Source organism: Xiphophorus maculatus, chromosome 22 (genome assembly GCF_002775205.1).
Source record: "Xiphophorus maculatus strain JP 163 A chromosome 22, X_maculatus-5.0-male, whole genome shotgun sequence".
In the NCBI taxonomy this organism is placed as follows: Eukaryota; Metazoa; Chordata; class Actinopteri; order Cyprinodontiformes; family Poeciliidae; genus Xiphophorus; species Xiphophorus maculatus.
The window spans coordinates 13,421,336-13,998,051 of record NC_036464.1 but is presented as its reverse complement, the minus strand read 5'-3'; the positions used below and the strand labels follow the sequence as shown (position 1 = coordinate 13,998,051).

General features: G+C 37.8%; 21 protein-coding genes and 1 non-coding gene across 44 annotated transcripts; 8 read left to right on the top strand and 14 right to left on the bottom strand.

The window, feature by feature from the left end:
• Positions 1 to 10,870: 10,870 nt before the first annotated feature.
• Positions 10,871 to 34,578, bottom strand: LOC102221563 (lysyl oxidase homolog 4-like). The gene is made up of 15 exons (XM_014469712.2): positions 34,435 to 34,578; positions 34,004 to 34,336; positions 31,829 to 32,130; positions 31,538 to 31,752; positions 25,621 to 25,659; positions 24,057 to 24,270; positions 23,783 to 23,960; positions 20,626 to 20,780; positions 20,371 to 20,538; positions 19,896 to 20,058; positions 19,568 to 19,811; positions 18,163 to 18,278; positions 17,905 to 18,041; positions 13,533 to 13,644; positions 10,871 to 13,456 (listed from the first exon to the last, which is right to left on the bottom strand). Exons 1-15 carry the CDS (start codon positions 34,481 to 34,483, stop codon positions 13,386 to 13,388), a joined length of 2,496 nt encoding a protein of 831 aa, XP_014325198.2. The 5' UTR covers positions 34,484 to 34,578; the 3' UTR covers positions 10,871 to 13,385.
• Positions 34,579 to 40,421: 5,843 nt separating this feature from the next.
• On the bottom strand, positions 40,422 to 50,819 carry LOC102221307. The gene is made up of 16 exons (XM_023327587.1): positions 50,596 to 50,819; positions 46,987 to 47,069; positions 46,808 to 46,891; positions 46,660 to 46,716; positions 46,373 to 46,573; positions 46,097 to 46,210; positions 45,841 to 45,886; positions 45,558 to 45,648; positions 44,427 to 44,568; positions 44,163 to 44,267; positions 43,971 to 44,064; positions 43,837 to 43,870; positions 43,555 to 43,632; positions 43,310 to 43,412; positions 43,104 to 43,225; positions 40,422 to 42,651 (listed from the first exon to the last, which is right to left on the bottom strand). Exons 1-16 carry the CDS (start codon positions 50,651 to 50,653, stop codon positions 42,516 to 42,518), a joined length of 1,548 nt encoding a protein of 515 aa, XP_023183355.1. The 5' UTR covers positions 50,654 to 50,819; the 3' UTR covers positions 40,422 to 42,515.
• Positions 50,820 to 51,706: 887 nt separating this feature from the next.
• On the bottom strand, positions 51,707 to 58,904 carry pyroxd2 (pyridine nucleotide-disulphide oxidoreductase domain 2). Its single transcript, XM_005801560.2, has 16 exons — positions 58,677 to 58,904; positions 58,431 to 58,450; positions 58,229 to 58,322; positions 57,466 to 57,539; positions 56,749 to 56,904; positions 56,473 to 56,626; positions 56,323 to 56,384; positions 56,133 to 56,230; positions 55,895 to 56,036; positions 55,680 to 55,814; positions 55,531 to 55,603; positions 54,560 to 54,713; positions 53,952 to 54,103; positions 53,619 to 53,725; positions 53,154 to 53,274; positions 51,707 to 52,942 (listed from the first exon to the last, which is right to left on the bottom strand). The coding sequence occupies exons 1-16, from the start codon at positions 58,798 to 58,800 to the stop codon at positions 52,872 to 52,874; spliced, it is 1,737 nt and encodes a 578-aa protein (XP_005801617.1). The 5' UTR covers positions 58,801 to 58,904; the 3' UTR covers positions 51,707 to 52,871.
• A 4,943-nt stretch (positions 58,905 to 63,847) lies between these two features.
• LOC102228623 (mitoferrin-2) lies at positions 63,848 to 69,734 on the top strand. Its single transcript, XM_005801559.2, has 4 exons — positions 63,848 to 64,371; positions 66,238 to 66,466; positions 67,115 to 67,171; positions 68,171 to 69,734. The coding sequence occupies exons 1-4, from the start codon at positions 64,027 to 64,029 to the stop codon at positions 68,719 to 68,721; spliced, it is 1,182 nt and encodes a 393-aa protein (XP_005801616.1). The 5' UTR covers positions 63,848 to 64,026; the 3' UTR covers positions 68,722 to 69,734.
• Positions 69,735 to 86,833: 17,099 nt separating this feature from the next.
• On the bottom strand, positions 86,834 to 88,409 carry LOC102221042 (homeobox protein Nkx-3.2-like). The gene is made up of 2 exons (XM_005801619.2): positions 87,996 to 88,409; positions 86,834 to 87,440 (listed from the first exon to the last, which is right to left on the bottom strand). The coding sequence occupies exons 1-2, from the start codon at positions 88,228 to 88,230 to the stop codon at positions 86,899 to 86,901; spliced, it is 777 nt and encodes a 258-aa protein (XP_005801676.2). The 5' UTR covers positions 88,231 to 88,409; the 3' UTR covers positions 86,834 to 86,898.
• A 3,542-nt stretch (positions 88,410 to 91,951) lies between these two features.
• nkx2-3 (NK2 homeobox 3) lies at positions 91,952 to 94,775 on the bottom strand. Its single transcript, XM_005801618.3, has 2 exons — positions 94,059 to 94,775; positions 91,952 to 93,269 (listed from the first exon to the last, which is right to left on the bottom strand). Exons 1-2 carry the CDS (start codon positions 94,456 to 94,458, stop codon positions 92,620 to 92,622), a joined length of 1,050 nt encoding a protein of 349 aa, XP_005801675.2. The 5' UTR covers positions 94,459 to 94,775; the 3' UTR covers positions 91,952 to 92,619.
• A 12,275-nt stretch (positions 94,776 to 107,050) lies between these two features.
• Positions 107,051 to 112,567, top strand: got1 (glutamic-oxaloacetic transaminase 1). Its single transcript, XM_005801557.3, has 9 exons — positions 107,051 to 107,242; positions 109,303 to 109,484; positions 109,573 to 109,696; positions 109,973 to 110,085; positions 110,166 to 110,270; positions 110,380 to 110,530; positions 111,137 to 111,302; positions 111,403 to 111,545; positions 111,703 to 112,567. Exons 1-9 carry the CDS (start codon positions 107,134 to 107,136, stop codon positions 111,840 to 111,842), a joined length of 1,233 nt encoding a protein of 410 aa, XP_005801614.1. The 5' UTR covers positions 107,051 to 107,133; the 3' UTR covers positions 111,843 to 112,567.
• cnnm1 (cyclin and CBS domain divalent metal cation transport mediator 1) lies at positions 112,523 to 133,749 on the bottom strand. The gene is made up of 10 exons (XM_023327537.1): positions 132,267 to 133,749; positions 125,500 to 125,643; positions 123,031 to 123,171; positions 122,754 to 122,923; positions 122,548 to 122,647; positions 119,077 to 119,222; positions 118,337 to 118,580; positions 117,395 to 117,499; positions 115,640 to 115,735; positions 112,523 to 115,282 (listed from the first exon to the last, which is right to left on the bottom strand). Exons 1-10 carry the CDS (start codon positions 133,693 to 133,695, stop codon positions 115,197 to 115,199), a joined length of 2,661 nt encoding a protein of 886 aa, XP_023183305.1. The 5' UTR covers positions 133,696 to 133,749; the 3' UTR covers positions 112,523 to 115,196.
• Positions 128,814 to 128,885, top strand: trnad-guc. The gene has a single exon. It is a non-coding gene; the product is annotated as a tRNA-Asp (tRNA).
• A 3,888-nt stretch (positions 133,750 to 137,637) lies between the features above and the next one.
• hpse2 (heparanase 2 (inactive)) lies at positions 137,638 to 203,196 on the top strand. The gene is made up of 12 exons (XM_005801616.3): positions 137,638 to 138,056; positions 139,362 to 139,516; positions 140,724 to 140,885; positions 175,263 to 175,436; positions 177,504 to 177,675; positions 180,668 to 180,715; positions 190,046 to 190,139; positions 191,103 to 191,209; positions 191,326 to 191,440; positions 194,830 to 194,975; positions 197,822 to 197,968; positions 200,730 to 203,196. The coding sequence occupies exons 1-12, from the start codon at positions 137,782 to 137,784 to the stop codon at positions 200,890 to 200,892; spliced, it is 1,758 nt and encodes a 585-aa protein (XP_005801673.1). The 5' UTR covers positions 137,638 to 137,781; the 3' UTR covers positions 200,893 to 203,196.
• A 4,870-nt stretch (positions 203,197 to 208,066) lies between these two features.
• On the top strand, positions 208,067 to 216,352 carry hps1 (HPS1, biogenesis of lysosomal organelles complex 3 subunit 1). Of its 3 annotated transcripts, none has more exons than XM_023327965.1 (18): positions 208,067 to 208,214; positions 209,295 to 209,459; positions 209,555 to 209,677; positions 210,037 to 210,179; positions 210,269 to 210,377; positions 211,480 to 211,640; positions 211,763 to 211,865; positions 211,952 to 212,036; positions 212,121 to 212,176; positions 212,254 to 212,421; positions 213,039 to 213,218; positions 213,430 to 213,497; positions 213,590 to 213,727; positions 213,852 to 213,917; positions 214,834 to 214,978; positions 215,384 to 215,497; positions 215,668 to 215,750; positions 215,830 to 216,352. In XM_023327965.1, the coding sequence occupies exons 2-18, from the start codon at positions 209,343 to 209,345 to the stop codon at positions 215,990 to 215,992; spliced, it is 2,022 nt and encodes a 673-aa protein (XP_023183733.1). In that variant the 5' UTR covers positions 208,067 to 208,214; positions 209,295 to 209,342; the 3' UTR covers positions 215,993 to 216,352. The 3 variants fall into 3 exon arrangements, with proteins under 3 accessions (XP_023183733.1, XP_023183732.1, XP_014325205.1); XM_023327964.1 differs by having other exon boundaries at positions 208,067 to 208,224; positions 213,421 to 213,497; XM_014469719.2 differs by having other exon boundaries at positions 208,068 to 208,214; positions 213,421 to 213,497.
• Positions 216,353 to 216,517: 165 nt separating this feature from the next.
• Positions 216,518 to 222,009, bottom strand: LOC102227685 (lactosylceramide alpha-2,3-sialyltransferase-like). Its single transcript, XM_023327966.1, has 8 exons — positions 221,868 to 222,009; positions 221,472 to 221,637; positions 219,416 to 219,542; positions 218,994 to 219,331; positions 218,527 to 218,713; positions 218,299 to 218,439; positions 217,855 to 218,004; positions 216,518 to 216,949 (listed from the first exon to the last, which is right to left on the bottom strand). The coding sequence occupies exons 2-8, from the start codon at positions 221,618 to 221,620 to the stop codon at positions 216,863 to 216,865; spliced, it is 1,179 nt and encodes a 392-aa protein (XP_023183734.1). The 5' UTR covers positions 221,621 to 221,637; positions 221,868 to 222,009; the 3' UTR covers positions 216,518 to 216,862.
• Positions 222,010 to 224,356: 2,347 nt separating this feature from the next.
• On the bottom strand, positions 224,357 to 231,968 carry morn4 (MORN repeat containing 4). The gene is made up of 5 exons (XM_005801554.2): positions 231,889 to 231,968; positions 230,513 to 230,586; positions 227,641 to 227,755; positions 227,455 to 227,564; positions 224,357 to 227,360 (listed from the first exon to the last, which is right to left on the bottom strand). The coding sequence occupies exons 2-5, from the start codon at positions 230,577 to 230,579 to the stop codon at positions 227,212 to 227,214; spliced, it is 441 nt and encodes a 146-aa protein (XP_005801611.1). The 5' UTR covers positions 230,580 to 230,586; positions 231,889 to 231,968; the 3' UTR covers positions 224,357 to 227,211.
• A 1,476-nt stretch (positions 231,969 to 233,444) lies between these two features.
• On the top strand, positions 233,445 to 257,859 carry LOC102219997 (ligand-dependent corepressor-like). Of its 3 annotated transcripts, none has more exons than XM_023327464.1 (7): positions 233,445 to 233,541; positions 240,469 to 240,534; positions 241,215 to 241,294; positions 242,129 to 242,261; positions 242,431 to 242,748; positions 242,848 to 242,950; positions 250,778 to 257,859. In XM_023327464.1, exons 1-7 carry the CDS (start codon positions 233,445 to 233,447, stop codon positions 255,414 to 255,416), a joined length of 5,436 nt encoding a protein of 1,811 aa, XP_023183232.1. In that variant the 3' UTR covers positions 255,417 to 257,859. The 3 variants fall into 3 exon arrangements, with proteins under 3 accessions (XP_023183232.1, XP_023183231.1, XP_023183233.1); XM_023327463.1 differs by having other exon boundaries at positions 242,129 to 242,273; XM_023327465.1 differs by lacking the exon at positions 250,778 to 257,859 and adding an exon at positions 245,192 to 250,645 and having other exon boundaries at positions 242,129 to 242,273.
• A 2,310-nt stretch (positions 257,860 to 260,169) lies between these two features.
• Positions 260,170 to 282,521, top strand: LOC102219485 (canalicular multispecific organic anion transporter 1-like). 4 transcript variants are annotated; one of them, XM_023327594.1, is made up of 33 exons: positions 260,170 to 260,281; positions 260,372 to 260,530; positions 260,883 to 261,059; positions 261,155 to 261,292; positions 261,390 to 261,530; positions 261,621 to 261,743; positions 261,863 to 261,918; positions 262,000 to 262,246; positions 262,395 to 262,564; positions 263,007 to 263,184; positions 263,506 to 263,760; positions 264,276 to 264,341; positions 264,469 to 264,606; positions 264,688 to 264,834; positions 264,917 to 265,001; positions 271,221 to 271,287; positions 271,403 to 271,529; positions 272,423 to 272,599; positions 272,697 to 272,864; positions 273,044 to 273,224; positions 273,297 to 273,432; positions 274,439 to 274,532; positions 275,978 to 276,197; positions 276,969 to 277,123; positions 277,318 to 277,473; positions 277,630 to 277,829; positions 278,451 to 278,577; positions 278,689 to 278,790; positions 279,368 to 279,511; positions 280,199 to 280,357; positions 280,442 to 280,608; positions 281,143 to 281,337; positions 281,456 to 282,521. In XM_023327594.1, the coding sequence occupies exons 3-33, from the start codon at positions 260,994 to 260,996 to the stop codon at positions 281,583 to 281,585; spliced, it is 4,515 nt and encodes a 1,504-aa protein (XP_023183362.1). In that variant the 5' UTR covers positions 260,170 to 260,281; positions 260,372 to 260,530; positions 260,883 to 260,993; the 3' UTR covers positions 281,586 to 282,521. The 4 variants fall into 4 exon arrangements, with proteins under 4 accessions (XP_023183362.1, XP_023183361.1, XP_023183359.1 ...); XM_023327593.1 differs by having other exon boundaries at positions 260,372 to 260,587; XM_023327591.1 differs by having other exon boundaries at positions 260,372 to 260,600.
• slit1 (slit guidance ligand 1) lies at positions 281,999 to 377,549 on the bottom strand. 4 transcript variants are annotated; one of them, XM_023327595.1, is made up of 37 exons: positions 376,922 to 377,549; positions 363,116 to 363,187; positions 360,688 to 360,759; positions 359,434 to 359,505; positions 324,328 to 324,399; positions 322,456 to 322,527; positions 321,316 to 321,387; positions 320,446 to 320,609; positions 314,171 to 314,318; positions 309,932 to 310,003; positions 307,480 to 307,551; positions 307,323 to 307,394; positions 307,018 to 307,161; positions 305,518 to 305,681; positions 304,634 to 304,657; positions 301,302 to 301,446; positions 301,134 to 301,208; positions 300,914 to 301,057; positions 300,684 to 300,827; positions 300,433 to 300,599; positions 298,440 to 298,572; positions 296,835 to 296,903; positions 296,676 to 296,747; positions 296,484 to 296,555; positions 291,936 to 292,007; positions 290,430 to 290,593; positions 290,218 to 290,342; positions 290,021 to 290,118; positions 289,788 to 289,927; positions 289,043 to 289,136; positions 288,820 to 288,957; positions 288,502 to 288,730; positions 288,293 to 288,423; positions 288,019 to 288,212; positions 286,680 to 286,968; positions 285,233 to 285,444; positions 281,999 to 285,145 (listed from the first exon to the last, which is right to left on the bottom strand). In XM_023327595.1, the coding sequence occupies exons 1-37, from the start codon at positions 377,116 to 377,118 to the stop codon at positions 284,907 to 284,909; spliced, it is 4,635 nt and encodes a 1,544-aa protein (XP_023183363.1). In that variant the 5' UTR covers positions 377,119 to 377,549; the 3' UTR covers positions 281,999 to 284,906. The 4 variants fall into 4 exon arrangements, with proteins under 4 accessions (XP_023183363.1, XP_023183365.1, XP_023183364.1 ...); XM_023327597.1 differs by having other exon boundaries at positions 288,058 to 288,212; XM_023327596.1 differs by lacking the exon at positions 304,634 to 304,657.
• A 2,799-nt stretch (positions 377,550 to 380,348) lies between these two features.
• Positions 380,349 to 387,565, bottom strand: arhgap19 (Rho GTPase activating protein 19). Of its 2 annotated transcripts, none has more exons than XM_023327149.1 (11): positions 387,502 to 387,565; positions 386,964 to 387,217; positions 386,532 to 386,612; positions 385,296 to 385,505; positions 384,991 to 385,217; positions 384,819 to 384,905; positions 383,472 to 383,537; positions 382,756 to 382,977; positions 382,555 to 382,650; positions 382,327 to 382,442; positions 380,349 to 381,932 (listed from the first exon to the last, which is right to left on the bottom strand). In XM_023327149.1, exons 1-10 carry the CDS (start codon positions 387,546 to 387,548, stop codon positions 382,365 to 382,367), a joined length of 1,368 nt encoding a protein of 455 aa, XP_023182917.1. In that variant the 5' UTR covers positions 387,549 to 387,565; the 3' UTR covers positions 380,349 to 381,932; positions 382,327 to 382,364. The 2 variants fall into 2 exon arrangements, with proteins under 2 accessions (XP_023182917.1, XP_023182918.1); XM_023327150.1 differs by having other exon boundaries at positions 380,349 to 381,828.
• Positions 387,566 to 391,495: 3,930 nt separating this feature from the next.
• On the bottom strand, positions 391,496 to 395,587 carry LOC106699670 (pyrokinin-1 receptor-like). 2 transcript variants are annotated; one of them, XM_023327278.1, is made up of 8 exons: positions 395,463 to 395,587; positions 395,070 to 395,092; positions 394,438 to 394,608; positions 394,252 to 394,348; positions 393,718 to 393,923; positions 392,690 to 392,911; positions 392,442 to 392,619; positions 391,496 to 392,271 (listed from the first exon to the last, which is right to left on the bottom strand). In XM_023327278.1, exons 1-8 carry the CDS (start codon positions 395,554 to 395,556, stop codon positions 391,904 to 391,906), a joined length of 1,359 nt encoding a protein of 452 aa, XP_023183046.1. In that variant the 5' UTR covers positions 395,557 to 395,587; the 3' UTR covers positions 391,496 to 391,903. The 2 variants fall into 2 exon arrangements, with proteins under 2 accessions (XP_023183046.1, XP_014324788.1); XM_014469302.2 differs by lacking the exon at positions 395,070 to 395,092 and having other exon boundaries at positions 395,463 to 395,539.
• Positions 395,588 to 397,986: 2,399 nt separating this feature from the next.
• LOC102218606 (canalicular multispecific organic anion transporter 1-like) lies at positions 397,987 to 420,986 on the bottom strand. 2 transcript variants are annotated; one of them, XM_023326966.1, is made up of 32 exons: positions 420,226 to 420,986; positions 418,707 to 418,883; positions 418,474 to 418,611; positions 418,235 to 418,375; positions 418,022 to 418,138; positions 417,000 to 417,055; positions 416,550 to 416,796; positions 416,220 to 416,401; positions 415,621 to 415,798; positions 414,090 to 414,344; positions 413,099 to 413,164; positions 412,824 to 412,961; positions 412,589 to 412,735; positions 412,421 to 412,505; positions 412,254 to 412,320; positions 410,870 to 410,996; positions 409,533 to 409,709; positions 409,211 to 409,378; positions 408,603 to 408,786; positions 408,315 to 408,456; positions 408,024 to 408,126; positions 407,706 to 407,925; positions 406,292 to 406,446; positions 405,974 to 406,129; positions 403,886 to 404,085; positions 403,631 to 403,757; positions 403,402 to 403,503; positions 402,299 to 402,442; positions 399,930 to 400,088; positions 399,679 to 399,845; positions 399,178 to 399,372; positions 397,987 to 398,304 (listed from the first exon to the last, which is right to left on the bottom strand). In XM_023326966.1, the coding sequence occupies exons 1-32, from the start codon at positions 420,268 to 420,270 to the stop codon at positions 398,175 to 398,177; spliced, it is 4,695 nt and encodes a 1,564-aa protein (XP_023182734.1). In that variant the 5' UTR covers positions 420,271 to 420,986; the 3' UTR covers positions 397,987 to 398,174. The 2 variants fall into 2 exon arrangements, with proteins under 2 accessions (XP_023182734.1, XP_023182733.1); XM_023326965.1 differs by having other exon boundaries at positions 418,022 to 418,144; positions 420,226 to 420,984.
• An 812-nt stretch (positions 420,987 to 421,798) lies between these two features.
• cutc (cutC copper transporter) lies at positions 421,799 to 432,577 on the bottom strand. 6 transcript variants are annotated; one of them, XM_023326968.1, is made up of 13 exons: positions 432,495 to 432,577; positions 431,591 to 431,701; positions 431,126 to 431,245; positions 430,866 to 431,041; positions 430,720 to 430,791; positions 429,355 to 429,448; positions 429,049 to 429,108; positions 428,746 to 428,955; positions 426,590 to 426,625; positions 426,301 to 426,434; positions 425,182 to 425,209; positions 424,989 to 425,094; positions 421,800 to 424,861 (listed from the first exon to the last, which is right to left on the bottom strand). In XM_023326968.1, exons 3-13 carry the CDS (start codon positions 431,241 to 431,243, stop codon positions 424,750 to 424,752), a joined length of 1,146 nt encoding a protein of 381 aa, XP_023182736.1. In that variant the 5' UTR covers positions 431,244 to 431,245; positions 431,591 to 431,701; positions 432,495 to 432,577; the 3' UTR covers positions 421,800 to 424,749. The 6 variants fall into 6 exon arrangements, with proteins under 6 accessions (XP_023182739.1, XP_023182736.1, XP_023182735.1 ...); XM_023326967.1 differs by having other exon boundaries at positions 432,066 to 432,545; XM_023326969.1 differs by lacking the exon at positions 431,591 to 431,701 and having other exon boundaries at positions 432,495 to 432,547.
• Positions 432,578 to 433,592: 1,015 nt separating this feature from the next.
• Positions 433,593 to 437,157, top strand: LOC102219127 (cytochrome c oxidase assembly protein COX15 homolog). Its single transcript, XM_005800444.2, has 9 exons — positions 433,593 to 433,787; positions 434,393 to 434,583; positions 434,678 to 434,800; positions 434,984 to 435,170; positions 435,291 to 435,458; positions 435,554 to 435,635; positions 436,058 to 436,212; positions 436,317 to 436,430; positions 436,515 to 437,157. Exons 1-9 carry the CDS (start codon positions 433,713 to 433,715, stop codon positions 436,644 to 436,646), a joined length of 1,227 nt encoding a protein of 408 aa, XP_005800501.1. The 5' UTR covers positions 433,593 to 433,712; the 3' UTR covers positions 436,647 to 437,157.
• A 2,082-nt stretch (positions 437,158 to 439,239) lies between these two features.
• kcnip2 (potassium voltage-gated channel interacting protein 2) lies at positions 439,240 to 534,350 on the bottom strand. Of its 5 annotated transcripts, XM_014469276.2 has the most exons (10): positions 534,236 to 534,350; positions 534,034 to 534,133; positions 446,313 to 446,411; positions 443,627 to 443,751; positions 443,477 to 443,546; positions 441,860 to 441,930; positions 441,561 to 441,668; positions 440,496 to 440,600; positions 440,342 to 440,404; positions 439,240 to 440,260 (listed from the first exon to the last, which is right to left on the bottom strand). In XM_014469276.2, the coding sequence occupies exons 2-10, from the start codon at positions 534,104 to 534,106 to the stop codon at positions 440,213 to 440,215; spliced, it is 762 nt and encodes a 253-aa protein (XP_014324762.1). In that variant the 5' UTR covers positions 534,107 to 534,133; positions 534,236 to 534,350; the 3' UTR covers positions 439,240 to 440,212. The 5 variants fall into 5 exon arrangements, with proteins under 5 accessions (XP_014324762.1, XP_023182680.1, XP_005800467.2 ...); XM_023326912.1 differs by lacking the exon at positions 446,313 to 446,411; XM_005800410.2 differs by lacking the exons at positions 446,313 to 446,411; positions 534,034 to 534,133; positions 534,236 to 534,350 and adding an exon at positions 489,497 to 489,796.
• Between the last annotated feature and the right edge of the window lie 42,366 nt (positions 534,351 to 576,716).

The window sequence follows — 576,716 nt, the reverse complement described above, 5'->3', positions numbered from 1 at the left end:
AATATTAAACCACTCCAGTTCTCAAAATGAAATCATTTCTTTTGACTGATGCAAAGAAAACAGTGGCTATGTACTGCACTGATCCCACAGAGTTTTACAGTTTGCTTTTCACTAAGGACCCTCTGAGCTCTCATTGCCCCACATTTTGGATGTAGCCCATTCTCAATCAGATGGGCCCCTAATCACAAAAGTACAAATGTTTTTATGACTTAAAAGCGATGTCTCTTTATGTATCTTTTGAAACTAATTTCATCAGAACAACTTGGTCAGAGCCAGAGCTGAGGCGGCAAGGGTTGGGACACTCTTGATGGATGATCAGCTAAATCTTGAGCTTTTAACTGCAGCAACTTTAAGATTTATTATTGGAGCTGACATGCTGTGACTGTTGGCACCAGATGTTCCTTAATATGGATCCTCATTTAGAGATTTAAAGACCCTCAAAAAACTCTGGTACTGTTATTTTTTATCACTAGTACCTCAAGTCAAGAGTTATTACTTGCTGCCTGCCTTGGATGTGGTAGTCGTTTCTCTTCCTCTCTAGTATCAAACCCTGATTCCCCTGACTCCCCATCACTTGTGGACAACATGGTAGGGACACCATCAAAAGTTTATGACATTTGAATGAGATGTTGCCCCCATCTAGGTGCAGGGATTGGCTCAAGGTCATCTGAAGTGATTAAAGCAGTGGAACCATTAGCCATGCTGAGGAATGGGGCTGCAGAACCTCGTCAGGGAGAAATCCTTTTGGTTCATTTAGTGGTGTACAGAGTTGGAGAGCCTTCAGAGATAGTAACTAGGGTTTCAGTCTCAAATCCCTCTTAGGTTAGAAGAAGAAAGAACTCAAAGTTGTAAAACAAAGGTAAATGGCTGGATAGTAGCCACAGCTGTCCTGGGGCAGCTGTGGCTGTGGAAGGGTCGGTGCCTGTGCATGGCAGAGTCAGTGCCATGCACAGGCGCCACCGGGTCTCTCTGACTGTTGCTATCGCCACCATTGTCCCTGTATGCATTAGTTGTACTGGATTTGAGGAAAATCTACTTTAACATAGCTCACGTTCATCAATAAAAACCTATAAACCTCAGTTGGGATTTTTTTTTTTTTTAAAGTCTATAATATTGCAAAGCAAAAATCAAAGGTAATATTTTAGGTGCCGTTTAATGATTTGATCAGATATTTTGAACACATGTCTTGTGTTCTACAACGCAGCAGCTGAAACTGGACTTACTGCAACCCTCAGTCAGCAAGCAATCCCTCCTCCTGTGCTTCTGTCGCTGTCTCCTCAATGGGGTAATCAGCCATTCTCCTCCAAGGTAATTCCTGCCCAGGAGTGCATGTGGCCGACACTGCGGAAATTCATTTTTTGGTTTAATTTCAGGCCTATTGATCGTGGTGCGCTTTACGACTGCATGACATCCATAATCACAACAATGGTATGACAGTGCAGATAAATAATATGGCGAAGGTGCTGGAGAGAGGGAGGGATGTGGGGATGAAAAGGAAAGCAGAAGTGAAAACAAAGGAAGGGCCAGGTTCAAACTCTTGCTGCATTCTGTATTAATTATGGAACTCAACCCTCCACCATCATCTGATTGATCTCCTACGGAGGCCATAAATTAGGTTTCCTCCTAAATGTCTGAAATCTGTTTATTTAAGCACCCATTAAAGCATAGTAGCATGTACTCCACGGTAATTACAAAGGCTAGTGTAGTATATATAATTATTATGATTAGTGGAGCAAAATTAAGTTACTGCAACAGAACCCACAAGAGGCCAAAGCCAAAGAATGATAATGGGATTTTGCATTTAGTAATCTGCAGCTGAGTGCAACCCAAAGCAATGTAGCACAAATTAATAAAGGTTTATTCACCCAACAGTGGATGCATGCTGAAAAGAAAGACATATCTTGTTTGGTCTTTAGTTTTTTATTACTTTCATTATACATGATATTGTAGAGCTAGAAAGTAATAAAAGAAGTGAGCATTCAGTCCATTCCAGAGGTATTAATTCAACTTTAAAGATTTTGTCAAATGTTAATGTACATTATTCGGAGTTCATATGATAGACCAACACAAAGTGGTGCACAAATCTGACGTGAAAGGAAATGGATTCATGGTTTCCAAATAACAATGTGAAAGGTATGATGAACACTTTTTGTTTATTCCTTTTTGCTTTGACAGTTCTAAGTAAAATCCAGTGCAATTGACTGCCAGCTCAGAAGGGAAAATCTACCAGCAGGTTAATATGAACTTCACAAATAATTCAGTATAATACCTTATGTAAAAGGGGCAAGAATAAAACCACTGATGAATGGAAGCCACAGCCCAGTTTGGTGTTTGTCATAAGTCATGAAGAGATGCAGGAAACACAGAAGAATGCAAACAGCCTGACATGAAACTAACACTTTGTGGGTAGTGGCAGTAGTGGCGGTGTCACGCTGTAAGAATACTTCTGTTCATCAGGGACAAGTAAGCTAATGAGAGTTAGCTTAGCTATTTTCCTAAGAAGAATGGGGGGAAAAATCTTTGGATTTGCAAAGTGAGAAAAACACACCCTATAAGGCTCTCAGCTATAGCTGCTGTAAAAGGTTGTTCCACAAAGTGTCAAATCTTGTGGAACTGAATACAAAGATATGCTACGGTATACAGATCTTTATACGAGGATTTGGAAGCTTAGGTATAACTTTCCCTTTCACAGCCCAATGATGCACTGTAGTTTTTCCTAATCTGTCATATAAAATACCAATAAGACACACTGAAGTTAATGGTTATAATATAACAAAATGGGAAAAAATTAAGAAGGACTAATTGAAAACCAAAAGGACTCTTTGAAAACCAAAAGGACTCTGAAAACCAAAAGCTACCAAGACCAGGAAGCACGTTGCATGGGGGAACTAAATAGTGTCAAATATTCTGCTGGCTGTAACTTTTAATATAAGCTACTAGTACAGTACATTGTTTCCCTTCTCTTTTAACTGTGGAACTAGTTCACATTCCAGGCACACTGTGTTGAGTCATTTTTCCCTCTGTAAGCAAAAATGCTTATTTCAGAAGCCGTGGGGCCCAATTCGGTAAGAATCGGTGTGTATAGAAACTTTAAGAGAGTCGAGAGAGCTGCTTTGTGCTCACAGCAGGTCATCCGCCTCACCTAGCCGTGTACACAAATCAGAATTTTTGTATTTTTTTTTTTAAAACCACAAATTTAAATAACCGAAGCACAGACATAGGTTTAAACGTACATTTTACATTTACAGCTTGCAGTGAGATACGATAAACAAAAGCCTGAATTGGGACCTTTTATAGTGTACAAGTAGTAAAATAATAACGGTGTCTAATAAACAGCAGTGTTGGTGATGCAGCAGTGCATAAAGCATGTCTCTTCTTCTTGTTGGTGTCTGACAGTTCCTTCTCATAAAATGTCTCAAGTCTGGAAGGTGATAAGGATGTGGGGTTTATGCAGCTTGGCACGCAGTTTTATTTGTGCGGAGGTAGTGAAACCCTGCCCCCCATTCCATCCCCCATAACCTCTCAGAGAAGAGGCTGAAACTGTTGCTGGACAGGGAACAGGAGGGTAATGGAGGATGCATTGTGAGACAGATCAAATGGGCATGACAAAGGTAACTGACCATTTTTTGATGACTGTGCAAAAGTCCTATGCAGTGGTCAATCACAGCATTAGCCTTCTATTGCAGTGAATGGAGAGCAGTGAATTTAATAGTTCTCTATATATTGTTGAATACACCCTTTTCATTCCTCTCATGGTTTTCCCCAAAGTAATAGTTTAAGCCTGACAATGTTTTTAGAAGATGAACCCTCATGCACTGCAGAATTCTCCCACAGTCAAAGCTCTTTCTTAAAATAGTTCAGCATGCCCATTCAACTACAGTTTTTGCTGTAGATCATCTTTATGTAGTTGTATGAAATGTCTACATTTAAAGAGTGTGTTTCATTGTTGTAGAAATTAGATTTTTGTCACATTTCTCCAGAGAATAAGGACGTCCCAGATATCCACCCTTAGACTCTAGTTTATTAGGAGTCTCAGTCTTCTTTATGTTTAAATTACAGAAATATTTTTTCGTCATAATAGCATCAAAAAAAAGAACAAAAAAACCCAGAAAAATGGAAAATTGCCCAGAACAAGCAACAGATTTTGCCTGTGTGCATGGTTTAGAGCAGGGGTCTCAAACTCAATTTACCCAGGGGCCGCTGGAGGTAGAGTCTGGGTGAGGCTGGGCCGCATTCACACACACGGTCTCCTCAGCTGAACCTTTCTGATTGCCTATTACCATATTTGGCCGTAGTCAGGCGCTGTAACAGCCGTAATTGTGTAGTGTCTCTTTAAGATACTCTAGTATTGCTAATGATGTCAGAAGTATGCGCCACGGCTTCTCTGTAGAGAGCGTGGGAGAAACGTGCTAGACGGACATGTTAATGCCCTAACTTTTTAGTAATGTTACGGGTTGTTTGGACGCTGCTCAATTTTCATGTCTGATAATATAGCAGTCGTTCAACCGGGCTTTGTAAGGTTGGTGAAGAGCTTATTTATTAAAGGACAACACTGTGGAATTCCCAGTACCAGTGTGGTTGTGAGTTTTTGACCGTCCTGACGAATCTGCCGCCTCCTCTCCTCCCTTAAACACAACCCAAGCGTTACAGCGCCTAACCTGAATTACGTTACACTGATCAGCAACTTCCGGGTCTAGACTGGATGCTGGAGCACGTGAAGCGGGAGCGGCCGCGGAAATTGCGCATGTACCGCATGCAAATAATGACAAATAGAAAATGCAAATAGGCCCTGCCGATGTCCCGCCCCCGAGAGCAATATGCTCCACCGTGATTGGTAAGTTCATTCAGCTCCGCACACAACACTGAAAAGTGCCAATTATATCAAACTCGCGGGCCGCACTAACATTAAACTTTCATATTAAGGCGGGGGCCACAAACTATCGTCCCGAGGGCCACAGTTGGCCCGCGGGCCGCGAGTTTGAGACCCCTGGTTTAAAGGGTTTTCTGACACAATCATCAATGTATGGCCCAAAAGAGAAAAATTATGATACAAGTACACAAATGTAATACATTGCAGCTTCTCTGTGATATCAGAATTTCCGATATCTGTTTTAATCTTTCAGTTTTTAGTAGTGTGAAAACCAAAAGCGGTAAAAAAACAGAACAGGTTACTGATGACACGATAATTTACAGTCTTGCAGCATGTTGTTAAAGTGTAAAGCTCTTATAAATCTCATTACTTGGTTGCTTTACTGTGGGGATTATTTGCTGCTAAGATGCATGCACAATGAGGCAAGGCTTTCAAATAGTTCCATGTTGATATTGATGATTAAGATCACTGAAAGCGAATTACATCACAAGGATCCGCACCAGTGACAGACTAACTATTTGTATGTGAGTCAACACACACAGCGTCCCCATCTTTTTGGAAGGGCCATTGACCCCATCATGGTCCCGACCAGTTAAGAGAGGCAGCCTCCTCTTATCTGCATGCCCTTGGAGTATGCGCCCATTGATATGCCACTGTGACGCTATCTTCATGGCAAAACGCTTCCAATTATACAAGCTGCTGAAGTGAAGCAGAGCATAGGTTTCTGTACGATGAAAGCCGATCCATCCCTGTTGGATTTTACTACTCCCCCGCCTCAAAAGCAATGACTTCTGCACAGAGACGGAGCTGGGGGCGGCGTGCTTCAAGCCTTCCAGTGCTCAAGAATTTTACACATTTTCAGTAATGATGGACTGATCTGTTTGGTAAACATCTCCAGCTCCAATCATCTGTCAGATTTTACATTATGGATATTTTTTTTCTTTACATTTATACTTGATATTGGGCAGTCAGGCTTTCCTTACATGCCTCTCTGAAAGCAGCATATTGTTACCAAACAGCCGTGCTGCAGTGACCTCTCAGGGCAACCCTGCCTCTGGCAGCAGGCTGTCACTCAGAACAAAGTGACAGGTTCAGAGTTAAAGAGCCATGAGGAAAGCAAGAGATGGATAAGTGGTATGGAGATTTTATTGTCAGTGAAAACTTCCAAACCTGTGAGGGTGTCTCTGTCAAACATATCATTCTTATGTCACCATTATATCATCAGGCATCAGAAAACATGTCTGATCTTGTTATGTTACAGCTGTCAGTTATTAACAGTTTACAAAAAAAAAAAAAAAAAAGATATAAGCCTCAGTAATTCAAACATTTTTACAATCAACAGGAAACTCAATTTCAAGTAGGGATTGTCAGTTTTCCAGAAGAGGGCAGCAGTTCTGCACCCAGAAAAACCTTGCCTTTCCAGTTTGGTTTTTCCAGCTCTGTATTAAAAGCAATGCAGTGTAGTTCACTGAGAAGTCTGCTGACAGAAATCATAGTCTTTAGTTATTCCACATAAAAACGTGCAGAACTCACTGGTAATTCCATGTATGCTTCTTATCTCTTTCATCTACTCTTTCCTGCTTCCCTATAAAGAAAAGAGAAATATGTCATTCATGCTGAAGCACCGCTTGTGAAGAGCACTGTAATTTATGAAAGCCCGACAGTGCATTTTACATGACCTTTCAGTCATTTCCAATTGTAATGCGAGTTGCCCTTTTTTGCCCTCTCTTTCTGCCTCCACCTTTCTCTTTGCTTCGCCTCCCTTTTTTTTTTTTTTTTTTTTGTTCAACCCCCTTCTCCTTCTTCGCTCCTGCTCCACCCTATAATCACGCTGGTTCATGGCTCTCATTTGGGGTGGTATATATAGCAGTAATTGTCAGGGTGCAGAACGGAGACTGGGCAGAGCGTGTGTACTCTCTCACAGGCCTCCTTTGCAGTAAATCTCTTCGACGAGAGGGAAGGATTGGTGTGGGGAGGGGTTGGGGTTAAGTACGTGCACAGAAACATGCACTCAGATCGAGATAAATTCATTTACAGTTGAAACCAGATGTTTACATACACTGGATAAAAAAGATTAAAACTTTTTCCCTCACCTTCCAAAATGAAATCAACCAATTTATTTATTTTTTTTCCCCTGTTTTGCATGAGTTTGGATTACTAAAATTATTTCTATCTGCTATATGGTATAAAAAAAATAAGTGGAAGATTATTTTAGAGCATCATTCTCTGCTTTCTTAAAAGCTAACATTCACTTAGACCACTAACCCTCAAAATAAGGCATAGTTACAAGGGATGTTGCAGCTTTATAATCTTGTAATAGGTTGACTCAACAGTGTTTGTCATAATTTGAGGCACACGTTTGAATGTATTTTAATTAACGTCTCATACACACTGATACCCAGTGTAACATTGTGGAAAAATACAGAGAAATCATCCAGAGAAGTAAACCGAGAATCACGGAAAATGATACCAAATGATGAACCAGACTGGGATGGCAGCATCATGCTCTGTGGGTGTTTTGGTTCACCTCACACAATAGGAAATGTTGAAGCAACATCTCAAGACATTAGTCACGGACATAAATGGTTCTTCCAAATTGACCATGAGCCTAATCATGCCACCAAATTAGTTACAATGTGGCTTAAAGAGAACAAAGTCCGTGTTTTAGAATGGCCATCACAAAGCTATGATTTGAGACTCAAAGAAAATCTGTGGGCAGAACTAACTGTACTCTTGTTAAAAGCATATACTCAGCACATGGAGAACTGGACTGTGAAAAAAAAAGCATTTACAAGCACCCCTCTCTGCTTCTGCAAGCTATTTTCTATCACTGTCTGGTCATTTATTCCCTCAGAATGTGTTTTTTCCCATCAGTGGAAAAGGACAATTATTAAAACACATTCATTATTCAGAGTAGCCTCTCCTTATCTGTAATCATTAGCAGCTCAAGCTGAGGAGCTCGGGCCTGTGTGTCAAGTGATCTGCTTATGATTCATGAACTCAGTGAGATATACAAATGTTGCAAGAAAAAGGAGCTTATTATAAACAAGAGGAAAAATACAATAAACATCATTCATGCTAGGTTTTTGAACATTAAACGGCAGGTATTCATTTCCAAATATGACAAAACAGCTAGTCATCATCACGAGAAAACAAAACTGCCACGTGCCTTCAGAGATTAAATTCTTCATCAGTATCTGAAGTGTGATCGCCTGTTACTTTGTCTGGCTGCTGTATAAACCTTGCAATGCTGCATCTATCTGAAAGACATGACAGAAAAACGTGTTAGTATGTCTAGCTTTTTTTATACGTGGTCCTGTCAGGTGGCGTGTGTATGTGTGTGCGTGTGTGTGTGTGTGTGTGTGTGTTGGGGGGAGCATGTATGGACAGGTCTGTCATTCAGACAGCACACACAGTCTCCATTCTGGAGTTGTCTGTGGTCCCTTCTGGGTCAGGGTGGGGTGGCACGAAGCTTTCCAGCTTTTCCAACAAGGCCTGCACACAGGAAGTTGGCCTAAGAGGATTCACATGCAAACCTGAGGCTGAGTGTTTGTCAATGGAGTGTCCTCACATTTGCTCTGCGCTTCATTTTCAAACTCATATCTCACAATTTGGATTTATGTCAGCACAGTGACGGAGTTTCACCTGAGATGAGGGTCAGTGCTAACAAGAATCAGCCCTGCCAGATACAATCAGGTACTGACAGACAAAATCACATTCTCCTAAAGCAGGTTGCAGACGCCGTTGTCTGCCAGCATGATGGGATCTGTTCCAAAGAAGAGATGTGTTTTCGGAGAGGAAGCAGATTCCTCTTGCAATTATAGTCTATTCTTGTACAGGCGCAGCAGATAAGGAGAACACATTGGAAAAGCCACCTCTTCTTCTCAGGGCAAACACAAAAAGACAGTGCAAGTTTACAGGTGGTCAGTTTCTTAAATTACATTTAAGCTGACATGAATGTGGGAGATAGAACCAGAGCACCCAGAGAGAACAGTCCTGGGTACATGTGTGTTTTCAGGATCACACAGTGCTGAAAGGGCATGAAAGGATGCTGAATCTGTGTAATTTCACTCAGTGGACCAAGGTGCGGTGCTTTCAAATATTCCTTTCCTGTTTGTCCAGCAGCTGTTTCATCCCAGCGACCGAACGCTTCGCTGCTGTTTTCTTTCTGGGCAGATTTGTCAGCTGTGATCAAGTAAAGCTTTTGTTGGATTTTTTTTCTTTCCAGACACAGCTGATAACTCCACCCTTGTCTACTGGATCTCGTAAGAGCAATTTGCCGTCATTAAGTCTTGGATATTTATGTTACTGAAGTAGTTAAGCAATTTCTTATTTCATAGGAAAAGCTGTGTTTGATTTACTCACATCCTATCCAAACCATTAAAATGTGTATTTTGTAAGCTGACTTTAAAGACTCTAAAATAACAAAACTAAAGTGGATAAAAAGTGTTTTGATTACCCACTTTGGAAAAGGTTGAATGTTTTCATTAAAAATAGACACATGGATCAAGATTGCTGTCAGGAACATTTAGCGAACTAATTAGGTGCAACATCAAATAATGTAAATATTTTCAGTCCTCCTAATACACTTTATTTTGATGGGATTTTTTAAATTAAAAGTTTATTAATCCAAACTTTGTACATCAACAACTTGAAGGTCATCTTTTTTTGCTTGTTTTATCTGATATGGTAGATGTAGTAATGAGTTTGATTTAATTAATTTATTTAACCTTATGGGTTTTTCTTCCTTCCAAAAACAACCTTTTTTCCTTTAGCTTTTATTTGATAGGTCAACCGAAAAGTGGTACATAACTGTGAATAAGAAGACAAAAGCATATGTTTTAATTTATTTTATCAAAATAATTTAAGTGTGACATTTTTTAGTATTCAGCTAACCTTCCACTGATAACTGTAAATAAAGTCTATAACAACCACTTGCCTTCAGAAGGTAGTAAATAGAGTCTGCTTGTGGTCATTTTAGTACCAATCCAGCAGTCTGTAAAGGTCACAGACGCTTGCAAAACAACGAAAGTGAATGAAAAGCATCTTCAAAACCAAGAAACACTACAGACAGGTCTGGGATAATGCTGTGGTACATCTTAAAGCAGGGTCAGATTATAAATCGATAACCTAGACTTTTACATCTGGTGGAGCACAGCTCAGTTTATCTGTGACCGGAAAGCATTAAAGACATGACTGCCCACCTACACTTACAGTTATTCAAAGAAGGAGCCCAAAAGGCCCATGATGACTCTGGAGAAGCTGCAGAGTGCCGGAGCTCAGTTGGGCAGACAACAGGACCGATACTTGTGCTCTCCACAAATCTGGCTCTCATGTATATTAGCAAGAAGAAAGCGACTGTTGAAAGAATGCTACAAGACGTCTTGTTGGGAGATTCTCAAAACACAACAAATGTGAAGGAAGACAGTCTAATCAGATGAGCTTAAAATATTGCGTGTTGTGGCAAAATAACACTGGCAATTATCCTGAACATACTATTACATGCATCATGGCAGTAGTAGCAGCATGGTGAAAAAAAAAGGTAAATGGAAACTGGTCAGAGTTGATAGGAAGATGGGTGGAGATGACTAAAGGGCAATTTGGAAAAAAAAACCCATGAGATTGCAAAACACTTGAGCTGGGGCAGAAGTTTATCTTCCTGTATGACATCACTAAACATACAGAGTTATATGTAATGGCTTGAATCAAAAACATATCGAAGTTAAAATGGCCTAGTCAAAGTGTTGACCAAAAACCAAGAGAATCTATAAAAAGACTTTGAAACGGATGTTCACCAACACTCTCCATCCAACCTGAGTCTGACCTATTTGCAAATAAGAAGTTATTAAATTACATTAGAGTCTGTGTTTGCAGAGTGACAACATGTAAAAAGTTCAGGTTGTGGGAATAATTTTAGACGTCTGCATACAATTTACCGGGGTACTTTGTGATTAATTCTTGTACTGTGGCATGCATTAACAAGAACGAGCCAGGAAGCAGTTTAATGTGAGATGAAGTTTTATTGATTCACAGTAATGATGGATGAATGGGTTGTGATTTGACTCTGACTCAGACAATGCTCATCCACAGTTATCTGAACTTCCTTCAGGACAGAAACGTAGCAAAGCTTATCACTGTCATACTTTAAATTCCTACCTCCAGAGTAAACATGTGGGTACCAATTAGTTTTTGTAAGAGCACCAACATTTCAAAACCGCTCCGGTTTATTTGTTGTCATCACAGCAAAAAAAATAAAATAAAATAAAATAAACAAAAAATTCAAACGAGTCACATCATATGAAATATATTGTTTTAAGTATTTAAATGAGGTCAAAGTCCCTGAGAGTACAGCTTTCTATGAAAATAACTGTCTTTCAGCGCTTTTTTTTGGTTTTCACTCTCAGCTTTAAAGACATAAGCAAACTGGCCATAGAAGACAATATCCCAGTGCTATGCTTAGAGCATAGGTAGTAATACAGTAAAATGAGGAATATGAACCAACTCATCCTGTAGAATAACATACTTTTAAATAACACAAACAACAGACAATGGTAGTAGGTCAAAATCCAAAAGAACAGCAAATATTAAATTCAACATTTCTGGAGTTTCAAGAAACAATATTTAAAAAAAAACAAAAACATTACATTGACAAAGAATTATCTTGTCAGAAAATTTATTAGGTCTACATCTGACTTTATGAATTTTATGAATAGGTTCAAACACTAAGACAAGAAGTCAGACAAATAAAATCTGGGAAAAAGCCCGTGGAGTTTTTTTAAATGTCTGTTGAGCTACTACTAACTCAGAAAAAAAGGACAGACTACAGTACATTTCAGAAGACCTGTTTAAGTTTAAAACAAGGCCAGTGTTTACTGCTTTGAAGCACGAATAGTTTATTTTTCTCCTAAACATGTTGTTTCTGTTGAGGAGCAAAAAATGCCAGCCTGTGGTCTCCATGAGGCGGCCAACAAGGAGGCAGGTTTTTTTTTAGTAAAAACTATAAATCTAAATAACTCATTTGCCAAATATCACCCCTTTCTTGTTCTTTCCTTCATTCTCTTTATCCCTCACTAAATGTCTTAGGTAATCAGTATCTCTATTGTAGTTTATGCAAAGATGGAAATCCAAAATCTTGTCTTTTTTCATGATTGCACAAGTAACAATTCTATGGTGTTTCTTTATAAAGCACATGCTCAAGCCCTCAATCGTAACCGTAACCTTAAGTCTAACCAAACAGAGGTAATTAAAAGGCTTTTTATATGCTCTCAAAACCCAGCCTGCCTGTCTACCACGATACTGTGGTTTTGTCAGACCAGTTTCCCTCCCCTCAGAGAGGCTGGAAGAGGAAAACGGCACAGCTAGAATTGTTTTAATGACTAAAATAAAATAAATCTACACTCATTTATCTACAGGATGGAAACCTTGCAATGTAATGTAACTACTGCAAAAGATTTAACCCTGGATGTGTTTGTCGGAAAAAAAAAATAGAAGATATGTTAGGTTAAATGCTATAACAAAGAATCTATACTGGTCATGCTGTGTAAATCCCAATAAATAAAGTAATAAAATACAGCGTAAGTAGCACAATGAACAAGAAGACTAACGAAAACCTTCCATTTGACTTTCCAGGATGTAAAATGAGAAAGTATATAATAAAAAATAAAAATAAAGCATTTAAAAGTTTTGGGCGAATCAAAAATGGGGACTAAATTTGAATACTTGTTTTAAAAATAAAGTGCTTTCTCATATGAAAAAAACTAACCTCCTGTTATCTACTCTAAAGGTGAAACACAATTTTTTTTTTTTTTTAAATCAAAGATTATTTAGTTAGAATTAAAAAGTTAATAAAATAAAATATGTCTATTAACGAAAATTATCCAAAATATACTGTACAAAATCTTTCATATGAAACTCATTGAGGTTAATGTGACAAATTATTACAGTATCACTGGTTAAGAAAAAGAAAGCACCAAAATTCAAAATGAGTCAGATATAAACTTAAATGGGAAATTTTATATGCTAATGCTAACAGCCTAAATATGTGGCACTTAGAAAAATGTCTTATAAACCTGTTACGCAACATTTTGTGACAAAATTCACAAAATCTCATCTCATATCTTTTTCTCAGGTTTTCATATCTTCCAGTTTGAGAATGATACCGGTTTACCTATTCCTAGTTAGTTTTGAATTTAAGATTTCTATAACTTGCTAAGTTCCTGAAGAGTTAAAATCTAAATCTAAGTTAATTTTTCCTTAGTAGAGGTCGGAAACAATTTGAACAAACTGACACCTGTTCCTCTATTGCCGTCGATGGATGTTTTAGTCAATGGAAGATGCTGCAATGAATGCTGCTGTCACATGATGAGTTCTTAAATATTTTACCCAGATCTCCAAGGACATTAGCAGGGCCCATGTCGTTATGTTACTGGAGGGCCTGTGTTCCTGGAGTCTTTTGACCTTAGCCCACTTTGAATTGTCTCTGTGCTTCATTGGAAGGTCTTTAAATTGGAATGAGCTACACAAAATTGTTGGTTATTTGCCTTTGGTGCTCAAAAAGGTCTTCAGTCTCTGCACTGTAAGCATCACCTGTAGAAAAACAACACAACTGTCAAAAATCGAAATCTGATCAATATTAAGAATAGAAAATGTCATCAGTTCTTACCTGTGTGACAGCTATACATGTAAGCTCTGTGACCATCATATTTGCACCGACACCTCATGACGTTGTTCATAAAGTCAGACTCAGCCATGTCCAAAGAGGGGTTAACTTCCACCTGCAAAGATTAAGAATATTTATGATTGATCTACCTTCATTCTCATTGAGAAAGTCATTAAAAAATTATAGTTGTACAAAAACAGAAAAAATGGTCAAAGTTTGTGGAAAGATAAGCGGAGATGAACATTGCAGCCATCCTGGAGGTTTACAGGTTGTAGAAGAGTTAAGCATTATGAACTCTTTTTCATGATCGTCGGCAGGACAACTGTACTAAATATGCGGTGAAAGCTGCAATGGAATGGTTACAATCAAAACATTCCTGTGTTGCACTCACTTATGTCAAATAAGGGGTTAACTTCCAATAGCAAAGAATGACGTGATTCATTGTTGGGCCTCCCTTCAATGGGAAAGTCGGTACAAGAAAACAGTAGCACATAAAAATTGTAAGATTGGCTGTTAATAAACACCTCTCATGGCTGGGATTGTTTTTATAGTCAATCTGTTTTTTGACTATAAAAAGACAAACCGGATGAGTTTTCCATGGAGCATTCCAGCTTGCAAAGATAAATACAATGTGTCAAACTTTCACATGGAAGTTTGACCATGTGAAACTTCCACACATGGTCACATGGTCAGAAGAAATCAGAAGATAACTTTTTGTCCAATATGCCAAATGATTAATTGGTTTGATTTATTATTTAATGTTTCTTTTGGTCAGTAAAAACATTGGAGGAACAAATGTTAAGCCAATTAGAGACTAAAAAGTGCAGGAAGAAGAGTTATCATATTACACCTCCTCTTTTTACCAGATTAGTCAAATTAGCCACTCTGAAACAAAAAAAGCTTATTTGCACTATCACAACTGGTTTTTATTTCCCCTAAAGTTTGTGGTATTTTTGTACTTAATGTGCTTGTGCAAGCAACATTGGCCAATAAACTGATTCTGATAAAACAAGTTAAAAAAAACATAGTTAATAGGAAAACAGGCACAATGAGTATCTTACACTGGTTTGAATGCCTTGGAATAAAATTAATAAAAATTAATAAAAAGTTTTATTTTCAACAAGATTTAAATGAAGGAGCCTGATTTACATGTAAAGAGTTTAGGAACAGAAAAAGATCTGTCGCCTCATGATTTACATGTTGTCTTCAAAACCAGTTAAAACAATAATCTATGAAAAGAGAAGATAGTACATATGAGAGTAATACTTCAACTAGGTTGCTACTAAGATAAATGCAGATGTATTCTAGAAGAAAACTGATTCAAGGCCTCAAAACATTTGATCAAAAGTTCTAGAGCAACCACAGAACGGCTCAGATCCAAAAACCTTCATGTGTTACACTTAGTCATGTCCAAGGATTGACTTCAACCTGTAAGACATGACTTGATTCCTTGTTTTCCTGTTACTGGGAAAGTCGTTGTAAGAAAACAATAGCTGCATGTAAAATTGTAAGAGGGGCTATTATTAAGGAGCACTGGTATTGTTTTTATAGCCAATTTGCTTCTCAGCTATAAAGAGACGACTGGATGACTTTTCCACACAGGATTCTAATTTGAAAAGATAAATACAATGTGCTGAACTTCCACATGGACCTGCTGCGTTTAAGGATTTTCATTTGGATTTCCATATATGAGTGTGTGACCATTAAAACACTTGCTTTTAGCATGTTTCATGGAAAGTATGAAACACACTGGTTGATCTTTCAAGAAAAAGTAATTGTAAAAATGTTTATAGCATGTGCCAATTCTGCAACGTTTACAGGGGTCGTATGGAAATGAAATTATAACATAGTGCAGGATTAAGCTCTTACACAGGAGGAATGTGTGCTCCACCTCATACCACCATCACGTTGCAAAAATAAAAATGTATTTAGCCTAAAAGGCAAGTCTGTTGCAAAAGAGACGTAATGCATGTGTTTATATGTCTGAAATCAGTCTTTTTCTATCGTGCATGTACTAATGGCGTGTCATTTGCAGAGCAGCTCTGTTACTGCTGATACAACCTTTCTCTTAATCTGGCCTAGTGATAATACTGTGAAGCCATTTACTCTAATAGCTGCTGTGTAAACTACTACACCCACTTTAAGTACAGGTTACAAACAGGTTCTTGGAGAAAGAAGCCAATATACACCAAAATAGGAGAAAACTTCAAAACACAGTGAATGCACCAAAACAAAGTATCATCAGTTTTTGTTTGTTCTTTTTCTTTTTTGAGTAAATTACAGCATTGGACCTAAACATACAGGGCAGAAGGCATCTAAGTTAGAGTGGAGGCAATAAAATTAAATATAGAGTAGGAGGAATTTTGGGGGACAAATTAGCCGTCGCTAATGGAGAAGGAGAAGTAGGAGCTGTTTGATTAAAAGAAGCCAATAGTTAATTTGGGTAAATTGGTGTGTTTGGCAGGTTCAAGAACAGGCCTGCTGGGTCTTTGTTGTGAAGCCTTGAATAAGGAAAATGAAACATTCCCTTTTCTTTACCACATAAAAATATGCCACAGTGAAGACAAAGAGTTCTGCTGTTAAAAGGTGTTTATTCCTTCAGTTTAAAGCTTTGTGAACTTAGAACTAGGCTTACTTTATGTTCTCTTTTGTTTTCTATTGTTTGGTTCTCATTTACACAAAATTACCGCCTGAAAATTGACAGTATTTTTGGTTGTTGACTGGGTAAAGTTCCATGTTTAGTCGGCACCGCCAAAACACATTGAATCCACTGTACTTGTCGTTCCAGGCCATTTATATGGCGCTAATAGCATGTCGTCGAACTTGCAAGCATTCTTGACCTTTAGCTTCCGCCTCACTAACCTCAAATTATAAAAAACAGAAACCCGACAATGTCTCCAAGAACCAAGTGGTTATGTCGCACATATATATTCCTTAACAGAAGTTGTGTTAAACTGAACAGGTTAAGGAGCACGCAAAGTATAATGCTGTCCACAATTATTATTGTTGTTATCTGCAGGTTCATGCATAGAATACAACCTACAGCAGTGCATTCTGCACACATGCACTTTCACAAATGCAGACTACTTGACACCTCTGTGGGAGACCTGGTTTCAAACATTGTATTGATAAAAAAATCTCGATAATTGAAGACGTATCAACTAGTGGCTGAATTGCAACAAAAGTGTTGCAGTTTTAATGAAAAGCGGCTCTGTGTGAATGGTTTTTAGTGAAATTCATCATTGTTTCCTCCGCTGTTTTTTCTGTCATTATGTTTTCATATACACACCAAGCCGATACAAAACTTTATCATTAAACCCCACTCAACATGTTTAGGGCACGTCTTGTTGGAACAAGAGTTTACTGTACATGTGTGACACCTTGGCATGGGGCAAATTATACAAACCAGTCTAAAAATGGAGTAGGTATGCATCAGTGAAGTGTGTAAGAGCAATAATCAGCAAATGAGCCTGCTAACAGACTGGTGACAGCAATAATTAACAGGGAGTTCAAACAGTAAAAGTCACTGTAATGTGTCTCACACAGCTTGGAGGTAATTGGCAGCATGCTAAGATCTGAAGAATACCACATCCCACCGAAGGATCAAGGTTCTGACATGTAAACTGGTGATAATGGGGGTCAGAGTGTTTGATCTTTTGAGGTCTGCTAGTTGCAAAGGCGTAAGGGGAAAAAAAGGGTATAAATGGCCATGAAGATAGTTTGCAGCTTTCTTTAGACTAAAAAAAAGACATCCTAACAGGCCATAATTCAATTTTTAGAGGCCTGTAAAACTCAATCACTTGACAATATTTCTGGTCTCCAATGAAAATGCATTGAGACATGGGCTGTTTACTGAACTTGGCATGAGCAAAATAAAATGCTCATTTTATTTTGGAAAGAATTTCCAAAATAATTTGGAATAATTCGGAGTGGAAAGAAAGAATTTCTCCGATAGGCCTACCGATTTTAACTTGAATGTCTATTGCATTTTTCTTAGACACCTTTAAAAATTATTTATACTCACATGCCCTTTTTGTTCTTTGGAAACTAATAATTCAGTAATGTGTTTCTCTTTTAAGGACTTTTGATGATAAATACAGGAACAATAAAAATCAAGGCGGCAACAATAATGATATTAATATTAATCATAAAATAATACTCGGTGCAGATAGCCTACATCTTTTTTGATGGGGGGCGGTGAGGGACCTGGAGAAAGGATAGGGGGCGCTGGCCCAATAAAGGTTGAGAAACACTGATCTACACTAATTATTTTGAGGGAAGTAAAACTGGCAAAATAATGAGTGGTTGGACTTGTGATATTTGCCCAACACCAAAATAAATAAATAAAATGGGAGAGTTTAAAACAAAGTCTAACCTGGAAAATGTAATCCCCTGGTCGTACATCTGTCACGTCAACCCACTGACAGTCAATGTCATGGCGATAGGTGTCCCAGCAGCCCACAGAAATGCCTTGATCACCCATGTTGTAGCAGGAGAACCTCTTCTGGATTCCTGTGGCACACACAAATACCAACTAATTTATCTGTGACAACATAAAAGGTTATTATCGTTGAAGTATTTAAATAAATGTCTTGCCATTAATGGGGAAACAGAACGACTTCATGAACATTACCATCGGGGCAGTATGTGTCCTCCAGACAGAAGCTGGCCTTGTGTCCCTCTGCAATCCTTGTGCCGTTCAGCGTCAGCAGGTCGTAATGGGTGAACACCTCGATGCTGTGGTAGTGCCTGTGATGTCAGAAGGGAAAGTCCAGGTGAGAGTCTGGATCTGCCGAGTGTGTGTATTTACATGACCAAACACTGGCTTTCTATGGCTGCTATCCCTATGACCTCACTGCCTGAATATGAGCAGGGTGTCACCAGAACACCTCTCACAGAGGCTTGTTTTAGGGCCAGCTTGGACCAGCTATTTACTCTAAGTGAATAGAGTGCTTTGAAACTTGCATGCATAAGTACATTATGCTATAATAAACTGACACAGACTTGATTTTGCCAAAAGCAACTTGTCCCTTGTATGACTTGCATCTTTGGGGGACTTTTCTTCTCTATCTATCACTGTCACAGACAAACTAACAAACCAGAAGAGGTGACACCACTGTTTCCAGCTTTCAAACTGGCAATAAATCCAATATGTGTTCAGGTTCCTGTAGCTATTTTAGCAAATTTTCCTCATGAAGGAAGCTGTCATTGCATAAGAGAAAGTTGGTTTCATTCTTCAAATAAAATCTTTACCAAAACTATGGGGATTCCAACATTTGAATTTTCATAAAATTGATGATTGGAAGACATAGTAAAATATTTCAGTGTCAATACAGTAGGAACTACTAGAGTTGGTGGGTGGGAAAGGGAATGTGCAGTGTGTCATAACCAAAAATGGATTTATTTTATTAAGAATTCACACAGTATTATAAATCAGATTAGCTTTGGACATTTCATCTAGCACAGGTATTGCCATCATATATTGAACAGCAAGAGCATGGGACAAATGTAATCTTACATTTGTCTTCAGAACTTTTATTCATGCTCTGAAGAAGTAAAAACTTAATGGAAAAGATGCAGCAGGCCAGAAGTTGTTGAGTGAAAGTTGTAAGAAGTCCCATTAATAGTTCATCACAAGCCTTGTAGGGAACACAACAAACATGATGAGGATGAACTCTGGTAGAATTTTAAGCTCTTGATTGTCAGTCTGTTTGTAACTGGAAACTACATATGATTCATTGGTCCTGTGGGATATCTGTAAATATTTCTTAAAATCAGATGCTGTGTTTTAGACATAGTTGATTAAACTAGCCCACATAACAAGTTAATCCCACAGGTGGTATTGATCATTACTACCTGTAATGATCAATACCACCTGATCAGCTGTAATGATCAATACTAATGATCAGCACCTGATATGCTCTTCAGAAGAGCATATCAGGTGATGATTTGGCATCCTAAAAATACAACAGCAGCAGATTTTACACCTTTAAGAATCCACACCAATAAAATATCTATCACCTCCATTTACTTCCTACCTGTGACACTGGTGCCATGTCCAGCTTTCTTTTGATGCCTTGGGTCTGAAATCGGATCGACCTAGATTCATAATACGAGAAGAGAAGCGCAACAGGCGTCTGTGGCCATATGGCCAGTTCATTCTGGCAGCAGAGGATGACAGACAGTTCTCTTCATGAGCACAAGTCAGCAAATGAAGTGGTCGGTCTTCCAGGTAGGTTGTTTCCTGAACCAGCTGGGCATCCAAAACAAGGTCTGGAGCAGCTGAAAGATGTGGAATGTGAGATATGTTCAAGTTGTTACATCAGAAGAGAAGACCTGGAGGTTCTAATCAGAGATTCAGCTTACTCTCTGAGCATCTGACCCCAGCAGCCTTAGCTCCTCCTCCGCGAGGGCAGTGGATGTGGTTGTTGCGACGACATTGTTGGATAGAGAGCTCTGTTCCCACACAGTGAGTACCACTAAGAATCACTTCACTTGCATTCGCAGTACCAGGCCAGTACCATGTCTCCTGCCAAAGGAAGACAGTGTGGAGGTAAACAATTACAGGAGCAGAACTACAATTTATTATTTAGGGAATCTAGCACAGACACATCAATCATACATCTATCTGTAAAAATTTCTGTCATTCTCTTGTCAATAACTCACAGTGTTGCGACAATTCTGACAACTTCAATAAAATTACATTGTCACATTTAAAGTAAAACTAACTGTTGTAAGAGGGAGCACTGCTTTGTAAGTTTCAGAACAGAATCCTTCCAATCTTTGAGAAAAGCTGTGGACTTCATACAAGTTATAATGAGATGTTGGTTGAGGATGTTACCTGATGAGCACTTGCAGCAAAACCCAAACCGAGCTGTCTGCACACCACCATAGCTTCATTTATCCCCCAGTTTTCGCTGCAGACAGAACCCCAGCGCTTCCGGCCCCCAAAGTCCATCAAAACTTCGACACGTCCTTCTGAAGAGGCTCTTCCACCAGCAAGACGAACCTGGATAACCATGAGGTTAGAAGTTCAGAATCGATCTCCCGTAATTATAGAGTGCCATAAAGAGTTCCAGTAAAATACTTTTTGTACCGTTTTCTCCATGCCAGTCTTGGGAACGTTACAGCGTACAGAAGCATCCTGAGTGTGTTTGAATGTCCATGGCTGGACTTCTTGGAAGTAGCAGTCCAAGATGGAGCGTTCTGACCCCACACACTGCACATTGTTCATATGAATAGGTCCCGTACCTAAAGAGATAGAAAGAGATGTAGAAAATTTGAAGAGTGCTGAGAAGAAAAATCATTCAAACGAGTCAGGGGTAGTATTTCTTGTGTTTTGTGCCACCCAATGTGAGCACAGTACCACAAGAGCATAAAAGCACATGCAAGCAAATAGTTTTCTATGCTAAAGCTTATATCTTGCATAACAAAACAGTCCTGTGAGGCAAACATGCCAGCAAAAGCATCAACTTTAGGCATCAGTCACAGCTCATTACAGCCATTCTTTTTTCTCTGAGCACAACAACAACAATCACATTGTGTGTAGTCTGCCACCCTGAGTGAGCAAACAAGGCCAAATGTGTGTCAGCAAAACAAAAAAAGCTGACTGGTATGTGTTAACAGCCAGATAATCTCATAACAATATAGAAGATGACAGGAAAAAAGTCCTTCAAGAGCAAAATGTTAGTGGTACAATAAGCTACAGGATGAGAAAACACTGAGTGAACAGTGGCTCCACTATTTTGTGTAATTGTGCAAACAGCAAAACTTGCATGGAAGCAAACAGCTGAAATCACTCAGACAACTGGAAACAGAAATGTTACAAGAAAATGGGTGGCAAAGAAAGATAGTTGGGACTAGACTGAAGCTTAAGTTGATCTGCCCCTGTGCTGATTTTAACAAATTGTAGGCTTGCACAGTGGTCATCAAGCATTGGTTAACACCGTATGTATAAAAAGTACAGATCTTCCCCACTTCCACATCTATCTGCCACAAACCTGATATAATTTCCCAGTGTTTAACTTATCGAGGCAAAAGCTCATGAAAGAGATTCTCAGAATGAACTGTGACATGGTCTGTTTAAACCTTACCCCAAAATAAATCCCCAGAAACAAGCCACACATGGTTTGCAAATGCAAACAAACACACAGGCCCAAGGGTGTTTTGGTCCCATCTCTATACATGGGACCCTATATCTGTGTTTCTCAATGGCAAAATTACATAGTCAAAATAAAACTGTTGGTCAAAAAGCAAACAAAAACATTTGTCCCTGTAATTTAATTCAGGGATGATGATGATGATGATCCTTAATTGAGTATTTACCAAAAACAGGTTTCACTCCATTATTTACAGAAATTATTATGTATTTTAAGTTAGCAGATGGAAAATGTTAACAACAATCAGGTTTTTGATGAGAAAAGTAAACATCTTAGGTTGGTGGTTAACAAGAAAATGTTTCCATTATGAAATTGAAAGGGTGTGGTGTTTTTGTCTAAATATTCTGTCCCCAGTAATCATCAACCCTGGGTCTGACTAATTAGCACCATTTAATGTGTTGAATAATTATATTCAACTCATACATGTGTAAAGCACACAAGGACTGTAACCACATATATAAATCATAAGTCTATAAATAATAAGTTAAAAGCTGATATTTTCTACTCCAGTGGAATAACAAGAGCACCATGATTCACACAGCTGGGTGCATATATTAAAGTATTTAATCAGCTTTGATACAAATTTTCCATTTTAAAATTCCATGATTCCTGAGACTCAGCTATGTCTACTCAAATATCCTACTCCAAATATTTGAGTAGAAAATGCTAACCAAGTTCAGTTTTATTCAGCATGTTCCCCAAATCATTTCTTTTCCTGAAAGATGGCATGGTAAAGGACCATTCCACATCTTGTTTTTGGCATCTTGACAGATGGAAATGTGAGGCATTGTCTTTGCTGGACGAGCCTCTGTAGACTGATAGAACGTAAAGCAATTTTTCTGATGTGTATGTGAGGTTTCGTTTAATTTATTGTTTCTTAAAAGAAAAATTAAAGCATACAGTTTATGACACTTCAAGTCAGGGAAGCATCAACAGCACCAACTGTAACTTTTTACACCAAGGTTTGAAAAGTTACAGTTTCAAAGCTGGAAAGACTTTACGCCAGGATGCTCTTCCTAATGCTAAATATTGCTGTAAAATTAATTTAGTGAGATGCCAGAAAGGGTGACATAGGGGCTGAAGTTTTCTCCAGCTGTGTGGAGCACAGCAGCTCTGATCTGCTTACTGCTTTACCCCACACTGCCAGTCAGCTGGATCAAGGAAGGCAGCTAGACTTGGTTTAATACTTTGTGAGTAAATAAGTCGGTACAGTGAAACTGCAGAAACAGTTTCACTGTTCAGACAACAGGAACTTCTGGCTGCAAGACGACAGTGCAAGCAATTGCGCCACCGTGCAGCCACAAATAAAACGACAGGACTTGAGCCAAATGACAAGATGAAGTTAGAAAAAATGTTGGGTGATTTGGACTTTAGCTTTGCTGGTTCATCAAAAAGAAAGCCAACATAACTGACATCTACAGAAATAACGCAGCAAATTACATTTGCTTTGATCATCTGAATAGCTAAAGCAGTGGAACACAATCCCACATTTCATCTCCTTTAGCATGTTTTTGGACTACACCCTGGAAGCCTGAGACAGGGGGAAGCCGTTCTCTCTCACATATCTTAAGGGTGGAGACACCGCTGGAACAGCTGGATACTGACTGTAGCTGTGGGTGACACAGGAGCTGGACATTTCAAATGAAAAGCAGGCTTGGATCTTGCAAGATTTTGTCTCTGAGCTGAGTTGCCAAATACCAAAATAAACCACCATGGTTTTTTTGTTGCGAGTGGCGAGTGTGTGTGCGCACGTGCGCATGGTGTTTGGGCAGCTGGAACCACTGGCAAAGGACTCATATAATCACAGTTGGAGATATGGCAATCAACACATTTGCAGTTCATGAGGTAACACACATTGGCAAAATGCAAACACACATGCCTGCACATTATCTAATCAGTCAGGGCAGACGGGTGCGGTGTCTGCCCTGATAAGCAAAAGTCGAAAGATAAGCAAAAGTCTCCCTGTCTTCTCCGAAATGCCATGACACACAATAAACACATTCAAACAAGCAAAATGCTGACTTAATATTGAATTAAATGTGGATTTTTCAAAATTGTCCAACTTTTTTTGTTTTAAACAATTTTTTCTCGTACCTTGGCCCATAAAGGCTCCATGTAAGGCATCCTTGGCAGTACCAAAGCCGAGCTCTCTGCAAACAACACTGGCTGCAGTTCTGTCCCACAAGTGATCAACAATCGTCCCCCATTTTCCATTTCGGAGAACCTCCACACGGCCTTCACCAAGCCTGGGACCTGCCTTGAGACGCACAGGCTGTACAGGGTAGAGCATATGATTTAGAATTTGTTTTCTTCCACAGATGGACACAATAAGATAATGTTAATAGGAAAATAATTTTATTATTCTTACCACTACTGGATAAGGAGCCTGGGGTCTTCCTGAGGAGATGCGAGCAAATTGAGGTCCTGGCACACATTTTGCCACTGCAAATTGCCCGTTCTTACAAGGGGTAGGACTTCGAGGAATCGACAGCTGAGAGTGGCACTCCGACAGGGTGTTCTCCGTGCCCAGACAGTGCACCTTCTCTACCCAGAACCCCTTCTTTTTTGCCATCAGGCTTACTCTGGAAAGACACAAAAAAGACATTGGTGATATATCTTTTAAAGTTCTGCACAACACGACACTGAAATATTTAGATTTCTCAACAATATTTTTGTTTGATTATAATTATGACAACAGCTTATTCCCAGTATCATACATTTATTTTTCCAACCCTCCTGTACAATGTTGTAAATAAGTATTTGGCAAATTACACATTTTTTCTTTTGTACCATTTTTTTTTTACTTTCAAGCAAATGTTAATATTAGACAAACATAATCTGAGTAAAAGCAAACAGCAGTTTCCAAATGATGATTTAATTTATTAGGAGGAAATTATACAAACTAACAGGGCCCCATGTGGAAAAGAAATTGCCTCTCTTGTTAAATCATGAATTACTTCTCACTGTGATCCAGACCTGCAGGCTCTAGATGCAATACTGTCAGAATGAAGTAGATCACAACATCTCAAAAAGCAACACATTATCCCTAAGCTAAAGTAATTCAAGAACTGACTAGCAACAAAGTCCCTGAAGTACATACATTTGAAAAGTCATTTTTAAATGACTTTCTAACAAGCCATCTCTTAAGGGTTTGAGACTTTGGTAAACCACAGTGAGCGCCATTCTCTGCAAATGGAGAAAGCATGAAACAGCGGTAAACCTTTCCAGAAGAGGGCAACGTACTACAGGAGGTCACAAAAGTATCCAGTACAACATCTAAAGAGCTGCAGACCACAGTGCCTCGCTTGGGGTCAGTGTTCATGATTCAACAAGAGATTTGGAAGAACTCACATCTGTGTGAGAATTCTGAGATGTAAACCACTGGTGACCAAAATAGTACAAAATATGGCATTTTCATAGTCACAGCACTGTGACTGATATATGGATTATAACAGAATAAACAATCCCAGATTCAATTGAATAAAATGCATTTTCAGTGTATTATGGCTGACCTGGCATACTGAGAAAAACTGTGATTTGGAGTGAGTTCAAATTGGAGCTGTTGCTTCTTTGTATTGACAGTATTTGGCTGAGGTGGTTCAAGCGTCTGATCAGAAAACCTGCTGGTCACATCATTGTGGAGGTTTTCCAGGGGCAGAACCAGAACTTTCTGAAGGGACAGCATATGACCTCCGACGAAGAATGGGCCTTTCCCTTATTGACTAGTAAATTGAGCAACCTGATCCCAGATTTAAAAATAACTGAATGGATGGAATCTTAGCAACAATCAACAGAATTTGTTAGAATTGAGAACTAAAAAAACACTAAAAACTACATTAATATTGTACATTTGAACTAAGCTGCTGAAGCAGATCTACATTTGGACTTTGTGTATCTAAGATTAAGCAGTTTTGTATTTGTGCTTCTATTACCTTGTTGATGGATCTTTAACCTTGGTATCCCATATTTTTCTGCAAAAAATCAAAAACAAATATTACATATTTCACAGTCCTGTGCTTTTGCACCACAATGTAGAATTAAAATTTGTTGTGCACAAGACTGTGCTATAAGGGTATAGTTATTTAGAGTTAAAAAATCAAAACCCGTTCTATTTAAGATCATAAGATTGATTCATACTTTACACGAGGCCAAAATTCCATACATGGCAAGTAAGAAACAATTAAAAAAACATAAAATTATTCTGAATTGTACTGTAAGCCTCAAAACCCCCATGCAATCCAAAAAATGTTGCAGTGACACAGTATGTTTATAGAAAAAGCACTGTTTTAACCATGCACAATGTACAAACAAAAGTGGCGGCACTATGCAGGAACCAAACAGTGATTTATGGGCTAGCTAAACTGGCTCACTTTTAGAGTGTGGTGATGAGAAAAGCCCTGCAAAGCAACAAAGAGTACATGCCGCTCGCCCCATGCCAGTTCATCCACAGACCACTGCAAAGGCCATATATTCGTTCTGCAACAAAAACATTGGCTAAACTATAAACAGACGCACGCATGCACATGCAAGCCAGCACTTTTATATGGGAAGTTCAATACTTCAATTTGTTCAAAGATCTTATTTTCTGCAACAGGATCATAATGAAACCTATATTTCTTTGGAACACATCATATATGAAAACAAATTAATCGACATGGAATTGAGACAATCATTAAAGAACTCTTGAAAGAAACGTTCATATCGTGGCATGCTGTTTTCAGTTACTCTCCCTTTTTTTTTTTTTTTAGAAACAAACACATCTATGTGTATCTGAATGAAAGCAAAGGTGAGTCAATATTTGCATTCCTAACATGCAACGCTACATGCTCCTGTAAAAGCCAAAGCACAAACCTTGGAAAATAAACTGAGGATGTTGGAATCAAGAGGCTGATTGTCCATTACATACTGTTATGTTTGACAGTTGCATGAAGTCTTGAATTGCTGAATGTACACTTTCCAGAAACATATAACCTGTTTCCTGACTCTTCAGTGTTAACTCAAGACATGAGAACATTCTGCTCTTAACCTAAAAACATCACTTATCAAAAAGTATTTCGAGATTGTTTTAAATTTAGCATACTTTCATTTCACCGTCATCTGGGTTTTGTACATGTTAAATATAAATTTGCAGGTGCATCTTTTTCTGGTTCATTTGAAGTAGGAAATCAGTTTCAAAGACCTGAATGCAGAAAAAAGATTGACAACTTTCAAGTGAAATTAAACTCCTGAATCAGTCTAATTTAAATCAATTTGAGAAATATTAGGCATGTATCCCTTTTAGGAGGCAGCAAAATGCCAGATAAACCTGCAAGAAAACTGTAACTGGCTAACTGTTTTGGAGCTCTGGACCTATTCTTTACAGGATCTTAAATTACTCTTGTAAAATACTTTAAATGTGTCTACCATGTGGCTTTGCAGCAGTGGTTAATAGGAAGCTTGCAGTGTGCATGTACACATTTTCTCAAGAGGCAAACATGTCTGTGACTTGTTTGTGACCTCACCACAGACAAATCAACAAACCATTTTCCTCTTCACCAAGCAAACTGTAAATGGTACCTTCTGGTATTTCATTTGACTGTATTACACGTGTTGAATTTCATTCATTTCATGCAAATGTTCATCTAGTTGTAACGAGGGGTAGGAATTGTGAGAGGACTTTTCCATTGAAGTTGTACACAAAAGGAACGAACAGACAGTTATACCAGTCTGTGCTTTGTTTAGGCAAATTGTCTCTTCAGCACTTGTGAAATGATTTAACTGAAGTTAATGACAGGGGCTGATAAATCTTGCTAAAAGACAAGCATTTCACAATAGTTCAAGTTACATCAGTCTCACACCTGCTTTACAATTTAATTATATCGTACAACATTTCTTGTTAATGTTTGCTTTTGTTTTGTCTTAAGGAATACATCACTCATCAAATTAAGTAGCAATGGTGTGTCTGGAATTGAACATCACAGAAAAGCTGATTTATGTCAATAATTAGATTGAAAACTTACATTCACTTCACAGCAAATTTGAGATTTCAAACATTATTTCTGTTGTTTTGATGATTTGACATTACAGCTAATGAAAACTCAAAACTAAAATTGTCAGATAATTTCAATATTGCATTTTGAAATAAATACAATATAAATTATTTCTAAAACAAGAATGTCCATTTGCTAGAAAAAATATTTCAATGCACTATAGGCTACAGTATATTTAACCAATACATTTTGGGGGCTTTTTGTGAATGTATTCCTGCATCAGTGCAACATAGCATGGAGACCATCATATGGTCTGATGTGGTAAGGAAGCTCAGGCTTCTATAATAGCATCATTCAGTTTCACTACATTGACAGTACACCACAGCAGAGTTTAGATTAGTGTGAATAGATTTCCTTTTAAAGGAAAAGGAAATCAGCATCTGCAAGATGAAATCTATCTCCCTTACTCAGAGCAAATTGATGATGAATTAAATATTCCAGCAGTAAACATTTTTAAACTCATCTGAGTATTGAAACAACTGATCAAAGCGAGATGATTCAGATTTCTCTTCTTCATTTGTGCTTGGAAAGCAATCTTGCACAGTCTGCTGCAAGCCAGAAATGTAGCCACTGGCATGCATACGATAATTAAAAGATGGGAAAGTAAATTAGAGAGGTCATTGAGGTGGATCACACAGTCACCAGACAGGAAAACCATATTTGGACACAAAAATGTCACCAAATAGCCTGAAAATGATACCCTTATCATAAGAAAATTTAAGCTGAAAGGCAATTAAACAAATGCTGGTTAAGTCCCCAAATCACTATGGGGACAGAGCAAGACAGACAGCCGCTGACACAGCGGAGAGTGCAGCAGACCTCAGTTGTAATTGGCTGTATTTCACACGAGCAAGCGAAAAGCTCACATGTCAGACTCTTGCTCTCATTCCTTCTCTCTGCTGCCTCTTGCGCTTGTTACTCGCTTCCACTTTCGTTGCCAGCGCTGTTTTACTCTCTCACACACACGGCTATAATTGGGGGTGTTTTTCACCCTCAGCAAAAACCCAGAAGAGCTTTGGTCCTGACCAACTTGCAATTACAGCCTCTTTAGAGTTTCATCCAAAAGACACACAGAGCTGAGAAACATGGCAGGGTCCAGAATTTCTAAGAATGGACTGAAAGATTGGGTTAGGAGGAGAATTAGCAGGGAATGTCATGGCTAAATAAAATCCCAAACCTCTTTTGGAAGCTGTAGAAGTTTTTACACAAATTCTTCTTGTTCTGATTAACCACTACATCCGAATTTATCATTTCCAGCCATCCTTGCTGTTAACAGAAAAAAACAAAGTTGAGAAAAGATTTTTTTTGAATATAAGCTTGAGTATACAACAAACAGCTGAAACACATGGGGCCTTTGTACTCTGAGAACCAGTCTGAAAGTTGAAAATACATATCAAGAGGGAGCAAATAAGCATCTGTGGAGACTGCAACCAGGTACGGATTTGGAAGCAAACACATAATCATGACTCAGACCAGTTAAGAGCCTTGGATCTCAGCAAAACACTATGTCATTCTGAGACCAGGCTGACCTAGAAGTACCAAGTCATGACCACTTCCGTGCCAGAACTCCGAAATTTACACACCCAAAACACTTCCGTGGAACACGTTTGGCTAAGCCTTTCCCTGTATATTTAGATAAAATAACTATTACTCTCTTTTTGTGTCCAGACCCCATAAAAGAAGAAGTGCTTTTATCTAGCCTCCTCTAATTGACCTTAGAAAATGTAAAAACTATATCTTAAAACAGCTAGCAGACTCTGTAGAATTAACTCCATGGTCTTCAAGCTACAGCAACCCTGTTCTTATCTGTCACCTCCCTTCCCTTGGCAAGTTACCAAATGTCTGCTTAAATGCTGCAGAGATGCAAATCTATTCATCCAATTCGTCTCTTAAATATTACTTGCGTTCCACCTTCAGCTCTCTGTATCTCTGCTGTCGAGTCTGGAGGAGGCAGGAGGAAACTGAATAGACAGACAGTAAGATTCACACCTGCATTGCAGGCATACTCTAATAATAAATGATCCTGTTCAGAGTGCAAACAGAGTCAGGCTGTCCTGGTACACTCTACCTTTTTCGGAGAGCCTTTGATGTCACATGACTTCCTTCTTTAACATGAGGAGGTTGTTATAGTGTCTTGGTGTTTCCAATAATTTAACAATGTAAATTTATACTAGACTGGGCAATTGTATATAATCACAATCCAGAACTACCTTCAGTGAGTGGATTTACCCCAGTTGGAGTAGTTCCTAAGGTAAACAAAAATCTTTAAAAATGTTTAAAATGAATAACATTCTCCTCCCAGTTAGACCTCTAAGGCAAATCAAATCTAGTACCTGATTAGGAGGCTACCTGTACTTATAATTGATTTTTTGAACAAATAATTTTTGTTACTGTCCTCTAAATTACCCACAGTGGTGTGAAACGTTTCAGCTTGTGCCAGAAGTGCCGAATAAATAAAGCTGTATTGAATTGGCTGATAATGTTAATGTTTTCTTGAGACAATTTTTAATAATTTAATTTCTTATCTTTCTAATCTATTGCTAATGATAAAAAAAAACAAGGTGTTACTGGCTTAACTAATCATCTATAGCACATGGCTGTGTGCCACAAATGTAATATTTAATCAATCAGAATACACATTTTGATGAGTCTTGTTTTAAAATGTAGCATTTTAAAATGACAACCTTGACATTATTTTCATTAACCCCAGATTCCTGTATAATTATTTTTATTTATCTGATCTTATATATTGTGTTTTCAATAGCTGTAACCAGAAAATCTTTTAATCAACAGAAATAAAGGCTTGGATGCATTGGTCTGTGGATAAGTGATACATATAATGCTTCTCTATGAAAATGGTTACTGAAATTTGATGAAATAACTCAAAAGTGTTCTAAATTACTGAATATGACAGTATATCACATTGTCTCAGTTGAAAATACAATTATTTTCCATCTCATAAAGTTTTGTTCTAACAACAATTTTGGACAACAGGTGGGCTTTGTGTTGTGTTTGTGATTCTTTTTTTTTATACATAAAGGCAATAAATTCAGTTTCTAAAATGATGTATTTACAAAGATATTGATTTTGTTTTTGCAGTATTTATATTAAGTTTCCTTATAAAAAAAATAATACAAAATTCTAATAAAGTCATCAGGGTCAGGTCAACACTTTAATAGCACTAACTGAAAGCATTTGTACTTCCACCACAAGTATTTACCTTTGCAAATAAATGTTGACTCTGAAAGTATGGTGGGGCCAGATGTAATAGCAAATACATGCTGTGCTGTTGACAATACCTTGTCAATAAGACAAGTCCTTTACATGCAAACACTTATTTCACTTTCTAATAGTTATCTTGGTATTGGTATGATATTGATGGCACAGTTACACCACAATCAGCACTGATATTACACCTCAGCAAGGGAATCTAACAGTTAAAGTGCTGTTTTTTTTTGTCTGTGAGCTGCAGGAGGAAGATAGGATCAGAAGGAGAGAAGGCAAAGCTGTGAGAGAAAGGCAATGAGGTGTGCAGGGGTGATTTGCCAAGAAAGAGGGGCAGAGAAAGGGCAATGGAGATCGGACGGGGATCCCTTTATCATCATCCTAAGGCTGTATAAGGAAGGTGAAGAGGCTGGGTGAGAAAGATAAGCCTAAAGCGAGTCATTTACTCAAAGCAGCTCTGAATGAGGGGCTGCTGCTATGCTTTTATTCTGCAGGTAAGGTTTGAATTCATGAAAAAATAACTAAGTTACACAGCAGGTTGCTCTTCTAAGCACAGTTTTCCCGAACACAGCTGCTGAGAGACCGTCATACTCACTTGTATGTTTTGACATTGTGCTGAGTTGCCTCTGGAAAGCCAAGCATCCCGCACACCACCCGGCTGCTGTTGAGACTCCAACCTAAGTCACAGACTTGCCTCCATCTCCCAGCATGCTTCACTTCCACTACACCCTCTGAGATAAGGTTCTTCTTCTTTGTAGCCGACAGTATGGGACGCAGACGGACGTCTTCGATTCGTACTCTACTGTGACCCTGACAAAAGAGGGATATCCTGTCTATAAACAGACATTTTTCATAGAATAAAAGATGGATGGACCAGAGGCTGTACCTGGTAATAGTGGTGCCTTTGGAACCTTGGGATCTCATATGGATGTCCATTTCCATAATACCCGTATCCTGGATGCCTCTGTGTTGCAACAATACCCCCCCACTGAGAAGCAGTGTTGCCAGAAGGCCTGACAGGCGTAGTGTAACCTCCGCTGGCAGACTGATCCAGTCTACGCTCAGGGGTGCACACAACCCCTAAGTCTTCAGAGTGCTTGCAGTCATTTACCCCCCAGCCATTGTGTTTGCAGTCCTTCAAGGACTTCTCTGAGCCGTCACACCGTACGTTATCCATCCAAATAGGACCTTATGAAAGAAGAAATTCATAACGTAATTCATTAGGACTTTAAATGATTGCTCCATGCATGGGTTTGCAATGCATCCTTACACAACAACTTAAATCAATTCCTTAACATCTAACACTTGACGTTTATGGGCTGGCTGATTTAGGGTTCCACCTTAGCAGTGTGTTCAGTAAAGGATACACAGTATTTTACAAGGCAGCAGAGGGGGTGTAGATTCAGCTCGTTGAATCCACTTAACATTCTCTTTAATTTGGATTTAAAAGAACCACTAAAGAAGGCCTATAAACCACAGTAAGTGTGCCAAATACTGGCAAGCAAATAGAGATATTTTTCTTAAGTAAATTACTTTTTTCTACCCATGATTTTTATGTGCTGGTCTGTCAGTCAACCCTAGCAAGTGTTGCACTTCAATTACTACAAACGTTTTCTTTGTTAGTTGCTTCACAAAGTTAGTTATTTAGTTATTTTAAAAGTCTGATTAAACTGGTCCAATGAGGACTTCCGCCACTGTTCGCTATCACCTACAGGAAAAAGCATTTGTGCTTTTGGAGTTAATATAATTGTGGCATGTTATTTTATCACATTGCAGGCAGGATCGTCAAAGCAGATATATGTATAAAAAAAATCTGTTCTTCCTAGTGAAAATAAACAATACAGCTTTCCAGAATCCCATTCTTTCTGTCTGCACTTCAGATATCTCAGTGAACATCATGCAGGTAGGTGCATATGCCACTCTTCCTAGAAACAAATTGTGTCAACTTTCCCAGTCTTGTGTGTCAATTGTTTAATTCCAAATATCCTCAAGTAGATATTTCCAATGTAAAACAAACACTGTATTTGAAATAGAATTCTGTTAAGAAAAAAAAAATCATCTACAATGTCTCTGTTACCTCTTCATTTACTCACAGTCAAACTATTTCAAATACATGCACTACAGATTTAGACATCAAAATTATGGACATCAATTAAAAACTTTGAGGGAAGCCTTTGTTGCATAGAAATTGGTGATTAAGAGTTTGTTAGGAATTTTGACTTAAATTCCTAGCAAAACAGTATCAGTAGATATATCAGTAAGTACCAATTATTGGATTTGCAATTGTGCAACTGGTTGTTTCATCCCCTCCAAAATCATCTCTTATCCTTGTTCATTACATAAAGTAAACACACTCAAATTTAAATTATTTTTCTAATTAGTTATTTGTTGTGAGCAACATCTTGTCAAGCACTGGGTTCAATAAAGTTATATTTGACTGATCTGATAATGGGTATATTTTTGTATTTCCATCCAAAGCAAAAACTGTGGTCTATAATGAAAGTATTAAAAGGAGTTGCACACTGCACTTTTCAATCATTTTAATCAATAACCCACTGCTAAGTCATTCAATATTTTTATTTAACTTTTTTTTCTAATTAAAGCTTTAAAAAAATGATCAGAAGTGGTTAACTATTCAAAAACTGTACAATTTTCTACTGTAAGATATTTAGAATCTTCATAACTTCAATTAAGTGATCAGTATTTATTCAAATCTATGATCAAGAATAAAACCAACTAATCAGAAAACATTTACAGGCATTATGATAAAGAGATTATGAAAACTTTATGATGATGTCACAATTTTTTGGTTTTTAAACATGCACTTGTCTTGATGTCATTTAAAAGGTAATTTAATGCTCTTTCTGACTGACCATTTCTCTTTTCATAAAACTCTTCAAAATGTAACTACCTCACATTAGCATTGCAGCGCTATAGTGGTTGATAAGGCAAATAGAAAGTGGGGGCCCCACAGCAAATTCTGCTTAGGGTCTTGCACAACCTTGGGTCAGCCCTGGTAACTTTTGAAAGAAATGCGAAACTTGTCTTTAAGTGCTCTCACCTGTCCCTTCTCCATACTTGGCACTGTGGGCCCACGTTACCGCTCCTCGAAACCCCAGCTCTCGGCACACCACGTTAGCCAGGTTAATGTCCACCTCATCATCGCAGATGGTGCCCCAGGTGTTGTTGTGCAGCACCTCCACGCGCCCTTCGTTGGACTCGCGCACAAAGTTGCCGGCGAGACGCACCTTGGCGGCCGGTGCGCGAGGAGTTCTGCGCTGAGACGTCGTGGTCCTCCGAGGTTCAGCGTGTGCGGTGGAGCTAAGGGACAGCAGCAGAAGGAGCTGGACGATTAAGCCGAGGGAGCGGGGCATCATGGATGGAGGGAAGAAACCTGGAGGTAAAAGGTTGACACACAGCGTGGCTTAGCAAGTTCTAGCTCATTTTCTTACATAAATGAAACTGTGCACATTTTCGGTTGGGTTTAGGTACCAGCTTTTATGATGACTGCAAGGTTAATTGCATGCCTTTCAAATGGCATACAATCGTGTATGAGACCCTTTAAAGGGCAAAAGAAGAGAACAGAGCAGTCAGCTAATCACTGTAACTGTGATATTTTTCCCCTCAAGAATTGTGTTCTCAGACATAATTCTTATCTGACGACAACCAGCGAGATAAGACTTGCTTTGCCTTGTTTTCTTTTTCCAGGTTAGTGATTTTATTCACTACTGCTAAGCCTTTGGTCCAACAGTGATGTAGTGGAAGCCTTAAATATCAAATAAGCACGTTCCCCCTCGTGTCAAACACAGGCATGTAATTTAAGGTACAGCTGCTCACTTTCATAAGGTAATTAAGGTAAGTAAACATCCCCCAAGGCAAACTAACCAGACAGAAATACGCCAGGCAGGTTTTAACCTGGGGCTGAACAAGTGTTTCAGCACAAACACAAGTGAGGTAGAGTGAGTGAGAAAGAGAGAGAGAGTTACTTTTAAACAAGACAGGCCACAGAAAAACACATGGACCAAAAAATGCCCTAAAATATGTGGGTGGGTGTGATTTTTAGAATAAAATTACAAAAGAAGAAACCACCAACAAGCAAAACATTGGGCAAAGCCATCCAAAGGAAACAATATGCATAATCCAGTTTAAAGATTAGACGCTGCTACAGAATGCTATAAAATGAAAAAAGTTGCATTTTTTTGTGCCGCAGTCAGATTTAAAGACAAAAAATAGATCTCCTTTAAGAAATAGAAGGTTAGCATCTTTTGTCCACAATTCATCCCTTAAAGCACCTGTTACACCCACACGCTGAAGAGCTCGTATTTAGATGCAAATAACTACAATCAGAATTTCAAAAAAAGGATAAAACGGAAATATTATTAGATCAATATGGTTAGTATGAATGTTCACTCACCTGGTAGGCAGCAAAAAGTTGCAGTGGTGAAAGTCACTAGCAGGGGGAAAGTGACTGTGTGAATGAGTGTGGCTAGTAAATGCTCCCCTCAGTCAATCCTCCCCTCTTCCCTCCTTCTCCATATATCCCTCCCTGCTTCTTTCACCTCCTCTTTCTCTGGATTTCTTTCTGTCATGTAGACTTTTATGGTTAACACACTAAAACGTGAGGCAGGCTGCTGCCATAAAACTGTCTGCCTGATGCTCAGATCGTGTGTAACAGCCAGCAAAATAACAGCCATAAGTGTCATCAATTAATTTTTTTTTTTATGCTCATCTTAAATTGCTGAAAGTTTTTACTTATATATACATACACATAGCATGATTGTACCGAATTTTACTTAGTCAGAGTAAAGACAGGCATTTCAGATCTTATTTGTAAGAAATATATGTAAAAATTATTTATTTTATTTTCACAGTGATACTCTACTTTATTCTATTGAATAAGAATAACATTTATTCAGTATTGTGGATTTTATTGCAAAATATAATAAAAGTGTTTTGCAAGACACTTTATACAAAAGTATGCTTTCAGAATTTATTGTAAAACTGGACTGTAAAAATATGCCGTAACTGATTAAATTAATTGCCTCAATTTGACTTCTTAAATGTTGCATTCCAGAGATTATTTTTCAGCAACACTCATTGATTTCTTTTTTTTATAAAAGGGTGTTAAGAACTTGTCTAAAATAACATGTCTTTTTTTATATAACACTTATTTTCTCACATTTAAGCCACTTACACCTCTCTCCTCCTATAGTCTAAAATGATGCTTTACACAGCTTTACCCTCAGAGTGTTGCACAACTTTAGGGGAAACATGTGTAAATTAAACCAACAGGAAGGCTTCTGCTTCCAGAATAGCTTTAAATTCTAAGTTCCTGGTGTCTTAAAGAAGCTCCAAAGGCCACAGGGTAGATATTTCCTTGTTGGGACGGCCACAAACCACCAACTTTAAAATAGGAGCAGCCTCACCGTAGCCATGGTGAACGTGACAGATGAGAATATGCATTACCACCCCGGCCCAGAGGTATGCAACAGCTCTATAAACTCTCATTGTTGAGAATGGACCATAAAGATTTAACTCATCTGTGCAGGTCAAGATTCACTTATACGAAAATCCTACTTTTTCACTGTACCTAAAGGTCTTAACCTGTCTACGGTTTGTTCCAGAGGTGCTTGAAACATGTTTGTTTGTTTTGTGAGTCACCTTTTTTTTTTTTTTAGAAGATTTTGGACAAATTTAGCTCCATGGCCAATGTTGGCGTCAGGCTGTTGTTTTGATAAACTGTATTTCTGTTTTCAAGCAAACCTCAGTGGGCACCTTTCTGGGGCAGCACGGTTTATTCATAGACATGAAAAATGGCAATTATGACAGGGGAGGTAGGAACTTAAACATACGGCACAACCATTATAAACACTTAGCTGTATGCAGATTTCCAGACAGCAGCGTGTAAAGTAATTACATACCAAATAACTGTATGTGTGTACTCTTTGAAGCTGTAGTAGACATGTTTGGGTGTCCTGGAGATGGTGCCACTGGGTGGCAATGTGGTGGTCCCTCCCTTACTGTTAAACCCCGGACAGGAAGAGCAGACCCCCTATTAGCGCGGCCCAGATCAGAGGGATATCCGAGGCTGACGGAGAAGAAGGAAAAGAGATGCTAAGGTTTAAACTAGCGCAGAGTGTGTGGCATGCATCCAGTTTAACTTGCGATATAGACTAAACGTATCGGATTGAACAAACTACGACAGACAGGTGCTCCTGCTCGTGATCAAATGGTTCACAGTTCAGTGGGATGTGGGCTAGAGTTAGAGTGCTCTTCAGGGCTCCCAGAGAAATCAAAGGACTATCTGAGAAAGCAGGTCTCTGCGGCAGAACGCTTTCTCTCTCCACCTCTCTAATTACACAAACCGAGCTAGCTCTGCCCTTACCCACAATCTGTGGAGGCATGAAATAAATACATGCTCTCCAACAATAAACAAGTGCCTTTTCAAATGACATGCTCACCCCCACTGCCGTCTCTCCAGGCTTTCATAATGCTTTGCCTTTTAACTGGCTGTAGAAGAATGTAGGCTGGTACTATAAAGCAAAGAGTGCAGAGAGAGGTTAATTATGATGCATTGCATTTGATGATGCATATATGCATCATCAAAATGTTAGAAGATTTAAAAAAAAATAATAATAATAAATGCAATTTAAAACTGTGTTATAACCTGATATTGAAATATTACCTGCATAGACATGGCATCTTTATTTAAAGTCATATTTCAGGGATTTTGTACTGGAGATAGAGGTTTTTGAAACATTCTCTGAATGAGGATATCTATAAAAGTGATGCACTCTTGCTATGTTATGATAGTCATAGATTTGCTCAAATTTCAATGTATATTGGGTATGATTCTTAATGCTGTGCCAGAAACATTAAGGCCTTATTAGATACCTGAAGATCAGCCATTAGCTTTGTTATAAAGGGAGCATAAAGATTGTAACAGTTCAATGTTAAGATGGAAAATATGCAGACATTCACATAAAGTGCCATGCAGAGATTTACAACCCTCTAAACTCTTATGATTTTGTCATCCTACAACAAATTGAATTGTATTTCATTCAGATTTTGTGATAAACTAACACACAGTGTTTTTTTTGTTGTTGTCTATTTTAAAAAATAAAAATCTGAAGATTTTGATGTCCATGTATATTCAGTAATCCAGACAGAATAGGGTAGAACCACCTTTTACTGTTTTTTGCATATCGGTACACTAAAATTGCTACCCATACATTATGGCTCAAGCTCAGTCATATTTGATAGAGATCGTCTCGGCACTTCATTGCAATTAAACATGTTTTGATCTAAATCATTGCATTATAGCTCAGGCTGTATGCTAAGAGTTATTTTCTTGTTCAAAGGGAGACCTGCACTTCGGTTTATTTTTTCCCCCCATAACTCTAGTATTTAGCTCTGCTTAAAATATGCATTACTAAAGCATGATGCTGCCATCTTATTTTACTGTAGGAATCATTTTGTAAGGCTTATGTGCAATGTTAGTCTTTCTATCACGCAAAGCAAAAGTTCCGGTTTCCTCTCAGTTTACCAGATTATCCATTTTTAAATGTTTGCTGTGTAATCTTCATGGATTGTGGTACGTTTTAGAAAAAAATGTCTTCAGACTTTATTAGGACAAACCAATCCTTGACCTGTCAAGAGATTTCCAGAGTTACCGGTCTTGGCTGCTTCTCTCTTTGCCAAGCCTATCAGGATGACCATGTCCATTTTAGTTTGCAGTTATGCTATAATATTTCTATCTTCTGATTAGAGATTGGACAGGGGTCTCTGCGACATGCTGTTGGAATTTTGTTTTCTAATCTAACTCTGCTTTAGATTTCTGTTAATGATGCCATTTGTTTACTAAAGTTCTCTAACAAACCTCTAAAGCCTTCATAGAACAATTACATTTATACTTAGTCTGTATTACACACAAGTGAACCATATTTAATAATTAGGTCACTTTTGAATACAACCAATTGAAGGTCAACAACTGACAGAGTGAGGCTTCTGGAAATGCATCAAAAGGTCTTCTACCATAAAAAATCTGTAGCGATCTGATCATTTCAGATATTATTTATGAGAATAAAGCTCACAAGTCAGTGTGACTAAGGCCTCTAAATAGGAAAATCTAATTTCTCGGTGTGTGAATGACGTTATAAAGCTTTGTTTTTTTTATGTGTGGGCATCTTGGCTTTTGTCTGGCCCAGAAATGTACCTGCACTGAATGGCTTGTTCTATTTTCTAAGCTTGTAGAACAGTACGTACCAAAATCTTGAAGTCAGTTTATAGATGTGTCCACTGCTTTTTAGAAAAATAATGGTTTGGAAAATGTAATTATAAGGCATTTTTAATGTTTTTTTTTTCCTTCATCTTCAATCAGTCTTTACTGAAATTATGACTTTTTCATTTTATTCCAAGCCCGTTTAATTTTATTTTACTCATTTTTGACTGGCAAAGGAAACGTTTATTTCAATCTAAATCTGGATGCCGCTTTTTGTTCTGTAGTTTAGCAAAATTATAGTTCACATTGCAGACTCTCTTCATTCATCAAAAGTTCCACTCTAAGATGACTTTGGGTTGTTTTTTTTCCTTCAGATGCAGTTTGGGCAAAAGTGCAATGGCTGATGGGTTACCTGCAGCTCTGAGTTTATCACCTGAAATTATTTAATAGTTTAAAGTCTAGGCTCAGTCTCCCATTTTTGGTGTTTTTCTCTAAATAGGAGGATCATTCAAGATTACAATGTGTTAAATGTGCAAAACTGGTATTTGATATGCTTATTTGGATTTTCCTGAGTATTGAGTTAAATAAAACATTGTGCTCTAGATCTGTATAGCTTAACCAAGCGTGGTACTGGTCTTCATGTATAGGCTGAACACTAGCACAAGAGAAAGCCCCAAGGACTCGTCAGAGATCTCATTTTCTAAATTTTACTCACAATCCACTACATGTGAAAAATAAATTAGGTGTATACATACTATATGCATCACACCAAAAATCTGATTTGTAAATGTTTTCACATGTTGAGCAGTCCATGTTCAGAGTTTCCCTTATGAGGCATACCACTTAATCTTGCAGCATGGTGTACTCTCACATTTACATCAGCTGTCACCAGGGCACAGATTCTCTTTTTAAAATGTAATCTGTGGCCCCTTTAGTTGCCTTTTCCCACATATTCTCAGGGCCGCCTGCATCTTTCTTTGGTCTGCGCGGTTTGCTCAACTCATTACTTCACGACGGCCACACAAGTGTGTCCTCTGAGTGATGAGAGGGTAACCATGCTATCCCCACACCAGCAAGCATGTTAGCAGCAGAAGTTACTTCAAGACACATTGTGGTTACTCTTAATTAAAAATGAAAAATGTGTATGCAAAGCATGTGGTGGGATAGCCTGTTTTGACATTTCAGTGCAACCCTGCCACCTTGTGGAGAAGATGAAAACCACATGCAAGTGTAAGAGCAAAAACTCAGCAGATGGGACAAATATGTTTATTAAATATAAAACTCTTATTTGCATTACAGAAAAATACAAAGTTTTTGGTAGATTAACAGAACCGCAGTGCTCTTGTTGTACATATTTATAACTTGGAATACATTTTAATAAAATAATTCTAAATAAAAGTGAAGAAAAAAAAGTACACAGAGCAAGAAACAGAAGTTCAGATTGAAATATTTCTACAAATACAATTTACAAAACATGCTTTAATCAAGAGGCAGGTGTAAATAATTTAATGCACTGCAAGAATAGTATTTAAAATATTGAACAGCAATTAGTTTAGAAACTAGCACGTTAAAAACAAGTGCCGTCTCACAGTTTGTTTTAAGTCCTTTTGTCACAAGCTCCAGCCACAAAGCAAAAAGTCTACAAGAAAAGCAGAAGTTTAGCATGTGACAAGGTTCTCATCAAATCGCCGTTAATCTATACCAGAAATAAACAGAAGGGGGGGGAAGAGTGTGAATAAGAACCTGGACTTAGTTTGTAAAGTGTTGCTTAACAAAAAAGGAAAAATATATTTATAAATAGCTACATAAATACTTTTCCTATGCAGTGCATAGTTCACTAGTGAATGTAGTGTGGACTTTAGTTGTTGCTAAGTGGGTGATAAAAAGCACATGCCAGCAAATGTGTAATTCACTTTCTAGTGTTGACACTTAATGTAAAGCCATCTGATTCTCCAGCTTAGTGAAATACTGCCATGGCGGCCCAAAGGTCACAAACACTGCTTTTCAAAAGGTTCAGAAATTATATGTATTAATGTTTCTTATACCTGTCCATCCCAGAGGCAGGAGACATGCATCTGACACTTTTTGTTTTGCATAGACCTAAAATAAATGTCGAGGCAATTCAAGGAAAAAAAATAATCTGCCAACCTAAAGATCTTACCTTTAAAATGATAACGTTTTATCTTGTATCAAATTATTAACCTAGCTCAGGAGTGGGCAATCCTGGTCCTTGAGGGCCGGTGTCCTGCAACTCTTAGATGTCTCCCTGGTCCAACACGCTTGAATCAAATAGCTGAATTGCCTCCTAAGTGCAGTCAAGTTCTCCAGAGTCCTGCGAATGATCTCATAATTTGACTCAGGTGTGTTGAAGTAGAAATACATCTAAAAGTTGCAGGAGACCGGCCCTCGAGGCCTGGAGTTGCCCACCCCTGCTAGCTGAACTGAAGCACAGCCCACCTTCTGTCATGCAATCCAGCTGAACATAAAAAAAATAAAAAAATACAGGCTTTGAGACTTCAATACAAAAACACTTCTCAAACAGACTCCAATGAGGTATTACAGCCTTTAAACAAGCAGAACTGTTTTCAGATAGGATGAGAAGGCCACGTTTTGACATTAATATGCTTTACAGACATTATGATTACACTCAGTCTAAACACATCCATAATTAATTATTCACTTCACTATCTGTCCAGCTGTTGTATTGTCTTTCAGTCCAGTTATTTACTTACGCTGATATAATGATCATGACTAAGGCTGCATAATTCAGTTGCAAAAGGGAAGTACTGACTTCAAGTAACTTCATCCTCAAGTCTTTGGTCAGTTGCTGATATAATGGCACAAACCCAACTCAAAATATCACCTGCACATTTATGTGAAATAAAGGCAAATGTGGAAAATGAGTTAAACTAGGCAGAGTTCTCAAACTGAGAGATTAATTAGCATTCTTAAAAAGCTCCTTGTTGTCCCCATAAGTGTATCATTCATAACCTGCATTAAAGTCATGATTTTCCACCCCCTCAACAGTGGGCCAAGAAAATTTCACTTCCATCAACTGATCTAGAGTTTAGTGTTGCTTTCAGAGAGAAAAGCAAGTCTCAGCAGGGCTGCAAGTGTGACGGTGTGTTGCTCTCTGGGTCATTTTGTACTTTTGAACAAAGGCATCCATTTGGATCTTTGGGTAACAGAACCACCTTCACATTCTAAGTCTCTACCTGCCTCTGCATTTTTTAATAAAAAAAAAATATGTTTAGTCCAGAGATCCTGATGTGGTCCATTCAAGCTTGGAAGGCGGATTTTGGAGCAACTCTTGTTTCCCCCAATCATCGCCAAGGCAGAGCTTGAACTGAGCTCAAGGTTGCCAGGGTTTCCTGTCCTTGCCTTTCTGGTCAGGAAAGTGTTTATAGCGACATTTATCCCCAAAATGGCACCCGGTAGTTCTCCAAAAGTAACACTCATCTCCATTAACTGGGCCACGTCGCCGAGGACTGAGAATGTGAAAGAGAAAAGATACAGAGAAAACACATCAACTACTTTGTCAACAGAGATGGAAAAATCCTTTGTTGACTTAGTGGAGAAGATAAAGACAAGATGTACAAAGGCTTGCTTGAGTATTTGGTTTGTTTGGACTTTGAATTGTGCAGTGTGAAAGATGTCGATGTCTTTTGGGATTTTATGTGATAGACCAACAACATAATGCACAATTACATAGCACAATAACAAAACTTTGCACTCAATTCCAGCTTTGTTCTCTTTTTATCTTAAACCACCTACCATCTTCATTTCACTTCATTGTAATACTTCTGTTGGTTTATCACATAGAAGGGCAACAAAATGCACTTGTGGGAAAATGCAGAACAGTTAAAAGGATATGAAAACTTTCACAAACTATTGTCTTAAAGCAAAACAAGAAAAAACAGTTTAAAAGCATGTTTCTTACCCAGCTCCTGTCCCTGCTTGCTGTGTGACAGGGAAAAAAGTCCTAAGTGGAATGGGAAGGACCCTCTGAGTGCGGCGGTCAGGATACCTTACAACTAAACGTGTGTTTTCAATGCAGTACCCCTGCAGAAGCAAACGTTTGCATTCAGACTAAAAAAGACTGGATCAAGAAAGGCATTACAAGTGTGAAAATAAATAACTACTGACGTTTAGTTTTTCCATAGCTCGGGCTGCCATATCTGCGTTCCTAAAATTCACAAAGGCACAGAATCGCTCATGCAGCACACGGATGCTCTCTATGTCTCCATACCTGCAGTATACAGACATCAGATTACTCACTGTTGTTAAAAGCTTGCCATCCCAAGTTTCTGCTCAAGATCAATTATACAGCACCCAGAAATGAAACCCAAAAATGAGAATGCATTGAATACTGTACCACATTAAATTCATACGTTTTAAAAAGGTCCCATAAGTGTTTTTCCGTTATTTCTGTTGTCACATTTCCCACCCAGAGAGAAGGACAAGGGCTTCTAAAATAACATGAAAGACAATACATGACTAAATACATTATAATAACTGGATACACAGTCCAATCACAGGCCTGAAGTCTCATTTATCACAACAGGTTAAATAAAAAAGGGTTAAATATAAAAATTTTATTTAAATATAAAAGGTCCAAAAACACTTTTTGAACTTTTGAAAACCCATAGTTTGACTGAACAAAGGTCACCTACCCTGGTTGCACAACTGATGCATCATGGCCTCCAGCTGCAGAAATAAAATTGTCATTGCTAAAATGCATATAAATGTAGCTGCAAGGCAAATGTAACAGCATTTGTATAATTTTGTGATTTTTTTTCATTTTTACCTCTTGGTGCATCTGAACAAGATGCGAGAACAGCCTGCACAGATGAAAATCTCTCCAGCAGTACAACACTTTGCATCTCTTCAAATCCAAACTCCTAAGACAGAATAAAAAACATGCTATCAGAAAACGAGTTCAAAAGTCTCCCTATAAATTTCAATTACATCTAGGAAGAGAATTGCTAGGTGCATTCACCATTAGCTGAAGGACTTTGCAACTGAAGAGATCATTGACAGCCTCTTCACAGTGTTTGTCCAGTTTCAACACCTGCTCCATAGCCTTCTCTGCCTCACTGTACCGCTACAACACAAGCATACAAACATTTTCATAGCGATGCACTCACAGATTGGGATGTTTGTTGTGTGTGTATATATATATATATATATATATATATATATATATATATATATATATATACTGTATATATATATATTCATAACTATAATGCTCTGTGCCCACCTTCATGCCAATGAGAGCTCTGCCTTTGCGAAAGTATCCTTTGGCCCACTCTGGAGCCAGCTCAATGGAGCGTTCTGCATCCCCCAGAGCCTGAGGATACTGCTCCAAGCAGTAATAGCAATACGAGCGGTTTCCAAAGAACCTGCATGAAAGAGATTTAAAAATGAAAGGGGAAAAAAACTGTATAAAACATGTGAACCCATGTACTAATATATTTGCTAAATATTTTGCAAATGTATTCATGCCTGCCAAACATTCCATGTTTTGTCACATTGCAACTACAAATTTCAATGTATTTTGTTGATGTTGCGAAAGAACAAACTGGCGCATAATTATAAATAGGGAATAAAACGATTAGTTTTTTTTTCCTCTCAAAAATATCTGAAGTGTGGTTCCATTTGTTTCCAGGTTACTTTAATTCAACACCCCTGAGGAACAAGCTGAGCGACCAATTATCTTCAGAAGTCACCTAATTAGTAAACAGAATTCACTCTTAAGTAATTTAATTCAACGTAAATCCAGCTGTTCCGTGAAAGCCTGAGAGGTTTATTAGACTGAGGAACGCAACAGACAGGTCATGTGCAAAGTTGTGGACAAATGTAAAGAATGGTAATGTTATAAAACAATATCTTAGGCATTCAACATCTCACAGAGACTGTTCAATCCACATGCCTGCTGTGAGTCACCTTGTGCTCTAACTGAAACACCTTGTGGAACAAAGTGCTGTAGTCAGAGACGGAAGCAAAGCTTTTCAGTCCACAAGCAACAATATGGTTCAAGTTCAAATCCAGACCCAGATTCAATTAGGAATCTGTGGCAAGACTTAAACTGCTGTTCACAATCTGCATCCAGAATAACAGAAATTGAGCTGCTTAACCAGGACAAATGGACTAAAGTAATTCTGTTTGGAAGCTGGTGGAGACACACCCCATGAGTTGTGCAGAAGTAATTGCAGCAAACTGTGGATAGGCACTGTACTGACTAAGAGGAGAATAAAGCAAATGTTTGACACACTTCTTAGGTCTTCACCTTGAAAAAATAATTAGAGTTTGTGGTTGTAACATGATCAAATTCAAAACAAAGTGAATATGTTTACAATGTATAGTCATACATAGTTGTCAGAAGATGTACCTGTAATCCTTTGGGTCACACTTTATTGCTTCCGTAAACATGCAGGCTGCTTGTGCATACTGCCCTTCCTGCACCAGCTTAATCCCTTTTTCTGCAAGACAAAGAAATGTAAATAACATTCAGTTAAGATACTGGCCTGAAGGCCTGACTGCTTTAACACAGATGACGTTTGTAGAAAAGAATGCATAATCAATAATCTTCTCAAAGCCTACGTTGACGTTTAAATGAAAATTCAGTTTAACGATTGCTTATGTGGCAAGATTCCACAAAAATCTTTCCTTACCCGTCAGCGATGCGCTTTTCTTGGTCATGTTGTCAGTTATGTTTGTCTACAAACAGAATAATAATACTTTCATCATGTCACATGCAAGACAGTGGACAAACAGACAGGGGTATTATAATATAGCCCATAGTCCATAGTCCAGAGTCCAGTTGTTCCCCGTTAGATAAGACTTTGGACCAGCCAGATGAACACAATACCACGTCAGGATAAGTAAAGAGATGGTTGTTGTTTTGCACTAATTTATTATTTCATTTACCTCTTTTCTGGCCTCATTTTCCTTGTTTTCTTTGGACTTGCGACTATATCCTTTGGGTTTGATATGGCTAGCAGCATTAGCGAAGAAGGCACTGCTCACATCCCACTCCGGCTCCTGTAAAACACAAAAAGCCAAGCAGCTCTTAGATCACTCATCATCTGGCTTAAAAAAAAAAAAACAAACAAAAAAAAAACTAAACATAATTCAAGTCTTCTGGATTTATGACAACAGTAATAGTATTAGACAATGTGCAATAACCTCATTCATGCTCAGTACCTCTTCAGTTGAGTTGGCTTTTGTCTTCTGCTTGAGTCCTGCAGGCGCCATAACTGGAGTTGCATTGTGCTTGTTAGGAGCAGCAGATTTAGTTTCCTTGTTCTCTTCTTTTGTGGCTCTTTGTTTTTCCTCTTCAGCAATGTCTGCTTCTGACTCACTTTCATCCAGCTCAGACTCTGCACCACCGTCCTCTTCTTCGTCCTAATGTGTGAGATCATATATACAATCACCTTTGAACAGCAAAATGAAAATGTGGAATATTTTCATAAAGGAAACGTAAGGGCTACCTGTTCAGCGCTGTCACTTTGCTTGATCTGCTCTTGCTTCTTACGTTTCCTGCGGCGCTAAAACATTAAGAGTAATCCATGGCATCATTCATATGTAGCAAAATAAACTGGAGTAGAATCATTTTTAGGAGTGTATTTAATTGCTCACCTTCTTCCTCTTTGCTCGGCGTCGCTCTGCTTTCTGTCTGACCTTATCCTCCTCGCTCAGATCATCCTCACCGTTTAATGCATTCTGGGTAAACACACACACACACACAATAGTTTAGCTCTGCACATTATGGCATAACTTTTGCTGTCGAAGCAGTTTTGGTCAGGATCACATTGTACCTGTGATAAAGTGGCATCATGACACAGGTCAGAGGTTGCAGCAACACAGTCCATTGGCTCCTCCTGTTGCTGCACAGCAGGGCCTGTTAGGAAACACACAAATCATCGTGACTTGAATTCATTTGTAAATTGAGTGTTTTGTTCTAATTTGTTTTTAACATGGTACTTCTGTGCTGCTGTCTTAGCCATTCTTAATCTCTGAGATTAAATAAAAATTTTAAGCAAATTATCATGTAATATCTTTAGTTTTCCCATAAATTCCACATCTACTGCTTACATAGATGAAGGTATTCTACAAGCTTTTAAAGGGTTCTTAAGATTGAATGTTCTTTTAAGGTGATGCTAGAGGAAAGGTCCGAGTGGCTAGTTTTCTCCAGTTGTGTGGATCATAGAGTAGCAAAAGTGGTCCTGCCCTGCCTGTTGCTGCACTACTGGCAAGTTGGCTAAAATAAGGTTACTACAGTTTTCCCTCACAAGAAAGATAAATTTGGCTTTTTGAAAATATTTCTGGTTTTGAAAAACACAAAGCACAGAGCCTAAAGAGTACCACTCATCACTTTAATAAACCACAGTTTAAAACTACAGTGAGCAAGCAGCAACAGGTATATCTGTTAGCTAGTCAGTTACAGGCTGGTTACTAAAGTCTTGTTCAGAGAAGGGAGACCCTCCTCAGAACGACTGTTGGGGGTCAGTCTGGATTCGTTGCCATTACGATTATGTGTGTATTTGAGAACTGGACACTCTGATTATACTTTATTAAAGAAATGGCTAGATGCCAAACAGTAACCAATATCACATTTGTGCAACTTTTTCATTATGTTTTATTTATGGAGTTGCGTCATGTTGCTAATGGTAACTAACTAAATTGGGCACCTAAAATTTTATATTGGCAGGGTTAAAATATGTTTATATTTCCATCATGTACTTAAATTATGAGGTGTTGCATGCTTGTGTTTCTTTTTAAGGTTACTCTGCAGCACAAGTCCATGGACAATAGATATGGAATTCAGAATAGACTTTCAGCTATCTCTGGCATTTTCTTAAGTGTTTATTTATAAGAAAGCACAGTTGTTGATAAACCAGTCTAAATAATATTTTCCCAATTACACTTGGGCTAAATCCATACAACAAGCATTGAAAAACTAGACTCAATAGGTGTTTATTCTATAAGGTGACAATAAAGCTGATTAATGCTAAAATCATTATACCTGCATTAGTGTTATTTAAGCAGCAGTAAAAATAAATATTAATTTTTTGTTTTAAGTAAAATCTCTTAGATTATGTCTCATTCTGTTTTATACTTTTTGGAGATACTCTGGTCCCATGCTATTTTAACTCAGGGCTGTCACACTAGCAGAATCTCATAATCCCATGGTTCGACCACAGTTGAACAACAACCTACACTGACAGCAAACAATGCGGCATTCCTGTACTATAAAATGAGAAACAGACAGTTCTGACCCTCGGGCTTAAAGGTTAATGCTAGACTTTTTTCACCTTCAAATCACAGGTTGTCCTATTAATGCAAAGTACAGCTTAAGAAATCCTATGTTTCCAAATTTTGAATTACTTATCAAATTGCATTGTTTGATAATCTACTCCTCCATAAGCATCCAAATAGGTCTTGTTTTAAAAGTTCAGCCATCTGAATGTAGGATAAACATGTTCCTCCATCATATTCAGGTTTATCCACTTTAGGTTTTAGTAACAAATAAAACATTTTAAAAATTATAACTGTGGGTGGAGAAAAGGATAATGGTTATTATTAAACCATTTCTGAGAACCAGGAATGCTCAACAATGCTGAACTGAAAACTGCCCAACGAGATTAATTCATGTTGTTTCTCTTTGGTCTTAAGCAAGAGGAATAGTTTAGCCATCACATACCACAAACAGTCGCTTCGAGGACTACCGTTTCTCTGAAACCTGGCTAAATATGACCTACAGAGCAGACACTGGCTTTTTAAAGTGGGGTCTATTGTTTGGGCATAGAGCAGATGTAAGCTCTGCAGTTTCTCCAAGCAGAGAACACGGAGACAAATCACAAGACAAAAAAAATGAAGCAAAAACTACTGGCCTTGAAGGAAACTTTGCGGTGTCAGATTTCTATTGGTTCAGCAAAGTGTTGCGGAGAATGACAAATTCATACTTGGTCTGTGACTCATGTTGTGACTCGTAAAGTGGGGATGGACAATTTTGCCTTTGAAATGCATCTATAAGGCACACTCAATCTTTTCTGGGAGGGGGGGAAGAAAAAGAGACAGGGAGCCTCTGGGCTTCCTGATTCTCTCAATGTTTATGCGTGTTCTGCTGGGCGCAGCAGCTCTCGTCAACAATGTAGAACGTAATAAAGGAATCCTCATAAAGCCAGCTGAAGGAACCCAGGCCTTTTTAACCCCTCCTACAAAATTGAAGTGTTTAGGTAAAGAATCCAGCACTGGAATGTAGCAGAAAACGCAAACATGTAGTGAGCATGGGGAATAAAGTCAGCTGTTCATGCGTGCCACACTTCTCCAATGACAAAAGTCTCAAATGTCGCCGAATCTGACTTTCTGTTCAAGGATTACCTTGGTGGAATGCTCTCTGAACACTTAAAAGATACAAGATTGGTGGACAAAGGCAACAAAAGATCCTCTGTTTCTTCTGTTCAGAGGAACTTCCCAAATCAGAGTGCAGTTGAAAGGTGAGCTCTTTCCACAGGAATGCAAAAATAACAGTGCATCTTTGGGAACTGGTGGGCTGGACAGAAAATAAGCTTCATTGCTAGTTTGCTGTTAGAAAAATGTCAATGGATTTTATAGGACTCACAGGTGCATTTTAGCTGCATTTTGCTACAACAAAATACAGCTTGAAGGCACGACTGTTTTTAATTAGAGCTTAGAAAAGAAAAAAAAAGGAAAATTGTGAAACATGAGCTAACTAAAATGTTTACTAGTTTGCAAATGTGCAAAAAAAAAAAGCCTGAAATTTGATCACATAATCAATAACACCTGTGTCCTATAAGAGTGTTGAAGGAGTTATTTCTGGATGCTCAGCTGCCTCTAATGTCACTCTTAACATACATGCATCCCGTTGAACAAAACATGACATCATAATTGGGGGAGAAAAAAAAAGAGGAACATAGCTTAGGCCAACTTCAGAGACACAACCTGTCTCGTCTTACATAAATACACCCACCGGGAAGAGTATGCCACCTATCTGCAGCATTGTTTTCATACCAACGCGAACAGGGAATTTATTCAGTTTGTTTTGTCTTTTAAGACAACATATACCGCTCACATCGGCACATTTAACATTCAAAGACCTTACCTGATGAATAAAAACACTGTCTGAATCTGTCATAGGTGAACGTAAAGAATTTTGACTCCACAGAAGCGAGTAACGAGATGTGGGGAAAGGGAGGAACTGGCAACATGGAAACTTTTCATTGTTACACGAACTCCATTTAAGTGGCTCGACAGAGACGAGTGAGACGCACAACAAACACAAACCCGTCTTAACGTTCCGCATCCTAAACCGAGTTCTTTAGTTCGTTCATCGCATTACTATTGTCGGGCTCTGAACTTGTGGCCAGTTCATGAAAGTTTTCAAAAGAGGGACGTTTTCTTACCGCTTCCGAGTCCCAACAGCCGGCATATGTCTCTGGTGAATTTCATGAGCGCAACCATCCAGCATTATCCTCTACAATAAACCTCCCAAAATGTTTTTAACTACGGTTTAACTCGGCGTGGAGACCTTTTTCACACATTGGGAAAATCGCTATCTGCGGGAATCTTCGGTGGTTTAATCCGTTTCCTGAGCGTCAAACGCCCGACGCTGGGTCCACCCTGAGCTGCGTCTTAAAGGCACAGGACACAGACACCTGCTGGAAGAGGAACAGGATGGGTTCTGATTCTGTTGTTTACTAGTAGGCGTGTTTTTCTCAAAATGAAGTAATTATGCAGTTATATTAATCGTGCATAACAATTCTAAAAATAATAATAATAATTAAAAAGCAAAAATAATACAGGGATGGTCAACCTACACTGGATAAATGTTCCCACGTCTGACCCTGGATTATTACCTTGTGACTGAAAATGTTTCATTTACTGCAGCTCAAATCATTGTTAATCTAGAGATGTTCATATGAATATGACATTGTTTCATTTTTCTGAATGTGCAGACTTCCCTAAGTAGGCGTTTACAATTAGCTTCCTTGAATAAGCTTTTGCAATATGTATATTTCAAAAGGGTTTATGAAGCTTGAGAATAGTATTACTTTTTTTTCTGCACTAAGAATTGTACCAATATTAATAATAATTAATGTGGCTAAATAATGATGTAGAGCTACACAACAAAACAAAAACATGAAGTTGCAGATTATTGTTAAATTACTGACTGCAGACTGAATGCTGACACAGTTGTTAGTGTTGCATCAAGAAGGACCTTTGTTTGAATCCCAGCCTAGGGTCTTTTTGCATGGAGTTTGCATGGTGGGCCCCTGTATGCATACGTTTTCTATGGGAAGTCTTGGCTTCCTTCTGCAGTACATAAATACGCAAATATCCATGTTAGGTTAACTGGTCTTTCTAAATTGCCCTTAGGTAAAAGTGTGTGAATACGTGGTTGTTTGTCCTGTGATTAACTGGCGACCTGTCCACGTACCTGCCGCTAGCTCAAATACTGCTGAAGTTATGGCCCTGCACATGATGCTGCACATATAACAGGACACAGACAACAGACAGATGGGAGATATTAATTTATTTTGGCTTGTCAAACACACCAAACTTTACAAAACAGCTTTGCTTGAATTTACTTAAACATTTTCAAACCTAAAATTGTCACTGCATCATTTTCATGATTGCAATCATCTTAGATAATGGTGTTTAAGATCACCTTAAAATGTCAGTTTTGAGGAACATGCAAGCTTTTGTACTGCTCATCTTTAGCTGATACTTGTATAAAAATGTATTTCCACTTGATTAAACTGATACATATTAACTACTTTTCCCAATCAAAATGTGTTTCTCTCTTATGATCAAGTGATTTCAAAGTTGCAATAGTCTAAAGAGATGACTGCAAAACCTGTCCCACAGACCATTTCATTGTCACCTTCATTAAATGTCTATAGGATAAGATTTGACTTCTTTCATCCATGGTTGTAGAAAATAACCCCAAAATAAAGACACATAATCAAATATATTCCTTTAAATAAGCATCCATACCCCTTAAATGGTATGGATAGTACCCAGGTAGAGCTGGAGACCAGCAGGACATGGCTTCTGTAAACTGACAGGTTAGGAAAAGGGATCAATTATCAGAAAAGTGGTCAAGATTACCATGGTAACCCTGGAGGAGCAGCAAAGACTAGTTGTTCAGGTGGGAGAACCTGTTGCAAAAAAACCCCAATTGGCCAAGTTTCCCACAAATCTGGTCTTTGTGGAAGAATGGCAAGAAGAAAGTTACAGCAAGTAGTTGTAGTTTGTCACAACTATGTTTGGTTAAACGGTACTGAAAAATGCAAAATGCTAACCTGACATCCTTCTGAACACATGGTGGTGGCAGCATCATGCTGAGGGGCTACTTCTCTTCAGAAAATACATGGAAGTAGGTCAGAGTTGATTGACAGATGCATGGAGCTCAACACAGGGAAATGCTTGACTCTTGCTTCACAATTATATGCTACTTTGTATTGGTAAGTCACTAACAGTTCTAGTAAATAAATTTGTTCGTGGAACATGACAGAATGTGACATTCAAGGGGTATGTGAGTACTTATGCAAGACTGGAGTGTGGGTTGCAATTTTTAATTTTGAACTTTAAAAAGTTTTTTTTTTTATTTAACTTATGTAGTTGTGCAGTATAGAAGAGGTTAGTGTATGCTTTTGCAATAATGCTGTCACAATTCTCAGCGACGCTTCAAATCAGATATAACAGTGAGCGCCGCGTTGCAGCCTGGAGAACCCATCACACCGCCACCTGGGAATCAAAAAAACACATGAAAATCACACACTGTTTACTCAATGAGTAGACAAACAAAGCAGCAATGAAAATGTTACTTCAAACTCAAAGGTTCATTAAATATTCATCAACAGTAACCACATAAAACAATTAGAATGCCTATTACTTTGCTATAAACAAATGATTCTGTAAATGCAGTTTATTATCCAGTTAAAATGAAACGGCAAACCTGGATGGCAGCCACTGCCACACAGATAGAGTCCTTTAATTGGTGAGCGATAGTCTGAAAGTGAGGGCAAAGGTCGTGCTAGGTAGAGCTGGTCCAGAGACATTGATCCATGAAAGATATTCTGTGAAAACAAGCTCATATTGTATGCTTTTGCATCTGAGTTTTACATAACCATGCACACTCTTTTTGTTTGATGGATGCCACATTAAAACAGAAACACACACATGTGCAATGACGAAACAAAGCTCTGTAAGGTAAACAAAAAAAAGCTCAGCTGAACTTTGATTCTCATTTATAGGTTTGTGTAAAAGTGTCTATAACCATTAACAGCTTACACAACAGGGCCCATGAAGGACTCAAATTACTTCCCCCTTCAGTGAAGAGCTGATTGTGTCAAGCAAACGGGCTCTATGTCAACATTCAAACGGCTTCTCATCTATAATGTGTGCAGTGTACAGTTTGTACCCCGCCAGTGAGTCCAAAGATCTTCTCCAGGTCAGGGGGAGTCAGGATATCTCTGCCCACAACGGAGGTTTTAAACCCAGGGGCGTATTGTTCCACCCAGTCAAAAACTACAAAAGCAAACAAAGACAGACTTTTTTTTTTTTTACTGATACAGGTTAATCAATACAGTTCTAAAGATAACCAGTATGTTAAACAATATTTTTCATTTTAGAAAGAAGAGGCTCTTGAAAAAAACATAGTCTGCAGCCATGATGTCATCACCTTTTACATAGAGAAGAAAATAAGTAAAAAGGAAGACATGTTTTTAGCATAAGTGTAATTTGTGTTTCTAACCAGTGTCTGCGAAGTCTTCTCTGTCCTGCTGGGTCCACTCCCTGCCTTTGATGTGGTAGGGGGTAAACTGAGTGAACAATGACACAACATGGCAGCCAGGGGGAGCGAGAGTGGGATCCAAAACAGATGGGATAGTCATCTCCAGCATAGGTCTACAGGAAAAGAGAACATAATTTGGTCCAGGATGAGAATTTTTTTTTAAGCAACAAGCAGTGAACATAGTAGATATCTTTAATATTTTATGTGGTAAACAGATTGTTTTTAATAACTGACATATAAAAAGCAGTTCAAAAACATTTTTAACTTATGCAAAGAGTCAGATAATAACCAGATCTGATGATGGTATGTTTGGTGAGCAGAAATATATATATTTGTATAACATAGATGTTACACATCTATGTTATACATATAAAATATATGTAACTGAAAAAAGATCCCTTAAAATGACTTGAACAAATAAACTTGTTGGTCACCTTTAGTGTTTTTGCTCTGATAATCTTGAAATATAAAAACTTTAGCGGCAGCAGGGTTGATGACATATCTTTCATCCATATCCACTCATCCACATGAATGACTTTGAAGCAGAGGAATGAGGAATAAAGTCAAACCTCGCTGAGGGACGTCCATTGATGGCATCTTTATATGCAGCCTCAAGTATGTCCACGTTTTCACAATTCAGATGTATTGAGCACTGATGATGGGGTCCAGGCTTATCATCTGGTGTGGGTGATGCCAGAAAGTTTGGTAATTTGTCTAATGCCACTACAAAAGCAGACGACAACAAAGAAAAGTAAACAAAAACAACAATCTGAGTTTTTTTCCACTTTTTCAGAAAGAGACAAGTTCAGACACTTTTGGGGGGGAAATATACACTATACTGACAGCTATTTTTGCTCACAAATGCAAATAATTAAATGTAGGTATTTTAACTAAACACACAGATACAAGTATAAAATGTAGGACTGAGGTATGCTTCTAAATCAAATCAATCTCAGTCAAATGGTAGTGATATTATAACAAAGTAAAAGCAACAATCATTCCACTTTCTTTGTCATAAAAGATAGTGGAAAGACTGAACCAAAGTTTTTGCTGTGGTTCAAAGCAAAACCAAAAACCAAAGCAAAAACTTTGGAACTTTTAAACTTTGAACCAAAGTTTTTCGACCAAACTAAAGAAGGTTTTTGCTTTGAATTCAATACCTTTTCCACTCAACCTTTAAATTTTGTGTATTGTGTTTGCTAGGGATGTTAGTTGATATGTTCTCGCCACATTAAAACAAAGTTAAGAAAAAAATGGCGGCAGTTTATTAGTCTGTTCATCTAACATCTTTATTACACATTTTCACACAGTTCAGTGACTATTGCAACTCCCTATGGAATGCATAAACTATCATCTAATTCGCAAACCACATACAAGTAAAAGAGGCCTTACAGAACTTTAAAGAAGGTCAACAGCCGTCCATACAGAGCCTTGTCTACACCTCATAGACAATCCCTTTTGAATTCTGCCTTACTTCTGGGCAAGATAGATTTGATACAAACTTTAATAAAAACTTTACCTAGAAGCAGAAAAGACTCACCGTTAATCTTTGTAACAGGTGAAGTGTAGTCTACCTGGTCTACAGCTTTGATGAACTCTTCAGAAAGAGCACCCTACGGAGAGAACAGACGCATCAGCTGCACATTGCCTTCTGCACTACTAACATGAGATGAGGATTCACAGTATTACCTTTGGTGTCAAGTACTTGAAGGTAGCATACGGGGTGGCATTTGACAGAACCACATTACTGTGAATCTCGGTGCCATCTTTTAGCACTACTCCTTTTGTTGCACCATCTGAACCAACAAGGATCTGTTCGACATTCTACCCAAGACGCGGAGAAAACACAATCAACCAGGTTCCGTAAAAAGACAGAAAAATACAATATCAAATGATCACCTTACCTTCTCTGTAAAAACGTCTACTCCGTAAGACTGAGCAGCTCTTGCTATAGCCTGAGACACACCTCCCATGCCTCCCTCCACATAACCCCACGCTCCTTTCTCCTTTTCCAGCTCTCCCATTACATGGTGCAAGAGCACATACCTTCATGGCAGGAAAAATGCATAAACGATTTTGGAGAGGTCTGCATTTAATTCTGCTCAGCTACATTTGTTATGGTGAAAAATAAATTACTCTCACCCACTACCAGGGTTACTAGGACTGGTCATGGCTCCTATCACACCATCAGTAGCTAATGTTGCCCTCAGTGGCTCTGAATCGAACCACCGAGTGAGAATCTTTGACAGAAAATAGGAGTGTCATTAGAAACACACACAGAGAGCAGAGTGTGTGGTTCATTATTTATTTTTCTTTCTAAGATATAACAAACCTTCATGATAGGTGCAGTTATAATTTCATAAAAGTCTGGAATATTCCCTCCAAGTTTCAGACCTTTCAATTTACAATAAAAAAAACAATGTGACTCAGGTAATGGATTATACAAAGAGATCATTCTGAATGTCTGCCTTGGTACACGAACCTAATTTGGCAAACGGCATCAGCGTTTTAGTTGCAGCCAGCCTCTCCCTCAGTGATCCAGCTGTAACTCCTCTGATATCTACAGGTGGAGAATCCAGCAGAGGGTGGATGGCACTAGCTAACTTTTCAAGATGTGCAACAAATTCAGGATAAGCCTAAGAACATTTTAGAGAATCGGTAAGATGTGGGTGAGGAAAGGAAAGTGTAAGGAGACATTAAATGCAACAAAAGCAAAGCACAGTATCATTTATTACAGTTTTTATTATGTTTAAGACACCTTAGCATCCTTCTGTGAAAACTTGCCGATCTCATTTAGGTTTTTGGCCAGATCTGACCCGAGGGTGAGGGACCTTGGTGCAGCCCCTTTAATCCCCTCCTCCAACATGGGGGTGAAAGAATGGGGCTCTCTCATGTATACCTTCAATCCATGTTTCTCAATACAAATAAAACACACAAACAAAGCACAAAATATAAAAAAACAAGGATATTCATTTTAAGATTAGATATTAGAAACATATGTATACTGTAAAGTAGGTATTTACATAAGCTGAATAAAAATACATCACCTTTTTTCTCAGTAATTGTAGGCAAGCATGACTGTCATTGAAACAGCCATTTTACAATTCAGAAAGTAAACGGTTTCTGTGTCCCAGAGAGGAACATGTTTTTGTATAAAATACTTGTATCAACCCCAGCTTGATCCAAGTCATACAGCTTAAAAGGCAGTTCTGCCCAAATAGAAAAATGTGCTAAACTTGAAGATTCAAAAATTCTCCTCAAACTTCTCTTGCTAATTAGTTTGGCATTTACAAAACAGAAAATACAACAGAACTTGAAATTTTGGTCATTATAACTGACCTAAACAGGAGGGTACATAGTCTGATTTAATGTCAGACTAAACAGTAAGAATTAAAAAAAAATCTTTTTACAGTTTATGTAAATATCTGCTTCAGACTGTACATAAAATGTTTTGAAATGATTTTGGTGTTTATACCTTCAGCTCAAGGTCTCTGCATATGTGAGGTCGTAACAAACTGAGCAAATATGAGCACCTGGAGAAGAGAAAACCTGCAGACAAGAGTTTTTTTTTTGTTTTTTTTTCTAATTTAAATGAAACCAGTGTATTGAGTAGCTAAAAACAGATGAAAACAAAATAGGTGTATCACATCTTCTACTTTTGGATGCTATTTCATGAATGCATTTCGCATTTAGCACAAAAATGATGCTACACAAATAACGCAACACATGCGTTGCGTTATTTGTTGCGCAACACAAATAAATGTCAAATCAGTATAGAAAACAGAGCCATATTACAACAAATAAAGTGTCTGATCCTCAGACTTTCCTGGGGAAAATCCCTGAGTACCATACAGCAGGTAATATGGTTGATCATATAGTTAATGATTGTCTTGTATTCATTTACTTCATATGGTTTGCTTATAGTGTTTTTACACATTCTTAATCATACCCTCGATAACTTAACATGAATAGTTAGAGATAACTACAGTATATCTATTTTATGATTATAGCCATAATGCTATATTATGAGAGATAACATTATCTTTCATTATAATAACTGTTGTTATAGGCTTATTACTGAGGTCCCTTAGCTCATAAAGTCGTTATGTAGCGCTCCAACAAGTTTGGGTAATAACATCTTGCTTTGCCAGCGGTCATTATCTGCTGTGTGTTTTAAATAAATCACTTTTTCTGTGACCCAGTGAACCAGTATTGTTCCCAGTGTAGATTCATCCTACCAGGAAAGATCTCCTCTGTGACAGCTGCCCCTCCCAGCACATGTCTGCGCTCCAGCACAGCTGTCTTCACCCCTCCCTTCTGAAGATAGGCGGCCTACACACACACACACGCACCCCCACATTATCACATTTACTTTCTTGTAAATGTGAGAGTATGGTATAGGTGTGCAGACTGAACAGGGAAACAAATGCGTGAACTCACTGCCACCAGCCCATTGTGTCCTGCAAAGAAGACATATTTTGTACGTGAATAGCTTTTAATTTTTGTTGTGCATCTTGTGGCTGAGTTGTGCAAGTTCAAGTTTGCAAAACTAATATTAAACACTATTGAATTAAAGAAAAGCCAACTGACAACTTCTGGAAGATTAAGGCTTTTTTTTTCCCACCACAAGTTAAGACTCTTGGCACCACAAATTTTGTTTCCAAAAGCCTTTTTAATGTTTCTCACCTCCTCCGATGACCAGCGCGTCATAGCAGGGTTTTAAAGAAGTGTGATTCGATCTGGATCCTGTCAGTATCCACAGCAGATTCTTAGCCCGGGTTCCTCGATCCGTCCACACCGCTGCAGCCATGGCAGGAGCTTTCACTTATCTAACGTCGCCTCTTCCCGAACTGTGCTCAGCATCCGATCTCAGCATCAGACCCTGTTAAGTTGGTCGGTCCGCAGACAAAGTTGGCTTTTCCAAAGGAAGGCGTTTCTGAAGAGCTACACCCGATTGGACAAGCAGTGAAACAAGACATTTTTTAAGGATCCGATTGGATGAGATTAACTTCCGTCATTCCATTTTTTTTCTTTTTTTAAATATCGCTAACTTTCTTCTCAGGTATCGGACTTTTCTTTATGTTTTTTTAGTTTCACGAGCTTGCTGTATTAACCCCGGGTCTCAGAAGACTTGGGGACATAAATATAATAACGGCAGGGAGATTGTGTTAACAGGTGTTAGATATTAGCGGTGTTTCCATAACTTTTCCTCCCGCTTCTCTAAACAGAGAACGTCCGGTTACATTTCAAAATAAAAGCATCAACATAAATCTCATTTAAACTAACGGCAGTGATTTTTCAGAGATGTTTATAAGTAGTGAAAACTAAATGTTGACACCATTACATAAAACACTAAAACTGCTTTTGTTATTCCAATAATGTAAACCTGAGTAGGGGGTTGCACAATATGGTGCAGTAGGTAGCACTATTGCCTTAGCAGGAAGGCACTGAGTTCAACTCTCTGCTTAGGGAGTTTGCATGAGTTCTCTCATGGTACTCTGGCTAACTCCCACAGTCCAAATGTCCTTATAGGTTACTGATCTCTAAATTCTCCTTAGGTGTGAATGATTGTTTGTCTCTGTGTTGCCCTGCGATGTACTGGCGACTTGTCCAGGTTAAACCTTATATATATATATATATATATATATATATATATATATATATATATATATATATATATATATATATATATATATATATATATATATATATATATATATATATATATATATATATATATATATATATATAATATGCAATTCAAATAATAATGCTACTTAAATTTGAAACAAGAAAGTGTACCCCTAACCTTTTTTATGTATGCTTTAAAGCACACACCTGGAGGATATGGTCAGATGAGACTGAAGGCTTGTGGCCTTGAAAGGACGATGCGTGGCCAGCACCACGAAGAAACAAGAAACTAATTTTATTATTTTAATTTGTAATAAATGTTTAAAACTATGTATCATTTCAAGCCCATTTGACTATGAAAAGGTTTGCAAGGCAGTAACTTCAGTGAAGTAGTTGATCATGCTGTAAATATGCAAATGACCGCCAGGGGGCACATTGAACCCATTAAAACTTATTCATAAAGCTATAAGCTTTTTTTAGTCAGTCACAACTGATTCATATAGCACAGTGTGAAAGTAGTTAATTGCTATAGATCTAGGATTACTTTGTAGTTTTTTTTATTTACTGTACAGTACTGAATTTCTCATAAAAAAAAAACCCCGAAAAGTTTAATGTGAAGGAAACACCTGTTTCCCCAATTGTGTGTGATATTCCACATTTTCAGTTTCTTTTCTATGGTAAAATTATATGTAGCAAAGCACTAAAACAATAAAGTTTTTAAAGGCAATCATTTCACAGCTTGTCTGGACATGTGTGTAACTCATGTCAATGTATAAGAGCCAACCTTGAGCACTTTAAGAAGAACTCTTAACACAAAATGGTTTCCGAGTGCTACTGTTAAAGAGGTCATCTTGGCCTAGTGGTTCTTGTACGATACATTAAAGAGATAAGAGGTCATAGATCATGATGTCCATCTACGAGCTGCAGTTTGGCTGGACGAGCTGGAAATTGCTTGGTAAGATCTGAAACATGATTTAAATACTTTAGTTGGTGTAAAAATAACCAAACACAGCAGAAGTTAAGCAAGTTAGAGTACCATCTGGTCCACAGGATTTTCACTGTATTTTGCTTAGACAGTGTAAAATAATTCCTGAGGTTTGCGTAGATTGTGCACTCTCTTGGTAGGGGGCAATGAAATGGGATGCTATGGTGATCTAGAGTTTCCTGAAAGAATTAAAACGCATCCCCCTTGGCGTATTAGAGCAGCATTAGTTTCAGGGAAGAGAAATGATCCTGATATTGTGTCTGCTCGGTTTTCCTTAAAGGAGCGTCTGCGGCAGCGACCAATCAACCGTAACTGGATCAAACGATCCAGCCAGGAGATTTTGTTCTTGTAAGCAGAAATTAACACTTCATTCCCCTTTGTCGGCAGAAATTCAACACTGCAGCCCTTGAAGGCTCTCTCAGGCAATAAAGGGCCAAAATCTAATTAAGCTGGAACAGCTCCGCGCCAAAACACAATTACCCCTCTTTGGTAAAGAAAAAAAAAGAAAAACAATTGCCTCCAGGCAAATGCATTCGCTGGTGGAAATGTTACGTGTCTCAGCATTTATACACAGAAATCATGAGGTACTGTTTCACAGGAGTCTATAAAAGGTGCAGAATGAATACTTATGGATGAAGAAGTCGATCGGTTTTATCTCTTGGGTTTATTTGGATGAATAGTGACCAAAAGAAATCTGGCAATTTTTGAGAGATGCAACTGACACTGAGAAACTTTTCATGACATTCATCACCTAAAAATAAAAGAAACAGAAATGAGAAACAAAAAAACTTCCATTTAAGAATGACAAATATCAAGAAGTCTATGAATTGTGATAGTATCAGCACTGTATAAACAAAGCGAATAAGTCTTCAGTCATCCCCCTTTACTTTATATTTTGCTTAAAGGTAACCAGACTTTCTTTATATGCTTTCTTAAGATTTAAGGCTTTTTGTACAAAAAAAAAATAGCCTCCAAAGGTAAAGCTCTTGTTTTTTACATTCCACCCCTCTTCTGTGATCATGAGATGTGGTTCACACTAAAAGAACAGGAACAGGATCCCGGGGTTTTCTGGGAATGGCCTACTGGGACAGAGACGGAGAAGAATGTCTGGCTTTCCCAGACGGATGTAAACAATGGATGGATGGATGCAAAGGCTGGATAGCAGATCACCATACAAGTAAATGTGTAAATCTGACCAAAGCTATAAACTTATGAGACATCACAAATGCCGATGCTGATATTAACGTATTTCTGTTGTAAAACATTTTGATTAATTGCATTTTGCTGCACACTAGTGCAAGTTTTAGCACTGCTGCTTCATTCTAAAAAGATAAGAAGGTCCTAGGTTTCGATCTCAATTCTGGACCTTCTATGTGAGTGAAATTTGTGTGCTCTACACAACCTTGACACAGCAAAGATCGGATGAAACTACTTTCTACTGTTCTTATTGTGCATGCCTTGGTTCAATTCCTCCCACCCTCTAAAACCAAGCACAGCAACTGGATTGGCCACTCTGAATTGCTTACCAGTGGAGTATGTGCAGAATTGATTGCACTTTGGGTGTCTGTGTTCCCCTGAGATGAATATGAACCCATTGAGAGTAAATCCTATTGAGTGCTGATGATAGGGATCAGGCTCCCAGCAGCACTACAGGGATCACACTAGCAAAGAATGTAAGTGGGTTCATTTTGATGCTTCGGTAGTTACTTTTGCTTGTTGAGAAATTAATAAGCTGCAGATCAAATTGATTCATGATCTCAATAGTTTACATTTTTATGCTAGTTTCTTAATTCAATCAATAATTACAAGCCTAAAGAGAGCAAAGTAAATTTTAAGATAACTCTGGTGTGTAAAACGTCTTAAATGACTCCATGATTCATCCGTCATCTACACTGATTTGTCCATGCTGACCTGGGCATGCCTCCGTTTATCATAGGGAAAAGAAATTATGGACACACCTGTGAATTTCTTAAATATGAATGCAAGTGAAGTGGTTTTTGATTTCATTTTAAATGTTTTAAGTTAAACTGAGTTTTTTTTAAATTAACTTATTGATATGAATCCATGTCCCTCTGTGTAGTGAATATAATGAAACATTCAGGTTATTTGTTCATTTTATTGTTTTTTTAAATTTTATCTCTTTTAGCACCACATGCAGTAAGGAGAGTAGTAGAACAGGTAAAAAACTAAAATCTCCAAAGCTCACTTTTGTAGAACTGCACAAATGTGTTGCTTCTTGGGGTCACCAAGTTATTATAACAACCAGTTGAATGTATTAGCTGTGTGGGATGAATGCCAATAAAAGGTTATTTTGTACTACCATTACAAATGTAAGCATGTAAAGTTTACCGGTACTTTATCTGGACTCATGTGCTATGGTCAGATGAGATTCAGTTTTAGGTTTTTAGCAACAAAAAATTTAATTGGTAGGTTATCAAACAAAGGCTGATTATGCGAAAAAGCATTTTTAAGCATGGTAGTGGCAATGTCCCCTCCGAAAACCCCAGGGACATTGCTAATGAGCATGGATTTATAAACTCTTTTAAAATACCAGAAGACCTGGAAGGAAAATCTGGTGACCACTACAAGCCAAATTTACACAGAAAGTGTACACAGCATACAAGTATAACTTTTTTCCATGGCCATTTCAGTCCTCAGATATGCACTGAAAACTTGTGGTGAAGAGGGAGACTTAAGAGAACTGTAGATGATCTAGACTTTAATGATTGTACAAAGAGGTCAAAGATCACTCTCTCTGTAAGGTCCAACCTAGTCAAATATTGTAGAACAAAAACTGTTGTCCTAATGGTAACAAAGTTCAATAGTGCAGTTGAGCAATTATTTCCTTAACATTTTCCCCTGTTGAATGAATGTACTGAAATTGAAGGGTGGACCCTTAGATTTTTTTTTTCTGGTGAAACTGGTTTGAGAACAATAAGCCAATTGTGGCAAATAAAACAGTTTCCTGTGTAAATTTTAGAATTAGATTTAATTGACATTTTTAAGTTAGTGGAAAAAGTGACCACCTAAAATGTGACCAAATTGAGTACAGCTTCTCTTTATCTTGTCTTAGGAGTTTGTTCGTTCTACATATGCACTTTAAACGGGCAGAAATGTGTAAAAGCACCGTTCTTTAAGTAAAAGTTTGAAACAAATGCAGTCATGAGTGGCATGTCAATCAGCCAATAGCGTGAATGGGCTCTGTCACCAATGAGCAATGACTTCCTCATCCCGCTGTCTCCACTGGATGTAGGTGTTCAGACTCCTCGACCAGTACGACTCCCCCCCTGCTGGGCTCTGTTTGGAAACGACAGAGGCGGGGACGGAGAGTCGTAACACAGTAACTAGGAGCCCCTAGGGAATGTGAAAGTCAGGGCCTTCAATCCCCGCGATAAGACTTTACGTACTGCCGCGTTTCTCATGGAAACAGATGGATTTGTGAGGAAGCGTCGGATGACAGCGGAGACCGCAGGCGGTGATGCCGGGGTTGCAGGAGCCTCAGCTGGGGCAGAAGTTCGATGGCTCGGGGGCAGATTCTGGGGAGTTTCAGAAAGTATTGTGAGCAGCCTGACGCCGCGTATCGGGGGGGAATCGCAGCTGCAAAGCGTGGACGTTGTCTGCGCGGCTCAGGATGCGCAAGCAGAGGACTCGGAACCTGACTATGAAGGTCTGCCACAGGGAGCATCCACTAGCACCCACATGTTGGCAGGCGCCGTGGCTGGGATAATGGAGCACTGCCTCATGTTCCCCATCGACTGTGTGAAGGTAGCACGGCTCAATGGCTAACAGACTGAACCACAACTTTTTACGAATGCGGAATGCTTTCACATCCCGGTTGCTGTTTGTTTTCTTTGGGTGTTCTCTGTGCAGCCTCCATGTTTGTTAGCTTAGCTCATTAGCTCTTTTGCTAACACGCTGCAGAGCCGTGACGAAGGTCAGCTGGCTCGGCTGCATTTCCAAGCATTGACTAACTTGTTAGCAAGGTGTTATATTGGTAATTAACCGACGTTTGCTTCTGTGGGTTTTACACCAACACTGACTTCAGCAAATTGCGTCTGTTTGATTACATTTCTTTAACTTAAAGCTTATCTGCTGTCAGAACTTCAGAGGAGAATGTTACAGAACTGCTTATACGTCACGAGCAAACTACGGCATCCTGGGCGGCCAAAGCAGAACACTATGCAAAACACATTACTGAGAAAGTCACGCGTAGTACAAAGGGCATATCGTAGTGTAGCAGCAAACTTACCAAAACAAAAGTTTATTAAACAGTAACCTGATGCAGTGCTCAACATAACAGAAAATGCAGTCAAACCTTTTCTTTACAAACTAGTAGATATTGGAAAACCTTTCGAAAAATGTTTGTAGAATCTGTTTTCAATGAAAAGGAAAATACTTAAAGATAATCTATAAGAAAATTACAAGATGATGTATGAAGGTTAGAAATTAAGAGCAGCACTTTAAAAGCTTCCCCCACATTCAAGTGAAGACATATTAAACTGTTTAGAAATATTCATACAGTAATTAGCCACCGGTCATGGTGTACAATCTAAAGGAGCAACTCAAAATTAAATTATACATGATCTTAATTTACAGTATAAATATAAGGGTGTCTTTACTGTGTGAATCACATTCCAGCCATTCCTCAAATGTTTGAATAAAAAACATTATAAAGATGAGGTCAGCATGGTGGTGTATGGTTCTTCTAAACCATGAAGGATCGCAGATCATAGATGATGACTGCGGCTTTATTGTCATTGCATGTTGTTTATCAGTTCGACACATTCAGAAGCAGTGGGGCCTATTTACTTTTTTCTGTTCAGCTTGTATACTGTGATTACCTTCACTTTTGGTTTACCAAGCCAGTCGGTCCTCAGAAATCCCACTTGAACAACTAAATCAGAAATTATTGAGAGAGAATTCATATTTTTTCCTCTGTCATGTGTACCATTCCTCAAGGTTTCCCTTGGTCCTACTGGGGCTGTTTCTGTCCAGGCTAAATACGCGTAGCTGTATGAATTGTGTGCACCGAGAGCACAAAAGCACAACAGATGTGGCAAAGTGCAGAAAAATCTGAATTATAGGTCATTTCTCCACTTGCTTAAAATACTCGCAAGTGTAAAAGAAGTGCGCACAAATTATATGGTCATTTATGAAAGTTTTACACGGTTGAGCCGGAATGAAGTTTGAGTAAATTCTGGCTCCTCTCCTGCAGATGTGAAGTCCATGAAGCTAGCCTGTGTTAGGACGAGAAATGGTCCAGGTTCATGGGGGGGGGAGAGGATTAAAGGAAGTAAGCTTATGTCCTCTTGTGACCCTGGAGCTTGTAACAGCACACTTCCTCCTATTCAATCATTTATGTACACAAACATGACCCCACCCAGTGTCACAAACCTCATTTCCCACATTTGTCCTCTTAATCACACTGAAGACTATTAATCAAGCACTTGTATTGCTGTGTTTTTTTGTTTTTGCCATTTTTTTTGAAAAACATGGAGCAACCTGAATCACAGGTTCATTTCCCTCTGGTTTAATATCACGTTGAGGTCGGCTACAGTTCCAAATGCAATCCCAATGATATTGTTGGAGAGAAATGAAGTTTTTAAAATGGCAACATTCTTTTTCTTGCAGACAAGAATGCAGAGTCTCCAGCCTGACCCCGCAGCACGCTACAAGAATGTGATGGACGCTCTTCGCCGGATCGTGGCCACCGAGGGAGTCTGGCGACCACTAAGAGGCCTGAATGCGACGGCCATTGGCGCTGGGCCCGCTCACGCTCTGTATTTTGCCAGCTATGAGAAACTCAAAAAGACTCTAAGTGATACCATTCATCCTGGCGCTAACAGTCATTTGGCTAATGGTACCATAAAACTAACCCTATTTGTACATTCCTTTTGTTTTGAATCTGACACTCCAACAAGATGCTCCAACTCAAACTCTAAAGCTAAACATGCATCTTTTAAGCTCTGGGTAGCTTTAGGCTACTAGTGAGTCAAAACGTTTGCATTTTAATAGAAATACTTGTTTGCTCTGTAGAGATATCAGCTCCTTCCAGCTTTCGTGGTAGTCTGACCTGTCATGTTTGAAATCATCTGAAAGAGATTCCAAAGATTCATTTTGGATGAATCCTCCAGATTTCCAACTTGCTGTTATTCTCTGTCATTCCTGTTCTTTCTCTTTTTTTATTTTCTAGTTTAGTGGGTACTGTGCCTCTTTCCCTGCTCTTTCAAGTGTTTGAGTTACTGTCCACCAGGGGTCTCTCTTTGTTCAGGTTTGCTCCTACTGAAGGAGGTTTCCAATGTTTTTAGTCACAAAGTGCATACCAATTCTGCTGGGTTAACATAATTTCTTGAGCGTAGTGTAAAACGTTGAACTGTAGGAGTAGATGCTCAGACATGACCAGACAAGTTCTGTTGCAAGTGAAAAATTTCCTTATGGCTGTATTTTTTTCCCCCCATTTCCATGTGTGATGACTGCAGAAGTGTGTCTGTGTGTGTATGTGTTTCAGGAGCAGCTGGTTGCGTTGCCACTTTGCTTCACGATGCAGCCATGAACCCAGCAGAAGGTAAGGGCAAACTTTGTACTGTGTTTGGGTTTTTTTTCCCTTCTCAAAACAGCAGTTTTGAGTTTCAGAAGACACTTGCAGGTGCCAGGCCTCTGTGAATTTTTCTCCATGTCCGCCTCAAACCGGTAGTCTCACCCACTTTCTATTACAGCTGTCCCTGACCCACCTGCCCAAACATGTCAGAGGAAGGGCACTCGTCTCAGTCCCCTGTGCAGCTGTTGGGTGGGCTGCAGCTGTCTGAGCAAACTCAGCAAGAATAACATACTTTTTTTCCCCCGCAAAATTATTAACAGCTTGAATGTTTAATATATTATCACTTTACAAGCCCAGATTTCAGTGCATTTTTAATCTGAGTTTTGACTCACTCACTCTACCTCGGTGAGAATGCTTTGAGCTAAACAATTTTATTGTAGTTCTGGTTGTGTGTGGAAGGTGCCAATTAGCCAAATCTGGTCCCATCTGACCAGAGAATTTTCCTTCATGTATTTACTGTGTCCTTTAGATCATTTGTGACTAACAAGGGGAAACTTTTCTTTCTTTTTTTACAAGTCATTCAGGTCAGATTTGTGGAGTGTATGATTAATAGTTGTTCTTTATGTCAGATGTTCCCACCTGAGGTGTGAATCTCTGCAGCTCCTCCAGTGTTGCCATGGGCGTTTTAGCTACTCCTCTGATCAATACTTTGCCAAGCTAACTTTTAATTTTTAATTTAGAATATTTTTTTGTCTAAAATATTTTAAAAGTAAGATATCATCCTTTCCTCTTCACCGTTTTGTAATGCTGATTATGTTATGCTGTTACTTATGGTACTTAATTTTGGTCTGTCACATGAAATCTCAATCAATGATACACTTCATGCTCATGTTTTTATTGAAAAACAGCTTTCCTTCACATCTCATATTGACTATTTGTTTCTTGTCTGGTTCTCCTCGGTGCTGTCAACGCTGGACTTGCTCGGCTCCTTCCTCCCATTAACACCTCTACCCCACCTGTTCCCAGTTGTGAAGCAGCGCATGCAGATGTTTAAGTCGCCCTACCAGGGCGTGTTGGACTGTGTTCGCGCCGTGTGGCAAAGAGAGGGTCCTGCTGCCTTTTACCGCAGCTACACTACCCAGCTCACCATGAACGTGCCCTTCCAGGTGCTCCACTTCATGACCTACGAGTACCTCCAGGAACTGCTCAACCCTCACAGACTATACAACCCTTCGTCCCACATGGTGTCCGGGGCTCTGGCCGGGGCGATCGCAGCGGCAGCCACCACGCCTCTGGACGTCTGCAAGACCCTGCTCAACACCCAGGAGTCTCACACCCTCAGCTCCGCCGGCCAGAGCCAGGGAGCCCACAGACACGTCTCAGGTCTGGTCCACGCCTTCAGGACGGTTTACAGGCTGGGCGGCCTGCAGGGCTTCTTCAAGGGAGCACAAGCGAGGGTCATCTACCAGATGCCCTCCACAGCCATTAGCTGGTCTGTTTATGAGTTCTTCAAATACGGACTTACTAAGCGCCAGCACAACAATATGAGAATCCAACATATCAAGGCTGAGGTGTAGATTTCCTATGGGTTTAATCGCCTCTCTTATACATCAGGCCTCGCTGTGGCCACATACGCACATACAACCAGATGAAATACGCCTCAGTCATCCTGATCTCCTCAGACAGAGCAGATAAGAAAGACACCTTCTGAACCATTTTTAGTAATTTTACATCTGTTCACCATTTCAGCCATAGGATACAACTTTTACACAGTATTTTCAAGTGTCATTAATTTTAAGCAATCCCTGTAATCCCTTTATTGAAGCAGAACACACACGAAGAAGAGTTTGGCAGTCAGCAGTGGGCAGTCACAACCCTCTGTCAAGAGTTTACTTTATGAAACTTTGTTTTTGCATCATAGTTTTAATATAACCAGATAAAGCTTTTCAGATAACACAAGTCTACATTACATGTTTGGAGTTTAATGTAAAAATAAAACACCCCCAACTAGAAAAATTGGTTAAAATGGTTATGTTGCATAAACATACATTTATATGTCCCTTAGCCGTATACAGATGCTTTTCAGGGGGCTTTTTCAACACAATCTGTCAAATTGTTAATTTGCAAAAAAAGATTCATTATAACCCACGAAGCTACTGTTAATGACATGGGTCAAAATATTTAACTTCTTGATCGTAAAATAAATCTTAATTTATTATTTGTCAGTGAAAAATAGACCCAGTGGCAGACAAATACCCTAGAAAAATACCGTATTTGTTCATTTCTAATTATTTCTGTCAGAAGTTTCTTCAATCAAATGTATTTTGTTTTTTTTCCCCTGCTGTTGAAATGTGTAATAACTGGTCTGTTTTCAGCTTTTTTGAACTACTGAGGTTTAAATGTTTGTGCGCATCATCAGCAGGAGTTTTGTTCTTACTGCGACCAAAAAAGGAGCTGAATTCATAACATTTCACACACCCAACCTGAAGCTGTCATTCTTACGTGCTGATGTCTGTTTCCGACACTGAATTGCACTTGTTCAATAAAACTTCAGCAGAGGGGCTCTGCTCACTGTTCGTAAAAGAGAAAAGTTCTCCTCTTATGTGTTTAAATATGAGACTTCTATGCTCCTGTAAGAAGGTGACTTTTAGTGGCTAGATTTACCGTGCGGATGAAGGTTGAGGCTGGACTAAAGCTTTGTTTAGTCACAGGTGAGTTTACCAAATTCCACCATTTTACCGTCAACATGCATAATTAGATATTTTATATTTTAACCCTAGTATTATTATAACTCCATCGTCTTGTGGAACCTTTAAATGATGCCCGTACACTCAGGGAAACATTTGTTCAAACACCCTGGAGAGGACAGAAAACACAGGCGAGTAATCACATAGGTAACTTTTATAACAGAAAATGTGTTTATATGTTGAAACTGTGACTACATCTTGACAGTGAGATAATCTGTGAAAACAAAGTCCTTTGGCTCTGGTTGTTTCTGACTGAGCAGTGTTTTTCTGCAGGTGGCAGTAGGAACACAGGGAGGAGGCATAGAAGCTATATTTTTTTTCTGCAGATTCTGTTTCATATTGTTATGTCAGGACATAGTGACAGTTTTTTTTAATATGTACAAAAAATGTTTTACTGCAGCTTTAACAAGCAGCTTCTTTACACTCAGTACTCTATTTGTCCTTTTTAGATAAACATTTTTCACATTAACAACTTAAATCTATTCCTGGAAAGGATGTGTTTAAAACTTGTAGAATTTGGCCTCTCCAATCCTCTTGAAATCACATTTGCGCTCTCAGCACCTCTTGAATTTGAGTGTACAGCTATTTTTTTCATTCATTTTGAGGCAGGTACAGTTGTTTAGTCTTGAGCACAGGTGCAGATTTCAACTTTGACCCCTTAGACTTTCAGAAACGGCCTGTGACATAATGGGTACACAGCCTGCATCCAAACAACTGCAAAAGTAACACTTTGGAATTTGTCAAATGACGCATGACAAAGTACATTTTGATAGAAGATGCAGATGAGTTGGACAGTGTATTTAAGAGATGACATGGCTTCTTATAGTCAATACAAGCATTCCAGCTTATTCTTTTCCATAATTTTGAGTAAAAGGGCTGTTTTTTGGTTTATTTTTTTGCAAGATATCTTTATATACTTGGACAGAAAACAAATCATTTTCCTTACATTTCATAACTATGCACTGCTTATGTTGGTCAAAAAACAGGGAAGGTTGTGGTTGTAACATGACTAACTGTGGAAAAGCACAATGATGAAAAACAGCTACAACATACTGTAGCTTATTCAGTTCTTTGGTATCAGATGAAGAAAATAATTACAATAACATCTTATAAATGTTTCTCTTTTCCAGATTTGTTAGTGAATTTAATTTCATTACACTGTAATATCAACTTTTGTCTAACATAATAATGCGAGTAAATGCAAATTTCATTAACATGCATTTTTGAAAAAAACAACTAAGGTTTTCTGTCTCCGTTTTGAACCAGTGCAACGATTTTTTTCCTGACATGCTCACGTCATTGCTCCATTGAAAACAAATTTGAATGAAACCTAAATCCATTAGCAAGCATTCACTATGTATACTTGTGAGCTTCAGAGTAGCAGACTTAATGCTTTTACAGATTATAGTGAGGAGTGACAACTCATCCTTACCAGTCTTTCCATACACACCGACTCACAGCCATGTTTGTCTGGGAAAACACCTGTTTAAACAGGGAAAGCCTGATCTGAGTCTCTTGTCTGCATGCATGTACAGTATCTACTTGTATTTATAGTTCCTAATAGACTTAAGAGGAGGTTATTTGTAATTCTCTTCTCCTTGAATACACCTATTGACTGATAGCCAATAAAGAAGAGAAATGTGGCTCTAAAAGACACTGAAAGTAAGTTTTTGTCTACTAAAACCGTTTCTAGTTGCTCTGTGTTATAATCTGTCAGGGCCAAACTGATCACATTTCAGCAGTGTGAGAGACACACTAGGTGCGCCTCAGGAGTCCGAAGAGTAAGAAAAAAAATAAAAAGTAAAGCAAACAAATAAATGTGCACACATGTAACCCTGATCAAAAAGAATCCTCCGTCATATTTAATGTACGCTAAAGTTTAAGTGAGACGACTTAAATTAATAACATACAGAACTTTCATCCATTTACAAAGTTTATTTAAAGTCAACTTAATTCAACTTGCATCTGGCTAATTTACACACACCATAATTGGTGTGAATAAACTGAGAGTAAAGAAGTTCTTCCTGTGTCTGACTTCTATTGTATAAAAAAAGAGAATAAAAAAGTAAAATGAATACATACATATATAATAAAAACATGTAGCTAAGCTTAAAAGTAAAATTAAGCGAATGCCTGCATTGCTTTTCTACTGGTCTGTCCTGCACTTCCTCTTGTGATGAACTCTGCATTCAAGAGGGGAAGCCATGGGGCAACATATGGAAGGACGTTTGTTTTACTTTAAAAAGAAAAAAAAATCCCTCAGTACTGCAGCTTAGCCCAGGTCTCTATTTGCACACAACGACACAGCAGGTCCTCGACAAAATGTTCAATTAAGGGGAAACTATAGTGGCTGGAAACAGAAACCAGATGATGTGGTGCTTCTATGAAGATGATGTTGTATTTCATATCATCTTAAGGAAGCATTCAGCATTTCAATTGCCATTCTACAGCATTCCCTACTGTTATGAACATTTTCAAATATCCATTACAATTTAAAGCAAAACAAGCTATTCCATAATAGCTAATCAATAATAAAACCAAATGATTAAGTGTTCATTGTACTGCTCTATTTGTTGTGCATGTTTTACATGGAGCAAATGCCTTATTCCAGCTACCATTTAAACTGCTTTAGAGTAAATCCTCTCTTGTTTATTATAACATTCCAAGATTGTTTTAACCCTTTAACTGCCTACTCGACCATATGATTTAGCACATTTTGAGTCTCTATATCTCAATATGAGGAGTGCCTAACTTAGCTTAACCTGATTGAGCCATCTCTGCCGCTTGGTTGAGGTACGATATGCTAAAGAAATCCACTGGAGGGCACTGTTTCTTTAAATAGTATTCTTCTTCTTCCCCTCTCCAACCAGGAAGTCAGAAACACAAAAATCTGTCACAAATATCGACTGGTTGTGGTAAAACTTTGAAAGGTAGAAATAGGTTTCTGGCATATAATAGTGTTATAGACCTTACTAAACAGAATTATGTTACTTGATACCACCTAAAAAGCTAAATTAAAGGTCTAATAATTTTTTTAAAATATGCTTGACCAAACGGTTGATTTGTCACTTTATGGTAAATGTTGCAAATTAAGCTAATGTAGTTAACATTTAATTTTTTTGCTATAAAATCAAAAGTAATTGTCATCTATTGGTGTAAATATGAAACAATGTGTTATTACAGTGTTATACACTAAGAATAATTATAACATCATTATCTTACAAAATAATTTTTGTGACTTTCTGAGTTGATATTAGCAAATATGGTAAAATTTTAGAATAAATGTGGGGAAATCATAATTTTCACAACTACTAACTAATTTTAACTTTTCAATCACCACTAGAGGGACACTAAATCCTTCTATGGTGCAAAGCCACGCACTCTTCTCGCCCTTGTACCAGAAAATCCTTAAGAATCTGATTGTCATCTAAGTGATGATGACCAAGTAGACGATCCTGATTATCAGCCCACACAAGCAGATGATACTGGAGACAGCTCTTCTGAATCCCTGGATGAAGAGGAGGCTCCCTGAAAAAGCAGATCTTCTACACAGCCACCTCGTAAAAGGAGCCGGAAAGGGAAACACACACTAAAAACTGTTCCCTTGGAGCAGCCAAATGACAACGCCGACCCAAGTTACACCCCAGGCCCCAACAAAAGCACAAGAAGAATCTGGAAGCAGGAAGACATTGATGAGTTCCAGGTTCTTAATTCAAGATTTGAACCCCTTGAAGCTGTGCCCTCACCCTTCCAGTATTTCAAAATGCTCTTCACTGATGAGATGATTGAATATATCGCACATCACACCAATTTGTACTCTGCTCAAGAGTTGGGGGATCCAATCAAGACTAGTCCTGAAAAGATAGAGCATTTCCTAGTGATCCTTCTTTTTATGGGTGTTTTCAATTTCCCATCACTGGAGGACTACTGGCACCGTGAATCACGCTTCGACCTGATCACTGACATCATGCCAAGGAGGAGATTCCAGCTGTTACGGCGATACATTCATTTATGAGGGAAATGTAGTCTGTGTCCAAAAGGAGTGTCCAGGTGGAAATGTGAGAAATGTAATGTCTTCCTGTGTTTGAATGCAAACCAGGAATGCTTTAAGTTATATCACCAGAGGTAAAGTGCATCTAATGCACAAAAAGAATGCTGTTTTGCAAACACATAGATAAGGTTGGAAAGGTGATGTTTTAATATGTTTGGTAATGTTTTTTCTGTGTTTGCCATGTTTTTTCAAAGTTTAAATGAAAACAAGTAACACTAGTTCAGTCAATCCTCCAGATACGTGACACTTGTGTCCCAAAATACATGCTGTTGCACCAAAACAGAAAAGGTGTGCTGAGATATAAAAGCAACAAATGTTTCTATTGTTCTGCAGTATTTTCTTTTCCTTTTTGAATGTAAAAATGAATATTTTGCACTGTTACCTATAATCAGAAGTGGATTGAATGTGAGAATTTTGTGCTGTTGCACTTTAATACAGATACAGTCAAGATGGGAAGATTAAAAATGCAATATTCCCTTGTTCGACGCAATATTTTCCTTGGTTGAAATTAAAACCAGTGTTTTGTGGCATTTTGACAGAAATAAACTGTATCCAATGCCCCAGACATTTTTTGTTGGTTATTTCTTTATAAATTAGCATTTTATTTTAATTTATCTACTGTACTTGGTATTTTTATTACATCATATACTTAAACCATCAAGTGACATCTCAACTGTTTGGTAGAGATCAATATTTTAAAAACCACAGGGTCTGTTGGAAAAAATTTTTTTGATTGTGTATATGAGTCACCCTAGGGTAAAAGAAATGCAAAGAAAAAAATTTTCACAGGTTTTTTTCTTGGTGTGGTTGTTAAAGGGTTAATTTGACTTCATCAGAAGAATTACACAGGATGCAAAGCCACAGTGTGACAAATTGAATTCACTATTTTCTTCAGTTCAGCAGTGCCTTAACCAGTTTTCTTCTGCTTCAAAATAAAGGAAACACATGCACACTCTCCCTTGTGTATTAGCGTAAGCCAGTGTTTTGGAAACTCAAGCCTGCGGTTAAAGACTCTTAGAGAAGCACCTGGGTGTTCACACACACAATTAAGACCTAACACATGGGATCAAAATATCTCTCAGTGGCTCACTTTCTCTCCTCCTCTGTAAATTAATGGGAAAGTCAAGGTTCATCGTCTCAGATCTCTCTTAGTATATTTTAAGCCAGATCCTGACTAGTCCTCTCAGAATGAGTTACAGCGTGACACAGGATTGTGCCAGAAAATGTTCACTATATTTCATAAGGCCATTGGTTAAAGAATGAGGTGTGAATACCAACTTCTGATCTTACTCAACAGGAAACTCTCACACATACCGACTGTGATCTCCCGCTCTTTCGGGGTGCTACTGGATGAAGGAGCTGTTGCTGTAACTCCTTTTGCAGCTGTGGAGTAAAGCCGACTTGAAGAGGAGAAAAAAAAACAACCCGATGCTTTAATGACCATTTGATTGGACATGAATGCTTTCACTTTTGCTTAAAATCAAATTATGTGCAGTGGTACAAATTGCTTTATGACAAGAATCTTTACATTCAGGACTGTGAACTGAATATTTAACATTTGATGTTCATTTTATTAAATTTATACTAAGAAACAACTCTTCCAAATGGCTCTTTTCTATGTCAGAGAGTGACAAATTTTTACTATGAAAATAATACTTTTTTCTGCACTGATTTGGTTTAAGTAACCATTTCTTTGCTTTGATCATACTCATTTTGAAAAACTTCACATTTCATTAACAGAAAAGCTCTCTTTGATCGCTTGAGTACTTTTGCATTACCGTCTGCTCAAAAATGATTTCTATAATTTGCTTTCTTGCACTGCTCAAAGAAATTTCTCTGACAAAATTAGCACGGCTGCTTTAAAAAGAAAAGGCCCTCCTCACTCAGTCTGTCAGTTCAGATGATTGGCCATGTCTCTATAGTGTCTTCTGGCAAACCTCAGAAACCTTCACAGATCAGCTGCATTTATAGTCATATGAAATTGCACCCAGGTGCACTGTATTTATTAAAACGGTCACTTTTGAGGGAAATTGGTTTCACCATCTGTGTCCACCTCAAATGGTCCAACTACTTCCTTAGCATATTAAAGTTCTGCTGATAATGAACCATCATTTGATTCAGGTGTGTCCAACCAAAAAAAACCAAAAAACTAAAACATGCACGACTGACTTTGGATGCCCCTGAGTTACATTGTATTGTATTTATGAGTATCACAATAAAGGGTACTTTATAAAAGTGCATTTTACACTTTTTACATTTTTCCTATATGAAAAAAATCAAGTCTTCTTTTCTTCCCACAACGCAGTTATATGCTATGTTGCATTTGTCTGTAACCATGACAGACTGCTTACATAACATTCTAATAGTTTGTGGCTTTAAGATTACAGGATGTGAAAAAGTTAAAGTGGCATTGATAATTTTGCCTGACACAATGTACAAAGACAGAAAGCAAAACATTTGAACTCCTTTACATTTTTCTTTCAAAGCAACTCACCTTAGCTGTCATGTCAACTCAAGGTGTGGCACATCCTAGTCGGGTATGTTGGTCACAAGCAGGGCTGACACAGAAACACCCAGACCATGATCATCCGTCCTTGCTCACAATCTAACAGTCAGTGTAAGTTCCTAACTACGCGAGAAAAGTCAACCAAGGTTCAAATAGGTAACCCTCTTTGGTGACATGTTGGATCTCTTTGTAACTGCAAGGCACTGTGCAGACTAGCCTTCATGGTTGAATCTTTTTCTACATTATTAATCTTGAAGTTAAGTTCAAGTTTATTTTAAAAAATGTTGACAATACGTGTTCATTAAGATTGACGTGTAAATACATGAGATTATAGCCAGCTGGTTAATTTCCATTTCTAGTCACGGAGATCTTTGCTTTGTAAAGTTAAAAATAGCTAGCAGCATTAAGGGACATAGCCAAGAGGTCTTTGTGCAGCAGTATGTTATTATCTGTCATGACAGGATGAGAAGATTTGTCTAAATTTGATCTAGTAAGATGAGTAGAAATTGTTTAAGAAACTATGTCTTTGCCCTGTGCACACCTTAGACACTTATTATGTCCATATAAAAAAGTTTTGGATATACTATTTTCCTTTTTGAGGAGCTTGGACGCTTTCTTTTTTTCCTACAGTGAATGTTCTAGCTTGAATCTCTCCCACACTTGTACCATGAAGAATTAAGTTGTGGGGGAGATGCAGCTTCTGTCATCACTTGAGAGAACATGCTGGAGGAGGATTCTTCCCACAATCTCCAAAGATACAAGGTGATCGCTGACACACGATGAATTGTAACGCTATAGACATACTCGCTCATACAGCCATTGGTTTGTGGGAAACAAAACAGTGAGTGAAGAGATAATAGCATTTTCAGGCAAGGTTAAGACACAAAACAATGTAGAGATATTTAGCTGGCTTTGAATTTCTTGTTACTTGACAACAGGATTCTTCACAGATCCTGTACAATAAAAGAAGATCACGCAAGGCTTGCTTTGAATGGAAAACCCTTTATGCATTTCAGTGTTTATAGGAAAACGCCATTACTAATGAGGCAGAATAGACAAAGGACCTACACAAAAGGTATTGATTCATTCATGAGGGTTTCCAAAGTGATGATGATGGAGAAAATAGTCCAAAAGAAAAACTCAGAAAGTGGCTGGATGAACGTTAGAGTTGAAATGTCTTTGTTGCCTGAGGAGCTTTCTACAGTTGGAAATTTACCCCATCATGATCAAAGCTAAAGATCCAAACATGTACACAAAAAAGTCAAACACCCTAAGGCTTCTGGGAGTGAGGCTCTAGCAGAACTGCAGCATTGTTGCAGTTGGCTGCAGGTGTCGAGAACTTTCTCTGCTCAGTCTCGACTGTTGTGACAATTTCCTTTAAAGCTAGGAAAGGTCAGAAAATCATCTTACAAACTTCACTTATCACATTGACTGAAAAACAGAAAATGGGGCTGCAGCTTAACAAAAAAAGTTAATTTGTCACATGTAATGCAATTATGTTTGTCAAACTTAATTTATTTACATTTGCTTTTAACAAATTAACTCAGATTTTCAAGTTGGATCGCCTTTTTTCTTTGCTTCCATGCACTAAATGTTTTGAATGCCCACGGCCAGAGACCGAAAGACCTTAAGATGTCTGTCAACTGGGGAAAAAGCACTGTGATAAAGATTCCTTGCATTTGCAAGTGTGTGTGTTCTCTTTTGTGTGTGTCAAGGCAACACAGGTGCGGTCAGGGACACTGAGGAAGAAACAGGCCTGCTGTCCTTTGAACTTGATCTTGAAAAGAAAGCGGTCTTCGCTTCCTGTCAAATACGCTCAGCAACTCATGCCTTCCAGCTCAAGACAGCTCTAACTGGTTTAAACAAAAAAAGAGCCTTAAACCACTTATTAAGTCAACAAAAGCACCCAGCTTGAGTGTACACACTGATCTGAAATAACCTGATCGTGACAGATCCATTTATCAACGAAGCTGTTATTTCGATTGATGTTCATATATGTTTCAACTCCTGGTTACAACAACAACAAAAAAGATGTGGCAGAAATCTGACTTTGCAAAAAGATATTTCTTTCAGAAAGCTTCAGAAAAAAATACACAGTTTGCATTGTTGTCAAGTGAAACAATGTATCTGGATTTGAATATGCACCAGTCTCCAGACTTGAAAAGACACTTCGCTGGTTCAAGGTTAGGACGTTTTTGGTACTCCGATAGTTACCCTGATGTTATAAGTTGTTTAAACTGTTTATGGGTTAATTATGAGATATAGAAGTATGAGAAAATGTGTTAAGGTAAGAACTTTTTGTAAGATTTTATCCAACCAACCAGTAAGAGACTGAATAATAATAATAATAATAATAATAATAATAATAATAATAATAATAATAATAATAATAATAATAATAATAATAATTAATAATAATATCAAAATTACTGCTATTTCACACGGCAACGATAGGTATCCTGCAGTGGAGGTGTAGGAGTCAGAGGGAAGTTTGAGAGGCCGTAAGTGGGGACTGAGTAGCTCCATTATCAGCATGCTGATAAAAGATGTGTGTGTGTGTGTGTGTGTGTGTGTGTGTGTGTGTGTGTGTGTGTGTGTGTGTGTGTGTGTGTGTGTGTGTGTGTGTGTGTGTGTGTCAGAATGGCTCAGTGCTTTCCCTGCCTCTGCTTATCACCACTAATTAAAACATTTGGATTCCCCTGGCCTGCTTTGGAGGAGTGTGTGTCTGTCTCAGCATGTGTGTGGGAGATGTGAGAGTGGTGAGGAGTCAAGGAAGGAAGTGTTGCAACTTGAAAAACTGCCTGTCTCCTTCAATGGACAGAGGATCATGGGGAAAATTCAACCTCTTTAACAGATTAATATGCTGTTTCTACTCCTAGCTGTGCACCCACACACACACACGCACACACACACCTTGTTCATTTATCTGACTATCTGTCAGTTCATACGGATGTTTACAGAATGGGTTATTTCATGAACACACAAGCTAACATGCTGAGATCTGGGTTTGGTACAGAGAAAGTAGGATGTGGAAACTTACGGCACAATGACATGACTGGATGAGGTTGCTGCTCAAAGTGGCAAGACAGAGCAGTCTTGTTTGTTAATGTTATAGTGCATAGTAGAGGCATGGAGTAGAAGATGAGTATGTTTAATGAAAATGATGAACAAATAAACTTAGAAAATCTACAGGGAGCCAGGACAGAACACAAACCATAAATCCAAGGGAAACAGGAGTAACGACATTAAATAGGAGGAACCAGCAAGGAGTAACTGAGAAAGAGTTTTATATATACTGGGGAGGTTGATTACTGAACGAGGAACAGATGGATGATTAGAGCTGTAGGTGTGAAGGAAGAGAGAGTGGGAAAGTGACACAGGGGGTGAGGGAGGGTACAGAGGGGACTAGGAAATAAATCTAAAACACTAAATAATAACTAGACCTAAGAAACATAATTAAACTAGAGTAACAATAAATAACTAGACAAAAAATGAACATAATGAACTAGAATCACTAAGAAAAAACTAAACCAAACTAAAACAGAAACACAGCTGATCTAATAAAAGAAAAAGAACAAAGGAGCACAGAAAATAACAAAACCCAAAACCAACCCAACATCCTGACAGTGACATGAACCTGGACAGGCTGTTCATGGCTAAAACTAAATGCTCCAATGGGGCAAAATGTACAACAATTCTACAAAAAAGAATTGGTCAAAGTCTCTCAACAGCAATTTAAAGACTCAGTAGTAGTAAGAGTCTCAGTTTTTTCTTTTCTCTTATTTTACATATTATTCCTTACTGAACAATAATTGTTGTGGTTATAGACTTTTTCATGTGATATCCCTGCATGCAACTGTTTGCAGTCACAGTTTTGTAGATTTCTAACAGAGAACAGAAAAATTATGTGCTATTAGAATTGCAGTGTTTTGCAAAAAACTTTATATATATTCACGCATCTTGAAACATTTCCACATTTTGTTAAATTATAACCAAATCATAAATATATATATATATATATATTACAATATGCTAACATGAAATAGAGCACAGCTGTGAAATGAGAGAAAGGGATGCAAGATTTTTAAAATTTGTGGCAGAAAAGTAACTGTACTTTACAGAGACAAATCTTCCCCAACGTGAAACATGGTGGTGGAAGCATATTTGGAAGCAAAGTTGAAAACTGATTTTCATTGACACTATTGGTCCAATCTGACTGACCTTGACCTATTTGTCAATAAAGAATGTCTCTAAATATGCAAAGCTAGAGATGTACTTCAAAACTCAGGAGGGATAATACAAATGCATGCTATTTTTCCTCATTTTTATTTGTAATAATTTACAATAAGAATTTCATTCCATTTCACAATTATGTACTATTATCTGGTTGTTGATCATATAAAACAATAAACACTAAAATGTATGTTTACCTTGTAATAAAATGTAAAACAAAAAGTGGGTGTGAACATTTTTGGAAAATAAAAAAAAAAGATAGTTGATGTACAGTATATTTTGATCTAAGAATTAATGTTCAGTAAAGGAACATTTGTCAACAACCATGACCACATTTCCTCTTAGTGTACTTTACTTCCTTCCTGAACCCACCCAATGCATTTTGCATTTTGAGGCCTCAGGTTCATCCACATTACTTTTGCTGTTTTTTTATTTGTTGAGGGCTGGCTCATCTCTTTGGCTTTCTGATTCTGTCAGTGTCCATGCATTCTCCCCCTGCTCTTACAAACAGAGAGACAAAACCACTGCAGTTATTTACCCACTTAGTTCTGAAGCATCTTAACTACAGCTCTGCTTGAAAATCTAAACAGCAGAATTCTTAAACAGACGTCATAGTCACCAGCTAGTTCTCAGCATCACATTTTATTTTACTAGTACGAAAGTATCCTAATTAATAATAATGTTTTTTCATGGCAGCTCTGTTACAAGACAGCATCATCGCTGGCATGTCAAACAGAACAATATGCGCTGATTACTTGAAATCCTATCAAATTGTGCAGAAAGGAGGGATGTTTGATTCCTTTGGAAACCAGGAGAGCTTATAAGTGCTGATGTAGCTGCTGTGTGATGGATGTGTCTCCCCCAGGGGGAGCCGATGTCTTTTAGCTTTACTGTAAATGTTTACATTCCTGCATTCACTGATGCTATCTGCTAATAGTTTCTAGGACTAGCCTGGAGAGTTGTCTGGGTGGGATTATTTGTAATGTGTGCGTGTGTGTGCATGTAAGCGAGGGTCGAAAGGATGCAGCTCCGTCTTTAAATAGAGGCATCAACCGTGACCCCTCTCTGTCCTGAGATTTGACCTGCGTCCGCAGAGGGACGGCACGGAAACAACACAAACACACACTGCTGCACCACATACACCCATAAAATATCCAGGTTAAAGTTCTAATTAATAATAAGTCATAATTTTGGTCTTTTTGTGACAGACTTGACTCTCCCACTGTGTCAGATGAGCTCTAAATCTATTCATTTAGGTCAGTGGCCTCGGCCGGGCCATTGTGTGAGGAAGCTGCACTTAAATCAACCAGTGTCTCAAAGACATTATTCCTGCAACAATAAGAGCATCAGAAATGAGTCACCGCTGCTGCCCAGGTGACATGCGAGGATACTCAGTCAATAGATGTGTATCTTGAAAGAACAGCCAAGCGTGGATTAGGTGGAGACCTCCATTCCTGCGTTGCAGAGCAGAGAGACTGCCCCACCCCACAGACCTTTATCTCAACTTAGAAATCTTCAGAAACACAAAGACAGCAGGATATTACTTGTCTCTGCCGGCTTCCATATTCGTTGTTCAAATCTACCTTTTAATACTTGTGTTATGTAAGTTGCTCAACCTGGTGTTGAGAATTCAATGGAGCAGACAAACATCTTATGGTTGGACTCTGCTTCATGAGTGTGCTAAAAAAATAATTAACAGTTCAGAAAAGACACATGAGCAAGACACATTCATGAACAAAAGTAAGGTGTTTTTTTTGTTTGTTTTGTTTTTTTTAAGGATACCTTGTGGAGCACATTCCTGTGGAGAGGCAGTTGGTGTTTACATGGGGGTGACCTCTGATGGAAGTGGTGAATTTTAACCAGCCTAACTGGATTTGAAGTTATACAACTACTCTGCTTTATAAGCAGCAGATTAGATTAAGTGAAGCTCAATAGACATAATTATGCAGAAAAAGGTGGGGATTACCCCGGTGATTCATCAGAGATGCCTGAACTGAGATTAGACCTACAGCTCAGTGATTCAACTCTGTGACATACGAACAAACACCAAAAGGATTCATGACCAGTTATTAAATTAACTCTTGCTCTTTTTCCATTTTTCTGCCTTGGTAATAAAGACTCAATTTCCCTCTGTCCTTATTTATCCCTCTCCCCTCATTGTGACTTACTTTCCTGCATAGAAAGGAAGTAATTATTTAAGGTTGTACAAGTGTTCTTCATACTTTCAGCATGCAAATATATTCACAATGTCTGTGCAATCTGATATTAACCAAGTGAGAGCTGTGTTTGTAAGCTGAAAGTGCATTTGAATAATGGCTTTGGTACAGAGCACAAGCATATGTCATGCATGGAGAAAAAAGTATAACAAACGTATTTACTGTCTGTATTTTGTCTCCAAAAACGCATGTTTGTGTCACAAAGCAACATTCTATGACAAAAAACTACCACTAAAAAATATCGCATAATCAGGAAATTGTTTCTTTTAGTTCTTACTGCAAAAGGGGCTGGGTCTTCTTGCTTTATAACTAAAGAAAACGAGGTTAGAATGTGGTATGAGCTTTGGGATTGCTTGTGTTCATAGTATAATACATGTTTTTATGTGCATAGTCATATTTTCTTGAGCCTAACAATCTAGATTTTATTGTTTCAGCCAAACCAAAGTTAAAATAAACATAGACAGCACAGTCAGATGGGAGGAAAATTTGAATCTGCCTAGTCTTATCTAACTCTTCCAACGTCCAGATGTTTTGTTACCTGTATCAATGCTGCACAAACGGTGTAGATTGAGCTCATAGGTTTAGGATGTTCAATATTAAACCAGAACAAGTATGCTTACTCATTTTGCTTCATCAATAGAATGAGTAAAAGTAAAATGGCAAGCAAAGCAGAGGACATAAAATGTGAAGCAAATTAAAGTCCATGACCTTCCATGCCCTGCTGCCTTTAAAAGCAGACTAATATCACTCTAAAAACAAACTCTGTTTGCATGCAAAGTGTTGCAAAATATCATGTTGGAGTTAATTCTTCAGTGACAGGTTGACAAACTGCACTGACACACGATCCATTTCTCTTTTGCATTACTGTAATAACTAAAACACTTACATAGAAACGCTTTTTATATCCACGATTGCAAAAACCGTAGAGGAATGTGTGCTTTAAATGGTTTGCTCATTTTTTACCCCTCAAACTTTTTTGGATTTTTGTCACGTTTAACAAAATGTAGTGCATTTCATTGTGATTTTATGACTAACATAAATTAGTGCATAATTGTGAAGTGGAGAGAAGTTACACAATATTTCATTATCTTTTCAAGCCAAAAACCCCAAGAAGTTTGTGATGCATTTTTCTTCAGCCTCTCTTCACTCTAATACCCTGTAATAAAATGCAATATAAGTAACTGCCATCAGAAATCCACATGCATATCATTTAATCTCAAAGTAACAACATTTGTTCTTTGAAAGTCTCAGATGTTTCTTAGAGAACATTATTGAACAAACAGCCTCATCTATACCAAGGAGGAGGAGGCAAAAATGTTAAAACTAAAACATAAAACGAAAATGTTCCAGTTATTAGAATTTAAAGATATTGGTTATCAAGAGTGAAGTATCCTGCTTCCAGCAGTTTGATGGATTCCTCCTCCTCCTGGTGGTGCACCATGAAAGTTCTGCCCCCCAACCAGTTGTGTAAAGGGGCACTATTAAATATTTTCCAGGCACATAGTGCCATTTTGTATCACAATCAAGTGACTATGTTACCTTCACTTGTTTTAAAATTGCTACATTTATCAAATATGACTTCAAAGAAATTTGCAACAATTCTTAGAAGCGTTGGACAGAGTAGTTTGTATTAGAAGCTCAGCAGACTCACAGTTCCACCAGGTGTCTGCTAATTGCTACTAATGCTAGTCTGGGGGAGCTGAGTGAAGTAGATGTGGGGAAAGGGAGCTCACACCCTAATGGATGCCACAACAGAGTCAATGATTTCTCAAATAAGCATGAAAGAATAAAAGCAACAATTTCTGTATGTTTTTAATTAAACATACATAGTGGCATGAGTCCCCGCCCCCCGCTTCACCCATTGTGAAATCCCACCCACCCCTCCGCTCTTACAACCCGAGAATCTGAATGGCAACAGCACCTAATACACACATTTGTAAACAAATATGTTATTGCTTATTTTAAACCTGTTTGTTTTACTACATCACTTTGAAATATTTCACAAAACAGTTTTTATGAAAATGCATTACTTTCGTTGAATTTTGCATCGTTACAGTTTGGACAATATTTGTTTATCTAAAGACGTGACAATAAAAATAATCTAATGAGCAAATATACTCCACATTTTATTGTTTTTCTTTTGCAAAGCATCACAAAAACTATCCGCAATCTTCCACTTCACAGTGATACATTATTGAGTGTTTCCTTTCTTTTATTTTCTATGGATATGTACAATCATTTTTTGTTTTAATACAGGTTTTATAAGTTGGGATAAAAGAAGCCATAAGTTCTGTTTTACATCAAAGCATTTTAATGTCACAGCATGTCGACAGTCCGGGCACAAGGTTTAGTTATGAATACACTCTTCCACTTGAGTAGGAATTATGTTTATTTTTTTTGTTTCAGTCGTGATCATTGCGCCAATTCCTTCAACATGAGGGTGTTTTCCTGTCAGTAAAACAGTGATTAATGTGTGCTTCCCTGTATGGGGGGGAGGTTGGATGGTACAACATCTTCATGGTTCATTTGCCCTCTCTGACTCATTCATCCACAACTAGGAAAAGAACTAAACAACATACTCCTTTGCTGTTGCACAAAGCAGTATAAAAGTTCACAACTCGTTTATATAAAAGAGTTGTGAACATTAAGCTCAAAGACATATAACTGAGGTGTTAAAATCCTAAAAACAGCATTTTAGATGCAAAAACAAATCGCACGGACAACAAAAATAATTTCAGTCCTTACTGACTAAATATTTTGTAAGGCACACAACCCCTTCAACAAAGCTCATATGTTAATGTTGGTGTTTCATGGAGTTTTAAATGATTCTTAAATATGCCCCATGAGGAAAATCAACAACTAAATTTGTGACAGATGCTCACTAGATTTCACTCATAAAGGTAAGATTTTTACTCATAGTAGGTTTAGAAATCGTAGTCAAGTGGTTTTTGGAGGATCGTAGAAGCTGCTGCAGTGAGAACATAAAACATAAAAATGCAAACTATATGCTGAGACTAAACTTCAGAAACTGTTACATATAAAGACAATATGCCTCTTTTTTTCTCATATATTTTGAGGTAGGCTATTTGTTGGCAGTTCTTAGCACTGCTGAATTGCATCAAAAGAGTCCTAGGTTTGAATTGGGTCTTTCTGCATGGAGTTTGTACATTGTCCTGGTGCGTGGGTTCTCTCCGGGTACTCAGGCTTCCTCTCACAGTTAAGGCTACTCCGTCACTCTAATCTGCTCTTGGAGCAGAGCTAGTCTGAGCATGGAGACATTTTTGTATTAACTTATGATGGACTGGTGACTTGTCCAGACTGTAATCCGCTTCTCGTCCAATGACCGCTAGAGGCAGCAGAGACCCACTCCTGGTTTAAATCTCAGCAAACTCTTCCCAAAGTTTATTTGTACAGTCCAAAAACAAAATAAAATCACAAGCGTTTAGTTTGTTTGTTTTTTTCTCTAAGGAAATAGGAAAAATGAGATATTCAAATGTACAGTAGAAGCATAAAATTGCGGAGAAGTAGAATATTTTTTTATGGTGGAACAAAAGATTTTTGTACCGTCTTTGGTGCAAAAAGATTTTTGTAATTCAGCAAGGGTTTGATGAAATAAAAGGGGGTGAAGTTTCTCTGCTCTCCCAAATTTTGGAGAGTTACTCCTACAACAAAAATAAAAAAATACATAATTATTTCCCTTTTCTGGCCACCCATATGAGCTGTGTGCAACTCAAATAATTTCAAAATTAAATCTTGGAGATCCTAGAGAAAGTGCAAAACGCACCTAAAATATTTTTCTGCAATATGTTTATTTTCATGATGTCTTTCAAATGTTCACTTTCTATGTTATTATTATTATTATTATTATTATTATTATTATTATTATTATTATTATTATTATTATTATTATTACTATTATTAAGTAATTGATTTTTGCAGAAGGGCGTAAAAAAATATTTTCTACAAAGATTCACATGTGAACTTTGCAAGACACACAAACATTAGAACGTTCCTCCATATGACCTGTCAGTGCTGTAGGGCTGGTAGCATTGGTGTAGGAAGGGCTGCTGGTACTGATAGCCGTGGTACAGTGGCACAGTCGTGGGAAGGTGGGCTCCACTGCCCGGAATCCACTGCTTTTGCTCATTTCTCACCAGCACTTTAACCGCCACGGTCTTTGGTGAGCTGAGCGCCGCCAGGTCAGTGGCCAGCTGGCGCCGTTTCGTTTTGTATCTCCGGTTCTGGAACCAGATTTTCACCTGTGTCTCTGTGAGTTTCAAGGCGCATGCCAGGTCTGCCCGCTCGGGACCAGAGAGGTACCTCTGGGCGCTGAAACGACGCTCCAGCTCGTGGACCTGCTCGTGGGAAAAAGCCGCTCTGGAGCGCTTCTTCGCGGCGGCGCAGTGGCTCTCCTCGGGGGAACAGCTGGATGTCTCCCCGCCTCGGTGGTAGTGGTGGAGAAACCCCTTCATTCCTGCTTCCACATGGTTCCTTTGCCGCTTATTCCGCTCCACATACTGCATGCCTGCACTCTCTGCGGTACCTGACAACAATAACAGTCAATTATTAACTTTTTTTCCCTTTATTAAGCCGAATAAAGCCAATATATGACACTATGTGGAACTGAAAATCAATGAAGAAAATTAATCTTAAATGCCGTTTACACCATCACAACCAGACGGCTTCCGAACGGTTTTCCATCATGTCAAGACAAGTAAAAGCAACACAACCTACTCAAAAAAATTATAATAATAAAAAAATTCCATTACATTAAGCTTAAAATGGCTAGTCAAGAAATTTTGTTTTAAAATATTCTCCATTGACATTTGATTATTTAAGATAAGCTGAAAATAAGTTGGCTCTTTTACAATTAATAATTAAGCACTTTTTATGGTCAGATATTTAGCCGAAGCAATTGTACAAACCTGCCCCTCTAATAAGACAAATACCAAATACATAGTGTATTTTCCCCGTCTTTTTAAAGTTTACTTAATTTTAGTAATTTTTCAGACATGAATTAGGTACAACGCCACAGCTAAAAAAAATATTAAATAGTCAAATTTAAATAAATGTTTTTTCTTCTAAATGAAAACCTTACCTTCTCTGAACTGAGTCGCAGCCCCTCCTTCTTTCTTGCCGGTGCCGGATCGGTGGCTTTCAGACACGCGTTTGCCAGGAGAAAGTCTTTTCTGAATGGCGTTATCAAAGCCCGCGCGTAAATTGCGCGCAAGTGCGCAAAGCTCCTCTGCAGCTGTGTTGCCGGGATTCCCACAGGGAGCCTCCAGGCCGGTAAGAATGTCTTTGATTAAGAAGGTTGAAAACTTCGATGTCATGATGCACTGGAAGACCACAAGAAGCTGTGTCCAAACTCTGCACTGCAGCTCATGGAAGCATCAAGTCATAAGCAGCTCCAAAGTAAGCCTCTCGATCAGATGTCTTTCTATTGCTTTCATTTATTTGCCGTCAAACGAGTCCAGTTTAAAGAGAAGTCTCTGCAAGAAACTGCCAAGAGTTTAACTGTCCTCGATAAGAGCTTTAGTGAAAACGCGATAGGTTTTCTCCTCCTGCCCCCTCATTAGCGCCGCCCCGTTACAACCTTGGTGCAGCTTGCACAGAAGAAAAGTGACTCTACATAAAAACTACTTCAGTTCTGTTTAGTTCTAGCTTACTGATTCAGTTTAAATGTAAGTGCATCAAAAGTCACTTCACAAAATTTTTGCTCACAAAAATCACTGAGCAAAAAAAATGGCCATTTCAACTACCAGAAAATCTCAAAATGATGTAATAAAAAAATATGAAAATAAAATAAACAGAAGCGGACCTTCAACAAAGACAAAGCACACTATGCACACGATTCTTGTGAAACAGAGTAGCTTTATTTGTGTGCTAAATATAAATAAAATATCTCAATAAATGTAGTGCATAAAATGAATTGAGAGTTTGTAAATAGGCGCCCCATCCATTACTGTACCTCTGTAAATAACTTGACATAAACCTAATTTGTGAAACTATTTATTTTTGTTTGTCAATAAAATTAGTCATCCATTAACCTCAAATGAGCGATTGTAGCGCCGCCATGTGGGAAAGATTATTGGCTTCCAAGCTAAGTGCAAATAAAAATAAGTGATAACAGCCCCCACCCAAATGGACAGAAAAGCTATTACACAATCAGCAAGCCTAGCTCCAAGGTAAGGAGATGTGATGACAGATGCAGAGATCTGTCTACTCCCTGGGTCTTTGTGTTCTTCCTCTGACTAACCAGATAAATCTTTTTGCTTTCCACAGAACCAGATCTGCTCAGGGTGTCACAACACGTCTGAGGGAAATTATGGATTTTTTTTTTAGACACTGTCCTAATTTCAATCCTTCTTCTAAGTTAATTAAGCAACGCTGGTTAAACAGGTAGACGACAACTTTACTCACCATGCAAAAGTGTTTTGTCTGGACTGATCCTTTTGGAGGTTTGGTAGCATGCAGTTGCAATTAACATATTCTCCACCTAGAATGCATCACTCTAGGAAGAGGAGGAAGAGGAAGTTAGCTCTCTGTTTCTAATGCTAAAGATGCAAAAAGATAATATGTCATTTTGAAATGCCCAGTGCAGCTTGTCATCATTTGCACCTATTAAACAAACTGTTCATATTTAACCAATAAAGTCAAAGTAGACATTTGCACACATTTTATTAGGATATATTCCAATCAATATTAGTATAAATTATGTACATTTAGCAGCCATAATGCACTTACTCTCACTTACTCATCTATCTATATTTTATCAATCAAATCATCTGTTTATTAACAACATAATAACAAGTATTTAGCAAATTAACTTATAAAAGCAAATAAATGAAAAAAATAAAAAATTAAAGACCCATTAGCTCACAACACAATACACCAGAAAATTCAGGCATATGATATAACTGAACCGGAAATAAAGTCCTTAAATCTATTCCAACATTGCATCGTGTGAACAATTTCCTTGACAATCACAGCTAAGATTCTTTGGCATTAACAGTTTCAGAATTAGGGAGTATGCTTGATTTTAGCCTTATCATGCGACTACTTAAATCTGGAGACAGACTTTTGAAATCTATTCTGGTTAGCTGGCTTGTAAAACTTTGTAAGACTCAAGGTGTGTACTTTATTGGCAGCTGCCTCAGGATTACAAATCTCAGTTTAAGGTTATCTTTAGTGTAATCCCTTACTAAGCTAAATCTTCTTGCAGCAACAGAAACTTTCTCAGCTTTATTATGATCGTTCCTAATGTTTAATGATATATTCATCACACTCTTCATATTATTTTATCTAACACTGGGCACAGTATGTTAGAATAGCCAATGACTGAATCAAAATGATCATCAATCAAACTGTGTTATTTTTTCACTTCAGACTTTACAATGATAACATAATGTAAACATGCCCAGCACAACCTTCCTTATCTGCTTTTTGTATTCTCATTAATAACTTGCCTGGGGTCTACATTTTGGTTCTAAAAAGCCATGTTTGATTTATCTGCTACACCATTTTTTTAAAAAACTCTAGTAAACTATCTGCTACGTTGTTTTCCATTATCTCTATGTGCTACCATCAACTGATTAGATACTTTGCTCAAGCTCTATTAGGACAAAAATACTGATTTGTTGAAAATAATGCTGGAAGCAATACTATTAAGCTTTAACTATAATGTTTAACTTGAAAATAAAACGGAAGCCGAACTGTATTTTGTTTAGGCAGCACATATTGAGAACGGATTACATTCAGTAGAAGCAAATAGGAGCCCCATGACTTTTATTTTAACAAACAACAAATGACAAAACAGAGATATTTGCTGAACCTTTCATGACAATATCAAGGACATTATTTTGAAACTAATCATTTCTCTGATTTTGAGTCAATACCTCACAATTTGCAGTGTAAACTCCCTTAAAATTTCAATTTTGAATTGCTGTGGCTTACTGTCTAGTTTCACTTAGCTTGTCCACATTTGACAAGCTAACTGCCCACATTTGAAAGTACGATTTTCTCCTCCAGTTGCAAGTTAATTTATTGCTAACTTTTGTAAAAGTGTGTCACATCAAATTCTTCACTTTTTTATTCTCTAGCGTTCAGGTCACAACAATGTTTACTTTCAAAGTGTATCCAGGCCAAATGTGGGAAGCAAACCTCATACAGCCAGAACTCCCATCATTCATCTTCCGTATGGACGCGTTTGATTTCCTGTCCTGCACTGTGGTTCTGTCCCCCCCCCCTAAGGTCCTTGAGTGGTTGCCATTGGAGACCTTTCTGTTTTGGGAAACTCCGCAAGCTTACAGCTCCGCGATGCGCAGCTATCTTTGGAAGCACGCGCGATAGCGATCGCGGGCGCCTGCCTTTCAGAGTGCTGGTTGCTCAGCCTGCTGCGTCCTCAGGCATCGCCGTCCTGTCGCCAGCTCTATTTACACTAGTGACTCTGCAGCACTTAGAGCTGACACCAGGTATGTCCTAAACCGGCAGAGCAGTAGCCAGAGGAAGTGACCAGGGAGGCTATCAGAAGAGACAAACACTCTGTTTACTTTGCCATTCATCTCCATTAATAGCGTCTGAGCGTTCTGCCATGCCTTGTAGGTAAAGGTATTTGCTGAAGTCCATCTCCAGCAGAGTGGGAGTGTTTGTTGTTGTGTGTGTTTGTGCTTAGGATGTGTGATGCATCAAGCTTAAATTTGCTGAAAATTTGATTTATTAAATTATTATTATTATTATTATTATTATTATTATTATTATTATTATTATTATTATTATTATTATTATTATTATTATTATTATTATTATTATTGTTGTTGTTGTTGTAGCAGCAATAGTAGTATTTTTATATATTTTTTTCCAACAGTATGATGAGCTCTGATGGTTTACAAGCTGTGTGTGTTCCGATGATATCGGCTGTCTGGTTAATGTCCATCTCTGAATCCTGACCGGACGTAAGCTCCCTTTTAAATTTTCTCTGTTTCTGGTTCTTGTCTCAGACTTTCTCACAGGGGGATTTTTTTTTTTTTTTTTAGTTTTGCTTGAGAAATGGTTTGAAACTTAGAAAAATGTTGGAATAAAACTCACCGGATAACATTTTAGAGGGGCAATCTGAACAGAAAGCGTGCCATTAGGCACAGAAAGAGACAAACACTAAGTCAAGTTGTGCTTTTTGTCTGGTTTTCTTTCTTCACTCCGTCGATTATTCTCATATTAATGCTTAGTCACTGCACCGCTCAGATCCTGTTAATCGCCAGTTTTATTGCATTTATAGACTTTCAGTATCATCCATAAAAAGAAAAACAAAAACAGTATTAAACACAAGTAAAGCTGTACACGAGTAGTAAAAAATCTCAACATAATACTGTACGCACGAAGCGCTTGCAATGACTTGTGGTTTTGTTATGGCTCCATTGAAGCAGGCCCCTTCCTCTTCATCCAACATTTAATTGTCCAAACTCCAGATTTAATTGTTTAAAAGCTAATTGCAATTCAGAAATGCACATATCAGTTTCTGTTATTTTAGGATTACTTTACATCCATAGTCTAACACTTGCAAATAGTCCAAGTAGATCTAAAGAAATGAATCTTCAATATTGTAATTTTTCATCCCAGTCTGTGGTTTATGGTTACTTCATTCGCTACACCTACTTAAAGCCAACATATAGTTTGCATGATCGTAATCTTGAGTCCATTCATTAATCCGTTGAAGCCTGTCCCAGCTACCATGCCCGGATGCCCTGCAGGGTTCCCTGGCAGGGTTGGATCACCGGTCCTTGAGGAGCCTGGCTTTGCGTCTGCGCGCCCAGATTTCCCAAATTCATGTTCATGAACGCATTCGGAGCGCTGTTGCTCGGTGGAAGAGCGGGCAAACTAGCATAAGTACAAGAGTATGTGTTATTGTACACAGAGTTGTTGTAGCTGTAGGCCGGGTAGTTGTAGCTGTAAGGATTCGGAGCTGCTACTGTGTAAGGACTGTTATAGTTCTGCGATCCGGCCAGACAAGGCCTCCCGTCCCGGACCAGGACCGGCACCGCCACCCTCCGCGGCGGTGGTGGATGGTGATGATGATGGTGGTGATGGTGGTGCCCCGCGATCTCAAGCGTCTTGTCTTGTCGCTGCCTCTTACATTTGTACCTCCTGTTCTGGAACCAGATCTTGACCTGGGTGGAGGTGAGCTTCAGGGAGCTGGCCAGGTGCTCCCTCTCTGGGGCGGACAGGTAGCGCTGCTGCTTGAAGCGCCGCTCCAGCTCGAACACCTGGGCCTGGGAGAAAAGGACGCGGGGCTTCCTCCTGGTCCTCTGCTGCTTGGTGACGGGCTTCTCTGACTCTGTGTCCTCTCCACACTCGCCTCTCAGAGCACCACAGCTTTCTGTTAAGAAAATAAATAAATAAATTTTTGGTAAAGTGATTGTATGTAAACAAAGTGCATTAAACTGAATTAAATTTGTGTAAGTGATTGTATTATATTGGAAAGATCTGCCTACATTTTTTTTATATGAATTGATCTATTTATTCTGCAAAATATCATAATTTGCGCTAAATAACTTAACTAAAATAACCAGGTAATCACATAGATTCATTACCTAAATTTCCTAAATTAGTGTTTAAATAAAGCATCACTGAGATTTCATTTCATTTATTTATTAATTGTTTGTGTTTCTAAAAATCAAATAGGTATTAAAATAGAAAATGAAAAGTAAACATTAAAATGTCAAATTTACTTGTGGAAAAAGTCAAACATAAAATTCAAGCCCTTCGCAAACTCAAAACATGTTTAGTCAGGTAAATGCGCGTATTTTTTAATTGTTGCCAGAGGTTACGGTTAGATCTAGGCTATACGTAAACTCAAATGATTATAAAAGCTATCATTCATTATTTGTTATTATGCACAAATTCCATCAAAAATCCCGACCTTTGCACCGTTTATGTATACATAAACGGTTCAAATGTAAAAGTTGATGACTACATTTTACAACAAAATCGGAGAAGATTCTCACACTTCTCGGAGTATTTGCAGCCCATATTATGTTAGCTTGTGCGCTTTGCAAGTTTGCAAATGTCATCTTATGCCCTATTTACGTATTTACTGTCACTGTAATACAGCTCACATTGCCAAGTAGCTCATGCAATTATGATAACCGTTCAGTTTTCCACTCACTGCCGCCGTGCTCCTCCTGTTCGCTCTGCAGGTGCGGGTCTGCGGAATGAATTTGTGCCGGGTCTCCGAACACATCCGCGGCCAATCCGGACTCCGTCAGTCGGTCCTGAACGCTCAGCGCGCTAAGGTACGACATCCTCTCCTCGCTCTCCGACAGGCAGGAGCTGATGGGGCTGGGGCTGTCCCTGCCCGCCAGCATGCAGGAGGGCGGCGAGTGAGAGCCGAACGGCTTGTTTGGGAAGGATCCCGACTGTGCCAGCGCGCCGGAGAGGCCGAAGCAGGAGATCAGCTGAAGCTGTTGCTGCTGAGACTGTTGCTGCAGCTCCAGCTTTAGAATGTCCTTCACGGAAAAGGGCGTGGTGGACGCAGCTACAGCTGGACTGGGAATCATGATTATCATATAGGTAATTTTAAAAAGCGCCACAAAGCCCAGGCAGAGATCCGATTTATATCAGGCTTGCGAATAAAGAAGGTTAATAGCCCGTGCGTAAAGCTGGAAAATGGTCGCGCTCTGCTGCCTTTCCACGCAGATCAGGGAGGGCTGGGTGTCTTTCAGCTGTGACATGCCTCTCCACGGGCTGTGCGCCTGTGGCTGGAGGGCTCACACAGAAAAAGAGTGAGGTCGGTCCTGTTTGGCTGGCTAACATTCAGTTATCTAAGAGCTGGGTCGGCCAAGATGCTGTCCTCTCTCTTTCAGTGACGTTCCGCAGCGGGGGGAGGGACTCTAGGACCTTCTGTACATGTTTCCCTGCGTCAGTGAGTGATTCCTAATTTATGACATTTTATTGACACCAACGACTCTTCTCGGGCAGCTATAGGTGTGAAAGGTAAGCACGTTTTACGCATCTTGTTTTCTCACACCAGTAAGCATTTACCTAATTACTTATTTTAATTTGGCAAATAATTCACTACATTCACAAAGAAAAATGTTTTTTTTTTTTTTTTTTTTTTTTTTTTTTACTTAACACCCTCTTTTTCATAGCTACTTGGGCTGTAATGCATTTTGATCAAAGTGTTTTTGCTGTTTGGCCCAACAATCACCGCATCTCTTCCCATCGTCACCTTGGTGGTTTTAAGATAAGCAATACCTTCATTTCCTGCCACAGAAAATCATGACTGAGATAATCTATCTGCGGTAAACCAGATGCAAACCAGGAGGACGTTTAGGATCCTAATTCACTTACTTATATGAGACTCCGCATGTTGCAGGTTTAGTTTCTGTAAAATTTTGGCCACCTGATGTTTTCCTTTTATTTGCGCACTAAAAGATAAAATGCGTAATACATTTTACATAAAAAGTAAAAATAGAAAAAAAAAAACTTATCTAAGATGTATTTTTTAATGAGCTGTGAAAAATAGACAATAATTATCTCAGTCGGAGAAAACGTTTATTTAGGCAGAGGAAAATTTACTCCACTGTGGTTTTACTTGCTGCAGAAAAATTCTATTGCTTCTTTTTCCGATTCAACTTGTCTGAATTTAAGTAAGATCTTTGAGTTTTAAATGATAATCTTGGAATTTGCCAGCTCTATGACACATTGCTTGAATTGTAACTGTTTCGGTGAGATCTTCAAAACAGATTGAAGAGCCATGGTCACGCTTCTGTTGTTTATGCAGTATGTTGTATTGAAATGTCTGATTAAAACCGATGTAAAATAAAGAGCGAGAAAGAACGTTCTACAGGAAAAATATGAGTGGGTCGGGTGTTTAGCATACGGTTCACCCCTCTTCATCCTATTTCGCAATTCTTTCAAAGTGAGACATATAAAACGTTTAAATAATTACTGCTCAGTGAGACCTTCCCGATGAATTTTTAATACCATATAATTGCAATTATTTCTTATTTTTATTGTTTTCATATTGTTTTTATTTTAAGTCTCGACCTGCTTCATCTACAACACGAAAAGCAATACTTTACTAATAAATAAATAAGATAATTATGCCTTAAGTCTGAGTATGTGTGTCTTTATGTCTGCATGTCTCTGTGTTGGTCTGGGACTGACTGACAGGCTATTTGTCCCGGACAGTACAGAGATACAAATCCTGCCGCAGCCTCACCAAGTTTTGAGTGATGTTTTGAGCTCAGAGGTCGGTGTTCATCTATGTTTCTGTTTAATCATCTTCTTGCACTTTATTTATTTACATCTGTCCATTTTCCCCTTGTGTTGTTAATTTTTTTGTTTTCACTTGAGTTTTGGACTGATAGTTTCCTTAGATTATTGAATTTTCTGTTTATTGCTTATATTAGTTCCAAGCCAATCTTCCGTCAGCTTACTTTCCTGCACAGCTATTACTCATCACCTCATTTCCCTCTGCCTGATTTCTCCCTCAGCTGTGCGCGATTCCCTCCTGATTAGCTCTGCTGGTTCTTTTGTCTCCTCTCCTTTGCATTTAAGCTCTCCGGTTTGCATTGCCCCACCGTCATACTCCATGAAATGGTCATCCCCCCCCCCCCCCCCTCCCGCGGAACCGTTATCCTGTTATCCTTTCCCGTGAGTGTTTTCTGCGTTTTATTAAATCACGTATCACGGACATGCCGAATTCATGTCTGCAGTTTGGGCCTGCAATAAACTTACAACACTAAAATATTTGTTGCCTTTGTTTGTTTCGCTGTTAGTATTAGTTTTGTTGTTTTCACATTATGCCATACATTCGCAATACTCATAGTTTCGAAATAGAAATAACTGTTACCACTTCTACGACTAATAATAATAATAATAATAATAATAATAATAATAATAATAATAATAATAATAATAATAATAATAATAATAATAAAATAGTAATAGTAATAGTAATAATACTAATAAAGGTGATAGTATTCTTGTTTTCTGAAAAAAAGGCCTTGTGTGGTGAAACAGGACACCACTCTCTATCTGTGGCCAAGTGCAGGCGCCAGGGTCTGAGGGCCTTAAACTGTGTGGAAAGAAAAGAAGGGAATGTCCACATAATCTCATCCGCTCCCCATCAGCAGGGCGCTGTTTAGATTAGAGCACCGTCTTCTCTTCTCTTCTTTTAGAGAATTTGAAACGGGCTATTTACAAAGGGAATGATAAGTAGAGGGCATTTAAATTTTCCCCATTGAAACGTGCTCCTGTGGTTGTATCTTTGGATTATGACGGTAACACAACATCTCTTGTAGATCCAACGTTGATGTTTGTGTGAAATGAATGAAATTGTAAATAGACGAGAGAAATAACCGGTATTATGGCGATTTATTCTAAATATGAGCTCGTTGCGTGCTTTTACGCGGTGTCTGGAATCAGGGCGTAAACATAGCTTGGAGGCTGAAAAGTCACTCATTCTTACTCTAATAGCTCACTTAACTTTCAGCCTTAAACGCCTATGCGCGCAGCCTCTCCACTGATCATCATCATCATCATCATCATCATCATCATCATCATCATCATCATCATCATCATCATCATCATCATCATCATCATCATCATCATCATCATCGCCAGCGGTCTTCGCGTGCCACCGGCAGCCCAAAAGTGGCGAAGCACAGGCGCGTGTTTACGGAGCGGAAGAGTCTGTTTCCTGCCTGTAACAAAACCCAGACTCTCAGAGAGTGTCAAGGAGCTTCTTGGTGCTGAGTGCGTCTCCCCCAATACATCATCTTCATCCCAGAATCAGCGCGATAAGACGGGTAAGGTTAGACCCGCAGCAAAGGTCACCCAGCACAATACAAAGGTGTGAGAATAGCAACCTCAATGAGAAATTAAAACGAGTTTTTTTCAAAAACGGTCGATGTGATACGCGTTTTCTGTTATGATTTTCATCTTCTAAGAAGTTGCTTTGCCAGGTATTGATGAACGTGTCTATTCTTGCCTTCCCTTATCTCTGGAGACCGAAAAGCTCTTTGCCTCAGAGTGGCAGGTGGATAGTCATACCAGTAGAGGGCCAGAAACCAATCCTCTGAGAGATTTGGAGTCGCTCTTTCAAGACAGAAAACCCCTGAGCTGAGAACGCAAGTGAGAAGATGACTTGAAACTGATTGCAATGAGACCTTTGCTTATGGTCGCAGGTACAACCTTTATACAGTGCTTTGCAAAAACATGTAAACCACTTTATAAAAATAAGTTTCATAAATTTAGAATCACAAACTTTTTTGTGAAGTGTAAGAAACAACAAGAAATTATTGCATTTGCCTGAGTCCAGTCGAAACTCTTTTCAAAACAGTTCAACCTCTGTCCTCAGGGATGGAGAATTTCTGTTGTAATTTTCCACTCTTACCAAATATTGTTAATTAAATCTTGATGACTTTGACTTGGCCATTCTCAAACCTAAATGAGCTGTCATCTAAACCACTGATGAAAAACACCAATCCTCAGGTGGTTTGTACTCCACAACTTTTAAATGTGTGTGATTTATACTTGTGAAAACGTGGTGATTGGTGGTACTCTATAAAATCTGTAAAATGAGAATGCAATTCAGACATTTGATTGCGGTGTTAGATAGGGGGAGGCAACTTCCAGTTGTAGGGCTCTGACCACCCAGGACCACAGTTTTACCTTGATGATCATCCCATTATAGCTCTGGCTGTATAGGGTTGATCACAATGTTTAACCATGCGGTTGATGAGCTAAGGGTGATGTTCAGCTTATCCTTTTCCTTCTCATGCAACATTTTTGCTGTAGGCCAAAAAGTTTGATTCATTTAGTCATTTTCTAATCTCACCTGACTAGATTCCCTTCTTCCACATGTTTGTTATGTCCCTGACTGTAGCAAGCTGGAATTCTGACATGTTTCATCTCACCATTCCTTTATAAAGGCTAGTTTTGTTGGGTAAACCACTAGTAGTAGTCCTGTCAACAGATTCTCCCACCTTATCCCTAGTGAGGTTGTGAGGGTTGCTGGTGCCTATGTCCAGCGGTCAATGAGTGAGAGGTGGAGAGAAATAGACTATTTTCATAATCATGAAAATATGATTATATTTTCATTCCTGACTGATTTTATTTCCTGATTTGACTATCTCACATGCTGTGAAAGATCCTTTTCAGCTTCTTGAATAAGAAAAACATTGCCACGTGTAAAGGTCCTTAAAAATATTATTATAGGGACAAAACCTCATACTAAGCATGGTTGACTGACATTGAACTTTCCTTTTTCCTTTATTTCATGGTCATCAGTAAATATGGCAAAAGACCAAAGTGTTGTGTATCAGCAAAGTCTCAGTTCTTTTAGGTCCCGGAAGTTGAGTCTTATCAGCAGGCCATGTGATGGTGTCAGTAGCCAGAACCCAGGCTTGCTCCATTGTGCCTCTGCCTGGAACCAAGTGACGGATGATAGCGTCTTCTCCCTGGAGGAAGTGAAGAGGCCAGAGGCGAGCCCAGAGCGAGATTTGAATTTTAGCTAAATCTTGTTCTCACCCACTTATCAGCTTTGAAAGTGCCTAATATATTCCACATTAGGACCTAGCTCACAGGTTCGAGCAGTCCCTCAGGGCTCATTGTGATAACCATGTTGGGGAAAAAGAGACACTAATTAGGCAGTTTACTTGAAAGACTGTGAGAGAGTGAACCGAACCTGTGCTCTGTGTTACTCAGAGACCCTGAAAGGAGGAAGTGAGGTCAGGACCGTCTGGGTCCCTTGCCCTTTGCCCTCCCTGGGGTATCATAAATTAGGCTGCTGTAATTCTCTCCCAGACGGCCTCGCCCCAGCAGGTGTGTGTTTGTATATATGAGCATTGAGCATTAAGGGCGGGTTGTTATGGCTGTAATATCTGTGATATACGGTGGTGTTTTAGGAGGAAACACCCAACCTAAATAACTCCATCCTCTGCTGCTGCAAAGTCCTGTTGATAAAGATAGGCTGGGAGAAATCATTAGTACATTGTGAGTAAGTTCAAATACTGTATTGATTTTGCAGATTCAGGTCAATCATCACTGTATTAAGGTTTAGAAAATAGAGTTGTAGTACCTCTGAAATTTTAAGATTAAATGGGTGGTGCCTAAGATAAGGCTATTACACTTTTTATCGTTGATCAGGAAGACAAATTCAGCTGTTTAGATATAGTTACCTGATAAAAAGTCATAGTGTGAAAACTAAATGCCTTTCACAAGGCCTTTATCAGACCAGATAACCCCAAAGCAGTTCACACTACATTCAGTCATTCACAAATTCACACACTGATCATATTGAGCTACATTATAGCACAGCTGCTCTGGGGTTGAAGCAAGGCTGCTGTATAATTGGCACCAACAGGTTTTCTGACAACAACCAGAAGGCACGGTGGGTGAAGTGTCTTGCCCAAGGACACAACACCATAGGCCCACAGAGTAGGTGTTTGAACCGGAAACCTACCGGTTACAGGACGAACTCCTGTCCTAGTAAACCACCATCACCCCTCAAAAGATTAGCGTGATTCTGTTGAGAGGCTTCGATCACCACATTTGTTAAACAGCTGAGTCCAGACTTGCAACTGGAGCTGCTTTGTGTTACTTTTCAACCTCTGAATAGTTTAACACTGTGTAAAACAAAAACAAGATCTTTTGTGAGACATCCTCATCTCATACTGAGAATAGCTGATTTACATTGAACTTTCCTTTTTCCTTTATTTTCTGTTTATCGGTAAATATAACAAACATTTCCTAGGCGGTGCACTGTTGCTCTCTTTCTGTTGCGACTGTTGTGTAATGTTTAAGATATTGAAAGTTTGCTCACGACTAACGGTATTTGCAAAGCTTGGTAAGTTTTCATATGTTTAGGCCTTCAAAAGCAACTTCATTTTGGAAAAGAATATGAACACCTTAATATTCAGGCCTTTGAAGACCTTTTTGCTGCTCATGCTTAATAAATCAGTTTTTATTCTGCTATGCTATGGCATTCAGAATACTAGAGATTCTTTTAAATGGGCCATCTCAAATTATCCAGTTACTTTAATCAATCTGGATTTACTAAATAACATCACCAACAGATGTTAGAAGTCCCATACTCCCAATTGAAGAGTCAGAAGGTTTTTTAAGAAATTCATTCTTCTGAGTTGATTTATAAAAACTTACAGAAAACACAAGACATATTGCAGACCATAACTTGACTGAAACTTTTTGGAATGTTTCCATTATCAGCACAAGATCTTAGTCAAAAGAAAATCTTGTCCAGATCTGGATGGGAACAAATGCATGGTTTAAGCTTCTCAAAACAAGGCCATCCTGTATGTTTCTTGTCATACAGGCTAAAAGTGGTAGAACAAGATAAAACAGCGGCTGCCATTTATTTTTAGCAACACAGAGCAAATCTTTCTTGCAGAATTGCCTTGGTTCTTGATTAATTGAGAAAAAAAACATTCTAAATACTTTAACCCTGTGGTAAATACATAGACATTTCTTTCAAAGTATTCTGTGTTTTTTCAGTGTGTTACATCTAGATTTATGAGTTCCTCTGGTTCAACAATACGGAAACCAATAAATGGATTGGACACAAATGTGGTGTGGTGATTATGGAGGACTCAAATGCTAACAAAGGGGGGGCAAAAAGTGAGACAAAAATAAAGGTGTATAGTAATAGGAGTTAATTCATGGTCTAAAGTTCAAGGTCCACAAATGGGACAAGGCATGAATGGAGGTGGTTAAACAAAATTAATCCTAAAACAAACTGGGAGCAGTATAAACCAGAATCCTGCAGAGATGAGCAGTGGGGGACAGATGAGCCAGCAAAGAAGAACAAAAAAAAAGCCTTAAAAGCTTTCTGCAGATCTTGATAAAATGGTTTGAAAGATAAAACAAAATCAATTCATGTTCATATTTGTGCAACTAAAGCTTCTAAACTAAATTTAATATTATCTTACCTCTTTTTTATGTCTCAATCTTTTGAGATAAAGTCTTTCGTGACATATTCATGATGTCAGATCTCAATAACATATTAATCAAGTCATCATTTAGTAATCGCAACATGAGTTTCACCAGCTTGTTTTGAATTGTTTTGTGATCTTTTTGCTTATGCAAGCTGAATCTAAATGTGGCTGAGCTCTCAAAAAGCTGTTCATGTTGATATATTGTCGATATAGTTTTAGGTTTTGCCGTCAGAAAGCAAAACAAATGTAATATTGTACTTTTCATCTGTAGCCACCAATGAGAACATGTTTTTCTTCACAAGAAAAATCTTGTTTATGTTTTCACATGCAATTCTAGTATGAAATGGGTGCTGTTATTTAAACTACTAAACGTGAATGCTATTCAAAAGAGACTGCACAACATCAAGAATTTGTGTATAAATATGCAAAACCTGAAGGTTGAAAATATACAGTTAAATAACTGATTAATTTTTTATTTATTTTAGAATTGTGTGCGTGTGTTTTTTCATCAATTTCAATAGTTTTCTGAGCTTCAGCCATCATACCCACAATAACAATGTTCATGGCGATCCATGCTGTTTGGATGGATATAATTCCCTGTCCTTGACTTCTGACCTTTAGATACAGCAGGGAGTGATATTATCTGTCTCTTAAGTGTTGATGTACATCACTTATAGTAATTAAACAAAAAATAACCCCATTCACAACTTTTGCATCTCCAAAAACACTGAAAAAACAACGTTCAAGGTAAACATTCCGACACAAAATGTCCACTTCCCGTCTTTGTGCCTCAGTCTGCATATTTGTATGAAACTGGATTGCAGCAGTCAGCCAAAAGACAACATCAATCAGTCCGAGTAGCACAATGTAGGCCTTCTGTGTTGACGTCCCACTCAGATTCATAACTTGAAGGCCACATCAAAGCGTTCAATGACAAAGTCAATTAGGAAACTATTGTTAACATTCTTCTGAACAAACTCTAATCTAATATGATCACATTACTACGATGTGATAGCAACTTATTTTTGCAGTTTGCTTAAATTTTTTAATACCAACTGTTGCAGTCATAGGTTAGTCTTTAATCACTAAAATCCAAAATGGTGTAAATTATGGAATTTTTATACTTGAAGTGAATATTCTTCACTTCAAAGTGTCATAGACGTTTTTTAAACATACATTTACTAATAAATGTGAATGTGAGAGTACATGAAAAAAAGAGAGATGCTGTGAAGCACATGAAGGAAACAAAGGCATTTACATACAAAAGTCAAACAGACATTATGCACACATGCAGTAGCTGGCCTGCTGCCATACACACAGATGACTGATGTTGCTAACTCCATGCAGGCTCCATCAGTCGGTGGGCGATGCAGGGAGGTCCTCTGCTCTCTGTTGTTGCTGTGTCTGGTCCCTTGTTAGAGAATTGATGACACTGTCTTTGAAAACAAACAAGGCGGGAAGCTAAAAAGGTGGTCACTCACCACAGTTCTGTGACCCAGAGACATAGGGGCCGCAGCAACATGTGAGCAGCATGAACCCCCCTCCAAGTACCCCTCATACCCAGGAATGCACAGCGCTGTGTGAGCACACGCTCTTGTTTGTGTTTCGGTGACACCACAGCTGGAATGTGAGTGTCTTGTGCCTGAATGTTTGCCTTTGTGCGTTGTCGTACTCCGTCATTGCAACAGTGACTTAAAACCCAAAACCCTATTGGTATTGTTCTTTCTTTTCACTAATATTTTGTTTTCCTCTGTGGCACAGAGATGAATGTTGCACAGAGGGCGCCTCTGAGTGTTTGACTGAGTGACTCGGTGATTTAGATGTGAAAGACTCTCTCCCCGTGGGCACTGTCATGCCACGGGATAGTCCTGTCACTCCCTGCTCTGGCTCACACTTCACATCACAGCTCAGCCCGTAGCCCTGAGGCCTCCTGAGAGCATGCACAGCAAACCCTGCTGCTAGCCCCTAAGTCTTGTTTTGGAAGCTAAAATCCCATAATTGCAGGGTTGACAGCGATAGCTAACAGAAGACAACCTCACCTGGTTGTAAAGAATGAAAACATCTACTGTTAAAGTGTAGCTAAGAGATGAGTGGGGGGTGGGGTCGGCTGTGTAGAAAGTGAGTCGGCTACTATTTAAGGATAAAAAGAGAGAGAAAATAGTGACTGTGGTGTTTGGCAACCAGTACTGGGATTATTTGCACATCTTTTGTTGGTATGCTTTGCCGTGGGTTTGTTAAGCTTAAGTCATATTAGTGGTTTTGATTACATGAATATTGACATTAATATAAAAAAAATAATAATAATTACAAAATAATATTAATAATTTCCAGAAAAATGTTTGAAATTAAAATAAAATTCTGAGAATTTAAAAATGTCACAGAGAACTTTCTGCTTTTTAGATCATTCATCACATTGTAATATCAACATGAGTAAATATAGAATGTAGTTTTTAAATGATATTTGAAAAATGAATCTTTTTCAAATCTTAAGTGATGAAATAATTACTCTCTGAATATAATAGAGATGGTACTTCTGTCACCATCATCTGTTTGTGTTAATGGTCTGGCAATTTCTTTTTTGCAGGAATAGTTTTAATTCATTCACAGTTGAAGATTAAAGAGTCATTTAGGATCATTTCACTGAAACTCAATCAGATTTAAGTTTTGGCTTTGACTTATCCCTCAAAATTGTAATTTTGTTTTCTTCTAGTCATCTACATTACAAGTGACTTTGCTGCATAACCTAAGCATGTTTCAACTGGAGGTGTCTCTCTCCCTAAAGATGCCATAATAGGGAGCAGGATTCATAAATTCTAAGATTCTAAAACTTAGCCACAGTGTTATCCAGAAGTATTAGCTCCACCCAAGTGGGTAGTAAAGTTTTCTTACTGGGTAAGACTGCTGGTCAGCAAGACACAAGGGGACAACCTGTTGTCAATAGCAATAGAAAAGCATGCAGGGTAGGGAACTATATTAGCACTATTGGGTTCAAGTTCATATGAATGGCACTAAGGGATTCATTCCATTCACACTCATAATGATAAGAGATGTGCTTTAAAATTTTAAGCTTTCCTTTAAAAGTTAGGGGTCATGCTTTTCCTTGTCAGTCATTTGGTGAAATCCTTTGAAAATTCCCGGAGGGCTGAAAATTAAGAATGTGCACTATCTGGTTTCCCTGAAACATCTTATCCACATTAATTATTTATTTGTTGATTACGTGTCCCTTCTGTCATATCTGATCTGGCCTAATGGTGCTTTCAAATGGATAATGTGGGAACAAGTTGTGTTCTCTTTCTGTCTGAACTGTGCTGAAAAACCATTCTGTTCAGCTGACCCGCGGGCAATTCTCCAAATTCCATGATTGTTTCGGATGAATCGCATTATATAATGGAACTGTATGTGGGTGCGACCTGATATATCTGATAAAACAAAATGAAACTAAAATTACACCTTTTACTCACTCTGACTCGTTCTGTTCTCCTTGTTTTTATCTCATCTTTCCCACTTGTTTTGAGTCTAGGAGTTGTCCTGATGACTAAGAAATCAAGTATTTACATTTGTGAAAAGTATGTTTTTTTGCAATTTTGGTGCAATGTTGTTTAGTCACTGTGCAAAAATCACAATATCTCATTGAGAACCGGTTAAAAAAAAGTTTAGTATTGAAATCCTAATATGATTTCATTCCATCTTTTTCTTTCTTTCCATCTTGAACTTTAAAATACTTTTGCTTCTACTAAATTCATAAATTAAAACCCATTGAGCTTAAAGAAAGAGTACAATAATAAATTAAGCAAGATTTAAATCAAAAGGATCATATTCTGTTTAACATTTATTGGTTTCAACTACAGAGCATTCCGTATTACCATTAAACCGTGTTTTCTGTGATATCTTCATCGTAATAATGTATTTGTTAGCTCATTAATTCCATAGAAATATCTGCATAGGTTCTTTTGTTTAAAAGACAAATATTTGAAACTGATTTCTCTCCATCTAACTGGCTTGTCTGACCTTCATTTATCAACCACTTCAGCTGCTGCAGACGGCTGTGGGGAGAAAACAGGAGAGCCAGTTTGTTTACATCATATCTCAGCCAAGGCCCTCAGGACAAAACGGATGAGGATACTTGCACACTGAAACAGAATTATATGCAGTTGCTCAATCGCCATATACAGCCAGACCATGCGGTTATCTGCGTCTGTTCAGCTTGGGAAGTACCTGACATTTATGATGGGGTGTCTGGTCTCTCCTTCTGAAAAACGCTAAGCCATCTCACATAACCTTTGCCCCTCAAGATAAGTTATTTTGTCTAAACATATCTGTGCAGGACTTCAAGATCTTAATAAAGTGTTTATATCCTTTGAACATTTTCATATTTCGGCATATTGTGTCTCAATTTATCACAATGAAAACTTCATTGTCTGTTAGTGAGATCTTATCTAATAGATCAACAAACATCCTGCATATATGCAGAAGGAAAAGTACAGATTGCCTTCTTTTAAAAGAAAAAACTAAAAAAAAGCCAAGAGTGCATTTTTTATTTCCCAGCTCTGATACTCATAAATAAAATCTAATGTGACCAACATGCACACAGCATATATTTGTTCTGTACTCAACAAATGTGATGCTAGAGAATGAAAAGAAGAAAGTTTTATTAAAAGAGGGTCAGAAGAAGTTCCATGAAACATTTACACAGAAAACATTTAGAAAAGCTGCTTGGCTCAGATGAAAACAAATTGTAAGTTTTTGACATATATGCAAAATGGTACATAAAGGAGAAATCCTTTATTCTACACACTTTACAATCATGCACTACGCTGAGTAAAAATTCCACCAGAATTTTATGCAATAGAGGGCTGTGGTTGTGACCAGCATTCAAGGAGTGTGAATACCTTTTGGAAGGCATTCTAACTCATTTCATTATTTACCACAATTCAGATTTAATGTCCTGAAACAAAGTCCACAAGGCTCTATCACCACCTTGTGGTAGTAGATTTTATTGCAATAACAACCTGAACCACAAAGATTTGTATTTAGATTTGTCAGTCATGACTCGGAGGCGTTCATTGGTTAACAAATAGCTGTGCGGGTGTTTCTTTTTCGAACTTTAACCTGGCAAAAACCACTGACGACATGTTCATGGCGAAGTCCTATTGGCTAATCCACTCACACCCACCGTGACACTACTGAAAGCCGATTTGAAGGTGAGAGTCATTTTACATCCAGTTAGCTTGCTGCTCAGGTGACAACTCCCTGCTGCTACAGCCGTCTTTAAAAGAAGACATGTCGGTGTTTTGTGACGTGCAGCAAGCAGCCCCTGTTGCTGTCTTTAAACTTACGCAGGACTTCAGTAACGACGAGTTTCCAAATAAGGTGAACCTCGGAGTGGGAGGTAAGATGCGCGCTGGGAAGCGTTAACCATGGTAACGGTCACGATGGGGCATCTGTAGCTGCTGCATGGTATAATGATGAATTCTGAGACCTAAAATTATGTTACCTGTCCAGGGACACTGTCTGTAAGTGGGGAAGGGCATGACATTAATTTTATTTTTTTCTTTTATTTAGTACATAAATATTTAACGCAGCTCTTACAATAGCAATCAGAATGCATTTTACTGCTAAATGTTTTGTAATATAACTTTGAGAAATCGTGATAGAAAAAAGAAATAAAATGCGATTCGACGCGTCTACGAATGTCCTACAATATCAGATCAGCAATAACAAACCCAAGAGGGGTGGCATATGATTAATCATACCCATTGTGTTCAAGCAGCCTATTTAGGGAATCACAATTCTCCATTCCCCATTTATTTTTATTTTATTTTATTCCTACCGCTTTCTCTACCGTATTCTGGCGCTTTATAAAGTTACCTCTGTCTATGACAAAGAGTCTATTGGATTACTGCAACGTCATCAAGAACACGCCACTTGTAGGGGTTTAAATATGTGTCTTCTCTTTTAAAGCAAAAAGATCAAACGCCCCAGCCCCGAGTACAAGTGTTTCCCGTGTTAGTATTGAAAGAGTAAAATTCCTCCTTTAAATGAGTAGTGTGAGAAACATTGTGTGGCTTTGTCATGGCAGGACAAGGCCAGCCTAGTCCCATGATTAGTACCGGAGGCTGAGGTCATATAATCCCCATCCCGTGCACGACGCACAATGCTACAGATGGTCAAAAGCCACTGCGCAGCTGGTAAATGTAGGCCACACAGTGTCTGGTGCCACATGCAAGAGGAGTTATTTGCAGAGCTGAAGAAAGTAGTCCGCTAAAGTTAAAACAGAATTGAAAATAAATAAACAACTAAAGCATTGAATTTGGAATTTTGGCAGCTTTTATTTACTTATTTTATTATCAAGTCATTGTATAAAACAAGAAAGAAAACCTCAACATGCTGGAGTTTGTGTAAGCTGATGATCTCTGTTCCTGGGATAAAGAGGTTATTGCATGTTACACTCCTTATCAGGTGTTTGCTCATACTTTACCTGGCAAAAACACACAAGAGATGAAAGTACGCACATATGAGGGCATCTTGGAACAGCCATGGGCAGCTTTGTTCTGCTGTTCAGGACAGCATGCATGAAGCTGTTCAGTTTTTGTTATTTGTACTAACCAAAATCATTAATTCATGTATACTGAATTCCAATTAACCTGTTAAAACAGTAATGTGTTAATTTAAAGTAATGTCATTGGATATGTGTGGATATTGCTCAGTTTGGTTAGAGCAATAAGGATTTATTTCTTACAAATTTCAAAGACATAAAGTCCCACAAGAAAATAGTCTTTTCCAAGCTTTTACATAGAAACTCAGCAAACTAATTGGTCAACTCTGAATGTAGGTTTTTGTTTTTCATTGAATAAATTGTGTAAACTGTAATTTTACTAGAAGCCCAATAAGTTTAAATTCACATTATATATTATTTGAAATATTTCATCAGGAAACATAATTATGTCCCTGTTACCTGCATGGTTTTAATCACCTTTCGCTGAAATCAAGAACCCAAACAAAACAAATACATGCATAAAGTGAATCTAATGAAACATAAAAATTGTAAGCATTTTCCTGTCTATTCTGGTTTGTTTTGAATTGTTTTTTGGGGAGAGGCTGGGGAGAATTGCATAAGAGATTTCGTAAATTTCTTTAACAGCTGTAGCCGTTTTGAGTGAAACTGAAAATGAATAAATTTTCTCTATTAATGCTGAAAGCATGTGGACGTAACTTCTGTTAGATTCTTCACTAAACTTAAAAAATGAATCAAGTATACTTGATATACAGGCTACACAATGTTGGCTGATGTTGGAATGGTGGAAATTTTAAGTTTCCATGCATTTAATATTATAAAAAATATTTGACCTGCCCATCAGTCATTTGGGGGACATGTACAGATTTTATTCTATTCTTTTGTCAATTGATTAGTTCATCTGAAATAATGATAAATGTCTTGGTGTCCCAAAGCATACAGGACCAATGAAGGCAAGCCGTGGGTTTTACCGGTGGTGAAAAAGGTGGAGAAGCTTATCGTTCACGACGACAGGCTAAACCACGAGTACCTGCCCATCCTGGGCCTCCCTGAGTTCAGATCCTGCTCCTCCAAGATCGTACTGGGAGATGACAGCCCTGCCATTCGGGAGGACAGGGTTTGTGTTGTAGAAATTAGTGTGTTTTTTTTCCCCAGTTTTCAATCTTTCCACATGTGGTTTAAAGGTCTCCTGCTATTTCGATCAGGTGGGCGGTGTCCAGTGTCTCGGTGGTACCGGTGCATTGAAGATTGGTGCAGAGTTCTTGAGACGATTCTACAATGGGAACAACAACACTAAAACACCCGTCTACGTGTCCGCACCTACTTGGGGTATGCCCGCATATGCTGACATATGAACAATAAAGGATCACACATTAAAGTGAGAACTGAAGCTGCTTGATCTGGAGACAAGCCCCTTATTTGCAGAATTTGATTGGCTTGCAGATCTGTACTTTGAGAATTACTAATGTCCTACTGCTATCGCCTTTTATCAGTGGTCTGTTGTTAGTCAGTAACACCAATAAACCAATCTTCTTTTATCTACAGGAAGCTTTGGCAGTAAAAAAGAACTTGTGGTGTAAAATCTGTTCTTACTGTTTGTTCTAGAAAATCACAACGCCTTGTTCAACAGTGCTGGTTTTGAGGATGTGCGCCCATACAAATACTGGGACGCAGAGAAGAGAGGTCTCGATTTGTCAGGTTTCCTCAGGGACTTGGAGGCAAGCACTTAAATATGACTAAAGTTAGATTCAGTGTTGTTATATTTAATATGAGTTTGCATTGCTGTCTTTCCCTGCAGAGTTGTCCAGAGCGCTCCATCTTTGTCCTACATGCTTGTGCCCATAATCCCACTGGAACGGACCCCACACAGGAGCAATGGAAGCAAATAGCTGAAGTCATGATGGTATAATGCTTTACAAATACACATAATCAGTGCATTGTTTATCCAGTACCACTCAGTGAACTGTCATTTTCACATTTTATTGGGTAATAATTAGTGTTTTTCTTCCCAGAGGCGAAAACTGTTTGTGTTCTTTGACTCGGCCTATCAGGGATTTGCCTCGGGTAACCTTGACAAAGACGCTTGGGCTGTCCGCTACTTTGTCTCCATGGGCATTGAAATGTTCTGTGCTCAGTCTTTCTCAAAGAACTTCGGACTCTATAGTAGGTAACCAGTCAGTACACAGAAAAAGGTCACACGAAGTAAGAACAGTAGTCGTAAAACAAATCTCATGTCCTATTTGAAAAGTGAATTACAATGCTTTACAAAGGCATTCATTCTTTTCCACATTTTGTCACACAGACGTATAGATTTTTTATTGGGATTTTATGATTGATAGAAGCTGCGCATAATTGTGAAGTGAAAGGAAAAGCTTCCCATGAACTCCAGGTTTTATTGTGATAATAATGTGATCAGGTATTGAGTTTTCCACAATACAGTTTGTTTTTGCATGTAGGTCAAAATTTTGCATTGTCTTCTCATCTGACCAGAAAACCTTCTTCCTCATGTATCCTGTCTCATTCACAGCTTGTGGCAAACTGTAAACAGGACATCTTGTGGCCTTCCTTTAACATTTTTTTTTCCATTGTACCATACAAGCAAGATTAAGGTGTAGGAAAACGTTGGCATTCCAAAGTATTTTCTTCCAAAAACTCCAAAGCACCTTTCTGAAAGGCAATTGCATTAGGTTATGGGAAATATATCACAGTGATGTGACACTAAACAGAAACTTGTTCTTTTTTTAAATGGTACTTCTGCTTACCTGTCAGATGAGCGTGTGGGTAACCTGACAATCGTGGCACGGGATGCAGATAACCTGAAGAGAGTTCTCTCCCAGATGGAGAAGATTGTCAGGACCACCTGGTCCAACCCACCGTCTCAGGGTGCTCGCATTGTTGCAGTCACGCTTAACTCACCGGAACTATTTTCTGAGTGGTCAGTGGAAAATCTCAAATAATCATTTTCCAAGGCATTTCATTTCAATAGCCAACTAAGTTATGATTTTTTTTTTAACTCTCCTGTTTTTACCATTCAGGAAGGACAATGTGAAGACAATGGCTGACAGAGTCTTACTGATGAGGGCTCAGCTTAAAGCCAAGCTCCAGTCTCTGGGAACTCCAGGGACGTGGGACCACATCACAGACCAGATCGGCATGTTCAGCTTCACAGGCCTCAACTGTGAGTTCAAGAATGTGCTTTCAACACTAACAACAAAAGACGAATGTACAGAAGCCTAAGAGGAAACTATAAACTTCTAACATTGTCATACCCATATAGGCTTTGTAAAGAGGCAAGTGAATACAATTTCCTGCTTCTTTGCTTTTATCTTTTGCAGCTAAACAAGTAGAATACATGGTGAAGGAAAAGCACATCTATTTAATGGCCAGTGGTCGCATCAACATGTGTGGTTTGACCAGCAAGAACATCGACTATGTAGCGGAGTCCATCTATGAAGCTGTTACTAAGGTGCAGTAGGATCATCTCACAGCTCTCAGCACTTCCAGAGATGGCAAATCTCTGTGGTTGTCCCGCAGATTTTTTTATCTGTAACAAAATGAGAATTTTTTTTCTGAATTTTAATTTACTGTGTTAAAAGAAGTTAAGCAACTCCTGAAGAGGAATGCTACTGTGCAGATAGTTTTTATCCTTTCATAAAACATAATGTTGTTATAAATCATGTTCTATGTTTTTTTCCTCGTGTTAATTGTATTGTTTGTCTTTATGTCATTGGAAAAGTCTTGAAGAGAGACAACTTGCCTGTGCTTTATCACAATTTCTTGAGCTTCCTTCTTCAAGTGTAAAAAGGTTAAAGCAGTATAATATTGAGGATCCTTAAAAGGACCAATTTAATTTATAATTCAGCCATTAAGAACGACTGATGAAAAATTATAGCTGGGTGAAACTTCAACTATTGTTCTCAGGAATGTATTTCACTTTTAACTATGTAATTTATTAATACCCTGTGGAAGTATAACTATTTTCTTGTTTAAAACCTGTGTATGTGTGTGTAGTATTTCTTTCTAGCTCCAGTCAGCACAAGCAGCATCGATCACTTCAGAGAAATGTGTGCTCAGTCCTGCAGGCTCTGTCTTAATATTTCCGATCCTGTCAGGTTCCTGCTGGTTATTGTTGACCTTCTTAGCTCCGACTAGTTCTTGTGCAAGAGTTGTTGCTCGGAAAAAAAAAAAAAACACTAATGATCAACCAGCCTGCTATCACATCTCTATGTACAGAACACTTACAAACAGACTGATAAGCAATTTAATTGAGGCTGAAAGAGTTGATTGGAAGGTTATTTCCAATAAAGACTTATGAGTATTATGCTTGTATTGTTTCTAAATCAGTTGATGAGGGTTATCTTTACAACCTTTCTGTACATCTTGTTAAAAATATTGCAAAGTTTGCATATCATAAAAATGTAGGAAATTAAATTGATAATGCTAAACAATGGGAACAAAACAAACATTGCAGGAGTAACAGGTTAGTAAATTTATTAATATAATCTTTCATTTAGATCAAATGATATGTTTCTTTACATCGTCATATAGTCATTTGGATTTTACATAGCAAAACCTAACTTTCATTCTTTTTTTAATCCAAAACATTTTTACCAGTCCCAACAAATCTATAAATTCTCTAGAAGCATTTTACGCCACGTTCAAATCCTCTCGGTCTGAGTCAGCTGTCGGATCAGGACACTTTTACCCCTGAGTATCCTGCGCTTGCCAGATCACTCCGAGTAGCTTAGCTGTGCAGGATCCTTTGTACTTACACTGTTGTCCCCCGCAGAATGAATTAAATCAGGGAGTGTCTCCAAACATCTCCTGCGTTTGAAGAGGGTGAACAGGGGGGGCGTTGACTTGACGTCAGTGTGGATTCAATTGCTTCCGTCACTGAAATCTCTGCCTGTGCTCTGTTTGGCAGTGATCCTGGCACAATTTCAAAATACAGATCAGCAAATATTAAACCTAAATCTGCTCTTATTTAAAAAAAAAAAAACCCATACCATTTCATTATTGCAGTAATGTAGGATTATCTGAGTAAGTTCACTGGCATGTCTTTCAAATGACCTCTGTCCTCCTGTGCCTTATTATGAGCTCCTAAAGAAGCCTTTTCATTAAAGTTTCTCTATTATATGAAGGTATTTTGTGTTAAATGTTAGCCTGCAGTGTTTGTCAGACTTATAAAATCTACTTAGACTAACTGCAGACTTCACTTTCACAGGGAGGTTAGTTTCTTTTTACATTAGCATGCATAAGAGAAACAGGACCTTTGCAGGGTTACAGTACAAGGAGCAGAAACAAACATGCAAGTATACAGTCACTTCCAAATGTATTCATACCTCTTTGCCCATGCTCTGTCATGTTACAACCACATACTTCAATATGATTTATTATTTTTTTCACATAGTAATTTTTCACCTCATAATTGTGAAGTAAGAGGAAATTTGTTTTTCAATCAGTTTTTAAAGAAATATATAGGGACAATAACAACCAGTTGCATTCAATCCCCTTTATTTTGATACTATTAAATAAACCCAGTCTAATTACCTTAATTGGTCACCACATACATTTGTAAAAATAAAAAAATAACATTCAGTCTGAAACTTCATAGTTGTGCACTTCTTTGAGTTGCACTATCAAATAAAATCTGAACAGGTTCTGGTTGTGACATATTAAACTATATTCAAGGGGTGTGAATACATTTGATAGCACTGCAGCAGCTATCTGTTTGAATCCCCAGATCCAGAGATCCCTAATCCCTACACCCTTTGAGCTTATTATTTAGCTGGTGTATACAGCTTTAGTGACTGGCACAGATAAAAAACAATATTGATATCTAAAGCTCCCCTACATTTGGCTATAAGCAGGTGATAAAATTCCCAAGACTCAGTTTTACTGGATGCGATCAAGTCAGTAGAAAGTTGAGGATGTTTGTTGGGTAGAATTATTGCAGTTATGCCCATTTGGCTACTTGTTGACAGCCGGGAATGTTTTGACAGGAAAAGTAAATATAGTGTTTATGTAGAAAAAGCATTTCAGTTAGAAGATAGCATCTAGAAAAGGATGTAATGTGTTCATGAATCTAGGCAATTAAAGCATTTTTTTATGACTTGCATTGTTATTTTTGTATCACATACATTGGTAATGTTGACACTTCCATATAGATATAAACTAAAGAAACTTTGCTCTCTTTTTTAACTTTTACCTCATTTCTTTACAATCAGACTGAAAATTGGCAATTTTATGGCTTTTTAAGAAGCTATGTGAAAATTGTGCTCCTGTTTGGTGGCCTTTTTCTATTTCGCCTTGTGTTGTCAGTTGTGCTGGCAGTAGTCGGGCCCCTATTTGGCAACATCATAAGCTTCTTTCACAGACATTTTCTAGAATGTGGAAACGACCGCACAGTATCAATAATAATGAAAAAATAATTACCAAACACTTTTTTGTTTGTTCAAGTAAACCCTCTTTCATACTTTGATGTTTTGGTATTTCAGTGTAAGGTATTTTGTTCAACATTGTAAATATACCCACCATTAAAAGGTAGCATGGAGAAGATTTGCACCAAGAAAGTGGATAAAACTGAATGAAGCCCATGCAGTCTGCTGAAAGATTTCACTTGTCAGATGTGTTGTTAAAGTAAGTCCTATCAAGTTCTTTTTTTTTTTTCAGGCAAAAAGAGGGCAAATGTATCCAGGGGTCCTGAGGATTTATAAGTGGGTGAAGAAGAGTTGAACAAGTTCAAATAACTTTTAGGTACACAGGGTGTCCAGGGAATAACAAGAGGAAGGGTGTGCATGATTTATCCCTCCTCCTTAATTTTGCTGGACTAGCTTGTTACCGATGGCTGCTCTGACCCCTCCTCCTCCTCCAAACTCTTTTCTCCTTCTCGAGACTTTTTCCTCCTCTTGTTACCTAGAAACAGAGGAGAACATGGTAATCGTTGACATACATGTATTCTCCAGATGCCACAGCTGAGATTAAGCATAGTATTCCATTTTGTATCCGACTCAAACTGGCGTAAAACTCATCCGATGCCAAAAAATGACTATTTTTAAAAAATGAGTCACAAATCTGTGCCAGCAAGAACAGCTGCATTTGGAGGAGCTGCTCGACAGAAAGTGGTGGGCTGCTTTACAGGGACACTACACGTAATCTGTTGCTAGGAGACGCTCGGGACTATTGCTGTGGCTGACAGAAAAGTTCAGGCACATCTGACAGCGTGTGTGGGTGAGCTGTGGCACTGGAGCTCACGACAAACCGCTCACTCACTCAGTTTACGCAGGAGCTTCTTTCCCATGTTCTCCTCTGAGCTGGACAGGGACAGGGAGCTGATGAAGGGGGAGGTGGACGGCTCTGTAGGCACATCTGTAACAAACATGAGAGATTTCTTCATTAATGAAATCTCACACAGATGGGGAAAAATGCTCAAAATTACTTTAACTTATAGCAGTAGACCTGTAATACTTGGTACGAGTATTACACGTACCAAGTATGCATTACACGTACCATGTATTAGTGGAAGTAGCTCCACTAATGTTGTTAAACATTCTTTATAAAAACACAAGGGTAAAGCTTGTAGTACAGTTTTAAAAAATGGTATCACACCCTGAAGAAGTTAACTGAACTTATATACCTCGTTTCAACCATGCTGATAATCAACTATTTTTTTTAAGATGCAGTCACAAATCTGCAGGTCAGTTTGCAATTTATTCTTGAGTTTCTTGCTCAAAGGTACACCAAAATGGTGGTAGAAGAACCTGGAATCGCACCAACAACATTCCAGTTATGTAGACTACTGACTTAATACTAAATTGTTGACCCTTAAAAAGTCTGATATTAAAATAATTGTCAATACATTTTTTTATCTTATTTATTTTCAAAGTGAACAATTTAAACAAGACAAAACAACAATTTGTGATTTGACTTTTGCTCTTCGTTTTGTTTCATAATTGATTAATTGATGTCACAAAACAGTCTAGTGTTTGACCCAAATGCAGATAGAGGGCAGGCAGCTGCTGTGCAGAAAAGGGAGCATGATGTCCAATTTTCAAGTTCAGTCTGGGTAAGACAGGGATATTTCATGGATTGATGTCAATGTTGTCTGGGTTTTTATATATTTTTTGGGGGGGGCTAGTAGACATCCTTGAAATGACTGGTGCAATACATGCAAGAGATAACCTTTCTCCTTCTGGAGCTGCTGCGCAGTGTCTGGTTCAGAGCGAACGGCCCAAACAGTGCGGCCGAATGCATACATGTGGAGCAGAGACATGCAGAACACAGTGGGCAGCTGCAGCTGATGAGTAAGATAAGTGTAGCTTTATGGATGAACCGGAAAATAAATGTCCTGCCATCCCGGTCGCAACAAATGGGTGGTGGAGCACATCGTGGCGGAACATAGTTGGTGTGTGTTTTTCCTCTGTGTGACGAAGGAGCCAAATCCAGTTGTACACATGGACACAAATAAATGGCTGGGTAAAGTGAGAGTTTATCTAATAAATTGACTTAAGATGAATTCGTAAACTATAAACTGTAGTAGTGACATTTTTAAGAAGTGTTTTTGTTTTATTACATTGAATATATAATTTGAGATTTTTGAAAAATTGTTGTCCAGATTAACTTAAAAAGTGAGCTATTATTGTTACAAGTTAATTTTATAAACTACAAAAAAGTAATTGTAGGAATGCACAAATATGAGTATTTGGGTAGATGTTGATATCTGTTAAGGCAGTATTTACCAATATTTCATTTAATCAAAAAGCTTTTTATTGAATTACTTGAGTCATCTTCAGAATGATCGATAGATTACTCGATTACTAAAATAATAATTTACAACAGCCCTAGTGCTAACTGGTCTTAAATGTACATTTTTCATGTATTTAATTGCACTGACTGAGACATTTCATAGATAAAGCTCAAACAATGCTATTATCCCCTCACTCAACCTAAAAATCATGGGCTTCAAAATGAACCATTAATACATACAGATTTTGAAAAGCAGCCTCAAAGGGTCAGCAGCCTGCTTACCATTGTCAGCAGAACTTTCCGGTCGGTCTTCATGGATGTAAGGAATCTCATCCATGCGAAGGAACACTGTATCATTTGGACTCCTCTGCCCATCAGATTTACTGCCTGTTTGGAGGGGAAAAAAGTTCAATAAAAGAGATGCCAGTAAACCTGCAGGTCTTTAGACTCTGCTTCTAGAGGGAGGTAAAAAACTACCATTTACCATTTAATGTACGTTTATATAGTCCAGTGAAATATTAAATATAAGAGCAAAAGATTTAGGATCAGAGACTAAAATTTCTATTAAAGAGAGATACTACAAGTGGAAAGAATTATATGAATATATGTTTTTCATTTGACAGTCGTCACCTCTGTTGCATCTTATGTCCAAGTCATACAGTTGCAAGACATGTGCCTTCATCACCCAGAGGAAACATCCAGGTCTTGTTAAAATATCCCAAATCCTTGTGGGTAAGCATGTCTTGGCCTAATGAGACTAAACTAAAACATCTGGGCCACAATTCCAAAAGAAATGTCCAGCTTGAAAACAAACTAAGATTTGTAGAAACTAATTGTTCTTCTAAACTAGGAATCAATTCCATCACATTGGAATCAGCTTTTTGTAAAGGCAAAACATATGTAGACTAATACTTTTTTGTCTTTTCGCAACAGTTTGTTCTTTTTCTTTCTGGTTTATGGTGGTATTGTTATTTTAATGTATTTCTTGCTCGTAGCGCAATATTTTCCGCTTTGCTCCTCTATTTTCCTTTAAGACTTTAAATTGAATATGAATAGGGCTGTATGAATACACTTGCCTAGTCTAAAAATATATTAAAAAGTAATGACTTCTGGACTAACATCACTCCAGTACACTTTTATGGAGTTAATTACCTCCATATCTTTACTACCTACCCTTTTTTGTCTGAGTTGAATTATTGCAACGTAAGCAGGTGAGGAACTCACGAACAATGCGGTTTCTCTCGTTGAGCTGGGAGGTGCTGTGAAGGCCACCGTATGGATGGAGGTGTGCAAAGCGCGCCAGCCCCAGTCGAGTGTGTGTGCTCATTAGTGGGAGAGCGATGCTGTTTGAGCGAGCCTCTGGGCCTGGGGGTCTCCCTTTAATGTCAGGATCCACAGTATCGGGGGTCTGAGGAGTGCTGTCCATCCGGGTGGCTGTCATGGCATTCTGGTAATGGTTCTTGCTGATCTGTGCCATGTAGAGAACAACTATTATCATTATGTTTGCATGCATGGCTGCCTTTACACACTCTCAAGCCAAGCCATTGACTGAAATCGGGACCATATTTCCAGAACAAGAAGATTGGGTTAAAAGAGAGGGCATATCCGCCACATGAAGCCAATATGGTCCTGCTTGAAATGGAGCTCAATTATCCTTGGTGATTAGGGGTAAGAGGCTATGGGGAGGAAAGACTGAGGGACAGGATGTCTGCGTTAAGTCAAAATCCACGATTAGGACGTATCAAAGGCAAATTCTGCAGCAGGGAAGAAGTGCACATTATTCAAAATTCAAAGGAGCTTAAAAATGTGGTTTCTTGCTCATGATCCTAAGTTATTACCCTTAATGTACAGGAAATTAGAGATTTAATTGAGGATATAATGAAGGGAAAACTGAGGTTTACTTTAGTGAATAGTAATAGTGTTTATTTTCTTGTGTTTCTGTGTTTTGCTTAAAGCTCTCGAACCTTGATGATCTGCAGGTCTGTGAGTTGCCGCACTGAGTAGTCTGGTAAATAGGCCCCTCCGCCCGGTGTGAGCTGCCCCAAGCTGCCCCCGCTCAGTAACAAGTCTGACTGGTTCAGGCCGCTGCTTCGAGAGCTGTATCTGTGGACTGCAAAGAAATGCAGAAGATATACATATAAACTGTGTCTTGTTTTCATGCTCTGACCCGAGTTTATGCACGAGCAACTCCGATCCATCCATTGATTGTCCTTGGCAGCGTACACCCTAGACAGATCGCCAGTCCATCGCAGGGCAATGAAATGAAAATTTTAAAATAATTTAGAAATATATATTCATATTTCAATTCAAATAATACCTAGACCCTTCTCTTGGTATTTGTCAGTATCTTTGAGAGCACTGAAACTGCCAGTCTCTGTCTACCAAAAATACTGAAACTCTCAACATATTCATCCTTCCAAAGCACATTTCCATACTTTAAGGAAAAACACTCCCCACAAAATGATACTGCTACCAACATTTTGTAGATTTCTATTTCAGATTGCATCGTTGACGCTACCTGCCCGATTATGATTTATCTCCTCCTCCGTCTTTCTTGGCAGACAGATTCTGGAATTCCTGAAGAAATGACTGAGGTTCATTTGTTTTTAAGCTTTTAAATCCTGCTGAAATATTCCTTTTAACAAGGTAGCCTTTCGCGGTTGGATTTTACAGTGAGGATGAAGCTTTGAGGCAGAGTCAGGTGGAAAACAGCAGTGGTTTATTCTTCACACAGAATCAACAACACTTCACAGGTGAAACTGCAGTCTTAAATAGTCCCAGCTGTGACGGATCAAGCCACCTTTAATTCACAGGGCGATCTCAATTCGTTTACTAAATACAAACATTTCCATTTACTTTTTATAAATATTTTATGTTTTATCATTACACCATATGAAACACCACAAAACCCATAAACAATTCACCCCCCCATACACACACTTTTCAATGGCCTCTCCCAGAGACTATATATGGTGTCTGGACCCCCGGGGCAGTATTTGTCCAAACACCCTGGAGAGGACACAGAAAAGACAGGTGAGTCACTCTACATTAGCACTCCACATCTAACAGATTATGCACAACACATTTGCTCAGCTTTACCCACCAGTAGCTCATTGCTCTGAGTAACAATTATCCTCCCTCCACAGGCAACCACCTCACTCATCAATGAGGAGCAGCTGTGCAGAGCCCAGAACAAAAGGCTACATGCTAATTTCTAAAAACACAATTAAAACTTTTTGTGTGCAAATTGTTATTGATGTGCAAATCTATGCTTAAAGTGCAGTGCTAAATAAAGTGCGTGTTAATAAAGTGCAAAAAAATATTTTAAAAAATGCTATACAGTGATTTCAGTAAAATAGTCCCAGTAATGAGGATCTCTTCATTACATTCCTGCATCTGTCTATTTCAGTGTTGTATAGTAACGAAGTAAAAATACTTCACTACTTAAGTATATTTTGGAGTACTTCATACTTTCCTGGAGTATGAAAATTTTTGATGACTTTCACTTTTACTTCACTATATTTCCGAACTTAATTGCGTACTTTTACTCCGATACATTTTCAATGTGTGGTTTAGTTACTCGTTACAAAAAAGCGAGAGAGAGAAACGAAGTGTTTTGATCCCACCTACTGATTAGCAAGTAGCAAGTAGTTCTACCGAACAAAGTCGGTAGAACTACTTGCCTGGGCTTGTTCATCACCACCAATAGGATACACCTGTTTCGCTTCTCCCATTAAACACAAAGCAAGTCTCGCAATCAGGAACAGCCACATGGAGCAGGAGACGGAGACCACAACGACTGCAACTACGTCGGACGCGGCTCCAGGGGAACCACCAGCTGGTGATAGGGTGACCAGACGTCCTCTTTTTCCCGGCCATGTCCTACTTTTCAGACCTAAAAAGATGTCCGGGGGGAATTTAAAAATTGTCCGGGATTTTGGTCAATTGCCTCAAAACACATTACATAGCTTACAGTGCATTGTAGGGCACTGCGCACGGCGCTGCGTGTCACGTAATCCCTGAGCCGCGTCAGTGGGCAGCATCTCACCCCCCCACCCCGCTCCAAAGTTTTCTGTTTTTTTTTTTTTTTTTTTGCATAATGACCAGTTGTGTGCACCACCTATTGACTGATTCACTGATTTGTGAAGTAGAGTAATCGTAACAGCTCTTTTTCTTCATGTTGGCTGCATTTTCTGTACTATTTATTTTTCTCATTTTCAGCACTGACCTTACTTGAAGGGAAAACTTAAGGCTTACAAAAACTTTGTATTTTCTGTCCTGGAGGGTATACTAAGAAGCTGGTTCAGTTGTAAAGCAGGTTAAGTTAACCTTGTGCTATAGGTAAAGCACCTAATTTTCTTAACTAAATGATGCCTGCAGGTATATCTATTAGCAGGTTCAATTTTGCCTGCACATGGTTGGGTACATTATTTTAAGTGTATTTGACAAGTTTACCAAAATATAAAAAATGTCATTCAAACTGCATTTGCTTTGTTTTACTTTTTACTTGTACTTTTCATTACATTACTTGAGTACATCCATTTTTACAGTACTTTCCATACTTAAGTACAAGAAGTTTCAGATACTTTAAAACTTTTACTCAAGTAACATTTCAGTCAGTGACTTCGACTTTTACCAAAGTCATATTTTGGAGAGGTACTTGTACTTTTACTTGACTCTGAGATTTCAGTACTTTATACAACACTGGTCTATTTTGCCTATGGTGTCTGGCATGCTACCAGAATGTTTTCTTAGCTTTAACTCAAATCTAGACAACTTAAGATAAGGGAAGGTTGTCTCCTCTTAATTCTGGTCCCAGAAATATATATTTGATTGAAACAGAATGCATCAGTTTGTGATCTTTAAGGATACACAATTTTTGAATTTAGTCAGCAGCTATGCGTCCTAGTCATTGGAAACATTTTGTCAAGTTCATGTCAAGGAAGTGAGTCAGTCAAGCAAACACAAGAAAAACTGAAGATGCGTCTCTGGATATTATCCACCAGCATGTGCTTAAGTGAGAAGTTTTTAACGCATAATCTCCTAAGATAGGACTTTTTAATATTTAGTAGAAGCTTACAAATAGTATTAGGCACAACTTGAGGATCAGACATTTAAAATGAGCTCAAAACCTCCACAAGAGATCAGAGGGAGAGCGTCTGTATGGCAGGATTTCTGCTTGCTTCGCAGTCTTAGCTGGATTTCATATAATCTTCTGCAGGTCATGTCCTTCCACTGGGAAATTCTCTAAAAACACTTCCCTTAATTACTTTCTTCCCACGGCTTCTGCTGCAGCTTCTGCAGCCTGACAGACGCTGGGTGGCATTAAGACAGGAAAAACATCCTCTGCTTTTGCTGCAGTCTTTTGCCAAAGTCTGCTTTCTGCTGCTTTTATTATCACTGTGACAGCAGGTTCACTGGGACATGTTACTTACCAGTTGGCAGTGGTGGGATAAGCGCTGGCATGCCATAGTAGGAAAAGGCTCCATTTTCAAACCGAAGAGCTTCCTTTCCGATCTCCACCTCCACCCGTCCCTGCATCAATAATACATGTATATAGATTAGGCCAACGCAGTTTGTTTTCATGTGGTGATGGTTTACATTAGTCAGCTAGCTGTGATAGCGGGGAAGTGAACGTCACCTGCAGAATGAGGATGAAGTAGTCAACTGGTTTGTTTCTCTGATAAAGATAGTGTTGAGGAGCGTGTTTGTTCTTGGGGTCAAACTTCAGGTCCTGCACGACACTCGGGTGTTTGATGAGGCGCAGCAGGATCTTGTCCGACAGGTGACACAACCTGAACGGCTCCACTTCTACAAAGCAAATTCAGACAACCACACATGTGTGAGAACCACACGAAAACAAGAGACAAATACTTGGTTTTAAGCATCTCTTCTTTTCTTGCTGTGTTAAATATTACCTGTCGCTAAGAAACGGTGTGTGGCAAGCAGCAGCTGGGGAGAAATCTTCACTTTCAGCTCATTTTCTCCTAGCTTGAAGATAGAGAAATCCTGTTGCTTTCTCTCATGGTGGGACACTCGTCTCTTGGTCCGATTGTCAGCTACGAATCAAAAATTAGTAGCATGTTTTAAGAAGAACACAGCCTATGTTGCAGATTTATCAAGAGGCATGAGTACTTACACAAAGCACTGCAAGAAAAACGGTATAACATTTACATACGTTGCTTCTAAAAGCAGGAGTTTTTTGGTGCTTCGGCTGTAGAAGCATCAATGAAGCCTGGATTAGATATGAATTGGAGTGTGTTTGGCATTTAAAGGCCTCACTGTCGAGAGCTTTTCCAGCCAATTAAAAATGAGCGGATTATGGGGCTTATCACTGAGCTGGGGTCATTTATTTGCACTAATTAATTATGTATCAGAAAGGAGCAGGAAAACTCAGGCAGGAGGGGATGGAATCAATAATTTGATTAGCAAATTTAGGGGCTGTGGAGAAGTGGAGGGTCCTATCATGAAAATATCATGAGCTTGAATTTAATGAACCTCTGAGAGTGATCTATTGTTTCATGAATGCCAATGAAAGCAGTCTGCGTTCCTACATGATGTATTGTATAAACCTGTAGTCACAAAAGTGATTGTAACATCTGAACTCAGTGATCTTCAGGAGCTTCAAGATACGTTTGTGAATATAGTCTGTCTTGACCAGCCACTTTTACAAAACAGAAAGATATACTCACTGACCACTTTATTTTGTACACCAGTCAACGACTTGCTTAAGGAAGCAGCAACATAGCCAGTCACATAGATAAGTTGCTGAATTTGGACAATATAGATATGGTGATGACAATTGCTAAAGCTTGAATTGAGCATTAGAACGGGGAAGAAAGGGTGTCCATGTCACGATCCATGTTCTGTCCTGTCCATGCTGTGCTTAAACACTCATTCAGTTCACCTGCCATGCCTGCTGATTGCTTACCTGTTCCACCTGGTCCCCGCCCTACTTAGACACCTCTCAGCCTCTGCCTCCTTGCCAGATTATCAACAGCCATGAGCCAGTAGAGATCCAGCGTTTCCTTCCAAGCCTTCAGTGTTTCTTCGACCCTTTTCTGTCCACGGATTGACCCCCCCCTGCCAAGCCCTTCATGGATCCCAACTGTTCTGGATTTCTGGACCCTGACCCAAGCTTTGCCTCACGACCACCGACTATTGCCTGCCCCACAAGCTAAGTTTGCTCTCTCTGCCCTCCCGTGTATGACCTCTGCCTGATTATCGTCCTAGTCCCTGGGTGTTGCCTCGTGGATCTCCTTGTGGAGTATTTCATTGGTTCCACAGCAGCCTGTTCTTCCTGGTTTCTCTGCTCCACCCGTCCACTGCACTACAGGTCAGTTAAGCTGAACATTTCTAAGTTACCCCTCAGTTATCAGTGCATCACCAGCCTTCTCCCCTCTCTTCTCAGTGCTGTGTTTGACGACCACATCCTGAGCTGCAACCAGTATCTGAAAATTTAATTAAACTTGTTTTTTCCTTTCCAAACTCCTGTCTGTGGTTGAATTTCCGGGTCCCCACCGAGTGTCCTTACAGTCCAAGAGATAAATATGGCACACTTGTATATGCCAGACGGGCTGGTCTGAGTATTTCAGCAACTGCTGATCTACTGAGTTTTACACACAACCCTAGTTTTGATTTTCAAATAATGGTTTGAAAAAAGAAAGTTGCCAGTTGGCAGCAGTTGTGTGGACAAAACATTTTGAGCTGTCAGTTTTAGGAGAATAGACAGACTGGTTTGAGATGAAAAGGTTGCAACAGTAACTACAACCAAGGTGTGCAAAACACTTTTTTTTTTTTTTTTCTTAATGTTCAAACAACTTGAAGTAAATGGGATACAGCAGATGAAGAGCAACCCATGTTCCACTCCTAAGAACGGTCAATGAGTGTCTGTTTCTGCTGCAATTACCTGATGACATCGCCAGAACTTTATCTAGACACCACAACCTGCCTGAATATTGTTGCTGACCTTGTGACCACATCTTCTGATGGTTACTTTTAGCAAGATGATACACCTCGTCATACAGCTGTGATTTGGCTTTGTGAGCCAGACGAGTCCTCTTTCCTCCGATGGCTTCCACAGTTACTAGATTTCAATCTAATAGTCTATTCAGGACTTGGTGGAGTCGGAAATTGGCATCACAAGCGTGCAGATAACAAATCTGCTGCAACATGCTGTCTTGCCAACATAGACCAGAAACTTAAAGTATTTTGCCACCTTGTTGAATCTAATGTCACTAAGTTTTAAGGGAGACTTGGTTCAGCCCCTTATTAGTGAAGTGTATCTAATAAAGACGTGAGGGGGGATATTTTTCATATAAGTGGGAACAATAAAACGGCACTAAACATTGTAGTAGCTGTGAATCTGAAAGTGTTTTTCTACGTACTGTACAGGTCTGTCTCATCCACAATCTCAGACTTGATGATTTCTTCGATCACATCCTCGAGCGTTACAATGCCCATCACTTCGTAGAAAGGGTCCCCCTCGCCTTCGCTGTTCACCCGCTGCACCACGGCCAGGTGAGACTTCCCTGCATTTGTCAAAAAAAAAAAAAAAAAAACAGCTTCACTTTAGAAAGTGAAGCTGAGCTGAAAACTGCTCATGCAATGGGGCCGGGGAGGCAACGTCACTGGATTAAAAATAGCTCTCAGTCAACAGCCTCCAACTGGTCAAGATGAAAATCAACACAGGCTGTCGACAAGAGCATGTAAGGAGGGATCTACTTTAGAGGTCTAGTTTTAAATAAATTCAGCACCAGGGCTTATGTGTTCTCAGACTGGACAGGCGATCGGTCCGGAGACATTTTGGCAGTTTGTAAGACCTCAACCCCCTTATGTAAAACATTGAGATTACACAATCCAACTGATGATGCCCGCATCTGTCAAATTAACTGCCTTTGCTGCTGTCACCTCTGAGCACAATGCATGGGTGCTGTGTGCACTCATGAGCAAACCTCCTACTCCAAACCCCCACTCACAACAAGCCTGCGAGACACAGTGACACAACTAGCCTGCAGCATCCCTGCATCTGCAAACCGAATGTGACAAGAACTCGATGTTGCCACAACCTTTGAACATCACAAGGAGAAAAAAATCAGGACAAATGTCAGAGGCAACAATTTTTAATGTTTTTTTTTTATTTTAATATGCTGCTGCTTCAATGTAGATATTCAAACTTTAAAAAAAAAAAAGGCAGCTTGGTAACTGCCTTGGTACCAAACTTGGTAATGTTACCTAACCAAATTTACGTTATTTGGACACAGATTTCATGAAATAGTCTCCAGCCATACTTAGAAGCTGAAACTGCAGGAGACAGGCTGATTTAGGGGATCGCTGCCAGAGGATAAAATGAATGCTTTAATCCAGTCCAACAAGAGAAAAAAATAAAAAAGAGGTTGACTGACAGGCAGCCATCTTCACACATCAGACTGTGGCTGTGTGAGATTAGCTGAGACAGCAAGGCTGCTCTGCTCTCAGAGCTCAGGTGATGCAGAGGAGGGTTTGTTCTCAGCAGCTGATGTTCCCAGGAACTGCATTACATCATTCACGTGTTACATAATACTCTTGCAGAGCGACACACACTCGACATGCTCACGCACGCAGACACACATGCCTGGGGTGAAACTGGGTCCTCCGTAAATGTTCTTTTCACAAATGCTTCTGCTCCAGCAGTTTCCCAGACTCCTGCAGACTATTTTTGTAAATCATCTGTTCTTTTAGGTTGTGCTTTTTTTTTTTTGGATAAATTTTCTGCAAAATAACACCTATGAAGAGAAGGAGATGCTTCAAAAGGTTTATGGATGTGCAAATAAAACAACGTGCAGAAAAAAATTTAGTTAAAGCTAAATTTTGTATATCTCTAAGTTGTATTTGGTCTAACGGAGTTTCAGTTGTATTATGTATTAAAATTACTCATGCATGAACAATGTCCGTATAAAAGTAACAGCAATACCACAGAAAAAGTTCAACCGAAAGTAAATAAAATCTAATGATGATTCATGCACTGATGGCTTATCAATAGAAATATAAACTATACTGTATATATATAAAAAACACTGATATGTGTAAAATGATCATGTTTCAGATATTTTTTGTTTAGAAATACATTTGTACATCTCAAATAAAATGTAAAATATCTGTATTTTCAATAAACTTTTAATCCAATATCCTTTTCAGGAATTATTTTTTACAGTTTTCACTTATCTTAATTTGCTGTTTACTTTAGTTGGTTAATATATATTTTTGTAGGAATCCTTCTTGGTAAGACGTTTTGGAATCCAGTGTCTTTTACTCTTATGAATACCTTTGTATTTAAATCATACATTTATGTTTTGTTGCTTTTTGCCCCCCTTAAACATTTTTTTTTTACTATTTTAAACTTTTAAATGGAAATTGCTTATTCCAAAAAAACAGTATAATTTTGAAGAACTGCTGGAAACTGAGTTATCTGATGCAATATTTTGGACTTAGAGAAATCTCTTTTAATCTATTGCCATTAACTCTGAATTTAATAGGGATTGACTGTATATTGTATGTAACTCAATCTGAAGATGACTTTTTGATTGAGATGAATTTATTGACTAATCTAAACTGAATTTGAACTGAAATAGTTTCCATATAAATTGCACGGTGTTTCACCCCTAATCCATAAGCCTTTTCTGTGTAAGCAGCGTCAGGCCAAGTTTTAGTGGAAGCAATCCCCCTAACTGGGCTGTTGGGGTCACTAATGGGTCCTTTAGGGTCACATGAATCACTTCCCCAAAATCAAATCAAATCAAATTTTATTTGTGTAGCACATTTCAGCAGCAAGGCATTTTAAAGTGCTTTACATCATATCAAACACAGAAACGCAAAGTCATCAAGTGGGGGGTTCTTGCTTTTGCATCCATAAAAGGTTTACCGGTAACACTCCTACTGTGTTATATGGAACGGAATACCTATTGGTATTTTTATTCCCGCTCACAATCACGCAGTTTAAAACGATGTAAACAGCCTTTCAACGGGCTTCCGGCATGAGGCTCCGTACACCTCTTTCACGGAATTTCGATCAGGGACTCCGTCGTCTCTCATGGATTTTTGTGCAATTCTATGGCACCTACTATGGTAACTAACCCACACTTCACCTGGTTCTAGCAGAAGTTTCGTCAGCAGAAGTCTAGTTTCTTCTAAAGTAGTTAGGATATGAATTGAACATGTTTGTAAAATGCCTTAACATATCATCTGTTGAATGTTGGTTCTTGAACTGAGTTCAGCTTAAGTTTACATTATGTAGATTTGTTTAAAATTGGGAACATCTGACATAGAAGTCAAAATCATTTAAAGTTCATTTAACTGTTACAGACACATTCCATAAACTAGTATTCAGGACTGGTACAACTAACTCAACTTCATTCACTTACATTCAGCATCAAAAGTTATCCAATCTCAAACTGTAACGTTCATCAGAAAGAAAAACAAAATTGTTGTTTTTTTCTGAGGAACAACCAAACACACCCTCTTGGATATAAAAATCGTCCTTGTCTCATGATGGCATTGCTAAAGTTTTGAAGTTCTGGTGGCAACAAACTATCAGCAGTAGACGCAATGCTGATCTGCATCAAAATATACTTTGAATCTTTCAGAGAATTATATGATTTACACATGATTGGCCTGATGATGCATCCTAACCATCAAGACTTGTTTACATTTGAAATAGCTAAGCTCCTCGTTAGTACAGTGGTGAGTATCCCCGCCTGTCACGCGGGAGACTGGGGTTCGATTCCCCAACGGGGAGTGAAGTTTGTTTCAGGTCCCTCTTGAAAATGAGATCTAGATCTCAACGGGGTTTACCTGATTAAATAAAGGAATATATATAGCTGTTTAATGTAAACACTATAACCATGGCAAGGCAAGTTTATTTGCATTGACAAATTTAAACAGAAATCTATCCAAAACAAAACTTACTTGCAAAGTTTCTAAGTTTAGGTGCCATTTTTTATGAATGTAGCCAAAACATTTTTGTAATGTACAAAAGATTTCAACATGATGCTGAGACTGAAATCAAACACACTTTGTGCAAACAGTGCTTAACCTGTGAATCTGAGAGGAAACAACAAAAAAACAAAAAAGGTTAACGTTTCTCCAGACATTTATTCATGCTGTTCTCACTTATGCTTTTTTAAATTGCTGATGACATTTTCATTCTCTGCTCGAAGCAACATCCCGACCCCTGCTCAGCGAGACATCCTTACGGCTTCCAGCCAAGCTTCCTGAACAGCAGGAAGTGTTAATCCTTGAAAGAACAGAGAGAAGCTGGAGAGAAGAAGAGCAAGAGGTTGCAGCTGAATTTTTCATGAAGGATTTTAAAAGCACAGTGGGTTGAAATTTAAGCATATTATAGACATATAAAGGTGAATCTGGACTTTGCCTTCCATAACCCTGACATTTACACAACTTGAATCCTCACAGGTCATATGTCAACCAATGGGTCATCATATAAATTTTGAGCTGACCTCTTGCCCTTCTAAGTGACAAACTGTCAAAACTGGATGGTGTCATCAATCAAAATGTTGAACTCTGTTAAACTAAAACAGACTTAAAGTGTAAGGCAAATGGTTTCATATCGTTTGAACATTTTTCAAATTACAACCACAAACTTTATTGCATATCATTTGGGTTTTATGTGACAGACAGACCAACACAAAATAGTGTGTCACTATGCAGGAAGTAACATGCATGGTTTTCTAGCTTCCAAATAAAAAGCTAACATGTAGAATGAACATGTACTTAGCTCCCATCAATCAACACTTTGTAGAATCACTACAGTTTGCTGCAATTATAGCTTCAAATTCAGCTGTACTGCTAAGACAGATTCTCAACTTTGACTTGTATGCATTTACCTATAACATAGCAGCCTAGTAGATTATGCTTTTCGACCAAAAGATTCAATTTTGGTAACATCTTGCCCAGGCATACCATGGACTTTTTCAGTAATGCTTTTCCAGACCTGCCTGTCAGTTTTGGGGACAGCCAGGTAGGTTTGTAGTTATACTTTTTCCATTTTCAGATGACTGATTAAGCAACGCTTTGTGAGACGTTCAAAGCTCAAACTTCTCCATACCTTTGCCCCTGGCCTGCCTGGTGTGTTCCTTGGTCTCCATTAGGCTGTTTATGTTATCCAACAAATGCGTAAACCCTTTCACAGAACAGGGGGCAAAAAAATTCAGGCATGCTCCATGTTTTCAGATTTTTATTAGAATTCTTTTAGAACCAAGTAGCGCTTTATTTTCTACTTCATCATTATTGTCTACCCTGTGTTTATCTTTCACATAAAATCCCAATGAAATATATTGGAGTTAGTGTCTGCAAAGTTCAAAGGGCATCAATAATTTTGCAATGCGCTTCCAAATTGTAATCTTCATATAACAGTTGTGCCGGTAGCTTCTCATCATCTAAATTTGATTTGATGCTGAAAGTGGAGCAGCATGAACTGTTTTCTCTTAAGCACTGATTCTAAATGCTCAATGTTATTTTCAAGACTGACTGGAGTCCTAGGACATGTTTGCTTCAAAGTGAACAGATGCTATCACTGTCAGAGGCAGCGTGTCACTATCAGTCAGCATTTATATTTTTTTGGACAATAGATCTGAGTCACAGAAATACATTGAAATTATAGGACAGTGAAGTTTACATTTTAGTAAACTTGTTTTGGACTGTTGAAAATGTGTTTCTGTTTGCTTTAGTTGCAGGCAAATGTTTCAAATCAGTACATTTTACTACCATACAAAGGAAATGTGAGTCAAAACAAAGTCCAGTGTGAAAGTTATAGTTTCATTTTTATACAAAGGAAAGCTGTGGAAACCTAAATGGGATCTTTGAGAAAATATAATCAGTTGTACCACCGTTGAGGCAACACCTGCCATCAAGCATTTAGGTTGTCTATTGTCTATCAGTGAGTCTATTATATGACTGGGAAGGAATTTTGCTTCACATGTCTTTGTAGAATTATTTTAACTCAGCCACATTGGAGGTTTTTTGAGCATGAATGACCTGTATATAGTCATGCAGGTACATCTCAATCAGATTTATGTCCAAACATTGCCGAAGGCTTGGGCTTCAGATAACATACTGATGGTTGGAGATTCTCCTTCTGTATGTTCTTATAGGATTTATTTTTCATGTGGTAAGACATCTGGGTTCTGATCAGACGAACAGCCCCAAACCATCACACTATTTCCACCATGTTTGACTTTAGCAATGATGTTTATATATATATATATATAAGATACTATCTCTGATTTGCACCACTTGCAATGGCAAATGTAATTAGCAAAAAATTCCACTTCTGTCCTCTTATTCCACCAAATATTTTTCCAAAAGTCTTGTGGATCATCCAGTTTATTTTTGGCAAATGGTGAAATGATTCATTTTGGTCAGCACTGGTTTCGGCCATTGCAAGTATCTTGTGGAAATTGTTTTTGTCCAGTTTCTTTCTTATTGTTGAATCATTAATTTTGACTGTTCATTAAAAAGAGCTTGTCTTTTTAAGGCTAAGGCTTAAGGTTTTACTAAGGCTATTTTTGTCTGATATTAACATTTGTTTGATGATTATAAAAAATTAAGTGAAAGCAGAAACAAATTTGGGGGGAGGGGGTACTACATCTACATAGTATCGTACATGAGTGGAGCTTTTATTATTGTGAAAAGAGGACAACAAAAATGAGGAAAGGAGCAAGATGTGTTTCAGAAGGTTGTTTTGAGAAAATGACTTATATCTCTCATCAAATTCTTAAGACAACTCCATTATGGTTCTTAGTATTTTCTAACCTCTGGCTGAACCATATCCACATTCTCACATTTCACATATGGTTTTCAGTGTTCTGGGGATCAAAGTGTTTTTCTGGCAGATCCACTTTAAACCAGTGAACTGATGTATACATTTACTTCTGCGAGGAAAATGTAGTTTTTAACTGCATGTCACTTCAAAGCACATTTAACTCCTAGGTGGCAGAATGTCTCCCTGCTGCTCCAAACATGTGGCGCCTCATGCACTTAACACTGATTTCTCACTCATAAGTCACGCAAGTTCTGGACATGTGAAAACACAAGACACAGAGGGAGGTTTGCAGCATATTTCCACAGACAAGACCTCTTTCTGGGTTTAAAGTTGGGTTACCTCTCTTGAATTCCTCCAGCATCACGTCCAGCTTGGTGTCACTGAAGACGCAGTGCATGGGATGTTTGTAGAACTGCGTGATTGTTTTCAATGGAGTGCAATCGTCCGGATCCACAAAGGCCAAGTCTTTCACGAAAAGGATGTCCACAATGTTGGACCTGTCGTTCTCATAGACCGGAATTCGGGTGAAGCCGCTCTGCATCACGTCGGACATGGTGCAAAAGTCCAGGACCGCGTCTGATGATAGCATGTAGCAGTCTGTCAGAGGGGTCAAGACATCCTCCACGGTTTTGGTCCTCAGCTCCAGGGCTCCCTGGATGATGTTCAGCTCCTCCTTGACCAGATCATGATATGGATCCGTGACGCGCAGCATGGCCACCAGCTTCTCCCTGGTGTAAAAGCTGCTGATTTCCTGGTGCAGCATGATGTCCAGGATCTTGGACACCGGGTATGCAATGGGGAAGAAAATTAGCATTAGCAAACGGGTGGCGCAAAGAGTTTTGGAGGCGATGGCGAGGCTGTGCCTGGACGCAACGGAGTGGGGTAATATTTCTCCGATAAAGAAGATCCCCAAAGTGCAGGAGGTAGTCGATAGTGCGGTCATTCCTAAAATCTGGCACATCCACACCACAAAACACGTATTTGTGAGGACGTTGCCCAACACCACAGTGCAGAGGATGTAGTTCCCATGTTTACGCACGGATTCTATTTTCCGTGCGTATTTCTGCTCCTTTTCTGTGCCGCTGTTCTGCAGGACCCGCAGCTCCACGGGGTCAAGAGCCAGCATGCTGATGTTCAGCCCGCTGCACAGGGCAGATAGCGCTAATAAAAGCACAGAGACCCCCGCTTGGAGCCAAGCATCTGGCTCTGGAGGTCTCTCCACCACAGCCAGCCAGAAGTCTCTCGTCCTGAAGTGCTTCCATTTCACTCCGTCAAACGCACACATGGAGTAGTATTTGATCACCTCATCTTTGCGCAAGTCTTTGGCCAGCAACTCAAGCAGAACAGAGTTGTGACTTGAGGTGGACCTGAAGGAGCCCAGCAGTTCTATGTCGGAGCTCCGGGAGCTCTCCTCCTCACACGGGTCTCCCTTGGAGCGGAGTCCTCTCTCCGCATCCTTGCTGCCGCCGCTCGGCTCCTCTATGAAGGCGATCCACGGAGCTGCAGGTGCGGCGTCAGGTCTCCCGCTGATGTTCGCGCTGTTAGGATGCTCGGAGTAGTAAACCCTCAGCATGAAGCGAGCCCCCTCGGTCGCCCTCAAAATCCCGTCCTGCACGGACACATCCCCGCTCTGAGTGTCTTCGGGGCGAACGCCAAGCAGCGCCACAGCCGGGGCTGGCAGAAAAGAAAGGATCGCGGTGAGAAAGATGAGGGAGAGCCGGCGCGGATGCAGGATGCAGCAGAGAGCATCCGCAGCATCCACAGCCATGGTGTTGAATGAACTGAAGGACGTGGGAGAAGTAGGTCACGTGGTGTGCGGATGGGATGGATGGAGCAGCTGGTATGTTGCAGAGGGAGACAGAAGGGGGGGGGGGGGGATTCAGAGAGGGGAGGGAGTTGGAAGCTGAAATAAAAATGACCAATTCTGACGTATGCTCGACTTCCTTTCTGCCGCTTTTCCAAAAATAGAAAGGGAGAAGCCCTGACATAAATAATGAACGTGATTCAGCACTTAGCCTGAAACTGGGCTGGGCTGCCGAAAAATAAATAAATAAATAAAAAAATTGGCGCAGAATTTTAAGCTAGAATGCAAAGACAAAAAAATAAAAATAAAAAATGTTGCAGCAACAAAGCATGTGTATTTAAAAATGCTCTTACACTGTAAACTACCCATGCTGCAACCACTAGATGGCAGTATTTCTCCTGGTTTAGATTTGACCCGCTGTCCAAAACACTGGATAAAATTTGCTTAGTAGAGCTCAAGTTAAAAAAAAAACTCGAGACATGTTGGATTTAAATCTAAGTGTTTTATGTGCTCGACATAAATCACCGTTTTAAATGCGGGAAGTTTGCTCATAACGAATAAGGGCGAAGAAGGAAGAAACATTAATTGTGTATCCTGAAAGTTGATTACATTGTCAGAATTTTTATAATTACTGTTTTATTAGATGGCGAGCAGAAGAAGCGCAAATGTCAGGATCATAATTATTGATATCTAAGTTTAAGAAGAGCACCAAACATACCAGTTTAAACGCTTAGAAAAGCAGTTGTTATTAGCAATTATTCAGTTAGATGCTGGCTTTATGTCGAACATGTTCAGACAGTGCGTTTCAATGACTGAAACCATATAAAAGTATAGCCATATAAAAGTAACATATCCAAAAAGCAGTAAAAATAATTAAATCAAAATAAAAGAATAATTTAAAAAAAACATCTTAGCTTTTTTTTTTTTAAAGCTAACCCATTCTCTTCTACATCAAAATTGATCTGTTCTCTTCCTACTTCTACCTCAACTCACACCTCATACGCATATGCAGCTCTATTTTCAAATATGCCGGTGAACACAGTCATGAAAATACACACAATTAGATCATATATATCAACTGGAGACGAAAACTACTTAGACATTCTCCCTGTCTGCACTTTAAGAAAATCAAAACCATGTTTAAAATTGAATGCTTTTTGGACTGGTTCCTGTTAGGAAGAGGCTCTATCTCTGTAAGAATACTGGAAAACCAAAACGTGTGGTTTGCTCGGAACCAGCGCCGTTTAATATGAATATTATCGAGGTAGCATTGCTGAGATTTGAGTTACTGTTGTACATATGCCAATTTTATTATTTCTGAGTTTAAAAAAATATTCGTGTAAGGAGTGTCTCTTTATTTATTCATTTGTTTATTTTTTTTCCGTTCATATTTCAGCTATAGAGATGGACAGAAGTGAAGTTTTCAGCCTCTTGAGCCCCGTTGAGCAATAAACGAAAGGTGTCCTTTAAAACTCGACATCCTCCTAATCGGCTTCTTATCATGATCTAGATCTTTGGGTACATTTATTGGATCTGGATTTCGAAGAGAGGAAGAAATTAGTGTCGCTAGAGATTAATCGTTAGATCACGACACATAAGGCAGGGTATGCTGACACCAGATTGCAAAGCTGTAATGTTTTTGACAACTTGTTCATCTCAAAAAAATAAAATAAAAATGGAGGGACCGGTCTGCAGAGGAAAGAAAACTCACCAAAAAAAAAGAGGAAGAAATGAAAAGTAAGGAAAAGGGAAAACAAACGGGAGGGAAAAAAACCTGTAAAAACCCCGGACCATGAGGGTTATTCGTGAAACGTGTAAACGTCCTGTATGTCCTTCATAATTACCAGAGGAGATGCATCCATCACCGAGCTTATGCAAAAATGTCAATTTATATAAAAAGCATTTGCTTTATATGTAGTAATAAATGCGCGAAAGGTGTAAAACAACAGAAATTAAATGAAAGCACGATCCCAGGGAAGAAATTAGGTCGACTTTCTTTCTTTGTTTTCTTCTTCTTCTTGCGCTTGCAAAATAATTTTGTGTCAGCTTATTACAACAAATTGGAGTAAGTAAGAAATATTTCATAACTTTCTCGATCGGGATTGTTTTATTATTGTTTATTCCACAGTATGAATGAATTCAGTCAGTGAGATCAGAAGAAGTCCCAGCCTCTTTGATTTGTCATTCTCCAAGGTTCCCAAAGCAGATTCCAATCTAAGAAAAGGGAATCCATCTCGAAGAATAAGGTTGTGGAGAATATCTTAACTTCCCCCTCAAACCCTCGACCACAACTTTTCTTTTACTAGCTGCCACTTGAAGGCAGATTTAAAACCATGTAAAGGGTCGAACAGATCAGAGCTTTCTGTTTATAATGTGTTTTGAAAGCTGACAGTTGAAACTGAGTTGATAAATAAGCAGCTCCTATATGTGACAAGAGACTTACACCGACTGGACTTTGGTTTTCTGCAGATTCGTTAGATGAAAATAACATTTAATTTCTCTGGGTCGCAGTTCTGTTGTGATTTCATACGACAGAAATAGATCACTTGCGCCTGGATGAAATGCTTGAAGACTAGAATAAATTTTACAAAAACTCATTCTACTTTTTTAAAATAAATAAAATAAATAAATATCTACAGGACTTTATGAAACGGGTAAAATCCCTTTGTTTAAAGAGCTAAAGTGTGAACTTGGGGTTTCCAAAAACGGCCTGATGTGCTACATTTTGCTCATCCTTCATCTCATCTTTGACAGTCATGATCTCAAACCACACGAGGTTGCTGTCCGTGTTAGAATCTGGCGCGCTGTTGAGAAACATTTTGGTGTGTTTTTCCTCCTCACCTCATGCAAAATCTAAGCAGGACTCAAACTCTCATAGTTCTGTTGTTTTTAGTTTTTTTTTTTAGTTCCTTTTGAATGTTTTTGTGGCGAGGCAATTGCTTATGTTTCCATCTCCAAATATGATCCCAAAAATATGCCGTCAGTTTTAGCTCAGTGCTTCTTCAAAACTACTTGGAACTCTTCATTCAACAAGATCGTTCTGATCTGCGTTTCTTCTTTTGTAAAAGGAGATTCTTGTGGGTATTAAAAGTTATTTTCAACGTCTCATTTGAAATGTGCAAAGACGACACCAGTTCTTTTATTACACATATATATATAACATTTCTTAAAATAGATATAGATTAGATCTGCAGATTAGCAGATTTCAAGTTTGGGTTAATTTGCGCAACAAGTCATTTCACACATGTTCTTGCAACTTTTTAAAATGTATCTATACTGAAAGGTTACGCATCTATATTAATAAACTTCCCAGATTACTTTATTTTGGAGGCAGAAATTATTTTTAATTTACATTAATAGCAATGAAGTCGCGCGTTGATTAGTGATTAAGCCTGATTGATATGACAATATCAGGTTTAGATTTATTAAGGCCTAAATATGCGTGCAGGTCAGAACACCTAGCGTCAAAAATAATTGTTTATAGATAATTGCCCCAGTTTAACCCGTAGAGAATAAATGAATGTATCTCGTTCGACCAATTGTTCATAATTTAAATACAACTTTATTTAATTCTGAAAAGTACATTCCAATTTAGGGCGGTTTTGGAAAAACCAAAGTTTCTTTATGTTATAGGGAAGTACCAATGTGCAGGTACTGTACAGCCCTGATGTACAGCCAATATGTAAAAAAATAATGCGTCTTTAATTCCCACTTGTACCTCACATGAGGTTAGGAAATTAAAAACTTATTTTTTTTAGTCTTATACTTCAGAGAACCAAGAGGGGCGGTGCTGGTGCTTCTCCTCCTCCCAGTTTTCAGCTCCCACAGCCGGGAAGGCTGGCTCGGGGCGTGCGCTCTTGCTGGCAGTTCCCAAAAATACGCAGAGGGGCGGGGGGCAGAAGGGGTGAGAACACCAGACAGGAAGACTGATTCAGATCGATGAGACCGAAGTAAAGAACCGACATCGCACTTTGTGGCTTAAAACTGTTATTTTTCGTTCAGTCTTTAAGCCCCATTACATACTGATCCCCTCTCTCTGACACGGAGAAGATGCCCAAGTGTTCACCCTGTGCGTCCCCCTGGTCCTCCCTGTGGCTGACATCTTTTGTTATTTTGGTGGTGCAGTCGGTAATCTCTTCCCCGTACTCTTCCTCCTCCACGTATCAGAGCAACGCAGCTGGCGGGAAGCGACCAGGTTTCTTGGGGAGGACGCTGGTTCTCCTGGATGTCAACACCCGCAGCCCGATCAGAATCCTCAACGACAACTTCTTATCGCTGCAGTTGGACCCCGCGATCATCAGAGACGGCTGGCTGGACTTTCTGAGGTAGAACATTCTCCATCAGCACTAACCTGTATGACTGACTGCCTCTGAAATGTAGAACACTGATAAGTCCACTTCTGAAATACTTGGTGTGTTTTTTTTTTTGTTGTTGTTGTTTTTTGTATGTTTATTACGAAGGCAGCCACGTTGTCTCAACTGTCATGGAGTGATCAGGCACGTTTTCTCTTTAAAAAAAAAGAAAAAAGAAAAGTGGATTCAAACCTATATTAACAGAGAGCCGCCGAGCGGACGAGTAGCTTGCAGGCCTACTTACAATTAAAACTTGTGTTCTCATTTCTACACAGCACCCACGGTTATATTGTGCTACTAAGTATATATGGAACAATGCTATGTACTACAGTAGCACCACAATAATTTATCTCTTGCTGTAAAAAAGAAAAAAATTATATATATATATATATATATATATATATATATATATATATATATATATATATATATATATATATATATATATATATATATATATATGTCAGTTTTGTGTAATTGAGAAAAATGAGTGAGGAGTTTTCTTTTATTTTGAGTTACTGGCCTCAAATATTCCCAGCATAATTTGTATATTAGTGTATCATTATTTCATACAACAGCTTATAGCTCCTGTCCCTATTGTGGAAACTCGATCTACAGCTTGATTTAGGTTGAGTAAAACCTTTAGGCAGAACTGCTATAAGATTCGAAAGTATATATCTTAAAATTCCGTGACCTAGAAATAAAATAAGCGTTCTTATTACTTTTTCTACACCCGCCGTTTCCTCCTCGAAACTGTACTTGAATTTGATTAACAATTAAAGCGTCAATGGGTTAGCCTCTGCTTTAAAACAAATCCAGGATAAAGTTGAATAAAACATGTTAGGTCTAATCTTAGATTTGGCCTCTGCGTGTTTATAATGATCAGGTTTATAATCCTTTACCTGCGCCGCCAAGTAACTTGAACTCCATATGGAAGAAGGCGTCATCGTCTACTTATTAGTCTACAAGAAAGAGTTAAAAAGTTTTGTGGCACACAATGCAAAAGACGTACGGTGACGCAAAGTTGCCATATAAGTCATAAAGCTTATTTTTTTCCACGCCTGTTTAATTTTTTATGTCATTGTTTTGTTGGACAAGAAAATTATTTAAAAAAATACCATGCTGATATTTGTCTGCTTCTCTTCTCTATTTTGCCGTAATTGAAAACTGTAGTATGCATACTGTCTACCGAAACTTCTTCTCCGGTAAGTTTATTTTTATATTATTTTATTTTTTTTTTAAATTGAATCCTTTTGTTTTTCTGTCGTGTCTCCGTAGCTCCAGGCGGCTCGTGACCCTGGCGCGCGGCCTGTCTCCTGCCTTTCTGCGCTTCGGCGGAAAACGAACCGACTTCCTGCAGTTCAACAACCAGAAGAATCTTGCCAAGTTCAGGGGCCCTGGTCCAGACTACTACTTGAAGAATTACGAGGACGGTAATTAGACGCGGCGTTTCTCTTTTCGCGTTAGTCTGATGTTATGTTTGTGTCAGAAAAAAGGATATGGCGTCGCCGTCTCTGGTGTCTTGTCTCTCACTTCTGGCAAACATACATTTCCGAACAAACAGCATAATATTTACTTTACCCCCACTGATAGCTGACCTGGCATTTATATTAAATGTAGTTTCATATAACTAGGTGCCCGTTTAGCTGAGACACATCACTACAAACGAATGTAAAAGAGGAAAAAAGAAAAAAAAAACTAGACCGTGATGGATGGATTTATTCCTATTCACGCTCACCCCTTGATTAAATTAATGCTAGTGCAACAGTCCTTGAACGAGGTCCTGTGAGCCAAGCATAATTCTAATTTTATGTAAGAAAATAAAAATACCTACATTGTGCGGGCAACGTATTCAAAGTTTTAAAACTGCGCCTATTCGTTTTGAAAATTACATTGGATAATTTGGAGCTGGTTTCCAAAGCTACGGTCGGGACTTAGCTCTGGGTTATGAATACAACAAAGGGACAAATACAAATATCGTAAATATCCAATTATTGCTTTATTTTGTGACAAAAATGAAAAATAAATATAAAATGTGCCATGGTTATTTAAGATGTGTGTGTTTTGCTTCTCATTTTGAAGTTGGAAATAATTGCTAAAATCCATTATAGCTGCCCTTTAAAAACATATTTATAAAAGCAGCAATAATACAATTAAAGCTCTGCTTGAGATGTGCTTCCTTAGAGTTTGATTGCTTTAAATTGCATTAAAAGTGACCTTTGGTGTTTTTGTCTTAGTTTATTTGGTCACTGGGTACATAAATTTGCAAATTCCTCTGGCTTACTGAATGCAGCTGGGAAATTGTTGTAAGTTTTTTTTTTATAACAGTTCAAGATTTAAATATCAACTTCCCACATAGATGTGCAGCTTTATTAGCAATGTTTGTATTCTTGAACGAGCAAAAGTTTGGATCACAAGTTTCTGCGGGTCAGAAGCAGAAATATTTGGGAATTGCTATTCTACGGCATTTGTTACTCTTGAACAGTATCACTAAATGATAAGTTTACAAAGGAATTAAGCTAACTAAGTTAATCTTTACACGATGCTAACATTAAATTTTTAACAAAAACAAAAAAATCAAGAGAAAAAGAGCATATATGTCTTAATTATGTTTTTTTTGTGTGTGTGTGTGTGTGGCAGATATAGTTCGCAGTGACATTGCACTGGACAAACAGAAAGGCTGCAAACTCGCCCACCATCCTGACATCATGCTGGAGCTGCAGAGAGAGAAGGCTGCCACCACACAGCTCGTCCTACTGAAAGAGCAGCTGTCCAACATCTACAGCAACATTACAATAACAGGTAGGAGATCAAACACACAAACTCCCCTGTGTTTTGGACACCTACTCTTATGGCAACATCTCCTGGATTCTGTGGGTCATGATTTAGCACTCACATGATACCTAAGGTTTGCAAGAGTAAACCTTCAGCTTTTAGAATGGCAAAAGCAATTTCTGAAACAGGAATGTGGGGACGGTTGAGGTGCGGTAGCAGAGGCTTGTTTACAGTGCATTGACATATTCACTTGTAACACTTAACGCAGTCTGCTGAAGAAATTGTGGGAGCCCTGATTTTGGGTGGGCTGCATACCATTTAATGTGATTTAGACACATTCCAGCAGGGCACTATAGAAAATGATTTTTAGTTGTAACTATTTATTTGTAGTCTTTGGACATTCAGGCAGTTTTTGTGTAGGCTATGTGGACTTTATAATTTCAAAATAAAATTTCACTGATTGATAAGTGTTTAATACTATGCAGCTGAATAAAAACCAGACTGGTATGCTAAAGTTGTCTTGTCTGTTGTACTCTTGCTTCTTATCCTCCCTACCATCTTGAAAAGACATGAGTGAGAGATTTTTATTTTTTTTGTTTAGGCAGGATTTTTATTTCCAAACAGAAACCCACCCTGAGATTGAGTCCCAAAAGCCAAAGAGCCGTAGAAAAATAAATTTGAACTTTGGAAATGACTGGCAACTGTGTGTTAGAGAATATATTAATTTAGTTCTGTATTAGAGCCAAAATCCTTTCTGCAAAACCCCACTTTGCCACGGATGCAGCGCCATATGAAATATTTGGCCATGTGTTTTAAAAAGGAATTGATGAATTACAGAAAACAAACCTTCTAACTCAACCTCAAGTGAACCAAGTTGTCAGACACATTTTTGGTCAGTACAAGCACAGAATGGGTGGCCTCGCATCAGTTCGCCTGTGCTGTATTCATCATGCACTCTGATGGCTCTGGGGCAAAATGACCTCCTGTGTTGCTGCAAGAATGATAATGGGAGATGTTCGGAACATAGATCAGATGTGTGTTTTTAAATAGTCTCAAGTGCACCAATCAAAACATGGCCAGGTAGTATTAATCAAAGTAGGCAAATACAGTAAGAATTCAGACCTGCTTTAAAGAGAAGTCCTTTCACAAGTTTAGCTCAGGAGTCAAAATGTAGTGCATTTATTCTTTAGTGCTATTAACCCTCTATGGCATGACTTTTTATTTTTGTGGGGAAGAAATATTTTCCTGCATTCTTTGGGAGCTTGGTGGTCCCTAATTACATGTCAATCATAAAATCGGACTCTGACACCTCCTGGAACCAGATTTGGGTTTGTTGCCTCAGGGTAACATTGGTCTAGAACACCAAGATTGTCTACACTGATTATGAGAAATGAAATACAAATCAAACAAAAACTATATTCATAAAAGAACTATTTTTTGGACAAAAATATGTCAAAAATCATGCCCCCCAAAAAATAAAATAAAGGAGCAATGTGAGGTACAGCTATGTGGTTTGTTGCCTGAGGGCAACGCCATGCCATAGAGGGTTAATCTGTTGACGCAAACGTTGATATTCTGGTCTTTAATTCTGTCTCAATCTACCTTGAGACATATTGTTCCCAGCAAATTCCGTTGTTTTATACTTTTTGCAAATTAAATATTTTTATCAAGAGACATTGCACTAGCAGTGACAGTGTATATGTGATCTTCTTTAAATTCATGGCAGTTGGTCTGGTTAGTTTCTTTAGTGCAGGTTATCAATTTTTCCCCTTATTCTTGCTAAATGATATTTGCATAGAGCTGCAAAAGCTTTCAAAAAAGCTCGTTTATCAGTTTTTAAAATTGCCGAGTCTAGAGTGAACAACTAATATATTCCGTGTACCATTTCTGACATTCTGCTGTGGAAACCCTTTGCACACATTGCTTAACTGGACCATTAAAATAGTACTGCATTCTTTGTCATTTTTTTAGCTGGACATTTTAAAGAGCCGCCCCAGAGTGCCTGAAAAACCACATGTAGCCCTGAAGCTGAAGTTACAGACTAATAAAGCTATTAAAATTAATTTAAAAAAAATAAAAATCATGCTATAATGATCAAATAGATCTGGCTGACAACAACTTTGTTTTAAACATAGAAGTATTGAGAATTCATTCATGTTTTTTTTTACACTTTGGACAGTTTCTTAACTTTGGATAGTCATGAAAAACTCCTAGCATTCTTAGTCTCTAAATGCTGGACCTAATAGAATATACTCTAATGCCCTTTTTTAAAGGAATGAATCAAATGATGATTTTATGCATATATTGGAATAACCTTGCACAATCTGGTATTTCTTCATCTTGTGTTGGAGGCAAAACTGAAATCAAAATATTTTCAGCATTTTTTAAGCTACAGTTTCTCCTTTTACCTTGTTACCAGTATTTGAAGTTTCTTTAAACTGCTGCCACTGTAGTCGACAATCTGCTTACAACGCAAGTTAGCCAGAATAATAATACACAAGTTCATATCTAAAGTAGTTTAACAATTGTCTGTTGTTCACTCAAAAGTATCATTTTAGTTTATCAGACAAGCCGATAAACAAGCTCTTGCTAATATTCCCATTAAGCTCTTTTAGCATAATGCCCTCTTAATCTCAAATATTTATCATTTCTTAAATAAAGCATTTCTAATAAAAAAAATCTGATTGCAATTTGTCTATGATTTTTAAAATTTGCTTGTAAAAACATTAGAAAGTGTCATCTTTTTCCACATATATTTTTCCTGTTTATTTTGATAAAAATATTGTCACTGTATTGACATTACATAGAATTGTTGACTCGCTCTCTGCAAGCTCCCACTGGTATTTTTACAATTTATCTTTGGTGATAAGTTTCACCTCTTTGTGATTGAAAGACCTCCTAGTTATAACCATAATCTTTAGCATTCAAGTCGAGTCTCTGGCTGCTCCAATCCAAGGTGTTGAAATGACTTCCAGTAAGAAGAAACATGTTGGTAAAACTAAAAGAGATACTTCAAGCCTAAATCAGCCAGGGGTATGAATAATTATGGACTTTACTGTATGCTTCAGGAAACCTTTGTTGCTGACTTCAGTTTTGATGCAACATTATTTTCTATTAAATTTTTATTTTGAATATGTAAACAACAAATGTTAGCTGCAAAAATGTCTTAAAAAGAAATAAGCATAATAATGAAACATAAAAGTAGAACTTATTCAGTTCAAAAAGGAACAGGAAGAAGCCTATATAGTTCCTAGTCTTTATGTTGTTCTCACATTCTCTGAATATCAATAACTTAACTAACACATCCATATTTCCCATATGCTTATGCTTTCTTTACTGAACAGCTGGGTGGAAACCAAGTCGTCTCAGTGATACTAAAGAACAAAAACATAAATAATTTGTGGACTATTAAAATATGCATACTTCTTTGATGCTTGTTATGGGTTCAGTAGTTTAAAGCTTAAATTGAAAATCAAGTAATAAAACTGTCTTTAGTTGTTTTGGGCGAGGAGAGTTGGGGGGTTGACAGATGAAATATAACTTGGAAATATTGTTACAGTATAAATTATGGCCGAAATGAATCCTAGCTAAATGCTATTTTCTCCATGTGCTTTGACGTTTTTTTACCATAAATTACTGATGTATTAAGACCTGATGGAGGAATTTGTACTCCTAATGCTAAACACTTGCATTGATGGTTCAAATTAGGAGGTATGAGGTGATGATGAGACATAGAAATGCGCGTCATGCTGCTTTTGAGTTGTTGCCATGGTTATGGGCAGCGACTGCTTGGGCAGGGCTGCTTGGTGTAACCAGGGAAAATAAGGTGAAGCCAAAATTATTCTATTTAGAAGATTTCATTTGTGGTTTTGAAATTTCCTTGCCTTTTAAGTTCAGCATTGCTGGGAAATGCTAGTCAGAGGAATGGAGAACAAGTTGAATGATGTCTGTAATGGTGCAGCTGCTGTTTTCCTTTCATGGTGCGAAATGTCTGGTGGAATGTAACATATATTGTGTTAAAGGGAATTCGGTCAGCAGAAGAGGCAGCGATGACACTGAAAAAGTATTAAAAGTGCGCACATGCTTGAGCAATCACCTCACTATTATTCCGAGTTGAATTGAAAGCATGTTATGTAAACTGGAATCTGCGTGAAGGCTTGTCATCTCTTTGGTTCGGGAAGAAGCAGGGGTCCGGAGGCACTAGGGATGTTTTTGAAAATGGTCTGGTATCAATTAGTCAAGATTTTAAGTGCATATGCGTGTAGGGGTGGGTGTGCAGGGGTGTGCGTGTGTATGCATGAAGGCAGGTGGTGCTTAAAGGACCTTTAACAGTCTTGCTCCATCCTTTTTCACTCACCACTGTCTGCCCTCTGACCTCAGCTTGTTAGAGTCATCAGTAATGGGGCCACTATGAGTCAATGTGCACACACACATTCAGGAGGGGAATTGAGTTCAAAATTACCTTAACCTCAGACAAGGTCACGGTCAGCATCTTTTTAAGTCTTCTGCTTAAACATGTCCCTCCTTTGAATTAGTTCCTTCATTTTCTGATTTTTTTAAAATTACTTTTTCAATTGATTCTGCATTATTTACCTTCCTTCTGTTATATTTGTCAGCACAAACAAACGTACTTATTTCGTTCCTATCACTGCTGTTTAGATTCAGAGAGTAACTCAGTGTTAAATGCTTAGCTCAAAGAATTAGGTCTAAGATTCAATTTGAGATCTTAAGATCATTGTGATAGATATATGGTTCAGAGTTTAAACAGAAGTTGTATGCAGTTTATTTTAAAATGACAAAGTATATCACTGCACAAGTTCTAGAACAAACCTACAGTCTTTCAGATTTGTGCACAAAATTTAGTCTGGAAAAAACTGCCTTTCTTTCAAAAAGGGAAAAGCTGATATATTATGTAAACCTCCACCATACACAGGAACATCACTAATAAAGAGAAAAATAACAGTGAAGATTTTTTTTTAAGTTTGTCATTGTAAACCTATCCTAGATTAAGTTATTAAGGAAGTGGAACAAAAACATTTCAAAGGAGGAGATGCGAAACTGAATATGGAAATATGGGATGTATTCAGAAAGCACATAAGAAAATACTCAACTTTCACATCTTAATTCACATGTTTTGAAAATATAGTAGCTCTTTAAATTTCTCTCTGCCGTTATGTTTCTCTCTGGCATACAGAAATTTGAAATAATTGATAAATAACTGCAACATGAAGCTTGGTGTGACTGACAAAGTGTAAAACTGTTTCTTGGGTTTATAATGTAATTAAAGAAATTGCTTTAACTAAATTGGTTGTGTACTTTGGATTGAGGTAAAACAATATTTTAAACAAGGAAAATCTTTTTTGTACAGATTCATTGGAAAACTGGTGGATCCTTGGGGCTAAATTAGCTTACCCTGGACTGCCGGTTGTGCTTGTTCTACAAATGACAGAGAACATATAAGGTAATTAAACAAAGTCGACATAGGAAAACCTATCCAGCATATTCATCACAAAATTCTGAGGTTTTTAGTCTTAAATCAAACTAGAAACCCAATGCAATCTGGAAACAACTCTGTCAGACTGATCAGGGTAAAACAAAACCTTTTGGCTTCAATGAACAATGAAAAGCTCTGAAGGAAAATAAATCCCCAGAATTTCATCAAGATCTGTGGCTCATCTGCTCTAAAACAAGCGTTCTGGGGTTGTATTTTAGCCAGAATGTTGAAAAATGTTTCCCTGGTAGCCAGAATATTAAACTCAGTTTATTACTCCTAAAACGTTCTTAATTGCAAAATGATCATGAATAGATCTCCAAATTAACAATAAGAATACTCTGCAGACCAAAACATGATTAAAATAAAGTGGATAAATCCCTAAAGAACATTTCATCCCAGACAGCCTGAGCACGTAACATATCAAGAAGTGAGTAAAGAGACCTACCATAACGGTGAATGTTTTCATTAAAGATTAACATCCTGTTCTTATCACACATTTTCAAATCCTACAGGATGAATGGGAGACAGATGTAAAAGTTAAGATGAGGAATGCTTAATTTACATGTGGGAACACACTCACATGTTTTGCAAAAATTATAAAAACTGAAATCTTGTTTGGTTTTCCACCTCAAATTTGTTTTGCTTATGAAGTTAGATGTTAAGACACCTATTTAATTAATTTATTTATTTGCTTGGATTGCACTTTAAATTACAATTTTGGTCGTATCTGTGTAAATATTTGCAAAGCAAACAATCAAAAGAGGTTTTCTTTAAATATAACAAAATCCAAAAGCTTTCCTTCTTTGACTTCTTATTCCAAAGCTTGAAATGGATGTTGTGCATATGAAAGCAAGGGAGTTTTCAATTCCCAGATCACAGCTGAATGTTATCAGTGGCTAACTATTACAGAGAAATTTGTCACTTTTAATAAATAGTATTTTACAAAGGTAACCATGTCGCCAGGTTGCTTTTTGGTCATTTTGTAAATAGGTCTCTCAAAATGAAAGTAAAATTCGGCACTAAATATGTTGCCTTAAGCCTGACATCCTTTAGCCTCTCTTCCCTCTCTATTCTTTAGGCTGATCTCATATGAGCAGTATCATGTGACAGGGAAGTTTACATCTTTTAAACCCAGCTAAGAATAAATTAGACACCAATACCTGAGCCCTCTCTGCTTGAAATGACACAGAGGTGCAGCACTTATATCCTTTGTATCTTTGGAGTCTATACACATCTAACATTGGGATACCATTTCTTTCCAGAGGAAGTGGTTCAATGGTCTTTTGGACATTTCCAAAGTATTTTCCACATGCCCCAGTAACCTGTTCACAGGATGAAATTAGTGTCAGGAATGTTGTTTTTTAGATACATTTTTATTTGGGTTTTGATCAATGAAGCATTTAGTTAAAATAAACCAGGGCTGCAACTAAGGATCATTTTAGCTATCAATAAATAGTATTTTCTTTATCGATTATTCTGACAATTAATCATACAAAAAAGTTACACATTCTACAGATTCTTCATTTCAGTCTTTTTATGCAATATTAGAAATACAGTAAATTATGAAAATAAACTAATAATTACATTTCATTTTGTATTCTGAAAATAAATATTGTGTTGTCTAAAATACAACAACATAGCAATACTTTAGTGTACACTTGCTCCTTTGTAGTAAAGGATGCATCTGCAAAAATGCTCTCAACACGTGAAAAGCTCAGCCCTTTGTGGTTGACTTAACATCAATTCAGCATAGGCATAGTCTGTTGATTATTTTTTGGATTAACCAATTGATAATTGGATACCAAAAGCTATTTAATGGGCAATATTTTCCACAGAATTTGAACCAGGTGAAACTAAAACTAAACCACTTGAGGAGAACTTATGAGTAGAACATATTTATAAACCAAAGGTGGTTTTTATCTTAAATTCAAAACCAACCTTTGGTTTTGAATTATATATCAAGATTTTATCCAGATTTTTGTGCTTTGTGGCTATACTGCAGCTTGGCATAACAGTCCAAGATAAGTGTGCCACTTATGGGATATCCTGATCAGTCATTCCATGATATTATTTGAACCAGTTCTTTCTTTCCCCTATTCCTGCCTTCCTGAAGAGAGTCTACCTACAGTATATTTTTCATTCTGATGCTGGGAAAATTAGCCTGAACAGTTTCCCCTGTTGTTGATAGTCTTGGCTTGAACTACCGAACAGCTGTGCTGAGAGAGATCAACTGTTGCTGGCAGTGAAACAATCACTGAAGCTGACTCTAAGGACTTTGTGCCTGAGGAAATAGAGGTGTGGTGCACCAGCCAACAAGCTGGCCAAGGTGGGAGTTTTCATGTTATTGGTCCAGAAGCACACAAGAAACAAATGGGGATTGATCTGAACTTGTCTTTTCTTCATGCCCTCTTGCTTAGCACCATTTTGCTTCGGTGCTAAGCAAACAGGAGTGACAGGGAGATAGTTTCCACACATTGACATGTATGTTTTTGGCCATGTTTTTGCAAGTAACAGCAGAATTGTTGTCATTCTTATTTGCTAAGAAAATGTGTAGTGCCCTTCTTTCAGTCAGCTGACCAGCAGTGCTACTCGAAGCTCAATACAGGCAGATGAAAACTGCTTTCTTTCTTTGGCATCTAATTTAAGAAACTGTGTTGTAAAACGTCTGGTGGTTTTTAAACCATAACTTCTTAAAACCTTGATATACTTGTCTGATACATGACACCTGTTCATAGACATTCAAATATTGTTAGTTGGTTAGATAATGATCTTACTTATGCTACTCTACAACAATGAGATTAATACATTTGACGCAAAAATATATCAGAAAAAGCAATTCCTTCTGTAATATAGCAACAAAGAGCATTAAAGTGAAGTTCTTTCCCTGACAAAAAAGTACCAGGCACCAGAAAGAATATACAGGAAAGAAGAAGGTGGAACATCTGTAAAGACAAACATTAGAAGCATCCACATAGGAGCGAATTCACGAAACATCTGTGAAGGGCTTGAAAATGTTTTCATCAAACAAACTGGCACAGCCGTCCACGGATTGCTTCTAGTTACAGCTTTCTGTTTGTACTCACTTCAAAACGAAACATATTTTCTTTCAGCTAAGAGAAACACACTCTGTCTTTCCTATTAGTTCAGCTATGTGGTTCCTTTCTCCCTTTTCTAGTATCCTGTTAGGATCTCTTTCTGAAATGGTTCTTTGATGTCTTTCTCTATTTAAAATAACTTTGTGACTATGCAAACACAAGGTGTGAATTTGGACAGATTGAGTGTTTTTGCTTGCAGCTGCTGTAGCGCCCGTTATATCTCCTGGTTATTGCGTAACACAGATTTATACATCTTTCTTCCAAGTTTTACACCATAATGACACACAAAGTCTCTTTCTGTGTGCCAGCAGGCAAATGAAAACGATCTTCTCTGATTTCTTGTTGTCTATAAGAATATTGTTGGTTTTAAGCTCCTTATGTCTAATATTGGCAAACTTAGAATGGAAATAAAGTCACCATAAGTCTGTGTAAAGCTGCAACTGTAGTAAATTTTAAATGAATTTCAATATTGAAAACTTCTGTGTTCTCTCACAGACTGGAAACAAGAAGTAAGGAGAAGTTGGGATTAAACTTTGGATTTCCATTTTTAAGTTTTGTGATTTTCTCCATGTGTTTACATTAAACTGAATTATAATCCCTTCAAAAAAAGTTTGTAATTTCAAGAGGTATTTAACAACAAATACAGACATGTCCCAAAGAAGGATTTACCACACAGGAGATCTATGCACAATCTTTAATGTTCCTCATGCCGCCACAGTTACTTGTTACTTGAAAATCTGTCAGTGATTCATAAGGGATGTGGCTCATTTTATTTGTGCTTCAAGCGAATAAACAACTTAGTGCCCCAACTAATTATTTTTGAATCAATTATTTACTTCCTTTCTCACTGTAACTGGACATCACTTAATTAAACTCTACTACCGCTCCAGGCAACAGTAAATATGAGCTGTAAATGAGTTTAAACTGATGAAACTGAATTGCAAGCATAGAAATAAAGTAAATCTGTCTGCTGTCACTACGTACACAAATGTCCATTCTAATGTTCCTGGTGAATGATAAAGTACATACAGTCAACCTTGGATATTTTTTGGAAGTACATTTCTGCCCTAGTGATTGATGTTTGCCCTGTTAAGTGCTGAGTAAATGCAAAACAAAAAACCTTACCATGATTCCTGTAAAAGGTTAATCCAATGGAAGTGCTCTTTATGTGTGAAAACACCCTATATGTGTTGTATATTTTTGACTCGGTTCATTAAAAACATCTATTGAACCTTTATGTGCAGCATAATTGCAGAGTTGTGTTAAATGTCACATTAGTTTTATGTGCATCTGTAATAGCAACCATGCTTTAACAACTTGGCTGATTAGATTACTTACATTCATGTACACAGCGACAAAGTTTGGCTCCAGAATTAAGCCCCGCAGTGCAATACTAGAGTTTCACACATGGAGGCCTTTTTCAGTGTAACACTGAGTAGTATCTTCAGACAAAGGGGCTCTTTCAGAACATGACTACATATAAAATTACATGACCTTCTGTTTTATGTTTGTTTGACTAAATTTCTAACATGCTATTTCTTCCTCCTTTCCGTACCTGTCAGGATACAATTATCAGCAGTGACGTAATCTCAGCGTGACAAACTCTTGATTGCTGTATCGCCTGTTTTTCTTTTTTCCTCACTCTTTCCACATGGCCTTCACAGATCCAGAAGTGTCTGTTTTTCTTTGCATCAAAGAATACCTAGTGTTTAAATCATGGATGGACATATCATGTAATTCCATGTGTTTGCAATATGCCCGAGACAAGTGCCAGCAACCTGCAAACGAATGTCATTTTAATAGCCTGACGCATGGGAAATGTTTGAAAGCAGCCCTTCCTCTTCTAAGATTGTTTGGCATGACATTGAACCTCCACATTTTCCCTGGGAACTCCAGAAAGCATACGTTTTGTGTCAGATTTCAAATCATGACACTATGCTCCTGACTATTTTGAGGCAGCTTGCACCAATGGGACAGATCTGGAGCTGGAATGCCGGTGCCTCTTGAAAAAAATGTGTCTACATATATACACACAGCGTATGTGTATGTAAGCTCTGTACAAGTCCAGATGAAGTTGTTATTCTGAGGGTAAAACATGCCTCATTCATTACCAGTTAAATACATTTTTATTTCATTTAATTTGACTCACAGGTTCCCATCCATTATTTATGACTATCAAACATGTTGGCGTGTGCGTGCGTGTGTGTGTGTGTGTGTGTGTGTGTGTGTGTGTGTGTGTGTCAGGTCTTTGTTTGTGTATTTCTGGTGCGAAAAGTTTGTTCTACAAGGAGAGCTAGCATGAGGCTAGGAAGCTGTAACCACTGTTTGGAGAAGTGATTTGACCTGGTGTTTAAGAATGTTACACTAATGTTTCTTCTCTCAACAACTTACACTGGAATTTAACACACTCATTAGTATCGCACAAATGTTTGGAGCATTTTTGCATGTGCACGTTAGTGTACATGTGTGTCCTCTGGGAACGCATCTCCATTTCACAGTGAGAGAAAACGAGGTGTTTGAGAACTGATCAGGTATAGCAAATCAAAATTGAAGCTGATTTGCAATTTTTTGCTGACCCTCTAGAAAAGGGGGTCAGCAACCTTTAGAATCCAAAAAAACATTTTTGCCATCAGTCGAGCTAAGGAAGGCTTAGAAGGAACTGTGAATGTTACACAATGTTTAGAAAAAAAAGAGACAATTTATAATTTTTGACAAATATTTACTAAAGAAATATGTTGTCATTATTGAAAACCTAACATTTATTATTAAAGATTTTCAAATAAATAACAACATAAAACTTTTGCAAGGAAAGGATCAAATAAATACATTTTCTTATAGAGGGTGTTGATATATTATGCAATGACAAACTAATGACAGGTAAATAGGTTGAAAGATATATGTTGCTGATACATTTTGCGTCATTATGTTATGGAAATTCAATACAATTGTTGAGAAAAAGTGTTAATACCTGCATTTATTATTACTACTATATTTAAAAACATTATCTGACCTATTGTCCCAGAGACAAAATGCAGACCTTTACTCTAGGACATATTTTTTTCTAATATGAGACATTTTTCTTTTCATGATGTATCAGTGACTTAAAATATTGTTAAATTATTTAATAAATGCAAATAAAAAAGTTTACAGATTAATTAGACAAAGTTTTCTATATTTTCAACTTTTCCATATATTTTGATGGTTATGAGTTGCAGCTAATGAAAATCCAAATTTATTTTCTCCAAAAATGTGGATAGTACCAAAGGCCACTAAATTTCTTTCTTGCTGAAATGTAGGCCTGTAGCTCTACATACTGTACAGTACATGTTTGCAATATTTGGTGGAGGAGAAACGTGACTATTGTAGTCCTTATTCTAAAAATGACTGTGCATACTGACTCCAGCTACAATCCATGTCTTGTTAATACTAAGAAACTCTGTCCTTGTGGCTTGTGGACCTTTTTGTACCACTTGTTTTCCTTTCATTCAGCATTTTGTTGGATGATGGAAAATCAGTTCCTTAAGCAACATATGCTATATAGGGTGCAAAGCTTTTTCTTTTTTTGACATAGTAGATTTTAAAAATCTACTCAGATATTAGGAGCTAAGTAATTTCTTTCCATGTATAAAAGTCATTTATGTAAAAAATGCCAGCCATTGCAAAGATTTCAAAAGTGGTTACGATAAATTGTGCGGTATTTTGACCCACCGAAGATCAGATGTAAACCCTTGAACATTTTCCGAGGTTTGCTTCTGTAAACCCCCGAAAATGTTGCTTGCATAACAGTTTGGCATGTTTCTATCCTCACCACTTATGAATCCTCTTTAATTCCATGTAACGTTTTGTTTTTTTTTCTTCTTCCTGGAGCATATGGTTGGTTGGATTGTGTTGGACCTTGTCAGAGGCCATCTATCACTCGATGGTGTCCTGCTGAGCTGCAGATTCACAGTGCAGCTCTCAGCCCTTCAGATGAGAAAACAAGAGCTTGGCTGTACTAAGTGAGATTCAAACAGTTTTGAAGAAATAGAGGAGTGGAAAGAGTGAGGAATGTGCAACAGTGGGGGAAAAAGCAAAGAAAGAACAAATATTTCCCTGATAAAATGGAAACAAAGAAAGTTTAACATTTATTTTTGTCCTTTGTTTATGCTGGGCAGAGCTAGCAGTCTTTACCCGCTAAGCCAACCGACACCTGTTGTGTAAAACTGCCTAGAATGTTTTTAAAAAAAAAACTGTAAATGGTTATGGTTCAGTAAATTCACAAGTGTTAGGGTTCCCAAAAAGCTCAGAGCACAGGTAACATCGTCAGGGCTCTCTTAAGAAAACATTTTAAACAAAAAGGGTTGTTCCTATAAACTTTGCACAACATTACCTCTTGCTTATCTCCTATAACTAAATAAGAAAACACAAAAATCAATCTTTCTTTAAAATAATGTACAAATTCCCTACACACTAACACTGTATCAAATCTAAAGTTAGGAATTATGTTTGAAATGATTGAAAATGCTGATATTCTTTTCAGCAAAAAAAAAAAGTAACACCATCAAGAAAAAGCTTGTTAACTGCGAAAACATGTCTCACCTAGTTAAACAGTTCAGCAAGAAAGTTTTGCCTGATCTAAAGATATTGCTGCTGGCTTTGTCTGACCTTCACATGAAAGGAGGACATGAATGTGCCTCAGAGGTAAATGACAAGAAGCTGCTTCCTAATTATGCTGCACAGAATATTCTGCCTGTCGTTCTCTCAAAACACATTTGGAGTTTTTGTAATGAAAAAGGTCATATTCATGAGCATAAAGATGTTTTTGGTTTTTTCAAGACACTGTATTAACTTACTGAGTTAAAGGAAATGTGTTTTAATGCAGCAACTCTGTCATTCACAAAGGTGCTGTAGTTGAAAATGCAATTCATATTTTCTAAAATATTTGGAATGATTAATATTGATTTATAGCTCTTCATAGTTTCCCATTGTGAAGTGGTTATGAGCAACATACTGAAACAAAGGAAGTCTCTAACTTTTAATTTACATAGAAATGTCTGAATATGAACATTTAGGTAAAAAGCATGACGAACATACAAAAAATACAGTAAAATTATTTTTATTAAATAACTGAAAATCATCAATGCCATACTGTTCTGCAATATAACAATGTAAATACAAATTCCAGTCCAAGTTTCTGTTTTATCACTTTCATCATAAAACCAAACCTTCTTTTATCGAATTACATGCCTGGACTTCATGTGATTCTGATAAACTTCTTAATCTTCAGCTTAATTGCAGACAACTGATGACTCGGGGCCAAAACTGGCTGGTATTTGGAAATATTCATAACTCTGTCAATCACAAGAAAAACCTCAGTTCTATGTGAAGAATAGTACAATACAGTATTTTACACTAGAACGACTTGCAGCCTCCTCAGCAGTTGGCCAAAAAAGTTCCTCCTTGATAACAAACCCTGTATTGTCTTTTATACGTCATGAAAATGTTATTTTCGTCATAATCATAAAAATCTAAATATGTTTACATGTAGCCAAAAATAAACATTCTGCCACCTTTACTTAACAACCTTAACCTTACTTACCATGCGTTTAGTGTAGCGGTTTCAACTCTGCGCATACGAGCCATTTTCAGGTTGACACCTAGAGAGTTCAACCAGCTCACAGATTTGTTTCAGCTAAAGAGTTTATACACAAAAACACTAGAATAAGAATGGTATTTTTTAGACACCAGGGGACTTTTGGTGATACATTAATAGATTATTAACCTATAATTAATGTTCAGATTGATTTCATGTACATGGGGTTTTTATAGAGAAATCTCAGCTGTCATAGAGCCATTTTGCTGTCATGCACACCATATTGTGTGTTCTTTTCCATAAGGTTATCTTAGGAAAAATACCATATGTATTTGGTTCTACTTTTACATGGGGATTTAGTAGATCCCCACATATTGGCTATCATCACCGTAGTGTTTCACAAGGATGTAGTTGTTGGTGTTATTGCAACAAAATGTCTGAAGCTTCTATTTCAAATGAATGTGACTAGTGTTTTTTTTTTTTACCTGAATTAAATCTTCTGGCAAGTGTTTTTCTTTAATTACAAAAATATGTTATTTTTGAATGAACTTCCCTTCGTTTAAAGTGAAGAACACTTTCGGATGCGTTTTAAATCGCTGATGCATAACATGAATATGCAGCACCATGCACAGCTTCAGGAAAAGTTTAACCACTTTGCTTTGTTTTTGGTGTCAGAAAATAAGACAGATCGATGTTTTATAGAAATCACTGCCTCACAGGTGTCCAGATTACCTTCCAAAGCAATGATTCATTGCATTGTGGGTTTTTGTTTGGTTTTTTTGTGTTGTTAATTGTAACAAAATGTGATTGGATTGCATTTTGACTCTTCAAGTGATAACCCACAACTTCACATAGTCTGGGTTTTATCTCTATAAAGGTTAGAAACTTGACAGGTACAGTAGGAAGTCACTTTATTTTTGATAGCAATCCACTTTTACTTAAATCAACAAGAATGAATGATGTTTTGAACAGAATTACATATTACTCACCTCATACAAGTTTGTAGATCATTAGACAAGTAGTCTGCATTTGACTGGGCCATTGCAAGACCTTGAATATTTTCTTTTTTATTAGCAATTCTGTTGCAGATTTTCCACTTTATATTGTTGCATGATACAGTTACAACTTGGCTGTTGTGCAGATGCCTCAGCTTCTTGATCACTGCAAAATGACTAACACAAGAATAAACTAAGCGACTCAGTTCAAATTAAAGCACTAATGTGAATAGGAAATAACACTAAAATGACCCAACAAGGAACATTGGAGAGAGCCATAACACAAAACCCAAGGATTATGACAATATGTGGTTTTCACCTAAAACTTCATTATCTGTGGCCAAGCATTTCTACTTTATTCACATCTGTCCAAAGGACATTTTTCCTGAGGTCACGCAGTTCATTCAAATGTAACTTTGCAAACCTAAGTCATTCTACTATATTGTTTTTAGGTAGAAGAGGTTTTCTCCTGTCAACCCTTTCAAACAAGTCATGCTTTTACAATTTTTTCCTACCTGCACTATCATGACCCCTAGCATTTAACTTGCTGAGTCAGGACTGTAGAAGCTTTTGTTTTTTTGTTTTTGCATTTGTCCTGTTCATTGTACAGTGGTTGCTTGGGGTAAGATCAACTCCTGGTCAGATTGGCAGGTGTCTTAAATCATAAGAAGCAATAATTGATTGCTCTTTCTCCAAATACATTTTTTTATCTCCTTGTTGATACTGCAAGCACTTAACTGTTAGTTTTCTTCCCACAATTACAACTTCCAAGTCAAAGAGTGTTGTGGATCGTTTGACCTGGCAGAAATCAGGAATGATGTGTTTACTGACTGAAGAAAAAACAACAGATTTTTACATTTTTCACTAAGTTTTGCAACTTAGGCTAAAATCCATCTGATTCCAGTCATCAGCCAGTTTTTCAGTTTCAGCATTTTGAATGCAGTTTTGTGAAGCAGTATTTTATGTTATATGTTTTGTAGTGTCATAAATTACACTTTAGTGCTGTGATTAATCACTATGCTAATCTTTGTAAGCTTGAAATGTAAACATGCAGGTATTTAAAAAAGGGTTTGGAAAATGTTCTAATGTCTCAAACCAAACGTCTCAGATTTCCAGATTTTTATATTCAAGAAGATTTAAAAGAAGTCCGTTTGTTTCCAACATAGTTTAGAAACGTTAACTATAAAGTGGTTGTGTTTCAGTGGAAGGACAATTTACCATTGCCATTAGTAGGGTAGATACTACTGTACCCCTGACTTCCATTGTTTGTTCTAAGAATTTATTTTGGCACTAGTGGCCTTTATTTGACAGTAATTTTAAAGGAAGACATGCAGCAAAGAAATTGAGGATGGGATTTGACGGTTGTATTGAGGTCTGTAGCCCGCTCTAATCGCTGTGTTTTTTAAGGCAAGATTTACCCCTGAGCACAACAGTCTGACTCTCCTTGCTCATCTTTTCACTCAGATTTTTCTTTTTCTTTAAAAGAAGAACACCATTATTACTGTATTTCCCGGTAGGGCTGGACAAACGTGGAAATACATATTAACCTTTAACTTTACTACCAATGTCCTAAGTTGTTGCTTCCAAGACATGTTACTTATCAACGGACACAAAACCAATTCTCTCTAGACCCAGCTGGGTTCATAAAAGTCTGGTTGGACAGGTGATGCAGCACAGGCAGACATACTGAACATTATCTGTACTTTGTGGTATTCCTACAACCAACTTTTCTGACACATTTGAAGGAAATATAATTTAATCTCTTTCAGATGTTTCTTCATATTTCCCTTAAACAAGATTTTTTTGTGGAGTTAAAACATTTTTGGTTTGGATAAAATAAAACTTTATTGATATGGTCACAGTTTTTATTACTGTTGTAAAATTTTATTCAATTTTGAAATATAACATACGATAGCCTAGACCTTACTTGCAACAATGAGAAACAAAAAAAATAAAATATTACATTTTAAAAATACAGATCTCATAAAGACTATCAATTAATTTGTTACACATTTAATGAAAGCATTTTTATTTTGTTAATTTCTTTATATTTAAAAAAAAAAAAACACCGTGGTTAGAGAGTCTGTGAAGAAGCGGCATGTTATTGAAGGAATTTCTTATGAGTCTATAAGTGTAAAATGACATTTGTTTCGGTCAGAAGAGAGCAGCACGAAAGAGAAAATCGAAATTACATTTTCTGAGGTATTTTCCTCAGACCTGCTTTCCCTTAGAGAACTTCGAAGACTGCGTTAAGTGGCCCAGGCAAAAAGAGGCAGAGTGAAATCTCTCTGTGAACCTTTCCTGCGAATGGCAGGGCCGACACCTCTAACCAGGAGCAGATGTTTGGCTGGCTTTGGCTCAACCCAGTCCTTCTCCTGGAAGAGAGAAAAACATAGGTTTTCTGCCAGCATGCCCTGATATCAGCACTAATAGCCTGGTTCTGCAAGCTTGGTTGGTCCAGTCCACTTCCTTCAAGCATGTATCTCCAGAACAGATACAGGAATGCAGCTGAGCTAAAACACACAAATATTATTGTCTCAGCACCTGCGGTATTTGCATAGCTGGACCTAATCTCAATTGCTACATAATGATCTCACTTGCTTATCATTCATTAATTTTTCTCATTCATTCATTGAATGAGAAAAATAAAATAAAAAGAATAGCTCATTATAAAATTTGTTGCCGTAAATGTATTTTTTTATTATCTAACTGCTCTTTTGAATTATTTTCATTATATACTACATAAATTGTAATTTTAGTAATCTTTCTATATGCTGGAAAGCCACTTTAATTTGTGTCAACAAGTTTGTTCAGACTTCTCAGGATCATAACTTGCATGAGAGTCTAAGTAAGCTGGACCTTTGTTCAGTATTCTTAAGTTGTGTCCTTTCAGAGTCCCCTGAATTAGAAACAGAAAACTAGCACCAAACCTCTGTTATCAGACCTTTATGACTGGCTTATGTTTGCTAAAATATTTACAATTTCAGCCCAATAGCATAAGAAGTGACAGGAGTGCCCTCTCAGCAACATTCACATCTCAAACAGCCTCAGAGCTGTTCTGTAACCTTTAACAGTGAGAAAATGATTGACATGTGTGCAGCCACAGTAAGTTTAATTAGCTGCCCCTAAATTTGGAGCACACTCTAGACTCTGATCATTACTGCACTGTAATGCAAACTTCAGTGCTACAATTTCCTCTTTGTGCCTGCGGCGGGAAAGGGGGTTGGTAGAGGACTGCAAACCAACAAAACTGATTTGTTTAGAAAGTTGCCAGGGATTTTGTTGGGTATCTTGTTTATATATGAAAAAGTTCCTGAAAGGACCTGCATGGCCACAAAAAAGCTTATTGTGAGTAGAATGTTACTCGGTAAGCTGTGCTGCCACATTTTCTGTGACACAGAACAACAAACAAAAAAGAACTTAGAAAATTGCACATTGCCAGCTTAAAAATCTGAACATCTTCATATGGACTTGTAAGAAACCAAACAAACTGTGTATAACTATATTAAAGTTGCTGTTATATTGCAGGAGGCTGGCAGCAGTATCAACAGGCCGATGTTGGTATGCTAACATCTAATAGCTATGAATCAGCCGTTTGCTGCTCTGAGGATTTTTTAAAAACTTTTCTACACTTGCTAAAATATGATGAGTATTGCTGTATTGTACATAATAGAACCATTACTAACCTCACTGAGTCTCCAATAATCCCTTGTTTTACTTCTGTGGTTAGCATGTTTAGATCATTTTGTGAATTTTCTTGCTTTAAATACAAAAACATATTGTAGTAAAGACATGCAAAGTTAGCAGCTTTCTTACTCCCAAGTATTGCCGGCAGCTTATGTACTGTGGCAAGCCCCAACTGTATGTCTAAAATCTAAAATACATGTGTGGTATTTCAGATTTCTTTGTACCAAACACAAACATTCTTTCTAAAATTTTCTAAATTTCTATTCTGCATTGTTTAGATCCAGATAGTTGTGATTCAACAGAATTTTAAAATCAGACCAATATTACACTGTTTAAAAACATAATGATCTAAACCTATTTTGTATAACGTTAGGAATACTTCCTATTAATTACTTGCTTTTTAAAAAAAATAATATTATGAAATAATATTTCTTATAATGACTTTTTCACTTGGGATTATTTGAAATTTGCTACATGGTATTGTGTCTCAAATGGTTACATAATGCTTGATACATGTATGCAAAACCCAAGATAATGCAACTCATCATTTTAATAAAAAATATTTATCATGAGTTGCTTATATTTAGACTTGAATGTTTTCCATCAAACTGCACATTTTCTAAGTCACTGTTCCCCTGTTTAGCTTCATGGCGGGGAGGGCTGGAGCCTATTCAAGCTTGTAGCCTAATTTACCCATCATACGTCTTTACACTGTGAGAGGAAGCTGGAAAACCTGATGATTGTGCACATGTATGGGATCAAAACACAAACTCTAAACTTGAAGGCATGTGAGGCAACAGCTCTCCTCCATGTGGAGCCCTCAAGCCATGCTGTCTAAATTGTGAACATCAAATCAATAAAACAGCATAATTGCAAATGTATTTATGTATGAGTTCACAAAAACAACTTGACAGATTGGTGTACGTTGAGGTTTTCTACATAATAGAAGTGGCATTTACTTGTAAAAATAACATGAGGCGATCCAAATTGATTTCAAACATTGTTGATTTGTTTTTTGTTTTGCAAACCATGAAAATAAATGTCAAATCCAGCAAATACACAAGAACAAAAAAAAAAAACAACTCAAAATTTTACTTGTTAGAAACTCTCTACCGATAAGATGAAAAGAACAAACTCAGAACAAGCGACCTTACAAAATTATTCACACCCCTTGATCATTTCCCACATTTGATGACATTGAAATCAATCTTTTTTTAAGGGAATTTCAAGTGATCGACTAACATAAAGCCGTGCAAAAATCAGAAGCAGTAAAAGTTTGTACCCTCATGAAAATGTTCACAAGACACCATATGCTATCACCTGGGAGAACAGATGCAATTTATTTCATGAAGCTTTAGATGACCAAAAGACAAGATCAGAAAACACAGCAGCTGTGGCCACACAAGAGTGAATAGAAACCCTATGGGAGGTATTTGATAAGATGAATGGTTGGAAAAAGAACCATTCTCTTTCTCCATAAACATCTGGCCGAAGTATTCATCACAATTTGTCATAACGCGCTGCTGCGCAAACTCAGATGGGACTAACCATCGTATTGAAGGTGAGTTGTGATATTTTTCTTTCTTTGTACTAGAATCCTGAATTCTGCAGCAATGAAATGAAGAATGGAAAAGATGGGTTCAACCCCAAATATGCTTTAGTTTTACAGGCTTTTTAAAGAAAACTATATTTTTTTTACAAGGACCTGTTACATACAAGGGATTAAAAATATCCTATTAACACAATAAGTGACTTATCAAAATACAAATTTTGATAGGATCTGAAGATGACATTCTTACTAATCTTGTAAAAATGTCAGGTTTTTACAAGATTAAAGACTGAAATCAGTCTTTAATGCTATGGGTCACAATAATACACTACTGCATATGATTTTTCTGGCTTGAACTTCCTTGCAAATGTATAATTCTTTTGTAGTGGTTTCGTTGCAAAATGATTCCGAAAATATTTATTAAATTAGGAAACTATCCCATCAGTCCATAAATTATTTTTAATTGGATCATTATGAGTCGTTATGTTAACTTTGCAAAATTGCCAAAGTTTGAGATATCTTGGTTAGTACACATTGCACAGATTAATATGCATATGGAACATTTTACGATATTTCTCAGCATTTCACATTTTAAAGGTTCAACTAATTTAAAAGTCTTGCAATGTGATTCTGTCAGTGTTTAATCTGGCTCTGTACTGTATGCTCATCTGAAGACAGACCCTCATTTTGACTGAAGCATAAGTAATGTGTGTGGATATAGTTTGAGAATGGAGGATGATTGCCGTGATTACGGTGATTATTCCACCAGTAAAAAGGAGTCTGGGATCCTGTGTGTTTGCGTTGGTGCCCTGCTTGGGATCTGGTCTTCATAAGCCTCATTCATCATAGAGCCTGGGATCAAAGATAGCTCTCCTAAACTACAAATGTAACAGATGTCTTTCTTACTGAAGTAAATGCTTTGTTTGCCTAAGACTTGATTTGTAAGTTTTTTTTTTTAACAGGGTGCATTTCAAGGTGTTGTTGAAAGAGTCAGTTGTTAAAACTTTTAGAAATCAATAATTCGTACTGTGTTTGCAGCTTAAGCAGGTGTTTTGTGTAAGGAGAGTGTTTTAAGTGGAAAACTCTTTGATGGTTCAGGGTTTCAGCAGCCTGGGGTTAGTATCCCTCTCTATCTCTGAAGAAGAGTCTTGTTTCTTTACAATTACAAGGCATTCAGCTCACAATTACAGTTTTTGCAGAGGTGTGTGCTGAGATGGATAACCAGATAAGATCTGAAGCTTTCCAGCTGACAGTTCTGAAGATGACAGCGTTACTAATCTCTAGTTGTAAAAATGTCAGGTATGAGGCTGACATCGGTCTTTAACACTCAGCTTTTCTGACACTAATTGAACTTAAAGTTGTTAAATAGACTTTGAAAACCACAAGAAGATTTTCAAAATATGTTTGTTGAACTTCAGACTATTTCATTTTGCACAGGCTGAATGATGAACACCCTATTTGTTAGAACTATTTCATATACTGCATTTAAGAAAAACACATTTTTGTATTTTCTATTCAATGTGGAAATACATTTAGGTTGTTTTTCTTGCCTTTACATTTTGGCAGATTTGACCTAGATTAACTTCACTTAAGTTATAAAATTAAATGTTTCTAAAAAGCAAGTTAAAAATCCCATTTTGAAAAAACCTAATCCGGACCCATTTGGACGGAGCAATTATGGCCCGATATCTAAATTGGTTTTCTAGCTAAAGTTGGAGAAAAGTTAGCGGCAAGGCCCTTCATTGCTTTCCTGGAAATGAAATAATATTCTTGAGAAGTTTTAGTTTGGATATCATAAGAAACTCTATATTAACAGTATCTAATGATAGGGTTGGGGTTAGGGTTATTATTTTCTCTGACTATTGGGTGTTTTTTTTCTTATATGAGTAAGAGGACCTTTGCGATCATAGAACCACATTCTGATAGGCTCTTAGGTATAAAAGCTGGCATTTGTTGGTACTAGAAGAACCAACCCTGGAAATATCTCTATAAAACCTGCAGTAATTTCAATTGAATTATATTGTTTTGCACATGCATTGTACATTCATACCTACACATGTATTGTATTTAGACCATTGCAGTTATTGTGTGTAGAAAGAAACACACTTCACATACCATCAGCTGATGAAGCCTGACACAGCTAAACAATACAACCAATAATTACTAAAACAACCCAACACAACTAAGATTACTCTGAACACAAAAGGTTACTTTTTATGACTTAAAGTCATTAAAAGTGCCTCAAAATCCCTCAACCCCATTAATTAAAATCATCTTAACTACTTCTAAAAGGTTCAAGGTTCCTTTTAGATGTAACAACCGGTTGTTCAGACATGATTCATAACCAGTCACCAATTTGTGGCAGCATACTAAAAGAAATCTTAGCACACTCCAACTGAGCAAAGTACTCCGGTTCATTAATGTTGATTCATTAAAATTCATTTTGACCTTCACAAGTTGCAGGTTTCCGAGGGAAGCAAAGAAGCCCTGGGGCATCACTGATCCACCATTATGCTTTGCTGAAGCCAGGGCGCTCTTTAAAGCAAAAGCTCCACTTTGTCTCCTACAGTTATGCCACTGATCCATAGGCCTCAGAAATTCCAACCTGGATTCACAACACTAGAAAAAATAGTCTTTAGTTTATTTATATTATTATTAGCAAGTGGAGCTGACTTTTCTGTTGCTCTTTGTTGAGTATTGCGGACTGTCTAGTAGTTCAGGCAGGGAGACCTTCAGCCTTCAGTACCCAATGTGCCTCATGGTGGAAGCTAAAGTCTCACTTGCTGCTGCCACCAATTGATGCTTCACATCAGTGGAGGGTTTTGACCACCAGCCTACTCAGGAATCTGTTGGCAACCATCAATAAATTCCTCCATCTGCTAAATTCAAATGGCTATTGTTCCTTTAACTTTAAACTTGTGAATTGTACTTCCAAATACACGGATTTTGCTACATCTTTGTGACCTTTTCTTTGTGCAAGGCAATGATCTTTTCTCAGAACTTTGTGGAAGATTCTGTACAATTACTTTACTGCTTACAGCTCACAATCACACCTGATGAAGTAAGCCAGAACCTGATTATAAAAAAATATTGAGATTTTGAGATTGAATTGGTGCAACTGCATCCATGTTGACAATGAAATTTGTTTTGCCAAAGGTCTTCGGGGTACAAGTATGAGGTAACATCATTCCTAAATTACTTTCTAGGCAATTTTGTTCTTTGATATCTCATTTTTCTTGACAGATCACTTTATTATTCCTTGTTAAGATTTAGATTTCTGTGTTTCCAAGGTAGGGGTGGCTTAATGATGGAATGGACTGCATTGGGAAAAGAAGCAACAGGGATTTCCAAATGCATAAACCATTAGTAATTAAATGTTAATTTATTGCAAACAAAATTTTTCAGTTATAGTAACTAAACAGTGTGTTAGCCTATAATAAAGCAATCATTCATAAAAACTCTTTTGCCCAACTTGCAGCTGCTAAAATCCTTATGTTTTTGGTTATGTTTGGTTGCGGATTATAGGTAGCGCCAAAATGCAAGAAGAAAAGGATAAGACATGATGATGTTTCTCTCCCGGGAAAAGAATACCTTTGCACACCTTGTTTCTTTACAAGCCAAACATACTGAGGTCATTAGTATCTAAAAAGCGTACTTTTCCCATTAGGGAGTGATAGACAGCGACCACTGCCAAACAGATGTGAAAACCTCTCACACCCCATACACATTTCCTCACACCATCTCCCCCCAACAAATGGTTTGAGTTACATAGCCCAAAACTAGTGAAAGACAGTTGATGTTATTTTGTCCACTTCTCTGTCTTTGATTTGTTGTCTGCGGGCTGTTGCCTAGGCTAGAGCACACGTCTACACATTTACACACATTCACAGCAGCACAGAGTGGTTGTACTTTACATCAAGAACAGTGTATGTTAACATACCACTCATCTTACTCACTGGCCCTGTCGACTTGCTCTGCGTCTCCTTACACAGGGTTCACAGGAGGGGGCCACACGCAAGTCTGGTCACAGCAAATTCACAGATTGAGGTAATCCCTCACTCACATTCTGCTTGAAACACACACACACGCACACACACGCACACACACACACACACACAACTCACGCGCATGCATCGGTCCCCCTCTACTAACAGAATTGAAAACAGGTGCCCACCACATATCTTACATTCTTCCATGATACAAAAGTGGTTTGACCTGAATGGTTTTGCTGGATTTGAAGCAACTCTGTATGGAAGAAGAGTCCATGTGGAGATGTGTGTGCGTGTAAACATATAGGCACTAGGTTGTGTGTAACACGCTGGTAAAAGAAAGCCAGGCTTGCACTTTATTGAAACCACATTTTTCTCTCAGCACAACCCGAACATACAGTGTCAAGTTAACGTCTGGATGATACACCGAAGCTAAGCTAGCAAAGCACTCGATACTCATCGCTTTTTCGAGTTGTGCTCATAAAGCCATGTTGGTCCATGTTTTTTTTGTTTTTTTTTCCCCCAGTATATGGATGAAGGATCAAATTACACAGACAGCTCTTTAATAACCTTTTGTGACTATCTACTGAAAGAAGTGCAAATTGGAAACGTGAGTCTCGAGATGACCTTGTCTCAATTATAGTGTCTTTTCTCTGCAGCGGTGAAAGAATCTGGTTAGCAGTGGAATAATTTCAATGAGAAACAGAAGGCAGAGAGTTGCTGGATGATCTGAAGGAGCTGGTAGAGAAAGGGATTGAAACCATAATGGAGGCACTGATGATATATGTGCTGTACTTGTCTTTTTTCTGGGCATTTTTTCAGTTTACTTCTAAATCTTTTATGACTGGTCCTGCCTATTGTCAGCATGTTGTGTTTGTTAAAGAAAGACATTGGAAGTGTTCTCATTCGTCCGGTAAAAGCCTTAAATACTGTCATCAGCAATTCTACTTCCGCCTAGTAGGAACAATTTGATTAATGTACAGTCTTTGAGTGGACTCTCTCTACTAGCGTGTAGGTTATACACGCTAAATGCAAATTTAGCATGTACACTTTGCTGCACACTTCAAGGTTCTGTAATGCGAGTTGTCAGAGTTAACAATAAAATTACAAGCATCTCTATATGTAATTTCATGCCCTTTTTTTTTTTCTCACTATCGGTTGTTTTTTTTATTTACAAAGTGTGTATTTTTGAGATCATGATAAATTGTGTTGACACCTCCAGTATGATGCATTATTTAAGAACTTTGGAAATCAGAATACTCCGTGTGTGTTTTTTAGATATGGAAAGGCACGCTGTATCCGCGAACAGGAAAAAGAGCTCAAAATTAATTTTCTTAAATAGCTTTCCTTCTTGTCTGCAGGCATCTCTTGAGAATTCAATTTTGATTGGGGTTTTAAAACAGGCCAGAGCTTAGCCAAGATTTTTCTTGTGTGTCCTTCTGAGTGTGCATTTGTTTGGGTACTCCAGTTAGACTTTGTTGCAACTAAACATTCAAATCAAGAGTTTCCATGGTTGTTTGTTGTGTCTGGCCTGAATTCTTTACTCTTTTGTACTGAATTAAACAAGGGAATAAAACAAAACCCCTGCTATGTCTTTTTCTCCCAAAGCACAAGTCATGATAAACATGGGAGTGAATTAGCTATGCTAAAATCAGATTTTGAAAACCATAACAAGAATAGCTTTTACAAATACTGTAAATTTAAATTTGATCTTTGAACCTTCCAGCTGTACAGCTCACTGTCCTCTAACTCTTGAAGCAGCCAGTTTTCTGTATTTTCTGCAACTGCTTTGCACATGCAAGTGACTATATTTCTACACATGCAATGATTATTACAATGATGTTTGCTCTGACATTAATTTATGTAGGATATATACAGATAGAATTTTACTGTCATGCATGATTAATGCATTCTATTTTACTATATATAAAAAAAAGATCTTTCTCTGCATTGAGATTTGGGATTAGCACACTAAGGTTTGCACAAATTTTTAATCATAGACAACAGGGGCTAAACTTGCTCGAGTAGAAAAAGGATGAAACGCTCAAGTTAGTTTGAATCAGTTCCCTGCTTATGCACAGGATGCTGATTCCCTCTGTGCCTTAAAGTCATAGCTAAAACCCTTCCTGTTCACAGGATTTACTTTTAAATTGACCAGCTTTACACTGCATTTGTAGACTGCTGTTATAATTTCATATTTGGTCATGTGTGTTCAGGCAATAGACAATACCAATACTGTCAAGACAAAAGTGATTAAAAATACCTAAAACATTTTTAACTACAAATAAACTTTCTGAAATAATTTAATCATTTCAGTTTAACACTTTGCAGTGGAAACACTTTGCCTGAACCTGCACTAAGTAAATCAGTGTTGTATAATATCAAAGTTAAAGACAGTTATCAGAATCATATGCAGGGATTTATTTTGGTGCAACTGTTTTGGTTATAAAAATAAAACATTAGGAGACATTAAAAAAAACTATATTTACTGTAATCCAGAGCAGGATCATTGACAGTATTGTGTGGTTCCATTGCAAATTGAAAACAGAATAGAGTGGGTCTCCTTTCTGCTCTACTGCAGGCCACTGCATGTCGAGCCTGCTGTTAGTCAGACTCACTCCCTGGAAGTGCTTCGGCGGTGGGAGGGGCTCATGGCAGTTTTCATTAATGGCTGTAATGGCAGTACTATCTGTGCTTTCCCGTTTTGCCACCAATGTCTCATATAAACCAGAGAAAGTTGCTAAATTTGTCATGAGTCACTTTTTTGCAAAATAAAAAAGTCATTTGATGAGTCTGAAAAGTCACTAAATACAGCGACATCACTAAAACACAGTCCTCTCACTTCAATTCTTGTAAAGGAATGTAATCTCTACATGACAACAGTACTTGTTATTCAATCACAGTGCATTACACAGGGTTCCTACATAGCCTTGAATTACATCAAGGCTAAGTTGCCAGATTTTAGCTTACTCTGTAACCGAAAAAATAAAAAACAAATATTTGAAAATGAAATGGCTTTTTGATTTTGAATTTTGTTAAAACAATTTTACAGAATGTTTTATGAGATGTTTTTACATTCCAAGGTATTTGTATTGCCTTTGGTTTAACATTGAGATTTCGGTTTTATAATATTTTAGTGAAATTACTCCATTATTGGTCACAAATCTGAAAAAAAAATTCTGTTCCATGGTTATATACTGCAGAAAAAATAACTGACTGCTCTTAATCTTTCAACAGAACCCCACTTCTGACCACCTGAACTTTTTGCCCTTTTTGTTGCATTAGCAGAGAATGAACACCTGTTTAATCAGCCAAATGTAATTGATGATGATGGAGGTTGAGCAACAGATACAAGTGTGGTTTTGTTTGAAATGTAAAATGGGTATCTGTTTCTCTTGGGTGGTATGTGAACCAACAAACAGTGCTTGTGTGAGTGCATACAGGCCCAACATACGTGGATGTATGTGTGTGGAAGTGTTTGAAGGAATATTCAGAGCTCTAGAAATGAGGCATATCGCTGACTGATGCAGCGGCCTCTCTGCTTCACAGAACTGGTTTTTCTATCAGATAGACAGCTTGACAATATCCAGACCCCACTCTTTCCGCTGCACACAAACACGCAACGGCGCAGCAACAGATGCGCACACAAACACACTCATGTACACACAGGGCTCTCTTGGTTTCCTCTGCTTGTTTTTGGCTGCACTGTTTGCAAGATGAAAGAGAAACTTTTAGCTGAGTTAGTACAGTACAGTGTGACCTCTCAGACAGCCCTTCATTGTGGCACGATTAGAAAATTTTGTGACTAAATTTAGATGATATTTCAAAGTAAGAGTTGTTTTGAAGTAAAACCAGAAGTAAAAGATAGGAGATTCAAAGAGAATAGTTCCAGCATAGCATGTGTATCTTTTGGAAATAAGGATATTTAACCTACAAACTTAGGGCAAGTTTATGTGTAGGTTTAAAGAATTAATTATTATTTGCAGCCATTAAAAAAATTACTCCCCTGGAGTAGCAATTTATTCTGTTTCAACTTCAATTTGCAATTTGTCTTCTAACATCACAAACTCATGCATTTAGCATTTATAAAAGTAAAACATTGTGTTCTCATTTTAAGCAGCTGTTACTGTTGAACTAAACAACCTCAATTTAGTAACATTTAGTGATTGAATGTATCAAACAAATGTGCTTCTCACTTTGGCTGCACATTGTGTTTGTGAATACTGAATTGACTATTCATTTCTTCACTTGTACATTAAATGTTATTCTTCCCGGTAACATTTTGTGCACCATTACAAAAACTTATTAAGTGGTAAATCCTGAATTTATTGTGGCTACAAGCACAAAATCTGTTTCTTATTTTACAAATAACATAAAACAGTAAAGGCTGTAACTTTTTTGATGTAGTAAGTTAAAAAAAAAGTATTTTTGCTATATTATGTTATGTTTTCAGTGTCTTCAAAGAGTCGTTACATATGTCAATGCTGTGGGCAAGAACGATCTCTGGTAGTCATCAGTCTTGCAATGAATCTGAATAATCTTCTGACTGAAGTCACTAGCTGTATGACCGTCTCACTCTCAAGATGCTCATACATGACTGTTATGACGTGACAACAGGTACGTTTTTGGGCAGCAGAGACAATAATTCACAGCAAGTCCTGGGTCACCACATCAGTCGTTGGGAAGCACTGCTAATCTACCTCATTTGATTTTGCTGCTTCTCTTTAAGTCTCTATCAGGCCTGTGGTTAGAAAGCTTGGCAGAGAGACATTTGAGTTGAAGTTATGATGCTTTATGATCAGTGGAAGAGATGATTTGAGGATCCTCCTTCTTTGTCTGCTCTTTGATCCTAACCTGCATTCATGAAGCCTCCTTTTTACTCCTGTGGGATTTGGAGTCGTAGCTCTGGTATGAGTTGAGCTTTGCAGATACTAATCAGCTTCATCCAGCTGTAAAACAATACCTTGTTGCCATGGTTATGCATCATAACAACTGTTGGAAAAATCTTCCAGCTGTGAAGCATCCAAATCCAGAGGGAATAACTGTCCAAATATGCAATGCCTCAGCCAAAAAAAAAAAAATATGAACAAAATTCTCCAGACAGAACAATTCAGAATTAACATAATAGTGGTAGAACTGACTCCAACATGCTGCCACCATGGGCAGTGCATTTCTAAAACTCCAGATATGGACTTCAGATCGAGATTGTTTTTTTTTTTGTTTTGTTTTTTTTTTCACAAATGTCTGATAAAACATTGAATCTTCTGATGATTTCTAAATTGCATTGTATCTTATAAACCAAACCTAGTGACGTCGAAAGTATTGTAATTAACAACAATATCTCACCCTATAAAGTTTAATAAGTACTGAAAAAGCAAACAAATCATGTTTGTTGTCAAAAAATTTAATGTATTAACTAATATATAATTAAATAGCAATCTATATATCCATTGTGTATAATTGCTAATCTGTGCAGGATCAGGAAACTCGTGCTTATCTCCAGCAGTTCTTAGAAGAGGTCAGGTTACACTCTGTACACCTGTGTATCACAAGGCAACACTAAGTAATACAGGACAAACTACCATGCAACAACACACTCACCTCTAAGGGCAATTTAGAGAAACCAATTAACCTGACATGGATATTTTTTGGTCATTTTACCTGGAGTCAACCCACGCATGAATGGAGAAACAGACCACAGGTGGATTTGAACCCAGAACCTTCTTACTATAAGATAGCAGGGTGAACAACTCTTTCATCATGCACTCCCACTTTCCATCACAGTTGTACAATTTGTAAGAATATGTTACTTATATACCACAAATGAAACTCACCAAGATTAACTAGGAAAATGTTCCACTTAATCATTTCATCAGTTACGTGTATTATCTCTTTGTGTGCAGCTGGAAAAACTTCACTCAAGAGGAAAAAAAAAACACTTCTGAGCTACAGCTAAAACATTTAGGAGCAAGTCCAACACAGGACAAACATTTGGAAACAGCTTTAAATTTCTGCTTCTGAATGTTTTTCATCAAAACTAATATGACTTGGATTTGGGGATTTATCTACTGCATGATCAAACTTTGCTTTCTTTCATAGAGTATGCACCATTCTCCATTTTCAGTTTCATTAGATACATGTTGATGTTACCGTATCACTTCTGAATAAATGTAAGGAAAAGGAATTCAAAGTTTAGTTTCAGGCAGATGCCATTGTAATATTTTACAGTGGATCACTTTGAGCACAAACTAAACGTGCTAAGCTGGCATAAAATACCATTTGAAATCTCAAGAAAAAAATTAGAAGGAAGTTAGACAAAAACAAACAAGAGAAATATAAAAAGTTACAAAAATAAACTTAAATTCAAAGTAATCTACAAAGCATTATAATTATTTCACCCACTATTATGCCAGTTACTTGTTTATGCATAATTTCTTTCTTTGAAGTTGGTTAAGCTGAAACCAGTCTAACCAACATGGCGTACTGTAATTGAAAGCATGTTTATTTAACTCTACATGTCTACAGTACATCTCTACACGTTACTGTAGACCTGCCAAAAGGGAAAGGGTATTTTTAACTAAGTAATGCCTCCAGTGATGCACTGACGATGTGTTTGCAGGTCGACTCACTTTGTCTTGCCACAAGGCTGGTTGCCTTGTGCTCAGATCTCAGGTGAGCAGAGGCCTGGAATTACTCATCCTGACAGGCACATCTGGCGCTACTTTCTCTGTCCTGTTGCCCTCCACTCTGCTCCTGCACACAGAAACCGCTTTGGTTAAACCACAGAGGGAAGGAGTTACGGTAATAGTGGCTATGATAATAACATTATTGTTGGTTATTAATGAGATGGGGAACAGACAGTTTACTCAGGAGAAATATGCTTGTGAACAGTGCTTTGAGCAACCAAACTATTGTTGCGGCATACATTTTTTTCAAGCTTTGTCCTACTGATAGCTGATTAATGCCAGGTGCAACAAGCATTAGGCGAGCTGGCCTCTCTTTTGACACTGTGGGTTAAATCAGTGCTCTTCAGGAGATAAAATCATAAAATAAATTATGCAAAAAAGGAGATTTAGAATCAAATCTGTTCAGAATTTGGTTGTGTTATGAAAAGGGTGGCTTTAAATGTGGGAGTTTCAAAGAACCTTGCAGTTTTCAGCAGCTAGATATCTGTCTTCCTGAGTTTTTTTGTTTTCTTTTGTCTTTGCAAGCTGTTTGAAGAATCTATCATTTAGCAAGCTGAGGTGGTCCGAAACCTTGAGTTTAGCTGCGATTTTAACGGCAACCATCAAGACAGCATTCATCTGGTTCCTATTGAACCTAGGAAGTGTGGGTCACAGTTCAGGGCAATATTTAGGCTAATGGAATGATCCCAAACATATTAAATTTCAAAACAAAAACTGAAAGTGTCCGCGAGAAGCTTGCAATCACACCTCCAAATGTAAACAAATACTTTTGAGACTCTTACATATGCCAGCATTTGTGGTAGGCCTCCAAATTCCTGCTCAGGGAGAAGAGTCCATTCTAATGGAGACAGGAGACATTAACATGAGTGAGCACTCAGCTGCGGCACATAACAGTCTAGAGCTCAACGTTTGTGGGGCACAACACCACAGGAGTCCATGATGGGAAAATCAGCCTATGTGGATTCTCACTGAATGTCGTAATTGAAGAAACTTTATTGTTGTGTGCAGATTAACTTACACATACCAGCCCAACATTCATTCCTTGGTAAACACTTGATTTTAAAATACATTTCAAATTCAGCTCAAAGTTTGTTCGCAAAGTTCACCCTATGCTTACAGACACTTAATTGTAGAGCGATAATACCAGATCAACTAATAAGGAACATTGTACTTTTACACTTAACTTCTGTTGTAGAAAGTATTTACCATATTAAAGATTCTTTTTTTTTCTTTTGGTCACTTAAATATTTCAGACCATCAAACAATTTTAATTTCAGGCAAAGGTTGCCAGAGAAAAGTATAAACCTGGCACCTTTGTTAAATTCTCAGTTTGTTGAAATAAACCATATTTGTTTGATGAGTTCAGTTTAACTCACTAACCCTTCACTTCCAGATTAGTAGAACTAGGAAATCATTCATATAGAACCTACAGTATATGATAGCATGAAGTAGACTAAAAGATCTCAAAAAAACAACAAATCTTTTCCAATCTGAAGAAATTAAAGAATAGCTGTGAAATAACGTCTTTGATATCTGTCACTCTGGAAATGGTCACAAAGAGATTTTGTAAGCATTGGGACTTCAACAAACAGTGAGCGCCTTTGTTCACAAACAGAGAAAACATGGAACAACGGGGAACCTTCCAATGAGTGGCCTACATACTGAAATGATTGATTACTTATTACTGATCCAGGATATCACAAAAGACTCCAGAGCAACATTTAAAGCACAGCAGGCCTCACTTGCTATATGACTATAAAAAAGAAGAATATTCTGTATACTCATGAGACAAAAGTGGAAGACCTGTGTTCTGTCCTAGCACACCATGTAAGAAAAACTGAAACTAAAGTTCAATAGTGGTAGTTTGATGCTCTAGGGCTGTTTTGCTACTTTAGGATCTGGATGACTTGCCATAATTGATGGAACCCTGAATTCTGCTCTCAAGTATAAATTACTAAAGGAGAATCACTGGTCTTTAAATCACACATTTGGGACTGTAAGCTCCATTGCACTTGGGTCAATGATCCCACAAAAACAATAAGTCCACTCCAGAATGGCTCAAACTAAAAACCAAACAAAGATTCCGTTATGGCTATTTTGTATCCAGACTTAAATCAAATGGAAAAGCTGGCATTACCTTAAACAGGTTGTTCATGGTCAAAACCATTTTCCAAAGTAGAGGACAATAATCTTCCTCTGCTCCCATGTGAAAGGTTGAAGGACTATTATTGCAAAATTAAGTTGTTATAGCCAACTCAATTGGCTATAACAAAGGTGGCACATTACCAGGTTGGTATGGTTATCATTTTCTCTTAATAGATAAAACAATAATGTGGTAAACCACAAAACGCCAGGCACAGAGAAATATTTCAAAAACTTGGTACTTGGATCTGCAAAATATTTTCACTATTGCGTAAAATCAATCATTGCAATTAAGTGCACCACTGTAAACATGTTTTGATTTCAGTCTTAAAGTGGCAAATAGACAATTAAGCAATTCACCAACTTCTCCAGGGAGTGTTTAATTCAGTAGACTCACTTTAGCTCTGCTGCTCTTTCCTCTTTAAATGGCTTGTCTGCAGCCTCGGGCAACTTTACACAGCGCTTGTTAACTCACTGAAGAGGCTCCTGAATGACAGTGTAGACTGCTGCAACAGCTTGCACATAGGGAAACATGAGATAAAGCAGGCAACTTAAATTGCTCCAGCATAAAGACACAAATGAATCAGACACTATAAAATAGTTTAGTGGATTTATTCTTTTAGATTTGTAGAAGAGATAAAGGATTTTTAAAATGCATTTTTAAATATTCTCTGTGTCAAATTGACCCAGAAATATCATAGCTGCATCTCAGAAATGAACACAACAGAAAAGTTAGAATGTCTGTCATCAAGTGATTCTAAAGGAATTTATTCAATGGATGATTTTTGTCCAAAACCTGTAAACTCTATGCAGGAAGAGAGAGAAATAGAAAGTCACCAGATAGAGAGTTAAACCCAGGACCATTTTGCTGCAAGACAGTAATCCTCATTTCCCAGTATTTAAAAGAAGAAGTCAGAAAGCAAGCAAATGCTTATTTGTACAGCCCTTTTTAAACTTAAGATAACCATGGTAGATTAAATGGTAGACATCAAACAATACAGCTTCCAGAATCTATACAATAGTTTCTGTACAAAGAGCACCACAGATACTAATATAGAGCTACAGTCAAGCATAAAGAATGACAGGGATCAAGAACCAGAAAATCCATGAGTTCCACATGGTTTCTATTATTGTCATATGATTCCAAATGAATCAAAAGAATCAAAGTTACAACTGCTTTGTGGGTTTCTCCCAGCCAGGTCTTTAGACAAACTGTACAACTTTGCTGACTGCGCTGGTCTGCACCTGATCCTGGGGCTCAACGCACTGCACAGAAACCCAGACAACTCCTGGAACACATCCTCCACACTGAGCCTGCTGAAGTACGGTGCTGGAAAGAAGTACAACATCTCCTGGGAGCTGGGCAACGGTCAGTACAGCAGCATACCACATGCTGCCTTGTCAGTAGTCATTTAACAGATTGTTCTCTGTAGTAAAATGTACGTCTTTGGGTTTTCTTTACCTCATCTACTGAAGAGCTGCCAAGTTTGATATATGGTTTTTAGAATTCTCTGCCTCTCTTGGTGGCACGTTCCCATTAAAAGCATAAAGCAAGTGAGTACATATTTTCCTTTTACGTATTAGGTGTGTCTACTTCCAGCATTTCTACATTTCAATTTCAGCCATCTCTGCAAACCATTTTCCCAGGATAGATCAGAGGGTGCAAACTGTTCATTCCATTTGAACATTTTCAACTTTTTATTTATTACATCGCAGTCACAAACTTCAATATACTTCAATATATTATAATGAGATTCTTTGAGATATTTCAACTTAAAGCAACCATGTATTGTGGACACAGCAAACATGAGATTAAACTAGATCAGAATAAAGTATTAGAAAATCTTGCGACGACTATGTTGTTGGTAGGTACTGTAATGATAAACAGTTGCAATGTGCCAGATTTCCTCTTTCTTGTCTTTCTCATCTGTGCCTCCATCACTCTGTGACCTTTAATAAAATAAGCAGTTTTTCCTTGTTTGAGCATCAGATGTGTTGAGACTTTGTCTAACGGGCCAAATATTACATCGGCATGTAAAATCAAGTTCATAACACTTGAAATTTGAGAGCCAAGATATGTTGCACGCCATATAGTCCTATACCATATGAGTATTTCGTACTTTCCAGACTTTTATTTGCAAGATACTTTAAAACCATGTGTAATTTTTCCTTCATTTTACAGCTCTTCACTACTTTCTATTAGTCTATCAATAAAACTCATGTTGTGGGTATAAAGTCAGGAAGTGTGGATAAAATTTAGAGTAAGGCAACATTTTTGCAAAATACTGAGATTTTAGATTAGGAGGCTTGAAGAAGTCGACTGCAGAAGATGTGCAATTTCGTTTATCAACTATCCGCACTCATAGTCTGGGTGGATTTAAGATCTCTCGGTTGCTTCTGTCAGGATCGACTCGTGGAGTTAGGATCGGGTATCTTTAGGAGACATCCCATCTGTCGCCAGGCTCCTTGGTTTGAATGGTTTGGGGATTTCTGAGCTTGGGCTGTGTTTGGAGTTCCTGTCAGGAAGAAAAATGAATGAGGGTCAGTTGCCTGTTAGTAGAGATAAAAATCTGAAGCTTAAATTTGTTCTTCTAAATCTTACATGCCATGAAAAGAGAACTCTCTTTTGTCTTTGACACTGTTCATTTCAACAAAGCGATGGAATTGACACAAGTTAAGCTTCATATCCTTATGTCTTTTTTTATATCTGAACACTTTAATATTCAGAAAACACTGAACATATACTATGACAAAGGTTAAAAAGGCACTTCTAATGCATCATTTAAACACAAAAAGATTAGTTTCATTACACTAATACATTTTTGACTTTGTAGCAGTGTATGGGTAAACATTCTGGTTCATTGAAGGATAACAGGAGAAATGTTTTACGGCTGTATGACTCATATTTCTTTATCAATTTCATAAGCAACGAATCTCTGGATAGGAACTTTTATTTGAGTCGTATCCGGAAAGTATCATGCAAAATCCATTCATCTAAACGTTTAGAAAATTTTAGTGAGGACTTGAACCGAAGCGAAAGCAATAATTTTAAGCAAGTCATCCACGCAGCACAGACACTGAGACAAATTTATAGGGGTTGAATGAAAGGCAAAGAATTATCTGAGCGATTAAACAGCAGTAGGTCTGCAAGAGCTTAGCGTTCCTCATTTTTGGGCAAACCGTTTCCTTCGGTCTTTGTTTTAATGAATGTGCAAGGCCACCATGTGTGCTCGGCCTATTCCCCTGACACTGCATCCATCGGTCTACATTACGGCGAATTGCCCAATTACCTCTCCTCAACCCCACTTTTTTTTTTTTACTGGCAGTTGGATACTCTAAGATAGCAAGATCTGACTACAACAACAATATTCCCTGCCCCCTCCCTACTGCTTCTTGTACAAACGCTGGCTCATTCTGCTCCATCTCCTTTTTCCAGAACCTAATGCCTACCGAAGTATGGTGGGTCGTGCGGTCAACAGCACCCAGTTGGCTCATGACCATGCCAAGTTGAGGACCCTCCTGCAGTCTGTACGTTACTACAACCGAGCTCACCTTTATGGCCCGAACGCTGGACGACCTCGGAAAAATGCAGTCCTCCTGCTGGATGGGTGAGTATAACTGGCCCAGATTCCTCTCCTTGTTAGGCTGTCCTGTTGGCGGAGAGGAAAGAGGAAATATAGTGGAAAGCAGTTTGAGACTTTATGGAGCTTCACTCATTTCGATACACTCCACCACCCCCTCACACACACGCCTACACCCCCGCACACACACAGTAGACCTTAGTGTTTATGAATTTCCACTCTTTTGGTTTCAGGGTCTTAGCTCCACTTATACCATGTCAACCTAAATAAAGTGTCATCTGACTGATAATGTGAAGGCACAATATCCCACCTGCTGGTTTCAGCCAGAAGCCGCACCAGCTTTAGCTTCACACTGACTGCTTATTTAAGAGCACCCTCCCAACTGCAGCCTGCAACAAGGAAATGTAAATAGACCGCTTGACCGTTTTACTTTTAGAGAAAGAAAACGTTGTTTTTTGTATTTTCTGTTTCCACTTGTTGAATAATATTTTTGTATCATCTAGAAAAGTAAACTGAGAAGAAAATGTACTTGAGTGAAGACTTAGAAGCAATGAACTCTACTTCCATAAGCTCTGCTCTAGCAGCACAATGTTGTTGCAATTATTATCTTTCTTGCTTTTTTTCTCAGATCTTATAGGGTTTATCTGCTTTCACTCAACTTTTTAGCAAACAGAAAGCTGAAGCGTAAAATACACAAACTGTTTACTATCAGTTCAGTTCAGTTAATTCAAAAAGCATTAGTTCACAACAAATTTCTGATATTTCTGAAGATGGTGTGAATTAAATGTTTGCAGTTTTACTAAAAAAAAGGGTGATACCCTCTTTTCAGTGGTATGTGAATTCCAGTTTCCTTGGGGTCTAAATATGATACAACACTCATCCACTCTTCAAAATGATAAAGACAAGAGCATATGATGATGCTAAAGTGATGCTAAAAACAGAAAAACATTCCTTCAACTATTCAGATGTATTTTTGCACTAAACGACATCTAGGAAAAAGATCTTCTGCCTGCCTCAACACACATTACACACCATTTTCCATAGATATATTGATAAGTGATGTTTTAAAGCCTGTTATGAAGAGTGTAACAAAAACAATGCACACGCTTGTGAAGGTTCACAGATACTTTTATGTCTCTGTATTTCTCAGGAAGACACTATCTATAACTGTTCTTTGAGCACACATTTTCATAAAAACAGAAAACATAATATTACAAAAATAGTTATGCGAGTTTCTATCTTCCTTGTACTCAGGTTTCTCACATTATGGAAAGCATTAAGAGCTTCATAATAGATTAACTATGCCACAGTTTAAAAGATGTATGCTCCTGTATGCTTTACATGTGTTTTCTCTGTAATGTCTGAGCAAATTATTGAATTATTGAGCAACAATCCAAACGTGCAGGTTAATTGTAGGATGTGATGAAGAACAGAGAGCTGGAGTATTTGTGGGTCACTGGTGTCATATTTAACAAGCGACATTTCTTGTCTGGTTGACACTGTTACGAGGCGGGCAGCTGTAGTGTTTGACATCCTTTGCACTCTCCTGCTTTTAGCAAATAAGATTAATTTGATTCTGAACGACCCAACAGTCCAAATATCAGATCTGCAAGACTAAACAAGACACAGTGGTGAAAGTTGTGTTTTTGTGACAAGGTGTTTGGAGACACATTTCAAGGTATGTCTGGTGTGTTTTCAAACCCCAAATATGGAGCGATTTGGATCAGGTGAAAACGCGCACAGATGCAAAGCTTCAGATGGAGTAAGGCAGATAGCAGGAGGAGCTTTGTTTATGGTAGTTTGCAGGATAAGTATTTCAAAGAAGTAGAAATGGTTCAAAATATATTTAAACATTTTAAAAGATCTTATTGCTGCTGAGTTCAACCTTATTAATCTACTTTAACACGCACGCTGAAGGAAAACAGAGGTTGACTTAACTTGAACCCTGACATAAGATTAACGTCCATGAAAAGTCCTTGTAAACCTCAAACTGGAACAGTAATAAAAGCATTTTTTAAAGCTTAGTAGCCAGATGAGCAACTTATTTGGCAAAGAGATTTAGAAACACCTTTTAAACTTGCAGATAGCAAATTATTTTTTGGATTTCAACATGATCAAGAGCATGAATTGAATAATTGTTTTGGGTTCTCAGGAGAAAAGGAAACCAGTTTTGTTGTGGACTTTGTTTTTGCGCTTCACTTGAGCAATTATATTGGTTAGTATTGATGTGACTGCGATCAAACAGCTCAGCCTTTGTCTCATTTGACCATAAAGACTCTTTGCATGAAGCCAGTTGTTTTTTCCACTTGGAGAGCTACAATTGAGGCTCTCTCTTAAATCTGTTGATTTCAAAACAGATGTTGAACTTTTGCTTCAATGTGCTTAAAGGCCAAGTTCATGCAAAGAAGCAATGCAATTAAAATGTGAGAAACCATTGCTGATTAAGAGAGTAGTCAAATACATGTTCAGGAGGATTCACAAACTCGGCAGCTCATAAAATATGTATTGTTTTTAGATTAGAGAAAATGCATTGTAAATTAACATTAATACACCCAATGTGAATGTGTGTGTGTTTCATTTTAATCATTCAATATATGTATATACATATTGCAATCTTAGTTCTGTTATAGTTTCAAATGTAGACATCTGAAACTATTTAAATAGAGAGTAGTTTTTCTATGTTAAATAACCAATTAAAGAAGGTGTGTGCTTATTCGAGACCCTAATTTTTACGTTAATTATTAAAAAAAACAACATTGTTTGTCTTGTTAATTGAATATTTTTAACAAGCACTTATTTTCTATGCAGGTTAAAATAAAGAGTTTTGATTAAAGTTAGCCCAATTTGTAGACTATATTACATGATGTATTATCATATTACACATAATTTCATCCACAAGTCTTGCTGGTTACAGTTGAATGTAGCATACAAATGTTTAACAATTTTTATATTGATACATGCTATATCCGTTACTATAAGAGATAAAACATTATGTAACTGTTTCTTTTCTAAATTTCAGGTTCATGAAGAATGCCAGCTCAATTATAGATGCTGTTACGTGGCAACAGTAGGTATTTTACCCTTTTTATCTCTACTTTCTATTCAATGAATGAAAACATTAACAAAAAGAAAGAAAAATTAGCTGGAGTCTTCTCAAGGAATGAACAACAAGTCAAAATATCGCAACACTAAATATTTTAAAGAGCCACTATAAACAATTAAGAAGAATTAAGACCAATTTTGCAAAAGCAACAACGTCAAAATGTTGAAAACAAATTCCACCTGCCATTAGTATGATCTACGTACAAATCTTTTCAAGCATTTTCTACCAGATAAGATTTGCCTCTACCTGAAGACATTTGCAATATTTCTTGAAAAAGACACATTCGCCTCGTGCTCAGGCAAACCAAAGGTGACTGTGAGCAGTCGTCAAGGTGAAGGTCAAGTCTAATTAGTAAAAGTTGTAAGAAATGGAAGGTGGAGGGGCTGTCAGTAAGACTTGGAAAATCACCACCCACTCGGTTAAAATCAAACCATATGTTCTGGTTCATTCCCTTTGTCAATTAGCCTGTTTTACACTCAGGGTCCAGATGCCAGTCCAACCAGGTTGCGTGACAGAAACTCTGACCTCTATAAAAGAAGCCAACCTAAAACAAATCGAGCACACTCATTAACATGTCTACAGCTCAGGTTTTATACCTTTGCAGCTGTCTGAAGTTGGTTTTAATCGGATATAGCAGAGAAACTCAGTAGTCAATATGATCTGGATTAGATAAAGAGTTGGATTTGTTCATCTTCACTTAAGAGTTTACCCGGAAGTGTTTTTTATGCTCTGAGTGATGAAACATCTTAAGCAGGGCAATTTTATTTGCATGGTGCATTTTCAGCAGCAAAGCAATTGAAAGCACTTCATATGATTAGAAGGAAAGTAAAACAAACAAGCAAAAAATACAAAAAACTGTGGGAAAGTAACAGACAACAATGTCAGGCTGAAAAGCAAATTACACTTTATGATGTTTCAGTTTCTTTCTGGAGGTAATTCTAAACGAATTAGTTTTAGCTGTGATTTAAAGGAACTCAGTGTTTCAGCAGTTTTGCAGTTTTATGTAATTTTGTTCCAGATTAAAGTAACATAAAAACTAAGTGTTGCTTCCCTGGAGATGCGGAATAAACCTGAACTAGAAGATCTGAGTTGTCCAGGGGCCTCATGCATAAAAGAATGAACACTTTTCACACTTAAACTTGGCGTATAGAAAAATTTAGAAAAGTGTGGCACACAAAAAAAATCGGATGCATAAGGCCGTGCGCACGCACGTGGCAGCGCACATTTCCTTTATAAATCCTAATTTGCGAGAAATAGAGCGCAGCTGCTGGTCCGCCCCGTCGCCACCCATAAATACATATGCAAATACCTGGAAGTTTGCCAACAGGTGAAGCAATAACCATGGCAACATCCTTGTTCGAAGCAGTATAAGTATTTATAATAATAATAATAATTATATATTTTATTTAAGTGTTTTCTGATAACATCAAACCAAGTAAGCAGAAAAATACAGGCTAACTTGGGAGAGAAAAATTAAAGGGAAAATTACTAAATTTCCTCCTTCCAAGATTCTCAAATATCTAAATAAATACAGAATAACCTTCAAAGATAAAACAATTTGTGTTGTTTTATAATCTTGAGGTACGGCATTGCCTAAAAAGTAACATTTTCTCCGTCTGTCTTCAAATACCGGCTGAACACGCCGGGATTTGTTCAAACAGGCATTTGCAGGATCTCTTTATTTTAAATTTATTTTAATAAGGATTTTTTTTCTTTAAAATGTATTTTTATTTTTCTGAGGTGACATTATGTGTCCTCAAAGCACCTTTTAAGTCCAATTTTTTTTCTAGAGCAGGACGTTTAGGTAATGGTAAAAAATAAAGCAGATTTGCAACTTGTCTTAAGTTCAATGCTGAGCGAGTCAACAAGTGGAGGTTTTCTGTTTTAAATTGCAAAATGCTTTTCAGAGGATCTAGAAAGATTTTAGCATGTCAGGCTGAAAAAAAACACCGAATGAATAACGCTTCCTGCTGCACATCATTAAAAAGAGACGTGCTGGGTTGTAAAATAGTGGGAATCACCGCATGGACTAGAATGTTTGCTTATTATATTCTTTCAATAATCCTAGACTAGATTTTACAAGAACTATGGCACAATTAACTAACCTGGAGACGAAAACATCTACTTATTTATGTCTTTTATAAATTATTTGCTCACATTAAATTAAAAATAAGAACATATTTATGGAAGCAATAAAACGGTGTGGTCATTTATTGCCGTGGCTTGCAAAAGCAATCATTATTTCAATCAACTTTTTCACATTTTTCATGTTACAACCACAAAATTTAATGTCTTTTTATTGCAATTTAATGGACTCAACCACATTGTAACATAAATGATACCTTTTTTCCAACATTGTTTACAATTATAAAAACTCGTATGTTCTCAACCCTCCTTTGTGCATGTCTTTTAAGATATAATTCCTGTTATAGTGTTTCAGAAATGAAACACCTTGTACATAGTTGGGTTGTTTTTAATCTTTCCTGAGATGCCAGTCTGATTTTTATTCAGAGACAAACACTGTCGAATAAAAATAACTTTACATTTAAATATACTGTAGGTTTAAATGATTTTAAAGTAATTTTATCTCCACCCATATTTCTATAAACTCTACTCAGATTCCCTGTCCCTGTGGACAAAAAAGATCCGCAACTGAAAAATGTGAAGCAATAATAGTTATCCATTAATGCTTTCCCCAATGTCTTTAAAATATGTTTAAAATCCCTCAGAATAAGTCTATCTTTGCCAGGACTGTGACTTTAGGTGCTGTACAGTTGGATCATACATTTCTGATAATAGATTAAAGACAATTTAGGGAGATTTCCACCGCATGGGATTCTGTTTCGTACCCTAACTCTGCTTCAAACTCTCCACAACTTTATCCCTCTCTGTAGTATTCTTTGGACTTCATGATTTGGTTTATCTAATGTTCTCAAAAAATCTTCACTCCCCTTTAAAATTGTTGTTTTTATACTGAGATTAAATTGTGACTTGGTTTCACTTTATTTAATTTAGGAGCATCTAATATTTTTTCAAAACAGTCCTGAATATCCTTTAGTTTTTGTTGGTCTATCGCATGAAATACCACAATGTATTTGTGTTTGTATGTGTTACATGACAGCATACTTAAAAAAAAAAGGTTAAAGGGAATGAAAACTTTTGCAGTGAATGTTTTGTTCTTCGTTGCTTATTTGCTCACTGTCTGGTAAGCAGTTTTTGTCTATTCCAAACTGTTGACACGGGTTGGGAATTGAATCTGGAAGTTTAGATATTTGAAATAACACTTCTTCAGCAGTGGTATTTGTATTACCCTAAAAGCAGCAGTCCCCTCGGTCCATGCTGACAAACCTCAGCAGCTACATGATAGATTGCCACGAAGCTTTTTACAAACACGTACACTCCCCAGAGGTTGAATCCTAGTGCTGGTTCCATTACTTTTCCTCCAACAGTGCCATGAGGTTGACATTTGTGGTTTTAGACTAACATATACTTCAATCAAACACTTAACTACACCCAGGCCCTCCAAGCACATATACAGTCATTTCTCTTACCTACAGGGGTTGCTTCATGGTGAGAGATTTCTAACAGCCGAAAGTGTGAGACCTGGCAGCTAGCTGTGAAAATATGAGTGAGTAAAGCAAAGGAGACAAATTTACCCTTTTGCAGGAGAGTCGCTGTTTAGATGCCCCTGAGCAAAGTACATAATGTTAGCCTAACTGTTCCAGCTGTGGTTATTAGCAGCAAAAACATATGTATGAAGCAACCCTCTCACTGCTGAACCTTACCTTAATAAGAGGTGTACTAAAATGGACCATAGCCTTAAACATGTAGTGCTTCTTTTGTTTATCACGTGAATCACAGCTCAAATTGCATGTTTCTGAATGTGATTTGGATCTGTTTGTCTAGTAAAGCGCTTTGAAATGAGATTGTTGTAAATTGGTGCTATAAAAATATATTGAATTGAAGTGGATTGAAATGAATCACACAAAAAAACTTTTACTATTTGCTGTGGTTTAAAGTAAACAAATAAATAAGAACAAAATGACAATAAAGCCTTGAGTTGCTTTACTTCTTGTAGAGACGCTGCATCTTAGAGAGCTTTCGCTTTTTATTGCAGATGCACTATTAAAGAGATGGTAAAGAGTTGTGGCTTTTAAGCTCACAGAGAGGCAGTAAATTTCCCGGTGGTGTTCCTTTGGGGAGGAATATATCCTTTTGTTGTTGGTTGATGATTCATTAAGCTGGTAATAAGCCTCAGCTGCACAGTGGTACACAAGAGAACACGTCCTCCTCTGCGTATCTGCCTTCCTACTCACGTCAGGTCGATATTTCTTCATACAACATGTCTTGCAAATAGATTGTTCAAGATTGGTAAAGTGACCTAATTGAGTGGTCGCTTCACCACAGCAGGTAGTTAGAGTTTCTTTGCTTGCTTGCTTGTTGGTTGTTTATTGTTTAGGATCCCCATTAGCAGAGCTATAAGCCAGCTACTCTTCCTGAGCCCCATCATTGAAAACACACATCATACAATAAAAATCATTGAGATATATGACAGATGACAAATTTAGCATATATATCAATATAGTAATTAATTACAGTTCAAACAATTGCTTCCTTGTAAAGCTTTAATCTGACATGTAAGGTGTTCTAACATCACATTGGAACAAAACAATCTTTACAACTTTGGTACCTGTTTTAACAGGTGCTACTACTATTAGGTTTTATTAAAAGGTTTTATTGGCTCTAGTGGCCTTTATTTGATAGTTAATTGACAGGACTGAGGCCTCCTTATGTGGGTTGTGCTTAACCCCTGCGTCACCACAGCACAATATGAAACTATTAGTTTTATACATTTCATTTCAGCTTTGAGCACAAATCAGAGATAAACGTCGACAGAGAGAAATATTGACTTAATTATCTTTAAACTACTTTGCAACTAATTTGGCTGTATGATTTGAGTCAATGTTTGTTTGTAAGACCCATTTGTACCCACGCTTTGACTTATTGGCTGATGCTTTGAGATGCTGATTCAATATTTCCACACCATCTTATTTTCCATTGCCACATATCTTGTAAAGTGTGCCAGTTCTACAAACCTCACACAACATGGTGCTGCCATCCCTGTACTTCACAGTTAGGATGATGATCTCAGGCTTTCAAGCTTTCCAATTTTTCCTGCAAATAAAAGAATTATTATTATGCCCAGTCACTTGACATATCTGTAGAACTCAATGTCAATGTTTTTTTTTTGTTGTGTTCATTTACATACATAATAATTCTTCAAAGAAAGTAAAAATAAGAAACTGTTATAAAAACATTTCTAGCTGATCCAATAAAAGAAAAGTTCAGCCTGATTTAATTTAAGACAGTGAGAATCTTTTTTTCTTTTTATACATTATAAGAGCATGTCTGGCTTCAACTATGTTTCCATTTTTGGCTCTCTCTTCCATCCCTGTTTGACTGCATCATATCTGTTCCTGTGCCATATTTGTGTTTTAGGACAGCATCGGATTGTCAGTGATCCACCTTTGATGGCACTTTGGAGAGAGTTGTGTTTAACAAGCTGACCAAGTGGATTTTTGTCTGGAAACATTCAGATACAATGGTGTTCACTGTTGCATTTTAGTGAATACCAACCAGTAGAGTAGCACCACACAAGAGTCTTTCTAAATGCTGCAGAAACAAAGGATGTGTCTTTGGTTCTCCTTCCACTGCCGTACTCCATAAACCAGCAATGATTTTGTCATTTCTGGCTAAAACACCAAGTCAGATGTTTTATGTCCTTTTTTAAAATGCTATTTACTAACAACGTGCTAAGCTAAAACATGTCATCTTGAAATTTTAAAAACCAGTCACTTTTTTTTTTTTTGCTTTGTTCACATGTTTGATGGGAATTTTTTTTTTCTCTGTGATCTGGCCTGAAGAATTATTGTGAGCGCTCTGGAAAGATGAAAGGATAGCCAAATAACTGGTATGACTTAATCCCTGCATTGTTTACAGTTTGAGGCCAGGAGCTTGGGGCCTTTCCACTGCTATGAGGAAAATTTCAATGAGTCTAAGCTCGGATTGCAACACTGCCTCACCCTGCATGAACTAAATGCAGCTCTGTTCAAATTACTTTCACTCACCTGTTTGTCATTTCCACAGATTTTCCATGACAGGTTTTGTAGACATTTGGCAATATTTTATTGTCTTGTTGTCTTTTTACTTTGGCATTTAAGTTGAAATAGTTTCCCAGACCCTAATACAATTATTTTGGGGAAGATAATAAAAAGATTATACTTGTAGCTTGTAGTACAGCTGAAATGAGCGGATCTTTTTGCTTGCAATGTGTTTCCATAAAATTATGAAAATCACATCCTCTTAACAGTAATGGTTTTCTAATTTATATTCAGTAAATACTTTTAACGTGTAAACAAAAATTGAAACACACTTTGGCTTTGGTGAATTGGACAAATGAAAAAGACAATTAGAAATATATTCATGACAAATTCCCATTGCTTTGCAAACTCACATTTTGATATTCTATCATATTTCACCAAATAATGTGACTGTATTCATTCAAATTTTATATAATAGATTATAGTTGTGGATATTTGTGAAGGAAATAAAAAGCTTATGTATTGACATAGAAAAAAAGCTGCTTAACCTTGCCGTGATGCATGAGTCTCCACCTGACCTGTGGATCTTTGCAACTCCTCCAGAGTTACCACAGGCTTCTTGATTAATACTTCCCTGATCTGTCTTTTTAGGTAAAGAGACACTTCTTGACAGGAAGTTTAGTTTAGCCAAGCTTTTTCCATTTTTGTTGGATGGTTTGAAATAAAATAAAAATAAGCGGACTCAGTTTAGTAGTTCACTTGACTTGTAAAAGCATCTACACTGGAATCTATTTAAAGTTATTGGAGTAATTTTGATTTAGTAAAAATCCACTGCACACTTGTAACATTTTTGTGAAAAATGTTGAAAACCATACAGCTTTTTCTTTACTTCTACTTATCCACTCCTATGTGTTGGTCAATAGAGTCCCAGCATAATGCATTGATATGAAGCTGTAATGTTACACACTGTGAAAAAAAAGTTTAATGCATTCGCTAGGCATTGTATGTGCTGGTGTATCTTTATGGTCACTGAAATACGAACTACAGACTGTGCGTACTGCTCTCTTATTTTCTTTCCTTGAACTTTTGAAAGAGATTTTGGAATAGCTTTTGGTCTGCCCACAGGGAAATCTTACACAGGTCTTTGACTCTAACTATCAACAAAATCCACTCTCATCATGGTCTTTTAACATCATTTTTCATTTTCCTTTTTTTCTTATGTCTTTATGTGTTTGCATACGAGATCACTGCAGATGTTTTTCCACATTGTTCATTCAGCAAAGATCCAGCACTTCCAGTTTCTCTGCAGATGCAGTCCAGCATTTTGACACGGAGCTGGACTGTCAAAGTGCTGCAGCAAAATTGACCGTGTCAGTTATGTCAGTGTCTGTTTATAGCAGTGAAGTTAACTGACATGTTACCATAACAACTTTAGGCCAATGAAAATGAGACTTCTTAGATTAGATTTTAAAGTGCTGCGTCTGTGAAGATGTGTAGTTTGTGCAGTTAAAACGTCACTGGTCAACCTTGTGAAATTTGTTTTTATGCCACACTACACCAAATATGAAGAGCCAGCTAGAGGAATAAGCAGATTATGTTGCAGCCCTCAGGCCCCCTGCTGTGTTGGGGGACCTGCAATACGCTTAAAATTGTGGACAGGTTGACTGATTATGAAGGGCGAGGGATGAAGGGATTGTGCCACAATTCAATACACAAATCAATAAGATATATGTTTTTGTATATGTATATGTTAATTTAAATAATATTAGAAAATAAGTTTTCTAAACTCAATTCACCAATTATTATTGAAAAGATTAAATGTGTTATTCTATCTATTAAGATAGGATTTAGTTATTTCAGCATTTTATTGATGTTTCAATGGTTTCTGTGCATTATTATTACAAAATAATGTATGCAGTTGTGGTGAATTTGATTATACATCACTCGCCTGACTTTAGCAGTGTTGTCCATACTCAATAATGGACACTATACATTTTAGGAGCAAAAGTGGTAATTTAAAATATAATTAAATCATAAAATATTTTCCTAAGGGTGTGCCGTGGTGGCGAAGTGGTTAGCGTGACCCGTATTTGGAGGCCTTGAGTCCTCGACGCGGCCGTCGCAGGTTCGATTCCAGGACCCGACGATATTTGCCGCATGTCTTCCCCCCTCTCCTTCCCTGTTTCCTGTCAGCCTACTATCATATAAGGGACACTAGAGCCCACAAAAGACCCCCTGGAGGGGTAAAAAAAGATATATATTTTCTTAAATCCATCAGTATGTCATTCACATTAGAAATAAACATAGGGAAAACAATTAAAAATGAAAGGATAATTAAATGTGTCCAGGAATAAAAATAGTTATTTTATAAACTGGAGTTTCTCCCAGCTAATTTCAGTGGGTGGGGCAAAAATGACTAATGTCATGGTTGATTTTAAGTGCCAGTTAACCAGTCAGTTGTTATTGTCGTTAACATCCTATTCATCCTAAGGTATGTATTTATTTATTGATTGATTGATTGATTTATTTATTTATTTATTTATTTATTATCTGTTGGTGGAAAATGTATAACTAATTGCATTTATCTTAATTGTATTTAAATTAACAAATACATATTTATGTATATGTCTGTCCATCTATTATTTATTGATTGTGACACTTATGTAATACACTGTAAATGTATATATTGTATGAATGTGTTGACACAAAAATATTCATTGTGAAAATTAAGCTAACAGTCATTATTTGTTGCTACTTATTAAATAATCAATCAATCAGGTTTATTTGTATAGCACATTTCAGCAAGTGGATCCCTACATTAAATTGTGCACAGGGCCTGAGGCAACCTTGGGCCAGCTCTGCTAAATCACAATACCAAGTAATTTGTCCTTCTTGTTGTTAATTATATTAAAAAGATTTTTGCAAAGATGACTTGAATTTTCCTGAATAAATGTTCATAATCAAAAAGATGAAAATGTGATAATTTTTCTTTACATAATATTAAATTATTTGACTAAATTTGGTATGATAATTGTGGAAATGAAGAGGATTGATACAAGAACCATTTTAAATAATCAATGATGGATTTAATTTAATAGTTTAATAGTTTTTAGGGTAGTAAAATAATCCTGTAGTAGATTCATTCATTTCTAAGTGTGTTTCTTTGATCATGTTTTTTCTGTTTCTTGTCCAGTTATTACATGGATGGCAGAGTAAAAAAAGCAGAGGACTTCCTAAAGACTCGTCTTTTGGACACACTGACAGAACAGATTGCTAAAGTCACCAAGGTGCTGATGTTTCCTTTAAAATCCTAAAGAATTATTGTGGATTACATTTTCTTTGTATATGTAGTGTAAAATTCTATGACGGACTTCATTTTACGAAACCCAAAATTATACATCTTTATTTTATTTTATTTTATTTATCTTTTATTGCATTTTATACAACATTTATTTTTTGTATCTTTCAAATATTCATGAATATTTTCTTCTTCTTTAATTTCTGTAAGTTAGATTTGCAGACCACGTCGAGGAGAAGATATGAAAAGATAATTCAATTTATTTATAAAACACCTCTTCTATTCCTTTGGAAAAGCTACGGTCAACATGAGCCTCTGCGCCAAATGTGCTGATTTACAAAAGAAAAACAACTCAGAGCCTGAGGGAAATGAAGCAACCATTCCCAGCACCAACATTCATAACAGAGACAGGTTTTCCAATATGGATCTCAACCTGGACCACATTTCAGAATCTAAGAGCTGGAAGGATAAATTATGTTCCTTGGTTTAATAGAATAGAATAGAATAGAATAGAATAGAATAGAATAGAATAGAATAATCTTTACAGTGATTATACTGGGAAGCTCCTGGTGTAAGCCATTTGCCTTCCCTTTTTGCCAATCTTCATCATATAAAGACAGGTTGAGAACGAGTATACATACAAGTCGTTTTGTGCTTCATTTCATGCGAGCATTCTACATTGCAAATATTATTTAGTCAAAATGTTTCACATATACAACCCTGCTGAATGTATATAAAGTTTTATTAACGTACATTAAAGTAAAAGTTACTTGGATTTATTACACCGGTGATTCGTTTTTGCAAGTCTCTCTTACTTAACTTTAACTTGTTCTTTTACTCAGAACATGGTTAACTTTTTTTCAGATAACTATTGATGCTTTGCGATTTTGCAGCAAGACCTCCATTAAAAATCCTTTGTTGTGTTCACCTGCATTTTGTCGGCTCTTTAAAGGTTGTTAAAACACACACTCCAGGGAAGAAGGTGTGGCTGGGTGGACTTGGACCAGCGTGGGCCGGTGGCATCAACAATCTCTCTGAGACGTATGCTGCAAGCTTTCTGTAAGTGGCATAATACAAAAAAAATTATTAATATTTATATTTTATTTTATTTTCATTTAGTGTATCTTATTTTCCAACTCACTTCCTAATATTCCTGTAATTTCTGCCCATTCCAGGTGGATGAACTCGCTGGGTGTGGCCGCTGTGCAGGGCATTGATGTGGTTTTGCGGCACTCGTTCTTTGACTATGGATACACACATCTAGTGGATCAGAACTTTAACCCTTTACCTGTAAGTTTGTTTCAGCTACACAAGGATTAAACATAATGCACACTGTTTGCCCTTTCATCACAACAACAGGAGCTGACCAAGCTGATCCCAGTAGGCTCTGAAATGTTTCTGGGCAAAGCCCAGTACTTCGATAGCACCTCTGGCTCTTTCCCGTGGGAGCTATTAGCTGAGATGAAAGGCGTTTAGTGGTGATGAGTGGTCAGACGCGGGGGCAAAATGCCATGTAACCTAAGCCCTTTATCAGGAGCTCAGGACAGTGTCAGCGCTCCCCTCTACCTTCATCGTAACTGTGTGCCTCTCTGTGTGGGACAGGCGGCCGCTGAGAGATCTGGAACATGAGACTCTGATATGCAGGGAGTTAGTCAAATAGCCTGCAACACTGTGCAGAGCTGAGGCAAGTTTTACTATGGTTCGGCCATGCAGGAAGAAAAATATACTAAATGTCTACGGCAGGCATCTCTGATTTTTGGGGACACCATTTTAAAATGAGTCATTTTTACATCTTAAGATAAAACTAATCTATATTTATTTGCAAGCTATACAAAATATAATATTGTCTTTAAATCTTAGCTTAAACAATGATTAAAAAATCGGATGGATTGGCAGTCTTTGTCAACTGTTTTTTTGCTTTAGTCCTTAAAATCTTTATTGGAAATACCAAAAATCTCATTAAAATTGCAGATGTTATTTTGGTATCTGTTAAATTTGACTTATGTTTGATAGCTCAAACAGGAGTCTGCTTACTTTCCTCTAACTAAGATGTATCAATCAATCAAGATGGCCTCATTTTGCTTTGCTTCTTGTTTCCATTATTTTTCTGGGAATGTTGAGCTCCCGCTAGGATCACAATGCTTTTAACATTGCTGGATGTCTGATGGCTGTGCAAGCCTACCTGCTGAGAGAATTCACTGCAGGGCCAACCTGTCCTCTGTGGGGAAAATTTATGACTTGGCCCCTTCCCCTATAGGATGACTCCAGCATTGGTAGATTCTACTCAGAGCCCCCAGCCCATTAAAGGACTGAACACCTTCATCTTTTTTCCACACTTTCCTCCCCACTCTCTCGCTCTCTTCCTCTTTTCTTGTTCACATCCTTCTGTCTCAATCATACTCCCTTTTTTCTGTTTTCTTTGTTGTTTTTCCTCCTCGTGACCTGACTATCTGTCTCCAGAGGTGGGTGGTAAGGTCTTTTTGCAGAGTGATGCTGATCTAAGATATATTCCTTAAGAAGCAGACATCTGCTGTATTGGAGAACATATTTCTTCTGTATGAAAAGAGGAAACAATATTTACTTTACAGTGAAAAGCAGGGAGGTGAAGGAACATAGTTGGCCTTTATAAAAGTACGCCTATCTAATTTTAATTTAAAATGTCTGAAATGATTGTGAATCCAAATTTTTTTTTAAATCTATTTTAGAATGACGGTATTATTTAATGAAGGGAAAATCTAAAACATTATAAAGTCTGATAGTAAATGCCCATGAAATAGTTTATTTTTCTTTCAGTTATTAAATTAAGATAGACTTTCTCCCACATCACCAAGATTAGCAATACAAAGTGCAACGACTTTTACTTAATGATCGACGTCATGTTCACGCCTTCAGCTAGTGTTACGTTGGTATCTGCAGTGAGGCTTTTCTTGTGTAGAGCTTTTGTTGCAGCTTTGGCTGTGCCCACATTGCTTTCTTTTTTCTTTTTTTAAATTGTGTTTTGACTGGATTGCTTCGTCCTAGCTGCTCCTGCGCTTAATGTTTGTCTTTCTGTCTATCTACGACGGGAGAGTCTGGGGAAGACTGGGAGATGGCAGGCAGTTTGACAAGAAAACAGCCAAACAGGCAAAATAAAGATTCAGCACCATGGAAAATATTTCTCACAACAATATCTTAATCATGTTAAATCTATTACTGTTTTGTCTGTCAATTAAGAGCAGCTGTGTAATAAAATTATTCAATCTGCAGCTGTTTTTTTTTGTTTTTTTTTGTTCATAAATTTTGAAAATAAAACAAAAGCAGAAAGTCTCCATTACGCATGATGTAATTACGATAGATCGTAGCTCTGACCGAGTATTCATCTATCAGTCCCTCTGGCCACTGTCAACAACTATACTGTGCTCTGCTTCTTCGATGCCTTGGCAGCAAATTAAGTTAAAGTCTGCGTGGAAAAAAGAAGCCCTTAAATGTTGCCATATGGAGGATTGCATGGGAACTTCCTGAGGAGCACATGTTGTTCTGAATCTCTTGAAGAGGTGTTGAGTCTGTGTAGTCTGTAGAATGAGACGCAGTATGGTGAACTTCTTATTAAGGAAACGCGAAACAGCAATTTATGATGCACCACAATAGTTTGTAAAAATGTGGTATTTAAGGCGTATCTGTTGTTTGGACTTTACTTTTTATGTTGACTCATGTTTTCACATGTAGATGCTTTTCAAATGAAGTATTCCTTGTCACTTTTCAAAACCAAACCTTTCTATACTATCACCAAAATTTCCTGGTAACCTGCCTGGGTTACCGGAAAGTTAAGGCAACATTTTTATTTCTCATGACAGAGTTCAGAAGGAGCAGCTCATTTGTACATAAAATCACAGTATAAAGATCTGTCAATCAGAGTTCTTCAGACTTGGTAAAGCTTTGACTGGCCGATACTCATTTACCTGATTTTAATTTTCTTTTAAGAACTACAATTAAAGAGCTGAATTCAAACATTCTTTGAGGCTACTTGTTGTGATTGGTTTCTAATTATTTTAAATAATAATATAATTAGAAAATATTTATATTGTTATATTTAGTTTTAAAATAAACTAAAATAATTACAGAGCTGATACTTTAAACTAGAGTTAGTGTTATATACTTGTGGTTAGCCCAATTAGCGTGGTCAGCTCATCTGGTATTAGAAAATCAGCATTTATCATTTAGAGAAGATTAATTACCTTAATCAAGCTTTTTTCATCGCTGTGCTTAGTCAGATACTTTCCAATGATTGGAAAAGTGTTCAATTTATATATTTCTGACAACTAGAGGTGAGTCAAGCTGAAAGTTGTTTGATTCTAGTCACCAACTGGTTTCTTTGTGCATCTCTATTAAAATAAAGAAACAGAACTTACTGTGATCTGATGCAACATATGCATGCAAGAAACTCTGAAGACCCATAACATGTTCTAAAAGTAAAAAAAAATAAAAAGCAGATAAGCTTTACAATGGAAATGAGGTTTCAATCTAAAACTTGAACCAGTTTCTAGTTAACTCAAATAAAAGATTCTAGTAAGACCTCTTTATGTTTTTAAAAGTGCTGGATGGTTGTTGGTTTAATGCATACTTGTGTTTCTAAAATAATTTTTGCAAAATAAAGTTAATTGTGTGCTTCTCTTTGTGTCTTACTGGCCCGACTCCTAAAGGACTACTGGTTTTCGCTGGTCTTCAAGCGTCTGGTTGGTCCGAGGGTTTTAGCTGTCCAGGTAGCTGGACTCCAGAGGAAGCCCCAACCAGGGCGAGTCATTCGGGACAAGCTACGTATCTATGCCCACTGTACGAGCTACTACAAGTATGTACCAGAATTCATTTGCATCACAGCCTGACAGCTTTTTTTTAAATTTTTTATTTTGTTTTAATTCTAAGACTGTAATCTTTTGCAAAAATACAGCAACGCGTTGGGAATGTCCTTGAAGCTTTAGAACAATGCAGACTTTTGCAGTTAAAACAACCCCCAATGTCACTGTGCAAATACCCGAGGCTTATTGTCTGGTGGGGAAGAACAAAATCTCCTTTTCACCCATTTGGCGTCCCATAAATAAGCAGTCCGTGGACACCCGCTCTTTCACAGCTCAGAGCCTATAAAACTTAACGGGTATCACTTATCAGGTGTGTGGGTTCTGTCTCCCTGTCGTCAAAGAGCCGCTGAAAGGTGTGTTAAGCCTTCATCCCGTCTCGGATTGGCTGGAGGGGGATATTTGAGGGGGTTGGAGGGAGGGACAATAAGGCCGTCTGTCCTGGGAGGAGATGAAGAGTGGCCATGGCCTGTTCAAGGTTATCGTCTAACCCAGGCCAGAGGCTGTCAGCACCAGGCTAGACTTACTCTACGGCCTTACTCTAGACATAGTTCACTTAGAGTTTGGAACATCTCAGGTAGAAATAGGTAACTATTACTCAGATAGAAGGATTATTACAAGTGCAGGAGGTTTTGACAGTTTTCAATTAGTTTGGGAGTGGAATGATGTTATGTGCACAAGTTAAAGACTCGTTACTCGTGGCCAAACATTTAGGACTGAAAACTCTCCCTTTCACATTCAAAACCACTTTATCTTCCAATATTTCTGCCACTTTGTGGTTGTACACAGTCAGTGTGTGGAGAAACCCTTGTTGTCTTGGTGGTTTGGCTGTACTGTAAATGTGCCCAGCCAGTGAGTGGATTGAAAAGTTTCTTCAGCATAAATGTTTGACTTCTTCTGCCCTTTTACCTCCCTTTAGTGGTTTGTGTGGCATATTTTATTTTATTTTTTTTTCGTCTTTCTACTGACACACAGACATCAAACAGAAAATGAGTTTATGTTTCTGGTTTGGTTCCTCATCGCTTGGGCCTAAGAGATCATTATCAATTTCTCCATCTAACCATTGAGTCTGCCACTCGCTGCCCTGCTCCATGTTTCTTAGAAACGAGACTTTAAGAGCTTAACCCAGAGCCAGACACGCTGAGTTCCCAGAGTTCCCAGCTCCAGTGCAGTCTTTTTTTTTTCTGTCTTCTGGTAAATATATTGAATGCTTGCTGTCTTGCAGGGTGATGAAATAAATGGTTCGCTCTGTGCCCAAAAGAAAGATAAACATTAAGCCAAAAACAAGTCTGCTGTAAGGATATGAGATTTTTTTTTTCTTTTAGGGAAGGGTTGTAACCACCAGACTATTTAGCCTTGACCCTGAACGCCACGGCTGACATGTGGTATTCACTACAGCTGTGTTGTCTTTGTCATATCTGGGCCCTTATAAGATTTTATCATGTTTGTTTTATCTGTCTCGCTTAGTTATTAACCTTTAGCTAATATTCCTATCAAATTGTGTCCCTAGAGTAGGACTTAAACAGTGTTGTCTGTGTAACTCAAGAATTGTTGTCCTTTTTGTTAGAGCAGCCTCCATTTGACCCAGAGCCAGACAAAAGCAGGTTTTAATATTAGATACTGTACAAACTGATTATACATTATTGTACTGAAATGTTAAAGATGTCAAAATAAATGAAGTGAATGCAAAATGTAGAGCGGATACCAGATATTCACTTACACCGTGTCACAAGACATAACTATTTTTTTTTGTAACTTGACACAAAATTAGGACAATTTATCCTTTTCTTTCATCTTTAGATCAGATAGAAAATTACTTTTGTTTGTTTAAGGCCTTTATTATGACAGAGATAATATTGTAGAGATTTTTTTCAATACTTTCTTGAAAGTCAGAAGTTTACATATATTAACTCAACTATGTGTTTTAACTATTTGTGAAATTCCTGTTGATGATGTTATGGCTTTGTAGCTTCTGGTAGGTTGAGCCGCAGCTTTGGAGTGGAATGGAAGCAAAACACATATTTTTGATCAACAACTCAAACTCAGATGGATATTATTAAACAATAATGTCCATTATTATCATCACTGAAGTATGAGGATGACAACATTGTGTCATCAGCCTTGAAATTCAATCATGGGCACAAATTTTTCTGTCAAATGACAGATAATCCTTAGTGTGCAGTCAAATTAGTTACCAATTTTTTACAAACAACGAAATGAATGCTTTGGAGTGGCCATCACAAAAACCTGATCTCAGTCCCCTAGAAAACTTGTGGGCAGAGCAGAAAAGTTGTGTATGAGCAAGGTGGCCTACAAACTATCAGACCTGTCAGGGGAAATGTGCCAAATTCTCCACAAACACTTATGATTTGTTTAACTATACTAAAAATGTATGAAAAGTAATAAAGCAATATAAATATATGACAGTTAGATCACAGATATATTTTACTAGCTGACCAAAAACAAAAAAGGTTTAGTTTGATTTGATGTCAGACAGTGAGAAAACAAGGTAATGTGTCCTTTTATATGGCATATGTAAATATCTGGTTTCCTCTTCATCTGTTAAACATACTTTACCTTTCTTTTTGTATTTTCTGAAGGTTTTTTGATCCAGATGAGATCAATGAGTTGTGCTTTTAATCTATAATTTTGTGATAGAAGTATCAAAGACTTCCCTCCCTTTGTATTTATCATTATTAACCCAAAGCCTAATTCATAACGGCATTGTAATATAGAAAATCCTCAGTAGCAGATGTGAAGAGGAGTATGTTTTATTTTCTTGCCAAGAGGCATTTCAGCGCAAAATCAAAGTACTGTTGTGCTTTATCTTTTGTGGGATCAGTCCTAACTACATGAGAGGCTCCATTACAATCTACATCATCAATCTACATCGGTCGAGGAAGAAAATCAAGCTAGCAGGGACGTTACGGAACAGGACCGTCCATCAGTACCTACTCCAACCCCACGGCGAGGGTGGACTCAGAGCCAGGTTGAAATTTCTTTGTTTCTATTTATTTAAAAACAGCTAATTATTTACCCCTAATGATGTGATTTCAGGTTACGATCATAAAAAGTAATTATTTTGTGCAGTGGTCTAAAGGGCATAGAGCTGAGGAGTCAGGAATATTGGAATTTTATAAGCAGTTTTTATAAGGTGCTAAACACAGACCCTTTACAAAGCTGCATTAAATTAATTTAGTTTTAAGACCATAGGTTGTGCTGAGCCAGCATGCTGGATGAATAGCGCACCACAAAACATGTAAATACACATCTACTGTAGATTCCCCGTTTTTTCCTTCTGCTCTCTATCAATTGTCTTCTGTTGGGGCTTTAATGGTATTACACGGAAATGTTCCCAGTACATATCAATTCACAAGGTTAAATAAAGTTCAGTTCAGATTATTTATGCAGCACCAACTGACAACAAAAGTAATCTCAGGATACCTACGGAGAAAGTTCAGTTCAAATATACCGAGGCAATCCTTTTCAATCCTGGCATAATCCAGTTCAGTTATTCCAGTGTGTTTTTAATCTATTTTCCTTCTCAATTTCCAACTTAAATACAATAATACATTTTTCATTTAACTGCTGTCTGTTTAACCTCGCAGTGCTGATTTGGTCATTTTTTTATCTATGATTTATTTTCAGTCAGTGTAATAACCCCACATAATTCTAATTTCCTCAAAATGTTTCTTGAAATAAAATCATTATAGTTTTAGTCTCATGCTCTCTACCCTAAGTCACCTGGTCTGTTGTTTTTGGACTTTGACTTAAGCCCAAAATCCTGGGATAACAGCCTAATGACTCACAACTGTGGATGTGTGAGATTGTCTTTGAAGCATACGATACCTGCATATGGCCTTAATGGAGGCTGAAGCATAAACCTGGAGAACAGCGTAATGATGAAGGATGTTTTTAGTGTTCGAACAGCATCGTAAGGCAATTAAAAGGCGAGGCAGCTAATGATGTCCCTTTATCTGTCCTTAAAGTGCTGTCTTTTACCACAGGCACTGCATGAGAATTTAATGATCAATTCAACAGCACCAGATGTCTATAAATTTGCCTTTGTGGGACTTTTTAAAGAGTTTAGACTAATGCATGTCGAGGGGCAGCTTTGAGCAGGTCAGTTTGACTTGTAAATTCTCATAGGAGGGCATAATTTTAATTTGAAATTTTATTTAATTTGGTTGGTTCTTGTAAAAAATTACCTCCAGACCGCCAGTTTTTATTTCTATTGCATTATAAACTTTACAACGTCAGTACTGGATGCACTTAGGGAAATCAATAAAAATCAATAAAAATCAAATGGACTTTTGTTTTTCAATCTTTGCTATTTGACAGAATAACATTTGCTTTTTTTATGTTGAAGAGTGCAGCCTTTAAAAAAAAAACACATTTAAGAAAAGCTTTGATTTTTTAAAACTAACGATGCTGTGAACTAAAGGAATACTGCTTCAAAAAAACCTGCAAATTAAGCTAATCCTAAATGATGTAGTTAATGTTTTATAGATAAAGATACATTATAAATAAAAACAAAGCCTTATCTGATTGCTGTTGGATTGTTGGAATTCAATAAATGATTTAACCTTAATTTATTGAATGCTATGTTCTCTATTTTGCAAGTATTCATAACAAATATCATGAAAATGTTCTGGCAAATAAACATATTTCCATTCAAGTGAGACTGAGTACGGTTTTAAGTTTAAATAAAGTTTTTATCCTGACACTACAAAGAGTACTCATAGTCTAAAGTGCTTAAAATGTTTACCAAAAGTCATTTTTATAGGACAAGATAGAAAAATACATTTAATCTCATTTATAGTGGGTTTTTTTATTTTCTAAAATTAAATGTTTATTTTGGTGCTGATTTATAATCCACTATTAATAATTTTTTAAACTATTTATGCTAAGTAGTTAAAAAAAAACAAAAGATCTGCTATTGAAACTTTTAGTTTTTATCTGCGCTTCTATTCTACAAAATTGTAACAGCAGCGCCCCCAAGTGTTTAACTTTTGGAATCAGCGTTTCCACCAAAGGTTGATGCAATTTCTCTTCCTCTTTAGCCTTTCACATACATTTTACATTTTGTGGTATTATGTGTCAGAAGGCAGCTGGGAAAGACTTACAAAACCATCCCTGATGGCCCTCAGATGGCTAGACAGAAACACTCACAATACATACCAAACAATGAAGATCACTCATTTAACAGCTACAGTGTCCTGTACAAGTAATCCTTATTTTTAAAGGCTGCACTCTTCAACAGGAAAAAAGCAAATGTTATTCTGTCAAATAGCAAAGGTTGAAAAACAAAAGTCCATTTGATTTTTATTGATTTTTATTGATTCCCCTAAGTGCACCCAGTATTACACCATAAAGTGTGACACTGGGATGGTTTATAGTGCTGATCATGGCCTTAATGTCTGATGCGATATTGAAATTTTCTGGAAAGCTGAATTTTGGGTTTTGATTAGCTGTAAAATGAAGTAGAATAAAATCCTGAAATATATAGCTGTGTGTAATGAGTTTCACTTTCTAAATTAAAATATAGTGATAAATGACATATTTGTTTGTATTTTAATATACTGAGATGCCCCAGTGAAACCTATTTAAAATTCTAGTATTGTAATATTCCAGTACTGGCTATCAGTGTTTCCTGTGACTATGTTCATTTTTAAAGGGTGTAGAACAGTCTTCTTCTTGAAATAAATAAAGACTCTGTGGGTCTTACTATTTTTGTTTTCTTTTTACAGACATGTACAGCTGAATGGGGAGAAGCTCCTCATGGGGAACGATGAGACATTCCCAGAGCTGAAGCCTAAAATTCTACGGGCTGGACGGACAATAGCTATGCCTCCAATGACAATAGGGTTTTACGTCATCAAAAACATTAACGCATATGCCTGTCGGAGATAACAATAATTCTTCCTTCCGAAAAACAGAACACTATATGAGTTTTCTGGATGCAAAGCTTAAAAAAACCAAATCACCAGAGGAGACGGCATTGTCCTACTCGAGGACAGCTGAACAGAGCAGACATTTGGAAAAACCCTTGCTGAAAAACAGCCGACTAAGAATGAGATTATTATTTTTGTGGGAATATTTAAACCGCTCTTCCCAGTTTCAAATAAACCTCACATTCTCTCCTCTGTTCCAACAAAATCTTTCTCACTATGATGCATATGAAAGACTTCACTGCTGAACACTTTGTCTTTTCGCCAATAGTTCTTCAAAAGGTGCACAACTTTATGTGGTAAGTTATTGTTTTTGGACTGTGACATTTTCATTTTGTGGGGCACAAAATGGCAAAATTAAAAAACATTGTTTGGGCTGATATTTTCTTGTCTTTAATTGTCCTTCTCTCCCAGACTTTTAGTTGCTGAAAGAAGAAAATTATAAATACAGTATTTCTCACAGAGAAAACTGTGGCATAGCTAACTTTTGTGCATTTATAAGCTTTTTAAATGAATTTGATAAAGCTACTGATGTGTCTACTAAAAAGCATTTTTTCCCTTTGTTTTGAAGAGGCTTACATTGAAAGTGTGGGGTATTAACACTTTGATTATTTTGTCATCTTTGTTTCCACGTTTTCTTTTATCTGGATAAGATACATTCAATGTCAGTGAAGTTGTTCCAGTATTTTGAGGAAAATCTTAAGAACAGTATAAAATACACATGAAACTGGATTTACTTAAAAACATCTTAAATCCCAGTTTTTCAGGTACAGTTTGTAAGCCTTTTCATTTAATGTTATATCCGATAAGCCTTACTATTTTAATGCTGCTAGGTCACTTTTGTATGGAATATATCTTTGTACAGATATACAGTCATATATTTTTAGAGTATGTATTGTACATAAAAAATATAAAGGAGATTTAAGCTTGATATGTTAGATTCAGTATGCAATTAATTTATGATAAAAAGTCTATTTCTAATATTGAATGTCCAGTTCTATTTTTGTTTTCATATTCAGTTTCTTTGTAAAACTGCAAATGTTGTCATGCAAAACCATTAATATGCTTTAACTTTTTCATTATTTGTCACTTACAAACCTCAAAAGCCAAAGTGCAGTCGTATTTAATAAATTAGAATATCCTTTCTAATGAGGCTCATTAAACATACTTTTCACTAGATCCACGTCTCTGTTAAATGTCTTCTTTATTGGTCTGGTGTGATATTTTAATCTTAAATGTTATGTTTTCATTAGCTAAAAGCAGAAAAATCACAATAAATAGACATAAGAACATCAGTTTTTGAATTGATTTAGTGAAATGAGCAAATGTTCAATATTCAAATTTATTGAAACTGGATCGTGTGGCTGTGTTTTATTATGTTTTTATGTTATAAACAAACAGAAAGATAATTGTGAATTTGGAAAAAAAATAATTGGTACCCGTTTTGCATTTGTTTACGTGTGCATTTGTCTTTAACTACTTACTTTCTGCTTACTTTCGGTTATCCAATAATCATCCCACTTTTGCACAGAAATCAGATTAGCAGAGTTGCATGAGAAGTTGTGGGTGTTGTTTTATAACCCCACCATTCATAAAACTAAACAGGTTTGTCTCTGATCATCCTGTGTGCTCTATTCTTTATGATGCTGTTTACTGAACAGCATCTATACTGAGATTAAAATATATAGTGGGAGAATCTACTTACCCGAATTTTAAAAGCATTTGGTTGCACTGGAATTAATTTACAGGAAAACAAATAAATACAGTTGAACACATATGCACACCACACTTTTCAGATATTTACTCGCGAAAATAAATCCATGCATTATGTTGTAGCTCATGATTACAACATAATGTAATCTGAAGTTTGTGATAATATGTGACAGAATGTGAAAAAGTTTATGTTTGGTGAGATATTCACTGAGAGAATTGATATTGACCTGAGAAGATGCTAGTGGGTCTAATGATAAATTTATCTTAAATGTTTTCACCAACATATTTCAATGTTGAGTCTGTATTTATCAGACTAAAACCATTTACTCATTTACTCCTCCAAGCTTAACAATAAGTTCAAAACACAGTAAAAGTTGAGCAAGAACTGGTTCAGTGTTCAGAAATGTTAAATATAAATATTATTTGCCTCTGAATGTGTTTATACGTAATGTAGAGATGTTTATATTTCTTTGGAGAGCATTATTTTAATATGGAAAGTGTGCCTGTATTATTATTATTTTTTTTTTGTTTAAAATAAAAGTTTACATTGCTTTTAAAAACCCACAGAGCATGTTTTATGTCCATCATACATTCAAGTCGATTCCACCTGCTGTAGATGTACATCAAACATTGGAAAAGATCAGACTGTGCTGAACTTTCCCTGTAAACATGAGTCAAAGGAATGACGAAAAAGAAAGGTCTTTGATTTATATTAGCACAGGAGCACAAGAGAGCAGATAAACCCTCCCCAAGGGACATAATAAATACAAACTGTCACTTTCTTGCAGCATCCTTTCATAAAGTTTTTAAGTTGCTGTTTTTGACACACTCACTCACTCACTCCTACAAAGTGCTACATGCTACGACCCCAGATGTGGGAGCAGCTGGAGCGAGCCTTTGTAGTGGTGTCTTGTCCCTGTATGTGGCGGCTGCTGATGGGAACCACGGAGCCAGGACAGGCTCAAACTAAACCTGAACCACACATGGCTTACAGTCGGCTGATGCACAGATAACCAGAATTCGCTTGATGCTTTTGCGTTTGATGGATCTTCGGTTTCTTCTCTGAAAGCCTGGCGGTACAAAAATTTCCACGCTAGTGATTCCTGTGCTGATGTTTGATGCCTGTGTGCTGTTAGCACAAAGAGGCCATGATCCAAAGCATGTACCTTTATTTACATTTTGTTTTAGATTTCATAAACTTGAAATTGGCTCCTGCTTTTATGTAAGGAGCGGAAGTTTTTTTTTTTTTCTTTCTTTCTGTTTCCCCAGAAATAGCCTTTCCTTCACATGTGGTTCACTTTAAACAAGCTGACTCTTTTGACAAGCAAGAGTCAAAGCAGGCTTGTTAACACTTGGCCATATTCCTGCATAGTGGTACTCATTATGATGTTGGCCACATATAACTGCTGATTTGGATGAATATTCACATTTATTCATTTTAGATCCCAGCGACAGAAAATAGACTTTAAGTGAATAAGTCATTAGGTGATATCTACTACTTTATAGCAATTCTTCTTTTACAAAAACTTAAATAATTAGATGCAATTCACAAGATTTCTGCTGGATTCTGAATCTCTGAACAGAAATCAGTGAAGTAATTTGATTGGGCTGATGTGAACAATGGGGCCTATACAGCTATTGATGCCCCTCACGATTCACCGCTTCCACTCACTGAACCTAACTGTGATCTGATTTAGGAAGACTGTGCCGTGCCTCGCCACTTGTGCGTGACAGCGTCTCCACAGTGGAGGTAGCTGTTGCTCAGGCCCAGCTAACACTGTTTATATGCAGGGATCCAATTTGAGGCATGCAAGGCCCCCCCACTCTGTCAGCAAACATTGAGGATTTCATGATGTTTACTCTGTATATACAGGAGTCAGCCTAAATAGGATCGTCATGAACTCCAGGTCTCCAGAAAACTGATGGACTAGATTAGACTTTGGCCCGCAATGTCCCAAATCCCAGCATTTGGGACCATTTCGACCCAAGCAGGGTTAATAAAACATAAATATTTATGCTGCTTTGCTTCACTCAGAGGCCTAACGCACAGACTGTGCAGAATATTATGATAAAAGGCAGATTTGTTGAAGCCATCAGAGGTTTCTCTGAGAAGCGGCCTGGTGTTTCAATCATTTCTGTTAGTAAGTCCTGCCTACAGTTTTCAAGCGTCTTAGGTGGTAGACAACTCCGGGCTGATTGTTTTTTTTATTTGTATTTTTTATTTTACTCTGTTTCCTTTTGTGATACATATAAGACTAAGCAATGACTGCAAACTCTCCTATAACTTGGAATTTGGCCATGTTCAGATTTAAACTTGTGTTAAAAAGGTGTCAGTGCACACCTTTCACCATTTGAAGTGGCTCTGATTAATCTCAAATGAAATTTAGTTGTTAAATGTAGAAGGGTTTTTAAAAGGACAACAGCCTGTTATAGTTATATAGGATTATAATGTCACACCTTTTAACACCAGCTGGTCAGCAAAATGCAGACAAGAGCTCTAACCTGGTACAATGCATCTCTCCCTTTTTAGGTTAATGTAGATTACACTTTGTCCCTGTTTCCTGTAAATTAACAAATACAAAACATCAACTGCAGATGTTTATCAGCTGGATCTCATTCTCAAAAGATATCAGGCAAGAAAAGAAAACAAAAAAAAAATGCAGTTTCAAATAGATAGAAACACGAATTCAGACAATAAATCAGTATGCCCTTCTGGCCTCAATCTCTTAACATTTGCACATAGAATAGCTGGGAGGTCTCACAACAAACAGAGACTCTGAAGAGTGGGATTGTTTTTTTGACAAATGTAGCTCGTTATACCAAGTTGTTTGCGCTATGCTAACATTATTTTCCAAATCAGTTAGGCAGACAGACCTCTCTTTCATCATATAGACCTGAATACTGGCTCAGAGCTCTGATCCCAACTTTCGTCACAAAAACCAAAGGGCAAGATCCCTACTAATCTAAATCTAAATCTTGATGCTGCATACCACACATACCACATTATTATTTCAAACTCTCAGTCCGTCATGTGCTCCACTTCATTCATCAACGCATGACTTCTTCTTGCCTCAGTGATCACTGGGCTCCTGGAAGAATAGTTCACTGTAAAGAGGGGCTCAAGAGCTGGGTTATGGCAGGCCCTCGTGACATATAATCAAACCACGTGCATCCAGAAAGTATTCACAGTGCTTTATTTTTTCCCCACAATTGATGCTACAGTACAGCCTTATCCTAAATTGTTTTAAATTAACTTCTTTCCTCACAACTCTACACAAAAACATCCCATTATGACAATGTCAAAAAAAATGTTTGAGATTTTGCTCTGTCAACTGTGGGACCGTATATAGACAGATGTGTGCCTGTCCAAATCAAGTCCTGTCAACTTAACTGACCGCAGGTGGACTCTGAAGAAACATCTCAAGAATATCAATCTAAGATTAATATTAAGCGAAGCCTGTGAATACTCGTGTACATGTAATTTTCTTTTCTTATAAATTTGCAAAACACTCAAAATGTTTTCCCACATTGTCCTAAATTTGTGTGTGAAATTTGGAGGAAAGAGATTAACTTAATAGAAGTCAGAGACTGTAGCATAACAAAATGTGGGAAATTTTTATAATTCCAGATGAACTGTATGATATATTTTATATGTAAATTTTAGGTTACTGTTATCAAAATTTATGTTTTCACCTTAATTACAAGACAAACAAACTCTCCTGGTACAGAAAGGTCTGCAAAAGCTATGATTACTCATATTAAGGTGATTACTTCAATTGTTATGGACTGCTAGCATCTACCAGTTTGTAAAGTTGTAAAAATCTTTGTTCAGATATCTAGACAAGCGGCTATTCTTTCATTTACAAATGATGTCACTTTTCCCACTGCACAGGTATATGTTTCCTATGTGGAATGGATCTTGTTCATGTCTATGGAAATTTTATAAAGCCAAACACACACACAAGACATCAGCTGTTATTAAGAATAACTTTCCTTTGTCCTTTTATTTAATATAAAAGGTCAAAGGAACAGAAGAAGGTGGCACAGCTTCAAGTTCTTCTTGGATGTATAAAGTATCTTTGTAAATATTTTCAGTCATGCTGTTATCACAGATTTTTCAAAGTAATCAGTCTAAAATAGTTTTTTTTTTCACTTAAATGCAACCAATTTCTTACATCATCAGGATTTTAATGCTTTGGAGGGAAAATCATTGTACTGAATATGTCTGGAAAAGCTTTTCTTGTCAGACATTAAAAATCCAACTTCTGACTTGGAGCTTTTTGACCGTGAAAGTCTGGAATGCAAGTTTCTTCTGGTAATGATTCTTTTTCAGATATCCACACTTATCTTTCTTTATAGTAGGAATATGAAGTCCAAACTGTTGGCATTTCTTGCACCACCAGTACATTGTTATCCTTGTGTGTGTTTTGCTTCTATACTAGGAGAGTTTGAAAAAAATTAAAACTCATAAATCTGGATGGATCTACAGATACCTCGCAAAGACGTTCAGACATAGAAATATGGTTTTTAATTTGTGTCCATCAAAGTATTTGAAATAAACTTTACTGAACAAGCTGTGCTCACTACTCATCAAAGGATAACCAAACTTCAGTTCACTAACCCCTACAACAATTTTATTCAAAAAAGTCTCCTTTTTAACAGGACCTATACATTTTTGGGACTATGTGTGTGACTATTTCTGCATGAGCCTGGTTGCATGCCTGTTTTGTTTGAAGAAAGCAGAACGCCAAGAAAGAAGCAGATGAAAGAAGAAATGTTCAGACCAAACTGGGCGACTTATCCGCAGCAGTTGTCTTGGAATAAAACCAGCATGTTAGCTATTTAGTTTTGCCTGCATAAACTGATGACTATCATGAATCCATCAGCATCAAAGTTAATACCGCAAATCGTTTGACCTATACCCTGCAGTGAAAGCAGATGAACTATGAATTGGTATTTCAGCCCTTTCCTATCAATTGATCACAGCATGTGACTGGAACAGAACTAAAATAAATTATGAATCAGTTATCAGTTAAAAAAAAACTTATAAAAGAGATGAAAGCAAAATCCCGACTTAAAATTTATACTTAATGATATTCAAGGCAATCTAATTGTTAGATGAGCTGCTACTGTTAGTTAATTCAATGCAAGAAAGAGAAAATCTAAGGGTGCCTGATGACATTTAAAGTGCAAGAAAGCAAGCATGTGTATTTTACATTTAAGTAGACCTACCACATTGTAACATACATTTTTCAGATTCAGCATGAATATATTTATGAACAATTATTGCGAGTCTTAAAGTATTAAAGTCTTTAAATTGACTTTAAAACGCAAATATCTGCTGTGAGAAGCAGATAATTGCCGAATGATTATGTGATAAGTTGACTTGCCATAACACATTTCCTGGCCGTGAATCGTGGCTGCAGTCACATGAGTGCGTTGCGCTTCGGTCGAAAAGTGCGGAAGAAAGCGATGAACGCAAGCTGTACCTGCAGAGAAAAAGCAGAAGAAAGCTGGACTTTTCAGCAGCAGAAAAGGACGGCGATGCAGAGACTATTCAGAGAACCCAGAGTGAGTCAATGTGAGATCAACTAAAAGTTTCTGTCCGAGCAAAATGTCAGGGAGAAGTAAATGAATGGAGGAAGTTCGAGTGTTGTATTAAGATTTTATGTAAAACTTGACAGATTGGGCCATACAAGCGCTTTGTCTGTAATATCGCTATGCTTTTTGGCATAAAAAGTGATGTGTGCTTGATGGGAAACGGTGAACTTTCATCTCAGTCAATAGCAGATCAAGGTAAAAAATCAACAGTTGTGGTCTCATTGCTTCCAGTGCTTGTTGACATGCCTGTCTAATGAGTCAGCACAGATGACTGTCAAAAGTGTTTTTCACTGGAGTTTTCTGTTACTCGCAGACTTTGTGACTTAAGTTCCAAGCACTTCATTGGTAAGTTTGGTCTTTGCAGTGTTGAAATTTGACTGCATAATCCTAAAGTTCAAAATGATTAAGTATGATTATGCTAGGAGAGCGGGAGTAGCAGATGATACTTAAAAGGACAGATTGAATTTAATGTTTGCGGGATTTACATAAAGGATGATGTGTAACTCTTATAGAGCCGCTTTTTGCATGTTTGCATTGGTGTTTTTATGATTTATCTTCAGTGATGAGCTCCTCTTTTAAGGTTTGAAAGCCTTGTTACCATTGCCTCATAATTGACTTCCTTTACAAATTCTGCAGCTTAGTCAAAAACATGTATTTTTAAGATGCATTCTTTTCTGCTTAATTTAAAATAACATAAAAATTGCTTAATATTGTTAATGTTGTAGTTTTTAAATATATTTTATTTTTGTTGCAGACCAAAAACTGGACTTTTAACAAAAAAAACCCAAAGATTTTGGCTTTTTTTCGCTAAAAATATATGGGTTTTTTTTTGTTTGTTTTGGTTTCTTCTGTTCATGTTCTTGCCTCTATCTTTTTCCCCACAATGTAGAAATAAAAAAAAAAAAAAACATAAAAAGAATATTACAAAAGTTTCATTGATGTTTCCACCTGTGAAACGCAACAAACCAGACATCTGCTTTTCCTCCCAGTCAGCTGTAAGTTTTTCACCATTACACTTTCTGCTTTTCTTCCTTTTTTCTTGTTTTACAGTGTAGCATCCTTTTTTGAATATTTGACGGGAAGACGTTTCTGGTCCAGATGAAGTGCTTGTTGATAGCCAGCGAGAGCGCCGAGGTCCTCTTCCACTGGAGTGACCGGGAATATCGCCAGAATATCCAGGAGAAGTATGGGGTCTCTCAGGAGGAAGGCGAGGGGGTACGGAGAAGGACAATAAATCCTTCTTATTTAATTGCTTCTAGTGAAGGCTTACAATTACTCTCATTCATTTTATTTCCAATTCTTTGTTTCAGCTTCCTGCCTTTGAAGACATCTTGAGCACTTTGTTCGCTCCCATCATTATCTCCTGCAGCACCTTGGAGGACAGCTACACCTCTTTCACCACTGAGAACAACCACATCTACGTCCTACACCAGGTAATATCCGCCCATCCTCCGTCCATCATGACACAGTTACATAAAAAAATTATATCGGCTCTGACCTGTGAACTTTTATGCTCCAATTCTGAAATATTTGACAATAGAAAGCACTTATTCATTAGTGACCTGAATGAATGCCTCTCTTCTAGCGAGGCGTCACGTTTGTCATGTGAGTGGAGTTAAAGAGTCAAGCCAGGCTTTGTCCCCCTGTGGCACATGATCGGGTTGCACCGTCAAAACTTAGCGCCATTTTCAGAGAACTCCAAAGCAGAATAACGTCACAAAGCAGCTCTCATTTTGCATTGTCTTTTGCACATGGAACAAAAACCTAATCGAGCTGCGTTGTGCTCCTTCAGTTCGACGAGTGTCTCTACATCGCTGTGAACGGGGACGGCGAAGAAAAGGAGGACGACCTGAGGAGAAAATTGTACGTGCTGAAAAAGATGGTCGAGGTCATGTTTGGCATGGTCACGCTCAGTGGGAACCTCCTGAGGAAAGAGTAAGAACGTCCAGCCTCTTTCATGTGTGCTGTGGACTGCGTTAGGGTGGATGTGTGGCTAACGTCTGATCCATTTGGTTCCCCTTCAGACTGCGGCCTCAGGACACGGAGCAGAGAGCGAGGCTCTGGAACTATCTGCAGAGCCTGCTGGAGACCTACAGCCTCCTCCGGGAGAACGACCAAAGCTTCTTAGTGGAGGTGGAACGCCTTTTGCTTTTGCTTCCCCTTTGCCAGAAGGGGACAAACGAAACATAACTTCAGACCTGGAATGTAGATTTTTTTTGCCATTGTGAATGCAGCTAAGCTAAGCCTTGATCAGACTAGTCTGAGCATTTGTTCTGATTAGTAAATAAAGGTTTCTACTGGCTGGAGCAAATCCAGGATTCTTTAAATTCATTCATTTCTAAAAGAAAGTGTTTTTTCCCTCATCTGAAATGTTCCTTATTTAGTTATTTACATATTTTTCCTTTACATTACTTTAAACAGCAAACGTATCTGAATTTCATCTGGATTGTTCTTTAGTTTTCACACAGATCTTAAACTAGAAAATAATTTTTTCATTGTTTCATACTTATTTCTTCTCTTTACAGAATATGTCTGTAGATTGAGGGTCAGGATTATTACTCCACCTTTCTAAAAGATTTAAAAACTATTCTTTAATTGTGATTGCTTTTCTGTACATCTTCACTTCATAATTTTGGTGGATTTAAATTAGATGGGGGAAAAAAATTAAGTATACAAATTAGTATAATGTCATTTGAAATGGCAATTAATTTTGCCTGCTAATTGAACATAAACTGGCCACACCATTATACTACCTCCACCATGTTTTATTTATTTTTTTATTTATGTATTCTGGACTAGGATTTTTTTTTAAAAGTTAAGGAAAGACAAATAATAGAAGATCTAAAATTGGTGATGATATTAATCAACATAAGCAATAAATAAAAACAAATACACAGAATTATAAAATCCAGACAAATAAATAATACAGTTATTACGATAAGTTAAACTGGCCACTGTAATACAGCAAAGACTTAGACAACCTATAAAAGCCTATCTTTCTCACATGTCATTAAAAGCTTTTTTTCCTGTTTCTCATGTTTTAACTTTTTACTAAAAATAATCTCCAATATGTGAATATCTAAATAAATGCTGGTAATTGTTTTGGAGTCAAAGTTGTAACTTGTGGTCTGCCTCTTTTTTGTTTGTGCAGAAGAAAGCACTTAACTTCACCTAACAGTTTTTTTCCGTAAGAAATAAATTGAAGTCCAATCGTTTCATTTCCTCTGTCTCTCAGGCAGTGGAGCGGTTGATTCACCCGCAGCTCTGTGAGCTGTGCATAGAGTTCCTGGAGCGCCGCCTGGTCCAGCAGCTCAACAGCAGTGTGGAGCGAGCAGGAGAGGAGGTTCTGCACGCCTTCGTCCTCGTTCACACCAAGCTGCTCGCTTTCTACTCCAGGTTCATGCTTTCATTGAAAACGTTCCAGTTGTTTTTTTTTTTCATACCCTGTGCTGCCAACTTTTATATTTGCATTTTAATTTATTTACATATTTGCCAACGCTCTGCTTCTCTCACTGCAGCCGCAATGCGAGCATCCTCTCCCCCTCAGACCTGCTGGCCCTCATCGTCATGGCACAAAATATGTATCCCAGCAATGTAGATCTGGACGACATGAGTCCGGAGGTATCGAACGGCCTATAACTTCTCAAACAGTTGCTTGTTTCTGCTGTTTTCTTTTTTTCTTCACCATTTTCTGTTTCTCTGTGAAGGATACTGAGAGCACATCTGGTTCTGGTCCTGAAAGTTTTTATACACCAGAACCTTCCCCCTCCAGTAGAAGCTCCAGTAGCTCGGGTGAGTTATTGAGTAAAGTAATTTTATTTGTGCTAAATTTCTCGCTTCCGTCTTGAGGACTGACTTTGTTTTTTGGTTTACTAGAGAAAGCTGGCCGAGGAGAAACTCCTGTGTTTGAGTTTGTGGACCCAGAAATCCAGGTCAGGATATTATTCTCTACAAGACACAAAGATTGTAATTAAAAGTGACACACTTTAAACTGCATTAATGTCTTTAGATGGCAGAGGACAGCTTGCACACTCTGGAAATTAACCCACCGGACCCTGCGAGCCCTCGAAGAGTTTTCCTCGAGGTATCACACAAAGATGGGCTGTATCCCATGATGCCTCACTCCATGTACTGCCTCTCACTGTGGCCAGGCATCACACTAGTGCTGCTCACCAAGGTTTGTGGTTACATTAAAACAAAGCCTGTTTCTCTTTAGTTCTTTAGTTGCAGCAAAGATGTTTGTGACACATTGTAGATAGGTGTTTAACAGACATTGTATGCAATTAACACTGCAATGCCATTGAAATACTCTTTAATTTTTAAAGTATTTTATTGGGATTTAGCAACACTTGGTTGTTCATATTTATAAAATAAAGGGTCCTACTTCAGTTTTTTTTTTTTTTACACAAAAAGTCTGGCATTTGTATTCTGACATCCTGAGTCAGTATTTCCTAGACTACATTTCAATGCCATTACAGCTGGAAGTTTTTGTTGGTGTGTCTCTAGAATCTTTGCACACCTAGAGAGAAATGTTGGCCCACTATGCAATGCAGAAGCATCCTCTGTTTCCTGACTAAATAACTTTTAATTGGCAAATGGTTGCACTGAATATTATTTAGGGATGTTAGAGTAAATAGCTTTGTTTTTGGAATTTCAACACTGGTAGCATTTTTCTTAAACTTAATTATATATTATGAGAAAAAGGGGGGGAAATGTTCAAGAGGTAAGATTATTTCTGAAAGTTACTATATATCTAAAGACATCTTGTATTTGCCCTCTTGTCCCCCATGTCAGATTTCCTCCAGTGCACTGGCCATCTCGGTGTACAAGTACTTGGAGGACTTTGACAAGCTGGAGAAACGATTACACGAAGGCCATGGAGCTCCCGCTTCAGCCAGAAGTCCTCTGAATATGCAGGACATCCGCTCCAAAATGGACAAATTCATCAAATCTTTGGAGCCCCATGACTTACAGGTATATGTTACCAGTTTCAGACCTTGTCATTTCATTGTACGACCTTCTAAATTATAATGGGAAATTTTATTTGTTTAATCATCATAATTTGAACTCAAAAGAACCTCCCTAGATTCCTTACTTTTATTTAAAAGAATCACATTTAGGTCTTCCGTTTTCATTCTTCGAGATCAAACGAGAACATTTTCTAATTCTCTCCCAGTATGCGCAGTTACAAAATGTCTGGGCAGAGTTCAAGAGCCGAGCCTTTTCCAGAGCAGGTTCTGGATTCAACAAAGAGTAAGTCCTCTGCTGTCCTCTGGTGGCCAAATATCATTAAAGCAGAAAGTGTCTATAGTTCTTTTTAACGTTTTAATTACTGTGTGTTTTAGTCTCATCCCGTGGTGTAAGAACATGAAGACCCAGTTGTGTGGAATATACAGACAGTGTTTCCTGACTGGTTCTTTGTCTGCTGATGTTACTCATCGTCTCTCTGCTGGTCTGCAGGAACGAGCCCAGGCTATGGTTCGGTGAGTCTCAGCCCATTGAAATGTTTTTTTTTTTTTTTTTTTGTCTCAGCACTCTATGTGGGCACAAAGGGACTTCAGGTTTTCTTTTGGTTCGACTCATGTATTGACACTCTTCTTCTCCTAGAGAGAAACTGGTGGACTGGAAGGACTTCCTGTTGGTTAAAAGCAAACGGAACATAACCATGGTGTCATATCCTTTTCTTTTTTTAAATGTTACTTTTCCCCTATAGGTCTACTGACTGCTTTGTTGTCTATTAATGGTTATGTGCACATCATATTGATAAACATCTTTTGGTAATGAGCACATGAGAATTAAGTTTTTCCAAAACAATTTTGTGTATTTGTTCTCTCTTAAATGTCAAAATGTTGCTATATCTGTTCCAGGCCTGTATGAGGTGTTAAGGTTGGAACCATCCACTCAAACTGTCATTACAACCAATCTGTTTGGAGTCTAGGGGTAAAGTTAGAGGTGGGACTCTGTGGCATGATAGTGTTCAAATAGTTTCCTGTTGGTTATCTACACAAAAATCCAGTAAATTAAAAGATCTCACTGTCATATGGGCTTTCTATTTGGTTTGGGAAAATGAGTTGATTTCATTCTTTTCGTAATCTGGAAAAGGTCAAGAGTATGTAGAAAAAAAAAATATTTGTATTTCTGTATTTCTTTATTCTTATCCTATAACTTGTTTATTTTATCTATAAGTTGTGGCTTTCTAATCTGGTGCCTTTACTTTCTTATTGTATAATTTCCCGTGTTCTTCCTTTCCATGTGTCATTTGTTCCTTTCTTGATTGTTATACCTTTCTTCCCTCCTTTATGTCCTTTATTATGTCTCACATTTTCTTATTTTCCTTCTCTTATATCCTTTGTTTTTGCTTTCCCAGTTTCTTTATAGTGAGTATTTTACGATTTTATATTTTTAAGTGATCACAAATCTGAAAGAACCCTTGAAAATCTTGGAAAAAAATTTTCAGTTTATTTAAAAATCAAAAGAAAGAGTAAATTATTTTAGATTTCCCAGAGCCTGAGGGCTAATTTCTGGACTACTCCCCTTGTAAGACCTGGCTAAACTTCAAAAATGTGGATCTTGACTAAGCTGATCTCACTTATCTGGAGGATTTCCCAGGCCTCGTTCATTTTATCTGCGTGGACCGAGCGACTGGCCAAATGATTGCTCCATCACTCAACATCACAGAGCGCACTACGTCGGAGCTGGGGAAGGGACCTGTGGCTAATTATATTAAAAACAAGGTCAGACAACCTCTGCTTTATTTTACTACATGAGTGTTTTAGATGGAAAACGACACTATGATCATTTAGACCAATGGACTTAAAAAGTAAAGATCTTAACAATCCTTTTACATCAAAACTAACAAACAAAAGACTCTTTACACTGGCAACAGTTTCACAAAATGTTTTCATAGTTTTATCTTAAATAAGAAGACTAATGACAGCTCTGCTATGAACTAAATACACACTGTGATGTTAATGTAGTGAAATCAGAAAGAAGTGTTTGCAGATTTTGCTTGTTATCCTTTGACTGATTGAACATAGTTTTTTCTCTTGCCTTTGTGAAAGGCAGAAATATTTTGCCTGTGCAGTAACCACAATTGCTTTCTTTTTCACTTCTGTCTATCTTTTGACCTTAAACTGAAGGTATGGGCCTTGGTCAGGACAACCCGCCGCTATCTGCAGAAGGGTTATTCCACCGTCACACTCCGTGATGGAGATTTCTATTTCTGCTACTTCCTCTGGTTTGAGAATGAAACAGTAAGTTACCAATTTTTTTCCCCCCACTGAACATTGGACTCAATTTAAGGATGGATTAATCTTTTTTCTGTGCAACAAACAATTAATTCTATTAAATGCTTCCACATTTTTGGCAACTTATGTATGCATTAGCATTATGCTACAAAATCTCTATATGTCTGATCCATCAGGGATACAAGTTACAGCCAGTGGACATACCAGTGCTAGCTGACGACTCTCCACCCATTGGGATGCTCGCCTATGACTACTACAAGTAAACAATCTTACCCTGAAATGTAAGGAAAACTCAAGTGGCCTTTGCTCGGTATTAACAGAAGTCATATTTTTCACAGTAGGCTGCTGAGGTACTACAGCAAGAACCACAAGGGGGAGAATGTGAAGTGCTATGAGCTGCTGACTGTCCACCTGGGGGTCATCCCCACAGAGATCATCCTCCAGCACTGCAGGCAACTCGCAAGTAAACTGTGGGAACCTTCACGCAATCCGCTGCTGTAGAAAGATCATTACACTCAAACTTAGAGACAAAGGTTTCAATCCATTGTTCCATCAGGAATCAGAAAGAAAAGCAGAACCCACATATCTGCCTCACAGTTTCCTACTCTTTTTTGTTTTTGGTATTTTGTGTTTGAAGTTCTCCAAATAATTTATTAGAAGCACTTTTTCACTTAGCACAGGCAACCCGTGACTTTAATCTACCCCATCAAGTTTGCATTCTTGAAAATTTGTTTCCTATTGATTAGTCATGCACATGTACATAAACAATGTAACTTTTTTCACCCTTTTAAAGTTTACAGCATTTGTATTTTACAAATGTACATACTGTACATTGTGACTAATATAAATGAACAATCCAACAAGTAGTTGCTGAGTGTCTTTCCTTATGAATAATTTAAACATTGTTTTACTTGCTTCCACTCTATTATCAAAGTTATCATAAACACATGAGGTTGTAGCAACTGGCATTGATTGGCATTGTTTAGAGATTCTTCCTGAATCTTACACAAAGTGCACAAGAAGCAGTTTAGAGGGATTTTTGTTTCCTGTAGAGAAATACAACTAGCAGCAAAGTTGTATTCTCTATTTTATTGAGTCTTTAGCAAATAAAATTAAAACATAAAACAGAACATGAACATTCAGGACATCACACAATGTAGTCTTTTTCTAAATATCATCTGTATAATTGATACTGTTCTCAAATTAACTGCTAAAAATCAGTCCTTTGACATAGCAATGCTAAGTTAGTTGTTTAGAGACTGGGAGCATTTTAAAGGTCATTTTGCAGTGTGGAGTGCGTTGTGCACAGCTTACAATAGAGGAAATAAACTCCCAACCAGAAGGGGGAGTGCATGCAGACTTAAGAAAAATTCAAAGAGCTCCTGTGAGGTCAGTCACAGCTCCTGAAGCCACCAGGTCCCTCAGGAAGAGTTTCTCAGCGCTAACGTCGTGCACCACCTGGAAGATTTTAAATAAATGTCGTTGTGGACAAAATGTGAATTCTTTGGTCAGTAACCCTGATAGGGTGGATTTGGACAAATCTCTTAGGGATCCTGGTATAGATGTGTACAAAGCCTTGAATAGTAAATTAATGTATCTGTTTTCATTGCATTTTCATAATTTCACTGTCATAATTTGAGGCCATTTATTTAGTGGGGGGAAGAAATTCCCTCTGAAGAAATTATAGTTGACAAAATCATCTCTCAATAATTAGTACCCACAAAAACACCTAAAAATACATTTTAGACATGAGCAGTTTTTAAAATATTACTTTACTTTTTGAAGTTCTTGAGAGTTTAAGAACATTTCTAGTTTGTGAAACATGTCTTGTTCTGAAACTAATGGTGAATAAGTAGAAAAGCGTCTGTGGAAACTGTTAAGTAAGGTGTAGGTGCTGTGTTGCATTAGGCCCTTTTCTAACAAGCATAAGCCTTGTTAGAAGGCTTATGCTTGTTTTCCAGACAGAAAAAAACCTTGCATGGCCATCTCACCTCTAAATGCTCTTAAAAATCTGTGAGGTGAGACGAAGAGCAGACTAAATAAGAAAGCACTTGGGACTTTTGATTATTTACAGAAAACGTGTAAATAAGAGTGATTAAATGTCTCTCTGTAAGCCATGTGAAATATTGCAGGTGAAAACTTAGTAATTATTGTGCTATGACCAAACTATCTCCAGCAGGGGTACTAATAATCTTTCCTCCAGTAATTTTCTTTTACAACGTTTTGTCGACACAGAATTTTTATGCAACGAATAAGTGAACTTTTCAGGCTGGAATAAAGGATAAATCTATCCTAAGGCTTTTTACATATCTTTCTGTGGAATCAGCATGTTTGCCCACATCTGTATGTCAGTGTAAACGTACTTGAGCTTTCATGGCACCCATGCGTATTGCCTCGTAATAGTGGAGCCTGGCCTCTGGGTGTTGCATGTCATAACCAAACCCTGCAAGGCTCACATGGTCACACATCTGCAGAGCCATCACCACGGCACTGGCACCTAATGTTGGCACCATCTTTGTTCAGAACAGAAAATGACCTTTGATTTATTTCATAAAGCAAAACAAGATCTCAAACTTCACCGATAATTTGAGAGAAATTCTTTAACATGGTAGCAAAGAATACAAAATAACACCCTTTTGAAAATAAATGTTGCTCATCTTTCAATCAGCTTCTTGGATGGCTCATCAAAATAATTTTTTGTTTCTGTTTCAAAGCAGTTGTCATTGGTAGCAATACAATAAATTAAACAAATGCAGATGTACCACACGTTTATGTGAAATAAATAGACAAATTATTTAGGAACTTACATTTCCCTGTTTCTGGGCATATCTCTGTATGACTTGCCCTGTCTTGTGAATGATATCTGGATGGAGAATCTTGAAGCTCTCTGGTTTCAGTGGAATATCGTCAACTACCTCCCTCCAGAACCACATTTTGGACCAGAAGCTCTATAGATGACAAGCAGGATAGTAAAAATGTACAATGTACCAATAAGAAACTTGTGCAGTATAGTTGGTATTCAGATGTGGGCTAACCAGAGGCTGCTTGGTTATTATAGAAGTCAGCCAGTCCAAGTCCAGGCTTTTAAAAGCCACCAGAGCGATCATGGAGGTCTTTTTGTACTCATCGGCCGAGTGAGGTGCTGCCTCTGGGTACATCAAGCGGATGGTGGTGCGTGACCCAGCATCTCTCTCAAATCCAGGGACTGGAGCATTATTCATCCTGGAAACAGGCATAAACCCCCAAAATTTCAAGAGCTGCATCAAAACAGGACTTTGTTCCAACAAATTCAAAGAAGGGCTTGGTGTTGTCAGTGAAATTCAACAAAACATTTAATTAGGGTAGCTACAAAATTCCAGTTCAGAGAAATTTGTAAAATTAAGAGTACTTAAAACCTAAATTTGCAAGAAGTATGAATAGGTCAGGGGTCATTGGAGGCTCTTGAAATAATTGTATGGCCCCCAGTAGCAGTTCAAGAATGGGACAAATTTGAACCACATACCTGATAATGACATCATATTGATCTATGTGAGATCCAAGATGGCTCCCGTGAAGAATGCCTCCATTTCCCACCACCACACATCGCCTGCACTTGTCTTCTTTACACAAAGATGGAGGCAGACCAGGCTGAGGCATAGCAGCAAGGGCCAGGGCCAAATGCTCTTCACTTCCTTGGAGCCCCAGAGGAGGGGTCAGATTCCATGCCTTGGGTTTGTCCTGTTGAACAAACACTGGGATGTCCAGAAGGCCTTTAGAACAGGACAGCGACTTGAGGTGGTCCAGACCCCAGTGAGGCTGGCATGGTCGTAAAAGCAGGAGGGCTGATCGATTTAGTAAGGCCTGAGGAGAAGAGGGCACAGTAAAACATCTTCTTCTGCAAATTTAACAAAGATCTTGTTAATAAGATATAACATGCATCTTTACCAAATCTTTGGGATACTGGTAGTCATCGCTGTCTGATGACACATTATTTAAGGGGAAATATGCAGGAATCAGAATCGCCAAGTAGAATCCGATCAGCAAGATCAGACTAGTGGCAAGATTCTCCTTCCTGTTCAGAAGACAAAATGGGCCATCTGTAATAGCAAAAATGTAAAGGGCAACCATGTTCTTCCATCTGCAAATGTCATATCTGAGTTGACATGTCAGCTAGTCTGACAAAAATAAGTCCATCTGTTAAAATTACAGGTTGAGAATTTGTTTCTCTTTAATTAGAGATACTCGCAAAAATATTTTGACCCTCAAAGTTTTTGACATTTTATCCCATTATAAAGTGGGATAAAATCTAATAAAATTCAATGAATTTAATGAGATAGACCAAAAGAAAGTAGTGCATACTTATGGAACAGCTCTGATCCGTTTTTCAAACGTTTTGTATTTAATCTCCTCAGAGTCAGTCCTTTGTAGAATCATGTTGTTTTGCAATTATACTTCACATAGCTGTAAGTGTTTTGGGGTGTGTCTCTACCAGCTTTGCATGTCTGGATACTAAATATTTGCTAGTAGTTCTTTTCAAAACGGCTTAAGCTCAGCTACATTGGAAGGATAGACTATGTGAACACCGATTTTTAATTTTTGACACAGATTCTCAATTAGATTCGGGTCTGGGCTTTGACTGGGCAATTCTAACAAATGAGTGCACTTTGTTTGAAACCATTATTGTCAGCTCTAGCTTTATGTTTCAAATTATTCTCCCATTTGAAGATAAACTTTGTTGTCAAATTCTAGTCTTCTGTGGGATGTTTTGTGGTGGCGCAGGAGTTAAGCAGTGTGGCACAACCCACATAAGGATCCCTTAGTCCTCGACGCGGCTGTTGCAGATTCGATTCCCGGCCTGGCGACCTTTGCCGCATGTCTTCCCCCTTCTCTCATTACCCACTTTCCCGTCAATTAACTATCAAATAAAGGCCACTAGAGCCAATAAAACCTTAAAAAAAATCTAGTCTTCTGTGACCATTAATTTAGATAGATTACTTATTTCTGCTAAACAAAAACATCTCAACAACTTGATGCTGCCACTAACACATAGCACCATGGGAATGGTGAGTTCAGGGTGAAGAGCAGTGTTAGCTTTCTGCCACAAAGTTTGGCTTGTTTTCTGAAATGTTAAAGTTAGTCACAGATGAAGTTACACATAAATGGAGTCTATTTATGAACAAATGTATTAATTTGATTTAATTTAGAGGTGTCAGAGTAAGTAAATCTGAAAACAAATGCATGCCACACTTTTCATAACTGCATTCCATTTTCAGTCTACTCCATTTTTTTTACGTTGTGTAGGTCTATTACATAAAGTCCTATTAAAATTCAAAATTGCAGGTGTATTATAAGAAAAAATACAAAAAGCTTTGCAGAGGCACTGTAATGTATTTATTAAAAGCATGCCTAAAATTGAATGGGTTCCTCACCTTTCTAACACCGAGTTTTTCCAGGTTGTAAAATGAAAGCCCTCACTAACTTTCTCAGATGATCACAACCATGATCACAGCCACACCTCCACAGCTCAGATGCTGATGACCACAAGCAAAGTAGTTTTCGATTTGTAAAACAAACTTTGTTTTGTCCCATTTCCATTTTCTTACGTCATGTCAGATTAGTCAGGAGTAGGGTATGGAAAGTTTTCATTCTTCTACATGACCTCAGTGATTGGAATGTAGAAGTATGATTTTCTAAAGCAAACTCAAGTTACTTGTCTTGATGTTTGCCTGTTGGTTGTTATATTGCTGTATATAAAATTTATTCAACAGTCCGTGTAACTTAAGATTGGGCTTCAGTCAACCCTGAAACCGTTTATGCAAATAATCATCAGGCTCATCAACATAATTGCTTTTTTTAAAAAAGAATTACTGTGGAGAATTCTAGCAAAATACCCGATCTATCACATTAGATCATTTTTAGTATTATTTAGAAATAGAATGGGTCCAGAGCCCTCTGCAATAGTTTTGAACATAACCTGTTTTCTTCTTTGGAGGACTTGTACCTGCTTAGGAAAAATTCCCTGGACTCCGTTTTTAATATGTTTTGTTGTTTGTGACACACAGTTGTTAGTGTTGAAGTCTCTGCAGCCACAGGCAGCAGTGGAGCGCCATCATCTGGATCTTCTACACTCAGATGGTTCAGCGTCACCATCTCTCTGTTTCTTCCACCTTAAACACACACAATGTGTAATGCTGACTAATGTGCCCTAAATCATTAAACATAATATTAAGGAATAATTTATCTCTACTTTTGAGACAAGATCTGTAAAAAGAATCACTCTCCCCGAAGCTTACGACAGGGAGAGTGTCATGTTACCTATTTTATACTCAAATATGAGCTGACGCTGCCTGAGACAAGAATCAATTTTATAAACACGTAAGAACAGAGTGCAACTTACAGCTTTCCTCGAAGAGTTGTCAGCTGATTTTTAACTTTCCTTTTCCATTGCTGAGAAATAAGCAGAAGAGTGTACGGTCAAAATGGCTGAAGTTCCTTTTTTACCTGACTGAACTCTGCCTCTTCCCTCAATAGCCCTGGTTAATCATTAACATGTCAGTCACACTCCAGCTGGAAAGGGGATGAATAAGCATGTGTGTGTGTCATCAGCTATTCATCCAATAAAATTCAATATTTAAATGTGAATAAGCATGTATGTGCGTGTGTGTCATCAGCTATTTATCCAATAAAATTCAATATTTAAATGTGAATAAGCATGTATGTGCGTGTGTGTCATCAGCTATTTATCCAATAAAATACAGTATTTAAACTTAAAAAAGGAGAGGAGGAGAGATGAAAAGTGTGATTAGGTATGGTGCTGGAAAAAAGTATTCACCCCTCACAGATTTCTTGCTTTCTTTTTTTTTTTTGTCACACTTGCTTCAGATTTTTCGTCTCATTTAGATTTTAGACAAAAGGAGAGAAGAAAAAAAACATTCCAAACCAACATGGTTTATGTGAAAATATATTTCACCTAAATATTTAAATCATGACTTTGATTACCTGCAATTTGTTTGGTTCAGTTTCACTGGCCAAATGTCTACAAAGGCCTGGTTAAACGTGAGGAGTTTCATTCACACGATTCAAAGCATGAATGGCTATGAGGCCACCTATAGATGAAGAGTCATGGTTGCCCAATAGTAGGTGTTTGAAAGACAGAATCCAAAGGCATTTTTTCTGTTTAACATTGTTTCTTCATTTTTAATGTAAACTGTTTCCTTTATCCTCTCTAAAATGTGAATGTCTTTCAAAAAGTGTAACTGGTGAGGTGTGGGTGGAAACCTGAATCTTAACAAGTGGAGCCGTCTTGTCTGTGTCTTGTTTGTTTAGCCAATGTTATGTTCTGCAGTTTCACCTGGTGCTTGTGTGACACCCTTCAATTGCTGCCATGGGCAACTCAACCGTATAATCCATATCAAAAAGTGTGACTGTTTGGGGCCAATCTTTGTCTGAGAGGTTTTTTTATTGAAATGCAATGGGAAGTTGTGTTTCTCAGAGTACTCAAGCCACATTGTTCTTGTGCCTTATCTGCTTTTGATGCTTATTTGATTAAGTTATGTGTTTTTTGAAATTCCTCAGTGATTTGACCAAAGCCCTGAAAGGGTTTCCCCAAGTTTGAAGGACTTGTGCTCCTTTTATCCTTGAGGACATCTTTTCAGCCCAATCGGGTGGAGTTATTATGACCAACTGCTTAAAGTCTATTGGTGATAACATTCAAAGAGCAGATACAGCACAGTTTCTGTACAATTTCTGTAAACTTCAATGTTGCCTCTTTAATTCCTTAACCACTGTCTTCTACTTATCCAAGATTGTGTCACAGACCTAACAGAGCTAAGGAAAAGGCAGGCATCTTTCTCCCCCGCATTTCTCTCTAGCTCATTCTGGTTTGCATGCCAAAAGGTATCAAATGTCTCTGAAGTGAGTTTTTGTCTTCCCCATGGTCTACTCCAGTGGCATAGGGCCCAAAAAATCCTCCAAAGGTCCAAGAAAGATCCAGTGTACTGTGTCTTGTACCTCTGTCCTACCATATGACTAAATGTTGATAAATTAACTATAATTACATGGGCAAGTCAGTGGAAAACCTGCAGGAACTGAAACATTGGAGCTGGTCTACTTGATAAATTGGTCATACCCTTAAAAGATTTAAATGTGATACTTCTTACATTTTTACCTAAAAGTTTGTTCTGATCAGTACTGAGAACTATCTATCAATAGATAATAAAACAATAGAAAGGAAATATTACTATTGTTTGAAAATATATATTTTAATTATAGTTAAAATGTGTTTTACATACTCAAATAAGTCCAGATCATTTTTATTTTATTCTGACACCTAACAGAACCAAACCTGCCGTTGAAAGAGAGGTTTGTTTCAACCACGGCTGTATGTGATGTGTGCAAACTATTCATTTTCATTATCAGCCCCACGCAGTATTTCCTGTTCCAGACAAGACTGGTCTAACTGTCAAGGAGAGAGGGAACACAAACCACCCACAACACAGGGTTAGGAATCAGATAGTTCTTCAAGTCTATATAACTCTAAAACTGAGACCCAACAACACATTAGCGAAGAAAAGCACCTGACAAAAATTCATTCTTATCTACAGAGCTCCTAAGTGCTTGACATTTTTAGGTTTCTCCCTTGCAATTCATCTGATGTATAAGCTGCATGCTGCTGTGAGCTGATTTTATTGAGATGAGAGGGGGATGGGGAAACTTTCTCACTGCGATGCAGCCAAAATTCAGAGAAACCTGTTTATCCATGAAATATTGAGGTTTTTTCAGTCCCTAATTCATAATCCAGCTCCTGTGCTAGAGCTCAGCACTGACCAATAATTGATGTTTTGTTGCTTTCTCGAACAAAGATCAAAAACTCGGTGAGAAAAAATGTTTCTTTTTACAATACACCCTTTATTAAATACGCCTCCATGATACATAACCAGGCGAATTCCAGGAAATCAGTGGATGCTTTATTTAAAGACCACATGGTAACAATCCTCAAAAAGGTAACACCATGGCAACAAGATATTTTTATTTTACCAGGCAAATCAAATTGTGGACAGGCACATTTGTAAAGCACCATTTGTTTCCAGATGGAAATGGAAGCATGACTCTTGTGAGATCAGTTGGGGAGGGAACAAATCCATTTACACATGCAGCATACTTTAAATGTGCAGCAAAATAGTGTTACTGATACCAAAACAGGTCAGAGTATGTTTTTTAGTCTCTTTTTCAGTCTTAAAAGTTGTCATAACAAATTATGACAACTTCACATGATGTGAGAAGTTGTCACACATTATGTGACAACTTCACATAATCAAGCTTGAGAATCAAGAGAATCAATCAATTCTTTGTTCACAGAATGTAGCAGTGAAAATGTAAAACTTTCTAATCTGACTTCAGAAATAACTGAAACCAAATATTTCCTTGTTTAATCAATGGGTCAGTTTTTGTTCATATGTACTTAAATTCCAGTTGAAATTCTCTTCATTGATTTGTCTTTACTATCCAACTCTAAGGCCTGTTTGTTTGCACTACTGACCATTTCAGGTTTTCATACTTCTTATATGACATGGTTGTTTTTGGTTGAAGTTTTGGAGGCAACACTAGAATAAATAATGTCTACTGATGTGTTGTAAGGCCTGTTAAACATTCAAGTATACAGAACACATAATAGCTGTGATCAGCTGTAATAAATTATGTGTCAAAATATCAAACATGATAAAAACACAATTTTCCACTAATTCAGACTGCTTAAAATTAAAATTGATACAGTTAGATACAATTGATATTTATACTCCTTACACACATTAATAAACAAGTACATACATTTTTTTTCATTTAGCTGCCTAAATTATCTAGGTCCATAGATTCAACACAAGGTGCTGGTGAGAAAGTTACATTCAGTCACCATCAGAATGTGCATCAGATTAATTGTTGGGTTTTTAATGATGCAGTAGGGCCACTCTTTTTCCATGTTACAAGTAGGCTTGTCGCAATAAGCAATCAATCAATTAATCCCAAGATAAATTAAAACAAACTCAATAATTTCCATTTGCATGATTTATTGTTTTCTCTTTTCTCTCTCACTTTCTACCAAAAACTGGATGACAAAAATCTTCAGCCTGCTGCATTGGTTTCAAATAGGCCCCATTTTTTAGAGAGACTTCATAAATAATTTCATTTGTTGTTTCTGTTGCTTGGTTTATTTATTTTCAATATTTAAAATGTCTTTGAATTCCTGTGTTTATTAAAATTTAAAGTTTGTTGATCTTTGAGAATGTGCTCTTGCATTTTTATGGTATTTTCACTATATCTCTTGTAAATGGTCTCAGAACAATATTATCGTTTACTGTAAAAACGTCTGGGATAATTTATCATCTAGCAAAATTTGTTATCATGACACACCTAGTTGCAACAATACAATGATACAACAAATGACGACAATGAATTTTAAAACAAGAACTTGGGCAAGTTTGAATTTAATGTAAACTTTCTCTACAGGATTAAAAGTATACATATAATCCCACTAATATTTGGAAAATTGTCCTTCAACAAGTTGCAGAAAAGCTTACAAATTGTCATTATGAAATAGGGACTGATTCAAAAGCTAAATGTTCACCTGCTTTATGCATTTTTGTTTTGATTCCAAATAAAAAAACAAAACTGGCTTTGGAAACTAATAAAGCTGGTTAAACGTTTCACAAAAATCCATACACTGAGTACAGAGTGGTCGCCAGAAAACCACATGATTTAAACAAACTCTTCCATGTTTGATAGAAGGAGTCAAACATCCAGCCAGAATTGCACCAAGAGTTTGCTGATGAAAATATATGTATATATTTGTGTTTCCCCTTTAACAAACTAGGATATAGCTGAGTAAATATTAATGGGGTAAATGTGTGTATTATTTTTATTCTGTTTTCAGCAGAGAAAACCCACAACAATAAATTCAATATTCTTTATCCAACTCTGGTTTCTCAAATTCATTGAAATTGTTTGTTGGTTGGACGATCATACGTCCCTGAATTCATGCTGATGATGACCGTATGTAAACCTCTGAGCTCCACTGAATGATTCTAACATGTTGTACAAATGTGGAGTCATGGTGATCTTCTTTCCCAATAATAATAATCATCAAGAAGAAGACTTGCAAATGACAGAGTTAAAACCATCCTTAATCAGGCTTTCAACTCCTTAAACTGACAGGTACCTCAAGGCAAGTCATGCAGTGAGAATGTGAGGAGAGGGTGTTGTTCATCATCTGATTATTTTATGAACAAGCATGTGATTGTGTGAAAATATCTTTAAGGCAAATGTGAATAGTTAAATATGTACATTCTTTTTTTAACACGCAGCCATGAGTTTTCCTTTATTTTCTTTTACTAAATTTTAAGCTATTCTAATAAAAACAGTATTTTTAAAAAGTAATTTCTCTAATCAGCAGCAAAATGATTGGCTATAGAAAGAAACAGACACATTTTATGGTCTGATGTCAATATGAAAGACAGCAGCTTTCCCTGCTTACATTACTTAAAGGTGTGCTTCACGAAGTTCTTCATTTCATAGAAAGTCATCCAAAAATGTTCAAATACATTTCCCTTAAGTCACTTTAAGTGTGGACAAGCAGACAAAGAAATGGTAAAAACCAGACAAAGAGAGGTTGTGAAAGAGAGTGTTCACCCTTAAGGCCCATCTGGAAGGTGCTGAAAGTTTAGTCCTAACACCTTTATGGTCTGAGGCAGTCATAGCGCCAGGCTGTGAGCGCTGGAGGCTGAGGCCTGAGCACGCTGCACCACTCCAGGACACTTCTCCCTTTTCTGCAGCTTGTGGTTTTGAAACAAGCCCTCATTTCGTGGAGCACCATGAGTTCCATCAGGGAACGTCAATAGCCCTGCAGACACAGATACACTGGACTATAACCAACCACAGGCACACAATATTGACATTCCAATCGATTTGCTGTTAGAGCGGTGTTATGCACTTACCATATCCCTCAACACGGCCATCTTTGAATTCTCCTTCGAACTTCATGCCATCGAATCGACTAAAGATTCCTGAACCTTGAAACTTTCCGTGAGCAAATTCTCCTTCGTACCTGTCATGACAAAAAAATGTGACCAGGTTGTCTTTTGTAACCTTTGTGAGGGTTTAACTATCATTTCTCTACACACCGGGATCCGTCTGTAAAAAGCAGCACACCCGAACCGTGAAAGAGTCCATTCTCAAACTGGCCAGTGTAGCATGTTCCATCCTGAAACTTGAGCTGGCCTAGGCCATGTCGCCGACCTAGAATAATGAACCATATACTGCTTAATGACTGGAATAGCTATCAATGAGACACATTTTGCTGTTACTATTACGTTTTATTGGTATTTTATGTAATGGACCAACACAAAGCAGAGCATTGTTGTGACATGAAATGAAAGTAATAGTGTACAGATCAGTTTACATTTCAATGTGATCTGTAAAGTGTGTGGTGTGTATGAATTAAGCCCCTCTTGAGTGAATACTTTCTACAGCCAACTTTTGATTACTGCTGCAAGTCATTTGACCATTTCTTGTTTGCAAGGCAGTGTTATTTATGCAAGGCCAGGCCAAAATTATTGTAGAGCACCTATGACTATCAATGTAGTTATCTGTTTATAAGTCTTGCCAAAGATCCTCAATTGGATTTGGTACCATTCTTTTACTGGGCCATATGTTCCTACCTGAGCCATTCTATTGTAGCTCTATATGTTTAAGGCTACTGTAACATAAAACTATCTTAGTCTGAACTCCTTTGAATCTTCTAACAGGTTTTCTTCCATTAGTGCCTTGTATTCATCTTCTAAACAAATCTGACCAGATTCCCTGTTCCTACAGCTTGAGGAGTCCTCAGAGCAAGATGCTGTCACCAGGTTTAACAGTGGGGATGACAAGATTTTTTCTCCACCAGTAGAGTTTGTATGTATTTTGCAGAAAGCTCAACTTTATCATCATCTGTCACTTACTTTCACCCATTTTCTGTGTCTCCTACATGACTTGTAGAGAACTGCAAGTGTATTTGTTTCAACAATTTTTCAACAATTCCAAGTTTTCTTAGCTCTCTTCTATAAACACAGCTTATGTGGAGTGCAAAACCTAATAGTTGTTGAGTCAACAGATTTGCCCTGAAACCTGGCTCTCTGTAGCTTCATCCATGGACCACTTCCCTGCTTCCCTGCTGAACACTCTCCTTTCCTGCTGTATTGGGTAAGTGGGCAACCATGTCTTTACACTTCTGCTATTCTCACACCAGACAATGGATTACACAGTGGTCTGTGAAGTTTAGAAGGGCTGAAATATTGTTTTATAACATTGAATCAATTTGAACCTCTACGTAATTTTAACTCTGACTTGTCTGATAAGTTTCTTTGTCTTCATGATGATGCTATGACCTTTGAAGAGTTCACAGAAAAGCAGTACTTACACTCAAATTAAGTCACACAAAACAGGGCAGTATTCACTAAATAGGTGACTTTTGAAGAGAACTGATATCAATGGGTTTTATTTAGTGATATTTGAGTTAAGGAGACTGAATACAAATGCACCCCAAACTTTTAAACTTTTCATCTGTAAAAAAAAAAAGCACCATTTTGTGTTGGGCCATCACATTAAATCCCATAAAAAAACATATTTAAACTGAAAAAGCTTTAAGGATTACGCTACCTTGCAAAATACACTACAATACTATATTTAAGTAATTTGTTAGACTGCATTTTGCCTGAATAGACATGTTTGTGTGTTTTATTAAAATAAGTTTGTAATAAAGAAAGGGAACTGTTTTTTTTCTCAGTTTTATTTCTTGGATATAAACAACCTTTCCCCACCTCCTGTGAGATAAAGGTTTACAGCTAAATTAGGAGTCCCATCTGCTGACTGTGTAGGTGGGACTTATTGCAGTCTAATCCTGCATGCTTGCACTGATTTCCACTGAAGGACCCCTGCTAGGACACAAGAAATGGAGTTTACTTCCACTTAGTGATTCAGTAATGAATCATTTACAACTTGGCTACAATGCAACATTAAATCTAATAGGTAAACTGAATCTGGTGTAAAAAGATGATAATTCTTACTCCTTAAAAAAATACAGGTAAAGAATAAGCAGAAGAAACGGACAAAAGTGTGTGTGTGTGTAAATTAATTGACTGGCTTTCTTTTTAGGACTCTCTTCAAACTCCCAAACACTCCCACTCTATAGTCAGGTGAAAAGAGGATTTGCTTGCACTCGGGGTGACCAATGGCAGCTAATTGGGATTTATATAAATAGCTTGAACCTATAAGTGGATGTGCATGTGAGAGGCTTTAAGCATATAAGTGTCATCATCATCTTCCCCAGGTATGAAAACTGACTAAATTAAAAATGTTAAGCCTAAAAAAGAACCAATCAGGGTGTTGCTTAAGTTTAAAAGACCTAGAAAACTACTACATGTTTCTGGTCAAGTGTTTTAGGACAAAGTTCTTCAGCCAGTTAGTCCATAAGGTTTTTAGAAAGCAACAGTTTCAAAACTGATACATTTTCCACCACACTGTTCCTGTAGCTGTATAGAGCACAAAGTAATGCATTACTGACTTTCCACAAACTGTTACTCGTAATTACAGAAGAAAATTAAGAAAATGTGGAAATTTGAAAATAGTGTAGCCATTTTCTTTCTTTTAAAGGTAACACTGTTTTAAAACTACAAGCGGCAAACTATGACCAGCATGTCTTCTGTTTGCATCTGATGATGAGTTTATCAGTTAATTAGCTGACAGATAAACCAGCTAACATCAATCTACTATTTTTGTTTTACACTATAAACAGCAGAATGCCAAAAAAGGTATAGTATTCTGCTCAATTAGCAAGCTTATTAGTAATACTAAAATCTGAGGATGGTCATCTGTAATAACATGTAAATAAATACTTCCTAAAGTTCTATAGTTAACACCATTAAAACCGATGACACAACCGACTTGTTTCAGTTTTGTTAAGAAAGCAGGTTTAATGTTGAATTTCTGCAGGACTGTGAGAAGGGATTGTCTCACCTTCTTTCCACTCGCCGTGGTACTCCTCTCCACTGGCATAAGTAAAAGATCCTCTGGTCAAAGTCATGGTGTTCCTATTTAAAAGACACAAATGCACCCCATTGGATAAGAACTACTTCTTAGCGATGTAAAACTGATTACTAAAGTACAACTATTATGAGATTTTTTGCCTTGCTGTTTCTTTAGGACAAATGGTCTGTTTTCTTTTTTTACAAAGCTCTTTTAAAAAAAAGAACAATAAAGGTCAAACTGACAATAGTCATATGCAGAAGTGGTATTTTGATATGGCTCAACCTTCATGGCGCTATTTTCTCGGAGAGAAAAGATACAGATGGACTTAACAAAAAGTTGTGTTTTTTCTTTTGCTATTTGTCACATTCAGTTGATAGAGATTACGCGGGGGTGTCGAACTCCAGTCCTCAAGGGCCGGTGTCCGGCAACCTTTAGATGTGCCTCTGCTGCACCACCTGAACAGAATAATTAGGCTCTGGAGAACTTATCTACACAAGGAGGAGGTAATTAAGCCATTTCATTCCGGTGTTTTGTACCTGTGGCACATCTAAAAACTGCAGGACAGCGGCCCTTGAGGACTGGAGTTTGACACCTGTGGATTAGGGGTTGTAAAAATAATCTAGCTTTACAAGACTAGCCAGCCAGTCAAAGTGAAATTTGTATTCAATTTAGATTCTTGCTACATTTAAGGGCTATCTCACTGTTTTTAGAGAAATTTCACTGTAGGTGATAATACTATTATAATAATTATATTATTAATTACAAAATCTAAAATACAACAAATCTATAAAGGGTATATATATATATATATGCCAACTAGCTACTAAGGCGTGTATGCCAAATCGATCTGAGTCCTTATATTAAAAGGATGAAGACACCTTAGCACCTGTTCTTGCAACTCTTGAATGCACAGAGTAGCTTTTGCAAAGCAAACGCTGAGGCGGTATCCCTTTTCCAAAGCTGAAAGCTGCACACAGGACCAGTGACTATACAAATGCACGTTAGCAAACCACATTACAGCATAATCCACCTCTTATAACAGAGATTTCATTTTTAAAACAAATAAATGCCTTGCGGGACGACAGTCAAGGGTAATTTCACCCTAGCGGCCGCCATCAGATAAATAATTAATCACACAAAGACAAAATTGTCCCCACGCAATATTAAAACTATCTAGCTAAAGCTGTCAATCAGTTTCGATCAATGCAACCCTGTGTAGCTAGATGTTGCTGCAAATGCCCTCGTCTTTAATAAAATCCTAGCCTATTCAAATTTTAATAAAGCTCATATTTACAGATTTTTATCTTTCTCTGTGACTGTAAGAGGCACAGAGGCTAGGCACCTAAAGGTAAGTCTTTATTTACCTTCACTCACAGCCTGCTCTCTCTGAAGCATCTAAACCACCGTGTACGACAGGAGGGGCGTAAATAAATGAAAACACCGGCTGATAAAAGAGATGGCGCATTCATGTCCTGCCTGTAAACTCCGAACGCGTAAAGGAAATCTCAAAATCTCTTGAAAATATCAGAAGTGAAAAATATTAAATTAAATACTTTAAGTTCGTTATGTATTTTTCCAACAGTAATTTAGTGAGACCTGTTTTGTATATAGCTATGGCTTGTCCTTACTTTAATTTGTAGAGAACAAACATGTACGCTCCAACTGTCACTGAAAGCAACATTTACTGATGGTGCAGCAGCTGACAGGCTGGCAGAATACTTGTATACTGTAAGAGCTTTTCGCCATTTTTTTCTTAAGCTCATTGATTTCTTCTGTGCTTACCACAAGCACTGTATATAGGGGAATCTCTTTGTTCATTCTTAGTGAGTATTGTGCTGCATTGAAAAACCTCAATGCTGTTAAACAGATTTCTGGTAAACATCGATGTAAAAGACCAGAACTTCTAAAATAAATCTTTCCCCACATCTTTAAATTTGATTGTGTAAGTGTGAGGATAATTGTATTGCTTCAGGATAAAATACAACGATCAATTGTTATTTGACAGTGTGGAATAATATAAATAGAATAGACATGTCCTTTATTGTCCCTCAGAAAAAAAATTACATAAGTGCTTGAAATCATTATGAGATAGTACCCTATCTCTTTTTTCAACTTACAATAACATCTTTGGAAAATAGAATTCCTAGGATGACCCCTCAACTCGGTGGACAGAAAACCTCTGGATGTCTCCCACCCACATTAAGCTGTTGCCCAACTGGAGACCTCCTTCAGTGACAGACGGCTATCCTCGGTGCATAAAGAAGTGCTACTGCAGATCTTTATTCCCAGCAGCTTTAAGACTTTGTAACCATTGTGCATCCCAACAAATTTAAGTCTTTATAACCCTGCTATCCTGTGCTGTTTTTCTAATTTCAAAGAACAACTGTTTGCACTTCTCTGTAAGCAGACATCTTCATTTTATGCCTCTAAATTAACCTACTGAGCTACATTTTATTATTTTTATACTCTTTTAACACTGTATTTAGAACAGTATTGTTTATGTTATAATTTTGTCATTACTGTACAATTTCTTATTCTTATTTTTAAAATTTCTATCTCTAAGCAAATACATGTCCCCCACCTGCATTAACTTGTTGTTTTCCTCTCTCTCTTTCTTCCTGTAGAAAAAATTCTCTTACTAAAGAATATTCCTATTTCTTATACAAAAAGCAATTATAATATCCTACTTCTTGCACACATACACACGAATATTACAAAACATGACTAATACCAATATCATGTCAACAGTAACCAAGGACAACTATGGAAATATTTCATGATGAGTTATATCTACGTTTATGAGAAAGTGCTGGCAGCTCAGCTCAGCTCAGCTTCCCTTATCTGCGCGGGGGCGCGCCCGTTGCCACAGCTAAGCGCTTCCTCTTTGCGTGCTGGTGCCCGCCGCCAGAGAAAATAGAAAATGGCGAGTCTGTGCAAAAAGCAGCAATGCACAATCGACAGGCGCGGCTTTCGGCAGGAACTTGACTCTTGGCGACACAAACTTATTCACTGTGTAGGTAAGGAAACTGTCAGTGAGATATTTCACATTTTACGGGTTGAATTTCCACTCGTTGCAGCTCTTTTCGGTGTAAATAACCATCTATTACCGGACCGACTCGGGGCATCTCCGAGCGACTTTTTGTCCTTAACTGTTTCTTTCCTACTGCAGCCAGTTGGGCTAGCTATTGAAGTGTTACTGTTTTCTACAATATCACACCACTGAAGTTGGATTATGTGCTGGTTTTCTTAACATCGAGTCTCAGTTGTGGATATAAAGTATGTACTGGCCTAACGTTAGTTTGTTTAAAGGGCACCGTGCTTGTTTTAAAGGGAGTGTCAGTGGGTGTAGCGTCGGCTAAAGACGTACCCGTGCGCGGCGCGCTCCTGCGCTACGATCATACTGTAATTTGGGTGGGGGGAGGGCGACACAGACCCGTGAGGTGATGTTCTCAGTTAGCGTTTAAATTACCACCCGTGGACGCGCTTAGTGCTTTGAGGAAGTAGAGGAGACCCCACTGTTGGGAGACTTTCCCTTTTTCACAATATACGAACTTGCAAATGACACTGCCGAGACTGTGTTGGTGCATAGTAGTAGTTTTATTTTTTTTTTGAATATGCAAAACTTAATAATAAACAATTTGTTTTAGTTGTAGTGTTTTAGTGTTATATCAGCATATTTTATACTGTGTGGAAGAAAATCTGCAAATTCAGACGCTTCAACATCGTTTTTTGTGCTTCAGTCATTGCAATGCAACACTTATTTTATTTGGTCAACATGATATGGTAAAAAATCTTAAATGGCCTGAACGTACAGTACAGACCAAAAGTTTGGACACACCTTTTAATTCAATGAGTTTCCTTTATTTTCATAACTATTGACATTGTAGATTCACATTGAAAGCATCAAAACTATGAATAACACATGTGGAAATATGCACAAAACAAAAAAGTGTAAAACAACTGAAAATACCCCTTATATTCTAGTTTCTTCAAAGTAGCAACCTTTTGCTGTGATTACTGCTTTGCACACACTCTGCATTTTCTTGATGAGCTTCAAGAGGTAGTCACCTGAAATGGTTTTCACTTCATAGGTGTGCCCTGTCAGGTTAATAAGTGGGATTTCTTGCCTTATAAATAGTCATGAAAATAAAGAAAACCCATTGAATTAGAAAGGTGTGTCCAAACTTTTGGTCTGTACTGTATGTAGCGCTTTATTAAGTCCAGAGGACCCCAAAGTGTTTCACTCTACATTTATCTATTCACTCACACATTCACACACTGATGGTGTTGTGTCATATAGTGTAATACTAAAACAACAGCTATATTTATTGTTTATAAAGGGACACATCATAAAAAACAAAACCTACAAAATAGCAAATTTTGAGTTGTGAATTGCACATATTCATCCAATATTACAAACCAAGTGGCCGTTAAAATTTTGTGGTTCAAGTAACTTGGACAGGGATTTTATTGCATTAAATGTGATTAATTACATATATTTTAATACATAAAAAATTTGAGAAAATTATCTTTCCTTTTACATACAAAAGTCATGAACTGGAACCTTTGTATTCACATGTTTCTTGTATGCCCATAAAACCGACACACAAGGGACATCCACAAACAGCAGTAGACAAAATAGAAAAACAGCAGTAGTACAAAAAGGTATTTTTTGCCCAATAGGAGCTAAATGTTGGTGAAGAAAAAAAAAAAACACGTGATCTGATAGGTTGCTGCAAAAATACTATCGTTTGCAATTTGTGCAAAAAAGAGGTTGTCTAATCCAAGCTATTCAAGCCTAAAAGGCAATTTCAGTGTAAAACATGTTGCAGCATGCACAGACGTCTCCAATGCTAACGTCCACATTTCTAAAGAAGCATTGTTTTCCCCAAAGAAATTAGTTGAATGATCAGACGCTCCTGAAACTCTTGAAGCTGAATAGGTATAATATCACTTTCCACTAATCTGATGGTTGGATGACCTAATATAGCAGCAAAAAGGTTTTTTGAATTGAAAATGTTTAATTTGGCAATATACAGTTTTTGGTTTGACAAGTGAATGGTCTGCATACAACAATCTCTTTACATAGTGTGTTAAGTTACAAGTGTAATAAATTACCCAAAACTCCACATCTAAATAGCAGTAATGGAATTCATATTTGGGTTCTGCCATTGTTAATTTATGTAGTATTGTAATTTTAGGTTCTAATTGTTATTCTTTTCTGAGTAGAGACATATATCAAATCATTGATATTGTTGTCAGATAACATTGAAGCAATTGACCAATATTTTTAGTGTAATAAATGTCAATAACTACTTGTGTGGGATGATGGCGGATGGTAAAGTACAATTTTGAAACCAATTTCTGCAAATGGTAGATTATTGACTATTTCAAAACATATAACTTAACATTTCATGCTCATAATCTGAAATTGTCACATTAAATTAGTTTCATCTTCTTTCTTTTGTATGGAGATGGGTTAATGTTATTTATGTGTAATTTCAGTATGTAAAAGCCAAGATATGCACATTAAAACGATGGTGGAATGCTAAATCACAATATTTTGATTTAAAATAATTACCTAAAACTAATTGGAAAAGGCATAGTTAGATTGGGAGTTATAGATGATTTGTAGTCATTTGAGCATCACACTTTAGAGCTGTTTGATTGACAGAACATTTTAAACTTTATCCTCATTATGGTTTAAGTCAGTAAAATGGATATTCCAACTACGCAGGCAGAATAGAAAGTGGATTTATATTGTTAATAAAAAAGTAAGGAGACAATAGCAGCTTCTGAACTACTCTCTGATGATTTTCCAGGACTGTCTAGTCAGTTCTCTCTTTATGATTGACAAATGTCCCTTGTGTTTGGGCTATAATTGTGAAGCTGCAGAGTACATGACAACAGCATCAGCTTGTTGCCAGTAGAATGGCATATTCAGTCCGGAACAACAAGGACATACTTTTGTTTGGCTTTTTGGTGGAGAGGGCTGCACGCCACCACCACTCCACTGTCCCTGAAATGGACATGTTGTTTAATGTGAATAGTAAAACTGCAGGCCGGAGACAAGCACAATTGTCCAGTGGAACAGCAGTAACAATTGTCTGTATGTTTTGCCCCATACATGCATTTATGGACTAACAACCCCCAGATCCAAAAGATGTGCGTTCTGTGTGGATTTGGGGAAAATTCAGACTTATACAGCAGCTGCCGGCATTTAAAAAATCTCTAGAATGTGCGTCATTCAGACTGGCGTTTAACATGCAGATGTGTGGGGTAAAAGATTTGCTCAAACACCAAACAAGCAAATATCGAAACTAGACAGACTAACTTGTTTGTAGCACATATTATTAATTTTCCCTCTGGTGGGTATGTGGCTTATGTTTTCCTATTAGCAATGTAGCCTGACGTCTGAAATGATCCAGAGCTTTCATGAATGTATGAGACACAATCTTGGATTCTTGGGCAGTTCCTGCCACTCTTTTCATATTTTCTAAACGGTAATGATCATCCTATATGTTTTTGAAATTTGTTATGATACTATCATCCTACTAGACTAATAGTTTACATCATATCGCACAATGTGTTTAAAGCACGATTCCATTTGAAGGTGTGAAAATCATTTTGTTGGATAGCCTGATTAATTTATCATGCATTTGTGATGAATAATATCTGCAATCACATTTTAGCCCAGATGGGTGCAAATTATTTTTCATTTGCATTCACCTAAGTTAAAGTACTTGTTTGTTGCTGTGGTGATTTGCAACAGCCAATGTTTTCAAATTTGAGTTGATAATTGGCTTGGTCGCCATATGTTGAATATTTTTAGGACAACTATAAAAAATTTTTCTAACTTGCTTGACTTTGTACTCTTTTGTCCCCAGTCATTTTACACCACACCTACTTCTTCTGTATCCTCTCTTTGCACAAAATTATTGTTTTCATGACTCTAATGTGTGAATAATGATCTATTTTGAAATCTAATATGAAATGTGTGCCTCAAAATGCCAGCTTTCTCTGTGTTTTTTTTTTAACCTCATAAGATTTAGATCTGGCAAACTTCCAGGCTCCAGTTTTAATGAGCTTTTGGTTTTGCTTATGTCTGAAGGTGTTTTTACAGTAGCTGAGTGGGGGATGGGATCAGTAAAGTTTGGTGCAGCACTGCACACCCTCAGCATCTAGAGCGCTTTAGAACAGGTGTGACACACACAGAGCCTGCAGTTCCTTGTTGGCTTCATTAGTTAAAACAAAGAGACACTAGCATGCACTTATCTTTGCAATGACAAATGAGTTGCTGATTGATCTTGTGCGTTGGTGATTTAATCAGTCAAAATATATATTTTTTCCTCGTTAGCATGGCAGCCCACTTCTGGGGAAAAAAGTGAAAAGAGTTTTGATCTTGGGTCACATCAATGTGCCACACAGCTTTAGGTGTAGGATTTAAGGAAGTTATTCTGGTTGTAGATCTTGAAGGATTTCTCTTTGTAAGCAGTGGTGGGAGTGGTGTGATAAGGGTTACAAACAGCATTCCAAATCTTTCTGTCTCTGATTGGATTTAGATGTAGGTCAGAAGAAGGCTAAGGCAGATTGAACAGAGGTATAATTCACAATCAGTGTACGAAGGGTTCATGGCTGGGTTTGGGCAGTTTAAATGTCAAAGCTTGACTAAAACGTTTTTTAGGCAAATTGTAAAATACATTTTATGGTTGGTGTCTACATGTTTATGATATATAGCTGTGGGATTTAACTTTAACAACAGGAATGCTAAGAATTCAAAGTTTTCAAGTTCAGTTTTACAGATTATAAACCTTGTAAATTGTTGAATTTCAGAATTTCAAAGTTTGATCACAAAGCATAATCTTGTTTTATCCAAAATAATACGTAACATCTAAATGAGCTGAATCCTTGGCTAAAATCTAATTTAAGAAACTTTGGAAATGATTTTCAATGTATCACAATGTCTGTATTTAGAGGTTTGTTAGCTGTGAGTATTTTTCTATACTAAAATTAATCATTAAAGGCAAGTACCCTTTAGAAATGCCTAATACAAAACAAGTAGAACAATTAAAAACATAGCTGGACAAAACATTGTACCGCAACTGAAGTTACACATTTGCAAAATCACGGACTGCTTGGATATAATATTTGGGAGGTTGCTTCTTTTTTTCTCAAATCATTATTATTAATACTATTATTTCAAACACCAGTACTATTTTAGGAGTAATACATAGTTTATCTTATTGTAGCATTTGTTTGACATGATTTATTATTAAGTTTTATTATTGTGTACTATATCTGTTGTACCTGAGTTGATAACAGACCATCCTATTTACTTTTTAAATCAATAAGTAAATTTTAACTTTTTTTCCTTTTGTTTTTTATAAATGTTTAGTATGTCTTTAGAAAGAAGTTGTCTTGAGCCACAATTCACAACTGGATCTAAGAATGCAACACATAGTTTATAGTGTATTTAATGAACTTGTAAAATGTGGCCATTTTCAGTTTCCTTTTTGCGGTCTTTAATTTTCTTTAATTTTTTATCCTGTTGTAATAAATTCAGTAATTTAAGCACCTCTAAATGTTTCACTTACTCAAAAATAAGACTTGGGTTTAAACAGGCTTTTGTTTCATGTTGTAATCCATTGCAAGATATAATGTTCTCCTCTTAAAAAAAAAAAACATACAACATGACCTTAAAGTCGGGGATTACAGTGTGACACTTTTTTTTTAAATGCCTTAAACTGAATTCCTGAAGAGTAGTTTGATGCCATGGTGCTGCACTGTCAAATAAAAAGTGGATGACCCACTTTTCTTCTCCAGCCTCTGAAATATTTCAGCAATAGGATTGGATAGCTCTCCAGCTGAAGTCCTGTGCACTAACCCAGAAACAAACCCATGTTGCTGCTATAGGCATCTCCACTTCATCCCCTCCCACCCCTCCATCCACCCCTTTTATGTTTGGCTGCTGGAAAGTGGGTGGGAATTTGTAAGGCGGAATGGGGCATTTTACCAGATGACAAGCTTTTCTGAATTCACTTTGAGCTTTGCAACAGTATAGATGGAAAAGGCTGATATGTTTTCTCTCTATCTGTGAAGGATTTTGTAAGTAGGCATTTTCTATTATCTGTAGAATTGCGATCATTAGTATACCCTGGTTCACGTTTATGATCTAAATGCTCACTAATCATATTTTTAGCTTAGTAAAATACATTTTGATATTAACCTATTTTAAATCCTCTGTTGTTGTGGGTCACATGGCAAACAGTTGTGCTTATATTTGTGTCAGTTCATTGGACAGATGTTGCCTTTGACCTCTTTAGTGCTTGATTTAACTTGTAGTAGTTTCAGATTGGTAATGCTGACCCTGTGGCAGTTGGCAGGCATTATGCATTGTTCTGAATTAATGCATAGTTGAATTTTGTGCAGCATAACAAGCCATCTATTTAACAGCTGAGACCATAGGATATCTCCTCAGTCTGTACATGAGATATATGCAGTTGCACTTTGATTGGCTTGGCTCACTCCTGAGTTTTTTCACTCAAGGTTTTCTTTTAATTTCCCTATCTCAGCTCTATAGATGTATAATTCAATATATATCACCTGGTGATGCTGTTGCTGGCTCTTTCATTTCATGCTATAGCAGCACTCTGAACTCTGTAGGTGCTTTAGTTGCCTGGCAACAGAAGAATAAAGTGTGTATTTACTGGATTCTAGAGCTGCAGCTCATAATGTGTGTTTCCAAAGCATCACTTTAAGCCACTGAAAAGGGAAAGACTTTACTTGACCAAAACATAGAATCGGAATCTAATACATATGGGGTGGAGACACCATCATCAAGAATTCATAGAGGTTTCTGTCCTGCTTTGGGTTTAAGGTAATGTTATATTTATGTACAAATGCGAAATCAAATGTTTATTTTATTTAATTATGTCTACTTGCAGGTTTTGAGAGCATCCTTGAAGGTCTGACTGGTCCAGAGTTGGTAAAAGACCTAAAAGTATTTAAGGGTGAGTATCCCAGATCATTTTCTTTATTGCTAAGCTGTTACATGCTTATTATGACAATGCTCCTCCATTGTACCATCTGGTACCCATGCACATCGATCCAAGACAGACCCACTGCCAGCAGAAGAGAGGATGGCTTGTGTTTCTGCAATGTTTTTGATAGCATGGGATCCTATGGACATTTTTGACAATATGTATTCTTACTAAGACAATAGGGAAAGCCTTATAATTGCTATGAGTCAAAAAAGATTTTTATGCATTACATTTTTAGCTGGACATTCAGAAGGAATGATGGTACACTAGCATGCATTCATGGTGGCCCACTCCTGTATTTTATTTATATATATGTATGTCCATTGCCTTATTATTAAATTAAAGAAAATCTGAATAAAAATGGAAGCTGTACTCTTAAGATTTCAATAAGTGTTTTTATTAAAGTTTAACAATGTTAACCTGTGTTGATGAATAAAGTCGTTGAAAGACATGTGTTGTCTTAAATATTCAAGTGCTCAAAAATGTCAAACTTAAGATTTTATACATTAACCACAAAATCTTTATTTTAAGATTTTAAAATGAAATTAAATTTTAGTTATCTCAATTCTATTTGTCATTAAGAAAGTGAAGCTACAAAACATGCAAGTGTCTTTTTTTTCCAACAACTTTCATCTGTTTTGTGTTCACAGACTTTGAGCCTATTACTGTGTCTGACTGGTCATTTGATGAAAATTGTCTGTTTTGCTGTTTGAGGAGAGATAAAGTCAAAGTAAGATTATTTTTCTTCTTTTTTACACATTCAAATGGCTTGTCTGTAGAGATGTGTTTTGTGATTTTTGTGGAATATGTCTGATTCTCTGACACTGCTTTTAGCTCATTGCAGTTTCTCTTTGAGAAATTTAATAAACAGCATTTTAAATACTTTTCTGGACTTTCTGCTCTGGATGTCCATTAATTATTTATTTTAGAACGTGGGGTGACTTTTCATACAGACAAGATCCTTTTAGATCGTCCTTCTGTTCAGTTCACGTTTTTGTTACACGTCATGATAATCTTAAACCTACTGACCTAAAAGAAGAGATTTAAGTTAAACTACCAATATTACTTCCCTGTTCCATCTGCAGGGGTTGTTACAAATCACTATGAACTCTATGGAGCAATAAGGAATTGAAAAATGAGTGTGATGTAGTTAACTTAAAGTTTTCTTCTTCTACTAATAACTTCTATACTAAGAAGTGCTGTTGATACTACCACTTAGTAGTAGTTGGGTATGGCAAATTCATGGATCATAACAAGATTTGATTATCACTGATCACTGATGATCAAACTGAAAGTCATCTCTCTTGTCACCATAATACACTTTTTTTCTTTTTTTTTTTACTTTTAGTGGCAATTCAATAGATGTGTGGCTAACATTACACTGCAAATATTTAAGTGTTCATCTGAAAAACTTCAAACTGAATTTTTGTATAGTTGTCAAGGAGAATATTCTCTATAATTCATCATGTCTTATTAAAATGATTTACGTAGTGTATAAAGGCCCCTGTTTTGTGTATGTTGAATTCTAAGCCTACTTGATTAACACATATCTTTTATTTAACAGGAACACCTATTTGGCTTCAACAAGAATCATCTTGAAGATGCACCTAAACCTCTTCTAGTTAAAGATCAGATCAGAATCATCAGACTAGAGAAGAAGGCTGAGGAGTTTCTCAATGCAATTCTTTGCAGAAAAGGTATTTCTGCAGGTTGGTGACATTGTTACTGTTACTTGAATACTTTCGAGTTGGGATTACACTAAACTTAAACAAGATTAATGTTATTTAAATGTGTTGTTTCTGGCATGTTTACTGATCAAAACTGAGAAGGAATACACACTAAACAGTTTTTACCTCTGTGTTTCAGATGTGCCAAATTTCTCAGACCCACACATTCCAGTAGTGGCTCGAGAGATTCTTCAGAGAATGATCAGCCAGTTTGCAGCCGAATATACCTCAAAAACCAGCTCTCCTCAGGACAGTCGCTCAGACTCCCCGCCTCCCTCTGACCAAAGCCGGTTGGCCCCACTCCTTCCGTCAGGGACTACTTCAACCAGCCCTGCTAACACCCTGGTTGGAGCAGCACAAAACCAGAACCCGGTCTTGAGCAAGCTTCTCATGGCTGACCAGGATGCTCCCTTAGACCTCACCATCAAGAAGCCTACGGCAGAGCCCCACGAACAAGGTAGTTTGAAACAGATTGGTAAAATTTTACAAGTATGCTGACGATGGTGAAGTTTGCAAGGATCCCAAAAACTCTATACATGTGTGTGTGTTTTGATAGATGGAGTTCTTGACTTATCTATCAAAAGGAATCGCTGTAGCAGCAACAGCAGCATATCTTCCCGCAGTATCTGCCTTTCCCCAGCTACAGTCTCGCTGAAGTGGTAAGAATCTTTTCTTCCTCTTTTGTTTCTATTGGCACAGATTGTGTTGATACTTTTTCTTATTGTGAAGCATAACAAAAAAGGGCTAAATTATGTAGTTGGATGTGTTGGCATCAAAGTGCTGAGGTGATTTGACAAAAAATCATCAGAAAAATTGGTCTGTTCACAAAAAGTATTTTTCTCTCATGCAAAGATATCTAGGTCAGATATTTTTTTTGCATCAGAATGGCATCTGTCAAATTGCATTCATCTGTACAATTACTTACTGTCGCAACCAAGTTCAAAGATATCTGATACGGATATATTTGCATGAGAGAAAAAATACCTTTGTGAACAAAAGGGAATCTCACTCTTCAATTTCCAGTAGAATATAGTTTGCAATTTTACTGCTTCTACTAAACTTTCAAAAAGTAATACTGTGCTGTATTAGAAATCACTGGAGCTATCTCTAATTTAATAGTTAGCAACTTGCCTTTCAAGTTGCAACTTTAAAGTTGGAACTTGCTAAGTTGCCAAGTTAGCAATTTGGTTAACTTTATAGTTAGCCAATTTGCTAACTATAAGCAACTTGACTAACTATAGTTTTGGCTAACTATAGTTTGTAGCCAAAACTATAGTTAGCCAAGTTTTGGCTATAGTTTTGTTTACAATCACCATTTTGTCTCAAAATTCTGGCTGGCCTGATGTTGTTATTGCATACTGTGGGACTTGTAGTAAAATAGACAAACTCACAAAAATGCAGACTCAGAAAATTATGTGAAAATGTAATTTGAGGATTTAACAGGTTCTGCAATAAAATCAACAAAGAGTTATCTTGTAGTGTAACAAATCCTTTAAACTGAGCTGGTTCCTTTTAGTGAGTTCATTTAGTATTTGGGGTGGTCAGTTTATATTCAACATCACTTAAATATACTACTGAGTTGAACTGAAATGGATGATGTTGACTATTTTATTTCACTACATGCTTTTATATGAAAGAATGGCATCTGTTGATTTGACGTCATTTTTACTTACAGCCATAACCTGGTTTTGTTTTATTTTTGATATGTTTTTATTTTCAACACTAATTATTATTAGTTGAAATTTGTTTGGTTTTTAATCTTTTGAATCTTTTTACTCACCCAGACTTGAATGTGCCCTTTTAATCAAATAAAATATTTGGTTTATTTAAGCATTAGTTTCTTTGAACTCTTACATTACTGTGCCTTGAGAGCTGAATGACCTTTTTAGTTATACAACATGTAGCTTGCATCCTTTTCTGAATCATACATTTGTGAATATTGTACCTCAGAAGGACAAAATGGCATCCAAGCAGCTAAAATTTTCAGTTTTACAATGATGTGTTCTCCTCAGGGATCAGCAAGTTAAATATAGAAAGAGTTTTCTTTCATTTTCATTGAATGCACAAAAATTAAGAACTCCTGCCTTTAGGACTGAACATATGTAATCACTATTACAAGTTTTAGGAATAGTCCTTTAATCCTCCATTTATTCATTGTATTACCTTATTGATAATTAAAAAAGGGCACTAAAATGGGTTGTTACAAAAAGATGTTGATTAAATTTAAAAAACTGAATACATTGGTAATATGATGAAGTGCTCAATGATAAAGCTTAACCTTCACTTAGTCATTGGTTAAGGAATCAAGTCAAACAATTGACAACCACTGTTAACAAGTTGTTAATTTTCTGAGTTTGATCAACACAATAATTATCTCCTGGCATGCTCCTTTTATTGCTGCACTTGCTCCATGGTAATGTCACATATAAAACCTCAACATCATTTCTCTCTATTAATTATCATGTCATAAATACAGTGCCCTGTGTAAAATCACAGTTCCCTTATTGGAAGAATTATCCGTTTTTTTGGTTCCGCATTTTGAACCACATGAATGAATTGCAAGAAAAAAACTGCAGTTTCAATGCTTTATTTTGCTTCAATTTTAGTTTTGCTTTTATTTTCCCTTTTTTTTGCTTTGCTTTTATTTCTTCATCATGTTCCTTCAAAATTTGTACAGTTTTCTTCAAAAATAAATAAATAAAAATTGTGAAACCAGAGCCGTTTTTATTCTGAAATGTAAAGATATTGTGGAGAGTGACTATAATTATAATGTTACCTAAACAATGTCATATAATAAAGGAGTGGCCAACATCCTCCCCCCCACAACCCATCCACCTTTAGAAAGATAAAAGGGCACTGTGCAAGCTCTGCTTACATCCAATCTCCTTCCATCCAATCAGGCCGTCGTTGAGAGCGGACGGACAAGTCGGGCTGTTTATGAAGAACCTACAGAATGGGAGGAGGAGGGAGAATATCTGCCATTCCGCCTGTTTTAAGCCTACCTCATCACTTGCATACTCGCTACACATCAAAAAGGAGCCCAAACTGGAGAGCGACCCCAAGTCACCACTTAGCCAATCCCATGGGTGCAACCACACTGAGCTTCCAGGAAGAAATGCTGCTTCTTCCTGGAATTGCAAAACCAATTTTGGAGCCCTACTGAAACTTAAAACCAGTGATGATGCTAACGAGCACTTTAAAGATATACCACAACTTTTGGAGGCCGCTGGAGTTTTGTCCAAGTCATTTTCTGTTGAGAAAGAATACATTAAGGAGGCAAACAAAAGCCAAGAGCATTCCCTATCCTGCTCACCATCTTTTGACATCAAGATTCCTCATGTGCGAGTTTTAACTACAGGATCAAAGCCTTCTTGGGATAATATGCCTTCTGAATATTCAGATGTAGTCAGTAAAAATGTTGTTGGAAAGAAGCTTTGCTCTATACTTCCCAGACAGATCCAGAAAAGGAGCAGTGTGGGATCTAACAGCTCAGGGTCAGAGAAGGAATATTGGTCTTTTCCCACTGACCACCCAGCCCTTGCGGGGAATTGTTCTGTGGACTCAGAAACAGATCCAGGAAACAGGCTCCCCAGGAAGAAGCGAGGGCGATATCGGCAATACAACACAGAGCTTCTCGAAGAGGCTATTGTGGTGGTGATGGGTGGGAAAATGAGCGTGTCCAAAGCCCAGTCCGTCTATGGGATTCCACACAGTACCCTGGAATACAAGGTTAAAGAGCGTCTAGGAACCTTAAAACATCCCCCCAAAAAGAAACTGAAATTGACCAGTAATGTGGAGGAGGAGGGTCTTTCATTGTCTCCTGATGGGATTGAGAACACCATCAACATCCTCTCCCAGGATAGAGAGAAGCCACCGCAAGAAACTGGAAATGTTTTTAATAATGTCCAATGAGAGAGTTTTTTCTGAAACCAACTAACAGTGATGGGCTTTTTTTATTTAACCAGTGCATCTGCTGCATTGTGCAGCAGTTGACTTGGTTTTCCACAAAACCTCAATGACTTTATTTGTTATTAACTTATTTATTTTATCTCCAGTCCTGATTATATTTACTTATGATATTCAAATATGTAAGCGTCTCCTTGCGGTACAAGTAGATTTCCAGAAAAATGCAAAAGTATTTATTCACTCGTATGTTATTATATTAAGAAATTACGAAAAGATATGTGGGCACTGTACACTACAATGAGTTGTTACACACAGCAAATAAGAAGACTAGATATCTGGCGCCCCTGTGTGTTTCCTTTAAGAACACACAGGAAACAAACCCTGTGTGTTTCCTTGAAGTGCTTTTCAAATCTTCAAAGTAAATTTGCAGTAATTCTATGGAACTATAAAGATTACTTTAACTTACAAATGATTTATGGAAACATTTCCTTTTAAATTAAATTTGTATGTCGTAATATAACATAATTATTAATTTATCCATTAAAAAAACAAAATATTTATTTATGATTATCGTATTCTAGCAAGACTATTTTGCATTTTAATCCCCCTTTCTATCCTAGTCTAATATATATTTCCAAGCATGATTTTCACGCATGTGTAATTTATACTCTTTTCTTTTATATGGCTTCACTGCATTGAAGTGTAGTTCATATTGAGAGGCTAACTAACCCTTAGTCAAAGAAAATTTCTTACTCATAGTGTATTAATGTCCGTTTATCACAATATGACAGGTACAGTGTGATTTGTTTAATTTTTGCCTCAAGCAAGTTTCTCTCCCAGACAGGTTTGTTGGTCCTTACCTCAAAATAACTTTACAAACCAGTAGCACAGTAGTCTAAGTCTTCAGTTCTCAGTATGATTAATTTTTGCATCAATAAGATACTATTTGATCAAAATGGTGCTTTCTTTAATCAATAGTTTTCTTCAGGTAACTATCAAGGGTATCAGAGTAAAAGAATCCCAGTGAAAGCTAGTTGTCAGACTTTAATTCATGACTAAATTCATTGAAGTTTGCATTTTATGTTGGAAAAAATTTGAAAAGGTTTAAGGGGTATCAATACTTTACAAGCACTGCAGGTGTAAATGGATAACTACATGCTTAGGTATCCATTTACACCCTGCAGTGATAACTCTCTTTCCTTGAGGTAACTCTTTCCTTTATTCAGTAATGTCTTGTGTCACCTACTTCTTCACATTCTTATTAAACATTATTTGTTGCTAAACTTAATAAGCTTAAATTAAAATAGTTCCAAAACTAGTCTATATCTAAGGAAAAAAAAAACCTTTGTCTACCAGGCAGGCTTATCGATGGACACTTTGAGGTACTCCAGTGATGTCAACAAAATTGACATAACATAACACTAATAAGGGATAAGTATCAGGAGTAAATATTTATTGAGGGCATATTTGCCAATTTGATAAAACTTTTTGCCTGTTTTTTTTCTTTTTTTTCTTGAGTTGGCCACATCCAACAGTTCACATCAAGGATACACCATCACTTTTATCTCAGGACGTTCTGGAGTAATGGGGTCGTGACCCATTATTCTTTTATCAGGTTAACACAACTCCAGCAAATCTTGCTATTGAAGCTTTTGCAATACTCGCTGCCTTTCAGATAGATACTGTTGACGTGGTTATTAATAGTCGATGTTTTCACTAAAACGTTATTTTCACTACACTCTTATGATGTATAAAAATATTTAGATTTAGAGAAATCGGGCAATTATTTAAGAGTAAAACATGTTCAGGGATATAAACCTTTGGTATGTCAGCACAGTAACAATAGAGAGCGAATAAACCTACCAATTTATCATAGGTTGCTTCATGTCATCTTTTTGACCAGTCTTTGGTCAAATGCAGGTGTTCATTTTCAAATGATTTTCAGTTATCAAATGTTTTAATAATTTTTTATCAGTATTGTTTATTGTTGGGGGAGGAAAAATACAAAAACTTCTTAAGCTATTGCTTTACGTAACACAAAACAGTGCAGTTGATTTTTGATGTGTTAAGTTTTTAGTTTTTTATAGACAATCATCCAGTTCAGCTTTGAAGACACTGATAGTTTCTTTTGTAATCTTAGTCATTTATTAATTTGATTCACATTTTGATTCACTGTTTTGTGTTTTTCACACTCTGTTGTAACAGTGTTAATAATCAACTACCTCACAGGAACATAATAAGATTTTACTGTTATTATATTTGTAGCATTTTCCAATGCATACAACACACCGAATACTGTAAGACACTTTCACAGAATAAAAACAGCAGTGCAATTTAATACGTAAAATACATAAAAATGTAATAGTATCTACATATTCTAGAGCTAGTAAATGCACTGTGATCTACAAATTGTCTATTACACTGACTTTGGTTTCTTCTACTGAGGGTGTAAACTGTGTTTTTGTCTTGTGATTCAAAACTTCACTTCTGCCTCAATTTTTCCTCCGGCTGATAATATATTTTGTCCATGCACTTCTTTTCTGATATTAATACATTGTTTTCAGCATGCTATTGGCCATGTAACAAAGAATGTAAACATCTATATCATGAAAAAATATTACTACACAGAAAAGTTGGTAAACAGAAGTGTATATCTTGTAAATGTTGCTTAACTTCACTTAGTAAATACATGACAACCAAAGTCTTACTGATAACGTGGCTCTCAAAATCACTGTACAGCATTTGTGTCTTTGCTTTAGCATTTGAAGAGTATAAAGAAACACACCAGTATTTTTGCATGATTGGTCTAAACTGTGTTTTAGAAGTTTTGTTGTATCTGCTGTAAATTGTCCTGAAGATGTTTTCATATTAGCAAATGCTCGACCTTTGTGTGATTTGATGTAAAAGTAGGAATTACTGTAACTTTGCATTGGACGTAAACCAGTTCAAAGTCTCAAAAAAGTTTAACTTCAGAGTACGGTCATATTAAAGTAGTAAAAATATTGTTGAGAAGTTTAGGTAGTTTAGTAACTAAATTCATTAAGTGAAATAGATGATATGGTTTAATTACACACAAACTGTTGTTTTCAAGCCTCTATTTATTTTAATTATGATTTGACACAGCCAATGAAAACAGTTAATATTATAATATTAAATCAGACTATTCAAAACATTTCAAAACAAAAATGTGGGTTGATAAAAAACATATTAATGCCTGCTTAAAGGTTGTTTTCAAGATGTACTTCAAACTTTACTTTGACTAACGGTCCTCACAGAAACGTATAATCTAATTTATTGAACATGACTGCATACAAAAATTGTCTAGGATTTGTAATTTGTAATGTATAGATTCTGTATACTCCAGTACTCCAGTATCAACCATGTGGATGAATTTGCCTGTTTGTAAGTTTGGATAGGTTGTTTTAGTGGAAGAATAATGCCTGTACTTGGTGTCCATTCCTCATGGGATTGCTGAACGACACCCTCAGGGACAACACTTTTCTTATTTGTTATTCAGGTACTCCACTTTACACCTTAAACTTTGCAAGCAGATATGTGAAGTTAATAAATGCAACCTTTAAAAATATAATGGGTTCTAGTTGCAGAAAGGCCTGTGTTTTAATCTAAAATTTATTCTTAAAACACCAACAGGTACATTAGCATTTTTGCCAAGATGTGTACATTTACTATTTGAGTGTTGGTTTTCAGTTTTAAATTATTGTGGGTGAATGTTGGTCTTTATGTTTTGATCTGTGCTTGAAAAAGTTTAAACTAATGAAAAACAGCTAAATGCAAAATCTTTGTGTTTTACTTTTTAATTAATCCAATGTTTTTTCGCCATGCATAACTATACACTGTACTAACACTTCAAAAGAGGTTACATTCTTGCTTGAAAACTAACTTTAATAATATTTATTTGGTCCATTTTTGTATATAAGAGCCAACACAATTAAACTGTGTTCCAAACAGAACTATATTTATTCAAATGTTTGTTTGTTTTTGTCCTTAAGGTATTATATTAAAAATGATATAATCCAAGTGTTTTTTGTTCCCCCCAAAAAGTGACTACCAGAGATGTGGTAGTCACATCTTCCACATCTCTAGCATATGTAGCATATGTGGTCAGATTTTCTTCTGACCACATATGCTACTACATTTTTATGACATGTTGTCTCAGTAATTCAGATGTGATGATTTTTTTTTTTTTTTTAAATAAGCTCGATATGAAATCTGATGTACTGAACTGCCCCATATGTACTTGTTACCAATGAAAAATGTGTGTTTGACCTATATCAAACTGGACTACCATCACTGTCTTGTGCATGTATTATTTTATGCATATATACTGTATGTATGTTTAATGTAAGCACTAAAAAAATGTGATTGGTCAAGTTCACTGGATGAATGATTCAGTTTTAGATTTGCTTATTCTTCTAATAAATATGCAACATACAAAATCGGATATTAGTATTCTTCTTTTTCACTTGGTTTCAAGCACTTAAGTTTGTATCCACATCCATAATTACTGGTGTATCAAACATTAGTAATGCTAATTTGTTTTGTTCTTTTTGTCTCCATAGTGAGTCTCCAGACTACCGTTCTTCAAAAGCAAAAGACCTGCAGTCCACCTCCACATTGGAACAATTCATGGCAAAACTGTGTCCACACCACCAGAGACGGATAGTAGATGCAATAGGTTTTCTTCAAACGGAAGTCAAGGCTCATGCATCCTCCAATGTACAAAAAACATCTGACTCTACCTCTGGTGTTCGAGGGAAAGCATCTCTGAATTCAAACTCTAGCAGTACAATCCCAGAGAAATCACATCCTGAGCTAAAACTTCCCAATGAATCCACTCCTAAAGCTGAAGTCCTGGAATTCCCCAATTCTGTTCCAAACAGCGATTCACAAAAGAATATTCCGGAGGATGCGGTGTCCTTGAAAACATCTATAACCCCAGGCCCGCTTTTGGATGTTTTTAGTCTTGGTTTCGGGAGTAACCAACCACGGGTCAGTTCCACCCCCAGTTCAGTGGATGGAGAGAACAATCGTCAGAGTGATCAGCCACCTGTTCGGATGAAGATCAAAACCAGCAGTGCTGCTGCTGGTAAGAAGCTGTCATGTGTGCTCGATAATCCTCTTTCTTCTCCCTTCCATTTTCTCGAAGAGAAAAGGGGTTCCTCCAATAGAACAGAGACACACAGTGCCAGACTTAGCTCCTCTGTGAAAAGACACAGTCAGTTGAACGTCACTCCTCAAGCTAGTCAGAAAGAGGTTCTTGAACATCAGAAAGACAAGATGGCAAAAGTGTTTCCAACCCATGTGTCCTTTCCCTCAAATTCTATTCGAACAGCAAGAAAGACTGTCAGGGTATCCTCTGAACATCAGGTCAGGGACAATGCCTGTAGGGAAATAGTTGACCCTGATATCGGCAACTGTGACATTGTTTTTATTGACAAACCAATTACAGATTGTTTAAAGGAAAAGCGCCGCGGCATGGCCCCCCGCCGTAATGCCAGAAAAAGTACTAGGGGGCATATGTATTCGGATGACATTTGGGTGTTAAAAACAGTTCGCACATTAGCCGGAAGGGGCAACTGTCCAAACCCAATGCCAGAGATGACTACACTGGTCACGCCGAAACAAATTCTGACCAAACCTGAAGGTCTACCACCAGTAGATATGCCTTTTGCTGGAACATTCTCAGAGACAGTGAATCAACAAATTCCCTCAGAGGAATCGAATGAGCATGTCATTTCAGGAGCAGGAGATGTTGTAGAGGTAGCCGCTAGTAAGGTAGATTCTGTAGAGGTTGAAATGAGTCAAACCGATCAGGGCCAGAATAAGGTTCAGTCTGGTTCACCACCTTTTATGAACCTTCTAGTAGAGAGCCAAGAAACTCTTTCAGACACTTTAACGGATCAAGAGACAATGAACGATCTAAGGATGGCAAAAGAAATTGGAGAAAGTGTTGGTCCGCCTTCTTATGAATCAACAACCAGTAACGAGCCAGAGTCTCAACAGGTTGTACTGGACAATACAGAGCAAACAGTTACAGAGACACAAGTAGACTCATTAGAGAGTCTCACCCCAGGAGAGGCAGAGCACCAGCTTTCATCAGATAAACTTCTCAGTTGTGAGGATGATATTCTGAATAGTTCTGTTACAGTAAATCTAGTGGAGGAAGAGACAAAGAAAGATAAAGAGGAAAAAACGCAAGAGGAGCAAAGTCAGGAGATTCAACCTCAGATGGAGTTGCATTGTGATAATGTTGAAAGGACAGAAATGTCAGTTTCTACAGGTATTGCAGAGGAACTGACTGTAACAAGGATAGAAACTGAAATGCCAGAAACCAAGAACTGTGTTGAACCTGTAGAGACCACAAATAATGAAGCTGAGTGCAATGAGCCTGCAAAGCCAGTTGATGAGCAGCCAAAGGAGTTGCCACCTTGGCATAGAAAAAAAGACACCAAAGCTCAGCTGCCAGATCAGTTGAGACAGCCAGAACCAGTCATAGTTGGCTTTGTCAATGGTAAACCAGTTTCAGCCTCAGACAGGAGTCTGCGCCATAGAGCTGATAGAAACCCCACACCCTCAAGTAAAACTCCAATAAAATCTTGTCAGAATCTACTTATGTGTAGTGTTTCAGAGTCTACACCTACGTCAGCTGTTGAAAACAAAAAACTAGAGGAACCTCAACTAGAAACAAACACATTAGAGACTGCTATGATTCAACAAGTTATGGAACCGTCCTCTGACCTGCCCTCAAGCGAAACATCTAAATTACCTTCAAGGACTAAAGAAACCCCAAAACAAAAAAGTTCTCCGAGAAATCAGCGCAGGCTACCTGTGCCTTCTGATCAGTCTGCTGATCAGACTGAAAGTACGGTATCGAAACGCCAATTGAGATCAGATACTCAAAATTCAGCTTCTATTTCAAGTATTATCACCTCCATTTCCTCCCCGAAGCCTTCAACTCTTATTCTTCCACCTGCAGAACAGCTACCTTCCCTCCGCATCCCCCCTTTTCCATTACCTCTTACCATACCCTCTCTTAACAAGCATTCTGACCCCTCAGTTTCTGAATGCTCCCAACAGCATAAGGTCTCTGAGACTATGCGACCAAACACTAAAAATACACAGCCAATTAAGGAAATTTCCGAAGACACCCAAAAGAATAAACTTGTGAGTGAATCTGAGACTAAACAAACTTTAAGATCAGGTAAAGTTGTTTCAGATAACAGTAAAAATGAGAAACACCTTAGTACTGAGGAATCAAATTCTTCAGAAAACCCATCCCCCGTAAAGACTGAAAATCAGACAGAGTTTGTGCCAACAAGTAACAAACGCGGGCTTCGAAAGAACTCGGATGTAGGTGAGTCTGATTTAATCCAAAAGCAGAACGTAATTCTTGTAGAGGACAGGCTAGCAAGTGAAGATAAGGATGTTTCCATGTCAGAGAGACCAAGGAGAATGCCACTAAGAAGCAACACTGAAATGTCTGACGAGGCTGTTTCTCAGTCACCACCACCAGATAACAAGAAATTAGTCTTGAGATCACAAAGATCTACCCCACATTTCACCAGTGCTGCTGACACTCCAAAGCAAAATGATGTAGTCTCCCCTGTTCGAATCATCCCAGAAAGAACAGCCAAAGCTCAGCTGAAACCCACCTCTGGGACTGTTGCGCCGTTGACCCACAACGCCCAAACCCCTGTCATTGCCCCAAAACAAGAACCCCCTAAACAAACTGTCAACAAATTCTTTCAGGCTCTTACTGGTGAAGAGAACCAACACTTGATTACAAACTTGAATACTAAATATGATAAAATGTTAAAGGGTTGGGTACAAATGGACAAAGAGGGTCAGCCAACAGCAAAATACAAAAACAAATCAGACAGACAGGCAGCTATATGGAAAAGTAAACGGAGGGCACGAAAACCAAAGTCTTCAGAGCAGCAGAAATACTCGCCTGTCCAAATGCTTTTCATGAAAGGTTTCAGCCTCACCAGTATCTGTCGCTGGTTCCTTGATTCAACAGAAACCAAGTCCCTTGTTATTGTCAAGAAGGTGAACACACGTCTTCCATCCGAAACTCAGCTGTGCTTCCACAGCTCATCTACTGGTTCAGGGTCCGCACAGGATGCATTTCCAAGCCTTCAAGCAGAACGCTTAAAGAAACATTTGAAAAAGTTTCCCATTGCTTCTCCTGTAAAAAGTAATCCCAGAAGTCAGAAACTTATTGCTAAAGCACTTGAACAAGAGGCAAACACAGTCAAGAGAGCAGAACTTCCTAGCAGTACTCAAAATTTGAGTAAATACTCTGCTGCCAAAGCCAGTGCCCAAAAAGGTGAATCACAAAAACCTTCTGGAAAATCTAAGAATCCAGCTAGTGCAAGAATTCTGAGGAAATACTCCAATATTCGAGGGAAGATGCAAGGTCAGCAAAGCACTGTTAGAATGAAAAGGGGTTCAAAAATGCTTAAAAACAAGAAATCGGTGGTTGTTACTAAGTCATCTGCTAAATCAAATCTAAACCCACGTTTAAAGATGAAAAAATCTACTGTACCTGTTAGCAAAAAAATCAAAGAGTCTGCTGCAAAACTGGCAAGAAGGAAGATTTTGACTGGGAGTAAGGCAGCAAAACCTTCTCTTCCAAAAAGGGCTGTGAAGACTCAGGCCAACAGAGTTTCAAAAGACAAAAGCAAGAGAAAACTACCAAAGAGATGCTCGCAACGCCTTGGGTCTCCTAAAGTACCTGAGTATCAGCCTGTGGACACATCAAAGAGCAAGATCAGCAGCAAAAAAATTTACGAAGTAGAACGTGAAGTAAGTAAGAAAAAACCTCAAACTAAGGAATCTGCTCACAGCACAATTGTGGAAAGCAAAGGCAAAGAGATTGCTGCTGAAACGCCGCAGCAGGGCGTTGACGTAAAGGCTTCAGGCTCATCTGACCAGGTACAAACAAGGTCCCAGAGAAAAATGGAGGCAGCGACCCCTCTGAGTGGGAGTCTTGGCAATCCTTCAAAGAGAGCCAAAAAGACATCACTGGTAGAATCTCCTAAAGCTGCCACTGAACTAGATGAACCTAAGCTAACAAGAAGTGGAGCTTTGAAGAGGAGTCAGGCATCGTCACTGCCGCGCAGTGGAACTAAGGTTGCCACCAAGAGAGCCCAGGAACTCCAAGAGACCCCTGCAAAGCGCACCAGGACAAAATAAAATGGACCTTTTGGAGAGAAATTCTTTATCTAGAGGAATTTTGTTAATTTTATTTTACTAGGACCAAAAATATCTATTTTGTACTTGACCCAAACTCTCTGGATAATTATCCTCTCAGAAGGAGCAGAATTTTGAAATTTGTTCATGCTTTTGTAAAGCTTGATGGTGAAAACGCAAATATGGTGCTGTAATTCCTGAACTTATTTTTTCTCTGTTCAGGAACTACAGATAAGTCCTGAAAGATGTCTGACAAATGTAGTTACTTTGTGTTTCTGCACTCTATGAAAATGGCTGGAGATAACAAATGTTTGACAAACCTCCATTTTAGAAGGTCAGATCATAAGCATTAAGCTTATATGGAATTCATCCTCACTCTTGTGCTTCTATGTTTTTTCATTTATGTATATATTTATAGTTTTAGATGATGGCATGTTCTGCATTAATTTTTTTGAGCTGGAGGAAGCTTTGAATCAAAGTTTCACGTATGGTAAGTTGGCAGTTTGTGTCTCCAGCCAGTCTTCCAACCACAACATTGTGAATATGTGACGTTGTGAACCAGGTGCCTTATTTATGAAATATATTGTAAATGAATGTGTTGCTAAATGTGAAAAGTTCTCTTCATGGAGATGCAGTTGACCTTACTTGCTTCAAGAAGCAATTAGGATGTGGTATTGTGCGCCTCTTGCTCTGGCTGCAAGTTCTTCTGATCGGATTTTGGGACGTCCCTAGCAGGTTTATTTTTATGCCCATTTTCCCCCAAAGCATTAACAGAAAATTGTTAGTATAGCTTCGTTAGATGTTAAGATCTGCATTGTTTATTCATAGAAATGGTTGTGCTGTTCGTGTGTCATATGTTTTGTGTTGTTTTTGTTTGTGGTCAGGTGTCATTGCTGTGTTTCTCTACACCTACCGTTCTTGTTGATGAGTTTCAGAAAACCATGCAAACCACCCCGCCTTTTATTTAAACACCAAATCTTCAGAGAGCAATTCCCAGAGGAAAAAAAATCTAATTTGAGATAATTTCGACTTCTCTGAACAAAAAAATAATAAATTTTATATTATATTCTGTAATAATATTTGAACAGTAATAATTTATATTCACAAGCGTTTTTTAATTTCATTTCCTCTGATTGCTGGGTGAGTTTTCATAATGTGAAGCTTGCTTATTTCTATAATAATATTTGTAATTGTTTTGTTAACAGCAACACATTTTTAGGACAGTGTTATTTGTGTTATTTCATTTTTACCAGGCTCTGTTTCTTTAAGGGCATAAATCACTTGTAGATGCAAAACCAGTTAAACTCTGTTTTTATTGATATTTAAGGTCATTGATTTAGAAAATATATTGCAGCCCACCCAATGTCAGACTTGAACTTGTTTATTCTTTGCAGTTGCTATTTAAAAATCTGGGTTTTGTATATTAAAGATAAATACCTGCTTTATTTGTGGTAACCCCAAGACATCTTTATGTTAAAAACTTTGTATTTTGGCTGGAGTTGATATAAAGATGTTTTAAATTTTAGACTTTTATTGTTTCATTTGCATCAGTCCTTTGAATCTTTTTTTGTCAGTCAGTAAAAGCAACCTTTCCTATTAGAGAAAATCCAACATCTTCAAGTTACAAAACTGGCAACAGGGCAATTAAAAGCCCTGTTTACTGGTTGGTGAACAGGGCTTTTAATTGCAACTCAAACCTGGATACCAGAGTGAAAATGAAGACTTAGGAGAAAATATTGCAAGCTAATTTCAGGGACTTTTATGTTCTTCACTGGCATTATTTATGAAATCAGTACATGTTAAGTTATCAAGCTACTTACCTTTAAATGAACTGCATTGCAAATTCTTGCTTTCTTTTCTTGGATTTGAGCAGTAACTATGAGTAGTTTCACCCTTGATGGTCCTACCACACCGTCCATGAGGAGCACAGGAAGTTCCCTCTGCAGAACAGTTGGCTTCTTACCTCAGTTGTGCAGCAAGAGAATGACCATCTTATTTCTCAATTCAGTTCAACACAACAATGTTGTTAATTTTACTCACCAAAAAAATAAATAAAAAATTTAAGGCAAAAAAGGGCAATCTTTGGACGCTGTGCAAATTGGTTCACAAGGTCTGAACACTTGGCATGCCTGCAGCCGGCATCTCATGGGACATGACCCAGTGTTTCCGTCTTTGACATTGGATGTCTCTCATTGTATATTTGGGCAGAGCCATGTAAAGCTGGAAAATAAGCGTTTGATTCTATACTGTTTTAGTAATTTTTCTTACTTCCAAAGAAATCAAGTGTGTTAATCATATGTGGAGTAACAATTAACAATAAAACATCCTGAAAAACACATTACATGTATTTGTAAGGAATTAAATGATGTCATCTTCTACAACCAGTCAGAATTTCACCCCCATAAGATGTCTGACAAAAATTGATTAAAAATATTTTTGAGTTTAACTTGTTCACAGGTTTGGTTTCTGCTAGCAGCTCCACCATCATGAGGAAGAAGCTGTCAGAGAATGCCAGGACAAGAGAGGAGTTGGTGGTTTCAGCTATGTTTGAAAAGTTGAAAGTATGAAGATGTGTTTGCTCTTCAAACAAGATTTTTTTAAATTGCCATTGCTGCTATGATCACAGATTGTTGTGCAGATTTCTTTGTAGCAATAAGTATCAATTTATGTCAGATTACATGTTGCCAATTGCACATGTCAAAGTAAAACTAACAAAGACAGGAATATAGATTACTTTTATTTATAATTTTTATCAAATGGTGCTGTTCTAAATCTAAAATGCAAGATGCTTTTGGTTTACTACACAGTTTTGCGGTCCAAAGCAAGTCTGATTTTCTGCACATTTATTTTCATTTATTTTGGCGGTCAGCAGTATATTACAGCTAACTAGCGGGGACATGAAAATCATATAAATTTGGAGCTTTTAGTTTATCTGGACCTAATTTTTTTTTTTTTTAAATGAACTGCAAATGTAAGTATAATGATTTTAAAAATTAGTTTTTGTTTTCCCCACATGATCAAAATTGTGACTACAGACTCAAATACACTCACTATTATTTGGATATGTCTGTTAGTTAGCATGCATTACCAAGGTCTTCAGCATAAATGAACTCGGCCTGATATTTATGATGGCAATTCATAGCAAATGTCATCTTGCAGAACCAAAGACATCGAATCTATATACAGAAATATATGTTCAGAACATACATTCATGTTCAATAATTTAGAACTTTTTTTTTTCAGCACCTCAATTTACTAAGTAAAGCATATTATATAGACTAATTACAGACTGATATTGTGAAGCCTTTATGATATATATATTTTTTGCTAACAGCTATTAAATTACTACAAGTTTTAATACAGAAATATGGGCTTATTGGAAAGCATGTTTAATAAATGGTCTTACCAGAGCATTTCCTAATTTATTGGACATTAGGGCTATTAAATACATTATATCTCAACCATAGTTAGTTATAATACAACATAGTAGGGTTCAGTTCTTTATTCCAATTACTAAAAAGGTTTAAGAAAATTCAGCAGTTGCGTAAAGTCACTAACCTTGCAGCAATATCTCATACAGAGCAGGTGACAAAATGAACAACTCACTTTTAACAGGAAGAAGCATCCAGCAGATGGTGACTCAACGTGAGTTGCTATCTGTCTCAACCGACTGGTGGTTTGACCGGGTACAGTATATCACTTGTTCATGGCACCGACCTCACATTTATGTTGTAGTCCACAATGTGGTTGAGACCATTTCAGAAGCTAGCTATTTACCTCCTTTATGCATTTCAAAACCAGTTTTGATGTACTGTATTTTGGGATTGTTGTCCTGTTGGGACACCCTTATATCCTCAAGTTTGGAAAAGCTTGTGGTATTTCTGGAGATAAGGAGAAAGAATTTTGAGGTAACTCTCTATCTTCATTATTCCATCCATTTGTGCAGTGCAACGACATGCACTCAGCATGACACTACCACCGCCATGGTTGAGATTTGGTTTAGTGCTCCTGTTTGAAAGTCTCAAAGGTTACTCCTTCAAGCATACCTGTTTTTGTCTATTTGCTTGGTGATACTCTCATTCTGTTATTGCTAAACTTTTCTCAGAGTGAGGATGAGAACTTGGGTTTGATAGGTTTATTGTGCCAGGAATCAATTTACAGTAAGTAATATGCTATTTTGATATTAAGACTAGTCAAATTAAATAAACACACTGTGCAAAAAGTTTTTCTACTTTTGTGCAATTCATTAACTTGCATTTATTTTGTGGAGGTGTTAATAAACCTCGTAGCTCATTTAGTGAAATGCCTGATCATTATGATGTCATCGCATTGCCAATATATAAAGACCTACAATATGTTATGGTTTTAGTTTTTTATTCTAGGCATGCCTGAAAGCTATTGCAGCCAAGTTTTACAAAAGTTGTAATAATTCATATAATATAGTTTCCTTTGGTAACACAAAGTGAGTAAACTTAAACTAACAACAGTTTCGCACTGTCTTTTAGTGTGCTTTGAACTCTGCATTGCATATTACAAAATCTTCTTTAGCCTTCTCCTCCCAAATAATAAAAGTTTAATTTCATTTGTCTCACTTTTGCTAGAATAGAAATGCTCAGTCAGTGTACACTGAGGATCAAAGTCCAGCCCTAGCCTAGCTCAAGTTAAAACAAAATAATAGATAATATAGGAGGCTCATGCAAACGATCCCACCCCCTGGCTTTCACCGATTTTTTTGTGAGCTGCAGATATTTTATTGGTGGCTTTAAAAACATCTCGTCAGTCGAGAACTTAATGACATTTGACTTTTGAAAAATATGTGTCATTCTAGACTCGGAAAGACTAGGAAATGAAAACAGAATCAGAAAGAGGTGTCCTGCACCACTTTTTCTAAGCACAAATTTTTGTTTTTACGGTTTTTCAGAGTAATATTTGAACCTACGTATATATCCTCTTCATAGGGAATTACAGAGACTTTGTTTATGCTTCAAGGATCCAGGATCAAAGTCCCCAACAGCCACATCCTGTAATTGTCTTTGTACCATGGGTGGACAGAGAGGAATAGTCGTGTCTGCAGTGGAGCAGAGGGCACAAGGCGTCTGGACGTCAAATCATCGCCCGTGAGTGAAGCCGACACAGCAGATAATGTGTGCTGCGTTTCTGGAGGAGTACTGCGGGTCAGTCTTTTGGGTGGGTTTAACTGTTGATGTTCTTTAAAAGTGTAGTTAAGCTTTTCCTGTCTCAAGATGAGTCTAGTGATTAGCTTTGATGCATAAACATATCTGGTCTGCAACCTCTAATGTTTATCTTGTGAAGTAATTTGTCACTCAACATAAATAATACAAGTTGAAGGTGTATAAAAATTTCAACTTTTTTTTTTAATGGTCTAAATGGCTGTCATTTTTCTCTTTAGGTGAACATCAAAATGTTCTGATACATGCATGTGTGTACATATTTGTGTTTGTACCTCAGAATGAGTCCTATTTGGAGAGAGAGGACCCTGACCTCCCAGTATGTCTGGAACAGACAGTTCTGGTCTGGATCCCTCTGGGGTTCCTCTGGCTAAGCGCTCCATGGAACCTCATGTCTTTATGTAAAAGATCACAAGTAAATACAAAACGTCGGACTAAGCTCTACCTCTGCAAACAGGTATTGTACAATTAAAACACTCTCATTCTTTCAATATGTGATGCTGAGATGGAAGCATTTTAATAATCAGTCTGATCTTTCTCTTCCCTCCTCAGCTTGTTGTGTTTCTGTTGTTTCTGACGGCCATTGGAGGCCTGATTGTCACATTAGTAGAAGATTTTGGTCCAAACAGCTCAGCAGAGAAAAATTCTGCTGTATACTACACAAACCCAGTCCTCTTCGCTGTCACATGGGTAAAGTTTAGGTTTTAGGTTCAGATATTTGCTCCAATATTTAAGATTAAAGCAATCTTTACAGTCTACTTTGTGATTTGATATATGTTGTTTTCAGATTCTCCTGCTGTTGTGTCAAGAAGGAGTGAGACGAAAAGAAAAAGCAGTAGACTCTGCTTCTCTTTTTCTTTTCTGGCTTCTCCTTGTCCTCTGTGACATTTTCCCTTTCCAGACCCTCCTACGGGAAGCTCTTAGGCTGGTATGAGCAACCACACAGCAGCTATTGGTTTATATTTAATGAAATACTAAATACAACATCTCTCTTACCCTGTAACATCTTTACACCCAGGAAAAGGTCAGAGATGTTCCTCGTTTCTCTCTTTTCTACATTTCCTTTGGTCTGGCGGTGATAGCACTCATTCTCTCCGCTTTGGCTGATATGTCTCCAGAGACAAATGAGCTTGTGAAAAAGGTGAATTTTGTTCTGTTTGATTTTACTTTGAAATAGTTAAAGTCACACTGCAAAACCACAAAACAAACCTCATCTAATGTCCTTAGCATCAATTTACATCTTTGTTGTTTGTGTTACAGAATCCAGGGGCTGGTGCAACATTCTTGAGCAGAATCACTTTTAACTGGTTCAATGGGTAAATTCACAACCACAACCAAAAACCTCTAGCAAACCTTCTTTTTGTAGCATAATCTAAGGTTTCTAGATACTTTTCCAGCATGGTGATGAAAGGCTACAAAAAGCCTCTGGTTCAGGAGGACATGTGGGAGCTGAATGAGGTGGACAGCACCTCCTACATCAGTCAGCGTTTCAATCATCACATGCAGTTTGAGTTGGGTAAAGCTCGGATCCGATTTCAAGAAGAGTTGAAGGATAAACTGATCAAAAATCGAAGCAAATCTATGGAAGCACCTTCTCAAAGCAACGGTCTGGGGAAAGGTGTGAGTCAGGATGTATTGATGATGGTGAGAACCTTTAAATACACCAAACAACCTGTCCAGGTTTTTAATCCCCAATAATAATTGTATTTTCGACGACAACACCGATTCTGTTCCAGGTGGTCCCCATATACTGTTGTGTTTCTAAAGAATGTGCTTACATATTTTACATCAGGAGGAAAAAGGAAAGAAAGATGATGAAAATAAGAAGAAGGAGGTCACAAATTATCCAAATTCATGGCTGGTTACCACCATCTACAAGACATTTAAATGGCTCCTGATTGAATCTGCCTTCTTCAAACTTCTGCAGGATCTTCTGGCTTTTGTCAGTCCTCAACTCCTAAAGTAAGTTCGATTTGCAGGAATAAACGACAGTTTATTGGTTTTTATGTAGGTAGCTAAACTGCTCTGCTAACAAAAGTTAAAAAAAAAAAATCAGTAGCATCTAGTTTGACTTACCAACATTGTTTTATTTTTCCCACTTCCACTTAATCTATTTAAATCCCCATACAAACAGGTTTTCAATTTCAATACGCTCAGAGAAATTTGACTTAAAATTTGATCCAGTCTGACCTTGTGAATGTCTAAACCTGCATAGTTTAACTGTTTACTCCTCATTGATTAGTTGAGACATCCACTGATAACACCAGGACAGCTTGAGAAGAGAGTAAACAGAAACAAATTTGTAAGCGAGGAAAACACTCCAGCATAGGGTTACTTTGGAAGAGGATTATGAGTGTCACATGATCGTCATATTTGATGGTTAATGTTTTATTCTCTTACTCAGGTTGATGATCTCCTTCACTCAGGACAAATCCAGCTATGCCTGGGAAGGGTATTTGTATGCTGTACTGCTGCTGGTGGTGGCTCTTCTACAATCATTGGTCATGCAGCAGTATTTGCGGCGATGCTTTGTTCTGGGGATGAAGGTTCGAACTGCCCTCATGGCTGCTGTGTACAAGAAGGTAACAGCAGAGAAGACATCACAACAACCCCTTCATGCAATTTAATTAAGCTAAAACTCCAACCTTTGATTTAGTAAATAATTTTGTCATTTATTTAAAAGACTCCCAAAACATAGACAACATTATTCATTTACTTCATTGATGCAATTTACTGTATTTTGTAACTATGAAACTATTGGCTTTAAATTCAGCCCTTTTGTCTACAGACAGATATATGACTTCCAACTGCAGCTTTAACTAATAGCTTAGTCTTTTATCTTATTTAGCTTTGAACATTGTTATTTTGTTTAACCTCTTTTTGTCATTTTTCTTCTTTCAAAGGCGTTGGTGATGTCTAATGACAACCGCAAAGAGTCAACAGTCGGAGAAACTGTGAATCTCATGTCAGCAGACGCTCAGCGCTTCAACGACGTGACCAACTTCATCCACCTGCTGTGGTCCTGCCCTCTGCAGATCATGGTGTCCATCGTTTTCTTGTGGATGGACTTGGGACCTTCAACATTAGCAGGGGTTGCAGTAATGCTGCTAATGGTGCCGGTCAACGGACTGTTAGCCAACCAGGCCAAAAAAATTCAGGTCACTGAATTTTTTTGGAATTACAAATGTGGCTTGTGTGATAACAGTTGCATATTTCTTTTTGTTAAAATTGTGTTTTGAGATAGAATTTTTTTTATATATAGGCACAATTGCTTTCAAAATTTAAAAACAAGATGGTGGATTCCTTCTCTTTAGCACAAAAAGAATCAGTAACTAAAAACGAAGCATGTCTAAAAAGCATCAAATCTTGCTCCAATCTTTGAAAATTTAAGAACAGGGAAGTTGCAATCTAATTGATTTATGCCAGTCTGGAAAGGCTGGACTTTCTTTTGATCTTTTGATACTTGCCCTGTAGCTATCTGCAGGTGTCCACCTTGTTAATAATCTTTCTCAGGTCTGATTCTTAGGTATTTATTCTGTAAGCGCTTTGACAGGTGTTGATAATCTCCCAACAACTTATTTTGATTGCAGCTTTATTTAAGGTATTAGAGTTTCTCTATTTTTGATATTTGCTACACTCAATTAATAATGAAATGCATTATATCTGTTTTCAGAGAGAAAACATGAAGTCTAAAGACAAGAGATTAAAAATAATGAATGAAATACTGAACGGAATCAAGGTAATCCCCTCTTCTGATAATGATCAGATACTTAAATTCTTTCTGACATATTTAGATATTTCGGTATAATGTAAGTGTGTCCACTTCAGCAACCATGTTTCTGACTTCATCCTTCATTTCTTACCAGACTCTGAAACTGTTTGCGTGGGAGCCTTCCCTCCAGACTCAAGTTGAAGATATTAGAGGAGAAGAACTGAAGGTGATGAGGAAGTTTGCCTATCTCACATCTTTCTCCACCTTTATCTCCAACTGTGCCCCCACTCTAGTGAGTCATTTTAAAGGTTTGCTAAGTTAGTAAAAGCCCATAAAGGTCCGTGATGCTAACATGGCCTGTGGGTTTTGGCAGGTCTCTTTGGCCACATTTGCTGTGTTTGTTGCTGTGAGCTCAGACAACATATTAACTGCTGAGAAAGCCTTCACTTCAATCTCTCTATTCAACATTCTACGACAACCACTAAGCATGCTTCCTATGCTCATAGCTTCCATTGTGCAGGTAAATACTGTTTTAATTGCAGCATGGACACAAGTCAGATCTGTAATAAAAACTATAATTACCTGTTGATTTCACACGTCAGACAACGGTGTCTAAGAAGAGACTGGAGAAGTTTCTGGGAGGAGATGATCTTGAGAGCGACATTGTGTGTCATGACCCTAGTTTTAGTAAGTTAACCATTTATTTGTTTTGTTATGCAAAGTACTATACCCCTCCAAACTCATTCTCTTTTCTGAGCGGTTGACAATTAACCATCTCTCCATCCAGTGGAAACTGAGATTCCTAAACATGCTAAATCTTACGCTGTTCAGTATCTATAGGAAATCTATTTAGCCGCTTTATCAAGGTAGACTCGTTTGGCTTCTGAGTGTTGAGTCAGTATGTTAGGTTTAGCTTCTACATAAAATTTGCTCCTCAAAATCTGCTCTTTGATGGAAAAACTGGTGTTCTGACAGTCAGAAAAATGGCTTATGGAAGTTGAGTAGCACTGTTTTCTGAATGAGCACTCCCATGAAAGTCAGACCAATCACATAAAAGATTTGCATGGATAGCAGGGCAAAAAGCTTATCAGGGGACTTGAGGAATGGAAGGCATGAGGCTGAGAACAAAACAATGCAGTTTTCATCACACATCTGCAACAATGAGAACTGATTTTGCAAGTTCAGCTCCACCATGCAGAACCCTTTAATTCCTACTATTAAAATGTGGAAAATCCCTATTGATTAACAATAGCTTACTCCTTTCAATATGCAAACCTTATTATAAAAGCCAAAATTAGCTAAAATGTTGTCAGTAGCATGTTGATCTCTAACATACGTCATGTAGGATGCAAACAGCAGTGGGTAGGCTAAAATTAGCTAAAATGCTAACGTAAGCTTAAATGATGTCTGTAGCATGGGACTATTCCTAACAAGTGACTTACTTCATTCATTATGCAAACATCAGTGTGTAAGTTAAAATGTTTTGAAGAGCATATGTGTTATCACTACTGTAGTGCGTTGAACAACATTGATTTACTCCATTTAGTAGGCATTGCTATCGCAGGCCCCAATAAAAATAAATAATCTGGAAGCAGTCTTTGGAGCTTGGGGGCTGGTCACTTTTCACCATGCAGACCACACCTAGTTATTTTTAGGACCTGCCATGCAAAGCAATGGCAGGAACCTATTATTCTTTAGTTCTTTTTCCGTCACCGTTAATGCGGCTCGTACCGCTGCGTGCACCGCCACAAAAGTGGTATCAAAATGTGCGGCTTGATCCCGGGAGGGGAGCTATCACTTTTAGTGGGATGCCGAGTTACCATGTTATCATGTTATCATGATCTGCATTGTGGAAGGGGGTGAAGGCAGACGGGGAAGACCAGGTAGAAGTGAATGATGATTTAATGATAAGTAACTGGTACAGATGATCCAACAGAAAATAGTCCTAAATCCCTGGCAGCACTGCTGAGCGGAAATCAGGGCTCATCACAGGTAGCGACAGGGTAAACTAGGGGGCGACAAAGGGTAACTAGGGGGCGACAAGGAAACACTAGAGGGCAACAAGGAAACACTAGAGGGCGACAAGGAAACTCTAGAGGGTGACGAGGAAACACTGGGAACACTAGGAAACTCGGAAGAGGCACTGGGGAACCCAGAGGAGGAAACACTAAGAAACTCAGAGGAAACACTAGGGGATGACAAGGGACAACTGGAGGCACTAAGAAATTCTGGGGAGGCACTGGGAACACTAGGGGGAGACTCAGAGGGAACACTGAGACCACTAGGGAGAGGTGACTTGGAGAAATCATTAGGGAGCAACGAGAGAACTATGGAAACACCAGAGGATGACAAGGAAACACTAGAGGGCGACGAGGAAACACTAGGACCACTAGGGGACAACGAGGGAACACTAGAGGATGACGAGGGAACACTAGGGGCAGGAAACTCGGAGGGAGCACTAAGAAACTCTGAGGGACTAGGAAACGACGAGGAAACACTAGGCAATGACAAGGAAACACTGGGAAGCTCAGAGGGTACGCTAGGGAATTCGGAAAAAACACTACGGGACTCAGAAGGAACATTAGGGGGCGTTAAAGGGTCACTAGGGGCACTCGGGAGTTTGGAGGGGGCATTAGGAAGCCCGGAGGTGGCGGCAAGGTGGAGTCTGAGTGGACAGTGTTCCGTGCCTCCATTATCGAGGCGGCTGATCGGAGCGGTGGCCGCAAGGTTGTCGGTGCCTGTTGCGGCGGCAACCCTCGAACCCGTTGGTGGACACCTTTGGTGAGGGATGCCGTCAGGCTGAAGAAGGAGTCCTATTGGGCCTTTTGGCCTGTGGGACTCCGGAAGCAGCTACCGGCGGGCGAAGCGACATGCGGCTCGGGTGGTTGCTGAGGCAAAAACTCGGGCGTGGGAGGAGTTTGGAGAGGCCATGGAGAAAGACTTCCATACGGCTTCGAGGCAATTCTGGTCCACCATCTTTCGCCTCAGGGGGGGAAGCAGTATGGGACCAACACTGTTTATAGTGGGGATGGTGTGCTGCTGATGTCATGATGGGTTTAAGTTTTCTAGCCCACATGCAGAACACAAGACAGGAGAGTTGGAATCAGTTTAAGTGATTTATTAAGATTACACAATTATCAAAAAGTGTCAAGGTGGTCTGGTCCAGGGAATCAACGGTAAAGGGCTGCAGTGGTTCACTGTGAGGGGAAAGAGCAGACTGGTGAGTTCAGGGGTCATGGGAACATGGAAATCTCAGATGAAACACAGGTTGTTCTTACTTGTGGTGGTTGGATCGGAATCTTGGAGGGTAACTGTATGTCCAGGGTATCGGTCTCTTAGTGGGTCCAGGAAAAATGGAGGAGTGCGGCGGAGAACGGACAGGTAGGCTCGGGTGCAACGGAGACACAGAGGAGTGGTTCGACCGCCAGCCGTGGGATCCAGGAGATACTTGCAAAACAACGGAGAGGTGAGTCTAGGAACTCGGGCAACCAGTGGATACTTTCCACGGCGTCACGAGGGAGGTTCTGAAACCAGGAAAACTTCCAGGATCTAGTCAGCGGGTCCAGAGTGTCAAAGGGATCACCTGAAGGCAACAGAGAAACACAAAGAGGATCACTGGAAGGCTCAAGGTAATGAGGAACACAGAGACAGGGCTCAAGGGGGCTCAGAGGTACCGTGACTGGCAAACACTCAGGCGACGCTGGACTGGCGGTCAACTCCTAAAGTATACTCCGCTGATGAGGGTAATCGATGACAGCTGTGGATGATGATGACACCACCGCACTCCAACCGGAACCTGTCGCCATCTGGTGGTAAGAGGTGGAAAAGGTGCACAGGAAAAAACCCCACCAAGAGAACCAGAGAACCCCGGAACATAACAGCTGACCTCTACTCGGGACGTTGTGGGCCGGTGGGCAGAGTACTTTGAAGACCTCCTCAATCCTACCAACATGCCTTCCATTGAGGAAGCTGAGCCTGGTGACTCTGGGTTGGCCTCTCCAATCTCTGGGGATGAGGTCGCAGAGGTGGTTAAAAAGCTCCTCGGTGGCAAGGCCCCGGGGGTGGATGAGATCCACCCGGAGTTCCTTAAGGCTCTGGATGTTGTAGGGTTGTGTTGGCTGACGCGACTCTGCAATATCGCATGGACATCGGGGGCAGTTCCCTTGGATTGGCAGACTGGGATGGTGGTCCCCCTGTTCAAAAAGGGGGACCGGAGGGTGTGCTCTAATTATAGAGGGGTCACACTCTTAAGCCTCCCTAGCAAGGTCTATTCAGGGGTCCTGGAGACGAGGGTCCATCGGATAGTCGAACCTCGGATTCAGGAAGAGAAGTGTGGTTTTTGTCCTGGTCTTGGAACACTGGACCAGCTCTACACCCTCAGCAGGGTCCTGGAGGGTGCATGGAAGTTCGCCCAACCAGTCTACATGTGTTTTGTGGACTTGGAGAAGGCGTTCGACCATGTCCCTCGGGGAGCCCTGTGGGGGGTTCTCCGGGAGTATGGGGTACCGGGCCCTTTGATACGGGCTGTCCAGTCCCTGTATGACCAGTGTCAGAGTCTGGTCCGCATTGCCGGCAGTAAGTCGGGCTCGTTTCCGGTGAGAGTTGGACTCCGCCAGGGCTGCCCTTTGTCACCGATTCTGTTCATTACTTTTATGGACAGAATTTCTAGGTGCAAGAATTTCTAGCACAAGGTGTTGAGGGGATCCGTTTTGGTGGCCTTAGGATCTCATCTCTGCTTTTTGCAGATGATGTGGTCCTTCTGGCTTCATCAGGTTGTGATCTGCAGCTCTCGCTGGAGCGGTTCGCAGCCGAGTGTGAAGCGGCCGGGATGAGGATCAGTGCCTCCAAATCCGAGGCCATGGTCTTGAGCCGGAAAAGGGTAGAGTGCCTTCTCCGGGTCAGGGGGGGTGTCCTGCCCCAAGTGGAGGAGTTCAAGTATCTCGGGATCTTGTTCACGAATGGGGGAAGAAGGCAACGGGACATTGACAGGCGGATTGGCACATCGTCTGCCGTCAAGCGGGCACTGTACCGGTCCGTCGTGGTGAAGAGAGAGCTGAGCCAAAAAGCGAAGCTCTCGATTTACCGGTCGATCTACGTTCCCATCCTCATCTATGGTCATGAGCTTTGGGTCATGACCGAAAGAACGAGATCGTGGGTACAAGCAGCCGAAATGGGTTTTCTCCGTAGGGTGGCTGGGCTCTCCCTTAGAGATAGGGTGAAAAGCTCAGTCATCCGGGAGGGACTCAGAGTAGAGCCGCTGCTCCTTCACATCGAGAGGAGTCAGTTGAGGTGGCTCGGGCATCTGTTCAGGATGCCTCCTGGTCGCCTCCCTGGTGAGGTGTTCCGGGCACGTCCCACCGGGAGGAGGCCCCGGGGAAGACCCAGGACACGCTGGAGGGACTATGTCTCTCGGCTGGCCTGGGAACGCCTCGGGATTCCCCCGGAAGAGTTGGAAGAAGTGGCCGGGGAGAGGGAAGTCTGGGCCTCCCTTCTGAAGCTGCTACCCCCGCGACTCGACCCCGGATAAGCGGAAGAAGATGGATGGATGGATGGATGGATGGAAATTAAATGTTTTTATTCTTTTGTCTTTTGTAACTTAATAGGTTTTCCTCCAGTCAGAGAGTAGAAACATTTAAATCTGTTATTCTGGTAAACAAGATAATCATGTATTTTTTTCTGATGTGCACATGGGGTTCTGCTTTTAGTTATGCAGAGGATCATATTGAAATTAATGCTCACATTTAGCATGTTGTTCCCAGTGATACTGATACTGACCATCTGGATAATGATGACGCCGATATCAAAAGAGGTGCCGTCTGGGGTGGTGTGTTTGGTTCTGTGGGAGCGAGCCAGACTAAATAGACAATTGTCTCCCCTCTGCATTACTCACTCACAGCTGCCAGTTGATGGCAGACAATTAATTACCATAGCAACGGAACAGCAGTAGGAAGAGCTGCTTAGGACTACAAATACGCATCACTGTAGTTCTATGGTGGAAGACGAAGTTAAAACAGGAGGACTGAGCTGCCATTCAGAACTACTTGTGTTTTGAGCATTATAGAACTGATTTAACCCAATCACTGTTACACATGGGATTAGTTTGGCCCTTTGAAATGAAGATTACTGAACATTTGCGCAGCAAGGCAGTTCATTAGCATTAGCCTTTTAGCTTAAATAAGCTATTACCTATGTTTCTTACTTATTAGCTATGTTTAGTATACTGAATGGAGTAAGTTAATCATGGACAATATCCTAGTGATGCCCCACATGCTACTGACAGCATTCATGCTAACATTAGCATTTTGGCTAATTTTAGCTGATACACGTACTTTATCATACTGAATGATGCAAATCCATGTTACTGAAGATGCTTGTGACTTTCCACACACTATTGACTACTATTTAGCGAAGCTTAGGCAGTTCATTAGCATTAGTCTTTTAGCTTAAATGAGCTACTAACTATTTTTCTTACTTATTAGCCATGTTTAGTTTACTGAATGGAGTAAGTGAATTACAGACAACATACTAGTGATGCCCCACATGCTACTGACAGCATGAATGCTAGCATGAATTCATGCAATTCATGCTAGCATTCATGCATTCATGCAAGTGTATTTTAGCTTATACACTCATTTTAAAATACTAAATGGTGCAAGTCCATGTTAGTCAACATTCTTGTGATTCTCCTCATGCTATTGTTTACATTGCAGCTTTCTTTAGCATTGATGCTAATATTTAGCATCGGAACGCTGGGTCCAAACCAACGGGCACACTTTGGCAGGCCCCAGTTAAAATTCTTCAGGAATTCTCTAGTTTAATCATACTATGCATGGAAATAAAGGATGGTCTCACCTACGGTCAGCAATCTGACTGGGTGATTTGTTTTAATGTGTTTTCCTTTCCAAGACTTTGCTGTCAGCATATGTGATGGTTCTTTCGCATGGGAAAAAGACTCTGAACCTCTACTTAAAAGGTATGTCTGTTGTATTGAGTTGATAACTGTTCTTAAGTATTTTACATTATGTGGCCACAAAATTGGCTTTTAAAGCTACTGTATTTTTCACTTTACTTTTGCCTTTGTTTCCCAGTGTGTCGCTAGGCATTAAGCCTGGTGGGCTGGTAGCTGTAGTAGGAGCTGTGGGCTCAGGGAAGTCCTCTCTCTTGTCGGCACTCCTGGGAGAAATGCACAGAACCAAAGGCTTCATTAATATTCAAGTAAAATGTTTTTTTTATGTTTTTACGCATTACTTAGGGTAAAAATAGTGGCAATTTAAAAAAAAACTAGTTTAAAATGATACTTGGCAGATTTCTAAAGAGTGTACTATTTCTCTTGTTTCCCTAAAGATACCATTAGTACCATCTAGGCTGCTGTCAGTGTTGATCAGAAAAAAATGGACTGAGATGTTTCTAAGAATATTACAACTCAAATTAATAATTGAAAGATTTTCTGATACTGTGATATATTGCAGGAGTGCCCAAATCCAGCCTGTGAGAGCTACCGTCCTGCAACTTTTAGATGCATCCCTGGTTCAACACATCTATCAAGTGGCTAAATTCCTTCACCAGCAGTCATTCAGCTTTGTAGAGGCCTGGTAACAAGCCACTCATTTGACTCAGGCATGTTGGAGCAGGTACGCATGCATCTGAGTTACAGGATGGTGGCTCTTGAGGACTGGTCTTGGGCACCCATGGTCTATAGCTAAAAGTCACAAGCAGACAAAACATACTCAAAAGAAGGATGCAATCCAAAATATGCTAAAAACTGCTGGTGGAAATTAAGTGGACTAGAGTAATGCCAAAACTTCTTTGGTCACTGCTGTGCTCAGAAACCAGTCTGACAAGCCTGGCCACATAGCCAAGGAAATAACAATGTGTGGTTCTACTTATTATAAATACAAAAAAAAAGTATGATACACATTTCTCATGAACAGCCATGTCCATAATTAAAACAGGCTGAACCACATTTATTCTGAGAAAATACACACAGTTGACACTCATTAGACGGGGTGAACCTGTGAAAGCCATAGAGAACTTTAAGCTCTAAATTTCGTTTGGCATAGTTTTTAAAATAAAAGAATGGTTACTGGGTCTTTTGTATTTTCGTCCAGGGCTCTTTTGCATTTATACCACAGCAAGCCTGGATCCAAAATGCCACTCTGCGGGATAACATCTTGTTCGGCTCTCCTTATGAAGAGCAAAGGTTTGAAGATGTACTGGAGGCATGTGCTTTGGGCCCCGACCTCAAGCTGCTGTCTGCAGGAGACCTCACTGAGATTGGAGAAAAGGTAGGTTTAAGTGTTCAAAGTTTATAATTTAAACAATGTTAGGATTGTTTTCATGAAATGTTTTGGTAAATGTCATACATTAGATTTGTGTTCTTAGGGTATCAATCTCTCAGGAGGTCAGAAACAGCGTGTCAGCTTGGCCAGAGCAGCTTACAGTCAGGCTGATATTTTTCTACTAGATGACCCCCTGTCTGCTGTTGACTCTCATGTGGGAAAGCATCTATTTGATAAAGTTATTGGACCCAATGGACTTCTGAAAAACAAGGTTTGTATGTGCAGAATTAATGTGTTGGATAAAAGCATGGGCAAGACCTTGTTGGATTGGTAGAAAAACCCTCCCTGGAATTTCAGTAAAGTTGGAATCTAAATGGCTTTGATTATATTTCCATAAAGACCTAATAATGCTGAGCTTTTTTTTTTTTTTACTATTTTGTGTCTTTGCAGACTCGTGTCCTGGTGACTCATGGAGTTAGTTTCCTCCCTTGTGTAGATGAAGTTGTAGTTTTGGTGAATGGACGGGTTTCTGAGGTGGGGTCCTACCAGAGCCTCCGTGCCAGCAAAGGAGCTTTCTCAGAATTCTTAGACACATACGGGACAGAGCAAAGTAATCAGACAAGTTCAGAAGGTAATCATGTGAATTCCCATTCAATATAAGAAATGTTAGATGAAAGATTAATCTTTATCACTATTCTTTTAGATGGATGTCACGATAAAGACGACTTCATCTCTGACTCAGAGGACAACCAGTCAGACGTTCCTTTGGCAGACGCTGTTTCTCTCATGCTGAGGAGGGAAAACAGCATCCGACGGAGCCAGAGAGGAAACAGAAGCAGGTTTGATCTAACTGTACTGTACAAAAGCTGAGAATGGCTGTCCCCACTGTAAATTTTTATTTAGCTTAGTTTATATCAAACGGAGTGATGGTTCCATATCTCATGTTAAACTTCATCACAATCAACAACTCTGAGAGTAAAAACATATATAATAAATAAATAAAGTGTAATGAAGTATAACCCTATTAAAATATTCACCTCCAGTATTTCAGCAGCGACACACCGAGTCTGTATGGGTCTTCTTCATCAGGCTGGCACATCTGGAATTCTCTACAGAACAGCTCAGTCTTTGGTGTTTAAAAAACATATCATGTAGTATGATTATCAAAAGAGCTCAATTTTTTTTGTCTCATATCTCTTTGCATCCATCGCCTAATTCTAATTTTCAGTGATCTTTTTATCTGATTTGTTCAGACTCTTCCTTTGCCTTCATGTTATAAATGTAGCAGGAATATTGATGAACTAGGCACACATATCAACTGCTCAGGTGATCTCCATTTCACATTGTGGGATGATGCTGCTCACACTTGTTAGCTCAACTTCTGTTGAATTTGATCAGTTGATTTAAATGATTTTTTTTCACTGAAATATTTCAATCAGTTTTTATGTTGAGATTAAAGAGTACTTTGTTTTATTGTTTGTACTACATATCAAGTCATATTTACCATTATTTTATTTACAAAAGCAATACGGTGTTGAACCATCCAAAGGAGGTGAATATTTGTATAGGCATTTCACAATATATAGCTATGTATTGTGCCTATGTATATTTTATACGCACAATACTGTATATAAAATGTGATATAATATATATAATATGATCCCCACAATATATATAATGTGGGGAGAGTTGGTCTGGAATTACATGGTGGTATAAATAGGATAATTCCAAAAAAGAAAAACAAAGACTTATTTTCTGCTCAAAGCTTTTCTATAGTATTTCAGCTGGTGCTTTTTATGATTTCTTTTTTCATTTCTCCTCTCTTCTTCTCTGTGCTGTCTGTAGTTTCAGATTAAGAAAAAACAGCAATTTAAAATCCCCTGAAAACACAAAGAAAGGTCAGAGGCTAATTGAGAAGGAGACTATGGAAACAGGACAGGTATACGTTTTATATCAGCCTGATTCTGTCTGATTTTTTTCCCAGGGTGTTTGTCATTTTCAGTTTCTGCTCTAACATCTGCTGCACCTTTTCTGAGCTCCTAATGATGCCAATCACATTGGCTTGTAGGCATTGTTTGGCCTTTCTACTGTTAACTTTTGACCTTCAGTGTATCAGTTCATAAGCTCATCAAATTTACTAGACTGGGCTAGTAAATTTGCATGAGTTCATGTCCTTATAACATGAACTCATGCTATAAGGACCAGCATGAGTTCATGTTTCTTACCAGATTGTCTATATCTGGCTGAGATGTATTTCCTAAATCCTTCTTCAGATGTCATGTTACAAGACATGCTACTAGCAGAACATTCAAATCACTGACTCATTGAGTTCCACTCTAGTAAAATCCTTACAGATCCTAGAGAACATGTTTCCAGTGTATACTAATATACTGATACTGTCCACTGTTCTATATCAGTGACCTGCAGTTACATTTTCCTGCTCATTTCCTGGAAATTAATAAAAATAAATATTTAAAAAAAATAACTACCATAGCTTCATACTTACACAGTCTAAACTTCTTCTCCTTGCAATGCCTCTGACCAGATTGAAGGAACACGCCAACAAGAATGAGAGTCACATTGGAGATTGAGTCTGCTAATCAATACAAATGTCTGTAAAAGATCAACCCCAGTTTCATCTACATCTCCTAATCAGCTGCTTTGACTAATTCAACCTCTGGTTCACGGCCAATCCAGTCAATAACACTGATGCCTTATTTTGCAATTTATTGATTTATTGACATTTTTAAATGCACATCTGATTTTCTGGAGGGAACATATTCCGGAATTAGCATTTGAGGTCTGAAACATTAGCCTCCTGACGTCCATATAGTTACATAAGCTAATGCTTAGCTTATGTAACTATCAATAATTATGAGGAATAATTTGTTACTAGTGATATTATTAATAGAGTTGAAGTTTCTTTAAGTAAAAAAGAGCAAGAAAAAATAATCATGACATCACCAGAGAATTCGGAAGGGCGCGCCTTCCTGGAAAGAACCAAGCTTAGGAAGACAATGGGTCATACAACCAGACCATGTGTTTAAGCCTAGATTCAGAAGCTAGGCAAACAAAACATGTCTTTAGTGTCTTTTACTGTCTGAAAATGGAGTGTGTGAGAGAAAAGAAAAAGAGAAGAGGAGGGAGCAGAAATTAATAAACTTGCATGTCAATGCATTAAACCAATACATAAAAATATGTTGTATTTAACTAACTTATCTCAGCCCAGACACTTACAGAAGGTTCAATCCTTCTTTAAAGTGTCATTAGACTTTGATAAAAACAAAAAAAAGAAAAGAAGCAGGCTTTTTCACAACACTTTGCTTTAGAGTTAGACAATTTAAAAGCATTTTCCCTGGTGTTTGTTTTCTGTTTGACGTCCAGGTTAAATTCTCAGTCTGGTTCCAGTACGTGCAAGCCATGGGCTGGGGATATGCCTTTTGGGCCCTCTTCATTTATATCATCCAGAATGTTGCCTTTATTGGTCAAAACCTGTGGCTGAGTGACTGGACCAATGATGCAGTGGAACATTACAACCAGACATACTCTCCCATGAAGAGAGACACCAGGGTGGGGGTATTTGGTGCTCTTGGAATGACTCAGGGTAATTAAACAGTTCTTATATTCTTTTTGTTCCAAATTATGTCATATAACACATAAATATTGTTTTGCAAAGTTACAGTAACAGTAAAATGTGTGCTGTGCTCTAATACTGGTTTACTAGCTGCCTTTTATGTTTAAACTTCATTTTGGACCACAGAAAGCTAAAACTCCCTAGTATGTTCAAGGTTTCCTTACTTGCAATTTGTACAATTGGCTGTTGCTCTGACACCACGGATTAAGATTCATGTTTTTCTATGATTAAAAAAAATCATGTCACATTTTCTGTTTTCCAGTGATCAAAAGTTTGATTTATCATCATTTAAGCTCAAATGTACCGGTGGGTTTACGATTGTTTTGAAGAACAAAATCTTGGCATCTTTCAGTCCATGAGCCAACCATGAACTCCTGTGTATAACAAATTATTGGAGAGGTTTTCCAGACACTGGGAGACGAGCCAATGTCCTGTCTAAGCATCACCAGCTTTCACCCTCAGGGAGGTGCTTCAGGCTGAAACTGGAGAAGGAACAGCAACATTTTGTCTTTCCCTTCTTAACCCTGCTGCTCTACCAAAAGCAACACCATTGGAGTCTGAATGTCCCTTATGGAAGTTTTTAAGTATGAAATCAAAGTATGACTTAATACTTTGATTCCTTTTAATGTATTGATCATTGTTGTATTTATTTTTAGCAGTTGAAACCATCCTTTTGTGCAAAATGAAAAGGATTTGTCCATGGACAACTTTATGTTGGTTTTTTTTTCTTTATTATTTTAGGTCTGTTTGTCTTCCTTGGCACGCTGCTCTTGACCAATGCTGCAGTCAACGCATCTCGTGTTCTGCATTCAAAACTACTTAACAATGTCCTTCGAGTCCCCATGGTTTTCTTTGACACTACACCACTTGGAAGAGTCCTCAACCGCTTCGCAAAGGTGGGGTTGTCCATATTTCTTCCTGTCTCAGTTTTTTATTAGCTTGTATGAGATATTTAAAAACGTTATTTGAAAAAAAGAATAGATACATAGATACAATCCTTTCTAATTTTCACAGTTTTAAACTGTTGTTTGTTAATAACTTTCTGCTTTAAAAACTGTAAAATACCAACTTTATTTTGCTCTTCTTGCAGGACATTTTCACAATAGATGAAGTCATTCCACAAATGTTCAGCTCCTGGATCATGTATCTGCTGGGCATTCTGGGAACAATAGTTTTCCTTTGTCTTTCCACTCCTCTCTTTATCATTGTCATCATTCCTCTGGCTGCAATTTACTTCTTTGTACAAGTTAGTTATAATATGCAAGTTTTATCATTTTCTATCACTTGAATTTTAACACGACTTTGAAACTTTGAGTTTCATCGAAGTGACTTAAGTCCCGTGGTAGTACTAAAGAGTGTCTGTGTTAACCTGTTACAATTATTTTCTTCCATTCTCTTCCAGCGATTCTACATACCAACTTCACGACAGCTGCGTCGCCTGGAGTCAGTCTCTCGCTCTCCTATATATTCCCACTTTGGCGAGACCATGTCAGGTCTGTCTGTGATAAGAGCCTACAACCATCAGGAACGATTTATGAAACACAATGAAGTAACCATCGATGAAAACTTGAAAACTATATTTTTAAGGATCATGTCAAACAGGTCAGCATGGAAGGGGACCTACAAACACAAATAATCTATTATTCTTATGTCTATCTGATTGTACAGTAGCATAGCACACGTTTGCTTGGGCACACCATGGACTTTCATGGCTTTTATCTTGAGCAGTAAGCAAAACAGACTCCCACTCATCCCTTAAGTCAAAAACATGGAACTTCTGTATAGGTTGCCATATGGGGCCTACAGAAATGTTGCCACTTTTGGCTCCTGTGACACTTCCAAGTCTATAGCTTAGAGTTAGTCCTACCCAAGACCAACCCTTCTGGTGTGCTTTGTGTTGGCTCTACTCAGTCTTTGCGTTTTTGTGTCAACTTCAAGTATTTTTCTGGGTTCTTCACGGTGGAACCTGTTCCAAAAATACCCATATACATGTGAGTCTGCCCATTTTATCACTTGATTAGATTTCTATGTGCAGGCTTCAAGTTGAACATGAGATATCACAAATATTGCACCCACTTTACCTCTTAATATAACAAAACCTATAATTAGTCTAAAAACGTGGTAAAGCAAATATTGTATTCCCACTTTCACCCTATATGGGGCTCAGACAGGAATATTTGCATACATTTGTGTTTATGTTTATAGTGTTTGTTTGCTCAACAGATGGCTGGCCATCCGCCTGCAGTTTCTCGGAAACCTTGTGGTGTTTTTTGCTGCTGTATTTGCTGTCATTTCTAGAAACTCCATTGACAGTGGCCTCGTTGGCCTTTCAATATCATATGCACTCAATGTGAGTCACTTGATCTCAGTCAGAAAGCAAAATATATTACACAAGAATAGCAGTATTATAAGTAACCTAAAACATCTTAATTTAATTTTTGTGTCTTGTTGTGGTTTTCAGGTAACTCTAACCCTCAACTTGGTGGTTAGCATAACCTCACAGCTGGAGACTAATATTGTAGCCGTAGAAAGAGTGAGTGAATACTCTGAGCTTGAGAATGAGGTATGTTGTTTTTTTTACAGTTTGCCAATATTAGATTCACATCTGTTCTCTGTTTGCTGAAATCTATTTCTATCAAGTTGGTTGAAAATATTTAGCATTTTTTTGTTGAAAGTTTTGACTTTTCTGTGCAAAAATCTTCTTCTTAAGCTCATTTAGCTGGCTTTATCTGTAGTGTGTATGCCTGCACTCAAGGTTTTTCAATGAGTGAAGTTGTGCATATACCATTTGACCAATGAATCTATCTTGTCTTAGCAAAGTCCAATGAATTCAGATGGCTTTATCTGGTTACTTCAAGACTTTATTTCTTACCAATAAGTCATTTGTGTTCAAGTCTAGCTCACGCATGTCAATCATGATGCAGTGAAACAGTCAAAAAACAGCTCAAGCTTTTTACATATTTTTCTAACATACAAGTGACACCTAGTGGCCCAAATAATGTCTTACATCAAACAGAATAATGGCTCCTGCATTGACATATGTCTTTTATTTGTCACTCTGTTGACATTATCGTACCAGAAAGAATGCTTAGACAATTTTTCAGGACAAGACATTGAGATCGTCACCTGTTTTTCTTCAGGCTCCCTGGGTGACTCAGCATCAGCCTTCAGAGAAGTGGCCTGAAGTAGGAAGCCTGCAGTTTGTAGACTACAAGGTCCGCTACAGACCTGAACTGGACCTGGTCCTGAAAGGGATTTCCTGTGACATCAGTGGCACTGAGAAAGTTTGTCTCTTTCATTGTGGAAACATTGCTCAATTAATTTTTTTTTTTTTTTTCAGTTGAAGAATCGAAATGAATAAGCCCTAAACCAACAGAGCTGTTTACATTTAGCTTTTTTTTTGTTTCTTCTTACAAAGCAACGGGAGCTGTGATTAACTATCGGGAAGGAAACTTATAGCATATTTTTAAATTCATTTAAAAGGATTTCCTCCCACCTGCCTAATTGGTATTTCGTCTTTTAATATGTAGATAGCGTATTGGATATGTGGGCAAATTACTTAAGAAAAATGTAATCTGCAGGCAATGTTTTAATCACACACTTCTACTGAGATTATATCAGTAGAATTACTCAGACATTCGCTTTTTTAAACCCTGATTTTATTTGTTCACAGAAACCAGTTAAAAAGACAAATTATATTTTTAACAACCGTCTTCTATGGCTCTAACATAAAGCAGAGAAAATTACAATCCTTATAAAATACTTGGCACTTAAAATAATTGCGTCATGACATAGACAACAATGCAGCTGGAATTTCTCTAAAGCTGGTTTCAAAGTAGAAAAGCTTCTAACTGTATTTTTGGATGTTTTTGGGAAACACCAACTAACTGCATCCACCAAAAAGACTCATCATAGCACTTATACACATTACTTACTAGATTGTATGTCTTTTCTTCTTTTATTACTTTCAGATTGGTATAGTGGGCCGCACAGGAGCTGGAAAATCAAGCCTGGCAAACTGCCTGTTTCGCATTATTGAAGCAGCTGAAGGACGTATCCTTATCGATAATTTAGATATTTCTACAATTGGACTGCATGATCTAAGAAACAGGCTCACAATCATCCCGCAGGTAGACACCAAAGACAAAAACAAATGCAAAAGCAAGGTAATCTTTTCTGCTAAGTACACTAACCTATATGCTTCTGGAGTGCAGGATCCAGTCTTGTTCTCTGGGACACTGAGGATGAACTTGGATCCATTTGACAAATTCAGCGATGAGGAGCTCTGGAGAGTGCTTGAGCTGTCTCATCTGAAGGATTATGTAGATGGGCTGAAGGAAGGATTAAAGCATGGGGTTGCAGAAGGGGGAGAAAACCTCAGGTGGGCAGCATAACCTTAAACAATGTTGACTATTCAAATCACATTGCATAGGATGTAGCTGCAGAAAAATGTACTTATAGGATGTCAAAATGTGTAAATGTCTAGCTCAGATTATACTCAATGCTTTCAGAAAAATGTTGGAAATGTTCAATTATCTGTAAATATATAATGATATAATAATGGTTATATAATATATAATGATTGCTAAATACTGATCCCAGAGTGTTTTACAGCAATGGAGGCACAAGCAGTCATTAGGTTCAGAGGGCATTTACGTTTTTACACTGGGCCAGGTTGGTTTGGTTAGCTGTTTTCCTTTATAAATGAAATCCCAATTTTAAAGCTTCTTCTTGTATTTGTTCTGGTCATTTTTGTCTGATATTATTATATATATTTTTTTGGATGAACTGAAATATTGTTGCACATTGTTAATGGGGCAAATACTTTGTCACAGCTCTGTATACAAAACACTTTGTACACACACATTTTCTGAGAGCTCCAGATAAGATCTGAACATCTGCTTCTCTCTTCCAGTGTTGGTCAGAGGCAGCTGCTGTGCCTGGCTCGGGCTCTGCTGAGAAAATCTCAAATCCTGATCCTGGATGAGGCCACTGCAGCCGTTGACCTGGAGACGGACGACCTGATTCAGAATACAATCCGCAAAGAGTTCTCCCACTGCACGGTGCTCACCATCGCCCACCGTCTGCACAGCATCATGGACAGCTCCAGGTGAGTCCGAGTTCAGCACGAGAGTCTGAAATGTCCTGACTCACATCCAATCCAGTCACATATTAGAAGTTTATATATTTTAGCCAGCATTAAATGATATGACATTCCTGCTCCACAGGGTGATGGTCCTCGATGCTGGTAAAATTGTGGAATTTGATTCTCCAAGCAATCTGATGGAAAAGCGAGGTTATTTCTACTCCATGGCAAAGGATGCTGGGATAACACATGAGAGTGAAACAACGCTCTAAAAAGCACTTTTAGATAGATTTTTTTGAAAGATTGCCTAATTTCATGTTTTTTTTCTTGCTGCTTTTCAAGACCTTTTCAATGTACATTAGAACAAAAATGTAACTTTATGTATATAAGTTTTGAATAATGCCTTACTGTTACTGTTTATGTAAACATGCTTCATATACCAAAGGAGTCACATTTTAATCTTTTGAAACCTGATCTTGTTGTTAGTTTTCCGCATGAGCATCATCTCAACAGAAGAGAATAAGAGAGCCTGACTTTGGTCCAACACAGCTGTTCTATCACTTATTTTAGAATCTGCTTGACATCAAAAAAAAAAATAAATCTACTGTAAACAAATTCAGGCAGTAAAGAGTAAAATAACTGTCAAATAATAAAAATCAGCCACACGAAAAAAAGACAATCATTCTTAAAAGCACACACATTTTAGGTTTAATTAATGAAAAGAGTGGAGATTTGGTAAACATTTTGTCGGTGGCACTACATACATTCAGTATAATGATGTTTTTCAGTTGAACCCCCTCAATCAGTCCTGCAACATGAAAAACAAACAGACAGAACATGACCAGGGATATTTCTTTAGCTTTTGCACCATGTTAATACAACTGAGACGGTGTGTTGTTCACAATAACATTTATGTATATAGTTCATAGGACGGAAAAAAATCTGTTTCGGTTCATTTGTCCAAATTATGGAATTACATTATTATATAGCAAAACACCACTAAGATGTCTATGATGAGGTCTATCGGCACCAGTCCAGTACAGATCAGTGCAAAGGAATGAGAAGAACCATGAAGAGAACGTCACATTTAACTAAAAATATGCACCTTTATGAGGCACATGGCCTAAATATTACGGTGACTGCTCATCAGTATGGTTCAACAGATTTTTTTTGTAATGTTATTGCACACCACTGGCATCACATTAACAGCATCAAAAACAAAGTTAGCATGGGTAGCAATATGAACTGGAACCTGTAAGATGTGACACTGTACTGCAGCCTTTTACACCATAATGAGGCATTTGGAGAAACACAGTCCCACACAGAGCATTCTGTTGGGCCGCCACTCTCTCTAAATGCAATTTCCTGTATCTTACACTGGAAACTAAATAACAGCTAAAAGTTACCACTTTATGAATAAGCATTGCTCATATTTATCTATACACATTTATACATTCAGGTTTGACGACTGCTCACGAAAATTGGCATCTTTTTTTTTTCCTTTTTTTTGTGAGGATAACCAGTCCGAAACTGACAGACACTAAATATGTCCAGGCCTTTTCTTGTTATCTGTCAGTAGTTGGCATGTAATGCTTCTCACAGTTGCCCCTAAAAAAGAAATATAAGGATGATCCACCTTAATGCGATCAGTGTCCACAGAGGCAACTTCATCCCGTTTTCTTGAGGCTTGACAGCAGCTTATGATCGGTTGAGCCCATCTTAGCTAAAGAACAAACACAATACACCTTTGATCTATGGCAAACATCTCTCAGAATAAAATGGTAAAAATGATGCCCATCACATAGAAACGTGAAACAGATGAAAGATTTTCTGTGTGATCAGGTTATTAATTTACAAAACAAATTTGAGTGGGATATTTCATTCTGAGCTCCAAGCTCACACTAACCAGTAGAAATATCTGAGCCTCAGGGGAGAAAACAGGCTCAGATATTTGTCATAGCTCACTATGGAGTGACATTACAAACACTCCATGCACTTTTTCCTGCTGGCATTTTGAGCATGTTTTGGACTTTATTTTCAAATTTGAACGCCAGCAACACTTATGCTTAAAATAAATAAAAACAAGCACAGATTCTCATGAATTAGATGTAATATTCACATGGAAGACAACATATACAGTATTTCACAATTTTTCGAGACCAATACTGCCTTTTATGCAACAAGGCCGACCAACTGCTGCCTTTTATGTCCGTTCAAATAATTACTTTGCTGGAGAAGAAGGTGAGATCAACAAATAAAACAACTAGGAAACCAACTGAATGCCTCTCCACCAGTCTAAATGCTTCCTAACACAGACGTACTCTTAAACATAGAAAAATACTATACCAAATGAAATACAAATATATTTATATATATTTATATATATATATATTAGAATCTGTTAGGCATTACAATATAGGATGGGGTGGGAAACTGGGCAAGGACAACTAAAGAAGTTAGAATACGTCATGAGACAAATTATAACAAAATATAACAAAAAGAAATATATAAGAAAATTGAATAAAAATAAAAACAACAAAAGATGACCGAACTTCTTGTAATAATCTTCATAATAATACGGAAAAATCTTTACATATTTGTTGGCAAACTCTCCACACATGCAACAGTCTGTGGTGGTTTAATACTACAGGCATCAATGGGAGCAGGGTCACTCGGCCTCCTGCAGGATTATGCAAAACATCCCCTCCCTGGGGCGATACATGCTGGGGGCACTGCCTCCGGGGGAACAGATGCGCCACACCAGCCCTTCCAAGCCACGTCGGGATTGTGTTGTGTACCACACTTGTGTGACTGTGTGTTTCACAGAGATGAGTTTGGCTGCCAGTTCATGCAGTCTTTATTTGCGGGGGATTTCTATATTGTGAGAGCTTATGGCAAACATCTCTCTGCACCTCGCCTCAAACCCACAACACTGCGCCCCCTTTAATCCTAGGTTCCCTTTCCCCTTACGTTCACTCTGACATGTAGGTATAAGCATGGAGGGCAGTATCCTGGTGGAGAAATGACGGCACCAGTCTGGGTGGCGTCTTCAACTAAATCCAACCCGTGTCCAACACTGTCCAGGTAACCAAGCCAACCTCAACTCAAGACTCAGCTCTCTTCTTATCTCTAGAGCTAAAATAAACCCTCTTGTCCTTCTTACCTCCATGGACTAAAGATGGATGATGGTGGCTGAGCCATTGGAGGTCTCACGGATAGATGGGGTGTTCTTATGGGATAGTTTGGGTAGGAAGGATGCCTCACTCTGAATGCAACACCTACAAAATCTCTGGACCCCTTGGAACAATGTTGCAGATACTATGGTTTTATTTTTGTTGTCACACCTACACTGATGCTCAGGTTGTTTCTGTTTTAATGTAGGTCACACATCCTCACAAAGGAGAGGAAATGTCCTATTTTACAAACATTGTTGTCCATAATATATAGATAGAGGTTTTATATATATTCTGTATAATCTCTTTCATTCTTGCTTTCTTTCCTCCACCTTTCAGCAGTTTCCTTCCTTCCTTCCTTCTTTCCTTGCTTTCAATCTTCTGCTCTGCAGCAGCGGCAGGAAGAGTGGGTGAACGGTGCTACATGCAGCCCACGCAGCCGCACTTGATGGTCTTTTCCACCTCCTCGGTGAAGGACGTTCCGTCGCTGCACTCGAAGGTGTATTTTCGGCGTTTCATCCTCTGGCTGATGCAGCAGCTCCCCGTGTCACAAGCTCCGGTGCACTCCACCCAGGACACCATGCGAGTTGTTTGACAGATGGCGTAGCCTCGCTGCACCTGGTAGAAGTCTCGCACCGGCTCTCCTCGACATTCAGACTCTTTAAAAATAGACAAGCCATTTATTGATCTGAACATTTCACTGACTCCGAAGTATTTGTCCTCAATTTTAGAGAGCACAAACAAACCTGCATCACAGAGTTCTCCTGTGTAGCCACTTTCGCAGTGACAGTACGCGTCTCCGCTGTCAGAGATCTGGCAGCGACCATGTTTGCAGGTGAGGCGGCGGCAGGGATTGAACAGCTCTCCTTGCTGGTTGCACAGCGCGCCTCGGTAGCCCTCTTCACACTCACAGCGATATGACTGCAGGTCCAGAGGAATGCACTTTCCATGGACGCATCTGAGAGGAGATAACTTCATTTAGGTATGCCCTACCAAGAACTGATCTTCACTGCTGATGTTTCATAAGCAGAAAACAAGAGTCGTCAACTGTAGTCAATTATGAGGAAAAAGGCAACAATGCTATATCTAATGGTTTGCAAAAGTATTCATACAGTTTGAATGCTTCCACTTATTATGATGTTACAGCCATAAACTTTAATGTCTTGTTTTGGAGTTGATGTGATTTAGACAAGTTTGGGTGTAAAGTTAATCTGATCAGTAGTTTGTTAGACAGCCTTAGTGAACAAACAGCATTGTGAAGGCCAACGAACACACCAGACTGGTCAGAGATAAAGTTGTGGATAGTTCTAAAGCAGCATTATAAAACAATATCTCAAGATTTAAAGAAGCTCAATCCAGCGTACAAATTCTGGAGCAGCAGGGAAAAATCCACAACTCAGGTGGGAGAATATGTTCACAGGACAACTACTAGATGTGCGCTTGACCAATCTGGGCTTTATGGAGAAAGCAGTTGTGGAAAGAAAGTCATAAATGATCTCTTTGCAGTTTTTCAAAAGCAAACATTTTGAAGATCCTCCTCTGATCAGACGAGCTAAAATTAAACTTTTTGGCCTACATGCAAAATGTTATATGTGGTGGAAAACTGATGCTGGCCATCATTTAGATCACACATCAAGCTGTGGGATGATTTTCTTCAGCTGAGACAGGGAAGCTGACCAGAGTTGGTTGGAAATCATATGATACATGTAAGATTTGGACATGGTTGACCATCCACTGGGACAATGAATATAAGAATATGGCCAGGACTATAGTGGAATGATGTAAATCAAAGGATATGTATGTGTCACAATGACCCAATCTAAGTCTAGATCTATATTCAATTGAGAAAAAGCTCCAGTCTGACTAAACTTAAGCTCTGTTGTTAAGGAAAATCGCCAAATATTTCAGTCACCAGATGGGTTAAGCTTGTAAAGACATAGCTTAAACACCTTCAAGGTGCAACTGGGCCAAAAAGTGACTATAAAGTTTTGACTCAGTACTGAATAAAAATGCATGCTGCACATACCCTTTTCCTTCCACTTTACATTTACTGCCACTTTGTGTCAATCTGTCACATAAACTCCCAATAAAACACATTAAAGTTTGTGGCCGCAATGCGCATGGTGAAACAATTCAAGGTATCGTATATTCAGCACGTAAAACTTGACCTAGCTTCCCTATTTGCTAACGTACTTGCTGCCCTGGCAGGGGTTGAGAGCTGGCTGATCACAATGCGCCCCACTCCAACCTGGCTGGCAATGGCACACAGGTCCCTGCAACCCATCAGGCTGGCAGATGCCATGGACACAGTAGAGCTTCTTGCAGGGCTCACAGCCCGGCACCACGCCAGGCTTCATTTGAGTCTTGGTGAAGTCCTGGAGCTCGTTGTTGATGTACAGGTTCTGGATGCAGCCGTGGAAGCTGGAACCGTTCTGGATCTGCCAGAGACGGAACGTTCCAGAGTGGACATCTACAGGCATGCCTGGAGGAGAAGATGGATAAATCAAAGTTTATATGTGGGAAGAGGAGTCGTCTGACTCACAGACAAACAGCAAACACGGGGCTGATATGAGTTTAATGAACAGAGGCATTTTCAAAGATGTGTGTCCCAGTGGTTAAAAAATTTACTTCTAGAATTATTTTTGCACCACAGAACACAACATCTTTGAAACATAGAACAAAAGCCAGAAGAAATGGGAAAAAATCTCACTGTATGAGTGACAGAAAATACAGAAAATCAAGAAGAGATACAACCTAACATTTTTAGCCACTCCTGAACAAACTTCCACAAACTCAGGAGAATAAAATTAAATATGAACACATTTCAGATACATTTGGAGATCTGAGCCTCAGAATGTCAAGAGTGGCTCCATATTAAACATAAAATAAATACAGTTAAACAAACAGAAAGTCAAACTCCATTCAGATATGAAGGACTGTGTCTGCTAGTTTACAATGCACCAAAGAAAAATATTGCAGTGATGTTGTGTTCAATTTAAACACATTGCCTTGCAAAAGTATTCATATCACTTGACGTTTATCATGTTATCTCATTACAAAGATCACAAAGTTCAGAATAGATTATTGGATTTTTATGTGATTGACCAACATATAATTTTTTGTACTTCTCTACTAAATTTGACTTAAGCTCAGTCTGAGATGGTGGAGTGTCTGGAAATGTAATTTTTTTTGGTATTGCCATTCATTTTCATTTGGACTTAAAGCTAGACTTTGACTAGGCCTTTCAAACACATACCACTCTATGGAAGGTCAATATCCACCTTTCCAATCTGTTTTCCCATTGAGGATTTTGGTCGTTATGTCACAAGACACTATACAGACTCGAATGCGTACCCTAGCAAACACAGTCAAAACGGACATGATGACATGTGGGATGGTGAGGATGAAGGATGGAGGACAAGGTCTGGGTGGTGGTTGGGTTGCATGTTTGTAGGAGGGACTGGTTGAGGTGGCAACAAAGCGAAGGGGGAAGGGAGGTGACTGTCAACAGTAGTGTAGTAGTTAAGAGTGCCTGCAGAGGAGGGAGGTGTGTTCTGGAGAGGGCCCCTACCCCCCACGTATAGTGGTGCCTCTCCGTTGAGGGGCCGCACTGCCCCAAAGCTGTCCATTGTGGTAGGGAGACCCCCATCAATGGACAGGTTAACCATCTGGTCGAAGGTCACCAGCTCCACTGTGTGGAACTGACCATCATTGATAGTCTCGGTACTGACAGAGGAAAACACAGAATTTAGTCTCTAAGATGAGAGGAAAATGAATACAAAGTCACGTTGAATGTGGTACAGTACCTGTATATGGCATGTCCTGGCTGGCTACCGGGATCATAGCTCACTTTTACGTGGCCTTGGAAGAGCTCCACTGCAATATGATCATTGTCACCATTGTACAGCAGGATACCATTGTCCTCATCTGTAGAAACCTGTACGCAGAGCAGTTTTGGATTGGAGGTTTGACATCTTTGTGTGTCAGAAAAGCTGAACTGGACTGATTTGATTACCTGTAGGGTGATGTTAGCTTGTGGCCAATTCTTCAGGTCAGAGAGTAGTAAATAAGAATCTCTGTCAACAAAGTTGACACTGACCAGTTTTTCACAGCGTGGACCTCCAAACTCTGGAGGACACTGGCAAAGAGCGCGGCCACCTCGCTCCACACAGGGGGCATTGTTCTGGCAGTCTGCCAGCTCACACAAAGACAGAGGAGATGGGGGGACTTCACACAACTGACCGCTAGGAAGTCAAAGAAAGGGAGAATTATTATTACAATCATGTAAATGACAAGATAGGAAAAAGTACAAGTAACCCAAAGTACATCTAACCTATATCCATTCGGGCAGATGCACGAATATCCATTCAACTCATCCACACACTGAGCTCCGTTCTGACAGCGATGCTCTCTGCAGTCATCATAGTTTACACTGCAGTCATCGCCAACATAACCAGGAGAACACACACACCTGCAAAATACAGAAATAAATCAGTGTGAAAATGGAGCAGCTCATTTACAGGTTTACCATCAACAGATTTGAGTGAAGCACTCACTTGGGCCCAGAGGTGCTGATGAGGCAGGTAGACTGATGTTGACAGGGGCTTCGTCCTGGAGCACACACGTCTTCCATTTCTTCACACATCTCCCCTGCACAGGTACAAGTTTCTTTTCAAGTGAAAGTCTTCTAGTCAGACGATGACTATCACAGCATGGATCTCCAAACTCTGGCAGAGAGCCAGTGTCCTCCAGAAGTAATTTCACTTATAATACAGGATGAATACTTGTTGGAAAAAGTATTTGCGCCCTTACATATTTTCTCAGTTTTTGCCTAAATTGATCTATGTAGCACTCAATGTGCCACCATCCAATTAACTTTGAATCGTTCCTACTTTTACCAGTGGTGTTAGTTGTAATAATTATGAATATACTTATGTCAAGTCTAAAGAATGATAATTTAGGTCCAGAGTTGTCTTCCCGAATCAGAAGCATTGCAGATTTTGCCGTCAGGCCACAATTCCTGACAGAATGTTTCTGATGACCAGAGTCCAGCTGCATTAATGTCAACCTTTCAGTAAGGCCTGAAGGTGGCAGCATTAAACTGTGAAGGTTTGTTGCTTTTAGAAGAAAGACTAGATTAGTAATAAAATAACTGCAATTAACTTATTGTTATTTATTTACTGTTTTGATCAGTTGACAAATATGTTTTGTTATGAAAGAAGGTCTGATTGGGGTCTAAATGGTTGATCCAGTATTTTTTGTAGAATGCTGCTGCTTAAAATAAACTGCAGATGCACTCACCTGTGTAATAGGGGGGACAAAAACAAGTGTAGTTGTTGATTCCATCAATGCAGGTTGCTCCATTCTCACAGTCGTTGTCTTCACAGTCGTCAACATTGATTTGGCAAGTCGGGCCCTCGAAGCCCAGCAGACAGGAGCAGCTTTGAATACAATAAGCAAGCATCATGCAAAGCTTTGTATGAGACCCTTTTTGTTGTGTTTGCAGTTCTGGATTTACAGCTCGCCATCCTCACCGGTACTCTCCCTCATCCTCATCAGTCACTTGGCAGGTTCCTCCGTTGGCACATGGGCTACTCACACAGCCGTTCAGAGCTGTTTCACAGTTCTTGCCCTATAACAGAGAATTCGGATTAACACAGATCTCCTGCAGTAAATTCAGTTTGATGAAGTAGATATCTATTAGTGTGCAGGCACATAAACCTGCTCGTACCTTGAATCCAGGAGGACAGTTGCACCTGTATATCTCCATTGGGTCATTGTGACAGATGCCATGATTCAGGCAGGGATTAGACAGGCATGGATTACACTTGGCCAGCACCGTGTTGTCTACATCACCTGCAGAAACCCAAGCATATTGGAACATTTAATTAACATTTAGGAGGTGCTTAAAGTCAGATATTATTGTTTAGAACAAAAACTCACCTGTACATTCAAATTTTTTAGCCGGCGTGGTGAGGAGTAATTTACTCTCCATCCCCTGTGGGCCGGCACACCGAGCGATCCCGGGTTCTTTGTATCCGGTCTTCACCCAGTCAGAGAGCCAGCGCAGGTGGCAGTCACAGTGCAGAGGGTTGGCGCCAATTGCCCTGATATTACAGAAAAACCACAGTTCAAGTCCGGTTGTGTTGCTGTAGTACATTATATCACCAGCAGGTGTCTCTATATCTCCATGAAAAAAAGGTGCTAAACTACACAAATAAATCTTCTCAGAGAACAAAATATCTTATTGCCACATTGTGTAATGCATCATCTTCAGCAGGACTGCTCTATTATAAACAAAGGTGTGAGCAGAAAGGCCTTTTAACCACCTCTGTCCTGGTGGTTGTGAATCAATGGCGCTTTGCCCTCCTGCTGGAAGCACAAACACTCCTAAATCAATGCTGTTCCATTACTGAGGAACACAGGCTCATCTTTCAAGCTGGGCCAATAGCTGACACCTGACATCTGCTAACATGAAAGCCACTTGACTGTGACTGCAGATCAATGGCTTCCTCTCTATCCACTCCTCGGTCCAAATTTCACGCAGCCTCGATTTGTGTACTACTTCCCACAAAATGTCTTTGTCTGGCTGCCTCTCTCCTGCCTTTTCCCTCCAACTCTGGTCTTGATTGTTTTATTGATCCCTAACAATCAAGCGAAGATGAGGATATTTAGAGAAGATGCCAAAGGTCGAAGATGTTCTTTTTTTAAGACATTCTAACACAGCTACACTGTGAACAGAAAGAGGCAGATAGACATGAATAAGCACTTAAAGGACACAGACTGAATGCTTTAAAGATGTCGCAGAGAGAAGCAACATTTTCTCTGGCTTGTGTTGCTTTGACCACACAAATGATTACAGACTAATTGGCTTGCACAGAGAAAGCCAAACTTTAAGCCAAAGTATGAAGCTATGTGATAGCATTTCATACGATTAACAAACTCAGATTTGCAGTGTCTTGCAAAATCAGTGATACCCTTAAAACCTTGTCACATTTTGCCCCTTTACGATAATTGCATCATCCAAAAATAGAGAGCTTGGCATAACTGGAAACAAACCAAGGCTATCCAACTAACCTAACAGGACGGCCAAGGACAGTGTTAATCAGATAAGAAGCCAAGGGGCCAATAGTGATTCTGGAGTAGCTGCAGAAATTCAAGCGAATGTAGTAAAAGGTGGCTCTACAAATTATTGACTTACAGGGAGGGGGATGCCGGTGAATGAACGCATAACTTTTCAGATTTCAAATATGAAAAAGATAAGAAACATATATGGTCTACTGTTTTGGTTTGCTCATCACATTTATATCGTACCTTGTGCTGATCTATTTGAAAATATCCCATCAAAATATATTAGATTTTGTTGATGTAATATGACAAATTTACAGGTACTCGATTTGTAGGTACTGTAAGCTGCTGGGGAGCAAGAAAATGATTGTCAATACTTACAAATGGGAGAGGGAGGTCACATCGTTGAATATGCCATCTGGAAGCTCTGAGATTTCATTGCCATGAAGAGACCTGGAAAAAAAAGACAGCTGTCAAAGAACATCAAGGAACAAAATGCATTTCTGAAAATAAAACATTCATTTTCCCCATCTTTTATAAACACAAATCCCCTTTTTAAAGCAATTTATTCTTTTACAATTGGCTACTTGTAAAATGCTGCTTGAAAACTGCAAAAAATCACACAAATAGGAACAAACAAATAATCTGGAAAACTATTGTCTGGCCCACTGCTATGCATTTCTTTTTTCTTTTTTTTTCACAAATCAAACTGGAAATATCACGAAAAACCTTCGGGGAGATTCCACTGTTGTGTGCTGGTGGTTCTTATTTCTGGCAAAGTTTTGTGCAGCTGGCAAAAATATGAGGCTCTGAGAGTCTGGACCAGCCTGGTGTCAAGTTTCTTTGTGTGTTTGGTTGGCAGGGCACACTCAGAGAGAGGGGTGGGAGGGGGTTGGGGGGGTGGGGGGGGATGTAACCATTCCAACACATGAAGCAAAGTTAAAACAGTCAAGCTAATCATATTCATCTGGTCAATAGGGATTTTGTATTAATGTGCAAATACATCAGCATACGTTTTCGTTCGTTCAGACTATTTTGCATTTAGTCTGATTTTCTTGTCATTTCAGGAGCACCACTGCAGGCCTCAAGCCTCCAGGGCTTAATGGTCTGCTGATTGATGACAGCCATAATCTAACAGGTCATTACCACCTCAAATCCTCAGATGACCACAAGCTTATGTTACCACCATTCAGTCCGCACTAACAATACATGACACATCTGGGATGAAGAGATTTGTTGTGTGAACAGTTTCCGAATTGCAGCTTCCTGCATTGTTTGATGTCTCAAGTAGAGCTGAGCTGTGGAAGAGCTGGAGGAAAGTTTGCCAGTGTAAATATACAGGGAACTAGAGGGAAAATATACAGTGTAACATGTAGGAGTCAACATGTTTATTAGCCTGCGTGCCGTAGAGAATGCTTATTAGTGCAAAGTGAGTGGGTGGTTTGTTGTAGTCAGAGGATACCAAGGCCATGAAGCGATCAGTGTGGCAACCATGAGAAACCTAGAGGGAAAAAAGGAGTCAGGGAGGTTCCAGGAAGCAGCATAAGCTGCTGCTAAAATTCCTTTTTTGCTTTTCTGTTTCAAATCACAATGTTAGTTCGTACTCCCTACTACATATGGTTCTGATACCAATACCAGGATTTCAAAAATATATACTTTCAAAAATTACCTATGTAATTCCTAAGGTTTAAAATCCTTTTCAAGCGGTGCCAGAGATAATACCATTAGTGCACACTGAAGGTCAGTTGTTCCAGTTGACCATTTACATATGTGTACAAGTCTAGAAAATCAATCATAAAGCAGCAAATCAATGCAATTTAAGCATCAGAATGGAAAAGGATGTGTAGTCACCCAGATGGGGCTGCCAGACATTTTCAGAACAGAAAACTGAGGTTGCAGTTCAATTAGATTTCAACTGTGAAATTTAGATTCTAGGGTAAGAACTTAGTGTGAACAACATAAAAGCATGGATTTTGCTGCCTTGTGATGGTGGCAAAGGGGGCCCCTTGTTGCCATGTGACCATAGTTTAAGCACAGTCTACCTTAAGTGCTGTAGCCGACTTTGTTGAATCTTTGCCACAATAAATTAAGGCACTTCTGAAGGCAAACAGTGGGCAGACCTGGTATTAGAAAAGTTTATCTACCAAATGACTGAAATTACTATACCTCTAATAATATTATATTGTTCTCATCACTGCAAATATTTTTCACTTTACCGTTTTAAATAAAAGGAATAGAACGTGTTATTCATTTTGTTTTTAGACATTATAAAAGTCAGTGATTCTGTCAAAAGTTGTCATCCAGCCTCATGCTTAAATTCAACTTTGTCTACTTTGTTGGGACCATTTTCAGAACAACTAAACAGATTTCAATTATTTTAAAATGTTCTGCTATGCTTGTTCACCTGCTGCCACTTACTGCCTTGTTACAACATGTATTCACTGAGCTATATGGTCTTTACCTTCCCTGGGCCAATTCATGCCAGTCTTCACTTTCTACTCTGTTATTTCTCTTATCATACTCTTTCATATCACTGTGCCACTCAAGATGTTAATGGCCACGCCCTGGCGCTGTTTCATCTCACACACCTCACACCTAATACCCAGCAGGCCAATTAGCAGCTTATTAATCTGTAGCTCAAACCGCAACCGATACACACACACACATATACACACTTTTAATCAGTCCAACCCCAATCGCGCCACATGTATGCCAGGCTCTGACCACGGCTCTGTTTGAAGAACAGAGCATTAATGATTCTTCTCCTTTTTACTGCTGTGTAAAGTCAAAGGTGCAGCTTTATTAAGGCTTTGGCACCTCAGCATGTGTGAGAACATGTGAGTGCGTCCAGCTCGTAGTTGTAGTTGGCGTCTCCCTACAGTTTCGAAGAAGCTTCCAATGTTGAACTTTGAACCCTTTGTGGGGTCTTAAAATCAAAACTATTAAACAGACCTCATTGTGGTTTCACATTAGCTGCACTGCAAAGCCTTGCTTTGTGAAAACATGAACACCGACTGACATTTAATAGGAGACTCATGATTGAAACATCAAAGTTTTCTGCTTCACTTGGACTCCTGTCTGACTGATTGAGACATTGAGGTAGACTAGACGGAGTGTGTGAACACGTCGGTGTGTGTGTGTACTCCTGAGCCTGAATGGTGTGTGCAGGTGGGAGGGCCTCACATGGCGTCTAGCGCGCTCGCTCCGGGACTATTTCAGAGGCGAAGGTGGCGTGAGTGAGTCAGTGCAGAAATAACGGACGCAGCTTCATTAGAGATCAAAAGGAGCATGCTTGGGGTAGCAAGGCGGCATCGGCTAATGATGGCCGAGCTTCACTCTAATTCGTTCAGCGAAAGGGCTTTATGCTTTGTGTCTCATTATGATACAGAGCTTTATTCGAATCCTGCCGTAAAAAGAAGGCTTTGTTGAAGCTTTGTTGTCAGTAATAAAAAAGTGTGCCTGCTATGAGCACACATGGAAGGCTAAGAAGTCAACTCCCACACACACACACACACACCCCAACAGGCTCGCCGTCTACAGATCACAAGCATGAGGACTATTTAAGCAGATATAAATATATACACACAAAACCATACACAGTTTCATAAAGAAGGCTGCAGGACCTGGTCTCAATTTCTCCTCAAAGAACTGAACAGCAGATTGGAGTCAGAAGGTTGCTGCTTTATGCAGCTGCTGTATCTTTGGATGCACTTCCAAACACTGGTTTAATTTCGTCATTGTTCTGTCCAACTCATTTACTTTCTGCTCTGCAGTTATTTAGCAGCCCATGGTCACTGAAAGTGCATAAAGACCTAGTGACTTCATAAAGGTCCTGAGACAGAGTTGGATGCATTACAGTTACCAGGCCAAACAAATTCTCTTGTAATCAGTGTCAGAGTGATTTTGCACAGTGGCGGCCCTTATTGTGAGGTATTGATGAGCTCGGGCTGCTAAGATGCAAATACGAAGACTGGGAAAGATATCTGAGCATGACTGGGAGTAGAAATCGGAACAAGATCCTGGCTGCTACCCCCATAGCTGCCATTTAGACAGAGAAAATAGGTCGGAGTGTGTGAGGGCGTGTGTGGATATGAGTGAATTCAAAAGCTGTCAGAACTGTTTAGACAGATTCAGTCCTCGGGAGTCAATCAAAGATTCTCTGCATCTGCACAACTATTGCTGAAGTCAGCAGGCGCTTCAGAAATGTCCTCCTTAATGACTTGTTTGACCTAAAAGTGTTTCCTGTCTGGTTTAAGAGTCTGTTATCTTTTTTCTACAAACTCAGTTGGTAACAATGAAGCTGTTGATCGGAACTAAGTACTGAATATATGTAAGAAAGATTACAGTTTTTTTATTCAATAAAGAAACAAAAAGGCAATTAAAATTATATTGTAAAAAAGTAAAACTAAATGCAGCACAAGCTGACCTTTTACATATTTTGTCACTTTATAACCATGAATTTCAATATATTTTATTAGAATTTTACAAAGTAAAATTCTAATAATTTAGGTAGGTAATTTTCTGACCTACCTAAAGGAAAGCCTGTGCAAAATTAACTCCACAGAACCATGAACATACTGTCCCCATCCTAAAACATGTCGTTGGCAGCTTCATGCTTTGGGGATACTGTTCTTCAGCATAACAATCGCCAGAAGTTGGTGAGAGTTAATGTGAAAATGGATGGAAATAAACACAGCACAGCTCTAAAAGAAAACCATGTCACAAGCTGAAAAATCCCCCACTGTCACATAAAATCAAAAGAGGTTTCAGGGTAAAGCTTGGAGTTCTAAAGTAATAAATTGTGAAAAACTTCCAAGTGATCAGACTATTTTGGCAAGGCAGTGTACAGACAGATCGGTATGTAATATATTAAAAGAATATGCACAACATGGAGATAAAGTATTTAACCTCATCTATAAACAAACTCACAGCAGTCGCAGTGAGTGCAGTCCACTGAAAGCCATTTTGGGTATACAGCGCAGAGAGTTGTAGCTCAGGATTCTGCAGATAAAAAAAAAAAAATCACACATGTAAGAATAACTTTTTTTCTCTTTTTAACTTTTATAACCAAAATTTAACAACAGCTCTTTCTTCTGGCAACTAAGGCTGATCAGGACTTACAGAGTGGTCAGTTGACTCATATTAGCAAAGGATGAGTTGCTCAGAGAGTTGATTTTGTTGTTGCTCAGGTCACTTCAAGGAAAGTTCAGAAAAAATAAACATATTTACTATGATGATGCATGCAGCTTTTATAGTATAGGCAGGCAGAGTAAAGCTTACACCAGCTGTAGGTATTTGAAGGAAGCCAGCTCCTTAGGAACAACACTGAACTGGTTGCCATCAAGATACCTAAACAAGAGAGTTTTCAGTTCAGTGGAATCCAAAATAGTTTATTTACGAGTACAGCCTAGATTCACCAAAATTTTCTAAAGTCACTTTACACAGCAAACAGATCTAATTTATATTCAGTACATTATCCCACTTGGTAAAAAAATAAAAAAATAAAAATGCCATTTGAGTAAATGTAGCGGATTGCATTGACTCCAGCGATCCCTGACCCAGAACAAGAATGTAGCATTAGTGAACAGTTGCACACAGTCATATTTTCCATGAAAAGCTAATTGTGAACAGTGTAATCTCCCTGTTATAGCCTGCATACTACTCTGCAAACAACATTTTTATTTGCATCAAACAATATATGGGTGGCAGCGTGTTCACAGTGAAAGTCTTGCAAATGAAAAACAATTCTGTCAAACAATTGTCAACTGGTATATGGAGGACATGCAGGAGAATGGTTTATTGTAGAATATTCATACCCGTTAACATCAGGGTCTCACTTCCATAAGGTGTGGTAGTGATTTAATCCCATGTTGGATAAAAAGAAGCAGAATATTGCTCTCCATATGCACTTTATGTGAGCTTTTCCGATTTTAATGTATGGGATGTATTTCTTTAAATATGAACTAGGAAAATGAGGTAATGGTGAAACAGTCACTGATCCCAGCACTTCTAGTTGTGACTGTGATACGAAGACTGCTGCATGTGATAACAGTTGAGGCCACCAAAGTCAACATTATGCCTGCAGGAAGGCAATCAGCCCTCTGACTGCTAACACAAAGTCCTACATGCAGACTGTCATGTTGATAAATGGCTCATTTGAGTGCAGCCCCCACTGAGCAGAACTCCAGGCTCCTGCTATTGTTGTTGACTGCACAGAAGGTGGGAAGGGCAGCGGCTGGAGTAGAGGGGGGGATGGGGTGCAGTTAGTTAGCAGGCCTTTAGGTTCAGAGGTAATGAGAGGTAATGATGGTGCAGAGGACACTTGGGATAATGATGGAGTAGCAAACTCTCCAGATGACAAGATGAAAGCCCTGAACAGAGGGGTACACCTGGTCACACCTGCTGGGACAATGACAGGCCTTAAGGCTTGCTCAGCGTGTGTGTGCATCACAAGAACCAAATGAGGCAGTATTGGAAAGTTCCAGACTTGTTCCATTCCCTCCCCTTTCCATTGAAAACTGCTCATTAAAATGTCCTGTTGCTCCCCTTTGCACTCATGGACAGGCTTCTGGCCCTATCACAAATATGCACACACACACACTCTCTCTCTCAGACATCCTTGGCTCTGAGTGTGAGAGTGACATCAGTGCCCAGAGGGCAACAAGGAACACAGAAGAAGAAAAAGAATGTCTGGGAGAATGACTGTAGGGTTTATTGACTATTTTCCTCTCCTTCAAGTGATGAGATGTTTTGTTACCTTTCACTTGTTCTTCAAGTGTTAAAACCTCCCTGTTACTGTTTTTCACATGATCTCCCTCAGGTTTAGACGAAAACAATAGAAGTAGAAGATCTGGCGTCAAAGTAAATCAATACTGAGACACTTACAGTTCAGTCACATTCCTGGGGATGCCTTTGGGTAGTGTGTGGAGATGCTTGTTACTGCAGCGCACCACAGTCTCTAGGCAAGAACATTCGCTGGGACACTGGGGTCGAGGAACACAGCTTGACTCCTCTTGGCCTGTTAAAAATATAAAGTCAGTAATCAGGAGGGAAGTCGTGCTAAAAAATGTGCAACAGCACTTTACTTAAAGAGAAAATATCAAACATAATTAAGATATAAACCATTAGGTTGTGTGTAAACACTCAACTATTTTTATGTGACAAAATGCTCAACTAATATTATTTGCAAACATATGCGATCACATTTCATATCTTTGTAAAAGATGTGTAAAAAGCTTTGACACATTGTGAGTACATTTATTCAGTGGGGATAAATAACACAATTTTAAGAAATAAATGTTTTTGAATAAAATAATTGGCTTCACAATTAATAACGAATTTACTAAAGCGCTTAAAATAAATGTTACCAAAGCTCTTAAACTAAAACATAGTGCGACTGAATTTCAACAAATTTCCCTTTAGAAGTTTACAATTTACTGTGTCCTTGACAGAGACGCTTCTGTCTTCTAACTACTCACTACTAAGCTGGAAAAGGACCAACATTTGTCTTCGTGGTAGGAAGGATAATACGGCAGTCAAAAAAAAAAAAGAAATCTCTTAAGTCCTCTATTATGGAAATGGACCAAAAATGGGGGTTATGGGGTCACCGGGTTTCTATTACACATCAACCAGTTGATTGGGAATGAAGCCATATTATTCTTTTTTGCCAATAAACACACCATGGATATGAAACAAAGGATGAAAATGATGAAAAAGTGTAAGAACACCTCATGACTGTGGTTAAGTATGGTGGATTATCTACTGTGCTGTGGGTCTGTTTCTCTTCCCAAAGCCCTGGATATTATTCTGTTTAGGTGCGTAACAACACTAATACCAGCTCTGCCAGAAACCTAAACTTATGGCAAAATTAACATAAACGTAGTCCCCTAGACACAAAATCAACCTTCTTTCAACTCAGTCTTCAGACTTAAATGGTTTGGAAAACCTATGGATGAGCTGAAGAGGAAAAGCATAAGTGAGGACCCAGGACTATGCATGACCTAAAGAGATTATTGAAGAGAAACGGCTAAAGATCTTAATGCTCCAGCCTTGTAAAACTTTATAGCACAGGTTTTATTAGTACTTTCCATTCAGAAAACGGTGGTTGTGCAGAAGTATAAATAATTGTACTGCCAGGAATTTTGTTAAAAACAATTATTCTTAACAAGACTTTAACCTGTGTAATGAATCACTGTACTGAAAATAGAGGTAAAATTTTACAACAAGTTTCAGTGAGTGATTATACTCCTGCCATAATGGATGAATTCGTTTTAAGGCTTTTTACACATTTCTACCAGGGGAACTATTAAAATGGATGGCACTGTAGCTTAAAAACAAGATATCACAGTAAAAGTTGGTGAAGCCATGGAGAAAAGTAAAAAATAAAAAAGCAAAGCAGAGCAGGGAATGGGAGGACTCCCTAACGTGATATCGATCAACAGGAGCAAAGAATGGAAGCTGCCTGAGGCCCAAAGACAAGCTTAGCAGTCATTCAGGTGCAAATAGGCTGACTCGTCAATAAGACAAACAGCTCAATGCTATAACTGCACTCAGCGCTGGATCGACCGGCAGCTTAGGAACTGCTGAAGCAATCTATTCAGCAAACAAAAGAGTCACACAATAGTGGCCATTATTCAGGATGATTCCAGATACATTTGTCAGGTCTTGTTCAAAATGATTGTAGGTAGGAGAGAGATGTTAAAATCTATAAGTCAAACCCCAGAAGTTACCTAAACACAAAGTGAAGGATATCTATGATATTGGCAAAACATCTCTCCCTTTAAGAAGAGAAATAACTCAATATAGAGTAGAGAAGATGCTGTTGTAATTTGCATAGCGACTTACAGAAAAAGAAGCTAACTTAAAACATGGCACCCACCTTCCTCACAGCGAAAATCTGGCAGAGCTACATCCTGGAGGGGGATCTCCTTTAAGAAGGCCGGGCGCTGGCAGCGAGGATTACCTGTCACAATCTTTCTGCTCCTCAGCCAATCACCAAGCCACGCCAACCGACAGTCGCAGTTGAAGGAGTTGGCCAAGAGGTTTCTGAAGCAATGATAGAGCAAAAGGGGTTCAGAGCAATAAGACCAGAAATGCCAGAACAAAACTATATACAACAAAGAGTCTTACAGAGTAGAGAGAGTCTGCAGCGTGTCAAAGGCCCCAGGAGTAATGGTGGTCAGATGGTTGTCGTATAGAGACAGCAAACGGACGTTGTGAAGCCCTGTGAAACTGTCGTTGTGAACACAACTGATTTTGTTGTTCCTCAACATCCTATGAATATATCAAAAGCAAGAAGAACTATGAGCTGTTTTCATGGATTTTAATTGTTTGATTCCACATGGTTGTACGTTACTCACAGCATGCGAAGTCCCTCGAGGCCTCGGAACATCCCGCTTCGAACTGAGTCAATTTGATTGGCTGTGAGGTGAAGCTCAAAGACGGACGATGCACCTTCAAAAGCTCCATCCTCGATCTCTGTGATCTTATTGTTACTCAGGTTACTGTGGTTAAAAAAATGTCTATGTTACAATTACAGGTTCTATTTAGAGGATGATGATGATAAACAGTTTTACTCACATTTTCTTGAGTTGGGAAAGGTTCTTAAACACACCGGTAGCCTCAAGAGTTGTTAGTTCATTATTGTTAAGGCGGCTGAAGAGGATGAGATATATTGTTTGAAAATGTCAACATTAAACACACCTTTCTCTCTGCAATTTCAAGATAGTGGTGAAAGCAATTCCTTACAGTTCAGCTGTGGATGCAGGGATGTGTTCAGGGATCTTGGTGAGTTTCAGGTTGGAGCAGTCCACTACGTTGGACTCACAGCGACACTTGGGTGGACACACAGGATCAGTGTTGCAGACATTATTCAAATGGGTGTCTTCTGTACCTGAAGGAAATAATATGTGAACATACTGTTACACTCAATGGACAACTCACTAAGTATGCTTGTTTAATGGCTACCATGGCAAATGGTAAATTAGCCAATCCCATGACAGCAAAGCAATCCATTTAGGGATCTTGACTTGCTGATCTACTGGGTAAGGAAAAAGACTCTCTTGCAGAATACAATTTCTGCACACACAACACACCAAGCCTTGATATGAATAGGTGACAAGACCAGCAGCAGATGACCACAGATGGCCCTGTCTGTTAGCTGTGAACAAAAAACTGAGGTTGTAGTTCCAACAGGGTTAACAAAATAGGACAATAATAGCCTGGAGAGATATTGCTGCTAAATTTCGATTGCTCACAGTGAGATTTCAATGATGGGGTCTGAATTTGTCATGAAAGCATGGGTAGATCCTAAGTTGTATCAAGTGTTCAGGTTAGTGGCGATGCAGTCGTGTGGAAGATATTTTTGGGTTGTACTACTTTCTTAGTACAACCCAGTCATATTTTAAACATCAGATCTTACGTGAGTATTGTTATGACCACTATGTACCCGTCTCGTAATGCTATTTAAAAGTGGATTCATCGTGGTTCAGCAAGGTGTACCTAATAAATCGACTGGTGAGTAAACAACAACACAACCCTTATATAAAATTCTTTCTCCATTAAGTGCATGGTCACATGCTCACTTTCTTTGTACATGGTCCTGCTGTGACCTAAGCAGCACTCCTGGTGTAGAGATCTCCTCTACACCAGGAGTCTTTATAGACATCTTGCTGTGTGTCTACTTCTCCAAAATGAGGACAGATAAATTGGCGAAGAAGAGTTATTCCAAAGAAGCAACAGAGTGGAAGCAGTGGGGTCAAAAGAAAGTAGATCAGGGTGCTCAGATTCAGTGACGCAGAGCGCTCAAAAGGATGGATGTTGAAGGAAAGGTACGAAGAGAGTGAAGCTGAAAAGGCAAAAAGTCGATACATTAAAGAAAGAAGCATTAAGAAAGAAAAAAAATGCATGTAACATGGGATAAATAAAAGAGAAATGCAAGTGTGTTGTGTTAGAGAAACTTTATAAAGAAAGAGCAAGAATGGAGCCGCAAAGGGAGTGTGCGATGCTTTGCTGAACCTCCTCTGTCTATGAATAGACGTTACGTGCCAAAAAGTGTGCTGCCGGTTACATCATGGATTCTTAATAATGGATCAGCACTGGGAGTTACTTAGAACAATGTGTCTGTGTCTCTGCAACTCTGCATTGTGTCTCAGTGCAAATGCTCCATTTAGAGGGTACAGCCCAGGATTTTCTGTTGGTGTATTGCTTGGTGTGCCATTCTGTTTTGCAGCAGTGCAAAAATATGCAAGAGTTTAAAGATGACATCAGTGGGAAACCGTGGGGAGCACAAACCACATTCGTGGACTGGAAAACCATAAATAACCAGAACAAAATGATATGGTTGAGTATCACCAAAAAAAATCTACCCAAATAAAAGATGCAGGATTACAAGCCTAATCCTAAACCCTAATCAATGACATTGAGAGAACTGCATTTAGAGAAACAAATTACACATCTTCCCCACATATAGATTTTTTTCCAACATAGTGTCACTTCTCTATTGTGTCTAAGCAGAGGCTGCAGACAGATGTAGCAACACTAGTCATTAAGGAACTTTCTCTTGTTCACCCAGACAACAGGAAAAGGCATTTCCTGCTCCAGAGGAAGCAATGAAAGTACAAGGAAAGGTCTTTGATCTTGAGGATGTGGAGGAGCCAGGGGAGATTTCGTGAGCCTGAGTCATCTTCAGCGTCACAAGTGCGTGGCAGCGACACTTTTACTGTTGGCAGTTTTACAGAAAAGTGCAAAAAGCAGAGAGCAGTGGAATGAGTTTTTTTTCCTCGCTTGGAGACGCAAAATGACTCATCACTGGATGATGATAACTCCCTGCAGTCTGGTTGTTTTTTAGCAATGTGTTCTGCACTCATGGACTTTGTGTTTAGAGCTTGAATGTACAAATGGTGGGGGATTTTGTTAACATTGATGGAGGGTGAAATTCTCATTAATCGCACTCCACTTTGATCTCTCCAGTGCTTTCAAAGTCCTCCCATTTGTTCCATAAGTCAGCTAGGAGCTTTATCTTAACTTTGCATACAAAGGCACATTCATTTACATAGAGCAAGCTGTACTGTATTGACAATGAATCACACAAGCATACACAGCAAGATTAGCTCTCACAAACACAGACTTTGACACACATCACTGCTCCTCCAAGTTATTTTCTTGGAAGTGTTCTGGTTAAGGAGTCCGGAAACATCCCCTGATAGGATCTCAGAACTCTGGTGGGCTTTATTTGCTTTAGCTTTGCTGATACAGAGGGCACACTTTCTTTCCCCTCTTTTCTCAGCTCTCTCGGCGACTTTTCCTTTTGGTGACTGTCCAAAAGCCAAAGCAAAGACACACTTCCTTTGGACCCAAACTGCTGGGACTGTTAGGAAAACAGATCCTATATTGAACATATGTGCTCACTCATATTAATCATAGCTACAAGTATGTATAGTTGAAACCAGATATTTACATGCACTACATGAAAGGAACTCTTTCCATTGCGCCTGAAAGAAATGGTGTAACAGACTGCAGTTTGTAGGCCCCCTTGCTTAAAAATACACATTTTCAACTCTGCCTACAAATTTTATATGGGACTGAGATCAGTATTTTGTGATGGCCACTTTAAAGGGGAAATATAATGCATTTTCAAGTAGTCAAGTAACATGTTACCTTCAGCTGTTATAAAAAATGCTGTATATATATCAGATATTCCTAAAGAAATGTTGTAATGCAAAAAAAATACATTCTGTCATTATTATAAAAGCATTACTTTTCTTTCACTTCACTAAACTCACTGGAGTTTCTGGCTGTAATGTGACAAACTGAAAGTTTAAAAGGCATAAATACTTTCGCAAAGCAGAATAGAAGACATGAACCAGAAGTTAAACACAAGGCAACTTCTTTATACATTATCCTTGTTTTGTTAAAGGTCTGGTAATTCCAGTTCTAAAGGAATCATTGCAAAATGACAAACTGCAACAGATGGATTTCATGAAAGGCAATGGAAAAAAAAGAAGCAATGGTGTCACTACAAGGACCAAAGATTCACAGTGAGAAATAATGATAGGTGTGAAAATTCACAAGCAACTCACCTGGGATGACGTATTGCTCTTTGGCTGTGATGGAGGAAAAACAGAGGGACGGATGTCAGTGAGGTCAGATGTGCATAGCCGTGTCACTGCTATGCATCAAAACAGTCATATATAGATGTTATATATGACGGCACATGATCAAACAGTGAATCCAGTGTCTCCATATTGTTCATGGCAATATGGAGGAACTAGTGACAAAGTACAAAGGTGGTAAATATTTTGCTGTTGCTAAGGAAGAGAGGCATGAAGGAAAAAAGGACAGTGAGAAAAAAAGGCACATGAAAGACAGGACATTGTGAAAAGGAAGGAAGGTGTGTGTGTGTGGGGAGGGGACAATCAAAAGCAAAACATGGAATCCTTTTTTCATCAGATCCTGCCAAACAAACAAGGCCATAAAGAAGTGTTAAACCTCAGCAGTGCATGGTGCCAGGCAGCACAGTACAGTGCATAAACACAATAGTGGGCGAAAGGTGGGGGGAGTCAGGAAGATGGAGGCAAAGTGAAAGAAACCTGAGCCTGATGATGGGCAGGTATTCAAACTCTAGCATCTAACCCTCCCTTGAACTGATCTCAACTCTCTGTGGTGTACATGTAAAACCAGATTCTTGTTCTGGATATCCAGGAACAGCGGAGAGAAATAATGCCAATCTTCTCGGCATAGTCTGACAAGAGAGACTGACTGAGGAGTACTAGCACAGGCCTTGGTAGCTCTAATAAACCATTTAATAAGCAATGATCACAGATTAAATACCTAAATTACTGAAGAAACAACAAATTACTGTAGTCCCAGAATACTGAAGGTAAGAAAAAAGATGTAAAGCGGAGACAACAAAGCCAAAAAGGTAAAAAACCCGACATGTTTGGAGACACAGCCATGAGCCTACCGGAGCAGCGGAACTTCTTGCTCTTAATTTGTCCGATTCGTTTGTTTGCGAGGCGGCGTGGACTGGCACAGCGGGCGCCGCTGGTCTCAATCGGGTTGGAGCGGAGGTAGTCTGCAAGCCACTTCAGATTACAGTCACAAATAAATGGGTTCTGTGCCAGGTGACTGGAGGAAGATAAATGAGTACACAAAAACATGATTAATTAGAAATCACACATTTATTTAGTATTTTGTGTAACTTAGTCCATTTATTTAGTAATCAGCAGCACTACCGGCACTTCATATAAAGCTCAAAGTCATAGGGGTTCACATCCATAGTTTCCACTCTAAACAAGTGATTTATAATCTATAATTTTAACATGCCAGCTGGTACATAGATTTTGAAGCAAAAAACCTTCTGAGACACTTAATGGAGCCTCTGAAGATAGGGTACCATAGAGTACAGTTATTAAAATCACTACTATTATTGACATGACTTTAGTTTGACAAACAGGATAGTAAATTGTTGGCTGAATACATGCACTATCTGATATCCCTAAATAAAATGCAATACTACCAATTCCAGTCAGAAGTCAGTTAGAAAGTAGTCTGCCTGGGTGTAATTCAATATTATTATAAATACAGATGTTCTGTGAAGGCCTCAGAGGTTTCTTAGAGAACTTTATTGAGAAAACAGCTTCATGAAGACCAAGGAACACAGCAGACAGATCAAAGATAAAGTTAGGCAGAGGTCCAAAGTAGGGTTAGGTTATAAAACAATATCCCGAGCTTTGAACATCTCACAGAGCAAAGTACTGTTTCTTATGAATAGAGAAGTTGGTCAGAGTTTTGACACAGAGAAAAACCTGAAACAAATCTGTTTAAGGCAGATAAAGATTTGGGCCTCGGGCAGAAGTTCACCTTCCAGCAGGGCAACAGTCCTAAGCAGTCAGCCAAAGCTGGAAAGGTTTAGATTGAAACAACTTAATGTGCTAGAATGATCCAGCCAAAGTATAGACATAAACTGTATTGAAACTTGACTTGAAAACTTTGAGCTATTTTTCAAAGGCAAATTGGGAAAATGTTTTAGGATCTACATGTGCAATACATGTGCAGTATCTCCAACCGTGGATCAAAATACAGAGTTTTCAATTTTCTTTTATAAACAAAAAATATTTTAACATAATGTTTCCTTTTTTCCCCTTCCTCTTTCTGATGATAATTTACTTTGTGTTGATAAATTGTATAAAAACCCAATGAAATCCATTTTAAGTTGTGGTTTGTAACATGACAAACTAAAAAATCCATGGGGTTTTGAAAGGCATGATATATTAGATTGTTGATTTCCAGGTTGCAGCATGTGCATGCTAAGAAAATAAATGTTTTTCACTTTACACTTTGTAATTCCATTTCTGTGTAGGTGCACACTCCAGTAAGTAAACGACTCCTGTGTTGCCTCATGTTTTATAGTAAAGGGCTGCAAATGTGTCAGAGTGAGTAAATCTGTTTGTGTTTGACTCACAGGGTTTGAATAGCTCGAAGTGAAGTGAAGGTGCCCTTGGCAAGAGTTTGAATCTTGTTATCATACAGCGATAGCAGGGAGAGATTTTGCAGATCCTGGAAGGCATTGGCACGAACGCAATGAATCTTATTGGCATTCAGCAGCCTAAAAAGGGAGAGGGAATAAGGGAAAAAAAGAGAGGGAGGCAGCTTGTCAAAATGTCTCTGAATATACCTGGAAAATCCAAGCAAAGTTTATTTGAAAGTCATTCCGGGTATTCAGTAAGTCTGGAGAGTATCAGCAAAGTGCACAAGAGTTCGACTTACAGCAGTTGCAAAGAGTAGAGGCCGTCAAACACACCCTTCGGCAGGTCGGTGATCTTATTTCCATACAGCACACTGAGGATTTGTGGCAAGCGTTTTAGACACAGTAAACTACAATCAAGCAGATTTTTATGCTCCAACTGAGCTTTGGACAACTTACAGGGAGTTAAGAGAGCGCAGGCCCTGGAAGGCATCAGGAGCTATCTCAGAGATCTGGTTGTTGCTCAGGTCTCTGCATAGAAGAATAACAGAGTATCAGACATAGAACTGAGAACGATTGACAAAATTTTACCCACATAGGAAGATACTGATACTGAAGTGTAAACTGGATAAACATAGGTGCCAGCCCACTTCATAGCACTATTTATAAACAGAACCTTGCAGTTAATCTTAGCATTTACTTGGATTATTTGTGGCCTAACAAGCAAATCCTTCACTGTAATATGTAAGAATGTGACGGCTGAGGGCTGAAATCCAAAACAAGATACAGTAGACTGCCTCGGAACATCACCAATTTTAATAGGATCCACAGGCCTCTCCCCACAGGATAACCACTAAGCCTCTGTACCAATGTGTGCCTGTCTGTGTGAGTAAATGCAAAAGTAAATGAAGAACAGTGGGGGAGAAGGGGAGAAAGACATATGGAGAAAGAGACTTAATGGAGTATGTAGATTCAACTCCAGCCGACTTGATACCTTTGAAGGAAAATCATCTTGTGGTGAGGAGGGGGGATATTTCCTCATTTGGGGGTAACAGCTAAATAAGGAGCCATTTGTCTTTTTGCAAGTGCTGAGGTTTCCTGGAAATGAAATCGAAGTTTGGGGGCCAGCATATGCAACGGTGTGTGTCTGTAAACTCAGACACTGTGGTGTTTGTGTATATGTCGGCGTGTGAGGGCTGTTTTAGCATCCCTGTCTAAAGGAGTGGTTCATGTGTAGGTCATTCAAACTGAGGCAAGGTGGAAGAAAATGTGTGTGGGTGGCTTTACTGGTGCATAGGTTAGCTGAGGCTGCAACTAAGGAATGAAAATGCACATAAAACTCATAAATTAACCTTTAATTATATAAATGATTAATTTAGCATTCTTTCCACATTTTGATGCACAGTTACTGTCTACACACTGTTTAGAGAGGATATGGACACAAACAGTAAGAAAGTGTACATAGCCAGGTGGATCAACACAGACATGTAGACATACAATGTAAAATACAGAATCAGCAGCTCTAACAGCAGTAGCAGGTTTGTTTAACAGAACAGATGGATAACATCATTTCTGATAAACTCTGGTTCAGGTTTCATTAAGTTTAAAAAAATATTTACATTCTAACTATAAACCCTTTGGGAAGATTATTTGGTAATAAATTAAGTGTTCTTTCCAAATATCTTTGTGCTAGGAAACTCATGACGCAATCTCAATTACAATTCTTTTGCAGTGTCCAGTTTCTTAAAACATATAACTATCCTTGTCAAGTGGAACTGAACTTAGCAGAAAACAGCAGTGTTTTTTCCTTACTGACATTTTAAATGTGATTCAACCCTCCCAGTATGTAGGACGCAATGAGATCTTCCTGCAAAAACTGCAAATAGAAACCCAAGGAATGTTTCATTTTTTTCCCTCTTGTCTTGTTACAACCGCAAACTTAATGAGAGATTTTATTAAAGCTTATACATTGTAGACAAATGAACAAAATAGTAGACTTGTGTAGAACTGTGATGTGACTTGGAAAGGTTATATGGTTTTCAACATTTTTTTGCAAATAAAAGTACGAAAAGTGTGATGTGCAAAACTGTTCAGCCCTCATGAGTCAGGTGAGCTCACAAAATTGGAAAAAGTTTAATGAGAATAAATACTTCAGCAACATAAACTGTCAAGGTTGTTTGGTTTGTCTCCTTTAGGACATAGCTAAAACACTATCAACTTAAATGTTCTCCATAATCCCTTTTCAGTTTGAACTGCAAAAACTTTCCTTTAACATTTCCCTGCACCTACAATAAAATTTGAGTCATTGCAGACTGTCTTTTGGACTTAATTCACCTGATCTCATCCTGTCTCCGTCCCTGGAGTTGAGCTGTAAAATCATGAAGAATCTTTAAACATAGGCAGAGAAACTCCTTGACCTTCCTCTTCCTCCATCTCCCCGCTGGTATGTAAGTCAGACCTCATGGTGTTGGAGGTTTGGCTGACTGGCTGACTGGCTGACTGGCTGGCGTTTGCTGGCAAGGTGACCGAACAGCTGGCTCAACCACCAGCTTGACATTGTTCACTCCCAGAGAGAGCAAGAGGTTTCAGCCCTCATTCAAGCTCTCCCTTCATCCCCTCTTCATCCCTCCAGCCGGGAACAGACAGAGTGGACAAAATGCTATCCAGGGGAATACCAGCAGGCAGCGATGGAAAATGAGACTTGCTATTATGAACATGTACGACTGAAGCTAGCGCCACCCCAAGCCTGAGAACAGGACTACGTTCTCAAGCTGCAGACTAAATAGAAAGATAGCATGGTCCTTGGAAATGGGATGAGAGGACGGCCAATTGTTGCTTCTTTTTCCAGCCACCAGAGTTTTGTTCCCATCTGTATTACTTAGCCCTGAGGGGAACGTTCTGCTGTACTTACATCCTGCGCAGTTTCTTGTAGGGAGAGAAGGTTCCAGGAGGAACAGACTTAATCCCGTTCTGCTCCAGGCGTCTGGGAGGGAGAAGAGAAGAGAGGTGACACAATTAGCTAACCACACAATAGCATTTTCTATGGCAACAGAGCTGAGTAATCACCTCTGACCCTTGGTGATTGGGCTGATTATATTAACGGAGATCTATTTCACAGTTGTAATAGGTCCAGGCACACTGGAGTCATAACATCCACAGAACCAATAAACATTCTCAACACTAAAGTGATGTGGAAAAGGACTGGAGGGGAAAAGGCTCAATCTTGCTTTTCGTGAGGGTGTTAAGGCCTTCAGCTATAAGACGTATTTCTTCCTGATTTAACATTTACAGTTTCCAGCACATATGAGCTCATGAAATCAATAATGATCTCACTTGTTCATGTGAACGCCGCTGCTATCCCTTGGGTGTTTGCAAAGTGTCCACTGAAATCTTTGCAGTGGGGTAAAATATTACCTCTTTGAGTTTGCTTTTTTTTTTTCCCTGTGTGAGCCCAGGAGAAGTTGACACTGACAGAATTTGACAAAGCTCACCATAAAACACCTGTCAGAGCTCAAAATTAATACACAGACAAACACACGCTTGGCCATCTAGAACAGAGCAGCAACAGGCTCTAATCAGCGTCAGATGGTCCCACAGAAACAGAATCTCCTATACCCCATTAGCATGGGCATGCATGTGTTGTTTCGGGCTGCTGCTCAGGACCCAACTGAGCCCCCCAGAACAAATCTCCACTGAAGCTGGCAGAGGGCTGTTTATCTGCAGGTCAGTTCACAGCTTTTAAAACTGTCCTTACTGGGGCTTAGAAGGGCCCAGAGGAAGCCAGCTGCAGGCCTGTCTGGCTTGTTCTAGCTCTGCGCCTTCCTGCAGGGGGAACTGGCTGCAGACCAGCAGCACATGGTCCTGTATGGGCTGCGGTGGCCCCACGGCCGCGAAGGCATCTAAACATCATTAGGCTGCTATTTGTCGCCACAGAAAAATGGGAAATATTCTTAAATCTTCTGTAAGTTTGGAAGCAGATTTAACCACCAGCTTCTTCAATATTCAATGTCTTGGCGCAGAAGCGTTTCCCCATGATTTAATTAGTCATTTCGGATTTAACTACATGCCTCCCAGGCCTCTTGGATTGTGTTTTGTTTATGTCTACTCATGGGGGGGTATATGTTTTGTTAGACTCTGGCCACAGTCATTTAGCAGTTCTGAGCTTCCAACATTTTTCAATCAGGACTCTTCCCCCCCTTCAAATGAGCGTCCCTCGCCTATGGAGTGATATGGGAGCGCAATTGGCATTCCTCGGATAACGGCGACTCGAGACCACAGATTCCTGCGGTGGACATGATCCCCTGTTCTGTTTTTGTCTGGCTGTCCCTGTATGAGTGGAGTGACAGCACTGTGGTTCCTCTGCCCTCAGCATGCGGCAGCATGCTGGACCAAGTGGCTTTAGCGCCTTCTCTCATCAACCAGTCTGTCTAACTGGTCCAAACCAGTCTGGCACTATGCACAAACGCGTTTCCGTGTCGGTGTACTTATGTCCCTCCATCCCATGGTATTCTGGGTGTGTTAACACATGGAACGCTGAATCCATTTGAGTCGCACATCCTGACTCAATGTTCTAGCTTTCCCATTGTTGCTCTTTGCTGATCGATGTGAGCAAGCGACTGAATCCTTGCAATCGACAAAGAAGTGCCTTTTTTTCATTTGTTAAAGGGGAAAACAAGGAACAATCTCCCAGAGTCGCCTGCAGAAGGAAAATCAATGGTTCCTGTCCAATTTGTCAGCCTGAACATGTGTGTGACTGCCTGTGAGTTGGTGTTTGTGTCAATCAAATCAATGCTCTTCATCCTTTTCATCAGGAACTGAGCAGGGTTTTCATTATAGGGAAACACATTACGCCTCCGGGTATTCAACTAGTGTGTGCAGGAGTCAGAAATGAATGCAGGACCACAGCAGTGCAGATAAAAGGCAGAGGGAAAGTTTTATGGCAGAGCTTGTCAGAGCAAACAGAGACTATGATGCATAATAATCCACTATGGTGGTGTTCAGATCTTGTTTCACGAGAAAAAGAATACAAAAAGCAGCTAGAAACCTCAGAGCCATAAACGCAACACTCATTAGGGTGGAGGTGCGTGGGGGGAGGGGGGTGATCGGAATTTCTTAGATTTATACATAATGAGAGCAGCATGCACGCGTCTTTTGTGTGTACGCGATTTTGTGAGAGGCTCATTAACAAGGCATTAGGCCAGCCTCGATACGCAGCAACCTGCCAGGCTGTAACTGAACTGATTTTATAATGAACTTCAAGCACAGATCAAACCTGCTGCACTGAGTTACTGAACCGACCCCCCTGACCACCCTCATGCTTTCCATTTCAATTCACTTTTACTGTGAATGCAGCTCCGTAAACTTGTCCTTAATGATTGAGCCGGATGGAAAAACAGCTGAAAAGATAGAGAAATTCACAGAGGAGAAAGTAAAGTAAAATAAAAAGCGTCCTGGGAATTCTGGCTCTAAGGTAAAGGTTCTGATGGACAGGACAGAAGGAATGCACATGATATAAGTGCTTGTCTTGAAAACATAAATCAGAATATTGAAAGGTTTATATGTAGGGCAGATTTAAGTACCAATTACATGCGAAGGGCTGGGAAAGTTTTAAAATGCCAGTGCTCATCTGCTGTGCAGAGAGCGCCCACCGTCTATAAAATGCATGCATGATAAATTCATCTTTCAACTGTCTCCCTGTTCTCCCATTAGAGATGCTCACTGGTCACTGTGCTCACAGAACACATTGGTACACGGTTTCTTGTAAAAGCTTCCTGATAAAAGCATTAAAATGATAGAATTGTGAAGTGGAAAGATATTTTACATTTCTTCTACAACAAAAATATATTTGTGGTTTGTCTGTACCATCAAGAGTGTGAAGGTGTTCTCAAGATGTTTGTAGCCTCTAACTAACTGCTTTTCAAGATGCCTTGTAGTTTAGCTGTATCCAGCTTCCCATCAACTCTGACCACATTACCTGGCCTTGCTGAAGAAAAGCATCTCTTCATTATGATGCTTCCACCAAGATGCTTCACTGTCAACACAGTTTGTTCATAGCATTTTGCACGAAGGCCCAACTGTTCAATTGTGTTCTCCTCTGATTACTGTTCTGATTAATGATCTACTTATCTTTGCCTGGCCTATCATTAGAGGTGAACGACTTTGGTCTGTTACATAAAAATCCAACAAAATGCATGAAATTTTGGGGGATTTAACCTGGCTAAATAGCCAAAAAGTACAAGGATAAGTAAATAAATATTTTATTGTACTTGAGAAGACCAAAACCATGGAATCTGGGATTTTTATGTTTTTTTGGCTTGTGGAACATTATAAAGGTTGAAACCAATTTCATGTGATCCTGGGAATCAAAATACAGACTTTATACCCTATAACACAATAAATATAGTGGCAAGGCATAGGTGGACTGCCTTTAGCATGGGAACCAACAGAGCTGTGAACATTTCATCTAAATGATCAAATTTAGCACACCAGTGCAGTAGAAATGGGTCAGGGTTGTTGGGGAACATGGGATCAGTGACTTTCACACTAACTGAGTATTTATAAACACACCCTCATGGGGAAGAAGAGACCTAGAAACTGCTCCTCAGAAGAACATGCAACATGCTGGCCGGATTCGTCCAGTACTTTAGCTTTTTAACACTGGCCATAAATCACAGTGTTGTGGGAGACTTCCACAATGCCAGTGGCATAAAATCTCTGATAAAGAGAGTAAAATGACTTATTTTAAAAGTTTAGTCATGCATTCCTGGGAATTACATTGCAGCATGTGGGCCGTGAAGAGTTAATGCCCAGACAGATGTAGGAGGACTGATAAACTGAAGGAGGGATGTTAGCAAAGGGCTCGAATGCGGTTCACAGCATTCTGAGCTGATAAGAGCATGTGGTCTCAGTCTAGAGTTTCTGAGTGAATATTTCTGTCCACACATGTGACTAATGTCTTGTCAACGTGCTGAAAAGCAAAACATTCAGAAATACCAGAGGTATATAAAACAATGCAGATTATCAGAGAACCAAGTTTTCTTTACTTTGGTAAACTTTGTGTGATCATAACATAGTGTGCAAATTTGGTCGCATAGTTTGAGGTGACAGGCAGTCACCCCAGGATATCAACAAAAACAGACATTTTGCTCACATTTCCGACATGCTGTCAGGCAGATTGGCTGGAATAGCAGTTAGACCTTTCCCTCTGCAGTCCACAATGTTGTTGCTGCAGGTGCACATGGCAGGACAGGAGCCTCCACCAGTGCTGCACGGCTGCAGGCCGGAAGACTCCTGATGACCTGTAGATGAAAAATAGGAAATGGGAGTTAAATGGAATCAAACGTTTTTCTGTTTTTGATTTTTGTGCGATTTAGTTACTTAAATCACAACTAAATTTTCTGGAAGTACAAAAAGGAAGAAAAAGTTCCCACAGCATTATGAAAGCTCCATTTCAATTTCCTGATGCCTTTTTAAACTATTTCCTCATTTGTACACACATTGATGTAATCTATTCTAAAAGAGCTTCCTTCATCTGCCTAATGAAGATTTCTCCAAGAATAAAGTTTATTCATATAAAAATGCTTGGCTCATTTTGGAAGGTTGTTCCAGTTAGAGCAAAATGTCATATGAATAGATGGTTTAAAACCATTTTACAAAAAAAACAAAAAAAACTGAATATGTGGGGGATGTCATTGTGTCCGGTCGCTGAAAATACTCCCAACAAATCTAGTGCAAACAATTTCACAGTTTAGATGGGAGGATAATTATTAGTCAGGTACATAAATCTGAGAGCCATTATGGTAAGGAAATCATAAGAAGACCTTTCAAAAAATTTCCAGAAGTAAAGTGGAGGACACAGCAAGGAGTAAGATACTTTGGTCAGTTGAGATCAGCTTTTTGATTCTTTGCAAACATTGTGTGACACATGCTCACAGTAAAATATGGCAATAGCAGTATCATGATGAGGGAATGAAATTCTTTAGCAAGGCTGGTTAAACCTGAAGAGAAGATTTTGGAGCTTGATTAAAAGAAGCAATCCTGGAAAAGGCTGCAGAATTTGGAGACTGGGGTTCACCTGCTAAAGTCCTTAAACCAGTTGTGAATCGCGTTGACTTGAGAACTGAGGTTCACAATCAGTTTAACTGTTTTTCTAAGAGTAATGTGATATTTTGGTCCACAGAAAGACCTTCAGCTGTAATTGCAATCAAAGTGGGTTCTCTAAAGTGTTCGTCCAGGAGAGCTGAATGCAAACACATGCCACACTTATAAACAAAAAAAGTTTTCAAAGCTATTTGTTTTCCTTCTACAATTATGCACTTCTTTCTGCTGGTCTATCACAGAACATACCAGAGAAATCCATTTCAGTTCATGGACGTTGTATAAAAAAAACTATGAAAATAAAAAATGTATGTAAGGCACTCTACATTTATTGTTTATATTTATGCTATAGTTCTTTTCACTCATACTCCCAAAATCACTAATCAAAGTTCAAAGTTCAAGTAGAGCTCTTTGTGACCAGAATAGATTGATATCTTAACTGAGTATGTTATTTTAAATGGTAAAAATAATAGACAGACTTACAGAATGAAATCTACTGTTATAGGATAATATAAACACTTTTTACTCCAACATTTTTTCAAGCTTGCCATGTTTTCTAGTCTTCAGCTTTTTGTGCTCTTCTAGCTGAATTGCAAATATGCAAATGCATATTTCAACTACTCCCTGACATGGACAAAAGCAAATGAAACATGCTATGTTTGACTTCATTTCAAAGTGGCAAAATCCTACTGAATCAGTGGGAAATAAACTAGGTTATATATCAAAGAGGTGTGAAGTTGGAGTGACAAGTGAAGGCCTCCCAATAATATCCATTGATCTCGTCTCAAAATCTTTCTCGAGAGTCTGTCTTCTCCTCCACGAGGAACTGATGCCGTTCTGCACATTCAGCTTTTTCACAACCCCCACCAACTTCCATGTGTTCAAAAACACTTCAACTTTTTCATTTGCATACAGAGCACACAGCTCATCACGTTGTCTCTCCAGATACCTGTTCAAATAGCTACTGTAATGTCAACGGTGCGGTGAAGAACGGCAGTCTGCGTTGCCAGAGTGTCATTTTCAGCTGTGAGTGCACTGAATGTGAACATAAAAGTCTAACCCAGATAAAATAAATAAAACAGACTTTTAAATGGCCTAATTTACACAGCATTACTAATCTGTGTTTCATACCATAAATATTTAATTTGCTTCCTATCTATCACTTGGCTGGTGTCGGAAAGTGTTGCTGAGAGCAAAATGATTGAGGGATTTACAGATGATAAATGGTGAAATATGTCAAAAGTCAGTGAAAGAAAAAAACGATAAGGCCAAAAATGTGCTCTCCAAACACAGAAACATTATAAAATCCCATGAAAGTACTTATTCCCCCCACTGGACCAGTACGTTGATGAGCAGTTTATGATCAGACATCATCCATCAGGTAAATCCTAACAACTGCCAGACAAATGAATCAGGTGGGAGGGAAAAAAAGCATCTCTAGACTGTGAATCAACAGAGGAAGATGTGATCTGAGGATGCGTGATCTGGGATGGCAAAGGTTTGACAGATCTAGGATCGGATGTCTGGCAGAGGAAAACCTCCTTTCTTATCTAACATGGCATATCTGACAGGCCTGGGATCAGGGAGAGTGCAGAGCACAGCTGGAGCAGCCTTGACAATGACAGCTCACTGACAGGTATACCAGAGCCGAGACTGTTTCATGTTCGCTCCTCCCTGATTTTCTTACTGCCGTTTCCACATTATTTAATTCTTTCCCCTCTACCCATGTCCTGTTTTCTCTATTTTTAATCAGTTGTTTTTTTTACCATCTAGGTTCCCTTTCCATCATTTCCTTCCTCACTCTGTTTAGCCACCCGATTTCCCATCTCTCTCCTAGAGCACTTTTTCACCTTTTATCCATTTCCACAGGAGTCTATACATTTAACTTACTATGCCTCATTTTCCCCATCATTTTCAAATATTATCACTTCCTTATTACCATCTGTTTCGTCTCACTCTTTTTTAGCGGGTCATTTCTTCTCCATTTCCTTCAGAAGAACCTTGAAATGATTTATTACCAACTGCTCAATTCAAACATAACATTTTTATTTCTTTTATTATTACCCTGGAGCAACAGCCATCCATTTTCTGTCATATAGCCTTAACATGAGCTTTTCATTTCTGGTTGCTGTTTTAAAATAACAAAGACCTGCTTTACAGTGACTGCTGTCTAACAAATCTGGTGGAACATAGTCATAAACCTACACCTACGCCAAAGAGGTTGGTCTGAGTGTGTAAGAAACTGTTGATGTGCTATCAAGAAGCAGCAACTCACACAAGATTGACCAACAACAAACTGTGGAAAACCTTGACTGATCTTTTGAGTCAGAAATGGGTGAAAACATCATGTAAGCATGGATCCATCCTGACTAAAGGTATGTGGCAGAATATTGTTTTGCACACTTTTGGTCTTTTCTTACCAATTAAACATAGTTTTAGCACCAGGGCCTACTGGAGTATTGGTGCTTACCATGTCTATCCATGTGTGACCACATCTGGATCGCTCCTTCTAACAGAATGACGTCACAAAGCTCAAAATTATATCAAATTGGTTCCTTAGCCTGACAGTGAGCATACTGTATGACCTACATGGTGAAAAGATCTCAATTCAGCAGAGCGCCTTTGGTTAAGATTCACATCATAGAGCTGCACTGAACCAATCTCCAACAACTTTGTGATGCCAACATTGTTAAATTCTCTGCAAATAATGACTTCTCACCTTAAAAAACTGTTTGTAAGGGTGCGGTAATTTAGTCTTTTAAATGTTTGGGCTCTCAAAAGGATCTGTAATCAACTAAAATTAGAATCGGCTGTTCAAATATTAAAATATATAATATAAAAGCACAGATTGGAAAATGGTCAAAAAATTCCTAGTGATGCATCTCTAATTACATAAAATATTTTTGGTCAGCAGCAGGAGAGCAAGGATAACTGCATTTGATCCCACAAAGTAAATGAGCTCCTCTAAATGTCAGTCTACCTCCAAGATGTTTTTACTGCAAGTTTTATTTTTAAACCCGATTTCTGACCTTGATTTAGTGCTTTGAAAATCTGCTCCCACAGCCGCCATAAATATTAGAATAATGCTCAAATCTGCCAGAGACGCTCAGTGCATTTTTTCCCCATGATTTAAGCCTTTGTGCTGCAAACTTTAACAGGATTTTATAGATTACTGATTTTTATTTATCAGGTCTAATATTTTTCCTAAACTTTTAAATGGCACACTACACATTACTGTCAATGTGAATTTACTAGGCAGTGATGCTCTCCAGCACAGAGACAGAGGGCGGATTACGTTGCTCTGACTACGGGAGGATTTCATCATTTTTATTTTTACATCAAGGAATAAAGCAGCACACCCACATTTTCATTCTCCCACCTCATGCCTCTCCTCTCCCTCATTTTCCTCTTTTCCTTGTTATATGGCGCCACCCTGCCCCAAATCCCCCGCAGGTGGCCTCGACTGGTCACAGCTTTGACTAAAGACACGCACAAACACATACTGTTGCAAAAAAATAAAAATACAAAGTGTGTGCCAGCGAGTCGGTCTCTAATGAGTCCGTCAGTGGGAGTTCAACTTCTGGTCACAATTTGGGAAAAAAATATAAATAAATAAAAGAATGAAAGAATGTGTTTGGCTGAGTATTTATCTGCAAAGACGCATATTGTTGCACTTTTATATCAAAATGTATTGAACTAAGTGTTTTGTCTAGATTCGAAGGGAAAGCTTAAAGAAAATCTTTCATCCCTGGGTGATCGACCACCTGTATGTGTGTATATGAAGTACAGCTGTCCATTATGTAAAACCTGAAGTTTCTGTATCTATATCTCACTATTAACCAAAATTTTCAAGTTCCAACTTTTCTATCTGGAATGGTTACACTCCCACGCTTTGAGTCTCTTTCCCTGGACGATGAATAGTTAATGATCTGTGTTGTCACGCTGTATGACTGCGTAAAAATCACAACCCATGGAGAGACAGGAACACACACACACACACTATGAGTGTACACACACAGAGGTACACTCCCCCAGAAACACCCCCTCATGCAGACCCCTTGCAGCTGGCGTTACAAATGAGAAGGCCGAGTGGGGAGTGGAGGTTCTCATGGTGTTTTGCCATTGTTCAGATATGATAAAGCAAAATCACATCATAGTGCTCCTACATGTGCATGATCTCTTTCACGTTTCAAGGAGGATACAAAGACTACAGAGCCATGCAAATCATAAAAAGTAAATCCTTCAATAAATCTTTGAGTGGCCAGAAAAAAAAGGGAGAGCCAATGAGTGTGGGCAGTCTGGGCTCCAGCTGTGTGGGCATTTTCCTAACACTGCTGCCAGCTCGGTGGGGTGCAGAAGCCTGGACTAGCAGAGAGCTGTGAGGCTGTCCTGGTGCTGAGCGACTGTCAGGTGGCTGCCAGGTGAATACACACTCACATAAAAACACAGGGTAGAGGAGGTAAATAGAAAACAGATGATATTTTAAGATACTGTTTTGTCATGGATAATCTGAAGTACACATCAGTCACATGAGAGGCTGATAAACTTACTTTACTTTCAATTAAATAAAATAATGTTCAGAGAAAGTATTTATATCCCTTTTTCACTTCACAACTACAAACTTAAATTTAGTCAAAAGGGTTTTTTATGTGACGGAGCAACATAAAGTAGGGCATAACTGTGAAAACAAAGGAAAACGATAGTTGGTGTTCAAAACGCAGCTCAATTTCCAGTAAGACTGGAAAACATTAAGACTTTAGCATGTGGTTGGAATGGTCAGGGTAACAAGCAGAGGTATGATCAGTGATACCAAAACTCCCATCATGCCAGAGCACCTTCCTCCGCGTAATCGCTGTGTCTCCTACATGGTTGTAGCAAACTGCAAATTAGGATCTTTAACAATGTTTTTTCCTTCTAACTCTTCAATAAACACCAGACTAACAGTCACCCCATCAATAGACTCTCAGTATCTGAGGCTCCTGCCGAGTTACCATGGATCCCTTGGCTTCCTCTCTGATTAGCTCTCTCCTTGCTTACTATTTCTGTTCATGTGCAGCATCGTGTCTGTACTATACATACATTTGTGTATGAAGATAAAAGACTGTAGCAATTAGAGAGATGCTTAAAGCTCAGTGTTTTGGTTGAAACAGCAAAAAAACAACAAGATTACCCTTTTAAGCTTTTACAATAAGTTGTGTTGCAAAAACATTCATTGCCGGTAATATTTTTCATATTTGTCACTCTACAACCTGAACATTTCAATCTATTTCATTAGGCTTTTATTTCAAAATAAATCCACAGGTGAAGAATAAAACTTTGCTGTCTTACCTGAGCACGTGAATTCATGTTTCTGGACCTCTGCCACATTGAGTCCTCTGAGTTCTGGGGGTGAAGCACACTGGGTGAACAGGCCAATCGTAGGCCTCTGCCTGAGCCACTGGGACAGCCAGGCCAGGTGACAATCGCAGTTTAAGTTGTTGGAATGAAGTCGGCTGTAATACAAAAAAAAACAAACAAAAAAACCCAATTCAAAATTATGATCAGTTAACATTTTTCATCACTGGCAGAAGCATAAAATGTCTGTTCTTTTCCACAAGTCATCACTTCCAGTCGCTTTGGGGCAAACACTCTAAATGATATGCTATGTGGACAATTATAAATGGCCCATTCTAAAAAAGGCGACATTTCTAAATCCAATGCTCCAAACACCGCATTCTTCCAAAGCAGCGCCTCTCCACAATAACTCTCACTGCGATGTGGTGGTGTACGAAGGCTAACTCGTGAACCCACATGCGCAGAAACAGAAATCCCTAAAATGTTACCCCACTGGGAGTGAAGCAGACCACAACGTCACCGCAAGGGCAGCAGAGTCATGGCTAGGAATAATTGTCTTAATTCAAGAATAATTTCAGATTTGGTAATCGCGGCACACAATAAGCTATTTGTGTCTGTCCAGGCCTGTTTTTGTCTTGACATGAATCACATAATGGCTTCTGGCTTTGCTAAACTCATTATTCTGTGCCGTTCAGTGGTTTTGGCAGAGAGCACTGCTTGGAATGACAGAGCTGTCAACCCCCACAGAGATTACATTCTGATTTTCTCTTCTTTGTCTGGATGTAGACGTGTAGATTATAATTATAGCTTAAATAATTCCTAAAAAAAGAAAGAGATCATTCAAGTGGAACATTTGTGACTTACAAAGTTCGGAGTTTGGGCATGTGGTTGAAGCTGGAGACAGGAATGCTGCTGATGTTGTTGTTGTTCAACGTACTGCGGAAAGAAAGGAGCAAAACAGTTTGATTGTCGGTAGAGTTGTTAAGACAAGTTTTCTCTTTTACATCTCATTAGATCTATGTCTAGTCCACTTTTTTTGTCTTTCTGGGCCCCACTGGGAATATACCACCTCATTTCACACAGATGGGAAGCCCTTGCACCTCCCACACACACACATGCACGCCTGCATGCAAATATGCACACACTCTTACGAGTCTGATCACAAGCGTTATAAAGGTAGCATGCACACACACACACACACACACACACACTCGCCCGCTCACATCCACACACATCCCTATAGAACCTGGGGCATCAGCTGCAGAGAGAGAACCGGGTCATTTCAATCTGCCTAATAACCTTTTGCTATTTTTCAACCATCTCCTCCTGTCAACACCCGCTGTTCTCCTCCCCCCCTACACAAATCCATCTGAATGACCCTCTCTGACCTTTTACACCATCATCAAAACACTATCAATACTTTAATTAAGGCATGCAAGCAGCTTCCTGTATTTCTTCTTCTTATACTACCTCCTTAATCCCACACAGCTGTCTTTCAACATCAGAATAAAAAGCTGTCAAAGCGCTGTTGTTCCCCCCTTTCACTGTTGGTTCACATTGTTTAAGAAGGAGATCCCAACAGAGGCTTGTAATTACACTTTGTTTTAAAGGAGATGATTAACTAGATGTTGAAGATCAGCACGGACTGCTAACCTGGGTTTGTCTTTTGAACATGCCGATAGGAGGAGACTCCCCCGCCCCCCTTCGTCAGATGGCATGCTCAGGGCTAGATGGGCCGTTGGTGGAGGTGGGGCAGTGGGTGGGTTACTGGGTGTTAATGTGATGGAGTAGAACCCTGCTGTCAGCTGTGACTAAATGGAGCTTTATGTCGCAAACCCCCTTTATAAAGCCCGCAGGGGGCATTTTGGAATATTATGCGAGGCCTGTGCCATACGTATTAGTCGCGGTAATTAGCAAGACACAAAAATGTCTTAATTCAACTAAGTGCTTTAATAGGATAAGGCAGCGTTAAGCTAGGCAAATAGCATCAGATCAGGGACTTACAGTACTTCCAGGCCTCTCAGAGCTCTGAAGGCTCCATCCTCGACGCAGCTGATGTGGTTTTTATCCAGCTGCCTGTGGTGGAGAAACACAGAAGAGACACAATCTTTGCATGTCCCCACAGAGTACTTGTAATCATTGATACAGTAAGTTGTGCTCTAATGCACTATAGCTAATCAATACAGGTTCAGTCATCTCAGCTCATGCAATCCCCCAGAGGAGCGGACGTGAACGTTAACGACTGTTTATGCACATCGATGCAAGTCATAAATCCATGTGAGCGCCTGTGTTTGTGCATAAACAGCATCAAAGATGTAAATCACAGCCGTTGTTGGGGAAGCAGTGAGTGGACTCAATCACTGAGACCTAGTCCACTGAATATGCATGGCCACACCAGCAACCAGGCAATGCTTTATTCTCTTGATAGGCCATTAGGCTGACCAGATAAAATGTTAACACTCTGCAATTAAACTAAGTGAGATGTGAACTGGGAGCACATATTTTCAGCTCACTTACTAGTAATTTAATTTGATGGATTTATTCAGTACTTTACCGTCACTGGTGTCAAGATCTTTCAATAATTAGTGCATGCAGGGTAATTAATCTGTCAGTCATTAGTTAAACAGCCATACAATTTAAGATATTTGATAACATTCAGTTGAAGCTATACACTTGTAGTACAAATTCATACTACATGTGTGTACATAGAAAGACACATAAGCTATTTTTCCACAAAAATGATTTATATTTCCAAAATGCCAACAAAAAAAACAAAAAAATATTATCTTTTGTTATAAATTGTGCTAATCACACCCAGGTCAGAAGCAAAAGACCATGTGAGAGAAGCTGGCTGATATTGGTAAGAGTGTATCATTATCCAATAACTATTGTACTGACACTGTATGTGCTGTAAGGCCATTCAGTGAAGAAGAAACCATTACTCAACAAACAACATAAAATAAGATTACAGTTTGCAGAGGCATTCATGGAAAACAACTGTAGTTTCTGAAGAAATATCCTGTGTTCGGATGAAACAAAATAGGGATCAGTCTTAATAACTGTTGTCATATATGACGGAAAAAGTGATTGGCTTGCAAGCTTGAGAACACCATGCAAACTCTAAAGTAAGAGTGTGGCAGCATCATGTGTGGTTGTTTGGCTGCAGGAGGAACTGCTTCTATTTACACAAAACTGTCAGCATCATGAGGTAAAAACATGTGGACTCTCAAGATATCAACAAGGAAGTTAAAGCTTTTGACCAAGTGAGACTTTTAATTTGATGGTTACTTTAAGCATACCACCAAATCAACCAGGTTTAAGTAGAAAATTAATGTTTTGGAGAGACCAACACAGAGTCCAATAGAAAAGACTTACAAAGGTGTGTGTGTGTGAGCGCAAGGCAGTACACAAACCCAACACTAAGGACATGTATTTGAACTCCTGAATTTGAAGTTTGCTCAATAGTATGGCATTAAGCAAATAATATTAATTTTAGTAATACCAGTGTTATAATATCCTAATATTATATTCGGAACACTATATCAGCTGAATTTTTCATGCTCCTTTGCTGTAAATATATATCCACCCCCCAACAATGTAAGCCTATGTGATCCATCATAATCCTCCTATCAATATCATTTCCAGCCCTTTGCTAAAAAAAAACATATATATTCCCATAAAAAAGTGATGCAAGTCCAGCATATTATCAGTCAACAAAAGCTCTTGAGATTAAATTATGTTTCTTATGTGTCTTAAAATGTAATCTTTTGTTTTGGTGAATGACGGTGTGGTTATTCAATCGGTGAATTAACTTGCATGTTGAACATACAAAAATAATTGTTAATTTAAAAAGAAATAAACACCTCTAGTACTCACAGGTTTTTGATGTCTGTAGCTCCTCTGAATGCTTTTCGGGGGATAGATTGGATGAAGTTCTCACTGAGATCACTGTGAAAAAACACAACAACAACAAAAAAAAACGGGTATATTTAATGCCTACATTAAAGGTTTGCCTCATGTGGTTCCTGAAGTCCAACAGAATGAGGCTACAATGTTTTTACAACTTGTTGTGCGAAAGTTCCTCTTGTGTGTTTTTAACCGAGCGTCTCAACAAACCACTTTTACTCTCTGAATAGCATTCTCCAGCTTTAAACTCCATCATCAGTGAGGTACTGAAAGCTAAGTGCAACATTTTCTCCCCCACGGTGTGCATAACTACCCCGTGGTGTGGTCTCTGCACGCAGACCTCTGCTCACACTGGAGGGGTATTTTATGGTGGTTGTGTTATTCAGTCTTCCTCCATGTTATGATATGTTTAAGCTGGATGTAGTTTGAGGCTTAATGTCTGCCTGCACACAGACTAAACAGAGACAACAGGGCAGTGGCCTGTGCGGGGCTTTTTCAAGGTCCAGTAGGATGAACTTTTCAGGACACAGAGCCAACCATATTTTTCAAGTGAGTTGGTGTGTTTTTATGTCCTTAACATCAGGTAGAGGCCAAGAATTTGAAAAGAATTATGTAGCGAAAAAAAAGGAAAACAAAAGAAGAGAGATGGAAATTCAAGCCAATATGTGTTTAACAAACTGATTCTTTTGTCTGTCTCACACATACATTGCAATGCTGTCGGAGAGGCTCCTGCCCCGACGAAGGTTCTCCCACAGATCCAAAACACTTCTGGTCACCCACAGAGAAACTACAGCCCAGCCCCAGAATCTGTGTAACCACAACATACCACTATTATAAATATAACTTTGTTAATTCCCACCAACTGTTCATGAGCACCACAGGGTACGACGTTATGGCACAATAACATTCTGCCCCCGCCGTCTGTGAGTCAGGCATTATTTCAATGGGACTCACAACAGGGAGTTAAACCCTACCACAGCAGCGTGGTTGAGTGATGTACCTAGTAAATGAAACGTTTTGTATGTATAGCACCACACAAGTTATAAAAAAGAACCAAAAATTAAACTGGAATCTGTTTTAAATTTAAGAAGAAAATTGCTGAAACTAAGCCCCATTTTGAATATGAATTATTTAAAAAAATTATAGTTATTAAAGAAAACAATATAGATATTTAATTGTAAATACAATATATAAGACATTTTCGCACTTAAACAGAACAAAGTCAATTGACCAAAGTGCTAAATATGTAAATGCAACATAGGACTGTACAAACTATTTATTCTCAATGTACAAGATATTATTATTCCATTGCAAACCATCACAAAAATATATTTCTGTTCTTATCAGATCTGTTTTTAATGAGTAGGAAGTTAATATGATGTTTTAAATGTAAAGAGAACTTAGCTGTTGTACAGAATCAACTGATTTTAAAATATCAACTCTCAATTTTGTAGTAATTTTGCCTCTTTTTAAATAGTAACAGTTTTTTAGTAACTGCCCTCAGACATGTGTAGCATGATCTCCCCTGTGTTTCTAATCTAAATAATTATGACATCTGACAGGAAGCCTTGGAAAAATAATGATGTTTATTTGATGTTCTTATATTAGAGTTATCAAAAAATCAAAGATCAGAAATTGGCCACCAAATTTTAATTAATTCATGTCTAGTTATTGCACAGTGACTGACTTTGTTTTCAAGCAGTCCTCTACGATTTGCCCCAAGTGCAAACACTGTTCATGTTAAAGCTTTGGATTAGGAAAGTATTCCTTGGTTTTTCTTCTTTGCTGTTTGGTTTTGTTTTAGCAAAGGCAATGATGAAAGTTGAATTATTCTGGTTCAATGCTTTCAGTATTGTTGCCTAACAAAGCTGTGGGAAAGCGTATACTCTACATGCTTTTAAACTCTGTTTTAAATTATAAGGATGCCCTTCTTCTCTCTTTTCGCAAACAACTGTTAGTGCTCATGTTTTCTGATTCAGTGAAATTAATATTGACAATGACCTCCCGGATGTCTCCATTTTTTTTTGTTTGCATGAAGACTTCTGTTATTTAAATGGCCAAAAGAAAACACTGGTGAAATGCCAGATGCCATGGTTGGTACATGCATAAAGAATCCCGAGAGAGAAGACGAGGCAAGGATGAGACACTGTGATGCAAGGCAGGACAGGAAGGCTCTGATCATATGAATACAATACTATGTGTGTAAGTAGTAAAAAAATGAAAGCTCTTGGGTGGACTCCACACACTAAAAACCCATAATCCTGTTAGTACGCTCTAATAGGATTGGCAGGAGTGATCTATACACTCCCATTTATGGTGCTATTTGATTGGATTTGGAGCTCAGGTCGCAGGAGGTCACTTTAAAAATGTAAGTCTGACCAACAACAAAATAAAGGATATAGGCATGATTAAATTTCTGTATGTTTCATGCCAGAATACCTGCCTATTTTTTCTTTCCCCCTAATACCGTCTGTTACATCAAACAGCAGAATCATTGTGGTCTTGGTTTAGTTTCTGCAGTCTGTTCTGCGTCTCTAAAGAATTCAACACCGGCTTCTCCTCCTCCAGAAGCCAGAGCAAAATTAAATTTAGTAAAAGAACGTTTCTGCATTTACACATTCTTAAAATGGCAAACAGAACATTTCTGTGGGAGACCATCATGCTGTATTTTACATACTCTGTGGTATCCTTAGCTGTTATTTTCTAAGCACAGCCCCAGCAGTGTGTCGGCTTTGAGATTTCTGACATTGCGGATTAGTTAGAAAGCTGATTTTGAGTGAAGCACTTATCCCTTCGAAATCAGACACAACTATAAGAGAACACTAACCACAAACAGGCATATTTGGCCACTACGGTCTCTGAAACTAAAGTTTGACTCCTAATCAAATGTTGCAATTTTACAGCAAAGACCAAAAAACTCTATAGTTTTTGCATTGTAACAGCCAAGTTTAAAAAAGTGAGCAATAGCAAAGAAAAAATGTTTTTTTTCCCTGTCTGAGCTTCTGGCCAATGTAGATTTTCTTAAAAAATGTAAGTCTACATGCACCCGGTTAGCTAACCTGAGGGCAATATCTGTGTAAAATACTGCAGGAGCACACAAAGTTAAGCATCAGAAGCAGGAACAGAGGTCACCACCTCCAGATGTCACAAAACTTGCACAGCTCTGTTCAGGGTGAAAAGTCTCACAGAAACCATCAGCACCTTGCAACGCTTTCCTCATATTCCCCGCATTCACTCATTACCAAGCAATGAGTCCCAGTCCGGCCCTCCATCCAGAGTAAGTAATGGTGTCCTGTACCCAGCATACTTGTGAGTCATTTATGATTGCAAGTGTGTGAACCACAAAACGTGAGTGCAGTTACGCCATCCTTTACACTGGATCCGTCATAAATTCACCTCATTCCACAGCGTACCTTGCAGGTGGGCAGTTAGTTCATTATGCAGCCTGGCGTTTTGCTCACAGTTCATTCCCTTTGTTACCCTAATGACAGGGGGTAGCACACATGTGTTCAAGTGAATGAGCTTCTGCGCTGAAATGCTCCAGTTATATTTTCAAGACTGAAACTTCCAAAGATGATATCATTTAACCAATGCATAGTGTTCCAACAATAAACTCAGCTACTGTTTACACCAAACCCAACAAAGACCTGGAACAATTAGCAATGTTATCAGACATAGCTCAAGGCGTCTGGTCTGGTGATTTGCTGCACACTGAAGGTAATGTCTGGTTCCTGTCTGATTCCCATCATTAACCTCTAATTCCTGTCTCAATACACATAATAATAATTCCCCAGAATGCCTATGGTGCCATAATAATATTCACACCAGACATAAAATTGGATTAAAAACATTAGCAAAGCATTTTCTGCATAGGCAATCATTAGTAGCTTCAGTAGGTGCTTCAGCTGTGTAACCCTGCTCTCAGCTTTTTCTGGTTTAAATGTTTAAAGGCTTTGGGCTGAATGAACTGAAGTCTGCAAACTACAATTACATATCAAAACACATGCCTGCATATGAACACCAACAATTGCCGCTTTCACATACAGCGCACCGCAAGAGAATTGATACCACTTGAATTTTTTCCATATTTTGTCAATTTGGCTTCTTTGATCTGGGTTGTTAAGTTATATATATATATATATATATATATATATATATATATATATATATATATATATATATATATATATATATATTATGTATAAAGACAGATTTTTCTTGTTAGATTTTTGCAACCTAGCTCAAGCTCAGTCAGACTGGATTGAATGTCTTTTGACAACAGTTTTGAATTATTGCTGCAGATCCTGAATTGGATTTAGATCTGGAGTCTGATTGTGTTGTTTTAAAACACATTTATTATGCTTTGATCTGAACCCAATCCCATTATTACGGTGGCCGACAGGTGCAAATGCGCAGCAAAAGAGAAAACATGCAAACAAAAAAGAAGACACCCCCGAATGAAATGCAGCAAACAAAAAGAGAGACGCAAACACCCCCGAATGAAATGCAGCAAACAAAAAGAGAGACGCAAACACCCCCGAATGAAATGCAGCAAATAAAAAGAGAGACGCAAACACCCCCGAATGAAATGCAGCAAATAAAAAGAGAGACGCAAACACCCCCGAATGAAATGCAGCAAACAAAAAGTGTTGAAAACGGAAGTGCTCCAGACCACTAGGGGGAGTCAAAGAAAATAGTATTCATTTCTATGGGACCAGATGCAAGATTCAGAGAAAGAAATTTGAAAGAAAGTAAAGGTATCTCTCTGAATCTTGCATCTGGAAAGTGTGATTATTGTGAGAAGTCTGAAACAATAGAGCATGTTATTTTAGAGTGTTGTAAGTATGAAGAAGAGAGAAGATGCATGCTGAGAGAGTGTGTAGGTATTAAAGAAAGGTTTAATTTAATAGAATTTTTGAGGAGAGATTTCGGGAGTAGACATATTCAAATAATTATTCGGTATCTTAAAACAACAAAGCTATTTCATAGGATATGAGTAGAGCAAGTTGGGTGTGAATGTGTAAAGAATATCAAAGAGGGGTATATAAAGTTATAAGCAAGTTGGATAATATAAGCAGGTGTGTATGTGTGGGGGTATGTTTAATCAGGAGTTAATGGAGGGAAAAGGTAGAAAGTGAAAGTTTATAGACCATCTCGAACCACACTCCATACTGGTAAGTGGCGGTAATGCTACTGTAAGTTTGTTGCCAACCGCCAATAAATACCAAGAAGAAGAAGAATCTTGCATCTGGTCCCATAGAAATGAATACTATTTTCTTTGACTCCCCCTAGTGGTCTGGAGCACTTCCGTTTTCAACACTTTTTGTTTGCTGCATTTCATTCGGGGGTGTTTGCGTCTCTCTTTTTATTTGCTGCATTTCATTCGGGGGTGTCTTCTTTTTTGTTTGCATGTTTTCTCTTTTGCTGCGCATTTGCACCTGTCGGCCACCGTACATTATAGCTCTGACTGCATCTTTAGTGTCATTGTCCTGGAAGCTAAACCACTACCTGGCTCCTAAGCCTTTTGCAGGCTACATAAGGTTTTCTTTCACTATTGTCCTGAATTTAGTATCATCCATCTTCTCAGTGACTAACCAATTTTCTCACTGCCACTGAAAAAAATCCTCCCCACAGTATAATGCTGCCTTCAGCGTGTAACTCCATCACTCAGGATTTCTGTTCCCTACAGAGTGCTTTTCATGTTATCCAGAAATGATCTTTATTCCTGATCTATCTGATGTGTCCCTTGCTCTTCATGTTTTTGTTTTTTTTAATTTGTCAACCACTATTCCTTAGCAAATCTCTGAAGAATTCACAAGAAAGTTTTATTCACCTTGAGTTTGAATTATGTTTAGGAGTAGTCTATTTACTAATTAGGTGATTTCTGAATCAATTGGGTTTTCTAGATTTTAAATAAAGGTATCAGAATAAATGTCTACTGCCCTTTTTAGACTTTGCTTTGCAAATGTGCAGACAACATGTTGATCTATTTAAAAAAATTAAGGCTCGAGTTAGTAACATTTCCAAAATGTGAAAAACTACAAAGGGAGTGGATACTTTTGGAAACCAGTTTATTTTATGGAATAACGAGGCCCATTGTTAGCTTGTTTTTTGGTCAGTAAGTGAATTTATTTTGTAGAGCACGGTTTTCCCTGTTTGCTCAGTGTTTGTATGAAGTCATGCAATTTGATTTCAAACTCAAAGCAGTAAAACTGTAGCTGACTAAACCTGACAGTTCATCCACATTTACACAGGATTTTTTTGTGTTATTTGCACATTTCACCCTTATTTCATCACTCTGTTGAACTTGGTACTTAGAGGTCCAGACAGAGAAGCATTGACAACATTTTAATTTGATTTAAAGACTGAGTGAAATGTCTTCAGTAAACCTAACCCTATCTGTGGATGACAACATTTCATACCATTAAGCAGCATGTACGGAAAGTGTAAGTGCTTTCCCATTCCTTGTTGCAATTGCACGATAAAAAGATGTTTATTTTAGCCAAATGCTCTTAGTACTTCTTAATTTTATTCTTCCCTAAAAATAGGGGGGGAAAAAAGTGGAATGTGTTTGATTACTTACTCATTAGGAGAGTTAATGAGGTGTGTGAGAGCTGTTAAAAGAATGGCTGTATGCTGCCTCTAAATGCTAACTGCCTTCTTCCTCTCTGCACGGTAAAAGCTCACAAGTAGTTACACACATAAACAACCACATTTACAAAGTGTTTGCCTTCAGAGAAAAGCTGTTTGGGCTGGAAATGATCCAAAATAATACCTCAATGTCCAACTGTGGAATAAAACACCAACACATCAAAATAAACAAATCAAACTGTTCTACAGTTTCAAAAGAAGTCTGTAAGCATGGTGCTGTACAAATTAAAGTGGCTCCAATATTGTGCTTTGATCACTTTTGGACACATGGAAAATAAAAGTAAAAAAAAAACTGTGTCAAAAGCAAAAGCTAACATTTAACCCCTTTATCTGATTACCCCACTCAACAGACCATGGCAGACAATACTAATATTTTTTGAGAAAAGTGTATTGTCTCTGTAAAATACTGATCAAAACACCCAGAAATGTATTTTATTTTTTTTATTTCATGATTCCTGCACAAATGGCCACTCATACTAAGCCTTCTTTTCTGTTGGAGACTTCTTCTTATGCAGACATAACTGAAGTAAAATGAACTGAAAAAGAGATAAGTGACGTGAGATCAGCTGATAAGAGTGGACAGAAAAGCTAAAAGATTCTTTGCTTGGCTCAGACTTGATGAAAAGTGGTGTTTTCCTGTCAGTGGAGATGCTACAGCTTATGCAACCCACTCAGTAAAGAGTCTAATGCAAAATGAAAACGCAGCAAAGGAAAAAGTGAAGAGAGGTAAAGTTATGAGTCTTAAATTGTTTGTTGTGCTGCTAAGTGCCTGTATCATTGACTAAGTCCTTGGTCAAAAAACAAGCCAAAAAAAATCATAAAAAAGCAAACAAATGACAAAACATGACTGTCATTATTTTATAAACATTTATATAATTTGAATTAAAAAGACAAGAAAGCAACATCTTTTGTCAGATGGAAAAGAGGGAAAGTGTAAAGAGTGGGCGATAACAGAAAGAGAACGAGGTGAGAAGAAGCATAAATTGATGCTGTGGGGCTTCTGGGTTCTTGCCAAAGCATGGCCTTGCATGTGTTTGTATTTGTGTGGCCCACAGAGAGTGACTGTGTGCAGCAAGGAGGATCCATGCTTTCCCTCTTACCCTCATGTCTTCCTTTTAAAAAAATATATTTCTCTCCACACCTTGACTTTTATCTCAATTCCTCCTTGAAACAAATGATAGATGAGCCTTCTAGCTCCCTTTCCCTTCACTTGTTTGCTCCCATGTACAGCAGATGTTTTGCACCTCCATAATCCCAACAAGAGAGCCAGACACAACCATTATGATCACCATGATTACCAGTATCCGCCAGAGGTCAAACAAAGTATTAAAGTCTCAAAACAGTAATCCGTGTTCACACACATTATTCTGGGCAGGCACGCCCATTTGTGTAGCTTTTATAAAGGAAAGAAAAGGCAGTTTGCTTTAGGAAAACTCAGACATAGAAATTCAGGAGGGAAAATATCACTGTGCTGCTTGTTTTGGACAGTGTACAGACTCTACAATGGACCAAAGTGCAAAACAAATTCTGTACTTATACAGAATGAGGCAAGGCTCAATAGCACATGTTCGCCTTTGTGGCTTTTGTTTTCCTTTGAAAGATAATCCAACACTTGTCAACCAAACCAAGTATAAACAGTCAATCAATGGGAAGAAATGCATGGTACCGCTCTAGTTTTTATTTATTTGTACATAAGTCAGCATTATAAGATAAAATTCAGACACTGTAAATTTCATTTTGATACATAGAATAAATCAGATATATAGAACTAAACACCAACTTCAACAGTGAGGGTCACCAGCCCATGTAACAGGCAAATTAATAGTGTGAAAAGTTCAATCAGGAAATACTGTTTGGAGATTTTGGTGAAATATCGTATTTTTCATATGAACTATACTTTTATTAATAAACACATTGGCAACATGGACAGTGGTGGAAACTTAGTGTATTAGCTAAGAAAAAAGTGACTCTTAATTGACAATATTGTGACTGTTAGCTAAAGTCTTACTGACCTTGTTCAGCTTTAAATGCACTATATATTATTTATTTTTTTACCTACTTTAGTATGTGGGGTAAATTCACCAGCACTGCTATTTTTATTTTCAAATGTCTATTCTTTGAAAAATCCTTGGATTCAAATGTAGGAGGAGCTGCAGTTCATAAGTAAATACATTTACTTATGAGTTGCAGAGTGTCTGTGTTGCTCTTAATTAAACATACATTTAATAGATGTTCCACAAATAACTGTAGTCCAAGAATAATTTTACAAGTTGTACCTTAAGGCTCTTTGTTGGTTTGAAGAGCGTTGATGTTTTTGCAATTGGAAATATTTTCCAACAGATGAATTTGGCTTTCTCGTGAGCAATGGAGAAGTGTAGATGTTTTGTTTTTTTTGTTTTGTTTTGTAGCCAGCTGTCCAGCAGTGCAAAGCAACATGTAAGGAAGAGGCTGCACTTAATACAGTCGCTGAAAACACTGGTTATGCTGGCACTCTGACTTGCATCATAATAAAATGCCTTCAAACAGTACAGACGATATGACCATAATTTTTTAAAACCTTGGTATTCCTTGATAATGCTTGCCCAATACCTCTTTTGATGTAGTCTATTAATCTATTAAAACAGCTTTTGTTTCCTAGATGTGGAATTTCCTTACTTTTTATAAGGGACAGCCAGCACCTAACAAAACTGTTTTAGAAAGCCAAAGAACCTGGTCTTTAAGATCTCTTGAAAAGATTACAAAAAACATTTGGCAAGCCAAATATAAAGAAATTGCACAGTAGTGTATGTCATCAAACTGTTATCGAATTCCAGCAGACCTCACATGAAGCTATGCCATAGTTCCCACTGACACATTCAACTCTTCAATGTCCTGGATTTCTACACATGCCAAAAAGGAAAATAAGAGTCAGTGTGGAAACATCTCAAGAGAACTTGTGATTGATTCTGACGATGAAAAATAAAGCCAAAATAACACTCGTTGTCTCCCGTTTTCTCATCACTCTCATAGTACATGACCAAACCAACAAACTGCCTCTTTTTGATGGGACCTAAAGGGGATTTCATGGATGGAGTGCACTCTAATCATCTACAGTCACAAATCAATGAGAAACACACATCGCTCACAGACGGGAACACTCACCGACCACCAAGAGAAAACACAGTGTCAGTGGAACTTATCGAGTCCACATGAGGGCTGACAGACATGCACATACACTAACATACTGAGACTCAAGACAGAGTTGGTTAAACTGCTGCCCACATCTCCTCTTTCACTAAAAATGATTCATGATGTCTGTGTGTCTCTGTCAGCTTTTAAAGTCCAATGTGAGAGCATACATTTGCCTACCACCCGGCAAGCAAATCTATGTTTTTTCCAAGCTCATGATTCCCTCCTAATATTAAATCTACTTGGGTTTTTGAGTCTGCCTAGGAAATTTGTTCACAGTAAAGCAGAATGATAAGGTCTGACTGAGCACCACGGATCATGATGACACTTAGCAGCACTACAGATGTATGGCAGGGTATGAGATCTCTGAGAATTGCACTTGAGGAAAACCAAGGTCTCCCCATCCATCATGTTATTTACTTTCTGGACAATATTAGAAAACCTTATAAAGAAAGGAGAGAACGGGCCTCTCAACAGGTCCATTATCACTGCTATTACCTCTCTCTACATTAGCCAGGAGGCTCCCTTCAGCCCTGAAAAAAATGATCCCCATCTCTGAGAGTAGCCTGGAAATCATTTTGTTAGATTGCACTAATGTTTTGAACAGAGTCAGAGCGTGAGTAAAAAGGGAAGGAGGAATCCATTTAGAAGGACAACAATGTAAAGCTGGTTGGTAATTCTCTCTCTCTCTTGTGTGGTCTTACTAAACTGGTTAAACGTGCCTCTTTGTGAACGGTTGGCTACCAAGAAAGTGGAAAACCGATCCCAAAGATCAGATGACAGCTTTTCCTGGAAGCGCTGATCTGAGGTCAGCGATATTGAGCCACTGTGATGACAGATCCACCACACCTAACCACAGGCAGCTGATAGTAGATCAGACAACTTCCAGAAAAAGACATGTTCAGAAGCTGCGTCAATCAAGACAATACGCAAACACTTAAGACATTTAACTCAATCCAAAAAAGATAAAAGAATATATACATATATTTGTTGAGTCCACAGCAAAATGAACCCCAGCGAAGGCTATCTTCTTCCCCTTAGAGTCAAACCCTCCTCAATCCTCCAGAGTGACTGAAATTGAGAGTGAAACCTGGCATTACTTTAAATATTTGCCATCACCACCACAGATGGAAAGTATCAGTAGGGTGAGAGGAGAGAAGAAGAGGAGAGGACTAAGCCAGAGGCAAGGTGAGCAAAGAGGTTACCTTTATGTTCATTCTCCTTCTGAATCCCTCTGGAAGTTAAAGGCAAAAAGTGCCTTGAGCTACATGCCTAGAGTAAGTCAAGGACACCAAGTCTAAACAAAGGAACACAAGTAATAAAAGAAACTTAAGAGTGTAACTCTTAAGCAGCTGTTACACTGTTTTCTACCTTGTTCAATATGTTGGCATGTGAAAAAGTGCTACATAGATCTATGAAGAGGTAAAATAGATTTTGTGGAAATCAAGTCCTAGCTAGTCTTTGAAGTATATAAACCATTGTTAAGGCTCTAGTGGTTTATAATGTGCATGTTTATTGGAGTCAAAGATATGGAGTTCACCATGCTAAGTACTGTATTTTCATTTATCTGGAAATTATTAAATGTAAGGGGGACCTTGTTCATGCTAATGATGTGATCCTGTGACATCTTGTGTTCAGTTGTTTCTCCACAAGCTCTCAGCTTTGGCTAGGACATCTGTTGGATGTTTCTGACACACCAATGTCCATGCTCTAAGTCCAGGTTGGTCAGGAATGGCTTCGCTCCACCAGCAAAGTACGCAGCGGAGAGGAGACGCAAGTAGTGTAAATCCAGGGGGATAGAGAGGAAGCTGCAGAAAATGCTTAAGGATCAACTGTATATGAGAAAGGTTACCCACTGCCTTCAACTTACAGTTATGTGTGAGACCAGTGTGTTGTGCTGTTTGACTAAAACAATACTGAGATACAAAGGTAAGATAAGGTTTCATAATGATCTGCCAATACCTTAACAAATAAAAAACCATCCCTGTTCACTTGGAAGCATTGCAATTAATCTTGATCAAAGTTTCTTTGTAAACTGACAAAATTTCATTGATTTTGTGGTGATGCAGAATTGTTTAATTGAGATTAATGCCAAAAATATTGAATGAATGGATTAATTTATTTCAGCCATTCCAAAAAAAAAATTAAATAAATCAAAGTTCAAAATTTCTCAGTGTGAATGCAATACACAATTGCACACAAATACACCACTTATTTGGTGAATGTGTCTGGAAAGGATAACAACAAAATTGTAAGACCCATTTTTCTAACAAATACTACATTGTGTGGACTCCCTGCTCCTTATCGGGCTCCATGGAAACCCAGTATTTTTAAGTTAGGGGTGAGATTTAGGACTAAGGTATGAGTCCTTATTCCTAAACCTAAGGACTCATTACATTAGATGTAGAGTTAGGGACAGGGGTAGACTATGCAAATGAATGAAAAATGAAGGGAAGTCAATTCAAAATTTTTGCAAAGACAGAAAGATGCAATATGCTTATGAGTGTGTGTGTGTATCTGTGTCTATTTGGGGGACTGTGTTTTGTTTTTTTTGTTTTTTACAGATTCACATGCTTTGTTTGTGAGAGGATGGCTGAGACTGGCAGAGGACAATAAAGACGGTCCCAGCTGTGTTGTAGTGGGTGGGATTTGTCCTGAGAAAAAGTGTTTAACAATGAACATCATTGCCTGTTTGGGATGTTTACCCTGTTCTCTATGCTGCTGCTGAATACCCTCATCCTCCCACACTGACAGCCCACATACAGCGTGGACAAGGGATTGAGTGATGGAGACTGAGCAACCACCACTCAGTAAAACACACAAAAAGGGTTTCTGCTGGTAGTGTCAGAAAATGTACAATAACCAACAACATGATAATGGCGACAGTTTTTGCAATTAACTGATAAAGACTGTTTCATAGGAAACTAGCAACACTGAGGTTGTCATAGCTGTTTCTGAAAGAAAAAAAACAAGATTAAGTTTCTGTAAAATTCTCAGTTTTGGTTTTTGAAAAAATCTTCTTTGAATTTGTCTGGCAACACAAACCTTGGAATTTATACTTCAACAACCTTTTGCAGCCATGTTCAACTTTCTCTCTAGACTACAACCTTTAACAGTTTCTTCAATTCATTGTGCATTGTGTTTTAGTCTCTGGCACTTCTTAAAGTAATTTTGAAGCATAGCATACGGCCTTGAGGTGTATCCATTAATGAGTGACCAGCCTGCAGCAGCAGATGTGATCTGCAATGCTCCAGAGATGAGGCCAGACTACGCTTTCAGGATTAATGAACCCTTGCAGAGGTGCAGCCGTAGGCATGAATCTGGCCCCACAGTGGTCCAATACACACCCACTCACCAAAAAAAAAAAAACCTTGAATGAAAGACATGTTTCTTTCCTTTTCTGGCAGAGTCCAAAACAATCCAGTTTGTAGCACATCCATCATTATTCACATACATTAGCATAAAGTCTTATTACCCCCAGGGCTGGGGATCATTTGCTAATGATAGGTGCATGCCAGCACAGTTAGCATACTGTCGCTGTGCAGATGCGACCAATACCTTTAGATTGATGGCAAAAATGAAGAGAGCTCTTTGAAGAAGAGGAAATAAAATAACTTTGTGTCCCATGTAAACACTAAATCAAGCTAAACCAACATCTGTCTGTTCCTGACATCAGACAAGAATGTAATCTTGTCTGATAGCATGTGCCTTTGTGCATTCCTGCAAGCAACTTCATTGCTATAAGTTCTGCATGGATGCTGATGTGTAGCCCAGGGCCTGGAACACAAAGACTATTGTGTGTTTGGTGTGTGTCGGGGAGACTGTCAGAGTCTGTGTATCAGAAAGCCAGCCTGGCACTCACTAAAGGAGCAACTGCCAAAGCAGGGGGCATGAAATTAAAACTCATCACCCAAGAAAGAACGGACAAAATAAGTCATAGAGAGGAGGTGGAGTAGAAAAAGGAAGCAGAGGGCGCATGGAGGAGAAACAAAGGATAATAAAGATGCTGACAGGACGCAATAGGCAGTATAAAATCACCCAGGTCAAAGAAGGAAACAAAAGAAATTTGAAGCAGTCGAATGGAAATGTGCTCTGCATCAGTGACGCCTGCTGTTAGTCTTCTATATCTGTGGCAGGAAAAAAAGAGATCTGGAAAAGCACTTCTCAAACTATAGAAAAACCACAAGAAAGACTGTCAACTTTTTGGGAGAAAAAAAGTTGCTGACCCTCAGAACTTCAAGCCATACATCAACGTACGTGTTGACTTGCCTTGTTGCCAGACATACATTTGGTTTCTGTTTCTTGTAATGGAAGTATATCACCCCACTGGTTTAGAGCTAATCAACACAAAGGTTGTACACACATATTCTATGTGTATGTAGGCGTCTTCCCTAGAATTTTCAACTTTGACCTCAGGAAAGAGCAGGAAGCCCCAAGAGGCTATGATGGATTTGCCAGAAACAACGAATGTGTACACGTGAGTAACATTTGTATGCTCACCTGACAATGCTTCATCCTGTAGCTCAACATATATATATATATATATATATATATATATATATATATATATATATATATATATATATATATATATATATATATATATTTTTTTTTTTTTTTTTTTTTTTTTTTTTTTTGCAACATTCTTCCGCTCAGAGAAAACCAATCATCCAGTGATCCATTTTATTGGTACAAAAGTGTTTACTGAGAAAATAATACACACAGAAGTTATGCTGCAGTGCAGTCAGACAAATGGCTGGGAATAGGCAGTCAGACGTCCTCATCAGGCAGATTCTGTCTCACGCCAGCACTGACCTTTCACCCCGGCTCTATGAGTCAGGCTGGGAGAGCCGTGAGCGTGACCAATCCATTAGACTGCTCTGACAAGGATGAGGGTGACATCTGAACCCCCAGAGGCAAGGGAGGGACAGAGCGCGCAAATAGGAGGACTAATAAGAAGCTGGATGCTGTACAACTTTAATGACTGATTGGTTTTATTTCAGCTATACTTTCAGTTTAGCTTTGAATACTGGATTGAGTATTCAAGCTGTTTTATTTTCACAACATAAATTATTTATTAGCACACAAGCCATAAACAAAATATCGGGCAAAATGGTGATGGAGTATGGCATTTACCTCTACTAGAAAAGTACTTTAGTAAAGGTAAACCTAACAGTAAAATCTTTAAAATTAAAATTAAATAATGCTTTTGAAAAAAGGTTGCACAAAGTAACAAAGCTGCTTCTCTCTTTAACAGTAAAAATCTACAAAAATCTGATTTACAAACAAACACTGGCAGTAAAATCATCCAGGTTTAGAGACGGAGGTGTCAGACAAAAACCCCAACAGGAAAGACTAATTGGGTTTCTCATTTACTCCTGAGCAAGACAGATTATAGCTTTCTATATTTTTCTGCATAAAGTAGCTGTTGCGCTACATCACATGATATTCAACTTTGTTCTCTTTTAGAGTCATGTTATGTGGGAGAACTTTTATATGTTGGGTTGTGAAATCATAATTTTATTTACTTTGATTTCAAAGGAAATTAAAGATGCATTTCATTTATTAAAAATTCACACAGTAAGAGAAAGAGCTGCCAGTATTACACAGCTCTGCAGTTAAACATATTTTTTGAAAACGAAAGACAAGATGTGGGCCAAAAACAGACAGGTTGTAGGTTAATGCAATAAGTTCCAGATCTCACATTCAAAATGTATATTTAGTGAATAAACATGACTGTGACTTTCTCTCCAGTCATGCTGTTTTCAATTTTATTTTATATATATGCTCACCTGACAGCATATTATATATATATATATATATATAAAATGGAAGCTAAGGCAATTTTCCAAATACTTGCTAAAATTCAAATTAGTGCAATGTCTTAATGAGTTAGGGAAAATTTGAAAGCTTCAATAACAGCAGGGATTTGTTGTTTCAAGCTGAAAAAGGAGACCTTGGCAGGAAATGAAGGAAGGAGAAGGAGTCACTGTGTATACAAAGGAGGTGGGGAAGAGAAGAACTTTTAAGGATGAGCAAATGAGAGTGAAAACGTTTTTTTGGGAATGCTTTTGTCTCTGTTTGCTAATATTTGCTCTTAGATTTAGCTTTTTCCCCTTTGCTTGCTGTTGACAGATAGGAACAAAAAGGGAGATAGCCAGATGGTTACCTAGTAGCCAGACTTTTGTGCTTAAATCCGTGAGTATGTGAGTGCAGTTGACAGGTTTCCAAGCAGCAAGTGGTGAGCACTGGCAGAAAGTATCACATGTGAGAATCTGGTTTACCACTCAAAGGTTCATGAGGTAAAACCTCCTTTAAACTGACTTGAACGGGAAAAGTCCACTTGCACAAAGGAGAGAGAAGAGACAATGAGAAAAGGATGGAGACGTTCAGATTTCTTCCATATGGTGCCATGATCCTCTTTAAATCCTCCGTGCCCTCCCCACGGCCCTCTCGTCTCATGGGGTGTCCGGGGTTGGGGCAGCCTGGGTGTCTGCCTAAAGGCCAGTCTCACAGCAGGCCAGTCTTTACAGCAGTACTTTGATGTCTTTGTGGTGAAACACCTTCCCTCATGTCCACGCTCATTAACTTTGTCAATGACAGATCAATGTGAGCCTGCTGAATACCAGACTGCCTTGAAATTACAGCCCATTTATGTGCCGGGTCTGAACGGACCTTGGCTTCTCCTGAATAAACACATATTGCCGCGACGGACAGAACCTTCACTCATGACGGCACCTACTTTAAAAAAGCAGGAAAGATGTGGCTCTGCTTAACACCATGCATATGCCGGCTTCCTATGGCTTAGTGCTCTGAGACAGGAGTGACATCTCTCTACATCCTGTAGGCCACAGTTTAATAAATAAAACATCCAGGCCTCTGGATGTAGTGTACTTTAATGTCACAGAGACACGCAGTGTATAGGTAGATTCATGAAAGTGTGTCAGGATTGTTTTTAGTACATGATCGATGTCATTTGGATGTGAAGCTTGCTGTCGGCTGTTTAAAGGATATTACCTTTGACATTTTTAACTGGTTTTATCTCCAACTGCAGCACATTTATTATTGAATTTAGCTTAATTTGTCTTTTTTTTCTGGCCACTGTAGAAAAGATCAATCTGTTTGGACCCTTTTTGGCTTCAAGCCTTGAACATGTCACAAAAAGCTGTGCTAAAGCAATCCAAAAATATAAAACGTGTGGCCCAACTGCAAACCTACTAAGACATGGCTGTTCACCGAAACTGACTTGACAAAACCCATTGTAACTCTGGAGAAGCAGCAGAAATCCACAGCTTATGTACTGTACATAATCTGTTGACAGGACAACTATTGGAGTCGATAATAATCCTTTTTGCAGTTTGCAGCAAATCATGCAGTCACAACAAACATGTGGAGGAAAGTGCTTTGGTCAGATGAGACCTAAAGATAATTTTTTGACCCAACGTGAAAACACTGTGTGGCAAAAGTAACAGAGCTCATCACACTAAAGACATAATCTTCATGGTAGAAAATTGGGGTGGCAGGATCACGTTGTGAGAATACTTTTTCAGCAGGGACAGGTAAGCTAGGTAGAGTTGAAATGAATGTGAATGCAAATAACGGTAACAATACTTTTGAAGGCACTGAAACTACTACTGATCATATTGTTGGTTACTAAAGTCTTACATTGGAGAAAAAACGTCGAATTAAATTGAAAGTGAGTACTTTTGATTTATGAAAGAGTACACGAGTCTTCATGCAACATTAGGAGCCCAATAAAAATAGTTTAAACAAGTTCTAAATAAGATCAGATATCTGAAAAACCCATCAATAAATAAGAACGTATCCAAGTATCCATTATATACCCAACTCATAGAATACAGACTAAACAGCAAGTTCAAGTTTCCCTGGGCCATTTAAGGTCATTGTTTTTATCCAGACATTTCAGAAACCAGGAAATATAAACTATGATCCATTAACGTCAAACATGCAACTTTTGCTGTCATCATCATCATCATCATATGTTTTTCACAAGCTAATCAAAATTCACTGAAATAATATTGCATCCTCCAATATTGTTTTTTGCCCACACGTTCTGCATATTTACATAAAATTACTTTATAGATAGTTCTATGTATACATTTAATCCTCCCACGCATCAACGTAACACATTGATGCATGGGCACACACAAACAAACACAAAGGCTCGTACACACAAACATCTGCAGCCAGAGAGATCATCTGAACTCTAAATATTTAAAAAGCCTATTCCTCTGCCTGTAATTAAAACCACTGCAGCATTTCAGAGTCGTATCCCCTACCACCACCCCATCTCTCTCCCTCTGGATCCTTGTCTGTTATTCTTCCTTCCTCCATTTTGGCCTTTGCTTTTGTTGCTTAGAAATAGGATTTGTGAAAATCTCCCCAAAGCAATAAAACTGTGGGAAACCTCTGTGTGACAGCTAATGTGGTTTTATTTATCAGTAAAAGGAAAAGTTAAAGTTCTTCATTCTGATGAGATGCAGTCACCACTCTTGAAGAAACAATCGACTTTCCTGAGACAAGTAATGATATGTTGGGAAGTTCCACAGTGCAAACATGGGATCTGTGAGTCAGCGCCATGCACTGTTTGGCCACAAAACGAGGGGGCTGCTGTCGTGTCCGGGCCTGCGAAAGATACCGGGACTAAATCTCCTGCTGCTTCCTCCCATTAGAATTCTCCCAAATCCCACCTTTATCGGCGTGTTTGCTCTGTGGAGCTCACTAATGCTCTCCAGCTTCTCTCACAAGGCAGGTGTTTATATGCATGTGTGAGAGTGTTTGCTTTGGCCTGCTCTGCCATGCTTTCCAAGCCATCGCCATCGGTGTGGAGGGAGTGTAAGAAGGTCTATAAGGGAGGGGAGACAGACACATTCAAACAGAGGAGTTCCTGGAAAGGAACGCATTCAGTTTAGTTCAGTTTTTCAACTTCAGACGCTGTCGATGCAGCGCGCACATGTGTGTGTGGAGTTGTAAACAAGCACTTCTCATGAAGTGAAGATGGTCTAGAGAGAGCTGCTCTCATTTCAAACATCATTTATTTATTACACCCCTGTGTGCGAGACTCACACGCAGACACAAACACATGCGGTGACAGAAATTCTGCAGTTTATTCCATCACGCTCCAGCGATCAACCTCATTCCCTTTCCACCCCCTCCGTCCTTCCTTTCTTCCCTAAAAATCAATGGACTGTTTTGTCACCCAAAGCTGTATTTCGTGCAATATTCATCTGAAGGGGGTGGGGGGGGGGGGGGGGGTGAGGAGCTCATCTCACACTCAATGAATTTTCATAAACTCCACAAGGCACTGATTGGTAAATGAAGGACATCATGCTTGACACACATTAATACACGCATGCTAAAGCACACCAACAACCCCATTATCTAAGCGTCAGGCGAGGGCTTTGTTTGGTACTGCTAGAATTTGACAGTGATTTATGGAGAAAGGGAGTCACACTACACCCTGATACGCACAGAAACTCTAAGCAAGGTTACTAGTCCAAACATAGGCACAAAGAAAGGTTATTGCAAGAGCAACAAAGCCTCGCTGACAGCAGTGCATGCTCCAGACCGGGGTCAACACCACATCATCGGCTTGATTCAGTCGACCCACTGCATCAATGCTTCGACTGCATTCAATAAGCACCTTTGACAATTTCAGTGAATATGAATATGAATGTGCCTGCTTGATTATTAAATGGCTTATTAATGATTCATCTGAAAACGGAAACTATCTGAAGTTATTTTCTACTGCATTGCCCTTGTGGTTTTGTCAGAGTGCTGAACCCTGAAAGGTCAGACACACCCTGCCTCCCAGCACAGGTATGCCATCCAAAGTGCCAGTCTTTTTTTTTTTCCTCCTTCTGCAGAAACATGTTAGATCCGCTTCGTATCTGCTATCGGTTACAGCACAGGTGAGGACATCGCATTCCTTCTGACTCATTCTGAGAGTTCAGCACACAAGGCAGTGATTTAGCAAGCAATTTGTGACGACTTTAGCTCCATGGCCGCGTTTGGAACACACACATGCAAAAGCTGCAGGAGGAAAAAAAACAAATTCCCAGGGGAATAGTTTTTTTTTTTTTCCACCAGCACACGGTGACTGCAGAGCTTTTCTGCAGCGCATTGCAGAATCTACATGGGGGGTGCAATTTGTTTGTATGCACATTTTATGCAGAGACGTATACTTCAAGGCAAAATGGGCGATTAAAGGAGTGGGACAGGAAGAGGAGATAACAGTCACCTATAAAACTGAAAAAGCAAATTAAAACACTGATGACTCACAGAGACATTGCACTGACAGTAAGTCATTCTTAATGAAGCCTAATTTAAGGGGTAAAATACCACTGGATGGTTTTGCCTTTTGTTGCTAAAGGATCAAAGGATGAGTGAGTAAATGCAGGAATGCACAGCCAACACCAAGGTCACATCCGTTACAATATGAGTGCTGTAAAGCAGAAGAATAGAGGATAGAATGGGCCATTCCTCTCCATTTTACTCATTTCACCACTCTTACTCTCTTGATGAGTGCTTCAACGTTTTTGTTTTTTAGAGGTTTTTTTTGCAGTAACACCATTGATTTGTCCATGTGTGTCAGGGTGTGTTTAGTTGAGGTTTGGAAAGCCACTCCAGGCCTCTCTGAGAACCCCTTACCCTCTGTGTTGAGCAGACCAAAGAGAAACATCATTGAGGTGAAAGAAAAATACAGAGAAAGAGCGAGAAATGAAAGACAGAGCAGGTATGAGTGGCTGTAACAGTAGAGACATGTGAGAGACTGCTCTATTCAGTATTGTTTAACTGTGGCGGTGTTGGGTGTTTGTTTCCTTAATTTCCTCTACAGAGCTTTACAGCAGCTCTTGTGTTTCACATTAATTATGTTTTCTTAGAGCTCCTCCGTGCCCCTCCCCCTTGCTGTTGACTGACAGCCTCCGCTGCCTCCTGGCCCAGCCCGGGTTGGCTTGGAGCAGGGGAGTGGGTGATTGAATGGGCTAATAAATAGTGAAGGAGGGGTTGGTCACACCCCACACTATTGTACCGGCGCTGTCACGCCTGACCCTTAACCAAACACATATAAATGCACCCACAGACACATATACACACAAGCTTGTGCACCCCCACACACAGATCTACACACCCACCTTCACATCACCTCTGTCAGCTCTGACCCTGTACCGAATACGCCCCCCCCACCCCATCAAATGAGGCCCCCAGCCATCACCTAGCAACCAAGGGAACAATGAGCTCCGAGGAGACGGAATGGGTTGAGCAAAGAGCAGGCTATTCTCCAGGGTATGGAGAGAGTGATGGAGAGATGGAAGCCAAGTTGGAGAGAGGAGGCGATGGAGGGTGATGGGAATGGTGTTAGGACACATCTTTAACCATGTCACAAAGAAGGTGCCTGCCTGGGAAACAAGGCAGTGCTTCTCTAACCCCGCAGGACGTCTACGTTCAGCTCTGCTCCACTCGGCTCACTTCACTTTTAAAATCGTATAGAGACAAGGAAAACGAAGTCTAACTTCCACGTTTTCTTCTTCCTTCAGGCCAGGTTAAAGGGAAGAACTGTGAAAGAAAAAGTAAACTTCTGAACATACTGACGTCTGGATGGAGAAATTACTTTCAATAAAACCAAGCAGATGTTTTACTGATTTCATTGTTGACACAGGCATCTTAAGATGTTGACTTTTTCCCTCTTGTCAAATCTCTGACTGACTGCTCATGAATGACATTAGCACAAATCTGTGACCATCTATCAACTTTCTATATGTAGGAACGCAGGTAGGAAGGTGAATGAGGGTGTGTTATGAGAGGAGCACCCCTCAGCATAACTCTGCCTATTCAGTCTCCATAGAAACTGTTAGGACCTGTATTATAAATTTCCTTTTAAATTACACTGATAAAGTTATACGCATGACTACCTCTGACATTAATGTTCAACCACCTTATGCTTCAGTCCTAGTTTGGATCAGTTAAACTTGCCAAGGTTCTATTTTATTGCTAAATTACGTCAGCTTAGTAGCATTTATAAAAATTAATAAAGATGCTTTAATTAAAATATACTGAGTGATGAGAAGGGGAGGAAAAGGAGAGAGAATAGCCAGTCACTGACCTTGTAAAACTTTTGATAAGGCTTGAAAGTGCTTTGTTTTACAGACAGTTTTATGGAGTGAAACTGAGTTATATGGAGCTGAAGCTGAAAACCCAAATAACTTAAACGACAAGAAATCTTTGAGCTTGGATTTCTGGCTCAATTTTTTCTTATTTTATATAATAACAAAGTATTCGGTAATTAAATGTTTTTACAAAAGGCACTTAACCTATTACTTAGGTTAAGTGTAATGAAGGAGACCAGGACAATATGAGATGAAAAGATACAGAAAAAAAAGCTACAAACATCTCAAACCATCATTCATTGACAAGCACAACTGATACTTCAGAAAGCAAAAGCTTTAAGATTGTTATTGCTCTCAGAAAGCACAAACAGGAAGTCTTAGGTTGTTCTCTTTATGAATGGTGAATGTTGGAGCCTGCTGCAACTCAAGGTGGGTAAAAATGGATGGCGTCTGAGGGTTTTAGGATGTTTTTGTGTTGGTTGTGAGACAACGATCACAGCGCAAACTGACACAGTATGACGAGCACAGTATGTAGTGCAGCAATAGAGAAATCTACGATTTTATGGGTGTTTTTCTTTTTTTTTACAAGTGGATAAAAAATAAAGCTTTGAGTTTACAGCAACTTCTGTAAACTTTGAGTTGATGCTAAATACATCCTGACAACTTACCTCTGAACAAAGACGACTGACAGTTTGGAAGACGACATCCTGGAAAACAACCGTGATACCTAAATAATATACAGTATTTCTCAATATATTGCTTGAGAAATACATTACTTCTCAAATAACTTGCCCGGATTTGTGATGTGCTTATGAAAAAAATAAGCACAGTTGTTATTGTACATTAATTAAAGTGAATTAAGAGGTAAAAAGGTTGGGATCACTTGAGTACTATATTCAATTACTTCATTAATTAATAGAATACTCAAAATATTTCAAATATTTGTTCTTAGAGATGTATCAAGTATTTAACACAGAGGGAATTTCTTTTTGCAACATAATGAGCAATTCTGCTATCATTTCCACACTGACAATTTTTATTTCATGACATCGTATACATTTAATACAAACAACATGAATAACTTGAAAACACAGTAACACAACAGCCATGTCATATTAGTAACAGAAATGTGGCCCAAGCTACACAACATAATTTCTGTCTGTGGGTCGAATGAAGGTGTCAGAGGGAGAGAGTAATAATGATCTGCGGCGTGGCTTATAGAGTCATACACACTCTCTCTCTCTCACACACACACGCACACAGAGAGATGGTTGGAGACATTTAAGGGGCTGAGCAAGACAGATTTAAGGAGCGATAATGTTCCTTCTAGGTGAAGTCAAATCAAAGAGCTTCAGGCATTGTTCAAACACACTTCAGCCACACTATCTTCTCCTTCAACTTATTCAGATGGGAAACATATAAAGTATTGACACTGTCTGGGAGCAAGCCACGACGTAGCTATGGTAAAAAATTCTGATGAGTTTGTGTGGCTCTTATGTATTTCTGGCCTGTGCTGTTGTCCCGTTTAAAGTATCTGACCCTTTGCAGTCTGCAAATATCAGTAAAGGTCCCTGGTATAATGTATTAGACAGAGGAATGCTATAAGTTACATTCTGAAAGGTATGGCCCTTTGTCTGGTTTTCACACTGTCTGGACTTCATGGGAACCATTTGTATCCCTTATGCCTGAGCTCTAGTCTACGACCCACAACCATGTGAAGGACAATATCTAACTCTGCTACCACAGACCAGAGAAGACCCTCAAGCTATCTCCATTTACATCACCATATGAAAGGGTCTGCAAGCTCACCCCGACAGCCTGGGGCTCATCAGGTCTCCATGCTCTGGGCCTTTTCTTTTATATACTATAGAAGCAGGACAAACTCAGTTAGGAGGAGGAAGGAGATCTCATACAGCCAGATGTTAAAAATATAGTTGGAGGAAATGTCAAAAGGAAATTGATAAGGAAGGTAGAACAAGGCAGATGGGGGGGAGATGTGAGGGACAATCATAGAGGCCACAGAGAGAATAGAATAAAAATTGGAAAATCTAACAGACAGAAAAGGTTTGCTTCCATCTCCAAACTGTGTTTCATCCTCTGCTGGGCCCCAGTGTCACCCAGGTCTCCTCCAGCAGAGACCAGCTTTGAAGTAATAATGGGGTTTTTGGCTAATGCTCTCCTGCAGGTGCCCCTGACTCCCTTTGCCTTTCTGTCTGCCAGTACAGCCACAGAGATGAGAAGATATTGAGATCATTTAAAAGTCTAAAATGGGGCCAGTCTCTATCCTCTGTCCATTTTACTTTTTGCCAACCCCACTTAATATTTCCCCACACCATTACCTCCATTGCCTGCACATTTCCTGGACTGAATCGCAAAAGTGGATTTAAGCAGCCATCAGTCCAAAATAGAGGAAAATCTCCAAAAGGTGAGAAACCACAAAAGATTTTTGTATTCCTCTCTGGTGCCACCTTCATTTCTCTTTCACTGCTTGGTTCCTTCATCCTTTTATCTTTCATGCTGTGCCTTCCTCCTTGTCAATCAATACTCAGAGCTTCACTAATCTTTGTTCCCTTTGAGGTGTTGAATTGGTGTGACAAGTAAACACACACATACCTTTGGTATCATCTCAGACTGTAACCCAGGCTTTAGGAAGATGTGTTCGGGTGGGGCAGGTGTGTGCATGTACAATCCAGTCAAACAGCAGGCTGGAGAAATCAATTCTATCCCCCAGCGAGTCTGTCTTAAACTAAACAAAGCGAGGAAGGAAATATTCTCCCCTGCACAGAGCAACACATTGTTGCTCACTGAAAGCCACATCTTCACAACGAATTCTAACATAGACTCTTGAGGTGATGTGACATAGATCACATACAATGATAGCAGAAGGAGAGTGTTGCTTGAATTAAGTGATACTGGGAGCATATGTGGTATTTGCACCGGAATGGAGTGTTTGGTTAGTTCGCTGATCCTCTACAATATGCCTCTCTGCTGCAATATCAGCAACCAACACAAACCTGTCCTGAGTTATTCAATAATAACACAGTTTACTTGAAACACTGGTTGTGATTTGTAAAAGCATTACTATGGTAGTATTCAATGCCAGTCTCCAAATTCAAGTTTTTGGTATGTATTAAATATTTCCTTGGTACAACACATATAGATCAAATGAATGGTTCCTCTGAAGAAGTTGGCAATGTGCTGAGATATAATTCAACCATCTGAATGAGCTGCATTGAATCAGGGACACAACTAATACATGCAAGAGATCGACCCGTGAGGACATCAGGACAGAAAAAAGTATCTTAACCTCACACCTTGAAGTGTTTTGCGATAGCCTCTTGTGTTGCAGTCAAACTACTTGATTGTAATTGAGGCATTTGCAAATTTCCTTGGATTGACTTACATTAATCATTGGTGAACATTGTAAATGTCTAAGTTACATTAACATTTCTTGAGACATTTTTTTAGTTTAATAAAACTACTTATCACCACAATGTAAACAATAAAAAATCAGTTTTGTAAATTGCTTTTAAGCTAGCTATATATTTTTGTACAGCTAATATAAAGCTATACACTATCTATGAATTAATTAATTTAACAAGAAGAAAAAAGTTAAATATTAAACAATCGAATATTAAACAATCCCTGTTTCACAGCAGTCATTTTGACATGAAATACTGTATAATACAATCATTATAGTATTTATGACATATTGAAAACAAATAGACCAAATCTCACTGATGAAACCTGTTACATTTTTCCCTCCTTGCTTGCACCGTTTGAACAGAATTAACCTCAAGGCATATTAAACTGTATTTTTTATGTGGAAGCAGCTCTGCAGCCTGGGGAGTCTCAAGAACAAAAGGCCTAGAGGTGTGCTGAGTATAAAAACACTAAGAATGGATCTGCTCAGCCACAGACAGCGAGGAGACACACATATGCACACACACACAGAAATGTAGCCACAGGGAAGAGGAAGGAGTTCACCCAGGTTTCTCCTTCCAGAGGATAAAGGGATGCATTCAAAGCCTGTAATTACATATACACACACACAACTAAAAATCCAAAAATCTCTTTCCATCCATTACACCACACTTTTCCCAAGCAATGGGATCAGATTTCATTCAGGAAATAAAGGACGCTTTTTGAACTATTTCAACTCCCAAATCTTTCTGTGCCTGCCTTCCGCCTGCTAAGAAACGGTAAACAGTCTGAGCCCCACAGAGCCCTGGCTGTTACAGCAGCAAATCATTAGGAGGGGGAAAGGTATTTTTTGCAGTGGTATCTGTTTGCACATGTGTACGCATGAGTGTGTGCGCGCCTACACACTAACAATTGTGTGAGTATGTAAGGCATAATTTGCCATGTAGTTTGTTTTTTGTAAATCTCTATCAGACGCAGAGCCTGTGGCCGCAGGGTTGGGCTTGACCAGTCACTGTACATGTGGGGGGTTTGGACTGTGCGTAGTTCTGTGTGTCTTCCTGCTGTTCAGGATGTTGAAGGATTTTCTAACCCCTTCTCCTCCCCTTCTCCTTCCCACCCATGAGATGTGGGACTGTGCTTGTGTCTGCTTGGGTTACTTCCAGTTCTGAGCTTCAGAACCTAAAGTCCAGACTTTAACAGCTCATAACAAGAGATTACAGTATTCTTCCTGCTAAGCACCTCGCACACGTCCCTTCAACGTGATGAACCAGAGCAGATAGAGCTGACCAAAACTGCAGCTTTAAAATGGTTCAAGGTGAGAAAAAACATTCTGATACACCTATGTTACATCATGTGGGATTTGGAATCTAGTTGCCGTATTACCACCTAATACTTTTATAACTGCAGTCATCAAAAATGCCTCACAAAAATATTCATACCCTTCGAACTTTTTCAGATTACAACCACAAACCCAATGTATTTCAATAGGTTTTATTTGACAGTCCAACACAAAGTAGTGCATAAGTGTAAAGTGGAAGGAAAATGATAAATTGGACTATTTTTTTCTAATGATCTAAATCAAGGGTTTCTAACTCCAGTCCTTGAGAGCTATATCCTTAAAACTTTTAGACACATTCCGGCTCCAATTCAGCTGAATGGAATGATTTTCTATAAATTCAGCATGCTTTCATCTTTGGCAAAGGCACGGCAATGACCCATTCATTTGATTCAGGTGTGTTGCAGCCAGGATGCATCTAAAAGCTGCAGAACAGTAGTTCTCAAGGTCTAGAGTTGGAGACTCTTTATCCTAAATGGTGTGCATGAATTTGTGTTCATCCCACCACATCATCTGCAAACCCTTTGGGGTATGCCTCCATGAGCTTTATTTCTCTAAAGACTAAAATTATTGCCTATTTTTCTTTGAAAAATACCTTGAGCTCAGCCAGATTGCATGGAGATTTTCAATGGAGAACACATTAAAAAATCATGGCTCTATATTTAGGGTCATTGTCCTGCTGGCAGCTGAACTTTTTGCTCCAGTCTCGAGTTCATGACTAAGAGTTGCCCTGTTGACAGATTCGCAACCTAGTTGTGGATCTCTGCAGTTTCTCCAAAGTAACTATCATCTTGCCTGCTCCACTGAATATTGCCCAATCTGTCAGTTGGGGTGGACAACCAGGTTGTGCTGCACTCTCTCCATTATTAAATGATTCATTGAAAAACACCTATAGAGTCTCTACAGCTTGGATATTAAGTAAGGCACTGCATGTTTTTGACATGTATATGTTCATTCATACATACTGAAGCAGTCGCCACAGTGGTTGTTATTAGAAGAGCCAGACTACAGCATTCCTCAAACTCCTGCTTTGAGATTTCAAGGAGTAAAGCGTATGTGTGGCTGTGCTTGCGTTTGCATGTGAAGACACAAGGGTAGCCTTTCCTCCCGTTTGTGTCAGTTCCAATCTGGAGCCGGCTGTCATGGAAGCAAACTGTCGGCAGCCACACAGAGAGGAGGAAGACGAGGAGCAGGAAAAGGAGGAGGAGGAGGAGGCCTTCTCCGGCAGCTCTGAAAGTGAATTCCCTGTGTATGTATACTTATGACGGATCTAGACCACACTATGATGTCTTATTCATGTTTTATCAATTCATAATGACCAGATGGATCCCCAGTGTGACGATGTTCACGCGCACACGCTCAAATGCGCTGTCTATGATTGAGACGGTCATCGCAATAGCATTTGTGTGGGTGTGTGGGTGTGTGTGTGTGTGTGTGGGGGGGTGTGTGTGTGTGTGCGTGTGTGTGTGTGTGTGTGTTGCTTTTATGAATATTTAGAGCGTCCGCCTTGAAGTGTGTATGTAGAGCAGCATGTTCCAGACACTGGACATCCACACAGACCACTGACGTCCCAGCGCTTTAATGTGAATATTTAACTGATCCTTCTGTTCCATTATTCATCAGGACAGACACAAAATCATTAGGAAATATAAACACTGCTGTTTCCTCTCTGCTTTTACAACGCCTTTGCTCCTTTCTTTTCCACCTCCAAATGTCTCTCTTTATCTTGTCTAACTTTGTTCTTCCACCACTCTTTTGGCTTCTTTCTCTTTTTCTTTCTTTCCCACTCCCATTGTGCTGCGGTTGTGAATATTTCAGATGGCAGAGTGGTTTTTAAATTACCCCCTTTTGGCTTCCGCTCTCCTCACATGGTTTGGTCTGCGTTTCTCTCTCACACAGGATCCAACTCGTAAAGAAAACAGTGACAAGCCATAAAAGCCACTTTTACCAGCTGACAAGGACAGGGGGGCACGGGGCAAGGAGTTGCCAGGTATTTTTCTGGTTAGCTGCTATGCCAAACCCATCCACTAACCTCAATATTTTAAGTTCTGCTAAAGAAGGTAAATATACTTTGACTCAAGTGGTTCACATGGAATTGGATGTCAAATTGGTTGTCTTTGCAACATTACAGAAGGACCACTGCATTTAAATATAAATAGATGAATTATATGGATAAAGAACTTCTCTTTTTGATTTATCACATTTAAATCTTTTTAAGGGAAACCACCTATACAAACAAACCTAGGCCCTATGTGAAAAAGTAATTGAACCCAAATCTAACCTCTGGTAATCCTGTCCTCAGTGGTAGCATATTCCATCAGGTTATTGCAGTAACTGGCAATTAATCTTTTCAGTCACTCAGAAGGAGAGTTGTTTTGTTTCAGACATACTGGAAGACGTTAGAGAGTAATTGTCTGATTAAGGTCAAGGATATTTGAGTCCAGACTTTGATTAGGTCACTTGAGAAACTTCAACATAACTCAGTAAGATTTAGCTTAAAGTCACAAACTGATGGTGACAGATTCTGCCTCAAGACGTCACAGAATATTTTCCCTGGATGTGCCTTTGACTTCTTTTTGGTCAGCATTACTTTGAGCCTTAAAACTCCCCCGTCAACGACATTTGTGCCCAGTCTCATTCTTACCTTAATTCAGGCAAGTGAGGTCCACCACTCTTGAGTTGTTGATTAGCTTTTGGAGTAAATTTGGTAGGTAGACCTCTAATAGCAAGGTTCATAATTGTTCCAGGGATTATCAGTCTTATGGCTCTCATTGAGGTGGACAGGAGTCATAAAGCCTTTGGAACTGATTCTGTAAGCCTGTCTTAACTGGTAGATGGCAAAGACTTTGTTTCTCGTCAGTTCTTGAATGTCTGTAGCACAGGGCATGCTTTTAAACATTCTTCATGTTGTAGAACCGATTTGATTGAAGTGATTTCTTCCTTCAGTAATCAGGCTTGGATGTAATTTGAGAAAATAAACAAAAACAATGTGGTTAATCACATTTAAATAATGAGTAAACAAGGGAGGCACTTATACTTTTAAAGCCAGATTGATTTCCATTAATAGATCAAGCCATTGTTTCAAATCTGAATTTTATATTTCCTCATGTTATTTTTGGCTGATAATAAAAATGTGATGATATGAAACATTGAAGTTTGACCTAAAAGCAACGTCAGAAGGAATCTGTAAGAAGAAAATACGTTCTTCACAGCCCTGTACTTAGTGCTAGACAAATCACAGTCAAGAAATCAGGATGTCTGATACTGATGGCACAGACACCCTCTGATTGGGATGGGTTGTCATGGCAATGGCTGGCAAGTAGGGCCCCAAACAGTCCTCTTGGGTGGGGGGGGCAAAAACACAAGAAAGACCTAGCATGCCGAGGAAGGTCATTCATCAGCAGAGACAAAGAAGAGCAGGAAATGACAAGGTTTAACAGCTTACCACCAACACACACCAAAATGAATAAACACACACATGTATCCAATGATAAATAAACACTAAACAGCAGTTATGCATTTAAAGAAGAAAACACATTTGCACCATGTTTTTATGCAGTCACACACAAAAGAGCAAATTTTCCAGCTTTGTGTCATATAAAGTCTTGGTCTACCACAGCGAATTTTTAAACCAATCAGTCTAACAGTAAAAAAATGGGAAAAATCTGTTTACTCGCTGACAACAAAGTCAAAAACAAGTTGCAATAGGCTTCTTTGGCAGGGAGATGATTTATAGGCTTAATGACAAGCTCACATTATTTATTCTAGACTCCCTTTTGCCGAGTGTTTCTTTCTTCTCACACTGGGCTACCGTTCCCTAAGCATCGAGTGATCAACAAACACCAAACACAGCATCTCTGCAACACACACACAGAGGAAGCAGCTTCGCATCAACACTTCGAAGCAGCTTTAATCTATATTCAAAGCCATATAAATAGCGTTATCCCCGGTGCGTGCAAACCATCCGTACATTAGCGCGCAGAGATGTAATTAGAGCTTTATTCTGTGTGTGTTTGGATTTAATTATTGTTATTTACATTTTACTACTTTTTCTACTCTCTCTCTCTCATATATTTTGTGCATCTCGATCCCTGTTTCATTGGGTATGTTTGTGGTTTGTGTACATCGGGAAACCTGTTGCCAGGCATTAACTTGAATGTGAAAAATGAAAGGTCTAAAAGAAGGATGAGACACGCCTCCACTTGCAATCCTCTGCCAGGATTTCCTCAGCTCCCCTGTAGTGCAGGTACACCCACACCCTTCCCGCTCCTCCTTCAATACCTTCAGGGAGAGATATGCAAGGGAAATCCTCTCCCAGTTAACTGCCTGACGTTATGCGTAACATGAATGAAAGCAGCAACCCCTCAAATAAACTGAAATTTTTTGCCCGTATTTGCTTTTGGAACCAAGAAGCAACACAGCAATCACAAACCACAAAGTACGTCTTTCCCTCCTCCTCCCCCAATCCTCCATCCTAAGCAGCAAACAGATGCTATTCCCTGGGGCCAGCTATCAGGCTAACTGCTGCCCATTCCTCCAAGTCTGCACACCTATGTCTCTCTTTCCCTTCATGCCCTGGTCCTTCCTTCCGCTAGCTCTCCCACAGCGAAAAGACACTAATTACAACCATAGATGAGCAGATTACAGATCTGAAAAGCAGTGGAAGTGGGATGAGAAACAGTCAGGGGTGGTAAGACGGGGGGCAACAGGTCGTTAACAGTGATGAATGTGACTCTATTTTCGCTGTTATTGTTCTTGCCGACTCTCGCCTCCACAACACCTTTCCCATGCCTTCTTGTTGGTGCCATCCATCACAAGCAGCGTTAACTAACTCTAACTATCTCCAATCATCTCTAATCAATTCCAATTATCTTTCCTCTGACCCTCATACATCAGTGTCTCTAACTCTCAGGCATAGGAAGAGGTAGCAAAGCGGGGGTGTAAATAGAGAATTCAAACACAAAGCAGAAAACTCTATTAAATGTAATGTGTGCAAGAGAGAACAGAGATTTATCCAATGGATTCACAAAGTTGTTGTTCAAATGCCCTTATTCACAAAAAGGGTTTTTTCTTTTCCAGAGCCAGTGTTCTGGAAAACGGTTCATTAATTTTCCAGCTTGTCTTTGTAGCAAAAACTCATTGCGCCAATACCTTAATGACTGCAGAGGAAGTATTTAGAACTCCCCTCAAACAACAACCCACTGCTCAATTAACTAACTGACTTTTATTAACCCAGCAGCTTTTCCTTTAAAGTTTAGTGAGAGAAACCAGCTCATAATCCGGTAACCATCTCTCATCTTTCCCCTCTGCCCTTCTCTTTGTTTGTCTTCTCAGTGGGATGCCTGTGACAAATAGCTGCTTTGTTAAAGCAACTTTTCCACAAAAGCTTTTTCTTTTCTTAATGAGCACACAAAAAAGATAAAGTGAGTAGAAGCAGACAGTCAGAGATTTAAAGTATAGAAAAAAGGAGACGAGACGCAATTACCGGTAATCCCGTTTTAAGGAAAATAAAACATCTGGGTTAGCTCTCTACCTGAGGGCATTGAGATTTCAAATAAGCTCTACCTGACGGGATCATAAAGTCATAACTCTTTGAACAAATGCAAAAATAGCGATACAGACTATTGGGCATATTCACAAAGTTATTTGCAGGTAATAAACATGTGCATATATAAGTTTGCCAGGTTTTTCTAATTTTAATTTTCTAAAATAGCGCTACTGAGAACTGTGCTGACACAGTTTGCATCCAGTTAAGAGAGCCATTCTTCATTTTCTTCTTACAACTAAAACAACCATCATCCAATTCTCAAAGACCAAAGTTTTGCTTTATGCAGATATTGTAAAGAAATAAAAATAAATAAATAAATAAATGAAAGATACCATCTGCAAAAATCTTGTGGCAATTTTGAAAAAGTGGGAGCAAAAGGAAAAAAAAAAAAACTCTTCAAAAAAATTATTCAAGAATGCCAAAGAGGTAAATCCTCATAATTTTCTTTTTGTAATTTGTGCCCAATATGTTCACAAACAAATTGTCTGAATTGTATTAAATATATTTTTGTTCACTAAAATTCAGAAAACACAAGGTGATTGTAAAATACTCCAACATAGAAATCGCATTCAGAGGTAAACCAACAATTACTAATACATAGTAGTTAAATAGCTTAATATAAATATGTCTCTTTTCTATATGTCCCTCTCTTTGATCACTTCACTGTGTGTTGGTGTTTCTTCAATTGCTGAAGAGAAGACAATTGTCACTTAGTGCAAAAATAGATGCAAGTCCTTCCCATCTCCTGGACTTGATGGGTGTATTCATATGCTGTAATCTAACTACTCCAAACTAAACAGAAGCCCAAATCCAACAATAATCCCGTTCTGCTTCTAATCCCACGCTACCTAAGAAAAAATGTATATTTTTAAAATACTGGAATTATTTTCCAAGGTCTCACTTTCCAGTTATTCACATATGTAATCAAAACTAAATTACTGTCAATTTTATGCCTCTTGATTTTACATTTGTTTAATTTGTTAAACAAGTGGCACCAGAAAAGCGTCAATTTTCAATACAAACCATGTTTTCCAGACTAAGATAAATTAGTTAATGTAAATAAAGAAAAAAAATGAAATAAATGTAAAAAATATTCAAACAATATCTTTCTCCAGAATGTAGCAGAAAAGCCAGTCCTTGGTTTATAATAATGAACATAGAGCCGGGTGGATAGAAGGATCTGAGCTCCAACAGCACAATCCTGTGGCTGCTGGCAGAGTGCACTGCACCAGATGGACTAATCTCACTTTTCCAAGGCCATCCACTGGACTGAAAGGGCCTTGGCCCGTTCTGCTTCTTATTCCTGTTAAAGAGATAACTTGGTGCAAGCCTCAAGACAGCCGTTCCGTCTCTAAAGGAAGGAAACTGGCTTAACGTTTAAGCAGCTGGTTTTGGCATAATGATGGGTGACAGGTAGAGTCAGTTGCAAGGAAGTGACAGATAGATTCAAGATGGTGTTAAACATCAACCCAAAGGACAAACAGATGGCAGGCTGAGGCACGGGTCATTGGTTAGTAGAGCAACTATGAAGGTATTGGGGAGGGAAATGATTTTTCCAAGTTCTGATGTTTTATTATTCCCAGATGCTACAGGTAATCTGAACTGAAATTGGAGCTGGAATGATCAACCAGTGGCAGGGACACCGATTATCCAAAAGAAAGAATAAAAACCCCTATGCCTTGCTACAGAAGGAAATTAAGGTTTAGCGTTACTATGGGACTGTCTGCTGTAGGGTGAATAGGTGAAATGGTGTGTGGGTGTGTAACAGTGAACCCAAAACCGCTGCTTTTATTCAAATGATTGAGATGCAGTCTCCCTGCCGAGGGAACTTTGAAGATTTGATGAAGTCATGCAAAAGTATTCATCTTCACTGAAGATTTTTACAACATCAATGGATTTTATTGGGATTAAATGTGACCGACTAAGACAAACTAAAGCAAAACTGTAAAGAGACAGGGAAAAACTGTTAAAAGTTTTTTTTATATGCTTTGCATAAATAATTCAAGCTCAGTGAGATTAGTTGAAGAACTTGCTATCTAAGCTTTCTGCAATTTTTAAATTGGATTTAGGTCTGGACTTTAAGCATTAATATTCTTTGATTTACTCTGGTTTTATATTTAAAATCATTGTTCATCCACCTCAGTCTAAAGTGTTTTCCAGCCTCAAACACTCTGGGTCAGATTTACACATTCACAACTTCTTGTTATATAGCCTAACCTGGTGTTAACTTATCATTAACCTCGTCATAATAGATTGCACAGGATTTTACTTAGGCATATTAGATTAAATATGCCACATGTTTCATATCACATCACCTCAAAACCTTCTAAAATACATTGAAATTTATGGCTGTATTAAAACAAAATGTGAAAACGTTTAAGGGGTTTTCACAGGTTCGCAAGGTCTTTAAGCTCGTGTTCATATCAGCCTTCTGCTACCAGCAGTTCACATACATGTGGACGGCTAAGACCAAAAAAAAAAAAAAAAGCTGCAAATGATTCAGCAGGAAGGTCCAACAATGAGCAAAGAAAAGCCCAGTTTGTCTTAATGAGACCTGACACTCTAATAACTCACCATGAGGCTGTAGTTGTTCCTTCCAGCAAGTGTAACTGAATCCTAATTGTTCTTTAACTGTGCTCAAACCAAATCAAACCATCGCCAACATTCAGCAGGTTTATATCTCAGAAGAACAGTTGGGGTTTTTATTACAAGGAAAAGACAAACAGAGATGGCAGGTGTTCTGATATATATGAAAGAGCAGGTCTGGAACTAATATGAATTAAAAACAATATATATATGCATATATATCTGGATTGACTTACAGCCGAGACAGGCCAGGGTTCTTCTGAAATAGCAACTCCGGAAGCTGCTGCAGTTGATTGCGGTTCAGACGCCTGTGGCAGGAAAAACATACGGTCAGTCAGTGAAGTTTGTTTGGGTGTTCATAGGCTGTGAACAACTTCATTTACGTGCCAGGGAATCAGTTTTATCTCTGGTTATTGTATTTCAGTGTGCTCTCACTGTCGCATAAATAGCCAACTGAAAATTCAGCAGAATTAAACAGACAAGAACTGTGCCACAAATTGTCCAATGGTGCTCCTTGTGGAATTCAGGGCTTTCTGGCTTTCAGAGAAGAACAGAAAACCAGATTTACATCTACCAGTTATTTAAACATGAACACATTTTTATCTGGAGCAATCTGTCTAAACAAGAGAAAGGGATGAGGGAGTTTAAAACCCGATAAAGCACTGACATGCTATGGTAGCCAACAACAAAGTCCTAGTGAAACAACTAACATCCAAGACTGACAGGCTGTATGCAAATACAACAATTAAGTCAATGAGAAACAGAGTGTTGCGAATCTTTTGGAAACCACAGCTCTCTGCTCTCTGAAAGGCCCTTTGGAAGCACACAGAAGTGAATTTATTGGCACTGAAAGACTGAAAATGTGAATGGCAGGCTGCTGCTGTGCCTTCAGACAAATTCAGACAGATGTTGGGACTTGTGCCCCTCACTGTATACACGGAGTGTGTGGCCAGATGAAACATGGATTTTGTGAATAATGCACAGTAATAGTCTGCTGCTGCTGCTGCTGCTGCATTTACATAGAACTGTACCTGTTAAAGAGTCTATAAAGTTATCTTATGTTCAGGTTCGCATGTGGTTAGAAAAGCTGCCTTGCTAATGAGCTGGCTGAGGTGTGTTTGATAGTGTTTGTCTGTGTGCTTTTCCTGCAGCTTTACAAGCCGTCAAGTAGTCCTGGTGCTGTCCAGATGAGCCAGGATTGCGGTGCGGTAGGCCTTTCAAGCCCACATATCCCACTGAGGGCATTCCTGTCAGGGAAAGCTAATAAAAAAACACTCCCTGCCCACATTGTACCCTCTCAGCACCATCCAACCTCAATAGATTGACAAGGGAGTGCCACAGCCTTGACACAACTGGTTTGGCTTTGTACTGTTAATGTCATTACCAAAACACACGTAGAAGGGTGGAATTTTCATTTAAAGTTCAAATTCAGTAAAGTGTGTGCGTGTGTGTGTGTAGCTTATTTATATAGAACCCTAGGTGGTACTTACAGTCTCTCCAGCTCCTTCATGTCATCAAAAGCCCCTCGCTCGATCACTGTAATCTGATTCTCCATCAGCTGTCTGCAGAAAAAAGGGCACACATGCGACTTTATTGGTCACTAAGACTTTAACAAGGTAAGGGGGAGGCAGGGGAGTGAGCTGGGAGGCTGAGACTTTAGTTTGAAGCTTGTGACAGAATCCATTTCAGTGCAGTTTATTCCACTTTTATTTTTTCTGTGTCACACACAGACTCACAAACATTTAGGGCAGCGGTGTGGACTGAGGGCACAGTGTGGAATCTTGGCTGAAGAGCTACAGATAGCAGCCAGGAAAGTTTCCAAGGTGGTGCAGAAAGTGTTAGTCTGGGCTTTAGTGTGGTCCAGTGGGGGGCGTAGCAGTTTGGCTGGACACTAGACAAGAAAAAAAGGGCCAGGGGGTCAGAACGAGTTAGGTGAGCTCCACAGTTTTTACAAGTAGACCAAATAAGGGAAAATATGACGGTGTGTGTCTATATCAGAGGTTTAGGAATCGCTCATACACCAAAAACAGATGAATAACACCAAGAATAATTCTCACAACCAAGTTTTTAATATGGCTTTTAATAAGGGAAATGTGGCTCTTTGCCCAGGGTGTCTCTGTATGAGAGGAAAGCACATGTATGTGGATTTTTGAGAATATGAAAGGCTTTGGGGATTTTTGGAAGTCCAATAAGTTTGGATTGAAAATGTAATCTGGTGTGGCCCAACTAGAAACCTGACTTGAAACTAATGTATGTGTGGGTGGGGGCATCACCAGCTGATAAATAATCAAAAGATCAGTGGAAACATGCAAAAAGCTGGTCAGCAATTATAGAAATGATTACTGAGGAGGGAATAAATACATTTCAGCATTTTCAAAATAGCAGGTTGATGTAAAATAATGTATTTTATAAGAAAAAAAAAGGAAATCAAAACTTCATAATGACGGACTTGCCCATGGAGGCATACAAGGACTCCCTTTGCAATCAGGAACAGTTTCTGTCCTATGTAGCCAGAGCTGATGCACATAGAGGAGGACTGGGTAGTGTTTGAAGTGTTACAATAACACACTGTCAGGAAGGAGAGAAAGTTGTCCAGCAGGACACTTAAGCGCAACAAGCCCTTTCCTTCATTACATATACAACGGCTCTGTTCAAGGCAAGCTCTCCTGTAAGCCCACAGCACACTGTAACTCAGCAGTCCAGGCTTCCTCCCAATCGAATATAAATGCTAATCACTGTTCACACTCCATAAACATGGAGAGAAAAGTGCACTTCACCTCATATCTCTTTCTCATGAATTTAAATGGAACTGGGGGAAAAAAATGGCAAGTACTTTTGTGATGAGAAAACTTTTTTAGAGGATAGCTTGAGGGCAGCTTTTCTGCTTCCATTGTTCTGGTTTCTCTCACAGAGACTTTGCTCATTTAGACCAGCCAAACATTCAGTCTCAAATGAGAGGGTATAAATTAGCTCTGTTGATTTCAGCCTAACAAACAAGATGCCAACTGACTGAAAAGATAAACCAATACTTTTGGTTTTTTTTCTTCCCCCTTCATGGTCGCCGAGGGGTCAGCGGGATCCAAGGTCAATACACTATAAGGGCGATTCCTGCTATGCTAACATGCAGCCAGCTACACATACTGTTCTGTACATGCTCATTGTGTATTGTATGCATTGTAATTGAGAAGTGTGAGAGAATCAGAGCTCGGGGGAACTTTGTACTTCAGCAAGGAGCTGCTTCCTCCTAAGTTGCCGGTGATGAGTTGGCGACACCGAGGCATTTAACCTCCACACTGGGAGAAAAAGAGAATACACAGAGACGAAGAAGGCAACAGGGGGATGGGGTGAGCTGTGACAAGGAGTGAAACTAGTCAAGCTTTGAGGGGCAGTAGGAATTATGCTCAGCTCATGTTACATTTAAAACACATTCAGGTTTACACAGCTTCCCTTTACACTGTGTTTTTAACACCTTAGGCGTTACTACCAGGTTCATGAACACCATGTACTCATACAGACACTTTTATAGCTACTTTATTACATGAAGTCATAAGTGCTTTGTAATTATGCCACAGAGAAAGTCAATGACTTCACTTCAATGTGTTAACTTTCCTGAAAGCCTATTTTGTGTTGATGTCAAGGCAAGTCGGTGTGCGTGTGTGCACAATAGGTGAAGCTAAAATAAGCAGGACAAAGTTAGAGAGAAGTCCATTACATTGCTCGTTGGAGTCACTCCGTAGCTTAATGTACTTCTGAGTGGGACTCTTGACGAAAGTATTGCCACTTCACTGGGTTTATGCTAATCTGAGCAGAAAGTCTGACGAACTGCAAGCTGCAGGGTTGCATACAGCTCATGAATAGATAAACAGTGACACACAGTTAAACATCTCATCATTGCTTATGAACACAAAGGCAACTTACAGAACTCTGAGGTACTTCAGGCCAGCAAAGTCACTCTTGGTGATGCGTGTGAGGTTGTTTCCGTTCAGCTCCCTGCAAAGAGAGACACGCAAACATGGATTAATAATTTATCTTTTCTCCCCTACTGGACTTGTTTAGCCCGGTGACTAAAAGAACATACAGTTGCATGGAGGAATCTGTTTTGATATATGATGCATAATCTTAGCACAAGACACATAGAAAGGGATGTTAGCTTTCAGTACAGCATACACTATGACTGGTACTAGATGCTCAGGTCATCTTATTCAATCTTATTTATCTATCTTATCCTAAGTTATTTCCCGAGCCTAAAGTCAAATTTCAGATCTTACAGAATCAATTCCAAAACAGGGTCCATATATCTTAAGGAAAAGTTCAAGTCAAGTTTCAATCTTTTGGGGGAAAGTCCAAGTCAAGCTGCCAATATTTGAGAGTCAAATCCACGTGAAGTCACAATTATTTGAGGGAGAAGTATAAATCACGTTTCAAGTTCTTAAAGAACAAGTTCAAGTCATTTCCTAATCACCATAGAGACAAGGACAAGTCATGTATCTAGTCTTTGAGAGGTAAATACAAGTCAAAACCCAAGTCTTGGAGGGACAGGTCAGAGTCAATTCATAAATATCTGAAAAGCAGACACAAGTTGTTTTTTGAGCTTCAAGTCCACATTACTGAGGTCTCTAATTTTTGTCATTCTCATATCAGGCACATACCAAAGAAAATGTAATTAAACACCTAAAATGACTCAATTATTAACTGCTGTGAATTTATATTTTTAATTAAAATAAATATAGATAATATTTACCACACAAGAAATACAAACATGCTTCAATTGATTCAAGAAAAACAAGATTAGATTATAATAGATACACAGAAATATTACATAGAACACATATTCACTGTGATCAACGTTACAACAACAAGAAATAATTTTACTACACCACAGTCATGCAGGAGGGACAACATTACACAAATATCCTTAGAAGGACTGACATTTATTAGCTTACTCTCACCTTTACAGGAGATAAAAACTGTTCATGAAACTCGAGTCCCAAATTTCAAACTAAGAGTACAAATCTAATCATAAAATTATTGCTTTTGTGGCTTAAGTTTGACCAGAGTTTAAATCATAGACTCAAGTCCCCATGTCTGACTATTGCTACAATATAAGCTGAAAAAGTTAATGTTTTTATGAAATGTAATGTCAACTATACCATAAATTGTTGGGTGACTCTGGAAGGTAAAGTTAAAGGGAAGTTCAGGCTCAGCTCTTACTCCACTGGGAAACATTAAGCAATGCTGTTAAAGGGAGGCCACATTTAAACTGCCTGTCTTTTTATTCCACATTTACCACCACCACAAACACACACACACACACACACCAACACGCACACACGCACGCAAACAACCCCCCGATACTCCCTACTTTCTATCCACCATGTCCTTTTACAATTGCCGGGGATTAGCAGGAGCCAGCAGAGGGGATTTGAGTAGGGCTGCAAGGCCAGAAAGCTAAGTGCTTTGGATATAATTGAGCAACCTCCCTGCTGTGTGCTAACCATCACTGAAAATAAAAATAGTAATAATAATTTCAAAACAAAGATTTTAAAATTACTTTTGATTTCCCTTTTTAGACAAATAATTCCACTGACAAAATAGTTGAGCAGCCAGAAACATTGGTGCTTAAAGATTTTCAGTTTCATATCCTACTTGATTGTTAATTTGCCATTGCACAAAATCCTTAGTAGCAGGTTGAATTTTAATTAAAAAAAAAGACAACACAGCATGCAAACCACAATGACACATGTCAAAAAAGTGCAAACTTTTTCACTTTCACAAAGTTTGTATTATGTCTCCACCCTTTTCTGAACCCCCAAAACCCCACTCTCCAAAAGCAAAATCTGGCTTGGAAATCTATACTGAAGCACAGGTCTCTTTCCCTCAGTCGCTTTCTCGCCTAATGACCACTCGAGGGACTGTAGTGCTATGCAGCACGAAAGAAAACGGTCATTACTGACAGATGGTGTATGCATGTGAATACGAGCACGTGTGTGTGTGTGCTTATATATATATATATATATATATATATATATATATATATATATATATATATATATATTTTTTTTTTTTTTTTTTTTTTTTTTTAAATATATATATATATATATATATATACACACATACAGGTGCAATGATAGACAGAGCAACACAGCCACAGGAAAATAAATAACAGACTGGGCTTCATTAGTCTGGGCTTCAACACACACATGTGGTGCTCATTACAGGTGCTTGCGCAGATATACACACATAGATACACAATCTTAGGGATTTCCAGCGTCTTATCTTCAGGGTGGTCATTCCTGACGAGACCCGGAGGGCATTTAAACAGAGAAAGATAGAGGATGAGGAGAAAGAGAGACAGAGGAGGAGGTATTGTATATGTGGAAAATTCTCTCCCATTTAAACAACTAAAACACTTTCTATGTTTAGTAATTAATCTTTTTATGCTACTCTACGGCTGGCTTATTAGTTTTCATGTGTGAGTGAATAAAACGACCTGACAACAGTTGGTTCTTTGAGAATGTCCAGAGAGGATGCAAAATTGACACAATGTTCAGACCAATGTCTCGGTTTGATGATAGAACCAGTCAGAGTGAGGCTGTGGAGCTACATAGTGTTTGTTGCAATGTGGCTTTGCAACAAACATAACATTAAAGGGTAGCATAAGATTTCTGTATTCATATTCTGGTAAAATACTGCAAAAAGTTATAACACTCTTGGCATCTTTACTTAATATAAATTTTGATTTTGGGGAGTTCCTGGATGCTGAAGCTAACAGCTAGTCTGAGAAGGGCCAAAACCACAGCAGACTCTGGGGTCTTAAAACAACTCGGAGCGCAAAAACATCACAGTATTTTTCAAGCACTACTTTATAAAATTTTTAACCGTCGTACTATTTGTACTGAGCGGTTACATACTCAGAAGCTGATGATCATTTAAACAGAGGAAAAGGGTGGTGCACCACACGTGAACTATTTCAAGAAATTGATATATTTAAACACACATGCTGTCAAAATGTGTCGTTTATGGCTTTATTGTGCAATTTCGCGTTTCCCATGCATGCTTCTAGGAGCACCTCTGGGGACTGTAGTAAAGCGCAGCCGCTTGCAGTGTAAATCCAGGATTAGGTTCAATGCAAAAGTAACTACTGTTAAAAGGTTAATCTAATAGTGTTCATATAAACTGTTATGATGATTTGGCATCTGTTGGATATGAATTTATACTAGATGAAGATGCTGTAATAATTATTTGCTGCATAAGACATTAATTCCTTGTAATCTTTTGAAACCCAGTCCATCACTTTAAGTTATGGGTGCCCAAACCCAGTTCTTAATATCAAGAATAAGAATATGCAAGATATATATTAGTATATTTATGTTACAGGAGTTCTTATTCTTCCATTTAGAATAAGAACTCAAAGCATGGATACACTGAGTTTACTTCATCAGTGCTTACCTGTATATTTATTTTGCAGCTAAGCAGAAGCAAACTTTGTTAAACTCAGTCAAAATATATCAAAGGAAAAATGTGCTATTTATTAGCGACAGAATTCACCACTGCTGTTTTTTCCCAAATCAAAGGGAGCCAAGCAATACGTTTTGGCATCACTGTAAAGGCATGTCAACTTATTTCATAGACACATGTTTTTTGGTTTGTTTTTCTTTTTTACAGTAACTCTGGACAGATTTTTGCATGAAAGTACCATCACATTACTTTAAAGCCTTAAAATTATTAGCTATCATTCCAAATTCCTATAGCAAAGGATTTCCACCTTCAACTGGTTCACTCAAATCCATTCCATCCTCTGGAAACCTCTGGCAGTGAGAATTCCCACTGCTGACACACTTCCTGGGAAGAAATTGGATTTATGACATCACTATCCTAATCCCTCTTCATCTTCCACGCCAGGCTGATTGATGCTGGTGAATATATCCTGGTGCAACTTCCCTCGGGTGGACACAGGGCAGCTTTGCTCCACTACTATAGATCTCTATAATTCAAAGGAGGCTCTGAGCGCTGCTACAGTACTGAAAAACTCATTAGGTTTATTTGTGCCAGCTGCTGGGAGTCCTGTGCAGAGCTTGGTTTTGGACCTGTTTCGAATTGAGCTGTGCTACACGAAATAAAAGAAGGTACAAGCAAACAGAGGTAGAATAGACTAATGTGCAATGCTTTCACACACCAACTGGAAAACACACAAAGTTTGTTTTACGGGGTCTCTGAGTACACATCAGCTTCTTATGCAGTTGTTTTAACTGCGCAAAGCTGTGCTCAGTTAATGGTAATTAGCACACAGTCAATTAGCAGACTAATTAAGATCCACATCATTAGAGCCTTAAAAAAAAAAAAACTACTCCAGCAATATTTTTTAGATTTTAGACATTCACATACAATGACAAAAAAGATACATCTTAAAATTAAATAAGACTAAACTTTCTATTTTTGGCCAACAATTTTTTCTATTTGCTAAAAAGAAAAAAGTGAAAGTAATGCACTTGCAAATAATTTGAAAGTTTAATAAAACATTTTCATTGTGGAATATTTATAATATTTTCAAATTCTTGAGTTTATATACATTAAGAACACTATTCCTTTAGACAATTTGGGAATTCCTAGATAAGGATGTTGTCGTTTTGCATGCTTAATTGGATGTGTCTGAAAGGAGAAAGATCTTTTTCACCTTCAGAAAAACCCACACCACTGTTCCACATCTTGCTCACTAATAAAAGATCACATTCTTTTTCAGGGATTTCACAAAGGTGGGTTTCTTAAGCTGTTTATTGCTTTGCTTTCAGCCTCAAAATAAGTCCTTGAAACATTCTCTGTCTTTAAGGTCAAAGTTATTTCAGGCTCTACTGTAAGCAAGGCCAACAAGTGAAGATTTTGTTTTTCTGCCACATCCTTCTGCCACAAAATCACATCTAACTGTTACATTCAGGTGCTCAGATTTTTCTAAGCTGTCATTCTGCTGTGAACACCATAAGACCATTTGTCCCAAACAGCTTTAGCCTAGCAGGAAACACAGAAACCCACTGATTGAGGAATGGTGGCATGGTGCTTTCCAAACTCCATGCTGTGGAAGCAATCTGATAACGAGAACCCCGAGGCTGTACAACCTAAAACACGGATGCCCATTAATCACAGCTACAGACTGATATCGCTGTTTGAGCAGCAGACCGGCGACCGTGCTCCCCAGATCAATGAACAGGCGGAATAGCTGCAAACAAGCAAAACATTTCTCCTCCTGCAGATTGGGCAACATATGGAAGTGACAGCCATGAAACTCACAGGTGGGCAGAGAGCAGGGAAGCGATATAGTCACAGAGAAACGGAAAGAAGACAGAGCAACTCTGACAGGGTTGTTAGCTGTCTGAAAGTGACGGTGTGTAGCAGTGTGGTAGAGTGTTGCGAGTAACCAGGGAGAGCTGTAGGAAGCTGACAGACTGTCTGGGAAATGTCAGCAGAGGGATGAAGTCTCTCAAGAGCTGGTGGAGACTGTGGCCTACATACCAGCTGAGCAGACATGCTTTGGAACCAGTGGGCTCTATCTGATATCGTCATACAATGTCTTGAAGAAGTATTCACACCCCCTTAAACTTTTTCACATTGTTGCTACATTGTGACCACACACTTGAGTTTTTTTTTTTAATTATTATTATATTATTATTATTTTATGTCATTACAAGTTTATAACTGTGAAATGAAAGGAAAAAGACAGTAAATAACAAAACTTAAAAGTATTTACTCTGACACCCCAAAATATAACCCTTGGAAATCTTCTGATTTGTGATAAGAGACCACATAATCTCAGAATAATACGAATGTTCTGTGAAGAGCTTGGTATTTAGAGAACATTAGTGAGCTATCAGCAACACAAAGATCAAGGAAGACAGGGGAAAAGATGTGGCGAAGTTTGCTGCATCGTTTGGTTACAAAACAATATCCCCACCTCAGGGACATCTCCTAAGATGTTGTTACTTCCTTCATTGGAAATTAAAAAAAATATATATGGAACAACTACATTTCCAAAAAGTCGTGACCATCCATCTAAACTGACCGACTGGGTGAAGAAAGCAATAATTAGAGCAGCTGTTAAGGGGCCACGGTAAATCTGCTGCAGTTTAAAATATCAACACCTCGAATAGAAAAATCTGCCAATAAGACAACTATTAGTTGTGGACTCTCGAAATTTGGGCTTTATGAAAGAGTTTGTTAAGAAAAAGTCAAAAAGTGTCCCAATTTATAGCTTACAATAATAAGCCATATAGGGGACATGGCAGACGTGTGAAAAAAAATTTTCTGGTCAGATGCCACAAAAATGTAACTTTTTGACCCACTGCAAATCACCATGAACACAATACACCTATGATTGTGGTACTGGCAGTACCGTTCTGTGGGGTTGCTGTTCTTTAGCAGGGGCAGGGAAACTTGTCAGAGTTGATGAGAAGATAAACTGAACTTGAAAAATTTCAAATTGGGTCAGAAGTTTACATTTCTTCAGGACGATGACCTAAAGGGCATAGACAAAACTACAATGAAGTAGTTTAATAAAAATTATTCATGTATTAGAATGTCCCAGACATAAATCCAACTGAGAATTGAGCTTAAACTAATTGCAAAGAAGAATAGGCTAAAATTTAAGTTTATATTTTCAGTTGTTTGTACTGGATTTTATTAAGCATCAGCAATAAAGGGAGCAAATTACAAAAGCAGAACACTTATTGACATTTTTATTTCAAAAGTATTTTGTAAACTATGCATCCTTTTCTTTCCACTTCGCAACTATGTACTATTTTCTTTTGGTCTATCACATAAAATCTCAACAAAATTCAATGAAGTGTGTGGTTGTAACTTTATGTGAAAGAAAGGAAGAAAGAGAGAGGAAGAAAGAAGGAGAGAAAGAAGCAACCACAGTGACCACACTGTTTTACCTTACTGGAACACTTCTATCCACACTAAGAGGTCAAATTTCTCCTCAGCTTGAGCAAAAAACATCTCTCTCCATTGACATGTGGTTTTCAGACAAGCAGTTAATGCCGTCAACTGTACATTTTTACTGTGTGTCTGCGTGTGTGTGTCGATAATTATATAAGCGCACTTGTGTGTGCAGTGACTGTCTGAGTGTGTTTTCCTCGCTCCTGGGCTCCTCAAGGGCTATTTACAGTTTTCATTCTGCTCAGTCAGGCCTCAGGAGCAAGATTACTGATAGGAAAGTTAAACATCAAGTAGATCGCTCACAGACAGAGCCCACAGAAACACACACACACCCCGTACTTTCTCACAGCCCCAATCACTGTGGGGTCTTCTCCATGCTGTAGAGGCCTTCTCTCTGTATAAACACTGAACGGCAAAAGCGCATGGCTGTATAGGAAACATAAAAATTCATGGAGCAAAACAAATCAACAAGAAATGGGAATCAACTGAACCAGCGTAGGTAAAAGGCAAAAGACGAAAGTAACAGAGGAACACTGATCAAAAACTTTCGGGTTAAAGGGAATCAATTAAGCATCTGTTTCTATATTGGCGGTGCTACGGGGGGAAGAACACACACATGCAAGGAACTGCAGCAGAGGCCAGAACTGAAGGGCCTTTCATGGTTTATGTTGTATCTGTAGTTTGTTCAGCCACAGACTTGGAGGTTCTGTTGTGGCTTTTCATTTTGTATGAAGGCATGTAGGCTATATGAATGCACACTTTTGACTATGGACGGGGATCATGTGGATAAAACATCTGCGCTCTGCCACATCTGTTACATTTCATATAAAGCAAACAGAGAACTGAGAAAACGTTTGCCTCACAAATGTTCATTGACAACTGGTAATTTGATTTATGTTGGGTCTGAGCCAGAGTATTTCTGTTGGTTCCTTTGAATAGAGAGCGTTTGGGTCTCACCCCCCACAGAGCCCACTGACAGCAGCATTCCACCTGCTCTGCACAGAGAACAGCTCAGCTGCTGGTAGATCAGATCCAGTTTGGAGAATAAGTTCATTTAAGTATAAAAAAACAAAGACAATGTGATTATTATTCAATGATGGATGGTCATCATTGTTTGCTAACTTGACATTTTGAAGCGGAGGTACTGTGGAGTAATAATCAGCAGTCAAAGCTAAAGTGGTTTGAAAATGCAAAGCTAGAAGCAAGTCACAATGTCTTGCACAGTGGATTCCAGTAATGGTAAACAACTCAAACCTCAAATGTTACATTGTTATTTAATTTGTCTAAATTCAGTTTATTTTTTTCAGTTTGCCACACTTAAAAATCTGGTGACATGAATCAGAAACATTTCAGGTTCATCTCAGATTCACATACTTTTTTTCTAATCAGTAAACACTCAGCATTACCAGGTTCTTCATAGTGAAAGCTTTTACTGCAGAAAGATGATAAATGTTAGCTATCTTAACATCAATCTTGTATTGGACTGTAAAGACCTGTGTGTTGGAAACTAGCCAGTGCTTTGCAACACACAGGTTTAAACATGTTTTAAATGGTCTGGCTTAATCTTACCATATCTGTGATACAAAAGTGAAGTGGGTTAAAATCTGTACAACAGTTGTGGCTTGAAGTACCACTCAGGAGCAGCTTTCAACCTGACTGTTAGCTGCGATGTTTTCTAAGAAAATCTTCCTGATTCTTCAAACAGAGATCAATCTGATAAAAACTGCTCCACAAAACCCCATCAAAATATCCAATGTATTTAGACATAAACAATTTAATAATGATTATATGTATTTGAATTTGAACATATAATAACAATAATAGTATACAATAATACATATGTCATAATTCAAATTTACAGTGTACTAAAAATACCAAATTTATATGGAATGTGGCCAAAAATAAACTTGTTTCAAACACAGGCGACTTGACAAGTGCGACATGTAGATTACAACTACATATCTATCCACTCTATCATCTGAGTGTTCACTGATGCATACTTTAACACACATACATTCTACCCTGTCTCCTTCACTCTTGAGCTTATTGCCATTAAGTCTGTAGGGTTGTAAGTAAAGTGAGTCTCCTGAAAAAAGCATAAAGCAAGCTAGGTGGGTCCTCAAAAAATCCCTTTTTTATAGTCTGCTGAAATGCCGAAACTCTCAGGCAAAGCAAAGCAATCCCACATGTGCTCCCCAATGTGCAAAAGCACATACATCATTCTGTATATATGCATGCCAGTCTAGTGGATTTTTTGCAAAAAATATATACATGCTGGACTTGAAAGGTGATTTTTGGCAACACTTGCACACTCTGTTGATAAGGTAATTTCTCAAGTCTCCTGGGTGCCATCAAACACATCCATAGAGAAGCTGTACTCATCTGGAAAGCAGGCCAGAGGGTGTGTGTGGACACACACCAGCTGGCTTTGATGCTCAGCGGTCAGCCATCGCTCTGCTTAGACAAGCAACACTCTGGCTGCACATGTAATGTTAAGTGTAGAAAGGTGAGTACGTGCTTGGGTCAAATGGAAAATAAAAACAGTAGAGTCGCAGAGGATGAACCCTGACCTGGAAATGCTACCTGAATATTGACTCCGTATTTTCACAAGCAGAAAAAAAAAAAGCTTACAAAAGCATTTTATGAAGCAAGTCAGGGAAACCGAGGAGCTGAGGAGTTCACAGCTGTGCTGGAAAGCCCGTAAATTGAACTGATTCAGTCCCAGGCCTGTAATTTCACTACAATCCACTGTGCATTGACATTCTCTGTGCGATCTTCATTCCAGGCATTCTTCCTCCTCACTGGATTGTGAGGAGGAAGAGAATGGATAAATTAGGCTGTGAAACTGGGCCTGAATTACGTTCAGTCCTCCTGGGGCAGGACCCTTCTTGCCCTCCATAATAAATACCATAATCCTTTTTATTCATTTATGAGCTTTGTGGTGAGCTACAATACTACTTACCACTCCGCTGCTTAGCACTCCTTTCATAAGTGATTACCTCCTTTATTCTTACACTCACCTCATTTCTTTTCTCTTCACCATAGCCAGAGCTGGCAGGCATTGGTGGGCAGGCTGTGTTCAGCCACGTCACAGTAAATTATGGATCAGATGCCCGGTGAGCTGTCAGTTACTCTGGCTATGTGCTTTTTGCCAGAAACGCTGCAGGCAAAACCTGGCACAAGCTCCCACACCTCCAACCTCCAAAGCCTTAAAGCTATCAAAGCCATCAAGCCCCTCAACCAGCACTAACCCCCATGTGTTATCATCTAGTATTACTTATTCACGGCACGCAGGCATATAAAACATATGGAGGCACATGCTCAAGTTTATGAATAAACAAAAGTGAATACATGCATATGGTGCACAGCCTCCATCGCCTCTATTCTGGATGAGCTCCAAGACGCCCTCTGATCTCAGTACAAGGTATTTTCTGGCTCATAATAATGTTGTTGTTTTTCACATGAAAGCATCTAGACTTACTAACGTGCACGACTCCTCATGTTCTGCGCATCAATTCATTAAGAGATGAGACGAACATTTAAGATGAGCAGCTGGACTATTAATTTGATATCTGTGGAACAAAGAGCTGCGAGCAACTCACTTTCATCAGCGTTACAAATTTCCCTTTGTTTGAGTAAGATCTCAGGGTGATTATCAAATTAATGTGATATTTGTCAGAATCACTCATTTGAAAGGCTAATTGCAAAAAAGAAAGGAAAAAGGCGAGATAAAAATGACAAAATGATGCAAAACGGAGGTAGAGGGGACAAAGAGGCTATTAGCCAATATTCGGCAAAGAGTGATTTTAACACATGGAGCTCACAGTCTCATTACAGGCTGTGGTCTGAGGAGCACAGGGGTCAGACCTGATCCAAACACACACTGACAAGTGTAAATGGGATTTTGCTGTCTGTCTCCACAGCCTCCGTGCACACAGTGGACCCCACAGGGACACACACCTTTCAGAAAAAAAGGAGAAAACGCTATAGCTCTTTAAAACAAATACCACATTTGTTCACACACATATTCAGGAAGAAAGCAGCCTAATAAACTCAACTGCATTTTTTTGTATTTTTACTTTGTTTCCAAACCCATTTATCTTAAGGCTACAGTATGTAACTTTTATAAACAATATGCTTTTCAGTTGTTACAACTGTTCCCATGTTGTGACAGTATAATATAATCTGCCCCCTCCCTGTGGTCCTACAGCCAACTGCAGAAATGCACAATTCTCCATCAGAAACAACCAATCAAAGCCAGGAGGAAAGAGTTAGTAGTGTCAGTCACACTTGTGCATGCTGCAGTTTAAATATATATTTTTTAATTATATTACTGCTACTTTATAGTACAATATATTTATATAGTGTAATATATTCAGAAACCTTGAACATTCTATTGTTTTGTGAGAATAAAATCACAAACATCATAAGGATGTTATTTGTTACAACACAAAGTAAAGCATAGTTGTAAGGTGATGGAAAAATGTATTCTTGTATTTAAAAATATATTTTAAGGGAGTATTTTTTGCCTGAAGTGTTTTGCTGCCTCTACAAGATTTTCCTCCAGAATAGCCCTGTATCATCTCCATCTATCTACTCATCAACTCTAGTCAGTTTTTCTTTCTGAAGGAAAGCAAGCGTGACACTGCTGCCACCATTTTTCATCAGTTTTCCACCACAAATAGCTTTTAACATGGAGGCCAAAGAATTAAACTTTGTCTAATATGACCAGACAGCCTTTATCCAGGACTTCGGTGTCCCACACATGCCAATCTACAAATGGGACGTCATATGACATCCTTACTGCAACTCTTTAATTATGGCCAGATTTGAGGAGCGCATGAGTAGCACCTGTCTCTTACACAAATTCATACCACCTGAGCTGAGGATCTCTGTAGCTACTCCAGAGTTTCTATGGGCCTCTGATCAATCCTCTCCCTCAACAGACTCTCATTCTGAATAGCACTCCATGAGATGTTCAAAGTTAGAGATAATGCTTTAACTCTGCTTTTTTACACCTGGCTGGTGTTCTTCTTGCTCTCTGAGATGCTGTTTGTTCATTAAAGTTCTCCAACAAACATCTGAGACCTTCACAGAGTAGCTGCTTTTTACCAGATTTAAAATACACACAACTTGACTGTTTCCAATAGTGACTTCTAAAGATAAATAGACTGACTGAATTTTATTTCAGCATAAACAGGACTGAATTCAAATGGGCATCACATTTTTTTTGTAAAAACCATGCTCCATTATACTTACATTTCACAACTGTGTTGATCTATGATGGCAATTAAGTGCCCAAAATGTGAACAAGTTCAAGTGATGTGAACACTTTTGCTCACCTTTGACCGTGATGTCAGCTACTAATTGTCGCTCACTTATTCACATATTTTCAAAAAAGAAAAAACACCCATAAATCTAGAACTGCACATGGGAGCATCATGTGTGGCCAATGGGGCTGTGTTGATTCGTCCGCTCCTCTTGATTAATCACCCGACACAAAAGCTCACACAGAGACCAGTTTCTATTGTTAAACAGAACTTCTTAGCAGAGAGCAGCTGCCGTATACATGAAGAAAATCCACCCGTGAAAAAAAGAAAGGCAGTGACCTAGAAATATATTAGATAACTGTTATGCAGAACATGCTTAAAATGCAACATCCCGAGTGTTAAACACAATTCAAACACGCCCTACAAACGCACAACCAACTTTTAACACAGAAATGCTCTTTGAGTGAAAGCACAGGGAACATTTCCAGAGTGAATGGCCATTTACCTAAAAGGAAGTAACAAAATGAACACGTTTCCTCAGTGGTTCACTATTAAACCAATTTGTGAATGTATGCAACTTGCATGGGGTGGAAAAAGAGGGGTGTTCTTGGAAATTAAATGTGGAAAGCAGGAAATATGCAGCCGGCTCCCACCAAGCCATCACTGATGCCTCTGACACTGGCTTTCTCTGCTCTGTTCCCCACCGCATGTTTTATTCACGGCTGATATTCTTAAAGCTGAAACTGAACAATCCATTTCCCCCCACTTTGCGCTCCCTCTGATTTTGCAGATGAATATTTCAGAGGAGAAGATGGAGAAACTCCCCTCTGCAGGGTTGGAGCCCGACTGACGTCTTTACAGCTTTGGTATTCCTCGCACAGGACTCACTTAAGCGGCAGATTTGCTTAATTTTCTGCATGATTTAACAATTCGGGGAGCAAGCGTTCAGATGCATGACAGGGCCAGAGAGTGAGAGAAGGAGTGGACAGCGCACAAGTGGATAAAAGTGAAAAGACAAGAAAGGTAGATAAAGACAGAGGGAGAAAAGCCAGCAGGACAACTGAGAAACTAACAGAACCTTTAAATGAACTTAAGTTGTTAAACTTGACTCTGGAAGCAATTAAAAAGTGGAGAAAAAGTCTGAATTTCTTCTTAGTTGAGATAGAAATGCAAATAAGACCAGATGAAACAAACAGATAAACAAATATCAGACATGCAGAAAAAAAAAATTAGTAAATGAACAAGACAGGAGCACATCTGCTCCTGCTTTTTCCAGACTCTGATGTCTATTTATACCTGACTGGAATGCCAGTGAGTGACTGGCTCCCCTGATTGGCACATTCACACATACACTCACACACAGCATGCACAGGCAGGGCTATTGTTCTGTTTCCATCTAAAGAAACCCATGTGCACTACAATAACACAGCCGTAGTGGAAACAATGGGAAGATAGAACACAGCCTGGTGATTTCTCTGTCATAGATACACACATTACAAGGGAAGGAAGTAAAGATGGCACTCACAGTCTCTCAGTGTTGCGGGGAATACTCCTTGGCATAGTTTTGAGACCCAGTCCGTGGCAGTCCACTGTGGTGCCGCTGCAGGTACAAAGTGCCGGGCAGGCGCTGGCATTGCCCACCGCCAGGGCAGAGAGCATCAGCAGCCACATCCACTGCCTGGGCAGCCTACCCATGCTTGATTCAAAACCTCCAACGGGCATGTTCAAAGCCTCTTCTTTTTTTTCTTTTTTTTTACTTCTTTCTGTCCAGATTTTTTGATTTTCACCCTCCTTTGGCTTCCACAAGTCCTGCCACACCTTACAAGTCAGCTGAAATAATTTTATTTAACAGGAAAGTATGAATAGAAACAAAAAAATAGAAAATCTCCTACACAAATCCTACAGTTCTGGTGATGCAGCTTTGACATCCACTATAGTTTGCTCATGTAAAAAGGAGATGTTTTCCTTCTTTCTTTTCTTCTTGCAAACTCCTGTGCTGTTTCGTCTTTGTGGAGTTGGTGTGCTCTGGTCGGCATGCGTCTGTCCTCCTCTTACTTAGTCCTGCTCTGCTCCGCTTGCCTGAAGAGAGAGGGAATAGGGAAAGAGCAGAAAGGAAAAAAGCCAGTCTCTCTCTCTCTCTCTCTCCCTTTTACACACACACCCCCACACACACACCAGTCATCCATCACAAGGATCTACAAATAGCAGAGCCCCCGACTCCACCCCTACCCCTCCTGTTCACCCTCACTTCTCTCCCTCCTCATACAACCCCCCCACCCCCTCCAACGCAACCCTGTCTGAACTCACACTCATTCCTAAGATCCCTCTTTCATTCCCTTGACTCTCTTCACAATACAAATCTACTTCAACTATCTTCCTCTTTTCAGCTGCTTCTTACACACTTACCCGACTCATTCTTGTGTCTCAGGTTTGCCTCCAGGCGAACCCCACAGAGAGAGAGACAGACAGAGTCCTAACCTGCATGACACTACAAAGCCTCTGCCCGGAGCGAGAGAATCCACATGATGGGAAGAATCAACACCTCGGTCCAGAGAGGTGGAGAAAAAAAAAGACTGAATAAATAATCGACAAGTACAATGTCTTTGAAAAGTAATCATACTTTTGCACATTTTTGTCACACGGCAGCCACTTACATTAGTATCCTTCACTGGGATTTTCAGGTGGAGGCAAAATTGTGTTTTTTTATTATCTCTCCCTCTAAAAAGTCCTCTCTGCATTTACTCTCAGTTAAAATCTAGCACAAAGAACCAGTTGTATGCTTGAGACATAAAGACGGTATACAGAGGACACCTAGAAATACCGTTCATTTAATAAGTAAATCCGACCTCAGAGGTTTGTTATAGAACATCAGTAAACAAAAAGCATCGTCTAGACCAAGAAACATAGCAGGACAAAGATAAAGATCCAGAGAAATTGAAAGCAGGTTATGTGGTAAAACAAGGTTGTGGCAGAATCATGCTCTGGGAATTATTTTCATCAGCAGGGACAGGGAAGCTAGCCAGAGAAGATGGGAAGATGGATGGAGCCAAATCCAGATTTGAGACTCCTTACAGTGTTAGGCAAATTTATAAATGTAATGGTTCAGACCTCCAACTCCAGTCCTGAAGAGTTACTCTGCTGCAACTCTTAAAGGTATCCCTCCTCCAACACAACTAAAAAATGCCTTTGTGGAAGTTGATGACATGTTGAGAAAGTAGTTCAGCTATTTCTTGGTTTGTTGGAGCAAGGAGGAGCAAGTTGTAGGATGTAGACTGGAGTCGGAGATCCAAAACCATATTTAAGTGATATTATTGTTATATCAATGTCCAGAACCAAATACAATTGAGAATTGCGGCAAAACTTATCAACTGATGTTCAGAAGTGCTCTTCATCTAACCTGACTGAGCTTAAACTATTTAAAATGGGTGTGAATACTTTTTCGTGTCTTTACTTGTATATCAGGGGAAGCCAGCAACAGACACTACAAAGTGTTAGAAGGAAAAAAATAATAAAAAGTCAACGTTCAATTTAAAGAACTTTGTAATCAGACAGAATAGTTAAACCATTCAAATAAAAAAGCTCCAGTATACTCATACCTGCTATTTTAATTTATTAATGCAACTGGAACACAATCCCAGTCTCAGTGCCAGAACCAAGCATTTTTGAGTCCAAAAGGGGACTTAAAAACCAAGAGCTGGATAGAGCGAGCTCTGCTGAGATGGAAAACAGTGAACAATGAACAGCATTTGCAGGATTTTATTCCCCTAAAAGGACGTCTTCATATCATCACAGAGCGACATTTAGTGAAGGAAGCATATATATTAGAGCCTGTCTGCTGTTGAGAGTGTAACTATAGCTTCCAGAGAAACTGTTTACAAGGTCAAATTTGCACTTTGTGAAAGTGCAAATCTATACTTTTGGATGTGGGTTCAAAACAGGATCTCAATGACTCAGGGTATTTTGGTCATGGTTATCCACAGTGTGAAATAAATGGTAACATAAAAAACAGGGAACATATTGTGAGAAATTTGAGGGAAAAAAAACTCTAAACTGGGTTTGAAAAGCAGTTTGCATGCAAAGCTTCACCCCACACTGGAATGACAACCATGAGAACAATGAACGCTGTTTTGAATCATAAAGCATGAATTTTAGCTGAAATCAAAAATGACTGTTTATGAAGAACATCTTATGTGATGAAAACAAATGCATAAAATGCAGAGTCCCCAAGACTCTCTAACCATCTTCATTGAGGTCAAGCAGGAGGTCTAAATATGCTCTGTGGATGATCCTTACAAGTGGTACAAAAGTAACGTAGATGGAAAAAACTGGAATGCAATGCTATGTGACCAACGATATTCATATTATAAAACATACACATGCACAGGGGAAAAAAAGCTCCATTTGTCCTTGTAAAAATGTCACTTCAGTGTAGATCTTCCCATTATGAATTGCTAATTAAAGAGGAGACAGTGGTATTTAGCGGTAATGGGGGGTAGAAACATCCCTCCGCTCTCACAGAGTTGATAGGAATGCACACAAGTACAGAAGAATGACTTCTCGGCTCTTAAAGCAAAGCAATGAGACAACATGGCAGCAATTACAACTGTCTGGCAGAGGAGATGTTTGCAAAACACAAGACCTCAAACAAAGGGGACGAGTTACAACTGATTTTTGTTCTGCCGATTCAAAATTTTATACAAGCAAGCCACTTTCTAACAAGTCATATTTACAAAATGAGAAAAGTTGCTCAGGACAAAGAAAGATGCTTCTCCCCTGTGCTCAACTGTGACATGTGATAAACAGAAGGCATAGCTTATGTCTGCAAACCATGGATCAGATATATAACAGAGTGGCTTCCTGTCAACGTCCATTATAATATATTTTATCATTTTGACAGACTTAGCACATTTAGACAAAACAATAAATATACAGCAAAAATCAAGAACGCATTTTAAGTGGAGTTTATTAGAGCATGGAGAACTCAGGTCACAGACATCAATCTGTTTTCGATTTGACAAAAGAAATATGACGCTCCAGCTGTAAAAGCTTGCTTTGCTTTACTGAAGCTGGCTGCCGCTTTAACATTTGGTGAAAGTTGGTCTCACTGCCCACAAAATCTATTAATGCTTTCAATAAGGAATAAGTCAGAATTTTTTTGTGTTTTGTTATCCTTGGTAATTTTGCCACAATAGACATCAAATTAATAATTCATTTGTAAACAGTTAACATTAACAAACATCTTACTGCTTGCAACAACATACCAAGTCATGCATGGATAACAATAAGCAGGAAGGCTGAGCGATCATCTCCAAAAGCAACATATTGTGTAGAAAGGTTCCTACCTCATAACCATTTGTAACTAAACAGCACCCCCTTGTGGTTGCAAGAAAAAGTGCAGGACTTGACTTCACACAGCACACTCAAAAACATGTAAAGGTTAAAAACAAAATGCATTTAAATAAAAAGGAGATTCAGGAAAACATCTGTATTACAGTAAGTTGCGTAGCTCTACAGAAGCACCGTGTGGCCAAGCAGCAGTAATCACATTATAATTAAAGGGTAACAACTTACTATAGCGAGTACTACTCAGTTCAAAAGTGATAACAGCTCAAACTCTTTCAGTAAACACCTGAATTTACAAAAGTATGACAGTGTTCAGAAGAAAAGAAAACAATTGATTTTGCTTCAAGTCCATTAAATTAATAAAGATAAAAGCATACATAAAAACCTCTTGCCAAAACAGTAAATACACCGCTTTAAGATCCCAAACTGTAGTTAATGCATAGAGATACAAAATAGCCTCAGGAAAATCTTAAAAGTAGGAACTAAAAAGAAATGCCAGTTTAAAATATCAGTAGCACCACAAAAACAAAAAAAAGTGTTCACACGACTTTGTTAAAGGAATAAAAAATAAAAATATTCTGTCACCTTTCCTTTAATCTTCCCTTCACAAGTATTCACTTTCTAAATATGGAAGTCTTTATCTTAAACAAATGTAAATCAATCCTCCTAAAATTTTTACATATTTATTGTAAAAAGAAACCCTGTTGCATAGGAGCTCATCTTTACAATAACTTAAGACAGACAGTTTAAGGCACATCTTTGAATTGGGAACTTTGGTCCAACAACATCTACATTACAAACAGAAAATCAGCACATCACAGTTTCTTAAGACATTTGAGGAAGAACAGTGAAGGTTTTGCCATGTAAACAACAGCAAAATATAATAATCTATGAACTGAAATTCAATAAAATATCACAAAATTCTTGGCAGCTTAAAAACATTACACTTGACTGACCCAAAATACACAACATCAGCATCCTCACTGTTAGTTTGTAACTGTTGTGTTAAATTAGCAAGCTGCAAAGATATTCTTTGGGGTTTTATAAAACCTCAAAGAGTGGGGGTGGGGGGTTGGGGGGGTATCCACACTAAAGGAAAAAAACAAAAAGAGAGGATAGTAACTATAACAGCACATAAAACGCCTAACGTTCCCAAGGTCTTGGGGAGCACAATCCTTTAATAGCAATTTTTCCTGGCAGAGAGGATGAAAAGGGGTTGATTAGTTGTCAAATCTTCAGCTGAAAGCAACTATAATTTACAGTTGTCAGCTACAGATGGATGAATACAGAATGACAAGTTGCTGATGAGCATTTAAAACAGGACAAATGCATTAATATAATGTCAGTAATTATGGAAAATTTCAGCCTAACTGAAAAAGAAATATTACTGAAGTATTTCACCACATGTCTCCATCTACGTGGGATTTTATCCACAATCTCCCTCTGAGTAAAAGACTCACCAATGTGGTAAATGATTTTAAAGATTTTCTACAAAGAGTACCACTGTAATATTCAGCCTCTTTAATCTGATGCCTGTAAATTTCAATAGAAGACATTCACTTTGAGGCTGAATGTTGCTATACTCACTTTCTCCCTGTGGGTGTTTTGTCATAATCTACCCATCATCAGGATCTGGGAGGAAAGCTCTGCAGTGTGCCGTTTTCTCTCTCTGTAGAAGCCTGGCCTCCCAGTGCCTTCCTCTGCTACATAAGTGGAAAACGCAAATCATGTCTTTCACATAATAATGAGTTATTTATGAAAATATTGATTAAAGCATCAAAGAGAATGCAATATAATAAAAGCTCGTCCGCCAACCTTGATAATTCCACCTACAGAACGAGAACGCCAGTGTCTCCTGATGAACGGAGTTCGTGTCTCTGCAGAGGAATTCGAGTCAGGCTGCTTTTCAAACTACGAAGAAGATGGCACCACGTTAAAGTATCAATTTTAAGAGGTTCAATGAATAGTTGTTGTTTCTTAGTTTAATTTGTCCTCTGAAAAGTCCCATTAAGTTACCCGTCTGATGAGTTTTTTCTTCTTGGCAGACTCTGGCATGCTGTTGACTTGCTTGTAGAGTTCTCTGAGACATGACTCAGTATAGCTCTGATTCTCAGAAGGCTTGATGTTGCTGGTGCTGCTGGTCTCACCTGCGATTGACCTCATAGAGGGAGAAGGTGATGGAGCTGCAATCGCAGCAATAGAGCCAGTTTTGTTTCCTGAAGAAAGATTCAGGTCATCCTAGAAAAGTCAAGAGATATCCTATAACATGCTGCGCACACAACTGACATTCAACTGGTCAAAATCTTAACTCAATCAAGCAGTATTGCAAACATCTAAAAAATTAGAATTATACTTTATTTCCCCACAATGGGGAAATTCCTGTGCAACAGCAGTAAAGTGAAAAGCAATCAACACAAGTAGATTTACATCAAGATGGGAATAAATCACATGTGAAAACAGAATAAAGAAAAAAAAACACATTGTACAGTAAGGGCAAAAATTCAACATAAATAGAACATTATGAATATTTCCCTGAATAATTCATAAAAATACTTGTACAGCATTAGCCATTGTTTTAGCTATAGGACATGGGTAAGGAGCGGTTTGTTTATGACTGTGAAATTGAGTAAGTGAAGATAAAATGACAATGAATGGGGAACTGAGTTCACAAACGGATCCAGAACAGTGCTACAAACTTCTCTATTAAGACGAAAAAAAAACAACATACTTACATTTGACTGAAGCGTTTTAGATCCAGTGTAGAATAATCGAGCATATTCTTTGATATAGACAGGTGCCTTAAACGACATAAAATATCTGCAATAAAGTCTGAGTCTGATGAATCTCATTTATTACGCACTGCGTTAAGTCACTATCAGCGAAAACATAAAAGGCACCAAAAGCAGTCAACAGAATACATTTGACATTTCAAAGCATGCAAGCATATTGAATCATTCAGTCTATGACACAGAATTTAGAAACGTATAAAGACTTCACTATTTGATTTGTAGAGGTATTTTAAAATGGAAAGAAAGTTAAAGCTTCCTGAGACTCTGTTTGACAAAATAAAGTCAACTCGATGGAAAGAAAAATAGAAAGGTTTTAGGTGATCAGAACACAGGTCAGCCATGACATCAGTAAGGTAAGGCTGCTCATTTTATTATAAAGCAATATTCAGCTAAGGATATCTGCATCTTGGCATTTATTTAAATGTTAAGTCTTTCAATCGTTTCATTCTCAAATACTTGAAGAACAAACAAACCCCCTGCATGGAGATGGCTCTGAAATAATGTAGCTGCCGCTGGGAATTTTAATGACTTCACGACTGACTTAATGTCAGCGCACATCCGTCATGTCCGGATGTTTCAGAGTGTGCATTAAACAAATTGGTGGGAATGTTTTATTACACAGCAGGATGATAGGACTTGATGGTTTCGAATGGATGACTAAAGAGCTTATCAGGGAGAGTAAATAATCTGACTTCAGTGCGTTTGTGTGTCTGCATGCAGGACACCTGGCCGAAGGCACAGAAGTTTCACAACAACCAAGCTGAAAATGGCCACAGTGAAGGATTAGGATGCCAAATATACAGCAGTTTGAACAAAAGCTCTTACTCAAAAACATTTGAGACAATCATGACCTCTCAACATCTGAAAATGAATCTTAGTGAGTCTAAACATAACTTACAAAACACTGTTGTCTGACTCATGAAGAGCATTCTCTGATTTCTCTATGTGCCAATTCTCAGTTCATATTCTTTAAGGTCTGTATTTCTTGTAACCCTGGCAACATCCCAACTTGATAACTAAAACAGTTGCTAATGAAAAAAGACAAAAGCTTTAAAAAGACATTTTGTGAACAAAGGCTTTTTCACAAGGCCACCTTCCTTGTGTTTAAATCAAAGACACTGCTTTTGATCGGCAGTTAAACACAATCTGCACATTTTACTAAACATGCATTAGTTTATGGATGACTTTCGATTCTCACCTTGGGCAAAATTGGCCAAAATAAAAGACACATTTATAATGTACATAACTCTATTCATTCTATTCAATTAAGCAGCAAACTAAGTGGATTACCTTGAACATCTTTTGCGAGTGTCGAATGAGAAACGCTACCCCATTATTCAGTTTCTCTATGTTTCCCTGGAGATCACTTGCTGTCACCTGCATCAGAATATATTAAAAAAATATAATAAGAAATTTCTAGAAAACTTTCTGAAATACTTTCAATATTTGAGAAGATCCTCACATTTTTGGGCCAGATGATATGTGGAGCAAACATTGTCGCTAAATTAATAGCAGACATCTTGTTCATGTTCTGGCTGCGGGCCGTGTGGTACAATAAGTCCAGCAGCAGCTTCAACAAGCTCCGGTTGGTCGGTGGGAGCAACATAAAAAGCAGCTGAAACGCCTCAATCTGACGGGCCTTATCGGGGACATTAGTCTTATTTCCCTTTTCATCAAAGCAAGTCAACTCTGGACAAAGCAAAGGAAAAAGATGATTTTTAAAAAAAATACAAAACGGGCCAAAATTCTGTGTGATTCAACAAATACCTCCAATCTTCAGGTGAGCATGGTAATGTCTATGCATTAGCAGAGGCTCTGGCAGCTCTCCCAGGAACACCTTGAGCAAAGTGGCGGCATCATTGGGATGGAAGTCACCTGTCTCCAGATCTATCTCAGTGCCGTTGTTCAGCATTTCCCTTAGGGCCGCCTGCCTCAGGCTGTGGCCTGGCACCCGAAACAAACCCTCCACATGAAGGTCTGGGGAGCAGTGAAAGAGAGAGATAAGCAAAGGGGAGAAAGGAGTAAGGAGGGAGTGTGTGGGCGTTTTGGACACAGAGTGATGAAGACAAACACACAGGGGCAGAGAAAGAGGCAGACGAGATGTGGTGAATGAAGCTGAGGGAGAGAGTCAGCAAGAGCAAAGTGCTTTCAGATAAATTATTTACTCATGCATTTGCTTCTAGTGTCCGCTTTCAGCAAGTGACATCATTCTTTTCTAGAAATAAACCATGACCTCATGGTAACTTATTGTTCATAAAGAAAGTTATGGTGTCTTAATTTTTGATTAACGTAACTCTAATAGTCAAAGAACAAACAAATTAAACTCTGCCCACACATCAAGTCAAAGATTTAATCTTGAGTTTTAAAACAAAAAGTAATGATATATGGTATTTTTTTATGTTGGGAAGCATATGCATAGTGCTTTGAAAAAATATTCATACCTCCTTCTACTCCTTCACAATTGTTGCTTTGCACTATTTTTAATTCAATTTAGTTAATTTATAAAGCACCAACTCATAACAAATGTTATCTCAAGGAAAAAAAAAATCATTTCAATTCCAATTGGTCCTAGTTATTAAACGATAGAGTATTCTCAATTAATTATTCAAAGTAGTTTTTAAAAAAATATATCTAAGGAAACCCAGCAGATTGCATCTAGCCATTACAAACTTCTATGTATTTTTTAGGATTTTATATCACAAGCAGTGTATACAATTGTAAAGCACAGGGCAGATGATAAATGGTCTTTGAAATTAAATTGAGAAATTGGTCCAACAAAGTTTAGATTTTTCCTGTTTAATTTATTTCACAAACATTATTAAATATTATTTGTTAAATATGTAATTTTTGAGAAAGGTTTAATACTTTTACAAGGCTGTACATATACAGTTTCGTCACATCAAGGTGTTAATAAAAAGTTACTAGAACACAATCGTGACCGCATAATGTTTGTATGTAAGTATGCTGCCATAACCCTCCTTTCAGGACAGCATTTAAACTTACTTTTACTCAGGTATTCAATGAGCTGACAGATCTGAGCTATTCCTTCTTCAGTTAAGGGCGCTCCAAATATCACTCCTTTTTCTGTCAAGCAACACAGTAAAGAACATTATAACGTGTATGACAAATAAATCATCTTTTCATATGTTGAATTTGTGTGCGTAAGAGTGTGCAAAAAAGCCATCCAGAAGGCCATGCGTAAAGAAAGAACCAAAGAACGAGCTTAATCATTATGAAGTTGAATTTGCAGTGGTGTAATAATGAACTAAATATCTCATGGTAGTTTAGCTACCACAATAGTTTAGGCAGCAGTAAGATGCAGCCAAAATGTAAACAAGTTGGAGTATGTTTACCTGTATGTATTATTATAGAAAAACACAACTCATTTGTATGAAGTAGCTGATCCCAAAACCTGTGCACATTAACACCTCTAACCTTTCCGTTTGCGGAAGTTGAAGGAGCGCAGAAACCCGGTGGACGTCGGCACCTTCGGCACCAACTCTCCAGTCAGCTGGGCGAACTCGTCCCCTGGCAGATCTATGAGCCGAGTAATATTACTAAGCACCAAATCCGCGAAAATCTGCGGATGCTCATGCCTGAACCTCTCCACAAAGAAGTCCGGGTTAAAGATCACAGGCTGGTTCGCGTCTGGTTTTTCGTGACAGAGGAACACGCTGCAATTTGTCTCCCTGTAAAGAAACAGACATTAACACCATCAGCTTGTTATTATATTTAACAGAAAGCTTCCAAAAATGAACGGCTGCAGTAGGTACCGAGCATACCTATCAGTCTGCCAGCTGTTGCTAGGTTATTTGGTTAAGCTAGATAGGGCTAACATGCATTTTTTTATGTAACGATTTTAGTAGTACAAGATAATACTATATACTTTCAATACCATTTAAGGAAGCATACTGTTTTCATATTACTACTGTAGTCTGTTAATTCACTTATATAATGACTGAAAATGTGCTACCTTCTATCAAGCTTCACAGTGTTTTGAGAATTATTTTTAGTCGCCATCTTCGTTTTGAATCTTCCGCGGCTTCATGATGGTCACGCCCACGACGTAACGTACGTAACGACCGTTAAGGCACTAGTGTTGGGAATTTCGGTTCTTTCCAGAGAGCCGGTTCTTGTAGCCCGGCTCTCAAAAAAGACGGTCATAAACGGCTCTTAGTTTATGACCATCTGTAGCCTCAAACATTAATGTAATGTAGTTGGCAAATAAGAATGTTTTATATGATGTATACTTTTGCGTGTGAGTGCGAAGGGGGGAATTACTAGCATAAATCTACATCTCTGCGCTGGTGTTTTTGCAGCCCCGCTCTTTTTAATGAAGAACGGCTCTCATTGAAGAGCACGCCCCCGTCGTTCACTTCAAAGAGCCGGCTCTAAGAGCCGAAACGTTCGACCCCGATCCATCTATAAGGCATACGAGCCAAATGAAAAGTTCGTTTCAGAACTCGTTTACGTTTTTAGTTTGTACAATGCTTGTTAGGTTTTATTTTGTATTTTACAAGCTACAAATCCCACGATTTTGAATATATGTATGTTTGTAAAATTTGCAAAAGATTGATTTGCCAAGTTATTTCATCATCAAAGACCATGGCCGGTTTGAAATTCTGTGGCAATTCATCTTCCTCAATTTACACTAATAACAAAATGTGAGAAGCCAAAATCATACAGCTTAGTTTAATTTTCTTTAGATATTTCCAAGTGTAATAACAAAGGATTCTTTAACTATCCCGTCTTTTCAGAGATTAAAATAAATTGCCATTATTTGGCTTCTATTAAATCTTTAAATTCAATTCTAAAATGATTGTCATTCTCTGAGGTGCTAATCTACACCATCTGCTGTTTGTGTAAGCCTTGTTGGCTTAGACAAATATAATTTATAATGAGTTGCATAAATTGCTTATTTTACATATCTTTTTTTCACTTGTTAATTTACAATGCAATTGAACTACCTTAACTGCATAAACTGTATGAAACATGTTTAAACTGCATTACTTATGTAACGTGGTTAAATGTGCAAACTTTGTCAAAATAATATATTCACAATGCAATTCATAGATCAGTGTTGCATTACATTCAAATAAAATTTTCTAATTATGTGTTACATAAAATTTATAGTCTGGAGTTTTGGCTGAGTTTAAAATTACACTAATGATTAGTGTTCAGTCTGAACTGTTGCAGCCAAAGTAAGTAAACCTGGCGCGAAAATGAATATGAATGAAGAGATTCATATACGTCATATTTTTCTCTACCACATTCTTCCACTGTAGGTATTTTTTGTGTTATGTTTTCTATAAATTTGAGCCAATTAAACACTGATTTCAAATACATTCAGCAGCCAATATTTACCTGCTCTGGGTTTTTGTGATAAAAAAACAAAAAAACTTTGTAGTATTTAAAAAGCATCAGAAGCAACCTTTGACGCTGCTAGAAAATGATTCTTTTCTGACTCTGAATAGAAAATATTTCCAATAAAAATATAATTTTTTACTGAGAAATGAGTTTTGATAGAAGGAGTCCTCAAGCATCACTGTCCACGTACCTGTGTATTTTGATGTTTTATTTTCTCAGAAAATGGATTGGTCATGAGCTTGTGCTTCAACACGTGCAGGCCCCTCTATGAAAGTTGCCATGGTGACTTTCATAGTCACTTAGTAAGAAGTGAGCCAGTCGAAGGCAGTAAACCTGCCAAGTTACAACCTGAGCTTCAAAACAAAAAAATAATTTAACTTGTAACATATCTGTCTTAAATTAGTTACACAGAGATGATACCCATCAGTAAGAAAAGTTTAGTTTCTGATTAAATTGCATGAATCAATTACTTATTTCATGCAAAAAAAAGCAAATTATAAAAAAAAAAATATCAGTGTGATTTTTCTTCTATTCTGTCTCACAATTGATGATGAAAATTACAGACACCTCCATTATTTGTAACGAGAAAAATCTAAAAAAAGAAATGAGTGTATCGAATACTTATTTCCACCACTGTTTGCATTGTTATCAAACCAAAGAAAATGATTCAGTCTTCTGACATTAAACAAATTGTAACTTGACAGAATACTGTTAAATCTTTTGCAGAGTGAAGATAAAACGCTATATGAGCCTAATGTAATTTAATTTCATTTTATAATAGAGCTGCTGAGAAGGGGAAAAATATTCCAATCTAAAATGGGAAAATATAACCTGATGAATATCCATGCTGAAGTCTGTGATTACTTATCATTTATATATCTGACTAAATTAAAGAGCTGTGGATTTATTTATTCAAGACACATGATAGAATTTCAAATTAACTCTGTCAGACCAAAAACATTTTTTTAAATGCTCATTGCATTAAACCGCTTTTTCAAATTGTCTTCAGAATTTCTTCTGTCAACCCAACTTACTCTTTAACATGTTTTACATGCAGTAAGATGTCATTATGTTCTATCAACATAATGAAAATGTTGATAGAACATTTTCATTATAGCAAATTTTGGAAAGAATTTGTCTACAGTTAGGCACACAATAACCCGTGTAACCTAACACGATTAAATCTTTTTCATTTTATCCAGAAAATGAAAAAGATTTCTCTTTTTTCTCCCATAGCTTCAAACCTGGTTAATATAAATAACAAATGTTCTACTCAATCTTTGTTGAGGTTATGTGAAGATTTATTTCTCTCAAGTGGATGGTTCCTCTTTTTATATATTAATATTGCTCTATTTAAACACTAGCATATCTGTATGCACTTCCATACAAAGATTGTATGTGATGCTTTGACCTCAATCTAATCTTCTGAACGAGAGTCAGTGAGAGGGCAACAATGATTCATAAAAACCCTCGGCATCCTCTGCACACTAAGTTCTGGCTGACCTTCAATAAAGAGGTTTACTTACAGTATGCCAAAAGGGTAAAATCAAACCAGCACTTGATGTCTTTTATTTGCGCTAGCTGGGTTTTTAAATTATTCTAGATGAACTGTGCTGTCTGCAATCCGGGTATAACTTTGGAAATGTTTTTTTTTCTTCTTTTTTAAATTCTTGTGGGTGTTTTCTGATGTCTGTAGATTTTCTTAACTGCTGCAAATCGATTGACCTTTAGGAACAATGAAGTATTTAAACTCAACTCAGTTCAGCCTGAACAACAAGAATAAATGAATTCCTGTATTTCTATAATTTCATTTTTTTTTATTAATATAAAAGGATGAGAGAGTGCTCAATGATGGAAGGACAAAATGAAAAGACGAAAGAGGGAAAAATGTATAAATTATGAATTGACAAGTAAGCTTTCTCTCTTATAAAATGTTCCCTCTGTTGCTCCTAGGTGGCAGCAAATTAGAGACATGGTTCATTATCACACAATGGTAGCAATCTAAAACAAAATCAAGCTGTTCAGGTGAACTTTGCCCCTAAAAGTACTTTACTGAAAGCCGTAGGGAATAAAGAGCTTGATATTTTATATTTCTTGCTGTTTTTTTTCTGTTGCTATTTTGGCTTTTTATATACTACATGTGTTTTTACTGGCAAAAAAAAAATCAGCATTATTGTCAAAAGCAAACACAAAAAGGACATGAACAGAAATATTTTTTAACTATTAGGTTTCAAGTTTGATTATTTGATTGATCATTCTGATGAATAGATATGCTCAAATTGCCAGGATGATAATTAATTCAGTTAAAGGGTAATTCAAGAAAAGAAAATCAACAAACATTCAATTTCAAAGAAACATTTCTTGCTTGTTTATCACTCAAATATTTTTATATCAGAAATATACTCCATTATTAATCCATAACAACATTTATATAATTATATAATTGTAAAATTATAATTATATAATTATTTATATAATAATATACAACATTTACATAACAACATCCATAACAACATTTATATAATTATATAATTGCAAAATTATAATTATATAATTATTTATATAATAATATACAACATTTACATAACAACATCCATAACAACATGTACACATAAAATAGGTTAGGAAAAAAATATTGTTTTTAATGGTACATAACATTAAAAGTAGGATGGAGTTTTTCTCCATTGGCATGCAATATTACTAAACAGTGTAACCAACTATTAACGAAATAACTTTACAAAATAGGATCTTACAATTACATAGTTGTAACCATTGAAAGCATTTTTTTACAGCGTTTTCAAGTAACAACTGTGATCAGCTTTTTTTTTTACATTAGTGACACTCCGACATTATATTACATGAACAAAAGGAAGTGAGAGAAAGCAGAAAATTATACGTTTTGTCTCTAAGAGCATGGCAGAAAGCATATTGTTCAGAGTGCTTTTTGTTGCCACTAATATTGAAAAGAACTTTCCCAGCTCTTCACATCTGCCTGATCCATTCTCTTTTCAGAGTTTTTCTTTTTTGTCGCTTTTTGCTTTGCAAAATTTTCTGTCAATCTTCTCCTTGGCCATTGTGCTTGCATCCTCACTAGAACTTTGTGTCCTCAACCAAGACAGACCCCGGTACCTCAAGAAGCAGCGTGGTCTGAGCCTTCTCAATGTTCTCCAGCACGCCCTGCGAAACGTGTGGGAGGAAATACAGAACAGAAGCGGGTCCAGAGCACCATTGATGTACCATAGCGGCAGGGACAAATATGATTTCAGGACAGTATAGACGGAAAGAACTCTGTCAGACCAAACAACCACATACACCTGCATGAGTGACGATGCAATATCTGGAAAGTTGAAGAGAAAAAAAGACACCACAACTGCACCTAAGAAGAGAAAAACATTAAGAAGCTTAAAAGTACTGATTGCAAACATATACATTTACTGTTATAGTTCATGTTGAAACACTCTTGCTGTTTAAGCTTTACCACACTTTACTGCATCTGCAGTCCCACAACCAACATGCAATAAAACGTATGGGTTTTTTTTTGCTCACCCATTAGTTTTAAAGCCCTCTTTTCATTTAAAAGTAGCTTTCCATTCCGATGGCACTGAATGTCTCGCCTTCCCTCTAAATCTGGCCTCATAAGACCCATGTTTCTCCTTTGACGACCATTCTTCCGTAGGTGGAGTAGTATGAACATGTAAAGTGTAAAGATGGAGACCAGGGGAACCTGTAGTCAGACAAGAATATTTAGTGCTCATGTCTGTTGCTGAAGCAGAGACCCGAAAAACTGATCTTACCAGGAAGAAGAGTCCTGCTCTCAGGAGTAAGGCTCCTTTGTAGATATGAGCAGGATCAGGCTCTGTCATTTCACACATGGTGGAGACTTTAAAAGCATCTTCTTGTGTGGTTGCTGTGTAGTCGAGGATGCAGGCTCTGGCCTGGTCGTAAACCAGTGCAAATGGCACAGCGGACACCAGGGAAACGATCCACACAGTGACAAGACATGGCAGTCGAGAATTCTTTAGGACGGAGAGGAGAAAAGGTGGGGAAACACTGTTATTACTGCATCTTTAATTCATCAACCTTTTTTTCCGATTGCTAATTGCTAAGTGGGACGCAAGGTGGTAATCATGATCAGTCAAGACATGGAAAACAATTATTCACTGATGCACACAGAGGAACATACTGAGCGGATGAAAAGTCAATGAGCCCAGAAACGTGATAATTAAGGGTGAATCAAACTGTGGGTATTGAGGGTGGTGAATACCGCAGAAGGGACTGGCGCTTCAATTAAAAATCCGTCACTTGAACATATTTTTAAAACTGGATTAGACGGGGGTGGGTGCAAAGGTTTTTAAGAAGCTATGTATTAATGTCCTTTAAATGAGAAGTAACACCGTACATACTGTTTTATCACATTGATGTACAAAAATGCCACTTCACTCAAATGATAGAAAAAAGGCAACTAGTCTCTCTGGCTGACAGGAATATGGATTTGTCTTTAAATATTTCTGATCATACTGTTAAAACTAAAGGAGCACAACCATTTACTCTTATTATAGTAAGGCTGTTTTAAAACTGTACTTGCATGTTAACCCCTTATTTTTAAAATGTCTTTCTTTAAAAATGTGTTAATTAATTTTTACAATCCAACTCATTAGAGAATTAGAGATCCAATCAGAGATCTCAGCTCAGGCAGAAGGACTGCGCATGCATAGATCTGACTGCTCTTTGTGCAAGAACTCCAAATTTCAAATCAAAAATGGCAACACAAAAGACAAATTGCAAGAACAAATGGTGCAACTTTGCTGTATCAGCTCCGTACCTTCAGACTGGAGACGGACCACATGGTGTGGCATATTGCTGCGTAACGCTCTGTGGTGAAGGTCACAATAACCCAGCTTGTGGTGGCGCAGTATATCTGACGGACCATGAAGTACACTTTACACACTGCTTGGCCAAGGCGCCATGGATAGCTCTCCCAGTAATACCGATACAAAGTGACTGGGATGGTCAACAGCTGCAAAATGTCTGTAACAATAAGAATTGATAAAAAGTTATTGATCAGCTTTGCATTACCATTGCCATCTAAGGAGCATTAAATATAACATAAAGCAGCAAAATACCAGAAAAATATTAGAATTGGAATATTAGAATAGAAATAGCCTTTATTAGAGGGGACATTCAGGTGCAACAGCAACATCACATATTCAGTCCAATTATAAGCATAAGCAGTTGAGATTTGGCAATAGTGATGAATTTGATTCTGTTTGGGGCCATCGACATGTCGTATGTCACTTTCACCGTGAAAGGTGTGAGTGATTGAACTTCACAGGAGGTAATAAATCATAGCAGGTACCTGAAATAACAAGGCTCAGAAGGTAGACACGAATGGCGCTGACTCTCATATGAGCATCCATGAGGAGGGTCAGTATGCTCACACTATTGAACGCGACCTGTGACACATTCAAAGGGGAGCACGCTGATACATTTTCAATTGACGGGTTGCAAAGTCACAATTTTGAGTCTAGAAAAGCGCACATACGCCAAACAAGAAGATGAGGCTGTAAAACATCGTCATGGGGACAGCAACTGACAGCGGTTCACTTTTGGTGACGCTGATGTCGAGCTTTGGCGTTTCACTGGGGCTGACGTTGCAGCTGAAGAGGAATGAAATCTGCTCTGTGAAGTTCATGTTGAGGCAGGCAGGTGATAGCTACAGGAAGATTTTATTAGGAAAAATTGTGTTGGATTATTTGCAATAAAAATACAGTTGTGATGTCACCAAATAATCAACAAATCAAATTGAATTTATTCAGATTAATATGTAGGTTCTTTTGATTTAATGTACAAAATCTATTGCTTTATTGGTTTTGTATAAACTAATTACAAAATCCAGTGTTCTAGACGTTGTGAAAGCAAAAAGAAGAGGGAGCACAACTGCCTCATATTTGTTTAGGCAAGCAATTGACAGGTTGCAAAATACAAGGTAATAGGTTTGATGAAAATACAGAACTCTTACTATGTTCTTATGTGGAATTTGGAATCATTTGCATTTTTTACCTTTTTATAGCAGTTCATGCATTAATGACAAATATTATATACAAATATTGAGACCTACCTTTGACAAAAGAATAACATATGAGACAAACCTTACATTTTCAATAGAATACGTACCCATATTAGAAGAACAAGAAAATCTGGGGAGGTTTTGGAAGAATTACTGATTAATCTTTTTTTAACCAACACATACAGATTATTCAAAAAACTTTGTTGAGAATTCAGAGTAGTGTATCATAACCATCAAAATAACATACATTTAATTGAAATTAACGTAAAAATGATATAAGCAAAGTCCTGCTAAAAGTGGTTGAATCAGATAAATCTGTAAATAATTTAATCTCTAAATCGATTTCTTTTTTCTTAATGAACATAAAATGATTTTTTTAAAGATTCATTTAACTGGTGTAACCTGTTGAGTCAGATACACAGCAGGAACAGAGAATCAGTATCATAGAGAAACAGAAAAAAGCCTCTGGCCATGTTTTAGACTTGTAAAATTAGACTCACCTTTCTCAAAACGGAAAACAGAGAAAATACCAGCAGCTCTCCTCTGTGGCAAAACGCAAAAAAGAAACAAAACAAAAAATCTCCTGCTTTGCATGCCTCCCTCAGTACCTCAGTGGCTCTGCTACTCCCTCTCTGATTCCAACCCTCTTTCTCTTGCTTTCTTTTTCTCTCTCTCTCTTTTTCTCTCTCATCATTCACAAAGATACTCTTAGTCATAGCTGGCAAAATCTTGAATACCAGGTTAATACCTGCAAAGCAGAACATCTTGTTCAAGTGAAGTAGTATTTGCAACAATTATGCCCAAGTTACAGAATTTTGGATTCCATAAATTACAGGTTATGATTTTTCTGGCATCATTCCTTAAAACAGAAAAATTATAATTCATTTTAGCTGAACACAATGCTCACATGTTAAATTATTTGTTTGGCCTATTGCCATTTTGTATAATTAACATTTATAAGAGTAGACTGTCAGCTAACAGTAAAATATAGAAAGCCCTGAAGAAATGATCTGTGCCTGAGTAACGTCCTGTTCATTACTAGTCAGTAGAAGCATTACAGTTGCAAAGGCTACAAAATTTTGACTACAAAATGGTCAAATTGGATTTTGGAGATGATATTAAACTCATCAGGAAGAATAGGGGAAAACATGTTGTTTTCCTTAAATTCATAAACTTTGGTATGATTAGGTTTTCAGTTAATATGATTTCTAAAGAAAAACCTGATCATTATCTGGTCATTTTAGAGAACTTTACATTAGAAGTTTGCCAGCACAAATGAGATTGCTTTCTTGATACATGATTAATTAATTGACTTATTTTGAATATTGGTGACATATATGTGACTTAATAAAGAACCAAATATATAATAATAAAAAAAAACATTTTTAACCAAAGTCAAGCCTTTGATTGAGCATAATCATGATAGTATAAAAATAATCGTATATTGATGGAACATCTTGTCAACTTGTAAAATACATTTCTAAAACAAATACCTCCAAGTCTAGGGGGAAATTACTATGTGGTTCAAAGCTTGCAGACAATAAGAAGCTGTCGCATCTGGCTTGTTGGCAGAAATGATGGAACTGTTAGCAGAAGTAATCAAATCACTTATAAAACATGAGCATGAAGTGTAGCAAAAGATGTTGCTCTTCTCCTTCTGTTGTGTCAAGAATGTGGAGCAAATGTAATTTATTTGGGAAGGTTCTAAAAGGGAAACATTAACCTAAAGACCATTTGCAGTAACATTGGTGACTCCAAATATTGTTCAGAACAGCAGTAATGAAAAATATGAAGAGGGGGAGTGATAGGCTCCTCTGCCAAAGACAATCTTAAATGCATTAAAATGGAAATTAAAATCAACAAGATGTGGAATAAAAATATGATTTGTATGAATCAAAACACGGCCGAAATAGTAAAGTCTCAGTCAACGTTCAGCTCTGAGGCGATTAAAAAAGGTCTTTGCCTGTTACAGTCTTTCACTGTTGTTGACAGTCTGCTTCAAGATTTTACTTTTCAGTCAGAGATGCTATTCCACAAATAATGATCTCAAACTGGTCTGCTCATTCTACTCTGACAACAACAAGAACAAGGCCTTTTGCCCAGACAAATGTTGCTCGCTTGATGCTCTCTCCTTGTCTGTAAACCTGAAAGATGCTGTATATGAAAATTTGGACCTGTACCAAACAACCATGCCATGTTCAAAGACTGAACACCCTTTGTTTCAGATTTTGATGTTTGGTTTTAACTCCAGCAAATGATCTTCGCCGTGGTGTGATGCCTAAAAGGATTGTAAAATTAAGACTAAAGGAGAAAAGTATCTGTCCCACATGGTTTCAAACAACTTGCAGAATGTTTCTCTTTTGGAAGTTTTTTAAACCTCGAAAATCCGTTTCATCTTCACTATCAATGGGGAGACGATAGTATTTTATGAGTAGCATAACAGGACGCAGATGGAGTAGTCAGGGACATTTTATGTTTATCTATTGGTGGAAGCAATCAGGAGAAATGATGGTCAAAAAATCCAAAATTTGCGTTTTGCACTCATCAGTCTGAACTGATTACAGAGGCTCTGAAGCCTGAAGCTGTCTTTTTTTAAGCTGCTACTTTTTTCTGTTATTTAATCCCATCATCTTGTTTGCCTTTTATTTTAAATTTCTTTTATCTGAAAATGCATTTAACAAATTACTTAGTGGATGTAGCACTTGTTGCCTTCATAGCAGACAGGTTAAGGGTCTGTGTGAGTCTGCAGCACTGGTAAATAACGATATGTGATAACTTAGCCTAAAAAATGGCTTAGTTTGTATCAATTTTAAGACAAAAAGTATCTTTTAAGAGTATTTTTGCTCCACTGATTGTATTTAAATATTGATTTTGACAACCCTACTCAAATTAATTACATTGTATTGTCACCAATGTGAAAAACAGTGACAAAAGAGCTTATATTCAAAAGGACATAACAATTCAGTTCCTTTAAAGATCTAATTTGGTCATAAAAAATAAAATAGTAAATAAATGAAGCATTTGTTCAGAAAGAATGTTTATTGTTCCCATATAAAAATTATATACATGTGCAATATAATTTCTTCATATTGTTTCCTATAAATACAACACAGCTTCCGATGTTTCTTAATGGTTTTTGGACAAAACCAGAAAAAAAAAAATTCTGAAAATTAAGTCATCTTAAAAAAACAACAATAATAAACCACTTCTCATTAGAGAGCTGTTAGGCTTTCTGCTGTTATTCCAGCATCTTTTGCCATGGAGTAGAAATGGCCTCTCTTTTGCATCAGATTGCTTGGAGAATCAAATTCTACAATTTGACCAGCATCAAGGACCATCACCCTGTGGAGCAGGAACATGTGTTAACATCATAACATACTGAGCAGTGTTTATTCTGACAGTGATAAAAGAAAACATAGCAAATTGAAAGAGACATGCACTGGTTGTGTTTTATGCAGAACAATAAAGTCAGTGAAGAAACAAATATGAATAGTAGGCAATACTAGGATAACTGACTTTTTAAAAATATATTCTCAAGGCCATTCTCCGCTTTAAGTCTGTTTCAAGGTTTCATGTTTACTTTCACTGACAATACTTCACATTCAAGCTTTAAAAGTATTTAAAAAAAACAATAGCAGTTCTGTAAAAATGTAATGCGTTTTGTCTTGAGGTGGTGTAGGTCACAACAGAAATAATTATTTTATTTCAACATATTCTGTATGACAATATGTCTCAAGGCATCACTTGTCAATATTAACTGTAAAAATGTGAGTTATGGGCTAGGAACTGGTCATGTCTATGGTGCTGCTTTAACATGCTTTAAAAGTAAAGAGTTTGAAATCTGTCACTCGTTTCATATTTGAGTCATTCTTCTCTGACTAGAAAAAAACAAAGATGCTTCACAGCATACCAAGTGAGAAAGAATTGCACCATTTATGTGCGAAAAGCTGCACACCTAAAGCACTTTTAAGTAATGTTCAGGTTCAGTGAATGATTAGATAGTGCTGCAAACGGTATAATTAAGCAGTTATAAACCCTACTCTCTGTTACTCATCCAGTCTGAAGAGGAACTAGTTAAATAATTTGCGTGTAAATTATTACATATTAATATAGTTTTTAAAAAAATTCTTATTCATGTTAGTTTGTACACAAACAAGCATTTAAAGTAGAATGAAGTGAGGACATTTCAGACTCTCGTGCTGAACTCGGACTCACCTGGAGCTGTCCATGATGCTGTGCAGACGGTGGGCGATGGTGAGCACCGTGCAGTGGGAGAACTCTTTGCGGATTGTATTCTGAATCAGGTCGTCCGTCTCCAGGTCAACAGCTGCAGTGGCCTCATCCAGGATCAGGATTCGAGATTTTCTCAGCAGAGCCCGAGCCAGGCACAGCAGCTGCCTCTGACCAACACTGGAAGAGAGAAGCAGATGTTCAGATCTTATCTGGAGCTCTCAGAAATTAAAATAAAATCCCATGTGGACACTCACTGGGATTGAGATAGGGTTAGACTAAAGTGTTGTGTACATATGGCACAAACATTGTAGGAAGGAATTGTGTTGGGAACAATATTGTTTTTGAATAATCAATTGTTAATTATTTGCAGTTTACTGAAAACTCAAGTATTCCATCAGTTTACAAACAACTGTATGTTTTCACATTCTGCATTTATTTACTGTGATTTGAACTGGAATCACTGTTTAAGTTTATGCTGCCAACCTGAGGTTTTCTCCTCCCTCTGCAACCTCATGCTTTAATCCTTCCTTCAGCCCATCTACATAATCCTTCAGATGAGACAGCTCAAGCACTCTCCAGAGCTCCCCATCGCTGAATTTGTCAAAAGGATCCAAGTTCATCCTCAGTGTCCCAGAGAACAAGACTGGATCCTGCACTCCAGAAGCAGATAGTTTACTGTACTTAGCAGAAAAGATTACCTTGCTTTTGCATTTGTTTTAGTTTTTGATGTTTACCTGTGGGATGATTGTGAGTCTGTTTCTTAGATCGTGAAGTCCAATTTTAGAGATATCTACATCATCAATGAGGATATGTCCATCAGCTGCTTCAATTATGCGAAACAGGCAGTTTGTCAGGCTTGATTTTCCAGCTCCAGTGCGGCCCACTATACCAATCTGAAGGTAATGAAGAAAACATAAATTTACAATAAAATTGAGATCCTAAATATTATATTATTTTTTTTGCATAACCCATCTTTCAGAAGACACAAACAGTTGGAATAGCATGAATGAATACAATTATTTGACATTTTTACTCTGATTGCAGCCAATAACTGCATTAATGCTACATTTACTGTGTTAATTAAAGCCAAGCAATGTCTCAATCTAAAGTTGTGGGTCTCCTGGAGAGCTTTCTCAAACTCCAGATCTGAAGGGACAAACAATCCTGACACAATCTGGTGTGTTAATAAAGTGACGCCATCATGCAATTGGACATACAAGGGTGGAAAATTGTACAGTTTGTCCATTTAATATGACAAATGTAGGATATACAAAAATGTAAGTGTCATTTGGAGCCTCCCTATGTTTTCTCAATGCTCGACATTCCTTCAAATCAAAAGCATAGTTGAAAAGGACCAATTAATAACTGCAATGTGCAAAGCAAAGAACCTAAGAAGCCTAAGAAGTCTAAAACTAAATCTACTGGTAAATTCTGTTTACACACAAACAGTTTCAAAGACAATGTTTTGTAAAGCAAATTATCATCCAAAGATTGACATCAGAGAGGTGATAGAGTCTATTCCTTTTATGCCCTTAACTACAATGTTCAATGTGTGAGACAAATGCTGTATGTGATCTGTTTTGTCACCTCCAGCAACATGTGCACAGAAAACTCTCTGCATTGCAGAGAGAGCTTATGAACACCTTACACAAATCAAATACTTTTTACATTTTCATGTATTTTTAGACATTTCTAATATGTATACTAGAAATGAACATTGTGAGACAACAAAGGATATTTCTATGTTCAATATAATATAAGTTTGTTAACGCTGAGAACAAAAAAATCCTTCTTCATTATGTTTCCTCTTTGTACAATAAACTCAAACCAGCCAAACCAATATTGACACTATTTATAAGTAAGGTTTAATACTGAAGAAATGCGAATTATTACCATCTACAGCTACCAGGTCTCTAAGCAATACACATTGGTTTTATTTTTGTTAATTTAGTGCATATCAAACAAATGACTTGGACTGGGATGAAGCACAAAAATCTCAACTGGAGCATCTCACAAGGGTGATTTATTGCATTAAAAAGGTAAACTTATGTTTCTGACATTTGCTATTTGCTCCTTTCTTTCTAGATGTGGTTTGTTCAGATGTAATGCCAATATAGCAGAATAATAATACCAGAACAATAATACCAGAATAATAAAAAATTTCAAGCCTCATCAACAAAATAATCCAGGAAACATAGGTGGCCTAAATTAAGACACAAACAAAATTAGCTAAAAGCAACAGAGTCAACAAGAGATGCTGTTTTCTAAAGATGAAAGGCTAAGATAAAGAAGAGAAGAATGTGGTTGATTTATGTCATAGCTCACAACAGACCTATCCTATCTGTGCTTTTAGCTCAAAGTGTTATTATTATGGTCTAGTCTAAGGTTTTTATATAATTATCAAGAATTATTTCACAATTTATTCAATATTCTAATTTATTGCAGATTGAGTTCCTTCAAGTTTGGCTGTTTTTATTGATTCAGAAGAAATGGGAACAATATTTGCCCATAAATATGGTCCATTAAAGTACCTTCACCTTTTAGCTATTGCTGTTTCTCTTTGATGTCTGATATTTTCTCCACAATGATATGAAGTTCAATGCTTGACATGTAGGTCTAGGGTAAATCTACTGAGCTTTATTCCCTTATAGTTTTAAAATATGATGCTTAAGTTAGTATCAGTATGCAGAATTTGTGACAGTCACTGAGCTTAGAAAATCTAAATAAAAAGGTGTGGAACTAAAAACCTGGCAGCTGTTTGCATTTCTTCAAAGAACGATTATGCGCAGTTAAACTTAAGTTAAACTACATAAAAACTATAGTTTGTATGATTTTACATTTTGATTTAGTTCAATTTGCATGTTTTTTCCTTTTAATAATAACCAGTTGTCCTTCTGGTGATCAAATTCAGATTGTTTGCCAATAAATGAGATGAAGTGAGTTGACCTTAATATAACCCTGCTGGTACAAAATGAATACATGCACACATTTATTATTTCAAAACCCCTTTTTTGTTTTGAATGATAGAAGGTTGTTTTATATGGTTTATAAACAGTGACACACACACACACCTACATTAAAAGAAAATCTCCCACACACAAACCTTCTCAGTGCTGCCAATATCACAGGAAATCCCTTTCAGGACCAGGTCCAGTTCAGGTCTGTATCTGACCTTGTAGTCTACAAACTGCAGCCTTCCTGCTTCAGGCCACTTCTCTGAAGGCCGAAGCTCAGTCACCCAGGGAGCCTGAAGAAGAACAAGCTCATCAGTGACGTTATTAAGTTAGGCTGATAATGTTCAGAATGTATCCATGAGGTATATCTGGTAGAACTATCCAAATGTATAATACACAGGTCTATGTGCCGTCATTGTAATATGGACATAGCAGTATTGCGTACCAGTCTATAATCCTAATGGCAGTGGAAGACATGATGTTGTGAGAATATTGTAATTTCCAATTTGCCTTACTACGCAGATCAACCAGTTATATACACAATTTGATAACCACACAATATAGGTGAACACATATAGGTTTTACTTGTCAATAAACACTGCTAGTGCTGAGGGTTAAAGATCCAACACATGCTGACCACTCTAAAATGTCGACTCGGCTGTTACATCAAACAGCCTGGATGCTTTCAAGTGAAAGTAAAAGGCATTCCTTACAGTCTTGTTAAATTGGCTAGTATATATTTGAGCACTTGGAGGTGACCTGATGGTTTAAAAGGACAAAAAACTAAAAAATAGGACACTGAATAATTCAACACAGGTTCTTGTTTGATTATTGCATCTAGTGTGCCAGATGCAAATCTGAGTTAATAAAGTCAGTTGAGCAATTAGCATACAATCCTATATAATCCTTTTTGCAACACACTGGTTTCTCCAAATGTTATGCCAAAAATCCTGACAGGATATATGAAAGAAAAGAAAAGTTGATGTCATGGAAATTTATATATATATTCTACTGTAAAATCACTGTATATATATATATATATACAGTGATTTTACAGTAGAATACTGTGAATGTGAAAACAGGTCACATACTTTAAAAAAGCACCACAGCGATTGATGCTTAAAGAATTTCTCTATTTCCTCACACTGATCCAAGTAACATACTGTATGTCTTCTATATGCCATACGAATGTCAACAAAGAAAACAGTGAGACAGCAGATTTGTAGTGGAGAAATAATGAAAATCAACATACCTCATTCTCAAGCTCAGAGTATTCACTGACTCTCTCCACAGCTACAATATTAGTCTCCAGCTCTGAGGTCATCCTTACCAGCCAGTTGAGAGTTTGAGTTACCTGGAAACCCAAACAAGATATAGAAATTGAAGTGTTTTTGCTGGTTTTGTTAATAACTCCACTCATTACTACTGTTATTTCTGTGCTATTTGTCCTAAAATACAGTGAAGGAGATTCAGTGACTCACATTAAGGGCGTATGATATGGACAGACCAACCAGGCCACTATCAAGGGAATTCCTGGATATTACAGCAAAAAGAGCAGCAAAAAACACCACAAGGTTTCCCAGAAACTCCAGGCGGATGGCCAGCCATCTGTTGAGTAAACAAACATCATATACTGAAGCCGACAAATATATATTTTGAAAAGAGGCTCCATCAAAATCTGCCATCACTTAGTACTTTGAAAAATATTATTTTGAAGGTCTCCTTCCATTACTGACCTGTTTGACACGATCCACGGATAGACACTTTTCAGGTTTTCATCAATAGTTACTTCATTGTGTTTCAGGAAGCGCTCCTGATGTTTGTAAGCTCTTATTACAGACAGACCTGACACAGTCTCACCAAAGTGAGAGTATATAGGCGAGCGAGACACTGAGTCCAGGCGGCGCAGCTGTCGTGAAGTTGCTACGTAGAATCGCTGGTAGTGAAGAAAAAACAAAAAATTGATAACAGTTGGTTTTGGATTGATAATTATAGAAAGAGCATTATAAAACCAAAACACGTTTCATCACACCTCTCCCAGGAGAGATTGTTTCTTTGACAAGATACAGTTTTGCAATAAATATTATCTATGTAGTGTGGAAGGGGGGGGAACTTTATTGCATATCTGTGGGTAATATGTATGTATTTTCTGGCTACCAGTTGCCAGTAGCCCCTGCAGGTCTGTCTATTTTTCCCTGGCTAAATGGGCCAAAATGGTGACCCAAATTAGGAGAGGTATGAAGGAAACCTAGAAAGCACTTTAGGTTTCCTTCGCCACAGGATAGTGGCTGATCCTCACCACTATCCCCAGATGGAAAGTGGCTGAGGATGGAAATGTAATGGTGTCCACTTGAAATGGTGTTCTCTGTTGAACTGAGCTCCAGAAAATAACCTGCTCCAGACCTTGCCCTGAAATGTTAGGCTTTTTACTGACGGCCATTTGCCTTTCTTTTTTTTTTACTGGACAGTTTTTAGGACAATATATTGGCATGTTTTATATCATTATTTTTAAAATGCTAATGTACCCAAATGTAGTAGCAGTGCACCTTACTAAAACGTAGTTGTAGTTTGTCTGGAGACATTTTATAGAATAGCTTAATTGTTAATGAGCTTCCACAAGTTGATTTTCTTCAAATGTTTGACACAGCAAATATATTGGTGTGATTACAGCAATGCTAATCATACCAATCACAATCATCTCCAGCTGGTTTGGTCCAAGACTTGATCTCATCTTCCTCAGAGTTTGATGCCAGTTACATGCTTCAAAACAGTTGGCACCAGAGTCAGAACTCTTCATTAATTTGCTAAACTAAATTCATCGTGTACAGGCGAAGAGGTAATTGTTTTCATAATTTCAGAGCAGAATATTTTCACCAACCATTTTACAGTTTATAACACAACAGAACCCTGTGAAATACTGAGTGCTATTCCTAAATCTTTACTAACTTTAAACTTTTGGGGAGCCCTGGAGTAATGAATTGGATGAAAACCTGGCATCAGTTTAGTTACTGTACACAACACTGTTAACTATTCAGTTAAAAAACAAAAAAATTAAATAATGCAGGAGAATGGTATTTACTTTTTGACAGAAGTGTTAAGGCTTAAATCACCAATTTAATGTTTTTAATCTATTTTAGAAAAGATGCTTGTAAAAAGATATTTTATACAAAAGCATAAAAGACTGTGGAGGTTTTCTGATAATTCTGTTTTTTATAATTTAGTTGATTTAAAAGCAAGGTAGAAGCACTTTAACATCTGTGCCTCAGCTTTGAATGTTCCATGACAAGCTGAATTAAAGTGGAAATCTGTCCTTGTAATCTGACAATTTAAACGTTTTAGAAGTGAAGAGACAAATTTCTCCCAGCTAAAGAGCGGAGAACCCATCTGCCTTATACAGATGAGAATAATGGAAGCACGTACAGGTGCTGAAGTTGAGAGCTTGACTGAGAAGTCAGCTCAGGCTGCATGCTGTTTCCCCATGCAGCTTTCGTTCTATAAATCTAACTACAGACAAATAGAGTGAATAGGGATGTGAGTCGGTAACAGCAAAGACAAGATGACCTCTTTTCACATCAAGGGGGCTTATTGTAAGCCATGCTTGATCCTGAACTCTGCTTTGTGCTCACAAAGGAAGTTAGATGAGGTAAGTAAAAGTGCTATTTAGCATTTTTTGTGTATTAGTACTAACAAAGGGTGAAACTAAGACAGGAGAGTCACTTAGTGTACCAGATTTTAAAAATTATTAGAATATTATTGTTTTGTGGCACTCTATCATTTATTCTTTTCCATATTGTTTCACTCTGCCTGTGTTTGGGTTCACTCACCTGCACAAAAAAGTAAATCACAGCCAGAGGAATGATAATGATGGTGAAGAACGGAGTCGCCAGACAGATGACAAACAGTGTCCCCAGTACGCCTAGTAAACACAAGATCCAGGAGCGGAACGATTGAGGGATGGCTTCATCTACTGTGAATATGTCCTACAGGAACACAGGAAGAATGTAAGAAAACTTAGTATCATTAATCTTTAATTAGTTACTTATAATGACTGAGTGCAGACTAAAACAGTAAAATCTCAAAGGAGATTTGCAAGGGTGAATAAATTCAGCAATGATAAAAAAAATACATAAATAGAGCCCCACCTTGGCAAATCGGTTGACGACTCTTCCAATTGGTGTTGTGTCAAAGAAAAGCATAGGGACTCTGAGAATGTTGTTTAGCAGTCTTGAATGCAGAATCCGAGAAGCGTTAACTGAGGCATTGGCTAGGAGAAGTGTGCCAATGAACACTAAAATACCTGTAACATAAGCAGTTATATATGGTGAATGTCCCATGTGAATGTGAATGGCTATCTCCAGCAGTCACGTGAGATGTGGGGTAACACCAAGGGCAAGTAGCCAGACTTTAACAGGACAACACACACAAACAGAACAAACAACCATTCTGCCCAAAATCATACCTAAAATAAACTCAGACTGACCTATTAATCTAATATTTGTGTTTTTGGACTGTTAGGAATAGCTGCAGTAACAGATGAAAAAACCATAATGAATGAAAAAGCAGTAAAGTTCTAAAATAAATCTATAAGCACACAATCCCATATCTATGTTGTTTATGTCACTTCATGCTTATTTACAAGATAATTCAACTTCTGATTCTTTAGCAAGAACTTCCCATTGGTCTATAGAACCTCAGAACATGGATACATAAATAGAGCCCCACCTTGTGGGGCATCCAACTTTAATGTTGGATGTTATTTACCACCTCTGTGTAGCTAAGTTTTCAACCACAATACCAGCGCAGTGTTCTTTGTCTTTTCCAACAGTTTGAAGATCAACAATGTTCCCATTAAAGAGAAGCTGTAAAGGTTTAAAATTGCATAGCAATTTTTTCCACTGCTTGAAATGACTTGGCGGTTGAACACATTTCAGACACTGCTGTTTCAGCAAAGAAAATTAAACAATAAGACACACAATATAACAATAAAAGGGAAAACCATTAACTCAAGGCACTTTAAGCAGAAAAGTGTTATTTAAGTGCAAACTGCTGCACAGAATTAAGAAAAAATTTATTTCCCTTTTCAGATCCTGTCACTCTTGGACAGAAAATGTATACTCTTGAATGTACACCTCACAAAAGAATGTTGAGTCACTTTCAGTGCTATCTCAAGTCATTAGAGATTAAACACTTGCAACACTTCAGAAAACCAACTCATGTTATTACATGATATTACATGTAATATCCATGTAATATCATGGATATTACATTTCTACAACCCCCACAAAATCTGAAATATTCAACTTAACTGCTATTTCAGAACCATAGCCCAAGTTACAACTTGTCAGCCCGGGTGACTACGTAAGTGAGAAGAGTTTATACTTTTCACAGATTAGATTAGATTAGATTAGATTAGTCCAGATCAGAGCAATACTTTGGTTGTGTTATTGTGACCCTGAACACATTTCTTCAGTGTCTCAACTCTGAAAACTGAGATATTGTAGTGTAAGTAAACCAAATGACTTAAATCTGAAAATTATAAAATAAAAGGGCAGTTACCTTGAGCCAGTCCAAGAGCACCAAACACTCCTACTCTGGTGTCCCTCTTATGGGAAGGGTATGTGATGTTATAGTAATCTGCTGCATCATTTGTCCAGTCACTCAGCCACAAGTTTTGACCAATGAATGCAACATTCTGGATGAAGTAAATGAAGAAGATCCAAAAAGTATATCCCCATCCCATGGCTCTCAGGTACTGGAGATACACTGAGAATTTTACCTGGGTATTAATGAGAAAGCACACTAAGAAGACAGGCTCTACAGTTTCATCTATTGGTTTACTTCAGTTGCTATATGAGGTAGACCCAAAATGTATACCTGCCCCGTTTCCATAGTCTCCTTCTCTATTAGCCTTTGACCTTTCTTTGTCTCACCAACATCTTCAGTTGGTTTTAAAGTGCTGTCTTTCCTTAATCTGAAACTGAATAAAAGTAAAAAAAAAAAAAAAACAACAACATAAGTACAAGAATAAATCTTGAATGAGAAGTACGGTATCAAGAAAAACAATGTAGATGTGCGACAGTAGTTGAAATATTGTGGCACACCCTAACTATGTTTTGTTTTGTTTTTTTGCGTCATTTGTTACTTAAGACAACAATGTGATCAAACCTGGAGCCAGTTCCTCTTTGGCTGCGACGGATGCTGTTTTCTCTTTTCAGTGTGATAGAAACAGCGTCCTCTGGAGGAGAGTCTGCCTGAGTGTCGTCTCTCTCAGCGATGATTTCTAAGTCTATTATAGTTTGGTAATCGTCTGCAAAGGTATTGATCAAAAACCATCCACATGATTACACAGTATGGGATGCTCAATGCAGCATCACATTCTGTAATGATCCAATACACACATGCTGTAATAATGCAGCCTTTTATAGCCATGATAATTGTAAGGGAATGAATTACCTTCTTTTGAATGTGACTGATTACTTTGCTCTTTGGCATATGTGTCCAAAAACTCTGAAAAAGCCCCTTTACTAGCACGAAGGCTCTGGTAGGAACCAACCTCGGAAACCTGTCCGTTTACTAAAACTACTACCTCATCTACGTAAGGCAGGAAGCTAATTCCGTGAGTCACCAGGACACGAGTCTGCAGAGAAAAGAGCACATTCAATAATAAATGCATATTTTCTATTTTAGTTTTTTTCCTTTATTGATACAAAAATTATGGTAAACATTAGGGATAATAGTATTACATTAAGCCTAATTCAAATCAATTTTTATCTAATGGGATTATTTAAATATAGTTCAGCTACTAAGAAACAGTGAATTACCTACGGTTCCTGTCATTATTTTCGGAAATTCTCATAATTGCAGCAAGCATAAGTACAAATCAAATAAATTTGATTTTTATTTAACATGAAAAGGCAATGTCAACAATAGAGTCTGTATAAGATGTGATGATGCACCCATCATGTCTATTATCTGAACTAGTCTTTGGGTGTTTGTGTAGACTGGGTTTGTTTCACTTTCAGTTTTAGTGTTGTAGACACTAGATCAGGACAAGTACAAACCTTGTTTTGTAGAATTCCTTTGGGTCCAATAACTTTATCAAATAGATGCTTTCCAACATGTGAGTCCACAGCAGACAGGGGGTCATCTAACAGTAAAATATCAGCCTCACTGTAAGCTGCTCTGGCCAAGCTGACACGCTGTTTCTGACCTCCTGAGAGATTGATACCCTAAGAACAAAAATGAGAGCACACACTTAATAATATGAGGTCTCATAACCCCACAAGGTTTTTATTTTACCTCACAGCCATATAACATTCGGTCAAAACTCACATTGTGAGCATATCTACATGTTTGAACCAAAATCTAAATACATGAACCAACCTTTTCTCCAATCTCAGTGAGGTCTCCTGCAGACAGCAGCTTGAGGTCGGGGCCCAGAGCACATGCCTCCAGTACGTCTTCGAACCTCTGCTCTTCATAAGGAGAGCCGAACAAGATGTTATCCCGCAGAGTGGCATTTTGGATCCAAGCTTGCTGTGGTACAAATGCAAGAGAGCCCTGGGTGGAAATAGAAAAAGCACATAAGATGCAAGTTTCATGTAGCCACACTCTTACTTTCAGATTGAATGCCACTTATTTTGCATTAAGGTTGTATTGTTTCCAGTAATAAGCAACTCCGATGATTAAATGGGAGCGTTCATGCTTCCTTTAACAAGCATGTTTGATCTATGGGTCCATAGATGTATGGGCTATGCAATACATGTTCATTAAATGTTTTGCAAAACAAAAACCATTCTCAGATTATGAGATGAATGGTACATCAACAACAAAACACAGTAGCCATACAACAGCACAGACAGCTATAAATTCAGCTGACCTCAAGCTGGAAGTAATAGAGACGCAAATGGAAGTAGAAATATGTGCAAAAATTGAATCAGAGAAGCTGAAATAAAATATTAAAACACACATTCCAATTTTCTGAAAACGTTACAATGTCAATGATAGATGTTTCTAAGAAAATGAAATGGTTAAGGTGTTGTATTCATACACCGGTTATATGAAGATGCCTTTTAATGGCTGTTTTGTACGTCTTTCAAGGATGTTTTTTGTGATGTTGCCACTTAGCAGAATATTATATATTTTAGATTACTTGTAGAGTACTTTTTTAATCTGATATATGACTTTTTTATTATATTACAGAACTTTGTCCTCAAACACAATGATATGATTTTTAGAACAATAGAACAGCTACTAGAAATTTTTAAGAGTAAACTTGACAATGGATATTATGAATCAATGTGAATCTTTGTCTTTTCTTCAACTCCGTCACAATGTTTTTATTGATTCAAGAAAGATTGTTATATCATCCCTATTGCATTTATATAAATGTTTTTCAACAAAAGGATTATGAGTCATTATTAAGTGCAACTGTGCTCCCCCTATGCAAATCCTTTGAATAAATATAAAATAGATAAAAGAAAAAAGGTAAAAACAAGATATCATTAATTACTAAAATCTTTAGAATTGCCTCTACAGGTTTCTCGAAAACAGTTTTTCTGAGCAGAAAAATAACAACCAATACTTCATTGGTCCACCCAATGATTCAAACTTGAATCTTTTCATAAGGGATTAAAAATACGCTTAAGAAAAAAGAAGATATCATTAAGCATACTAATGCAATTCAATAAACATTAATCAAGCCTTTAATCAAGCAGTACCCGAATGTTGATGAAGCCTTTGGTGCTGTGCATCTCCCCCAGGAGGGCTGACATGAGTGATGATTTCCCTGAGCCCACAGCTCCCACTACGGCTACCAGCCGACCAGGTTTGATATCCAGCGACACACTGGGAAACAGACAGAAATCATATTGTATATCCTCCTAAATATATAAAGATTACAAGGGAATTTTGTGGCCATATATGCGATGCATATATGGATAAAACCAGATATGGACTGTACATAAATTTTGTAAAAAGATCACAACCCTTTTCTTGAAAAAATATTACAAGTCTGTCATGGTTTTGTCAGCTTCTGATATTTTAATTCACATTTGAGTAACATGAAGGTCTAATTCTGGATGTACCTAAGACATCCAGAAAAAACCTGTGCCATCATGGAAAAATCAAAGAGAATTGTAGAGCTCCACAGGTCTGGAAACTGTACTGTTTGGTACAGTTTCCAGATGGCATATTCAGCATAAATTGTATGAGAATTTCAAGCCAGCTGTCAGAAAACTGGTTCTATCAATACATCTTGTGAAGATTGACAGTGAAATAAGTCCAGCAATGAACTGAGTTGAAAAGACACTCGACAAAGAAGATGTCATTACTCTATCAGCAACATAAAAAAACAAATTGCTTTGTGATGACTTTAAGGGACAATCACCTTACTTTGGAGTTTTTGATCACATTTGACAAACTTGTAAGAATTTGACCATAATGAATATAGTTACATTTTGAGAAAAAATGCAGACCTTTGCAAGCCTGAGAACAGCATCCCAACTGTGAAGTTTATGAATACGATTCATGCTGTCTCATGTTTATTTTGTTTGCTTTTATTCTGCAGTAGCAACTGGTGACTTTACAAAATAGATCAAATTATGAAGAAATAACTCAAGACAACGATTAAAAATGTTAAAGCTTGGAGCAAATGGGTACAATGATTCTAAACATATAGAAAAATTATTAAGGAAAAAAAAAACAATAATGTTTTGAAGTGGCCATCACAAAGATATGATCTCGATCCCACACACAGACAGTGGAATTAGCTTAAAGTGTCTGTGAGCAAGATGGCCCACAAATGAATAAACTACATTTGTATTTTCAGGAGGAATGGGCATAATAAACTATTTTGAGAAGGTTGAACCAAGTCCTACAGTTTAAAAAAACAATCCTACTAAATTCTAAGGAGACATGTAAACTTTGGATTTCAAGAAAGTAAAAGAAATAAAAAACCTCTTCAATGTTCTGTTGTTATTCTGGCATATAGTAAATAGGGAAACAACAACAATCCTAACTTTAAGAAAACAGCAAAAGTTTAGTATGATTTAACTGATTTAACTGTGCCCAGGAATTCTTGTATAATAAACAAAGCAAACATACTTTTTCAGTAGAGGCTCAGAGTCTTTTTCCCATGCAAAGGCCCCTTCGGATATGTTGATAGCAGAATCTAAAAGAAAAACGATTAATGCAGATTTTATAAAAACAGTAAATCTGACAAATTTGATCAACATGTCACTTCTCAGGATAGAAAAAAAAGACAGACTTACTAAAACTAGGGTCATGACGCACGATGTCACTGTCAAGATCATCTCCTCCGAGAAACTTCTCCAGCCTCTTTTTAGACACCGCTGTCTGACGTGTGAAATCAACAGATAGTTAGAGTTTTATTACAGCTCTGACTTGTGTCCAAGTAGCAATTACAGCAGTCTATCTACCTGTACAATGGAAGCAATAAGCATCGGAAGCATGGCCAGCGGAAATCGTAGAATGTTGAACAGAGAGATTGAAGTGAAGGCTTTCTCAGCAGTTAATATGTTGTTTGAGCTCACGCCAACAAACACAGCAAATGTGGCCAGAGAAACCTGTCCATAAACAAAGCACAGGCTGGGTTAGCATCAAGGACCCTTGCAGGTTTTTAGTTTCATTTTGAAAACATCTAACATGACTCACCAAAGCAGGGGCACAGGTGAAGATGAAAGTGGAGACGGATGTGAGGTAGGCAAACTTCTTCATCACCTTCAATTCATCTCCTCTGATATCTTCAACTTGACTCTGGAAGGACGGCTCCCACGCAAACAGCTTCAGAATCTGGTGAGAGATGGTGGACGAGGACAAGGTGAAAAGTGTTGCGGGGAACTTGAGACATGAACAAAGTATGCCACAGGATATAAATATGACAAAGAGAGTTCAACTGTATCCAAACAGTAACAGACAAAATAAATTACCTTGATTCCATTGAGCATTTCGTTCATTATCTTCATTCTCTTGTCTTTGAACTTCATGTTTTCTATCTGTAAAGCAGATGTAAGATACTTCATTATTTGTCCTTGTGTTAAACATAAAATAAGAAAATAGATATTTAAATTAATAAGCAATCCAAAGGGGTTGGTAAACATTTATACTGCATTTATAAATGCACAAGCATTTATAAAATGAATGCAAGGGTTGATGACCTTAGACTAAAGATCATGACTAATATAAGAAACCTTTAGCCTTTTGTCAAGACTAAGTCACAAAGTAGTATAAAAAGATAAGGTTTTATGATGCTATACTGATGTTGATAATCACAGAATGTCAACAACAAGCCACAAAAGGCAATGTTTACCCTGGAGCATGATGCTAAAAAATTTGTTCAAACACGTGACTTTATAGGTCCACACACAAGAAAGTGTATTGAAGAAAGCTAGTTGTAGGAAAAACTGCTCTTTTTTATTGCTTCATGACTGGCTTAACAATAAGAACATGAGTACATATATGGAGGGTCTTAAAGAAACGACTGACTAGGCCTTGGAAATCTAACAAACACTCAACAATCCTTGGACTTTGCCTCACTCTTTACTCAAGACTGCAATTATCTCTGTTGTTAGCTCATCTTTTCCCAACACACTTCCTCTCAGCTTTCCATCAACATGCGTGAGCACTGCACTCTGAACAGAGTGCTCTGCTATGTCGTGTGTAAATAAGTAGTATAAATATACATACAATGAAGCTACAAAACTAATTTTCTTTTACCAATTACCTTTTTGTAGCTTACTGGAAGACATAATAATCAAAAATAACTAAAGGCTTGAAAATTTTCACACTCTCAGTACTACGTCTTTAAACAAATTACATAAATAAATCTACATCTTAAAAATATTCTAATTTGAGATAAACTTGCTGTATGTTGAGTATGGTTGAGTGTAGAAACATTCTCTTTTTGTCCAATTTGCTCACCTGGAAATTTCTGGCTTTGGTTGCTAAAAATCCATTAATTGGCACCATTAGCACCATTACTAGCAGCCCAGCTAGTGTTGAAGGTCCCAACTCCAACCACAAGAAAACGATGGACACAATGATCTGCAGAGGGCAGGACCACAGCAGGTGGATGAAGTTGGTCACGTCGTTGAAGCGCTGGGCGTCTGCTGACATGAGATTCACAGTTTCTCCAACTGTTGACTCTTTGCGGTTGTCATTAGACATCACCAACGCCTTTGAAAGAAGAGAGCGAAAGGAAAGATGGAGAAAAAAACATAATGTTTCACTTCATGAGCACAAAAATTGAAGTATAGCATACAGAATATTTATTTGTGCAAAAAGAAAAGCAACTGCTTAAATAGTTGCTTTTCTTTTTGTGGCACTTGATTGCTACAGTTTTGATAACTATGTATGCCATATATTTACTGTTTATTATACACAGACTTCAACAAATTTTCAGAATTAAGACCTGCTGGGTAAGTAGCAATAGTTTTTAAAGGTACAATATTATGTTTCTTTTACAATCACATAGTGTCATTTTATAGCACAATCAAGTAACTATGTTACCTTTAGTTGTTATAAAAAATACTGTATATACCAAATATGAATTAAAAGAAATTTGACTTTGTAATTTAACACATTGAAATTGAGTGTCTGTCTCTTTAAGAAACTCTTGTTCTTTCTGGTACTCCGCCTTCAGGCAGTCATCACAACTATTAACCCTTTCACAGCTTTTTTACAAGCATTGCACTGTGGTGTAGCGTGTATAATGAGCTCAGCAGGTGTTCAGCTCCACCAGCTGTTTTTGCTCCGCCAGCTGCTGGCTAGTCTGAAGAAGCTGAGTGGGGGACAAATGTTCTGTGAGGCGGAAGCTCCCAAGATTCGAAACTGCAGCTCTGAGAAGGAGCTTCGTTCTCAAAGGCGATGCCAGGTCCACCCAAGCGTTTTGCACAGCCAAATGGTTGCCATGGGAAATTAAAGGATTTCTCAAACAGAAATGAAGCAACAATTCAAGTATGTTTTTGATGAGGCAATAAATTTAAAAAATAAATAAATAATAAGTATATAATACTGTCCCTTTAAGTAAATGTTCTGCTGAAAATTATATCCTTTGCCCATTCGGCTCTCTGTATCGTAGCTAAACATTTAACAAACTGACAGCCGGTCAATTAGTTGTGCTATCTGCTCTGGTGGCCACCCTGCAGTCAGCTGTTAAACAGACACAGTCATATATTACAGTCAGCTATTCTTTAAAAACCAATAAATTTGTCTCTACCGGAAGTAAGGCAAAATTAGTATTTCTTTGGCCAGCTGACTGACAGAGAACAGGATCATGGGAGAGGTGGGTTGGAGTATTACTCTATGGTCCCTCTACCTGGAAAGAACTCAGATCCTTCTGTATCTTTTTTGCAATCTTGTCAATAGAACTATAAACTTCATAATTGATTTTCTTTTTTTTTTTTGAACTTCTGTTATCCAGCCCCTATCAAGCTATCATTTTGACTGTTACCTTCTTGTACACGGCAGCCATGAGGGCAGTTCGAACCTTCATCCCCAGAACAAAGCATCGCTGGAAATACTGCTGCAAGAACAATGATTGTAGAAGAGCCACCACCAGCAGCAGCACAGCATACAAATACCCTTCCCAGGCATAGCTGGATTTGTCTTGAGTGAAGGAGATCATCAACCTGAGTAAAATAAAACATTAACCATCATATATGACGATCGTGTGACACTCATAATCCTCTTCCAGGTAACCCTATGCCTGGCAGGTATAGGAGTACCTATGCCTAGGAGTGTTTTCCTCGCTTACAAATTAGTTTCTGTTTACTTTCTTCTCAAGCTGTCCTGGTGTTATCAGTGGATGTCTCAACTAATCAATGAATAGTAAACAGTTAACTATGCAGGTTTAGACATTCACCAGGTCAGACTGGAGCACTAGAACAACTTCGAAGTCATTTTTTTCTGATTCAAAAAATTTTAAACCCGTTTGTATGAGACTTTTGATAGATTTAGTCTAAAGTAAAATAAAAAATCTGGTAAAGTCAAACTAGTGTTAATTGTGTTAGGACCTACATAGCAATCAACCTGTTGATTATTTCTACTTACTTCAGGAGTTGAGGACTGGCAAAAGCCAGAAGATCCTGCAGAAGTTTGAAGAAGGCAGATTCAATCAGGAGCCATTTAAATGTCTTGTAGATGGTGGTAACCAGCCATGAATTTGGATAATTTATGTCCTCTTTCTTTTTCTTCTTCTTCTTATTTTCATCATCTTTCTTTCCTTTTTCCTCCTGATGTAAAATATGTAAGCACATTCTTTAGAAACACAACAGTATATGGAGACCACCTGGAACAGAATCGGTGTTGTCGTCGAAAATACAATTATTATTGGGGATTAAAAACCTGGACAGGTTGTTTGGTGTATTTAAAGGTTCTCACCATCATCATTACATCCTGATTCACACCTTTCCCCAGACCGTTGCTTTGAGAAGGTGCTTCCATAGATTTGCCTCGATTTTTCAGCAGTTTATCCTTCAGCTCTTTTTGAAATCGGATCCGAGCTTTACCCAACTCAAACTGCATGTGATGATTGAAACGCTGAGTGATGTAGGAGGTGCTGTCCACCTCATTCAGCTCCCACATGTCCTCCTGAACCAGAGGCTTTTTGTATCCTTTCACCACCATGCTGGAAAAGAAATAAGAAACCTTAGATTGCAGCACAAGAAGTAGCATTATTTAATTTTCCCTTTAAGGGGGATTAAATAATGCCCCTAAAAGGGGCATTATTTAATGTCTATTTGTATCAGTTCAGTCTATTTACGATTTGATTCATTCATTCGGCCGTTCAAGCTCTTGTTGAAATTCTTTCTACAATGGGGTTGAATTCACCTGTTGATCCAGTTAAAAGTGATTCTGCTCAAAAATGCTGCACCAGCCTCTGGATTCTACAATACAAAGAACAGAAAACATAGACATTGAGGTATGTTAAGGTTGTTAGGGGGAAACAAACAAACAAATAAATAAATAAGGATGGAGTTATTTAATATAGGAGTTATTTAATATACAGTACTATAGATATACATATAAAGCTGTTAACATAAAATTTTCACCAAATATAAAAATAGGTTTATAGGTTATGTGTAATCCTGTGTATTCTAGTTAAATATATTTCTTAAGTGGGATTTCCACTCATTCTTCTACACAAATTGTCTTCTGAAGGTTCTGGAGGTATTGTCTATACAATCTGAACTTGCTTTTTTCCTTTGATCTCAATTGCATTCATGTCAGGTGGTCAACTGGGTTGCTAAAAACCTTACATTTTTTCTATGAAACCAAAAGAGAGTTGTCTGCACTGTTTGGAATCACTTTCTTGCTTAAAAATCTAACCTTGCTTCATATTCGGATTCCAATTAAACATCACTCATTAAATTTCTTCATCTTTCCTGAAATTAAATCTGCAAATGCATATTCCAATAGATGGTGCCACACTACGATAAGCAATAACATGTTAAGCAACAGTCTCCCAGTATTTCACTGGTTTGTCAAATGGTGTGCCGCAAACTTTAAATGAGCTTCAGCGTGCTTTTTCTTCAGCAGTGAAGTCTCATGTAGTTTTCACTGATAAGAGAATGATGTTTCTTTGTGTTATTTTTCTGGAATTTGTTGCATCTTCCTTGTTGATGTGATCAGAACTTATTCCCGGTTTCATTGCATTTCACACATAAGTCAGCCATTTGCTTTGTCTTAACTTCTTTATGTATAGAATATGACTATAATTCCTGGTAACTGGTGTGAATTTCATGGCACTAGCTTCATTAGGTAGATGTTTACTAATAAACATCTTCGTAACATCTTACCCAATGTGCTGTAGTGTTTCCATTTCTAAGCAAAAAAAGAAAAACAAAATTCACCTTTTTCACAAGCTCCTTTTCCTCTGGAGAGATGTCAGCCAAAGCGGAGAGAATGAGTGCTATCACCTCCAGACCAAAGGAAATGTAGAAAAGAGAGAAACGAGGAACATCTCTGACCTGTTCCTGGGTGTAAAGATGTTAAAGGGTAAGAGAGATGTTGTATTTAATATTTCATTAAATATAAACCAATAGCTGCTGTGTGGTTGCTCATACCAGCCTAAGAGCTTCCCGTAGAAGTGTCTGGAAAGGGAAAATGTCACAGAGGACAAGGAGAAGCCAGAAAAGAAAAAGAGAAGCAGAGTCTACTGCTTTTTCTTTTCGTCTCACTCCTTCTTGACACAACAGCAGGAGAATCTGAAAAACAAAATATATCAAATCACAAAGTAGACTGTAAAGATTGCTTTAATCTTAAATATTGGAGCAAATATCTGAACCTAAAACCTAAACTTTACCCATGTGACAGCGAAGAGGACTGGGTTTGTGTAGTATACAGCAGAAATTTTCTCTGCTGAGCTGTTTGGACCAAAATCTTCTACTAATGTGACAATCAGGCCTCCAATGGCCGTCAGAAACAACAGAAACACAACAAGCTGAGGAGGGAAGAGAAAGATCAGACTGATTATTAAAATGCTTCCATCTCAGCATCACATATTGAAAGAATGAGAGTGTTTTAATTGTACAATACCTGTTTGCAGAGGTAGAGCTTAGTCCGATGTTTTGTATTTACTTGTGATCTTTTACATAAAGACATGAGGTTCCATGGAGCGCTTAGCCAGAGGAACCCCAGAGGGATCCAGACCAGAACTGTCTGTTCCAGACATACTGGGAGGTCAGGGTCCTCTCTCTCCAAATAGGACTCATTCTGAGGTACAAACACAAATATGTACACACATGCATCATAACCATGTATCAGAATCATTTAAATAATCAGACAGCTTTATTGGCCAAGCATGTGCACACAAACAAAATTAGACTTTGGTCACTTGTTCTCAGTGTCAGACATTTTAAAATAGAAATATATGAAATAGGTGGGTGGTGTAATTTCAAAATTAATGACATTTTGTTTGTTTATAGAGCACCAACACACAACAAATGTCACGTTGAAACACTTTACAAGCAAGTCATTTCAATGTAATCACAAATTAATTTTAATTGATAAGTTCAGCACATTTAAAAGAAAAATTGAAAAGTTAAAAAAAGATTCTCAGTTTCAGGATAATATATGCTAGAATGCTTTGTTTAAACACGTTCTTTAAATTGTCACTTTCACTGTAATTTCTAAGGAGAATTTATGTTAAAGTGTGAAGACTGGCATAAACAACTTTAATTACAAATTAAATAATATTTTTGAGTTGAGGCGTCTTGGTAATGTGTTCAAAACTGCGGATCTTGAAGCTTTTCAAAAAAATTAAACAGTTGCAAAGCATTTTAATAATTTGAAAAGAACATGATTCACACACTTGAAAATACATTCATACATTCTGTCATGTGAACAGATCCGTAATAAGGACGAGCCTAATGAGAGGTCGGTGAGTTTATGAGTTTGTTCTGTGAGCTGCAGCTTAAGGTAGTTTATCAGGTACATAATGTATGATTGGAAGTTGATTGTAGTTTATTGATTACCAACCATAAATTCTGTTTTTATGTAAACAAACCTTTTCTTGTTAACTCTTTAACATTCTTTCATTTATAACTTTTCTTGCCTTTATATATGTTCAATAACTTTAAACACAAACACCACAGTACTATGAGTAAAAGAGAAAGAGCTGCTGTAGTACTGGCGCTCTACTTTTCAGAAAAATGAGCTGCAGTATTACCTCTCAGAAATACTTGTTACGGTTTTGGACTTGTTGAATCATGCCCAGGAAGATCCTCATTACAGTCACATGATATGTTCACAAAGGCAAAACACTTATTTTGGTTTCCATTTACAATTTGAAAGAAATGACACAAAAAGTTCAACTGAAAGGTAGAATAAATTTAAACTTTACTGTGCCTGAACTGTTTTAAATGCTGTAATAAAACCAGAACTTTTTTTAAGACAAAACTGAAAACAATACAAAGAAATATAACAAGTTTTATAACAAACATTTTACTCAATAAAGGTTAGAGACCAGATGTCTGTACAAGAAGCAATGCTTGCATTCATCCTGAGATAAAAAACATGACTTCACTTTTGAACATCTGTAGTCTGTTAAACTCACCCAAAAGTCTGACCCGCAGTACTCCTTCAGAGACGCAGCACACATGATCCGTTGTGTTAGCTTCACTCGCCCGGCGATGATTTGACGACCAGACTCCTTGTGCCCTCTGCTCCACTGCAGCTGAGCTCCACTCAAACACTGCTGCTCTCTCCTCTGTCCACCCACAGAGCAGAGACAATTTCAGGATGTAGCTACGAAGGACTTTGATCCAGGAACCTTTGAAGTAAAACCAACCCCCCTCCAAAAAAAGAAAAAAAAGAAAAAGACTACAATCAATCTAAACCAACTCCCTGTGTGAAGATACTTGACAGCAACAACAAAAGTGTTGAGATGCTGCTGCAAAATTATAAAATAAATAAAAAATCTAGAGGTTTAATCTTCTAGTGACTTGTGTTGTCCTCAGCGTACTATAATCCAATCCTTTTTGAGATGGAAAACCATACAGACGACCAAGTCTAATTTTTCTCCAACCCACGTAAACTCTACACTCATTTTTGTCTGAAGTTTAACTTTACAAGCAGAGAACGGTCCATAAGTAATAAAAAGGAGGGAGAAAGTCAGAGCGAGAGAAAAACCTTGCGTAAGTCTGACAGTGCAGTTTTCCATGTGTTGGGAGAACCGTTCTCTAAAAAAGGAAGTGTGTTTAGGAAAAGGAGGGAGGGGATCATTATGCTCTCTTTCCTGTTATGTTTCCACTTCTCTGCATGAGAAAGAGTCTGGAATGAGACCAATTATTTTCAGCACTCACATCAAATTGAATTAAATTCTCAACTAACATGAGTTGAATGGTAATGAGCCTGATAAGAAATCTCTGTGTTTTAGTCAGACACTGATTAGTCACAGATTTGGGGGTGTGGTCATTACAGAACCCTTTTGCCTCATTTTGTTTTTGTCGAACAGGGAGAGGAGCGGACTTCAGACCCAGAAGGCATACTGAACATTCACGCTGTACTTAAACTGAGATATGTGAGATTAAGAATAGATTAGCATCCCTCCATTGTGTTTACAACCATCAAGGTTCTTCCACACTGTACATGATGGAAATTAAAAGCTGCTCTGATTTATTAATAATAGACTATTATTATTTTGCCAAAATATTGGTTGTCTGTCTTCACTCACACATATAACCTTAAGTAACATCCCAGAGCTCAGGTTTGATATAATGTCGGTTCACCCTTTGTGGCTAACAGAAAAGGGTTTCCACAAGGCTTAGCAGACCATTGAGAATTTTTCACCATTTTTTTAGAAGTGCGTTTGTAAAGTCAGACCCTGAAGATGGATGAGAAGGCCTGGCTCAAAGTTTCTAATTTGTCCCAAAGATGTTCTGTCAGGCTGATGTCAGGACTCTGAACAGACCGGTGACTTTCTGCATGCCAAAAATCACTTATTGATTTGAAAATCATGTTGATAAAGTAAAGAGGGCATCTCAACTGAAAGAAAAAACTTTTTAAAAAAGTTAATTTGTTACATGTAATCGAATTACATTTGTCAAACTTAATTTATTTATGTTTGCATTACAAGAAAACGTAGTGAACTTAATATTTTTACTTTTTTAAAATTAATTTGATTACTTGTAACAAATTAAAACATTTTCAAGTTGGATCACCTGTTGTCTTTTTTCCATGTCTAAACTGAAGGAAAAAGTCTTGGTATGCTAGAGCACTAAAACATTTCACTGAAACTAATGAGCCCAACTCTTGTATGAAGGCTCCCCACCATAATTATCTCTGCACTGAACTTTACATTTGACACAGTGGAATCAGGGAAGTACTGTTCCTCTGGAAAACACCAAAGTTTATTCACTGGAATGCCAGAGAAATTATTTGTCTCCCCAGAAAACACATTTCCACTGCTCTAATGTGGAAACAGCATCCTTAACCTTGAATGTTGTTTCCAAGGTAAAGGAAACACCATCCTTTACCTTGGACTTGGTGATTGCAAAATTTCAGCCATGAAGTCCATTTCATGAAGCTCTCTGAGATAAACTCAATGCTTCATAAAGTTGGAAGTTCTGTAAAAAGCTGTGACCTTTGCACACCATGTGTCTCGGCATTCGCTGACTCCGTTGTGACTTAATGTGGTCTTCCACTTTGTGGCTAAACTGCTCTCATTCCAATTCACTTCCACCTTGTAATACTACCTTCTAGGAATCACTGTAAAATACCACCAACATCTGTCTGTAGAAGCAGCCTGCATGACTAGGGGATGGATTTTATGATGAAAATCTACATAAGTTCAACCCAAGAGAAATGACACAGATGTGCAAATAAGAGTTTGTCTGCATATGTAAAGAGAGGAAAATAATTCAAAAAAAGGTTTTCCTAAATTTAACTTTGATATGATTGGAATCAACTCATGTTTCTATTAGATTGCTTTAAAGCTTCATCAAATGTTTAAAAGTGGACAAATTAGTTGCACTTGATTCATTTTAAAACTAAGAAGATCCAGCTAGAGATTAAATCACAGCCTCATAATAATCAAGTGTAACTGAAAGATAAATGAAACTGTAAAATGGCCATTAGATTGAATAGTTCTTTCCTAAGTCATATTGACTACTTAAAGCACTTTACACTAGGGCTGCATTTACTCAGTCGCACTGACAAATGTGCATACAAAGTTCCTTAAAAAACATTATCCTACTTAAGAAAAATATTTTTTAGTAATTTGCTAGATTTCAACTCTTTTTTTGTTGTTGTTGTTTTTTGTACTGCAAAAGTTCACGAAGACAAGTACTCAAGATTTAGGTAATTTTTCTTTCCGGAAATATGGGCAATTAAAAAGTTCACAATCATGCAGGCTGCTACCATTAGCTTCTTATCAGTGTCTGACTGGCACTGGTGTTATCAGAGCTGATAAACAACTCAGTGCACTAAAACAACCCCAACAGATCTTATTCAAAATAGATTAATTATTTTTATTACCAATGAGCTATATCTGTGTGATTGAAAAGTCCATCTCTATAAATATAGTCTCCAATGACTTTAGATCATGTGTGTGTGTGTGTGTGTGTGTGTGTGTGTGGGTTCTGACTATCTTCAATGGCCATGAAAGAGATTTCTCCTACTGTGTTGTAGGTAATCAGTAAACGTTTACTAATTTCACAAGCACATAGTCATGCTGACTCAATATTCTTGCAGCTCCCAGGACAGCAACGTGACGCCAATATATGCATGATAAAAAATACTATATTCACTGTTCAAAATACAACTACGCTGCTGAGGATAGGAATGTGTCTAGAGGTCATTTTAGTGTAATGTGTTTTGTTTTAATCAATAATGAAAAAGACCCTTAACTTAGAAACTGGACAATAACTAAATGCCACACTTCAATATTAGCCTGCATAACCAACCAAAAGAGGCACATTATCATTAACAAGTTAAAGTATAGTTTTGTTTTGGGGTATTTTAGGTCACAAATGACTAATAGTTTTGCTAAACATGAGAGGGTTTTGTTTGCCCAAGAAAAAAAAAATATCTGAGTCTAACGTTTTAGTCAACTTTTCGCTACATATAAGTACTTTAAACTTTGTAATAACATGGGAATAATGTATATTTTCTTATATTTAACAACAGCATCACTATCTTGACCTCTTTGTGTATCCCTAAAGTCACACAGTATAAACTGTTTATTGAATGTATGCAAAGGTGCGTAAATGTGAGTTGCAACTTTGTGAAAGTCAGTGCACACTTGAAACAAAAAAAGCAAACAATTTTCTTTTTACAAATCAGCATCTTAGTTCCAATAACATAAAGGCTTCATCTTCTACCTCCACCTTGTGAACAAAATCAAATGCTTGATTGGGTTTTTTTGAGAACTGTGATCAACTTGAATGTATGTTCTTGACTTTAAATATGTCTGACAGGACTGAATTTGCTTTTTTTTGCAAAGTGCCTTAAATTGGCATGTTGTTAACTGTCGCTATATAAATAAACCAGATTAAAACAATAACTTTTTTTTCTCAGATCCAGAGATCTAATCATATTTATTACTTTACAAATCAAACCCAGAATTTTAAAACTCTCCACACATCTTAGCTCAAAAATGGCTCAATTAAAATATGCAAAACACAATGGTAGCAGAAGAAAACAGCTAAATGAAAAATCCAAAACAGAAAAGAAAAGAACACAGCTAAGGAAACAAAACAATTATAACATTGCACTGAATGTACTTTCATTGTGAATTTGTTTCTTTGTTTTATTCTTTGAATTGTTCAACTGTTTTATATTCTTTTGTAGTTTTATGACTCTGTTTTTTTAAATGCTTTTTCAAGTTTTCCCACAATGTTGTGTGAAATGCTGTTCCTTTTGTGTTCTGCACCTCAGAAGTACGCGTACAAACACACCTGTGAATGATCCACAGCTTTTTGTTCAGTAATAAACCTTCATTAACAGCATGTAAGACAGTAGTGTTCTCCCTGAGCTGCAAAAATAAACAGACTGTTTAAACGTTAATGCTCTGATTAAAGAAAACGAACACTGAGGCCTTTTGAAAATGAATGTATGAAAAAAACATCTTTTTGAGGTATCACAAGGTATTTTTGGCAATTGCGTTCAGACTCCGGACTTTGCTGGCATCTGCCACCTTCAGGCCGTACTCAGGCGCTGACATCGTAGCTCCCATTGTTACACAGGTGTTCCTGCACGTAAAAAGTTTAAAAGAATTTAACTAAGTTTTTGCGTTTTGAGGTTTTTAGCAATTATTTTGTTAAGTGTAGTAGAAACATGCCCAGGTAAGCATTATTTAGGGCTGGCTTTAAAACAGACCTGAATTTCATTGCCGAGTCTCTGCTGGAACGAGCCGAGCAGTGAAACTCCTCAGCTCCAGAACCCTCCAGTATTCTCTGCAGGTTCCTCTCTGTAATACCACCACCTGTCATTTGAATACATAAAAAACGAAAATGATAAATTAGTAAATGAAATAGGCAGAAAGCAAAGCGAGAAAAATGGGGGTACTAACCTGGCATTACAATTATCCTCCCTTTGGCCTGTTAAGAGCAGATAGCAAAGTCAGAATGACTCTAACAACACAGCCATTGTTGAACATTGACTAAAAAAAAAAACAAAAAAGAAAAGTGTTCACATACAGTTAAGCCCAAAATGATTCATACCACAGGCAATTTTTAATCACAAAATATTTTTGTTCAACCAATGGGTTTAGGAATTTAGGATAGGAAATGTGGCAGATTTCTATAAAAGTATGATTTAAAGACGTATCAGATTTCACTTGTTTATATTTTATTCAAACAAGACACAACAAGATCAAAAAATATTTATAGTCTTTTCCATAGCCAATGGAAACAGCTTTACTGTCATTACAGCAATCTCACCCATTGTATCATTGCTGTTCAGCTTTTTGCACGTTTCTTTGGCCTTTTATCTTTGGTGATAAGCTCCAAAACTTTGAGGTTGAAAGGCCTCCTATCCATCACCACCATAATATTTAACTATCAGATTCAAGGTGGGGTTATGGCTGGGTAACTCCAAGCCTACTAGGAGGTAGAAGAAACATGTTGGTAAAATCTAAATCTGACTATGTATGAATAATTATGGACTCAAGTGTATAAGGAAATAAAAAAGTCCAATAATTACACACAGATGAAAGTTTTAAAGCCTTTATTTCTATACATTATGATGCCCATTAAATTACCTTATAATTATTATAAAGGTACTGTAGCAATCAGGTTCTGTTGATCAGCACTGATTAACTGATCATCAGAAGTTAAAAGACTTCTAATAAAGCAGAACTGCCTGTGGATATTAAGGGAATATCAAGGAGGAAAGACACTTGCACTGATCTAAGGAACGCAATTCTTGTTGGGGAGAAATTTTAGGTCATTTTAAAACTATTTGAAGCCCATCATTCTGCAGTGGGCTCTTTTCACCTGAAATTAAATCAACAAAAGAAGTTACTAATCTGTATATGAATGCCAATTCTAACTATTCAACCGGGGCTCCACAGCTCTTACTCAAAAATAATAAGAAACTTTTCAAGTGAATGTTAAGAACAATTTTTTGAAATACTGATCAACATCTGATCAACTGCCACCAAGGTTTCTAGAGCTTCTGTCACACATACTTGATCAATGAGCCGTTTAATAACGGGCAGCCCCTCCAAAGCCGAGCTGTCGCAGCCACTCGTCAGCACCCTCTCGAATCCTAACGATATCAGAGTCTCCAGAGCAACTGCTGGGTCATAGGCCATGTCAAAAGCTGCAGGAAGATCAACACAACATCCATGCGGAGAAGTTAGACTCACTCTGAAATCTGTATTCTTAAAGATTCTAATAAAGAGTTCTCTATTCTGCTGAGGATCTGTGATATTTCTTTAGGTGTGAATGCTGGGAGTAGTTTAGCAGTATGGTTACCTCGATGGAAGGTCACAGGCAGAGGACGAGCAGCAGCTGGGGAGCAGGAAGGCACAGAACATCTTATTAGCAGCAGGAAAATTGGCAAGTTTCCAAATTTAATTTGAACTGTTGTTGACTTTTTCATTTTAATAACCTGCATGCTGTGAAAATTGGTTTATCACATAGCTTGCAGATTAAAAACTGATGCCGCACAAAGCTGCAAAACGGACTAAGCCTGTAAAGCATCAACTCTGTGATAGAGAAAATGTCATCCCGAATTCTCACTGATAAAATTCAACATATGATTATCCATCCTACAGAGTCATGTTGAAACACAAATATAAAATATGCAATAGAGAAGAGTAATCCTGGCCTAAAATAAACTAGAATCATGTCTCTCAGTTGGATCAAGAGCAGGTTATTGATCTGCTCCCTTCCTACTTTTATCATAGTGAGTCTTTGAGAGTTGGTCTCATCAATATTTGGCATTTTAATGGAAGTTCCAACACGGAAGTGAGAAAAGTACACCATTTGGACATATGATGTTAAAAATGAAAATAAAAAAAGCTATGTCTGATTTTGTTTTCATTATTTATCCTACAGCAAGCCTGTCTGTAAAGATTTATGAGGACATTTTATACCGCAATAAAGCAATTCAGACAAATATAAAGTCCTTCCTTGATTGTTGACAAAGTGAAAAGCACTTTCACCTACATCCTAAAAAAACTGCTGACTCGTCATTTAAGATAATGAAAATGGCCATTTCTGATGATTTCAACAAAGTTACAACCTTTAACATTTTGCCTTATAATTCTTATAGTTAAGAATTATATTTCTTAATTTCTACAATATTAATTGTATTACATTAGCCATAGCTTCCACAAACAGACAACACCCTTTAGATCTAGAATAAAACTCTCAATCAGCTGACAGCAGGCTCTATGCTTTCCATGAATTGATGATGAAAAACCTAAAAGCTGCCCAAGAGGAACGTCATGGTCCAAATCTATTTATATCAGTGAGAATGCAATTCTGACACCAGCTATGGACTGTTTGTGCTTATATTTTGTCTCCCCCTTCTGGCAGTCAGTTTTAACACACATTGTAAATGCCTGTTGCAAACATACACATTGTAAAATTTCAAAAAGTTTCTACATACTTCAATCTCCTTTGCTGAGGAAACTGAACCATATACAATACTTATGCCTTATACAATACTCTTATAGGACAATTAAATGGTTATATTCAAACTGTTAAAACATTTTTCCTTACTTAGAATACATCCTGTAGTTGAGAGAAATTATAGCATTTGTTAAAATCTCTGGCAAAATCCAGGCCCTTAATGAAGGTCTGGTTCAAAAACATTTCACAATAAGTGCATAATTTTCGCTGCATGATGCAAACTTAGGCATATGTTTTGTGCTAAATCATATGAGAGCAGTTTTACCTGCATAAACCGATGTATTCTCTAATCTAAACGCATAATGTTAAGGTTTAAAGGTCTAAAATGTCAGTCTTTTATGATGCAAAAAAAATGTCAATTCAGGTTTGGTTGGGTTACTTCAAAACGTAAGCTTGTTATAGTGAGACCATTTTTGTTGATTAGTTGTGTGCCATTTGTTGCTGTTGTGCTGAAAGACGCTTTCTAGCAGAAGCCAGAAGATTTTATACCAACGCTCACCAGTATTGGCATAAATCAACTTCACTAAGGGCTCTGTTTCAGCTAAAAATAATTGGAACTTATTGGAAAATTCTCTAATAAGTTCCACCATGGTTCCAACAGACCATAGCACATTTTGCCACATGCATTTGAGAGATTTAGCCAAGCATGGGCAAACTTCTTAGTAAAAACAGACATACACCAGACATAAGACGAAGATGGATGATTATTCTCACATCTTCTACAAAGCCAAATAAAATTGCCAGAAATTCAAATCTTGCACTACTTTTTTGATCCACTTGATGCCAACTATATTCAATGTGTTCTATGGTAATTATGATTTCCTATTTATAGGCAGTGTGCACCAAAAAAGATTTTAGTTTCATACTGTTTTATTGTAGGTCACATTAAAGGTGGAAAAAGTTCTGAAATTATTTATCTTGGTCTTATTTTTCTACAGTCCACCAACTAGTTATTTTAGCTGCGGTGTTTAAACTATTTACATCAACTGTACCTATCAGCTCCATGCAGAGACCTGCATCCACCCCTCCGGTCTCTGTCAAGGCGCCTACCACTACACCATCTGCTCCCTGCGTCTTCATCAGCTCGATGTCCTTCTTCATCACCTCCACTTCTTGGTCAGAATAAAGGAAGTCCCCACCTCGAGGCCGTATCATTACGTAGATCGGAATTTTGATATACTGCTTTACCACCTGTAGAAGACCTGCAGCAAAACAAATAAGAAGCAAATGAATTGTGATTATGTGGCTATGTAGGCTACAGAGTTCCTAGGACAAATCTACAATGTGCAGCTCACCGAGACTGGGAGTGAGACCTCCCTCTATAAGACTTGAACACAACTCCAGTCGACCAGCACCTAAAAGGACAAAAAAAAAAAAAGAAAAAACTGTCAGAGAAACCTCAAAACTTAACAATGACTTCTGACATGACTAAAGCACAATACCTGCCAGAAATAATGTAGATATGTTTGCAACAAAACTAAAATGGAGTCAGCCATTTGCAACCTTTGACCTTGCTTTTAAGGAGAGCTTGATTTTAAGACAGGAAGATAATATGGGTTGAAAAATATAAAGCAGAGCAGATTGAACTACTCTTCACTGACCTCCTCGCTCAGCATTGACAGCAGACTCCACGGAATCCACGCACACCTCCAATAAAATGCTCTGTGCCATTATGAATTTCAGGACAAGGGAACGCTGAAAAGGGATATAGACATATGCATTCTAATTTTTTATTTTAGTAAACAAGTTTAAAAGTATGTAAACTTTTACCACCACATGTACCTTTCCCTTTTCCTATGAACAGAAGGAACCCGTATGAATGTTTTGAGTGCGATTCAGAGTCAGGACATGTTTTTGTGGGAGCCAGGCACTGCAATGGATGACCAGTTTCCGGTTTGTTGAATTTAGCACTCGCTGTATTTGTGCGGGCGGGCCTATGTTAACAGTGTGCTACCAACATCGCTAGTCGGAGTGAGACCGCCCATGCGAGATACGCTTATACAATAACGCTTACAACACTCGGAATCGCCATTACGGTTTTTTAAAATAATAGATAAAACGTGTTTATTAACTAGTTATAATTTCGGATGAGCGTAATAGTTTGGTCAGACATTAATTACATTTAGCCATGGACGTTAGCTTGATACAACTCTACAAATAAAGAGTGAAAACAACATCGCTTTTGTTGCCCTGTAGAAACACGTCCGCGCTTCCGCCATATTGGTAAAGGTAGGTTTGCCTGGAGCAAAATACTAACGAATATGTTTATCTTAAACAATAATAACACACATACATTTTAGCACCAATTACTTCAATCACTTATATAAAATTAACAAATCTGCCAATCAAAGTAGGTCATACCAATGAATACAAAGCTAAATGTTTTTGAAATGTACCCAAAATTGCATACATTTTTTTACTGAAAGGAAAAAGACAACTATAACATTGATTTAGTACTTCAAACTAGAAAAATATTTACTTTAACTGTTTTGTTTGCCTAAGCCATTATTTGGAGGTAGATGTGGAACATGTTGAACTTATTGTCCAGGTGTAAGTTAACAAAAAAAAGAAAATAGCAAAAAAAAAAAAGATTTATTATATGTTATAGCAAAATTGGAAATTTATGTTTTCATTTTTTCTTGAATCAACCCTGTTTATTAAGAATAAGGAATGACCATGTTTTTTGTGGGGCTGCACAATTTCAAAAACGTTTCATTACTATTAAGTGAAGTGTTTTCTTGCTAAAGACAAATGCATTTGTCTTTTAAAATGATTATTAATAGCTTCTTTCCTGAAAATTAAACAGGGAAAAAAGATACCTAGTTTATATTACACAATCTCCATTGTCAAATAATTGGCACACCTGTTGTCTATGAAATATATTAGCAGAAGTCAAATAGAAAAAAGAAAAAACATTTCCTTCAACTTTATTTTCGACATTAGCTTTTCTGGACGAGCACATTTACCTTAACATATTTGCGTTTCCGACCATAAGCCAAAGGTCTGCCAACCCTTTGGCAGTTATCACACTCTGCAACCTTTTGGATAAAGAAAGAATAGGTATAATAAAATGAACAAACAATAATTTATGTTGCTATAATAAAACGCATACCCATTTGTCCACATCCACAGACATGCCATGCCAGTAAAACTTGGTGCACATAGCCGACCTCGTTTTCACAATTCCCATGTGAGAACCAGTTGGAGAAATGTGAAACTCTTTAAAAAGTTCCTTTGCCTCCTCCTTGGTCTTAACAACCTTTCTGTTTCCAAAGTAAAGTTCTTCCTCTAAACAAAATAACAATGGCTTTACTGAAAGAGGAACATTAATAAGACATTAGATATATGCACACTAGTGTTTTAGATACTAACCCTTCAATGTAAATTTGGCGGCATATCTCCTGAGGTTTTGCTTCTGAGCTTTCCGAAACTCCTCTGGGAAGGATCGTTGGGAAAGATAGAAGAAAATGTCTTCCCACTTTCTTTCCATCTCTTGAAGAAATTAAACAATAATTAGTTATTTTCAATAGTCCCAGTAAAAAAGCAATAGGTGAAAAATGTTGATTCACTCAGCTACTCTACATAAACGGCACATTTCTGTTTTATACATTGGTGGGTTCAACTGCGAATGCAGACTGTGTTTTGTAATAAAATGCACTCAGATAAAGCATAATGGCAGCATCAGTTAGATACGTAGAAATATAAAATCTGTTTGAGTGCATCTGCATATTTTACAGGTGTGAGTCGAGTTCAACCATTAAAATGTAGTTCCCAGGTAGTTAAATCACTGCCCTAATACACAGAATTTTTTGGTGACCTCATGGTGCTCAAACTTACTTATTCCAGCTGAATAGACAAAAACACCCAAGAGGTCAGGATCCCAGTGGATTGGAAAGACACTCCTGTGCTTGGATGATATGTTTGCTAAAGTTTACTTCACTGTACTCCCTATTTCAATAGATAAAAAAAAACATATTTACTAAAGACACTATGTTCACAATTCTGTCTTATTTAGTTAGTAACAGAAAAAAATCTAGTGACAGAAAATACAACGGTAACTGTTTAAATATAAAATCTCTGATTTCTATGTTTGGCTTGAAGGAGGGGTGGATTAATACCAACTTGAAACAACAGGGGTGAAAATTAAACGAATACTGTACATACATAAATTCACACATTAAGTTATCTTATTGGTAAATCTGACGTCACTTATACTAGTTAGAATTATTTTGAATGGGTATTTTTGTCTAGTGAATATACAATTAGACATCCTATTAACTGATACGACTAGTCATGAACCAATTTCACATACCTGGAACGTAGATCTGTGAAGTCAATATTATGTTAAAACGGCTTGCCATACACCAGGGTCCAGTTCACCTCATATTGACCGCAAACTGCCGTTTGAATACCACTCGCACAAACAGATATTTGTGCCAATTCACTAATCAGCTAACTGTAGATATCTAGCGATGACTAATAAAGACTTTCACTGAATGGAAACTGTAGTCAAGAACGGCCAAAGAAGGGTTTCGAGTGATTCGCCAGCTTTAAAAAACACGGCGAAACCTATCTCGACGGGAGAACTCAGCTCGACATATCAGTTAAAATCATCAAATTATACACTTTCAGGGACAAAAATTAAAACAATTCATCTTGATCAATGACAAACAGACATTTATAGGAATACGTTAGGTAAAGACATAAATATGAGATAAGTTGAGCAATAAATACTTTATACCTCTGGGCAGTAAGGACAGTTCGATAAATAGTCGTCGAGGTAGGATGTACTGCAATCTTGTTCTGCGCATGCTCAGGAAGTAACGTCCAGACAACATTTTTTTAAAGAAACTTTATTATACAAATGACAAGTACAACTAGAAAGTGTGCATTTCCTGTGAAAATGCAAGTGTGAATGCTGGATGCTTTTGGTGAAAATGGCAAAAGTGTTTGAAGCCGAGATGCTAAAATACTAATGATAGCATCTCGGCTACCACTAGCATGTTGAATCACAGTTTCATACTCCAGGCAATGTGAAAAAAGCCATGTAAAAGCTAAAATTAAATTTAAAGCTAGCTAAAAGATTTATGCTAGCAGCATCTAGGCTACCTAGCATGTTGACCCACAGTGACTTAGACCATGCTGAGTCAAAAAACCCATGTAAAAGCTAAAACTACCTGTAAAACCTAAATAACAGTTTATATTGTCATTCTCAACTCTGCCACAGGAGGGAGCTGGTCCTGTTGTGCTGGTATTGAAACAGCAGGAGAAGTAGCATAGGGTAGATTAACTGGGTAAATTAAAGGGTAGATTAATTTGTGTGGCAAGATGAAGTTGTTTTTATACGACGGTCCACGTTAACATGAGCTGCTTAAGGAAGAATGACAGTTTTAGAGAGTTTCTAAACTTTGTAATTACAATTTAAAAAGTGCATCCACAAAGCTTCATCACAACAATTCAAAAAGGTTTTTCCATATACAATTAAGAAACATACGGCCAATATATTTGTTAATTTTATTAACCAGACATAAAGCGAGAGAGAGCAATTTGTTAATCAGATATCACTGGGGTCTGGTTGCAAACATAAATTGGAACAGCTGATCACTCACAGCTTAGTGTGACTAGTGTGACACCGCCCATGACAGATACGCCAGTATGAAACTAAACACTACTTAGTTTGGATCCGCCATCAGAATTTCTGAATATATATATTTTACTCAAGAAGTTGTTTTTTTTTTTTTTGCTTTGTTTTTTTTTATTGTTGTTTTTTTTAAATAACCTGACTTCCTGATTACTTCAACGTGACGTGTGTCGACGTCAGCGGGTTAAAGTTGAGCCGGTATGCGCACCACCAGCATTACCAAACCAGTCCTTGTTGCAGCAACAGTTCGTCTTTAGGACAGCGCTGTAGTACCATAGGAGCTCAGGGGAACACACACAAAAAAAAAAAAACCCTAAAATGCTACTCTCAAAGTTACGGACTACGATATTTTGTGGTTGCAGATATGCTGGGAAGGGTTTTCAACAGAACAGCGTAAGTTGAGCTACGTTCAGTTGCTATTTGTAGCTAACCTAACTAGTTAAAGGAAAAGGTCGCAATAACAACAGATCCGCGACAAGCATCTATGAAGTCAGGCTGTTTTTACTAAAATGCACACTTTACATTAACTTAATATTGACCAGTCACGCTGTGGAATCACGTATCATTATGATGTTGCATCACTGACCTTCAGCCACATTGTTGTTACTGTTAAGGTGGAAAGGAAGCATCATATATATCAATGGCGACGTTACACCTGCTTGGATGTATTTTCTGAATAACCCTGGATATTCTGAAAGGAAGACATTTGAAAATGCATGTCAGTATGAAACCTGCAATAAGCAAAAAAAAAAAAAAGAAAACTGATTTTTTTTTTTTTACCAGTGCTTCCATGAAACCGCTGTGAGCTTCACAAAACCTGGTAGTAAGACTAAAGGGTCTTTTTATATGAGGGAAATAAAGATTTCATTCATGAAATATTTTTTGAAACTAGTCTACCTTCTGTTGTAGTTTCTTTACATCTTGAACGACACCTCAAATTAAATTAAATCGTAATATAAGGGCCATGCCTATATTTGCTTTCTTTCCTTTATTTCCAGCATCAGCGTCCACAGCTGCGACAATGGCTTGTGAGGAGAAACCGGAGCTCCATCACTGTAGAAGCAGGGCCGCCCTCCACCCCAGCGGCAGTATCTGTACCCAACGCAGCAACAAACCGCACAGTGGGTCGCTGGTTGCTCGGCTGCAGTGGGCTCGTGGTTGGGGCGGTGGTCTTGGGTGGTGTCACAAGGTAAAAGTAACTTAACTATCGTCACTGGTTTTGTAATTCATTGAAATGTAGTAAGTGCTGATGTGTGTCTGTGTTTTTTTTTTTAATTGTTCAGGCTAACAGAGTCTGGACTCTCAATGGTTGACTGGCATCTGGTGAGAGAGATGAAACCACCTCAGTCTGAGGCCGAGTGGGAGGCTGAGTTTTCCAAGTACAAACAGTTTCCAGAGTTCAAAATGTACGGCTTATTTCTTTTTCTTGTTTTAACATTATAAGAACAGTTTAAAGACGCGCACTGAAATCTTTTTTTTTTTTTTTAAACAAAGCAGAAATGTATTCGGTTTTTTTCCTTCTTATGCTTGATTTAATATATAATCTTACTTTTTTATAACTATAACTAAATGAAGGTTTTATTTTTCAGCCTTAACCATGAGATGAATCTGCCTGAGTTCAAGTTCATCTTCTACATGGAGTGGGGTCATCGCATGTGGGGCAGGCTTGTTGGACTAGCATACATCCTGCCTGCCGCGTACTTCTGGAAAAAAGGATACTTCACACGTTCCATGAAGGGAAAAGTGCTGGGGCTGTGTGGATTTGTGTTCTTTCAGGTCAGACATCACTTATTTATTTTAACACCAAGATAAAGATTGTCTTTTTTATTCAGTTAGTAAAGTTTTCCACAGAGGTTTGCAAATCGTCTCATAATTGAAGTGTGTTAATCTCGTCAGGGCCTTCTGGGCTGGTACATGGTAAAAAGTGGGCTGGAGGAAAAGTCTGAATCTCACGATGTCCCGCGGGTCAGCCAGTACCGTCTGTGTGCTCATCTGGGTTCTGCCCTGGTGCTCTACTGTGCTAGTCTCTGGACTGGGTTTACTCTGATGCTGCCTGCAAATAAGGTCGAGTTTTGATCTTAACTTTGTCTTGATCTATATACTGTAAATAATTTCAAGTTGGATAATATTTTTTTCCTCTTATTTCATCTACTTCCTAGATGGCAGACTCTAAACGTCTCATGCAGCTCAGAAGGTTTGCAAAGGGAACGGGTGGACTGGTCTTCCTAACTGCTCTCTCAGGTGATGCATTAAATAAAAATGTCAATTGAGGAAAACAAAGTACTTTCAAGCGATTGTGTTACTTAAAAACAGTGCCAAGGTTAAAAAAACAGAACCTGTTCAGTGAATACATTTTAAGAAGGTGTAGTAAATACTCTTATGAAGGAGATAACTGTGGCAAGGAAAGTTTACTTTATTTGTTGTTGTTTTTTTTTCTTGATGCCAGACGCAGAATAAATCTGCTTCAAAATGTTATTGACTATTCACTAGGTTGCTTTATTCTGTGTACTGCTTGGTGTTTGGCAAAAGAGATTCCAGTAAATGCAATTTGAATATAAGCAAATTGGGAGCTAAATGTGTTTTTGTTGCAACTCTAGTTTGATTGAACATCAAACATGTCAGATACAGTGTGTAATAGTTTTGCTGATATTTTTCTTTTGAAGGTGCCTTTGTTGCTGGTTTGGATGCTGGCCTGGTGTATAACTCATTCCCTAAGATGGCAGATAAATGGATTCCTGATGACATATTGGCCTTCTCTCCAGCGCTTAAGAACATCTTTGAAAATCCCACCACAGTGCAGTTTGACCACAGAATTTTGGTATGTTGTCTTTAGTGCATTTCAAATTCAGTTCAAACTGAATGCCACTGAATTAATGCAGTAATATGCTAATCTTCCTTTCATTCTTTTTCTTCATATTTTAGGGGATTGGCTCTCTGACAGCAATCACCGGCCTTTATCTGTTCTCTAGGAGGATGATGCTACCCAGAAGGGCCAAGATCGCCATCGGTCTGCTTGCAGCAATGGCTTATACACAGGTATGCTTTCAGGCAGAAATGTCTACAACACAATGGTGCAATAAATGTCACTATAACTAAACATTTTATTTTTCTGCTCATTAGGTAGCACTCGGTATCAGCACACTTCTACTTTATGTACCTACTCCATTGGCAGCAACTCACCAGTCTGGATCCGTCGCTCTTCTGACTTTTGCCATTTGGGTTCTGGCTGAACTTCGTAAAATGCCAAAGTAAATCCTTCTCCTTTGTGGACAAGCCTGTTTAATCACATGACAAGTCTTAACTGGCAACAAAAGGAAGCAAAAGTGAAAAAGAAGAGATGAACCTCATTTGACAATGTTATTTATAGACTTTTCGAGGCTCTTGGTCATGAGCAGACTAAAACTAAATGGGGCCCACAGAGTTGGGGCCTCATACAGAGACCTCGACTCCTCCTCGGCCCATTTCCTGTCTAATCATACCCAGCAGCAAATTAAAACACAAAAAACTAATTCTTGAACTTTTTATTTATTTAATTTTTTACCATGTAAATACACACTATTGTATACAGCCTGGTTTTCTTATCACCTTTACACTGGTTGCTAATTGAAATGTTATTACTTGAGATAACGTAATTAGATACAATAAAGTTATGTCCATATTTTGCAGAAAATAATTGAGTAAATTGTATTCAGAAAAGTGTAATCATTGCTTGTAAAGAAGGCTTGTTGAATTTGTATAAAAGAGAAAAGGAAAAAAAAACAAGGATCCTCTTGTTCTGTTATTTGTGCTTCTGTTTGTCCCACTTACCTCTGAGATGCTTGGCAAGGTTCTGCAACTTGATCAAATTCCTACTGTAACTAATTGGAAGATATGTAATTATGAAATCCATTTTCTTGACACTAAATTTCTCTCCAGTCATTTTTCCCTGAATACCATAATATAGAATTTCACCACATTTAATTTAAAAAAAAAAAATCAGTACTAACTATAATTTACAGGTCTCCAAAATGTTAGACCCATAGCATTCTAATTCAATGGATATATACAATAAAATGATTGCCATTTTTATGTGTTTTTTTCTGTAAGAATGTAATGCAATTTTATAAGATGGGACACATGACTGTGCTAATATACATTTATAATGAGAAAAAAAGTGACTTAAAATTCTATGCAAGCCTATAAAAGAAAGCTCTTTAGAACAACCACCAGATTTTTATCAATGGGTTAATATTCCCTGGTGGAAAAGACTGACGGGTCTATATGGGTACGTGAACTGAAAAAAAAAGACATTAACCACCAAAATAAGCTTTTGCTCTGAATTTCTTACAAATACAATGAAAATGTTTTCATAAGTGGTTAAATCTCTAAAAAAACCCTCATATCCCAACAAATAACTGGGAAAACAATACATAGATTGATTCTCTAAGTAGTTACAGTGTTGGCAGCATTGTGTGGATAGCCTGATTCATTTCCTGTTGATTTTGTACAGAAAAAGAATTAGCCTAAGAACAATTTTCTACAGTAATAAAATCTGTTATCGCTGAAAATGGGGCATTTTGAACATTTTAGTTTCCTTTATTTACTATATAGTTTAATGAATATAGGAATGAATCGCAGTAATGAAATTCTAAAGAGACAAGAATGTGGAGTCTTTGAAATTCAAATTTCATCCCATGTTGCATAGTAACTGATTTTTATTATCTCTGTACAAAATATACACATTTTGAATATGTAATGCAACCAGCAGCTAGCTAACCAGACAATCATTACAACATGTAACTTTTCATTGTTCTAGACACAGTACATGCGGGTATAGACAGGTTTTACTGTAGTCAGGAACTTAAGAACTGAGCTGAAACACTTTTCTAGTAAAATAAAAAATACTGCATGTGTAAACTATACCACAGACTTAGGAATGTTTGAAAGAAAATCATAAAAAAATGCAGTTGCTTTGAAAGAAGTGAGAGATTGGGTGGAAATGGAAACATTATTGCTATTCCATGTTAGGTTCTCTGAATTAATGTTTCAGTGCCTCTGGTAACAAGGTCTTAGAGCTCAGTGATGTTCTGGTATAAAAAGAGGCAAATTATATGGTAGCTGTAAACATTTTTAAAGAAATATTCATAACAGCTTATTGTGCAGGTTCACAACCTTGAATGACATTGACAGTGAGCAGGCAAACTGCATACCTTTATCTCCAAGTGCTTTTGCCTCACCGATTACAGTGTCTCATATCCATTAGACTCAACATGTGTCTAATATTTTCTCTTTGGTGGCAGAAATATGGATAATAAGAAAAGGGAAATGTGGCGGACATGGGGGGAAAAAAGCATCCATATTCATCATATTGTAACTCTGCAAAAGCTAAATAGCCTTATATTCAAAATAAACATGATTTTGAAGTGGTAGAACCTGCTACAACCACATGACATTTCAGGTAATAAGAATTTCACACATACTGTCTTGGATACACTGATTTTCCCTTTAATGAAATTTGAAAGCCCAGTATGACTGTGGTTTGCAGTCCTATACTGACATGGTTTTACTGGTCAAAAGCTGATCAACTATAGTGCTATTCCAACATTGCACTGGCTAATTGTCATTCCACTGGGAATGCTAAAAACATTACAACAGTCATCAGACAACTACTGCTAGGACTGGATAGTTTGGAAGGCCAGAAATTAGTCTAACCCAGGGGTAGGCAACTCCAGGCCTTGAGGGCCGGTCTCCTGCAACTTTTAGATGCATCTCTACTTCAACACACCTGAGTCAAATAATGAGGTCATGAGCAGGACTCTGGACAACTTGACTGCACTTAGGAGGTGATTCAGCTATTGGATTCAAGTGTGTTGGACCAGGAGATATCCAAGAGTTGCAGGACACCGGCCCTCAAGGACCAGGATTGCCCACCCCTGGTCTAACCCATGAATAAACATGGGTGCCGACCCACTGCGGGGACTCATCTGTAAGACAGACAGCATGTCTTCCTGATACACATGCACACACACGCACACACACACAGAGGGTGAGGCACCTGTGAATGACTAGGAACAGCAGACAGACGAGCAGACTTTGGAGTATCTCTTTAAATATGTAATTAGATATTAGTGACATCATCATGCGATACTGAAGTCAGTTTCTCTTGGAAAACAACACTTTTGTTTAGCTTTCATCTCGGCTCTCTGGGATCTTCAATTTGTTGGTCGCTCCATTAGGAAGTGTCTTTCTCTGTCATGTCCACCAGGTGGTCACAGACTCATATCTATGTTTCCTCTCGGCTCCTGGGACGTGTTCCCGCACGGCGCGCAACAGAGGCAAGATCAGAATCACAAATCCAAATATCGAGCATATTAGGGCAAAGGGAGAAAGTTATTTCAGATCAAGGTTTTAAAGGAAACTTGATCCAGCTGAGTCCAGCCTTTGCAGGCTGTGATAACTGACCCGCTAGACAGTAATAAATAAAAGTTCAAATAAAACAGCTGGGGGTGTGCTAGTTGCTGTAAGCCCACTGCAAGCATTCTTTGTCTGTGCTCAAGGATAAAACTAATTAAGGTTCTTTATGATTAGCCTGGGAGTCATGGAAACTCCATCATTGCTGGAAGAAATGCCACTAGAAGTCCAGGAGGAGGGTGATGGTCTCTCTGCGCCCAAAGGATTCACAGTTCTCAGTGACGACACAAGCTCAGGCCTGTATCCCACTCAGCCACACACACAGACACACAAACATTCACAAACTCGTTCTATCTCTTCAGTCCTGATGCCTTTTCCGCCAACACCACTCCCCTCCCTGGTGCCAGTATCCTCACTGGTCCAGATCCTTAGATGACATTGTCAAACAGCTCCATGGACTGCATGATGTTCTCATCCTGAACAGAGAGAGAGAAACACCACTTTATGCTCATGTGGTTAAAACTGAAGGCAACTAAAGACAAAAGTTTTGTCTGTACCTTTTTACATGAATCAATAAATTCATCTATGGTGACCACCCCATCTCTATTCTGGTCCATTTTCTGAAAGAAAACATATTAACTTTCAAACGAATGTCTATATGCAGTATGCAGTCTGGGAGATAGCAGCAAAGCAAACACTGATAAATTAAACCTGGAAGAAGCTCTCCACGTGTTCTCTTGGAGCATCGTCCATCATAGTGGGGTACGTGTATTTTCCCATCATGTCATAGATAGACTTCATGATGTCCAGCATTTCCTGCAAATGTCAAAAAACACATAGGTATTAGAGATGTAGGAGAAAACAATATTCTTTTATAACAGTTGTCTTCAATGCTGCTTGAAGGGCCAGAACAAAATCTACAACATTGAAGAGGTAAAATCAAGGTGTGGGTTCTGATTTTTAGACAAGAGGACCAAAGGGAATGTTCCAGCTACTGAGGGATTACACTTCTTAGCCTTCCAGGGAAAGTTCATTCTGGAGGAGGGCAGTTCACCTCAAAGTGATAGCTTTCAAACAGGAAAAGGTGGACTACTCCCTCCTGGTCAGCCTCAAGAAGAGAAGTTTGAGTGTCTTGTTCATGAGAGATGCTAGGATGAAGAGGGAAATCAATAGACAGACTGAGGCCTTGTCTGCAGTAACACAGATGCTGCTGCCCTGTGTCATGCTGCAGAACAGCAGAACCAAAAGCTCTCGATTTACCTCTTTACTCTGACCTTCATCTATAAGTGATGAGATCTGGATTATGACTGAAACAACAAAATCTAAATTCAAATGGCTGAATTATCTTCATCTATAGAGTGGTTGCACTCACTAAGGGAAGCTCAAAGTAGATTCACTTCTCCTCCACACCAAGATGAGTCAGCTAAGGCGGTTCAGACACCTGACACCCACTAAAGGGGAGATCCAAGGGAAACCCCAAATCACTGGATTCAACATTCATTGCTTCTGGCCTGGAAATAAATGCACTGAGATCCCCCAGGATATGCTGGAGATTCCCAGTTGGGTGAGAAATTCCTAGGTTTCTTTTTTTTTTTTTTTTTTACCTGTTACCTCTGTGACCCGATTTTGGATAAGTGAAAGACGAACGAAATCTCTAACGCTGGAAGGCAATAAATGCTTAACACAAGGGATAAGTTCAACATTCTGAAAAGATATTGAAATTCAAATCTATTAAAATAAAACTTGTCAGTTTGCAAATTAATGTGAGTGTGCTACCTCTTTGGTAATGCAGCCATCCTTATTCAGGTCATATAGGTTAAAAGCCCAGTTTAGCCGGTCATTAATCGTCCCTCTCAAGATGATGGACAGACCAAAAACAAAGTCCTGATAAAGAAAATTAATCAATTAGGAACTGCTTAAGGTCTGACATATTGATGAGGTAAACTGTTTATGACTTTCTCTGCCCTGTGGGCTGATGTTGAGGTGGATAATACATCTTTGTTTCACTGTCACTGCTGTGTCAAACTTCAGATGAGCCCACATTTGCTTTGATCCATTCAAAGAACAGAGCTCACCTCAAAACTAACGGAGCCATTCTTGTTGGTGTCGAAGGCTTCAAACAGGAAATGTGCATACATACTCGAATCTGCAAAGGGAGAGACTAAGAGTAACCCGAGAGCAGCGGAAACGTGAAGTCTTTGAACGGCTCTGATTAGCAGTGAGCCAAATATAGACTAGATATAAAAATAATTTCAGATACAACTGGAGGCAAGTGGTTAACATTTCATAAAACTAAATATCATGAAATGATAAATCACTTTGCTTCTCTGCAGAACATCTACTACGGTTAGGAAGAACTGATTATTATGAGTTAAATATAGAGTAGTTATTTTATTGTGATAAAAAGAAGTCGAAGTTTCCATTCAGTGCTTCTCTTACAGTTTTCTGTTTTTATTTTTTAAAGCCTGAATATTAAGGACCACCAAATAAATGTCATTATGTACAAAGATGAGCTGAGTAAAAACATAATACAGTTTCCAGATAATAATTTAATTTTTTCAAGGAAAAACAGCAACACAAACCAATTTTGCTTATAAAATGATCTGCATTGAAAATCTTAGGAAGGTACACATCACTAATACATTTAGCATAAAACCAAGACAGCATTCCAGAAAAAGAAAATCAGTCAAACATAGTAGTGATAATGTGATATTCTGGGACTGATTTGCTGATGGAACCCTTTATTTAACTTTTAACCAAAACATCTGGAATCAGCATATTGGGCCATCAGTTCATGGGACAGAACCAAGATCAGAAGCACACCAGCAAGTCCATGTCTAACAAGTTCCAAAAAAATGTTAAAAATGAAGATGTCGGAGTGTAATAATCTAAGATTGATAAACTGTGACATGACTTTAAATAGCCTGTTCAAGCTCAAAAAGCCATCCAGTGTTACAAATTTAAAAACATTTTGTAAAGAAAAATAGGCCAAAATTTCGATACAGAAAGTGATTATTGTTTTTCTCAAATTTATGATGACAGAAGTTGTCAATACTGGTGGCACAACAAATTCTAAAATTTAGGGGCCAGCTTGGTTTGGCTAGCTTTTCCCACTAATACAATTTTTAATGTTGTTGCAACCTTTGCAGGTATTGTTTTCTTTAGTTTGGGCTATTTACCTTTTTTCTCTAACATTGCAAATGTATTTGGAACATCTAGTGACCTAAAGAGTCTCAGTTATTTAAACCCTGATTACAAACTAACTTCTCAACATGGTACACTGCGACCTTTTGGTTCTTAGTTCAGTTTGCTTGCGCAACACAACTTTTACAGACATTGGTTTTCAGTCATTAATGTCACACAACATATTTCACTGACTTTCATATGTTATATTAGAAACTTCTATTTTAACTACATTTGATTTAAATAAATTACTTAGACCCTTTAGTTAATACTGTACATTTGTACTTGTTGTGCCCTGTGAGTTGAGCCATAACAGTATTTACTCAGGTTATCTTTGTCGGATCTTAATATTATTTTTGTTAACCTGAAACATTTAGGCCTGACACAAAAAGCAAAAACAGAAAAATATAAATGTCAGATTATTTTGCAGCAGTGTACATTTATTTGTTGAACGTTTATTTTAGTAGAAATATAAAAATTTAAATTGCACTGTCAAAAATGGAACTCACCTCCCTGAGGAAAGAACTGGGAGTAAATGTTTTTAAAGTTCTCCTCATTCACCACTCCACTCGGACACTCCTAGTGGAAAACAAAAGGAAAATGAAAATACTAACATATTTAAATGTAGCTGAGAATATAAGTGAACAATGGAAACCTACATTTTTGAAGCCCCTGTAGAGGACCTGCAACTCCTTCTTGGTGAACTTTGTCTGCTCTTCCAGCTTGTCCATGCTCTCAGGGCGATGGCACACAGTAGACAACTCAAAGTCATCTTCAATACTGTCTGTAAGAGACATAAAAGGGTTAGTCACTGAAAAAATTGCCATCAGGCAACATCCAAACCTCAAGAAGTGAAAGTCATCTTACTAGTAATATCAAAGTCATGTAAATATATTCACATTCAGCTACACTTTTCGTTCTACGTAAATTAAACGTTAAACAAAACCAAAAAAATATATATTTTCACAACTAAAAAAGGAGAGAAAACTCAATGAAACAAAGAAAATTTGCAATATAAATTCATGTACTGGGAAAATAATCACATTTTGAGTTCAGATGAGCAACTTAATTGGGATTAGGTTCGCTTACACACCTTGTTGCATTTAAAACAGGAATCACAAAACATTTCTAAAATGTATTCTAAAGATGTCATAGTTACTCAGATTCATTGGGCAGAAGTAAATTTAAGTAAAGTACATTTTTCAATAATTTATATACAGAGATTGTTATAAAAGGGAAACCATACTTTTTAGTTACCATCCCAAACATTGGTAATACATATCCCATCCACAAGCACACCCCAACCACTTTTCAAGAAGTAGACTAATGTGAATCTGTACATCCTGTGGACAATCTAGAAGACTAATACAAAAAGTTTTATTAATGAATGAGAATAAAACAGAAAGTTCAGTAAAACATACTGCTTCCAGGAACAACTGTTGTTCTCACTTGCCTGAAGGACACTGGAAGACTATTTCATGTGATTGAACCTACAGAACTGTGATAAACGCGCTTGTGAAGTAAAGGACATGGATCATTAATATGAATAAAACAAACTTAATGGTTATTTTACCTTCTTTTTAGCTTTTCAGCCTATAAAAGCCCAAATGTTTACAGTATGAATGTAGATAGGTTAAGAATAAAAACCACATATTTTGGTAAGACCACTCATAGCTGATACACTCGAGCAGTATTCTGTCTTATGCTCTGGAACCTTCTCCGCTTGCAGCTTGTCTATTCATTCTCACTTCCTCTCTACTTGTCTTCTCTCCCCACCCATCATCCTGAAACTTTTTACAACTCAATTTTATTTCACTCATCCTCCTCATTCCTCCTTTATGATCCTCAATCCATTTTCTCCTAGTCTCTCTTTAAGACACCTTTTCATCCCCTTTTTTCTCCTCAACTCTCCTAAGATCCCTTTTCATTCTACTTTATCTTCTCATCTAGCTTAACAACCCCTTTTTATCCCATTTTCTTCTTCATCACTCTTTATGACCACAGACACCGAGACTGACCACCATATGGAGGAGGCTAATTTTTAGCTGTGATCTCCTGCTTTTGGTCATCATCAATATCTCGTGACTATATGTAAGAGTTAGCACATAGACAGGCCTGTATTACAAAAGATGAGATCCAGATCCGTCTATTCATTTACCACTTCATCGTACCATCACTTCTGAAAAAGACATCAAGGTACCCCTTCAGACAGAAACTGAATTCCAGGTGTAATCTACTTTTTTACAGTCTAGAATGATGGCCCCAGATTTAGAAGAGCAGACTTTCATCCCAGCTGCATCAGTCTGAGCAGCAAACTGCTCCAGGACATGGTAAAAATCCTGGTTTGAAGATGCATAAGGGACCATATCAGCTGCAGAGATTCCATAAATAAATGACACAAACAGAAGGGAGAGTAACAGAAGCACTGGTGGAGACCAATCCACACTGGGAAAAAATATGATTTGGAGAAAAACGTGAGGACACACCACTTACCTTAGTTATAAACATACTGCAAGACTCTCTGTGATCTTATAGTACCAACTCCCACAAAACACAAATGAACTGACCAACCAAAATGTCCTAAGACCCCCATAGCATTTGTTCAACAGCCAGGACAAAACCACTCTTCTTTTGGAGTCCAAGACTCGAGAATCATTTACTGCCTTCTTTCAAACTCTGCACACTAAAGATTACTTAAGAGAGTTAAGTATTGTGATACAATTGCTGGAACATGCTCTCCAGCACAATTGTAAAAACCACCCTGGTCAATCACTCTGTCAGTGTTGTCCCACCCTCCACTGCAACACCAAAAATGCTTGTAAATCACAACATTTTTACAATGTCCAGAGCTTTCAGGGTACAGGGGCACTGGAGAGCTTTTTTAATCAGTGACCTCTGTCATATTACCTTACCTTCCCAGGTCTTATTTTCTGCCTCCTCTGTGGAGGACCAGGTGACTGGGTTAAGAAGGTCATCAAAGCATTCTTTCCAATACCTGGCAATGTTAACAGTCCTGGTTTTCATGAAGCGTCTTTCACACAAATTTGCTTAGAAAGCGCAAGAACTCAAGCTCAAGTGAAAGACTTAGAGGCAAAACAAATAAACATACTTTATATTAACTATGTTTATTAAGTACAAACACACATCTTCTACTTTTAGATGTCACACTGTAACACCAAACCTGTTGGGTTTATGCTTAATTCAAACTGTGAGGTTCTCCATTTCTTTGTGTTATGTTAACTGAATGTGATAATGACAGCATCCACACAAATGTTAATGTGAACTTTCTAGAGAGGCTATTGGAAGAAAAGCAAAGAGATGTATGGAGAGTGAAGGAGCACTTGCTTTCACTGATTGAGGGAGTGGTCGAGGGCGTGCAGCACGGCAGCAGCTTGAGGAATCGCTGCTTTATGGTTTTTTTGCTTTGACTGGTGGAGGGGTTACCTGCAATCACCAACCATAGCACAGAGGTTAGATATGTACACTGACATGAGTCTATTTACTTCTCTAGCAACATGCCTGTAGAACCAAAACACACACAACATATAACAAAAAAAATGCAACAAATTAGTTCATGCTGTTCAGGCAGGTAATTGCCTTCTGGGTTGGCTCAACAAAGGGAGACCATTTTCTCTTTGCATCCCAATATTTACGGCTGTCAAAAAGTATCACCACCTGGATTTAACAAAGTAAATAGGTAAGAGGCTCCCATTGAGTAATTATGGATGATTATGCTTCAGCTAGCATTATTTAAACCCTAGTCGATGCAGGAGGTGGCTTCTCATTTCTTAAAAACCTTCTTCAAAGGCACATTCTATGGTTGGGGGAAATATATGAATCTCTTCTATTAAAATTGTGTGGAGAACTGTCCAACACCTTATTAAAAACTAGAAAGACGCTGGGGAACCATCATGTTTGTGGAAGAAATGTGGTTAAACCAAAACCTCAAATGACTGTGATAGGTGATCACATACATGTTTGGTAAAATCAAAAACACCAGCAGAAATCCCAGGTATGTTCACTATTGAACATAAGAGCATTAACACATCCATATTGCAAACAAGCTCAAGAGATTGGGACAAAAAAATTAAGTAGCCTGAATAAAATCATTGATCAGTGAGACTAAATGAAAAAAGCTTTAAGTTTATCAAGGAGAATAAAGATTGCACTCAGGAGCAGCTGAAGATCATCATGTGGTCTGATGAGTCCAGAACTTCCCCTGATCCAGAGTGTAAGAAGAGAGGCGCAAGGAGGCATGCACCCATCATGCATAGTGCGAGACAATAACATTCACAAATGGATTGGCCAACAGAGTCCAGACTTTAACCCTATCTACAATCTTTGACACATGTTGGAGAAAAACAGTTTGACTCTTCCATCATCTCTATAAGATCTTGGCGAAAAATTAAGGCAGTTCTGAGAAAACTATAAATATGAGAAACTTATTATAATAAAAATAGCGAAGGCATTCCGTAAACAGAGCTATAGGCAGACCAATGACATGTTGGAGTGTGTGACCTTTGTTGGATGGCAAAACTCTTCCAAAAACACATTATTTCAGTTTCATTGAAATAACCATGGGTAGTATCATTGCAAATCTAGAAAAAAAATATTTCAAACTTCCTAACAATAATCTCAAACAAACGTCACAAAGTTAGCTGGAAAAAGCGGCAAAACATGGACTTAATTTTACACACAAAGCCCAGCTACTGAATACTGCATCTTAGTTTCCATACGCACAATGACTTTGGTGTTTTTCCAAGACTAGCCAATGGTTTGAACAGTACAGGACATCTGGTGTGAAAATAAACCGAACCACGGCCTCTATGATGTGTCATCCTATTGTCTTCCTGTCGCATGCAGCCCCAGGGACTGTCACTTTCTTCGCCTGTGGTTGTGGCATTATTTGCAAACAAAGTAGGCAGAACACATTGTCCAATGTCTGGCAGACTCATCTATCCAACTACCTAAACACAGGACCTACCCTTGTGCTTTAAGCTGTTTATACAGGTAAGCAATTTATCTTTCTCTACATGGACCCAAAAACAGACCATGTCACAGAAATCAATAGCAGAGACTTTAAAAATTAATCAGCGTTCCTCAGAGGTAAGTTGATGGAGTTTATGCATGCAAATGATTATAAATATAGAAAACTAATGACCTTATAATCAGCAGGCTGGAACAAGGAAAAGATGAAAGAATATCACAATATGCATTGGTTAATGCAACAGTGATCGTTCTGAAGCTTTGAAATAGTCTAATAACAAAAAACAGTTTTGTTTCATGGGTTTTGTGCCTCTGCTGACTCTGCATGGTGCATTGAGCCTAAAATACTTGCAAGAATCATCAAAGCCTCTGTCAGCACATCATAGCTTACTCTCCACCTCCTCTGTCTGTCTTTCTTTCTGTCTGTCTGTCAGTCTGTTCTGTCTGATTTCTTTTGCTGCCAAAGTACCATGATGAATTTGTGCTGAGTTACCTTTGATGTCATTTTATTTTTTGACAATGACACCTGAAATACTTTTATTCTGCTCCATGTCAAAGTAAAATGAAAGAAGTTTTCCTTCTTATGCTTTTTGGTTGTAGTGCTACTGGGTTCAATAGTGCGGGTAGTCTTGACACCTTTTCATTCTTGGGGGGTGGCAATACTAGATTTTGTACAAATATTGTGTTTCTAGACCCATGATGTATCAGGATAATTAAACCAAACCACAAAAGATTCAAGTGTGAAGTCTATGAAGACTACTTATTTACGTTTTTAACTCAACAAAATTAGAAGAAAACCAGACAGAAAACAGAAAACAACACAGACAACCAGGAAAGCAAAGGAATTTTGAGTTGTAGATTTTTTTAAAAGATATTTTTGGATAAATGCTCAAGTCTTCCAACCAGAAAGCCTTTAGTCTGCCATGCAAGCTGTGTCTTGTGTCCTGGTGGCACTCTGGCTAAGAGACATTGTCTGAATTCACATTATCAGTTCAGCATGATCTTCCCAGATATTTATAACGTAGGGACTTCTAATCAAGACCTCTTTGCATCTCTGTTATTTATTTATAGATAAATAAATATGTTAAATATTTATTTATTTTCTCCAAATATCATTATTATTACTAGTTCCTATAAAAAAACCCATTGTAAACTAATTTGGCTACTGGAATTGTCTTTTACTTTATTAAAATATAGTAGTAATAATACCTGCAACCCTGGTAGGACAAGTATGTTTAGATAATGAATAGATGTCATAATAATAAACAAATAAATAATGGGGTAAAGAAATTAGCCCTAGAACTCAAACAAAATTGAAATAACTAAATTAATTAGAAAATAATTTTTACTAATAACCTTTAATTATGAATAAAAGGTTATACTAAAATTCTTCTACTGCTGCTATGACTGCTACCACTACTACTAATAATAATAACTGCTATATTATTATAACTTTATAAATAAAAACACACAGTCTTTCTTAATACTTTGATAAAAAAATTCATTCAGAAATCCAGAGTAAATTGTAGTTTTCTATTGTGTAAACTTCAAATCTGAGATTTCTGAATGAATCTGAGAACTTCAAATGTACAATTTTATCATAGTGAACTAGAAAATAACTCCCTCATAGGTATAAATTCAGTTATATTAACGGTACAAAGTAAAGCCCAGATTTAGTTGTTTCCTAGAAAAATTCTTCTTGTAGAAGATGCTCCAATACCATCCAGCCACACATTATCAGCACAGAATGAGTGTGGGAAATTGGTCTGACAAGACGTCATGTTTAACTCTAAAGAAATAGACACACACACAGACACACACACAGCATTCTTGCCTCCTGCCAGCTGAGAGTGTTTCCCCACTGTCCCATCACCTCATTAAATATTTTGACTAACTCGAGGCTTTCTGCTCCTTCCTAAACACTTCCCTTACCTGCCACAGAGATGTCGATAAGCCCCAGAAAGTGCATCAGTTTGAGGGAGCTGCAGACCACCAGGAGGATGCCCACAGTCTGCAGCCCCTCCACCTCCCACTTGTCTCGGAAGAACAGATGCATCCTTTCCTCCTTTCCTGTTCACACAAATCTTACTCTTGCCTTGCGGGGGGTGAAGACCACCTTCGGACACCCCCCCCAACAAATAGGTTCCAAAAAGGAATGTGCTGTCCTTGTTTCTCAGTCCTCCTCTACGTGCCGTGTCCAGCCATCATAACTCTGCACGGATCCCCACCCTCTTTATTTTTCACTGAAAATAGATTATTATTCTCCTCGTTTCTTCTTTTCCAGAGCAGAAAGAAAAAGCCGGTGGGGATGTGGACTCCCTCCTCCGCCTCCAGCAGCCTGTCAGAGGTTGTTTAGCTTCCAGGTGAAGTTTGGACCGTTCACTGTGTGGGTCCTGACAGGTTGGTGGCAATTGTTTTCAGACTCTCTGATTTTGCAGATTCTGACTCTGAAACTCTCTCTACTCCGTGCCTCGGCTCCGTCACTCCGCTACTCTCTGTGTCCCTCTCGAGCTTAATTGGGTCAGTGATGGGGATGAGTGAAAGAGGAAGGACGAAAAGGATGATAAATTTAAGAAGAGAAAACAGGAGATGAGTACTACTTGCAGTTGAAGAGGTGAAACAAGGTAGTGTGAGGCTGGAAACATGGGAGAAAACAAAAGAATAACGAGGCAGCGAATTAAGGAAAGAGACAAGAAGAAACATTTGGACAGGAGAGACAAGATGCAACAGTCAGAGCTGAACATAACAGCAGTGATGAGAAAAGCAGAAAAAAACTATAATGGAGGTTTTTGAACAAGAAAAAGACAAAGATTAGGAAAAGGACGAGAGTAAAACAGTGACGATAGAAATCCAAGGCATCTGACGCAGTAGCTACTGTGGGCAAACTCGCAGATGTGACAATATCCCCTGAGTGTAAAATCGACACATGTGCACACGCAGACACACAGCCTGGAAGTGAAAGCTGGGCAACATGTAGTGCATACGCAATACTGCACAGAGCTGAACCTTTCAGATGGGAAAGAAGATGCTGCTTTCACATCTGGGTCGCTGACATTATCAGTCTTAAAAAATTGAAAAGAAAAATTAAAAACTGGTTTTAAACAAGCAAAACTATAATGATATGTTTGATTTGTATAGAGAAACAATGCCCTGGATTTTATTTACCATAAAAGAAAATTTATGCAGTCGTGTGGGCGAAAATGCTTTGCTGATGTCAAACAAGAATGAGCTGGTTGGTTAGAGATGACAGATAGATGATTGAGTGGTTCAAATTACCTCTAATTACAAGCAGATTGTAGCCAGAGATTGTAATCTCTGAGTAGCTCCTGTCCTTAGTTGACGGGAGCTACTCTTGTCAACTAATCACAGAAAACCGAGGCTACAGATCACACAGACTCAACAAATTTTAACAATAACAGTTTGAAAGCAGTAAACTTTCCATTCACTGATAAATATTTGCTCAGACTTTATGGTACCGGGAATGCTGTAAGGTACTAACTAACCATTAAACTTCAACTAGCAAACCTTTGTTACAAAAAAATCTAAGAGAAGCTATACAAACAAATGTTTTCTTCGATTGAGATCCTTTGCTTTGTGACGGCCACAACAAAACACTGAGTTTGTCTTCTTTAAGATTCTTTGGGGGTAATTTAATACTATGTTTAAAATCATCCTCCATTTCAAAGATCAACTTGTGCCTGAGCTTTAAAGTCCTGGCTGATGTCTTGAGATGTTTGTTCAATATTTCCACATGATGTTCTTTCATGATACCATCTATTTTGTGAAATACATGAACATGTTTGTGTCCAATTAACTCAAATGTTTGAGTTAAACAGAGGTTATGTGTAAATACTTTATTTCAACTGAATTTAAAACCAACCTCATTAGTCTGCTTTAAATAAAATGGAGACACACAGAACCAACAACATATCTGTGATTGGAAATACAGATGGTTGTGAAAGTTGGGTAAATAAGCAAATCTCCATCCAGCTCCCCATATGACAGCTGTCACTTTCACTGCTAATCCAGCATGAAGTCTGTGCAGTCTGTTGCCAGTTGACTGAAAGCACTGCTCCAATTTACTTGGAAACTGAGAGACTGTGTGTTATAATTAGCAGGCCAGCGGTGAGCTTACCAGAAAACCTTCTCAGATGTCCATTCTCACCAACCCCGACTCACCCATGACGCTCTCACCACCTCCAACGGGTCTGTTAGGGCAGCTCGATTCCAAATGCAAAAGTCACTGAGCTTATTTTAGCCCAAACTGTTTACGGCTCATCTGCTTGAGAAAATGATGGCTTAAAGAATCCCCAAGAGAAGCTCTGTACCAAAAATAATGTTGGACATTCACTTGCCTGAATTTTAATCGACAGTAGATGTTGACACATGAACACATACACACAAGCGCTCTCTGAGGCGGTAATAAAATGTTAGGTTAATCAGTCTTAGTTGATTAGTCTCCGCGAGGAGTAGTTTGCCCGAAGCCAGACACATATCCTAATTGAAATGCCTCCATATTTAGTCGTCTACCTGGGCAATTATTTCTCTCAAAACTGATTAAAACGTCTAAGAGACGGGGGGAAAAACGTACGTGTGGGAAAGCATCAAGCAAATGAGACACAGGAGGTCATTGACAAATGGTGCTCAAAATTGGCTAGTGTGTTTTCAATTAGACAAATGAAATAAGGGATTCATTTGCATGGACCATTAGCATTTGAAGATATTTTTAATATGGTGATGTGAGACAGAAAAAACAGACAGATCGTAACAAGGCCGAGTCTTTGCAGCATGAATTAGAAATGAATGCAAATGAATAGAGGGTAAAATAAAAAAAGGTTTTCTCTTTGGAGGAACTCAGATTTATAAATGTCATTCTGCATGCATGAACATAATCTAAAGTGAAAATTATATTAACATTCTTTTTTGTGGGGCAACGTCTTAAATTAGCTATGTTGTGACCTGATAAAAATCTGACCGTTGATAATAAATCAAAAATAATTGCCAGAGACTTCACATTTTAAAAATGGTAAACCTTTCTCTTTTTTGTACTAAAATGTTTAAATGCCCTTTGTTTATCTTGAACATCTTTTAGTTTTGGATTAACAATGCAAGTATTTGCTTTCTGACAGATTTATTCTGTTTTTGCTTTTTTTTTGGTCACACTTAAATACTTCAGGTCATCAAACTAACCTTAATATCTGACAAAGATAACCAGAGGAAATACTAAATGAATTTGTAAACTATGGTATTGTTCAATAAGGTGAGGGTGTCAAACTCCTTTTAATTTGTGGGGTTGTGGCAGAACGTATCGATAAATCTACCCATTGACAAACTGTTAAAATATGAATTATTAGAAGATGAGGAGTTAGTAAATATTAAACAACTTTTCATTTTGATCTAATATGTCAGTATACAGATAAAAACTGCTTCCATTTGATTTATAAAAGAATATTTAAGCACACAACTGTTATCTTGAAGGTCCCATTTATGTGTCCCACTGAAGTCTATGTCCATATAAAGAGTTATAGCAGTCCAGACTTGAGTTTGACAAGTGTTTTAAGGGAAACAAGCAACTGCAACCAATGTTGCAGTTTCAGAGTGTCCCTTTAAGCACAAACTCATTAACCAAATAAATTAATTAATTCAGGTGTTCTAAACGATACTAAAGCTAAGTGGAAGCATGCAGATTCAAACTAAGGTAAAACATTTAAAATAAAAAATATATAGGAATAGGAGAATGTATATAAAAGGGAAATTTACAACATAAGAAAACCAAAACTGTATAGTTATACAAAATAGTATACTCAAATAAAAAGAAATGTAATTTAAATCCAACTTAAAAAAAGAAAAATAAACAAAATGCATTATTATTTAAGAATAAATACAACAGCCAACCTGAACTTGATCTGTAATAGACTTGTTGGCACACTGATAATCTGACGTTTCCTCAATTTATTCTTGGTAATTACCCTTTTGTACCTGTAGAGGTCAGTGTTAAGCCAACTATTTAATTTGCAATTCTGTGTTCAAGAGGACTTTTGGCTCCACCCCACAACCTCCCCTCTTTGTCCTCTTAAGTTTCATTTAAATTCAGCACCAGTCAGAACCAGACTAGCCGTGCGATGACAATAAAAGAACCTGAGCCATTAACAATTTTCAACACCTTTGCACACACAGAGCTCTTCAGAAAGAATAGATACATGCTTACTTCTGTGTTGTATTTCTACAGCATGAGATGAAAAATAACAAATAAATCAGGCCAAATAATAAAAGTTGTGCTTTTAGTCACTTTCGTACTTGATTTAACGGTTCCTGTCCTTTTACCATTTCGTCATGTGTTTCTGAGCAGTGTAAAGTACTCAGTCTAAATTGCATTTGCATTGCTCACAACAAGCCTCTAAGCCTATTTCCATCAAAGCATAAACATGACTCTCTCTGCTGTTTGCTGCCAGAAGCCAAATCAAGAAAACATCCTGAATGGATCGATACCCCAAAAAGGAAAAAATAAAAACAAATATTTCTTGCAGCTAACAGCGAGGCTCAGCCCTCTTAAGGGATTTCTGCATCTGTTCAGAGATATTATTCCACTAGAGATCTGCATGTGAGGTTACTGCCACAGCAGCTAATTTACAGAGGAAATCAACAACATTTCTAGCCAAACAACAGTTTACTTTGTTGGAGCAACAGACGAGCCAATGAGAAAGTTATCCCAAATGTTGCTGTGATGCAGCCATGAACGAGGATCAAATTGGCAGCAGAATGGCAGCAACTTGTAGCTTTTCCTTGGAAATGTAAGACAGGATAAATCCATCCCCTTGCTGCTTGACGTAAATGATTAATTTTGGTAAATCCTGCTCCTAGGCTTCTGTAACCTTGTTAATACTTTATGTAGGTACAAGACTCGAGTCAAGAGCCAGATGAAAAAAGTCAATAAAAGACAGAGAGAAAAAAAGTGTATGAGCAGGAGGTTCAGAGTGAGAGCCAAATAAATTTCACTTTAATTCAGTGTCTTAAAAAGCAGCTGTTGTTGCAACACCACTACATCAGTGAAACAAGTTTTAGAAAGCGTATTTTAATTTGTCAAACACATTTTAAAATTTAGATTAGTGGGAATAAAACCTCTCATCACACATGCAAAACAGATGCCACATTAGTTCCACTTTGTAACACAGACTGATTTCTGCAGACACATTTCCTTGGGTTAAGACAATCATACAAACAAAATGACATGTTGTCCATTTTTCTTGCTTCTAATACATCAACTATGAAACAAAATGTTCACTCAGTGTATAACATGTCCCACTCATCACCAAACTCCATGATGAAGAGATAATCAACGTTCTTCACTGGTGGCTGTTGCTCAGCTGTAAGATAATTTACAATCAGAATCTACAATCACATGTTGATGGGCAGGGCACTAAGCTGTGTGAGTTTGGCAAAAAAGCAATATTGCTCAGGAAGCATAATGTGGGTGAAAAGGGTGCCAGAAAGGGCCAAAAAGATTAATCAACATTATAATTTTGGAGTAATGATTGGCAAGAATAAGAAAGTAATGCATATTTAGCTGTAGTGTTTCACCTAATAAAGGCAGTTTTCTTCCTATGTAGATTTAAAAGAAAGTTTTACAATATTCTTTTTCACCTTTTATTGGGAATTAAACATTTTCTTAAAGCTCTGTTGGTGTGAATGGCAGGAAGAGAAAGACGGAGCGAATTACTTCATTCACAGTGTTATCTTTTCACTCACATGATCTGAACCACCAACTTTAGGTCTTTCTCTCTTTCATCCACATAGTAGCTGACATACAAACTATCTTCTTAACTTGAAGACATGCATACAGCTACTATCAAATTCAACAGTGCAGTGCCAGCTGGAACAAAAACGAGGAACGCAAACGAAGGAGAGAATAAGGTAGAGAGGGGTGAGTTGGGTATTAGATATCCCCTGTGTGATCCTCCTTGTGTCCCAGGCTCTCATCTATAGCTGGCTAACCAACAGCGGTGCACGGATGGAAAGAGACCCAGACAAGGACAACAAGGACAGACTCCTTCACATTCGCTGCTGATTTAATAAAGTTTACTAAATTATTGATATACTTCAGCTCCAAACCACTAAAAGAGGGATAATACTGTTCACCCTTGTTTTAGCAACACAACAGAAATAAGACTTATTAAATTAAACAATTCATTACCGTGAAATAATAGCCTGTCTCTGACATTTCTTTTCCTGTTGAGACTCTAAAGTGAAGGCTATATGATTCTGAGTACCCATAGAGTGTGTGCAGCACCACAGCTCCATCTCAATTTACTGCGAGCACAAACACACTCCATTCTCCATTAGCTCGCCTATCAACTGAAGGGCAATTACAGAGAGGGCAGATGGACATAAAGGTGTGTGCATGAAATCAGACATAAATGGGTCCTCTGGTGACCAGCAAAACATTTTAACAGCACTTATTCTTCTGCATTATACCAATACCACTCTATCATTGCCTAACATCTTCAATAGCTGCTTTCACATTTGGACATAAACCATGAAGCTTCTGCACTTAACGATACCTACATCTTTCTATCCCTAACATTAAGCTTTGTCTTTCAGACATTGAGTAAAGATCCTTTCAGCCTGCTCCACTTTGTCATCTAATTTGTTGAGGCATTGCGCTGCAGCGCCTTGACTATATATTCCCATCCCTTTTAACTTATTCAAATTATTTACATTATAAAGTACTGTAACTCCTATGCATGTTATTGGAATTTATTGTAATCAACCCAAATGTAGTTTGGCATGTCAAAACTATTTAGGACCAACTTTTGCTGCAGTTGTGTGGAAAAAAGAAATAGCTGAGCAAAAAGTGAAGCTCTCAATTTGTTAGTCTGTTTAGATTCCAACCCCTATCTATGGTTATGAGATATGAATCATAACCAGGGTCAAATATTTTCTCCATAGGGTGACTGAGCTTTACTTTAGATCACCCTGACATGCTCAGTCATCTGGTGGGAGCTGCTGCTGCTTTGCATCTAAACAAGGCAGTTAAGGCAGTATTTGATCAATATGTCTTCTTCTGAAAGTTTTTCTGGTCTTTTCCACTGGGAGGAGATCTAGGAAAAGACAGAACGTTTTTGGAGAGGCTAAATATTCCTTTTAGCTTAGAAATGTATTGGAATCAAGAGCAGCAGCTGGTGGAGAAGGAAGTGTGCATTTCTAACCTAGGCCTCTTACCTTGACAACCTGATTTCAAATAAGAAAAGACAATGGACCGATGACTGTTATTGTAGCTGTGGCTCTTGTCCAGCTGCTAAGTCATTAAAACGGATATGACACATCAGAGTATCAAAAGTGATGAAGGAGCCCTCATGCCTCAGTCTTGTCGCAGGCATTAACTGCTTCACAAAGCCCATTGCCAAGTTTGTTTCCTTTAAGATGAAAGACAAGAAAAAATGCTGTGGTGGATATGGAAACATGGCAAATTCACACAAGATTTAACATGGAACAACTAAAAAAAATAATACACAAACAGTTGATTTCAGGTGCTTTGTGCTTAGTAACCACTGGGAGATAGATAAAGGTATCTCTACCTATCAGACGCAGAAAGAGCAGGATAACAGAGTTATACATAATCACAGTTTTTGTATTGTAAGGTACATTAAAGTTCTATAAAGTTATGGAAAAAGAAGAGAGGGAAAGAAGTAGTTTCAACAGACATGCTGCCACTCAGTACTGCACAGACCAACCCATTCAATATCCACCTCATAACCTAAACAGCACATCCCTGTCAATACCCATTACTCTAAAATCTGTCAGTAACTCGTAAAACTTTGAAACTAAAGTGAGTCATAAACACTCAAAGGAAATGTTCACTTCATTTTCTTTTTTTCTGCAAAATTAGATGCTGTTTATTTATTGCAGGGTCAGCAACACAGCTCATTAAATTAATGAGCATGAAATGTATTTTTTTCCCCTCACTTTCCTTGCTCTGACTCACCGGAGAATGACACAAAATGGGTCTTAAAAAAGAAAGAAATATGGCAAAAACATATCATTTTTTGGCTTCTTTCAACTTTTCATTTAGTTCACAAAAAATTACATAAACACATTAAAACCAACATGCATTAAAAAAAAAACAAAGGAATAGAAGACGATTAGAAGTCTAAATAAAGAAGTAGCCACTATATAAACTAATGTAAACATGTGGAAGTAACAGATTGATTTACTAGTCAATAAATAAAAACATTACAGCAAAATCTCAACATAATACGTTGCTTTCAATCTGAACAAACAATTGATTATGGGGCCATGCTTACAAGTGTCTCTGTAAGCATGGTTGTCTCTGAAAGGTTGTCTCCAAATCCTTTAGTGATTCTGAGGAGTCTGAATGCTACAGTCAGGATCTTTCCATTTTTTTAATGGAAAGATCCTCCATTAAAAAATTTCATTAGCCTAAGTACTCACTGAGGAGTTGGCACACGCAGATATACTCTCATTAAGGCAGCAATTTTCATAAAATATGATCAAAATATGTTAAACACTGAAATGCTCTCAAGAATTGAAGTATAATGTAAATTGAGCTCCATGTGTTTGTGTATATCTGTGTTTGATTGCCTCTGCATACAAGTACTTGTAGAGTACAGAAGCATGGATATTAGGTTTCCGAGTTTTTGTTTTTTTTTTTGGGGGGGGGGGGGGGGGGGGGGGGTTTAGATGACAGAGCTGCTGGCACACCTTGACTGCTGGAGTCAGTCCAAAGGGTGAATCAGGGATGAAAAGTGGCTTCAGGAAGATCTGCTAAAAAAAACATCACAGTCTTTGCTGTTTTCATCTCAGTATATGGCAAGCCTGTCTCTAGAATTATTATCTATAGTTGGAGTACAGCGCATTAGTGCTAATGGTCATTAAAAGAGGAATCTTAGGATCCGGACAGCATATTGCAGACAGGGTAGGAGAACAGACGATAGGATCAAGATTGTTACAGTGAAGACAGTGATAAGAAGATGTGAACAATGTTGAGCAGATTGAAGTCAAAGAGGGCAAAACATAGGTCATTTTTGAGAAGACAGGTGATAACTCCTGAGGTAAAGAAAGGAAATGTCCTGTCAACTCTAACGTAACTACAATTTTAGCTGACATAAAATACTTTTTTTCAAGTGTGAATGCAATGTTTAATGCAATTAAACATTATATAGTTAAGTTCAGTGTTTTAAGCTGAAAAAAAGTGCTGGTCCTCCACTTAATGTTATACAAATATTGGGCAGAAAAATGAGTGATATTTTCATGCAGAAAATCAGGGATGTGTATATCAATCTTCAGCTGATTAGTTTTATTGTATAGAAATTACAAAGAGCAAAAAAACAAAACCAGATTTAAATCAAATCCACATGAGCCAAATTAAAAGTTTTATGGAACAATTTTAATCAACCTGCCGTTAATGTGGACATGAAAAATAACACAGAAAAAAGAAATGAAGATATAAAAATCCCTCAACAGCATAAAGAAGTGACAAGTTCCTTCTAGACTCAAAATTTCAGTGAACCTGTTACTGTTACCATAAAACATGCCAATTTATGATACCAAGAAAGTTTTTTTATAGAAAAACCTAATGAATGAAATTAGGTCGCTTAATATGCATTATGTCAACCTAGACCACAAAACATGTTGAGCTATAATCTGCAGCAGAGCCGTATTTCCTTTCTTTCTGCCCCATATAAACCTTGTGAGCTAATGTGAGCTCTAAAAGTAACGCTGGCACTCCCTCAGTGAAACTAGTGTGTCTTCAGAGCACTCAGACCCACTCCTTCCATTGTGTTATCGATTGAAAGGTAAAAGCACACACCCAAGGGGCAGAGAAAGTCCACACACACAGCTAAAGTTACACGGTTGTGTGTGTGTGTTTGGGAAGGAGAGGGAGGGATAGAGTGTTGCACGGCCCACCGGTAACAGGAACCCTTAGGCAGCACTGCTGCCAACTGAGGACCGGGGGAAGAGGGTAGCACACAAAAAAGTAATCTTTCATGCATTCAGTTGTGAGTTGATGTAACTTTAATAATATTTGACATAATTATGAAAAAATAAGATTTTTACCTTCCCCACCAACAGGCTCGAACATCCCAAATTGTTCCAGGACTTTGATGAAGAGCCCCATGACCACCAGCACAGCGATCATCTCCAAGCCATCCAAGCTCAACATCCTGGGGGACCGCCGTATGTCATTGCCCAGAACCGTACCACCAAGCCAAGTCAGGCTGCTCTGATCCTTGCCAGCAACGCAGCCACGCCCAATCTGAACACTTTGTCCAAGTTTAGGAAAGTTGTCCTCGACTCCCCTCCGTAGCTTTTTATCAACTTCAATCCAGTTGCAAGTTTTCAGAGATAAAAGGGGTGAATAAGTTGTGAAAACTTCAAATTAATACTGCAGACGGCTTGGCTTGAACCGGTTGATATTCCTCTGCTATCTCACAAAATCTGTCCTCAGTCAACCTCCTTTATTCGCCATTGGTTGCCATTAATGCTGAAGCTACAAGCAAGCGACACAGACATCCAAAGTGTCAAAACACCTGGGCTCCAGTTTTAACTTTTTTTCTCTTCTGCCTTGTCTGTGTTTTTTATTTTCTTCTAGGCCCTCCTCGAGGGATGGCATCTGGGGCTACGCTGCGCCTGTTAGTCCTTTTGGCAGTGGTTGTCAGGAAGTGAATGTTGTGAGGGGGAAAAGAGAGTGAGTGAGAGAGAGCCAGCAGATAAAAAGAAGGGAGAGAGGATGAGTTGGAGATGGCATAGAAAATGAGAGGGAGGGAGGAAAAACTATCTGCAGCAGAGAGTGGGCAAGAAGCATGCACACGCACAAACAGTGACACAGAGATTGTTGGTGGGGGGGATGCTAAGAAATGTCTTCTCTTTCCAGTAACATTTGATTGATTTGCACAGTGGGGTTACCTAGGAAACGGAAAGTGAGTGTGGAATATATTGGCAAGACAATATGCAATAATGTTCATCCAAATTCAAATATCACCTAGCAAGCATCTTTTGACTGAGTCGCGACTGTGGCATCCGTTCTGCAGCACGCAAATGCCTACAGGTTGATATCATGTTCCATTAACTTTTAGACATCTCTCTGTGAAAGTTTTGTATGCAACATTTTTTTTTTTACAGGCAATGTTCAATTTGAGAAACCAACACCAAAGATTAAAGCAAACAGAGCATGCATCTTTATGCGTCACTCCCAGACTGTGAAATCTGTTTGTAAATGTGTAATTAACTTACTTTGACCTAACATTGTGAAGACGCATTCAGCTGATGGTGCTCAAGAGAACATTTAATGCAAAATGAGGAAGAAACACTAGAAAGAAACTTAATGTGCAACTAACCCCCATGTGAAAGCATAGCCCTTACACATTTTGAGAAATCCCAGCAAGGTGGGTGGAGCCTCGAGACACGGAGGGGTGGGGCCAAGTGTGGACTGGAGGGGAAAAGTGGGGTTGTGGTCAGGAGGAGGGAAGCACTGTTACATACTTATAAACTTTTTTGCTATATTAAGTAACATTCCAGACACAAAACAATTCCACAGAAACATAAAAATAAAACCCAAAATAACCTATTTAGACAGTTTATTGACAAAAAATATATAATTTAGGGGTTCTATTTAAACTTTAAAGAGCTTTGCTACTAACGTACTAAAAATGTAAGAGTTTATTAGCTTATATAGTAAATTATCTGTTCAAAGCAGCATGTTTACAAGTTTAGTGAACTCTGCTTGACAACTCTAAATGTAATGAAACTGTTTCTTTAACCAAGGGACTTAAAGTGAGCACTGCTCATTCTAAAGAGAAAAAGTCTTGTTTTTCCTTTGTAGAGAACAGCTGCTGCAAACAGTCTTTAGGAAAACTTTGACTCGTTTATGGGAGAAAGAATCCATTATTTCCACATGATATTCTCTGTTACGATGCAATTTTCTCTGTGAATGTGAATACTGATCAATTACAGGCTCCTCTACACAAACTAAAGACTCATTCGTTGATCTGATACCAGAAAACCTATGTAGAATTAAGCCCAACTCCAGCTGGAATGCACCCCAGTGGGGATCATACTCCAGTTTCTTCGACATCTGTCTAAGATAATGTGAAATATGCAGAAAGCAGCACTATAAGATGAAACTTTAAGACACTAAGCAGCAAGTTGTAATTTTGTTCTAATCATTACTGAAATGACAGCATAAGTGCATCTGAAAAGGCAAATTTTAGAGATAGACAACCTGAAAAAAAGCCTGAAACAAACTGTTTCTTGTTTCCATATTTTAAAATGTATATGGACAAATAGAGCCATTAAACCTTTCTCACTATAACAGAATTATCATTTGCATATATGGATGATGAAGTAGCGTACACAACTGTTTTAATAAAAAGAAATTAGTGTTTCCTTCACACTCTATAGGTTATGCATCAAATGGATGTGTACTTGCTCATTGGCCACACTAAAAGGTTTAGCAGAAAACACTCTTCTTTCCAGAGTGACTAGTAGATCCTGCAATGCAGAAAGGGTAGGTGAGATTTGTGAAAAAAATAAAACAAGCAGATTTCTTACTTGTTTTTCAAACAACAAATCTCCATTTGTTGCACTTTTTGCCAAAGATTATGATATACTTATTTCTGCAAAAAAACCTCAGTCTTAATCAAAATCTTGTTTTCCAGGTTACAAACAACCCAGGTCAAAGGGACCAGACACAACACAGTTCATGCTAAGGTGAAGACAATTCCTGCTGGTGGCGACGGCAGTCAGACCGTTTAGGGGACAGTGTGGTTGAAGGGAAGAATAGGTTTTCGAAAGGAAATTTTTGTAATAGCTGTCACCTGTTAACTAAGGATTACCAACTTTAAATTAATATCATATTAATAAAAGAAATAAATATAAACTACTCGTTGCTGGAAGCTTGACTTTAGAATTTTTAATAGATCACCTTTTAGAGATCATTTGTATGATTTCAATGATTCTGCAGCTCCTCCGGAGTTAAACGAAAGTTAAATGTGTTTCTAGGTGAAACCATGATAACACAGCACATCTTCAGAACTGGTAGACTTCCAGGATTTTGTAAAACCTGACTCCATTAAGACCAGTGGTCCACTTTTATAATTAATGTGCACATGTCGGGCCGTTTTACCATACTTGTTCTCTTTTGATTCACTGATCTTCATGAAGCTGTTTGTTCTTAATATTTCTGAAGCATTTACAAAACTTGTTCAGTTTTGAGATAAAATCACATACTGATGGACTATTTGCAATTAGGTAACTGCTGCATGGACGGAATTTTGTTTTAGGGGTATCAGATTAGTAGGAAGGGGGTGGAATGCAAATGTGAGACACAAAGGCATGCACACTCATTCCAGTTTAGAGAAACCGTAGAATAATAAGTTATGTGACTATTTTTTCCATAAAGCACCGTACCACTGTCAGTCAGTCAGCTTGTAATGTTGCATGGACAAATAAATATCAATAGGAATCCATGCAGGCTGTAGCCATCAACCACCATCTGATGTTTTCTGCTAGCATGGCTTCAAGTGAGGGTATCTTCTTGTGCAGCACAAATAACAGAATGAGACAAATATGTGTTCCCTCTGAGTCCCACTGTCTCAATGTGTTTCGCTTTCAATGTTTTATGAGAGAGGAATTGTGGTAGTAAGTAGTAACTTCGCTAACAGGCTGAGTATCAATTCAGATCCCTTGAGGATTTTCTTTCTTGAAATTCCTATCGCTGATTTAAGATATGGTGATTCAAGACTGCGCCTCATTATAGCATCACAATGTCTAATAAACAGAAGAGTACCATGTGGGTCATCCTAATGTCTACCAAAAGTTGCACAAATATAAACACATGTCATACAAGGTGACAGAAAAACTACTTCTGTGTGAAATCAATATTCTCATACACAGCGCAAAGGCAACCAGACACCAAGAAGTTTATCTCTTCGCTCTATGACAGTAATGTATACGGGCTGTGCTAAAGCAGAGCTAAGATTGCAGAAACAATAAATGTGCACGCAGTGATACCGAAGCACACACTCATAACAGAGACAGTGACAGCAGAATGTGAAATCTGAGCCTAACCTGTTGGTTAGAAATGATTTTCCTTCCTATTTACGTACTGAAGATTTTTCATTTGATTGGAGAGATGCAAAGGTGGAATGAAACAGAGGAAAAGGGCATGTTGTTGCCAAAGAAATGGAAAAAGTCAGAGAGAACATGAAAGAACAAAGGAAGGACATGTTTAAGGGTTGCTAAGATCACATTCCTCTGTTTTCAGGGGAAAAAGACATCTATTCTTTATTAACCACCAGCATCTGTCCCCTCCTGGAGGCTTTTTCACCTCATTCAGGCTGTCACCACGGAAAATTGGATCTGCAGATGTGTCCTCTACTGCTACACACATCACACTTTCTCCTTCACCTTTCAGCAAAACTGCAAGAAGGAGATATATTTTCAGAAGTCTGACAAGTGATTACAATGAGGAGGTGCTGTTTGTGTTGCCTGATTAGAGGAGTGGAAACTGTTGCTGTGGGATCTATTTGTTTATATAAGTAGAACACTGATGCAGCTCTGCAACTACTTGCAGTTCTTGTTAAGAGGTGCATCAGCTTTGATTTACCAATCTACCTCCATCCTTTACAGAAAGATCAGTGGTGTGCAAAGAAACTAAAACAGCCCTTTGTCATACAGGCAGCATAAAAAGACTTGGGAGAAAATGTAACAAAAAGGAGTCTAAAAATATATACACTCAACTCTTTTCTAATTGGCTCTTTCAATTGACAAAATTGTCTAATTACAAGTTTATTCACTATAAAGACAAAAAGCTTGTACCAGAGCTAAATTGGCTGAAAGGTTTTGAGGACTTGCAATTTGAAAACAACCAAAATTTTCCATCGCATTCCTGCAAAGCTTTAAAGTTTCCTTAAAGAGATGCAAGTGACAGTCCTGGAAGGATTCTAGTTTTTACTAGTTGAGTGAATAATTAAGTTATTCAAAGGTGTCCCTCACCCATCTGTTGCTGATCACAGAATGTCACCTGAAATTAAAACAGATCCAAAAATACACATTTGGGTATTGAAACTACAGAAGGATATTCCATCATTCAATCTAAGTAAACACTGTTATATAGAGTATGGAGGTATTTTCTTAAACTCCGTGTACAAACATGCATACATATATGTGTACACTGCCTGCCCAAAACAAAAATAAATTGCCACATGCATGCAGGTATGAGCTTCCTGTTGGATAGTTATTGCATGGACAATTGTCTTCTAACAGGCACAAGTATTTGTTTTTTTTACCCCGGCTGATGCAATGAGCTTCTCATTTCCTAAACAACCATGAGGAAAAGACATTCCGCAGTTGTGGGAAAGATGGTGGTCTGTTTAACAAGGGTCAAATCACTGGAATCAAGCAGAAAGAAAAACATCTAAGGAGATTGCAGAAACTACTGAAAACTTGAGAACTGTGCAGTGTATCATTAAAAACTAGAAGGACAGTGGGGAGCCATCGTTTTGAGGAAGAAATTAAACTAATTAATTATCTTAAACTACTAATTCTAAAGAAAAACAACAATAAAACTCAGGGCTATATAGTAAAAGTCAGAGCCTTCCCATTCACAATGTGAAGGGAGCTTCAAGAATTGGGGCTGAACATCTGTGTAATAAACCTGTGATCTGGGGTGACTGCAGTTGGTCAGGTGCAAGTTGAGAAACATTATGAGGTCAGAATGCTACTTGAATATACTGAATGACCAGGTTATTCCGTCAACGTATTGTTTCTTCCTTAACAACAAGGGGATGTTCAAGATGAAAATGCCAACCTTCATCAAACAGAAATTGTGAATGAGTGGTTCAGGGAGCATGAGACATCATTTTCACACATGTATCCGCTGTGTTGTTCAGAGGTCAGAACTGAACCCGTCGAGAATCTTTGGGATGTGCTAGAGAAGGCTTTGCACAGTGGACAGACTCATCAATACAAGATCTTTGTGAAAAATTAGTGCCACACTGAATAGGAATACATTTTGTGACATTTCAGAAGTAAATGTGTGCTATTATCAATATAGCACACATTGCTACATTGCGGTCCAATTAAATATTAGCATGTGTGAGGTTTTTTGTATAGAGCTACATGAGTTCATCTCAGGTTAAAAGAGCTTTTCTGTCATCAATTTTTATTATTAAAACCATATGTTTTAAAACCATATGCTCCTAAAACTCTTTAAAGCACCACATCTGTTACTTTTCCAAGACACCCTTTAAAATGTGGAGAGCTCAGTTTTAAGAATGAAATCTGTACACTTCCTTTCCTTTCCAGGCTCCTTATCGATTTTTCCAAATTTATTCTGCTGCTAAATATACTTCAAGATGCTCTGAGATGTGAGCTCTGAGGGTAAACAGATCAACGGATGAGAGCTGAACTGTAGAGGTTGTTGTTCACATTTGTGCTGGTGGGTTTAAGGGTTTCATGGAGCTACAGCAAATGGCTGTATTGATGTGTCAGTGCTTACATGTACTGTTAGTGTGTGTCAAGCTTAAGGCCTCGGGGAAATGTTTTGAATCAGTAGGTTGGCAAATAGGAAGATTATGTTAGGTGGGTGGATTTTAATTAGAAGCAGTAACTAAGAATTTACTACAGAAGTGTAAAAAACAGGCATGCCATGTAAAATAAATTGATATCTTCACCACTAAAGGTTAAAATTAAACAGATGTGTTAATGTTGACTCTTGCTCTATTAGAGCAAGAGTTTACATTTATCTGAATGTAAACCCTCTTTCCCCCAGATTATTCTAACTTAATGTCATCAGTGTTAATTTTTGCTTTAGTAATGCTTCACTGAAAACAAGAATGGAGTCTGAAAAACAAAGAACTGCTGTGATCAAAAAGGTACATTTTAATTATTCTGCCATCACACAGCTTAATAAAAAGTTTCCTATCAATCTACAGTAATAATATTCTCTTTAGCCAAAGGCGACATCTCATTGTGATCACTCTCACACAACATCAATAAAACATAGTACAATACGATTGAAGAGGTGATTCAAATGAAACTAAAGGTTACTGAGGTGGACAAGGACATCTAGTGGGCATGTAGAGCAAAGATCAGACACTGTGAAGCACATAAAGATACCACAGTGAGGAGCAGGGTTATAACTAAGAAGAAGTAATGCTTAAGATTTATCGATATATTTATATTTATCGATACCCTTCAGTCTTGGTATCAACCAATTAAACAAAAGCTTTTAATAGTTACAATTTTCTTTCCTCCCTGCTTAGTGTTTTGTGTAAAACACAGAGTGGTGCAAAAGTATTTACACCCTCTGACTTTCTTCCTATTTTGTCACATCACAACCACAAACATCAAAGTACTTTATCTGAATTATATGTGATATATAGGCCCACACAAAGCAGAGAAATATGGAAGAAAAAGGTTACACAACTTCAAAAATCATTCCCAAGTGAAAAACTGAAATGCTTAGCCCCTTCCTGTATCATACCCCGAAACAAAATACGGTACAACAATTTGCCTACATAATCCAGAGTATCTACATAAATGCAGTTGTTTCCAAAGATTTATGAGACAACATTAATAAATAAGCACTATAAAGACAGATCAGTGAGAGCATTGTGGAGAGATTTAAAACGGCTCGATAATTAACAATGTCTCAACTTTTGCACATCTGTTTTCTATCATCAGAAAACAGAAAGAGTGTGGCACAACTGCTAAACTACCGATACATCACTAGGCGTTCATCTCCTAGCAACAAGAGCATCAACTGGAGAAGTCCTTTGGAGGCCCAGGATGAATCTGGTGAAGGTGCAGGTCACAGGTCAAAGAAATTGTCAACAGGACAATTTGTGCACTCCATGAATCTGTCCTTCATGAAAGAGTTGGAAGAGGAAAGCTATTGTTAACAGAAAATTTTTTAAAAAGTCTTGTTTGTCACAAGCTTAGCAGGAGGCACAGCAACCAAGTGAAAGAAATGCCTCTGGTTTGCACAATAGCTAAACGTTCTAGCTATTGTGCAAAACACTTTGTGTGGCAGAAAATTAACTCAGAAATCACACCAACCCGGCAACAAAGCATGGTGACAGCAGTATTATACTATAGACGTTTTATTCCTTTAGCCGGGACAAGGAAACTTTTCAGTCCTGGAGAGATAATAAGGAGGGTCAACTACAGGACAATCAAGGACAGAAGCCTGTTGGAGGCGGCAAAAGATGTAGGCTGAGGGCAAAAGTTCAACTTCCAGCAGCTTAAACAACCCTAAGGACAAACTTGAACATAAATGTTCACAAACACAGTCCATCCAGTGCGACAACTATAATCGTTTTTATTTTTAAAGTATTGACTCAAGTAGGCCGATAAATAGATGCAGATGAAATTTATCCAACTTATTTTTAATTTACTTATTGTGGGTCTTTTACATAAGGTAACAATAAGACACATTGCAGCTTGTTATTGTAGTGTATGATAATGTTAATAATAAAGGCATTTAAGTGTTTTTGAAAGGACTGTAAATAGGTTACTCCAGAGATCTGAAATAGAAGTTCCATAAAGATTTTTAAAAATTACTACAACATATTTCACAACGTGGGAAGTTTTAAAATCTGCATATTGCACCTCTGGGCATCTAATTTGCTCCATTAACCCTCTAATTTACAATGAAAGCGCTTCTCACCTTTCTTCGTGAACAGCCAGAAAGACAGTGGAAAAATTTGCATAAAGAGAGCTGAGCTGCCTAGAAAAAACAGCGACGGAAAAGCTCTCATCTGAAACATGGTCGCTGGGCATCAACATGACTTTCAGTTGTTTGACATGTTGGTTCAGGTAATCAGCAGTGCTGTAATCTTTCGCCTCCTGTTGGCATCATGACATACTCTGCATATGGATTTTTGTCCATGTATTATGCACACCCAAACAAACACATGCAATCATGCATGGACTCCTTTGATGAGGCACACTTTGTTTTTCATTCACAACGTTATGGAAGAAGTAGGTGAAAAAGTAACCAATCAGCCAGCCAATATATAGCCTTTCATTCATGTCTTGTATATCCAACAGCAGCGTGTCTGGCCCGTTGTTGTGTTAGTTATGGCTCATGGCAGCACACAAAGCATCAGGATACACCGCGGGCTGGTGCAAGCAGCACAGCATGTAAACACTGAGCTCTGCAACAGGAACTGGAAACACAACTACTAAAAATGTTGGGAGGAAGCTAGAAAAACTCACCCGAGCATGTACTCAGGGTTGGAAATGAACAATGTTTTATTTATTTCATGAATCAAATGCAGAATGAGTGAACTTTGAATCTTACAGTGCCAGAGAGCAGGTGCTGGATGGATAGGAGCCCACTGGGTGAGAAGAAAGAGAATGGGAAAGAAGGTGGTAGGGGGGGAGTAAGACAGACTAGGAGGTGGTGGGAGAGAAAAGAGAATTACAAAATAATAAAGAAGTGACTTGGACAGGTAAGAAATTGTGAGACTGCCTTGGGTTGTGGGAAGAATGTCATAACAGAACTGTAAATAAAACATACACACAGTAGTCAAATGACCCTCATGCAGCTTTAATCAACCTCCAGTAGAGGTCAGTGTAGGTTAAAGCATGTATACACTCACACGTGCTGTGTTATCGTACTCACAAACACACAGACATACAGAGAGGCACATTAAAGGTTTATTTGAGAATTCCTTCAAATATGATTTACATATTAACTAAGGTGATAAAAGTATGCAGCAGTTTTGAAAAAGATCTGTAGCTCTCTCACTTCACCAGAAAATGTAGAAAAGCAGTGTGTTGGAGAGACGGTAATTGAGAATCTGAGTTTATTTATTTAAAAATAATTAGTGTTTAAGACTTAAAGCAGAAAGTTTATCTTAACTTATAATGAAGACAAAAAACAGGCTCAGAATTACTCCTGAAGAACCCCGTCAGTCTCCTCACACCAATCAATTTAAGGACACGGTGCCAGACTTCTAGTCCAAGCAATAGCATCCACTTGAATGGCCAAGTGAAGAACAGGGCAATGACAACATGGACGTCGGACATGACATGGTGCTGAATCAGCAGCAAATCAAAAAGCATAAAGTGATCCAACCTGTAGCAGAGGACAAATCAACCTTTGCTACACATGCTGCAAAGACACAGAGGGAAGCACAGCTTTGATAAAGATGCACTAGAAGGAAAAATAAGCATTCACAGAATTCATTTTTAAAGCTGAAGAAGTTGTGCACATCAGAAAGAAAGATTTAATCAATAACAGTGGAGGGAGTGGATGAGGAGAGCGAAGAAGAGGACAAGATTCGGTCAATTGGTGTATTGTGATTAAACCCGTCAGGTGTCACCAAAGAGAGCAAGAACAACTGAAATCAGCAGAGGCAGGCTGATTGCATCGCCATGGACACAACATACCGCATCAATCCTCTACCCATGGAGGCACACGACGACAAAATCCTAACATGTTCTCATGTTATAGAGACAACATAAACTTCTATTCATTCTCATGGTTAACATATTGATCCATGTATGAATATATATACAGTATATATCAAGTTTCAGCACTTCCATGCCCTGATATTACATGCACTGGGAACATGACAAACTCCATTATCATGGCTGTGCAGGCTTTGCTGCTCATTAGTATTCTGCAGAGACACAAACAAAACAAGCACACACTGTGGGGTTATCTTTTAAAGGAGTTCACACCCAAATAATAAATATTAAAATCCTCTTCAGAGCTAGTCCTCTGTTGTAAAAGAAAGATAATAAAGATGCTACATTTTTTTTTTTAGAATATTTTACTTTTTCAACCTTATCAGAACAAATATGAATTCTCAGCGTCAGTTTTCTAGTTTTCTTATTGTATGGGTAGCTTTATGTTACCTGCTGTCTGCAAGTTAAAAATACATTTTCACCTAATTTGTAGCTGCAGTGGCTCTTTCTTCATACCCTTAAAGGAATCAGATAAATAGAGTAAATGTGCAGTGTATTATTACTTAATGGAATTAGAAGCTGCTCAACTGATGCCAACTTAAAAAAAAGAAAAATTGTAGACAACCTATTCTGGGTGCAAATCACAGATGTATTTTGGCTGCTCATTCAGGGTGCTACAACAGAGCATTAGGCCAGTGATAGATGGTTGTTTCCCTCTGTCACTATTTTGTACTTTTAAACCTTTGTTTTTTTTTCATACCTCACCTTTGGTTTGTTTAATAAACCAGCGAAAGAAAAACTTGACCCCAAGATGACATCAACACCTAGCAATAAGGCTGAATATCAAACAACAAAGTTTCTTCCTTTTATCCTTTTGGGTTTTGAATCATTTTGGAGTTTTTTTTTCTCATCTTTATTTCTGTAAAGGCAGTTGTGTTACCTTTGATTGTACAAAAAGTGCTCTCTGCTAAACTCTGGTTGATTGGTTCATCTTTAGTATTCAGTAGAAAAATCAATGTGAAAAGACAATATCAATACGCAAAATAAAGCCAAGTACTCTAAAAGCTCATCAGGGCGTGGATTCAATTTTCTGAAGCAGATCACACTTAATAGTAAAAAGTGAATGAGAAGAAAGGGAAGCAGCACATGACTCTGATTATGATTAATTTCACAGGTTAGTCACTTCTACCACTGTGGGATCCAGACTTTTGTGGATATTAATTTATTTATGTGAGTGGGGTTCTTATTAGATTGGAGAAAATAATTATGAAACACATCTAGACATAAAGTGCTACAGTATCAGATCCTCCAGGGAAACAAAGGCTTTTAAAAGGAGACCTCCACTAAAAATCCTCAAAAGAATGGCAGGAGAGCAAATGCTTCCTGTGATTCCTGAAAATCTACTGCTGACAGGACACAGACGGACGCTCACACCTGAAAAAACTGCTTTTAAGTGTCATGTCCTCTTTTTTTTTTGCCCCTCTCACAAAAGCCAGGCAGGAACACAGGTCATGATGCGTTAGACAGAACGTAGAGGGCCTTACAGCTATAAATAACCCTGAGAGGAATCAAATTTGGAGAACCGGAGGTGGGAACTGATGAGATCACGCATACCCATACGCGTGTGGGTGTGTGTGTGTGTGTGTGTGTACTGGCACATGAAGGCACACAAAAGGCTTGGATCTGTGGAAATAGAGATGGAATCAAACTGACATCATGCAGACTGGCAGACAGACAAGCAGACAAAACAGTGGGATAGCAGGAGAAAAGAGAGCAGGAACAGGCTGAGCGCAGCAGCACGACTGAGAGGAGGGTGTGAAGCAACACCGAGGTGCCTGCCTGGAAAAGGAAGCGGGGAGGAGCAGACGGTGAGGCAGGGAGAAGGAGGATGGTAACAAGAATGGTGTTTGAATAAATGAGAATGAAAGAAGAATAAAATAAAGCAAAGATGCAACGATTTGCTTTTTTTGTTATAAATAAAAATGTAAAGTTTTGATGTACATTAAATATTTATTTGCCCAGGCAGGCTTTCCAGGGGATTGTGGCCTTCGGAACAAAAATGTGAGATTAACAGATTTTTCATGTGGATATAGTTTGCTTTCCATATGAATATGATTTAAATGTGTTTGTCTATCAGCAAGGACATTAAAATCAGAAAGGACAAATAAGCTGCGAGAAATGATTTATGTTAAACTTGTAAAAAAAAAAAGGTCACTACTGTTTTCTGTTGTCTTTGTGCCAAAACATTTACAGTCACATTTAATGAATTAGAATATTAGTTCCAAAGAGGCTTATTTGTCAGATTAAAAATTGCTTTTAAAATCAACAACCTTTAAGTAGGTATTACACATATTTTTTTTCATTAGACCATCTGCATTAGCAATATTTTGTACTGGTCTGATAGGATATTTTAATCTTAAATGCCATGTTTTCATTAACTGTAAGAAAGAAATCACCATTATCATCAGCTTTAAAACATCAGCCTGTGTGGAATTAATCTATATGTATTTTGCTTATAAGCTGAGTTACTGAAATATATGAACTTTTCATTAATATTCTAAATTATTGAATGTACTCTGTACATATCTACTGTCTTTCAGTTTATTATTAGTTAGACATGCCACATAATTAGACAGCTATTCTATTATATATTCATGCCTAAAGAAATTCTCTTAAAGCAGAGGTTTTTCTTTCATTTCTTATCTACATCACAAGGAAACAGTTGAATAACTCATGGTAAGTCTTTACAGATGAATACTCTGATGCTGTTCTACAGACAAAACAGATTTGAACTTCTTGAAGGTTTAAATAGATAGGAAAGTAAAAAACCCTGCAACCTTCAAATCAATAAGAAAATAAATTGTTCAACTTCTTGGAGAAGTTTAATGTAGAGTTGGTGCTCTGTAAGACAACCAAAAGTTGGAATTTTGTTTTATAGCCCTATTAAATGTTAAATCCAACATCTGAAAATGGAACGGAGATGTCACAACTGCATCCTAAATTAACGGGCCAGGCAGAGGAAGCAGCGATCAGAAAAGCAGCAGAACATCACCACCACTCAGTGTGTTTCAAAGCAGACTGGGTTAAATCTGAGAGAGGGGGTCAAGTTTAATTGGCTGGTCTCAGACACTAAAAGCAATTAAGGATAACTGGATATTATTTGTAGAAAAGTATTTGAAAACAATACAAACTCAAACATGAACAAAAGTTAAACTTGCAGCATCATGGTCATGGACCTACACCTCAGGCTACACCATCATCTACCCCAAAGCAGCAGATATGAAGATTATTCTTTGCACCTTTACAAATTAAAGTTCCCAGTTCCTTTAATCTGTTATTTCATACATGCAGAAACAGTTGAATCAAATTTCTTAAAATTCAGTTTTATCTGATCAGGTATGTTTGCCTTTTTCTGTCCCGTTTCCCCGACTACAGGACTCATTCAAAGCTGTGACATACAGGCACGGGTTTTACAGAAAAAAAAAATCCAGCCCACAATCATAAGTATATAAGTGTTTCAGCTGAACATGGCTGACTGACATCAAACTGATGCAGAGTGGAATAAGTGACAGACAGCTGCTGCTCGGGAAAATGACAGGCAAGTGAGACATTCACAGGAAGTGAAAAGTGACATCAGTCTGTCACCAAATGGCTGCGAGAGTTGCGGTGGTAATGGAGTCTTTCTGTAAGACAGATATTTATCTATTTACTTAATTAATATTGTAAAAAATATTCAGTTTTTCTTGATAAGAATTATTGTTTTTCCTGTGTTGCGCAACCACATCATGCTCTTGTTACTTAGTTCTGTTGCTTCGCTCAGCTTCTCCCTGGTTCCACTTCATTCTGCTCAACTTCACACATTACTCACACCCATATTGTCATGATCCATCCTATTCTGTCTTCCTTTATTTCCACATATCCTGACTCTCTCTTGCTGTCTCTCTGATGCTGACTAGAGGTCAGCAAACTGTTTCCCAAGGTTGTTCCTGCCCAGGGTCTGCCCTCCTCACACCAGGGTGGCCAACAGGATGTGACAGCTCAGTCCCAGCGGGAACCCGACAGACTTTTAATGCCTCTAATCACCAACATCCCAGGTGGATCGAACCGATGTGCCCCCTTTCTATTCGTCCACTGCGGTCCATTATTAACAATCAAAGACACGGATTGACAGACCGGAAAAAGCATTTAAACAAGTTTTTGGTTTTCATGGTTTTTATTCTTCCTCTAGCGATGTCCAAAAGATAAAAGGTTTTCAAGTTGAAAGTCCAGCTTTAAAGAGCTTTTCAGTTGATGTTTCTGACTTAAAAAATGTGCCATAAATCTAAGAGATATCACAATGTTTTTAATTTATGAGCACTCCTGTGCTGACAGTAGCACATAAAGTAAGCCATAAATGGGGTGAAAGAAAGACAAATCAAAAGTGTTGAGGAAACAACTGAATAAATCAGGAAATGGATCAATTCACCCTGGTGTTGGAGCTTCACCAGGTATTTAACATGCTGAGTTTAAGGAATCTTCATTAGTGTAAAGAGAACGTCTGCATAGTATTGCAAGAGATTAGGAAATTCTGTGGACATTACCACAAAATTTGTGGTCATTGGAGAACTTTGTAACAATGGTTTTGTAACATATTTGTGGTATAATGTTTAACAAGTTGTGATGTCAATTCTGCAGAGTTTTAAATATTCAAAAAGTCTAAGGCTGCTTCAAGTGTGACTAACCCCAAAATCATCGTATTATTTTTGCCTAAAACTGTCTCAGTGCTGACCTCACTCGGTCAAACGTTGCCTACGCAATTGAATTCTCCCATGAAATAGTGTAAATCAAGGTTTTTACCATCCTTGATGACAATTTCTGAACTTGCCCTGAAGAATTGCATGCCAGTCAGGGGTGTTAAAGATTAATTTGAATTTAGACCTAATTAATTCCAATTTCCACCATAACAAACCTTTACAGAAAGATTAAAACTTTTCCTGCTTGTGTCAAGGCCTTCAGCCAGTTTTGTTTGGAATGCAAACTGCCATGCCATGGTTTGCTAGGAAAGGAAAAACTCACAATCACACAATAATAATTCATACAGAATCCCTCACATCCTCTCCAGGTCTCACTGAAAAAATAGGCAAAAGAATTTAATTGTACCGTCAGAAAGGACACCTCAGACACAAAATTAAAAGTCACTATTTGTGACTGATGACAAAAAATAATAATAATAATAATAATAATAATAATACTTTGCATTTTTTATGCAGCTGTATAATATTGTGCCTCCATTGGCATATTTATGTAGGCATTTATCAGTCTTCCTATCCATCCTTCTCTTTCAATAACCCACAGGGTAGAGTCTGCACATAAAACAATGCCTCAAAGCTGTAATATTGTAAGTGTTAAAAATACATTTATATGATTTTTTTTAACCAAACAGACCATTAAAAGGCTCTGACAGTTCTACTTTCAGGTGCTTCTCCTGCCATCTGCAAATCAGCATGCAATCAGACCTTAAGCTGCAAGAAAGAGGTGCACACATAGTGTATTGTTCAAACAACAGTGGGAGTGTAACTGAAAGATTCCTGTGGTGTTCAATAGCTTCAGTTAGCTTAGATTCATCCATTGCTCTGAAAAACTATAGTTAGCTGCAGATTTATCCACCTGCCAGGGAGGCTTGTCAATGAAAGGGTGGAAGATACACTTCCCTTGAGTAAGTTAGCCTTTAATGACGAAGGGGCTGGCTGGAGAAAGATGATTAGAAAATTAATTATTTATCAAAATGCTACTAAAAATTTCCCCCCTGAAAACTGAAAAATTGGAAAGGAGTCATTAAGGTTTAAACTGAATATTCTGAACTTTGAATCCAGAACCTTTTATGAAGACAGGCTTGTGCGGAAATGAGCATGTTCATTCTGATGCACACAATACGCTACAATGTTTGAACAGTTTCAGCTTCTGTCTCTTTTTCACACCAGGGTTGCTGATCACTCAAAATATACAGTACAGACCAAATGTTTGGACACACCCTTCTAATTCAATGGGTTTTCTTTATTTTCATGACTATTTATAAGGCAAGAAATCCCACTTATTAACCTGACGGGGCACACCTATGAAGTGAAAACCATTTCAGGTGACTACCTCTTGAAGCTCATCAAGAAAATGCAGAGTGTGTGCAAAGCAGTAATCACAGCAAAAGGTTGCTACATTGAATAAACTAGAATAAAAAGGGTATTTTCAGTTGTTTTACACTTTTTTGTTTAGTGCATATTTCCACATGTGTTATTCATAGTTTTGATGCCTTCAGTGTGAATCTACAATGTCAATAGTCATGAAAATAAAGGAAACTCATTGAATTAAAAGGTGTGTCCAAACTTTTGGTCTGTACTGTATATATAGCAATGCTTCAGAAATCACAATAATCCACTGATGATTCATCACACTGTAATCTTTGCTGTCTTTGTTGTATTATACTGCTCTAAGAAAAGATGACCCGATATCTTCATGGTGTTTGTTGAGTTTTTCCTTCTTCACAACTCTCTTAGAAGTGTCTTAAAAGTTCCTGTTAAAGCTAAACTGAGATTTGACAACGCACGTTGTCAGCGCTTGATTATACTGATCTCTTATCAAAAATCTTAAAATCAAAGTCACATTATAAACTGTTTCTAAAACCTTTGAAACCGTTTGTGTTGTCACAAACAAAAGGAGAAGATGGCAGGAAGTGAGTAATGCAAAGAGATGCTGCAAAATCTTAGAAAACAAGATTAACAGTGTGGATGCAGATCATACAGGATGGTTGAGGGGAGGTACATGGTGCCTTGCAAAAATAATAATACTCCTCATCATCAAAATGTAATGAATTTTATTAGTATTTTAAACTATCCTATCCTAAAAGGAACAATAGAACAAATAAGTAAAAAAAAAAAAAAAAATCACCTTCAATGTGACATTAATAACCTGTACAAGCAAACTAAAACCAAATAAACCAGTGAGAAAATTAATTTAAAAACTGTTCAGTTTCAGTTTGATTTTTACTGGATAAAAGATATATTTTTATTTGTTTTGAATTAGACTTTACACTTAATTATTTTTTCACTGCACAGTGGGAGAGTGTAAACATTATGTTTATTTCCAACAAAACAATAATAGTTTTCATACTGAAATTGATAGCACTAACACAACTAATGTGAACAATATTAATAATGTTTTGGCATAAATGATTTCTATGTGATGTTATATTTCAGTACCATGGACAGAGACACAAACACTGTATTTACAATCAATGTTTGAGACTATATCCCTTCAATGTACACAACAAAATCTCAATGCAAACCTCCCGAGCCTGAAAAGGCTCAATTACACATTTTTCTGTTGTTGTTTCACAGAGAAAACCTTCACATGACCAACTAAACCGAAACTGAACTGTGATCACACTCTGCTGCTTCACAGCTCACAGCGAGACTCACAGCGAGACTCACAGCTAGCACATTAGGTCCTTGCTGCTTTCGGTGACAAAGACCCATTGTGAGTTTTTACAAATGCTCCTCATTCATCAGATATATTCTGTGGCAGTACTATGTATTTTCCAGGCACATGATGCCATTTTATAGCACAGTCAAGTAACTATGTTACCATCAGTTGTTATAATAATTCTGTATATCTCAAACATAGCTCAAAAGAAATTTTGCTTTACTATTTAATGCCTTGAAATTGGGCTCCTGTCTCTTTAATCGCTTTTGCTCTTTCCCACACTCCGCCTTCAGTATGTCATTACAACATTGCTCCTCCAGTAAACTGTACATTGAACTGAGAAGCACTTTGCATGACAAGGTCAGCAGGTGCAAAATTCCACAAGGTGTTAGCTAATTACTGCTGCCACTAGTCTGATGGAGCTGAATGGGCGCCAGGGTGGAGGGGTTCTCTGCGAGGCAGAAGCTCGGCTAGAAACTGCATCTCTGTGGAGGAGCTGCATCGAAAAGGCAGCGCTCAGTTCCACCAAGAGATTAGGCACCCCTGAATGGTTGCTACGGGAGATTTAAGGATTTCCCAAACATGCATGAAAGAATCAAAGCAACAATCCAGGTGTGTTTTTGATGAGTGACAAACATTATAAAAGGATATAAAGCTGTAAAAAACCTCTAATGCCCTCCCTCTTTAAATATAGTTTAGCTTTGAATGCAAGTTAAAGTAATATCACTATGAGATACAGTGGTTAGAACATGTCTGAAGGACATATCGGTTAATGCTGCGAAACCACCAATAATCATGCTACCATCCCGAATGGTTTCAATCCTTTGCTTTTACTGCCGCCCTCTGAATGTTCAGATGGCCACTAAAAGTCAAGATGACTTTAAAACACCCTCCTTAAAGCTCTGATTTAGGTCTTCAGCATACCATCAAGCCAAATAATGTATAGCAAGCCTCAAGGTCTCATTCAAATCATAACAGTTGACATAGAGCCATGTTTTATGTTGCAGATTTTTCTCTTCTTTTATGCAGATTGTATTGGATTATTTTTCTCTGTCCTCTCTACTTACACACACACACACACTCCAACTGCTACTAATAGGGGTTTATTTTTAGCACTAGTGAGGGGTGTGTATACACATGATGGATGATGGTAATGTTTCACGCATTTCTCGTCGAGGGAACAGAGGTGGGAGGGAGACGAAGGGGGAGAAGGTTGAAAGCAGTTCAAGGAGTCAGCCTGTAAGAGATGACACACGCTGAGAGAGTTTTCACAGCGCTGTTACGGAGGAGCGGCACAAAAAGCTAGTAGGACAGAGGGGAAGGTCATGACTTCCACCTGGAATCTAGGCTGGTGCAGCAAAGATCTAGCAGCTGAAGATCAACAGATGACTATTATTCTTTCAAGAACTTAACAGTCAGATATAAAACATATTTCTGTTACAATGCAACCCAACCCGATAAAAAGCCTAATTTATTAGCATAAATTTTCTAGTTTCTTGTTTTTCCCTCGACTTTACTCGAAAGAGGATCGGGGGATGTTCTCAAGGGAGAGAAGCCTGTAGCCACCTATAAATCATTTTGATTACGAGAAGGAGAAACTGCAGACAGCACAATGATGTAAGGGGGGTTAAAGACCTGACAAGCAGCGCAAGTGAAAGCAATGACTTAATCAGCCTGGGACAAAGTGAAATGTGAACAGCATGGAACAGATTAAAACAGTGCAAATGGTGCCAGGGAAAACAAAGAATAAGAAAGCAAGCAACAGATACACGCAGGGATTATCCAGCATACACAGAGAGCACAAATATCTACTAACCAACTGTCGCTTTTCCTTTAATAACCTGATCTGAAATGCCGCTGCTTGTGTGTAAAATTGGCAGCACATTTCAAAACAGTGGTGTTATTTTTAAATGCAAAGCTTCAAAGAGAATTTTTTTTTTCTACATGCTTTGACCTTCTGGAAGGCATTTATTTTTAGGCCACCTTTTTTTAATCCTTATTGTGAACGTGTAACGCAGGAGGTGTCAGTAGCAGACAGAAACAGATAATTCAGGTGAGAATCTTCACGTGTCTGGCGACAAAAACGAGCGTGCGCTCAGCTGTGATAAAACCACATCCCTGTGCAAGCTCGGCTTGTCCCCTATCTAGCTGTTCCTTGTTTTGTCAATGCTTCTTTTTATCACAAAATTACAAAGAAAAAGAACTGCCACAACTTTGTTTGCACATAGTCAAACAATAATATTTAATGAAGCAGAACGAAATCTGTTAAATGGATGAAAATATGTCTTCTACTTTGCTGAGAAAGTCACCAAAACACAGAGATTAAGAGCTGCTTCCTGCAGAGTTTTCATATTGCCCATTATGCACTGATATGAAAGAACACCCAGCTCAGCCGGGCACAGTGTCTCCTCCTCTCCCCCACTGTAAAGTATATAAGCTGGAATAAGTTATCCTTATGGTAATGAACAATTCCTTCATACTGTGAGTGCCATTACCACACACTGTGTTATGACTTACAACTGTGTTTGCATGCAAATACATCAACAAATGTGGATCCAAACCAAACTCCCTGAAAGCTCTTCCAGAACAACCACTGGGAGTCTATGTTTTAGACATTTTGCTTAAAGCTTAATTTTATTTTTAAAAATTCTCTAAAGTAGCATCAAGGCAAAATCGAATAAAGACTAATAGAAATACATTCAGGGGATATAAAGAGGTACAACTTACTAAATTATGAGGTCATTTAAAAGTTAATTTATTTCAGTAAATTAAATTAAAAAGGATTACACAGGGTGATAATTCAGGTAGTTATTTCTATTTAATGATTATAGCTGGGAGACAAAGTAGTTTTAAGAGTTCCTCAGAAAATAATAGCATTATATACAATCAATCAAAAAATACATTTTGAACTGCTAAATAATATATTCGTGTGCCGTACAATCTATGCACACAACTTGGTCAGAGCTCTATTTGCATGACTTACTGCAGAAATTCACCATGACATGGGATCAGCCTGTGGCTCAAATGAGGTGTTCAGGAAGCCCAGGTTGCCTTACAACAGCAGTATGTAACTTTCATAAAAATATGTTTTATATATATATATATATATATATATATATATATATATATATATATATATATATATATATATATATTTGTTAAAACTGTTGCCATATCATGACAGTATAACATGAGATGCAATCTGTGAAAAAAATTAAGTTCCCCACCCTTCTTTCTGTGATCCCACAACCATCTGTAGAAATGCACCGCTTGGTCAAAAATAACCAATCAGAGCCAAGAAGGTCTTGGAGCTGTCAATCAAGCTCATGCAAGTGAATTTATATATATAAAAAAAAACTATTTTGCCTTTTGAGTTAAATTACTGAATTTACCTTTTAATGTTTTACAGATACTTTGTATCTGCAAAAATCCTTTGATATGAAGACATAAAGGATCTGAAATATTGTACAGAACCACAGAAATTGCATAATTTTTCTCATCTTTTAGCATCGCCCTGCATGCAAAGTGCCCTAGTGACACCAACTAGACACAAATGCAAGCAAACGGATTCCTCTCTGACTAATGGTGACAGTCCTGGAGAGTTTTCCTGTCACAAATAGGCAAAAAAAGCAGCACGTCAGATACACACATACACATATTATCTCTTTCTATGCACACACATGCATGCGCACCCCCACATACACATACACAAAGCACATGAAGCTCCACATCTCTATGGTAAGACTGTGGCTCAGACTATATTTTATTCATAAATGAAAGGCCTGATAACAAAATCTCTTTGGTCAGAGTCACAAGTGAGCTGCAAAGAAAATCAACTTCAAAGTGTGAAGCTGAAAAAAAAAACAGGTTCTGAAGAAATGCGTGTGTGTTTCTGTCTACCTGAGCCAATGTGTAAATTTACACTTAAATTTACACACATTTAAGTTCAACCTACACCTTTGTAGTTCAAAGATGTTGAAGTACAACCGCAACAGAGAGGTGAAGCTACACAATAACACAGTAATCAGGTATTTGCTAATTAAAAGCAAAAAACAGATTTACATGTACACTGAAATCCAGTTTCATAACAGAAATCTGAGCTCTTCCAACAAATGATTCCTTCTCTAAAGAAAAATATCATTAATTCTTCACCTTATACATCTTCTCTGAAGTCCTTGTGAAACACTACTGTAAGCAACACTAGATTAGATTTTAAAAATTGCCATGTCACATACAATGCAGTCCTATTGAGTTAGTTGGTTCTGATTAGCTGTGCACCACTCCTAAAACTGACAGTTTAGATGAATGGTTAAATTCATGTAGATCAATCCTGAAAATGATTATCGTGTTAATTTTCACAACACATTATAGAGTCTGTTATACATTTATTTATATATTTTAGTAAAATAGATTTTAGTTTAACAAATGTATTTGCTTTTCAAGACTGTACAAACCATAAGTCACAATAAGGGTGAAAAAAAAATTTATATCACATTTTATGTGGTGCAAAAACTTGGCTTTGTTATAAGGGTGTCTACACTTTTGACTGTGCATTTGCTCACTTATTTTTTTGTTAACATACATTTTCAGATTTTATTCATCACATCTTTTAACCTTGGGCTGAAACTTCTTCCTAATGCTCACATTGCATGAGAAACTGTAATAACAATCAGTGGGGAGTTGTGACAAAGACCAAAGATCCTGCGGAAAAAAAGAGGCACCTGCTCTGGACGTTCAGACTGTTTATTTTAGATAAGAACTCAGCTAAAAGGCTAACACCATGATAATACCCTAAGAGGTGGCATGTGTGTACATATTTGTGTAAGATGTTGCACGTTCTATAGTTGTGTGTGGGGAAGGAGAAAGGAGTTAAGTAGCATTCAGAACATCCCTAATTACACTAAACAGAGCTTGTCCCACTAATATGCAACATAAATAGTGCTTTAGGGCAGATGAGGAGCAGAAAAACACACATGCACGGATTGACTGGGCTGTATTACCCTGATGGAGACTAATAAATCAAACTAATTAGTAGGCAAAGTGGGATGAAACAAAGGCAGGTAATTATATTTGATTGTGATCAATAATGCAAATACAACATTAGCTACACAAGATTAAATTCCTGACCTTAGGTATTTTTGTGGGGAAGACAAATATTTGCAAGTACTAATTAAAGACAGGTGTAAATATCCTGTGCTGCATCAATCAGAAGATAAATGGATAATTGGAAAACCAGGGAATTTTTCAGACACCTTGGACTAACTTTATGTAGTGAGGAAAGGTGACAAAACCTATTACTGACAGGGGAGTTTCATAATGTCATGGTTTTTTTTTTGCACAATTTAAACTTCTGTTACAATCATACACCTTTTGACTACAATGTGTATTCTGTCTCTCCAGGCTCTACGTAAATGGCACGTCCCTCAGCACTTCTGTACGGCCAAAAATGCCACAATTCTCAAATACCAAAGTCTGAATGGCCTTGATGAAATCCCTATGTAGCAGAGCCATTATACAGTTCAGCCCTCCCTGGCTCCTGCTGCACTGAAGCAGACATCTCTCTCTTTCTCTTTTTCTCTCCATCTCCCATTGGAACAGACACGCAGGAGCCAGTAGTCATGGTAACTCCATTCTGGGTAAACTTAAGGATGCGTATGTGCATACACACTGTGTTTTTTAAATAAATACTTCATGGATGGGATTAAATGGGTTTGGTGACAGCGGTAGCTGGTTAGCTGTTTAAAGAGCGAGTAGTTTGTTTAGCAAGCATAATGACTAACTCCAGTTGCATTTGTGATAAAGTGTGTGTGTGTCACTGTGTGAGTCTATATGTAAAACACCCACCAGATGTCAGATTTTATTATAGCATTTTTTCCACCATGCCATACATCTTAACAAGCAACAAATGGCAAATTACCCCAAGCTAAGAATCTTTCAGTTTATTTCTTCTCATTATAAGAAAACAAACATTTGTCCTTTTATATTGAACATATTTTTGAAAAACAGTTTCATTAGGAAATATCATAAGCTGCACGGCGGTTCTGGTGGTTAGACTTGGTGCATTACAGCAAGAAGGTCATGAGTTTGACTCTCAGCAGGGGCCCGTTCTATAAAGAATTTGTATTGGGTTTTCTCTTACGTCTCTTTTTCCGCCTTCAGTGCAAGGGCATAAATGCTTTTGAAGTCTGTGTGTAGAATAAATATTTTTGCACTGAACCAAATGTCAAGTTAACTGGTACTGGGAATTTGCCTTCGATATTAGTGCACACAAACTGGAGGATTTATCTCCTGAGTTTCTCTAATGGTTTTGTTCAGGGTGTATTTTGCCACTCATTCAGAAAATGGTTGGAAGGGCAGCATAGACAGCAACATTTAGGAATGCATCCTAATTTCTCTAAAGAAGTTTTTTTTTTTTTCTAGCACCAGTTGTCATTAGCCAAATAGGAAGATGAAGACTTAAGACGTCTTAAGTTTGAAAGGTTTGTTTGTCTAAGTTACAAACATTCACAGTAAATTGGTGAAATGAAAATAAACACAATATATACAATATTTCAAATGAAGATCATTGCAAACTATAATATAAGAGGCAGTGATCTTTTTAGTCTTATCTCCCCACACTTTAACAAGTGAAGATCCATTAATGTACCACGACAACATCCAAACATGTGCAGGTTTCATGTGTTTTTATTTCAGAATAAAGAGAAACAGCAGAGAATGAGTAGACTGAGTTCGTTATCCAAAACTCCCCATGATAATAATACAGGAATGGCTTGTAATCACTGCAGGCATTAAGCTCATTTTTAATCAGCAGACTGCAAAGATTTCCAGCTTCCTGTGGTAGAAGTGCCGAGTGAGTGACAGGTATGGCAATCCATTGCATCATATATTCTTGCGCTTTGCGACGCGATAGTCTAATAATGCTGTTATGTAGGCCACCAGGGATTTAACAATCCTACTACAAACTATATACATATTACAAGGAGAGCCAGGTGAGAGGTAAAGATTGAATCTTTTATCTACTAAGGAAGCAATTATTTGTTTTCTTACAATTTCAATAAAAGCAATGTCGGCAGTGCCATGTTAAGTTCAAACTGGATTTTTCATCTTAAAGTGAAGTTTAATGTACAGAAATTATATTTATTATCCTCCTGAGACCCAGAAAAAAAAAAGTTTTTGAATTTTTTTTTTTTTTCACTACATGACTCTTTGGAGTGAAAAAACATCACTACAATTGAAAAAGTTTCAAAACATGTTATTATTTATTTATTACAGTATGTCCTTTGGAGAGGACATCGGGACTCTATTGTGGCAAATATGAACACATTTTGAGGCCCAGGATGTCCTCTCTAAGGACCAACAGGATTTAACACAGTGGCATGTATGGTTTCAGAGTTATGAACAAAAAAACCTATGTCCTCCACAGAGGACAAAAATGTATTGCTGGGTCTTTATACATAGTGCACTCTGTGTGAGCCTTCTTATGGCGAAGAAGGTGTTTTGTCGCTGTATTGAGTGGTATGTTTTCTTATGAAGGTAAGATACCAAAACCTTACTGAACCGTGACTTTGTGTGCTGTTATGGCCCTATTAGATGATTAAGTAGTTAGCTACTAAACTAAAAGCCTTATATTGCTGCATTTGTGATACATCTTATGTATTATAGTCCCTATCCAAAACTTCTATAAGAAAACTCTACTTAAAAATAAACTTCTCCAACTTTCTTATGCACATGTCTAAGAGTTTAACAGAGACTCACCTGAATGTGACTATTCTGTCTTGAGTGGTTTCAAATTGTAATTTTTTGTCCCCTGAGTTTTTATTTTACAAACCTAGCTTTGAGTGAATACATTTGCATAATGATGCAGCAGCAATGTGCGCAAAATATTTTGAAGAGATACATTTTTAGATGACAATTTCTGTCAGAATTATTGGATAACAAATGGAAGCTTAATAAGTGAGTTGGAAGGAGGTTGTATGTAAATATTTTCAATTTATGACATCAAAACCTTATCTGCATAATATGAATGTAAGTTGAATGTAAGTTCAACTTACACTTACAATACACTTTCCCAGTACACAGTGGGAAAGTGTACTGTCACTTTCCCATTTATTGGGAAAGTGACAGTACATAAAACTCATGACATGAAATAATCACAATAATGGGTTCACACAGATGAGACTAGGCAAGATTTTTAGGATTTTGAACTTTCTTTTTTCTCTTCATAAAAAAAAGATTTTACAAATCTTTTACAAAATGTCTTTGAAAATCTGAAGTTCATGTAAAATAATCCAGGACAATCTTTGAAATACATTTCAGTCTTTTTGTTTGTCTAATCTAAGGAGGTATTAATGTAAAAAAAAAAAAAATAGGAAAGTCTTGAAAATGTTCTTGATTTAAAAAAAAAAAAGAAAAAAAAAAAACTTTTATGCAACATGATCACAAAACAAGTACCAAAAAGCCGTCTGGCCATCATGGTGACACATGAAGTAACATCAGAAAAAGTTAACATTAAAAACAGTTATTATAGAGACCCTACCAAAGAAAAAATATAACCCCACTGAGTTCTAACTCCAGGAAACATTTCACACATTGACATGGAGAATTATTTCTTTTTACTGAAGCAGATAACCAGTTTAAAAAAAGAGTAAATGACCTACTCAAAGTAATCCACAACTGTTATTACTGGCTCTATAACAATTGTCCTTTTTTTTTAAAATTACCAATTATTTTCTTGCACTGACAAACCACAAACTTTTTTATTTAAAAACCTCCCCTGTAACCTACACTGGAGTATATTTAAGTCCAACACCCTGCCACTATGATAAAACTGAGTTACTGTCTAGGATTTAGCTAAAACATTCTCCTTCATAGTAATAGCTTTCACTTTCTTCATCTGATAAAGACTTGTGCATGGACTAAAATTATATTAAATTGTTTGAGTTTAGAAAATACATGTCCTTTATTAGTGTATTAGTAGTATCCTGAGCACCGTCAAATCGTTGGCATCAAGCAAAGAAGACATCCAAGGAGAATGTAGAAACTACTAAAATTGGTTTGAGAACTCTCCAATGAATTATTAAAAACTGGAAGGAGAGTGGGCAACCATCGCCTTTGAGAAGGAAATGTGGTTGGAAAAAACACTGAAGGAATATGATTGTGATCACTTCTACGTTTGTTGATATTAAGTTGAAGAAAAACTCAGGACTTTATTTAATAGTGAAAGTCAGAACATTTCCACACAAACAATGTAAAGGGAACTCAAGGGATTCTCGTGTAGCCACGAGAAATCCACTAATCAGTGAGACTAATTGGAGAGAAAAATTACAAATTGCAAGGGAGAATAAAGATTGGATTATAGAGCGATATAAGAAGGTCTTGTGATCTGATGAGTCCAGATTTACCCTCTTCTAGTGATGGGCACAGCAGGGTGGGAAGAAAGGCAGCTGTAGGATGTTCCCATCATGCCTAGTGTCTAAGACTGTGGGTGCAATGTTGTAATCTGGGGTTGCTGCAGTTGGTCAGGTCCAGCAACATTATGAGGTCAGCCACTACCTAAACACTGAGTGAGCAGGTTATTTCATAGACAAAGTCTAGACCTTGCAAACTCAGAAAATTTTTACCACAACACCAGACCGGCGGAGATGCAATCACAAAGCTGCTCAGTGTGGAGAAGTTAACAATGAGCAGCACCAGGAACACATGTATTAACTTTTGGAGCAGAATGACGGTGATTTCACAGCCCTGCAAGCACCACGTCTCTCTAACGGACACACACACAATGAAGAAGCAAGAAAGGGTGCAGCTCTGCTCAGTTCTGTCGGCGTTACTGTTTTGCGCAGGAAAATATATGTCCTGCATTACTACTAGGTTATATCCTTAAATCTTTTGCATCTTGGTGGTCGTCCTATTGTTTCTGTTCTCCTCTGAACACATAAAAGGCAATCACATAAACTTATTTCATACTTTATTAACCAGATGTTGTCAGATAGCCTGGGGACCAGTTCTAGTTGAGGGCAACTAAGAAACTATTCCATTTGTATTTCAAAAGGTATTTCAAGCCTGAAGCTAAAACATTTTCCTTCATAGTAATAGCTTTCACTTTCTTCATCTGATAAAGACTTGTGCTTTGTGACAGAAAAACTTTGACAAGAAAGATTGTCTCATTTTAATGCAACAAAATCTTGTGACTTGAGAGCTTTTTACACCTCTAATATAAAACAATTGTAGACTACATACATGTCCGCTCTTTATATTATTGGGTGTGTGGCTCTAGTAGCCATCTGTAAATAGGTGGACAGTAGGCAGCAAGAAGAGAAGAGGAAACACAAAAAGCAAAGGGTCCAGACAGAATCCCAAGCCCAGGACAGCTAAATCGAGGACCTTTGGTGCCCGAGCACACGGTGTGCCAAACCTAACCAGCTGATCCAAACGCCTCCTCAACTGTGATTTTATTTCCATTTAGTTTTATATTATCACTGTTTTCATCAAGAATTCTTCACACTTATGCACATATGTCTAAGTGCTGCTTTCACAGCACAAACATGAGGTAATGCAAATGCCAAAGCTTGAGCAGAAAAGATGAAAAGCCGATGTCGAGGTGATCAGCATATTTGTTGAGTTCCCATTCGCACACTGATCTGTGGACAAGGTCATCAAAATACAGCTTCATCTCTATCCTCAAGATTAGCTTCTGAGATTCGGTAGAACAGCCTTTTGCTATTGTGATTTTCTAAAGACGATGTGGTGCAGCTGCAGCGCTTAATATTATTCTGAAAAGGTAAAAAAAAAAAAGGGCCTAAAATTGTGCAGTAAGATGTCAGCGTAAAATGTTACAGAAGTTGTTTACCAGTCAAGGACACTTTACTTGGCCTCAGGTGGACATACTGGGATTTAAAGAAATAAGATGCTGAAAAAAATAAAGAAATTTCTAATCTACTTTCAACTTCTTAACTGTGGTAATCTCAGTTTGCAGATTTGCATTATAAAGTTTTCTTGTTAGAGCTCGAAAGCAGAGGAGGATGAGGATGTGAGAGTTGTAGTCACACTGAGAGCTGGATAAACGACAGGTTTTTTGTTTTTTTTTACCCCTCTGAGACTTCCTCAGTGGAGGTGGGATGCCACATACTTTCAAAAAGAAGGCAGGGGGAGAGAAGGACAGAACAGTGAAGGAGGAGGGGAGTCAAAAGAGAGATTGAAAGAAGGAAAGAGTGAGTCCATTGAAGCCCAGCAGCTTTCTGATCCTGTCTCTGCATACTGAGAGCTGATTCAATTAATATGCATAATAGGAAAGCAAGTGTGAAAATCTACTGTAAAATCACAAGAAGAGATCTAGTGTATACATAGTGCAGCTATTAATGACTAGCATCTTTAAGCTGTTTGATGTCAAAGCTTTGTTAGTCTCACAGCCTGGAGATGAAACAAAGCACTCAAATGGACTGCAGACAGACGGATGCACACACTCTCACTCTTTGAAATAAAAGTACACATGCTTAGAATGTTTGCCTCTATTAACAAGGCTGCAGACAATCTCAGCTACAGAAGCAAAGTGATCCAAACATCTCTGCTAACTTTAGTAGTCCACTTGAAATCAAGAAGCAGACAAACTGGCAAACCTCTCAGTGTTGAAAATCCAAGTTTTTTTGGGTGCCTACCTTGAGTGAGCGTTCCCATAAGAAAGCGGTAGAAATACCGAGCCACCTTGGTGAGCTGTCTCTTGCACCTTTTTCTGCACTGGCTCATCTTGGTGCAGCAGTGGATGTGTGTGATGATAGTGGTAATCACTGGTGGTGTTAGTCGGCTGATCTGTCCAGGGAAGCAAGCTCCCAGGGTAGGAGAGGAGGAACGAAGGACCGGTTAATGTGAGTGTATGGAAGTCTGAATGCTGCTGCTTCTCTCCCTTCTCCTCACTCACCCCTTCTCCTTCTTCTCAGTGTTGTCTTCTCCCACCCCCCCTTTCCTTCTCTCGGTTCTTCTCTCCACCTGTAGGGCGCTCACTGTCAATCAGCAGGCAATGCTCTGTCTCCTCCCCCTTACGGTCTGAAAAACCCTTTCCTGGCCTCTCATTGGATGGCAAATGAGTGTGGCGGAAAATTACGGACCGGCACACATAACAGAGACGGTGTGTGTGCCGGGGTGTGTGCGTGAGTGAGACAAATACTACGAAGAGGCCGGCTTGAGTGGCAGGTGGTGATTTTTCTCCTGCTGCAAGCTTCACACATCTTTTTCATGCTGTTCTTTTCCATTTTTCCTTCCACTCGTGCCTCATAAAGACGACAGCATGTGAGACAGCGTGTGTATATTTGAGCCGGTGGGAGGCTGAGTAAAGTGAAAGACTATAAAGAAAAAAAAAAAGCAAACCTATTAATTTGCATCACACTGCCTCCTTACTCGTTACCCATGTTCATAACACATGGAGGAAAATTCAGTTGTAAGGATGAGCAAAAGATGAAAGTGGAAGATATATGAAGAGGCAGGTATCTTGGTGCAGGTGAGGCAAAGAGAGAAACACAGTGGGGAAATAAGACTTGAATACATAATTGTTTTTCATTATGAATATCTATTTTTAATATTTATTTACATGAAGTTTACACAAGAGCTCAGTAATAACTCAAGCAATCCTGATATACAGAGAGAGAAAAAACAACTGAATCCATGAATTATGTATGATAAAGTGGAATGACAAGAAAAAGTATAAACACGATGAAGAAAATCATGTGCAAATAGACAGAGAAAGCTAACAGCCGAAACCTGTTAGTGTTTAGAAAGCAATCTTACATCCACTCAGTGTGGATTATCAGATGCTTTAGTCCTAATTGATAGCCATTCAAAAAACTTCCCATCAGAAACTTCTAAACCTTATTGTCACAATGGTGTCACTGGCTATATAGATGTCTGTCTAAATTTATGAATATTTCAAGAAGAACCACGGCAGTCATAATTTGGAAGTAGAAAGAACAACATTTTACCACATTATAGGTATATACTCAGGAAACCCTCTCAAGATTTCGGGAAAAGGAATCGACCACACTCAGAGTTTTAGGACTCCTTTGTTTGATTTTTTCCCCCCAGATTACAGATATAGTTGGAATTTTAGTAATACAAAACTTTGACAAGCACTATAATTATTTTCCCTGCTGAATTAAGTTAATATATTTACTTCACTATGAAGTGTGGTAGATTTGAAAATGAAAACGAACTGAAAAAAAGGAAATTGTTGTACAAATACCAGCTCTCAGTGGCAGATGACAGGTTATGAGGCAACTGAGAGAAAATAGGAGCTTTAAAATCTTATGGGAGTGAGAAATAAAGGCATTTATGTAAAACCTCTCCACCTTATCATTCTGCTTTCAGTCTCTGAACACTTTCAGAGTCACTAAACACGCAAACACGTTTACCTTGTTTTCCCTGCTGTCACATTTTTATTGTTTTTCGCTCAACAACTCCCCTCTCAACTGCTGCCACTCCACCTTTATCCTCTCTCCTTCTCCCTGATGCCGAATTAGAAGTGATTACTGTTACCACAGCAACCCCAGACCCAATGGATTTTTCTGGTACTCAGACCGGCAGATGTAAACACACAAAAACACACAAAAAAGCCTTACAAATAATGTACATGCACACCTGTTTCTTCTTCAAGTCTTAGAAACAAAATGCTTGTCCTCTCCATAAGCAGTCATGTTGTCGTCTACGAGTCACAGAGGTCAAACTTCAGGCAATTACCTAACAGAGAGGGTATCACACATACCAAATAAAGAACTGACATGACCGAAGGTGACACAATAAGGTGGCAGTCATGATTTGAGCAAAGAAACTTGGAGAGCGGATGGTAAGCGTTTTATTGCAAATTATTTAAGCTAAAACAATCTACAGTGCAAAATGTCCATCTTAAAATGTCACTGTTTTGTCTTCAGTGTCAGAATCCCTAAAGCCAACTGACACTGTTGTTCAGCTCTCGTTACGTTATTATTAGAAGCGCCAATAGGACGGTACAGAAAAGAGAGGGTGTAAAGGTTAAGTAATGTACCACAGCACTGTCCATGAACTTGAAGTCAGCAATATAAGGTGGGTTAGATGGCAATAATCGAGATGAGACAACACCCTGGGTAAGATTGGCAGAGAGGTTGTTTAAAACTGTACATATTTTTAAAACAACTGGTGCCTTAAATTTCTCACAAAATGAAGGAAAAAACAAATTTCAGTAAACCTGACATGACTTTGAAAATGCCTGAAATTGGGAAATCGAATGCCTGAAGAATTTGAGATATATATATTTTTTACTTTCTTCTTAAAGAGACCCTTGCTCTATGTCTAGTGCAGAGGTCTGTAACCTGCCTCCTATTCAGGCCCCCTACAGTGACTCTTAAATCACAAACAATGAGAAATAATAATGTTCCTTTTCACTATTTTATCATTTTAGCTAACAAACTACATGTTTTTTTTTATTATTATTTCAAGATTATGCTAATAGGAGTGGTCAAAGATCCATCTGTCTGCATGCAATAAGTAAAATGCTAAAAAAAACAAGTGTTGACTGTACAAGTGCTAATACTAGTGGGACCTCTATAAACAAAATTAACATGGAATAATATAATCCTCAAATGTACCCTGAGTAAAGGTCAGATTATGCTCAGTTTTCCTTTGTAAGACTATGTCATAAAAAATCAATTTATTTTAAGGCTTGTTGCAAGTATTTCACTGAGATGTCACAAGTGTGGAGAGCACACCAAATGCCATACACATATAAATTAATACATTTTTAAAGATTTTTTTGAAGACAATAAAAAAAAAAAGGTCTTAGGGGTTCCTAAACCGAATCTGCTTCAAGCTTATTTCTGGCTTTAGATAAAGAATAAAGAGATAAACCTACTCTTTGACGAGTGTTTAGATAAACTCTCATCTAAAAGGGTTTATTTAAAAACACTTTTAGACAGTTTCACATACAGATCTTTTCCTGATTTGTTTCAAAATCAGGCAAAGATCTTTAAATGTGAGACTGAAAAAAACTGCTTGTAACCTATGTACTTGTAAAGTGTGAACTCAAAAGCTAAAGGGAGGACCAAGAATAAATCTGATAAGAGAAAATTATTAAATAGTTGAAAATCTTAAAAGTCCCATTTTAATCCAGTAGGAAGCAACAAGTGGCTGCAAGTAACATTTCAAATATATTGTTTTGATTAATTGGCTCATTAAAACAATCTGCAATTTTTTTCATGTACTCATCAGTGCCAGACTTTGGGTCAATTTAAGACATTTTCTACAGCAACAGCAAATAAATTATTGTTTTTACCAGTATATTTTTCAAAGTACAAATGGGCAATGAGGTTTTGTTTGATTTGTGAGCTGCAGATGGACTGAGAGCAAGTATCTAATAGTTGGTCTGAAGATGTGCTAGCCAAGCAATTTCATTTAAAAAACTGTTTAAATGAATGCATGGTGAGCCATTCTTTTACTGAAAGCACATTTATTTTGTTGTGAACAGCACAGTGTGAGACAGAGCAATTGAGAAAAGCTATAAGAAGTGCAGGGGAATAAATGGCACTCGGGGAGTTTTTGGTGTCATTTATACTAATTGGTTATGTGGAGCTAAAAGCTTTTTAATCAGTCCAAAGTTTCACTGATCAGGCATAAATTTATGACCACTGAAAGGAGAAGTGAATACCACTGATTCTTTTTGCACCACATCTACTAATAGGAAGGATACATAATTCAAACCAGACACAACTCATTTTCCCATTGCCTGAAATTAGACTTAGCTTTTCCTAAGTAATTATAACAAAAGTATTTGCTAAATTAAAAAATACATTGAGATAATTTATTAGAGAACATTTTGACCTAGAAAATACTGTTTTAGAGGCAAGAATAACAGGCAACCTGGACTAATTGGGTCAGAACAACTTTAAAACTGTGTGCAGAGGTCAGCATTTGTCAGAAGTGGTTCAAAAAGGGAATAGTGGGGGCTAGGAACAGCATCATGGGGTCCCAAGGCTCACTAATGCTCATGTGGTTGTTTACAACTGATGAGATTATGTAGTTTAAATTGCAGAAAAAGCTAAGATCTGAAGTGAGTTTAAAAAAATAAAGCACTTTCTTTTTTACAAAATGTCTGCAGGTTTACCTTTGAAATCTGGCAAATTTCCCAAGTAAACCTCCCCTGTGCCTTTTTAAGACACAAGGGGGGAAAAAAGTTCATTTGAAAGTAGCACAATTCAAACATTCAAATAATAATGGTTTAGTTGACTGTGACAATATTTTATGTTTTTTGAGAAACCCTGCACCTTCCGTGAGTTTTTAAACGCTGATTGAATGTGAAAGTTTCCATCAAAAATATGTTGTGTGTTAATTTGGAATTTTGAGTTCTTGAAACTGGGAGAAGAAAATATTTATTTCTTGATTACCGTGGATGACTAGTCTTAAATCACTGAAAGTGAAACAGGACCTACTTTGAGATTTATTTGGCTGATAAATATCTGCTTACTTGGGGGAATTTGTAGACCACTAAAATTTATTCCTACATAGTACTTCACAAAAACGTATAATCAGTGTATCAGTAATCAGTGTAATTCATTTGTGTGAAATTATTTGGTCAATTTTGTGCATCAGATATTTTACTTTTACTTTAGTGATGCTTTTTTTAAATTAATCTTGATGTTTTCAGCCAACAGTATCAGAGTGACCACTAAAAACTTACTATAAACTTTTGTGAGACATGAAAGAACCAAATAATCTAGTTAATTAGGTTTTAATGAAATAAACATACGAAATTTTATTGCAAACCCTATTGCCACATAGTGGTGAATGAGGTAAAGCAGTCCTGGGTAAACCTGCAGCACAAAAACCTTCGATATATTTGTGTTGTGTGGGCAAGAGGAGTGGGCAGACATCAGCTGAACTTGTCTTCTTCTTGCAGACCCTGCCTCCATCATTTTGAGGGGTATGTCTGATTCTGACAACATGTTATGAAATATTAAGGGGTCCATACTGCAATGCTCAACTCCAACAGTAAAATTAGCAACCCTAGACCGACCCACAAAACATCAAATCTAGCAAATGCAAGGGAAAAGATATCTTTTATGTTTTTTTGTTTTTTTTTAATTGAGCTATAAACAACTTAGAAGGCATTCACTTGAATGCATATAATCCTGGAGATTATAGTAAACCGGTCTATGAGCCTTTCTTTATAAGTCATGCCTTTCCTTTTGCAATTGGAATATAGGTTAGAGCCAATATACTGCACACATAAACTCACATATTCACGGTCTCTTATGTCTGTGAACCTATAAATAATTGAGTCAAGAAAGATTGTACATAGGCACTTTTTCAGATAATCTCATTTGCATTCGGAGTGGTAAAATCAGAAGATTTGAAAGGACAGATTGGATGAATAATATAGATTACATACATGAAACAGTAACTGAAATAACACCTCTGCTTGCTCACATCTCTAGGATCAAGGTGTACAATCTAGTGCAGAGAAGAGAAAGTTTATCCTCAAAGGTTTGAAGAACAGGAAAAAATAGAGATCATGATTTAAAGTGCTTGCAGAACAAAACAGGTAATTCTAAATGCCTTGCAGAAAGCATAAAGGCAGTAAGTAAGATTAACAGCAAGTAAAATTACAAAATAATACAATAAACAAATTTGACCAAGAGTAACAAAGATAAAAAAGAGCAATATATTTTGAAGTCACTCTTTGTTGCATACAAAATGCTGTATTTATATCCACTCTTTCTCTTTTCTATTCTGTATAATTACAAAACTAAATCTGCATTATTAACTCCCATGTTAGTAACCAAACAAATCTTTTTCTCTCCACCTTTGCCTATACATTTATCTTATTCTTGGCAGATTCCACCACCTGTCGGCGCTGAAACATGATGAATTGTTTCATAATTGGGTCAAGAAAGCAAAAAATCCCACAAGAGGGAAACCCAGGCACATGTAAATTTTCCCAAACTTGATCCATCTCAAGGACACAAGAGTTTTCTGCTTTCTTTGCATTTTTTATATTATTTCTGATATTTTTCATTTTTAAATTATCAAAACAACCAGTACCTATATACAAATGAAGACAGCATTATAACTTCTATTAATATCTAGAAGTAATACTTCTTTTTATACTCAGTGTATTTTGAATATGCTTCTAAAGTGACAAAAATTGTGGTTATTCTTCTTTCTCTAAATAGCAATCAACATAAAAAACCTTTGGCATTTAGGAAACTCATGCACAGTTTTGGAGCTGTGGATGAGCTATCACACTTCAGTCTGCTGATAGCTGATGGTTTTATGGAGGATGAAACTTGTCTGCAACTGTGAGGCTCCATGGGCATGAGGTTTTTTTCAAGTATTTCCATCCAGGAGTCTGAACCACCACCACCAAGATATCAATGGTGTGAAAGAGGCAAAGCTGAACCCAGGTAGCAGCACATTAACAACTATTATGAGATACCAAGCCACAAACAAAGAGCAAGTGAGACTGTTGACATCGATTATCAATTTAGGAAGTTGTTTAAACTGTTTGTGGATATTAAATGAGATTTGTAATTTCTGAGGTGTAACAACATAAAAAGGAAAAAAGAAATCGAGAGAATAATATGGTAGAGAGTTAGGGAGGTAATCTGATAGAAGCTGGGATTTTGACTGACTTTGTGGCTAATTGCACTAATGGTCAATATCCAGATCTGGAAGCTATCTGGAAAAAACATTTTCATTATTAGGATGGCGACCCAGTGATTTGGCCAAACCATCTACTGTCTGTCAAATATGTCTTTAAGACAGGGGTCTCAAACTCAATTTACCCAGGGGCCGCTGGAGGTAGAGTCTGGGTGAGGCTGGGCCGCATTCACACACACGGTCTCCTCAGCCGAACCTTTCTGATTGCCTATTACCATATTTGGCCATAGTTTGGCCCTGCAACAGCCGTAATTGTGTAGTGTCTCTTTAAGATACTCTAGTATTGCTAATGATGTCAGAAGTATGCGTCACGGCTTCTCTGTAGAGAGCGTGGGAGAAACGTGCTAGACGGACATGTTAGCTCCCTAACTTTTTAGTAATGTTACGGGTTGTTTGGACGCTGCTCAATTTTCATGTCTGATAATATAGCAGCCGTTCAACCGGGCTTTGTAAGGTTGGTGAAGAGCGTATTTATTAAAGGACAACACTGTGGAATTCCCAGTACCAGTGTGGTTGTGAGTTTTTGACCGTCCTGACGAATCTGCTGCCTCCTCTCCTCCCTTAAACACAACCCAAGCGTTACAGCGCCTAACCTGAATTACGTTACACTGATCAGCAACTTCCGGGTCTAGACTGGATGCTGGAGCACGTGAAGCGGGAGCGGCCGCGGAAATTGCGCATGTACCGCATGCAAATAATGACAAATAGAAAATGCAAATAGGCCCGGCCGATGTCCCGCCCCCGAGAGCAATATACTCCACCGTGATTGGTAAGTTCGTTCAGCTCCGCACACAACACTGAAAAGTGCCAATTATATCAAACTCGCGGGCCGCACTAACATTAAACTTTCATATTAAGGCAGGGGCCACAAACTATCGTCCCGAGGGCTGCAGTTGGCCCGCGGGCCGCGAGTTTGAGACCCCTGCTTTAAGATACCTGCAAAACTATTTTTCTGAGTCTTCAGTGAAATAAATTCTCTAAAATGACCTTATCTAACTTCCTACTGTTTTTCAACTTTTTTATTTTTATGTCAGAGTTTTATTCAAATTTCACAAAGTACATTAAAATTCATACTAAATTGCACACATATAAATAGAGTGGATAAGGTCATAAAAGGTTACATTTGTCTCCAGTGACATCTAGAATTTTCCAGAGATCTGTAACTGCTGCAGCAGTCTTTATGAATCTCCACACAAAAAGCACACAGGAACGCTGGAGATGTCACACTAACGCTCAAGTATCTGGCAAAGGCACACATGCCCATTTACATGCATTTGTTTTTAACACCATTTATGAACCAGGCAAAGGCACCAGCTGGTGAAACCCACTCAAGTCTCTATTCAATGAGAACACGTGACTGTGGAGAAAAAGGCGAGGAGAATACGGTAAGAGGGAGGAGCACAGGTGGAAACACTTGTCCACATGGATGTGCAACATACTGAAGATGTTTACATTGTGCAGAAAAAGAAATGATGAGTCTGACCTTTACAGCAGCTACTTTTGTTTATATTGTCACTAAACCCTGGGTTAATGTAGTTCAAGAAGGCTTTTCGATCAAATTAATTCAAATGTAATGTCTTTTGTAAAATGAAAACAAATAGTTATACATGATTGTTGGTGGCTGGACGGTAATAGCAAATTTTATGGATTTGCATCAACTACCAAACAAATTTGGGGAGGTTACACATATAATACAACTGAATCTAGAATCAAAGGGGGAAGCAGAAAAAGTAATGATAAGTTTTCTGTATAGACGAAGTGAGATAAGGCACCACAAATAGAAAAAGCAAAACACAGGTAAATTCAGGTAGCAAAGCAGGAATCAGGAAAACCATGAGGAGTAAACAGAGTAAACAGGAGCCAAACTCCTGCACAGATACACTCATACTAGTAAAGTATGAGTCTGTAGGGAGTTAGTTTTAAATGTTTTATAGAACCTTATGTCCATGATCAACTGCGTGATCAATGAAGGTGTCATCTCTCTTTCCTCATTGATGTTTAATAGTAACTCCTGTAACCATCAGGAGTTACTAATTGTAATCTTAGAACCAACAGAAAGTGGGCTAGCCCTAATAATAACTTATTCAGACAAAAAAGTTGATTTGGAGGGTCAAGTTTCACTTTAAATGCTTAAATAGGAAAATAAATATTTACCTGTAGCTAAATATATAGTTAGCAAATAAATACTTAATTTTAGGCTAGACATTTAGTTGCCAAAATAAATATTTAATTTGTTACTTAATATTTAGTTTGAAAGGTAATTCAAACTAAGGCCTTTAGTTTGTAACTAAATATTCAGTTCTCAAACAAAATATTCAGCTTTCTAATTAAATATTTAGTTGGAAAGCTTGATATGCAATTTGTAAAACTAAATACTTAGCTTGTGAATTAAATATTTAGTTTAGAACTCTTACATTTATAAATGTATGACTAACATGGTGAAAATTTCACTTTGAAAAACACCCACATTTTCTTCTCTATGATGGACTAAAAAAACAAAAATATTTTTGGCAATTCTTTACTGTGTAACTTTACAAACAGCACCCTATAAAGAAGAAGTCACCCCACCTTTCTTCTAATTTGCAGGGATAGTCAAGGTGTCTCTAATATTGCTCTACATTACTGAAACATTATTTTTTTAAAAAGTAAATGCTGCTATACTGTACTCTGTGTAAACTAATGTGATCAACTACAGAACTAACCAATGACTTTGCTGCCACCTGCAGGTAGAGACCGGCACACACACAACCTGAGAAGTAGTCATCTGCCCCAGAGCCTAGCAGATGGACTCGGAGAAACTACAAATGTGCAAACTTCACAAACACACACACAAGCCTGTATTAGGATCTAACTTTAATGAATACCAAAGAGGAAGAAGGGCTATTAATGAAGATGAAGCACTGTGAGTAACTAATGATCCATAGCTGTTCCAGCTGGAAGAGAAACACCACAACAGAAAACTTCAGACTGAATACTAATGAATATTCATTAAAAGCTGTTTACAAGTTAAGAGAATATGGATTAATCATAATTAATGTGAGTGTTTTAGTAAATATCTGCATCTATGTGTAAGAGCACCTGATGACCACTTTGCTGATAACAATTTTTTTGTTGTATTTTAGATTTATTAATGTTTTTCCTCTCTGTTTTTTTATTCTATTAATTGTTGGTGTGAAAAAACCCTGCCAAAATAATTAGAATCCATCTATCCATGCATGAACTCCATGCAGAGAGACCACAAGCTGAGATTTGAACCCATGATCTTCTTTTTGCAAGGCAACAGTGCTACCAACTGCTTCACTATCCAGCCCAACAATAAGACTATTATGCTAAATTACTTTACTTTTTTGGTTTTACTGGCTAAATTAAAATTATTGATGAAATAATCAAAAAGGTACTTCAATAAAGTATTAGTTCACAGTTAAGTATCTATGTACCTTTTTTTCTAATTCTAACAGATTTGTTTTTCTTTCAGCTTAATTGTACACGATAAATGACAAAATATGTATTTGGAAAAACTTAAAATGTTGCACCATGCTAATTTTAATAGAGGCATGAAACACTTTTAAGAACCACTGTAGTCATGTGTTCTGCATCCTAAGATTAGACATAAGTTGTTCAATTTCTCATAAAGAAAGACCCCTGGTTTCCCTGAATATGAGTTAAAACAAAGAAAAAGACAAGATACTGAAATTTGATGCTAGCCTGTAATAAGCAGGATAGGCCAGTAGATGGCAGATTCAGCTGCTGTAATGGAACAGAAATATACCAATTTATGGTCAATTATTGTAGTTTTTGAACATATTTTACTCCACACTTCTACAAAAAAAGTGTTGAGTACCATCAAACAGTGTAAATAAACATGCATTATTTCTTTATTGCATACTTAAATTCTTAATATCTTCTATCATTTTAGAACTGTCTGCAACCATTAGTTTTTCTTTTCTTCGAGAAAATATCAAAACAGATTTGCTGAACCATTAGAGAAAAGTGGGAGAATAAACAAGACTAATTACTTGTGTAATGTTTCTGCTTCACATTTACAAATCTGAATTTAGATTTGCCTTTTGCTTTGAGCATCAGGACTGACCAGAGCAATTTAGTACCGTGACAGTGAGAGAAGATGAGAGGTTCTGTTATTACACTCTGTGGTCAGACACTCATTAAACTTCTGTATGAAAATATACAGGTGGAGGTGATTCAGAAGACAACTTTGTATGGATGAGACAAATAAATAAATGATGAGTGTACTTCAATCTACACAGAATCTACACGGTGTTGCTCAAACATCTAACCTTTAAATCTACTGGGAGCTGCTCAGGTATTCTTATGCTTAAAGCATGAGATGAATATTTAACTGGATGCAAAGATGATGGGAAGAGGGCAGACTCTCGGGGATAAGAATAATAAACAAAGGAAAGAACTAAAGCAACAGAGTGTATTGCAGGGCCATGGGGCCAACAAGAATTTTTCACACTGGTTTTAAGCAAAGCAACAACAGGTTACACCCAACACTGGGAAAATGGGACCCACAGTCCCACACTGCTACTCCCACCTGCTTAAAGGCATCCCTGCAGTCTAAACATCTGTTCCTACTATCCTTCTGCCTTTGCCACCTCTTGTTCGCCTCTTGTTTTACATGTCATCTTCTAACGCAGGCTGTGTGTATTTCCTCTGAAGCCTGCATCTGTCTCGCTCTCGCTGTCACGCCCAGCCTCTTGGCTGCTTGACTGCTGTTCTACCCCCTCTTTCTCCATGCTCGTCTAAAGGCAGGCAGCAGGTGTTTTGCGACTTGAAGATCACAGAGCCTCAGAGAGATGGAGCCCCTCTGAGCAGAGCTGTGTAGGAGGAGGAGAGAAAGTCTCCACTCTCTTTTTGCAGACTCCATCTCCTCTGTGCAACAGGAGAGGCAGAGAGAGCTTATCGCACCCCCAGAACACAATCACAGAAGCTTAATTTCAGCTCGTGGGTCTTACCCATGCAAAACGTTCATGCATGTTTTGGGTTTTTTTTTTGTTGTTTTTTTTTCAGATTGCAGGGGGGGGATTTTTATTAGAAAATATATGAACCACTTGCTGCTGAGTTGATGTGTCACTTGGGAGAAATGCAGTGTGGGCGCAAACATGCACAGACTAATATGGCAAATGAGGAGAGGAGAGAGGGAGGTGACAAAAAGAAAGAGAATCTGTTATCCATCAGGTCTATCCTGTGTAGATGAAACAGTATGGGCTGATTTTATTTAATATTTCTAATGTAACCCAGTTACACATCTCCACACTCTGTGACCTAAAACTAGTTTTAGTGGTGCTGACTCAGGCACACCACTGCTACTCTCTTGTCTCTGGAAGTAACACAGCGAGCATACGCTTTGCACATTTGATTTATACTAATATTGCTACAAGCAACACAAGGCAGAGTTTTGTCAATGGAATGTAATCAGACTCCCATTTGGTCTTTAGATACAAAAACCAAAACAGCGACGCAGAAAACAGTAGAATATGCCTGTTAGTTTATTATGAGCAGTTGTTTACTGCAGAGGAGTTAAATTAGCATAGCATTCTCCATTTTCATTTAGTTGTAAAGTATACCAAAACAAATGTACGTTTTTTTTTTTAACTGTAATCTATCTTCTTTGTCTAACTGTTTTGGTTTAGTCTGCCTTGAATCTAAATGATGCTGTTGATACCAAGTATCTGCCCAGAAAATATTCCCTTCACCATTACACCACCACCTGCCTGACCCACTGATACCAAAGATGGATCCACGCTTTCACATGTTTTCTACAAAATTCTGACCTAACCATCTGAATGTCAAAACTGAAAACAAAACTAAATATACCAGCCAATTCTTTTTTTGTTAGAATCAACTTTTGGTGAGCCTGTGTTAAATCTGGCCTCCGTTTCAGTCACCCAGTGTGGCCTTCTGTTACAGTAACATCGTCTTCAACTTGCAAAGTGTTTTACTTTGAGATATGGTATTCTGCATCCCTTGGTTATAACTAGTGATTACTTCAGCAATTGTTGGCAATCTTCTCAAACCAGTCTGCCCATCCACCTCTCATTTTTGACACCACAAGGCATTTTGTCTGCACCTTTGCTGCTGAATAGCTATTTTCCCTTTGTCAAACCATTTGCTAAACACCTGACAGATGTTTGTGCATGAAAACCCCCAGCAGATCAGTAGTTTCTGAAATGAGCACTAACAATCATCTATCCATCATTTTTACCCAATCATCCTTGCAGGGTTGGGGGCGAGTGCTTACGTCCAGCAGTCACTGGACAGGTTACCAGTCTGTCACAGGGACACACAACTATGCACACTCAAACTTAAACCAAAGGGAAACTATTCAGTATTAAGTGCAGATAATCCTGCTTCTGGACTGTGGGAGGAAGCTGGAGTACAAGGAGAAAGCCAGGACCTCTTGGTGAAAGACAGCAGTGCTACCAATCATACCACATTTAAAGACACTTAAATCCCATCTTGTTCCCATTCTAATGCTCGGTTTTTATTTCAGGAAGCCATTACCACAGGTGGATGACTAAATGCATTGAGTTGCAGCCATGTGATTGACTGACTCATATTAAACAGACTTGCACAGTAAGGTGGTAAGAGGTTATAAAGCCATATAGAAGTCCGAATATTCCAGACTTGTCAGATTAAAAGTACCTTTTGAAAACAGCATCCATAAGAAGAATCACAAATACTTTTCATTATATTCCAAAGGTGTTTGCTATGTGGACATAGAGAAAAATTACCAGTCCAAAGACTTTGTATTTTGCAAAATCCTGTAATTGTATTTCATTTCCCCTTTGTGTATTATTGTCAGCATACTATTGTTGGTGGAAAAATATAACACTAGATGATGTTCTTAATGAGCTGCATATTGTGATTCCTTCAAAAGAAACAAAAAAAATACATAGATATGACTTGACTTTAAAAGATAGAGAAGTTTCCAAAATAAGGATGGCCTCATTTTTCAAACCAAGGAAAAAGATAAAAACTACCTTATTTGCCCTCCATCAAATTTATCAGACAATGAAGTTCAACATAATCTCCATCTATATCTAAAGCTTCACAAAAAGGAAGTATCTTGCTGCTATTTTATTAATTCAGGATTTCAAGACATTTAATTTTTGTTGAAAAAATATCTTAAGTTACAGGCTGTCCCACCGTGGGAGTAACTTCCTTGAAAAACTTGATCTGTACATTTCCCTATTGATTTTATCTTTAAATGATCTTGCAAGAATCATTTTTAAAAAGTCTTAAGATAAGCTTGTTTACCTACAAACTTTTTTGCTGAGAACGAGGGTCCGCTCAAGTTAGCGGCCCCATTCAGCGTGCTATCGCATTTATTTTTAATCTGCGTGTTTCCCCTTCATTGCCAGCCACCGGCCCCCTCTTGGCTTCTCAAGAGCCATTAACAGGGGTTCAGTCTGGTGTGTCTGATGAGGACAGCTGCTGGATTAAACGGCCCATCTGTATCTAAATGATATAATCAGTCGTAATAGAACAGGGACAGATAAGTCTCACTGCTGTCAACCATCACAGGAGAAGAGGTCACCTTCAGCAGGACTTAGATAATCCACCTGGCTGGGAATCCACACAGACTTTCTAGGATGAGCCCAACAGTTCGGGATAACGTGAGTGTGTGAATGGCTCCGTCATATATGCATGAGTTATGGATGCTATTTATCTTCTACTTTACTTGTACTGAACTGGATCAGAATCATGGTGGGGTTAGGTCATTCATCAGAGAAAATTGGTGCTAACAAGCATAGAATCATGCTAAACAGGAAGGCTGCCCAAAGACATTTTGATCTTAAAACTGCTATTTACAATCCCTTGCAAAAGTTTTCACATGCCTTAAAATGTTCCTACGTTTTTTCCGGTTTTATTAGAGTTTTCTGTGCTACAACAACACAGAGTCATTGTGAGGTGGAAGTGCGGCGTGGATTCAGAGTAATTGAAACTAATAAATGAATGAGAGATCAACAGACTTCTGTAGATCTTGATGGGATGCTGGAGAGGTAATTCAATCATTTGAATCAGATATGATAGAGCTCAAACACATCTAAAACATGAGAACAACCTGAAACATCTACACAGAAGTGCTACACAAAAAGACCCCAGGCAGGGATTCAAATGCAGGATGTTGTTGTTGTATGGTAACAGTGCAACCAAGCAGCCACGTTCAGTGGGTGAATGCTTTTGTAAGGTACTGGATCTTCTAAAAATGTTCTTGTATAACACCTACGTATTCCAAACCACATAGAAAAAAAAAATCAATCAAGTAAAAATGAGCAAAAATGTTTGATCTATACTTCATCCTACTTCTGTTTTTCTTTTTTTTCTTCTACGGTTTGACAGCTTCTCCATATGTGCTCTTGTTACAAGTGTTATGAGCCTAATTTGATCCTCACAATAAGAGCACTAATAGCAGCTTTGATCAGGACAAGTGCAGCTCTCCCACTGCTGTAATCGCTGACTCTCTTCATGTAAGATCTCTCTTGCCTTCTACACTTTCTCAAAGAGCTCTCTGTGTCTGTCTGTTCGGCAGACTAAGGTGAACTTTCCACCTCACTCTACTCGATTTTCAGAGCTCACTGTCATGCTTTTTCAGTGTTTCTTAAGTGGTTCCAGTCTCCACTTTTTTTCAGCTGAGTGCAGGGTAAAAGTCACTACTTTACATCATTGATATGATGATGTAGGGGGTAGTGTGTATCGCAGGAGCTTAACGGAGGTCCTAGACCTCAAGGTTAAAGACATTATGTATAAGTCTCCATTCATCTGGTTTTCTTTTGTCTTATAACAACCTACAAGAACAAAAAATAAGGAACATCAATTAAAGACCTACATACAAAACTTCAAGCTTTTGTGTGCTTGCAACATTCGTGTACAGTAGGTTTTCCTAGAGTGTTCCTGCAAGTGGTTTTGTGTTAATGAATAGTAACTCAGTAGAAAGCAGCTCAAATTGGCTGATTTTACACAAACACCCAGAGGCTGATGGGAAACGAGTGGGTGGACAGGTATAGATCGGTGACAGAAGGAGAAGGAGAAAAAAGCAGCCTGGATAAATTGGATCAAGTTCATTCGTTATCACACTCTAATGCTCTCGTTCATCCTGTCTTTCTGTCAGGTGTTCTGTCTCTTTTTTTCTTTAAGACAGGGTTATTTTTAGAAAATTTCTCGTCAACGGTGGCAACTAGATTCTCTGCATGTACTAGTACACAAAACATTCCATAAACTGTAACATGAGGTGTACAATCTCCTCTTTCTGACCAAGTTAATTTTAACATTAACTGTCATTGTAACAAATAGTTTAAACGCTTCTACTAATCGACCTGTTGTTGATCAGGTTGAATAGTTTGCATCACCCTCTCTGTGCTGGTCTTGGAAGGTTTCTTTGTAAACTACAACCCCTGTGCTTCTCTCCCACTGTTCACTTTCTTCTTTTATTCTGCATGGGTGACAAAGGATGAGAGGCAGCATGAGGTGAGACATGCAAGGCGGTGGAGGAGAAAAAGAAACTCTTCAGGATCTCTCTTCACAAGTTTTCCTTTATCCATTATATATAGTCAAGCTGATTTTACATGCAGCAGCACTGGCCATTGTTCCAAATTCACTAAGTCCTCTGCCCAAGTGTGGAGCACTCCTGTGCAAATAAAACCCTCTTTTCTCTGTTGAGAAGGCAGAGCTTCAGCCCTGCAGGCCCGAAAGGATGCTCTGGGGGAGGGGTTGTCTCTTATCTTCATCAATTCATACCCACTTATCAGCCCATTCCAGCCAACCAATTTCATCTCATTCACCCACTATCTCTGACTCAGTCTTTTATCTCCTACCATTTTTGTTTTTAACTTTTACTTGTTGACACAAAGTTTGGAAGGATAGATAAGGACAAAAAAAACTAGGAGAAAGACACAGAGGTAGAATAATAATTAACTATGAGGAAGAATGTGTCGATTTAGAAGCACAATTTGAACATTTTATTCTTCTGCTTTAACTTATTCTTAGATTCTTAGGTTTTCCTGAATATTAACAATTTTCTTAGAAGAAACAGTAGATTACCTGTATCAGGAAAATTTGTCATATTAGTTTAAGAGTCAAGGCCAAAAGCTGATGAGAGAAACGATTGCCCACTCATGCAAACTGCCGCTAATGCAAAACATCCTCAGAGGAATTTTACAGCCTGATTGATTCAAGCAACCTTCAAATCTGCTTACAGGGAACAGTTTTTCTTTTTCTATGTCGGTGCTGGAAAACTGTCAAGGGACCAAAAAAATATTCTGACAGTTACATAAACAAGGATAGATAAGGAGAGCTGTCACCACAGGAGATGCATCTATTCCTAACTAGCTAAGGTGACATGTTTACTGTAAAAGGTAGTCAAGGGCAGATCACAACAAAACCAAGACACTTACTGTTGCTGGACTACATGTGGACTAATCTTTTATTCATGAGGTGAAGAACAGAGCTGAATGATGAAGAATACCTGTCAACAATCCACAGTGAAACGTGTGTTTAAAGGGTACATGACTGGATGTGACTGTGGCTCAGTGGGTGGTAGTTGTCTTGCAATCCAAAGATTATAGGTTTGATTCTGGCTTCCTGTCACATGATTTATTTTATTTCGAGCAGTTCTTAAAGATAGGCAACAAGATTCTATGAAACAGTGTCATTGTTTTTAAATTGTTTTTATTGTTTTATACTTGTGCATATGTATTAATTGTTTTTATCTTGTAACCAGGTTGCTATGTATTGCAAATTTTTTGCTCAGGTCCCTCTTGAAAATGAGATCTAGATCTCAACGGGGTTTACCTGATTAAATAAAGGAATATAATAAAAAATAAAATAAAATGATAATTTATCCCAGTGTAAGGCAAGGGGTACCAATCAGTGTATAAATGTGAATGGGTGAATGTGGTTCTAGTGTAAAGAGATTTGAGTTGTCAATAAGACTGGAAAAGGGCTCTAATAGTGCAGTCCATTTAAACGTGGCTTTAAGATTATTGAAAAAAATAAGCAGAATATCACATGGAGTGCTATTAAAACCATAACAGACTTTTTAAAATCAGGAGAAAGAATCCTAAATGGATGACGACTCCTGACTTCATGCACAAGGCATATTGCAGTGGTATATGAGAAGTTCTGATACAAGTAACTTTAACAAGCGTGTTAAAGTTACCTGTGTTTAATTTTTTTTGTTTCTGTGAACTTTTAGTTTAAGTAGAATACTCTGCACTTATTCTTCCTCTCATTATTTACATTTTTTTGCAATCTTTGCCCTTTAAATTAATAGCTTAACTCTGGCTTCAAATTTTGATGCTGATTATGTTACAGTCTCTTGGCCCTAGCTAGGTAGAGTTGCAATCCATAACTAAAGGTCTTAGAGTAAGTGGCCAAGCATTTAATGATTCTGAAAGTATGCTGAAAAGTTTTGAGGTTGCAGGAAGGAAAGGACAATGTATCCATTAATTGGTCATTTTAAAGCTGGAGTTTTTCAGTCATGCTAAGAAGTATACTGAGAAATTAATCTACAATTGGCTTTGGTTGCATGTTTGCCATGATGTTCATCAAAAGACAATACACAGGTACGAGCAATGGGCTAATGATCAGTTCTATAACATTTTAAATCATATTTTCTGTACAATAATGGCTAGTCTAATGAGAAAATGCAAAGAATATCTATTGTTTGCTACTGGGATAAACTGTGCCAGATGCCCAGACATGTTGGCTAGTGCTCCCGGGACGATGGTAATTAGTCTAAAGCTGATGGGTTTACAGATTGCTTCCGAATGAACATAACAACTGTGCACTGCAGAGCTGTGAAAAGATCAGAGGAGAAATTAAGAGTGATCCTCAAATCCATAGTATGTTTGATTACAGTCTTTCTGTATAATAATTGCTTTGAAACAGGCCATGTGTGCCATAAAAAAAGTAATTTCTAAAGTAATTCACAATCGCAGTAGAAACTTTGTTACAAAAAACAATCTCTCTAATCAATCTATAGATGTGTTTCTCCCCGCATGTCAAGTAAGTGACAATTTAAATATAACTGGAAAGTGTTCACTATTTTGAACATTAAAAAATGTCTCCATTGTCAATACAACTCTCCCTAACTGCACAATTTGTCTCTAAATAGAACTTAACTGTGACATTAGATAACTGAATAAGAATAAAGTCTTCTATTAAACGGCAAGACTTTCATTAAACATAGGAAATTAAAATCACAACCAGCCCATAGCAGAAACGAGAGCTGAGAAACACAAAAGCTAAACCAAAATCAAGAATATAATGCAGGCGAGGCAAACACTATGCGTGGATCGACAAGCATGGCAAACAGGCAAATAAAGAAGACAGTATGAGAAAATTGTAATTTTATACAATAAGCCAAACAGAGTTAAAGTTAAGATGTTCAAACTCTTTGAAATGCTAAGAATTATCTTTAGATGTTCTCCTCACTGGACAACCCTCCATTAAAACAAATTAGATAAGTCTCGCAGTTCGTAAATTTCAAATTGATCTTTAGAGTCTTGCTAACCTGGATTTGAATTAGTAAATTTAATGGCTATTTGCATCACTGCATCTGAACATACACACCAACAGCTTCCTTGAGTTGGCAAATGCAGAACACATGAAGCATAGATGAAGAAAAAATAGAAAACTGTGTCCTTCTGAAGAAACTGACTCATTTTCTGAACCAGTTATACATCTGTTCTAGAAGTGTAAGTTTCAATAAAGTTCAACTAGAGTGTGGGTGACAAATGTTACAGTCTAATAAAAGTGCCAGTGGTGTTGAGCAGAGATGATATAAAAGCTCTTTATAAGTAGGGTGTAGGTGTACGGTTTTCTATACAGGCGTGACAAAGATAATACTTAAAAAGCAGAAAGGAAGGAGTGCTTGTGTGACATTTGAGTGCAAAGGCCATCCTACCACTTACTGTAGCTTTGTGTGGGACACAGTTGGGGTGCTCTAGAGCAGCTTCCACTATACGACATATAAAGCAAAAATGTAATACATAAAAAGGTTAAGGTAAAAGGAGGGAAGGTTCTTACAGAGGAGGTGGATAAAGGATGTAAAGCTACAGGTTAGTTAAACCTTAGGCAATACTAAGGATACCCACCTGAGCTTACCCATATTGTTTACATACACAATACAATCAATGTTTGCATCCAGGAAATTACAACTTTCAGAGATCTCTAAACAAGTCATGAGTTTTGTCAGTAAAACTAGACTTACTTTTTAAAACATGAACGGCTAAAAATATAAAATTCCATGCTTTAGTATTGCTAAAATATTTTCTTCTGCTTTTGATTTATTCTATCCGACAGAGAACTTGATAGACCAGTAGCACATATTTTTTCTACTGACGAAATGTTTGAAAGTTTTCAAGACATTTTTTTGATTACCTCTGATTTCCTACATCAGAGTACGAGCCTTCAGACACCTTGAGATGTCAGAGCTAGATCTCTGTAACAACTTAGCGGGTGTTTAATACCAAAACGAACTTGCAGCTGAGCTGCAGGTGCAGCTGAATTGTTTGTTCCTTGCTTGACGCTTACACAGCTATTCAGTTCTGTTCTACTGATTTTCTTTTAATTGAATTTACTGTTAGAACACATATTAGGGATATGATGAACTGGATTAAACACTTCAAGCCTAAAAGCAATTGCCCTGACAAAATTAAAACCCAGAGGACTTCATACTAAGTTTATATGCTTTGTTTAGGAACAAAATGTGTCCCCACTCAAAACAAGCAGGCATTCTGCTGTTTATGTTGCTTCCTCGTTCATCACACAAGGTTAATTGATAAGATGACCTTTATTTTAGCAAGTAATTCAAAGACATTGCAAGACTGCTAACACCCTCAGCTTGGGGAGGAGATAAATACACAGTATGTGTATATTTATTCAGGAAGTAGACAACAACCTAATCTCAGAGTTTGTTATTAAGTCAGGAAATAGTCGAAGAGATTAAAGCAGCTTGTTGTGAGATGTCAGTCTGTCAAAGCATTAAAATCAAATCAATTTCTGCTTGCTGCTGCGCTTCTACAGTTTGTAAATACCCAAGAGTATTGAATAAACCACAATGACAAAGGTGCATTTCCTAAGAAATGCTGACAGATAGCAGATAACAAAACATAGCAAATCAAATGCACCTGCAAGTACAGTTGATTTTCTTTTTGAATTCAAAACAAAATAAGAGATAAGGAGTTTGGTCATGCATATTCCAATGCTGCTCAACACAACATAAGCAATTGAGAATACTGTGAAAAATGGAATGGATACATTTTTAAAGCAAAGTCCCCACAGCATTTATCCAGTCCCTCTGCTCTGTAAGCAGAGAGTGACATAAACAGATGAATTACTGTCAGCGACACTTCCTCCACTACCTTTTGAGACCGAGTTTTATTAAAAAAAAGTCAAGAGCACAACGAACGTGATGAGAAACTGTCGCCACTTTATGTGCATGTAATTAGATGAGCTTGGGGGAGCGTATCAGACAAGGATCCTGAAAGACAGCCCAGATATTAATTTAAGTTAGTAAAAAGTTGCTCCTTTTAAGGCAATGAGTCCCATTTGAATAACCCTGAGCCTGACAATCAGAGGTGCGTTAAACCATGTATGGTCAGAGGGGGGCAGCATGGCTATAAAAAGAGCTTGAAGGCCATATGAATTCAAACAGAGAACATTTTATCTATAGTGTTTAACCTAGATTTAGATATTTAAGTTACCGTATTGGAAGATGTTTGGCTTCCTTATCCCTAAGGAATAGTAATCTCTAATATGTCATTAATGTCAATTTGCGGTTGGAAGAGGTGAGGTAGAAGCAGCAGACCCAGGTTTAAGGAATGAAATGATGATTTTAATGTTGATTCCAGAAGTACAAAGTCCAATAATCCAGGCAGCACAGAGAGAGTGGAAGGCTAGGGTTCATAAAACTGGTAGCAACTGGAACTAAATGGACGGCAGCAACAGACGTAAACCAACAGAATGATGAGACAGATACGACAAGAACCCGACAAAGAACATGGAACACAGGTGGCATTAAATACACAGAGGTTAATCAGGGAACAAGACACAGCTGGGAACAATCGCGGGGTAGACAGGACAACACGGAGACTGAATTAATTGACAAACAAAAACCTAACTTTAACACAGAGAAAAAACCAGATCCTTACAATTAATTTCTGGACCAGTAATGCATGATGGATTTATAGAACTGTACTGAGAGCTTTAAAGAAATTTCAATACAAAACTGAAACTCTATACTTGTATTCAAGATTTACAAACTAATGTTGACTGATTTAACAGTTAATGATATCCAGCAACACTTTCAAAATATCCCTTGATATACTTTAACTACAAATATTTAACAATGTCACCCATCAAATTCAAATTAAAGGATTTGCTCTAATCCAACAACTCTTTCATAACTCATATATAAAACCACTCAGCCACAATAGAGTGGTTTATCCAGTCAGTGATTATGTACTTGAATAAAAGACAAATGGTTGTCCTTTTCTGATTTTGAAGAGATTTCATCTTCCCTTTGATAATGCAGCTTTATCTCCAAAGTTGCCTTTCAGATGACAGGTCAAACACTGTCTTGATTTCAGAGAGGAAATCCACTTCCTGTGAAGTCTTTAGGATTTAAATGTGCAAGTGAGATAGGCTAGGTAATGATTTTGAGACTCAAAGAAGAATGAGTGAGTATATTGCTTTCCTTCTAGCTAAAATAATGCAGTCTGCAATCGTAAAAAACTGCCTGACACATGATTTAAATTTAAACAGATTATGGTGTAAAAAAAGAAACAACTGAGGTTCATCAGTCCTGTGTTTTCCATGAAGTCATGAGTAAATGTGGACATGCAAAGAAAATTAGCAATCATGTTTGAAATAACAGAACCAAATTGGTTTCTCTACAGCAGCAGCTGCAATCCAAATAATTAAACTACCAGGGTTCCAGCTTCATTTCTTTGCAGCATTATCTCGATGATTGGCTTGACGGTCTGTCCTCCTGTACAAACACACCTGCAAATGTGTTTCTTGTGATTGCCAGACTTCCCTGTGGTACCTAATGTTGTGAAAGTTCATCCTGACAAGAAAAAGCTTACTGAATTGGTTTTCATACTTTACCTCCAAAAACTTTTGTACTCATTCATCAACTTTTCACAATTTGAAGACAAGTTAATTTTAGAAATATAAAAAATAAGGACAATAGCATATAAATTCATGAATAAATGAATGACTATAGAGTGAAGCACTTTGGGGCACTTGACTTGATAAGGTGCTATACAAGTACAGGCCATTTGCCAATAATATCAATCAAACATCTGTTTGCTTCCACCATATTCTCTGTGCTAAAATATTTTTGCGCTAAAATATATTGTACCCTAATTAGGTCAAATTCCCTAATTTGATGCTGTTCTCATTCGTGCGTATTTTTTCTGCTGCTCTTGTCAGAAAGCAATAAAGGTCTGAATTTGTGAATGGGGAATGGCCAATTAAGTGCATTTAATCATGGTCAGCTATAAATTTGTCTTATATGACATTAAACAAAAAAATATGGCTCTTGTCAAAATGTCAAAACTGCTCAAATAATATAAGAAATAATCAGTTTCTAGAAAGTATTTTTCAAAAGAAAGGGGAGTTACCAGAGAAACAAATTCAGTGTTTTAAAAAAAAACCTAAAACACATCCTACAATGAGCAAGACCTTCCAAACTTCCACCTTTTTTCTCTACATCTATCATAGACGTCAGACAACAGAACATTTCTCAAAAAATTACAATCTATGTCAATGTAGTCAAATGGTGTGTGCAAAGCAGATAATATCATTCCATTAACCATTCTCCATAATGATTAAATTATGTCCTAAAAGTCTCTCTTGAGATTTTCAGTTCAAGTTCCTTTGTTAAAAAAAATAACCTATTCATGTTCTTAGTTCAGAGAAAATACTAAGTGTACTCATGAATATGCTCATTTTAACAATATTGTGTAACACTAAGTCCACATCCTCAATTACAGTTCAAGATGAAAAACGTGAGTTAGTTTACAATATGGAGGTAATTGTCCAGTAGTGATGTAAGAAACATCTATAATCAATGCACATAGGCAAAGATTTGCAGACACCAAACAGGGGATTCATTACTGCACTTCAGTGAGCAAAGCAGAGAGACTAGCCATACTCATTAACAGCCAGAGGCCGGTGGGATAGGAGTATAAGGCAGGTTAAGGACAAGAAAAACTGAACTGGTAAGAGTATTTTGCTACAGACGCCAACCTTAAAGTTGTAAAACTATACAGTATGAGCTCCATTAATTTTCGCATGTGAGCCTTTATGATGTAAATGTTCATGAGAGTGTGTGAAGCGTGCCAAATCATCGCCCCCCTGTGTTTTAGTGCTGGGGGAGCAAAGAGAAGAGGAGACCCCAAGCCAAGCTGAAGCTGGAACAGGATGATAAGACAGACAGGGTCCTCCGTAAGGACGCAGCTGAATAGGAGCAGAAGAGGAAAAGATGAGCACAGTCGAGCGAATTGGAAGAGAGGGGTGTATGCCACAGAAATATGACAGTTTCATAATACAGAAGCAGGGTTGTCTATGTGGGAATATCTGTATATATCTGAGTGTGTGGGAGTGTGTTTTAAATCAGCACATTAGACACTGGCGTTACCTAGACGCGAGTCCCATCTGTCTCAAACATATTCAAAGAACAGTGTTCAAAATGTAAAACTTCTCTGGGGTCAGAAAGAAAAAGGCTCACTGGTGGACATAAAAACAAAGTTAGGCAGGAAAGAGTCTGCTTTAATTTAAAACCTAAGTAACACTCCCTCTCCCCACCATTATAGGAAAATATAATGAGAGACAGGACACGCAGAATAGTGAATGCTAAGAAAAACGTACAAAAAGTAAAGAACGTAAAATGTATTTTAACTCACATATTTTCATTTGAGACAACCAGAGTGTGAATTGTACCACGACCATTCGGGAGTGTCAACTATTTTTTCCTGAAATGTGAAAGTGGACACATACAATACGAGCACACCATTGAGCATCATTCACACAGTAATCTTTGTTGTCTGAAGTAAAAAAATAAAATAAAATAATGCATTGCTTTTCTTTCACCTCTCAGTTTTGCTCTACTTTTAATGGTTTATTACATTTGGAGAGGTGTGAATACTTTTGGAATAACTTGCAGCTCCTCAATACAACATGATGCTTTATCAAAGAGTGACAATTTATAGAGGTTCCAAGTTAGGAAACCATAACTTTGGATGGGAGAATACTGGGGTTATTCTACTCACTGATTTGTTGTTGACTAGATATATTGCTGTGTTTGTGTCTGTTGATCCAAGCCCTGGAAAAGCTGCTTATGTACAGGGATATGATGAATTACAGCACTGCAAATCATAGCTTTGGAGCTTTAATACAAAGCATTGTCCTGATTGTGTCTTGCCTCTCATGAGTCAAACAGATGAAGACTAAGAGCAGGTGAAGAGAAAGCTTAGCTCTCTATGCAGTTAGTTAAACGAATGAATGGTGTTTATCTAGTGATGAATCATAGAAACTGAAATAATTGTGACCTGAAGTGGTTGAACCTGTACCTGGTAATCAGAGTTTTAAAATCCCACACCACTGAACAAAACAGAAGGTGCAGAATAATATGGCACTGATTAGGTTACCACATTGAATAAAAATAATAGAAATTGATTGTAATATATTTAGACATTAGCCATCTGGGTACACTTTTGTTATGCGCCTGCATTTGTTAAAACAGCCCTTTTTTATTTGATAAGAATGTGGCTCCTCCTGGCTATAAGAGTTTTCTTTAAGTTTCTTTAGTGTTTATAAGAAATAATCTGAAGAGAAAGTGCAGCTAAAACCTCTGTGCAAAGATTCATGTGCACATTCAAGAAATTCAACACATTCATCCATAATAGAGAGTGAAAAACAATTCAACTTGAGTGAGTTGAAAGGAAACCCATACTTGTACACAGCAGCTGTCTTTTCGTGACAGAAAACTGTTTTTTTGTTGTGCTGGCTTAGGATGAGGGGGCAGATAATGGAGGTGAGGACAAGAAGTGAGGCAGGGGGATTATTGTCAGAGCATTCCTGTCATGACTGCCACAATGCAGGTTGCAAACACACAGAGAGAAGAGGGACGTTATAGGAGAAGGAGAGGCAAGAATAATTTCCTACTGAGCCATGATGGATTGCATTTTTACAAACAACTTCAATGATAGAGCAGCTTATCTACAGTATTTCCATGCTGTTTCCCACACAGTCAAGATTGTTGTTTCCTTCATGCAAACTATTAAGATGGTAAGATGAAAACAAACGTATAGCAATGAATTTAGATTTTCCCAAAACACTTACATGACTTAATAGTTGGCCAATGAGGTGAATACAATATGCCGCTTTTTTACACCCCAACAGTTTTAGTACTCATTTTAAAAGTTTAAAACCACTTAAATAAAAAAGTCACTCATACTGGGATAAAGTGATGACACCATTACCTCAGATGAACAGCATTAAAGTTAAGATTGTGAAATGCTCATCACAGTTCATTCCAGCAACTATTTAGCAATCAGAAAGTATGAATCAGAACGCAGCATAAAGATCATGCAAGTAAATAAACTGATGGATGTGACACATAGACCTACTGTATTTGAAAGTAAATAGGACTTCAGTGGCATTTCTTGGCTTCTAAAGATTTCATTTAAAGAAAGTGCTCAGTATGAGTGAGGATTATAATTTGAAATAATGTGAAAATGTCACACGCACTTACACCACCAGGGCATTTAGGACGCAAAACTGCCTGTTATGAGCAGCAGCCATGGCAGCGAGTTATTGCTCTGTATGCATGAGGGGAAAAGACAAGGACTTGCTGCTGTGGTTTCACAAACACTCAGGAAGTGTGGATGTTTTCAGCTCACATCTACATCTGTAAATCATATGTCACTTCCTTCCTTTAGTTCACTTTCTTTGTTTATACAACAAAAAAAATCCACTTTTCCAGGAGGACCAAAGTTTGTTTCTCTGGTCCACACCAGGAGTCACAGCTTTGCTTTCACATTTTCACAACAAAGTAGACTGCCTGAGAAAAAAAAACCTCTAGTGTCTTTAAAACATACAGAAGTGTTTAACTGCCAGAGGTAGGAAATAAATTCAGGAGCAGTACGTCATTATAACAAGAAACTTTCCCTTTTTAACAAGATATAAATCTCATAAAAACAAAAAGTTTCTCGTTAGTTTGTCATTTTAACGAGACAAGTTTTACATATTTTTATAATGAGAAGCTTTCTTGTTATAACAAGATATAAATATATGTTCCTTTGATAGATTACGAATTTTTAAAAAAAGGCATAAAAGCATCTCCATCAGACTCTCCTCCTGTTCACTGTGTTCCTTCAAGACGACACTTGAATCTCCCAAAAGATGTTGTTTTACTGTTATGACCTTTCTTATTTAAGCTAGAAGATGTGTTGCATGTTATGATGAGTTTTACATCAAGTTAAAATTAGAAAGTGTTCTTGTTTAAAGAAGTTTTTTGTCTTGCTTTAAAAAAAAGAAAGTTTCTTGTTATAAGGAGACATTGGTCCTGAATTTATTTCCTAGCTCTGGCATTTGAACACTTCTATAAAATCAGACCAATCTGCTCTGTTGAAATCGGCCTTTAGTTGTGCACTCCACTGAAAATGTGTCACAAGGCATGCAGGGCACTAAACAACCATGTAGAAGATCGCCTGATCGTATGGATGGTTGTAGCTGGTTCTACTTAGCATTGACTCTGAGAGGCTGAAAACAAAGAAAAGTAAAAATTTTAGATTTGGAAAAAGTTTTGAAAACTATAGGTATATTTTTTCCCTTCAGTTTCACAATCATTTAATAATATATGTTGAACTTTCACAAATAAAAATCCAATTAAGATAAATTAAAGGTTGTGTCTGCAATTTAAAACATTTCAAGGAAATTGAATAGTTTTAATTTTAATAGTAATAATTTGTATGTAACAATTTGAAGGGACTTGTGAAGGCTGATCATTCAAAACAGCCTCGGGGACTGAACTTTAAAAATAGGCTTCACCTTGCATAACGGCATAAAAACACGTACACTCTTCACCTCACTTTGTCCACCTTGGTTGTAGCACACTTCATTCAAGCCCAGAATGTGAAACTAACTAAAAATATTCCCTATAAGCATTATACCAACAGAGGTGCATGATGACAGCCGTCCTTTTCTGGCTGCTTGGAAGAGATGACAGTGAGCAGCTGTGGCAATATAGTCCTGGATCAACAAATCAGCAGGCATCAGTCTCACCTCTTCTTGGTGTGTGGGGGTGTGTGTGTGTGTGTGTGTGTGTGTGTGTGTGTGTGTGTGTGTGTGTGTGTGTGTGTGTGTGTGTGTGTGTGTGTGTGTGTGTGTACATGAATCGCCTGGTCTCAGTTTTAGCCAAGTTGTACACCTCACTAAATGGAGGCTGCATTAATTTATAACATTTTTATTTGATTCTTTGTCTTTTATTAGAGACGCAGCAGAAGAGCAGATGATTTCAGTGCTCTTCTAGTTTGACGTTATTTGACTGTCTGACTTTCATGCTGACATCTGGTTTTATTGAATGTGTGTTGCTTTACAGCCTGTGGCATTGTATGTCTGTGGTTTTGTCTGGGCCATTGTCTTCATCACTTTTAATTTCATCTGAGATCTTTCCTCCTCTTTTTGTGCAGAAGAATTTAATCGAAACAGAAAGAGAAAGGCTGATTTGAGGCCAAACAATTCTTATCAGTTTCATTCGGATCATGAGCACAATCAGCAGTGATTGAGAGGGTCACCGGAGATCACTTCAACCATCCTCTTTTGTTCTCTGTTTCAGTCACTCACACACACAAATACAGCGGATAAAGGGTGTTGGATCGACTTCACAAAGAGTATATTTGTATGTGTGTACTCCTAAATCATAAATGAAATACTTACAGATCAACAAAATTACTCTGAATCACACTTTTAGTTCTGAATGATGATAGAAAATTTGTATTTGTTGGTACTTTCAAACAACAAACTCAATCAAGTATAAGAAATGCGACAGGATTAATAGGAATAACCAGCATTTGTCCTTACAGCTTTGGAGTTTGATTCAAGTACGGCAGCCAAGAGGCACAAACATGCAGCAAACAGCGACAAGCAATGCAAACAGGTGTAAATAAAAAACTGTTCTTCAACACTCACTAGTTGAAGACACAAGTTGCACTTAGTTCATTAAAAGTGTGTGATTGTCATAGTAGTTGTAATAGTAACAGTAAAAAACGAGAAACTAGTAAATGCAACTTATTTAAAGAAATACTCCTTACACAAAACAAAATAAACCACTTTGCTGCAACTGTTGTTGTACTTTCCTGTTTTACTCTTGATCGACACCAAACAGAAGCAGAATAGAAAATGAGTAAAGTCAGAATATATGCTAATGATGCAGCTCAGGCTTGTGATCTGCTGTTTCCATGTCATAATAAAATTAGAACAAGTTACTGTCTGACAGCTACAAGGACACAATAATACATTGGTCCAGATTTTCTGTTTACAGAGCCCAAACATTGGTGTTTGTCTTAATATTACAGACAGAGCTTACAAGCAATTTAATAAGGTAAGTACTTAAAGCAGTGCTTTAAAGCATTAAAAGCAGTGCTTGACACAAACAGCAAGGTGAAAAGTAAACAAACCCCCATTCAAATTCTGGTCAAAAAGCTCCATGAGACACCTGCAAATGTCTTCTTTTTTGCTTTTTTGTCCCACTGAAATGATCAAATCAAACAACTTTCAGTAGCAGATAAGAATAACCCAAGTTATTCAAACCTACATCACAACATGAAGTAAGTTGAAATGTCTAAAAACAACACATCATGGAGAATACAAGAGAACAAAGTGACACTTGTTAGTCTTATGAGGGTTACTCAGACATTTCTAAGGCTCTGGGACTCCAGTGAACCACAGTCAGACTAGTCCAGCTAAGCAAAAATACCATCTATGCTATAGATCCAAAGTGAAAAACACAACTGACCAAAAGGAAAACAAACGACCACCTTAAAATTACAAATACACCTCTTTGTAGCGCTAAAGACTTTTGGAAAAACATTTTAAACTGATGAAAGTGAGGTGCCTGTTCTATTACCACCTGTGTTGAACACAACACTGAATTTCAGAAAAACAACATCATAAGAACTGTAAAAAATGCTGGTGGTAGTATGATGATCAGAGATTGCTTTGCTACATCAGGAACTGGATGAATGGTTATAATTAATGAAATCAAGAAAACTGCTTTGTGGTAGAAAATTCTCGGATGGGCATCTGCCCAGCATGAACAATGGAAACTAATACCAGAGGTCACACATTCAACCAGATTTTTAATAATTTATTTATAAGATTCTTATAGTACAGAGTTGGTGTAAACATTCTCATTGACTATAATGGATGAATAATTATTGCGGAGTTCGTTCTGAGACGCAAGCAGTGTAAGTTGGGGGGAACTTCTGCTGCATGTAAAACTGTAGAGAAAGATGAATTGGGATTTAGACTGTAGCCATTGTGTATTTATTTAGTATTGTAAACAAAATATGCCTGGCAGAAACATCCTCTGATTTCCCTTATAAATAACCTAAAACTTGCTTTTGTGAAAATCAACACCAGAGGAATAATTTAAAAACAAATATGGTTATTGGATTATGCTTTTACTTGTGATACATAATACAATATTGGATGTTTTATTTAGTGTTTCTAAAAGTCTAACAGCCACAGATGGTTAGAGGTGTGACTATTCGGGTAGGAAACCAGAAATGTTCAAAACCAGGCCAAAAATATTAAAAAAAGATAAATAGGCCAGGTGAGCAGTAATTAGACAAAGAGAGAAAAATGGGACGCTTCCCTCATGTCAAGTACAAACACACTGCTACACACTGCATTTAACACATTTATTGGCAGGTTGAACCATTGTAAGAATCAGCCACTCATATTAACTTACATAATAAAGATTTATGCCCAAAACTCATCTCGCTTTTCTTCCAAGATGATGAGCCAACTCAAAAATGCTGCCACACTTGTACTTTGATGCCAGAAATCCAGGGAAGCCTCTGTCTCTGTTGTGAGCAAGCAGGAACAAAACAACAGGCCCATATTTCACTACGTGAAATTTGTGTGGCCCTCATTAATAATCGTTACCCCTCTTAATGACTTTTTGCGAACGCAGTAGAACGTGCTCGTCTGCCTAATTTACACTCATTAAATGCAAACATCTTGAGCTTATGAAAGCAACCCTTAGACAGGTGTTAGTTCGGGACTCTCCAAGTTTTAATTATGACATTCATTAAAACTTTTTAATATTTTTTTTAATTGCATTTGGTTCCTAGATGGTAAGGTGAAAGATTTTTAATTTGAAACAGCTTTTCTTTTTATATACTGCAAATACACCCATTTATTAAAGTATAAAATTAATGTCACTTTTTTGTATAAAGATTAGTCAAAGCACTGAAGCATGTAGAGAAAGCTATCTTAAAAAGATAGTATATTAAAAAATTATGATGTTGAACAGAGAATATTAAACTCAAACTTAGCCAGTGAAGAGGAGAAAGGTGTCAAGAGAAATGGTGTCTCAGTTCAGTAACTTGGGCACTCTATCAAAGAAGTAAAACTGCATTGTGGCAAGCACAGTCTGCCTACATTTCAACATAGAAGTGAACAGTCACTTGAAATGAAAAATGTCATTAACAAATATACCATTGAGCAAGATACTGCTTGATAATATTTAATGGGATATTACCTACGTTGCTATGCATAATCAGTCTGTGTTTTACTTACGAGAATAATGTTAAATCATTCAACACTCACAGCAGCTTTTTCACATGAAAGTTTGGCTCTAAAACGTCCCCTAAACCTAATGTTACCCACAGTGTAGTAAGAATATTGAGAAGCTGTCATTTATTTGGCTCAGACACCATAAAAAGCTGCTTGAGTTCGTCTTCACAGGTAAAGGGAGAGTGTGTATTCAATTCATGAAAGCAATACACAGACATCAGCAGAGGTATTGTATTGACAGATAACACAAGAAGTAAAACATAGTACAACAATACACTTTTTTACTCAAGAAACCTTTTGCTAATAGTTTAAAGAATACCTAGCTGACGTAACTTGTGGGAATGCAGCCAAAGAGTGCTTTTCTGTTTTTCTTTCTGAAAAGTTTGTTTCAAAATCATCTGCTTTAAAAATGGTGTTGAGTGTAATTTATGTTTTAGACTTAAAAAATATTTATTTTTTTTGCCTCAAAAATTTGATTTAGAGGTTTAACAACCCCTATGTTTTTCCCACCCGTCTGTTATTCATCAAGTAATTTTTATAAATATAGCATATACGATTATTAACATCCAACATTCTTTGTCAATGTTACTACTGCAAAAAAATAAAATAAAGCAGGAAAACATGAATGTCACTTTCTGTTCTTTTTTAAAACTTAAATGTCTCTCTATTTCTTTTTTGTACACAGCCTCAGGTTCAGGACCAGATTTACTGTCCGAAACTGTGTTACTGCTCCGGGCCGGTAATGATCCCATCGCTGTCAAGGCTGTCACTCCACCAATCAATCAAAGTTGCCTTTGTTGGAGTTTGTGAGCCTCTGTCAATGTGTGTGCTGATTAGCAGACTCCATTCACTCTTCTGAAATCCCCGTGCCAGACCGTGGTGCCCAGGGAGTGGCACTTCTGGAATGTCAAGTTGCTTTGTGAGTAATCGGTTTACCGGCGCCGGAGGGAGAAAGCAAGCGGGGAAATAGGATTTTCAAGTCCCAAAGCCAACAAGCAAACAACCAGAACAAGCAAGTGCAAAGGAGATTATTAAAGCCAACTAATTTAAAGGTATGCATCATTAGATAATGCCAGAAACTAGTTTGGTGTGTCAGCCTGAAAATACAGCACGGTTTAAGTCTGCACACACACTCAAAAAATTCAGTGAAGCCGAGCACATTATTCCTACATCAGCACTTTACAATTTCTCAAAATCCTCCTTGCACACAGTTGTAATAATACCTTGAACCAGATAGCCTCCAAAATGAAATTGGTTTCATTTTCTTCTACCTTGTCAGGGTGTGCATACTTAGCTGGTGGAGAGTTTGGCTGACTTCAGCATCTCCAGGGAAAGATAAAGACTGGGCTGTCAGGAATTGTCTCCTCTGACAACCTGGCCTCAGGCTGACAATACAGCGATGATGAAGGAAGTCGTTTTAAGGCCAGGGCGAGGGCAGCAAAGCCCTGCCAGAGAACTAATGATGCTGGCTTAACAATTTCTGCTCACCATGCAACGCATGACATGGAGAGCAAATTCAAATTGGATTTTTATTATCGATTTTATCTCACTATTACAATTTATTTCCAACTCATCTGACTTGTCAACATATAGTCGAGCAGAAATGACCAAGACCAAGTGCTAGAGGAACGCATATAAGTCCTTACATGCCAGTGCATTATACAATAATTGAAAAATTTCCAGGTCTGTCCTCTGGGAAATAAATCTGTTTCTTATTTTTCAATACCCAAAGAATATTGCATGCAAAGTTTTTGTGAATACATTGTGAAAACACAAATCTACCTCATTTGTATTTAATTCTGAGGATTATTTGGACTGGAAACAGTCCCATAAAGATTCTTTTATAATTAACATATAGAACTGGTTGATTATTCCTGAAAAGTTATAGACAAGACATTTATTTAAAAGTTAAATGTATAAATTTTATATAAAAGACACTCAGTGAACTGAAACTTAAAGTAAATAGTTAAAGTAGATTAACTATTTAATGAGCATGTATGACTGGAAGTACAGTTAATAATTGTCCTACTATTGTTTTGTTAATCATTTTCCATGTCTTTTTATAATTTTCTCCAATAAATTAACTTTTCAAAAACAAAAGATTCAGGTCATGAAGTATCTTGACAGAAAATCTGTAAAATTGAAGACATGGATATTGTGGTTTCTAGCTTGTTCTCCACACATCATTTTATTGTAAAGTAATCTTTTTCCCCATAACTACCAATATATTAAAACAGGAGTTTTCTAAATGTGTGTGAAAATATTTGTTTTTCTGATAAAAACTGTTTACATAAAGTAGAGATGTAAATGCACATGCAATTTACATGCAAGTAAATTATTAATTTTGACAAGCCACCAATTCTCAAAAGGTAAGCGATTTCAGTGCCATATGACATGGAATAAAATAAAACAACATTTTAATACATTTAGTACAAACAATAAATATTGATTCATGAAAAGTTATTTATATACGCACTGCATATTTAACAGTGGACAAAATTAGCAGAAGCATAACTATGACCCATGTTTGGGATTTTCAGTCCAAGTAAAAAATTTTCACACAGTTTAAATAACATCACCTCTTACCACTACAGTCCAGCAGAAGACAATCTCAATTAAAGTTCTCTTAATTGGTCTATCAGTTATACACTGTTTACATAGGCAGACAATTTATCTTGACCAATGGACTATTGATCCAACTATCCCCACTGTGCTTTCTTTCTTGACTGTGCACACATACAGTATGTGAACCTGCGCTTCGGTGTTGGCAGCCTTGTATTGTCAGAAAAAAAAAATATGCTTAGCATCAGAGTAACAGTTTTAGCAGCACTGCTCTTATTTGATTTTTTTCCCATTATTCCATATAGATGATTTCCTATTCTGCTTTTTAACACTTTAGGGGTTTTTTTTATATCAGCAGGGTTTTTTTAAATAAACATTACTCTAAAGGTTTCCAATGCTGCTGTTGGGGATCAGAAATCAGATGCTAAGGATTGTGATGCATTCACAAGCATTACCTGTAGATTAAAAAAAGAGTTCATAAATAAAAGTGGTGATAATAGGGCCTGTGTCAGCATGGTTACTAATTTGTGCAGTTAAACTGTGTCCATACAATACAAAGCGCAAAATAAAACAAGAACGATCAACCACGGCCATAAACAAGACGTTTATAATGATGCAATAATGGGGGTCCGGCTTGGCTCTCATGCTGTGGAAAAGCAAACCTTTTTTTCTTTTTACAGAGCCAGTTAAGAAGTGAAACTGATTTGGTGGAAAACCCAGGCTGAGAATCTATGCAGTATTGAAAAGAGGAAGATGGGAGAAACCAGACGTACCAACAAAGATAAACTCAAGGATGTGATCAAAGCTACTCGGTCTTTCTCAACATCTCAGCAGAACCACAAGATGATCACCTGCATGATGTTGTAATTAATGCAAAAGGAGCCCTGACATATTAATCAGTGCACAGTTGATATTTTAATGTAGTTGACATTTTTACATCATTATTATTGTTCACTGTATAAACATAAATGTTGTAAGTAAGACCTGATCATCTGCTGATTAGTGCATTCAGATGGCTTTTTATTAGGTGAGGTAATCATTAATTTGTCTTTTTTTGCATTTTGTGTTCATCACACAAAATCAAAAGATGATTTTTTGTAAAACCAGACTTTTTTGGTTACAGCTCCATCCTGTACACATTCAACCAGACACACACATACACACTCTCCAGGCATCATTTTGGAGAAACATTACACTTGTTATACATACCCTTCAGACATCCTCCACACTAATGTAGATTGCTCCTCGCACGGACTACACACACACACAGCAATCACTTTTCTTGTAAAAAATACAGAGAGTTTTAGGGGATTTTCTGTTCTTTAGACATTTATATAAAAGGAATGAAAGGGTATATTGAAGGACAGTCGTGTAACTTGTAAATGCAGCATTGTACTGTTTGAACATCTACTGTTCCTCATACTGATGAGTTACTCTCCATCTAATGGAAAGTGGCTGAGCTAATGGACAGAAAATCATCCTCTAATGCAGATCAGATGTTGTGACTGACAGAGCAGCGAAGCAAGAGAAGGGCCCACAGTGAAAGACACAGGGCTCTGTCACAGTTTGACACGCTTCCTGTCAATCATTCAAGTTGATAAATGTTTCTGAGACGGCCCCAGCATCGAACAAACAAAAACTCAAAACAGATGTTTTCTTTTATCCGTGTTATCCTGAAAGCTTTCTTAGCAAATTCAGTTTGCCAACCCCATCTTAAAACTCCTGTTGCTTTAATCTCCATCCTCCCCTACATTCCTGTCCTTGTTGCCTGCACACATTTCTGAATGGATGTGTGTGCAGAGAAGGAGCCCAGAATAACAAGAGGTTGTGCCACTACGAGAGAGGGAAGCAGGTCTGATTTTAATTAACGATCGTCTGGCCTTCCGTAGATTCTATCAAAGATTAAATCTCGTTAGAATTGATTCTGGCTTCCCACCCTATTAAGCTACGGTTGCACTGTGGTTTCACACAGCTGGAAAGGGAAGGCAGGATGAGGGTCAGGATGCAAGTTAGAGAACTGACAATGAGACAGCAAGGAACTGACACAGATACGTAGGGCAAAGTAAACTGCAAGAGAGTTTATTATATATATATATTAAATAATATCAAACGTGAAGTAAAAGGGTATATTTGAGATTGAAACAATAAGGATCATAGGGAGACAGAATTATCCAAATAAGCCAAATTTTTCAAGAGTCAGAGGAATCTTAGCTCTGAGGAATCTGAATGCTACTGAACAATAAATATAGTAGAAATAGTTGCTCATTACCAGACTTTGATGGGTAAGAAGAGCTCTTAAAGCAAGACATAAAAGACAGGGTCAGGGAGTGTAATTAAGACTTAGACAAATGCAAATGTACCAGTGTCTGCATCTCAACTCGTCCATGTTGCCCTTTGGCTCTGCTAAATAATGAGTTGAACAGATTTTAAACAAGTGAAAAAAAATACTTTTCTACGTAATTAAATAGCTTTCCTTCATGATGAAGCAATTAAATTGATGAAACTTAATCTACAAGAGGTCATCATAACTTTCTGGAGTTGGAGTCTGAGTTATTTTAATTTGGTTTGTGAAATGATGTTGGTCTCCATTGTTTCAGTTTTTTTTAATTAATTCTGAGTCAAAGTCAGTTTTGCTAAATTAACTTAGCAAAACAAAAACAAAAGAAATGAAGACGATCGCTGAGGCTGACGAAGTAGTGCCGCCATTCACAGCGGAGCAAGGCCTGTACTAACATGGACTATTAGGTAACTCAGGAAGAATAAACAGAAATGCAAACACAAAATTGATAAGCCAATTTACAGTCAGCAAATGTGTCAGAGACAGTGATCTTAATTTGTTGAACATTTAAGAACACAATATTGGGTTTGAAGCATGTGGAAGGCAGCATCATGCTGTGAGAATGTTTTGCTGCAGGAGGGGTGGCTGACTTCACAAAATAGATAAGAAAAGAATATATGGAAATATTGAAGATAATTTTAAGACCTCAGCCAGGAAGTTAAAGTTTGGACCTGAATGACTGCAAGCAATAAGGTAAATTAGTTTCAATTGGTCAAAGAGAACAAAGTAAAGCACTACACTAAGTCCTGTTGAATACTCGTGTCCAGAAAATAAGCTTGTGCACGAGGGGGCCTGCAAACTTTGAGGACATTTTTTTTTAAAAACTCTAAAAATGACTTCGGTCATAATTCTGACTTTTATATAAAATAAATGATTTTTGGATTTTCTTTAGGCCAGTTGGGTTTATCAGAGATGTAAAATTATGGTAGGCCCAACTAATAAAACTAGATTAGCTTATTTATTCTTAATGTTAGAGACAGCGTATGCAAATACCTAGCTTTTACTGTAAGATGAAATTCAAACGCATAGAATTTAAGTGCATTTTGTGAAACATCAAGTCCTGATTTATGTGTTGCCATAATTACTGCCTCTTTAGTTTGTATTATGGGTGTATTAAGATCACATATGTCAAATGCAGTGAGCAGCAGCACCAGGTTTGAGTTCCTTTTGCCGTGATGTCACTGTCTCATTTTCCAAAAGTAACAATCACAAGGGTTACACATTTAATAGATTTGTATACAGTCAATAAAAAATAAATTATTTAGCAAAACAAAGAAAAATGTATGTATTTTATTATGCAAGGATGTTTCTGTGCAAGTCCATAAGACATGTTTCTTGGTTGTGGTTTTGAGAGAGTGCCATGTTCACTTCTTCACATTCTTTATCATACCAAATTCTCTTTAATGTAACCACTGCGACAGGGAAACCCAAGTGACCTATTCTAAGTACCACTCCATGTAGAGATTGTTTCATGTCATTTTAGTGATTCCAACCTCAACAGAGAGAAGATCCTCAATGAGACAAATGCACCATGGATGTCTTGGCACATGCAATGCCACATTATTTCAAGCATTTTACGGAGCACCAGTGGTCATTAAGAATCTTGTTGCAGCAAAAAGTGTTGAACCAAGATCTCTTAAAGCCATCTATGTTCTTAATTCAGCTCACTCAACCAAATTAAATGTAATGTAGGAGCAGTTCTTCCTCTGTCAGAGCAGAGGTTGTCATGCAGATTCCAGGCCAGTGAAAACATTCACCTGGACAATTTCAGTTTGGCTCATAATTATCTTTCTTCATCTAAATTAAGAGTGCCTTGACAGATATGTGATAGTGTCCTAAAGATCATTGTCTAGCCTGTCTACACCCTGACCATGCCATGGTGTCTCGTAGTCATAGGTATAAACAATTAAATGTGCAATTATCCTTCAAATATTAAGATTGAAACATTCAGGCATTTACAAATAAACTACAAGTTTTACCTTTGGGGACACGTTTATCTAAATTAGGTTACATTTCTAAAATTTCCACCCCCATTTAGTTATTATGAAGACAGAACAAACATTTCAAGTGGAGTTAAAAAAAAATGGCGAAAACCAATTCAGTCACCAGGGTAAAAATATTGCCACTTCATGTTCTTGCAAACCTTGGATATGTTAAATTTCTGAATGACGAGACCCTGCTCATACTCAGTTGTCAAATGTTGAAACTCTGTCTGACGTTTCAGGTTGTCAAGACTTGTATCTATGCCAGGCAGTGGGAAGGGGAATACTCAGCAGTCCAAAAAGGAGTTGTCCAAACTGAAACTAAGAAGAAAAGAAACGGTGACAATGAAGGGCCAGTCCTCAGGCATACCTATTGGATGTGCTTATAGTTCACAATCACTTGCTGCCCTCAACATAAAGACTGTTTGTCGATGAGACTTCTGTCACTTGCTCCAAATATTTCAATAAGGAATACACTGATGAATGAACTCAAAAACTCAATGTTTGCAACTCATTTAACTATCTATAGTTTATAGAAAATTTCATTTTACAGTTTGGTCTGTGGATTAGAGATGCTCCAATCAGACGTTCAAAGGTAGGTACCGATTAATAGATTCCTTTTGGGTTAGAGATGCCAATTTCAATTTTGACCAATTCCAGTTTTTCTTTTTTAAAAAGACCATTACACACAAAAGATTCAATGAACATGTATCACAGGTTCATTGATAGAGTTAGAAGGTCTGAAGTAGAACCTTATTTTTATCTAATTGCAGATAAGCTCCAAAGGGTACTTTAAAGTACATGTTATGTATTTATACATTCAAAACAGTACGTGATAGTTTTGATACATTTAATGCATTGAAAACAAAAATGTAAGATTTCAATATTTCATCTAAAAGTCATTGGTCAGAGCCAATAAAATGTAACCAGTTCCATTTTCAGGATGATTTTTTGTTGCATTTATTCTATATATGACAGTAAAATGTATAAAACATCTATCATATTCCTACAACTTACTTATATTTGCACTAAAGATAAGGCTATTATTGTATTTATTTCATTTAATTGGATTTGTCTGTATAAAGAAATGTGCTAATATACCACAAAATATTGCACCCAAGCAAGGAATGCTTGGATGCAATATTTAGTCATAGCATGAAACATATTTTCGGTGAAATCCATTCACACTCCAAATGGCTTAATACACACCATATTTTTAGATGAGATGATGAAGCTCAGAGAAGACAGTCAGGAAGTGACATTCAGCAATAGCAATCTGACTACATGTTTTCTTGATATTGTGCAGGACTTTATCTGAGTAAATTTGTCTACACAAAAGATGTACTACTATAATTCAGCTATGGGCTGCTCATCTACTCAAAAAAGTACTTTAAGTGCACTAGTCATGGTGCATTCAAGGACTGGAATAAAACTGTGTTTGAATTATCAGATTTCAGTTTTCTGCTAATTCTCAGTTCTCTCTTCTTGAGCTACTAATGCATCTTTGTTGAAAACCTACTTATATACATATTCTGCAATCATGCTGCTCAGACACTTGTACAAGATGTTAAAACAGAAAATACGAAGTCCTAAACATGCATGAACAGTTTCTGTCATGATAAGCACATGATTGCAATATTTAAATGTTTAACTTGATATTCACTGTATAGTTTTAGAACAAAACAAAAAATTATGACCGAACAGCTATCAACCAATTCTGATAGATTTTAGGTTATATTCTGGACTCAGAATAAGGGTTGAAACAAAAGCTGCAGACGGCATAAGATATTATGTGTGTGTGTGCAGATGATATTGGCCCTAATTGTGGCTTGTGAGGTGAAGGAGGAGGTTACTGTACCGCACGTCTATAATTATTTCTCATCTCTCAACCAGCGCTCTTACAGACAACGGGGAATGCCATGCTAACACACATCCTGACACACGCGAAGGCACTGCAGAGCTCATTTCATTACGGCTCGGCAACCTGTGAGGGAGTCATTTCTAGAGGGGCTACATTTTCACTCAAATTGGAATTGGAGACCACCCACACTGGCTTTAGGCAACACAGGTCAGCTTTACTTTGAGCACACATACACACACTCTCACTACACTCACAAGTCGTTGGTAAGTAAGAGGGATGACTCACCTGTAGCGGTTCTTCCCACACACACACACACACAAATGCACACACACACACGCAGAGACAAAGCCACCTCCATGTTCACAAACAATGTGCTAACATCATGCTGCAACACTTTTTATCTTACTTGGGACTTGCATGAAATCAACTGTCATATGCAAATGCACCAATTTGAGATCTTCTTATAAAATGCTGTTTAGTCGTCTTTTTCTTTTGTTTTTATTCACTCATATCAGAATTACTTTAATGATGTCAGAAGGTTTTGTGTGTCGCTGATTTCCAGCAGTGCACAAATAGACTTGAGATTTCAGCGAGTCACAGAACTAAGCAGCAAAACACAAATTATTTATAAAACGTTCCCTCTGCATAAATCCACATGTAGGTGCTGTGTTATACAATTTCATTAGAAAGTCTGAGTTTCCTTTTCAGGGTATGAATACGTTTTCCTTTATAAGCCATGTATATTTTTTTTATCAATATTTTTTAGAGAAGCAATGATCTGGCTTTTCATGGCTGATACCAATTTTGCTCTCAATTAATGTCTGAACAATTCTTGGATTTTTTTTTTTTCCAGTAAACCATTAAAAAACTCTGTTGCCTCTTCTTGGATAGTAGTAATGGTTTAGAATAGGGTTGAGTATTTTTAGGAACCTCACACTTCAGTTTCGATACTTTGAGTCACAATTTAATTCAATATTGATTCAATTCAATATAGCTTTAAGATACTTATAATATTTGTTTTGTAAGTAATATATGAATAATTCATTTAATTACCGATGAATAATTTTATGTATTACTTGTTTTCCACCATGGTTGTGCATATGAGCAAGAAAAAAAAATACATACTGTTTTTATTTATATATATATATATATATATATATATATATATATATATATATATATATTCTTTATGTGTGTACACATTAACATTTTTGAGAAGTAAAGTATCTGAAAATAAATCAGTTGCAAAACAACACATGTTTTTGTTTTATTGAGAACAAACGTTATAACATGACAGTAATGTATTTGAATTGAAGTGTATCTAAATGTAACAAAATCTCCTTGTGGAAACTGATAATGTATATAATTTTTTGAATCATTTTTAAGCATTATTTGAAAAACACTGGCATTATGAAACTAAACAGCTGTTTGCCAACCGCCAATAAAAAACAAAAAGAAGCAGCAGTATCCACCCCTATATGTAACTACACAGTAAAACCCCTGAAATTTTCCTATACCTTTTGCTTTTTCTATGCCTCCCCAATATTATCACCATCTAGCCTTTTAATTATCTGAAGACAACCCTGCAGAAATCATTATGTTTTTAATCTTATACTGAGCTTAGGTGATAATTTATGTGATTTGTGTTGACAAGATCAAGTGCAGTATGCATCGAGAGAGCAAACGAGTCTTAAATCTGTTGTACCACTCAAAGAGGTTAATTTACAGTTGATGCAATTAAGCAATGTGTAAAACAATAAAGTGTAAAAAAGAACATGTGTAGCACTCAAATATTTCCCCCTTTTTAGGCATTTATTAAATTAATGACATCAGTATTACCTAAGATATAACCCAAGTATAACCCAAGAATGGCATACAAACAAAAAAAACGAGATGTTTTTCCACATCTTAATCTACATCTCATCTTCTCTATATCCACTTTCGTTGAGAGCAAGCCTTAATAACCATACAAACCACCAGGGATAAGCATGCTGGAGAGTTGACAGTGTCTTACAAAGATGAATTGACCATGCTACTCACATCTTTGAAAAAGTCATTAACTCTGCAAGTAGTAAATTGCTCCAGCACCATGAACGACTTAGTGCTGCTCTTTCGCACTCATTATTCAACTTTTAAAAAAGCATTATGACTTCATGTGGACACTCGCACATGGGAGACCGACTGTTAAAGCAAAGTGGAATAATCTAGTGTGTATGAAAGAGGATCTGCATCTTATTTCAAGGACAACGTGAATTTGTATGACATCTAAAATTTCTGTTTCTCTGTCTTCATGTCAGTCAGTCTGTCTTGGGCTGCGTTCACACAGCAGGTCAATTAAGAAATTTGGTGAAATCTGATTTCTTTGCGCGATCGTCCATACTGCTAATTAAATGTGATCACAATCAGAGTTCTGTGTGAGCGATTATGACTCCAAAGTGACCCCTATGCACAGAAGAAGAATGTTGACGTCACAACAGCACAATGTTTATGGAAGTGACGATGGATGCCACCATCCATGGATTAATTTTAAAGCGGACTTGGGGTGTGTGTGTATGTATATATATATGGAAAAAGAGAGAGAGAGATTGTTCTCTTGGACAATATTTGATTCCTAGTAAACATAAACACCAAAAAGGAGTCCTGTTTTGGAGATGGTCTGATCCAGCTTCCCAGTTCGTCTCTTGTCAATCTCTTGAATCTACACTTTGCCGTCTTTCTTGTTTCTGACATATCACTTTTGAGGAAATACTTGCTTAAGTTGATGCTTCTTTTATCCCAGTCTCCAAAAGGAGAACCTAATGAAGATTTAATCAATGTTATTAATTCCACCTGCAATCTTGATCGTCTGCCGATTAGAGTGAAAAGACGCTTTAAATTCAAACCTGTACACCCACTCCTAAAATCTTTTATATTGTATGCTATAACCATTTCACTGTGGCAAAATACTTTAGAAATAATAGAAATTTTTTGCCTTTGTAAACCTCTGATCAGAAAATCATTTTTAGCAGAAATTGCGCACAATAGTTAATGCACTGACAAAACTGCTTGCCTCCACAACTCCTGAATGGAGAGCTCAGCTCACACAGTCAACAGGCTTCCTTGCTGGCAAAATATGAAGTTGCTCATCACCTGGTCATGACTTTTAAATTATTATAAGTCACATCTACTATGCCACAGGTGTGGACACACCACAAACATAGTTTCACATCAGGAATCTGACATGTTGGGAAGAGGTTTTCAACCCATAGAAAGACAGCACACACGTTAACCAATGAACACACGTTAACAAAGTTAACCACTGAAATTAACTAAATCGACCAGATGTTTGCAGCTACAGCGTTCATTCACGAATCACCTTTGTCTTTAATCATTGCAGTGAGAAAGGGGGGAGGGGGGAATTCACTGGGATTTGAGATTTCTCTTTGAAGTGAACTCCCTCAAAACGTAGAGGAATGTGGTCGGAATTCCGTAATTTTTCAGGGTTGGACGAGTGTTTTCAATACAGAGCGCTTTACACGCCGACAAAAATAAAAGGTGGTCTCCCATAACTGAGCCAAGCCAAGATTCGCACTTTTATCACAAAATAGTCAAAAGACAGGAAATGCATCACTTAACAATACGCACATCTCATGCAACACTGAGAGAAAAGATTAAATATAGTAACTTATAAATAGATGTAGTTTTTTATTGTTCTTTAGGAAAATATCCAAAAGTTAAAAGAATAACATTTTTGGGGACTAAGACTTGGAAGCCGCACATACTCTAATAAAAAGTGACAATTAGCTGAACATTAAAAATCATAATTTTAATTGTCCATGACATATTTTTCCTTTTTTCATTTAATTGACATATGACTAAAGTTCTTGTTAAAACAACCAAGACTATCGGGTTATATTGAATCTTTTCCCAGACGGTAAAATTTCAAAGTTATCTCACCCGTCAGCTGGTCATAGGATCCATCCAGCTCTCTGGACTCCGACAAGCTTTGGTCACGGTTTTTCTGCTTCATATTCCCAGTCTGCGCCGGTATGTGAAACTGTGGTAAGCAATTGAAAGATTAGTGTTTCTTACTGAAAGAAAAAAAAAATTACTTTTTAAATTTCTCGTTTTCGTCAGAAGATGGCTGCAAGTACACTACCGTTAATAAGTCATATTTGAAGTGCCATACGCGGAAAGCAGGAAGCTGTGTTTTATTATTCCTTGTGGATCTGTGCGCTCTCCGCTTCCACGAGCTGAGTGAAGCAAGCGCGCGCTTTTTGGTCTGCACTCTCACATGGATCGGCACGCGCGCACGCTTATGGGCAGAAAGAGAGAGAGGCAAAGAGAGAGAGAGTAGGCGAGCTGTGAACGCAGATAGAGCTGATCCGACTTTAGATCTCGGAACATCTCAATGGCCTAATTATGAATGGCGTTGTTTTGAATCTCATTTTCTCTTTGATATACAGATATACATTTGATTTTGGCCATGCAGATCTGTCTTGATCATTATATTGGTTTTCCCTACGTCTTTACTTCAATATCTAAATCCCCTCTACTCCGTATGTTTCTCATTGAGTCAGAGATATGCTGTATGTTTACAGAGACATCAGCAATAGCAACAAGCAGCACACTGCTGCTGCCAGGCAGAGGTTCTGTCTATTTATGATCTATAAATACTCACATACTCTGAGAAGCCTTGTCTCTATCCTTCTTCTTCTCATCTCTTCTTTTCTGTCTTTACCTCTCTTACTTTGGTAGGTCTATCATAAATAACCTTCCTTTTAAAACATAGTTGTTTTTTTTACATCATAATCAAGCATCATCAACATTCACAGTTAGTTTTCCAAACCATCAAGACCTGGTGGCAGTGGCCATTGAAGTTTCAATTTCCCCAAGGTTTAGTTGATGCATCATTGAAAGGCTGCATGCCTGAAGTTGTAGAAATACACTGACCAAAACTCACAAGAAAAGTTAACTCCAATTTGTTCACAATTGTATAAATAAGTCAAAGAGTTTGGGGGATTCCAGTTAGTTGAGCAATGAATCAAGACCTAAATAGAATTACCTATAAATGAGTGAGAGGAAAAAATGGATATTTGTTGAAATAATTCTGCAAAACACCTACAATAACGAGCTGCTTTACAAACTTTGGCACTGAAAATCTGTAGCTTGTGGAGAGCAAAATCAATTCAGTTTAGTGTCAAGAAATCCTGGGAACATATCATACTGTCAGTGAACGTGAGGAAGCCAAAGCTTTGGTGTCTATGAAGCTACAAACAGGACACTAATCCCAACCATATATCAAACTTCACCAAAGTTACTTTCAGAAACTCACCAAGAAAACCATCAGAGTCGCCTGACTTGAACTCTGTTGATGAGATTTTGAAAAGGCAGTTGTAGCACACAAACCCAAGAATATTTATGAACTAGATGTCTTTGCCCAACAGGAGGCGGCTCAGATTGCTCAGAAATTCTGCCAGCATCTGGTGCCTGACTGTGAATCACATTTGCAGCAGGTCATAACAGCAAAAGGTGCACTACTAGGTACTGAAATAGTTGTCATGTGGGGGTTAAAAAATCTTGAGACTGCAGTAGTAATTAAAAATGGCATTTGTGCTTAAGATGGAGAAACCACTTGTGATGTTAATAGCATTAGGGTATTTAAGTTGTTTGTATTTAATGTGCTCAGTCCAAACAGCTGCTGGCTTGTATATTTTGCCAGTAAATCTAATTTGCAATGATCATTCAAATTTGAATTGGTCTCATGCAAGTTTCCAGCTAATTATGCAATAAAAGGCTCCTTGAATGTAGCAGACGGTGCGAGAAGCAGAATAAGTTACAAATAATATTTGTGCAAGACAAATTAAATGTGAACACCGAAAGAATAGCAAGGCTGCTGGAGGGAGAAGCAGACAACTAGCTTGTAGGAAAGCAGGATCTTTGAAAGAGAATGCCAAAAGACCATTTCTAAATTTTTGCAGTTTATGTTTGCTACTCACATTTTCTGAGTTTCATGCTTCAGTTCATTATAACCATGGGGCTCTCTTCTCAACCTGAAGGAGACAAAGAGCTTCTCATGACTTCACGCTTAAATTGGTCCACTGTATTAATTCGCAGCTAAACTAAGGGAGCTATTTTTCTTCAAAGTAAGCTAGAAAAAAAGAGAGCAAGTAAAGGTGGAATAACAAATGTGACTCGTCTATAATTAATTGAACTAAATTCTTTCAGGGCTGTAGTTTGTAACAATGGACTAAACAGGATATTAATACATGAGATCACTATTGAATGATTATATTAGCAAGATGTTAATTTGTGTTTAGGCATTTGATGCTGGCATAGGAAAGAACATCCTAATACTAAAAAATTGGTAATTTGTTGAATGCAAAAACCCAGCTCAAACATCAGAAATTCAATTTTTCTTTCTCCTTTCTGGTGAAATGCAGAACTTCCAGGTTACCATTTTAACTTTAAATCATTTAAATCATAATTCAAATGTTTTGTTTATTTGCATTCAGTCAAATCTCTTTGCTCATGTCAGGGGAAACATAGGGAATGATTTACTGTACAATTCAAAGTCACAAAAATAACACAAATCATAGAGCCCAGTGAGCAAGACACTGAATATTTTACATGCTGAGATGTTTGGTTACACATTATTCATGATTCAGAAGTGTTGAGGTGGCAGTACTCCTGGAACCACACAAAACCTATATAAAGATGTCTAATGTATGTAAATAAAAATACAAACTGGTTGTTTTTGAGTAGAGGAAAACAAATCACTTTGTTTCTTTGGTCTTATTTGATTAGATTTTAGAGAGAGCATAAATAGTGCTTTCGGTCTTTATTCTCACGCAGGCACTGTGTATTCTCTTATCATTGACTTGGACATAATTATTTTGAATTTGAAAACATTGTTTGATTAAAATGCACAGAACATCTTGTGAAACAGTTGACAAAAATGAATAATTTGTTGTTTTTTTAAAACTGCTGTTCTATGATGTGGCTGCATTTCATGAGTATTTAACCTGCAGCAGACATCAGTCAGAGCAATATTGATTTGGAGAATGACATATTTCTAAGAGGAAGTCAAACAGCCACACTTAAAAGAACCCACTTAGGAAAAATGTCTGATGGCTAAAACACCTTAAGCCAGTAGATCCCAAAGTGTTTCACCGTAAAGATGGTTTGTGGTGTGTTTTGTTGCAAATAAATTTCAGTGGAGTTTAAAAACAAAATACGTGTATAGGTTTCTTTCTGGTTGAACGATGTGGGTGCCCAGTTGATTTTTTTTTTTCTTCAACTGGGCACAGTTTTTCTGCCTTGTGGTGCAGGCAGTACAATGAAACCCTATGGATTTTATTGTAATCCATAGGGGGGCCCAGAAAATCTTTGGGAACGACTGGGGGGGCCCCGAAAAAAATCTTTGGGAACCACTGCCTTAAGCATCAAAAAATTACAGCTTTTCTAGCACACAACCCATCAATTTAGATCACATACTTTCTCAGACGGGCTCAACGTATCTTGACCAGAACCAAGTGTTGCACAGCACTTGGTTTTGGTGGAAAACAATAATAAAAAAAAGAAAATCAACCGATATGATGATATGTACTGTTAAGAATTACAATAAATCTACATTTGCATCACTTGTATTTTCCATAATGGGATTTCACTGCTAAATGGGTACACAGCAAGTGAGTTGGCTATAAAGTGAAGTGGAATTCATACTTGTTTTTTATGTAGTGTATTTAAAACAAAAGCATTTGATTTAAGCGATGCAAAGCATAAAAACACTAAACTGATTTATAACCTTATAAGAACCATGAGCAGATAAAATAATTATTCAAACAAAATAAAAGAGACGTCAACCGTTTGTATTAAAAAACTAAAAAATACTCAATGATTTTCTAAGCTGGGATTATTTTAACAGCTACAGGCTGAAAATAAACTTGTTGCTACAAAAATTTCTATGCACAACCCCATTTTAATAAAGGAAGCCTTTGACTTTATTTTCACAAGGAGTTAGACATCCCTCCATCAAGATCTCTGTCAAAGACCTTATATGAACACATAGCGGCAAACAATAACCATGAAATCAGCTTTTGCTCTCATCTAATGCCAGCAAAATATTTCACAAATACAGACAATTGGATGGGGATTGGATTGCTGTGCGTGTTAAATGAAAGGAGACAAGGACAGGTCGCTTCTTAATGAAGGAGAGGAGGAGCGTGCCAGACTGAAAGATAGAAGGAGCGAGGGAGATCGATTTATGGCGAGTTGAAGGGGATTTAGTGATTCAGAAGCAAAATAAAAAGAATTAGATAGTCCCTGACGAGGAGACTGCGACTGGGCAGTTTGAGGTGGACAAATCTAGATGCATAATACCTGTGAGGTCTGCTGCTTTTCTGTTAATGAGATTTTTGTTTCATAATTTAACATTGCAGAACTAAAGGGACACCACAAGGTTGTCCAAACTCTGAGGATTGAAAACTGCTAAAAGTCTTTGCAATCATTCTACTGTGTTGCTCGAATTTCAGCTGTGAACAGCTGAAATGTTCTGTGAACAAGACTAAACAAACTGTTTGGATCGTTTCTTTAAGTATTGACTAGTCATCACCCTACCGCCTGTAGACTGCACAGTCTCAACTGGAAATTCAGGGAGGATTTTTGACGCGTGTGCTTAGTAGGCAACCAGACAATCTGGACTTTATTTACAGAACAGAAACGATAATTTTTGAAACCTTGTTCCAGAATGGATGAAATTCAAAATGCTGTCTTCATATTGGTCATGCAAGTGGTGCCATTTCTTAAATGATAATGTTGAAGCTCCATCTCTCTCTATCTCACATGCGCCTCACTCTCACAAATGACAAACATGGCGCATTTGGTGTTTTTTTGTGTCATTCTTTGACAGTGTACAATACCACCAAATGGACCAGGACACACGGTGCTTCATCTTATCTTGTGAATGCACTTTTTTATTTTAATTATTTAAAATTAAAACTATACTGGGCTCATCGCAGTTTGTACAGGGCTTTAGTTTTCACTCTTCAGAAACTTCAGTATTCATCATCAACAGTACTGGATCATTTGAAACCATTTCAAATGGCTTTTTTTAAGATAGCAATGTGGATTTAAATTGTTCAATGCCCTGAAAAAACGGGTCTTGGTGTCAGAAAACTAAGGGAGCCAACAGCTCCTCAAACATCATTCATATTCTTTGTTAGAATAGTCCTTTCATCTTTCACTACTTCAAAATCCTATCTACATAGATATTCTGTGCTTAAGATGTAGAGACAATTGCCAAAAAAAATATTATCCATTAAAATCAAAATAATTAAATTATCTAATTTCTCTTTTCCAGATTAATTTGCTGATGTCTTTCTTTGAATGTTAAAAGGTCAAACAGGGTTAAGGATGGGAGCAAACACTGTCACATCTTCTGGTACCCCAGCAAAGTTATTTAAGTAGTAAGTAGAATATGTATACATCAGTCCCTTTCAGTCTCCATGGTAACCAGTTGTTTCATTGGCCCATGAGCACATCCATGACTGCTTCAGGTATGGACCACAGTTTTAAGATATCCTGCAGCAGATCCATTGCTTTGACGTCTTGATGTAAGAATGTTAGCCGTCATTCCTCCAGTATTCCTCCAGTCAGCCAAGTTTCGGTGGAAGCAGTTTTCCCTTCAAGTGTGCTGGATGTATACTTGAGCTGTCAACAGTCCATCTTGCTGACCGAGGTGCATATTTAGTGGGAAATGGTAGTGCTGAACATAGCCCAATAGCAACAGATCAGAATACTCTTGTAGCTGTAATAGATTTTTAATGAGCTGCACCGCTCCTGATTCCTGACGGCAGGAGAAAGGAAAAAGATCTCTGATCGGGATTACAATTAATCCCAAAGACATATGCCTCATTTATGATAATCCATAGCAGCAAATAAAGTTAGTAAATATCCACTTCATTAATGATAAAGCCTGTGAAATGGCTCTCTTGGGAAGAATATTTACATACCCACAGTAGCTCCTGCAACAGGATGTCTGCTGCATGCAAACTTAAGTCATTGACTCGGAGTACACCATCCTTAATACATTTACAGAGTTTTGTTCTCATGCTGTAAATGTACTCTTACCATACAGTGTCTTTCTTATTTACCTTTGTGTTAATCTGCATGCCTCAATTTGCTTGTTACTTTCTTGCTGGTACACCTGAATATCCATACTAAGGCAAAATAAACTATACCTGTTCAATTCTGCAAGGGTCCATCCAGAAGGCCTTACCTCCTACTGAGGCCATTTTTAAGGTAGGTTTCTACCTGCTTTTGTCTGATTTGATTTTGGTTCCTGCTGTGGCAACACATGGGGGGAGAAAAATGCCCCAGAAAACTTTGTGATTCCTGGAAAAGTTCCCTCAGAGAAAACACACATTTTCATATCATCCTTTTAATTTTTTATCCTCAAATTCTCTTTATGCTTTTACAAGGAACAGAAATATCACAGAGGCATTTCTAAAATTACAATCCTGCAACATCAATGAGCTGTAAGGGTAAAGCTGGGCCGAGGAATTAATGTGTTGTACTTATTAGATAAGAAGATTGTAAGGCAGTAGCAGCACAAATTCATGTGTACAGAGAGCAGAGTCACATGGTGATCTTCCAGTGTCTGTTAAAACTAAGAAATACAATATTCAGAATCTGATGCATTCAGCGCAAAGCTAAGAATGGCCCACAACAACATCTCACATCCTGCATGACTGTCAAACCTCTTTTTGGAATGATGACCTAATAGAAACTATAGAGACAGAAGGGATAAACAACCATTCACATATATACCCAAGGTCAATTTAAGCTCTCCAATTAGCCAAATACTTATACTTGTGGATAGTGAGAGGAAGCTGGTTTTGCTGGAAATAACCTATGCACAAAGACAACTTGCAACTCCATGTAGAAAGCTTGAAACAATTAAACAGTTATTTGACCTGCTTGTGTCCTGAACTGTGAGGAGGGTGCACAACCCAGCAAAGTTTGCAGTTTTCATGTATAAAGATTAAATAATGTTATTTTAATAAAGTCCAAAAACAACTTACAGAAACTGTAAACACAGTCAGGGACCAAATGGAGACCAGGTACTTTCACCATCAAGGAGTGAGAAAGAGAGATGTTAAATACTGGGAGATTGTTTGGTGGAACAATGGACAAAGACTAATTACTAATTAGGAGCAGCTGTGAGGGGAGAGCAGAAAGCAGGTTGAGGGAAAGAGAGAGATAAAAGGTACAGGAGAGCAAGGAAAAGTAAACACACAGGGGAGATCAGACACATAAGTGAGACAAAGAATAACTAAACACAAGAAATTAGTAACATGATCTAACTAGAATAAGTAAGAACAGACTTAACTAAAGTAGAACAGAAACCAGGGCAATCTGATCAAAGTAAAGAATAACTAAGCAAACAACGATGATCAAAACGTTTAACAAAAAAACTCAAAAACAACCCAAGATCCTGACAGCCTGCTTTGTCCTGAGCCATGTTTTACTTATCTTCATTTTACAAGTACTGAGTGTTTCATCAGACTAACAAGACCATGACAGTTGTTCGTTACAGATTAGATTAGATTTCCTGGAGTTCCCAATATTGTGGGGAAAGTTTGAAGTGGCCCTTTCCTGTTCCAGCTTGAATTAGCATCATTGCACAAAGGTCATCAAGGAATGAAATGTCAATTAAAATCACATGTATGTGTAGGCAGATGAGCAAACACTTTTGGCAATATAGTGCACTTTTAAGTTTTAATTTGGTATTTCTAAGGTTGCTTGTATTTAGAGACGGTTGCATATTTCTCAAGAGAAACTTTAAACTCTGTCAGAGTCATTTAATCTAAGCCTACCATAAATCTCAGGTACCTTGTGACCACATTATTCACACACTCTTAAAAGCTTGAACAGGTCATGTATTTGGTGTCTGCGAGTAACAGATAAAACCTCTGAGAAAGCACCAGAGGAATGGGAAAACTACAGAAATGCATCCTGGCACTCAATACAATCCCAAGGTCAGTCTCCTGACCTTGAGCCATGAGCCAAACTGTTTCATGAATATTAATTGAACAAATGTCTGGGAACTCTGGACAAAGGTGTGTGTCCGCATATATTACAGAGATAGCATCTAAAATCTATCAAAACTGCAATATAACTGCAAATCGGTGCTGACTTGAGCTTTTTATGCAGCACTTAGTTTTCTCTTAAATGGAAAGTTCAAAACATGTAATTGTCGCTCGTGGAAGAGAGCAGAAAATAAGCAGAATAATATTCCACATCAGCAGAAATAAGGAAATAAAAAGTAGTAACTGAAATGACTGTCGCAGAGTAGCTTTTGAGCGTCCCAATGGATGTAGAAAGCATCCCTTCCTGTTAAATAGTGTTTAACAACATTTCAAAACACATAAATGACACTTTGTCTTATTATTCACAGCAGCTAGTGACCTCCAACACTGAGCTGACAGCTTTTCCTTGGTCACACAGTCGGCACAGGCCGAGGAAATGATTGATGACATCCAACGAGATTCAGCAATATACAGACATGCACACCAAAAACACTCACCCGCACAAACACTCTACATATACATTTTGTCAGTTCTGGACAAATGGGCAGTCATTTGAAATCAATGAAAACAATCCATAATTTTAATTATAGTTAGATTATTCATTATGTTTAATTTAGAGATCTTTGAAGTGAGCATTCTCAGCCTGCAGTGTAAAAAGTCCTAATGCTTGAAAACCTTGGAATGAAGCCGTCACACATTTAATAGGTCAATACGTCAAAGGTTTAAATTAAACAGATTTAACCTTTCACTCTCTTTCGGGATTTTAATATCTGCCAAAGTGGAACCCTCTTATTCTAAATGTTAGGGCTTCAAAAGATTTATGAATTAAATCTTTTCATGACCGACCCGTCTTATTTTTCTTAGTTTAATAAAACTGACCAAAAAATATTAACATTATGTCACATTGCAATAGATTGAAGATGGTACCATTTTTCAAACACAGATCTTTTTCCCTGCATAACACTGAACGGATGTTTTGCCTCAATGTTTTTTCACAGAAGTCATAATGATAATGACAGTCACAAATTTGAGTATAAATCTGACTTTAAACATTTCAGCTTAACGTTTCTTTTAGATTTTAGTATACATGTTCATCTTATTTTAATTATTTCACTGCATTACACAACTTCTAGAAACTTGAGTGGTGGGGGTGTTATCTGTTTACATAGTTGATGTTTTCTTTTTAACTTTTATTATTGAAGGCCTGTTTTGTGCTGTTTAGGTTTCAGCTTTTGTTCCGAGACTGAAATTTGAAAATTAATGTAATATGCATTTAATTTATAGGGGATAAGGTCATTTTGAGGGCTTTAGCATGTTCTTTAGCAATTCATAACTTTTGTCATAATCTCCTGGAATTTTATTTTCAATTTAGATTCAGGAGTAACTTAATTTAGATTTGATAAATTTCCACTGTGAGGACGATGACTTAAAAGCACTTATTGTAAGTTTCATATAACTAAATGATGTTTTCGCATTTTATTTAAGAAAATTTGCAACTTTCTTGACCCTCAAATCATCTGCATGTAAACATACGATGCCTCTTAACAAAAAAGAAGCATCTGCATGGCTGCAAATGGTAAAACAAGCACAACAGATGCATTTTCAAAACATTTCTTGTAACTTTTGTTTCAGTATTCTGGGTTTGTCTTGTTAAACCACACAGAATCAATTATGTGATTCTGTGTGGAAGGGACCAACAGACTGGTGGTCCCTTCCACACAAGTCTGTTTACTGGTGGAGAAGGAAAACATAATGGGGTAGACAAGAAGATAGAGACGAAAAGATATGAGAGAAGCAGAGTTTATTTTGACCAGTAGAGAGACAGTAGTAAGTAACAGATTGCCCTTCCAACCTAAAATGTAGGTTGTTTTAGGTTTTGTTCCCTGTCAAACTCTGATCGTTTTCTCCTTTTAAAATTTCAGCACATCCCTGAATTAAACCTGCTGCAATTACAACCCAAACTAGCTGGTCTTGGTCTACATGTTTCCTTTAATATCTCACAATTTTTTTTTCAGTGACAACTCCATCTCTTCATGTTAGCCGAGCGTACATTATGGCACCAACCTTTAAACTGAGAATTGTTTGACCTTTGCATAACGTGAACAGATTCCCCTTTTACGAGGTTAATGTTTCTCCTCAGGGAAATTCACTAGCGTGTGACGGTTCTTGTGTGATTGCTTGTCCCATCTCAAGAAAAAGAAAAACTGCACAATTTCAAACATGTAGTCTGTGTGTTTGTGGACTCTAATTATCAAAATTATACAAAATTTGATTAATACTCCTAAAATAAAGGCTGAGAAATTTGCCAATTTCATGTTTTCATAATTTTGCGCAGATGCACAGGAGATCCACAGCCCCATATGCTCATTTGCAGCTGGCTGACAATAAAAACAGTGAGCTGGTGCCAGAACTTTAAAACTGCCCTACCATGGCAATTACTGTATGCTCAGAGATCTTTTGTTGAAAAGAAGCATTTTTGAAGGTATTTTGTTCATGAGGCTGACTAACAGGAAATGCCAAAAGACATTAAAAAGTCCCAATGCAGCTTGTGCTGTAGAGTAGATGGTAGTTGAGTAGCACAGGCACTTGTTGACGTATGAAGCGAATCATCTGGAGCATTAATGACTTTGTCACAGAGCAGCTGCTCGGTATGAGAACACTAACAAGAGAGTGTCCTGCTTTATTTTACTGTTATTTAGCTCATCAGTATCATAGCAGATGTTTATGTTAATACAAAAAGGAAGAAAGGCTATAGTTGGTCATTTTCTTGCTTCTTTGTAATAGTGCTTCTTGGCAACAAAGCCCATTCTTCCTAAATTGATGTCAAATTTGTGCCAAAAATGCCTTTATGGGTTAAGCAGCAAAGTTGGGTGTTTTCGCTATCCCTGTGAAAAATATGCCAAATCCTCCACTACCAGTACCAAGGAGGGGTTTTATTTGTGGGGGAAGTATGATGATGTGGGGCAGCATCTACATCTCTGAAACAGACTTGTTATCAATGGAAGGAATCTCAGTGCAGAGACATGTTATACAAGACACTCTAACTAGTCATAATCCCTTATAAACGCTCTTACTGACTGTCTTCCAAGATGGGTTGCTGGCAACAAACTGTTGGTGGAGGAATGTGAAACTATCCCACAACAGTGACCAACATGAGGTCGTGGTGCCATGCTCTTGTGGCTGTACAAGGTTCTCTGAAGCACTGCTAAAATCCCTAAGTGCTGAAATTAATAAATGGTAACATTTTGGTGCATTTTCTTTCTTCAAAATCCACCCACTCAATCCAACAAAAGACATCAAACAAACAGACAATAACAGAAATAGTTGTTTGATTTAAGTAGAGTGGACTCTACGTTTTTCAGGCACACAACATACTCTATTCCAAAATGCTTTTTTCTAAAGATGTGACCCTTTTTAGATACTTTCCAACTAAGAAAGTACTGATAAGACGTAATGCTAACAAACCCCCAAAAAATTCCTGAATTTTGTGCTAGGTAAATTTACATATCAGTCATTAAGAACCACTCTGGATGTGCTACAAAGGAAATTATCTGATTTCAACTGTGTGCTTCTTGAAGTAGATCTTCAAGAGCTTTTATCTTTCTTTTCCATGTTTTCTCACAAAGAATCTTCCTGTGTAAACGTGTGAACAGCATCTGTTGGGAAAATGTCCAGACCACACTCTCTAGACATTTTTCTAATTATGAGTATGAAAACTGACTTGGATAGGATTTAATTTGGGTTTCACCAAACAGCAACTTAACAAACTGAAAGTCTCCATTATTAAGTTGTGGCCCTATTAATAAAAGGTGAGGCTTATGAAAAAGAAAAAAAGTCCTGCTGCGTGCTATTTAGGTTCTTAGGATGACACACGGGGTCATTTGCTGTCTCACTGAGTATTTAAAACCAGTGATAGCCTTTGACAGATGTCAGTTGGGTTACTGCTACCAACGTCACCTTTTGCCCGAGGGGCAACACCCTCAGAGGGAGCGTGGCACATATGTGCAGAGTCCTGTCATAACTTGCCCATCATCTGGGAGATGAATTTGAGACAGTGTGGGTGTCCAAGAACTTCTTGTTTATATAATTTTGCTTTCTTTTTGTGTTTATTTGACTATATTGAGGAAAACCAGACAGCAAAGGAGCTTGTATCAATTATTTATGAATCCAGAGTGGATGTTTTCTCTAACTCATTCACTCACTTGACCGTTTTTGAGTTTGTCCTTGTGTTCCTGGCTTTTTTGCCATCTTCTTAGTTCCTGACAAGTGTTTGTAGTTAAATATTTCTGTCAACATCTATATTTGTTTGGCTTATCAGAAATCTGATTTGAATGACCATGCCAATTTACATAACAAAGAAAGATAACCTGAGTTAATACAAAAAGTGTTTGTTTTATTTTCAAATGCTAAGGTAAAAAGAAAGTATCTAAATCAGCCTAACCTATGAAAGAGTCATTGTCACATAAAAAAAAATAACCATTTGTCATGACTGGCAGCAAAGGCAGTCCACCAAACCTTTAGGATAACTTTGCGGACATTTACGTTGCTGGGGGAGAAGTTTTACCAGCAGCAACTGAGATTTTCTGCCTGGGAATGTTATCGTGAAATAACTCCACAGCCTGTTTTATATGTTGGGCTTTGTTAGGTGCAACTGCTGTGTAGGACTATGGCAGAAACTATACAAAACTTTAAAGGAGACAGACTAATGTGCACAGAAACCATCCATGCGTAAAATAAACAACTCATTTTGAGTTCTTAAGATTTGCTCAGTAACCAGGCCTGAAATGCAAAACTGTGAATTTCAAAGAGACAACAACTAATATACATCCTGCTAAAAGTTGATGCATGAAGACAATAAATTTACTTTTAAAGATGTTGCTTACCCACAAAATACTAAACAATTTCCTGTTTTGCTACATTTATTTTGACCATGGACCAAATTTCAAAACCAAAACTGCTGTGTTCATAAATATAATTATATAATTATATGAATTATGAAGATAATTATGAAAATATTTTCCTTTCTTAGTGAGAGGTGAGGTTAAAAATGATCATTGTAGTTTGTTGTACATTACTAAAATAACTCCACAACATTTTAAATAATACATTCATTGTCATAAGATTAGCTGGGTTTTAATTGTGAATATAAAATGCGTTTTTTCCTCTTTGCTTTACTTTAGAGGAAAATGGTTGCTCTTTCTTACAAGATGTGTAATGAACTGGTGAATAACCCATTTGATAATTAGTTTTGTGTTGAGGCATTAAAGTTTAATTTTTAAGGCAGTATGAGCTTATAAGGTTCTGAATTTACTTTACTTTAAAATCTGCAGATGTATTTTTTTTTAATGCTTTTTGTTAATTTTTCCTTTGGCAAATCAAACTATTGAGTTTTAATTGTTAAAAACTTTACTTAAAAACTTTACAGTAAGCCAATCTAATTTTGCTGTGGCTCAAAATGTATCACAGGAAGAGTTTACAAAAGAAGGATGCCAAAACTATGGCTGGAAGTGGCATTGAAACCCAGCGGCAAGAAAAAGTTTATTACAAAATTAAATGAAGGTGGAAATGGTGATAATGTCTCAGAAATCAGCACACTTAAAATTTCTCTACAAGAGAGGCAGGGAGTTAAGACCGTTTTGAAAAGAGATCTGAATTACCCCCGGATTTGTTTTTTGTTTTTATCAGCCTCCTTTAAGGCTGAAAAGAGAAGGCAGTTCCAAAGAGGACATAGTTGCTAAAGTTTGAGTTTTCCTGAATGAAATAATTCAAAGAGATGCTTGAGGGGAGCAAGATGGAGGAATTATTCCACAGACAGCAGACATTTAAATCTAAAATCTGGGTGTTTTTTTTCTTGACTTCAAGACAAATTGGTCCAGTGGTCAAAATAACCAATAAGATCCATGATAAAAAACAACAACATTGTGATCTAAAATCCAAAACAACAGTAGGGTTCAGATCAGAGGCACATAAAATCAGACAGAAATTCAGAAAACTTACTAATCCAACAGAGCAGGGAAATCATGAAAACAGACAATCAGTTTGATACTCATGGAAAAGGGGTTTCGATGCCTGAGCTCTGTGATGCAGTGAATGAGGTGATGTGATCCAGCAGGGAGAGGGCAGAGCAGCACGACAGACAAGTTCTGAATGCATAGGGAAATCCATTTATAAATAAATTCAAAGATCTCTTTATAATCATGCTTTTTGACCACATAGAATCAGTTTATCAAAACGCTTCACTCTAGCAAGTCCAGATATGCAGAGTTCTCACATTTATCTGTCTCTAAATAATAAAAAGCTGGATGACATCATCTTTCCAAGGACCATATTGAGTCAAGATATGTATAAACAGCAACACAATATCATGTTTGGCTAATCACATGTTTGTGTATTCTTTACACAGCACAGTATTCTTTAAATAGTGCAGGTAAACATGTTTAGATCACACACTGACACCATTTCACATAGCTGAAGCGTGTGTGCTACTTACGATAACATTTAATATGTTTTACGTCAGTGTCTCTCAGCCCTGGTCCTCGGGATCCACAATCCTTCATGTTTTAGATGTCTGCTCTAGTATACCTGGTTCAAATGATTGCATCAACTCCTCAGCATGCCACCAAGAGCTACAGAAGCCTGTTGATCACTCGTTCATCTAAGTCAGGTGTGTGGCAGCAGGGAAACACACAGAATGTGCAGGGCAGTGGGTCCTGAGCATCAGAGCTGAGGAACCTTATTTTACAAAAATAAAACAATAATTTTGCTGAATGAAAACCAAGTAAACAGTGTTACTCATTCTACAGAATTAAAAGAATCAATGAGAAGTGCTGAGTGGGTGTTGGTTATACTTTCTAGGAATTTGTTTCAGACGTCCCCAAAGAATTTAAGCCTGCTGCATTTTTACAGAGGAAAAAAGCAAATCAGGACCTTTGACATTTTCCACCACGAATCCTATCTCTGAGTTAATCTTATGCCCGTGCAACTAGTACATATTCCTAGATGTCTATATCTTTTACGTCTGGTCATGGCTCTGTTCCAGTAAGCAATGTTTGAGATTGACCTTTAGCATCCCTTCAAGCAGGGAAGATTTGCAGCTCTCTGGGACACAGAGGAAGGATTAATCTAAATACAATCGCAAGTAATTTCATGCTAGATTATAGAATGCCATTGTATCCGTCTTTACCTAATCCAAATTTTCTCTACGGCGGTGAAGAGTGAGGAGTGTCGGATGCCCCGTGGAGGGTTAGGAGGGTAGATCATTATGTAATGCCGGCACCTTCGAGTACAAATCCGTGTGGATGAGCATTCACTTACATGTGCTTAAACATGTGTCGCTGTTCTGCGATGCTCTTTGGACGTTAGTTGTTGTGTTAGTGAAATACTGTATCATATGTACTGTAAATTATGTGCCTGTTTGTGCAAGTGCGCAGGTGTGCCCCAGCAATCTAATCCCCTAGAGAGACCTCTATGAGGGTCTGATTTATTTGTGGAGTAGATTCATCTCGTGGATGGAACATCTGCCTCTCCGCCTGGGGTTGCCATGCACCCTCCGAATCTGTTGGCTACGCAAGAGCAATGAGTATGCAAGTTTGCTCCCCTATGCACACAAAGTGAAAGCCCTGCCTAATAATACACAGACGTACAATCTGTCTCATCTCAAGCCGTTTAATTGAAGGGGCGGGTTTAAACATTACTCATTAATATGCACTAAATATAGAAGCAACTGCCTGTAATCCAACAAATAGTGTGTACAATGACATGGCTTAATCCTGCAGGATCTTCAGAGCATTAACAGGTCATCTTAGAGGGGGAATTTATTTCCTCTTGCCTGATATTCCCTGATTCTAATTTACAGTGAATTGTTGTGTTATTGTGTTGGAATGCATGTGGGTGTGTGTGTGTGTGTGTGTGTGTGTTGCTCTGAGTGCTGTTACTTGTTGCTTGGGGGATGTTTTCTGACATGTTCCTTGTGCTGTCAAAGCATATTGTGTGTGAGTGATTACCTGTCATCTCATGCCTTGAGCTCTGCTTACTCTCCAATCTCTCTACTGTTGTTGCTTTTCCATTCTCTGTTCCCAGTCTTTCACTTTGTCTTTTTGCCTCTCACTCCTCCCTCCACCGCCTTCTCTTCATTCTTTTCTTTGCACCTTAGTGTCTTACTCAAAAGGTGGTATCAGGGTTTTGAGGTTGTTTACTTTCTTTGAGTTGTTTATTTACTTTTTCATTTCATTTTTCGGGAAGGCATTCGACCGTAAAACAACTATGTTTGTCTTTGTGAGATTTTTGTCAGGCCTGGCTGCAGTTTCCATTTGTAAGACATGTAACAGTCAGAGGTTCTGAGATGATGATATGCCTGCTGGCAGTGTCTTACTGTACGTACTATCACTTTGGAAAAGAGCCAGTTCTGTGTAAAGTTGCAGCATTTTATTCTCAATATCTTTTTTATTCCCTTCACGGTCTGCACGTAGGATGGTGATATCTACAGTGTTGTGAGAAAGTATTTGAAAACATGAAAGAGTTCCCAGGAGTGGCCAACCTACCAAAATTACTCCAGGACTGCCTCATCTTGCAGTCCTCCCTTGCCTCATTTAGGATCAGTGTTCACGATTCAACAATAAGAATGAGACGAGGCAAACTCTCTTAGAACAATCCAAAGAACAGTTCTAAGGTAAAAACCGATCCTGACAAAAATTTCAAAAAGAAAACATCATAAACATATCAGGGTTATAATGGATTCTGCCTGCTTTGCTGATTGAGGACCAAGATGAGCTGCCATAACTGATGGAGCCATGAATTGTCCTGCTTCCTACTTAAAAATCTTGAAAGATAATCTTTGATTATATATATATTTTATCTTGAGAGAGTGGTGTCCAAAGTCAGTCTTCAAAAGCTTCCCTTGAACAAATCTGATTCAAATGATGGTTCATTATCAGGCCTCTGCAAAATGTTAACATGCTGAGGACTGAGGAGGTAGTTGGACCATTTGAATCACCTTGCTAAAGCAGAGTCACATAGCCAGACACTAAAACAGGACACTGACCTTTGATGACTGACTCTGGACACCGACATCTTAAGTTCAAGTGCACTGGCTGCACACCAGCAAGTTCACCTTAGTATTGCTGAAGAAATAAAAACAGAAGGACCATTTTCAAGTGGCCTGATTAAAGTTTAGGTTTAGAGCCTGTAGAGATACTGTGTGATGCCTTTGAATGGGTTCTTCAAGATCAGACACCGGACTATGAGGCTAAATTAAAAGTATTAGAAAAGACAATTGTGCACAATTACCCAAGAACCCTGCCAATGTTATCATTGACAGTTATCAGAAACATTGTTGGCAGATGTTGCTGCCTCAGGCTAGCACATCCAATTGTTGATTTCAAGGAGAATACCTTTTAAACTTAGAGTCAGGTTGGTTTGGATAGCTTTTTCTTATTGAAAAAATCATTATGTGAAATCAGTATTTTCTATTTTCTCAAGTTATCTGTATCTAATATTAAAACTTGCTTAGTGATCTGAAAAGTTTAAGTGTTGCATAAGAGCAAAACAAACAAAATCTATATATATATATATATATATTTTTTTTTTTTTTCTTGGCACCATAGGAGATGTGAGGATGAATTAAGATTCATTTGATTATTTTTGCTCATACTCTTTACTGGTCCCTCTTCTACCTCTCATGGCACATCTTTGGCTTTGACTGAGCTGCCCAAGCTTCCCATTGAATCTGCATTATGAGAACAAATGACTTCAGCTTTGCATCCCTAATCAGACATAAATATCTCCACCTAATTGGTGGCAATGCAGTGCTTTTGTGTATTGATTGCGATGACATTCCCTGACTACAACAGTGTTCCCACAAATCTCTGCCTAATGGTTGCTTTGACTAAGTCTGAATCTCATTACTGTGAGCTTAAGAGTTTCTGCATGTAGTCTCTGTGGTATTATGAGTGTGGAATGGGCAATATAGGAAATGGGAATGTGCAATAGGCACCTTTAAAATAAATGTGATGTGTGTAATGTGCATCTCTATTTGTGCTTTTAAAGTTTATTAGTGCTTTGAGGTTCATCGCTTTATCAAGGTCAGCACCAGTTGCCTTTACCATCAACTTCATTGTTTAAACTTTTTAACTTTTACTGCCTTTAAAGTTTGTTGATTGCAGCTTAAAGATCCAAAGAAAACCTAAAATTGTTCTGAACAAAACTGGATTGAAAGCATCAACAATGCCAATTAGTTTGCAACTGGCAAAGTCCCTTAATGTTGTCGAGAAGTAAAAATTTTCTGTGGAATCAGTGCTGCTGAATAAAACAAGAGCAAATAAAAGTAGGTTAAAAGGTGAAGAAAAACATTTTTTGGTCCTCTGTTTGCTTTGGGTCAGTGCTGCTCCCGCCTGCCTCCTGCCAGCGTTTGGGTCCTGTTACTTTTAAAACATCATGGAGAAATTAATTAGCACAGAGATTTTATATCTGGAGGATCTTAATCAAAAACACCTACACCACCTACTCTATCTAAGAAACAACAGAAGCTTTTGCAGAAACGTTTTGGGAATATTTCAGACTGTGTGCTTCCTCTTTTTGCAATGTGTGCACCTGAGGAAATGCAGCTTTTTGATGTAAAGATTTGAAGCCACAATATAATTATTATTTGTTGGGTTTGAAGATCCAAGTTATGACACTGACCACCATGCCTACAGATGCATGTTTTGCATGAAGTAGCTACTCACATTGATTAAAGAAATTCATTTAAACTGTGAGCTGTTTTATACACCAAAGAACGACTTAAAATATTAAAAAACAGTGTTTTTACAGTGTATCTGCTGTTTACTTTTGCTACTGCATGACTAATATTTTAGGGAGTCTGAGTTTCCATTCAGAACTAATATGTGTTAGTATCAGTTTTATTAAACAATTAATTTATAATTTAATTGTTTAATAAAAACGTAAACAAAATTAAACTGTCTTTTCCATATCTGTGTCAGATTACTGTGGATAAATCCTTCATTCAAAGCTGTGCATATATGTTACTGTAACATTTTTTCTTGACTGTAGTCAAGAAAAACAATGACAGTGACCATAAACACCTAAACCAAGTCTAACTGTGTTTCTCTTTAGACTACAGAGAGATGAAACACCAAGCTGGTTGTTAGGTGACAGCAGTGGGGTGAGCTCCAGGGAAGTGTCCCTGTTTGATGATACCGCTGCCCAGTGGGAGGACACAGCAGGACAGCTGAGACAGCTTGACTCTGGCACCACTCTTCCTCAGCAGATGCAGAGATGAATACCAATTATCTGATTTCTATGGGCAGCTAGCAAATACCAAATAGAGGGAACAAATGAAATTACTGTTGATCCTTCACAGTCAAACAAGGCATTGCAAAAATATTGACTGCAGGTATTTGTAATTGGTTTGAATAATCATTTGGTACTAGACAGACACACACATATACATGCAAAATACTTTGTTGGATTTTTTTTTTAAATGGGAGATTAAAGGCTATGCTTTTTCTCCATTCAGACAATAGGAGTGGAATCTGTTTTAAGCCTGAGCAAACATTGGTCACAAGAATTTAAATGGTGGGATAGTATATTAAGGAAACCTGTCTCAACAAATAATATTTAATGATTTAACAATCAAACATTTTATCCTAATAAGTAAGGTGCAGAGAGTTAACTGGACTGTAGAGGATTTAATGAAAAAGTGTGTAAAGTTATCACTGAATGTGTGCTATTGAGCGTTTTGCATGACTCTCTTAAGACACCTAATATAACAAAAAACTGATTGGAAATATGTGATTGGTTTTATTCTTCCGACTACTTCTGAACAATATATTTAAGTACAAACACACTGTCCATGTAGGAGTTCACACAATTGCTCACATTTATGTGTTATTTCATAAATAGCAGATATTTAAGAAAGCTAAACAAAAACAATGATACAGTGGAAGGTCAAAGTCAATGTTGAAAATTTTAAACAACTGAAAATTGCTAAAACTAAAAAAATCATACTATTTGGTGTCTTTTATCCTCTTAATCTAAAAGTGTGACTTTTACTAAAGTTTTGGACATTTACCTAACATGTTTACGTTTCTTGCAGTGTTCATGATGAATTATAGGAAGGTTAGAGAACTCAAAGTTTAAATCTCTATAAATATTCTGTTTTCTTTAAGTTGATCTCAAATGAAATGAGGACAAACAGCTTCCCCAAAAGCAGAAGACAGCAAATATTTCATCCAGTCTTTTAAGGGTCCTCCTTTACAGATGATGGTTTGGATCTTGTGTTGTTTTGGGGGGGTTTCTGGGCTTATAGTTCTGATTCTTTGTTGTCTATGTTTATTTCTTTATTTATTTCTTCTTTGATTTGTTTTGATTAGATCATCAACATTTTTTGTTAAATGTTTCTATTCAAAATACAGTCATTTTGAATAGGCCATATAATTAAGGGTCAAGAGAAATCATCATGAGTAATAGAAATTAAGGATTTTAAACAATCTTTTTATAACTAACAAATATGTTGTTTCTTTTAGTGAACCGAGTCACTGAAATAAATGAACATTTCAAAAATGTTAGTATTTATTGAATATGACTGTATATAATGCTATTCCTCCTTTACTTAATGCCATTGTAACCCATGTGTGACCTCTTTATCTGCTCTTCTGTTTCCTGCTCAAAACAAAGTGGTTGGAGTGTGTTTGAGAGTGTGTGTTTGGCTTTGGGTTTATACTGTTTTTTGTGTGTCTTCTTTAAACAAATCGGTTAATCCAGACCTCAGTGATTTCTGTTGCCTAATTGTGTGTTGTTTAACTTTTAACCTCTGGGGAACAAATCACAGAAAAACACTTCTGATATTCATAAATACTGTATATTCTTCAGAAGTGCGGCCCCCGTGAGAAGTGTCTGCCAAGATGAGCAGACAGAGCTCTTCTAGCAACAATGTGTGGTGAATAAAGCAAAGGCTAATCCTCTCTTCAAAGCTGTTGACTGGATGGCCATGTATGGATGATTTGGCTGCTGGATTCTTTTTCCTTCTGCTCTGTTAATCTGCAGTTAGCAGAAAAGACTGATGAGATCCTTCACTGCGTCCCTGCAAGTACACAAACCAGCACATTCACTGGAAAAGTCAGAGAATAGTGCACTTACATGTGTTGGGTCTTCTTTAATTTTTGTGACATATACCATACATACACATAAACATAAATACACTTGTGCTTGTACTGAGAAGTAATATCCTCCAGTACGAGACACTGGGTAGACATTAAGCTCTATCTTGATCTTCTCCTTAATAAACAAACACTTCATTTTGACAGATCATTAACTAGACGTTATCTTTCATTAGGCCCGTGAGCACTACTTATGCAACACCCTTAAGAATAACATGCACTTTCACAAAAGTCTGCATACACATGAACACTCCCTTCTCTGCGTGGAAAAGCATAACAATAGATTAATTTGGTGCAGAGTGTTGGAAACAGAAATATATTCTGTCTTTTGTTTGACGTCTACAGAAAAAAATGGTTAAAATCATTGTGGAAAGTTTCTCCTGCAAATGCATGAAGGTTTGCAAAATGTTTGCAGAATTAAGTTTGAATGTTCATTTTAAAACTAGATGCACTGTGCATGAGGTAATCACTTTTATTTACAACTACATTACTGCCATAATTCATCCTTTTAAACAAACTTACAAAAAACTGTAAAGTTTTAAGGACTATCCACTCATGAACTTTACTGTTAATTCTAATAATACTACATAAGTAATAGAAAAAGTGTTTTTTTTTTTTGTTTGTTTGTTTTAAGCTCTGCATCTGCAACACTAAAAAACAAGCAAACAAAAAATGTCCCACTCTTCTGGTCTTAATGGATATATTTGCATTTGCAATGATTTTGTGCAATCTGCTTTGTGAATCCAGTGGAAAATTAAACCAAGTGTCAAGTTTGAAATAAACAAATGGAGAAGTTTGAACTGCTTAGTGAATTCCATCCTCTTTATGTTTTGCAAAATGCCATATCTGATTCCGATAACTTCCATTCGGCTCACACATTCCCCACTTGTATCATAACATGCTGATAACTCAGGCACTTTACAGATGGACGGGGTAATTAAATTTACAATGCGTGAATGAGCCGCCGGTGTTTTAAAGGGTCTTTTGATAAAAGGATGGGTGCTCTTCTAAGCGTCACGAGAGGGAAATCATGCCATAGTGGTAGTAATTCAGATGCTTGGTCCCCCCGTTTCTCTCAGTGGTGACAAGAAGAGTGGAGCTGACCTTTAACACCCAGAATGCCTCCCCTTCCACATTTGGCAACACAGCATTTGTTGCAGCATCAATACTGGTGACTTTAATGGGACAACACATCGTGACTAAAGGCCGGGGCAATTTCCAACCTGCCAGGCTCACTCTGTTTGTTTACCAGGTATTTTTCCTGTTTGCTCTCTCCATCACATCTACACACCAGTTGCTGCTCTCCATTCGTCTCCCTTAGCAGGGAGCAGTTTTTTTTTCTCCCCCTGCTATAAAACTCATGCGCCTTCCTTAGCCAAGCACACCCTAGCGATCTATCAGAAGGTGATTTTATGGGCCTTTCCCCTCACTGATAGCTATTTAGCAGTCCTCACTCAGCCCAGGACGATTTGTTATTGTAAGCCTTTGTCCAAAACATTTAGACTGTTTGCACTGATGGCTCACTGGTGTAAAAAGCGAATGTGTTATGGAATGTTATGGCATTTAATTTTGCTAACACATTTTCCAATATGAGACACATGAGGGAAATATTAGATGACAATGAGATTATTGAGACATGGTACTGAGTGACAGTGGAAGCTTGGATGTGAGGCGAGACGTATCTAGATTTGTACTTCTATCTATAAGAAGCCAAATAAGCTTCCTTAAAATGTGGATTGCTGGCTTTTTTAACTTGATGATGATGATGGCAGTGTAATAGCAGAAAAAAATCTGCATCATTTTGAATTTGTCAGTGGCACAAATTGTGTCTTCAGTGTATTTGTTTGAGCTGACATTGATGCAAGATAGGCCCTAAATGCAAATACATTTACTGAGGATAAAAGTCTTTAAAGTCTTGCAGCAGAGTAAAATTTTATGCAAGACTTAAAGTATAAAATACAAATCAGTGTTTCCCAATTCTTGTCTTTGGCCATATTTAAAGTCTTGAAGTAATTAAAGGCTTCTGCAGAATTTGATGTTAAGTCACTGATGCAGTTTATTCCTTTGAATGAAATATTAGGACTATTTGGTGCTGAAAACCACAGTTTGAAATAAACTACCAAAAAACTTCTGTTTTCAGTTTGTTACACAAAGTTAAAATCTTTCATCTACACTGCCTGCAGCTTATATTTGGCTCCTTCATTCATTTACGTTTGACAGCAAATACTCAATGGGCAAATAAACAATGTTTGAAAAACTTAGAGGACGCCAATTGAGTAAAAACTAAAAACAGAAAAGACATTGACATAAAAGAAAGACAAAGGACATTTGAAAATGACAAAAACCAGAAAAAGAGATGAACAATATGTTTTGTTAAAAATTACTCCGCATTTTTCAGCAATAACTTGTTATATAGAAGAAAAGAATAGATAATAGATAGAAGAATAGATGAATATACCCTGCATAAACATATAAAATCATAAAAAAATAAACAATTTAGGTCTAAAATTGAGATTAATATCTACATCTTTAGTGTAACTTTATGTTCTTCCTTCAGCTGCAACAGAAAGAGGTCTCTCATCATCATTAGAGTGAAACTTGTGAGACTTGCTAGGAAAAGCAAAGAATATGAGCAAAGCAATAGATGGACAAGGCAAGGCCTCCTGATTGAATTGGTTTCATCTAAATTTGGACAGAATTCTCTTCAGCATTGACCTTGAGTCTGACTCTGATGGACTGAGGAATAGGAAAGGGAGAACAGCAGTATAGCAATAAACTTATTGTAGAAAATAAAAAATACAATACAGTGAGTAGGAGGATTGAAAAAGAAATTGGAAAGCAAGAAATGAAGGGAGAAAGAGTGCAAAAGGAGGGAGAACTTGAAGTTATGGATGACTGACAGAGCAAAAAGAACACTGGAAAGGCAGGTTGGACTTCTTGATCAATTTTACACGAGATTGGTTTGAATGGCAGCGAGCAAGAGATGAAACCCTGATGTTGTATCTATTTGGTTTCAATTTGTATGTAAAATAGTTTTCGTTACTCTCTGTGATGTCCCCCTAAGCAAAAAAAAAAGAAAGAAAAGAAAACTGAAGAAATATATTTAAGGTGTCACTGAACAAAGAGGACCAGACAGTAAAAACAAAACAAAAATGTACAAATGCAAAAACCACAAACTTAGATCTATTTTATTTCACCGGTTCTACATCAGTGTCAAGTTTGTGAAACCGGCAGATACTCTCAATCTGTATGTTCTATTTTCATAAAATGGATTAAAAAGTGCTCTGTGAGATGTTAAGAGCTTGGATTATTGTTTTATATTTTGGATCTAGTCTAATGTAGATTTCCTCACAATGTTCTCCCTGACATGTCTGCTGCGTTCTTTCATTTTCATCTGATGCCATCATGCGATATTAGTATGAATGTTTTCTTATGTTTGTTGACATCAAATCAAAGCTTTTTCTACAACAAACTTGCTCTCAATGACTTTACAAGATTCAAATTCACCTTGTAAAATCTTCAGCCGTCTCTGAAAGTGACAGCAGCATTAAGGACAAAGTTGACCACTCTGCCACACTGTCCCTGCTTTTCTTCCCCAGGGAAACGCTGCAAAGCTGAGTTATCTCCCTCCTTATGACAGACAGGCTGTAAAAGAGAAGAGCTACATTCGGCAGAAAAGAGGAAACTATTAAACGTGAACAGAATGAGATTGTGGCTTCAGTTGGAGCAAGGGAACTGAGATAACAGCTGCCTCAAAGACCAGAGTTATGACTGGTCGCCAGCCTGCAAAATAAATTGAGGAATGGCTGTGATTTGTTGTGCCAGGCCAGATTTCTCTGGACAAACACTGTTTCGGTCTGGCTTTGATTTCAGTGGTTGTTTGCTACTCCAGTAAACTGATGCATTACTGGCAAAAGTGACCCAGAGACAAATGGTCGAACAAAGAATAGCAGGTGGTATCTTGTCGATGTTGAGCTAACTGTACAGAATATTAATGAGGAAAAACAGATTAAAAGATTGAAAGAAAAATTTAGCAAACAGATTAATAACATCTGTTAATTTAGTGGGGTTCAGATTCAAAATCTATTAGTCTGGATGAAGCTAATTCTAGCTCCCACCTCCAAGACTTGCAACAGTTACAAACATTTTAAATAAAGAACATTATTTATGTTTTAAACAGACATTTTTAGAAAGTTACTACCTCCTCCACACTTCCTTACAAGTGTCCAACTATAACCAACTTTATCTAACTCCGTTTCACCTAATCTCTCTGCTTTCTTTAGGTGAGCTTTAAGCCTTGGCTACCACGCCGTCAGTCACACACAGACATAAGCAATCTACCAACTCACAATGGGCTGGGGGAAAATAAGGGTTCATTTCCTCGCCGCCATCATCCAGCTAAAATAGCTTGAGCGGTACATGACCACATGAGAAACCCATTTGCACATGGCATTTACTCACTGTGAACGCCTCTGAATAATGCACAGTCTCTATGTCTGCCCTTTCTTACCTGCTGAGAAGGAGCAGATTTATCAGATTTAACAGAAGTGGAATATTCTGATGTTTATCAGGACACACTTTATCTGAGAGGAAGTCATGGACATTATCACACTGATCCAAATGTTGGATGGTCCTCATTAAAAGGTATGACCCCTCCACCCCCGAAAATATCTATTTTTAAGTCAAAGTTGTTTTTTCCAGGTTTTGTTTGGTAACTTTGCCAGAAATTGTCTTTACTAATAAAAACTCTGTTCATCCATCCATGGATTACGTTTTTCCCTTGAAGTTGTCACAGATACAATATTTGGAACAAAATAATATTTTAAAATTAACGTGTATGCCATCTGTGCTATTTTTAACATTAATTGTTGATAGCTTAACAAGATTTTTCAGTTGTTGCTTATTTGCAGAATGGTCTTTGTTTATTGGGGTTGTCTCCATAAAACCAAATTTCTTACATTACAAATTACTTATATAAGGCAAGGCAAGGCAGCTTTATTTATATATAGCACCTTTCAGCCAAAGGCAATTCAAAGTGCAAGCACATGAAGATAAAATCAACACACAATGGAATAAAACACCTCAAACCATAAAATACAAAGATCTCTCCTAAGATCAAACACTGGGGAGACTGTTGTATTAACACGGAAAAAGATGTTTTATAGAATAATATGGAGAAATGCACTGGAAAATAAAATAAAGAAAAATGTATAAATAAAACATACACTCATAAAGTGGTCATTTCTTCTGTCTCCCAATAAAGTGTCAGGCTATAAATGGATAGAGTAAAAAGACACTATACTATTGCTAGATTGTTTTTAATGTCTGTCTTACTGCTTTTAATAAAAATTGAGAACTAAACTGCATAGGGGCTGCACAGTTGTACCGCTGTTAGCACTACTGATTTTCAGCAAGAAGATCCCAGATTCCAATCACAATTTTCTTTCTAGTGCATGCATGAATTTTCTCTGGGTACTCTGGGTTCCTCCCACAATCCCCCCTGTGGGAATAGATGTACAGCTGTTTTCTTTTCTCTGCTTGCCTCAATTAAATTAAATTACACAAAAACAAGAGTATCAGAATTTTCACAATTTAGGAAAGATTTGACCATTACAATACTCTCGGTAAAGAGCATTTGTGTTCAAAAGGTTTCAACAGCCAGAGCAGATCTCGTGACTCGGCATTAATGATTAGAGGTTGTTGTCTGTAGCTGCACAGAAAGAATCTGTAATTATTGTTTCCAAAGCTAAGATCCCTGTAATGAAACTAAGGCTCAGTAGTACTTATCACATCCTGCACTAATGAGATCAGTTTCATTGTAAATGAAGAGTTTTTACTGGGGTTCATCACGGGATGAACGTCTAAAATTAGGTCTGCAAACATTTGTCCAATTGAATCGTAAAAAAAGCTGATGGAACTGTAGTCTGTGTTATTCAATTTGAAAAGATTTTCAAACTATTTGAAGAAAGATAAATAAACTTAGGTCCTTTAAATACAACATTTCATGCAGCCTTAATTGTGAAATTATTTTCTAATCATGCTTACGCACTTTATAAGCATATGAAAAAAATCCAGAGCAAAAACATTAGAAGACATGACCCTGTTTTCTAATCTTGATGTTTAAAAAAAGTCTCAATGAAGCAATGATTGTCCAATTGCAACTATGTTTTGGGGGGGGGGGGAGGGGGTTCCACATGTCTCAGAAATGTGAATGTATGTGCCTGCAATGTGGAATGAAGGGTTAGATTGGGAGTTTTTAATCAAACAAAACATTTTTAAATGTTTGTCCTGATTTGGATCAGGATTGTAGACAAAACATTAAGATGGGTACAACCATGAAAAAGCAGCTTCTGAACTAACACTGAATAATTCACATCCTGGTGTAGCAACATGTCCAATAGCATTTATTATGTCTGTATCAATGTCACCTCATAGATGTAAAGCATGGGAACTGTTACAGCCCAGCCCACATCCAGGTGTAGCCTTGTTCAGTGCTTACGCAGGATTCTTCTAAAAGTGCACAAACTAATGAGCTGAAGCTATCAAGAAGAGCCTGTCTGAGATCTTACAAAAGAAAGTCACTGGAAATTATTCATGAAAAGGGCCTTTTATAAGAGACCGAATTGCTTGCTTCAATGTTGTTTAAAGTAGTTTCTTCAGGGTTGGCAAACCTTTTTTTTTTTTTTTTTTGCTAAATAAGTAATGACAGAGATATGTCATGTATTGTAGTTCACTTCAGGTTATGGTGACCTACTTTAGGTCTGGGTTGTTTAAGTTGTGCACTGTAATAATTATATATATATATATATATATATAATATATACTGTATATACCCTATATTTAAATATATACACCCTATATTTAAAAGGGTGTACTTACTTTTATACTTGTAAATCTACATTAATTACGCACAAGATCATAGCAAAATAGTTAGTGTGTGGGGAAGAACCCAGACATGAAAACAAACAAGCAGTGGCGGTTCTTGGCTGAATGGAGCCCTGGGCGAGCCCCTCTCCTTCGAATGCCAAGCTGGGCAACTGACTTAGGTGAAACAATCTAAATTGCAACAAGCTGTAGAGATCTACATCCATCAGAAATGTCATCCAATTAGTGTTTTGATGTTTGCACAGCCTGTGCAGTAGCTTTTTTCTTATCTAACTTTTAATTGTGGGTAAATATTCAAATTTGTGACCCTGCATCACATCCTATGAGCATGTTAACCAAATCCAGAATGCAACATATCAGCTGGACTTACAACCTCTGTTGCCCTGTTTATTTCCTCAGCTCTTATTTAACATAACGTGAAGACACAAAAAAAGCAACCTCCCACAGTGTCTGCTCTGGACCCTCTGTGGAAGCACATGAAACTTTAAAACATAGTGCTGTTAGTTAAAGCGGAAGAGTACGGGGCTTCGCCAGCTTAGTTTCTCCAAGAGCATAAAATTATGAAGAGCTGTACTTTCTGTGTTAAGAGCTTTCTGCCTCGGGGTCTGATCCCATTTAACAAGAAAGATAGGAGGGGAATCATTTTGAAGATGTGTCCTTTTGCTATGCTAATATGGCACAAATGTGATCTCACATATTTTAAGTGCATCTAATAATGCTGCAAAGCGTTCTGATCTTTCTTCATGATGTCCCCTTGCAGAAATGTATCATTTAATCATGAAGGGCTCAAGCTTTTGTGACCTGTCTTATGTATAAACAGAAAGTACGAGTTTCTCAAATCTGGGACATCAAGACGACATTAATCAATTTTAGTTTTCCTCCTAAGTACAAAAACAGAAGGGATTAGATTTAAGGTTGACAGTTAAACTTTATTTTGCTCATGCTGCTTCAGTTTCTCATTAAAAACTGAAGCTGCAGGAAGGAACTACTTTAAGATATGAAGGGCCTTAATGAGAAAAAAAATATAGGAATAAAATAATTAGAGTGTAAGAGAGAGCAGGATGATAGGACAAACCTAAGGACAGAAGCACCTAGAACACTCTCAAAGGTAAGCTGCTAATTAATACACCAGCAGTACTGAAATGCCAACTATCAGACACACCAGAGCAGCATTGCAGCTGGAATAGGAGAACATAGATAAAACTCCTATAACAAGAGAATTACAGAATATTATAGGTGGAGGGACACTTTCAGATAAAAGTGCAAACCAGATAATGACTGGGAGAGTTTATTGGATGGTTGTAACATCTAGCAGATTTGGTCGAGTTGAAAGGATATTCTACATGTTTTTTCCCCCTTTGTATTAAAAGCATCATAATGAGCAAGAAGTCCTGTGATAGTCACAAAAATAATCATCTCAATGCCACCATTAAGATCAGCATACCTGCAAATGAATACAGTCTGTTCCTCAGCAGTCTTACATTTTAAATGGCCTTGTTTTCTTTGAATCTACATTTGAAAGCCATTTAGACCAGTCTTTCTGTTCCTGTTTCTGCTACACATCCCAACTGTTATGCTTTTACTTCACACTGGTAACTTACACACACCAAAAATGATTTAATAGCATGTATCCCTATGTAGATTTACAGTTTTCTAGATGACTTAACATCTTTGTTTTAATGTATTTATGATACAGGAAATGTTTCCTACATCATGCAGCCACAGAACTGTCGCTATGTGATTAAAGAGAGAGCTGTATGTAGTAAATTTTGTTTGAAGAAGCAATAAATGCATCAAATAATCCATGAATAAAGGGCTGCAACTCTTCTTATTTTTTTGGACTTTTTAAGTCACTTTTTTTAAGCAGCAGCGTCATGATTCAGATACAATTGAAGCAAAAGATGCTAAAAGGAAATTTATATTTGTTGTGGATTGCTCATCCATCTATTTTCTGTACACTCTTCTCCCTAATGGGGCTGGGAGGGGTCCTGGTGCCTATCTCCAGTGAACATTTCGGGCGAGAGGCGGGGTGCACCCCGGACAGGTCGGCAGTCTGTCGCAGGGCAACACAGAGACAGACAGGACAAACAACCATGCACACACACTCACACCTAGGGAAAATTTAGAGAGACCAATTTACCTGACAGTCATGTTTTTGGACTGTGGGAGGAAGCCACCATGGACAGGGAGAACATGCAAACTCCATGCAGAAAGACCCAGGACCTTCTTGCTGCAAGGCAACAGTGTTACCAAGTGTGCAACCCTGGATTTCTCATATCTAAAAAAAAAGAAGTTGTGTAGTAGGCCAAAAAAATTATTGGTTCCAAGTTAAACGATGCCCATTTAGAGAGATGATCAAACATGAAACATGGGCAAGTTAAAGAAAGTTTTACTCTAAGATCAGAAATAAATTATCTGATCACTTGCAGGGCAAAAAAACTCACTAAAGATGCCTTTTTGATAATTCACTGTATGTCTGTATTAACCGCAGGTATAAAACTTGTCCAAACAGAACTAGACATGAGTAAATAGAAAGCAAGAAGTATCAATGTATAAATGAAGGATAATATATGCTTTTCTGTCCAGTTTAGCTCTCTGAATCAAACCCACAGTTGGATGCTTTACATGTCCCACTATGACATCGGAACACACTCATGGTTAAAGGACATACAAGGAGCTAAAATGAGGAAAGCACGCAACAAAGAACAAAGAATAGAAAAATTAGTCTCTCTTTGTAAATCTATTTGTCTTTCCATTTATGTTTCTGAATTATTTGCACCTGGATGTTTTCTTTCATCTTTGGTTGCTTACTGGTTTCCATATAATCTTTGTTGAGTTGTCACTGTGAGAAAGACGGCAATACACAACATGCATCCCTTCAAAGATTTGATAAAATAATATAAAACATTCAAATGGGGGAACAATCAAATCATGATGGAACAGATTATCTGGAGTACTATCAAAAACTAGACATAATTATTCAGACCTACTCATGTTAATGCGGCACATTTATATGCAAAGGTTTTTGTGCTTTGATCACCGGGGAAGCACTGACAAATTGCACCTAGTGGAGTAAACGGTGAGATAGCATTTTTCTAATTACCCGAGGCTAACATTGTAAATTGTGATCCATGCATAATTCACGCACTCATCAGCCCCGAGAGCCATGAACAAGCCATCACTCCAGCCCATCAGCTATAATAGGTTTTTCACAAACATTGTCACCATCCAAGCACACTCTGATTCGCACGTGCAGCTACACCTGAGGGCTTTTGCTATTTTTAGAGGTGAATGAATTCTTTCTTTTGTTATGGGAATTTTTATACAAATCCCCCCCAAACCTTGGAATAGAGAGAGCAGGGATTTGAAAATAAATTCCAGTCCAAGTCAAGCTCTTTCATACAAAGTATCAGAGCTACAGGGCGGGCTGTCCATATGACGGAGCTTTGAACTCGAGGGGATTCAAAAAGGTTGCAGCTACACTACAGGAAGGGAAACCCCTTTATATGCCCTCTAACAGCAGTATTACTATGACAACTCAGATTATTATGTTTGTAAATGAACTGGATAATGCATGGCTAGCCTGAAGTTACATTCAAACAAGTCTTAGTCATCAGAATGTAGTACTTTGAAAAGTTTGTTTCTCTCTTGGTCTCTTCACTTTCTTCTCTCCTGTTGGTCATCTAATGAGTGGACCAGATGTCCATCCTACCTTCACACCTGTTGTGCCGTTCTTCATTAGTGGCTGTGTACAAAAGGACCAGTTGGACTCTTTCTCACAACCAGATCTTGTGAGACAGATCTTGAGAATGACTTTTTATTTTGTTGACACAGACGTTTTTAATTACATGAATACTTGCCTTTTGAGGAAGTGACTCTCTTTGGAGGGCTTTGATGTAGGTTTTGTAATTTGTACTAATTGCTTTGAGAAATATACTGTTGTGCAAATGTTAATAGTCATGTAAAAATGCACCAAAGCATCTAAGAAAAACTATAATACATAAATATTTAATAACTGATTAAAGGTTGTTATCTTCAAATGGTACTATTATATAGTGAGGTTTCTGTGCTGAAAATTAAGACTACTCCACACCCCAGTGGTGGCTACTTCCTTTTTACAGGAGACTATACATGAGTCTGAACATTGAAGTTTCCTAACCACAGTTATAATAAGGAAAGTGAAAAATTATTTGGAATCTCCCTTTAGCCATCTGCCGAATCGGAAGCCATCTTTAGCTCCGTATTAAACAGTATGGTTATGCTTAATGTCACATTGATTTACAGTAAGCTGTCAAATGAACCCATGTCAATGCATTGTATGCCATATCCTGTTGCTCCATAAAAAGATCCACTTATGTGCTGTGGTAGTGTGCAGTAGTGTGTTACCATGCACACAGAATCACCTCACCTCAAATCAACAAAGCATTTTTGTCTGCTCCACTGCTGGACACAAGATCTTAAAATTCTTTTAATGTACATCCAATGCAAGTGGCAATTGCTTATAATATTTGGATTTGTTTTGTTTTTACGTGTTTGTTGTAATGTGAAAAACACTCGATTTTTAAAAATAATTAAGTAAAAAATAAATCTCAGCAATAATAAATCTGATTCTTATTCTAAAGAATAAATAAATAAATAATTTACACCTCTCAGAAACTTTATTAGTTTTAACAGGCAAAGATGTTATAAACCTTTTTCAAACCTCTACATGATGAAACTCTGCCTCGTGTTCCATTGTTTTTTACATGAGCTCTTTCTGCAAGGACAGGGCTGCAGGCGCCTCCATTAACCGGATGGCTTAAATGTCACATTGTTAGATTGACTTGTATAAAATTCATCTTTGGCACAGGGTGTTAATGGCCTAGAAATGTCACTCAGACAAAGTCTATCCAAGTGTGGTCCCTTTTCAGAGGGCCAATAAAATCTGGTGGAGTAGAGATATCGACTCTAAATCTGAATAAGAATCCATAACACCATGCATCTGCTCTTATCTGTCTGAAGTGTTTTAGGGAGTAGGTATGGAGAGTTTTCTGTGTTATTTTTAAATGCATGATAGTTTGCTTTGTAAGTCAGCTGCCTCTGCGCAATTAACAGTAATTGCTCTCAGCTGTCACTATGAGGTTTTTGCTATTTATTAGCTTTGCAGTGTAGGGTATAAACGGGATTTTCTTAGTTTTCTTTTTAATGTAAAGGTGGCACACTAAATGATAGAAAACTGTGACAAATACTTATAAAATACTATGAGCCTTCATATATTCCTTGTTGTTCTTCATCAATATTCAGATTTGCATCATTATAAGGTTTGCAGACCTTATCATTATATCATTATAATGATATAATGATTAGTCAAACTGCGGGTGGTCGGCAACCTTTATAATCCAAAAAGCCGTTTCACCCTCAGACTAGCTAAATAAAACTTGTTCAGAGCTGGAAATGTTACAAAAAGGACAACTTATGTTTTTCTATAATTACAAAAATGATAAATATTAACGATGTAACAATGACACTTGACAATCGTTGACTGTCTATTCCATAACCTTGTACTTTAGTGTGTGTGATTTTTTTATAATATAAACGATTCGAAGTGCCTTCTTGCTGAAATGTGCTATACAAATAAACTTGATTATATATATTTAATAATCCAGTTAATAAAGATAGAGTAAAACTCCTTTCAGACAAAAGTAACCATCTACTTTTGTTTCCTCCAAACATTAAATATCCAAAAAGAACTTTCAAACTAAGACTGAAAATAGGTGAATGTAATAATTTTTTTCCAGCTTATTCTAACACATATAGCGTCCCTTTAAGTAAAATATCTACTAATGGCCAATAATTCATATTTCAAATTTAATATTTTAACTCCACACTTTTATTTATTGAACAGGAGATTAGGATTTCATATTAAGGTAAACACTATTATGTTATAGTTGAAATGTAAAATAATTACGTAAACTTTATTTATTACAACTTTCATTTAATTTCACTTCAATTTGTTTTACTATTTAATAAATGATTCTCTAATCTTATTTTTAATGAACCCAAGTGTTGTTTGCTATTATTTGCCTTTTCCTCATTTATAGTTAATAGACAAGATAACATTTATATTATATTTTCCTCTAATTAGGTCCTCTGACTAATTGAATTCATGTCCTGTCCCTCTTTATAATTTTAAATCAGAAAGATTTCACTGTGCAAATGTCACATCAGCATAATGGATTGTACATAAATAAAACAACCAGCAATCACATCCTCACATAGGCATGCACAATTCCACAATATTGCAGATCTGAGTGGTGGAGAGTAATTATTTTTCTTGAAAAAAGACTGTAAAATTGCAGTGGTGTGCAGTGGAAATAAAGACGAGGCACATATTTCTCACCTTTTTGTGTCAGTGATACCAACCTGCCATCTTTGATCACACATATTCCATAAAGAGTCATTAATCTATCTGTAAAACGTACTGTGTACTGGCTGCAGTAATACACTCCTTCCATTGATTACCCTTTAGGTGCGTACAGTGAGCAATGATTTGTTCGTCTGCCTTTAGTGTAAATAGGTGTGTGGGTGTATGTGTGAGTGTGCCACTGTCACATAAAGACTTTTTTCCTGCCCATTAAGGTAGATTTACACCCTTTACCTCTCCAACCTCAGGGCATCCTGCTGTCCATCCTCATTCCATACTCTGCTCCCTTCACCCCCATCATGACCTCTATTTTTCCTCTATGGTGAAATTCTTCGTAGCTCTCTTATTGCAAACGTGCATCCTGTTATTTTCCTGCCCGACGTAACAGAAACGAAGGGTGTGAGACACAAATCCGCGTTGCAAGCTTATGCAGAGAAAATATGCTTATCACCTGGGTCCAGTTTGAGTCATGCTGGATTAAGTATGCAAATGATCCGAGTGCTGGATTTGTGGTAACACTAAACAGCTTTTACCTTCGTTTTTTTTTTTTTCTCCCGCTCTTATCTCAGAATTTAACCTCCACCTACAGACTTCAGTCTCTTTTTCTACCTGGCAAGCTCTCACCCACATGCAGGCCCACCCATGTGCTCTCTGCCGTGATTCCAGCAACAACAACCACTTGAAAGCGTCCACAAGATAGAAGCTGGAGAGATTATTCACTTTTTTTGTACTTTAAAAATATACATGACATAAAGCAACTAGCGTAGCAGAAGCTGTTTTGGGTCCTCTCTTAAGATTAGCTCAGGCAGTACTGGTTTCATTTCCAGCAATAAATAAATAAGAAGTAGGTGTGTAGTCATAGCAACATGACACTTTGCTGAGAGAAGATACTTTTCTTTTATCTGGCACCGACATTTCTCTACTGATTGTTTTTCCCTCTTCAGAGTGTTATTGCATTTTTGTTGGTATATTTAGATCAATTCTGTGTCCTTTGTTTTGGATAAGAACTGTAAGCCTGCAGGTGCTGCTTTTACGAAGAGCAAATTGGATGTGCAACAAATAACTTCTCTCAAACTTGGAGAAAAGATCTTCTTCAGTTCAACTACATGTGTAGGTGTGCTTGTTATGAAATGTCACATTCCAGAAATAGAAAGAAGCTGTTATTGATCAGGCCGTTTTGTTGAACACCTGTTCAACGAAAACAAATCAGCCAATCAAATGGCAGCTACTGGCACTTGGATCTGAAGAGAACTTGTTGAACATCCATCCATCCATCCATCCATTGAGGAGGATGTGGAGGGTGCACTCTTGGTGGAACAGGAGATTTTCATCATGGGTCTGCAGCAACTTCTTGATGCTATCAATATGGAGCAAAATCTCTTGGCAAGGTTCTGATTCCTTTTTTTTTTTAAATCTATCCCATGAAGTATTAGGACAGTTCTGAGAGCAAAATGGTTTGGCTGCTGTCTTGCAATGTTATTATTGAAGATTGTGGTTTCAATCCAAATAATCTCTGTCACATGTTGATGTACCCCAGGGCAAGGCACTAACCCCCAAAATACCTACTGATCTGGGTGTTAGTGGGGTTGTGGGAATGTGACTCTAGTATAAAGTGCTTTGAGTGGTCAGTAAGACTAGAAAAGCACTATATAAATTCAGTCCATTTACCATAAATTTCACACCACTGGAAGTACTTTATGGTTTTTTTAAAAAGCTATTTGTGTCATTTTATTGCATCAAACAGATTGGATTTAAGCTGAAGTAAAAAGCAGGATGTTGTCTTTTTAAAGGCAGTCTCTTTGCAAATAACTACATCACCATTATCTTGCTTTTAAGATTCATAACTTCCATTATCCCGATTTAATCCGGAAATGTGAAGAATGACCTAAAAGATGGCTATGAATAAAATCCCATATAAAGAAGAGGTTATGTAATACGAAGTAAAACACAGCATGTATTATGATAACATAATGGTTTGAAATTGTTATGGAGGACATGAAGTTTTTGATGTTGGGATTACTACTGTGCTCAGGTCTGCAGAGAGATTTTCATTCCTGAAACTGGAAATATATGAATAAAATACATTAAAGTCAAGCCAGTAAAATGACATGTGGTTAAAAATTCTTTGTGTGAAACTATGATCAGTAAAATAGCTTTGAAATAGAAAGAAAATTTTACCCTAGTTAAAGCTGCAGTGTGTAACTTTTATAAAGAATATTTTTTTTTACATATTTGTGGAAACTGCCACTATGTCATGACAGTAAGGTATGAGACAGATAACCTGTGAAAACATTGAGCTCCTCTGTCTTTTCCCAGTGATAACTAGAAACAACCAATCAGAACCAGGAAGTGAGTCTTAACACTTGTCAATCACAATTTATGTGGCGCTACAAAATCAAAATAAATTCAGGTGGTGTTTGAATGATCTTGATCAGAATCTTGTGCTAAAACATTATCCTGATTCATAAAGAAATTAACATAAAAAAAATCTTCCACCAGATCATTTGAAAGTTTGGAGCTTGAGCCTTGAGTCTGAATAAACCTTACAAAACAAAGTCATGCTTAAATCAAGGAAGAGACACAAATGCCTAAAATGCCAATATACTTACTGAACAGCAGAGACAGTTCAAAAGCTGAACAGTTTCTGCTGCCTGTATGAATGAATGCATCTCACGCCTAGAGTTAAAATGTTGCATCAGGAAATCTTCAAATTTTGCTCCAACAAAACAGTGTAGATATTTTTATCATCGGCATTAAATAAACTAAGATGACTTTACCCACTTAAACAACGTCTTTCTGTTCAAAGTTCTCAAAAATACGAGGTCCACTCATGAACGTGTTTGTTCAGGTACAACATTATCTGTGAATGTTTGTAAATGTTAAATATTTTAAATAGCTCCAAATTAAATGTATTTTTTTAGATGTCTCAGATGGTTTTCATTGGTTATATGGAGAGACGTTGAATGTTTTCATGTGAAACATCTCCAGAACTTCAGCAGTTAGACAATTAAATGAACAGATGTTTCCCTTTCTGAAACCAAAGGCTCAGCAGAAGTGAATCACATTGTGTGAGTCATTGATTTTTTTTTTTTTCAAAACAAGGACACATGAGGCATTTGTTCTATTGGCCATCTGCACCTCCATAAAGCTTGATAAGCCCCGACTGATACCCTTTGGCAGGACGGAGACCGGCAGCAGGTGCTGCCTGACGTCCAGCTCTGGTGATCAGTCCATGAAGGTTGGCCTGCAGGGATGTGAGAAATCATGATCAAGCCCCCCATGTCAGGACACTTTGTCTCCTCTGAAAGACCCTCCGGCAGTACAATGACTCGCCAACAGCTCCACATTTGCTGGAAGAAATGCTGATTTCCCTATAGATAACATACAATCACCTCAAATCCCATTTTACCGCCAAGATAATAATGAGATTCGAGCTTCAGATCATGTTACAATTCTTTAGTGTGTCTCAGGCTTTTATATATTTTTTGCTGACAGTGTGAAGAGTTTTTTTTTATCTGCTCAGTATAGAGAAGAATTGTAACAAACTGTTTTGAAATTACAAGTGTGAGTTCTGTGTAAAGCAATAGAAACAGCGAAGCAGATCACAGTTTGGGTGAAAAACAAATGGAAGTGTTGTGTAACTTCAAACAGAGAAAAACATTGGAGTCGAACACATATGCTTCACTAGAGATGGAGCTCAGTGAGGCTGAGCACCATATGGGACAAACGCCACTGTATTAGATCAAAGCAAGAGTTATTATGCATGCGTGTGTAAAGGGTGCATATGTGACTTCTGAAACTATCTTTATGAAGGCCAGTTGGAAATTTAAACCATCACAGAGATGTTCACTGCTCTTGTTTGCATAATGATCTTTTTTTTTTTTTATTGGTAATTTTGGCTGAATTTGCTTGTGTTTAAGGTCATGGTTGTGCAGATAATATGGATATAGTAGGTTTCTTCAAACAATATCAGTGTAATATTCCCTAAAAACCAACATTGTGGATACATGTTTTTCTTGGGCTGGGGCATGCTAATTAAATTAGTTTATCTTCTTTTTCCCCTCTTTTTACTAAAATCCAAACAGGATGTTCCTGGACGTTGTAGGTCAGTAATTGGCCAAAACACCTTCTGGTGACCCAAGCCATAGCAGTCAGTGCTAGATGGAGTCAAACACCTTTAGCCAATCAAATTGTGCTCCTTTGATCACATGACATGTTGGGCAGAACCAGAGGTGCATCTCTTAAATGAGCCTCTGGAGACAAGGGTGGCACACTAGTTGATGACAACTAATGTTTGATACTAGTTCATGACATCAAGTGTCACCAGGTTTGCCTGACCTGATGACACTAGTCAAACAAGTCAAACATTTCAGTTAGTGATTAGATGGAAGAAAAAAGAATAAGTTGTCAAATACCTGGCAATAGAAACAACCTCTCGCTCAGCTTCATTAAGCCGTGCTAACCAGCTCCACCTCTTTGGCTTGAGTCACCAGAAGGTCACCAAATTTGCAGGCAAATCTTTGCAGGTCAGATTTTTGTGGAAAATGTAACATAAATGTATGTAAATATCAATGTGTGGAAAAGTCTGATTCTAATTTGACTATATTTTTTTCTTAATAGAGTCACTCTACACCACCTCAGTCCTCTGCATGATGCTATAAATTATTTCCAACCTTCTCATTCATCATTGCAAAAACCATCAATGGCATAGCTGTCACATTCTTTTCATTATTGCTGCCCAACTTTGCATTTTTATGCTGTTATTTTGGTGATTTATCTTCGAAGATGAGCACCACGTCTTTGACATTGAAAAAGCCTCCTTGCCATCATCCTGATCTTAAGCTTCAAATTCAAGTCGGGACTCAAATTGGGCCGCTCCAAAACATTATTGCATACAGCCAGAAGTAGTAATTGCGTACGAGAGCAGCACTTGCTAATCCGGACTTTTCTGAACATTTTAGCTGACTCAGAAAATCAGAAACTCAGAAACAGCCAGGCATAATCTGCTACTTAGAACAGTTTTTTTTTTTTCTTCACATGAGGAACCCGGTTAGGTTGAGCACATGCACAAGATTCTCAAACCTTTAGCCACTCAGCTTTCACCTTTCACAAGGAATGAAGTAGAATAAATGTTGAAAAAGCAATCGCCAACTTGAGCCTCTTCTCTCGATCCGCACATTTCCATGCCTTGGTCACAGGTTCCTCAACCAGCTTCCACACACACACGCACACCTCCTGCTAACTGTGGAAGCCTGACCACTGATTGCTTCCTGTTTTTTCATCATAATTCAACATCAAACTGTTGTCGTGGTTTTCCAAGAGGTAAAGAAAAACTGTTCCTAAACATCTGAATTTTAACAGGCAGAGGGAACAAATTCTTCTGACAAGAAAAGTTTTATTTCCAGCCTAGTTTGTTAATTTTAAGTTTAATCCAGGCAATAAACTACCAGATAAACATGAACTAAAGAATATCAGTTACAAAACATCAGTGGCCTGATATAACCACGCCTTTCAGTCTCTTCCAGTTTCACCTTGTGCATAATTTGACCAATTTATAAAGCCAACATACAAAGAAAGGAAAAGCTCTGCTCTCAAGGATAAACTGACCATGTTCCAGTCTCAGTTACCCTCAGAGAGAGCAAATCAAACTCATTAATCAAGCTGATCATGTATAAGTGTGCAAGCAGGCGCACCGAGTCTGAGAGCACTGGATTGTAAACACACCCAATAATATAAACTCTAAATCCCCGCATCTATCCAGCTACAGTAGTCCTGTTCTCTTGTGAATAAGAAGATTGATCACTAGAGGAGACCCAGGTTGGATTCTAATTTCAAGAGAGATGTGAACAATCGATAAAGATTCGACTGAAGAGAAGAAGGGAGATTAGCAGGATCTCTTAGTGCCATGAAACCACCAGCGCCTATTACGGACTATACTGAGACAAAGCAACACGTTTCTATTTAAGTGGATAGATTGTGTTTGTAAATTCAAGAATGCTTTTCAAAGATAGCTGCTGTGAAAGATGCAGAGGCTTCCATCAGGGGAAAACTCATGTCCGGTTTTATTTCTAAGAGATCATGAGTGACACTTTTGAGATTACCAGTAGATCTCTCCTAACTAAGCTGCAGCCGCAAGATACATCCAACTGTGAACTCTAACCTTAACTTTGCTGTATTTTACTGTAATCAACACCAATTTGACTATAAAGCTGAAATGCTATGAGTAATTATATCACAATTGACAAATATGAAATGGAAAAAAAAAACCTTTGAGGTTTGTGTGAGTAAATTAACAAGGCAGTTTGAACCCCTGAAGGCTATTTGGGTGTTTTGCCTCAATTTGGGCAATGTGTGGAAGATGTGCTGATAAATTTCTTCAACAGCAACATTAAATCCCTGTCCAAAAACACCAAAAGAAAAATCAGCCTATTAATTAGATTCTTCTTGCTTGTTTTTTCTTTTGTAGTTCTGGTGTTGTTCAGGGATTCCACAGGAAGAAAAAGAAAGAAGGATTTTTTTTCCCTTCATTCAGGGAAAACAATTCAGCACAGTCATTTTCAGGAAATGTTCAATGATCTATAGACAAATTCACATCAATTGTTTGTGGCAATTCAAATAAATAAGTTGTCCTTTCATTTATAATTTTAAGGGTCTCGATGAAAAAAGGTTCCAACTCTTGATAGATTGGTACTGCTGTGATATTGTGGATGTTAAAGAATTTATGAGGCTCTTGTCAGATTCAAAGCAAATATGTGGGCGTTTAAAACTACCAGAGGGGGAAATTATCACCCAAAACATTCGTTTCTGCAGACCAGATGAACCCCTGGCTCCTGTTGCTTGATGCAACCTAAACAAACAAAATATCACTGTCATGAAGTGCGGTGTGAAGTGGTGAGGCAGAATGCGGTGGAACCAGGATGAGATGAAAAAATGTGGTTTTAATGATGAGAACGAGGTGCAAACAAATCCAAAACAGTCCAAAATCCTGGCAGCACAGCAGAGCGGAAGGCAGAGGCTCAGCACTGGTAGCAACAGGACATACGAAGGACAAACGACAACACACGACTGCTCAGACACGGACCGACAAAGACAGAGATACACAGGTGACACTAAATACACAGGAGGTAATCAGGGAATGAGACACACCTGGGAACTAATCAAGGGGAGACAGGACAACACGGAGACTCAGGCACAGAGAATTCCAAATAAATGCACAGAAAAACACAGATCACGAATATCACAGTAACCTAGGGTCTCATAAGAAGATTGATTACTTTACCTTACTTGTAAATATACTGCTAAGGAAGGATGCATAATGCATGTGCATGCTATCATGCGCTTTGCTGCCCTAAAGAAAAGAGAAGTGACAGAAGTCATGTTTTACCTGGTAAATATGCATGCATATATACAGTCATATTTTATGAATGAGAACATTACTGAAATGTTTCTTTCTATAACTCAATTCATTAATTGAAACACAATTAAAGCTTTTATTCACGTTAATTATGATGATTTTCCACTTGTGGTTAATGAAAACATTAAATGTTGTTTTCATTAACCATAAATGATAGAAAATCTAAGCTAAAAAGGTTGTATGTGCAATTCAGTCTTAAATTTTAAGACTGAAATACAGTCTGAAATTGCAGCCTGATAGAAAAAAAATTAATATAGAGATGTGGGCTTAATGAGAAGAACACACTTGCTTACAAGTTATTTTCAAAAGGTTCATTTTTCTTCCTTCATTCTGACAAAAAAAACCTGATTCCGTGTTTTAATGTATTGAATATGCAAACAATCAATTGGAAATCACATTAAATTTAGATTTTTAATAAAAAATTTTAAAAAGTCCAAAAGCCATGTCTGTAGACAAAGATATCAGTCCCTTGCAGCCTATAGAGAACTGTTGATTTCTTCTACTGGTAAAAAAAACAAAACATAAATCATCAAGTTATCTCATCCTTTCTGTTCAGCATGAGATGATTTTAGGAGAGATAGCTTGGTTATAATAATAATAATTGTTCTTGCAGTTCATATTTTAAATGCAGTAATAAAAATAATATTTTCAGAGCATTTTTGTACTCATGAATATGTATCAAATTTTTGGTA

What these genes read in the sequence shown, in the direction of transcription:
- LOC102219997 (XM_023327463.1), top strand. Translation starts at nt 233,445, where the DNA reads ATGGCGAGTCTGTGCAAAAAGCAGCAATGCACAATCGACAGGCGCGGC. An exon ending in CAAACTTATTCACTGTGTAG is followed by an intron (nt 233,542 to 240,468) that starts GTAAGGAAACTG and finishes GTCTACTTGCAG; the next exon opens with GTTTTGAGAGCATCCTTGAA. An exon ending in AGACCTAAAAGTATTTAAGG is followed by an intron (nt 240,535 to 241,214) that starts GTGAGTATCCCA and finishes TTGTGTTCACAG; the next exon opens with ACTTTGAGCCTATTACTGTG.
- LOC102221307 (XM_023327587.1), bottom strand. Translation starts at nt 50,653, where the DNA reads ATGGTTGCGCTCATGAAATTCACCAGAGACATATGCCGGCTGTTGGGA. An exon ending in ATGATGCCACTTTATCACAG is followed by an intron (nt 46,892 to 46,986) that starts GTACAATGTGAT and finishes GTGTTTACCCAG; the next exon opens with AATGCATTAAACGGTGAGGA. An exon ending in GAGCTCTCATTGGCATGAAG is followed by an intron (nt 44,268 to 44,426) that starts GTGGGCACAGAG and finishes CTTGTGTTGTAG; the next exon opens with CGGTACAGTGAGGCAGAGAA.
- LOC102219127 (XM_005800444.2), top strand. Translation starts at nt 433,713, where the DNA reads ATGCTACTCTCAAAGTTACGGACTACGATATTTTGTGGTTGCAGATAT. An exon ending in CAGTTTCCAGAGTTCAAAAT is followed by an intron (nt 434,801 to 434,983) that starts GTACGGCTTATT and finishes TTTATTTTTCAG; the next exon opens with CCTTAACCATGAGATGAATC. An exon ending in TGATGCTGCCTGCAAATAAG is followed by an intron (nt 435,459 to 435,553) that starts GTCGAGTTTTGA and finishes TCTACTTCCTAG; the next exon opens with ATGGCAGACTCTAAACGTCT.
- LOC102227685 (XM_023327966.1), bottom strand. Translation starts at nt 221,620, where the DNA reads ATGGTGACGCTGAACCATCTGAGTGTAGAAGATCCAGATGATGGCGCT. An exon ending in ACCAGTATCCCAAAGATTTG is followed by an intron (nt 219,332 to 219,415) that starts GTAAAGATGCAT and finishes TCTTCTCCTCAG; the next exon opens with GCCTTACTAAATCGATCAGC. An exon ending in TAATAACCAAGCAGCCTCTG is followed by an intron (nt 218,440 to 218,526) that starts GTTAGCCCACAT and finishes TGTCATCTATAG; the next exon opens with AGCTTCTGGTCCAAAATGTG.
- LOC102221563 (XM_014469712.2), bottom strand. Translation starts at nt 34,483, where the DNA reads ATGCCATTTGAAAGGCATGCAATTAACCTTGCAGTCATCATAAAAGCT. An exon ending in AAAGGCACCACTATTACCAG is followed by an intron (nt 31,753 to 31,828) that starts GTACAGCCTCTG and finishes CTCTTTTGTCAG; the next exon opens with GGTCACAGTAGAGTACGAAT. An exon ending in TTGCTGCAAGTGCTCATCAG is followed by an intron (nt 20,059 to 20,370) that starts GTAACATCCTCA and finishes TTCCTTTGGCAG; the next exon opens with GAGACATGGTACTGGCCTGG.
- kcnip2 (XM_014469276.2), bottom strand. Translation starts at nt 534,106, where the DNA reads ATGAAGCAGAAAAACCGTGACCAAAGCTTGTCGGAGTCCAGAGAGCTG. An exon ending in CCAGTTCTTTCCTCAGGGAG is followed by an intron (nt 441,931 to 443,476) that starts GTGAGTTCCATT and finishes CTCCCTTTGCAG; the next exon opens with ATTCGAGTATGTATGCACAT. An exon ending in ATGGCTCCGTTAGTTTTGAG is followed by an intron (nt 441,669 to 441,859) that starts GTGAGCTCTGTT and finishes TTTCTTTATCAG; the next exon opens with GACTTTGTTTTTGGTCTGTC.
- LOC102228623 (XM_005801559.2), top strand. Translation starts at nt 64,027, where the DNA reads ATGGAAACAGATGGATTTGTGAGGAAGCGTCGGATGACAGCGGAGACC. An exon ending in TCCCCATCGACTGTGTGAAG is followed by an intron (nt 64,372 to 66,237) that starts GTAGCACGGCTC and finishes TTTTTCTTGCAG; the next exon opens with ACAAGAATGCAGAGTCTCCA. An exon ending in TAACAGTCATTTGGCTAATG is followed by an intron (nt 66,467 to 67,114) that starts GTACCATAAAAC and finishes TATGTGTTTCAG; the next exon opens with GAGCAGCTGGTTGCGTTGCC.
- pyroxd2 (XM_005801560.2), bottom strand. Translation starts at nt 58,800, where the DNA reads ATGGCTGCAGCGGTGTGGACGGATCGAGGAACCCGGGCTAAGAATCTG. An exon ending in AATGGACGTCCCTCAGCGAG is followed by an intron (nt 54,104 to 54,559) that starts GTTTGACTTTAT and finishes CTTTTCCTGTAG; the next exon opens with ACCTATGCTGGAGATGACTA. An exon ending in TCTTTGGACTCACTGGCGGG is followed by an intron (nt 53,275 to 53,618) that starts GTACAAACTGTA and finishes TTGTTTTCACAG; the next exon opens with AATATCTTTCATGGATCAAT.
- morn4 (XM_005801554.2), bottom strand. Translation starts at nt 230,579, where the DNA reads ATGACTTTGACCAGAGGATCTTTTACTTATGCCAGTGGAGAGGAGTAC. An exon ending in CCACGGCGAGTGGAAAGAAG is followed by an intron (nt 227,756 to 230,512) that starts GTGAGACAATCC and finishes TCATTATTCTAG; the next exon opens with GTCGGCGACATGGCCTAGGC. An exon ending in TGGCCGTGTTGAGGGATATG is followed by an intron (nt 227,361 to 227,454) that starts GTAAGTGCATAA and finishes CTGTGTCTGCAG; the next exon opens with GGCTATTGACGTTCCCTGAT.
- LOC106699670 (XM_023327278.1), bottom strand. Translation starts at nt 395,556, where the DNA reads ATGCAAAGCAGGAGATTTTTTGTTTTGTTTCTTTTTTGCGTTTTGCCA. An exon ending in TGTTTTCCGTTTTGAGAAAG is followed by an intron (nt 395,093 to 395,462) that starts GTGAGTCTAATT and finishes AAACCTCCCCAG; the next exon opens with ATTTTCTTGTTCTTCTAATA. An exon ending in GAGCAGGACTCTTCTTCCTG is followed by an intron (nt 392,620 to 392,689) that starts GTAAGATCAGTT and finishes GTCTGACTACAG; the next exon opens with GTTCCCCTGGTCTCCATCTT.
- LOC102219485 (XM_023327591.1), top strand. Translation starts at nt 260,556, where the DNA reads ATGTGTGCTGCGTTTCTGGAGGAGTACTGCGGGTCAGTCTTTTGG. An exon ending in AGACTATGGAAACAGGACAG is followed by an intron (nt 274,533 to 275,977) that starts GTATACGTTTTA and finishes TTTGACGTCCAG; the next exon opens with GTTAAATTCTCAGTCTGGTT. An exon ending in GGCTCACAATCATCCCGCAG is followed by an intron (nt 280,358 to 280,441) that starts GTAGACACCAAA and finishes TCTGGAGTGCAG; the next exon opens with GATCCAGTCTTGTTCTCTGG.
- LOC102221042 (XM_005801619.2), bottom strand. Translation starts at nt 88,230, where the DNA reads ATGACATCGAAGTTTTCAACCTTCTTAATCAAAGACATTCTTACCGGC. An exon ending in TGCGACTCAGTTCAGAGAAG is followed by an intron (nt 87,441 to 87,995) that starts GTAAGGTTTTCA and finishes TATTGTTGTCAG; the next exon opens with GTACCGCAGAGAGTGCAGGC.
- arhgap19 (XM_023327149.1), bottom strand. Translation starts at nt 387,548, where the DNA reads ATGGCGACTAAAAATAATTCTCAAAACACTGTGAAGCTTGATAGAAG. An exon ending in ACTCGCAAAAGATGTTCAAG is followed by an intron (nt 383,538 to 384,818) that starts GTAATCCACTTA and finishes ATGTCGTTTAAG; the next exon opens with GCACCTGTCTATATCAAAGA. An exon ending in AGAAAAAACTCATCAGACGG is followed by an intron (nt 382,651 to 382,755) that starts GTAACTTAATGG and finishes TCTTCTTCGTAG; the next exon opens with TTTGAAAAGCAGCCTGACTC.
- LOC102218606 (XM_023326965.1), bottom strand. Translation starts at nt 420,270, where the DNA reads ATGTGTGCTGCGTCTCTGAAGGAGTACTGCGGGTCAGACTTTTGG. An exon ending in TGGCTGCCGTGTACAAGAAG is followed by an intron (nt 414,345 to 415,620) that starts GTAACAGTCAAA and finishes CTTCTTTCAAAG; the next exon opens with GCGTTGGTGATGTCTAATGA. An exon ending in GCGTCATGACCCTAGTTTTA is followed by an intron (nt 412,321 to 412,420) that starts GTAAGTCTGTCT and finishes TTTTTCTTTTAG; the next exon opens with ATTCTGCTATCAACATATCC.
- nkx2-3 (XM_005801618.3), bottom strand. Translation starts at nt 94,458, where the DNA reads ATGATAATCATGATTCCCAGTCCAGCTGTAGCTGCGTCCACCACGCCC. An exon ending in ACAGGAGGAGCACGGCGGCA is followed by an intron (nt 93,270 to 94,058) that starts GTGAGTGGAAAA and finishes TTTTCTTAACAG; the next exon opens with AAAGCTGTGGTGCTCTGAGA.
- got1 (XM_005801557.3), top strand. Translation starts at nt 107,134, where the DNA reads ATGTCGGTGTTTTGTGACGTGCAGCAAGCAGCCCCTGTTGCTGTCTTT. An exon ending in CGTGTCCGCACCTACTTGGG is followed by an intron (nt 109,697 to 109,972) that starts GTATGCCCGCAT and finishes TGTTTGTTCTAG; the next exon opens with AAAATCACAACGCCTTGTTC. An exon ending in AAATAGCTGAAGTCATGATG is followed by an intron (nt 110,271 to 110,379) that starts GTATAATGCTTT and finishes TTTTCTTCCCAG; the next exon opens with AGGCGAAAACTGTTTGTGTT.
- slit1 (XM_023327595.1), bottom strand. Translation starts at nt 377,118, where the DNA reads ATGCCCGTTGGAGGTTTTGAATCAAGCATGGGTAGGCTGCCCAGGCAG. An exon ending in CTTCGAGCTATTCAAACCCT is followed by an intron (nt 305,682 to 307,017) that starts GTGAGTCAAACA and finishes ATCTTCCTCCAG; the next exon opens with TCACCTGGCACAGAACCCAT. An exon ending in CTCGAGGGACTTCGCATGCT is followed by an intron (nt 300,828 to 300,913) that starts GTGAGTAACGTA and finishes ATATATTCATAG; the next exon opens with GATGTTGAGGAACAACAAAA.
- hps1 (XM_023327964.1), top strand. Translation starts at nt 209,343, where the DNA reads ATGAAGTGCTTGTTGATAGCCAGCGAGAGCGCCGAGGTCCTCTTCCAC. An exon ending in CTGCTCGCTTTCTACTCCAG is followed by an intron (nt 211,641 to 211,762) that starts GTTCATGCTTTC and finishes CTCTCACTGCAG; the next exon opens with CCGCAATGCGAGCATCCTCT. An exon ending in TGGACGACATGAGTCCGGAG is followed by an intron (nt 211,866 to 211,951) that starts GTATCGAACGGC and finishes TTCTCTGTGAAG; the next exon opens with GATACTGAGAGCACATCTGG.
- cnnm1 (XM_023327537.1), bottom strand. Translation starts at nt 133,695, where the DNA reads ATGGCTGTGGATGCTGCGGATGCTCTCTGCTGCATCCTGCATCCGCGC. An exon ending in GCTGGAGGAATTCAAGAGAG is followed by an intron (nt 125,644 to 132,266) that starts GTAACCCAACTT and finishes TGACAAATGCAG; the next exon opens with GGAAGTCTCACCTGGCCGTG. An exon ending in GGATGAGACAGACCTGTACA is followed by an intron (nt 123,172 to 125,499) that starts GTACGTAGAAAA and finishes TTTGATTCGTAG; the next exon opens with CTGACAATCGGACCAAGAGA.
- hpse2 (XM_005801616.3), top strand. Translation starts at nt 137,782, where the DNA reads ATGCCCAAGTGTTCACCCTGTGCGTCCCCCTGGTCCTCCCTGTGGCTG. An exon ending in GGCTGGCTGGACTTTCTGAG is followed by an intron (nt 138,057 to 139,361) that starts GTAGAACATTCT and finishes GTGTCTCCGTAG; the next exon opens with CTCCAGGCGGCTCGTGACCC. An exon ending in AGAACTTTAACCCTTTACCT is followed by an intron (nt 191,441 to 194,829) that starts GTAAGTTTGTTT and finishes CGACTCCTAAAG; the next exon opens with GACTACTGGTTTTCGCTGGT.
- cutc (XM_023326968.1), bottom strand. Translation starts at nt 431,243, where the DNA reads ATGGAAAGAAAGTGGGAAGACATTTTCTTCTATCTTTCCCAACGATCC. An exon ending in GCCTGTGACCTTCCATCGAG is followed by an intron (nt 426,435 to 426,589) that starts GTAACCATACTG and finishes ATCTTCCTGCAG; the next exon opens with CTTTTGACATGGCCTATGAC. An exon ending in TTAAACGGCTCATTGATCAA is followed by an intron (nt 425,210 to 426,300) that starts GTATGTGTGACA and finishes TGCTCTTAACAG; the next exon opens with GCCAAAGGGAGGATAATTGT.